General features: G+C 38.9%; 2 protein-coding genes, 1 long non-coding RNA gene and 1 other non-coding gene across 8 annotated transcripts; 1 reads left to right on the top strand and 3 right to left on the bottom strand.

Moving 5' to 3' along the window:
• The first annotated feature begins 10,854 nt into the window (after nucleotides 1–10,854).
• On the top strand, nucleotides 10,855–20,203 carry LOC138718974 (uncharacterized). Its single transcript, XR_011337170.1, has 3 exons — nucleotides 10,855–11,125; nucleotides 11,809–11,907; nucleotides 19,691–20,203. It is a non-coding gene; the product is annotated as an uncharacterized lncRNA (long non-coding RNA).
• An 86,232-nt stretch (nucleotides 20,204–106,435) lies between these two features.
• Nucleotides 106,436–516,194, bottom strand: CDKAL1 (CDK5 regulatory subunit associated protein 1 like 1). 3 transcript variants are annotated; one of them, XM_069853739.1, is made up of 16 exons: nucleotides 516,142–516,194; nucleotides 512,810–512,854; nucleotides 511,340–511,517; nucleotides 509,150–509,262; nucleotides 442,223–442,307; nucleotides 396,925–397,021; nucleotides 385,187–385,235; nucleotides 369,349–369,469; nucleotides 342,265–342,368; nucleotides 272,434–272,600; nucleotides 256,633–256,778; nucleotides 224,720–224,900; nucleotides 213,341–213,403; nucleotides 141,560–141,643; nucleotides 138,129–138,293; nucleotides 106,436–106,696 (listed from the first exon to the last, which is right to left on the bottom strand). In XM_069853739.1, exons 3-16 carry the CDS (start codon nucleotides 511,504–511,506, stop codon nucleotides 106,493–106,495), a joined length of 1,746 nt encoding a protein of 581 aa, XP_069709840.1. In that variant the 5' UTR covers nucleotides 511,507–511,517; nucleotides 512,810–512,854; nucleotides 516,142–516,194; the 3' UTR covers nucleotides 106,436–106,492. The 3 variants fall into 3 exon arrangements, with proteins under 3 accessions (XP_069709840.1, XP_069709841.1, XP_069709842.1); XM_069853740.1 differs by lacking the exon at nucleotides 516,142–516,194 and adding an exon at nucleotides 513,350–513,365; XM_069853741.1 differs by lacking the exon at nucleotides 516,142–516,194 and having other exon boundaries at nucleotides 512,817–512,854.
• Nucleotides 126,056–126,164, bottom strand: LOC138719474 (U6 spliceosomal RNA). The gene has a single exon (XR_011337219.1). It is a non-coding gene; the product is annotated as a U6 spliceosomal RNA (small nuclear RNA).
• Nucleotides 516,195–522,964: 6,770 nt separating the features above from the next.
• Nucleotides 522,965–567,779, bottom strand: E2F3 (E2F transcription factor 3). Of its 3 annotated transcripts, none has more exons than XM_069853736.1 (8): nucleotides 567,447–567,779; nucleotides 543,777–543,863; nucleotides 536,059–536,170; nucleotides 533,668–533,887; nucleotides 532,936–533,094; nucleotides 528,843–528,957; nucleotides 525,874–526,012; nucleotides 522,965–525,114 (listed from the first exon to the last, which is right to left on the bottom strand). In XM_069853736.1, the coding sequence occupies exons 1-8, from the start codon at nucleotides 567,744–567,746 to the stop codon at nucleotides 524,849–524,851; spliced, it is 1,398 nt and encodes a 465-aa protein (XP_069709837.1). In that variant the 5' UTR covers nucleotides 567,747–567,779; the 3' UTR covers nucleotides 522,965–524,848. The 3 variants fall into 3 exon arrangements, with proteins under 3 accessions (XP_069709837.1, XP_069709838.1, XP_069709839.1); XM_069853737.1 differs by having other exon boundaries at nucleotides 525,874–526,009; XM_069853738.1 differs by lacking the exon at nucleotides 543,777–543,863.
• Nucleotides 567,780–576,716: the final 8,937 nt, after the last annotated feature.

Here is a 576,716-nt window from a genome sequence, read left to right as displayed (position 1 = left end):
ACCTGTTGTTTCAGGCCCTGAAAAAAAGTTTTAAATAATAACAATAATAATACTACCACCTAACCAATACTCTTGGAACATTCATAAACTTACATGTACTAGACTGTAATTTAATTTGCATACAAGTCTTGAACAGACTCCCATCTGCCAGCACCAGATTTAAAGCTCCCTGTGTCTTCTACATGGATTTAAGAACTTATCAAGCTTGGATTTGAGTAACTTCCAGAAATGAGGTAGCCAACATTCTGTATATTTATCAGTGGTCACTTAAGTATAATGCAAACAAAGCTTTCATGTCCATGTAACAACCTACTGTGTAGACAGAGATTTTCCTGGATTTGCATTTAAATAACTCACAGTAAGTTGCTCATTGTCATTACTCACAGACAGAACATTGCATTTATAAAAGACAGATTTGAAATAGGAAAGTCTAGAAAATAAACTATTGTAATCTGGAATACTGGGGTAGAAAAACTCGTTGGTTTAGACAAGACATACAATTTGACTATAAGAAATTGCAGGTATTCCTATTATGTGTTTCAGTTTTTTTAATTATTGTAACTGTAAGCATAAAGGTTGGGTTGGTGTTTTGTTTTGCTTTTTGGTTTTAAAGAGGTCATTATGGACTGCATCAAAGTTCTGAGCTTATTTAAATTCCTTTACAATCCGGGTTTAGTTAATATTGCTATGTCTGCATAAAAAGTCTACTTAAATCAGCAATCTCAAACTGAAATTAAATAAAGGAACATAGTAGGTTTTGCACAATTAGGAACATAATTTTCATTGACGGTGTTCATATATATAGATATTTTAGAAGTGCCTGTCACCAGGTTTCTAAATAGCATGATACATTTATTCCTTCTCCCCATCTTTAAAGATTTATTGCCATTTGCGAAGTACTTCCATTTCATACTTTTCACTGCTTCCAGATAGGTTTATTCCATTTTATGATAATAGAAACTACAGAGGCAATTGAAACTGTATTTAAAAGCCTCCCAAATACTAAATTTTCTTGTTGAATTAAAATGTAGTCCATTGGGAAAACTTACTTCGAAATCAGTACATCCAAATGGCAGAGACAGGAGAAGGACCTGTCAGAAATTCAAACTAGTCTGATAAAAAGAGAAATCGGAAATCATGGGTTATTGACTCTTTTTCATGATATTTTCAATGGTGATGACCAATAGGAGCCTTGCTAGCAATTTTGTTTTTTGAAGCTCAGTTTGTTAGCTAAATCATGAATCCTTTCGGAGTTGGAAAACTACTTGAAGCATAACTTTGGATCTTGCCTGTCCCTTTGCATCACAGCACAGACATGAGAGAGTCATAAGTAAAACCTAGAGATTATCAATTTAGATAAAATCTAACTATAGTAAAGAGAACACTAGAAATGGAACATGGGATGCAGGATTGAGAAATGAGGCAGAACTTAGAAGGGATGTGAATAAACTCTGATCTTTGCTGCTTCTTAATAATCCTTGTCAGTGTACTCTACCTAGTTTAAGCCAAATAATCTTTTCAAATCCCCGCCAATCTTCTAGCTTCTGCTCATGACCTCTTTTATCATCAGCAAAGTGTAAAACTTAACTGAGAGACTGTTTTCTTTCATCTACCTGAGCTCTACTGACCATTGGCCATACACAATGTGTTAAATTTCTTTCCATATTGCAGCTGCATTATCATTGTGTACAGACCTCAGAAACACACAATAACCTGGCACTTAGAGTAAATTTTCTTTGTTTCTTGTCTCTGGAAATTGCACTTTCACTTTCAAAAGCTAAATCAAGAGCTATTAATTTACAAGCAGTGGTAAAACTTTACAAAGTCCCACCTACTGACTCGGTGCTATTGGGAAGCAGAGACTGGTTTTCACAGAGAGAAAACACATTCCTCAGGAGTCTCTTGTCACTTGTTCAACAGACAGGTCATGGCATTCTCCTGAGAGCTACATGTGAGGAGAAATAACAATTCCTCATCAGAAATGTGCCCTTCTAAACCAGACCATAACACTGTTAAAAAACTCATTTGTACTCCCCAAACAGAAGTAAAAAGGAAAGAAAAAACCCAGAAAAGTGAAAATTGGCAGCTGTCTCGTAAGTGTCATAGCTGGTGTCTGAGTGGCAATTTCAGATACAAAGGATTTGAAATTGCATTATTAATGATGTGAGCTCCTTTTATTCTTAAAAACTAGGCTGTTAGTTGCAAAAGCCACTGAATATACTAGCTAGTAGCTGTAAGTAAGAAGGGGCTAAAAGGAAGAAGAGAAAACAAAGGTGAATTAAAGTGGACCAAAAATTGAGTTTCATACTTAAACTGTTTTGCATTAATTTTACTAGGTCTTTGCCTAACTTGGTGAACAAGAAAACTGGAAAATACGTAAATCTCTATATTTGCTTGTTTATCTATATCTATTTATACTTAAATACGTGTACATATATACTTGCAAGTCAGAGTTCTTAACATGACTTTAAGCTACACATATGCAATCATTTGACTTTGGTTTTCAGCAGAGTTCTGTCTCTTGTTGATATTTTGACATCTGCAAGGGAATATCTCTATTTTGCCTTTGCAGGTTTTTGTTTTTCTTTATGCTGCTTGGCTTTGCTGAGGAGAGAACGTAGATTAGTTTCCAAATAAATAATTCTTCAGGTGGCATAGTATTATAGCACAGATCTGGATTTCAAGAGTCACTACAGTGTTGGGTGAGCCCTGTTTATTAGCTATTAACTGTGCAACTACCTCAGCCATTAGGGGCTGCACAAGCAAACCTTAAGAAGTATTTTAATGGGTCTCTAGGCTAAACTCTTCACTGCAATCTCAGCAAATTCTTTCTATGTTTGTGCAAGTTAGTTTTGTAACATTTTCCTTATTTTCTTTGGACGCCCTTCCTGAATTTTAAGTTATTTTTCTAACTCAAATAAGTTTGGTTTATGTTTGCTTCTTCCTTTTTGATATTCAGATTCTATCTTTCCACAGTCATCATCAGTTTCTCCCTTTTTCTTTATACTGTTTTAGACTAACAGCAAATGCTCATCTGAGGAACCTGGTAGCCAGATTGGCATAAATAAATAATCAGACATTGTTTTACAGCTGTCTCCCATTGCTGTCCACACACACTGATAAAACTGTTGCCTAGAACTTTAAAGACTAAAAGAAGACAACAAAGCAAAATAAAAGTAGTAGAAACACTATAAATCCCAAGAAAATTAGCATGTGACAAATTGCATCTTCCCACTAGGAAGAACTAGCTTCCAACCACTGAAGTACAACCTATTAAGTTAAATTGTTTTCTTGTTGCAAAGCACAAAATTAATTACAAAGATCATTTACATATGGATGGCTTTTGCTTAAGCAATATTTCTAATGACTTATGCATAAATATTTTCTTTTTTTAAAATCCCATGCTTTCAGAAAATAGGCAAACATAATGCTGGAAACTATGTCTTGGATGATCAAAATGCAGTGCTTTACTTACGCAGGAAACTATGCCTGTAGCATTTTCCATGAACTTAACTATCTTCATCATTAAACAGCAGTCTAAGCTATTTGTATTAAAAAAAACTACTCTAGAACCTCACCACTTTTATAGTCAGAGACCTTCTAATTTCCAGCCTAAATTAATTCGTGGCCATATTACACCCATTTATTCTTGTGCCAACATTGTCTGCTAGAGTAAATAGTTCTTTTCCTTACCTACTGTTTACCATTCTATTGTGTTTTTAGAGAATAATTATTTCCTGTATCAGCTTTTGTTTCTCCTAGACTAAACAAAATTTTTGCAGCCTTGCTCTTAAAATGACTTGTCTCTGGTAATTTCTGCAGCTCTTTTCTTTACCTGTTTCATCTTCCATGAACATGATGAAAAAGGTCTGCATGAGTTCTCTCAGGTGCCTTAAGCAACAGCACATATATTTTTTTTCTCTGCTAAGAAATAGTTTAACTGGTTTGTGCTTGGATGGTATTTGCTTTTTCATGGCTGTAACACATCAGAAACTTAATAACTCTGCAGGCTGTTAATATGCTACCTAGGTCCATCTCCTATGTTTTTTACAACTGAGGTGTCTCTAGTTTGTAGCAGATTTTGTATTTATTAATCTTTGAGTGTCTGTCTCCACTGCCAACACTACATGTTGAAAGGTGAATTTAGCAGTGTATATTCTTAATGTGCTTTTTCCAAGGATAACATCTTTTGGATAATTTGATATCAAAGATGATAGTAAAACAAAAAGGAGTAGTGTTTGGAAATAAAGGGAGATCCTTAGCCTGCTGAGAGCCCTGGGCATGATGTATTCAGGACTAAAATATTTTCAGAAGTGGTTTACTGTAATATGATAGAACATGATGGCTTAACAAGATATGGTGCATTCAGTACCTTAGGAACTTCTTTGGTGTCTTGTATCATCTTAGCTGCTTAAATTGATTGTCTTGGGGAAAACGTTTCTTGGATTCATTCGATCAGAAGCTTCCAAAAGCACCTACAGAATCTTTCAACATGGCATGAAACAACCGTGGGGGAATGTGCATCCAAGAGAAGCTGGGGAAAAGACTTCTGGGTTGTATTTGCTGCCTAAACAGCCAAATATCTTTTCTGGTGGTTATCTGAAGCTCAGCCCACAGCTGGCTCATAGCAGCTACTACATCTACCGCAGCAATAGACAAGAAAATGATGGTGGTATCTAAAGCAAATTAATTTGTACAATCTCTGTATTAGAATGCTCTGTAGTGGTAGTAGTATTCACAAGCCATTTCCTAGAAATCGTATCACTGAAGATCTGTCTTTTTACTTGGTATTCATTATTTTTTTAAGTTAGCATAACAGTTAAAGGCTTGAGACCTTCCAGACTGTGTATCTTTGAAGCAGCAGTGCAGTATTTTCTTAACATGAGTGTTTCAAAATAATTAGGATCATTACATCAATACTTCTAGAGCTGTACACAGTAAGAAAGCTTTGATACTATGTGGTTGTAGGGGTTCCATTTAATTCCCATACATTTTTGAATGAAGAATATAGAACTCTCAACTTTATATATAATCTTATGATTTTGGACTGCAAGTTCAACTAGGTAGGAAATTGGTAACTTTGAATCCTTAAGAAAAGGGTTGGAATTTTGTTATTTTGTCATGGAAGCCAGCAATTTATAAAACACCTTTAGTTGTACAATAATAGAGAGCAGAAGACTAGTATACTATCAAGAACTTCACTATTTATTAGAAAGATGAAATAGGTTTTTGAGGGTTTTTTTTAGAGGGATAAAGATTAACCTTTTAAAATCATGTGACAGATTATTTTTCTGTATTTTGCATAAGAGTGCTGGAATGGGAAAATTTATTCAAAGGAGTTATCTGCTATGGCATGGCTTTACAGAATTCTTGAAAATATCTTTTTGTCAGTTTTAAATTTGATGGGAGTGTGCTTGTTGGGAGGGGGATTTGGATCTAGTCAGGATTATTTTATTAAGTAATTAAAAGATAGTTTTACTTAATGTGTGCTCCTTGACAATTGCTATATAATACCTTATTTGATGTTGATGTGATGAAGTGAGCATACTAACTTTTTGGTGCATTATTAGTCATGTGTAATATGTTGTATTCTGTTTAGGGCATCCCTATGGAGCTGATAGCTGTAGACTAATGACTAATACACTAAGCAGGTAAGCTTTGAATGTCTTTCAATGACAACATAGTGACTTTCACTAAAGGAGGAAGTCTTGATAGTTTTTATTTTGTTAAGCTGAGTTTGTAAGACTTTGATTTTATAAATACCAAGATCTGTGCCTAGCAGATCTTAAGTAAGCCTATCATATGCAAGTAGTGGCTTCAAAAAGTAAAAGAATTGATAATTCTGTCAGAAGAGTATATTTCTCTTGACCCATTATTCACTATCTTGTTAGAAATATTTGAGACATGTTCAAACTTCAGAAAATTGCAGGCCTCCACTGCAACAAGGTCCAGCCAAATGATCATAATGACTTGAGAAGATTAATTTAAAAGCGGTTTTTCCCCTAAATTGACTCTCTTTTTGCTAGCTGTAATTAGTAAAAGCATTTGCCAAACTGGCATAAAGCTTTGTCATTAGTCTCTTCTCTTCAGACAATGATAGACTTATTTTATTGCTAGAGGAAAGCTACTTGCAAAGTACCTTACAAGGAGAAAGATGTCACAGAAAGTAAAACATGTAGTGGATAGTAATATTATCCTACTGATTTTAATCTGATAGAGGTGTTAGGCTAATTAAGAAAGAATTAAACTACACATGATGTATATCAGTCATATTGCTTAATATACTGCTGGGGGATACACAGAACTGCAGGGACGGTGAAAGCATTGCAAGATCATAAATAGAAGAGATGCAAAATGCAATTGCTGCATTTAAGTATAGTGGGTTTTGCAGGTAAACATGGTATACTTGTTTGACAAGATATTCTACAAAGCATAATTTTGCCATTATTACACAGTCTATATAGAAAATATATGTTAAGTTATTATAACTTGCTTGGTCATGGGTCAGTGAAGAGCAGGGAATCACACTTCAGCAGTTCTTTATATATGGGAAATATTTGTATTACTCCCTTAATAAAAAATAGTAATTTTTCCTTTCATGCCAGACCTTCTAGTGCCATTTAAAAATTAAAATCAATGACAGTTTTCCAAGCTAAGAAAATCTGTGTGTCTATGAGAAGCTGGCCTGATCAATAAGTCATGGAACAGGTGATCTTGACTGCTAGTCATGAAACAGGTGATCTTGAGTGCTATCATGAAGCACATGCAAAAGAACTGGGTGATCAGGCCCAGTCAACACAGGTTCACAAAAGGCAGGTCTTGCCAAACTAACCTGATCTCCTTCTATGACAAAGTGACTTGGCTACTGGATGAGGGAAAGGCTGTGGATGTAGTCTTCCTGGACTTCAGTAAAGCCTTTGACACAGTTTCTCACAGCATTCTGCTTGAGAAACTGTCAGTCTCTGGCCTGGACAGGCGCACACTCTCCTGTTTGGAAAACTGGTTGGATGGCCAGGTCCAGAGAGTGGTGGTAAACGGTGTGAAATCCAGCTGCAGGCCAGTGACAAGTGGGGTTCCCCAGGGCTCAGTGCTGGGTCCAGCCCTGTTCAATGTCTTTATCAATGACCTGGATGAAGGCATTGAGTGCACCCTTAGCAAGTTTGCGGACGACACTAAGCTGGGTGGAAGTGTCGATCTGCTGGAGGGTGGGGAGGCTCTGCAAAGGGATTTGAACAGGCTGGACTGCTGGGCAGAGTCCAATGGCATGAGGCTTAACGAGGCCAAGTGCCGGGTCCTGCACTTGGGGCACAACAACCCTGTGCAGAACTACAGACTAGGAGAAGTCTGGCTGGAAAGCCGCCTGGAGGAGAAAGACCTGGGGTGTTGGTTGACAGCTGACTGAACATGAGCCAGCAGTGTGCCCAGGTGGCCAAGAAGGCCAATGGCATCTTGGCTTGTATCAGAAATGGCGTGACCAGCAGGTCCAGGGAGGTTATTCTCCCTCTGTACTCAGCACTGGTGAGACCGCACCTCAAATACTGTGTTCAGTTCTGGGCCCCTCCCCACAAGAAGGATGTTGAGGCTCTGGAGCGAGTCCAGAGAAGAGCAACAAAGCTGGTGAAGGGGCTGGAGAACAGGCCTTATGAGGAGTTGCTGAGAGAGCTGGGGTTGTTTAGCCTGGAGAAGAGGAGGCTGAGGGGAGACCTTATTGCTCTCTACAACTACCTGAAAGGAGGTGATGGCCTCTTCTCCCAAGTGACAGGGGACAGGACAAGAGGGAATGGCCTCAAGCTCCACCAGGGGAGGTTTAGGCTGGACGTTAGGAAAAAATTTTTCACAGAAAGGGTCATTGGGCACTGGAATAGACTGCCCAGGGAGGTGGTTGAGTCACCTTCCCTGGAGGTGTTTAAGGCACGGGTGGACGAGGTGCTGAGGGATATGGTTTAGTGTTTGGTAGGAACGGTTGGACTCGGTGATCCGGTGGGTCTCTTCCAACCTGGTTATTCTGTGATTCTGTGATTCTGTGATATCAATCTGTTAGACCACCTAATCAGATACCTCAGTACCCTAACATTAATGAGATTAATCTGCTTTATGAAGATAAATGGTTAAGATGTTTTTTAGATAAAAGGGTACAGGCGGAATGTATGATGAAACTCTGAAGAGCAAAAATACATGTTCCACCACATGTACAGCAGGAGGATATGATAAATTTCAATTTCACATTGTAAGGAAAACCGTGCTGATTCAAGAGCAGAAGTGGAAAGTAAAACCACTCTGGGTATTAGGGGCTGTGCGTCAGCATGCACACTCAGGTGCCACACAGGCTAATGCAGGCTGCATAGGCATGTGGCAGTCTATGGGACAGCCCTCCTGCACCTTGCCCCAGCAGTAACTTCTGCTTCAGCCTGAGGCAGGAGTGATTTTGAAGAACAGAGTCTACAATGTAAGACTTTTGGCAATTTGTTCCTGCTTCAAAGTAGTTTAATACTTAGTGCAACTCTGTTCCTAGTGAGGATTTTCCTGTTTTTCAAGTAACTGCTTAAAATCAGGTGTTCCAGGGCATATTTTAACTTGTATAGATGACAGTGCAGTGTTGTATGTGATTAGTTGTTGACTTGTGGATTAACTGAAGAGAAGACAGTAAGTGTATTGTGCACAGTACAAGTAGGTGACTATTGAAATGACGCAGCAGCACAAATATGCTCCCATATCCACTGTCCACACATTTCTTGCTTCTTCATACACAGAACTGCAGTAGGCAAGGCTGCATTAGGAGGCTGTTTGGGATCTTAGCAGCAAGTAGTCCCGGGTGGAGCTGAGAAGAGAAGGAAACTGTACAAGCCAGGAGCCAAAAGGCAGTAATGAAGGAGCTGTGGGGAGACGCTGCAGCCCGTGGAGCTTTATACTATCACAGGTTACTGTGATAGTGATATTAAAGAAACTGGAAATAAATAAGCAATTCATAAACAAGCACTTCATAGAAGTGTATGAGACATCTGCAAAATGGTGGAGTTGAAAGGTTGATAAGGCAGTTCAGACTCTGCTCTCGAGCTAGATGTGGGTTACTCCCTTTCAGGTGTGTGGTCTATGCTTCAGGTGATGGGAATGGTTTCATGCTTTTTGACATTTTACCTTTTCTTCTTTTTTTGTCTTCCTCCTGGCATATTACACTGCTTTCTCATAAATGGTGTCACTAGTAAAGCAATAACCAGCTATCTCAGCAGGGCTGTTTTCCTTTTGCTACCATAGTACATACTTACCTTGGATTACCATGCTTTCTTCTGCATTAGATGTTTTCCTCTCTGTCTGAGCTTCAGCTGAACAGTCTGTTCATTTTAAAAACACTATCAAAATCAAGAGAGAAGAAAAAACTTATCCACTTGCAAGCTCACTTTCACATGGGAATTTGTTCTCTCTTTCTTCCAATCCTGTGACTTTATTTTCATCTTTGTTGAGCCTCTGCAGACTTTGTGTCACTTCCAGAGTCCAAGAAAGTGGATTACACTAAATAAGAAAAGACTCTTAGAGGCTTTTGGTGTGAGTATCCCTTTTAACAAATTTAATCTGTTTAATTAAGAAAAAAAGAATCTTCCAAACCAGCATGCCTTTAGTAGCAGCACAAAACCCCCAGGTGCTCAAACAAAAAGGAAATAGCAAATCCAGTAATTAAAAGTATAAAATGTTAACAGAAAGGGTACTTTTGAAGAAATACGTGTGTGCTATATGCACAAGTGTTGAATACATTCCCTTAGAAGTATCTAGTAAGGAAATAAGATAGCCATTTGCATTTTACTCTTGCACATGGGTTTCTTAATATAATATATGTATCTTTTCGTATGCTGAACCATTGCTTTGCCTCTGCCTCAGCCTGCCCAAGGTTTATGACTATCGACTCTTTAATGTGTACTCCATGGAGTATTATTACTTACTTAAAGCGCAATACTGCATGACCTTGTTTTTTCTGTTAATTGTATTTTTCCCTTGTAGGAAAGTAAGTTTACTCATTCTGAATTGTGCCAAACCACATAATCTGGGAAGGAATATTGTGGCTCTGCTTGGAAAGTACTAATTGGGCTTCAGCCATCACTGGGAAGCTGTATAGTCTTTTATTATTTTAACTGGCCAAATGCCCTTTGTTACCACATTAACGGTCTCCCTATGGTGCCTGTAACTTTGATATTATTTTCACTTTTATGCTAAATTTGACCAGATGAAAGACACAAACCCTCCAATTTTGAAATAAAAAAATAGTATGTTTTGTTAATCCTGCGTTTCAGAGGGAAAGCCTGTGAAAATGATAACCTGTGTCTGCTGTCCAAAGTTTTTGTTCAGTAAACCAATCCTGCCAGCTGTTCCCATTGGCAAGAGGAAAGATAATATTCTGTTATCTTTAATATCTCCATCTTAAAGGAGAAGTTTTGCTTGGGTCATCATTTAAATCATACATGTTAACATCAGTCTGGCAAACGATACTGCACTTTACTATAGAGACCTCAGTCTGGATGGTATCACTGCAATGTTGCAATAAACCTTTTTTAGAGTATTAAACACAATTTAAGTCACTTACTGACTATGCAGGTGCTCTGGACCGTGCTACTTAGGAACAACTTTGAAAGTCCTAAGGAAAACATTGAAGCAGATATATAGGTGCATTTTAGTCTGATGTCACTGGGAGATAAAGACACAAAATACCTCAAAAGACTCGGCTCTCAGTCATGTGCCTTTTGTCCTTGTCCACAGGATAGACTGGACAAAGATTAGCAAATGGTAACTTAGGTCCAGTCCTTAGCAAATGAGGAATGATGGCCTCTGGCAGGAAACAAAAACACTAGCATTCCAAAGAGAAAAAAAGCAGCCACCTAAAGCTCTAAGCTTAGCCAGATACATTTCCTGCACTGAGAATATCTGATTTAAAATGTGTACAGGGTATGTTTTCTCTCCAGTTCCAGCTTTGACTGTAAGCTTTAATTTCTGCTGAAACAGAAAGGGTGTTCTCATCATGTTTAAGAACATTTAAGAACATCTTTCTCAGTTTCCAGGTAACTTGAAGTCTGAGGGAATTACAGACGTGTTGGATCCCATACCTTGGCAGAGGATTATTTCTGCATGTATTCCAGGATGGGTCAGCATCAAAGAATTACAAGTTCAAAAAAGAATTTTACTTGATTTCTTTCTTGATTTCTTTACTAAGATTTCTTAAAGTCTTTAAGGAGCAAGACAAGCAAATTTATCAGGATAAAGCCAGGCTTCTAGTCTTTGCTTCTCTAGACATAAAGGCTCTTGCTAAACTGGAGCATGGGAGAAGAGAAGGAAGTCTTTTAAAACAAGAATTTCACTCATTTGTACATTATTGTGATTGTACTAGTGTTTCAAATGCTCTGAGGTTGATGGCACTTGTGACTTTCCCATTATGTTTCATAAAGGGGACAGTATAGCCTTGCACTGCCCCAAGACAGAACTGAGCCTGTTCACCTGTTAAAGCTGTCTTAGACAATTCAGTGAACACAGTAGTGGCTCCTTTACGTACTTGACTGTACTTGATAGTGCAGCACACATTCCAAGGAAAATGAGGATAGTGTGATTTGCCTGCTTACTGCTGTTGTAATGCTTAATGTAAAGGCTGATGATGAAATAGATTGTGCATTTTGTTAGCAGGCCCCCAGCCAAACAACCACACTATTATCATAATTATACATTTCCCCTGGCATATCCAATATGTGTATTCAGAAAAAAAGAAGTATTTTTTTTAAGTTTTAACTTCCTTCAGAAGCTTATAATAATTCACTGCCTTTTCCTTCCCTTTAGCTCTCATTGCTGCAGATACAGCTACAAGTACATATCTTTTAGCTGAAGCTGTCTTGCCTACTGAACTGCCAGAGACTTTCAGGGCAGATTTCAGGTAATGTAAGTCCATTAATCAAGTGAAAAAGCATTAGGGAATTATATTTTAAGAAGACAAATGCATTTTTGTAGCACTTTCACAAGTTACTTCCTTGAGTTTGGCTTTTTGCAGTTAGCATGCCTCATGTAACATCCTGCCCAGTTCCCATATGTCTCTAGGTTATTATTAATGTGTACTGCAATTTCAGGAAGGAGTTCTGGATGGTACTTGTCCCAGAGAATTTGGTCAGAGGGAAACTGTAAACCCTGGCCTCCCTGAAAGGCAGGTGTTCCCATGCTTTTGTTCCAAAATACTGCAGTGGGTGGCTGAGAATCCCATGCGATGTCAGCCTATGCAGCTCACAGAACAGCAGCTGCAGGGCATTGCCAGATGATGCTCTAGTCTCTGCCCTGCAGGTTAAGTTACTGACATTTGCCAGCTGCTAGTTGTGTGAAAGAACTTGAACACCCTCCTCTTACCTTAGAATAGACAAATATTGTAAATTGTAACAATTATACCAATAAACAGAGGTAATGCATTAACAGGAAAAGTAACATCTTCATTTTAAAACTTTCTTCAGAACAACTTGCAAAACACAGACAGTCATGTCATCTTAAATAAAAGGAAAAATAATTGAGGAAAACCCCATCCACAGCCATAATATTTGAAGCAGGCCAGAAAAGATATCTGACCTGTCATTTGAGTCTTTCTGTATCAAACAGCCATGTTAACAGCAACTGTAATGAAATTAGACTTATTATGCATACATGAGCAACAACAAAAAAAACCCCAAACTAGAATTCCACTACAGTAGTGATGAAGTTTAAGAAAAAGAAAGTGGAAGCTTGAAAAATACACATGAAAAATGACTATACCAAGAGGAAGATACTGCCCAGCAGCTTGAAATTTTAGAGTAAATACTTTAGAAAAAGCTGCCATGGATAACTGAGGAAGTTATGATTACATCCCTCAAGAAGTTGAAGGTGGAAATTGGACATAAAACACAAACACATTATATGCCCAAGGAGACATTGATGGTCACCAAAAACCTTTAGTTAATCCTCTTCTGTAGCAAGCAGAACACCTGTAAAAATGTTAGCAGGAACAGGAGCTTGCTAAGATGTAAAAGGATCACACAGGAGAGAAGTCCATGGCAGTGGATTGTACGAATTCTTTGCATCCCTGCTTTCTATAAACTCTCAAGTTCCTTTGTTGGAAGCCTTCTTTATATAGCATTGATTGGAGAGATCACTGCAAACTATGAAACAGTAAGTTTCTAAAAAACAGAGAAGCTAAATAGTAAAAATTTCAAACAATAACCAAAACTAGGATTAGTGTACATGGAAAAGGGAAGATAAAGAAGAGAGCTCTCTGAAATCATGAGTAACAATGACAGAACAAATAGGGCATGGAAGTTTTTGTATCATGAGAGGCAGTAAAAACGGGATGCATTGAATTGTTAGTTGATTCAAAACAAATAAAACCAGAAGTATTTCTTCATATTGCCTGTTGGAAACTTTTAATTTTCTTGCCACAAAATGTGATTTACAGAATTTGATGTAAGTTAAAGATCTCTTGGACAGACACATCCGTCAGGACCTACTAAACAGAAAGACTCTTACCTCTGACATTGGACACTAGAAGCTGGGAATATAAGGCAGGTTGCTATCACTACATGACTGTCATTTTGTATTAATCTTTACTAATCATCCTCCTCTTTGCACCACTTTTCATCACTTTTGAAGCCAGGATACTGGGCTAGGTGGATCTTTTTTGTCCTGAGCTGGGACAGCCCTTCTTATATCCTGCTTTTAAGTAGCCCATGCAGTTTATGAAGAGCTTTCTGTGTGATTCATTCCCAAACAACAGTCAGATAAAGGACTCTAGGCAGAATTAAGACTGAAAATACCAGGAAGAGGTAATTAAGACAGCAGGATTAGCAAGTAATACAAATTAAAGATAAAGCAGAATTAAACTTGCATATAGTTTTTAACTCTTAAATTAAAATGTGGCATCACACATATGATGATGGAAAATAATTCTTCATCCCTGTAAAAGACAAAAATACTCTCTTCCTCCCAGCAGGTGAAATGACAAGAAAATTACCATGTGTCCTTAAACTGAAAGCAGCTTAATTCTCAGATCAAATCTATATCAACACAATTGAAAAAAAAAAAGATACCTCTGCAAGTAGATGAATAAGTATACATAGAAAATGAAGAATATATGAGCATTCAGAAGTGCAAAAATCATAGAAACTTAGAATTATCTTTTTTTTTTACCAGCTGAGGTAATCCCATAGCTATATAACCCATAAAAAATGTTCTTTGTCATCTCAGTCCTCTGTCATGAAAAATGACTGAATATAAAATGTTCATATTCAATAAGTGAAATCTTCACATGGTACAAATTGCCCAGGGTTCACTGACTTCCACAGAACTATGACAAGTCACAGCAGCTGAGAATCTGCCCAGCACGTGCCATGTTGGCTGACACAGCAAAGTTGTACATCCAACCTTGACAAAACTGAAGTTTTCAGTGAGCTCATTTCACATGAGACTGTTAAGTGACCCTTTACTGAGATTCTCGTACACCAACCTCTACAGGCAGAAGGGAAGGTGAAAAGGGAAGCAATGGTATAGAGCTTGCAGTTTTCCTTTCTTGCAGCCCTTTGCTCAAAGGGGCCTCCTAAGACCTCCATAATAAAGCAATAAAGTAAGCCAATGCATCTGTGGGTTCTGTAGCCTTTGTCAGCCCCCTCCTTAGTGAAATGCTGGAAGACTTATTCACAGTTAAACACTAATGTTTTCTAAATTGACTGTCATCATAAAATTATCTCAGCTGACAGCAAAGATAGGACTGAGCTGCTGCTCAGTGTCTTTCCCTCTCAGTCACCTTCAGAGGTTCTTCCACCTGAGAGACTGCGATAGGATGTTCTCATGAGATCCATAATTTTCCTCAAAGTGACCAGAAATTAAGCCCATTGCAATTTTAAAGCCCCCTAAGAAACTCATCCTTTAATTATCATTCCCAGTCTATCCAAGAATTTGCTATTTCTGTATGAATTCCTTGGCCAAATTCAGTGATCCTGTTAATCTTAACCCTCATATTTATTTTTCTTTCAACTCCCACTAGCAAAAATTCTCATAGAGCTTTCTGAAGAAGGACAGAAATCTTCTGTTCCCTTTTTCCCGAACATTCAAGAGAATATCCCTGATGATACGTGCTGGTTCTACATTTCTTCCCAGTGAAACATCTGAGACTTAAATAATTGGTTTCCAATTGTCCACCTACATTTTCCATCACTCTAATTTCTAGGTCACATAATTGCATAAAATAATTTCAATTTTAAAATTTATAGTAAACGTTTTGCTTTGAAATAAAATGTAATTTTTTTTGTATTTTCAACCACTGAAGAAGAATTGTAGTAATTTAACAGACATCATAACTTGTAGTTAACAGTACTTTTTTTCAGAATGTACAGCTTGAGAGAATTTTTCCATCACAATGCAATTCCCCAATGAACCTAGTTAATATGCAAGGTTGCCTTCTGTGTAACCTTGAAAAAAATACAAAAAGTATTTCAGTGTTTTGTGCCGGTTGTAAACATGCAAATGTTTCCTGTTGTTATAGGGAATTACTTCTGTAAGCATTTATCTATAGTATGTCTAAATTAAAAAGACCTCCTAGAAGGAAGAGTAAACATTCTGTATTCATTTAGTCATTAAATAGAGTCAGGAACAGTCACTAAAATAATAGATCCTGATTATTCATTACTATTATGCTTTGGAATAGATACCTGATAAGAATCATACCAGAACTGTAGCTGTTAATGAATTATTAAAGACTAGAGAGCAGATGTGAAGGGAAAGTAGAACAATACCTCATTTGTTTTTTTTTATGGAGATGGTTATGCAGTTCTCTTCCATTTTCTTCTGCTGAGTTTCACTTTCAGATCTCTGTGATATAATGGACTGAACTAGGACTGAAGGTGGACTCTTTACCATCTTGTGGAAAGCTCTCTTTCTTGAACAGCGAAAAAAAAAGGATCAAAACCTTGACAAAGTTTATGAACTAAAAAGAATCATAGAATCATAGAACAGTTGGGGTTGGAAGGGACCTTAAAGATCATCTAGTTCCAACCTCCCTGCCATGGGCAGGGACATCTCCCACAGACCAGACTGCCCAGGGCCCCATCCCGCCTGGTCTTGAACAACTCCAGGGATGAGGCATCCACAGCTTCTCTGGCAACCTGTGCCAGTGCCTCACCACTCTCATAGTGAAGAAATTCTTCCTTATGTCTAGTCTAAATCTGCCCCTCTCCAGTTTCTAACCATTGCTCCTAGTCTTATTGCTACAAGCCTTTGTAAACAGTCCCTCCTCAGCTTTCTTGTAGGCCCCTTTCAGGTACTGCAAGGTTGCTGTAAGGTCTCCTCAGAGCTTTCTCTTCTCCAGGCTGAACAGCCTCAACTCTCTCAAATCGTCCTTGTACGAAACAGTATTATAATAATAATAGTGTCAAAAATGTCAAAGGAAATATTTTATTTAGGTGATTTTAAATCATTTGGATTGTACTAGAATTAGCTTGTGTTTTGTAACTAAAAGCCATTTTACAGAAAATCAAAATCTTCAGTTTGAAGTGTCAAAACCATGTTTTATCAGATTTAATTTTTCAAAGCTTTGAAAATCTGACTTGACCTATTTCCTACAAGGTTTTGGCTTAGACAAATAGGTGCATTTTTGGATGAAACTCATTTGGTCAAAAAATTCCAAGCTAGCTTTGCTGTCCATGGTAGTCCACGCAAATATCACAGAAAACTTCTGGTATATGCAATGGCTTAATCAGCTGGAACTCAAATAACATGCAGACACATATCTAACTGATCCCCAGATGACAAGGAAATCTGTGTCCTATATGCTGTTTAAAAAGAGAGGTCTTAAAATTTAATTAGACAGGAGAAAGAAACAAAGCTTGCTTTTTAAAAAAAAAGTATTTCCATTTTTTTTCCCATTTAAAATATCTATTTAAACCACATATATTCACCTAATCCACTGATTGCTCCACAACTGCTTGCAGGCTTTGTCATGTACTATCTGAATTCACCTAGAATTTTGTTTTATTGGCATCCCAAGAATTCAGGTCACAGAGAAACCCACTTGAGGATCCAAGCAATGAGTAAATCCATCAAGGATGAACACACATGCTTGCCTGCATGGAAAATTAGTGTGCAGTCATTCACAGTATAAATGTATACTTCATCATATCAGTGTCTTTCAGTCTATAGCAGTCTGCAGGCTCCTAGTTTTCTTTTTCACCCCAGTGGAAGTGCAGTTTTATGCAGCAAATCAAAGCTCCCTGTCTCTTCCTAGGTATACTTTCACAGACCTCTTATAAAAAGCTCACAGACCTTCAGGATCCATGGACTACATGTGAAAGCAATACCAGCAACAGCACTCTACAGTTCACAAAGACTCTGAAATACCTTTATACCTCTTTCAAAAAATCCACATTTTTCCAGTTCATCTAATTTCTAGTTACAGATGTGTGTTTGTAAGTGACTTGTCCAGGTGGTGACAGGAGATTGATGGAGTATCATTAGAAAGATGATTGATTATATAGTCCCATAGTCCTGTGTTTTATGGTTCTAAATCAAGAGATTTTACTCAACCAGTCTAAGAAAGATTCTCTCCCACTCAGTAAAGATTTGTGCTTCTGGTACAAAATAGAAATGTTACTATATTTCTTGGGCATAATGAAGTGCTCATGGCATCAGCAGAGACATTGACTTTATACAGAAGCTTTATTAAGACTCAGTTACCTTTTAAAGTGTTAGGAAACCAAGCATAGAGCTTGAAGTGCTCTGCCTCAGTGGGTTTATTAAACCCTACAATGGCAGTTCAAGCTGTCTGCCTTCTGCTAGGGTGTGGAGGGGATGTCCGCCCTCAGCTGCTCCCACTGCTTTTCTGATGAAAGAGTGTGGACAAACACAGTTGGGTCTCCTTATGACACCCACACATAAAAAGCAAGAGGAAAGCTAAGTGCCTGGAAAAGACCATATCCCCGGCTGCAGGGTAAAGACAGCTAGTTGTCCTCTAGTAAATTTAGCCGTAGTCATCCCTGTGTTGTGAGAGCTGCTTCAGGTTAAAAATAACCAGAGCTTTTCTGCAGGCTTTTTTTGCAGGTGTGGAATGGCAGGGTTTATATCCAGGTTGTGGCAATGCCCCCTAAACAATTTTACTAGAATAACTGAAGGAGGGCATAGGCTGGGAATGAGCAGCTGGGGGCTGTTAAGATGGCATTGTCAGTGAATGGAATTTCTTCCCCGAATTTGCTCTGTAACAGAGCTTGAGTGTTCAGATAATCAGCTGTGACATCTGAGGTATGGGAGTGGTACAATGCAGATGGGCCAATACCTGTTGAAGATGCTCTAGTTCAAGTCAGTGGAAAGGACACCTGTCTGTGGTCTCAGGCTGGGTGTCTCAGTGACCCCACTGCAGCTGGGCAGCAAGACCTCTTCTGTGTATTTATGAGGGCACATTTTTAAGAAACTCCTAGGAATATTTTGAATGAATTTTTTCAAGGCAGCCCAAAAACCTCCTGCTGTCAGATGTGCAGAATATCAGGTCCTTGTTACAACACACAGAGGTACCACAGCAAAACAGTTGCAAAAATATTTTTAAGATGCCAAAATCAGCAACATTTTCCCTTATCCTTGTTCAACAAAATAATTTTATCTGAAACTTTTCACTCTGAGGTATACATTAGCTTTGGAGATTTTGTCCCCCAGAATGAAAATTTAGCCCAGTTAATGGCACCTGATAGTTGAAGACAAATGCTGGACACCTGTAGCTACGTTATACTTTAGTCTAAGAAGTTACCATGTCTATCCTTTCCTCTTATATCAAACCCCAGACCACCATATTTTTCTCAATAACGTTCAGGCCAGTGTACAACACTAGAAGCATATAGAAATGAGTAATATGAAAGGACTGAATAAAAGGCATTTAAAAAATAAAACAGGAATAAATCATTACTTAAGAATAATTGGCTTTTTTTGCTTGGCTTTAGACATCTACTCATAGACATTGCAAACATTCTGCTTTGTGTCTCGGTTTAATAGCAACAACTTTGTACGGATGCCTTCTTCCTCATTGTTTTCACTTGGTTTCTAGGGCAAACAAATCAATTTTTTCAGCCCTTTAATAAATTAAAGCTGTTACAGAGTTAGAAGTACATAACTGTGTAGTACAGAAACTTAAATCCAGCAAGCCTCGGAATGTATCAGAGGTCACTATATGCACAGTATCAAACTTTCACTTCCTTCCCCTGTGGTAATCCCTAGGACATATCCACGCAGTGACTGAGTAGAATGCAAGGCAAAACTTGACCTGAAAAACATAGAGCTATCCCTTCTTTTCCTCCCCTATCCCTGTCATCTGCTAACATTTGCAGACAGCAACTAGCGTACTGAATCTGAACTGTTTATTTTGCTGGGAATGCCATCTGTGTGATGGCAGCTGGGGTGGGAGAGAAGGTACATAGATGAATGAACAGCAATAAATATAGACAGTAGACAGAATTAGGAGATGTTCCGCTGATTTCCACTGTTCTGGATCTTTGCATGCTTTCATTAAGAGTATACAGCTCTTCTTAAAATGGTGTTTGAATATCTGGATTATTTAGCAAGACAGTAAATTCAGAACATTTGAACAGAGACCTCAAACAAGCCAGTTTGGGCAAAATGCTGACACTACTGAAAATGCAGAAATCATTTATGGTTGTATTCCATTTTTAGCATATTACAGTATACTGGAACTAGCACAGGTGAAAAAAGAAGATGAGAGTAAGTACTGTCAGAAGGAATATGTCATGAATCATCCAAAATGAAAAATCAGTGACAATCTGGAGAGAACATTTCTTGTAGACCAAAGATAAAATCAATGTCCAGATCACTGACAACTGAACCTGAATTCTTCCAAGGAATCATTGGCATAACATTTTAATTTCCCATTGCTACTCAAAAGGACCACTTACATTTGAATATCCCTTTTCATTGTATTTTTTCGCTGTATTACAGAAAGGATAATTCAGTAATTAAAACCCCCATCTTAATGTATTCATTTCTGTAAATAAGGTAACATCACAGGAAATTTTATAGATTAAAATTTTGCTCATATCTCTTCACTAGCAGCTTGCTAATTACATGCTGTCCACCCAGAACCACAGAAGTCTGGGGTGAGAAGGGACCTCTGGAGACTGACACGTCCAACCCTCTTCTCAAAGCAGGGTCCACAATGGAGCAGGTTATCCAGGACAATGTCCAGGAATTATCTCCAAAGACTTAGACTCCACAGCCTCTGTGGGAAACCTGTTACAGTTTTTGACCAACTTCACAGGAAAAAAACCCTTCTAAGTGGAATTTCCTTTGTTTCAGTTTGTGCCCATTGTCTGTTATTCCTTCCCTGGATCATAGTGAGAAGACCCTGTCTCTATCTTCTCTGCTCCCTCCTACGTGGTATTTATACACATGGACGAGACCCCCTTAAGACTTCTCTTCGCAAGGATAATATATTAATAAATATTAGTAAAACATGAATCAAATATTTAAAAGTACATGTTTACTTACTTTGGAAGCACTTCAGATGTATCTTCCCTGATTCCATGATTCCCACATTGGATATAGCTCTCAAGAAACTTTTTAGGCAACTGCCTTTGTTGTTAGAAGTTTCATCTCCTGCAGCAGGATTCCTTACTTCAGTAATGTACCTAGGTAAATCATTTAGTAAGACATTCTTCTCTTCCCCCAAGTGTTTAATTAGAATAGACACATTTCAACCTTTTTTATCTCTCTCTTGGGGTTTTTCTAAAGTTCATGAAATTTAAGAGCAATCAATAACAAGAAGTGATCTCAGTGCTTGGGCAAGTCTACAGCTGCAATACACCTGAAGGAACTACACCACACAAGCCTTTTAATGCACTTTAATTTATGGAAGTTGCATTCAAATTCCTTACTTGATTTACCTTAACTTTCTTGGCTCTCCTTACTTAGAAGTGTCTGGAAATAAAGTTTTCTTGTTCAGTGGTGCAGTTGTCCATGTGCAAGACTTAAAGAGAAAGAAAGGACATCAAATTGGTAAACAAATTTAGGCCATGTTGGTCCACTTTAATAAAATCTATGTACTCAGAAGAGTAAAACCACTACACATCAGTTACAGTAAGCTCATCACTCAAACTTCTCTTCGGATTTCCTAAAAGGTAGTTCTGTGTTGCAAGTAATATCTACCCATAGTGCAAGATTAGACTTTCTCTGCCATTATAATGCATAGACATCTCATATTTTCATTTAAGCATTAAATCATTCAAATGTAATATGATAACCCATGCTGATAAACAGGTTTCTCAAAAGAGAGCATAAAGTGCATATTACCAGTAGAACATATCTAAGCTGGGTGTGGAAAACCATATAGTAGCTGCCCCTACTAGGCTGCAGTTCCATGTCCCCCTTCAGGTGACTTTAACTACTAGGTGACCAGCCAGCTCCCTCCTCTCTACTGACAGAGTTGTCTGATCTTCATCTTTGCACCACCTTTGACATTCAGTATTGAGACATTTCTGCACGGTCACCCACCGGAAAACCACAAGGTCTCTCTCTGCTGGGTCAGATTCCTGCTGGCTTAGCACACTGAAACACTTCAGTGACCAGAGTCAGTCAGCTCTGAGCCAAGCCACAGTGTCAAGATTTGACCATCTCTGCACTCTGGATGACACCCCTGGAAAACTCCAGGGGTATTGGGAAAGCAAGGAGGAATTGCCTTCATTCAAATATGGGTGTCAAATGCCCAGACAGCGAGCTGAAACAAGAGGATGATGAGCTAATTGTAAACATCAGTCAGTTTATAAACACTCTGCAATGTTAGAGTAATTCCAAATGATCTGTTCATTTGGAATATAAGCCACAGGTAGATTTTGACATAAGTTTTGGAGGCCCACTTCTGACAGCAATTCCAGAATATCCTAAATATATACTATTATGCATAATTCTCCTTTATAGTGTTCATGATGGATGAGTCAACAAAGATGAGCTAACATACATTAAGAATAACCAACACTGCTATTCTTCCTTGGGAGACAGATTACAGCCATTCACCTAATTCCTCTGGACTCAATTTTGGCCTTATTTGAGCAGTTCTTTTTGTTCTTATGTTTTACTTTAAAATCTTCTAATTTTATTGATAACTTCTTAGAATTTTTCACGAGGAAGTGACTGGAGCCATGGGTCATCTGCCATAAAAAGAAAAGACTTTCTCCACCAACCGTAGTGAGTTGTTCACAGAAGAGTAAGTACAGCACAGGCAAATTTTGAAGATAAACTTAAAAACATTGAATCACACCGGTTTGCACAAATTTTTACAGAAATTCTTAAGGTCTCTAGTAAGCCTCTGGATTCCATTTAAATAAAATTAACCTTTACAAATACCAACTGTGTTCTTAGTCTTATAATTTTTCAGATATCTTGAAATTTAAGTCCTCCCCCACTGAAAAGTTCAAATGCATTTATAAAAATTTAAAGATTATTTTTCTGTTTAAAGTTATGTAAGAAAATGAAGACGATGCATGACTCGTGATGTGTAACTAAGGGAGAACCATTTATGTGAACTGGTTTTTATCCTTCAACAGTGCATACATTTCATATACTCTCAATAATGAAAATGGTGTCAACGCAATGCATGAGGGTAACGTTTTGATAATCCAAGGCCATTTTACATCATATCAGAGATCTTCAGCAGGTGCTTACACAAACTCCACAGTCGCCTTCAATACTGCGATTTCAAATTTGCAGCAGAGGACCTATGATGAAGCAAGAGTACTATGTGCACCCTAGTTTTCTTGAACACTTTTCTGACACAAAAGCTTTGGTCTTCAGCAAACACTTCCATGTTGTTTGTAGGTTTTTTTTTTTTGTTAAAGTGACAGATACTATGCATCTTTTCTGTTCTGAAAGAATTATTTGCCAATTCAGAAATGGAACAATGATCAAGCTGAGCAGCTAGTTTATTAAATGAGCAGATTTGGTAAGAATGCAAGTTGCTGAAATGGCCACAGAATTTTCTGTGGAGGTCCCAAAGGACATTGGAAGTGCCTTCTCCTCTGGAAGAACCTCTGGTAGATGCTTCAGTTTCCACCTCAGCCATCTGAAGCTACTTACTTCTAATTAAAATGCTGTATGTGGTGGTTAACTGGGAAAATAATAAACCTAAAAAGAGGCAAATTGCAATTTTAATTCTGAAGAATGAGCCTACTTCTGAACATCTTAGAGGAGCAGTATAGCACTGCTTCTTACACAGCATTCCCTCCTCACCAGAATTCTCTATGCTGAATAAATAAATAAATTCTCCATGCTGAATAAATAAATCAGCATTCATTTTGTGCTGTAGACAGAGATAAAAAGAACTCCAACAAACAACAAACTAACCAACAAAAACAAAACACAAAGCAGCAGCCATTCTTGCCATCCAAAAGATCTTGCTGACATTATAGTTTTCCTGGAAGAAAATCTGCAATAGATCAGGATTTCCATAATATTTTTGGATTCCTGGGAAAGAAGGAGAAAAGTTGTTGTGTTTCTTATGATTATATGTACCCCAGAGAAAGAGTGCTGATTTCCTAGACTGTTCCTCAAATGCAGGAGGATATTACCTCCTATGCAATTTTCCACTACTCAGTGAGCCTTGATAAACAGGTATACCAGAAACCAGTTTATACTAGAAATTAGTTCCAAGCTGAATTTACCAATTCATCAGAGGGGCTGCAGTTTATCGGAAAAAAAAAAAAGCACATAAATATGTTGAAAAAGAGAAGATGGCAATATGAACAACAACAGTGAAAAAAACCCAACAGTGAAACATAAATTCTGTGGTTCAAATGAGTTTCTCTGTTGTTCTCCTGGAAAAACATTAATTAAACCTGGGCAGAAATTCCTTTGTTTTGCCTGCTTGATGTCTTCTGAAGTTTTCCCTCAGCACTGGAATGCAGTCCTCCAAGAGGCAGTAAGAGCCTGAGTTAGGTGTGATGAACATTACCTGGAGGAACCTTCCTCTTCACACTCTGCTGAAAATTAGGACACTGCCTGGCTAAGTGAAGTATTTTACCTTAGGTAGTTCACATTAAAAAGATTTGTTAGCATTTTAAAAAGGAAGATAGCAGAGAATAATTATTACCTGAGAATTATTACCTGAGAAATATCGATGCCTAAGAAGAATTATTACAGACTCCTGGAAATTCAAATGCTTGTCTTTACACAGATTCATTCATGCAAATGCAGAACCTGACACAGAAATTTTATCCAGGTGAGCAATATGCCTTTGACTTCAATGGCATTCTACTATATATGAACAAAGCAATCAAGTCAGGTTTTGCACATGCACAGTAGACTCCATTTGACTGCAAGTTGTAAAAACTCCTAAATCATGCCAATTTGTCCAGATGAGATTTCAAATCTCCTTTTTAATATTCAGCTTCAGTAATACAGAAAGCAACACTGTGAGATACTCCATAACCAGTCTACGACAATTGCTTACATTTTGATTAGAAAATTCTCATGAATACTATTTCACATGGGTGTTGTCACTTGCCCTGCACTAGATACAACATCTCCTCTGAGCAATTAGTTACACAAACATTGAAAAATGAGTTTATGACCTGGAATGTAGTTTCAATAAACCCTTCTGAAGATATACTTGAAACACAGCCCTGGAGATTCCTCAACAGATACAAATCATTTATGCACATACAATAGCAAGCACAACCTCCAAACAAGCTAAAGACCTGTCAGGAGCAGCAGTAATTCAACATCTGCTTAAAAGGGAAGTATTTAAAAGAGACCATAACTGAGGAATGAGGCACTGATTCCTCCAACAGGGGAAAAGGTGAGTAGAACACTAATAATGTGGGCAACTTACATCATCTCTGTATTTCCTGATATGCAAAAATGTGAGGAAAGAGCACAGAAGAAGAATTGTTTGGACAACAGATGTGGAAAAATTGCACCTCAACAGTGCTTTGCTTCCTTATTTAGGAAATTAATATTTGGTCTTTTGACCCACCCACAGTATGAGCTACACCACCACATCAACTATGACCGTAATGCATTCTTTTTTTGCCTCCTCTTCTGCATAAGCCATCTGCTGACTCTCCCACTACCTTGTTTGTGGTTGGAGCAACACTGGTTCTCCAGTGGCTGAAATTGTGGTTTCAAATTGCAGCAAGTTGACACAGCAATCAGCTGCAAAGAGATGGCCCCACAGGTGTCCTCTTTCATGTTGCCATCACCTCCCTAACACCAGAGATGCTCCTTGTCTGGCCCTGGGGGGAACTGGCTCAGGGAGATGGACAGCAACAACCCAACCCTCTCCAAAGAGGTAGTTCTCAGGGTGCTGTTGGTTTAGCTAAATCAGTCATTAAACAGTAGCAAGCACAAACAACTGCTAAAAGATATCTGAGTGGGTTTTTTCACATGTGGGCTAGAAAAGAAAGGCTGCAATATTGCTGTAGGAACCAAGAGACTCAAAATACTCAGTATGGTGAGCACCATTCAGAAAACATTACATTGTCTTATTCCTTGGAGCAAAGCTTTGGATGCCTTATAAGGAAGCAGCAGAGCACTGTTGACGTGCAGCTTTCCATACCTGTTCTTCAAACAATCCTTCTTCTGTGCTCTTTTCTCACTTTTTTCCACATCAGGAAATACAGAGATGTTGTAAGTCCTCCACGTTATTAGTGTTCTACTCACCTTTTCCCCTGTTGGAGGATTCAGTGCCTCATTCCTCAGTTATGGTCTCTTTTATATTCTTTTTAAAGCAGATACTGAATTACAGCTGCTCCTGGAAGGTCTTTAGCTTGTGAACTGGCTCAGAGAGATGGACAGCAACAACCCGACCCTCCCCAAAGACGTAGTTCTCAGGGTGGTGTTTTTTTACCTAAGTTAGTCATTAAACAGTAGCAAGCATAAACAACTGCTAAAAGATATCTGAGTGCTTTTTCAAATGTGGGCTAGAAATGAAACAGGCTGCAGTATTGCTGTAGGAACCAAAAGACCCCAAATACTCAATATGGTGAGCACCACTCAGAAAACATTATATTGTCTTATTCCTTGGAGGAAAGCTTTGGGTGCCTCGTATTGAGAAAGAAATATACTCAAAAAAATAAAACATTAGGTTAGGAACTGGAAAACAAAACCAGCTAAACATAAATAAATCATGGACTCTCCTAACATAGTAAAATTCTTGAGCATTGTCATCTGTTGCTTATTACAGTTTCATTTGCATTGGAATTTTCTTTGTTTCCCTGCAACTTTTGTGTATCGAAATAATTACAGTTGTGTTACTGTATTATTTTAAATATATTCAGCAAAGTGAATAGAAGAACCTATCTCTGCATTATTCTGGCCAATATCGCATTCTATTGCATAAGAAATGGGAATTGAATCAATTTTTATGCACCACTTTCATAAGACGATAACCATAGTTCTATATTGCAATTATGGAGATAATTACAATTTCATTGGTACTGCTTAAGAATACTAAATTTACCTTGGATGAACAGTTCATTATCCAAGATGAATCCAAGCTATTTTTCTACTAAATCATATCTTGACTTTTTTTTTCTTAACTTTGACTCTTTCATAAAGGCATAAAACATTTTACAGGTAGAGTATCAAAACAGGCTAGCTAGTTAAACATCAAAATTCCTGTACAGTGATCTAAGAAAAAAAAACATCAACTTTGAAACAGCTCTGGAGGCTGAGTATAAAGATTATTAAACATAATTTTTATGTATGCAGAAAAATTGCTTTTACATGAATTCCCTTTTAAAATGTTAATATATGCATAAGAAAATTGTGTTTCTTAATCTCTGAAGAAACACTTATCACTAGGAACTGCTTAATTCTTTTCCTGTGCTTGATTTATTAGCTTATGAAATTATGCTAATAGTTTGCATGTTAATGGTTTTGGGGCTCAAATGACCTGATTTTAATAATGAAGCAATTTATGCACTAAGTGTAATCAGCATCTATGAATCCCACTTAAAAGAACATATCAGTGATTACCTATGCTAAAAACAAATGGTTGTCAGCATGGTATACACTATATGTCATGACAGGGAACTGGGATATGTTCAGCATACCCTTTAGGTTGGTCCAGTCTCACTTCAATTAACTACACTAATGCCTGCAAGTGCAGCTCTAACAACTCTTCATAGGCCCTCAGTTGCAGATTGACTTCCTCACATGGCCATCTTCTAAGGAAAAAGAGAAGAGATGGGCAGAACACAAGTCTAACCTGGAACCAGCAGGAATTGCTCCATGAGTAGAAGCCTCTGTGGCGCAGAGAGCTTGCACACTTAGATGAAGGAAGAAGCACATGCTTGGGGAAGAAGTTTTAAGTTTTACAAATTGCAAGAAAAATGACACTTTTATTGAGTATCTGACCTTCAAGGCATACAAAATATTCAACCCACTGCAACTTTTGGGAAGCCCCTGTGAAACAGATCCTTGACAAAGATTCTTTTCTAAAACATCTGTATTTACAGACCTGCTCACTCTCAGGGTGTATTTGCGTCATGCTTCCATTCCCCTGCATTGTTTACTGTGCTGGTCTCTAGGATGAGAAGAAATTCAAGACTGGGCTTTGAAAAGTGAACAGCAATGTTTTCTTTGCAGTAATGTAAGCTTGTGTTTTGATAACCTGCTGAACATCGATATTCACTTTGGTATAAAAAAATTTAAAAAATACGTTACTAGCTGCCAAAAATGATTTAACGGTTCAGTCATCCAGACAGAAACTGATGGTAGTCAGACAGGACATGAGCAAAAATGTGTAAAGTCAGTGGAAGAAAACCCATTGATTCAGCAGAGCTGCATCATTTATTCCTCAAAGAAATGCCTGGAGGCCAGAATTCCCCTCTCCTTCCACAGACCAAAGCAGAACAATAATATGTAATTAATAAATACCTTGCTGGCAGCATCTTAAGTGTATGATACAAAACTGTCTTCAAGCATCACTGAGTTTGTTGTTTGTTGAGTTGTTCATTTCATGAAGCAAAAGGCGATATGTTATGGAGTGTGGCTAATACTCTTTATTCCAGAATTCAGGCTATTAGCTTTATGCAATTTATTTCCTATCTTAAAAAGGAAAACAAGCAGATGTATGTGATATTTCAGCATTTTTTATGTTTTATCCTAGTCATAAACAGACTCTATGTAAGCCCAAAACATGTTCGGATTGTGCAAAAATAACTCAATAGGACTTGTTCAAACCCTGCTCCTTCCACAGGCCACAAAGTCTTCACTTCACTGAGTGCACACAGCATTAGGACAGGGCCTCTGAGAACCTCATTAAGGGGGCTGTGGTAGAGAAGGCAACCTAGAGGCCAGGCTACTGCCTGCACGTAGCTTCAGAGGATGTCAAAGCTGACCCTCTGCATCAGCCCTGGATAGGGGTTGGGCACAGCAATAAGAAACCTGCTGAAAACGTCCCTGCAGAGGCAGAGACAGGTATTATTCTGCAAGCTGCAAAGTCCCCAGCTCCTGAGGAGCCCAGGCTGGACTGAACTCCAAAAGTATAATAAAAGCAAACTTGATCAAAGTCAGTGTGTGTGCTTTAGATGTGTATGCCATACATGCCATTACCATAGAGCTATGACAGCTTAGTGAGCTATCACCTCTCAACAGAGTTGCTGTTATTATGTGCACACTCCTACCCTGTCCTCTCCCACAAGAGAAATTATCTTGTTCAGTCTCAGAGAAAGTCTCATCGATGAGTCCTAACTGCATGGAGCCGCCCTCTGCAGTCCTTCTCACAGGCCCAGACATCCTTGTCTTGCCAAACAGGATTTCTGGGAGTGAAAATTCTCTTCCTGTTTCCCTGTGTTGTGCCTGGAGGACATTCCCCTGGGAAGAGGGACCTGCTGTCCGTGGAGGCAGGGTCAGGAAGGCAGAAAATAAAAGGAGAAATTTCAAAGGTCAGACAGTTTTCTTGGCAAACTGTAACAGCTCAGAGGGGTAAGTATCTGTCTGCTGTTCACTTGGAAACCTGACAAGAATAACGCTGACAAACCAGGCTCACGAACACCACAAGCCCAAGCCACAAAGCCTCAAATGCTGGTGCACAATTCCCATCAGACATACAGAGAAACACCCGGATAGCCAGCATCTGTGTTTCAAAAGCAAACAGGAAAATCCCAGTATGGTCTCTCTTCCCCACTTGTGAGAATCTCAGCCTCCCTGACTGGGTTGGGATCTGGGGCCCTGTGGTTTCCCTGGCCATGAGAGGAAAGGGAGCACTGCCATAGCAGCCTTCTGGTTCCAAGCAAGGTCTGGGTCCTGGAAAGGTGGCAGCTGGGGCTGCCCATGTGCAGTGGTGCTGCCTGCCAGTAGCCTTGCCTGCCCAGCTTTGGCTCTCTTGAAACATGAGGGTGCCATCTCAGCCCCTTCTGCAGGAGCACCAATGTGTTTGTTGCTGTAAGGAGACATGTCTTGCTGTGCTGCCTTCTTCTGCCGAGAGTTTTCTGCAAGGAAATGTGAAGCTCATGTTTGCTGGGGAAAGAGTGGGAAATCTAGAGGGAAGAGCCAGGGGACCTGTAGTGCTTCCTTGTCTGCTCTGGCTTAGAAAAAGAGGCACAAGGAGAAGGTGCATAACTGTCTACTTGCTGCAGCACGGAGGGCTATCGGTCAGGTTTCATACTGGCATTTAAGGTTAAAAAAAAATTATTGTCACACAGAAGCACAGTGTTTACAAGTGGACTAACCTGTCCTGGGTATAACTCAAATGCATACAAATGCTGTAACTCCAGAAATTATTTTGGTAGAAACCATTCTTATATTTACTTATCTGCTTTAAAGCCAAACAGAAACATATCACAAACACACAAAATGCTAGATGATTTAAAGCTATCGAATTGTTCATTAGCTGGCTTACCCAACAGCAGTCTGTTAGCACAGCCATCTTAATTTCATGCTACTCTTGTTTCTTACATTGTGTCTTGATTTAATATTAGGCTTTAAATACTTCTGGTCAAGGATTTGTTTCCCCATATAGCCGTTCTATATTGCCATTCTATGTTCCAACTAATGCCTGCAGTTTCTAAAATACAATCAGCAACAATATTTATTGCTTTTTTGTGTGCCCATCGAGAAAAAGAAAGTTGCTACCAGAATAACACTCAGAACAATAACAGGATGCAAATGTGCACCCTATTCTTTCAGCTCACATGCTTTACTCCAGAATCGTGCCAGTTCATGTGGAAGTCAGTGGGAAACCTGACCAAATGAGGACTTATGATTCATGTCCCAGCCATCTTTTTGCTGGATTTATCATAGTCGATGCCCTTTTATTTGTCTCTCTTCACCTGGTAGGAATGTAAGCAGGCCAAAATGGCGAACCTGCACATTTGGTCAAAAACACTGCTCTGATTTCAAAAATAGGTGTGAAAAACACCATGTTGCAAGCAGGGAGGAGATACAATATGAGATTCAATGTATTTGTGATTTTTAGAAACAAAGAGGAGAAAAAAAGCCAAATTTCCAGTAACACCAAAGCATCTTTCTTGAGTCTCATCACTCGATATTTTAATTTTAATTCCTGGAATTGCAACAGCCCAATATTCCTCTATCAGTTTGCGCTCCCACAAAACACCCAGATTATTGCCTAGGAATGGTTAACCAGAGGCATATGGGATTTTACACATTTCTCCCTCTTTCTCTCCCCTCCTCCCTGCTTCTGAATCAAACATCTCCTGCCTCTGTCAGTGCTGGTTCACAGCTCTTTGATTCCTCTCCTCTGCCTGTGCCCTGCCTCTTAGAGCATCTTCTCTTCCCTTCCTTACCCAGCAGAGCAGCCCCAGGCCAGGGTGACCTCTCCCTTGGGATTTTTTGTCTCGTCTTCTCTGACAGTGTGGAGTGACAGCGAGCAGGCTCCACACCCCAGAGCTCCTCTAATCAAGCAGTGCTCACACAGCTCATGTGCTTGCCTGCAGGCTTCTCTCTTTAATGTGACATTGATCATCATGACACAAAATGGTCACAGATACCACTTCCTAAAATTCAGGAATGTGACAGCAAGAGACAGAATCGCTAGTCTATGGCCTGAAGACTATGTGGATTATTCAGGTCAGGATAGATCAGGATGGATATTTGTCCTACTTCCATATTCTAGCTATTAATAACCAAAAGCATGCCAGATTGCGGCTTGTTCTGTGCGACTGCACAAGGAAGCAATGCTCCCTCCCCCATGCCCCCACATACACATGCACAGACTAATATTTTGGCTAACGTTTGAAAGTCATTCACAAACCCAGCCTCTGAGCTCAGAGTCAAGTCCCAAGCAGGTGGAGGGCCCCCTTCACCAGACAAGAAAAGGAAGCCAAGGCAGGCTGTACAAAAGATGTAGGAGACCCCTGCTTGTCTACTGGCCCCAGAAACCCTAATGAATACAAGTTGCTGCTCTCTGCTGTTTTCTTCAAGCCACAGCATGGCTTAGTCAGTCAGGGCTCACACCCTTTGCCAAGCACACTACCACAAAATGAGCATCATTCTGAGAAGACCTGGTAGAGAAGTCACCAAAAACCTACCCAAGAGAAGCCCAGCCACACTGCTCCTGGAAAGATTTCTGTCCATCATGCATATACAAGGTTTCAGTGTGCAGAAGCAGTACATCCTCCTCAATACTGAAGCAGAGAGATCACACAGTTACAGAATTAAATGAAGTTGCACCTTCTCCAGCTTTAAAATAGCAAGTGGATTATTCTCCATATTGAGTTAGCACTCACCTTTTAGAAGGATGCAAGATAAAATTGTACAGCGCCTCTCTGCAGAACACTAGCTTTTATGAGCCACCATTAAAATTTTGGGAGATTAAACCCTCAGAAGCCTGAAGTTCTTCCGCTTTTAAAATAGTTTTTCAAAAGTCAGCTTTTGCTTTTCATTGCAAAAGGAAAAGTAGAGATATTTTTCAGTCCATTGGCATGGAAGAACTGCCCTGAAAAGTGAGATGGCTTCCCTGAATAGGATCCCTCTGCTCTTGGGACTTGGAAAACTATTCTCTGCCATCCCTTTTGGGTCACTTATGCAATCTTCTCTAGCAACTGGTGCCAGTTCAGTTCAATTACAGACCAAACACTCTGGACTGTCTAAATGCCATTCCCAGGATCTGCCTAGGAATAGAGCCTTTATACTTCCCCTAACCACCATATTAATGGCCTGTTAATATAAAGCATTACTGCTAGTTCCAGTCCGTGAAATGCCACTGGTTCCCATTATAGTTCCAAAAAGATAGCTCTTACGTGGCAACTGCACCACACAGCAGTTAGGCAGTAGTTGAACTCTCTTCTGTCTGCATTTCTAGACACTACTCCATATTTTATTTATCAGCTAAAAGCCAAACAAAGTAATAATAACAAGAGTAGGTCTTGTGCCAAGAACAGCATATGAGCCTCAACAACACTACCCTGCCCTGCTTCTCCCAGAGTGCTGTATCCACTGTTGACTCTAGTCTTACCCAATTGACATGAGGCCTTAGCAATTGCAATTCATAATTCCCCATGTCTTTTTTCCTCTGCTGGACATAGTGCTATTATTTCTAAGCAGTTTCAAACAGGCTCATCCTGCTCAGCTCATTTAATAACTAGATTTGCTAGATCTCTAGCCGTTACTTGGCAGAGGGCATAGTAAGTACTTGCCAAGTCCTATCTTTGGTTACTCTTCCAGAGATTCTTTACTCTGGGGAAGTAAAAAAACATTCTTCACTTTGTTTCAATAAGAAAACTTGGGTATTTTCCTTCTTCTTTTGATTCTAATCACAATATTATCCTGGTCAGAGACAACTTTAAAGAGATACTGGTTGGAGGGTTCCTGAGGATCTAAACTGAAAGCATGTTAATAAAATCACAGAAAGCTCACTCTTAACTCCACCTACATTGGATTGTCCAGCTAAAGTAACTGTACTTTTGCCTGTGAAGGCAAAAATTGGATTAAATGCTCCACAGTAGCCCAGGAATCTTGATGTACTGATAATTGTTCAAAGTCACATTCTGATTAACGTGTGTACCTCTGTTTCCAGGAGTATTGGAGCCTACTCACTGAAAACAAGAAGAAAAATCTCCAGGCTTCTTACATTAACAGGCTAGTGAAGAAATGACAGGCAAGTTGGGGAAAGAGAAAAATAAGTGTAGCATTCCCACATTACAAATGTAATTTTAAATGGACTTTCAAGGTGATGTAAGAATGAAAAAAAGAAGAATATTTCCATCTCTTTGCATCCCTGCTAACAGGATAAACAACAGTCTGGGTTGCTGATCTTTCTAAATTTAGGGACTGAAATACGTCAGAGGGAACAGCCATTCGGAGGAAGTACAGAGAAAAGACGCAGAGAGCCTAAGGAAGTAGACAGAGTCCAAAGGTTTTGAATGGAGCTAATGTACGAGCAGAGATAGAAGGTGAGAGGGAGATTTCTCTCCTTGTTGCCTGTCCCTATCCGTCAAAATCTGAAGTAGTAGATCTGATGTGCCCTTTCTACACTGATTTTCAATGTCTCACTAAAACAGACTGTGGTTCAACAGCTATGATAAAGTCTGACACTCCTCATGGGGTAAGACTCAAACCTAAGCTACATGAGTTAAGAGTGACTGCTGGGCTGATAGGTGGAACTGTAACAAGAAGTCAAAATTTTGGAGAGACAATAAAGAAAAATGGGATCATGTCCACATAGAAATGAGATTCAAACGTGCAAAAAGCTTACTCCTGAGCTGCAGTCAGTCTCTATTCATTATAGATGCTTATTGCTGTATTGGATCCTACATTATAATTAGCAAATGAAGCATCAAATGATGAACATCTGATTTCGTTTGCAAACATATATATATACACAAGATGATGACTTGTCAGTGCAAAATACAAAGACTTAACAAATTGTGTAATTATACATTTCCTGCAGATTTTCTGCTACTTTTCATATAGTATGTGAACATTGCTCGCCATGTTATCAACAGCTTTTCCTTATTTAAATATTTAAGCAGCTGATTACCATATTTCTGCATTACACAGCTATCAAATTTGGTGCTGACATACAAAAGGTAAAATATGAATTTTGCGTTGTATGTGAGGGCCTTTTTCAATATAATACTGGCTTTACGGGTAACAAAAACATATAAAATCTATTTATCTATAATTGCTACTTATTTTTATTATTCCCTGTATTATACATCATGTGATAATATTTAAGGAGGCACGGAGCTCTTAAGGAGTTATTTTTTCCTGCCTAACGTTACCAGTGTTAACATCCTCTGTACTCTATTCCTCTTCTTCTCAGAGAAGCACTAGTCCAATAAAAACCTTACTTCCTGAGGGAAATTTCCTTGTAGAACACTGTCAGCAAGAACTGATACCAGACAAACAGGAGGAAGACACATTTGAGTCAGCTTCCCAAACAGATTAAATTCACCTTCATGTTCCTCTGCTTAGTAAGGCAGCAGCTCTAAGCTTGAGTGATGTGCACAAGAGATGCAAATGTATTAACACATTTCCTGGAAGACTGCTGGGAGACAACTAACATTTTTGGAGCAGCATTCTATAGACTTACCAAATATATACACATATTTATTACAGTAATGTTAAAAGAACAAGCTGCTTCTTTCACATGTCTGTGCACAATGGGAGCCTCTTTCTCTTCAGTGTCTCTGGGCACTACTCCTTGATCCAAAAAAGAGAAGCGTCAGTCTCTCCCTTTTTCTCCTCTTCCATGAGTATTTGAGATTCATATGGTTTTGTTTGCTTCACTGAGAAATGGGGAAAAAAGTCTAAAAGGAGGATCAGGTGCTCACAATAGTCTGCTTTTTTTTTGTTCTTATGAAAGGGTGATATTTACCTATGTAAAATAATTGAATTTACTCATGTACCAGAAGGTAAGAAGGACTTTGGAGGCAGAACATAAAATCTGATTTTGCTGAGGCAATCAAGAAGAGCTCTTAGAAGATAATTCTGAGAGATCAAAAGTCAGTTTAGCTCTTGGATACAACTTAGGTTCTCTTACAGACAAACATTGTCAGAAAATTTCTGGGAGGTTTTCATCAGTGTTAGAAGAGAAACAAACCCAGTAATTCCACTTAAAGTGTTTTCTACAAAAAAACTTTTCACCAATGAACTGGTTCCCTAGGAAAGTTTAGTTTCTTTAACCAGCACCGAAAATCCAAACTCATGTTTATAAAGATAGGTATCTGACCCATGTACGTATGCACTTATTAGTTCTAGCTGTCCATATTGTTTTTCCAGGAATAATTTATGTTTCTGTCGGACCCAACAGGAAGTCAAGGTCTTGAAGAGAAATTCAGAATGCACAACCGTTACTGGGCAGCCTTTGGATCCTGCCTAGGACATTACATATATTTCAACACTTGAGCATGAGCATGTTCAGTGAACAAATTTCTTATGAGAGAAAAAAATCAAGATTTTTTTTTATTAGACATCAGCCACATCTTGGGAGTTTGTCACACATTTTTACAGTAACTCATCAGGCTCAAGTAAAATATTTTATTTAACTATCTCAGCTTTGAAGCTGTAAGGAGTAAAAATATTTTTCTCAAATGACTGATGAATAATCTGTTTCAGTCACAGCATGTTGCTGAGCCAACGTGCCAAAACAGCTGGAACGTCAACTACCATTGTGTACGGCGTTGCCCAGGAAGTTACAACTGGATTTACAAGAAGAGTTAAAAGCTTGGGATATAGAATCATAGAATCATTAGGTTGGAAAAGACCTTTGAGATCATCAGCTCCTACTGTACCTGTCCACTACTATATCATGTCCCCAAGCACCTCATTTACCTGCCTTTTAAACACTTCCAGGGATGGGGACTCAACCACCACCCTGGGCAGCCTCTGCTAGTGCTTGACAACCCTTTCTGTGAAGGAATTTTTCCTAATGTCTAATCTAAACTTCCCCTGGGTGCAACTTGAGACCATTCCCTCTCATCCTATCACCTATCACTTGGGAGAAGAGACCAACACCCTCCTCTCTACAACCTTCTTTCAGGTAGTTCTATAGCACGAAAAGGTCTCCCCTCAGCCTCCTCTTCTCCAGACTAAACAGCCCCAGTTCCCTCAGACACTCCTCATAAGGCTTGTTCTCCAACCCCTTCACCTGCTTCATTGCTTTTCTCTGGACACACTCCAGGACCTTAATGTCTTTCTTGTAGTGAGGGGCTCAAAACTGAACACAGAGTTGGAGGTGTCGCCTCACCAGTGCAGAGTACAGGGGCAGAATAACTTCCCTGGTCCTGCTGGCCACACCATTTTTGATACAAGCCAATGTTTGGTACGGAAGTGAAAACAGTATCTCCAAGCAAGTGGTGGTATACTGTTGGGTTTTTTTTTATTTTAACCACATCAATCACCATGAATTCAGTCATCAATATCTAGTGACTCAGACACTAGGGAATAGGAAACAGAAGTAGCAATATATATTTTGACACTGAAGGAATGCACAGATTAACTGGGTAGAGCAGAGAATTTTATTATTTTTATTATTAAACTACTTCTGTATTTTTCCATCCCTTCGTTAACCTGAAGGTGCATGCAGGAGGTTAGAATAACAAAACTCACTTTACCTCAAACAGTAGAGATGAAAAGACTTTCACCTGCATCTTTTCCTACTCGTGATGTGTAGCAGGATAGGAGAAAGAAAAAGCAATAACCAGAAAAACAAGCCTTCAAGACTGCCATGGGCTAGAAAAATAATCTTATACCGAGATACCAAGTAAGCACACAGACTTTCTTGAAGAGACATCCTACAATGGGAAGGAGACCATATCTGATATAATGAAGTCATGTCTTAAGCAGATGATAAAAGAACTGTCTGTATAGCAGCTGGCCTATCATCCTGGGAAGTAAATTGGGGAATAGGAATGAGAAGTCAGAAAAAAACTCTAATCTTGAAATATTACCTTGCAAGTAAGCACACTTAGTCTTTGAACTGGTTAAGCTTTTTGCCCAGCTACACTCCAATTCAAGGATTTAATACTGATTTGGAGATACAGTTATGAGACACCCACCTTATAAACTGTAATGATGCTGTAATGAGCACAGTTCACTCTTAATTCCAGTGCAGAAAGAGATAGATGGGACAATAACTCGTGTATCAATGAGACAACTAGAGAACAGTGACAATAGTGTCTTTCCTTAAAAGCTGTTTTGGCTGTACATGGAATGAGATTCAGAGGCACATAATTCACTAAGTTGAAAAAGCACTAGGACTTCCATGCTAGGTATATGGACGCTATGTGGTATGCCACATGGTAAGGGTAAAAAGCCTCCTTATGAGCAAAATAAGTTTCATTTTCAAAACAGTGGTTTGGAGGTTCACCCACATAGGAATGAAATCATTGAAACAAGGTCAATGATGTCATTCAGTACAGCCCCAGACCACAAAAGACAGACATGATTAGATTCTCTTAAAGTTTAGGAGTGCCTGGAAGTGCTTGGTGTCCAAGTTGGTGTTTGGAATTTCTTCTAAAGGTAAATTTTGCACACAGATGTGGAAGTGACCTAGTGTTTACTACACAGTGAAATGGATAATTTGGAAAAGGAAGGGAAGAGGAAGGAAAAAACTAAAAATATCACTAGCGTACCAGGGAACAGTGAGAGAGAACACCAAAGAAAGTACACAGTCAGGCAGAGAAGCTGCATGGCTTTAAGGTTTGATGTCGGGCATGCTAAGAAGGCCTGGACCTCCTGCCTGTGTCTGGTACTCTGAGTTAAAATCTTCAGCAATGGAAATAAAAAGGAAACCCAAATTCTTATTCCTGAGCTGTACTTCCCTGAAGTTTTGCGCAGGATATTTAAAGAGTCAGGATCCAAATTTTTATGGTTTTAGGCTCTTTCAACCTGGGGCATGAAAGCTGGCCAATGCTCTTGGTGGTTGTGAAACAGATTGCACCACCCCATGTGGCACAAAATCATCTGATGAGCTGCACTGCAGCTTGCAGCATTGATCCTGCAGACATCCAAGATGATAACAGTGGAAGCTGCTGTACGATGGCAATGGGTGTCTTAGGAATAGCAAAGAAGCTGTAGGTACCATCTGCACCTTCTTGTGTTGAGTTCAATCCAGTTACTGTCAGTTTGTTGGGATTATAAAACCTTATTACACCTACCCACAAAGCCAGGGAATTTTAAAAAAGAAGAGGAAAAAGTTCTCTCTTGTTCAGACACTGAAGATGGAACAAGAACAAGCCTAGTACAAACATTTCACTCAAATAAACAGGGAAATTCAGTAGATGTCAAGAAATTTATACTTAAGAGTCTCACTTAGAAGATTATAACAGCCTGCATAGTAGGCTTCAGTGCATTATTTTTATATGACACACTAACAACAAAAAGTGATGAAATTTCACTTTGTTCACACTGAAAAGAAAACAGTAGTACTTTTTCTACTGTCTTTGCTTCAGTTTAATCTTGTCCCGGTGTATTTTAGTTTAAGCCAATTTGGGATGTTAACTGCATACAAATATGCTTTTCCTGTGAGCTAGGAGGGAAGGTTTTTTTTGAGCTGAAATTGTGTTAAGCTGATTACTTCTTTTAATTTCTTCTTAATAATAAAGCATTTTTAATTGTTTGAATTGTAACAGCTGATATAACTGTTTAGAGAGTCAGGGAATGCAAATGAAGACTGAGATATTCTTTCAATATAAAATCAGAACTCTCTCTATGCCATGGCAACAGCAATTTTTCATTACATTATAGATTCTGCAAGGTTGCTCTCTCCATATTGACAAGATCATTTCAGAGGGAAAGGAGGTAAGTGAGGAGAGAGATCTTACTGAAGAAACAGAATTGTTATGACGAGCAATTAACAACATATATCCCAGCATGTCACAGTGAGTCTTCTCCTTTCATTGCATGAAATAGACTGATTATAAAAATGCTTCCCATTTGAGTGCTTCAGCCCTAATGCAGTTTGCATCAGGCTGCATTTTCCCTCAGGCTGAGAAATACTGACATCAGCTGGAACAGTGAATATGTTGAACCTGCCATCACCAGCCTGAAAAACCTCTGTCCTCACTATTGCTCATACCTTCTAGTGAACTGCCTGCTTGCACAGATGGGGCTAACTCAGTTCCACTAAGGAGTATGCTGTAACACAGATTCCCACTCTCCCATTTCCACAAAATATTTGCATTTTTCATATGCTGTTTTTTTATTTTTAAATGCCATGTCTTCCCTTTGAAATCCATGCAAACCAGTTACACCAAAACCAGCCCAGATGCCTGCAGACCCCCCACTCCACAGACACTTTAGGTAAATCACAGAATCATAGAATCTCTAGGTTGGAAAAGACCTTTGAGGTCATTGACTCCGACCATATCTGTCTACTACTAAATCATATCCCTTCATGGTGACTCAATCACCTCCCTGGGCAGCCTCTGCCAGTGCTTGATAACCATCTTGGTGAAGAAGTTTTTCCTAATGTCCATTTGGAACCACCCCAGTGCAGCTTGAGGCTATTCCCTGTGGTCCTATCACCTGTCACTTGGGTGAAGAGACCAACACCCACCTTGCTACAATCTCCTTTCAAGTAGTTGTAGACAGTGATAAGGTCTCCCCTCAGTCTCCTCCAGGATAAACAAGTGGTCCATAAGTATTGGTAATAATGCAAAGGTGCCCTGACATGACTACATTATCTGCATTTGCAGATCACAACGAAGGTGCTATTGACAGAGCTGTGACAAAAACATGTCTTGATACATATATGACATTATGGTTTTGTTGGGTTTTTTCTTATTTTCATTGCTTATAGGAACAATTGTGTCTTTTCTTCTGAATATCACTACATGGTTTCTTTGGTTTTCCCCTCTCCTTTTCTGAAATTTCACTCCTGGCCGTAAAGATATTGGTATAAATAATTTATATAAATTCTTTATGTTAATTAGTCAGAGAGTGTAGATGTTTCCCTTTCAATTATATATCCCAGAGTAAGAAACAATACTGGGCACTAAATCACAGCTCAGTAGTGGGCTTTCTAAAGTAGTTGTGCCTAAACTAAATGTTATGTGGTGTAACCATGAAGTGCTAACAGTGGACCACAGCCTGGATTTAAGCAACAAGTCTGGGTACAGCTACAGCTGGTACTACTGGGATGTTTCAAGTGGAGCAAAACATTTACACATTCTCTACGGTATTACTGCCTAAGCTTCTATCTGCACTGAATTTCTCTATCTAGATCTCAATTCCAAAAGGCTATCCTGTGGGAGAATGGAAAAAAATTAAACCAAATAATTTTCTTTACTCCCAAACTCCTGGGGTACCTTTGAAATCATGGCCTCGTCACTGCAGTTTAAACAGCTGCATAATGTTTGTACAAAAAAAAAAGAGAATGCTGAAAGAAAAGCGTAACTCAGACTCTTTTTCATTCTGATTTCTCTTTAAATTTTAAAAATATTTGAATGGCACAAACCTGGAGATGTTATAGAAAGCAGTCATGGAAAGGAAAGCATGGCTACTTATTTTTGGGTCTGGAAAATCAACCCTGTTTCTAACATGAAAACATTAACAAAATTTCGTATTTTATTGGACTTAGCACCTGAACGCACTGAAAGAAAACAGACCATACTCCTGATACTGCTGAGAACACGGTAAAAGGAAATCCCACACATGACAACAATCAATGTTGACCTATACTTTGCTTGTCAGGATTCCCAAAAACTGAAAGCACTTAAAAGAGAGCATAAAAATAGGATGGAAGGTGCAATTTTCCATTTCCAATGCTCAGATTCTAGTAATGAGCCTCAGTGATGGGGTAGAATTAAAGGCCTTAAACATCCAATGTAACTGACAGCCAAACTAAGCTTTCCTTCTCTGTTTTTTCTTAAGATTATAATTGAAAAAATGGCCCCATCCTAAAAGTAAGTTTATCAAAGCCTTGCCTATAAAAGCTGTATCATCTTCAAAAGTCACAGATTTCACATACAGAAACTGCACCTCTTCATGCATGGAAGAACACCTGTGAAAACTGGGCCCTCTAGAATAACCAGATGCTGTCCTGAGATTACAACATATGCACACACACAGAACCAGCAAGAGATATTAAGCCTGATGCTTCCAAACATTTAGGCCGGATTAAATTTAGTGTTAAAGTTAGGCTCTCCTTTTTGGTACTACCCTATCCTGGCCTCCCTCATCTTTGAAAATCTTGCATATAAAATCTAATCGAGGATTTCACTGTCACCGTATCTTAACTCTGGCTCTTATCACAGCACATAGACTCCTTCCTCTCATAATAAGTTTGTGGGGTTTTTTTGTTGTTGTTGTTATTGGTTGGTTTGGGGTTGTTCTTTGGTATGTTTGTTTTGTAAGACTCCCATTGACCTGAGCTATTCAGAAACCTGGTAAAAATGACAAGCAATGCTAGCAAAGTGATCTTGCCCCCATGTTCACTATCTTCATGATATGTCTACTTATCTCCTGGGAGTGCCTGGAGATGAGTACCTCTCTGCTAGCCAGTCCTGCGTGGGCCAGGGCAGAGCATCAAAGGAAAATACAGAATCAACAGTTGGTTAGTGGTTAGCAAACCCCAGTCTTCTCCTCTGATTTTGGGAAGAAAGGCAATACATTGCTCTAATTTTCCTACAAATTCCTACAAATTAAACATAGCAAGAATAATAACAAAAATAAACACTTGGAATATGTTTTTGTCTTCGCTGTGCTTTCCAAATGCAGTTCTTCCACATTTTCTAAACAAGCGTTCAAGTAAAACCAGTTTATCAATGATGGAGCATTTACTGATGTGTTTGGGAATTATACACTTGTCACATAATGAATTTCCCTCTGTTTTTTACATCCAGTGAGTTAATTATATTATTTGAAGGCTTGAATTCAGGCAGAAGTATACAACGGCACAACTTTTGATGAAGTAGCTGCTTTGCCTCATTTCATAGGTCAATCATGCAGTACTTGAGCTTAACACCTACTCAAAATTGTGCATCTCATTTCTGCTTTAGTTTATATTTGCTCTGTTATTTCTAAAGAGCCACCTACAAAGTTTCTGGAAGCACTGAGTCTGGTGGCTGTCTACTCTAACATGTATGTACATATGTAAATGAGCTGTTTAGAACATAAACCGTTCTCAGGAAGATTCACTGACTAGAGATTTAAGATAAGAGCAATAAAAAATAGCAAAATAGCTGTTATTTAGATAACAGAAATGGCTGGAGATCTTTGCTAAAGAGTCACTTCTAACAACTGTTTTCTAAGCTTCCCACTTACGCCGAGTACAGAGGGGCTGGCTACCTGTTGGCACTGAAGGTTGTATGTAATGCTTCAGAAAATAGAGGAGAGGAAAAGCATAAGCCTGTTCCCCTCTATGGATTTATTCATCATGGAGAAAAGCCACTGAAAACGGGGTGTGTTTTTCCCAGACTATTTTACATTCAAAACAGCAGCCCTGTCTGCAATGGAAAATTCCACAGTATGTGGAGACCTACAGAAGGATTGAAAGATGGGACCTTGAGAAAAAGATACGCATTTTAATTAGATTTAATAAGGGCAACTATGCCCATGATAAACCTCACTCAGACCTTCTGAAGTTTCTCCATAGAAATCAGAAAAGCCAGAAACTGTTTTGTCTGATATTTCTCAGATTGATATGGCCAACAAGCCTATACAAGCCTGTGCTTCTCCACCTGTCATCTACCTCTTTTTTAGACATTCTTATACAAGCAAAACAATTATTAGAATGGAGAAGATGCACAGTTTTAATCAGTCATTTGTGGTGATCAGTAATGTCAGCTAAAGTTGTCTGTGCTCAGCTCCTTACAAAAATCAATGCCAATACACATACAAACAGGCACATGCTACCTTTAACAAAGATACAGAGGTATCTATGCCCTGTGTATCTGTATTCATAAACTCCTCTGTGCTACTTCAAGCTGTATTGCTGTTAAATCATAAGCAAACTGAGAAAGGGTTTTATGTGAAGTATATATGCCTTCAGTACTCTAATGCTTTCCATAAGACACATTTATCATAACACGTACATGTAAACACAAACTGTCCATGTGGGAAACATATTCATTATGGTTATTTAAAAGACTCATAAAAATTACAAGGCCTGTATGGTTGTATCTAAATCTTTGATATGTTCTTATAATTCACATGCTAGCAGAGCTAGATAAAAACCTGACAGTTCTAAGAGCATTCTGGGAACTAGACTGAAAGCTAACTCTTTGGTTCTAGAATAGCCATGTTATAAAAATTTTACTCAGAGTAAAAAAGCCTTTCCAGATGTAGCTAGATAATACTGAACTCTGTTTCCACTAAGAGCTTTAGGAGTAGTATTAGCTCACATGGAAATAATTTTTTAACTAGCTGGGAGTGGTTCCCTAATAGTTCCTGAAGCTGTTCCCCCATTCATCCCCTCCTCTCTGGCTCATTTTAGGAGCTACACCCAGTGTGCAAAACGACCTCTGCACCTAAGGAGGCATGAACTATTTTATGCGTGGAAAGAAATTAATATAATGGCTGACTGGCCAAAAAACACCCTGAGAGTCAAAGCAGAATTTTGTACAGTTTTAAGCTGACAAAGGCCAACAAGACTAATCTGTCTTAGAGATGCAGTGATGATATACAATGACTTTAGCATTACAGGGTCCTGGGACACTATTACAAATGCAGATTCCCATATGGAGATGTAAGAAGCTGAGGAGGTTGGTAAAACTGGACTTGTATTTTCTTGAAATCTGTAAATTTGAAAGGTTGTCTTCATATAGTCTGAGGTCAGAAAAATAGAAGATTATATAAAAATCAGTTATAGTGGAAGAAGGGTCAATTGTATTTAGATGCTACAGCAAGGATTCATTGCTTTAGCCCATGTATCGCCGTGAACCATAAGTATTACTGTTCAGTTGATCTTTTTCTCACCTTGTCTCTTAACAGATTCTTTTACCTGTTCACTTAATTTTCTTCTGCCATCCATCTGTGTATATTTCTGAGATATTAGACTCCAGATTTTCACAGCAGTCAGAATAGCTTATTCTGGAAATAGTTTATGAAGAATGAAATATATACGTACAAGATGGGAAAGGAGAGATTGAGACCTTCAGACTCAAGTGAAGGAGAGCATGTGGATGACAATCGCAGTACTGCAAAAAAAGAGAAATGAGTCAGAAAATCAGGCAGAAAGAATAATTTTCTGCAAAACAGTAAAGATACAGAATTATTTATCAAGTAAAAGACTACTGAGGTAGACAATACTGACTGGTCAGAAGAGCACTGCAAAATTAAAAAATACCAGAAAGAAAGAAAATGAGACCTCATTCTCTCTTCAGTTAGGAATTTCTTGACCACTCTGAGATGTGGATCCTCAGCCCGCCAGTCATATACAAACTCACTTCACTCATCTGTGAACTCCAGGTTTTATTGGTGCAATGCTGTGGACCAAGTATCCTTCACTCTGTTTTGCCATGCAGTCCAGAAGGTGTAAGAGACTGAGTAACTTCTCCTGACTCCTATGTTGGTGTAAGAAGAATACTTTAATAATTCTGGTAACCTTGTGCTACCAAAATGTTTTATAGACTTCTGTGCATGCTTTGGTGAACTGAGAGCAGTGAGTATGCCCTATTTACAAGCAGGAATGGGCATGCTGAAGTGGTAGGAAGGCAGCTTTGTCTATGCTGCTCTCTACATAGGATCAGGGCTATTATATTAAGCCATATACCTAGAGAAACCCCATCCACTTAACTTGTGAGTGCCCTTCTCACTGCTTTCCATCAATATAATGGAATTGGGGTGTCTACAGTGATATTTTGTGCCAGGTCTATAAGAAGGACTATCACTGTGTGACCACCCACAACATCTGTGTTTTGCTATAAAAACAAACCCATCACCAAATGTAGGAGACATAGCAGACAGAGGCTGCAAAGACTCTGGTCTTGCCTCACAAGATTTAGTAGTACAATTGCCAACACAAAGCTGCAACCACAGCATTGATTGACATATGTTTCTCCAGCTTAAATTCCCTTAAACACCAGTCAACATGGGTTCACAAAAGGCAGGTCTTGCCAAACTAACCTGATCGCCTTCTATGACAAAGTGACTCGACTACTGGATGAAGGAAAGGCTGTGGATGTAGTCTTCCTGGACATTAGTAAAGCCTTTGACACAGTTTCTCACAGCATTCTGCTTCGGAAACTGTCAGCTTCTGGACTGGACAGGCGCACACTCTCCTGGTTGGAAAACTGGTTGGATGGCTGGGCCCAGAGAGTGGTGCTAAATGGAGTTAAATCCAGCCGGAGGCCAGTGACAAGTGGGGTTCCCCAGGGCTCAGTGCTGGGTCCAGCCCTCTTCAATGTCTTTATCAATGACCTGGATGAAGGCATTGAGTGCACCCTTAGCAAGTTTGTGGACGACACTAAGCTGGGTGGAAGCGTGGATCTGCTGGAGGGTCGGGAGGCTCTGCAAAGGGATCTGAACAGGCTGGACCACAGAGCTGAGTCCAATGGCATGAGGTTTAACAAGGCCAAATGCCGGGTCCTGCACTTGGGGCACAGCAACCCTACGCAGTGCTATAGACTGGGAGAAGTCTGGCTGGAGAGCTGCCTGGAGAAAAAAGACCTGGGGGTGTTGGCTGACTGAACATGAGCCAGCAGTGTGCCCAGGTGGCCAAGAAGGCCAATGGCATCTTGGCTTGTATCAGAAATGGCGTGACCAGCAGGTCCAGGGAGGTTATTCTCCCCCTGTACTCGGCACTGGTGAGACTGCTCCTCGAATCCTATGTTCATTTCTGGGCCCCTCACCACAAGAAGGATGTTGAGGCTCTGGAGTGTGTCCAGAGAAGAGCAACAAAGCTGGTGAAGGGGCTGGAGAACAGGCCTTATGAGGAGCAGCTGAGTGAGCTGGGGTTGTTTAGCCTGGAGAAGAGGAGGCTGAGGGGAAACCTCATTGCTCTCTATAACTACCTGAAAGGACGTTGTGGAGAGGAGGGTGCTGGCCTCTTCTCCCATGTGACAAGGGACAGGACAAGAGGGATCGGCCTCAAGCTCCGCCAGGGGAGATTTAGGCTGGACATTACGAAAAAATTTTTCACGGAAAGGGTCATTGGGCACTGGAACAGGCTGCCCAGGGAGGTGGTTGAGTCACCTTCCCTGGAGGTGTTTAAGGCACAGGTTGACGAGGCGCTGAGGGGCATGGTTTAGTGTTTGATAGGAATGGTTGGACTCAATGACCCGGTGGGTCTTTTCCAACCTGGTGATTCTATGATTCTATATGCAAATAAAAGTGACACAAATTAATGAAATTATTCCTGAAAGTATCCCTGATATGAAAATATCCCTGATATGAAAATATCCTCATATGAATGAAAATATCCCAGGAGGTGTTTAAGGCATGGATGGATGAGGTGCTAAGGGGCATGGTTTAGTGTTTGATAGGAATGTTTGGACTCGATGATCCGGTGGGTCTGTTCCAACCTGGTTATTCTATGATTCTATGATATTCTACGATTCTATGATTCTATTCCTCCTACATGCTAGAAAGGAAGAAAATAAGCCAGTTTGTTACAACTCTAGTTAAATATTTAGGAGCAAGTTCAACACTGTTGGGATGAATGAATGGATAGATATATTCAACCCAGTTATGTTATTAATAATTTACAGTATCTTTCAAACTGCATTAAATCTGCCCAATGCATAGCCTTTACTCAGAATTTATAATATCAAATTGGTTTGTTAATTAACTTAATCTTCTGCTAGATACAACACCTGCTTTGCATTTCAGAATGAAGTTTCATTACATTTGTATCTTTATTGTTCATCTTCCACCTGAAAACTGGCCCCAGAAATTATTTTGTAATAATATATAGCATTTCACCTATTTTAGTCACAATCCTCAGAATGCAAATACAGGAGCTGACATAGTGATTTAATTGAATTTTACATACCAGTTTGGAGTCACTTTCATTTAAATTCAATTTAGATGTGGTTGACAGATTAAATGTCACTATGCTGTAAGCCAAGAAGACAAACCAGTCAACCACAGCCCTGCCAACTATATGGATTTCCCATTTTGCTATTGTAATTCCCTCCAGTTTACATGTCTTGTAAGCAATATCTTTGGAAGCAAAAAACTGGCGGAAAACCCTACCAGATCCAACGATGACTTGACTTATTCCTGTTGAAGGAGGTGGCCATGTGAGATCCGGGGCCTTGCTTTGGGAAGAGCAGAGATAGTAGTCACAAGACCTGTATTATAACTGGACCCCCAGCTTATTTCCCTATGAGCTGCCAAAGCACACTTAACTCCAAAGTAAATAAGTACAAGCTAGTGCACCCTGCTGCCCTGAAACCATAAAAGCCAATGACAATGTGTATGGTGGATGACGCATAAACGACAGTTCACCAGAATGAGGGAAATCTTTGCTTCTCCTTGTCTGTGGTTTAATTTGAATATTAATCACAACCAGCCTGTTGAAAAAAGCAGGCAATTCTTACTACCACATACTAGGGAAATAACTGTCCCTTCAGAGCTACATATACTGGAACCATCTCTGCTGTCAGTCCACCATTTTACCCTCTTTCCCTTCCTTTATAGTCAAAAACTTAATTTTTACTATTTACTTTAGTGTATGAAACAGCCAGTTGATAATAAGACAGACTTGGCAAGTATGAGGCACCAAAGCCTGACCAAGCTTTGCAAGGTATGATTTATAATTCCCTTTTTCTTGTATGATGTGTGGGGAAGCCAAGAGTGAATAATCATTTTGGGTATCAGGAATCCAAAAGCCTTGTCTCCTAGTGGTAGCCAGTGTGAGGCAACTGATCTAAAGGCATTTTTGTCAGATTTTGGCAATACTTCTTCTTACTAGGTTTCATCCACATCCAAGGAGATTATGCTTTATTCCTGCTTCATATAAGTGGCCTACATCATGAATAGGTAGTTCACAAAAATTAGAGAATGTCACCAGTGCAACAGATGCAAAACATTTTTTAAAGAAAACCCTATTTATTTTTAAGATTAAACCTAGATATAGTAACTCCCATATACACTTGATTTTAGAAGCAGGGGGAAACATACTATTTGGAGTAGTTTTGCATAGCCACAGAGCTTCAATTTTATTAACTAGTTAGATTTTAGAAAAAAAAAAGAAAAGGTTGGATTTTATGAAAGCACTACCTTTACTAGTGTTCAGTGTTCATTCATGCCAACATACAGGTTCCAACCTAGCTGCCAAAGCGAAACATTTTGTTTTCTTCTTTTTTTTTTTTTCAATTATGTCCTTGTTTAGCTCTTTTTTTTTCTGCTGGTGAGAAGAAGCGCAAAGCAATTCTAGCTGATTTTGGCCAAAGAGATCGAACATATATATCATATTCTATTTCACATACCAGAAAACAGTTTATTTAAAAACTGAACTAAGCAAAAATTCAGCAACTCCAGTACAAAAATACACATCAAAGAAGAAGAATTTGATATTTGAAGCAGTGCTAGTGATTGGTTTTGGCATCTGCTGAGGAGTTTATTTCAAAAATGATTGTAAACCATAGGAGTCAGTCACAGCCTTCATAAGTGCAAAACTCAGCACCAATGCCAATTGCTCATCATTGCTAATCTTGTTGCTGAAACATGACCCACCTGGCAGACAGCTTACATTGAAAACACAGCTTACATTGAAAACAAATATATTAAAAGATTTACTGAGCTGAACCCCATTCTGTAAATATCTGAGCATGTATAGCACAGAGAATTCTCTCGTGCCAGTGGTGTCAAGGGTGCCACCACTCTGCTGAACTCGTCAAAAAGTGTGGTATATTGCTCAAAAGACTCATCTTTAGTCTGTAAATCTGGGTGGGACACATGAGCAAAGTTATTCTCTTCAGATTCCCAATCATAATTTATTAAGATGTGGGTCATTGCAAATGATTTTAATGCCCCGTTTTGTTGAATTTTGAAGGGTACACCTTATTACTTGTGTCCAAGTGGAGCTCTTGAAAAAGCAACGTGATTTCCAGTGTGGGTGGAAGGAAGTTCTATGCCACTGGAACAAAAAACCTTCATGTTGAACTTTTGTAAGTAGTGATTTTAAAGTAAGCCTGTATTGCTAACAAGAAGGAAAGGGACGACACCTGGAAGTCAGACATTTGGATGTGATTGAAGAGAGAGGAAAAGAGTGGCAAAGAGCTTTTACAGTTGCCGGGGAGAGCATGTAGAGATTCATGGGAAGAAAAATGTAAATTTGATATTTCTGTGTGAATGTGTGTAAACATTTTGTCATCTCAGTTGAAAAGATAATATCAGATTTTAGGGGACAGGGATCCTGCCAAGTCTTTACAGCAATGAAATAAAAGACTTGGAAGGACAGAGCTGCCAGAGCAGGTACATAAATCTTTGGTGGCTGTAGTGTGGAGACTAAAGCCCGACTTCGTTACCCACTCAGTGCTTGATAATATCAAATCAAATTATATATATATACATACATATAAATTTGGTATTTGATAATATCAAATTACAATAAACATTCTTAGAAATCAAACCCCTTATAAGATATGAAAACTTAAAAAAATACCCTTTTCTCTACATTGAATCCCTACTTATTCAGTAAATGATTTCCACTTAGGAACTCAGACTTCAAAATGATATGAAAGCAGAGGAGTGGGGAGGAGGTGTAAAATCTGGTCACTAAGGGAATTTGCTTTTAGATCTTGATACTCACTGTTCATGAATAGATTATTACACCTTTCTCTGCCAAATATTTAGCAGGGAAGCTGGCACAACTGCAATAGATACTGCCTCTCCATCTGAAGCACCTGCTGATAAAGTATATGAAAAAACAGTGTGCAAGTCCACAAATAAGACACGAGGCACTTGATAGTAAATAAAAGACTCTCCCACCCCACCTTACACACACACACACACACACACACACACACACACACACGTGCACACTTTGGTTAACAATTGTGAAAATTATCAGGCTTTATATCTTTCTATGAGAAAGATGAGCAGAGTATAAAAAATTAAATGAAAATGAAAAAAAAAATTAATTAAAAAAGAAAACTAGTAAAGACCAGGATCAGGAAATAGCAGTTTGTATCAGTCTGTTTAACGGATGGATAACAAGCTCCAGAGGGAAGAATTAAACCAGTTGTATGAGCCTGTGAGTCTCGGAAGAGAATTAAAAAGAATAACATCTCGTGTTGGGAAGATTGAACATTTAATTTGGTTTAGACATATAAAATTTATAGTTTTGTTTGACATCAATAAATATTGTTTTAAAGACTAAAATACACATTTAGATTTCATATTTGCAGTTTTCATGAAAGCAAGCTTTGTGTTTCTGCTGATCTGAATGTTTCAAGAAATAATATTGCCCTCGTCCTACAGGTACACAGACAAACACACAGCTGCAAGATCAGCAGTTGCCCATTTTTCTCAGACTCCTGCAACCACAGCTACTGAAGCTGTCCCACAAAACCACTTAATTGAGAAACTATAAGAAAACACAGTGAAACCCAGGCAACCAAGAAATCGAAACTGCCCTGAAGAAAGATAAAGGCATGGTGTGTAACCTGTCCCCCTTTTTATGGTGGCCTAAAAGTATAAAATGTAACAAATCCACTCTGTCTAAGCACAACTAACAAATATATCAATGCTAGATCTCCTTAGATTGTGACGGGAGGTAGCAGTGATAGTAAACAAATTTTGCTGTTAATTTAAGGCCCCTTTTAGCACAACAGTGTGAAGCAGACTTGGTGCAAACGAGAAGGCCAGTGAAATCAGACACACTTTGCTCCTCGTGAGCCAAGTCACTGCTGAGAATTCATCAACAATCCATAACTTGCAAAGAATGATGGAAATGATTCTATACTGTCTATGACATACAGGTGTCTTTAATTACATTTTCCAAGCATGAGAAACAGCAGTCACTGGCTAGATACCATTAAAAACAAATGAGGAGAAAAAAAGGCTAGAACACAAGAACAATTGAATTTTGGCAACAAAGAACTCCTGTGTTCCTAAAGAACGAGGCACATTTCTCCATAGTCAGTGCTGCCTGGAGAAGTACGTGCTCTTCCATTTAAGGTGGGGAGGGTGAATGCACTACTTTTTTGCACAAGCTTTTCCAGATGCCCTTGATTATCCTCCCATATGTGAGGAATGCATCTATTTGATGTGGAGAAGGATGAAAATCAGGAGGTTCTGTAAAACCCCATTGAACTCTGCCACTGGATGAACAGATTTGTGCCTAAGTTTATCATCTGTAAAAAAATAAATAAATCTTGATACTTGCTTTTTATTAAGTATCTGGAAAGCAAATAATGAATAAGATGCTATCCATAAAGAAACACTATCTACAACAGTTTCATGCAGTAAATCAGAAAATAAAAAATGCAGCTTAAACAAGGACCAAACATTTTTTTGCTGATAAGAGAAAGCAGACTTTTCCTTCAGCAACTTGAACGTATTCCAGCTACAGAAATCAATAGCTTCAGAGGTCAACAATGCAGAGGTGATGAGGCTGAATCCTGAAGTGAACAGGCAGCCAATACTGGAAAAACGCCAAAGCTACATTGACATTATCGATGCACCCTGACCTGACACAGCAAACTGAGGAAGAGATGTTGGATAAGCTTTCAGTAAAAACATCTGCAGTGCTGGAAAAATGCAGAGCAGTGGCAGGAAAAGCAAGACATTATTAGCACTTTCAGTCAAAATTAGTTCTGTCAGGGCAACACAACAGCTACAGTTAGAAAGAGCATTGTTTTCCCTGGCTGATTCAATTTGTGAAGAGGAGAACCAAAAAGAACCAGGTAGTAGTTTAGGGGTTTTTAGCTACAAAACTTAGTAAAAAACATCTGGGTCAAAGAGCAGACAAGCAAAACCGATTTGAAAGTGTACATTTATTCAAGAAAATTAAAAATGGGGAAAATGGGGAATGGAGGCAACAGAAATGAACAGAACTAGAGTGGGAAGAAGTCCTTCCTTTGTTGTGGGACTCCTTGACTAAGTACACAGAAAGGTGTGTCATAGCATGGCTGTGTGCCACTCTGTTTTTAGAGTGCTCTGCAGAAGGAACACTACTCATTTGAGACCAGCTCTCTTGCTAGAAGAGTCAATCTACAACCTGATGCCTGAGGGCAATTACCATGGCAAAATAAAGAACCCTGCATGATGGTAGTACCAAGCTGTTTAATTCTAGGCTGCCCCTCTCCACTGAGAACATGAAGGAAAGCACCACAGTCCTTTTCCCATGCCATGACAAAATCTTTGAACCTGCATGGTATGACTTTTCTGAACGTCCATCAGGTCACCAGCCTTGGTCAGAAAGCCCAGCCAGGCACATGCATGCGGAAGCTGAAGGACAGCCAGATCTTTACGCAGGAGTTATCCAAGAACAAGAGAAGGACTTAGCTGTTGTAAGCAAAACAGCAATTCATGATCTTTCTTTTAACCACCACCACCTTTGCAGTTGCTTTTGAGATCTATGTGGGGAATATAAATTGCCTTATTTCAGCTCGGATCTTTCCCAAGCTCACTTCACCCCAGCGTGACTGGCTGAAAGTCTGTCAAGCAGTCAGGGAAGAAGTCCCCAGGAGGACGGTGGTGGTTAGAGAGGGGTGCTCACTTTCACTGGAACAACACATTTAACCAGATTACGGAAAGAAGAGGAGGAAAAAATGACCCTAGTAGGCCAAAGAGATCACATCCTGCTGTGGGTGCTCCTGCTGTAGATGTCTACAATGAAGAATTAAATTTAGGAGAAGATGATTTTGCCATCTTAGTTAAACTGAGCAACAACTTTGTAGACCCATTGATTTCACCAGGATTTTCTCAGAGGACAGATAACACTTAGCAGCAGAAAGACAGAAAGTGTGGACTAGGACATCACAGCCATGTGGGTTGCAGCAATATTTATGGATGCTTAACAGATCAAAGCTGCATTATACTAGGCATTGAGCAAACAAACCACAAAGCTCACCCGATGAGCTGCTAGTTGAATATTTGCAGAAACCCTGGTAAATACAGATGCCTGGGTAGAACATCGGTATTAACAAATTTGCAGCATGAGCCACAGCCACAACATGCAATTGTTAGATCATGATCAAATATTATTGCTTTTATTTTAATAGAGAAAAATTTAATCATCCCTATTTTCCTTTGAATACATATTGATATAATTTTTATTGCTTTCATTTCCCATTCAGCCAGTACTTAATGCCTTCCTCTCCCCAACACATCCTCCCTGTCCCGAGACCTCTCTTTTACCTCTGCTATTCACTTCCTCTTTGAAAAAAATACACATATATTTTGAAAATATTGTGCTAGTCTTTGAAAGGTTTCTTTCTGGTTCCCCCCACTAAACTGCACAAAACTGTCATTGGAGTGCAGCTCCATTTCAGAATCTGACATTCACCCCTACCAAATCACAGACACAGTAACTTGGTATTTATTTCATTGCTAAAAATACAATTTTTTTCATATATAACATGAGAAAAGGTATGTTCTGTTAATAAAAGAGACACTGTTTGTTCTGAATAAGCAAAGGCTATTTTCTGCTTTAAAACTCAACATAATTAAACAGAGAGGTTAATATTGGATTCCTAAGTAACCTAGCTCTGTTAATGTCAATTATTCTATGCAAAACCAGTGTGAGTTTTGATTAATGAAACAACTAATTCAGCCTGCAACAGTGCATAAGCCATTGTACTTTATATGACCTTGAAGTGACTGAATATATGTTCCTTTCCCCAAAGAGTATTTTCAGATTTTTGCTTTCTTGTTCAGTCTTTTCATAACTGTGGACTGCAGAGAGTCAGTTAGAACACTAACATCCAAAAGGGGAAATAAAAGAAAAAGGTACACAGATGGCTTTTAGCTCATTCATCAGGAGTCAGACTTCACTAAAAGAAAATAATCTTCCTGAAGCAAAAGTCCTGAATGTCAAAGAAGAAAATAATGTATCCTCCAGACTGAGATGCAAAGTGGGAGGCAACACTGCACAGACAACACCTGTTTGCCCTCCTGAAGCTTTCAGACTCTGTGATTATCTTCTCTGATCCTGTTTCTGCTTTCCCTAGGGAATTCAGTGCTTCATGTGTATTAAATTCATCACAGAGCTTTTACTGCACAAATAGGCCTTGCTGCTAAAGTGCCTCTAGCAATAGTTTGAGGTAGATGGTTGCATCCTAGCAACGTTTTCAGCATTACCCTACTGCAACATACATTCTTTTTTTGCAGATGCTGTCAGGAGACTATAGCACTATGCTACAGAAATTATGTGTCTCTTACATATATGCCACACCAGATATAAAAGACATGCTTTTACCGGGGACGTTAGCATGTTCTACATCGAGCTCCCATCAAAGTAATGTCACAAAGACATAGAAGAGGTCCTTAATTTGTTTTCTTAAATAAAGACCTAGAAGAGACTAAACCTTTAAAACTAGGTATTTTTTCCCCTACCAAATAGTCAACTTTCCTTTGGAGAAAAGAAGCTCACTTGTATGACCGTGTTTAGTTAGCACGAAGTTTTAAAATAAGCTGAGTGCCACACCACCCGTCTGCTAGTCATAGCCACCTGAAGAGCTATATATATTCTGGGACTGACTTGTTATATAGGACACCCGGCACTTTACAAATGCACATAACCTTACTGAACTCTTCCATGTTTCATAAAAATTAATTTATTTGTGTGGTCCAGCCAAAACAGCTCAGCAATCTTTGTGAAAATGCTAAGGGAGACTGCTCCAGCCTTGCTGTTTTCCCATATCTCTGGGAGAAGGGAGAGGAACACAATGGTACTGCACAGCCAGTGCACTGCCTGATGAATTTAATTCAGCAACAGAAATTTAATTCAGTTCAGGAACAGGCCCAAGATCATATTTCCATTTGATTAGCCAAATCACATGGAATTTATGCTTGCTGCAGGAAGACAGACAATGACTTGATCTGATAGCAAGGCCAGCAGTAGAAATAATAACCCCTCCAAATTTTGGAACAAATCTGAAGTGCTAGCATGAGTTAATACTGAGTCAAAACTCTGCATTACATGGCTGAGGCATTTTTTTTATCTAGACTGCAAAATCAGACTTACTGCCAAAACACAGGCCCATACTGCACCTCTTCTGCGATTGCTCTTAACCATCTCCTACAAATTTTGTCTTGGAAAGCTGGGAAAGGAAGGCTCATAAGGCTTTTGTTCAGACTTTGTTGTCCATTAGCATGTTCTTGTTCTGGCTGCCCATACACTCTAGGTATTAAGCCAAAGAAACAAGCTGTGCAGTTCCTCTTAACCTCAAGAGCTCCTTGTTTAACTGAAACTATGTTTGATACTATCCTAAGGACTTCAGTAAGAGGGAAAGACAAATGTGCACATTCACAATGCAAGCTGTGCACAAGCTGTGTACCTCTGTTTCTTTCTACAAAATCCCAGGCAAAAACATTTACTAGAGCCCAGGCAGAGCCAAATTCACCTATAGTCTGAGAGACTCCACAGATGAATACGGCTCAGTCTGCTGTTCTCTGCTCTCCTCTCCAGGCTCCAGTACAGTGCCAGCTGGGCTCAAAATGCTGCAGCGATATTTTCTTGGCAAGGCTTTTTATAACATGTTTAAGAAACTAATCATTAGAAACACAGCCCACCTGCTGCATACGTTCTTCCTCACTCCCAAATTAGCTGGGGTATCAGACAGAAGGGAAATAGCAGTAGGATCAACTTTTTACTTGCAGGTAATAACAGCCTCATCAAAACCAAATCAAATAACACTATCATGGATCATAATGTGAACCTAGCCTACTCCAGTAAAATCACAAGAACATGTGAGCTGTAATCTTCCTAAACATTTGTTTCCCACTGAAATAAAAGCATTAGACTTCTAAATGGTAGTTTAAAATAAAGGCAATAATTTGTTTCCAGCTGGTACAATCATTTAATAAAATGCCTGCTGTGTCTCCAGGAATAATATTCTTTTTTCCTTGGCAACAAACATAATTACCCTGGGTTTGGACCACCAGTTAAGTCCATCCCCAAAGTATTCTCATTCTAAATACAAGATATTTTAAAAGAATAATTTGCCATATGGAAGACAAAGAATTTTAAAAAACATTCTGAAATGTGCAAGTTATTATGGAGAAAAAAATAGCAGAATCTGAGTCACTTCACTATTATAATTATTCATCTAAAGTTTTAATAATAAAAAAAAAAAAGCAGTCTTGCTCTCTTCTCAACTACATCCAAACTCCATACTTTGCAGGTATTAAAATTAGCACCTTCAATCTGCAAGAGGTAAAGAGAACAGACAGCTTCCAAACAGCAATAGACTGGATGCAAATGCTACCTGGAGCTGTAGTTAATTATCTTGCTGAAGTTAATTGGCCTTGTTTGTCAACAGCCGAAGAAGAATGAGGTGCAAGGTGTTGCCAAAGGGTTAATGTAGCATGGTTTGTAAGCCTGCTTTCTTTAAAGATATCATTTACATAATGTATAATAACTGTTTCTCTTCTCCAGGCTCCAGAGCAAACATTTGAGTAATAAAAATAAAAGTGATTATATTGTCGCTTTTGTTTTTTTAGGGTTTTTTTTGGTTTTGTTTTTTTTTTCCTAAAGCACAAATAAGAGAAGAGAGAGGAATAAAGCTGTCTATGGCAGAACTGTCCCAGTGGTACAGTGCATTTTTCAACATTTTGATGAAGCAGTTTGTTTGGACAAAATAACTGTGTGTTTATGAAACAATGTTAACACCTTAAGCTTGAAGCTGTCATGCATCGTTCCCAAGCGGTGTGGTTAAATCTGAATAGTAAAAAGAACACACTTTTTTTTCCTTTTCCCTGTGTACTCTTAAAAATGAAACATAAAATAAGGAGAGATCCACCTGATTGCATTTCTTGGAGAACCAATACACAGCAGCTTCATAATAGCCAGCATGCAGTGAGGTAATCATGGCTCAAGAACACATGCCTAACGAAGAGGCCATGCAAGTATGATGACCATGGGAATACCTGTAGGCACTGACATTCAATGAGACAAGAACATCATGAGGTTCAATAAGACCCTGCCTGACCAACCTAATGGCTTTTCATGATGGGGTGACCACATTGGTGGACACACAAAAAGAAATGGATGTAATCTATCTGGACTTCTGTAAAGTCTTTGACATAATTTCCTGCAACATCCTTCTCTCTAAATTAGAAAGGTGTGGATTTGATGAGTGGACTGTTTGGTGGATAAAGAATTGGTTGGATGGTAGCATCCAGAGAATAGTGGTCAACAGCTTGGTGTCCAGAGGGAGATCTATGATGAGTAGTGTCCTTCAGGGGTCCAAACTGGGATGACTGCTGTTTAATATTTTCATTGATGATATCGACAACAAAATCAATTGCACCCTCAGCAAGTTTGCAGATGACATCAAGCTGAGCGGTGCAGTTGTCACACCAAAAGGATGAAATGTCATCCAGAGGAACCTGGACAAGCTGGAGAAGTACGCTTATTTGAACATCATCAGGTTCAACAAGACCAAGTGCAAGGTCCTACACCTGGGTTGGAACAATCTGCTACTTCAATACAGGATGGGGGATGACGTGGTTCAGATCAGCCCTGCAGAGAAGGGCTTCGGCGTGCTGGTGGATGAGAAGCTTGACATGAGACAGCAGTGTGCACTCACAGCCCAGAAGGCCAGCCACATCCTGGGCTGCATCAAGAGAAATGTGGCCAGCAGGTCAAGGGAGGTGATTCTCCCCTTCTACTCTCCTCTTGTGAAACCCCACCTGGAGTATTGTGTCTAGTTCTGGAATCCTCAACATAAGAAAGGTGTGGAACTATTGGAATGGGTCCAGATGAGGGCTACGAAGATGACCAGAGGGCTGGAGCGCCTCTGCTATGGGGACAGTCTGAGAGAGCCGGGGTTATTCAGCCTGCAGAAGAGAGGGCTCTGGGGCGACCTTATAGAGGCCTTCCAGTACCTGAAAGGGCCTACAAGAATGCTGGGGATGGACTTCCTAGTGACAGGATGAGGGGTAGTGGCTTTAAATTGGAAGGGGAAAGATTTAGATTAGACATTAGGAAGAGATTCTTCATGCTGAGGGTGGTGAGGCACTGGAACAGGTTGCCATGGGAAGTTGTGGATGTCCCCTCCCTGGAGGTGTTCAAGGCCATCTTCGATGGGGCTTTGAGCAGCCTGACCTAGTGGGAGGCATCCCTGCTTATGGCAGGGGTGTTGGAACTGGATGATCTTTAAGGTCCTTTCTCAACCAAACCATTCTATGATTCTATGATCATGCCCCTCCACTCTGCTCAGGGTAAGATCCTATCTGGAGTACTGCATCCATCTCTGGAGCTCTTAGCACAGAAAAGACATGGACCTGTTGAAGCATGTCCAGAGGAGGGCCACAAACATGATCAGAGGGATGGAATACCTCTCCTATGAGGAAAGGCCGAGAGACTTAGAGTTGTTCAGCCTGGAGAAGTGAAGGCTCTTGGGAGACCTTATTGTGGCTTTTCAGTAATTAAAGGGGGCTTATAAGAAAGATGGGGATAGACTTTGTAGCAGGGCTTGTAGCTGTAGGACAATGGATAATGTTTTAAACATTAAACATTAAGAGAGTAGATTTACACTAGATATAAGGAAGAGAATTTTTACAATGAGAGTAGTGAAGCCCTGGCACAGGTTGCCCAGAGAGGGTCAAGTTGGACAGGGCTCTGAGCAACCTGATCTAGTCCTTGCTCATTTCAGGGAGGTTGGACTAGATAATCTTTGGAGGTTCCTTCCAATCCAAACAATTCTCTAAAGAATTTCATAGTTCTCATCAAATGCATTCATCACTCCTCTAGGAGGAATGTCACAGCAATTCAAGAGTAGTGGTAAATAAATACTTTGGGAAATTTTGTTGAGCAACAAAGAACTGTACTGTAAAGTGGCATGTATATAACAACCCAAAAATATATTCAAAATCCAGCTGTTTATTACTGACTACAGCTTTACTGGAGAAAAAAAAGTAAAAAATAAAATATTGTCCTGCTCACTGTCAACAAGAAAGCTTTTCGTTAAATAACTGGTCTGACTTGTCATGCTTCTAGCAATCTGAGAACAGCAATGATTTAAAAATTTGCATACATTTCCCAAAATGAATAACATCTAGTTCATCTCAGTAACCCCATTAGAGACATATGCCTTTGCCAAAGCAGCACTTGTTCTCACAGTTTGTCAGTGCTCCCAAAAGCAAAGATCTCCAGGTTGTTCTAAGTCAAGACTCACTGGAGAAAACTAATGGTGCTCTACCCCTTACAGTGCTCAACTTCTTGGGTGGTTACACTTGGGCTACCCTTGTCACCCTCATAAAGGCTAATTACAGAAACACTGAAGGGACCTACTGGAGGTGGCTTGCACTTCCTTTAGCTGTTCCACAACAGAGCTTGCGAGCTGCAGTTGAAAATGGTGGTAGCCAAGCCAGCTCAGACCATGGAACTTTGGAGTGCCAGGTACATCTGCCCAGCCAAGACACTCAGGAGAGTTTGCTTCCACTAATTGAGCTTTGGCACTGAAAGTAGTTTGGAGTATAGAAATTCCCTCAAAATTCTCGGCAAGTTCACTGTGATATAAGATGAAGAGATATTTTCCATAGCATAACCTTTCCCCACAATCTCTCCCACTCCTTTTCAAAATGAACTTGTCACAGATCTATGCCACTAACTTTCTTGCCTTTTAACATGGATCCATATACATGTCACTTCTTCCTGTATTATTCAAATTCACTCATCCTTAAACTCAATTGTATGCAGAAACTCCAACAGATATAACATGGAATAACCTTTAATTTAAGATAGAAATGTCAGTAAGAAACATTAGACCCACAGTTCTGCTTATTCCCAGTGACTTTCTGTTCACCAAGTCTCTTTAGAGTAGAGCTAGCAAAATGGGAAATACTAATTTGGGCACAATTAAACTATTTCATAGAAATGTATTCATCGTGTCAAAATTCAGAGGAAATTATATAAAAATAGGTATTCTTATAATAGTCAAAATATTTCATTTGACATTTAAGCTCTTTAGTATAAGTGACATGGGACTGAGGGGGAAATCACAAGCAGTTGTACATTGTACATATGAAGAGGTCAGTTTTTAGGGAGCTCCAAGTGTAAATGGACAAGAAAACTAGATCTGGACATAACGTCTAAACATAGGACTAGATTGTAATACTTCCACTCACATTAAAGAATAATATTTTTAATATAAATAATTCCACTGCTGTCAGGACTACTCGTGAAATAAAGGACCTTATTTGCCCCAAAAAAGATGATGGCTTGGCTTAACTCAATCAAGTTTAGGGAAGGAAAATATCCTGTGTAGCCTACGATTTGAACATGTTTGATGGCTTTACTTGTTTGCTACTCTTAATTTCATAACAGCCCCTAAGGATTCCTCTTAATATTTATTTTGGCCAACTTCAGCCAGAAGCCTGAGGTTTCATCCCTTCCTAATCTTTCACAAAGTGATGAGGTACAGATGTTCAGATATGTTTTCCAGAATTTTGCTAGTCCTCCCTCTACAAAGTGTCTTCTGAATGTGATTGAGGAGAAATAATTGGAATTAAATAACTTCGAAGATATAAACTATTCTGGATAGGTACAACTCACGATTATCTTACAGAAGGCACAATAAAAATCCAGCCACTTAGTGAGAGAGGGATAGTGAAATGTAGCATTTTCAAGTAATTTTTCAGAGACTCTGGTGCCCACCAATTCATCATAGGTTTAGAGCTATTCCATAGCTTTTCACATTAACAGATATATATGCTCTGCCTTTAATAGGATTTTTCAGTCCAAGCCAGTGGCCCTTCTGGAGAATGACTGATCTCTTCCAACAGCCTTTTTCTTGTATGAATTTGATGCTAATGACAGCATAAACTTACAGTTCTTTAAACCAAATGTCCCTCTCTGTGTGCTAAACAGACATAGCTATCTCCAGCCTGCTCACCTGCCTGGCCTGGATGAGAGTGAAATCCATAACAAAAATAATTTAGCTCTTTAAAGCATTCTTTACACTTGCACATTGCAGGAAGAAATACAAGCAAGTGGTGATGCCACCATGTCACTATACAACTCAAATCTTTGGTTCTGCAAGTGAGTTATCCACCAGTTTCTAAATAAGTGCTGTTTGGTGAGGACTTCTGTTCAGTGGGAAGCAGATATATATTATCAGTCTGTTTCATGGGATTCAAGGTCTCTAACACAGCAAACAAGCTACCGTAGCTGACATACATCATGGAACATAAAGGGCCTTTCACATCCAAGTTGCTTTTTCTATCTTGGCCATGACTTCCACAATCAGCGCTTTCAGGGTAAGATTGCCATTTCACTGATGTCAGGGGTGAATGGAGCAGAGATTTCACCTTTGGTGCTTAAAATCATAGAATTACTGAACAGACAGGTTTGGGGGGGGATCTCCCACAGTCAGTGGGCCCAGACCCCTGCTCAGCAAAAGGCCAAATTTGAAGTCAGAGATTGGTCATCATGAAATCTTGGCTGTATTAGTAGAGGAAGAAAAGTGGATTACTTTTTCTTCCCAGAAGAGGCTTCCAAAATAAGCCCAAATTTTATTAATTTTTTTCCTCTGTTACGCAGTCCCAGGTATAAAGAACATTTTACTCCAAAATCACTTAACCTCTCATTGCAGCACAGCCACCTCCTGAAATGAAATTTCCACAGCATGTCTTTTGCACACCCTAGTGCCCCCAGCACTCCTGCAGAAGATGCTTTCTGCCTCCAGCCCTCAGCAACAGAAATCCTGCCTCTCTGCCTGCCTACAGCTGCTTTCCTTTTCTGTCACTCATGCTCAATGCCTAACTTCTGCCCTTCCCCCCTCTGGGTGTTGTAACATCACCGCAGAGCCTGAACTAATAGCGGATTTATTAGGCTGGCCCCTGCTGTATTCCAAATTCCACTTTTAATAGTAATGTGTCTCATTAGTGTGCACACGTGGCCAGCTGAGAACCAAAGGAAACACAGAAATCACTCAGCACTCCCATTAACTGACATTTTAAAATTTTGCTTTAAGTATAGGCATGAGGGGGAGACTAAGGCATTTTATCTGTACTTAAAGAAATCAGTGGCAAAATTTGCCAACTCTAATCTATGCAGCATACAGGTCTGTTATCTACTGCAAAATGCAAGATAAAACAAACAGCCCCCAGAAAAAATGCTGTGAAGAAAACCTCCAGTCAAATGTGTCATGAGAAATACAGAAAAAAAAGGGTTTCCCCAGATGAGGGGAAGGACAAGAGTGTAGAAAACATAGGTTGCACTTCCTTTTTTGGGAATGGTTCACTGTGGTTTTAGAAAACAAAAAATGTGGTGTGTCAGCCCCTGGCAAAGGAAAACGGTAAGTTATACTATTTTCAGCTATAGATCTAAACCTTTGTTTAGTTTGGCTTCTTTCCCAACTAGGTTACTCCTTAACCTCCTGTCCTCAGCAAGCTACTTCCTTCTCCTTTACTGCTAGACAGCACAGCACTTAAAGCAGAAGATACGCTTGGGTAGGTCATGCATTATGGCTCAGAAACAAGAGTTCATTTAAAAGATACCCAAAACTCAGGTTAAGATCGAATCTCTTCGGGTAGTGTTAGGCTGCCTGTACATACAACACAAAATACCGGGGTTTTCTCATAAGGGCTGCAGGGTGAGGCCATATTTACTCTAACTGAATTTTGAATACTGATTCCACTGACACTGTTACTACAGGCCCCAAAAACTAGCATCTTTGAATTCTTGTACTCACTACTCACAAGCCTGGCAAGCATATTTTTGGGAAAATAATATTGCATGTACCACACATGCAAAATTTGCTATCCATGGAAATTACAGCCATCTTCAGCCTCAAGGCTAAACAAATCAATCTCTGTGGAAGAAAATAAAAGGGAAAAACATTGGAAATATTGCAGAAAATCACCATTCTCTTGTGTCAAACACACTTTTCACTGGCTTTAACCATGTGCTTAGATTTTGGTGACACAAAAGGGAAGAATTCCTGCCGCTTCTTCTTTCATGTCAGTACCATTAATAATATCACTGTCTAATCTCTGTCTGTAATCTTCTCTTGTTGGTGATACCAGATGCTGGTTTTATACAAGCATTCAATGAACTTTATATATACCACAAAGCACACAGGGTGAAGGACCTAACCCTTTAGTCTGGTTTCGCATTATCCACAAAGTGCACCCTCAACCCATTGTGGACTTAGTCCTTTTTCAAGGCCTCTGTCCCAGGAGATTTCTCCCCAGTGCAGCCCTACACTGCAAATTTAGCTACTCAGAGGTAGGCAGTGCAAGGGATTTTATGCTTGTTTTTCCTGCAGTGCAATTCTACATTTTAAAACAGGAGATACATTTATTTTTCACTTCCAGGAAGAGGAAAGGATGGGTAAATCTTCCTTTCTTTCTTTCTTTCTTTCTTCCTTTCTTCCTTTCTTTCTTTCTTTCTTTCTTTCTTTCTTTCTTTCTTTCTTTCTTTCTTTCTTTCTTTCTTTCTTTCTTTCTTTCTTTCTTTCTTTCTTTCTTTCTTTCTTTCTTTCTTTCTTTCTTTCTTTCTTTCTTTCTTTCTTTCTTTCTTTCTTTCTTTCTTTCTTTCTTTCTTTCTTTCTTTCTTTCTTTCTTTCTTTCTCTTTCTTTCTTTCTCTTTCTTTCTTTCTTTCTTTCTTTCTTTCTTTCTTTCTTTCTTTCTTTCTTTCTTTCTTTCTTTCTTTCTTTCTTTCTTTCTTTCTTTCTTTCTTTCTTTCTTTCTTTCTTTCTTTCTTTCTTTCTTTCTTTCTTTCTTTCTTTCTTTCTCTCTCTCTCTTTCCATCTTTCTTTCTGTTTTTAATAAGCAACAGATGACATACATATTTAGACAGATATTTATCACTCTCAGTACCTGTGACAGTTCTCCTCTTTGCTTATTCACTTCATCTGCACAGTTCGGTGCCTAGATCTCAGTTTGGAGGCTTTGCACATTGACCATTTTCTCCAATCTCTTATTAATCTGTTGCTTGCTCATTTTCTTTAACTTAAGCTTCTCCTGTGTTATTGTTCTTGCTAGGACTGGTTTCCACAGCGGCTTCTGCAGAGTGCTCTGGTGGCATCAAGGAGGTACAAGATCATCCACCCACAGTGACAAAGACATGGAGGGGCCTCCACTGCTCCATCAACGGATTAAACCTCAGGAGCATATTGTCCCATGTGGGACCTCCATGAAGGCTCCACATAACTGGCATTCCAGACAACTCACATTTAAGACTGCCTCCCACAGAGCCTACTGTTAGTCAGCTTGTGTGGTGAACAGTGGAAATGGGCAGGGCCTGCATTAACATATCCATGCAGTGTGCACAGGGCTGCAGCTTCAGACAGGCAACTTGCAGTGGCCACATCTATATATCACCTGTCTGGTTCTAGTTTGGCAGTATTTTTCAGGTAGAACTGTGATCTCTCTGAGAGGGAAAAGCTGTCAAAAGAATACATACACGGTGAATTCCAATAATAGCTAGAAGAGATAGCTTTCACAAGACCAGGAATGGTAGTTCTGCAAGGTAGATGTGATCCTGCCTTCAGAACAAGATGTCTCATACTGTCTTTGGGAAGGAAGCCAAAATGCTGATGGATGTGCATCAAGCTATCATTGAAAAGCAGCAGGGTGGTGGGAAGGGGGAAACCTCATCACCAGCAGGATGAGGAGAGGGATGTATTGAACATCAGAAAGGGTAGGGTGAAAAACACCATTAAGACCACAACCGCCACCATGGGCCACACCCTTGAGTCACCAAAGTTGAGCCCAGCCTACGCTTTGCCCCTAACACATCTTGGATAAACTAAGGACATGATTGAACTTTCTGAAGTCACTGGATTTAGTCTGCATTCACAGTGGAGGGGAACAGGGAGCACAACAATTGATCAGACAGTTTGCTACACTTACATCGTAACAGGCTGTACTGCATGGGAAAAAAGATGCCAGCCAGAGAGGTAGTTGCTGGAGGGCTGATGATATGAGCTAGTGCAATCAGCACTAGGGTGTATAAATAATCTATGATGATCAGCAAGACTTTAGAGTCTGACAGAAAAAAATCATAGTGGTTATTAATAATTGAGGCCATTCTCAAAGTGCCCTAGAGCACTATGTGTATTCCCTCAAGGACTATGACAAAGTGTGGCAGCGATACTGTCCTGCACATCTAAGGCACTGACTAGCCAATAATCTGCAAGAGACCTGTGCTGGCGCCAGGGTTACCACGTCCCAAAGATAAGGCAGCCACTGAGAGGCTGCTGCTTGTTGTGGTGTGTTTGCCTTTCTGCCTGCCTCCTGCTTCTTCCCTTCAGCTGGAGCTGTCTCAGCATGCTGGCGCATCTGAAGTGTGACAGACTGGATGTGGTGGGTGCAGCATGCACATGGTGTGGGCAAGATACCAGGGAGCAGTAGCATCATTCTCTAGCATGAGGGGTACAGCACAGGCAGCTGTGTGTCTTTGTTCCGCTCAGCTGAGAAGACCCCCATGTCTTCATTCACTCAGTCAGACTACTCACTGAGCTCAGCTCTCTAAATACATTCATTCATAAACACTCACTGACATATTGCAGTGGGAAGGGCACATCCCAGCCTGTCATAACTAACAGGTCACACATTACATAAAATAAGGTCTGAAGTCCAGCCTCAGCCCCAGTAGAAATCTGCAGGGCAACTCACATCTTTATATCACACCCAAACTAAGTTCTTCTCTTCTCTGTCACCCTTTATTAATTTTTCTCTGGTTTTGCTGCTTTACTTTGTATTTTAACTACATCTTTTTCAGGACAGAGATAGGGTTTTTTTTCACCACAAAGAGCCATTGTTATTTCAGCAATCAGTTTTTGCTGGTGTGCCCTAACAGCCTCTTGCAGCACTGTGTTGATCACAAATGCAATGGCATCTCAGGGCCCATATGCAGACATAACAAATTTAATGATCTTAAGTACCAAAAAGACAAAGGTTTCCCCACCCACTCACCCTTTTTCTACTGCTTGTTCCATTTGCTGTCCAAATGCCAGTGTTCATTGTCTGCAAAATGGCTTTTAAACCAATGATTATTAGTGTGGCGTATTTCCTTTGAGTGACAGTGCCTGCACAATGACTTTTCTCCAACACACTCAGCAGTCAGCATTAAATATTCTTGGCATGTAGCCTGAACAGCAACACACATACTGAGACCTGCCAGCACTGGAAAGTCCCGAAGTCCCAGGAGCTAAGATTAATTGCCAGCTATTCTTAACATTTTCTCACCACTCCACCCAGTTTCTTGGGTCTTCCCACCCACTACAGTCTTACAACTGCCTTTATGGAGTTTCATAAAACTTCCCAAGACAGTTTTGGATGAGTGGAGAGCACTTAAACTCCCCCTTGAACTGATTCACTTCACATGCCAACATGCTTTTCTTGACTTTACAGATGGAGGCTCAACTGGGTACAGTTACGTCTCTCTTTATTACCACTCAAGACTTTTCCCAAATTAGTTTATCTCTGAGGCAGGGGGTTGGGAAATACAATGTTTAAGAAAAAGACAGCAGAAATGACTCCTGTAACCTACATAACCTCTCTTTTAAACCAGGGTATGAAGGCAAGTCCTATGAGATGCTGAGCATCATGAACTTCCGTTAGGTATAGATGAGATGAAGGCACTCATTACTCTTTGTACTAAAGACCACAGTCTCAGTACTTCTTACTGCTAAGCCCAAGTTTGTGCTAGTAGTGGAAAAAGACCAAAGGAGTAATAATAATATCACTTATTTCTTAGTTCTGATCACCCTTTCACTCATGTAACATTGCTCTAGGAACCACAAAGGGGTTTCACAATCATGAACCACAATCACCTTTTCACCAACGACTCCAAGTATGATGAGAAACAGGGGAAACAACCGCATGGGAAGTGAGAAAGTCCCTCTTCTGGCATTTCTAACTAAAAGGAAAGCAGGAGGTATGAAAAACCTTCACATACTTTTTACTTTGGCTTTCTACCCACAGTGGTTAGGATCAGCTTTGAATAAATACCAAAGTTTTTGATCAAAGATTTCTGGATAAGCCAACTTGGCCCATTAATGTAGAATAGCTTTTTTTTTATTAAATTAAAGGTGTGGGCTTTCCTTAAACAGATGCCTGTGAAGGCATCTAACTCCTGAAGGCTTAGGCATCCTGGTTTAACCAGTTTTAGTCAGAGAGTCAGTCGTCTGATAAAGTTTATTAAGAAAAATGCAGCTCATTTGCTCTTTCTCTCACAAGTTTCTCTCCAGTATTTCCCAGGTCACCTGCTATTATATTTAGGACTAATCTGAGTTAGGAACTGTAACAGAGGCTGTATAGTAATCACCAAAAAAGACTGTTACGTTGCCCATTTCTATTTTAGACCTTTGGCTCAAAACTCAGACTTTCAGCTCTTAGAGTGAGCAATGCCAGACTTTTGTTTTTCTGTTAGCTTTTTTTTCCATAGATGCCTAAGAAGCACTTGCAAAACATTTCAAGTAGTTACCCATGCAAAACATATTCCCTAGCTACACTATGTGCAAAATTTCAGCTGCCTGACTACAATGCTTATAACCGCATTTTTATCTGAACTCAAATTGAGCATCTACACCTGAACAGAAACTCTCTCAAAATCAACCAAGCAACCAAACATCATCAGGCTAACTGCCAAGCAACTTTCCAGCAGTTTCCATAGTGGTCTATGCCTGCAAACAGATGTAGATCTTTATTGTTTTACTATTTGACTGAAATACAATGACTTTAAAGTGGATTCCTCAGAGGTAAAGAGACATAGCCACCTAGTCTCATTCAGAATTGCTTTATCCTAGCTGGCATTTTGAGCACAGTGTCAAAAGTACCAGATCTGCTTTCATCCTCCAACTCTTTAAGTTAATGGATTATTAATCACATCTTCATGAATACGACGGAAAACTGTCTATGGAGCTTTCCTGTAAAGCAGCAGTAAGAATCATTCACAAAACAGTCAGGGCTTGGAAGGCAATCAGGTTGACATGCAGCAGTAAATAAAACCCAACAAACCATTGTCAAAAGGCAACAGTGTAAATTTTAGAAACAAAATGCTTCAAATATTAGTGCGAACTGATGAAGAAGTCACGGTAGCATAATGATTCAAACTACTGGGTGCATTTTGGAAGTGGAAGGCATTTTTTGTAGCAAACTGATCAAACCAATGTTGCATTACTAGGACTGAAAGCTAGCATTTTGTGGAGAGCACTCCTACTAGCTACCTGCTGGTCATTGTGATGTGTTTGGATGGCTTCTGATATTTTAGAAGTGTCACCTTTGCTCACTGCAGCAATTTGAAGCTTACTTCAATATTTCAAGGAAGAAATAGCACCTTTTTTCAGTCACAGGCACCCCCTGGCAGGGGTTAAAAATATGGGACACAGGAGCCTTCCAGTACACTCCTTCCCTCTTGTCCCCCCTCAATAAACTAACAACCAGTAGCAGACACCATACATTGAACTCATATTTCACACTTGCCCATGGTAGACGTTCCCTCATTGCTGCCTCGCTCCTCCTCAGCTGGTGGGGGGAACAGTGCAGCCCAGCAGCTCACCTCGGCGGGCAGTGGATGTGGGTGCTCAGTCGCAGGTCGCTTGCAAGTGGTGCTCCAAGGGGCAGCAGACACCTCAGAGCACCTGTCCATTGCATGTGCTGCAGCATTGCTCTTGCAGCATCTCCACAGCTCTCTGTCGTCTTGCCAATGAAGGCAAGATTGTTTAAATCTATTAGTAAAAAAAAAAAAAAGCAAAGCACAACACCTAAAAATTTAGTGGCTATTACTGTCCTTTTAATATTCCTATCACAGAGTTATTCAGACCCATAAACAGAGTAGATAAACACTGTCACAAAGTGTGCAACAGTAGCTTCTCTTGAAATAGCACTATTACAGTAATGAGACACAAACTCAGGAATCCTGATGACCATTACTGCAATGAATGATGGACACACTCCTTCTTACAGAAGGATCTAAATCTAAAACAACTCACTACCCAAAACTCTAACAGTAAATGTGAATGTAAAGAACAAAAGATTTTTGCTCATATTAAATAAAAAGTAAGGAATGTTATAATTACAAGCAAGGTCACCTTCTTTCTGTTCAAATTCTTTTTAAGTAATACAATGTGAAAAGAAACTATGAGACCTCAGAGTCACTTATCCTCTGGCTCTGTTTTTCTCTAATTAATTAAATAGGTGAAAAGCAGGAGCTCAGGGCTCATAGATCAGTATCAGAACAATGCATTTCATAACAGCTCTGTGAGGACAACACCAAAAGCCAGTCACAGGATACTTATTAAAGAGGCCTTCTGATGTAGCCCTTTATAGCAAAAACCTGCTGAATGCCCCAAATTACTCAGTTACACCTCATTAAATTATATCAGTTGTTTGTTGCCAGCATATTCTCTATGCAGCCTGATGGCTTTGTAACCAAAGCTGCTGGAAACCTGTATAATTGCTCAACTTTTTTTTTAAACTTCTTAGGCAATGGATGGAATACTGTAATTTGATAAAAAAGGCACAGAGAATATATTAAAACAGAAGAAGAGGGGGGAAGAAAACAACAGAAAAACACAAATCAGAAAATCAATGCTGTTACATTAAGATTTTACTAGGCTTCTTTCAGTTACGTTTGCTTTCATGTTCTTGACCAAGGAGCTCTCGTGTAAGGAAACATTCATAAGCTGCTTCCTGAACAAATCTCCTCAATTACTTTGCTGCCTTTGCAATTCAAACACAAAATTCATTCTAAGGGCAGCAGAAGCATTAGCAGAGCAACTGGGGTGGTCTTGTTACTTTAAACCTCTTTGAAAATTCACAGCCTGCAATCATCTCACATGCCAGTGTCCATTCTGGCTTGGAGGCAGAGGAAGAAAAAAACTTTGGAGAGGCCTATTAAATAAACCCTGTTTTCACAACAGTAAAATCCCTAATAGTTTTGATTCACTGAGGCAGTGCCCTTAAACAACTCCCTTTGTTTTCAACCACTTTAATAACAGTTTCAGACTAAAAAGCCAGACCAGAATACCTGTCTGTGTGTACACACACATAAATTACCTCAACTGACAGATTTTTTTAAGACTTCTTGTCAGAATGCACTAATTTTTTATTTTTTGTGTTTCAAGAAAATTTATTTTACTCCAAAAATAGATTTGAATCTATTTGCTCCTCCACACTTAATAGTATTCCTTTCTTAGCATATCTATATTACTTTCTTAGCATATCTATATTACTGTGAAGATATTTAATGAAGAGAGAACAAGGGGCTTGGAGTTGTGGTGCTGCAGATCCATTATCAACCAGATACTCCTTCTGTATTCATTTCATTTGAGAGGGAGAAAAATAAGCTCTACTTCCTCTATCACTGAAAACTCCAAAGGTATTTTTTATATTAAAAATGAAAGTTTAGGGCTGAAAAGGGTATTATTTAAAATGGATGGGCACTGGACACAATGTATTCCATTCACTTTTTGTTCTCATGCTTACCAATTTCCAGCTGAAACATTGAACACTTAACCCACAAGATGCAAAGGGATGTTGAAAGACCCCTCTTCAGGGATGGAAATAATTATCCTCCCAAGCTTTAGGTTCACAGGGCTTAGAAGTGGGCTGTACAAAGAACTAATTAAATTAGAAATGGCATCAGAACATGGTGTCCTGAAAAGATAAATTTGTGGGCTGCAGTGCTTTGCTAGGAAAGAACACGCACTGCTGGAAAGTGATAGATTTATGTTCTTATCCCTCAAAACCACCAGGAAGCATGCTTGGAGACATGGAAGAGAAATGTTAGTATGAGAAAGCCTAAATTTATGGCATAAAGTAATCCTGAAGGAACACAGAAGAAACCCCAGGAAGACAGCCCTTCCCTTTGTATAACCTGTGTAAAGGTTATATAAAGCAGCTGGATGACAGGGTATCTAGAAAACTTTGCTTTACTGGGTTACAGCTAGCTCTTTTGAATCTCTCTTTTCCACTCTCCAGGGTCCCATCTGGTAATTCAGCATTAAGGAGACATTCACATAGCTGCAAAACCCCTGTTACAAAATTAATAAGTGCTTTTTAAATGTGGGGAAAGGAAAAAAAAGAGGAAAAAATAGAAGTTCAATGGAATGCTTTTTACACCCTCTTCCAGCACCAGATAATATTCAGTAAAAATTACTGTGCAAAAGACCAGCAACAGTTATATCCTTACAAGTATTTATGCATACCACATATGTGTTTTACTACAGCACATATGTAATGAAGTAATAAGTTAATTAATTTAATTCTATTTCACATAATGGGCCATATCCTTAACTGAGACATTACAGGATCATTACCACAAGGTTCAGTATCAATTCTTTATCTCTGCCATGTTCTTCAGATTCACTGCTTTTGTTAAGCTTGATGGGCAGGAGGAAAGAAGCTTCCACTTCTCTTATCAGTGTAATTAAACATCACACTGCTTAAGTCAATGATAGCTAGCTAAAACCAGTCAGGAACTGTTGGCCATAAACTCACTAAAGATCAGTCAGCTATTGTCAGTAAATATCTAATAGGAGGAAGCAGGGAAGGAAATGAAAATCGCAAAAGGATTTGAAACCCTATGGACTTCCGTGATAAATTCCAGAAGTGCATTGCTTAACCAAATTTTCATAGAAAGTGTTCTGACATTTGCATATAATTAAACTTGTATCTATAAGCCATGTCAAAATTTATAGCATTTAAGTAGAAAGCAATGTCAAATGGGCTTAAAAATTTTTGGGGGAAAAACATTGCAGATTGTTACACATCTGTAGAGTGAACTGTATGTTCATATGACAGTTATGCAAAATTTCTAGTCTAGAGACTAGACTCTGTCTAGTCTAGAGTTCTAGAGAAAGAGCATCATTTTGCTGGAGACAAAAGCATGTCAAGTATGAATCTGCATGAAGACAGAGGTTAGAAGAGAAGGAATGTCAGCATGAAGCAATTTGCTTCCAGTTAGGTGAAGTCCCAAAGTCAAATTTAACTAGAAGTCAATAAATTTCACTTCCATTAAAACAGTCCAGGCCACAGCAGTTGTGTAAAATCACACACTGGGCAAAGTACCATAACAGATGCAAATAGCAATTGGCTACCAGCTTGAGAGTAGCCATGACTTACAGCCCAAAACATGTCAAACAATTTTATCTTCAGTGTTTCACAGAAAAGCACAGTGTAGCAGGAAAAGCAACTAAAAGGAACAGGAAGATAAAGTTACAGTCTTGTATATCCTCTTGCAGCGTGACTCTACTTTTTTTCTCTACAGCAAAGCTTTGCCACAGATAAAATTGGAACAACACTACTGAGATAAATGTTGCTCATCACAGGAACTCAATTTATTCTCTGTACTGTACCAAAAAAGGCCTGCTGTCTGAAGACCAACTCACATCTGTCATTCATCTGTATGCACCTGCTTTCTAACCAGTTTACAGTGAAGGACCTTTATATAGTTATTTACCTCATTATTAAAACAGACTTCCAGAATCTCAAGTGTCATCAAAAGTTTGGAGGAAGTAAGTAAAACCGTGTGACTGAACCAGACTGCCAGCTCTCCACCCAGTCAAGGTCAAGTAGCTATGGGGTTTTGTATGGCACTGTGGTTGAGTCTTCTTTTCATCTATGCTTTGGTGAAAACAACTCACAAACAGTGTATTCTGTCCCTATTACCTGATAGGATGTAAAAAATATCAAGTAAATACAGGCATATACAAAGGACAGGAGCAAGACTCTGGACATATAACAAGGTTTTGACAAGGTACCACTATTAGTTCATGATGAGATAAAATTATAATGCTGACCTTTCAGCTGAAACAAAAGGAAAAAGAATCTTTAGTGCAGCGCAACCACTGACTCCTCTGAAAATGAGAAGAACTGATTATTATCCTAGCCTAGGGGGAAAGCTGCAATTCAAAAATTGCTTGTTCTTGTCACAGTAAATCTTGAATGCTTTTAATGAAGGTTTCTCTCCTTCATGAAGTATTTCTTGCTAAAAAACAGGACAGTACATTAATACAGGGCTTTAGATATCCTTAAAGTCAGGTTTAATTGGGGCAATTCCCTCCAGTGAATCGAAAGATGACATTCATCTTCATTGCTGGGTTGAAATGCTAAACTGAAAGCAGGGCTGAAATGTCAAGGTAAAATAAAGCTAATAATTATTCTAAATGTTACATTCTCCTTGACCCTGGAATTTAAGAGGCTGAGATGAAGGCCCCTTTTTGTCGAAAGTCAGGAAGTCATCTGGAGACTTCATTGACATTTATGATTAATACAGTCTGGCAACAGTAGGGGAGGGGATACAAAATATGCTGTTAGTTTCTGCCACAAGGGTAATTTCATCCCATATTGTTGTGGGATCTACAGATAAAGAATACAAATATCAGATGTACTATTACTGCTAATGTTTTGAGGTAAGAATGTGGACAAGCTTAATGCAATAACAATAATCTCTGCAAAATAAAATTCATACCACTGCCACGAAAGAAAAGAAAATGGTCTCCATTTCATACAAGTAATGATTTCTCGTAAAACACAAAAAATAGGGCACAAAGCCCCCAGTCTAATTGCTTCACTATTATGTCTTGTTATCACAGAAGATTTTCCACTTCATTTGCAACTTAACACTAGAATGATAATTCGTGGGGTGAAGAATTTATATATTAATGTCCTGAAAAGACTCTTACAGCCTTTATTTGCACTTCACAGGTGACAGAAAATGCCTCCTCCACTGACGACAAATGCAAGGCAAGGAAAGCCTTGAGTCTTTCATGGTCAATGTCAGAGGAGATTCTGTATGGGCAGCTTACATTAAAAACAGTGGAAAGGGACAGTGCTCCTTTGTACTCCTCTTTTTGATCAGATCACACTCTAGGCAAAAGGAAAAATGAAGTCAAGTAGTTGCTAAGATCTTTGCTGGCATTTGCAAAATTAACCCTTGCCACAAGTCCAGTTTCCTAATAATTCAAGGACAGAATTTACTGACACCCCAGGCTTGACAGGTTACTTTTTAAAAATAGCTTGCCGAATTTGGCCTTTTTAGGTTTATACACGTAGGTATACACGTAGGACATTCCCTGTCCCGTTTCAATGGCAGACCTTCAACTGTTAGGCTTGGAAACAAAATCACAGAGGGAAAGTAGGGCAACACAGGTATTCATGGTGAAGATGGAAAATTTTTCAAGTTTGCTTGGTAGTAAAATGATTTGAAGTAGTGGAGATACTTCAGTTTGGAGCCTGCCTGCTGGGCATGTAAAAACCAACACATTTTCTCTAGCAATATTTTTAATTATGATCCATACAAATCTTAAATAGGTATTTGCATAATGAACTCCGACAGCTCACAAAGCCCATTATAGACTATTGAATAAATGGCAGAACTTTTAAAGATGGTCCAAATAATGATTCCAGTCCCTAGATGGAGTGTTTATAGACATTTGATTATTAAATGCTCCATGTGAGTATCCTAAGCCACATCTGAAAAATCCCATTAATAAATTTTATTAAAAGGAGTTTGTAATCATTCCAGCATATTGAGGACTTTTCCATCTGATATATCTTCTCTGTGTTAGACATCTTTATGAACTTCCTTTGTGAAATGTTTTTCTCTCTCAAAATTTATTATTCATCTCGTGAATTTTCTATTAAATGCAAACAAGATGAAACCACAGAAATGGTAAGTATGCTTCAAATTGTAAAAACTGAATTCATATTTTCCCTTATGAATTCAGTAAATATTCCAAAAAGAATAGTAATACATTGCCAAAGTAAATGAGGCCAGATTTTTTTTAAATGAGGGAAAACATACAGAGTGCTACATGAATGTTTGATTTTAATATTCAGTTACTGTAACACATATGCACATGAAACATCTATCTGCATATGCCAATACAATGGTAGACACTAAAGCAGACATCTGTATATTCTATATTCTATTTACATAAGAAATTTAGTAATTGCCCGTTTATTCTTTATGAATATTTGCAGGTTTTTCTATATTGTTTTTTTTTTTGAAAAAATCCTGCATAAATTCTTCATGTAACTGGATGAATGGTTTAGTATATACAGGCCAGAGTTTATAATTTAAAATTTGCATTGAAATATCAATGCCATCCAGATTTCTCCAATGGAGGACAAATCTCTGCAAGGATAGATATTTCTCTAGTCATAGAGCCATTCAAGAATTAAGCCTGAGCTGTAGCGCTACCATGTGCTCCCCTTTCCAACACTGACAGCCTGAGGGTTTGGAGTACAGAAGAGGCCAACTGAACCTTCACACTTCAGTCTCCAAGAAACTGAGTGAGAAAGCAGGAGGATGAAAGGATGAGATTAACTGGAGCTGCCCAGAGTGTGTTGCAAAAGCCACTGAGCATATAAAAGAAGTTGGCTGGCAAAGCACATGAGCTCCTGAGTGAAATGGTCCACCTGGTCCAGCCTGCTGGATATGAAAGACTCATGGAAGCCACTGCCAGACTGTTTTCTAAACTCTCCCAGTTGGAATAATGGCCAAAGAAAGGCTTTGCATGAGATGGCTCTGCTCAGGAGAGACTAAAAGCTACAGACACATGGACTTTTAACCTATCACAGTTCCTGCAGCAGCAGGGACTGCCCCTGGGAAGGAAGCATTGATGTCTTCTCCAGCCAGGTAGCATTTTGAACACACTTGTGTGCCACAAGCAGTCAGCATATCGCAGCATGGAAACACTTGGTGAATCAACCAAGAATTAGAGGCAGACATTTGAGTCAACAATCAGTGCACTAACTTGATTGTTGCCCAATTAAGAACTGCTCTCAGCTGTGCAGGAAGCTGGGTGAAGGAAGTGCAGGTTTAGTGGCAAGCACTCGGCCAAGGATCTCAAGCCTGGCTTCTCTAGCTACTGCTAGAAGCAATGGCTATCACTCCCTATCATCTCTAATTTAAATGTCTGGCAATATTTGCAATACAGAGAGAATAGTATCATGGCTACAGACTTTCAGGAAGCGTCCACAAGTATATTTTGACATAAAGCAAACATGAGCTTAGTCTGTGAATTTTAAAAAAAAGACATTTAGTACACAGATGTGACTATGATGGTTTGTAAGGATGGAAGAGGTAGATGGGAATATGACGTTAAGGTCCTCTTATTGCATGAGGCAAATACATTGGCTGTGATCCAGTTTTGGGGAACGGATGTGACAGAAAAGGGTGAGGAACATCTCATGAACATGCAATAATGGCAGGAGTTACTGGGCCAGTCACCTCACGTGGTATCTGTGGCTGCTGCCATCTATGGATGCCAGGGGTACATTTGACCACTACTAGTTGCACTAATTGAAGAAATTAAGACTGAGGACTACAGGCTTGAATTTACAGAAGTAGATGTTTCAACAGCTCCCTAAGTAATTTCTCCACAGAGCCCAAAGCAGGGGCAAGAAAGGGGAGAACGAAAAGCATTGGTAGAGCACTTCAGAGCTCAGCAAATGCTGGCATCACCTCCTCCACAGATGATTATGACCTATCCACAGCAGTAATATTTTGCTGCATGCAAAGAAGTAATTCATGGATTTAGCTCAGCTCCTTTGGTCGGGAGACAGTCCAAATAAAGTGAGAACTATAAAAATATTTGGTATAGTCACTCTATTGTGAAGTTTTTAAGCACCAATTTTACTACTGATGGTGTCATTCAGACATTTCTTTCACTGCTGAATCTTACTGAGTTTCCAAGTAGTACATCGGGCCACACCACAGTGAGAGACTTACATACTTGTTTCATGGAGGCTAAAAATACCTCTCATCCCCAGCAAATAAAACAAAGCAAGTCAGTGAGAGACCCTGGAAGTGGAGCTTTAATTTTACGCTCACAGTCCTGTGCTGTAATAGATACAGGACATTTCTACAGCAAGGAACACAACCTTTGGGACTCACAGTTAAACATCTACAAATTCAATACTGCCACCATTCAGAAGATTAGTTAGGAGACAATAGTATCAAAAAGTACCTGCAGCTAGTCAGCTACATCTTGCTTTAACAGCTCTGTTTCAAGCAGAAAATATAATTTATACATAAGAAGTCTTGATTACAGAAACAGTATTTTATTCAATATAACCAGAGCATGCAGACAAACAAAAACTCAAAACATCATTTAATAAAAAAATATCAATGCCAACAAAGGTATTAAACTCTAAAGAAATGTAGACCAGGGTTTCTGAAAGATGTTGCATGCTTCCATGAGTTCACTAAACCATATCTATCCTGAAGGCAAAAACCTGAAACCACTGAAAATATATGAAAATGAAAACAATGCCTGGAGGTCTTCCCGAAGACTGATGGCCTCCATGGTGTCCTCATTGCATCTACTTAACTGACAAAACCTGAACCTTCATCAGTTCTCCTGTGAACTTCCAAGTTATTCTCTGCTTAGGCCCAGACATGGGTTACAATGGCCTAGATGTCAACAGGGCTTAACCCATGTGGATCTGACAGGGTTCAGTACTTCCCATTTTCCCCTTTGTTCTATTAACAAAGAGCAACTACCACAGTACCATCCGTTTGAATTGTAAGAACAGGACAAAACTTCAAACTAAAAACAGTTTTAGAGCTACAACTGGTTTCTCTACACAACTCTTCTACCTATCCTGTTGGAAAATAGTTCAGGAGGTTCAGGCTCCTCAGACCTTTCAGTAACTTTTTTTATGTGAGGAAATAGCTTCTTAGCAATTCCTTTGCCCTGATCTGAAAGACATTTAAAATTCTTTATAGTCCTTCTACTTTCCAGTAAAAACAAATCAAACCATTTAACTTCATTGCAATCTGACAGTTAATAGCTCCTGTATTGTCTCTTAATCACACTAAAATGTCTGTTGAAGGATGTATCATTGTTTTAACTTCCTGCTAGCTTTTTTCTTGCACAGACTGCTATTAAACAAAATTATTTGTATTCATACTGTAACTATAATTTACAACTTTTTAAAGAGACATGACACAGTTCTTTAAAATCATAAATGGCCCACGAAGAAGGTGAATGGAAGAAGGGTTGTCCTATGTCTTTCAAAAAAATAACTTGGGGAGCATCAGCAGAAAAGACAGATCACAGTTTCAGACCCAAGAGAAGGGTTTCTACTTCACATGGTGCGTAAAGACAGTTGCTGTATCCTTCTTGCTGCAGAATATTAAAACATACTCAGCTTAGAAAAACTGGGAAAATCAGTGGAAAAGAATTTACGCAAAGACCTGCTTGAGCACAGAAAGTCTTTGACCTACAAGTCAATGGGGGCTGGTAAAAAATTACTGTAAAATATTGCTGCATACATGTCTTGCTTACAAACTTTTCACCCGGCACCTGCTGGTTAGTGCTCATTCCTCCCATCATCCAGCTCTTTTCCTAGAGGCACTGCTTTGCTGTCAAGGCACAGAGCAAGCTCCAAAGCTACCTCCACTACCTACATGCATTTAATGCCAAGCGTTCAAACTCAAGATATGTCTGGAATAAAATTGACAAGAATGTATACTACACTTGATTTTGACTAAAAGGCCAAGAAGGGATGTGGAGACAAGTTAGTCTGACCCAGCACAGTAGTTCCTATGTTCTCAGTATGGAACTATTCCATGCCCTGTCTGTGTGTCTGTGGAGACAAACAAGGACTTCATAGCACAACAAGCCGCAATTCTATACTGACACCATGACCGCTGTGAGATATGAATGAGTGGGATTAACACAACTTGCATAAGATTGTATTTTAATTTTTGATAATTCCTTTCTTAATTTGCTAAATTTTCTTTCCATCCTACCTACTAGTTCAGTTTACTACTTTTCCTTACTATTCCTTAGTTCTATGATATCACAACACAAACTCCCATTCCCTCAATGAGTCTCTTGTGACTGCTATAAACACAGCTCTTCTAGAGCTTCTTCAAAGTTAGACTCTTCTCAGACCAAACTTTGAATATATTGGGCCCTTTGACATTTCCATGAGATTTGTATTGTGTCAATCCAATTTTATAACTAAGTTTTCATTAGAGAAAAATAAGTATCTCATTCAAATCTTTAATATTTTTGGAGGAAAAGAGAAGCAGGTCCCAAACTGCTTGCCCTGGTCTCTGTATACAACATATTGCTGCAACCTTCAAACTGGAACTCACAGAAAAATTTTTTTTAGTCTGAAGGTAGTTTCCTTCATTCCCTTTCCTTACTGAATGATGGTAAATCCAACGATCTATCTTCCTGAACAAAGTGAGGAAGCTCAACCAGCACAACACATCCTTTTTGGAAACCCTTTTGGAAAAAAGATTTTAAACTCCCTTAACTTTGAGTAATTGCATGGTAAAATATAATATATAACCTAACACCATGGGCCAAAGCAATAAAATGTAGGAACTCTTTCATTCACATACTCACAAATGCTCCTAAATTCTAGGCTGAAGCAAAGGATCAGCAAAGTTGGGATGCAAGAGAGAGCTGAAGCATCCTTACTATCCACCTATGATATTGTGAGATAGTCAGGTGAAGCTGCAGCCTCCATACACTGCAACCCACCCATGGAAATGAAATTATTAGCTCTATTCCCTGTGAAAGATATGAGGCAGAAAATGCTTTAGTAATACTACTTCACTTCATCTTTTTGGTACCAGACAATACACACAGCACCACCTTTGTAACAGATCTGCCAGTAAATACCCCCCTGACATTCTGTCTTTGAGATTCTTCTCTACCAGACTGAGTAGGAAAAATCTGCAGATGGTGGTTACCTTTAGATAAATCCTGATAGGACCCAGATATCTCCAGTAACTGCCATTTTCACTAAAGGAGGAAAGACAGATATCCCATTTAAAAGAAAACTAATAACTTCTGAGAAAAAGGGAAGGGCTTGATTAGATGATATCATACTACAAGCTTTTGTTGTGGGCAAACAGAATCCTATAGTTCAAAGTAATTATCTTGTCAAGTTCCACCTCGTTAGGATTGAATCTAAACATCATAATGAACAGTGGACTAATAATTCATCAATAAGACCTTGGTTATAGTCCAGCTTGCTATGTTTTTTGTAATACATTTGTTGGTTTCAGCTCATCACCCCTAGCTTCACCGGACAAGATGACACACCTCTTAATTTTCTATTCATCATAAGCCTATGGGTGAATTAATAAATTAGATTAAATTTCCTTTCCCAGTGCCAGAGGGGCACTGAGAAATTTGCATGAACTGCCTTCCCAGGACAGGATGTGTGGAGAAAAGAGAGAAGCAGGAATTGTCAGAGCAAGTTCAGTTTTGCCCCCTGGACCTTCTGCATTTTTGTGGAGGAGGGTAGAATATATAAACGCACCCTCTCTTCCACTCCAAAAAGATAGTGCTAGGGTGATAAGTGGGAGATTACTTCATAAATTAAAGGTAGCTACAAAATATTTTGGGACATTAAGTACCATCTACAGCAGGATGACTCGTTTGAAGATGGGAAATGGCAGAGTAGAGATTGTAGAGTCATTAGTCATGCTATCACTCAGAAGTTTAAATTTTAATACTTTCTTTTCCTTACTATGTTTCTCCCCACTGTGACTTTTTTTTTTTAATGCCTGCACCTGCCCTCTAGATACTAGATAACCTGAACATGAAAGAGAGAAACCTTTTCGAGAACAAAGCTGAAATCCTCCTGTTTTGTCATGCATTCAAATGGAAATCAGACCAACTGAATCCTGACCCACTTATCAGACTGAAACTCCTGCTGGGACATATCAATAAAAACGCCCATTGGGAGGTCATTCAGACTGGTCATGGTTATTATGGGAACTGTGAAAGTAAGGGTAGCTATCCTAACAAAAAATTATTTTTATATATTCTCAAGTTTTACCTGCCCAAATATGATAGATTTTGATTGCAGTTTTGCTATAAAATAAGCTTGTAGGTCAACTTCCAGTGACATTAAGTAAGTCTGCTTCATTAATGAAACTAGAGCACTTAACGGACCACTTAACGGAAATTGTTTCTCTGAGGGTGACCAAGTGTCTTCACTGGCAGTGAACACCAAAAGGTGAAGGTCTGCATAGAATCCTATCATGTTTACCACCTCCCTTAGGGTAAGTAAAGTCATTACAGGATTTTAAAAGAAATATTTTTTACCTAAGTAAGGTAAAGTAAAACATTCCTAGTCTCAACAGAGCTTCCACTAGAAAAGTTTTGAAGCCAAAGAGAAAAATGAGTCCAGCACAGACACAATGAGTGGCAAAGCAGGCATCTCCACACTTGCTTCTCAGCATGCCTGTTTCTACCCAGCCTGTTCCCACAGTAAGCACAGGGAAGGAGTTTTCAACTTCCCTGCAAAGGGCTGAGAGCCTTGGCCTGTTTCTGCCTTTTTAAAACAATCCCCATCTGAGAAGTCTCTGTCCTGCGTTACATTGTTGGCAATCTCTTCAGGGTGAGGCAAGTTGTTTCTCTCTGCAGGCCTCTAGTCCCTCCCTGTGCTGAGTTAACATGAAGTATAAACATGGCAGCACAGAGACCCTTGATGAGTTGCATGTAAAGGTCATACTACCTTCTGCCACCCTTTTACTCTCCCAGTTTTCCTATGAGTCTATATATCCTTTTAAGTCTGAGGTCATCTCTTTGGCAGTGCCAACTATTATTACAAATAAAAACTATTTAAAATGTGTGCCTGCACCCCCCCCATGTTATTTATCTATATATACACATACATATTCTGAAAACAAAACATAAATTAAAATTACAGTCTCTTAATTTTAACGAGGAGCCAGATTCAGGCAGCTGAACACACTGAGAGATCAAAGGAAAAACAGAAAGGAATAAATTTTTCTCAACTTTTGAAAACTAGCCCAAGGGCAGCAATCACTGAGTTAAATTCTCTGGTCTGTGTTATGTAGAATGTCAAACTACATGGCTGTAATGATCCCTCTTGGCCTTAAATACCTATGAAAAATATGGCACATCTTTGCCTTTGCATTGGATAGTAGGACATTTGCTTTACCCCTCATGTTGGGAACATATGCCTGAAAACTGCCAGAGCAACAGATATCTTTATTAGCAATTTTAGCTTTAAAATATTAAGCACAGCAGGCAAGAAAGTCACAGAATCATTCAGTGTGGTTTTTAATGCCCTTGCCTATGATCTCATCGTTGCTTCTAATGCTGATGCTGTTTCCATGGCATTTCTGATTAACCAGTGACCCAGCTTCTAAATGGTTTAATTTTTTATTAACATACATTGAAATATGTTTGTGATTTACACCCTTTTCACCCACTTATGGTAAGCAGAGCTTATTTCTCCAGTTTATTAGCAGAGGGCACTGTACATGCTTCTAAGGCACAATACAGCTTCCACAGCAAGAAGCTCGTTCTTTGTACAACACAGGTTATGTCCTACACATCCCACCTCCCATGTGTCTCTTGATATGCTTCTCATGCTGGCAAAACAATTTTAGCTGAAAATGTCCTAATAACATCTAATAATATTTATTTTACTTTATAATTTAAATGGTTACTTTATGTTCTGTTCACAGGGCTGTGGGATCTAGAAACAAGGAAGCTTTTGACAGAAAATCCAAATCCATCTTATTCTCTTCCAACAGGCAAGAAACAGCACTGCTGACTTGTGTTTTGTCAACATGATTTCTTGATTTTGAGTGAGCTTAAATACACAGTACATAAAGATTTATCAGCATTTTATCACATATTTATAATTTTGCACGTAATCTTAAACATCCTCCTCCATTGTGCTCTATCCTAGAGGGATGAGCATAACACATAAACGTAGAACTAGTCAAATAGCAAGAGAAAATATCACAAGACCATACATAAACTGCAAATGTAAAAGGTTTTTGTGTTCAGGGAGAGAGCGAGAAGTAGAAGTGATAAGACCAGCACAGGGGCCAATATTTAGTTTAAAACATTTTTGCCTTCCCTTCAGATTTTTAGAAGTGGGAAACAATATCCAAATTAGGTGGGGATGGGCTGTGCTATGTGAGCAGAACTATTTAAATGTAATCAATCTTTCCAGTAATATGTTGCAGCATAAGGTAAGGGGATACATTCGAGTAGTACAGTATCGTCTTGAAATAAGTGCTCAAACATATTTTTTGCCTGGATCTTGGAAGGTTATACATGAGTGGCTATTAACATATACATTCTCAGGTCAAAATTCTTTCAGCGAGAGAATACACTGCTTTGAGCATCTGATAATGACACCTTTGCATGAGCTTTACTTTTTGGTTATATTGTCTCCCCACTGTTCTTTGTGAAATAAAGTTGATCATCAGGGCAGATCTTGAAGTGATTTAACACCTCATCTAGCACTATTGCCAACACCTGACATTCAAATATTATGAGTCAGTCTCTCTAAAATGGTAAGATTTCATTAAATGTAAAATGTAATTACGTTGTGGTTTTGTACTTTTTTTTATTAATTTACTTTAAAAGAAAGGAAAGAACTCTTACGTAGTCATGTCAGCAGTGTTTCCAAGTATTTCTTGGCAACCATAAGGCAAGGAAACATGCTTCAAGAAAGTGCAAGCTAAGATCCTCATACATTTAGGTGATAGGTACTGGGACTTGGTCAAAAAGATTCTGAATTAATCCAAGCTTGCAAGGAAATGTGATGCACTTACAGAGGGAATAACTACAAAACCCAACTCCTCTAACACCCTTCACCTAGAAAAGAATTCAGTTTCTTCTTCTCCTATCCAGGCAGAGCAAACCCTCATATTCATCCCACAGGTTACATCACTTCCGTCCCCATAGAAACACCCTCAGTGCTGAGATTCAAGCACATGGAGATGTTCCTGTTACGCTGTTTAGAAAGCTTACTCACCTTGTTAAAAACATTTTGTAAAAATCCAACAGAACTGCAGTGGCAATATCAGCCCAAGCTTCCCCGATCACCAGGAAGTACTATGACTTTCTTATTGAGCAAAATGATTTGAGTTGCAAACTTGGATAAGGTAAAACAGCCATTTGGACTGCACAGAGCAAGTAAAGAGTCCATCAGTGTTGCAGCTGCCCCAGTGGCCCCAGGGGCCAAAACTGAGGACAATACAGCAGAGTAAGAATGACCTCTCAGCACCTCTCACTAATCAATGACACCTCTGAACTGCTTATTGAGGACACCACAGCAGCCTTCCTAAATGGACAGTGCAGCACATCAGTCCTCAGGAAGCATCTCCTGTATTGAAAAAAAATTTTTAAGGCCTTGCTGAATTTTCTAAAGATCCTTTGCTGGAAAAACTCGATTTTTTCTACTTCTGTTTATTTTAATGAAGATGAAAACACAGGATAGAAAGAAAAAATAACTCCTAAGAGACAGGAGCAATCACAGGCTAAAATTTTAGGTGTTGTTTTGGGGTTTTTTTGGTTTTGTTTTTTTGTGGTGGGTTGGTAGGTTACTTTAACTGTGATCCTGATTGACTTAAAGGTTACTGACTAGGCTATTCTCAGGTAGATAGTGCTTTTTTTGTTGTGTCAGAAAACTGCACAATGCAAGCAGGCTTCCCCCCTCACAGGTTCTACAGTCCCCCAACAGTAACTGTTGTTGATATAGACTTTTTTAACATCTCTGACAGAAACTGTGCCTGTAAGCAGGACTTACCTGGGCACAAGGAGGCAGGAAGTAAGGGTGGAAGTAAAGCTACCCTTTCATCCTCAGATAATGGAAAGATCTGGATAACACCACACTGAGAGTCAGGAACAAATCATGCTCTACTCCGCTCTCTTCAGAAGCAGACTACAACATTTATTCACCTTCCTTACAACATGAAGTCCTATCTTTTGGATGTCAGAAGAACAGGGAATCTTCAGAAGATCAAATATGCCCAGTATATTGTAGGTGGACTTCTATTGGAGAAACATAAGACCAGGAGTACAGCCATAACTACTTCCTCAGTGCCATGTCACTGAGGCAAATAGGTGAAAAACAGTTCTCCAAAGGAACCATTTGCATTACCATTGTGAGGATTCCGTTTCACAAGAAAGCTGAATGAAATGCAGGGATGATGATCAGAAAGGCCATTTTAGCATGGGTAGATCATCTTCATGATGACGTCCGGTAAGTTTTACCGACTACAGTATAAGAACAATTGTAAGAAAAAAATGGAAGTAAATCTTAAAGATAAAAAGGAAAGCAATTTTCTTTAACAATTGTTTTCAGAAATCTGAAATTGAACTATAAACCACTGTTTCAGGCCAGCTAATGGACTGGAGGGATAGATGGGGAATCCAGTTTTGCAGTCAGAGGAAGCCTCAGCTTTCACTGACAAGAAAGGAACCATACATCAAACCTAGTGCCAGAGATGATGATGATGAAACTGGAAGAACAAATCTTGAATACTCCAAACCAAATAATGATAATTCAAAAGGAAATATGTTTATTTTTAATGCTATTTTGTTGTGATTATCTTAGGAAAGATGTCATCCTATCCAAGCACGTTATTTTTGAACACAGAGCACTGTCCACAATGTTATTTAAAAAATAAAGATTAAGGAATAAAGTTAAATTTTTCCTAGGATGGCGTATTGCATTTCGCATATATTCAAGACTGCATCTGTTTCCCCGATCAAAATGAGAATTCTGTCTCCATATTAGCTGTATCCCTGATTTGTAACGTGTGAAAGAAATCCCAGTGAGGGCCAAATGGGCTCCTGCTGGCATCTAGCTAAACACCATCCAAAAGCCTCCACTGCTGAATCTTCATGTCCCTGGTGCAGTGATGCCCCATGTATGAATGCGGCGTGTACATATTGCTTGCCAGGGACAGGCTTTACAGTCACTTTAACATGGCAGTCAATGAAGTATTCTGCTAGCCATAATGGTTTAATGTCCTTGCATTTGTTAACTTGACTTGGCCCTACTTCCAGGGTGTAAATGAAGGGCTTTGGCTGTATAAAGCCCAGATTTTTTGCCAAGCCTGCTCCTGTTCCCCATGTCCCCTTTCTCCCCTTTTCTTTTTTTTTTTTTTTTAAATATTTATAACTGCAACACTCGTTTACAATTGCATAAGTGTAAAGCAGGGTCTCTTTCTCGGTTTTCACCAATCTGCCCACATGGAATTACCATATTAGTAATTACCTCATCGTTTAAGTCAGTATGCAGCTAAAAGAGATTCCTTTTGCAACCTTGTTACTTCAGAATGCCTAATGACAGTATAAAAGGATGCATCCCAGTAGAATATGTTTTCCAGAAAAAGAAACTCTTTTCCTAGCATACTCTTTGCAAGATCTTTATTCCCACTTAATATAGGGTAAGCATTTTGTCACTGACAATTTTGACTTACATTTGTACATTGAAGTATTGCATAGCTCTCACCTTGAGAATAGAAAATAATTTTTATTAAGTTAAAAAATGTTTATGCTTAACTATTTTACTTCTCAGAGTCTTTCTAAGATCATAAGAACCCTAACCTTTTGCTATTGTGTTTCTGCCCAGTATGGCTGCAAAGAATATGCAGGCTCTGATTTCTAACTTATTTATACATACCTAACAGAGAAGAAAACGGAGGATGCACAAGTAAAACAATGATAATCCATGGTCACAAAAAGCTGGTCATAGAAGCACAGCTGGCTGTTGGATCAGGATCTCCTGGCAGCTATCCACAAAAGATGCAGAACAGACTAAAAGCATCTCCTGTAAGGAAGCATTTAATTTTCAAAGTTGTGTGAAATGTTCACAAGAAAATCATGTAAATGCTCACTGGGTTGGAGGTGGCGGTGGATTTCATTAGAAACTGGAAGCCTTCTCTTGTTTCACCAACAGATTTGCTTGTCACAAGCATTGCCAGCTATCCTGAGGTGATTTTTCATGTTTTGTTTCAAAACCAAGCAAAAATTGTCTGTAGCAGTTTCAGTGTGAATTTGTTTCAAAGTTCATTTCAATGTGATACTAGGCAAACTCCATGGAAAACATAGGATTTTAGCTCATACAGAAATAAGGCAATGTTTTCCTGAGTCTCCTCAAAAGGAAAGGACTACTTTTTCTGAAGTGCTAGCAAGTACAGTGATGCTGTAGATACATGCTTAGACTACACACAGCTGCAAGAGCTGAAGACACCACAGCTGCTCCTCCTCTGCTACCCCATGGCTGTTTGCCACCACCTCATTGCCAGGATTTACTGCCCCAGAGGCGCCCCAGAGGGTCCACGCGTGCCTCCCAGTCTGCAACTGTACACACTCAGCAGAGCCAGATTAAGCTACCAATAAAGTAGTTTGAGATAATCGGATGAATCTCTGCTGAAAGAGATGAAAGAGTGCTCACACCACCCGTTTGATCAGCACAGCTGGGAGGTTGGGAGGGGGTGGGGGGCAGCTGCCAAGCCCTTAGCTACACTAGTTAGGCTGGGAAGTGCTGTGTGCTCACAGATGGCTCTCCCAATACACAGTCTAGCTAGAGGTGTTCTTCAGGTGATATTACTAAAACTCACATCCTCAGGTTTCACCGTAAATTCTGTCAGGTCGGAGCAGTAAGAAATATGATCTCTTTCAAGTGTGGATGAGCTGAGTATGTAAAGATATCAGCCATGCTGCTTTTCTCCGGGATTGCTTATTTCACCCAGGGTAGGGGTAGAAGGCGGAGGTGACAAGGTTACTATGCTATTGCCATCTTTGCTTTTACAGGTGCACTCCTGCTGAAACGTGTGGGAGCCCTTTTCACAGGCCACATTCCCCTCGTGCTATGTGCTGTACGTGATAGTGCCCATCCTAAAGCATTCACGACATTCACATAAAATGTTGGGGTTGTAGGTCCAGGGAAGGGAGCGAAATAAAGCAAGGTCAGCCAGCACATTAGCTATACAAAGTCTTTAAAGAAGCAATGTGGAAAGGAAGAGACTTATAAATGAATGCTAAGAGCCAAAAGAAGCTGCTTTGCACAGCTTCATGGGACACTCCTTCCAAGTATGAAGAACATTTAAAAATTGAATGAGTACTCAGAGGAGGCCAGAACTGTGTGCTATTAGAGGTGACAGCTAACGCTTCAATATTGAGGAGGTGATGATAGGTAGAGAGAAGATATGCCATAATATGCCTTGAATTAAATACAAGTAGCTTAACTTTCTAGAGTAAGGCAATGGGAACGCACAGAGAACAGACAATGCGATTAAGTGTTGGGAAGGTTACCTTCGCAGGAGCACTGGGAATGGGTAGCATACACCTGTCAGATTTATGGCAGGATGAATACAGTGATTGATCCATAAGATAACAAGAGCTGAAGCTGTAATAGCAAAGTTGTAGATGTCTGGCTAGAGAAAAAGGATGTATTACATAGATGGCATGCAGAATGAACTTATGACCCTGGGTTTTAGTTGGAAGGGGGCGTGAGGCTAAAAGGGGAAGAGGTAATTCAGATTCATATCTTTCCTAATGAGGAAGTTGCCTAGTACTCTTCATGTAAAAATGTTAATGTGCCTTGGTTGTGCAGGAGATGTCTTTGCTGGCCACTAGAATCCAAAAAAGCCAGGGGCAAAGGATGGCATATGTCCTCACTTGCCCTTATAAGAAATTTGCAGAACCACAGGTGAACAAAGGACATGGTCAAAGGGGCCAGCGTCTGAAAGACTATCAGTAGCAACAGAAATGTTTTGCCTGTGTAATGAGATTGCAGTCCTATACCTGTAAAGTGTTCCTAATATAAGCTTACCTTAACTTCTTTGTTTTACAGCTGTATCTATCCCAGCACACCTCTCCTGATACAGAAATGCCAATACATAGAACAGTGTACTGTACAATGAATGCTGCAATAAAGGCAAACACAGATCTCTTATCAACTCAGTACTGCCTGTTCCCATGCCAGTCTTCCTTACATACAACTAACACACATGCTGGTAAAAACAGAGTAGTCCTCAATTTTTTTCCATTTTCTGGGTATTAGTGGCATAGCAGCACCGGTCAGAAGTGGTACCATCACAGCCCTGTTCACATCAGAATTCTAGCAGCATTGGTCTGTCATAAGTTTCACCCCAGCTTACTTCAATTGTGCTGATGCCCTTGCATTTCCACACCTCCTTTCCCACAGTGGTGTGGCCAGGCTGTACACTGAAAGAGGAAACGCAGGCCCTGCCATGTTTTGTTGCATTCACAGATATCTTTGGTTCTGGATGTGTTATTGCCAGCTCCGTTATACATGTTCCAGCCAAGTGGTTCTATGCCAGGAGACCTGGCTTGTATGCCCCCATGGGCACTGTATACCTTAGGAGTTCATTAGTGTTGTGATTAATAAGGACAGTATGCACATTGTAGTCAGTCACATCAATATTAAGCTGAATTCTGGAGACTTGGTTCTCTGCTTCAAGAAACAGTTTCCAGCAATCTGTCCATTAGAGTTCCTGTTTTCCAAAGCTCCCCACTCCATGCTTACTTCCGCATTATCCCAGCTAGAGAAAACAGAAAAGGGAAAACAAGAACTTCAATGACTAAATAGTTTGGATGTAAAATAAAGAGGCTGCACATATTACTTACCTCTTGATAAAAAAAGAAAAAAAAAAGGGAAAATGGAAAGTTTTTACCTTCTAGAAGAGTTATGTCTTGATAAACTTGAATCCACCACACTACTCTTGGACAGAGCACAGACATACCTGAGTTATTTGCACCTTGGCTCATGTTTCCCCAGCAGCCAGAACCCTATTTCTCCAAGTTCTGCTACCTCCTGCAGCAAAATGGCACCAGATGAGACCTGGTTATGCCCAAACTGCAACTTCGGCTGTGAGGATGAGGAACAGAGTACAGTGCCAAAGGCATTGTACTTACATAGAACTGGAGATCTTTCTTTTGATTGCCTTGTATATTTTGGTGGGGTGTGAAACAGAAATCTGTCCATGCCTGTTCTGCTTCCTGCTGTTAGGAGGCTGCTCAATAATTCAGTTATCTCTCCCCGAAGGAAGCTCCGCTAGCCTGCAGCTTGCTCATGCCAGTTACCACTGCTCAGCAATGAAGTCTGAAGTGCCACAGACTTCCAGGGACCCCTTTGGTACCAGCTCTTTTGTATTCCAGTGGCAAGCAGCAGCTCCTTAACTCTTCGGCAGCCAAAGCTCGTTATAATTTTTGTATAATTAAACAGTGCCGCTCGTTCTCCTCATTAGATTATCACAGCAAATTGGTAGTTATTTGAAGGAACTGCCACAATAGGAGACAAAGCACTGGCAACAGATAAAACAAAAGGATGCACACACAGCTCTTTAATTAAACTCCGTGAAGGGATATGAATTCTAGTAGAGATTTTAGTTACCCTGCTGAGCTGCTTTCTGATTAGCTCCTATGCATCTGCTGGCTTTCCTAGTATCCATCTGTACTGCTAAAGAGAAATTTATTCTGGCTGCAGAAGATGACCTCAAAGACATCAGTTGTGGATAGTCTAATAGTTTATGTCTGTTGACAAAGCAGTTCTGAGTTCTTCTTCATGTGTTGATGTGAAGATCTATCCTCTTTACATATAACAGTGTGCATAATATGTGCACACACACATATGTGTGCATGCACACACAAGTAACGATGAAAAGCTAGCATGAAAGCTAAAAAGAGGTTGGAAAATTGTGAGGGAAAGGATTCTTCAAGCTGCTAAAACTCCTTATTATCACAATTACTTTTTATTTTCACATGCATCATCTGTTCCCCCTACAGCCCTCTCCTACCCTTCAGCATCCAGGTGCAGAAGCTACAGTGAAGGCTAATGGACAGAACAAGTGAAAAAAGTCATAGAATAAATACTGTGAGGTATATTAATCATAAGTTAGGCTGTTACTTTGAAGTTCCATTTCATTAAAAAAAAAAGAAAGAAAAATATTTTTAATAAAAGAAAGAATAAAAATTGAAAACTGATCTGTCATGGTGCATTTGTAAGAGGCAGTGCCACAGAATCCTTTGGGGCTTTCCATTCAGGTCATGAGGGATCTGGTTAAAATCGCATTGGTCCTTAATCCACAGGTAATTGACAGCACAGCCCTTAGTGACTCAGTGTGCTAAACTGCCGCAGTGCTCATTACTACTGCAGACCTTTAATCAGTATATTTTTAGTCACGTGCACCCTGTTGGCTCTGTGCAGCTTAGAGGCACAGCCTATTGAGACAGTACACGATTTGCATGTATATCGTAATTAATTACCTGGTGACATACTAAAAGCCGTGACCATCTAACATCCAATTCAGAGAAATGCATTTGATGGAATGAGGCCAGATTATATGATACAGCCTCAAAACACTCATGAGAAATGGCTATTCCCTGTGCTAAACACAGTGCAGGTTTTTTTCCACAGAGCCCCAGGAACTTGGGTGGATGAAAGACCTTTCTTCTTGTCCCTTCTGGAGCTCTGAAAATATCCCAAGTCCTGTCTAATTTATACAACCTATTCTCAGGGTCCTCGTTGGTTGCCAATGTCCTGCTGTGCAGGCTCCATTAAATCTTTTATTTATTTGTCCATAGAGGCCACTGCAGAATGTCACAAGGTATTTCCTTTTCCAAAGTAGATGAAGCTAAACATGAATGAGGCCCCAACATTATTCTGGATATGGGCGTGTACTCATATTTTGTCAGAGTACTGACAATCAGCAGGGAGTAAGTGTTCCTGGGCCTCATTTCTGACCACTTTACGTGCAAGTAGGTGCAGATTTGTTAAACCCATGACTTAGCAGTATTTTACATTTATGCTTTGTAATGTCAGATGCAAATGAACACAAAGCTCATTTATGGGGAAAAAGGTGTCATACCAAATATGCCTGACTATACCACAGCCTCTGCTGCTTCACTAACAAGTTGAAGAATAAGACCAGATTTTTCTTTTTAATTGTAATTGAATAGTAATTAAAAATGGAGAGTTCCAGTACAATGCTGACACTGTGATTTCATTTTAGCATTAAACAGTAGGTTTACTAGTAACTCAGACAACTGTCTACCTACAACAACTCTTTAGCTCAATCATCCCCAAGGATGTCTGTCCTGAACCATGTCCAAAAAACAGCTGAACAAGAGATTCTGGCTACTAACAAGTACCACCAGAAAGGACTAATATTTTCCCATTATGAAAATACAGCTCAGGAAGATCACTATTTTTAAATATTCGCACACAATTCTCATCACATAAAACTCAAGTTGGTTTTGCATTTGATTTAGTCTGGGTAGAAAAGGCTGTAAAGTTGGTAATGCTCTGCTGACTCACAAACTAGCAGATCTGTTCAGGTATTATGCACAGCCAACAACTCCTCATCCCTCAAATGCCCTAATAAGTGCATTCAAGGTATGCTTTTAAGGCTTCTCTTGCAGTTTCTGTCTCCAACTTTTTATCCTTCAGGTCTCTTAATTGTTGGCACCTCCTGCCTCATTAGGTATGTAAGTCCAGTGTCTGAAGGGGGGATCTAGGCACTGTTACTGTAAATAATTGGAAGTCAATATGACGACTGGTTACTTGAATTTACTTCCAAGTGTTACTGTGTACTATTCAATGTCTGTTGAAATGGATCAGCATTGCATTCTGCAAAGTGCTGTAAAAGCAAGCAGGAAGAAAGTTTCTGTTGCTGACAGCTTATTCTTTTAAATCTGGAAAGTGATAACCTAAATGGTATATCTCCAGGTCACAGCAACCTTCTATAACAGTACGAACTATGAGGATAATTTTCTCACATCAAGCAGTTTAAAGAAAATGAATTTGCTTCTTTCTCTATTTTCAGCATTATGAAACCATCATATAGAAATAAGCCAATAAATGTACGTAGCCCACAAACATGCTTGTAATCTGGAACAGCTGAAGTACTTGATAAAGCACCTGATGACTTATGCATAATGTAAGTAATACACTTTCCACTATAAGCTTTAAAAATGAAGCCATATTGCTGAAACAGACAATGGCGTAGATGGCATACATGACTAGCAGTCCAGTCCATCCTCTCAAACAAATCTCTTACTGCAATTGAGTTTTACAAAATCCCATGAGCTGTGAAGGACATGAATTGTCCCTGTGACCTGAGATTCTGCGGGATGCTGTTAACAAGATAAATACATTAGGTTTTGCAAACTCTGAAAAGTGGGATTGCAATGTATTAGCCCAAGAGGATTTTCCAGAAGGTGGTTAAAGAACTGCACTGCAGCAAGGTCTGAAGAAAGTGTCTTAATTGTTATCCTGTCAGGTTACATATCTTTCCAAGAGTGAGAGGAAGGGAAAAATTACTTCAGAAATTATATGATATGGTTAGTTTCTTTCAGCTGTAATATGTCAAGTCTGAGTACTTCACCTAGGTGAAACAGTGTCTGCAAAAAGCACTTTTGGGAAGCTTGTTCAGTAAATTGTTTTTCCATGTCTTTCTGAAGAGGAGTTTCTAATATTTCTTAAAAGTTGGCATGGAAGTCCCCAGGTACATTGATATATTCAGCATGTATGACTATAAGGGCTACAGAAGGATTTTTTCTATGGAAACTTGAGTACCTGAGGCAACAACTGCTCTCTAGCTTGGAAACTAAGCAGACACTTTTGCCTGTGTTTGCTCCTAAGGGAATGCAATGTGACTATCATAAGGCTGAGAGTTACATCCATTTTAAAATATATTGCTTTGAATCAACAGAAAAGTGAATAGGAAAATTCTTCCGTCTGGAAATCTAGTTCTCAGCTGATCATTTATGTGTTGATATTCATTCTTTCCAAGTAAACAAAGTAATAAGCTCTTCTTACGAGCCAAGTGAATCAACATTTGTGGAATGAGAGTCATTCTCTTACAGAATTGTTTTTTCCCTACCTCCAAGCCCTTAAAAAAAGGCCAGAAAACCCACTTATAAAAAAAATATGGCTGCAGTGACCTTATAAATTAAAACAAAAGGAGTGATAAAATAATAGGGAGAAAGGAATTAATCTTCCTTTTTTTTAATAAGAAAAGTATGTGCAAGGTTTTGAAAATGCCTTAGAAAGAATCCACTATTGCAATGGATATTTGTAAAGAAAAAATTATGAAAACATGATTTAACTGTCTGGTGGGCAGAAGAAATAAGAAATTGGCAGATGTACAAAAAAATACAGATAAATTAGTATTTTAAAAAAATAGCTTTGCATGCATTTCTAGTGCTGCCTCTCTATGCCAGGAATCTAGTCACTGTAGGAATCATTGAGTCAGATAAATCCAACTTCAGAATAGGAGGGAAGCAGGCTCTTAAATCGCTTTGTTACATTGAAATTACACAAGCCTACTCAGTTCTCCCTTCAAGATTGTCTTGTTCTACTAACAATTTCCAGCAGCAACTGCTGTTTACAGAGCCTCATGCTAAGCACAGCCATTGATGAGTCACTAAAACTCATCCAACTGTATATGAAATAGATGCCAAACATCACCACAACAATGAAGTCTGTTTCTGAGTGATTTTTTATTGTCTGCAATATAAAAGTCAATAAAGGTCCCAGATATCAGTAAAGTGTCATTTATAGTAGACACAACAAAAGGGAGAATTCACACTGCACAAGTGCAGGACAACAGAGAGAAGTGTTCCTCCTCCTAAGACCAAGGGAGACAGAACTGTCCTTCCAAAACCTTATGAGATTATATGGCATCTTAAAATGCCAAACTTTTTAGCATGGTTCTGCTCCAATTCTGTGACAGCTAATTATGAAGGACACTACATACAAACCGTCTGTGTAATTCAAGAATAGCACACGGCTTTTTATTTCCTGAATGCGTTCAGAGGAACAGGCAGTGGTATAACATACATCAGGAAGAATTTTCCAGTTTGTTTTATTATTTTTTTTTGTTAGGAACATCAGTAGCTTCAGAGTTTGCCAAACTCCATAATGACTGACCTTCTGTGAAGAACTGTTTCAGCCTAAAGCAGCAACAATGCCAATGACAGCCAAAGCAAAGTTCACCAGCTCACTGGCACTGTTGTGCTCTTCTGTAATATCTGATCAGCCTGCTGGCTACTATTTCAGACCTTATGTCTAAGGCAATTCCTGTTTTTAAATTGGAAATAAAAATCATCATCTTTATAGCACTAAAAATTAAAAATATATAGACTACTTTACAGCTTGTCTTCAGCCCCAACATAGGCCCAAACTCCTGAAGAGTTGTGAAGTCCCCTGGGAAGCCTTCACAACCCAGCTTCACCTAGTCCCACCCCAGCTTTAGATATCAGCAGTCTCCCAGCTCACGATTTCCACACCCACACAGCACCAGGTCACCTACAACACACGTGTGTTGTGTTAGGCATAGGTACATAACTATTTTTCTGTGGAATTTGCTCAAGTAAATGATAGAAACTTATGGCAGCATTAGGTTTTTAGGCTGGCTGTGGAAGGAAAAATGATACCTTATCTGGCATAAAGCCTACTGGTGGAAAGCTAACTCCTCAACATATTTTGAACTAGCAGAGTGAGTAAGTTTACATGAGCTCAGTGCTTTGTGTTTTTACTCTGCCACCAAAACATGGTCAGAGAGTACACAAGCCTTATCATTACTGACGCCTTATCTTCAAAATCTTCTACGTGTATTTGATCCAAGTTCTTTAAGCACCCACTCAGTGCATGCAGTCCTGACCTCCCAAGTCTGGTGATATTTACACACCACAGAAACAATGGAGCCATTTGTCTTGCAAGCAGGGCTGGGCACAGGGTAGACAGCCCTCTCTCCCTTGCTGGCCCCAAATGGGGCAATTATTTGAAGAAATCAAAATTACTGAATTTCAGAGCCTTAGAACAAGACACGATATCACTTTTTTAAACCTTACTTTCCTCTTCCTAAACTCAGGCAAGACTTCTCAAGCCACTGATTACAGAATAAACAGGAGAAAGACAAAAATATACTAGAATACGTACATAAACAATGTATATGCTCTTAAATGATTGCAAGCTAATCCATGGGAAAGACTTATAAAAAAACATAGTGTTAGAAATAGCAGGATGCCTGTAATACTCCATGGAGGATACTGATGATAAACTGCTTTTTTCCCTGGTGTTTCACCATTTAAATGTCCAGTCACTTGCTTTGTACACACTTTGCAGCAGTGGACAGAAGGTCAAAGACCATTTCTATTCTTAGACATTTCCACTAAGTTCTCACTAAATGCCGTTGTTATCCTAAATTGCTCCCAGAAAACAAATTTGCATTTAATATTAACCCAGTGCTAGTACAGGTTTTCCTCCTTTGCACTAATTGTTTTTTTTAAAAGATGCTTTCATCGTATACATGATAAAAGGTTTTGGAATGTACCCCTTGAAATGTCCCGCTGAGTTTCTCCTAACATTTGGTAACGAATCTCATGAGAGTTAATGTTTTTTTGCATGTGTCATACTAAATGTCTTCAAAGCAGAAGTTTATAACAAAGACTTAATGTGACTTTAAAGCTCCAAGTCCTTTTCTAGATAGCTGCTTTCTGTTTGCTGACATTGCTGACTGCCCAGAATTTGGCTGGTTCTGACCAGATCTCAGCACAAAGGCAAACTGAAATGACACAGAACTTACTTTTTTCCTCCTTTGTACTTCCTTAACAAATAGATATTCTGTAGCACGTGCATAAGGAAAGTAATGCGACATAAGAAAAGAATCTCCAAAACCACAACCAACCCAAACCACTCACTCACAGGCAAGTTGGTTTTTAAAGCGATTTCTACAGCTGACAGAAGGGACAGATTAGGAGTCTGAAACATGAAATCTGTTCTACCCACATAAACAGCACCTCCTGGGAGGCAACCAGCACCTTGTATTTCCATGAAAAAAAAAAGTAATGAGAAGAAAAGCCATATTGTGTACGTGCTTCTAGAGATCAAAAGGACAGTTACTAGCCTAAGGGAAAGATCAGTAATTTTATATGGCCTTTATGATCTAATCCTGAGCTGAACAGAACAGATCACTCAAGTACTGTGAAACCCTATAGTTCAGCGCCATCCTGCCTGCCTTGCGGGCCATGACCTTAGCTCCTCAATTCCTGAGCAAACCTTACCTCTGAAGCTATGTCAGAAACAACTTTATGGCTCTGCTCTACAGCACTTGCACAACAGTACTCTGTTTTCAGTCACATAATTCTGTGGCCACAGCATGCTACTGCAACTCTGTAACTGAAATAAAGTGTTGGAACAAGGACCTTTCCAAAGCTATACTAGCAAGAAGCAGTTCAGCCTCATGCAATCCTTGACTTTGGCCTGAAGTGTGGCTCTCTGGCAGCTCAAGCCAGTGCAAATCAGCCCTTTCCTTGCCACAATGCTCGTGCAACAGCATAGTGAGGCTGTTCAGCAACATGAGACAGCTCAAAACAAACCCTGCCAAAAAATATGTTTCAGTTAGATGGGCTACCTGAACAGCTACTTGAGCAACCTCACAGCATTACTGCTGGTGGAAGCAAGAGCTGTTGATAGAAGGAGGTAGGACAGAAAGGCCACAGCCTCAGTTTAAATCTGTTTGGGACACCCTAGCCACTCCCTGAGGCTACCATGTTAATTCAGGATTCTGGAATTTAGCTTAAGCCTATAGGAACTACTGTGACTCAAAACTTGGTTTTGTAAGAGGGCCACATGAGCTGCAGCTATTGTAGTTTGAAATGACAATGTTTAATTACCCCAAAACTGGAAAGGAACTTAAGAGAAGAGGAAGATAAGGAAAGAAAAGGAAAGAAAAAGTGAGTAAAATACTATAATTGGCTTTCCATGGAAATAACTCTTAAAGTAGCTTACTTAAAAATTGTTGTTTATTTAAAATTCTTCCTTTGCTTAGGTCTTTTTATTATTTCAAGCTTGTCCCATATTGACAATTACAAGATATGGGAAGAACCATCTATACCATTCCTTCTCCCTAAGGCCAGAATATTTGCATCCCAACTAACTCTGAAGTGCTTAAGAAAAGAGGAGAAAAGTTTTATGCTTGTCAGTGGCCATCACAGCAGCTTGTCTGTGCTGCCTTAAACAGGAATAGCATGTCTAGATAACTCTGACAATTGGAAAATCAGACTAGTTAGTACACTGTCATTTTATTTAAGCAAGAAGACCTTGTCAATTCTACCTGTCAAGTGAGTTTGGGCCAGATTGTTAAACATGTCAAGAAAATAGAATAAAACATATTCCCTCCATGGAGTAGACTTTCATTTACTTTCCTTGCTTACAAGCATGCCATTAGAGACCACTGCTCACGACTGTCCTCAGGACTAGACTTTATTACCGAAACTACTCCAGGTCTTTTGCTTAAGCGACTGTTGTGAATGGGGATCACTAGAATTTAAGTTTCATGGGTTTCAAGATATTATTTCTGAATTGCCTCTGCTTTCCTGAATTTGCATCATTATGAAGTACAACTGGTGGCAACCTGATTTCAGTATTCATAGTTAGATAACTCAGGAAGTGTGGAAAGAGAAATGAAATAGGCAGCTAATTGACACAAAAAGAAATCAGATATTCTGAGCCCAAGAAAGTATTTATATGCTGATGACTCAACTTTTGCAGCACTGTAGCAGCAAGAACAGGAAATATACTATTGAACCCTCAGATGACAACAACTTTGATGTGAAAGACCAACATGGCTTGTTCTCCCTGCTGTGATTCAGAATGCTGGAACTGTAATCCTGGATTTCTGCAGAATATACTCAAAAGAGCTTCTGAGCTCATTAAAGACATCAGAGAATACAAGGTTTCTGCAGGGTACATGGTAAAGTAAATGTCTTTCAAAGACTATAGAAAGAAACACAGGCAACAAAAGACTGGCCCAGAAACTGTCACTGACATGCAACACATCTAAGGCTCACACACCTCTACAGTGGCAGACTGATGTTGCTACAAAGCAGGGAAAGAGAGGAGATCCTCCACCTTCTATAAACTTATTACATTCGATAGTGATTTTTCTTCTTGTTTTAAACCTATTAACCCAAAAGCAGAATATACGTTGAAACACATCTGATAGCTATTCCAGAACAAACTTTCTGAACTCAGAAACTACTACTCATTTACTACATTTTTTTCATGAATATTTGTACAGCGGTGTAAGACAGCTACTTCTTTATAAAGCTTAGGAACTTCCTCTTATCTGATATTTATGGTTTGGTTTTCTTCTTGCGTAGCAGAGTTTCTATGGAGGAGGTGGTGAGAGCAATGTATATACTACTGTCCTGTAGCAGTAATTCTTCAGCAGATATATACTGGAGCAAGGCAATTATGTGTGTGCTTGATTTAAATGTCACTGCAGATTGGTAGAAACTGAAAATTTATCAGTGGATTTAGATTAGTCAGCTTCAACAACTTTCAGCATGCAATCCTAGTAAATTTGTACATAGAGACAGTAAATACAGGAAACTCAGAGCCAGCTAGGCTTGATTTTCTTGATCTGCTTAGTAGTGCTCCACAAGTACCATCTGAAAACTTCCTGTTTAGGTTCAAATCAACATGAAAATTAATCCCATCCCCGTACAAGTCAGGTGGCAGTTGATTCAGTCTCACAAGTGATGTAACAAAACACAAACAAGCTTCAACTTAAAAGTGTAAGGATTGAATGATTTTGTTCACTGTTATTTCAGAGTCAGATGTAATAGGGTTTGGGAACAAAAACGTGTTTGCAGAAAAAAATTCCAAAGCAAACCAAACACAGAAGAGAACGTCTCTTTTTTTAGAGTTAAGGGAGGAGGAGATATGAGAGTGCAGAAAGTTCACATTTGTACCAAATAATTTCTTTTTCACAAAGCCAAAGACATTAGGCTCTGCTGGAGACTGTTGTTCAGATTGCCCTTTCTGCCTACTAAACAATCCAAGCAGGATAGAAGCAAATTAAAGGTGCTGCAACATAAGCAATCTGTCCTTTTTTATTTCCTTAATATTACATAATATACATGGAGATTAAGCTGTCTCTTGAATGTGAACATCCTTCTCTCTGTCCTTGGTTATCTGCGTGGTTGACTCAGTAACTTGCTCGCTTGTTTCCTTCTGCCATCTCATAGTAATACTCCGCAGATCATGTCACACATGGCCCTTTATTATCTCTTGTAGAGAGATCTTGTAGTTAATGATTGTTGGATGTTGACTTTTATGGCTCATAAAGTCACTAGCGGATATCAAATTTAATACATTCAACTGACATCAATGATGTATTTTATGTATTGCTTTGAATGACTAGATTTCTGGGGTCTGAAGGACTAAAACCATAGCTCAACAGAAGAGGCCTTTTAATACTGCTTACTAGCAAACAGAAGTTTCTGATACAATCCAAAGGCTAAGGCAACCACACACTACACAGTTAAAGGAGAGACACTGCAACAAAATAGCTTCTAAGCAGGACACCTCTAACAAATCAGCTCCATGGGAGAAGCAGCATTCTTGTTTTCAAGGAAATAGCCAGACTAATACTTACCCTTCTGAAGACACACCATCTTCCATAAAACAAAATGAGATGTTGATAGCTTGGGTGAAGTAGCTGGAAGAATGGATAAGAGCGAATGCATCTTTACAGGGAAGGAATGGAAAGGAGGTACTTGAAAAAACAAACAGTAGAAGCTTGCAGTCATTAAATAGCATGTATTTACTGAATGCCATTGGACTGACCAAGTTTCTTTGCCAGTCAGAGTTCACCCACTTTCCGTACCCTGCAATAAGAAATGCAATGCTTTGACAAAACCAGGTGACAGGTGATAAGTTGTTGAAGCCCCCACCCCCCCCAATAAAACTGTGTGTGCCCAGCTTGCAGTCAGAGACCAGGTGAGCTGGACTGCTCTTCTCTGACCGTGATACTGGTGGGCAGTAGCTAGTGTGGTGAAGCTGATTGCCCTAACACACCACAGCAACCCCAGAAGTTACAAGCAGTTGGGAAGGGTGTCTGTACAGCAAAGCCTTTCAAGCACCTTAGAACAGTTTTACTCTTCAGATTATATACTACAATGAGATCCTAACTATGCAAAGTCAAACTTACAACGATGTTATGATTTCATGATGTTAGTTTCTGTCAGACCTCCAACTCACATTATGAGTCAAACAATCACGTCTCCAAGCTTCTCCTGTAATCCATAACACATTGCCAACTAACCATTTGTAAACCAGTCTCCACAAACACCATCAACGAAGGAAGTAGACACAACATTTTACGCTCAGTTGAGCACAACTAGCCTGTCCTCACACTCCAGTGACAGATGGAACATTTAAAGCATGCAAGTGTAGGCACAAATCAACATCGCACTGGTCACCAGCATAGAATTCAACTCCATTACCTACAGCCAGCATTCAGCAAACCATCTAAGACAGTTTGTGTTCTATAAAACATGATCTTAACACCACATTTCAAGAGGAACAGCTAACATTGCTAAATAGTTTCCAATGAAATAAATTGTCAAAAGATACTTAAGTATTATTCTTTCTCTATTCATGGGACCTGATTCACACACCTTGCCTGTCCCTCACAGTGAAAAAAGCGCTAAATCACCACAATCAAAATGCAGACTTTCCCCCTCTTGATCTGGTTTGGTTTTACCTGAAGAATATTCATCTGTCTGTAATGTAGGTTAAGTGTTTAGGAAAAAGAAGCGCAAAGTGCAAAGAAGACATTTGAGATGCCACTGTGTGGTATTCAGCTTCCTTCTGAACTGCTACTGCATTTCTCTGATGATGCAGCTACTAAACAACATCCTCTTGTATTCAAACCTAACTAGTCACAATTGAGGACTTTTTATTTTTTTTTCCCCCTCTCCCTCTTTCCTCTCCTTTTTTGTTCAATAGTAGCTCTCTGCACACAGAAGGATTGTGATACCTGTAACTTGTATATTAATAACAAGGACTGAAAAACTTCAGCTCTGAGTACCAGAGGTGTATGATGTTGCACTGGCTGCTGTTTTTTTAGGACTACATATACCTGCACATCTTAGTTTACATTACTGCTGTACTTCAATCTGCCCTAGTACATGTAATTTAGTCAATCTGGATTTTTCCAGCCATACATATGAAATGCGGTGTACTCTGAGTGGTAAAACAAATGGGAGCAATTAATGATTTCAGGTGGAGGAAGACAAGGATACAGAAGACAGACCTTGTAATCCGCTTCAGGTGATGATGTAGCTCTCATCTTTGGGAAAAAGAGTTTCTCATGCTCTTTGATCCTCACACCATGTTCATCAATGGACCACATGTCCTTACTTTCCTATTTTCCATAAATAACTTAAACACATTATCTAACTGTTCTTTAAACTCCTGATAAAGGAGATTTGAATGAAAAGAGAGTTAGGGAGCAGAGATAAGTCTATGCACAGATGGTGAAAAGGTGTGAGAGAGAGGTGTGGAAAGCAGAAACAAAGAGATGTGAAGATATGTCCTGCCATCAACCTGACTAGCTATTTGACTGGAACAGAGGCACTTCCATGATGTTTCAAACGCTCAACTTGTCACAACATAGCACAAGATCTACAGCATAAAAGATCCAAATCCATAACCATAGCTTCCTAAGTGAGAGTTAACAGGCTTTGGGATACCAACAGGTACAGGGACATGATTATTAGTTACATTTCTTTTTTTATTTGGCTTCTTTAAAACTAAGATAGAACTACTCATAATTAATCTCCCCATCACTAGCTCCGGAAGCATCGTCATTTAAAGAAAAAAGCATTCACTTCAAAGTTAAGCACATGTATGAATGAAATATGAAATATGCAGCTAAAAGACATCTGATGATATTTGAACAAATACTTTCCATCAATCATTCTAATTTTAATTATCTTGTGGATGAACCCTGCCTCTGAACAAGTCAAATGCTGTTTTGCACCCTGTCCCTAACCCTGCAGGCTCTCTCTCCTAGTTCAAACCTGCTTTGCAGCTTTTGCACTAGTATTTTTGATTTTGCACCCCAGCTTTACAGCCTGTCATTTTTTTTTCCTCTGTTTATGATTGCTGAATGCTCTTTGCTCCTATCTATACAATCAAACACAGTGCACTCAAAATAAAATGTGGGATATAAATATGTGAAAATAAAATTTGGGAAAGTTGCAAGCAATTATTCCAACAAAAAAATACTGCATGTTCAAAAATACATAAATGAAGATTTTAATAAGCCTCACACAAACAGGCACATACTACTCATTCCTCCAAATCATCAGAGCTCTTGCACAGGACTTCTTTTATATTTGTTTTAGTCCTTTAAGTTACACACATATTAAAACTAAAAAAGATAGACTTGTCAATAACACACAAATGTTCATAGACATAACATCTTTACAGATATCTTCTGTGATCAAGCCACCCTCCATATGTATTTAAACAGTGGATGGCTGGAGTTTTTAAGTTGTCAGATCTGTGTCTGGGTAAGAGGGGCTCTATTTTCACTCTTCAAGCAGCAAGAGATTAGCAGCTTGAAATCACTTTGACAGTTTCAGTTACTCTATTGCATACCACAGGGAATTTTAATTCCAACCTGTGAAATTGTAATTGCTTCTCAAGAAGAGCGGAAGGATTCTGGGTAATGGCCACAGCCAAGCTCAATGTCAGAGTTGCCAGTTGCTGCCACTTCAGATATTACTTGCTGTTATTCAAAAATCACTCCAGCTTTCCATATGGGAAGTTGAACTGGAGAGCGAAACTAAATTAACAGAAACTGTCAGATGTTCAGAGATGTGCAGGCAATGATGTGACAGAGGTGGATGAACTCTCCTCAAAAGGTACCTTCTCCTTTTTCTCTCCTACTTCATAGAACAAGCTTTACATAAATCACTTATTTTATTTCATATACTTTTACAAAACAAGTATACCATTCATAGAAAGCTACAATGAAAAAATGAAATTATGAAATCCTCCAGTATTCAAACGCATGCACAAGTAGGACATAAAAAATGTGCACTTAATGTTGTTTAGAAGGGATTTAAGACATCTTTGCTGTTCAGGTCTTGTGGTCTGCAAGATTCCTCACTGAAAACAGCCAAATGGAACTCAAAGCTACCACAGAAATTTAGAAAAACAATTGAGGCTTCCTTGGTACCTTGCATTGAATGCAGATTGCTTATTAGCAGACACATTCTCTAGAGATGAGTGTGTTCATGCACGTGTAAGAGTGAGATCAATTGACTGTGGGGAAACTTCTCCGGCAATGACCTCATTAACTTGGAGTGCAGTAGATTTCTCACCCATCCCGATGGCTTGTAAAGAGAGAATACTTGCTGGAAGTAGGCCTTAAACATAATGCTGATGTAAAAATCAAAAATGCCACCTGGCACAGCAATTAGAAGCATTCAGGGAGCCAAATAGGAGCAAAAATCACAGATTAAATGTGTTCAGGTGAACCTGTCCAATGAAGTAGATAATACTTCTAAAGTTCACGATATCCTCACTGAGGTTTCCCAGATTTCAACAGTAGCCCCAGGCAGCGTGTAAGTTCAGGTTTTGCCTGAAGGTCCAGATGAGCTAAGCTGTTTGACCAGAACTGAGTTGTTCAGCTCAGTGGCTTTGAAAGCTTTAGTTGTAAATAAACAGAAACAAATGACACTCTCCTGCTCTGCAATACAAGATGCCAAAAAGCCCTCTCAATATCTAAAGGAATATAATAAAATACTTGATAAACAACAGTTCCTACTTATCAGATTAAAGTTCAGTTTAAAATATACTGCCTCCGTGGGCAATGTCATTTATGTAGTCTTCTTCAGCCTCTTTGTGTATATTGCATTATTTCTAAGAAAATAAGCTGGTCCCATTAAAATAAATGATGCACAGAATCTAAATTTCGAGCTTCATAAATCTCTGTAACAGCTGATGCAATGAGTCTGTAATTGCTATGATTAGATAAGCTAGAGTGGCTGACAGAGAGAGTGCCAGAGGCATAGAACATATCTCCATAGTTTAAACCCATCAAATGCAAAAAATTTGCTCAGCTATAATGATTTTGTCAACTCATAGTTTTCCTGAGAATCTTGTGATATGTGCTACTTCCCTGAAAATTTCAGCTCCCAGAGACAAGTAGGGTTTTTTGAGAATATCACATTTGTTAAAAATGTACATTATTCATTGTTACATATACCTTGTTGTAAAGAAAAGCTTGAAAAAACCCAAACAGAAGCAAATTAAGAGCATGGGGGTTTGTGGTTTTTTGGTTTTTTTTAAATCTCACGAATTTTGAGTCTTGGCTTATGACTCTCAGAGGCTGCAATAAGAAATATAACATTCAAATGATTAAAGTAATTACACACCTAATTTCCTGAAGACAGTTACATTTGTTGTTATAATTTACAGGCTGTACTGAAAGCATCACGGTGGAACTTCCTGATTAATTGCCTGTAACTACTATGAATCCTCAGTCTATAGAGTACAAAGCATTCTTCCTAGAGAATTATTTATTTGCACTGTGGAGCCACTGTACCAGTTTGGGCTGGAACAGACTTAATTTTCTTCATTGTAGCTGATATGGGGCTATGTTTTGGATTTGTGACCAAACACGGGGATGTTTTAGTTAGGGCTGAACAGTGCTTGCACAGCATCAAGTCCTTTTCTGCTTCTCACACTGCCCCACCAGCAAGCAGGCTGGAATTGTACAAGAAGCTGGGAGAGAATACAGGTAGGACAGCTGATCCCAACTGACCAAAGGGATTTTCCACAACATATGGCATCACGCTCAGCAATATAAAGCTGGAGGAAAAGAGGAAGGAGGGGGAACATTAGGAGTGCTGGTGTTCCTCTTAATATTTCAAACAGATTTTGTAAGTTGAAGTTTGGAGGAAGATCCAGAAAAGTGACAAGGTATGAACAGACAAACAGTATCACACAGTCAGCTGCTGGCAGAACTGGGCACAGAGTTCAGTCCCTGACTGACCAGCACAATCTCAAGATGTGTGGAGATTCTGTCATGACAAAAATGGCTTCAAGAAAATAATCAGAAATTTGCAGTGTGGAAAATAAAACCCTACCCGCTAACAGAGCAATACTGTCTTATACACAGCATGATCCAATGCACAGCTAATACAAGATACACATTTAGTTCTCTGATTATTATTCTAAATCTACAGAGACTGTGTTAAATCCATCTTTTAACAGAACTCTACCACAAGAACTCCATCTTCCCATTCAGTGATAAAAAAAAACTTTAAAACTATTTCTATGTAAAAAATAATTCTTGCTGCATTAACAAAGCCCAGTGTCTCACTATGAAGTTGAGGGAGGCAAGATGGCAGGCCAAAAACTCTTTCAGATGTGACAACAAAATCAATAGCAACAAATGACAAACTTTAATGGCCCAGCAGTGTTTGATTCCAACGTAAAAAGACACACATCAAACCATGACACTGCATTAAGCAAAATCTTTAAGAAAGCTTTAAATGTTCTACCCATAAAAGATTACCAACATCACTCAATGGAAAGATTTCCTATGAATTTCACGAAATTCCTGCATGCAATTTTACTTGCTAAAGCAGTTATGAAAAAATTAAGCAATGCAAACATTGCATAATTTTAGAAAAAAGAAAAGGAGAGATGCAATAAATTGTTCTGCCAACCAAGGATCACAAATTTTGGCAAGACAAGTCTCCCTAGAGCTTATTAACATTTTCTCCTATGAGTGACAGGGAAGGCATAGGGTGAGTACAAACTATTGCCCAATCTATATTAGCTTTTCTTTTTAAAAAAAGAAGAGAACTCTTTGTAGAAATATTTCCTTTGAAGATTATAAGCAGCAGTTTTATTGTTTTCATAAAAGCCTCATTCAGTTCACAGTCTAGCTTTGAATCCTCCACAGTAAAACATAACAAGAACTGCCAGTAGAGCCAGGCTGACAGACAGTATCTTCAGTCCACCTCCTTGTTGCCATGGCAGCTGCAAAGCCATCCACAAGCTGAATGGTGTTTTCACTGGGATCTCAGCAGAAGCGCGTGCTTTCCAGTTTGTGCCATTCTGTGGTTCATGTCTGAACACCTGTGAAGAAATGCATGTATTAAGATTTAAACTATTTTATGTATTTCTGATTGTACATACCAAATACAAATAAAATCTCCTCTTTATATTGAGGTTCAAATTCAAATTTTCAAGACAAATCACAATTCAACCTGTTTTTTTCCATCAGTTTTTCACACAGAAATTTTACCAGTGCTATATTCAATCCTTCTAATGAAATTAACTGCAAAATCAATGAAGCCATTAGCAAGAGAAACAAATCTCCAAACCTCAAAATCATCTAAGAGAAGTATTTGAAGATTATATGTTTGTTTTGCTACTATTTCATTACTCTCCCATTTTAGGCTTCTTCAAAACAAATGTTTAACTGGTGATAAAGAGGACCACAACACAACAATCCTTAGCACAGCAGGGCTCTTCCAAAGCCAATCCTGGTGGGGCAGCTCAGCAGTGCTTGAAAATCCACCCACAGGGCTTTTCCTTTCCTCTGACCCTCAAGAGGCAGCTGAGCTAAAACACTCACCTTCTAGTTCAGCATATTGAATCAGAGTTCCTGCTGTGCCTGCCGTTACCATTCTCAACATGACTGCAAGCATCAAGAGCCCCCAGAACATAAGGACTTATAACTGCAGCACAAGTTACAGATGCTGAGATGCTATTTCAGCTGAAAATTCAAGTGGAAAGAGTAAGAAATGATTCTCTCTTGCAACCTTGTTCAGATCTGTAGGCTAACATTGTTGATACTAAAAAGTAAAAACATCTATTAAAACAGTAATATGGTGACATTTGCAAGAGGCATAAGTGGTAAAGGTGTAATTAAACAAAGGTGTACTGATCTTGGTTCATAATTTCTATTTTCTCCCTCTATTTCAATAATCTCTTAGGAATTCCATGGAGCTCAGCTGGATTTTTAATTGGTTTTAAATTTTTAAGTTAAAAAATGGTTTTTGATTAATCCCTTTTATAGCTTTCCCTTCATATTTCATTTAAAATAAGTCAGGGACCCAGAAAGTACCTATTCTGGGTAATCTTGTATTTCCAAGTAGCTGAAATGGGGTCATATGAAAATACAGACCAGATAATTGACTCCCTCTTTTACCAAGTGTATTTCTGGGCAAACACAAAGAAATTCCAGTGCTCCAAGAAAGCTGCATGCCCATGTAAGTGTGACAACACAATTCAAAATGTCTGTAACTGCGACTTGTTTTCCATTTCAGGAATCAGCTCCATTATAGTAATTGTAGAAAGAAAATAATGATTACTACTGCTTAGGTAAGTAAGCATCAAAAGGGCAAATGACAGCCTTGAGTAATTGCTATTCTAATATATGAGGTATTGTTGATTTAGAACACAATTTACACAGGTAAAGGATTACTGAACAAGTGACCTATGAAATGAGGATGGCTTCTTACATGTGCTGCACCCAGAAGACCATCAACTGGGTAAACAAAAGAGAAGTAAACAGGTAAGCAAATTGGGGTGTAGTTCTCTACAGCATAAGGTACTATAACAACACTACTCAGTCTATATTGTGCAGAGTATGTTAGCTTGATCAAAAACTACAAAACTGCTTCATATTGTTAAGTTATGAATTAAAATCAACTTCTAAGGCATCTGAAATTTTAGTAACTGGCCACACCTGTTTTATCCCTGAAAATCAAAGCTGATTAAACTTTGCCTATAGAATAAACTGGAAACCATACAGTATTAAGGGTTTTTTTATATATGAATCAAAATTAACTTACAATTTATTCTTTTTAGACTTTTAAAAAGCCTTTGTTTTCTTTGCAGGTCTCACAAATCTCTACGAATCTAAGTTGCATAATTTGTAGTCATGACCTGTGTTTACTTCTGTTGTTCACACATTGACACTAAGGCTAGAGTGATTTAAAAGAATAGATAAAGATGTAAAATATCAATACAACTAAAGACTGATTTCTTCTGATATCTAATTTTCACCAATTCATGTCTGACTACAATCAGACTCCTAACTCCTTATTTCTGCATAGCCTGATTATCGGTAAAGTCCTGACTATTTAGTTGTACAAGACGAGATACTATCCCTTAGAAAACAGATAAAAAGGGCCAGTACTTCATAAATGAATTTGTAACTTTCTCAATTCTCCCCGTTCATGTTCAGCCTCAGTTCCCCTACACTTGTCCCTGCAAGACTGGCTGTAATCGGCAAAACACCCCAAACACAAGTTACAACTCTTGAAAAGTTTCAAGGGATTTTTTTCCTCACCTTTACTAACAGTTAAATACATTAGTGTTTGATGCATACATTCATGTCCCTGTGCAGTAGTTTTCAGTAGTGATACCACTGGTTCATCATTTCTGTTTTACAGATATTTGCTTTCCAACACAACCAAATAGTCTCATCTTGTCATGATTTTGATCATGAACGGTCTATGCTGGTTTTTTGTACCATATTTTTTTCTTAAACCTCTATGGCAACATGGAATACATATGCATTAGGTAGTGCTGTATACTGCTAGCAGGACAGAATGGCAAAAGATTTTGGCAAGGTTTATAAAGTTCCAGCAGTGGGTAACACCACTGGCCCCATGGCCAGTTGTCCCAGTGCTATTTCATCTGAGTAAGAAAGCCTGTGAAGTTGTGAGCATCATTTCCTTCCTTATTTTATCATATTCCTCATAAATTAGATGATCATACTGATGCACTACACTCATAATTTAAATTTTCTCTCCATAAATGAGATTTTCTCTTACAGTATTTTACTAATATTGAAACTTAACTGGGTTGGATGTAAAATTCTCACAATTCCACTCTGCTTTTGTTTTCCTTCTATCTTATATTTTGGACTCTGATGCACTTGTTTCTACTGGCAGTCACATTTTCTAAACGGCTCAAAACTTTCAGATTTTTCACAGTATCTTAGATCATACAGGAGACTGTCAAACAAACAAACCCATAAGTTCTTCTTTGAGTAGATGCATACATGAAATACTACTACTACTACCTTGCTAACCCGAACTATTTAAAGATTTTTCTAACAGATTAAACTGTTCTTATAGAGACAAAAAGATCAAAATTTGCAAACTGAAGTGGTTTTTTTAAAAGATATATTTCACAGTTCATTACTTAAAATACTACTGCATTTCTATCTGATAATGTGTATCTTCAGATGACCCTGCCAAATATTTTCTTTCAATAAAACTAATGAATATGTTCATCAGATCCATGTTTTCCAAGAATCATGCTCTAGTTTGCCTCAAAATTCTGCCTTGCAACATTGATGCATGGGTAACACCACCATCTTCCTTGAAAATTTCCATCATTACTGTCACAGAAGAAGCATTTGTAAAATAGGGTACATCTGGTGCCCTGCAACTGAAAGGCTCCTTTAGAAAATGGCAGTCTTTTGTCTCCCCTACAATTTGTACAACAGCTTTTAAAAGCAGGATAATCTCTCAGAGACACCTGCAGGTAGATGCCTCTTCCTTAGAGTTTGTTGTGCAGCTCTGCAAAATACAGCACAAAGCTCTCAATGGGAAAAGGAAGAGCTCTGCTAAGCTTACCACCTTGTCGCTGTCTTAAATTTGAGCTAAGGGCTGAGTGGACAACAGTGAAATGCCTGTCTAGAATATAACCAGTTCCTACTAACATACAAGTATCATATTAACAGCTGTGCTAGTGAAAAACATCATATACAAATTTTTATTTGGGCAAAATGTCCTTCTGTAGGCTCTGTTCAAAGAACTAGTTTTCAAGTAAAGTATACAGCATATATTGTAGTGTACATTGTGTGCACAGGCAAAGAGAGGATAAAGTTGCAGAAACTAAAACTACAATTAGGCCTTCTAGGGTAGACAGACCAAACACAAGAACTTCTTTGGGCTGTCATATGAGCTTCAGAGTTTGCAATACTGTTGTGCTACATTCTGAGATCCTTCCACATACTTTGCTTGAAAAGCTATCCAAAACACCTACAGAAAAGATCTTTCATGTTTTGTGGGGAGAGAAGTTCTCCACAGAAAACAGTTTATCAGAGCTCTTTTATGTGCCTTTGGTCTAAAAGGTAGAGACAAAGATCTCAATTGTTGAACTAGCAGTTACCCTGGTCCACTCTCTGTACTCTCAGTTGTTAGAAGTATTAATTCTAAAAAGGCCCTTATTTGTAACTGTAGATAAGATATTTGCAGTGCATTAGACTTTCAAGGAAATCTTCAAGATATTTCCATAATATTCTGAGCTGATGCAACTAGTGATATTTACTATACACAATCCCTAGTCAATGTGCAAGAGTTCCTTAAGCTGAGCTCAGAAACCACACTTTTGTAGCTGCAAGGCTTGAAAAGACTAGCATAATTATTCAGTTCAGTGAAATTCAGTACTAAATCCAAAGCCTCTTTTACCCAAAAAATATTTGAAGGAAATCCGAAACTAGTCTCCAGAAATATTTGCTTATACTAATTCAGGTCTTGATAGGCCATAAACTTCTTGGCAGACTTGTTAATAGGGAGCATTGCTCTCACTAAAAAGGACTGCAATTAAGCAAAAGATACTCTATAAACCTATATACTATTAATCAAATGAGGGGAGGGAGGGAAATTATCAAACTGAATTGCAAAGACGGACACTTTGAGCTAAGCATCTTGTATTTCCACGGAGGGAGCCTTTCATCTTGTTTTGGCAGCCACAAAGTAAACACAAGACTTTGCTAATAAGGTATAATATAAATTATTAAACCATCTAGTGCATGATCAAATGCATTTCAGATTTTTTTTTTAATAATTCTGCCTTGACGACTGCCAGGAGTAATATATTTTGTGTACTTTTGCACAGACCCATTGATTACTGTCTTTCTGAAGCTCCAGTCCCAGACTTAAACTGCTGTGCACGAAAGAAATATATAATCACATCAAAACCTAAGCTTTGGCACCTGTCGATCACAGCTTAGCTTTTCGTAAGATCTCACTTCATGTTAGTCAACAAAGACATGAGAGCAACTCTTTAGCTCTGAGCTGAGGTTTTAATTGATTCAAAACATTTCTTACATGCAAATTTCTTTTACAGCTCAGGGGCACTTTTAGAGCTGAAGTGTTAGCTAACTGCTGTGAAAAACTACTTGACTGAGCAGATCTTAAGATAAATTAGACTTCCGAATTTTTTAGCCCAACCAAGTACATCTTACACACTTGTACTACTGGGTTTAAAAATACGGACTTTTATATAATCATGCACAACAAGTCTGTGTGACAAATTAAAAGAAAACATGTTAAAATATTCATTACATATCCTACTGCGCCATTTTAAACTCTGGGCTATTGCACTTCAGTGGCATTTTTCAGATTTAAAAAACAAACAGTTTCTGAAGGTCACATAGGTTACATATCCAAAATGCATGTAAATTAAACTTTATTGAAGTTTCAGAAGACACATTTAGTTCTGTAGGTATTAAGAGAGCTCCTTTGATTTATTACTTATGAAATTCTACCAGCCTTATGCAAATGTGGAATGTGGATCTTAAATTAGAAAAACAATGCTATACAAAATATTTTTTCCTAATGGAATTAAAATGGTAATTCCCATAAGAAGCAACCCTGCCACCATGTATTCCAACGAACACACAGTGCCATGTTGTTAAGAGAAAATGCTGTCTGCAGGCATGCTTCTGTCAGATGTTATCAGCTGCTCACCATTCCTAGGAATTCACTGATGCCAAATACAAACGAAGTCTACTTAGTCATTTTAAGAGCTGGAAAACCTTGAAAAAAAAAGGAGCCAAGCACCTTTGCAAAGGGATTTCATATTGTTTCTTCTTTTTGTATGTGTATATACATATGTGTGTGTGATGTATGATTGTATACTTATATATAAAAGTGAGGGGACAGAACTGAGAAGGATAAATTTATTAATTTATTAATAGATTTATTAATTTCTCAGTAAGTGGTCAGAGTCTTAGTAATAATTGGAATTCTTCAACTGTTAACACCACATCAGTACCACTTGTGTAATAGCATCTTGCAAATAGCCGTAGTCACTAAAACTGTCTTGATCCTTGTCATAGGATCCTACAGTAATTCAGGCTGCCTCTGGCCCATCCTCCTGCTCAAAGAAGGGTCAGCTCTGGCTTAGGTTGTTCAGGGATTTAATTAGCTGGGCTTTGAAAACCACCAGGGATTAAGACTCCACAGCCTTCATGGGGAAGACGTTTCTCTTCATGTGTAGTCTGAACTTCTTATTTCAACTTATCCCCACTCTCTCTCATCCTCCCAGGTACACCACTGTGAAACACTTGGCTTGGTCTTCTCAATAACCTTCATATAGACACTAAGGAGGGTTTCTGTTAGGATCTCCTGAAGCCACCCCTTCTCCAGGCTTGAATAGTCCTGGTCCCTCAGGCTCTCCTCACAGGCAAAGTGCTCCAGCCCTTAACCATTTCTGTGCTGACATCCTTAGAGTTACCAATTCTTAATTTATATCAAGATCACTACAAATTATGCAGTCAAGTCAGGTCAGCAATACCCCTAGCAGTGGGACCGTGGGCAAACAGAAACATAAACCACTTTTAATAATGGACGGTTATAGAGATTGATTTGACTTACACTCAGCTGCATCAAATCTGACAGCTTCTTCTAGGTTTGTCAGCCCTTCTGGAGATCATCATTTTTTCCTGCCAAACTAACCTGATTGCCTTCTATGACAAGGTGACCCGCTTACTGGATGAGGGAAAGGCTGTGGATGTAGTCTTCTTGGACTTCAGTAAAGCCTTTGACATAGTTTCTCACAGCATTCTGCTTAGGAAATTGCCCTGTGCAGTGCTACAGACTAGAAGAAGAGTGTCTAGAAAGCTGCCTGGAGGAAAAGGACCTGGAGGTGTTGGTTGACAGCCGACTGTGCATGAGCCAGCAGTGTGCCCAGGTAGCCAAGAAGACCAATGGCATCTTGGCTTGTATCAGAAACAGTGTGACCAGCAGGTCCAGGGAGGTTATTCTTCCTCTGTACTCGGCACTGGTGAGACCGCTCCTTGAATACTGTGTTCAGTTCTGGGCTCCTCACCACAAGAAGGATGTTGAGGCTCTGGAGTGTGTCCAGAGAAGAGCAACAAAGCTGGTGAAGGGGCTGGAGAACAAGTCTTATGAGGAGTTGCTGAGAGAGCTGGGGTTGTTTAGCCTGGAGAAGAGGAGGTTGAGGGGAGACCTTATTGTTCTCTACAACTACCTGAAAGGAGGTTGTAGAGAGGAGGGAGCTGGCCTCTTCTCCCAAGTGACAGGGGACAGGACAAGGGGCAACGGCCTCAAGCTGTGCCAGGGGAGGTTCAGACTAGATATCAGAAAGAAATTTTTCAAGGAAAGGGTCACTGGGCACTGGAACAGGTTGCCCAGGGAGGTGGTTGAGTCACCATCCCTAGAGGTGTTTAGAAGATGGGTAGATGAGGTGCTCAGGGACATGGTTTAGGAGCAGATAGGGATGGTTGGACTCAATGATCCAAAAGGTCTTTTCCAACCTGGTGAATATATGAATCTTTAGCAAGGGCCTACCCCTAACCTGCACAGCAAGTCGGGAAAATCTTTTTTCTTTCCCAGTAACACTTATATGATATGACTGATTCCTTTGGTCAGTGTAGAAAAAAACCTTTCCTATTACTCAACTACCTCTCACCTTGATTACTATGACAATCTTCTCCTATCTGTTCTGTTTTCCTTGTAGTTCTCCCAATTTCTCTCTTGTGCCATCTGACCCACCTCTGCAAATTCCTCCTCCTACATTGACATTAAATTCAAACTTTAATATTCCCATGTAAGAGTATAAAAGAAATCAATTCTCTCTCTTTAAATTACTGTACCTGAACTTCCCACCATTACTGTAAGTCTCCAGTGGTATTTTTCTTGACAGACATCTCTCTGCTCTCTTCTCTCTGCTCATCTATCCTCTCCCTTGCCTAACTACCCCTTTTTCCTCCTCCAAATAGCCTTAAAGACTTAAGGCTTCTTTCCTCAATAAGACCTCGAAATTCATAATACAGTTAAAAGCTAGACAGAAGGCTTGAGTAACTGAGGATTATTAAATTACTTCCTTTTTGATGTACACTTCTGAGGAGGAGGGAAACACCAAAAAGATCAACTAAGAAACAAAAAGAAGAGAAACAACCAACCAAGAAAACACAAACCAAAACCACCTCCAAAATGCCTGAAACACAGCCTTGTGCTGCTTTCTGTTATACTCAGTTGTTTTAGCTTCCTTCTTTATCTTTACCTATAAATGCCAGGAGTCAACTCTTTTTTACAGATTTGTATTTTATGCCGCTATTAAACTTAGTGACTCAGTATCCTCCTGCTATACAAATAATGCATTGTCATAAATAACCTGTCATTCAATGTCAGAAGCAACATTTTGAAAAATAGTCAGTGTGATGTCTGGATTCTGAGCTGCTTTTTTTAAAAAAAAAATAAAAATAAAATAAGGTGGGGAGGTTGTCAATCACTATGCCAGAAACAAGTGACATGCTAGCCAGCATTCCAGTTAGCACTTGCAACCACAATAGAATTGTGAGGTCTTTTAAGCAGTAAAAGTTTGTAATTCAAAAATCACAGTTGTCTAAGTAATGTCTTTAAATGAAGAATGAACCTATCAGCACAATGTGGACCAATTCAGGATGGGGATCTGTCACTATTTATTTCCCTGTGTGCAACACAGTTTTATGAAGAAGATGGCAGGTGCTTGCTCTGGGCACTTATCTGATAATTAGTTGGCTAACAGACAAATCTGTTTCCTAGAGAACACCAGCACAGGTTTTATGGCTTTGAAAATGCATTACAGTGAATTACAGGATGTACATTTACTCGTAATAACACCAGATACCATTTTTCAGTGTGCATACCATGGCCAGTCTTAGTAGTCATCATTCCACAGGATTCCAGCCTGATCCTTCTTCAAAGGATCATAGAGATTTTTTTAGTGCTTCTTTGGTTTTTTTTTTTTTTCATAAGTATTTTAAGGTTGTATTTACAAAAGGACAACTTTCCCAGTTTATTTTGTTGATTGATGAAAGAATGACAAAAAGCTAGCAGCATAGAATCATAGAATAACCAGGTTGGAAGAGATCCACCGGATCATTGAGTCCAACCATTTCTATCAAACACTAAACCATGACCCTCAGCACCTTGTCCACCCGTGCCTTAAACACCTCCAGGGAAGGTGACTCAACCACCTCCCTGGGCAGCCTGTTCCAGTGCCCAATGACCCCTTCCTTGAAAAATTTTTTTCTAATGTCCAGCCTAAATCTCCCCTGGCGGAGCTTGAGGCCATTCCCTCTTGTCCTGTCCCCTGTCACTTGGGAGGCCAGCACCCTCCTCTCTACAATGTCCTTTCAGGTAGTTATAGAGAGCAATGAGGTCTCCCCTCAGCCTCCTCTTCTCCAGGCTAAACAACCCCAGCTCTCTCAGCCACTCCTCGTAAGGCCTGTTCTCCAGCCCCTTCACCAGCTTCATTGCTCTTCTCTGGACACACTCCAGAGCCTCAACATCCTTCTTGTGGTGAGGGGCCCAGAACTGAACACAGTATTCAAGGAGCGGTCTCACCAGTGCCGAGTACGGAGGGAGAATAACCTCCCTGGACCTGCTGGTCACACCGTTTCTGATACAAGCCAAGATGCCATTGGCCTTCTTGGCCACCTGGGCACACTGCTGGCTCATGTTCAGTCAGCTGTCAACCAACACCCCCAGGTCCCTCTCCTCCAGGCAGCTTTCTAGACAGACTTCTCCTAGTCTGTAGCACTGCATAGGGTTGTTGTGCCTCAAGTGCAGGACCCGGCATTTGGCCTTGTTAAACCTCATGCCATTGGACTCTGCCCAGCGGTCCAGCCGGTTCAGATCCCTTTCGAGAGCCTCCCTACCCTCCAGCAGATCGACACTTCCACCCAGCTTAGTGTCGTCTGCAAACTTGCTAAGGGTGCACTCGATACCTTCATCCAGGTCATTGATAAAGACATTGAACAGGGCTGGACCCAGCACTGAGCCCTGGGGAACCCCACTTGTCACTGGCCTCCAGCTGGATTTCACACCATTTACCACCACTCTCTGGGCCCGGCCATCCAACCAGTTTTCCACCCAGGAGAGTGTGTGCCTGTCCAGGCCAGAGGCTGACAGTTTCTCAAGCAGAATGCTGTGAGAAACCATGTCAAAGGCTTTACTGATGTCCAGGAAGACCACATCCACAGCCTTTCCCTCATCCAGCAGCCGAGTCACTTTGTCATAGAAGGCGATCAGGTTAGTTTGGCAAGACCTGTCTTTTGTGAACCCATGTTGACTGGGCCTGATCACCCGGTTCTCTTGCATGTGCTTCATGATAGCACTCAAGATCACCTGTTCCATGACTTTCCCTGGCACTGAGGTCAGACTGACAGGCCTGTAGTTTCCTGGATCCTCCCTCCGACCCTTCTTGTAGATGGGCACAACATCAGCCAGCCTCCAGTCCAGTGGGACTTCCCCAGTCTTCCAGGACTGTTGGAAGATGATAGAAAGGGGCTTGGCCAGCACATCCACCAGTTCCTTCAATACCCTTGGATGAATCCCATCTGGCCCATAGACTTGTGGGTGTCTAGTCGGGCTAGCAAGGCTCTGACCACCTCCTCTTGGATCACGGGAGCCTCATTTTGCTCCTCTAGCTCCTGGGTTTGTACACAGACGGAACAACATTCTTTACAATTAAAGACTGAGGCAAAGAAGGTATTAAGTACCTCAGCCTTTTCCTCATCCCCTGTCACTGTTGTTCCTTCTGCGTCCAATAGGGACTGTATGGTCTCCCTAGTCCGCCTTTTATTATTTATATATTTATAGAAAGATTTTTTGTTATCTTTCACAGACTTTGCCAATCTGATTTCTAGTTGAGCCTTAGCCCTTCTGATTTTTTCTCTACACAATCTCACTTCCCTCCTGTAGTCCACCCAAGAGGCCTGTCCCCTCTTCCAGAGCCCATAAACGTTTCTCTTCTTCTTGATATCACTCAAGATCTCTCTGTTCAACCAAGCTGGTTTTTTCCTGTGCCGGCTTTTTTTCCAGAACATGGGGATGGCTTTCTCCTGAGCTTCTAGGATTTCCTTTTTGAAGAGCTCCCAGCCCTCATGGGCTTCCTTGCCCTTAAGTACTGTCTCCCATGAGACTTTGCCAACCAGCCTTCTGAAGAGTTCAAAGTCTGCCCTCTGGAAATTTAATGCTACTGTCTTGCTAACCACCCTCTTCACTTCACCTAGAACAGAAAACCCTATCATCTCGTGATCACTTTGTCCTAGGCATCCACCTACTGCCACATCCCCTACAAGGCCTTCTCTGTTCACAAACAGCAGGTCCAGGAGGGCACCCTCCCTTGTTGGTTCATTCACCAGCTGTGCAAGGAAGTTGCCTTCCATGCACTTCAGGAACCTCCTAGACTGCTTCCTTTCTGCTCTATTGTACTTCCAGCAGATATGAGGAAGATTGAAATCTCCCACAAGAACAAGAGGCATGGATCTAGAGATTAACCCCAGCTGTTTATAGAAGAGCTCATCAGCTGCTTCTCCTTGGCTGGGTGGTCTGTAACAGACTCCCATCACAAAATCTACCTTCTTATGGGCTCCTCTGATTTTAACCTACAGGCACTCAATCTCCTCATCGCCACAATCCATCTCAATGGTGTCCAAGTCCTCCCTTACAAAGAGGGCTACCCCGCCTCCTCTCCTACCCTTCCTATCCCGCCTGAAGAGTTTGTACCCCACCATAGCTGTACTCCAGTTATATGAGTCGTCCCACCAGGTTTCCGTGATGGCAATGACATCATAGGCTCCTTGCCCTATGACAGCTTTCAGCTCTTCCTTCTTATTCCCCATGCTGCCTGCATTGGTGTAAATGCACTTCAGCTGAGCTGCCGAGCCTTCAGCCCTCTTAGAGGGAACAGAGTTCATTCCCAATTGCCTGGTAACTGGAGTAGCTACTGCCAGAGTGTCCATATCTCCCTTAGCACCCCCAGGTGTGTTCTCCCCCACTTTCTGTGTGGTGAGGTACTGGTGGTCCACACCAGCACACCCTCTCTGAATCACCATTGCCCCACGTCCAGCCTCGTTCCTGTCTAGACTGGGCTCAACCCCCTCCCCCTTCACATCTAGTTTAAAGCTTGGTTTATGAGCTTAGCTAGGTTTTTAGCAAGGGCTTTAGTCCCCCTAGGAGACACACGTGTCCCATCCTTAGCAAGAAAGCCTGGGGGTGCGTGAGCCACCCCATGATCAAAGAAGCCAAAGCCCCTCTCCTCACACCAGGCTCGAAGCCAGGCACTAATTGAATTCTTCTTCCTGGCTTCCCACTCCTCTCTATTTAGCCTTGGAATGGAGCAGAATACTATTTGTGCCCCAGAGCCCTCCACCATTTTCCCAATGGCCCTGAAGTCATTCTTGATGGTTTTGGTCTTTTTGTTTGCTAGAACATCGTTACCAGTTTGGACTACTATCAGAGGATAGTAGTCTGTCTCGTGGACCAGGGAAGGAAGTTTTCTAGCTACCTCCTTCGCTGATGGCCCCGGTAAGCAGCAGACCTCTCTGTGGAGCGGGTCCAGTCTGCAAATGGGTCCCTCCGTTCCTTTTAGGAGGGAGTCCCCTACAACAATCACCCTCCTCTTGTTCTTAATGGAGGCTGTTTTTATCTTTTTCTGAGGATGGTGCGGCCTAGGGAAGGATTCTAGGCTGTGGGAGCCATCATCCTCAGGGTCGGATTCCACCTGCAGCACCTGGTACTTGTTCACCAGGGGGATCTGGGGTTTTGGTGTCTGGGTGAGGGGAGCAAGTTTCTTACGTCTGGTAGGAACTTGCTGCCATTCCCCATCTCTTGTAACCCCAGCCTTGCAGTTTGCAGGTGGATGGTGTTTGGACACACCAGCTCCAGCAGCCTGCTGAGTTAGCGAGAGGGCACTACTCCACTGGTCTATCTCCCTCTCACACTCTCTGATGGTCCTCAGCCTCTTTACCTCCTCCCTTAACTCCTCCACCATGTGAAGGAGTTCCCCCACTCGAGTGCAGCTTTCACAAGTGGAGCCAGCAACAGAGGCACGAGCTGGTGTGAGAGGGGGCACTGCCTGCAGCCCAGGGTCTATGTAGCTGCCTGCACCCACTGTGGCTCTGTCTGAGTGGCAGCACCCACCCTGCCTGCTGCAGCACACGGATCTTCTGCCGGGTGGCCACCATGATCCTTGGTGCCTTCTGTCTAGTCTCTAGGTCCTCTCTGCACCCTGCCCGCTCAAACTGCCCCGCGCCTCTTCACCACGCTTCTCTTTGCTGTGCTCCCAGGGGGTCTGTTTACATCTCCCGCGGTAGCCACCGGGACCGCCCCCTCCCGTCAGGCACCGCGCGGGACCAGCGTGTGGGGCTGTCGGGAGCCCCGCCCCCGCCTGGGTTTTTCTGGGATTTTCCCGCCTCAGGGAAACTCCCACCGCCTCAAAACGTCTACTCCACCACAGAACTCACCGTCTTGCTGCCAGGTGAATGTTCAAAGCATGTGAATGTTCAAAGATTATTCTACAAATAAAATTATTAATTGAAATGAGATAAACTTTTTTTAATAGTACAAGCCTTCAGAAGCCATCACTTTTTTGCTTTCCTTTTAAATCTTGAAATAACAATGACAATTATACGGAGGTCAACGGTAACTGTAGGCAAAGACACAAAAGACTTCAACCAGAAAGAGCACTCCACTAAAATGTATAGCCAGATCCAAAAAAATATATTCACACCACAAGAACACCATATTCAGTATAACTGAATGATATTCACCTATCAACAGTTAAATGAGTAATGCTGCTTTTAATTGGAAGTGAACTCTCTGAGTATATATTAAAAAACTATTTTTAAGAGGAATTCTATACTCCCAAATGGTAGAAAGCATAAAATACTAAAAGCCTTTCTAACCACTGATATTTGCAAAGAACACTGTGATAAATATCCAAGAAATATCTCAAGGGACATTCTCTCTCAAAGTGAAGAAAACCTTTTAAAGTTCTTTCACATGAGGTAAATTAGAATAAACTGATACATGTACATATTCTTGTTTAAAGCCTTCCCCTCAATCCTAGAATACGCCATAATCCTGAATTTATGGTGTTTTCATGTATTCCTGCAGAACTAAGCATTACAATTGGAATATTCTAAGGAGACTTCAGTATTGTATTATATGACAGTTAGAGAGACAAAGAACAACCACCTTCTTACACTCCAGCCTCAGGGATAATAAACATGGCATAAAATGAGCATTTTTAATATATAAGAATGATACTAGTTTCCCTACCAGTAGGTAACCGTGGAATATATATGCCTCCCTCATTTTACAGGTAGAGGAACAAAAAAAATCAAAGTGTCTCCAGTGCCATAATGCAAGCCAGCAATCAGGTCTCTGCAGTTCCTGTCTCAGATGGCAGTTGTCATCAGAAGTCAGTGTAACCTCTAAAACCTTTTATCTCTCTCAAATTTAAGTTTTAAATACACTTTCTTAGAGCTAGGCAATGCTTTAATATGTAGTCTCTTGACAACTTCTTCTGTGTTCATTTTCACAGACCTTTCTGCCTAGTATTAAACACCTCCAGTTCCTGGAACTGTAGATGCTCACCAAGCACAATTGGAATCAGAGATCTTGGCAAAAAAGAGCATTTTATGAAAGCCTGATATTTAACAGTTAATAATTTGTGACTAATCTTGACCAGTTTTGTGAGTTCAGTGATCATACAAAAGTTTTCTTTTCATATTGTCGTGGAATCTTTCTTTTAAGTATCCTTCGTTGTTTTAGGAAGTCTCCCACAGTGCTGTTTGGCATACTTTTAAGCACCTGAGGGAGCGTCTTGAAATTGGAGTCTCTCTTTCAATTTCACACTCAGTCAATTTCAACTGCAGTTAATGAAGGACTCTCTCATGGAAACATCAAACAATGGTTACTTTCTGTGATTAGCAAGCCTAACTGCTCTAACACGACATCTGTATCCCCAGTCTCTACAAATGATTTGTCAGCCCTTCTCCGCAGTAAAGATTACATGAGAAAAATCTTATTTGGCTTGCTGTGTATTTTATGTTAGATAATCATGATAGCACCTTGGCACTCTGTCTAAGACATCAAAGAACAGTAAGTATCCAATCTACAGGCTGTAATGAATATCTACCCTCTGGAGAGCATTTATATCATTCAGAGGGTGGTCTGACCAGACAACGAACTTCTGCATCTGTGAAGGATTGAGGTGCATAAGCACAAACTTGCTTATCATACTCAACTACTGGCAATTTGTACCTCAGCTGATAGCCCCCAATGAATTCAGTGGACCTCAGTCTTCTCCAATGCAGATTTTATGAGGTGTGCTCTATCAGGTTATGTAGAATCACATAATAGTTTGGGTTGGAAGGGACCTTAAAGATCATCTAATTCCAACCCTCCTGCCATGGGCAGAGACACATCCCACTAGATCAGGCCCATCCAACCTGGCCTTGAACACCTCCAGGGATGGGGCATCCACAGCTTCCCTGGGCAACCAGTTCCTGTGCCTCAACACTCTCACTGTGAAGAAATTCCTCCTTATGTCTAGGCTAAATCTGCCCCTCTCCAGTTTATGGCCACTGCCCGTAGTCCCATAGCCTATCACTACAAGACTTTATAAACAGTCCCTCCCCAGCTTCCTTGTAGGTCCCTTTCAGGTACTGGAAGGTCACTATAAGGTCTCTTTGGAGCCTTTTCTTTTCCAGGCTGAACAAGCCCAATCCTCTCAGCCTGTCCTCCTATGGGAGGTGCTCCAGCCCTCGAATCATCTTTGCAGCACTCCTCTGGACCCCTTCCAACTGATAATCTAATTTGATAATTCTTACAATTAGCTCATGAGGAGAAAATCAATTCCTCTGGAATTAACCAGGAAGTAACAAGTACTAATATTGTCTTTTTCTTTGAGACTTCATACCCTTCAGTTAGTTTCTCTTCAAAGCTGAACAGTCATCGTTACAATTTGCCTGAACACATGCTACAAAATTTTAATAATTTGTAAATATCTAGTTCCAAGCATTTTAAACTGACCACTATCAAATTTGTTCACTACACTAACATTCTAGTGGACACTTTGAACATCTGCCTCATCTTCATCTGTGAAATAAAAAGATGAAAGTTGCATTTCCAGAGGGGAATGTAAAAATAAACTTATTACTGTTTCTGAAACAGTAAGAAATGTAGTCACAGGTATCATAGGAAAGCTTAGAAAGAATTTAATAAATTCTTTGAGAGTGAGGTTTAAACAGCATGTAGCAAATAAAACTGCTACTACACAATGAACAATGAAGAGGAAAAATATCTAACAATACCTTATTAAATTAATAGTCTCAGCTCTGTGCACAGAAGGAAACAAATCTATGTCTGTGTGTGTGAAAGTAGTGCATAAGCACATAATTAAAGGCTAAAACGTAATATGGTTGGCATTGACATGGAAAAGAGGAACTGAAACTCTAGCATTTTCTTAGTTCAGAGTACTTATCTTTACACTTAATAATATGTGCATACAGGTACATGAGAAATATAATTCTATTTTTCTTCATGTTACCACATAATGTAGGTCCTCGCTGTCATTGCATTTCCTCTCTTTAGAAAAGGACACTGGTCTATAGAACATACCCATAAAATTTTAATACACTTTGCTTTGTTATTTTGTTGTTGCTTTTGTCTACAGGTGAATATTAACTTTAACACAGTTTTGTCCATAGGGCAGTCATCGAAGATAGAGAAGATGTGGAGAGTAAGATGTAGTGTTTGCTCTAGAAACATGGAAGGAACCAGAGGACCCCTTTCTTGTACAAGGACTGCCTCTGATTTGTGTTGGTACAAAATTAAATGCAAAACCAGATGAAGACTGCATAAAAAAGAAACACAAAAAGGAGGGAGGTGGTACTGCTTAGCACGGGGAAGAAATGTGGTTTCGACAGACTAGCTTGCTCTCAAGTATGAAAAGTCTGCAGTTTTCACTTCTCCCCACCCTTTTTCACAGCTGAGGGACCTATTTGATTGGATGCCACCATCACATTGCGATGCAGGATTTGAGAATGATTTTACATATTCAACTGTTGCAAAGATATTTCTTCTACTTTTCAGATTTGCCATGTTAAGCCTAAATTAAAATTGCAGTGACTTTATATCACACACAGTTTCAGCAGTTGTAGGCCGTTTCCTTGTAAGTGAGGAAAAGGTGAGGTTCTTATGACAAAATCACAGTCCTTGAAAGTAATTTTGCTCATCTCTATTTTTCTGAAACCCATAAAATCTTTCATAAAATTAGGTAATACTAAAATAAACCTCTTTTAGGAAAATAAATTGAGAAAATCTGACATAAATACAAATAAAACAGAAGACAACCTGAAGGCAGCAAACATAGACAAGGTGCCTACACCAGTGAGATAACTATGGGACCTAACCTAGTCTGTAATATATGGATGGCTTTGGATTTTAAAATGCTTTGTGTCACCATACTAAAGCTCAACAGCACTACAACAAGATTTTTATCCCACAAGATACTCTCCCAAGTACAACTCTTAACTAATTCTTCTCCAGCTATTAAGAGCTACATATCTGGCTTTCCCCTGTGGTTCTGTGACAAAGTGTGATTAAGCGCTCCTCACTGAAAAAAATAATGAACTAATGTTTCTTTGGACAGAGATACATGTTGAATAGTTGAAAGAGGAAAAGAATTCCTGTCATTCTAAGCACTACTTCTATTACTTAACCAAATTCAAGTTCTTTTATTTAGAAAAAATACCAGTGTCAGAAATGGATATTCACAGCCATCCTTTTTGTATGATAATTATGTTATCTGCACTTATCAGAGATTTTGTATGTGAGAATTGCAAAACAGATTCCATACGGTTAAGAGAAATCACAGTCAGACTGATTGAAGTGACTTACAGTCACATATGAAGCAGTGTCAAAACAAAGACAAGATTTAAAAAAAAAATCCTCTAGTCTTGATAACAAGACCCTTTCTTGAGGACCAGAAATCCATCTGGTTGATATTATGCATAGGTAGTTTCTGTAGCCATGTGATGTTTTGACAAAAAGAGCTTAAATGTAATGTGTACACTTCTTTGTTACATCAAAAGTATTTTCACAAATATGTCCAAGCCACCCCAAACCAAAAAGGAGTATTTGCTAAAGTTCTGCTTCACCATATATATAGCTATGAAGAGGCATCCATTATTTTTAAAGTTAAGATATTTAGTGAATGATTTTCTCATAGAATATTGTTTCAAGGATCTCGTGGTTACACTGAGACTACAGAAAAAGAATATTAATTTCCATGTGACTTTTTATTTTGCCTCCAGCCAGTCAAATTTTTATTCCTTTCACTATTTATCAATCACACACTCATCTCATGTTGTAGTACACGGGTGGTCAATCCCTTCTGATAGGCCACACGAGTTTACTCAAGGCACTGCCATGCCTTGCCAATCACACAACTAGACATAAATTCACCAAGTGATTAATAGCTTCTACCTTTCCTTCTCCATACACCACGTGTTACAACAGGTATGACCCTGACCGGGTAGCCATTGGAAAAGAAAGTGTTGAATAGTGTCTAGTGAAGTAGGTGAACTCTTCTAGTAGCTGCATGTTGTCTCATGCCAGAGGCTGGCCATTTCTGCACTAGTATTAGCACCGAATCACAGAATCACTAGGTTGGAAAAGACCCACAGGATCATAGAGTCCAACCATTCCTATCAACCACTGAACCATGCCCCTCAGCACCTCATCCACCCGTCTTTTAAATGCCTCCAGGGATGGTGATTCAGCCACTTCCCTGGGCAGCCTGTTCCGGTGCCCAATGACCCTTTCTGTGAAAAATTCTTTTCTGACGTCAAGTCTGAACCCCCCCTGGTGGAGCTTGAGGCCATTCCCTCTTGTCCTGTCCCTTGGGAGAAGAGGCCAGCACCCTCCTCTCCACCCCCTCCTTTCAGGTAGTTCTAGAGAACAATAAGGTCTCCCCTCAACCTCCTCTTCTCCAGGCTAAACAACCCCAGCTCTCTCAGCAACTCCTCATAAGACTTGTTCTCCAGCCCCTTCACCAGCTTTGTTGCTCTTCTCTGGACACACTCCAGAGCCTCAACATCCTTCTTGTGGTGAGGAGCCCAGAAATGAACACAGTATTTAAGGTGTGGTCTCACCAGTGCCGAGTACAGAGGGAGAATAACCTCCCTGGACCTGCTGGTCACACCATTTCTGATACAAGCCAAGATGCCATTGGCCTTCTTGGCCACCTGGGCACACTGCTGGCTAATGCTCAGTCACTGTCAACCAACACCCCCAGGTCCTTCTCATCCGGGCAGCTTTCTAGACAGACTTCTCCTAGTCTGTAGCACTGCATAGGGTTGTTGTGCCCTAAGTGCAGGACAAAAAGTATGGAACACTTACGAATTTGCATGTCATCTTTGTGCAGAGGCCATGCTAATCTTCTCTGTATTGTTATTATGACAACATGCTCATGCATCTGTGGAGATGGCCTCTTTACAGGCCAAGTCCCACAAAACAGTCTTTCTACTGGTAAGGTCAGGTAAAAATGCAAAACAAGAAGTATCATAAAGAAAATCTTGATAGCACAGCACCATCAACATTCATTACAACTTTTGTTGACTTACATTGAGCCAGAAGCTGGGAAATAACTATTTTCCTATGGAATAATGAGCGATGTAGGTAAAACATGGTCTGTTATCAGGTCCTTAATTATTCCATGTGATTGCCATCACGAAGAACAACTAAAAATGCACATTTGTTTTTACAAAATGTTTATCACTGAAAAAATTTTAAATTCATGTTTTTATTTTACAAATGTTTGCTCAGCCCAAAGACTACATGAGAAAAATACATATTATTTCTTGCATACCTTGATGGCTTAGATTGCCATGTAGTTCAACTTTGGTTTTGACTTTACACTGGTTTATCTTAATTAAAAATGACTTCATATCACTGCTTGTGACCTTGTCAGTTAAAAGCTGGAGCACCACTGAAGTATTTATGTCTTCCTCACCACAATTCCAAAGTCTCACATTTTAATATTATCTAGGATAGACGAAGCATGTCCTAGTTTTCCTAAGATCACAGTTTTATTATGGTTTGTGGTCCTGACTCCAGTAAAAGAAATGAAAGTAAATATGCTTAAATTTTAATAATCTGTGGGCTTGAGTTTCAAACACAGGAAAACTCTGCTTGAAGCCCTCTGACTCTTTTGGAACCTCAAAATATGAACTGTTTCTGATGCACACCTGCAAATCTGCTTAAAGCAAACTCACAGTGAAAATTACGAACAAGTTTTGGAAGCTGTTCTGAAGAAAAAGAAAGGCACGATACCAAAAAGGACCATGCCAACAGACAGAGTGCTAATTTTACTTTAGTGAAATTTTAATGAAATTTGGGCTATCTACACCAACCATAACACATCACGACCACAACCTCTCATGCTATGCTACCTAGATCATTCAGTGCAATATTCCTCCTTTCCAGTGCTGGATCAGACAATTACATCAAATCCAATCATACTTTCTGGATTTTAGACAGTATGAGTGGCTTAGCCTGGCATTGGAGTAAGTCAGTAGAAAAACTTTCTTCATTTTTAATCAAGGTTCTAACATCTGAAGTAATAAATTCGAGGTAAGGAAATCCTTCAAGACATTTAAATATACAACGGGAAGTGGTCAGAGGAAGGTTATCAAGATTGGTGTACTGTACGCTAATCACAGTTAATCTGTCTTTGAATAGCTTTAATGAAGTGCTTAAATAATTAGTTACTTTTCTAAATGTTTCTTTTACTTAATGATTTTTGATAAGGGCCACAGAAACAGCTTGCTTTGGAACTTGTTACAAATCAGGACTAAAACTAAGGTTAAGTAAATTTAAGAGTTGGGTCTCATGAAAACCTTCAATGTAATAGGCGACAAGCCAAATTTCTTAGCAGTAGAACACAAATTTTTAAAGCCATTATTCCCCTTGTAGTTTGAAAGGAATCTTTTTTAAAAAAAACCCTTAGACTGGGGGAGAGATTGTAGATGGAGGGCAAGGGTTTCTGTTATTTGGTCCAGTAAATCTGCACCAATGTGTTTTAATGGCTAATGGCATGATCAGGGCTTTGATTACCTGACAAGGATCTAGAGCGAATGTTAAATTTTATATGGAATACAGGCTGTATAAACACAAAATTACTTTATGCAGCCTTTGAAGAAGCAGCAGGTTACTTAGCTTGCTTAGATATTACAACTTTCAGTGAACTGTATTTAACGATTTTAACATATTCTAATATATTGAATAGGGTCACAGTCCTTTGGATATTCTAGTGTAGTTAGGAGTATATCCTTGACAGACTAAATGTAAGGTTCTGAATTTCACATCCACTTCACTGAAGAATAGCATTTGGATATCTATCCAATATAGCCACCAAAACCAGCCTCATCTTATTACTTAGCTGGAATTTAATTTCAGCTAAAGATGTAGCCACTATAAATTTGCCTTTGAATTTTTATATGGAGACATCCCCATGCACAAAACATAATTTAATGCTGATAAAGCTTTAAAAATTAGTTTCTTTCTCCTACTTAAAATCTTTTCCCCCTCTATCTTATTACCCTTGACTCCACAAAAAATCTCTAATCTAAAGTATACTGACAAGTATACTGAAAATGCAAATGTAAATCAAAATGTTATCAAAGCCTGAGTGTAAAACTACGATTATGAATGGATGTTGGTATTCTACTACGATTCACGATTAATCTTAATATTGCATAATAATTTTGACACCGTTTTAATAGATTTGTCAGAATAAAACATGTTATTTGCAAAATACATATGTAACTTAGTAAATTCTCATTATCATGAAGAGAATCAACAAGAATACAAAAGATGATTTTCAGAATATTACAAAACCATTAATCTACTGAGAGACAATCTAATAAAAGTTTTGAACATATAATACTATTAAAGGATACTGAACACCCTTATTTGCCTTTAACGTGGTTTGCTAATTTCTTTGGAATGAGATTCACTTTTGAAATGGTCTTAAGGAAAAAAAATAGCTTAATCTCATGACTGTAATCTTTATTTGCCCTCAAAACAATCTCAAAGCTAATGAACCCTCTTACTTCAACGGTTTTGGCAACAAATGTATTTCTAAAAGGGGAGAAGGTCAACATTCCAATACCTTGTATGCATAAAATCAAATCTGCTACTGACCTTTCATTTGGTGATGGGGAAAGCTATATCACCCTTCTGAACCTGTTTCTTCTCATGAGCTCCACATGTCTTTTTCGTGCTGTTCCATTTAAATATTCATGTAGAAAGACTACTACAATTACAGCTTCAATAGATGAGAAACAGGAAGAAAAATCAAGCATTCAAGACATAAATGTCTCATGCCTTTGTGTGTTTACTTGCAGGGAAATGAGAAGGAATGGAGAGATTAATACTGCCTACATGAGCTTTTTGGTGATCTAGAGCAGTAATAAAAAGAAAAGCCATGACTAAATACTACAAGCAAAATTACAACATACATGGGCCTAATACTCTTCACCTACCTTTGTATTAAACACTACCGGAGAGGTATAAAAGTCAAACCCATAATGATTTTAGCTAGCACAATGAGTTGGAAATAGATGACCTTCATAATAACACAAAAAATGAGAAAAATTGTTGCTGCTGCATTTTTTTTTTCCTGAAAAGCAATTAAAATGTAGTGACTTTATAACCTGGTATATTAAATAATAGAGCACTGCTAAAACCAAATGCCTTTTGATTCTTTCAAAAAAGTCTGTTTGTTAAAGCTCTGATTAAAAAGAAAAAGTATTTCAAAAGGAAGTCCTAAATATTACAGGGACTGTCAAGTAGTTAAAATTACTATGGCTACACAATTCCAATTTGTCCCTGTGCCAAAAGAGAGCAGAACCCACCCACTCATCCTGCAATGCAGCATCAGCAGGTCAAGTACTAGAAGTAATGCACAAAAATGGCAGAACTTTTTTTTTTAGCACTTTGAGTTTTACTTATTGAGGTAGGAGAGTTAGAACGCTTCTGCTAATCTCATCCTCCAGAAAATGACTAACAGTTGAATCACCCCAGTAATTACTATGTCCATTTATTGCATGCACTGCACAGGATTAATATACTTATGTAATTAAAAGTGATTAGACAGTGACATTCACCCAAATCACACTGTCTGTTGGGGAAATAAAAAGTAAATAAACTAAAGTTCAGATCTTTTCAGCTGAAATGGACTTAAGAGAGCATTTGTTTGAAAAGCGGCTATGTAATATGTGTTGTTTCAGCTGAGCTTTCATCATTGTAGTTGAAATTCAGCCCAGCAGAGGGATGGGCAGAAAGACAACATACCTACTAAATTAAAGACCTCAGGATAAAACTACTTGGTGAAGGTCTTGTGCTAGCTCATGGGTTTGCTGCCTTAAATCATCTATAAGTATTTTAATCCTCTACACAATGCAGAGAAATGTTTTGGATTAATGAGCAACCTTCCATGCCAGTTTGCTAGCTATCAAGTGATTGTTGGCTAAATTAAAACATCCACAGAATTACAGAAGATAAGACTGGAAACCAACATAAGAGGTCACCCAACCCATACCCATGACCCAAAGTGGATGTCCTACATCTCAAGCATTTCTCACAGACATTTGCTGAGCATGTTCCTGAAGAACAGCATTAATTAAAATTCACCAGCCATGACTAGCGATCCAATCTATGGCTTATCTAAACAAGAAAAATAAGGAAGAAAAATATATTCTACCCATAAGAAAGCCTCCGTCTTAAATTTCAGATTCTAAGCTGCTAAGTATCAGACTTTCAAGCAGAAGAAAAATGCAAATCAACCCAAATCCCTAAATAAACAAAGCCAACATGGCATGTAGATATTGTGTAGGTCTAAGGAATAGCATTTTATAAAATTTTGTCATTGTTTTCAGGAAAAATTAGACAATTGAAGGTCCTTTCTAAAAACATCCACAGATGGCAATGAACTTCACTCTTAGAGAAAAAGTTTCTTTTTTCTTACATTAGCTTTATAGTGACATCAGTAAAATAATTGAAGGAAACATAAGAAGAAATATTAAGAAGGATTTAATGCCATCTTTTATGACCTCTATTTAAGACCAGCAGTGAACATGAGTAACACATTAAATAAAACAGATTAATACATGCAAAAGCACTATTTGTACACCTTGAACTACAATCAGTTGTTTCAGACAGACAGAGAGAGAGCAATTGAGCTAACAAATGGTATGTTCCTAAGAATGCAAGAACAGAATGGAAGAACACCAAATAGTGCACCATATTTTCATGAAGTACTACCTGAAAACAATGTTACATAGAAAATGTTCATTTTCTTTTTGTCACTATGTTTCTCTTAAACATAAACTTCCCCACATATTTCTTAAACTGCCCCTTCTTGGACACTGTGATGCAAAGATCTCTTTGCAAAGTACTTTCCAAGAGAGATAAAAGGTGCATTTTATTTTACTTTATCTTTCTTCTTTGTAAATTCTGATCTTTCATTAGCATTTATCATACTTTCTATAGTTTCTATTTCTGCAATTTTATGAAAGATTCCTCTCTTCACTTCTCTGTGTCATTTTTTGATCCACAATTTGCTTCCTCATTCTCTTTTTCTTCCAAAATTTCTAGTTCCTGTTCAGGAATCAAGTTTTCAACCACTTTGAAACTCCAGTGTATGTAAAAACCATGCCTCATAATTACTTCAGTGTTATGCACATCTTCCACATTTCCTCCCAAGTCCTTGAAGGAAGTTTCCAGTACAGAGATCTTGATTCTACCACGATTTCTTTCATTTTTATTCCAGCAGAAGATACTTTCTTCCCCCTTCTCTATTATATGTTGCCTGCAAGTGAAGCACCCTTGCTACCTGAGATCAGAAAGTTCCCTTTAAGCTATTCTTTGTTCATTCTTCTTTCTGGCAGGCTATAAAGAAGTGTTTGATGTGTGTACCTTTCCTTTTTCCTAACATCAGAAAAAAGGCTGGGAAATGTTTAGAGATCATCTTTTGCTCATGTAAGCAGAAAATGTGGCTAACTGGGAGACCAGGAGCACAAAGCTTCTTCGGTAGTATCCAGAAGTACAATGCTACAATAACCTACTGCAAAAAATGAAGGCAGGATGCAGAGAAAAAGGAATAAGCAGACTGACCAAGCAATTACTTGCTCACTGAAAATCAGTGGCTCACTCCTCATTTTCTCCTTAGTTCCCAATGACTTGAATAACTATTAACAGGGCAATTGTTGATATTACTATGGTCTGGGAGACATAGAGATGTGCACCAACATTCTGACTCACAAAAGGCGATACTGCAAATGGGGACTGCCAGCAGGAGTCCTTCCCAGGGGAAGACTTAGACATAGAGAATGTTATAATATTTAACAGAGGAAACCAGATAACTGAAAGACATGCCTATATTTGAAAAGCAAGCCAGTCATAGACACATTATAGAAACAGGAATTATGAACATAAAATAATCATGACTACATAATTAAATACCTTGCTAAAAATTTCCCACTGAAAGCCTTCAGACCAATAGGCCTTCAATTTTGGCAATGCATTAAAATTCTGGCAGGTAGCCAGCCTTTTATTTTTATTTTTATCTTTATTTTTATGGTTGAGAGAATTGGGCTTGTTCAGCCTGGAGAAGTCTCCAAGGAGAACTTATAGCAACCTTCCAGTACTTGAAGGGGGCCTACAAGGAAGCTGGAGAGGAACTATTCATAAAGGCTTGTGGTGACAGGGTGAGGGGGAATGGATGTAAACCAGAGAGGGGCAGATTTAGGCTTGATATATGGAAGAATTTCTTTCCCATGAGAGTGGTGAGACACTGGAACAGGCTGCCCAGGGAAAGTGTGGATGCCCCATCCCTGGAGGTGTTCAAGGCCAGATTGGATGGGGACTTGAGCAGCCTGGTCTGGTGCGATGTCCCTACCCATGGTAAGGGGATTGGAACTAGATGATCTTTAAGGTCCCTTCCAACCCAAACTATTCTATGATTCTATGATTTTTACTTTTATTTTTATTCCTCAGTTCTTTGGTCTCGTCTTCACATATTTCTCACCTTGCAATATTGTTTTTTCCTCTAGTCACAGAATATAAGTAAATAAGTAGAATTATTTTTGGGGGTATGGAAGCATAACATACTCTGTTTCTGTTTCTAACAAGAGATAATATTCTTGAGATTCTTGGTTTTTTTCAATGGCTATGTTTGGGCAAACATGTGTCTGTAAACAGGATATATTTATTAGGCATTTTACTTTATGCCACTGACAAACTTTTGAGATCCCTAAACATGGCTAAATAACATTAATAACAATAAAGCATTAAAATACTTTAATATTAAATGACATTCAGACTATTGACACACACTGCTGACTGTTCAAAAATATTTACTATCCAGTGAAAATGCACCCAGTACTATCTGCCTTGCAAACTCACCTCCAAAATCTTAGACTATTTTACCAGATTGTTTAAGAACATAGCGGACATGCTAAATTGCTTTACTGAATCTGAAAATGCTGATCTACATCCTCAATGCCTTGTCAGCTCTGAGCCTACCTCAGCGAAAGGATAGCACACCTGTAACATTTACAACTTGTTTTTTTCCTGCAAAACTTGGTACAACTAGTTCTTTATCAAAAGTTTGAAGTATTTATTCACTGTTATTTGTAATTGCAGTCAGTAACTTGTGATATGCTTGTTTGGTCTGAATGATAATTTTTAATGTTATTGTTAATACTTTTTAATGCCTGGTACATGTATGTCCTATGTTAGATTCACTAGAATCAAATCTGCCTTTGCGTGTGTGTTCATGCTTTACTGGTTTCAATTTACACCTATATATCCTCTGCAACATATCTTCTAAGCTTTTTCTATTACTGAATCAGCAACTGCACATTTTAAACCCAAATAAATCTAGGGTAGGTTTAGATTTCTGAAATAATTGAAATGTCCAAGTGTATTTGCCTCCAAAAACAGTCCTTCTGTAAAACACCAATTTGGAGATAGCATTCGCTTTTGAGTGGCTTTTATAAAAAAATTCACACTGAAGTAAAATAAAAACCCTGGCAAACACCTGTGCATTTCAATACTTAATATGTTCACTACAATCAGTAACTCTGGTTGGTTTGATAGCTTTTTAACTTGAGCCACTGACTCCAACACTCCTCTGTCCTCCCTGCCCCTACTTCTGTTGCATAGCCTAACATCACTGAATGTCAAGGCCTTATTCTAGATTTAATCTGTTTTTTCCTTAGAGATTATAAGACACACTGAGAAATTCTACGTAATTTTTGGTGTCTTTTGTGTATTGAAAAAGCACGATAAAAAGATATCCTAGAAATATTCCACATTAATTCTATTGATATTTGTCTGCTTCTTATTTGGCACAGATATACGTGTGAAGATTTTATGGAGTCTGTGAATTGTCATTTGTGTGACATTTTCCATTTCCTCTACCAGTCAAAATGTTTGATTCCAGTCAGTGATCTATTTATTGTATTTCTTTGGATCAGTATTTCAACCCAGTCATGTAGATGAAAAGATAAAAAGAAAAAAAAAGAGGTGTACAGTAGTTCCATGTTGCTTGTGGTGCTCCCTCTGAACAAATCAGAAAGAATTATTGAGGGACATGCAGTAGATGAGAAAGACAGCACACAATTGCAGATAAGTTCTAATCCTTTGGAGGTAGTCCTCATCACAGCATTTACAGAAGTTTCTTCTTTCTTAGCATGGGTTTGTGGCTTGCTTTGATATCCTCACATTATGGTGCTCTCAAATTTTATAACTTTACTTCTTTAACCATATGATTAATTTCCTTTAAAAAAGTACAGTTTTGAGAACTTTCACTCTTTCCATGAACTTTCATCACTGTGAAGAAGTATAGCTGTGATGTATTTTGAAACATCTTTTATTGTGTCCTATGCAAGCTAATGAAAATCCTGTTAACAATAGCAAGTGACGTCTAGAATACACTATAGAAATAGCAACTTTTGAACTGCTGTAGACTGTCTACAACCACATTACAGCCCTGACTCAGCAATCTATCCCTCTTCATCATAGTACTCGTGCAACATGCTGAACTGTAACGTGTGCAGTGCAGCCCAAATAATTTACATGATCATTAAGAAAGAGACAAGTGCTTTGTTGAATGGGAATGGACTGAAGCATATAAATGTTTTACTGCAGTATAGCCCATTATCATGTTCTTTTGATCCAGATTACCTTGATCTAGAATTAAATTTATATGCTTCTCTGAACTGGCTCTCACTGTGGGCCAGCAAACATAAAGGAGTTGAGAGGAAGTCACACCACTGAAAGGGTGAGACTAGAGGTCCACTAGAATCTTCCTGGGCACTTCAGAAAATATGCCAGCTGCAAGATGCTGGTCAGTGCCTAAAAGAGCTTCTGCCCAGAGGACAGCTGTGCTGAGCAACAGAAACCTTTCTGGTATCAAGAGAGTCACTTGGCAGCTGGCTACCTGTCCTTTCAAGCCTGGAATATAAAGCAGGCCCTACTTCTTGCTCATTTGTGTGCAAAATTGGAAGGAGAAAGTGAAAGGACCTTGTGTTTTCATTTTTGCTTTTATAATCAATTTAGGTAACTATTCCTTCTCTCCATTATACAGTTTGATAATTTTACTTAACATAAAATTATCCAACTTTTCAGTTCTGCATGCTGCCCTTCTGAAGATCTGGCAGAGACTCTTGCAAACTTGTTGAAGTCCCAAGATGTTGGTTCTGTGATTCTGTGATTGTTATTTTTGAGGGAGTATCTGAATTTATTCGTTCCGAAGTGTTCTTTCCCCAAACTGACATCTGTGCACATAACAAGCTTTACAAAGAGTCCTATGACATATGTTGCCCCTTTTATCTTGCTCATAATCATCTTAAGTTAGAATTACATGTCCTGAGTACATCTACCAGGAAACATTTCCTGATAAAGACAGTCTTTCACTCAGCGAAAACCCAATGGTGACTTCTGTGACAAACAGACTTATTTTTCTGGGAAGCTAAAGAAAACTCCTGATTTGCCACTTACATAAGATTTGTGAGGAGGAATGTCCCACTAACAATTTCAGTTCATGTTCTATATATTACACATTGGCCAAGCATAACTAAAAGTTTTTGGCTTTAGCTCCCCTGTATAAAGCATGTCTCATTTACTGAAGTAGTGAGATGATAGTTTTTTTCAGGAAGTGAAAGTTCATAAATTGTCCAGTGGACAAAACATAAGTAAGATACTCCCTTGAAGGAGCACTGGCAGCCACAAATGTAATGAAAAGCAATTTGCCTTATTGTTTGCTTGTTGTAGCCATTTACTTAGACATTCCAGGCACTTGTTCATATCTACTCAAAGGGCAGGTGCAGACCTATACATCTCAATGAGCTCTTATGGAAATCATCTGTATCCTTGATTTTAATAACTATATCTGTAATTTTTAACACAGAACATTTCAGTCTGCTTGCTTGTTCCCATGTTACAGGCCCCTGGCAGCATGTACTCTGAGGGGAGACCTCATTGCTCTCTACAACTACCTGAAAGGACGTTGTAGAGAGGAGGGTGCTGGCCTCTTCTCCCAAGTGACAGGGGACAGGACAAGAGGGAATGGCCTCAAGCTCTGCCAGGGGAGGTTTAGGCTAGACATTAGGAAAAAATTCTTTACAGAAAGGGTCATTGGGCACTGGAACAGGCTGCCCAGGGAGGTGGTTGAGTCACCTTCCCTGGAGGTGTTTAAGGCACGGGTGGATGAGGTGCTGAGGGATATGGTTTAGTGTTTGATGGGAACGGTTGGACTCGATGATCCGGTGGGTCTCTTCCAACCTGGTTGTTCTGTGATTCTGTGATTCTGTGAATGAGAGGCTTGGGTCTGTCCTGGCAGATTATTAAAAAATATCATAGAATCACAGAATGGTTTGGGTTGGAAGGCACCTTAAAGATTATCTAGTTCCAACCCCCCTGCCATGGGCAGGGACATCCCATTAGATCAGGCTGCCCAAGGCCCCATCCAAACTTGCCTTAAACATCTCCAGGGATGGGGCATCCACAACTTCCTTTGGCAAGCTGTGCCAGTGCTTCAACACTCTCATGGTGAAGAAATTCCTCCTTATGTCTAATCTAAATCTGTCCCTCTCCAGTTTACAGCCATTGCCCCTAGTCCTATCACTATAAGCCTTTGTAAAAAATGCCTCCCCAGCTTTCTTATAGGCCCCATTCAGGTACTGGAAGGTTGCTGTGAGGTGTCTCTGGAGCCTTCATTTCTCCAGGCTGAACAAGCCCAACTCTCTCAGCCTGTCCTCGTATGGGAGGTGCTCCAGCCCTCCTCCTTTGTAACCCTCTTCTGTTCTGATGAAGAAATCAGCTGCATTTGAGTAGCTACATGGCAGAATCTGACCATCTGAGAGCCAATGTACACATACATACAGACAATACTCAAAGGACAGTTTAGCAGTGTGCTTGTACTTAAGTGTCATGATCTGCCAAACACATTAGAGTAGGTGTACTATTGTTGCTCTGCGTTTCCATAGCTGGGTTTATTCAAGAGATCAAGTAGCTTAGCTTAACACTAGGCATATAAGGTATGCACTGATTATTTCTCTTCAATATGACTACTTAGAACTTTAACAAGGATGCATATATATACTTTAAAACTTGTCATGAAATTATGGTAAAAGCAGCAAGGTGGCTGATAAACTGCCAATTATCCTTCTTCCCTGCACTAAATTATTGCTACATATTTTTGGAGATCCTAACAACAGTGCTAGAGAAAGGACATCAAATGTTGCTTAGAAATGTGATACACATTTTCATTTCACACTCCATCAGTTTTTACAAACTGAAATATATGAGAAAACTTGGCTAAGAGCCATATCTACTGAGGTGTAAAATAAGGATCAGATCTCTTTTTAAGAGAGTTTCATTTTCTTTACATGACTAAATCAGATGCTGACCTTTTTCCAAAACATACTGTAAATATTCTGTACCTCTACCCATCAATTAATTTTGAATCTCTGAACACAATTTTGACCTTTTTAACAGACATGTAATCAATACAAATTTTAAAAAAAAATAGCTTTGTAAAGTAAAATAAATAGATTCATCCTTCCACTAAACTAGAACCAAAATACACTGAATTATATACTCATCGGTGTTAAATCTTTCCAATACTAGTAAGTTCTTTCCTTATCTTGCACTGTGGAACAAGAAACAAATGTATTATTGACTTTAGAGTCAGCAAAGTAAAGCTACGGGCATCAGCAAAAACTTCTTTTAAATTCAGATTTCAATCTGTCAGCAAAGATTAAAGCTTCATGCATACATAAAAGGGGAACTATAAAACTATAACAGATACATAGCACGGAATCATTATGCTTGAACAGCTGCTGTTTTACCAGTGTAGTAAAGCAGTAAAGGGCTTTACTTACCTCTGTTAAACCAGAAACTTCTCCTTTTGCTAATGGTCTGGTGATGGATGCAGTGTAAACTCTGGCATCTGACACTGGTTGCCCCTTCATGAAATGTTTCCCAGTTTCATAAATATTCACTTCTACCATCTTACCCATTAGCAGAGGATCCTTTGGCACAAGAACCTTTCAAATAAAGATATAGTCACTAAATACCACAAAGGACATCAATGTCTCCAGCTTCCACACAGAGAACAGATTTTTGATAAACATCAGAGCAAATCCTAAAATTTTAAAATTTTAGCAACCAACATACACAATAGCCCTTGCCATACTTGACTAGTAGCCTCTCCAGGTTGCATTCTTCAAGAGCATTGCAGTGTTAGCTTAGGCCTTTTTGACTCCAACCAATTCCTTGAGTCGTAATTTTTCATTGATGAGAAAGTTGGGTCTGAATTGCAGTATTTGAATCTAGACCCAAACAGTTCCCAAGGGCATTTGTACACTACACAATTCTAACAGACTGCTGCAAACCTCCCTATTTTCATGTTTATCCCATAGCCCTTCCTTAAAAACAAAAGAAAAAAGAAAAAAAAGAAAAAAAGGTTTTTTAGTCTGCAAATGCTTCAGGACAGAAACTATGCCTTTGTTTCTCTTTGCCCAAGCCCTTATTTTGATTGTGTGGGTCTTTTGCAGCTGAGATGCATGATTGACAATGAATGTTTGTAAAAACGGATGAATGCTTCCTGGGTCAGCAACTAATGCCACCCTTTCCTGATACTGCACAACCATGGTATCAGGCAGTCCCATAAGTACTTCACAAAAAAGACACCACATAGCAGATGTTCCTAGGTCATACATGTTATAAAAGAAAGAATCCAATGTACAGGAGTAACATCTTTTACTAAAAGAACAAATGGCATAAAAAGGCTTTAAAGTAGAGAATCAATTAAAAATGAAAAGTAGTGTAATTTCCCTGTTAAACAGAAAAAATAGAATTACAGGGACTTAATAACATTTACTTTAAGCTCACCCACACACAAATGCAAGCTTTACAAAAGTGATGGGCACAGACATTTATTTTGATTTTTAGGTGTTGAAATTGAAATGTCTTGAAATGGTTTCATTTTTAGTCAAAGATTTACAGAAGGATTTACAGAAGTAAGCTCCATGTCAGCCATATTTGGAGCATGTTTTGTTGCTAAATAGTGTCTCTCCATCTTCACCTATCGCAAGTGTTGGTTGTCCCACTTGGAGCAAGATACCACCAGTAGTTTCCCTTTTTCCCCTAAAAGCTCAAGGTGTTCATGACCATAGGAGCTTCCAGATCCCAGGATTCTGCCGAGCTTCGTAAGCATCGCCCAAGAAAAGCAGACACCTTTGCCTTTCAGAGACGGGCAAGCTGGGACTTATCAGAACCAAACAGCAAAGACAAAGCTAGGATCCTAATGCTAAGACAGTATTATAATGCAACTAGATCACTGTTCTTCCCACATACTTAATATCAGGCAAATTTAATTCAAAGGAAAACTAGGTAATTAAGTATCACTGGGCCTGTGACCTCTGTAGATCCTGGCATCTCCACAGGCAAAAGGGCAGCAACTAAATAGCAGTCCTTAGGGACAGACATGGGTATGTGACTACTATTTAAGAAAAAGGCAGAGGTTGAATGAAAATATATGGGAGGTACTGTAAAAAATGAAGCAGCCATGCTTGGCATACACTCATACATTTTTCTGATGTAAGTATTTATTGGGAAAAAATCCCCAATCAAAATGAAGTTATATGAACAGAAACCCTCACCTTGACTGTGGTTCTGCAAAGCCCCCATTGGTCAGTTCAGACTACTCTGTTCAGAGAACTACCTTAAACTGCATCACCAAACCATCTAGACATCTAAGCTGGAGGTCTACCAGGAAGCCTCTCAGCGTAGCTCTATTGATATGGCTTTAATAGCAAACTCTTTTAATATAGATGACCTAGGTTTGATAACAATTTGAGCTAACAGAACATTAGAAGCTTCAGCTTCTAATAGGTTCCAATATTTAGTGACCTGAGTGGTTTCAACTTACTTATCATTAATTTAACTGTTGTTTAAGATAACCACTAGCGCTAAGTCTTGTGCTTACTTACGCAAACAGTAGGACTTTGCATTTGTCAAACATGCCACACATAAGATTTTTAGGAAAAAGACACACGTTTTAAAAATGGAAAGTATGTCCTCCACAATAAAATTTAAAGTTACTCCCTATGTTATTATTTGTACTTTGTGTATTCTTTAACTGTCCCAATAAGGAACTGTATTAGGTGATATATAAATACCCAAAAAAAAATCAACACATTTTTTTTTGCATATATTCTTTTGCTTTAATAAAACAAGCATTGAACACTAGAAAGCCCCAAGCAATTTCTTTTTAATCTCTATATAGAAAACCATGTTCCTCAAATCTGACTGATAAGGTACAAAAGCAAGGAACAGTGACATACAAGACTTACTCAAAGATTAAAGATATAACAAAAGAAAAAAAGAGGTTTAGCAAAAAAAGAAATAAAGAAATGGAGAAGAAAATAATTAGTGAACCAGAAATAGAGATTTCAAGAGCAGTAATGTCATTTACTACTAAGTGAAAAGAAATAAATGCTCTAACATAAGCTGGAACTGAAATAAAGCACCATTGGTGACTACATAAACACAGCCATCATCAATAGCCTCTCCAGGTTCAGACAAATGAAAAACTAAAGGTAGCAAAACCAGACTGTAGACAGCTCAGTGCAAGAAAATGGAGAACAAGCCAAAGGCAAAAGCAGAATTAAATCCTGATGATTCAAAAAAGCCAATTTTATTGGTTTTCAGCAAGTCATCTGCTTTTGAGCAAAAATACTGATTTTGTGAAACAGATGCTGTGCTTCCTTCCCAGCTCAAAGATAATGTTTCTATGTGGAAAGAATTCATTTATAGAAAGTACATATAAGGAAATGCAACATATCAGGCTGAAGTTTTAAAGTTTTAATCTAAAGAAGTTTCTGACCCTTGATATTGTTTGATTTTTTTTTTTTCCAAGTGCATGGCCTAAAAGGATTTTCTGAAAGATGCATGGAAATTATTAAGATTTAACTATTAAGAAAATAATGTTTGGGAGACAGAGAAATTAAAATTATTACAATGATTAACAGCTTTTTAAGGCATTCAAATAATGTTATTCGGATATATACCATGTATCCTCCACATTCTGCATTCTCACACAGCTGCATTTCTTAACATAATTTCAGGTAAATAGTATTTACAATACAGAAACAAAATATCTTGTAATCAAATCTTGATGATCACAACTTTCTTGGAAAATGTTTCTTATTTCTTTACTTGTTTACTTCACTATGGCATACTGTATTCCTGGGATTATCAGAAAGCAAAGATAAAAGAAAAGGATGTCATTTTGTTTATTTAACTGTACCTGCTCATAGAAAGGATTGTGAGCAACATAGTAATTGGAATCAAAGGATTCTTCTGTTACCAGAACTCTCTGCCTCTCACCAACCTGGAAAATAAAAGATGAGAGAGATGACTCAGAAAACAAATATAACAAATTACATTTAGAAGAGTGCTTCAACTACAAACACTCTTAGCAGAAATAATCAACTTCGCTGAGGAAATTCTGTGTCAGCAAGAAAACAGGGAAAAGAAAGCTCCAGTCCAAACTGTCTATCATTGACAGCATTAAAAATCAGAATTGAGGGCTGCAACTGTGATACTCTACACAGTAGCTGTAACTGTGGCTTAACAAAAAATCCCCCAAATGAAACAGTTCAGAAATATGAACTAATTTTTATTTCTTACTACAATAACAAATAAAAATGTCAGATGTGCCCGGAGTCCATTACAGCTTCATCCATCTAATGAAAAAGCTCCCTTTCAGCATAAAATTCTGCAATCAAAAAAATGCTAACACCCCCAGCAATGGCACCTGAGAGAAGCAGGGAATAGTAGCACACTGCACAATTTCTTGATGCCATCAAGCTCATCTATTTGCCATCTTTTTTTTAAATAAAGCCATACTTGCTATTTAGAATGATAGGGCATATCTTTATCTCTTCTTGGTGATTTCACTAAGCTGTACTCATGAGATCACACTGATTTCTACAACAGTGGAGTCAACACTGCATATTAGAAACAGTCAATAAAAAAGAGCTTTTAAGAACTCACAGACACAGTGGTATTAAAGGCAAAACAAATACTGGGCTAAAAAGCCCAGTGTTTCAATTATATTTCTCAATTTCCAAATGTACTAACACAGTTTAAAGGAAGCACCAGTTTTATAGTTAGTTAAATGGAAGACCTCAAGAAAAATCGTGCCTGCCAAATTTGGTGGCCTTCTACAATGGGGCTACAGCACTGGTGGATAAGGGAAGAGTAGCCAACACGTGCAAAACTTTTGACACTGTCCCACACAACATTCAGGTCAATAAATTGGGGAGGTATGGATTTGATGGACAGACCATTAGGTGGATAAGGGATTGACTGGATGGTCACACCTAAACAGTTGTTATCAACCACTCAGCATCCAAGCGGAGACCAGTGATGAGTGAAGTTCCTCAGGGGTTAGTATTGGGACCAGTGATGTTTAAATTTGTCACAGACATGGACAGTGGGATTGAGTGCACCTTCAGCAAACTTGCTGATGACAACAAACTGTGTGGCATGGCTGACATGCTGGAGGGAATGGATGCCATCCAGAGGGCCCCTAACAAGCCTGAGAGGTACACCTGTGCTAACTTCACGAAGATCAACAAAGCCAAATGCAGGGACCTGCACCTGGGTTGGAGCAATCCCAAGAACAATTGCAGGTCATGTGGAGAATGCATTGAGAGTAGCCCTGAAGAGAATGACTTGAGAGTGCAGGTGGATGAGAGGCTCAATATGAGCAAGCAATATGCACTTGCAGCTCAGAAAGCCAACTATATCCTGGGATGCATCAGAAGAAGTGTAACCAGCAGGTTGAGGAAGGTAATTCTGCTCCTTCACTCTGTTCTCATCAGACCTCACCTGGAGCACTGTATTCTGTTATGGAGTCCTCAACACAGGAAAGACACAGCTCTGATGGGGTGAGTGCAGAGGAGGGCCACAAAGGTGATCAGAGGGCTAGAGCACCTCCCATATGAGAATGGACTGAGGGAATTGGGCTTGTCCAGCCTGGAGAAATGAAGGCTCCAGAGAGACCTTATAGCAGCCTTCCAGTAGTTAAAGGGGGCCTACAAGAAAGCTGGGGAAGGGCTTTTTATCAGGGAGTGCAGTGATAGGACAAGGGGGAATGGTTTTAAGCTGAAAGAAGGGAGATGTAGATTAGATATTAGGAAGAATTTTTTTACTGTTAGGGTGGTGAGGCACTGGAACAGGTTGCCCAGAGAACCAGTAGATGGCCCATATCTGGAGGTGTTCAAGACCAGGTTGGATGAAGCTTTGAGCAGCCTGGTCTAGTGGAAGGTGTCCCTGCCTATAGTGGGAGGTTGGAACTAGATGATCTTTAAGGTCCCTTCAAACCCAAACCAGTCTACAGAAATCAGCTGCAGTAGATATGAATCAAAATCTGACTTTCCCCAAAGTTCAAAATGCCCTGCACAACTCCTTTTGATTCTGTCCATTACTGAGTTGCATAACAAAGTTTATGGCTTAATTTCTGCAAACTTTGCTGTAAACCTAGCTCACATTTTTAGTTTGAGTGCTTCTCTATTTTTTTTCATCTAAATGTGCCCTGGATTATTTCCAAACTATTTCACAAATGCATTCTGCAAATTACAGCTGTCTGGGAAGTTAAGTTTACTCACTGCTTTTATTGCTGTCGCTATTTTGAGAATCAAAAATGGTTTCGAGTTTTACTCCAAACTTAATATTTGTAAGCAAAGCAGCACTCAATACTCTTTCACCGCCTTGAAAGGCTTCCAACACATCCTAGTGGCGGCTGCTATGTAGAAGTTTTAAGGCCTCCATCATAAGGTCTATGTAAATTAGCAAGAAGATGAAGATCAGATAATAATGTTTTGATTCTTTAAAGAACAAGTAAAAGATAAGATTAGGATTTCCTCTAACAGTCACTGGTAGGAAAATGAACATGAAGAAATAAGAACAACAATACCACACGATAGAGTGCGTGTATATATGTATAAACATAAGCTTTATATATATGGATATACATATATATAGTTCTGCACTCATTAAACAGAAAGACTTAATGGAATAACTCTTGCTGGCCCTTCCCTGTGCATGTATCTGGAACATCCCCAAAGCAAACACTGGAGAGCAGAGGACAGAGTGAGCTAACGCAGCTAACCTCCCCAAAAGCAGTTAGTGTTAATTCCCCAGGACCACAAGTATGGGGTAGACAGCAGAAGGGGCATAAGCCTCAATTTACACACCCAGTAACAGAATCCTAATAGTAGAAAAGAGGTATATTTTTGTGTACTTTTAAGAGGTGTTCAAGAGTTGTTTATAGCAGATTTAAAATTTCCATTAATGTTTCTCTGTGATGTCTGCAATTACAAATAACAACAGATACAATATACACAAATTTTAGTGACCTAAATCCAGTGTAACCATTTACCGTTCCCCCAAAGGGTAAGGTGTTTTTTGCTTTCAAGAGAATAGTTACTCAACTCAAATCTCCAGAGGAGTTTGGCAAATCCATGTCAAGAAGGCACTAGAGATAACTATGCCAGTAGTAAGATTACAGGGAACATTTCCCCTGAACAGAGAGAATTTGTTGTTTCTATAATATTTCAGACCATTGCTTTTAAAATCAAAACCTAGCATGGTACTGTAGTTCTGCAGTAGAAAGTCTCAGAAGTCAAGCAATATTATGAAAAAGAGGAGGATGAAATGTTAGATAAGCAACATTCACCCTGGGGGAAACATGTTACCACTGAAAGCACCAAGTCCAATTGCCAAATCATGTCCTCACATTGTATTCATTATTTACCGATACCATAAGTTAGCAAAACTGGCTCAAAGCAATATTAGGTCTGTAACTCATTTCACATTGTTTTGTGGATCCCTGATTCTCTCTAGTCATAACATTCCGCCTTCACCATCTCTATGAACCCTGCCTATGAGGTAGGCTAAGCTATACTTGTTATCTTCATACTCTCATGTGACAGTGGCAAACATGGTATGATGATGATGATAATGATGATGATAACAATAGCAATTATTCAGAAGGAAGAAGAAAAGAACACTTGTGTTTGATGATTTGATATAGCAGTGATTTATTCAGAGACACATAGCCATGTTTTCTCTCTGCTTCCATGAGCAAAAAGAGCTTAGGTCTTCCTGTCTCAGTGGGCCAGACAGAGCTTCTGGGCTCAGAATTTCCAGGGAATGAGAGGAAATGAGGAAGACTAAATTCCTCACATCACATAAAAATTATGGAATTAAAATTGAGTATTAGACGCGCAGAGGAGCCAACCAGTCCGTGTCAATTTACATTACACATATACTTTCACATATATGCACAAGACAAAGATGGCATACTGTAAGGAGTACAGGTAACCCCAGTAACTGTTCACTTGCTCAAGTTACTGGATTTGTAGCCTTGGCCAAGGCTGAGCTCACAGAGAAAGATGATATTCAGCTATTTGCAGACTCTTTTGCCATAACAACTGAAAAGGAAAACTCCGTTTGATGAGTTAGGCAATTGGATATTCGTGATCTACAAGATTAATTGGCTACATGCATTTATGAAACAGAAAATATCTGTCCTGCATCCAAGTATAATTAAGAAGAAATATAAGCACACAGAATGCAGCTTTGGTATTGAAATTTGTTCAAGAAGTAGAATATGTCATCATTTCTGCATTTTTTCCCCTGGGATCTTTAAGTGCCTAAGTTTCACCTCTCTCAGAAAGAATTTAAATATACAGAAACCAGACATGATATCTAATAGCAGTCATAATTACAATAACCTTTGATGATTTTTTTCCAAGCATGTACCAGCAGAAGTAATTCAGTATCTTATTTTTATTCTTAATCTTTCATCTGTTTCCGCAGGTATGCACGAGTTCCTGCTCTCAGGGAACTACAGTTCTGACAAGGCATCTGGAATGGAGGAAACTCAGCCCTGGCATCTCAGTTTGGGAACAGTCCTATAGAACAAGGATTTTTTTCTTTATGGAGGATAGCACAAAAATAATAATGAGTGAGTGAAAAACTTGCCTGGCAACCTCCCCCATTCCAAGATGGACTGGTCACAAGGAGAATTTGCTTTCACTGAAATTAATGCAACAATCACTGCTGGTCCTATCACTTCCTACACTGCAACAGTTGCAAAGTAGTTTGTAAATACCAGAATTAGTAATCGAAACACTTACGAACTTTCATTTCATTTTCATTTATTGTACAGGAAATTCTAACATCATAATTCCATAACTCAGTTTTTCCTTTACTGAATACCATAAAAAGCAGCTTTTCCAGACGGCTGATTTTCTAAAATGAATGAACAGTAAGCAGTGTCAAGCATATTTCTTGGCTGCAGTTAAATTAACTTTGTTTTTTAAATAAAAACTGACTGAATCACATGAAACACAAGGGTGATTTTTTAAATTCTACAACAGTATGGGTGCAAAAGACAGGCCCAGTTTACATGCTTTGATAGAATATTGCTGCATAACATCAACAATGGTCCACTGTAATTCCACTCAGAAAACATATGCTCCTAATCTTTTCTTTGTAGTTAATGCAAGTTATAGCTGTTCCAGTTCAATTCATTACTCATTACAGAAAGATCATGTGGCGTGTAATCTTTCTCACCATTTCCTTATTGTTCTTTTTCCCCCCCAAATTTTGCTACTTTTGTTTTTAAGAGTTTCTGTTTGGCTAAAAAAAATTATTATTAACCATTGTATTTCTGTAATTCTCCCGCAGAGGTAGCACACTGAACACACAGCCATCTCCACTGATTTAGAGACAGTTACCAAAGCCTTCTGTCAGGCTGAGTTCAATTCATAGTGGAATTGACGAGCACCTCTCCATTCATGTTGAAGAAGGCTGGCTTGGATTATGGAGTATACTTGGTACAAAATGCTACTTCCCTTTATTTGTTATTTAAATGCATTGTAAAGCAGGCAATAAAAAACACACACTGTTACTGTTTATGTGTGTATGTATACAATATTACCAGTAAACATGTATATTTTGACCTTTACTTAAACAAAGTTTAAGCAAGAGTAATTTAGAAAGTGTTCATTCTGCATAAATTTTTGCATACTTCTCTCCTGATTTTCAGTTGTGGTCTAATTCTTTAAAATAAATGTTAATAATTATGCAGATGATGTGTCCTTGTCCATAAAGCAGTGAAGAACTGCTAGATCTACTTTTCATGAATCACATGAATCCTTCTGTAATTAGAAACCAAATTTCTTGAAAATGATAGTCAAGTATTCCCTAAGCCTTCTATTTATGCATTGTGTTTTCCTCCAGACAGCAAGTCTAGGTGTGCCACAACCTCCTTGTGAAAAAGACAGTTTGTAGAAATTTACGACATAGTCCCATTTTTAAGTTTTCAGAACATATCTTTTTCCAAACTCTGCCTTATACTACTTTTTTTTTCTGCTATTCAGCACCGCTCCTCCAGCATTTAGGGTGCATACATATTTCCTTTTTGATTGTAAGACAAAGAATGGACTTGTCTCACTGTTTTTCTAGAGAGCTGTTAAGGTTTTAAATGTGGAGATCGGAAAGCAGTAACATTAAAACAATACATCAGGAGCAGTTTTTATGCCAGGATAAAAATACTTTACTAGCACACAGCATAGACAGCTGCCACTTTACCAGGTCTTATGCTACCATAACTGTCTAATTCCAGACAGACAGGTGCCTCCTTTTTATTATGTTATGATTAGTGCATAACCCTGTACAGAAATGCAGCAACAGAGTGCCATTACTATTCAGAGTCCTTTATCTTTTACATTATACAAGCATGGATCAGATTAATCTTTACAATATCTGTCTGGCCCATTTTACACCTGAGGAAAGAAACAGAGAACCTGACCGCTCCAGTTGTGCAGAGTAAGTGGCAGAATTCACCACACAGATTTCATGTATTTCTATTTCCACCTCCCAAACCTAGAGATTCTGCCTCAGTCCCACAATACCACTAATTAGCAAGGAAAAAACCCTCTAAGTTACTTACACAGATAACAGAGCTATGTAAGAACAACAAATAAATCTCTTGTAAAACAGTGGATATTGCCAGTCCCACTATCCGTTTGAGGTTATTTCGTACTTACATCCAGTGTGGCTAAATTTTTTTTGATTTCACACTTGCTCTGAGTTAGTGTTTTTCCCTTACTTACATTGCTGAGATTTTCACAGCCTTGGAAAAAGCATCTTTACACTCAGGAAAGTACTTATCTCTTAAGCACAGAACTGCAGAATCCCAACTGAAAAGCAGCCAATATTCAACAAGGTTTATGATTTCACTGTCAACTAACACAGCTGACTTTGCCACACCACCATTATTAAACTGCTCATCTTTAAACAAAGCTGCAGGAATTTTATTTAAAAGTATTACATAAAATGTAAGATTTACAAAACAATATCTGAGTAAATTTCCTGTTTTTTTGTTCCAGGCATGCATGCTTCAGACATATTGCTCTTTCCATGGCATTATTCAATAATTCAGAATGGACACAGGCAACAGATGCCCACAAGACAAACTTTCAACCATTTTCCAGGCTGGCCCGAGGCTGTGCAAGCAGGAAGGATTAGGTATAAATTTAAGACAGCCAGCTCTAATAGTACACAATCAGCATAACAAAAAAGTGCCTCAACAGCAGGCAATGCAGCTCATTAAAAGCAAGTGAACAGCTTCTCTTTGGTCCCCTTACAAATTTGTTGGCATAGGTATGGGGGAGGGATAAGGTAAGGAGAGAAGAGGGCATGATATGGAAGTAGACTGCTTCTGCTTTCTTGGCCCATTGCTCATGCTTCAGGGTAAATAAATCCTTTCTATTACTGTGCACCTGCATCTGACTGCTTCATTTTGATTTGGTCTCCTGCTGTGAAAATGTAGCTTCTTCCAGCACATACAAACCCTGCCATGCAGCTAACACAAAAATCATATTCAGAGATGTAAGCGGTGACCTAAAAATGACAACTGGTGCTCAACATATCTGATTGCTTTTAAATTCTGTAAGTTTGCATTTTGCTTGTCTCTCCTTCTCATCACCTAGTAAAGAGGTAATAGAAGTAGCATGTTGACAACTCTGTCATATTACCTCTCTAGATTTTATTATCTGTGTACAATATCATAAAAGGGAAAAAAGTTTTCTGAAGTGGGAGATATATATTGCTTCTTAAAGCAGCCTCTCTTACTTCGATCTTTCTGTTGTACACCTGGGCTTACACAAGAAAAGAATGAGGTGGCAGAATCAGCTTTTATTCTGGATCTGGCACAACATTGCTAAGGCACTCTGGCTGTTTCCTTCTGTTCTCTGCTCCCATATGTGTAAAATGCAATTCTGTTTGTTACAGCCCAGAGAGTAGTGACCACAAAGTTGCTATATAAAATACTCTACGCAGCACTAGTATTTGAGACTATCATGTAGCATGAGCACTCAAGCAACTGCCTTAATGTAATACTGGCAAAAGCCTCTCCCCTCTTTTTATTGATGATCCCCATAAAACTGTGGCATAAAAGCCCATAACCCCCTGCTAAAACTGCAGCAAATATCTACAGAAAAAGTCTAAAAGAAAAGATAAGTTCAAAATAGGAATAAAAAACATTTGAGTTGGCGAAGTATGTTTAGTCTTCCTTTCACGCTCATAAGAGTTCACAAACAACACAAAAAAACCTAGACAAATAACGTGCCCTTAAGTAAACTTGGCATTTAAAATAAAAATATAGGAAACTATACTATTAATGCTGATGTTTTTCAATAGAAGATAGAGTTTAGAGGAATATTAAAAATATTTGCAACTTCCAGCCCATTTGGCAATCATATGGATTCTGGTGGCATGAGTAAAATACTTTTTTTAACAAGCTAAACCTCTGGTGAAGTGAGGACACCAAGCTTAAAACTATGATGGTACTCGTTAGGAAAGGCCATCCTTTCAGCTTCTACTGTGAAATTATTAAAATTATTTAAGATTGGCTGTTTCTGTTGGAAGCAATTCCTTAAGATACAGTGCATATTTCCAAGTGATTTACGCACAATATGAAGTGGCAGTTGCTAAGGCAACAATATGCAATTCCTGTTTCAGTGATCTCTTTTAACAGCTGCATAAGCCCAGATAAGTATCAGTTATATGAGAATTTATAAATCATCTTGGTAAATACCCTGTCAAATAACTTCTCCAGAAATTACTTTCAGAACTTGCAATACCAACCTGTTTCCTCAGACTAAAGTCTTGTCTACGCTATGGAAAGAAAACTGCTCACCAGTGGTTCTGTCAGAAGGGTGCTGATATAGAGCAGACCAATGTAATCCTGTGTTTAGCACAGAATCAGGATCACCAGCTGCTGGAGAGAATTGTCAGTAATAATAAAAGGCCCTAACATAAGCGTAATGTCAGCAAATTGCAGGTGGAACTGCATGTTCCTTCCTCATAGACAGGAGAAAGCAGGAAAGAGTTGGGAGTAGATGAAAATACTGGACGCAAGAACACAGATGACAAAGTGAAGACAGCATCAACACAAATCAACAATCAACACCATCTTCCCTCATGCGATACTGGAATTCCCACAGGAAGACTGGATGCTCTTAGAACATCTACAGCCTGATATTTTTCAATAAAATACACCAAGAAGACTGTTCCAAAAAGTTGGGCTTCTCTCCAAAATACCAATATAATGTTTCTGCATATCCTACAATTGAAGCTAATGTTCTCTTTTCATCTCATCTGAGAACAAAGGAAGAGCAGATGGGATAAAACAGAAAAGCAAAGGTCCTAAATGACCCCATATGCAAACCCAAACCCAGCTCTTCCCCAAAATCTATTAAAATCTGTATTAATGCATATAGCAACACATAAAATAGGTAACATAACATACAAAACGGTGGCATTAACTGAAAGAGTTAAGAAAAAAAAGAGCATAAATATGTATCAGCTTTCTTTCCAAAAGAATAATAAAATTCCCTTTGCATACATGAAACACAGGCTACCACAAAAGCATCTGAACATCTTCAGAAGCTGATAATGAGGATAGGATAATGACATTATACTCTTTTATTTTGAAGGTAGCCAATACATGACCAAGTGTAGCCAATACACTTCGGGTGTTTTTTTCAATATAATGCAAGGTAAGACCCTAGATCTGCTGACACTTCTAGAGATACAGTGCTGAATAACAAATAACATCAAGGGCTTACAGAGGGACCAAAGTTCATTAAAGAGGGACCATTCATTAAAGAGTGATAAATGTAGTGTGACTTCATGTTGCTTAGACTTTAATAATCACTACTACCAAACTAGTTGTGATGTATTTTACTATTTTTAAACAGTATGCCGATTACATGCATATAATCAAGTAAGCACCTCTGCATTAGCATACTAGAACAATAATTCTGACTAATTCTTTATTTTCCATTAAAGGAAGTTAACAGAGATGAGTTCCAGAAAATTATAAGATAAATCCTTTTTGTTCTGGAAGAAAAAGAAAAAAAACGCTATGGACCAAGTTTTTCTTTCTAATGTTTCTTCTTCATAACCCACTCAATTCCCAGGCTATAAATATAAGCACACAAATCTCAACTGTGTGCTGTTATATATGCATCAGCACAGCACTTTTTGCATTATATCAATAATAAATATGTTAAATTAAAGGTCCCACTACTCCGTAAGTTCCTTCAACACCTATACCACTGCGTCCAACATTCTCCTCTTCAAGAAAATCTTTACTTAGCTAGATAAAAAGAAATACTTAAAAACTGGAAGACACTGGGGGATTCTATAGTCTTTCAAACTAAGTTGCAGCATTCTATGCTGTAGTTGAATTTTAGCAAGGCAAAGCTGTACAACTTAATCACATTAATTATTGAGATGGATCAAGAAGAAACACCCTATAATCTCTAATGCAGATGTTAAGACCATATGATAAACCATTCTAAAAAACTAATTTTAAACAAAAAATTACAGTTGATGTCTGGGATGCTTGTCTTTACAGTCTTTGCTGACCATCCGCAACAGAGCCCTGACAGCTGTGAAAAAGGGCCTCAAGAATAAAGTATCTTCTTACGCCTCTGTGCTAAAAGCCTGCATGTACAAATAGAATGTGCCATGTGAATACAATTCGCCAAATAAAAAGTATAATTTCAAACTTCTGTTTATGGTCTTTCCCTTTTGTAAGTTGTAGGATAGGACGTGTTGGAACTTGTTAGTCGGAGACCCTGGGAGGAGTGAGATAGGGCTTTTGTTTAGAGAGGAATGGAGACTGCTGGCTCCGTGCGGATGAGCACGGGTGTCTGTGGTTGCGAGGCAGTGGCCTTGATGAGAGGAGCTGCTGCCGTTGCTGAAAGCAAGTAGATAAGAGAAACTGCTGTTGTTGCTAAAAGCAAGTAGATGCTTAAAAAAGGCTCATTTGTATTAACCAATCCGTGATTGCTTAGTGTATTGTAAGAACCAATTAGTTTGAAACACGCTTCTTGTAATCACTATAAATATGTGTGCTTTAAACGCAATAAACCGGACACTTGCTTGCATCAGGCTATCATCCCGTCTCTTATTCGCGGCAGTAAGTAATCTGTAATTAATCACGGTCAAAATGCAACATAAAATCAGACACATAGGAAACAAATCACCATTTATTAAAAGAAAAGTATTAATGAATAGGGCATATGAGACAGAAATCACTGTTGTATTCCCATAGCTGCTGTCAATCCTGTATTCTAATAGTCTCAAAGCCAGACGTATGAATTTCCAAAATTATATGGAAATACTTGTGAGAAAAATCCATTCATTTGCTTTCAACATTGCCTTCATTCAGTCCTGGATTATATCAGAATCATATCAGTAATTTTATCTTATCTTTCTAACACACTCAGCTTGGGACAATTGTTTTTATTTTCCCTGAAAATTGCTCTGCTCCATAAGGGACTCTATGAACGTGCCTCACGTGCAAGAGGAAACATTAGTCATTGCTTTAGTTTCATCCATATTGAGATGCTCCAAGAATGAAGGAGAAAATGTTCCCATGAAATAAATAAAGCTTATTTTCCACTTTCAAAATCTATGCCCCTTTCCCCTTTTACACCTCTCTACTGTACAACAGTAAAGGCAACAACACAATAAGCAGTTGGTTTTCAAAGGCAAAATGCCTGTAATTAACCCTCAATTGCTTTTTAAACAACTGAGACAAGACACAAAATAAGGCAGTCCTAGGTCCTCTTAATCATTCTTATACTGTAACTGCTAACTATGAATTCTCCAAAGAGAATTCTGGATCAGAATCAGCCGCTTATCATTTGTCATTTACCTCTTTATGTCAGAAGCAGTATCAAGAACATAAACTAGTTTCTGCAAGGTGATCACACAGAACAGGTATGTAAGACAGGAAAAAAGAATGATATTTAGATTTTGAACTGTTCCATGCAATTGGAAAGAAAAAGTAGCTTGGCATACTAGCTGTAGGTTCATCAGCTACGCTGGTGAACAGGTCTGGGCTGATGCACTCTTCATATTGCACAAGTGAAAAAGATTACCAAGAAAGCCTGTCTAGAGTTTTACTATAGCATACTAAAGAAAAGGGAATGAAGCTTATTGTCTGAAACTATGAAGGCTCCTGGCTAAATGGTTTTAAGACTGTTTCTCTTATCTTTAGGATGTGGTAGAAACAGCACCACAATTTAACACATTTAAAATGCTATATATTCACATAAACTAATTATTTGGATCCGTTCTAGTTAATGTAAAATTTTAGACATTCATCCAACTGACTATCTATTTACATCATCTGCCTTCTGTTATTCCTAGCTATCACAGTAAAAATGATACAAACTAAGGTTTCTCAAGCTCTAGAAACTTGACACGGGTTACAGTAAAGATAGGGATCAGTATGGAAAACTGCGCAAAAAAACAATTGTGAATTACTGGAAATTTTAGTTAAATATTTATAATTGCAGAGCTTTGAAACAAGAGGAACTGATCAATGTAATTGCTTCTTACTACTTTTTTTTTAAAAGGTTCTCGGTTCTTCATTAAATATTACCAAAAAATGAAATACATAATTTCTTCATATTTATACTTGGACAAAGTTAATATTGTCAGACCTGAATATCAAGATTTTAGAACACAGCTCAAGTATGAATATCAGAGGCTGGTTACAGGATTAGTGGTTAAGAGCCAGAAAACAGAAATAGCAGAACCTGGCAACACAAAGGCTTTGCACCAGTGTCATGGAATTAAAGGGCAATCCTCACCAACCTCATCACCACAATCAGCTAGTTCAGCAAATCACGTAACAGTGCCAGTTTCAGACACAACAGGAACATATTTCTACATTGTTAGAGATATGGTAAATCTACTGCTTTGGATATCAAAGATCAGATCTTAAATCTCTATATGATCAGAAGCAATGTGATTGACCATGCACATTTCCCCAGTGTTTCTATCAACCTGGGGCACACTCAGGGACATTCCTCATCTGATGGGAGAGGAAAGGAGGCTGTGCTAATTCCCAATTGTTTTCAGTGAGCCAGACTGGTAGCTGATAGTGAGAGGCTGTCATAGCAAGGGACATGATATATGCGGAAGGATTGTCAGAAGAAACCACGCCATGCTTTGGAAGCCATTGTAATGACCCCTTGAACTTAGTGGATGTTGTGTACTACCATATGCCACCAAAAAACTTTTCGCAACTTTTATCCATATTATGCAGTTAGGGCAGGGTCATCTTTTTTCCTAGCTCTTCTGTTCATTACATGGTTATTTAAACTACACAGGCATAGTACATGAATATTTACTACATGTGTATTTTATCTTTAATAAGTATGCCTCTTACAAGTGTTAGAAAAGGCAGTATTAATATGAAAATAGATCATGGCTTGGAAAGCCTACATTTCTAGCACAGCCTTAGAATTCTAGATGGATATAAATAATAAAACAGATACCTCCCAACTCTTAATATACTTGGTTCAAAACCTATTACTTAAGTGAAAAGACTTTCCTTGCCTTAAGAAGTCATGAAACAGAGTTTTTGTGCAAACAAACAGAAACTCCACTCAACCTTCAAAACAACACTTTAACTGTGATTATCAGCAGCTTCATCGTTAAGTCAAAATGAAGTTGAGTATATCCTTATGTTGTTTCGTTGGGTTTTTTTTCTTTTTTCAAGATCATAGATTAAAACAGCTTACAGACATGTTTGCCCTCCCTCATTTTATATAGTAGATTTTGTTATATTCCTTTATGTTCAAATGGCAGTAGAAAGAGTAGAGCTTTTTCCCTTTTTTAGAGGAATGTTGTTAAACTTTATCTCTGAAGAATGCTTCTCATAAAGGAAATATCTGCCCTTTCATATAATCAAGGACAAAATTTCTTGAGATAGTATGAGACAACTGGTTACATTTGTATATGAAGCACTTCAAAAAACCCATTTTTTAATATTTTCCCAAATTCCTCTAAGCTACAAGGCAGTGAGATAAGCCAGAGCATGGGCCTCAAGTGACCTGAAGGTCCTTCTAAAGGCAGAGAAAATGCTCCCAAACCAAGAACTCAAACTAGGTTTGTCCTAGGTTTTTTTCCTTTTGTCATGGCCAGATGGCAAGGGAAGAGATAGAAAGGCTCATGACTGCTAGTACCTAGCAATATTCGCAAAACAGGGGCCTGACACTGACTGCTGAAATCCAGTATTTACAAATGGCACTGATTAAAAGGAAAGAAGGACTTTAATACAGAGGCAAGGAAAATGAGGGGGCCTGGTAAGTTATGTATTAATTTTTATGTCGTATAGAGTCCACTGCTAAGTAAGGAACTTTAGGACTCACAGGTTTACCTTTTTAGATGGTTGGTAATGGTAATAATTGCTCATAGTTGATATTCCCTCTGCTCCAGGGTTGAAAAAGAGGTAATGCCTCCCTTTCTAGGAAATTATTCATGACCCAGCTTCAGTGAACAGGAGGTTAGACTCTTAGAGAGCTCTAGATGAGTTATGCGATCCAAACTCAAGAGAGCATGAAATAAATGAAGAACCTGGGAGAGAGGATATGCCATTTCATTTGCACAAGGAGAAAGGAGATTGAACAAGGAAAGAAGGCGGCAACATAAAAATCTGTTTATGAAAGAAGTAGATCAAGTAGAACAGAGTATCTGGAAGAGCCTTTTGCAAAATACAGATCAAATAGCATTATCTGCTCATACTTCAGGCTTCTCATGCATCAAGTATAAATTATTGCATGGAAGAGAACATGCTTTCAGAATCTGTTTATTGAAGAGAGTCAGGCAAAGAGTTAGCTGCACAGCTCTCAGACAGAATCAGCTTTAGGCCTTGTCACATCAATGATTTATAGGGTGACACTAGGGGAGTCAATTAAGTTCTCTGCGCGCCCCAGTTTTCACATCTGTAAAATAGGGGCAATCTGTTATTCAAGCAGAGTGCTTTTCCATTTTATAGCCTTTCTCCTTGTATTTAGTTGTTCATAATTTTGCTAGTTTCTACACTAGCAATAATATTAGTCAGTCTTAAGTGGATATATTTTTTTATTTTAGCATTAGAATATACCTGTCCTTGATTCATTGTAACTGTTCTGTTCTTATGTAACTTCATAAGTACTACCATAATTTTAGCAGCAATATTGAAAACACGGCCAACAATGTGAAGGGAACATATTTTTCCTAAAAAGCAGACCTTTGAAGAAGCTAATAAAGAAATCTTATGGTAGACACAGATAGAAAATCCAAAGATAATGGAGCCAGGGAACTGTGGAAAACTGCTCTTTATTTTCACTTTAATTTGTTTTGCTAAACAAATTAATTTGTTAAACAGTTTTGCTGCATTTTAGCAATTCAACATTTAACAATTTTTTTGAAAAAACTACATAGATAAAACCAATTGCTAGAATATAGTCTAAACCTCTAAGGCATCATGGAACCTTGGGCTACTTGTTTCACAGGTTCTATTTGTTTGTTCTTTGGTGTTCACAGAGTAAGAAATTCACAACTCATCAGGAAAATCTCAAAAAACACTTTCCTGAGGTTTTAGAATGGAAAAGGAGACTCAGTCTAGGGTAGCAGTACTTTTCTTATTCCTATAGATAAGACCTAAAATACACAGGCCATTTGGATACATGCAGACTACAGTTGCCTTCACCTTTATACTACAATATACAGCTTAAAAAATGTGGTAAAAGACAAAAAGACTCCAAGTAGCTCAGAAGCATAAAGAACTGATTATTTATGAACATTTGTCAGGAGGGCTTGTATTTATACAATGTTTTTGCCTCTACTAGGAAACCTACCCTATTGCCCGTAGAGGTAATAATATATTCAACTAGTGAAGTGGCAAGAAAACAGCTAAGGAAATGTTTTTAAGTATAGTTTCTGTTTCAGTATCAAACGGCACACTGTCTTCTTAGGAGAAGGCCAGTCTGAGTGAGATTGGCAGATACAGTAATAAGGATTTTTTCTGTCCCTGCCACCTGAGCCCTTTCTTACACCATGACTTGCATGAGGGATAATGACATAACTGCAAGGCCATCAGAGTCTGACTCCAGCCTTTCCATGGTTTTGAAATTCTCCATCAGGCAGCAAAATTTCAACAACCAGATTCTGCAGTTATGGGAGGATGGGGAGATTAATTTAATGTGTTTAGATACTTGTCTTGCCATTGCAAATGTAATCTTCTTACTCAGGACACACCAGCTGCCTCAGGTATTAGAAAGAAAACGATTATTCTGCTATGCATGGAATGGTGCACAGGACATTGGTTGAAAATAAAGAGCAATGATGGTAAAGAAAATATCAGTTTGCTGTTATATTGCCTCAGCAAATGGCAGATGACTCTGAACTGGCAAATCCTTTTATTGTTGCAGTTTTTACAGTAATCTCAAATCTCTCCTTTATCTGCTTGTTTTTTTGGCTTGTTTAACACAGAGACTGATGATCAGTGAAGCAAAAGATTTAGTTTAAAGGTGTCGGCTAATATCTACAAAATAGCTGCCATTGCTCTTCAAACTGGGTTTACAGATAAGAGTTGGCTGTCTGCCAGGTGGCCAGAACTGTATCATTTGAGAAAATATCTTTAAGTGTTCATATGGGCAACTGGGCTACAATATACCATACATGTGTCCAGAAACGTTATCTAAAGTCAGTGAGAGGTTAACAGTAAATTTGGATGCTTCGTATACAAGATACTATTCCAGAAGAACACTACAGCTGGGTGGCCTTTTTAAGAGACTGAATCCAGTTGTGCATCACGGAGTTTGTTTTTTTTTTTTAGTCCTTAACACAGATAATTTTTTAGCTTTGTTGAATATAAGGTACTTTCTGTTTTCAATCCCATGGTATTATATTTTAAAAGAGAAAAAATAGTTCTCTGATCTTTGTAGACTTCCACTTAGTCGATTTGGTCCCCTTGACTGTAGCCCATCTTCCACAGACTGCTCTTTTCACAAACTGCTGTGTCTCCTCCTTGGGCACAGCATTCTGAAATGTTACTGCAGCTTATCCACTCAGTGCAGTTTTATATCTAAAACCAGCAGTGTAAACTACAGACAAACAAAGCCAAACTTGAGTGTAGTCTGGAGACCACAAGTGTGCAGTTGATCGGGTGACACTACATGGCCCTCAACTATTCCTGATTACAGTGACAGCTATTGCCTTTCTGACTGCTCTAGCCGAGCTCCCTCTGCTCCAAGACCCACACTAAAAGTCAACAGTTATCTCTGAGCTCATTGTTAAATGAAATTCTTAAAGTACTGTATTATGATTCATATGTGTATTACTGAAATAACAGACCACACAGAAAAACTGAGTTGGTGTTAGCCATTTAAGTCTCAGTAACATTTTTGTCATTTAGGACAAGATGGGATAAGATATCACAAGTCAGAAGAGCCAATGTTTTCATAAAATCAGTCTGAACCAAGATCAAAGCAGTACCTACTTGTTTTCACTCCTCTCGTCGTTTGAAATAGATTTCTATTTTTCGTGCATTTGCTTGAGTTAGTCAAAGATAAATGATCAGTTCAAATAAACAGTTTGAAAAGAAAAACAGATAGAAAGATGGACTTAATATTCAGAATTTAAATATATTCTGAAGAGAATTTCAGTAAATACATACTAAAAAAATAAAATTAATTATAATTTTATGAATAACTAATGAAAAAATTAGCAACCTTACTTAGAATTATTTTCCTTAAAGATCATATTACTTGTAAAGAAGTTGTACGATACACCAGGGAAAATGGATAGTGAGTACAAAATTCTCACTAGGAAATACTCAGATTAAAGCAGGAAGACTGTTGTGTCTTTCAATATTTTACCTTGCATACACCTGACATTCGACTGCACAACAAATATCCATGACTATGAGTTTACTCAAAAGGAATCTATTTAAAACCAGAAGGACGCCCTAAACAATTATTTGATTTGAAGAATGTAGGATTTCTCAGTACAAGTATCCCAGAGCTGCACATAAGCTGTACATATGGATGCAATGGCAATAAATCAGACACAAAAATGTGACACTCAAAAGTAGACAGATTGCTTCTTTACAAAATGTAATACCACATATTTCCTCGATTTCCTAGAATTCTACTGACAACTTAAAGCTTTTAGAATAATGGGTTTCACACCTTGAACACATGCCACAGAAGGCTGAGGGAGGCATTGCACACAATTTATTATATAGGCTGGAAACCTAAACATTTGGTTACATCATATGATAGAAACACATGTTCAGCAGATCCATCTGACTTTTTCACACATATTTCAAAAGATCTCTTCAACTTCCCCATGATATCAGTCTACATTTACTTCATTACTAAGTCCTGCAACTGCAGAACTAAAATTAATCAGAATCCCATTTACTTTCTGAAGAGCACTCAAAAGTCTATTATTTTTAAATAATTTATGCAAAGAGGAAAGCTCTTGTCTTTGCAAGTATAATTCCTAGGCATATAAATCGAAAGTAAAGCTTTAAACCTGTAATGACCCCTTTTCCATTCAGTCTTAAATGGAATAATTAAGCAATAACTTCCATTCCATCTAAGTACATGCAGCAGTGATGGGTGTCTGCATGCTGACTAAACTCTGAACCATTTAACTTATCTGTGGGAACTGATTACTGCCAGTATAGTCATATCGCATGGAAGCTATCTACTTTTTACTAGATGAAATCTTTCAAAGTAATTAATAATTTTGGTAATTTAAAAAGATTATGCGTAACTATTAACTATGAAAAGACTTTAGCTGTAGTCAGCAAGCCTGCTACAGATTTTTAAAGAGAATAAACTCTGTAGGTGCACTCATTTGGGATGTAAATTTCACTCTTTAGAGTAATAGAACAAAAATGAGTCCTGGACCAAGGGCTCGGTTCAGAACCCATGAGCTATCCCTGGATTTTCCTGGAGAGATTGACGATAAGGGTTGGAATTAGATGACCTTTAAGGTCCCTTCCAACCCAAACAGTTCTATGATTCTATGATAAGGCACACCTCACTGACTTTGACAGAATGTGAGATTTGCTATTTATATCCCAGTGGCAGTGTTAAGAAACTTAGAAGGCAAATTGGGTACAAAAACTTCATACAGTTTCAAGCAGAATACATGCTATTTCAAACACCCTTAGAGCTGCATGCAATAATGGACCAGTATTATAAAAGAGAGACTGCTAAGTGTACAGAGAGATTATGCTCTCTATAGATAATGTAATACAAATGTACTTGCTTTGGCCAACCTCCACTGCAGGCTCAGAGTGGATATGTAATTGCTGGAGAAAAAAAAGAAAACAAGTTTCCTACTAAAACATCATGATGAATGATCAAGAATGAATTAAGGAGACATGCGTTTGGAAGTTCTCTTCTGTTTAAAGACAGCAAATTAAATTCATTTTAAGTAATGCACCCACCACTTCTTAGTAATATGTACTGCCTCTGGAGTCCAGGGATGAAAAGCAGCCAAACTTTTTGCAAGCATCTCAATGCTTAGGTGATACGGAAATCCTCTTCAGCTACACATTTAAAAACAATTAAGAAAAATTAAAAAAGGACTGGACTGGTTGGACTAATAGAGACTTTATTTAGATAACTGTTCTGCAAGAAGTACTTGTAAAATTACAGCATGTAAAAAAATTCACAATTAAATATCCACTCACAATCATGGAGTGCTTAGCATACTAGAAAATTATTCGTTTGGTTTTCTACCTAATAATTCACCTAAAAAAATAATCAGATCCTAAAATGTCTTGGAAGAGAAGAGAAAACTTGGTAGCAGTTTTCAAAAGAAAAGCAAGATGCTCCGACCAAACAACTTCTAAATCAAATTTTTCTCTTAAAACAGCTGAAAAAAGATTCGAAGGTCTATGAAAACCCAGTTCAGCAGTCCTTTGAAGGATTGTCTGTCTCTTGTCACTAATGGAAACCTTCAGATGGAAGTTGGTCATCACAAGCAGCAGCTTTGGAATGCAGATTATCAGAACTTATGCCTTAAAAAAAAGCAGCATGCTCAATTAGAAAAAGAAAGCTTAGCAGACAATTGTTTTCTTTTGACTAAGGAGTGGGATTTGGGAGGGAGGGGTATGGTATGTTTGCTGTTGCATTTTTTTCTTTTTTTTAAACAGCTACCAAAAATCAGGGGGTAAGAGAGAAGTCAGAACTACCATAAATACTTGTAAAAGTAAACCACTTTATACAATATTGCATAAATTATCCTTGAATAAGATTTTGTATATATCTTTTGGGGACAAGAAAATTGGCATGTCCTAGTAATGCAAGGAAAATTGTTTATAAGAGACAAGCCGCAGTGTCTCAGGTTTGTTGCAAGTATCAGATGGAAAATTTCAGCTATCAGTTATGCATCCATCTTTATTTAATATATACATACATGATCTGGAAAAGGGAGTAAGCAATATAGCATTGAAATTCACGGAGAAAATTGAAATTGAGGGGATATGCAAACACTAGTAAGACAAAACAAATTGACCTATGCACAGAAAAACAAGATCCCCATTCTGAAAACATTAACTAATCTATTTGGAAAAACGTAATCTGAAACACGGATGCTCTCTGGGAAACTTGGGCAGTAAAAAAGCTGAAAAAGATTGTTGGGAGAATAGAACACTGGACATGAATTTGTAACATGATACAGTAGTGGAAAATAACACAGGTCTGTATTATTTCAGAATAAACACGCATAGCATTTATATCACGAGTATGTCACTGGGCCCTTGAGCCTAAACATTCCTTCAGGGTCCTGGAAAAAATAGTTGTATTTTCTTACCCTGAAAACCAAAACTACTAACATTATATCATCCCTCCACCTCACTGTTTGAAAGTTTTACTATGTTAAATCTACACTCAACTAGAAATGTCTGCAATTTTCTAGCATGTATTTTGTCTGCACTGAAAACAACAAAATGCACAGAAAAATGGATAATCAGATGGAAGCTTTCTAATCACTGGACCTGGATGTAAAATTAAACAAAGATTTTTCAACTCTGAGAAGAACAATTAACACTGGGAATCTAGAGAAGACAAGCAAAGAGGAAAGATCACAAGACTGACAAAGACAAGCGAAAAAGAATAACAAGAAGTAATGAGGCTGCACAGCCCCTTTGGAAGATGCAGTAAGGCAAAACCACCTGTCAAGGAACCTCAGGGTAATGGTCAGTTAAAAGCAGATCAATCAAGATATTAGAAGAACACCCTTTGCAACGTGAGCCTTTGTTGTTGCATGATACACTACATAAATTTTCTTTCCATCTGTAGCTTCATTTTAGGATTCTTTGGCTTGAATAAGAATGACATTTCAAAAACAAAAGTCCTCTCAGCATGCTTAAAAAATGTTATTAAAATTACTGCTATTTTGGTTAACCCCTAATGAGGGTTTCAGCTGTAGCATGTCATGCCTTTGAATGCCAGGTAGTAATGATGGCTCTGAGAAAGAACGTCCAATTTCACAAAACTGGATTGTTATATTTTAAGGAAAACCTTTTCTTTTTACTCTCTTCAGTGCCATCAACTTCAACCATGTTGCCTAGTACCTGAAGCCTATCGACCATTCTCTTCACTTGCATTAGCAGTCTGCTTGTCTTATTTTTTTTTAAATAAAAGTAACTTTTCTTTCTTTCTTACATTGAAGAAACACCAGATGCAATTGTTTTCATCCCCATTTGAGTCTGTGTAATAATTAAATCAATTTCGAAGAAAATATCAGTATGCTACCTAGTCTGGTTGGTGTCTGATATCACTTCAGTACAAGAGATCAGAAAAAGGCCTTGGAATTCTGTCCAAAAGAAAACTGGCCAAGACTGTTTTACATAGCACTAATTTTTATCAGCCTTAAATTGACATGAAGAGTTTATGTTAAAAATAATCAAATACATTCAGTGCATTTCTCAGAAGTTCCTTTAGGTGAGAAATGGATGTCTAATCCCAACATATTTTGACCTACCTTGCTTAGCTTCACAATTAAATGTTGAGTGGACACTAAAACCCCTATGCTATTATGTAAAAATAATAAGTAATGAATTTTTCAGCTTAAATATATAAGGATGTTTAGCAAGTATAAAACAGCAATGAGAAGGAAAGTCAGTGGTATGCACTCATCTTTAATGACCCATCCTTTAATATCAATGCTTCTCCTTTAACCATATCTTTCAAAGAAATTAGCATAAATGAGGCTTGTTGTGAGTTTGCATTACACATGCAGTTTTTCAGGCAGTACTGGTAAATATTCTCTGATGTGTTATGAATACACAGTTGGATGACAGGAGCATTATAAGATGTCAATCAGCCAAGCTGTTCCAACTTTTAGATCATGTATTCATTCAGCTGCTTAGATTATAATAAGAGTAACAGTGGAAGAAATACATATTCTGGCATTTCTAATGCTAATCTGCAGCTGCAAAAGTCAACTTTCTGGATTCTGGGGGTAAAAGGAAGATCCAGTCTAGTATTATTTTCCTCGCTGACATTAGCCAGTACTCAGACAATGAAAGGTTCAAGTTCTCAAGCAGCTAGAATCTACAGTTTGGATTCACTGAACCGATATTGGGAAAATTTGCAAGAGTCATCTTCAACACAACTTACTCTGTCCCAGCTGACAACCTAGCTGTATCCTCAAGATATATATTTGTATACTTCAGGGAGCAGCTAACAGTAATCCTTAGTTGGCAAAAGACTGCAACCACTCTTGGAAAGTTGCTAAAGACATAATTGGCTGTGTTTACTCTTGCCAGCTCTGCATTCACAAACTGTCCTCTAGCCCAGATTATAAATAAACTAAGGAATATTTTGGAACTTCAGCCTGCTTGCAATCCAAGTAACCAAAATGGCCTTATCACTAGCAAATATCAATACCATGTTGCCATTTTTCTCATTTTACAGACGGAAAAGCTGTGACAGGCTGAGAACAAATACATAATGACTAAGAAAGAAAGCCCAGATAGAGCTTCACAAGCTTTTGACTCCATAGGTATGTTAAGAACAGCCAATCTCAGAATCATACAGTAGCTTGCCCTCCTGGAATACAGAACTACTTCTAAGTCTCACTATCCGAAACCTGTGTCCTAACAAACTCTTTGACAATAAACAAAGTTCTTCTGACCTATCTTTTAATATCAGTCCTTTTAGTCTATTTAATCTCAAACTACAATGACTAAAAACATTTTTAGAACACCTGATATGCAGCTGAAAATGTTTTACAAATTATTTACTTTGAAGGTACTGTCAAAATCCCGCTTTGAGGTAGAAAAAGACATGGTAACAAAATAATAGAAAAATTACTTGGAAGTGTCCGATCTCTCTCTTAATTATGTTTCTTAATGATCTAGCCTACATTCAGGGAAACTACCTATTTAGTTACAGTAACAAGCCCATGATAAATATTCCTGTATTTCCTGATCTGTACCCCCACATCTCCATTCAGTTTGTGTCCAAACAAGACATGTTTCTGTCCATTTATGCTCACAGTTCACTCTCATCTTTAACCTTAAAAATCTAACCAGAGCTGATAACCTCTACTTCCAAGTCAACATTTATATTGTTGGATTGATCTGACCCCATCGCCTTTAACAGAACCCAGTAACAACTGGTTTCAAGCTGTTTGAAACCTTGGACATCAAAGTTTGATGAACCTCTGTCATTCTCCCAAAGGAGTAAGATCTGTGAAGAATGTGCCTCCACAGGCTCAGATTTCAGAAATACAGCAACAGAAATGAACATAATTTCCTTATTAGAAAACCATGCTGAACATATTCAGAATGCTACAGTAGGTATTTTCAATTAAAACAGATACCTTCAATGAAGACATACTGCCATTCTCAAAATGATTTAATTTGTAAGAGTCTGCAAGGCAACTGGATTCTTCACAGTTAATATTGATGGAAATTGTTTACTACTAATAGTTTACATACATAGCATTTGGCTAGGCAGAGTAATGGGATAACCTGGATTAGATTCAGATTTTCTGTATATGTGAATTGCTCTTTTCCACTTCTAAATTATCACTCAATGGAAAACTGACATAAAACTGACATATGAGGCATAAACTACATAAGATAATTTGAGGTCGCTCTTGTCAGTCAGATGCTATTTATTATCCTTTTAGCAGTGCTCAATACACCACAGAGTTTATTTCATAATCACTAGGTTGCTCTTAAACAGTCAATAGGCCCCCTGGGAGCACCGCGACCTGGAGCATGGCAAAGAGAAGCATGGCAAAGACGTGCAGGGCAATTTTAGAGGAGCATGGCAAAGAGGTGCGGGGCAGTTTGAGCGGCAGTTCAAGCGGGCAGGGCGCGAAGGCAGGGCGCAGAGAGGACCTAGAGAGTAGACAGAAGACACCAAGGACCATGGTGGCCAGCTGGCAGAAGATTAAAGCTGCTCCGTGTGCTGCAGCAGGCAGGGTAGATGCTGCGACCCAGACAGAGCCACAGTGGGTGCAGGCAGCTACATAGACCCTGGGCTGCAGGCAGTGCCCCCTCTCACACCAGCTCGTGCCTTTGTTGCTGGCTCCACTTGTGAAAGCTGCACTCGAGTGGGGGAACTCCTTCACATGGTGGAGGAGTTAAGGGAGGAGGTAAAGAGGCTGAGGACCATCAGAGAGTGTGAGAGGGAGATAGACCAGTGGAGTAGTGCCCTCTCGCTAACTCAGCAGGCTGCTGGAGCTGGTGTGTCCAAACACCATCCACCTGCAAACTGCAAGGCTGGGGTTACAAGAGATGGGGAATGGCAGCAAGTTCCTACCAGATGTAAGAAACTTGCTCCCCTCACCCAGACACCAAAACCCCAGATCCCCCTGGTGAACAAGTACCAGGTGCTGCAGGTGGAATCCGACCCTGAGGATGATGGCTCCCACAGCCTAGAATCCTTCCCTAGGCCGCACCATCCTCAGAAAAAGATAAAAACAGCCTCCATTAAGAACAAGAGGAGGGTGATTGTTGTAGGGGACTCCCTCCTAAAAGGAACGGAGGGACCCATTTGCAGACTGGACCCGCTCCACAGAGAGGTCTGCTGCTTACCGGGGCCATCAGCGAAGGAGGTAGCTAGAAAACTTCCTTCCCTGGTCCACGAGACAGACTACTATCCTCTGATAGTAGTCCAAACTGGTAACGATGTTATAGCAAACAAAAAGACCAAAACCATCAAGAATGACTTCAGGGCCATTGGGAAAATGGTGGAGGGCTCTGGGGCACAAATAGTATTCTGCTCCATTCCAAGGCTAAATAGAGAGGAGCGGGAAGCCAGGAAGAAGAATTCCATTAGTGCCTGGCTCCGAGCCTGGTGTGAGGAGAGGGGCTTTGGCTTCTTTGATCATGGGGTGGCTCACGCACCCCCAGGCTTTCTTGCTAAGGATGGGACACGTGTGTCTCCTAGGGGGACTAAAGCCCTTGCTAAAAACCTAGCTAAGCTCATAAACCAAGCTTTAAACTAGATGTGAAGGGGGAGGGGGTTGAGCCCAGTCTAGACAGGAACGAGGCTGGACGTGGGGCAATGGTGATTCAGAGAGGGTGTGCTGGTGTGGACCACCAATACCTCACCACACAGAAAGTGGGGGAGAACACACCTGGGGGTGCTAAGGGAGATATGGACACTCTGGCAGTAGCTACTCCAGTTACCAGGCAATTGGGAATGAACTCTGTTCCCTCTAAGAGGGCTGAAGGCTCGGCAGCTCAGCTGAAGTGCATTTACACCAATGCAGGCAGCATGGGGAATAAGAAGGAAGAGCTGGAAGCTGTCATAGGGCAAGGAGCCTATGATGTCATTGCCATCACGGAAACCTGGTGGGACGACTCATATAACTGGAGTGCAGCTATGGTGGGGTACAAACTCTTCAGGCGGGATAGGAAGGGTAGGAGAGGAGGCGGGGTAGCCCTCTTTGTAAGGGAGGACTTGGACACCATTGAGATGGATTGTGGCGATGAGGAGATTGAGTGCCTGTAGGTTAAAATCAGAGGAGCCCATAAGAAGGTAGATTTTGTGATGGGAGTCTGTTACAGACCACCCAGCCAAGGAGAAGCAGCTGATGAGCTCTTCTATAAACAGCTGGGGTTAATCTCTAGATCCATGCCTCTTGTTCTTGTGGGAGATTTCAATCTTCCTCACATCTGCTGGAAGTACAACAGAGCAGAAAGGAAGCAGTCTAGGAGGTTCCTGAATTGCGTGCAAGACAACTTCCTTGCACAGCTGGTGAATGAACCAACAAGGGAGGGTGCCCTCCTGGACCTGCTGTTTGTGAACAGAGAAGGCCTTGTAGGGGATGTGGCAGTAGGTGGATGCCTAGGACAAAGTGATCACGAGATGATAGGGTTTTCTGTTCTAGGTGAAGTGAAGAGGGAGGTTAGTTGGACAGTAGCATTAAATTTCCAGAGGGCAGACTTTGAACTCTTCAGAAGGCTGGTTGGTAAAGTCTCATGGGAGACAGTACTTAAGGACAAGGGAGCCCACGAGGGCTGGGAGCTCTTCAAAAAGGAAATCCTAGCAGCTCAGGAGAAAGCTATCCCCATGTTCTGGAAAAAACGCCGGCAGGGGAAAAAACCAGCTTGGTTGAACAGAGAGATCTTGAGTGATATCAAGAAGAAGAGAAATGTTTATGGGCTCTGGAAGAGGGGACAGGCCTCTTGGGTGGACTACAGGAGGGAAGAGAGATTGTGTAGGGAAAAAATCAGAAGGGCTAAGGCTCAACTAGAAATCAGATTGGCTAAGCCTGTGCAAGATAACAAAAAAGGAAGAACGCAGAAGGAACAACAGTGACAGGGGATGAGGAAAAGGCTGAGGTACTTAATGCCTTCTTTGCCTCAGTCTTTAATTGTAAAGAAAGTTGTTCCGTCTGTGTACAAACCCAGGAGCTAGAAGAGCAAAATGAGGCTCCCATGATCCAAGAGGAGGTGGTCAGAGCCTTGCTAGCCCGACTAGACACCCACAAGTCTATGGGGCCAGATGGGATTCATCCAAGGGTATTGAAGGAACTGGTGGATGTGCTGGCCAAGCCTCTTTCCATCATCTTCCAACAGTCCTGGAAGACTGGGGAAGTCCCACTGGACTGGAGGCTGGCTGATGTTGTGCCCATCTGCAAAAATGATCACAGGGAGGATCCAGGGAACTACAGGCCTGTCAGTCTGACCTCAGTGCCAGGGAAAGTCATGGAACAGGTGATCTTGAGTGCTATCATGAAGCACATGCAAGAGAACCGGGTGATCAGGCCCAGTCAACATGGGTTCACAAAAGACAGGTCTTGCCAAACTAACCTGATCGCCTTCTATGACAAAGTGACTCGGCTGCTGGATGAGGGAAAGGCTGTGGATGTGGTCTTCCTGGACATCAGTAAAGCCTTTGACATGGTTTCTCACAGCATTCTGCTTGAGAAACTGTCAGCCTCTGGCCTGGACAGGCGCACACTCTCCTGGGTGGAAAACTGGTTGGATGGCCAGGCCCAGAGAGTGGTGGGAAATGGCGTTAAGTCCAGCCGGAGGCCAGTTACAAGTGGTGTTCCCCAGGGCTCAGTGCTGGGTCCAGCCCTGTTCAATGTCTTTATCAATGACCTGGATGAAGGCATCGAGTGCACCTTTAGCAAGTTTGCAGATGACACTAAGCTGGGTGGAAGTGTCGATCTGCTGGAGGGTAGGGAGGCTCTCGAAAGGGATCTGAACAGGCTGGACTGCTGGGCAGAGTCAAATGGCATGAGGTTTAACAAGGCCACGTGCTGGGTCCTGCACTTGAGGCACAACAACCCTATGCAGTGCAACAGACTAGGAGAAGTCTGTCTAGAAAGCTGCCTGGAGGAGAGGGACCTGGGGGTGTTGGTTGACAGCCGACTGAACATGAGCCAGCAGTGTGCCCAGGTGGCCAAGAAGGCCAACGGCATCTTGGCTTGTATCAGAAACGGCGTGACCAGCAGGTCCAGGGAAGTTATTCTCCCTCTGTACTCACAGAATCACAGAATCACAGAATCACAGAATCACAGAATCACAGAATAACCAGGTTGGAAGAGACCCACCGGATCACCGAGTCCAACCGTTCCTACCAAACACTAAACCATATCCCTCAGCACCTCGTCCACCCGTGCCTTAAACACCTCCAGGGAAGGGGACTCAACCACCTCCCTGGGCAGCCTGTTCCAGTGCCCAATGACCCTTTCTGTAAAGAATTTTTTCCTAACGTCTAGCCTAAACCTCCCCTGTCGGAGCTTGAGGCCATTCCCTCTTGTCCTGTCCCCTGTCACTTGGGAGAAGAGGCCAGCACCCTCCTCTCTACAACGTCCTTTCAGGTAGTTGTAGAGAGCGATGAGGTCACCCCTCAGCCTCCTCTTCTCCTCACTCGGCACTGGTGAGACCACTCCTTGAATACTGTGTTCAGTTCTGGGCCCCTCACCACAAGAAGGATGTTGAGGCTCTGGAGTGAGTCCAGAGAAGAGCAACAAAGCTGGTGAGGGGGCTGGAGAACAAGTCTTACAAGGAGCGGCTGAGAGAGCTGCGGTTGTTTAGCCTGGAGAAGAGGAGGCTGAGGGGAGACCTCATTGCTCTCTGTAACTACCTGAAATGAGGTTGTGGAGAGGAGGGTGCTGGCCTCTTCTCCCAAGTGACAGGGGACAGGACAAGAGGGAATGGCCTCAAGCTCCACCAGGGGAGATTTAGGCTGGACATTAGGAAAAAATTTTCACAGAAAGGGTCATTGGGCACTGGAACAGGCTGCCCAGGGAGGTGGTTGATTCACCTTCCCTGGAGGTGTTTAAGGCACGGATGGACGAGGTGCTAAGGGGCATGGTTTAGTGTTTGATAGGAATGGTTGGACTCGATGATCCGGTGGGTCTCTTCCAGCCTGGTTATTCTATGATTCTATGATTCTATGAAAACACCTACTACTTATTTTGATTATAACCTAACTAACCAAAAAGCATGGTTGCCAAGACTTCAAATAGTCTGATAAAACAGAGAGTGAAGCAACCCCCCATGAAAAGTAATTCAAGAAAAAAGTCATAAATTAATCTGTACAAACAATTCCTCTCTCTCTTATTGGAAGCTTTGTAGGCAGGGTAGACTTTTGCATTTCCGTGTTCAATTAGCAAAAAAAGGTGTTCTGCATTTGCTTTTGCTTTTAAATGAAAATATTCTTTCCTTTAACCCTACTACTTTTTGTCCCTCTAAACGCACATTTTGCTACATGTTGCTAACAAATAAAGTCCATAAAGATTTATTAAAGAGCAAAAAATTCTTTTAAGTGACATACTACACAATCTTATTAAGATACATAGAAGGTAATGTCAGATTTGCTTTTTATTAAAAGTGCTAGATTTATTCATAATCATTTCTACAAACGTAAAATATTTTTTTTTGTTTTCAGGTACCTTCTCTTTAAGACACGTATATATATACATACAACTGATCAGCCATAATTTGAATTTCCTTTGCTGTGTATATAGGTACAATCAGGCACACATAGACACGCACTCTAAATCCCACCCCAAAAGTATATTTATTATATGGTCCTGGAATACCAATCTCTCTTCAAGGTAGCTCACATACCATACGCAGCCTCCAGTGAGCAAAAAAAAAAAAAAAAAAAAAAGCCCCTAAGAAAACAAACAAAAAAGCCACAAAAGCACATTATTTTTTACATATTACCTTGCAGCAGAAAGCCGCAAAAGAGGAAATCAGGTGCATCAGGTTTTTGTGTGCTGAGCATAAGGAGGCTCTACTCCCCCTCCAACATGCTATGCAGCTTCAGTCACCATAACACAAGAACAGAGCCGATATATTAGACTGAACAGCGCGTGTGAAATACCAGTTCCCTGTTTTTATCAAAAACCCCTCCACAGACGGTAGGGGACTTCTACCCTCAAATATCTGTTCTCCATGCAACACATACTTGATGCCCTGGCTGCTCCATTCACACATCAGGCAATGATCAGTGACAAAGTAGACTTTAAATTCTTACTTCTTATATGAACCCCTTCAGTTACAGGCAGTGAGTATATGTTATGGTACCTAATCACATTGCTTATTTTTATTTGGTTTATATGCTGGAAAGTAGTTTTTGTGTTGCTAGCATGCTGTATTTTGACTAAATTTCGGAATTGTCTTCCTAGCTAAGGCTAGGAAAAAAAAAAAGCAGCAAGAGCAAATCTTAACATATAACGCTTGGCAGGAAACAACTTCTAGCTCAGCATTCTCTACTCAGACAATAACAATGAAATCCTATTCAGAATATCAACTATTCCAGAATGTCAAAAGTTACCATGATAATCACTTACACTCTTTTTTTGGTCTGGTGTTATTTAATACTACACCCCCTCTGCCACCCAATTTCACACTATAGAAAGGCAAAGTTTAATTTTAGCGAATGTAGAAAGAAAAAAACATTATTAGTATACGGCAAATTTACTTAGCTACTTCTTAGAGTGCCAAATCACATTCAACTGTGAAATGTAATCTTCCTTGGTGCTCTAACATCTGATGATTTAATTTCATGGAGCCCCAGAATTAATAAACAAAGCATTACATTTGTTGAATTGTTTTCTATAGTGCATTTCTTACAGCAGTGATGTCTAAGACCTTGTACCAAAAGCAAATAGAAAGAAGCGAATCTTTGTCACCTCTGAAACTGCTAAACTAGTGAAATAACCTCTCAAAATTTCATAAGAGAACTTCCAACTTTAAACTGATCTTGGATCTCGAACTCAGTTACGTATCAAATCAAGCTCCATAATGAAAGAGAAATCTGGCTTTTTTTGTGCTGACCAATTAAGCTCAAGATTTCTCAAATCAGGCCCTATGGTCATAATTATACTACCAGAGAAATTTTAAGGTAATTCTTTAGATTCTAGTGTCCAAATATAGTTTTACTTTACTATTCTCAGTAGATAACTAGAGAGCAGTAGAACATGTTTCAGATATTACTGTTAGGAAGAATCTCTTTAAGAACCTTAGCAAGAACTACATGACACATTTCTAAATCAATCTACATTGAAGAATAAACTAATTATTACCAGTTCTTTGATATTTTTAGGCAAAGGAATTGTTTCATTCAAATTCAGTTTATACTTATCCACATACAATATGGTCATACTAGTTTAAGTAGTATATGGAAAATTCAAATTAAGCCATGCTGCACTTATTTGCATAACAAAGAACAACCTGGTAAACCCCTCAAGCCACAGATTATTGAGGTCTAGAGAAGATAAACAAGTCACTTGTTAAGTACTTCTCTAAGACTCAAAATATTATGGTATTACACAAGCAAAAAATATAGACAAGTTGTTGGGCAGGGATACAGAGCAGTTTAACACCCACTGTGGACACAAGCAGTGCTTTGAAGCGCCAGCATTCAGGATGTAAGCTCACTATACAGTCAGTGGAGGGAGGCTGAGTCAGAACTTCTGAATGAGTCAGAACATGATGATGATTTATTTAGTGACAAACCTACAATCTTAGCAGGCGCTTGAAGATTTTGAGTCTTTATATTTCAGGACATTTTTATAGCAGAAGACCTATACACAGAAAGGTCTAACTGGACACACGCATATAGATAAAATCTGTACAAATGTATATGAAATCAATTTTTTTAAATGCACACACTATTTTTCATTAGGTTAAAGCTACAACAATAGAGAAACTGTGACACTGTGGATCCCCACTGATGGGTCTCAGCTTTAAGAAGACTGGATAACTGAATAGACATTCCAATTAATATTACTGGAAAAAAAGAAAAAGGTAGATTAAGGAAATACAATAAAACAGAACAGTTTAAAACTAGGAATACTGTGGCAGAATTTTCCCCCTCAAAAGTTCTCTGTAGCTTTGTTAACGTATGTAAAAAAAAAGTTTATGTCATCTAGGGGAAACCACTATGTAAACCTTTAAGTGGAGAGAGAGGAAGTAATGTTGGTGCACACCAACAAAGCCATAAAATTCTATGTCATCACACCTTGAAACATTTTAGTAAAAGATGAGCAAGAATAGTCCATCACATGGGAATTCAGAAGGTCTAGGAAACCCACCAAAATGGCTGAGTGACTGAAAAGGGTGAAATCTCATCTCTAACAGAAGGCACCACTGCAATGCAGTACCAGAAGTTACCAATGCCTGCAGTTGTCTGGCTTGCTGCCTTAATCAACTGTTTGACGATTTCCCCCTGTGTAATGCAGAGGTAGCATATCAGATCCCTGCAGATGCTGGAAACTGAAGGCAACAGAAAGAAAAGCTTTGACATTCTGTCATGGAGATGACAGGACAAAATGGCCTGCAATAAACAACAGTTTGAGCAGGATAATTCGATGCATTGAGTTCTTAAGCTTTTCCAGATGCTGAACTCAGCTTGGGATGTGAGATAAGGGGACAGCAATTACTTCATTGAATAGAGTGTTGTTGTGTGAAACTAAGAAAAAGGAACCTCTGTGTGAATGTGGAAGAAATAATCCACCTGCTCTTTTTAAAACAAACAAACAAAAAAACCCACTGCAAAATCCCACAAACAAAAAATCTTTTCCCACTCCTCAGCTTTTAAGAGGATTCATGTTAAGGTCATATGCTCTGCAGATGGAAACAATCAATGTTTCTAATCAATGTTTAATCATTTTATATTACATTGTTGCACAGCCAGTGCAAAAGAAAACAAAAACTTCCAACCAAATAAAAACCAGCAAACCTGCATAAAAACACCTTATCCTCCTGTCTTCAGTAATCAGATTTACAAAAGTAGATTTAAAATTTCTGTATACATTTTTAAATCTGTGTAAAGCCCCAGCTGCATACCTTATTATGGCAGTTCAGCATCTACACTCTCAAATCCATGAGTGGAGCTAGGTTGCTCTGGAAATTGGCCCCTTTTATTGGCACATACTTAGATTCACAGGACAACTGCACACTGCTGGATTACTTTCCATAAATAACAACTTGTTAACCCATGCCTGTTAGGCTCAGTCCATCTGTTCTGGATGTAGTTCCTTAATGATATTCCACACACAGGGAAGCTGTGGGTAAGCACACAGGGAAGCTGTCCCTCTGGAATGACAGAAAAATTGTGAGGCCCAGACTTACAGCACACTTAAAAGTATAATGAGCATTGTGGGTAATTTTAGAGGTTAAAAAAAAGGTTTTTCTGAGTCTGACAGGATTGTCTCTGTTCCTGCAAATAAAAACCCAAGAGGCAAGGATCATCTTATTGAATACCTGGACTAGCCCATGTGTATAGCACTCGATATCTACAATGTTTACTGACGTTTGAATTTTCCCTTGTGATACAGAATTTTAAATACAGCGTTCTTCTGGGTTAACACAATAATTTTAATATTAATACTTACTATTAACTCATATTGTGAGTTTCAACTCAAAGGCCCTTCACACATTTTAAGGGAAAATGAAAAACACGCACTGCAAACCAGATATGACTCCCTAAAAACACTGTTATCCCCTAAAGAAGCATATCAAATGTTTAACCCTACATTGTCATACTGCAGTAGAAATTCAAGACAAGAAATGAGACAGACCTCATTCACTCAGGGAAATATAACTGATACTAGGTGTTGCCTAAATGGCCAGACTTGGAACACATCAAATCCTTGTAGGACATTTCATGGAACCACGTGAACATGACTGTTTAAAGTTTCTCTTCTGCTTTACAACAACCCAGCAGTACACTCACAAGAAACAGCTGTTTGCCAAACGTCATCATTAATACGTTCTTTCATCAGCAATCATACCAGATAAATACTTGCCTACATCAAGAAAGCTGGAAATTGGTAAAATAAAAATAAAACAAGAATTCCATCTTGAATGATGTCAGAATGGACAGAGTCCTAGCTTTTCAACCGCTAAATATGTGGGCAATAAAACCACTTGACAGCAAAAGGACAATATCATAAATTCATTGACAATACATTTTCCAAAAAATGTATTAATAATGACTAATTGTCCCACAACTACTAGATCCACTTCTCCCTCCAAAAACTTGCTATCCACTCTTTGCTGAAGAGGCTTGCCAGAATTTTCAAATTTCAGCACTTGATTTATGGTCAAAACCAGTACCACAAGGGAAATAAGATATTTCAGAGCACTCTGACCAGAAAAGTATTCAAAAATAAATGTTACACTTCATTTGTTAGGAACATCCTGAGATGTCAACCCAAGAAGAATAATTCTCTAGATATGTTTCTTTCATCACTTCAGTTCAAAATTTCCAGGTTGGGAAAAATTACTCATGAGATGAATATTCTAGCTAAGGTTATACCCTTGCTTACAGATTGTTGAAGAACTGAGTCTCCCTTCTGTATGGGACATACACGTTCCTGTATCTCCCTTTCAGCAACTGTTTGCAAATAAGAACTTTTAGTGTAATTTTGCAAAATAGTCAACCATTTTTTATGTCTCACCTGTAACTTATTGAATAGCTGAAAAACAACAAAATATCACCTTCACATATACTTAAGCCAGTATATATATATATATATATATAATAGATGATGAGATAAGCAACATGGCTACATTGCCTTCTCGGAGACCTAATACTCAACTTCAACAGCCCAATGCCAACCTGCAATTTATATAAAGCATTCAAACTCAAGTTTTGAGAAACATTTTAGAGACTTCTTAAGTGGCAAATATTTAAAAAAAAAGAATCAGAAGCTTCTTCAACATTTTTTTTTATACAAAGAGCAGCTGGACATAAACAAGTTTAAGGAAATTACACTTTTAATCACTTCACTTCTTAAAGCACACAGAACTCACGTTACACAGCTTCCCCCAAAAATGCAACATTGACAGATTGCTTGTTTACTTAACATTGCTTAACTATACTAGGGAGCAAAAATCAAATATTCAAAAGTTACCTAGTCCACACCATTCCAGGACTGAACCAAAACTAGAGAGTGATTTAGGATTTTCTGCTGAACTTTCTCTTCCCTAAATAAAGACAGTAGCAGAGGAAAATGGTGCTGAGTGTCATTAAGATTTTCATTTGTTAAGTATTAAAGACCTTATTTAGCTATCACTGAGGTTTGACAGATGAATAAAAACAACCACTGCATTTTCCACCTACTCAGCAGACAGAAGTTTTATCTTTTGTGAATAACTGATTCCCTGCCAAATGCTACTGTGAATCACTTTTAATTCTGTAAGGAATTAATACCATTTATGCACTTCACTTTTTAAAAACTCTTTCAGGACTAAGGTTTCTTACATTAACTTTCAATTTATAAAATACTACTCCATACACATATGCAAATAAATTCCCCAAAAAAGCGGGCTTTGGACAGCTATAAGAGAGTACTCCTGCTTTGAGGCAATGAGCTGAGGCTTTTCTGTAAGTTTTCATCATTAGTTCCCTGTACTTCAGATCCCTGGTTTTAAGGCAGTATTTGTGAAAAACTTGTGAATGCAGATTTAGCTGTTGTTCATTAGAAATAGGTAGGAGACCATATGCTGATCATGGATGATAAAAAAATGAATGCATCGATTTCTTTGTTTAACAAATACTGTGCATCCTATGAAGCATGTGATCACATAATCAAAAGGCAGCGTCATAATTCAAATGTACGAGGGAGTAGAATTAAAAGTTGTCAGGCAACCATGAACTTGGGTCTTGCTGATTCAGGGAACCAGACTTTGTACAGAACCAAGCAGAGGAGATTACCTGCTGCATTAGTGAACACCTAAGTCAGGTATGTGGTCTTAGGACTCCTTTTACACATCTCCCACAAAACTGAGACTTACTAAACCCTGAAGGCTATCCATTCAAGTGCAAGCTTGGTTAAACAGTGGGAAGTTGGAAAAGCTGGCCAGCCAAGCTTGCCTGAAGAGGAGGAAGTCTGGAGTATTGGACTGCACTTAAAAGCAGAAAAAAGCCTATATGCTACGGCTGGATCCTATACCTCAAGGGACCCAAGAGACTTAGAAAGAATGCATGAGAACTAAAAAAAAAAGAAATAAACCTCAGGTAAGGGAGAGGAAGAGTAGGTCACACTCTTTTGGCAAAGGCATCTAATCTAACAGTACGATCAAACAGAGATGAAAGCAACTGGTTAAAATCAGATGAGAGATAAGGGCATATTTCATGACAGTAAGAACGAATGAATATGCAAGAGAAGAAACTCTGAGTTCAATAATGTGATTCTTCACTCAAGTGTGGTAAGTAAAAAGAAGCTGTGAAATGGAGGCTGCCATTTATTACTTTGCCTAGGCTTGTATACTACTTACATAAAAAGTCTGGCATTTGGAACCTTTATAATGTCCACGTTTGTTAGATTAAAAGATTGTCCAGCCCTGAAGAAACAAATTTTAATAAGAAGTAGCCACAAAGTTGTGCAACTTAAGTATTTCTGAGCAATTACTTTAAGGCATGACAAAGGACTGGTGACATAGTTTTAGAAAGAAATGTATGTGTTTATACGTTATATTTACATAGATGTACCAAGAAAGAAAAAAAGAAAATGCATGTTTCTTTTGGCCAAATTTATTGTACATGTGAGAAGTTCCTTGTATTTCATATTTTTCCTACAAGCTCTCTTGGTACCATTCCCAGGTCTCCCTTTTAGGATATTATTTCTCTTACTCCTTCTTACCACATATCACTGCTTTTACCTTCACATGCTGGTATCTTTCCATCCATTTTCTACCCAAACCTCTGCTATTCCAAGAGCTTTTTTGTACACCCCATCCACATAATTGTTACTTTTTTCTCCCAAAGTCATTATTTTGTTTCTTCTCTTCCAGGGAACTGCCATTACAAAAAATCCTGAAATAATGAACAGAACTGAGCTGCGGGAGTTTACTAGCAGATATAAACAAGGAACAATCTAGGTGAAAGTGGACCAAAGGACACATCAGGGTAAAAGACAAGCTTTCCAAGCACTCATCTTCAAATCATGAAGGTGTTAATAGCTGCTATCAATGAGGTCTTTCCTCTACAGGCAACTACAGGGGTGAGATGTTTATCTGCTAATTATGCATCAGTACTTCAATACGTCCTACTTTTTCCTTTCCAATTTTAACTGAAATAATAGAGTTCAGTCCTCCAAAGCCTAAAAAATCCCTTGACGTGATCAGATGCCACATTCAAAATTTGTTAGTGACATACAAGGCTCTGAACAGAGAAATGTCATTACATCGCACATATAGAATACAAACGCTTGGCCAGTTATGACCCCTATCAATACTACACACATACTGGCATGACCCTTACTTATAACCAGTTTTCTTTCACTAGATTTGTAACTGCTGTTATTGTAATTACTTGTTGTTCTCCTTTGATTAACCTGCCAGCTTTACACAAATCATTTTTCCTAGTATCATAATGCTTTTTTTCACATTATCTATGCTGGCACCCAAAGTGTCCCATAATAGACCTAGATCAGAGTGGAAGATACATCTTGCTAAGAGCTTTATGCTGCTCTTTGATCTCTCAGAATAAATCTGAAATGCTGTAACTCCATGATAAAAACAGCTTGTGAGCAATTAAAATTTCATTTTAATTAATTTCATTTTTACTCAGAGGGAGTATTCACCTAATTTTGTACCATAAGCACCTGGTACAGCTCTGTGATAAGGTGGGAGAATTAACCATAGCAAAGCAAACAAAAACATCCTCCCACAGTTGCCTCCTAGGTCTAGATCTACCATCAGCCACTATAACACAAACAAGTTTTGTCTGCTTATCCTGCTTGATACACCTGGTGTCTTTTGCCAGAATATGGTACCTAACAGTGCTGCAGAGTACAGGACCAATCTGCTTTGAGAAAATTGGGTGATATATTAGCTGGGGAATGGATGAAGTGAATGGTTGAAGTGTGTATAAGGTAAACTATCCAATTACAAATTGAGATTGATTTATCATTCAGGTTTCACCTTTGTCACTAACCTTGTTGCTAGCAAACTTCTGCACTACTGCAACTGCCAAGGGAAGCTTTAGCAGCCCCTGACCCATCAACTTATGTACATTTTGGAAAGGAGAAAGGTTTCAGATGATCCTGGCCAAAATAATTTTTGGGGCGCCCTTACCACTACTGTAAATTTTGGAGGAAGGTAGCACTACCTGATAACTTCAATCTTTGCCTTGATAGACAAGGAAGATTAAAAAAACCTTTCAGCACAAGATGTCTTTCGCCATAAGTTATAAACAAATACAGTTCACTTCCACTATGGAATACTGTATTTTTAGTTGATCTTTTGTTAATAGATTTTAGTACTTTTGTGGGGTTTTTTTCTTCATTAAAAGTAGAGAAAACATTAGTCTTTGTAAGTACATGGCTGTGCTTTTCATTTTTTATTTTTATTAAGTATAATCCACTGGATTCTGCTAAAATATCTGCTTCTGCATATTTTCACCAAAAATGTCATCACAGTTTTGAAAGCACTAGAAGAGATTTGTATACTATATGTGTTAGCAAGGACATAACATTTATACCACTGCCAGGTTAATAGTCAAAGAGTTGTCTTATCATAGAACCATAGAATCATAGAATACCCACCTTGGAAGAGACCCACCGGATCATCAAGTCCAACCATTCTTATCAAACACTAAACCATGCCCCTTAGCACCTCATCCACCCGTGCCTTAAACACCTCCAGGGAAGGTGAATCAACCACCTCCCTGGGTAGCCTGTTCCAGTGCCCAATGACCCTTTCTGTGAAAATTTTTTTCCTAATGTCCAGCCTAAATCTCCCTGGTGGAGCTTGAGGCCATTCCCTCTTGTCCTGTCCCCTGTCACTTGGGAGAAGAGGCCAGCACCCTCCTCTCTACAACCTCCTTTCAGGTAGTTACAGAGAGCAATGAGGTCTCCCCTCAGCCTCCTCTTCTCCAGGCTAAAGAACCCCAGCTCACTCAGCTGCTCCTCGTAAGGCCTGTTCTCCAGCCCCCTCACCAGCTTTGTTGCTTTTCTCTGGACTCACTCCAGAGCCTCAACATCCTTCTTGTGGTGAGGGGCCCAGAAATGAACACAGTATTCAAGGAGCAGTCTCACCGGTGCCGAGTACAGAGGGAGAATAACCTCCCTGGACCTTCTGGTCACACCATTTCTGATACAAGCCAAGATGCCATTGGCCTTCTTGGCCACCTGGGCACACTGCTGGCTCATATTCAGTCGGCTGTCAACCAACACCCCCAGGTCCCTCTCCTCCAGGCAGCTTTCTAGACAGACTTCTCCTAGTCTGTTGCACTGCATAGGGTTGTTGTGCCTCAAGTGCAGGACCCAGCACGTGGCCTTGTTGAACCTCATGCCATTTGACTCTGCCCAGTGGTCCAGCCTGTTCAGATCCCTTTCGAGAGCCTTCCTACCCTCCGGCAGATCAACACTTCCACCCAGCTTAGTGTCATCTGCAAACTTGCTAAGGGTGCACTCGATGCCTTCATCCAGGTCATTGATAAAGACACTGAACAGGGCTGGACCCAGCACTGAGCCCTGGGGAACACCACTTGTAACTGGCCTCCGGCTGGACTTAACGCCATTTCCCACCACTCTCTGGGCCCGGCCATCCAACCAGTTTTCCACCCAGGAGAGTGTGCGCCTGTCCAGCCCAGAGGCTGACAGTTTCTCAAACAGAATGCTGTGAGAAACTGTGTCAAAGGCTTTACTGGAGTCCAGGAAGACCACATCCACAGCCTTTCCCTCATCCAGCAGCCGAGTCACTTTGTCATAGAAGGCGATCAGGTTAGTTTGGCAAGACCTGTCTTTTGTGAACCCATGTTGACTGGGCCTGATCACCCGGTTCTCTTGCATGTGCTTCATGATAGCACTCAAGATCACCTGTTCCATGACTTTCCCTGGCACTGAGGTCAGACTGACAGGCCTGTAGTTCCCTGGATCCTCCCTGTAATCGTTTTTGCAGATGGGCACAACATCAGCCAGCCTCCAGTCCAGTGGGACTTCCCCAGTCTTCCAGGACTGTTGGAAGATGATGGAAAGAGGCTTGGCTAGCACATCCGCCAGCTCCTTCAATACCCTTGGATGAATCCCATCTGGCCCCATAGACTTGTGGGTGTCTAGTCGGGCTAGCAAGTCTCTAACCACCTCCTCTTGGATCATGGGAGCCTCATTTTGCTCCTCTAGCTCCTGGGTTAGTACACAGACGGAACTTTCTTTACAATTAAAGACTGAGGCAAAGAAGGCATTAAGTACCTCAGCCTTTTCCTCATCCCCTGTCACTGTTGTTCCTTCTGCGTCCAATAGGGACTGTATGGTCTCCCTAGTCCGCCTTTTATTATTTATATATTTATAGGAGGATTTTTTGTTATCTTTCACAGACTTTGCCAATCTGATTTCTAGTTGAGCCTTAGCCCTTCTGATTTTTTCCCTACACAATCTCTCTTCCCTCCTGTAGTCCACCCAAGAGGCCTGTCCCCTCTTCCAGAGCCCATAAACATTTCTCTTCTTCTTGATATCACTCAAGATCTCTCTGTTCAACCAAGCTGGTTTTTTCCCCTGCCGGCGTTTTTTCCAGAACATGGGGATGGCTTTCCCCTGAGCTGCTAGGATTTCCTTTTTGAAGAGCTCCCAGCCCTCGTGGGCTCCCTTGCCCTTAAGTACTGTCTCCCATGAGACTTTGCCAACCAGCCTTCTGAAGAGATCAAAGTCTGCCCTCTGGAAGTTTAATGCTACTGTCCTGCTAACCTCCCTCTTCACTTCACCTAGAACAGAAAACCTTGCTGCAATTGAAATGATATTTATTTTAAGTTTAGTTCTTACTAGCCAGAATATATTTGCTGCTGATAAAGCACTGCAATTTGTAACAATGTTATAGTTACCTCTAATTAGAAAAAACAAAAAAAGCACTTGGTGTCTCAAACCCTGTATTTCTTCTGCAAGCACAGTTTTTCTTGCCAGATTCCTTAATGCTATGTCAATGCAGTTGAACATTTTTCCCAATGCACGGTAAGATAAATCACCATGAACCACTTATCATGATTTAATTGCTTATGCATGTGTTTAATTAAATTTATATCACTTTTCTCCTCTTTGTTGAAATCACACCAGTCTTTCAAAGTTGTACACATCTAATAACAATCTATTTTTTCGCTAGCTGTCAGAAAACCACTCTGAAGCCTGTACCAAGTGCTTCAGAGGTGCAATTATTGAGCATCTATAGGAAAGCACTGGGACATACCTTTGAACCAAGGCCTTTCACTGGGATGTCCAAAGGTGCCTAGGGCTGCTCTTATGTTTTCACTCAACAGAACCAATGGAGTTTTACCAACTGCAGCCAAGCAAAGCCTTCATAGACAGCTTTAGACTCTGGAGGGAAAATTCCTTATCAGTTCATAGAGCACTTATTGTAAGAAATCATGTATTTTATGATCATTCCTAGTTTCACTTGACAGATCATGAAAACTGCTCATTGAATGAATGGTGTCCAACTAGCAAGCTGTCAGTTTGCTAGAGGAACCAAGATTGCAAACCTCTGAGCCTTTGAAGTTTTTACACAGAACAGACCTTACTGAACTAGGGAGGAGAATCAGCGTCAGGAATACCTGAAAGTCACAAAGGTGCTTCAGTTCTTAGACATGCAAGAATGAGAACTATTGTGCTACTATGACAAATTAAACTTGTAAGAACGAAGGAAAAGAAATTTAGTACTTAAGCCTGCAAATGAAAAAGAGCATGGTTCATAATTAGAAGTACAATGGGCTGCCTCAAAATATTTACGTTAAAATCTTGATCTTCCATTAAATTGCTCCTGATGCTAGAAAACAGACAAAAAAACCCCTTAGAAGTCCTATTACACACCAACGCTAGTAGTAAAATAGCTCTATTTATGAAACAAGAAAAATGGCCAGGATAGGCAACCTACTAACAAGATTCTTAAAACTTTGTTTCAATTTTTCCTGAATCTTTCAGATTAACCTATTAAAAACCCTAACAATGCTTAAAACAATGATCCAAGCTGCTCTATCAGATTTTGTATTTAAAGGGTTTAAAGTTAACAGCCATAATGTCTTATTAGACACAATGGCATAATTTCAAGGCTGTCCTATCAACTTCATCCTGACAGCTTTTCTATTTCCCACAGCTGCCTTGCTCACTTATTCCTCAGCACACAGAAATAAAAGTATGAATTCAAGTAATGAAAACAGTCAAGCTGCTCATAAAATGTCATATTACTCTGAGACTGCACATCACTTCCCAAATAGTATCCTGTCAGTCACATACTCATTCTTTAAGCGACAGAAGCACTGGCCTGAAACATGCTTGGAAAGAAAAAAAAAATCCACTCCAAAACAAACAAACAAAAAGCCATCAGCAGTAAAATTTACATTTTTCACCCTTAATCCCATATTGTACAAGGCAGTCAATATCACTTAAAAATAATTTTTTAAACAGACAAATAGAAAATGGAGGGGAGAAAAGGTGACAAGACATCATTGCGCTTATTGTGTCACTGACAAATCAATAACTGCGATGTGAGGATATGGAGATACAGCTTTTTTTTTTTTTTTTCTTAGGACTATGAAGAATGCAGAATGTGACACTTAAAACAAATGTCATCGCATTCCTTCGATAAATTTATGCTGTCAACTGTGGAGTTTTAAAGGTTTGGGTTTTTTTTTAATCTTCAGTAAAACGGAATTAGCAAGTATATAACTGCTATGACTGATCCATAAGCTTGTGATTAACATCCCAATTTAATATCTATGGTATTCCTAAAAAGATTTAACTTCATCGTACTTATTCAAACCTTGCAGCTTTACTGCTAAATATGCCCTTCAAAATATTAACGTGTATGTCTCAAAATGACACAAATCTGGTGGCACAGAAAGGCACTCTGAAAACTTGCAAGATTTATGAACCACCCCTGAATGCACTCACTGACCAGTATAACCCACTTCATTTTTTTTATTAGAGAAACATACTCACTTTTAAATAGGTTTGGGGAATGGTACACCTGCTGGAAATAAGAAGCTCAGGAATGAAAAGTTACCTCTACATATGCCTAACACAGTCATAGTTTTACACTGATTGGCATTGTACAGATTTTGCCTTGCTGGTTTATTTTACAACTTGAACATGTTAATAAAGGTAAAAGCACCTCAAGACGAGGACCAGTTTCTAAATTATCCTCACACACTGAAATTCACTTTCATAATTTAGACAACAAGTGAAAGAAAAATGGAAAGACTAACAAGAGTGCAAAGCATTCTTTGAGAAGATTGAGAAGCTTCACAAACATAACTGGAACGATGATCCCTTGCTTTGTTTGGCCTGCAAATCTGCAAAAATATTCTAGTGGTCACTGTTCTCAATGAAGTTCTGGTGTTCACAGGATACATACAAGGTCTATTACAGGAAAAATTACCACTGTTGTTCTTAACACTGAATCTTTCAAAATTGTTGTTTATGTGATTTATATAATGTGTATTAGAAGATGCACAATACAAAATCAATGCTTCTGGACTGTCATCTCTTGCAGACTTGATTTCTCATCATTAACACTGCATTAATTAACATCTCTCACATTTATGCAATTAAAATAAATGCTGCTAAGTCAACAGACTCTTATGCAGCACAGTAGCCATGCTGGCCATTCTGAAAATTCATTGGCAAATCCACCGCAATGCTCTGAATTGACATGATCTCACTACAGAATAATAGGAAATGATCCATAAAAGCATGCTTATAGCTGAGAAAACAAACCATACCATTACCGGTAAAGAAAAACAAATCTAATGGCTAAAATCAGTATATGGAAATTGATAACTATGATTTTAGTAGCAACAAGAAAATTGAGGCTGTATATGCAGCCTCAGTAGATGCTGCTTTTTCAGACAGAGCTAGGAAGCTCAACTTGCTATCTTAAGAAAACACTCAACAACATGATTTCTTAGAAGAATCAAGAGGCAGTCTTAAAAATGAAGAGCTGTTATAGGAGACAGGTATAATTGTGTGGTATATTTTATGTATGCAACTTTTATTCAACAAATCCCAACACTAGCATGAACTAGAACTGATGACAAAATACGGACTCCGGAACATATTCACAAGGATATTTACATGCTTAACTGCTACTTAAATGACTCATCTTCATTAGAGTTCAGAAAGGATAATGGAACATAGATATTTTTAGGGCCTTAAAATTCATATTACAGATGATACCATTCTTCTATTTTCATTTGCTTTTAATCTAGCATTTCCAAGCAGTGCCTCTGAACTAATAATGACCTGCAAGGCATCTCTTACTAATCACATAAACTGAAGTATTTAAGAGCATCTATGCACGTGGTACAGAGGAGATCCAAATATGACAAAAATATTTTTTCCTAAAGGTCTCTTATCAAGAATCCTTACAGCAGGCTTGGTACATCATCTTACACAGGTTTAAGATGATGCCTAAATGTTCTGCAGGATTAAAATCAAATGAAAAAAAGAAATATTGTTCTGAGCAACCAATATAACTAAAATTATCATCGAGAAACGTAACTCAATGGTTTCACAGTAGCTGAGTTAGTTAACTAATAGCCACCAAATTCTTTTATTTATAAAGATGAAAAATAGACTTCGGTAGATACCCTTGGGCTATTTTCCTTCATCAATACAGCTTTATCACTTCTGCCTCAAAAAATAAAGTAGTTTGTCATTCAGGCCAGAGTAAAATACACATAAATATACATTAAGAATGCAATAGGTGTCTCTAATAATTTTCAAAATTATCTATATTTTAAGATCATTGCTGTCACATGAAAAAGTCCTTTGGCTAGTGATGTCAATTTGATATCTCAAACAACTTCAAGATATGTCCTTTCTCTCTTCCTTTTTTCAACAAAAGTTACCATTAACTGTAACATTCAGTGGAAGATGCTGGCAAACTATTTTTACTTTTGTTTCAATCTCATTTTCTATATTAACATACTACATTCACTGCTTTGTCTAACATCAGTACAGGTCTGCCAAGGTATCTGTGTAATCATCAGTACTCCCTAGCTAACTTGCTTGTAAACTGTGAACATGCTAATAATTTGGACAAAGCAAAAAACCCTCAACAAAAAAAACAAAACCTTTTGGATGTGTTGTGCCTTATAAACACAGAAACTCCACTGTTTCCACTGCAAAATGTTTCAGACATCACAGAAAAAATCTCAGTTCTTCAGAATAACAATAGGATTACACTGAAACACACTGCCTCCCACTAAATTGCAGAAAATAGACATATTAAATACATAAAAGCAAATAAAATTAGAACACATAAAAGCATAAAGTGGTATCTATACAATGAAACCTGAAGTTTGCTAACAATGTTCTATGACTGAATAAATTAGGATAGTGAAATATTAATATGCTTAAGTGATCTTAATACTACCTGCCTGTTGGGAATCCATATGCCCTATGTCTGTCACAGAAATGAAAATAAATTCCTAGAGAACCCTAAAGAATGCTTAGCTAGTTATTAGTACTAGTGTATGACATCTATAATATTGTTCACACATACATATGCAAAATTATCTATATGTTGTACATGCTTTGCACATAGACAGCGCTGTTTTTATTCTAGTACGTACATTCACACAGTAGAAAAATTTTCTGACCAAAAGCACTCCTTGAACAGTCAGTTTCGCAGGCTATCCATTAGCCATAACATGACTTACTATATTATTTTCATTCACTACGCCAAGGAGCTATTAATGTAGACTATAGGTAATAGTCAACACATCAGTGCTTAATGCTACTGCATTAGTCCCTCAGATCCTGATCGGACCTAAACTCCAGTTGATGGTTTGAACTGATAAGTATCTTGTAAACAGTGTGACAGAACATGGATGCATTGCCAATGGCTTCCCAATACCTGCAGCAATTTACAAAAGATCAGAGGGCTGGAGCTAAGGCTTCATCTGGGACAGCATTTAAGTAAAAAAAAAAGTAAGGTGGGAGTTGGAAGAAAAGCAGGTACAGGTATGAATAAACCTTTACCACTCTAGTGTCCCTCTATCTACTGTAAATTAACCCAATTACATTAAGAGTATTTTTTCCCTCAATTCAAACATCTCCCTAGATCAAAACAGAAAACATTTATTAACTGATGCTTCCAACTGTGACAGAAATGACAGTCATTTTTGTTGTACAGATGGTGTAAAAACGCAATCTAAAAATATGATTAAAAGCTCAAAAGAAGAGTAACCCAAGTTCATCTTGGAAATGGCTGTTTGGATCCTGCTACAGAAATGTATTGGAGTTAATTAGCTTGCTTTTTATCTGTTCCTCAATTAAAAACTTCTCACTCTCCCTTAATCACGAAACAGCCATTAAATTTAACAGACCTGTCTAGATGACCTTATATAAGAAGAACAAATTAGTTGAACACTTTTTCTTATAAATATGAGAATGATTTTATGAAAATAATGGTACTAGCAATGTTCTGGTCCTTGTAGAGTTTGGAACATAGCAAATCAACTCCAGATATGACATTTTAAATGCTTGTTGTAACTATCAGAATTAGTATTTTGGAACAGTGTTTATCCACATACCTCCTGAAAGTATACTAATTCTTTTCACCATTTATAAAAAAACACAAAAACAGGCGACAATCTTTACCAAGTGAGAGAGAACACAAGGGTAAAAAAAAAGTAGTATTTCTGTGATAAAAACTAACTTGTATAAAAGATTAGCATAATAGGATAAAAACTCTGGAAGATGTGGTTAAAAGGTATTCCTGTACACAAAACAAGGACTCATCCCCTCAGTGTAGTTTCCTTTAAATCCTGCTGCGTTGGAATTTTGCGCCTTTTTTTTTTTTTTAATGGAAGTCTTCATGTGTCAGAGCAATGTCTTTAGGACTGTCCCCTTCAGGAAGTAATTTCCAAATCCTGTGCTGCATTTTCTCCAAGTGTGAATATGAAAATAATGAGCTACAGAGAGATAGAAAGCTGAATAGTGGTGTTCAGAGATGTATGCTGATTTCTGATGTATTTTAGAAATATTTCTTCTTTCAAAGGATATTAAAATCTCAACAGTAGATCTGTTGTGTCATCCTCATAAACCTCAGAATTAATTAATTTAACTGTAATTAGCAGTTAAAATATCGTGCTTAAATTTTAGTAATAAATTGCAAAAATAGCAACCATTTTTTAAACCAAATTTTAAATTAAAAAGAGAGATGATATTTTCTCAGTTTTCAGAATTTTTTACAAACACACAGTGTTGCTACATTCTAGGAGTGAAAATCATGAAAATACATTGTCATAAGCAGAGAATCATATTCCCACTTCTGGTATGAGGATGGTGGTATTGGAGGAAATAAAAAGCATTGACATCATGAAGTCCAAAGCTACTTTAGCCAGCAGGTGGATAAGCAGAAGTCCAGATGCAGAATCCCACTCAGGGTGGCTCAAACAGGTTGAGATTGGAGATCTGAGAAAAACTATTTTGCACCTATTTTGTAAACAAAACACAGGCCTCCAGCTGTCCATTAGCCACATCTACCATTTCAACATTTGCTCAGAATCAAGCTTTGTCCATTATACAGAAGTAGAAAGGCTAGTTAGCACTGGTTTAATACAACAACAAAGTTAACTTTCAAGCACACAGCTTAATAAAATGATACTTCGCACCTCAAGGAAATAGGCCTTCTAGGAGCACTGGCATTTGCACCAGTCTTGATCATAAACCCAGTTCCAAAATGCACTAAAATAAGCTCATCTTTGTGTATCCCCCAAAAGAAACAAGGTATTAAATACAATGAAAAATAAACTGCCCTTTTAAAATTGGGGTGAAATGATAAAGGAATGTGTCAAGATTTTCACTCTATATGCCTGACCTCAAGGCTAATTGAGAGTTCCTGCCGTCTTCACTGTCAGCCTCACATTATACAGACAACAAAAAAAACAATGAAAAGAGAATAATAGTAAAAAGACATGTTACAAAGACTTACAAATTTCACCCATTAAACAACTGCCCTTGTTGATGCTGCAAATAAAAAAAAACAGTAGCATTCTTCAACTCAGAAAAAATCATGGTACCATGCAGCTGCAAGTGGAACTGTGTTAAGTATTAGAGTTATACTGCATTTGCCAGAAGGTTAAGAAAGAACAGCTTCAACACTTCCTTGACTTGTTTTACAGAAGTCCAGTACTGCTCACTATCAAAACAATTCCTGAAAATAAATGATAAAAATGAGGAAAGATTTCACTGTCTTATTAAAATCAGTTTCTTTTTCTGAACCTGTCTGCAGCGTCAGAAGCCTGACTTCGGCCGCTCCAGTACCATCTCTCTTACTTACTCAATCAACCCTTTTTATTTATAAAAAAATATTTTTATATGATAAGATTGTTTCAGTCTCTTCCGTTTGATGTATCTAACTAGTACAGCATTCTGCATGTTGACGTCTATTCACAAAGAACATGGCTGAATTAGACCTTGGGACAGTAACTTTTTGTAGTCAGGGCAAGACTTTAAGATATAAAAGTGTAAATCCAACTCATCGTTCATGTCATATTGGGCAGCAGAACAGCACTTGGGTAGCCAATGGTAGATTAAGCTCTAAGCCAATATACCTAACTTTTAAGAAATACCATTTGAAGGAGATTAATACCATAACACCACACCATTAATAACCACTTTCATTCAAAATCCTGCTATGTGAGGTGTTACTGCTATTATTTTAAGCAAATATCCAATGCCCTTGAAACATCTGGATCCAAAGGTACTTGAAAATCCCAACAATTCTATGTAATTTACCTCATTTTTTTACTGTTAGTAGAAATAACTGACCAAGTTAACAGGGATGAGCAGTTGTGATCGCATTTGCTTACTTCTTGTGCCTTGCAAGAACCAGGTGGATGCAGGGTAAAGCCTCTTTTCCTTTTTAGATGGATAAACACAGCAACAAGTAGACACTATTAATATGGGAAGCAAAGCTGCAACAATGGCAAGAAATTCACTCCAGTCTCTACACAGACCAGTACTGGAGACACAAGCAAGCCTGCAGAGTCCTGAGTTTTGTGCCAGAGAGGATTTGATAACTCGATGTTCAGCAACACCCTCTTGAAAGCAATCTTCTGATGCAGAATTCTGCTTTGCAGTCTGGCTCTTTCTTTCCACTTCCCCAATGTGCCCATCCCACTTCTTTCTTCCTGCTTCTCTTATCCTCAACTCTACGAGGGTAAGAGGAAGCTTTTGAGGAGACGTAGATGAAAGAGATGAGAATCATAGAAGACTCTCAGCCTCCAAGAGACAGAATCGTGGCACTCTCACTATCATCGCTCTCCTGCCAGGAGAGCTCTGTTAGCACTATCACATTTCTCTTGTGTATTACTTGTAGAAACAAGTGGGAAAGGAGTATACATCTATGACAAATATTCAAGGACAAGTTCCTCCTCCATCCATTTTTTAACATTTCTCATTTGATCTGCTTAAAGGTCTCTTTTGAAACCAAACTACAGTACTGAACGTCCTAAGTTATCACCATAAATATTCACCTTCACAGCTTCAGAAGTTGGCAAGTATGAGAGAACACACTGAAGATAAACATTTGGTTTCTACCCCAAGAAAAAGAAACGGCAAATCGAGCCAAGTTGTTTCCATATTTTTCAACATGATTTAAACAACAGATCTGTTTTCTAGTTCTGGACATATCTTCCAGTGCATATGCTAGTATCAATTCCAAACTTGGAGGGGGGGAGACTATTTAGAAACTAAATTCCCTACCACCCACCGCCCTTTTGAGAGTTTCTAGCTTCTTTGACCCAATGCCAACATGATAATTTCACATAAAACAGGAGTGTAGGAGGGTATTATTGGCACTAAAGCATGGGAATAACCTGGGGGAGAAAAAGTGTTTTTCTTATTCCTCCCTTAAGCATAACTTCTGAAAATAAAAGGGGGGAGGGGTGTTGGACAGAAGAAACGTCTTTTTTAGCACAAAAGGCAGAAGATAAAGTAGTCAGATAAGAAATAATCAAGTATGGGAAGAGTAAAAAGTTTACAAGAGAGTATTTCAAAAATTAATTCAAAGCAGGAAATTAATCCTGTATTTAAACAAAGCATAGTTTAATTTTCTCCTTCCTTACCTGTAACATAGAAATAAGATGGCCCACAGGGATTTACAAAACGTGCTTTATGTGCATGGTGAAGGGGAGAGACATGGCCCGCTGCAGTGGGTGTGTGGGAATGACAAATATGGAGCATAACCAGAAGCAGCTAGAGCAAAGAGCAGCACTGCAGGGTACTGACTCTGCCTGGAAAACATATATCTTTCCAGTCCCTTCAGTCCCCAATGCGTGAGCAGTCCCACGAGCCTGATAACAAAAGTTCAGTCCTTCAGCTTCCATTTGCTGATAAGAGGCAAGTTGAGCTACAGGGAAAAGCTCTTAACTTTGCTCCCCCCTTCATACGTCCTTCTACTAATGCCCAAGAACAAAACTAGTATGGTCAGGATATGGTTATAAAAAAGAACAAGGAGTATGGAAGCCAGTTGCTGACTTTGTTCCCACGTAACACTGAATCCCCTGCTTTACGGCTTGTGTGGATCTCCCATCATGTTAGATTCTAAATTCCTCCACCTATTTCTTCAACAGACAACAAGAGAAGGCTGCTGCTAGTGCAACAGTCAGGGTTTTGCCTTGGCACAGTAAAACCCCGCTACACGGGGGAAAGAGAAATCTTTACAGAAGTCTGGAAGGAGGCTGCTAAAACCAAAGGAAGGTTTTTTTAGCTTTCAGAATACCACTTGTGTTTATACCACCCCTGCTCATTTCAAGTGTTTTCCTGGGAGGAAAATTTCCTACATGGAAACATGGGGAGGCTTCCTTGCTCATATTATGAGTTTTTCCACTTAAAGGAGCATATGGTCTAATGTGTGAGTTTTAATTAAATGCAATCATTTGTAACTCTGAAAAACATATACAAAAGCCCATATTGAATCAACATAACTGCAGTCAGTGACATCTATATTCCACAATAAAACAATAAATATTCCACAATAGTATACTTCTAAGATTAAAAAGGGGGGAAGAAGTAATTTCAATGAGTTATGATCTGTGGTTCCTGCTGCTATTTGAAAAAAATATATCCTTTGATCTTTACTATAAAGAACAAACAATACTTGTGATACAGTGCAAAGAAAGCCTGGATTTCTACTGAGTTGACACTTTATTCATTTAGTAAAGAAGGAAAAGGTGACTGCATGGAAGCCGGTGTCATGAATCATTCCAATAATTCAACCTATGCCACCCAGCTGCACATATCTCTTAGAACTACATGCAAAACATTAATGCACTCAAGCATGATGCTCTACCCTTGCAAGACAGACCTCTTTTTGTCAGCTTGAATAAGCTCATACAACTTCATAACATGCAAATCTGAGACCAGCTTAATTATACTTGATGATAGGAGAAGCTATGTATTTGTGTAGAGTTGCTTCTATCCAGGAAAAAAAATCCAGATATATCTATAAATCACAATACTAATCAAATAAAAATAATCCAAATATCCCTTGAAGAAAATACAAAATTATCATGCTTTCTTTGGCTAGAATTTGTCTTTCCACTTGCTTCTAAATGTTTCCTCTCATCATGCCTCCTTCTTAATCATCTGACCCACTGTCCAGCTTCAGCCCTGCACAATTTACAAACTCTTCCTCCCTGTCAGCCACAAAGGTAGCTGTTTTTCTTTCAGTACTGCAAGAAGAAAAGGAAAGAAAAAAGCTACAAAAAGTTTGTTGTATATGCCACACTTTGATACTTCACAAGAAAAGCAGCAAGGCAGGAATCAGATAATCCTCCTCGCTCCACTAAAATTTAGTATTGTCATCTTAAGATATAGCATAGCTCAGAGATCCAAGATGGCTCAGAACACTGAAGTAAGTGGAATGGGTAGCAATACTCTATCCCTCTGTTGATTTAAAAACAATGGTGGTATAGCCACAATGGTCTAAGGATAAAAGAAAAGCAAAGCTAATAGGGTAATTTTATTTTTTTTAAAATAAAATGAGATTAGCTGATATAATTGGGAGAAACAGGAGCTTTCAACAGCCTGATTTGTCTGTTTTTTCTAACAGTAGTAATTTATCTTATAGAAGACATTCTCTCTGCATGCAGACTGTCTCTACATACTTTGAAGTCAGTCTTTACCAAGAGTGCTTTCCAGAACAGCACAAGGCACACGGCCTGACCAGGATGGGGCTGATTTAATATCGTTTCTACAGATGTGAACTTCATTGGCTTTGATGGACTTACCCATATCCTCAATCCATTCTGTGGAAATGTGTGGAAATTGTGGGACTGCTGCATGTGTCCTATACAGTGACCTGCAACTCCACAGTGGCATTTAGCTGAGGTTTTCAGGCAACTGTGACCAAACTCAGAACTATTGCTTTGACCTGCATATTTGACATTTGATACATGACTTCAGCAAACTTCCTCTTCCATGACACTGTTTGTGAAAACAATCAGTGCTGTGCCGTGTTCATATGTTTTCTGCATGAGTGAACTACCCTGGGCTCTTCTGATGCAGCAAACATATGACTACTCATTAAAATATACAATGGTTAAAATTGGACAAGATGGTACAGAAGAGGAAAATGGACTTCCATGGAAGTTCTGATATAAAAAGACAAAACCCCCCAAGCAACGACTTAAAAGATCTTGTTCAAAAGTCCTTCCAGTTAAAACAAAATTTCACATTATATTAGTCCTAACGCAATATTTCTCTCATTCTGACACAGAAATAAAATCGATAGTTTACTATGCATCTGCAAAAAGACTTCATTTTTAATTTCACCTCACAAACATAAACCCAAAATATTTTACTGGAAGTGTATTTTACTTCAGGAGATACAAATTACAATGGACTAACTGCCTGATCAAGCAGGAATAAACAAAACCCCACCAAAATAAAATTAGTACCGAGATTCATCTATAAAACCAAGTGTATAAACAAAGTTGAAGGTCATGACAAAAATACTATAAACATGTGGAAATCACTGGTATGGCTTTAAGTCAATAAAATATAATACAAGCACAGCAGGAAGCCCCCCTTTAACTATCTAAATGCAGCATGTCAGGGCACCATTAACTGTTTTGTATTGCTTTGTTGAGGTTTGGTGCATACAAACATGCAGATGATTTAGAACGACTGAAATACATCTGTAAAAAACAGGTAGAGAGATGATGATTAAAACTGTATGTAATCTTCTTGGGATTTGGGATTAGGCAGAAGCAGCCAACTAATTACACATTCTGTTCATTTAAGCTGAAGGAACAAAGAAGGTTTTACAGTTGCTACATTCATCACACATTTTTCAGTGTTATGTGGCAAACAATATTTATATCTTTCCTCCAAGCAAAGCAGACACTGAGTCTGGTAGGACTGTTGTTTCTTTTTTTAAGCATTTGTTTCTTCACTTGCTGGTTTTCTCATAAGTTTCTCGAGGTATATCTGAAGGCACATTCACCTTGGTTTTCATAAAAAATATTTAGACCAGTCGCACCATTTACAAGGGCACTGCCCCACTCATATAACTTCTTCAGGAGAAAGGGCAGACTTTGAAAAAGTCCTTTGTTTTTTTTTTTCCTTCCTACCTGACTGCATTTGTAACACTGCTCCTTTCATTACTTTTTCTAGGGTTCCCATACCTGGAATATTTCATCGAGAGCAGAGACAGCATCCAACATACATGGGCACAAGTTCTCCTCTGTAGAATGTATTAGAGGAAAAGCAGTAAAAGGTGGCAAGACTCTTGCATTTTTTTAAAAACAGGAGATCTAAGTATATTAAAGGAGCAGGTTTTGCTCCTTTATGGACCCCAGAGGGAACCTCTCCATAGTCAGGATGTGTGCAACATGGTATGGAAAAACCCATCTGGACTCTGCCCAATGCTGCATGAACGCAAGGTTTGCAGGATCTGAAGGGACATAAGACCTCCTATTTCTACCCTCCTTTTTATTCTATCTCTTTAAAGTGGAAATTTTATTCAGCCAATTGCTGTCAGGCCTTTTTATGGATATCCAGAAACAAACATGTACCAACTCTACCTCTCTCCTTGCCCTCCATGTTCCACTGGGAACAGCACCAACTGTAGCTACATGACTGAGTGTGCAAAGCAAGAAAATACCTACTGTCCTTTGAAGCTAGCTGCTCCCCCAGCAATTCCTGTACAAAATTCTTTAAATATTTTTGTAAATTTTCAGGAACAACAAAGGACTTCTTTCACTTGTGTAAAAAAAAATTTAATTATGCTAAACAGACACTTTCAAGACGAAAAAGTAACCACAAATTTTTCAGAAAAAAATTCTAAGTGACTGAAAAAGGTAATGAAGATAATGATGCCCCAACTTGCATATTTCTGTTACTACAAAAGCCTTCTTTGCTTTATGTATAGGGTATCTATTTTCATAAGATTGTGTTCAGTTCTAAGTTACAGTTTGCTGTCATTTGGTACATATTTGGTACCATATAATTGAGATTCGTGCTTCACACACTGTGCTTTCATTATGCATGCTCACTGCAAACAGTTTCAGTGAGGGTATCACTTTCTTAAAATAAAGTGTTTAAAAATAATTAAGTCTTTTATGTGAGGTCAACTTTTCTCAAGGCAGAATGTGATCTTTAACTAATGCTGGAGATCCTGTGTCTCTGATGGAAAAAGTATGAAAGTGTAGACTTTATGAAAGTGCTAAAATTAAAAAGTGAAGCAGGTGCTTCAAGTTTCTGCAGAGACATGTGCAGACTTTTGGTTAGGATTTTTAAGCGCCTATTCATTAGACTCTTTGTAAGACAAAGCCGTGCACAGAGCCAGCTGGCTTTCAGGTACTTCTGCTGCTGTCCAATGTATTAAACTGTGAAAGTGGTGCAGAATAATAATTCAGAGGCTGAGACCACAAGTACAGTTAAACACTATCAAAACTGAAGAAGATGAAATCATTTGAAAGTGTAAAAAGCAGCAGTCTGGCACTTTTACCAGGCACTCTGGAAAAAAGCAATTTTCCCTAAATGAATTTTGTTTACATGGAAAAAAACCAAAAAGGTTGCATTTGAAAAATTATCCAGTAATTTCCAAACCTGCCATGCTGAAATTAAAATAAAAAGTACCTAAAGGCATTGTCCGCAACATACCAAGAGCAAAGAGGAGTTCAAAATACTTAAACAAATAAAAGTCCACCTTGATCCCCCCTTACTTCCCTGATCATTGGAATACCTTTAAAATCATCAATTGTAAATGCATTTGTTAAAAATAATTACTTTATTGTGGATACAAATTACTGTGCTTGTTAAAAAGATTTTTTTTTTTTGTTATGTGGTCTGTCTGTATACAGACTTGTATTTGTGGCATGGTACAGCACACACAGCAATAAATCTGTAATATTTATATACACACACTTAGGTGTAAGCCTAAATTTACACCCCTAGAGACAAAGGATATCACTACTAACAGAGCCTCACTTGGAATTTATCCAGCTTTTGAACTGTAGATTAAGTACTACTTTTATTTTCTTGGAGAAATAAGGTAGAATTTATCATATTCAGCGAGAACAGAATGGCAAGGTTCACAAGACAGATGGTGCCTGAGTACCACAGCAGTTGTCACTTTGTTGTTCACTGCTGAGGAAATACAGCAGAACAATGACTTCTGACTGGTATTTGACTCAGACACACAAATGCATGTCAGCCAAGCCTTCTCCATACATTCATACATTCCCACGTGCCTGATATTTTTCCTACGGAATACATTTTTTTCCCCCACAAATTAGCTGCTAGTCACTTTTAATTATGGATAATTTATAGGCTTCAGCTTAGAAGTCGAAAGCTATTGTACTTCCAAGAAGAAAACAGGCTGATACCTTATTTTTAAATATTCAGCAGAAGCAGGATTTTGGCAAGATTCTGAAAGAGGAGACAAACCCCTACTACCACCACAAAGTGCACATAAACACATATTCATTGGTAAGTAACTATCTCTTCTCATTCACTCTAGGTTTTTCTTTTCATGGAATTATGATCTCAGAACTATGATAAGCTGCAGTGAAGGAAAAATGTACAGCAAAGCACAGCAGATCTCTTTCTAAAGATAAATCCGAGAGCATTCTCAACAAATATTACGTATATGCCTGTGATATAACAGCATATTATCTACCACTAAAGACAAAATTGCTTTCTTGGCAATAACATTATCCTATTTCCAATATGAATAACTGCATTACTTTGATTTAGGTATGAGGCATTACAAAGGTTTTACAGTAAGTACTTCCACTTCCCCTACTTCCATAAAATGTTTTGATGTAATTTCTTAGTAGACACACAGAGCTTGCACAGTCTACATGGTTGCCAAACATTAACAGAGAAATGTATGCTACCTACCCACAGAATACAATCGATAAAGGACTCCCCATCCTCTTAAAACTACACCAGTCACAAGAAAAGGAATTACTCAACGACAGTATTTATAAAAGAGTTTAAAAGCACCAAAACCCTGTATGTAGTCTCAAAGAAGTAAGAAAGAATTTTTAATGTCTTGCATAGTCTTCCAGATTATTATGATATCAAATCCTGTAGGGTTTTAAATACGAACAAGCAGAACTCTTAAAAATAACTACCAATGGTATCTGTTTTCAAAACCCAAACATTCTACAATAAATTGACATTATCCTTTGACACAACATTTCTAAAATAATAACAAAACCAGATACTAGTATATTAAATAGCCATGGAAAGGAATCCGTTAAAAGGTTTAGCAGAATAAACACCCCATAATCCAGGAGGAAATGGTTAATGATCTGCTGTGCCACCTAGACACTTACAAGTCTGTGGGGTTGGATGGCATACACCTGAGAGTACTGAGGGAGCTGGTGGAGGAGCTTGCCAAGCCACTCTCCATCATTTATCAGCAGTCCTGGTTAACATGGGACATCTCAGACAACTGGAGGCTTTACAATGTGATGTCTGTCTACAAGAACAGCCAGAAATATGTCCAGGGAACTACGGGTCTGTCAGTCTGACCTTGGTACTGGGGAAGATTATGAAGAAGTTCATATTGACTGTGCTCAGCAGGCATGTCCAAGACAACCAGGGGATCAGGACAGACAGCATAGGTTTAGAAAAGGCAGGTCCTGCTTGACCAACTTGATCTCCTTCTATGACCAGGTGACCTGCCTAGTGGATGAGGGTAAGCCTGTGGATGTTGTCTACCTAGAATTTAGTAAAGCCTTTGACACAGTCTGCCACAGCATTCTCCTAGAGAAGCTGGCTTAGACAGGTGTACTCTTCACTGGGTTAAAAACTGGCTGGCTGAATGAGCCCAGAGAGTTTTGGTGAATGGAGCTAAATCCAGTTGGTGGCCGTTCACAACCACTGCTGCTCAGGGCTCAGTTTTGGGGTGAGTCTTGTTTGATATCTTTATCAGAGATCTAGATGAGGGGATTGATTGCTGCCCCAATAAGTTTGCAGATGATGCCAGACTGGGCATCAGTGTTGATCTGCTTGAGGATCTAGACAGGCTAGATCAGTGGGCTGAGGTAAATTGTATGGGGTTCAACAAGGCTAAGTGCCTGGTCTTGCGCTTGGGTCTCAACAACCCCATGCAACTCTACAGGCCTGGGGAAGTGTAGCCGGAAAGATGCCCAGTGGAAAAGGACCTGGGGATGCTGGTTGATACCTGACTGATAAGCCAGCAGCCAGCTCAAGTGGCCACGAAGGCTAACAGTATCATGGCTTGTATCAGAAATGGCCTGGCCAGCAGGAGTAGGGAAGTGATTCTGCCCCTGTACTCAGTGCTGGTGAGGCAAATCCTTTGTTCAGTTTTGAGTCCCTCACTACAAGAAAGACATTGAGGTGCTAGAGTGTGTCCGGAGGAGGGCAACGAAGCTGGTGAAGGGGCTGGAGGACAAGTCTTATGAGGAGTATTTAAGGGAACTGGAGAAGAAGAGGCTGAGGGGACACCTTATCACTCTCTACAACTACCTGAAAGGAAGTTGTAGCAAGGTGGGTGTTAGTCTCTTCTCCCACATACCAAGTGACAGGATGAGAGGAATTGGGCTCAAGTTGCATCAGGGGAGGTTTAGGTTGGTTGTTAGGAGGAATTGCTTTAGTGAGAGCGGTGAAGCATTGGAACAGGCAGCCCAGGGAAGTGGTGGAGTCTCCATCCCTAGAGGTAAAAAATGAGTAGATGTGGCACTGCAGGACATGGTTCAGTATGCATGGTGATACTGGGCTGATGATTGGACTTGATGACCTTAGAGGTCTTTTCTAACCTTAATGATTCTAACCTTATCATAGAATTAGGGATTTCTTCTAATCATCCTGCAAGCCCTGAGCTCACCCTTTGACACTACTTCCCAGTGTTTAAATGACAATATCAATGCTTCTTCAGTTCTCAGCAAGATACTTGCAAATATATTCTACCTTTTTCTCCATGATTTGAAGTGAAATACAGGAGTGAATATATCTTGTTTATATCTCATGTAAGTTCAGAGGATCCTTTGCAGAATGCTACTATAAGCAACTGTCATTTTCACTGCAGACCTTTGCTTCCAGCAAGGTATCGGGCTGCTCCAGCTTCCACAAGCCTCTATGGTGATACTGCTGTTCTAAGTTGGAAGCTGGATAATGAAAACACCGGGGAGTAGTATGGATACCAAAGGCTTCTTCCAAGCTTGAGGATCCAGGCTTTTATGAATAACCAACAGGAAGCTTAAGAGAAGATACCAATTATGCCTGATGGCAAGACTTTATCTTTTTAACTTCCATAACGTCTCTGAGGTAAACTATAATTGCAATCATTCAGGCAAAATAAGGTGGGAGGCAAAATTACTCAGGATTATTTGTTGATTTACTAGAGAACTGTAATTCAACACTGGGCACAGTCTGAGCAGTAGTTTGGCTATGAAGATTTTTTTTTAAGTCCTCCTTGGCACACAAGTGAAGATGGTGCTTTTGTAATAATGATTAAGCAGGTTTTGTTTATTCTACTTTTCAGCATCTATACTTAATTTAACACAAATTATTGGTGGATTATGATTCTCTTAAACTCAGATATCTGTTTTAAAAAGCTGTGAGACTGTAGACAAACAAACAAGCTTTGTCTTTAAAAGAAATGTATAAGAAAACATGAATGTGTTTGAGGAAGACAACAGAAAAAGCAAAGTTTTGCAGAAAATTGTGGAAACAAACAAATGTGAGACAGGGTGCTCTCAGGACCCAGACCGTACTAGAACTGAAGGAATTTTATAACTTTATTAAATATGGTGATTGATTTTAAAAAAATCTTTCACAATAATTGTTTCTTGCTGTAGTACATCAAACAACTTTCTAACACGCTATTAGTTTTGAACCCTAAGTATAGCTTTAAATTATAAAGAATTCATGCCAGATGTCTCAAAATAAACCTCATCTACTCAACAGAGATATTATCAAGCCTGGCAGAAATAAAATTAGAACAGTAAGTTTTGCTGTAGTTGATGGGGTTTTGGACAAACATTACTCCTCCTATGTTAGACACGGAATTCTTCTGTACCTGATTCTTAAGGTACTTTCACAAGCATCGCAGAAAGAATATTAAATTAAATAAAAAAAAAAATTCTAAAATACCTGCAAGCTCTACTAATGAGAATATTGAGGAAAACTGAGAGAAAAAGTAAAATACAAGAGACCGCCTCCCCCTTCCAGCCCCCCCCAATCACACAATAATTCAATTTATAGCTGTCAATGAAAAATTAGTGGCTGAAATATTTCCATACCATTCGATTGGTGAGGAACACTTACGAAAGCACAACCAGTGTGACTAGAAAATGCTGGACTTGGAGCTATACAGATTCACCTACTGGAGTTCTTTTAAGAGGATAAAGTACTGGTATTTGCCCACCATTTCATAGAGTGTCACATCCATAGCAGTATAGGTGGAAGGGAATCCAGGGCAGCTTCTCATACAATGGTCTTTGAAAATTTAAAAGGTGAAGGAAAGGTAGCATCTGGCTCATGGCTGTAACATGTTCTATATCATAGGATAAATTTTTCCCTTAAGGCATATTGTAAAATATCACAGAATGCAAGCCACCTAATGAGAAGGAGTACAGATAGCTGCTTATTTGTAAATTATAAATTAAAAAAAAATCCGGACTGTTTAACAACTGCATGTTGGCTGATTAATTTCTACATACATATTGGGAGACTATTAATTTTGCTAATCCAACAATCCAACTGTTGTCAAACTCTATCAAAAGCACTCAATATGGCCAATTACTAACTTTTCTATATTATGTGTAAAATTCAAATTCTTTAACTTTCCCCAAGATGTGAATTTAAACATAATAATTTTAAAATGTTCTACATGTATAGAATTTAAAACCGGATGACATTCTGTTTCAAGATATGTTTACAAAGAAGCAGGGAACTTTGGCATATCCTCAAGGCAAAAGAAAGAGAAATTAAGATTTAATTAAACCAGCTGAGATACAACTCAAATACTTTAGACAAGTGCATTGTTCCCAATAGAAGGCAAAATACATTAAAATTAAAATAGTAAGAGTAAAATTGCATTACAGGCACTCCCAACACAAACTGTATGACAGGACTGTTGCTCTCTTTTGTATCACTGGAACCTATAGGAATTAAATACACAAACACATACGTATGTGCACTCTTCTTTTCCATATACATGTACTTATTAAAAAGTCCTGTCTAAATTTTTTTCGTTCAGAATATGATTAATGCAGCCTATCAGAAGCCAGATGGTGCAAAACCAGAGCCATCAATCAAAATGAAAAGACCACTGAGTGCTATACAGAGTGATGTGCTCTCAAATGGAATTTCTGGTCACAGACCCTAACATGTAATGCGCAGGAGAAGCCATAAACATCGCGGCACTGCCCCTGAGGAACGGCCAGAAACACATGAGGTTTTGTTAGGCAAAAAACCTGGAGAAGTAGTACTTGCTGCTGCAGTTTCTGTCTGAGAAAGGCTCTGCAAACCAAATAGATGTACTTTAAATAAAAAAATTAAAAGCAAGCTCTTTACTGAGTTTAATAATGTTTGCACTGATGACAGTATCTGTCAAACTGTTCACTTGCCATTTGATTTAACATGGGATTGCGCCATAGATTAACAAAGCAGCTGCCACTGTCTGTCTTACACAAGAATTGGTATTTAATGTCTGTTCCCATACAAAACTTACAAATGGTTCATATTTTTAGCTTTATATTACACATTTTCTGCAAATGTTCTATGGAAAACAAGGTTGGCATTTGCAATGTAAAACAGTGATGTTTAAGTCTTGTATGGTTTTGTACCAAGCAGGCCCTTCATATAAAAAAACAAGCTTGTAAAAATAAAAGGCATGAAGGAGCACAATTTGCCATACACATGCCTCATAAATGATGTCAGCAATATTAAAGGAGATGTGAAAATCAGCAGCATTAAGAATAAATAGGTACTCTTCCCTGAAAAAAACACAATAGTATGAAAAAAAAGCATTTGTCAGCATGACTGCTTGTATTTGCAACCTGAAATGTTTTATCACAACACTTCTCTTATGTGTGCTACATATATATATTATAATTTCGCAGAAGTATACTTTGGAAAAAAAATTATCTCATGCTATGTTTCAAAGACTTCTGTCAACTACTTGCAAACCCATCTTCTCTTTTCTGTAAGGCTCAATGACTAGATATGACTATCATGATTATGAGGAAAGGGTGAAAGAAAAAAACATACATGACCTTAAGCAGCATTTATATGAACTAAAATGCCATCTTTAAAGTTCAACCTCTTAGTTGCTTTCAGTGATATTAGAAAATGACACATTTATCACAAAGGAATTGTAATGCTCTTGTTCCTTTAAGGAGACATAAACTCCCCATTTTTATCCTGATGGACCATGAGATACCAAACCTGAAATTCACCATTGGCTTCACAAGCCTCTTATATTTCAGACACTGCAAATCAAATAGAGGCAGTCTCTAGAATCACAGGAAGAAGCTTGGAAAGATGATTTTTCTTGACATTGGAATCTTGCCAGAATTTGAAATTATATAGTAAATTCCAAAGAAGATGGCTGCCATACAAGTCTCTCAAGCTAGAGCCTTTCTCTCAAAAATTGCATGGAAGGATGGATAATTTATTTTATCCACATTTGGATGGATACAGTCTTTTGGATGAAAACTATTTTATGTTCATAAAATACCATAATACAGAGGAAAAACAATATGAAGAGTATATAATATTTAGGGAAGGAAATATGCTCTGTTAATGTGCATTCATAACAAAATCCAGGTTTGTACCTCTCTTCCTACTGACAGCACCAGTACTTCTGTGCCTTCTAGCACCTCCTACACTAACACTCAAGTACAGCTGAAATCAAATCATGTGTTTTAGATGCTTTCTTTTGCTCTGGATTGGGACCTAAACCTCCATGGTATGTCTACACTGCAGAGTGAACTCAAGGTCTACTGACTCTGAGCCTCCACACCTGAACTAGGTTTGGAAGTCTTTTAAGGCTATCCTTATTTACATGAGTAGAGCATACTAGGTATCTGGGTAATTTAACTGAACATTGCTAATTGTATTTGCAAGTACGCATGCTAAATCACTAGAGCACTAACTTCCTTCAGTGCTCATCCCACAATTCTTGAAAAGGATGAGCAACTGTTAAAACCATAGGATGCTTTTCTAGTTACATCTGAATACAAACACCTTCTCTCCCCTAAGACCATGAGCCCTTCCCTCAGACACAGGCAAATAGTGCAAGACCACTGAGAATACATTTGCAAGAACTCTAAATTTCACATGCAGCTAAGACAGATGTTTTGCTGCAGGTGATGATCCCCTGAATTAACTATGCAAAATCCACATCGTTTGCCAGCAGATTCTGAGACTCCTACTTCAGCTTCCCTTCAAAGCAGAGCACTTGAGCTCATGATGAGAGTTGTGAGTATGTGTTCTGCTGATAGACAGCAGAACAAGCTTCCTGTGTAGGAAAATCTTAAGTCCAAATTCTGTCTATAGTTTTACTCAGACACTTTACTTAGACTTGTCTTTTCAACTGTATGATAGCTAACCTTTCCAGACTATTTTAAGTGGGATATAGTACACAGATGAAATTATAACAAAATAAAAAGAAAAGGGAGCATTTCTAGTTCCAAGAGTGTTCCAGCAGAAAATGTAGTCAGTGTTGACATTTTTACAAACTGGGAGAAACATGATGCTTGAAAAACCAGACTGTTTCTGGATGATACTTGGAATTAATATAAAATAAAAACTTTTGTTGTTGATGGGTTTCTCTGTGCATGTGTATGGCTGTGAAGAAGAGTATTAAGACAAGATAAAGAGATTGACTCTTCCATACTCTTATTATCAGACACAAAGCCAGAAAATACACTCCCGTTTTAAGGCTTTATATCAAAGGGTCATTAAAACAAGCTTTTAAATAGGAATGAGGAAAAAGAAAAGTAAATGGAATATGATCACTCCCTAAAATATAGTAAAAATCTTACCCAAGATTGGGTACCAGAAGATGAAAGTAATAAAAGCATTGCTGGCAACTTGGTTAACATCCAGAACTTTAAATAACAAGTCAAATTAATTCAACTACACAGAAAAACTCGAACAATTTCATGAGAGAAACCAACTATTGCTCTTCAGTGAGAAGACAGGCCTCAAGCTGCACCAGGGGAGGTTCAGACTTTCGTGTCAGTACCACAGTAATGATGGACAAAGTACACAAGCAATACAACACACGCAGCAAAAGGTAATGCCTTTCTCTTGAAAACAACAAGAGGAGTAATACACCTCAAACAATTTGTTTTACTTGAGTTCATATGACAGATATTTAATATCCCCATAAAACTTGTCTCTCTATATTGAAATTATATTTCACTAATGGTTTGGAGGTAGAAAATACTAATTTGAGGCAATTTGCTATACCAGGTAGCATTTGCATGCTGTACCAGGAAGAAAAACTGAAGTAAACGACCACTATTTGCACAATTATCTAACTGAAAAAATGTATAGTTGGTTTTACATGAAGGGGGAGGGATATATGTGGATTTCATCAGCTAATTTCTTAAAACTGTTCTTAAGATCTTTAATTAAGACATTTCAATAATACATTGGTACATGTGAAACATCATTAACCATCTAAGCTCATACATCATCACACAGCATTACCTTTTTTATAGAAGCAAACATGATTCGACAGACTATTGCTAAAAGATGCTAGAAAGATCATTTTAAAAGGAAAAGCTTCCCTTCTAGTTGATAATTAGGGTAATGATCCCAAAAAATTCAGTTAGCATCAGACAGGGTTAGATGCTTTACCAAATTATAGCAAAAGTCACCAGCATTGAAAACAGTTTTAACCAAAGCATTAAGCATATATACTCTACCTGTTACATTTTAGGGTTTTTTTGTAAAACAAAACCAATAAACAAACTATTGGTGTTACAGCAACCGATTCATGAATTGGGTTGTTTGTTGTGTTTGGCGTCCACCCCTCCCCATGTACACTCCAAATAAGATTGTACTTCTTTTATCCCAATATTTCAGCTGCAGAATTAAGACAGAGCAGATATATCTTTTTCTATACAGCTTATTCAACAGAGAAGCAAGCTCTTTCGTTGCATTGCTTTCCTTGTTTATTCGCCTATTCTCTACAAAACCCTGGAACTATTGCTGGTATTTGAACAGCTGTTTATAAACTGGCTATATATTAGCTCATTCTGTGTTACAGATGGCATAAACTTCAATGCAGCTAAGAGTTAAGTCAAGAAAAAGCAGAAGCTTTTCAGGCCATTAGATTATCTTTGCTATCATCAAGTAATGTTCAAGTGTGCCATTAGCAGAAGGCCACTGCATTGCTCTTCCAAATAGAAATTGCTTTTCTCTTTCAGTAGTCTTCTTTGAAGCCTCACATCCTATCAAGAGCACAAAACAGTTTTATGTAACCTCCTCCAAAAAGCAGTTCTGAACACGAAGGAAGGGAAAAAAGAAGAATGGATGTAGGTTACAATAAGAATATTTCCATAAAATGTGGTCATATCTGACATCTCAGCTATTAAATTAAACCTGAAATCTATTTTAAGGAAGGAGATAGCAAAAGGCTCTGTCTCTTTTCAGCAATAACCTAGAAATTTTTTCATCTTAAGGAAGAACAATTCAAAGCACCTGCTTTAGGAAATTCAGACTATGGCTTATATCACAGGCACAGCAACCTCACAGCCGCCTTATGATTTAGTACAATGCTGTTTCTGGAATAAATGGAAAGCAGGTTAAAAGGATTTTTGTTATTTTCCAGAATCATATACCCAAGTCATTACCCAAAAAATATGAAGGCTGAGACAGTATCTTGAACTACTTTCTTTTTTTTCTGCTTCAAAAGTAAAACCTACACATTCATGGCACTTGCAGTGCACACACACATCTTACAAAACAGTTAATAGCTGAGAAATATTACTATCCTTAGGAAAAATAACAAGAATATATGTAAAGGATCCACAGAAGTTCCAGCTTCCCTGAACATGGGAGAAAAAGGAAAGAAAGCAGCTCACTAGTAGAAAAACTGGTCCCAACAGAAGTGCTTAACTTCCAATCTCCTTGTTTCTGCTGTTTAACTAAGCAATCCTCACCATGGTGAAGATGGTTTCACTGGTTCTTGGTGCCAGTACCACATCCTCCACTGCCCTGCCAGAGCCTACAGTCCCCAGAGGCAATGAGCGCCAGCCCAGGCACTGGAAGGAGTGCAGGACTTGACAGATTTTGCTACGAGAAGCCAACTGACTCTAACTCCTTACCCCTTACCCAGGACTTTTCTCTTGCTTTTGGATACTTTATGTTATTGGCAACGAAAACGAGTTAGATCACACAGATAAGCCTCGACAGGTAGTGCCAAAAAAGATCTACCTGTTTGCTAGTGGCTCATGTCCGCTTCATTATGAAAATACAGTTTTACCTTCTCGTTACTTACAGCTTCTGTCTAGTAGTATAGGTTTTGGGTTTGTTTGTTTGTTTGTTTTATTTACAAATGCCTCAAAATCTCCAGAGAAGTTACAGAACCCAGCAGAAGAAATACGTGCCCTGCAACCGAAATTTAAGAATCCTGGCATTAGTTTATTTATTTTCCATTAAAAATTGCAGTAAGAGTCTGTGCATTATTGAAATAATTGGTTGAAAACAATTATCGTGCTAAGTCCGTAAGCGACAGGCGCCATTAGCACCTTAACTTTAAGGATAGGCATACATCTTGTTATTAATCTTCCTTGAAACAGTTATGCACACATCTACCTTTATCAAAGGCAGTGGAATACAGGACATCACTCCTTTGCCTCTCAAAATTGTTCACTGGGCTAAGAGCTAGCCAAAAAAAAAAAAAAAAAAGCTTTTGTCACTTAATCATGTATCTTGATATAATGGTCCATATCTCACCAATCACACAGGCATTGTCTATAGGATTTTAGTTTTTTGAGTGCTTTAACAGTTCCAGAACACATTAATAAGTAATATTTTAAAGCATGCGTCTTAAAGCTTTTATAACTGTTTCAGTGATACTGCATCAATTAGAGCACACTTTGAAATTGTAATTTATGTTTTTCATCTTGAACGCTTCCAGCTTGGGAAAAAAATCTCTCAAAAAATTTTCAATTCACATAACATTGACTTTATTTCTTACTTGGCTGGACACAGCATTCGCTAAAACAAATCACTAACACTGTAAGACATGACCTTATTTTTTCATAGATCATGCCCTATCCTTGAGCAAGAGATTCAGGTTGCAAAAGGCAGAAAGGAATTCAAAGCTGAGTTTTAAGCACAACTCACAGGATTTCTCACTGTAACAGCACGATGCTGCCAGAGGCATGTATGGACGTGCCCTAAGGTGTCTCTCTCTCTCTGGCTCTCCCCTCAAGGCAGAGCAGCAAAATGAACAGCAGCTCTGCTATACTGTGTTTACTATATGTAAAAACATTCTTTTGCACAGCAAAAATTGAGGATTATAGTTTTAAACAACTCCTCCAGGGCTAGACTGAATACTTAACTCATCAGACAAAAAGAAGAAAAGAAACTAGGGCTTTGTGCTGCTGAATTTGGACACTTATTGCATATTGGATCCTGAAACTCATATTAAGCTTCTCAAACCTGTTGTTTTGACCAGGTAACCTGCTATAACAACTGCCTTCATAGCTTTCAACAAACTGGGTAACAAGTTCTAAAGGGCAAACTTCATTTGGGAGAAAGATACTATGGGAGTTAAACATCCACTGCAGACAGAATGTGGTGTGGAACCTTACAGTGTACGTATGAAAAAGATTCAGCAGAAATTACCAGTGTGCAAACACAATCTTTCATTTAATGAGCAGGTAGAAAACTGGCCAGATTATAGCTAAGGGTAAAAAGAGTGCTCCACAAATATCTTCTTCTTAATTTTAAATCACTAAAACTGTTGTTGATACAGCTTTATGAGAGATGTAACTTTTATCTTATTTTTCTCATGCTTCTAGAATAAGATAAACTGCACATGTAATTGGAAGAGCTGTTTTATTGCTAACTAGAGAAAAGTTAAACATCAGTCAGAACTTGACTCTCAAGAAAGCCAGACTATACATACTCCTACTCTGCACAGACAGAGGAAAAAGTATTTCAGAACAAGGAATGGCTTCGTCTACAAATAGTTCTATGTATTTTTACACTTGTTAACCAAAATAAGTTTGAACAAATGGCAATCAAACACCCATCTGGAATGGCTTTTCACAATCAAGATATATCTTAGCATTTCCTAAATAATTATTTAGTTTTGGAAAGAATGAATTTTAGAAGCTATTTATTTAACAACAACAAAAAAATAATCTGAGAACAGTGAGCTTTTTATATGCATCTGACATCAAGAATTCAATATATTTGCCAGGCATTCAAGACAGACACTACAATGAGCTTTTTTTCAGAGGCATGGTATCTGAAAGACTCACAGGTTCCATAGTTGGAGGCTCTGCAACCATTATGGTGACATCAGGTGAAAGAAAATAGGATCAAATGCCCTGAATAGGATAAATATACAAGTAAAGGGCAATTTTTGAGATTTGCAGTTTTATGGCTTTATCTGAACAATGAGAAGGGCAACTAGATGGTAAACTGTACATATTTAGGCATTAAAGAACAAAGGAGCTTAACTACTGTCCTCTGCTATCAGCAGAGCCAGAATGTTCCACTTTTCCACCCCTTTTGCACAGAAGAATTTAAAAGCAGTGCCCCTTCTGCTGCTGAATTAAGGCCTCACCGGATAAAACTCTGCACCTGGAAGTGGAAGGTAAAGGAAATCCCTGCTTTCCACCTCCATAAAAGAGCTGACTTTTTACCTGGGAATGCAGAACTATAGACATCTAGAATGTCTATCAGGCTGCAGTAAACGCATTAGATAGACAAATACATATCATGGTGAAATTTCCAGGAATAGCTACTACTAATAGCTACTAGGTCGTCTCCTGACCAGACAGGAATAGTAATAAGGATAGCAACATTAGTGTAGTTGCTCCATGAATAAATAACTCTCTGGTTTAGTGAATGAAGTAGCATCTTGGAAGAATGAACATTTTTTGATTAGTTTTTCTCTTTTCTACATGATATCCTATCACAAAAGGATGAAGTACTATCAAATTTCCACAGACAGTCCCGTTGCAGCCACTGTAGTTTATGAGCTTCCTTTGTACATCTGTTTTAACTATAACTACCGAGCTTCAACTTATCCCTAAAGGTTATCTCTTTTCTACTTCAGGTTCTCAGAAAAAAAACTTTTTATCAATCAACTAAGAATTCTGAAAGCCAGTATTTCAAGTCATTCATGCCATGATCCTGCATCACAAACACTTTCACAAAGTCATCACAAAATCTCCTTTTTACACTTACTGAAAATAATCTACAAATAGCAAAAACCCACCACCCTAAACCAACCCTTTGGCCATGTAAATTAGACAAAACAGAACCAGTGTAAAAGCAATACAGCCCTCCACTTGAAATAACTATACTTTCAACTAACGTTGAGTAGTGTTAGATTTAACATTAAAATAGAAGTCCCTCCCCCAGACTGCAACAATTTTGAAATTGGCAGCTGAGGTGGCAATTAAAAGCACAGAGCAGGAAATCTGCAATTAATTCATTCATAGAATCATAGAATGACCAGGTTGGAAGAGACCCACCGGATCATCAAGTCCAACCATTCCTATCAAACACTAAACCATGCCCCTTAGCACCTCATCCACCTGTGCCTTAAACACCTCCAGGGAAGGTGACTCAACCACCTCCCTGGGCAGCCTGTTCCAGTGCCCAATGACCCTTTTTGTGAAAAATTTTTTCCTAATATCCAGCCTAAATCTCCCCTGGCAGAGCTTGAGGCCATTCCCTCTTGTCCTGTCCCCTGTCACTTGGGAGAAGAGGCCAGCTCCCTCCTCTCTACAACGTCCTTTCAGGTAGTTGTAGAGAGCAATGAGGTCTCCCCTCAGCCTCCTCTTCTCCAGGCTAAACAACCCCAGCTCCCTCAGCCGCTCCTTGTAAGACTTGTTCTCCAGCCCCTTCACCAGCTTTGTTGCTCTTCTCTGGACTCGCTCCAGAGCCTCAACATTCTTCTTGTGGTGAGGGGCCCAGAACTGAGCACAGTATTTGAGGAGCGGTCTCACCAGTGCCGAGTACAGAGGGAGAACATTCACAGCCACTACAAATAAGCAGTAGTCAGCAAAAGGAAAAACTTCACTGTTAAATGGAAAATAAGGGAAGACCATCTTTTTAATAAACTTTCACTTGTCCTTTTTTGCCGCTTTTACTCTCTGATATATAAGCAAAATGTGCTTGGAAGCAGCAAAAGAGCGGAGCTTCAAAAATCACTCAAACAATTGTGCTACTTTTAATAATTTATTAAAAGTCCTAAAACAATGATCAAAAAGGAATGTATCTAAGCATTTATATTGAATTCCGCATTGCCTGATGACTAATTTGTAAAGAGTGCACAAGTCTTCACAACTGAAGCCAAAACCGTTTGAGGATACTTTGATATAATGCCACAGAGAATATGAGCAGGAAGGCAGCAGGAGTTACAAATGGCCAAGCTCCATTAAAAGTGCTAATAAAAGAAAAATGGAATCTCCTTTAACTATGAATAAAAACTGTTTGGCACAGAAGACTTTAGACATAGAGAGGAATATCAATGCTTCTGGTTCATCAGTTGCTTCGCCTTATTAGATCTTAATTGACTTACTATTACATATACCTTGAAATGTTTCAACTTAAAAAAGCAATGATCCCATTCAAAGTCTTGTCACACTAATTCCCTTTATTCTTCATGTTTCCCAGTTTTCACTGACCCTTAGTATCTACTTCACCAATCCTTGTAAATAATGCAAGTCTACCAATAAAAAAAAAATTTGAAGTAATGGATTTAGCTTAAAATTGTATATAATTATTAAAATTATAGAATACACCTACTTTTTGACAATGTTTTTTTTCTGAAACCATAAATTTTCATGTTGTTGGGAGTTACAGAACTCTCATAGCAACAGCCTACCTGATAAACTTAATCCATTAATATTTACACAATGTATTTCTCTCTTATAGACATATCTATATTTACACATACATGCATATGTTCATGCATACAGAAACGTGCACATACAGACACACTTCTGCTACCTTCTTCCTCCAAATATAAAATCTAGCTAACTTTTCCAATGTATTGCTATGTGGTGCATGGCCAGGAAAAGAAGGGCCAGGGATCAGAACTTTCCTTTGTAATGTCTAAACAAAAGAAGTTTCAAATCTTTCTTTTTTTTTTGAAAAAAAAAAGATATTTACATAATCACATGCATTTTGCAAAACAGAAGCAGCAAAGAGTGATATCACACTGCCGACAATTTTTTTTAAAAAAGCATGCCCACAGATGCATCCAAGGTGCATCCAAGAACTCCCTGAAAATATTTACAAATCTACTTAACTCTCCTTCAGTCTGCTGATTAATGCTGTCTTTTGCACAATCTCTACTAAAACCTCATGACAAAAAGTTATAGCATAAAAATGCTGTGATTTCTGTCTCCTGGTTCTTCATAATCTTCTCGTGCCAACTTTATTTTTTTTGTTTCACACTGCAGTGTCTTTAAAGAAGTGATCTTCTCTTACCCTATAGTATGGGACATAATAAACAACTTTTACCAGGGCTCCCAGACCTTACAAACAAAGATCAAGTTATAACGATGATGTGTATTTCTTCTTCTCCCAGACAACCATCAGGGTATTAGCAAAGCAGCCTCTTCTACTGTTGCTTTCAAAATCAATAGATAATTCATTAGTATCATGTATCTCAGGGCCTAATTGACAAAACAGGCTAAGCAACATACTCAAGGGTAACACAGTTTCTAAACAGAGAGTAATAAAGAGGGGAATCTGATACCACATATGGTCACTTTGCAGGATTTAGTGTCAGTCTATAAATCATACTTCTATGAGGTTAATGTGAGTCATTGGTTTCACAAATCAGAAAATGCAGCTTTTCAAGCTTAGCTTGAAGAAACAAAGAAACATTTATATGATAGCATAATTTAAACAACATGAATACCCTAGCACTTTCAGTTTTATAATTTCCTCTCATTTTTGCATATTAAATATGAAATAGAGTTATCACTCCAGTTTGGAATTATTCTTAACAATAAAACGTAAGACGTATATTTTTTCTTACCTTGTGATCATATGGATTGTATGAATGAAACAGCTGGGACAGATCCTTTGTTCTCTGTTTTTTCTGAAAAGTGATATTAATAAATATACTGTATTAGTAAGGTTAAAAGAGAAGAAAGAGACTACTGATTTAGAAAGCTGTATGCAGGTACAAACACATTCTCTCCCCACTTTGTAAATGGAACTGTAGGTAAGAAGAGCAGTGTATGCAGATTAAGGAAGTAATTAACATATATATTAACTATGTTAAGAACATATCCTTAATAAATAATAAACAGTAATCTATGGGATATCAGTGGAATGTGTAAACAATTCAGATTTGGTTTAATTTCTGCACAATACATCACAAATAATGTCTTAGAATACAGATAACAAAACTTGAAGATTAGGCTCCAGTCTTGCAAAGACTTGTCTAGTATTCTAGCATGTACACGCAGTCATGCATTATAGCAGATTAGGTTTAAAGGAAGTCAGTTTAAAGAAGAATAATTTCTTATTTTTCGATTTCTTTTGATGCTCATACTCTCATTGCTTTGATTGTGGAAAATTACTAGGTGGTATGCTATTTAATGCCGAGGCAAAGGGGAAAAACCTCCTTCTGTTAAGACCAAAGTTCAAAGACAAAACCTGCTTAATCCAGCTCCTACTGAAAGAGCTTTCAGTGATTTCAGCAGATGTTAAATAGAATCTCTCGGCTGCATCCTATGGAGGGGGGGCAGGGAGGGGAGAAAAACGCCCTTCATCTTTAATGCAGGGATGAGTCACTAATAAGTTCAAAGTTTCGTTACATCAAAACTGACACTGACTTATCTCACAGCTTGGGAAGGCAAAGCATTACATGCTGGAAAATGAACTATAAGAACCCCTTGCTTGTAGTCTGTACCATTGCCTTATTATAGCCATACTGTGAAAGTAGTTTTCCAACTAAACTGGTAGGATATCTTCATGTTTCCAAAATGCTGGTAACTAACTACACAGCTGCATGGCTGCACTATTTAACTTCTGGAAACTATAGGACAATTTACTCATTTTTTACTATGCAAAAGGAACTATGTATTTCCTTTCTTTACATGATTTTTATTTCAGTGATATGTTCAGATACAGCAACTTAAACATAAAAGCTATAACTTTAGTTTCTAGCACAAATTTATGACAGCTGGATAGTTCTGAGTCATTAAAGGTATCAGATCAATATTACCACTTCTGTGAGGTCCCTACCTATTGTCGTGGTTTTAGTTACAACCGCTGAAGAGTCAAGACAATAATTTTTTCTCACCATCCCTCTTGAAACAAGAACAGTAAATTTTGTTTAACTATGACAAGTTTCCTTCTGTCATAAACAATTTACTAAATTACTATAAGTAAAACCTAACAGGACTTGTTTTCCTGCTTACTAAGGGGCTTTAAAATGAAAAAAATGTTATTAAAAAAAGACGTTTCTGTCAGCATAGACTTTCTGAGCAGTCGAACATGCCTTTGCCAAAAAAAAGATCTCCCTTAGCAGAGGAAACTTTGCCCTTTAATCCCCATTAACACCTATTTTACTTCCAATGGGAAAAAAAACCCCACTCAAATGAAAGTATCAGGTAGCAAAACCTAAATTCCATTGCCACCCTACAATGACTTCTTTCCTTGTAGTACAGTTGTACACAGTGAAAGTGCTTAAAATACTACAAAAGGGATCTGGAGTAATTTGATAAAAATTGAACAGAGATATCAAAATTATTATTATAAAGGTTACTTGAAAAACTAATTTAAGGTGGAATCATGCAAGAAGTGTCCAAGGGCTGCCAAAAGTGAAAAGGTGTCTTAGGAGTCTCATAGCAGCATCAGTCTCATAGCTTATTTCCGTACTTCACTCAGGCTTGCCATATTTTGATGCAGCCTATGTCAAGTGACCGCGGAACATTTCCTTGAACCAAGTTACTCTTGGTAACTTGCAATACTCTTACCCAGTCTTCTTTTCCTTCATGGTCACAGTGAATAGAAAGGCAACCAGATGAATATCTTTATTTCAGTTCTCTTCCCTCACCTACCATCTTGTCCCTCATTTCTCTTTTATGTACTGCTGCTCAGAATTAACATATAATTATATTTTGCCACAGGTACTTCATTTAACTTAGAGTTTATAAAGCACCTCACATATTTGAGAATGCTAACAACCAATAGCAACATTGTTTTTCTTCCAAACAAGTCTGGAAAACCACATTACCTGCTTGTGTGGTATCTAATGAATTACATTATTTAGTGAGCCAAAGTAGAATTTGACTATGACTTTGACAGACTTCAGAAGAAGAATGAAGCAGCTTTGCAAGTACTTTCACATTTTACTTCCCCAAAAGCACAGAGGTTCCAGAGCAAAAACCATGAGACTGGACTTTTCTTTTCTGAAACAGCATGACATTTTGTGTTACAGCATTCTCTAACATCAGTAATGTGTTTTCTGAATAACAATTAAGCTATATCTGTCTTTTCCTTCACATTATACCTGTGATCTCAAAACTACAAAGGTCTTGGGTAGTTCCAAACTCCAAACTTATATAAAACAGAATGGATTCGGGAGCACTCTTTCTAAAGACACTCACTGGCCTAACTTTATTCTCTGAAAAGTTATTTGGCGAGCCACCAGAGAGGGATGTAGTGATTACTCCCACCAAGGTACATTTAAAATCCTTGCTTGGAGATTCAATCCATAAAGCCTTAAATCTATGCACCTATAGCCACCACAGGGCTGTAAGCCAAGCCACTGAAACTGCCACGTTATCAAAGTTTACAGATTGATTTTTGTTCTGCAAAACAACCTTTAAAGAAGTCATTAGAAATCAGTGAACTGTTCTCTTTGACCTTGAGTTATTCAGTGCATCACCCTCTTAGAAATGATCCTGAAAAAAATGTTGTGCCCCAGCCAGATTTCTTGATAAAATCCTAACTGGTGTTCATTTTGCTCTTGTGTCTGTGCCCTGCTAAGGTCTGAAAGGGCAAAAGTGACAATACAAGCCTGACAAGTTTTCAACTTCCCACCACTAATTCACTCCTACTGATACTATTCTTGTCTTTCTAATGACATCTACAGTGAAGCATACAAAATCATTTGGGGATTAGCTAGTCTTTTTGACCTGGCCTACCTGAATTACTATCTTAAAATAGACTTATGGTTCTACTTCAACTATTGATACATGTGTATTACTTTACTATTTAGTTTGGTTTAAGAAATTATTTTCTTATAATTCTTGGTCCATACATATGATTCGTACATGGAAAATGTCACTTTGTGTCCAAAGTGTTATATTCAGCAGTTTACCTCAATGTTCCAGGATGGTGGACATTTTTTCCAACTCCAATTAACAAGAGAACTATACATTCATAATTCATATTTTGCATACTCTTTAGTCTTTTGTATACTTACTGATTTTTTCCTAAAAATTTTAGAAAAAGGTTTTATGAGCCTGTGCAATGTCCTTTTGTCTGACAGAAGGAAATATACAAAACTTTATGCCCCTTTACTATTTATATTAATCTAGAAAATGATCGCAAACATCAAAGTGATTCTGTCTTCAGGATTATGGCAACACAAATAGTCATGGTTTAGTCTATCTCATATTTTAAGTAGAAATTCTTATTTATAGAAAAATACATTTTCAAAAATGGTAACATTACCTACTAAAAATGCAGCATATGAAAATTTTCCAAGGACTATGAAGCTCTGAAGACTCGTACTCATGCTGAATCTGCAATAACTAAATGTCAGAACAACAACAGCCTGTTTAATCTGCCCAAGGCCATTGGAATCAACAATGGACAAACAGCATTAGACCACATCCAAGAGAGTGGTGACTCCTATATGCAAATGAAGACTTCAGAATTACATTTGAACCTAAAGGTCCCTCTGAGGACCAAGCACCTATCTCAAAGCCACATGTTAATCCTCCACATCGGGACATATAGCCGGGGATGGCCTCATAGCTGCTGCTCCACTGGTAACCACAGGTAAGCATGTGAATGAATGCCAGTGACCAAAGAAATGTGTTGGACAAATAGTTATCTGCTTTCAACAACAGTGGCTTGGTTCCACTAATAACAACAGCTTAATAAGTAAAAGGTGCTTGAGAAATTTTTGTTTCTCTCTCTGCCTCACTTCAATTCTTTATCAGAGAAAAGTGAATTTACAAAACAGTCTTTAAACTTCCTGTGACATTCTAACTTGAAACACCAGATAGGAGTACACAATTCATAATCACTAGTAAAGCCTACAAAAAACCCCAAAACAAAACAAAAACCCAAAAAAATTCCATGGCACCACTAAAACACTGAATTACATTTCCATTTTTTGACTTCTAACTATCTCTGAGAAAAAAATTCATAGTCAATGGAGGAATTTACCAGAGAGGCTGATTACATATCTATTTTTATTGCAGGTAATAATGTTTTCTCCCTTAAAATTAAAGACTATTCCACCTTATCTGTAGATAGTAACTTCCTTCCCTTCTAGTCAGTGCAGAAGTATGTGGTACACAAAAATACTGATGCTATTTCAGCTTCCTTGCAACTGAAAACTCAGAATTCCATGAGGGTTTCCAGATGGACTCACAGGGGAAGGAGGATGAGTAATGAATGCTCATGGCCAGTACAAAACTCATAGGACTACTCTTTCCTATAAGCATTTTTTTAATATTGGATGATCAAAATTGACCCCCAAAATTTGACTTTCAGCATCCTTGCAATCTCTAGCTATTTCAGGCTTGACAGTAAAGTTCAGAAAGAACTCTGCCTCTTCCTTCACCTGAACATTCTCCACATTTTATTTTCCAGTGTCCATTAATTCTTTTTTCTTAACAGCATGGCCTAGATTGCACCCATAGCTGTATGTTTACTTTAAGAGGCTCAAATTCAAAACGAATTTGTATAAAACTTATGAGGAAGGAGTTGGTAATTTTCATTCCAATCAGTTTCTGCTGTAAAAACAAAGCAAAATTCAAGTAAGTAGAACACCAACTTGGTTCCCCAAGTGTATTTCCAGCCTGGCTTTGAATTTTGACTGCTTTCTCAAGCCAGATAGTCATGTTCCTTGAAAGCATAAGACTTGTATGCGACAAGATGTCTAAAGTACACTGTGACAAGATTTAAGAGCCATGGCTCCAGGCTGGAGTGAAAATATTCTTGTCCCTTCTCAGGGGTCTGACTTCGCACAGCCCAACTGTGACTGTGCAGTTTAACTCATTTTCCAGACTCAGCTATGAACGGATTTTTCAGCACCTCCACAGGCAGAGCATTTATACCTTTCCAAAAGGGTACAACCTATTTTAAAATCTACAGCCTCAACTGTCTCCCACAACAACAAAAACAGATTTTCATTTCAGCACCTGGTCAAATAACTTAAAGTGGTTAGAAATTGAGCTGAATCTAGTTCTAAAATAAAACTGTCTTTAAACATCTGTAGAATTCTATTTAGTAGCTTTGTCTAACCACAAAAATCCTATTCACAGGTAAGTAGCTCCCTCATCGCATAAACCCACAATTCTGGCTGCACACTGTATGGTGAACACTGTGGTAGATTTAAAGCTATAACATAAAAGAAGTCAAATGTTTTGATCATCTTTAAAACAGGGAAAAAGGAGGAACCAGGCTTTCATAGATCAGTCAGTTTGTATAGTTCCTAGAAAAATACAGAGGAAAATATGCAAAACTATTTTTAAGCATCCAGAAAGTAACACAATGAGACATCACTGATTTGCCACTAATCAATACCTATATCAATCATTGTGAATCCCATCAGAGAATAAATGGGTTTGTAGATAAGAGAAATCATAGCTATCTTGAATGTTTTATAAGGCTTTCTGCAGGACCTCTCATGTTGTTTTAATAAAAAACATAAGGAAATATGGTTAACTTGGAATACTTAACAGTTTAGTGACAAATATGGAGGGTTGTATATCAATTTTTCCTTCACATTTCCTTTCCACCTCTCCCTCTAGCCTTCACATTTTTAACTCTCTGGTCCCAAACTTGCTGTAAAAGTCTTCACTGAGGCCTTTATTCTGGCAGAGTAGCAAGCAGTAAATAGAAATGTACTGCTGAAAAAACAAAGTGTAGTACACAGAGGTTCAGCAGTTCCACTCAGACATTAATCAGTCTTGGCTTCCCTTACACATAAAGTACATTCTGCATTTTACACCATGCATTACTGCATGTGCTGGGGCGAAGCACCTTTGATACCTCTAAAGCAGTCATCATAATGCATACATCTAATTCCCAGGGCATGTAATGCCATTTAGTCACAGCACTTAACAAGGGACCTCAAAGGTTGTTACGATAGACCAGAGTATCAGCATTGTTCACTGTTCCTTTTCCTAATCACTTCTTTCTTTTTCTCCCACTTCCTGACCTCCACTGCTCTCTTCCTTAATTTTAGAAGAATATCCCTACATATTCCTGTTGTTTGATCTTTGGATTGGCCACTGTTAAGCTAAGGCAAGAATTATTACTGATTCTTCCTTGCCTATGAGTATTAGAAAATAAGGGAGAAAGTTTTTTCCTTTCTGGGTATTTAAATCTAATTTAACCAATTAACAACATCCAAGGTTGCAGTCTCTCACTTGCATTTGCTTACCAGTGAAATTGGTTCACAGTACATGAAGCTCTTTAAACTTATTCCTTAAATCCATCCCAGACAGCAGATTAATTCTTTCCTTGCCATAGCTCCAACCCTGGATTCCCTAGGCACATTGTGCCACATCACTACCCTCACATGCCTGAAACACCTGCTCAAAGGCAAGAGCAGCCCTCCATTGTCATCTTTCCCTACTGTCTGCTCAACAAGGAGCTTACTAGCCTTTTCTTTGATGGTACAACCACAAGTTTCAGCTATACTCCCTTTAGAGTTGTAAAGAGAGCAGAAGGTGACCCTTGCACAAACAATGCTATTTCAGTTACTTGCCTTGCTGCTTGGAGTTACAAATTGCTGAAGGAGAGGACAGCTAATATTGCTTGATGCAGGATATTTCTCAATCAGTCAGGTGACTCATAGCTAAGTATTTATTTCAAATAGGTAAGTGCACATGAGCTACCACAGAAGATGCAGCTGATTGTGTGTGGAAATTCAGAACTACAAAACCTATACCCCCCCAGCAAAGGAGGAATTAAACATCATAATGTATCTCCTGGTACCAAAGAATATCTGTTTTAGTGTCCTATAAAATTTTAATTGGTGAAGAGAGATATAGAGGACCTGCAATCACTCAGTCATGAATGTTTCCTTCCCTCTTAGAGGGAAGGAAAAGCAAAGAAGACTAAGAAAGATAAGTAGCCATCATAGAATAAAGGCACTGAAATGGCCTAATGCATCTTGTCTGGCAGACAACACTGAGAAGGTGCACATGGGATCAAGCTATCCTTACGGAAAAATATCTCTTACTGCATTGTGTACTGGTCCTACAACTGGTAAACATAGTGACATGTCTAAGTGATGGTTTGACTAAATGGAGGGGGATACAATGTCTGATCAAAGATTTTTTTTTTCTTCCTCATAATGATGGGTGTGTTTAACAGATAAAATGTCCAGCATATAAATGGATGCAGTTTTAGGTTCAAGGAGTTTTGCCTGGACACAATGTTTAGGGGTGGATGGATGGCATAGGTGTTTTTATGGTTGCAGTGCGGTTGGATGGCTGTGGCACATTCCTACAGAGAAGAAACAGAAACTAGGCCTGGCTGTCCTTGAACCAAAAGCAATCGCTAGCCTAGGGCCACTACTTCCTGGGATGAAGGCTGTTGAAAACAGCTTTCAGAGACTGGGTAGGCACTTTGTCCACGATGGACATGGCATGCCTGCCATTCCCTTCATGTACTGTAAACCTTCAGTAACTCCCCACTACACACCACAAACGAAAATATCCTGTACATACGTACCGGAAGCAAATTATGTTTGAGATCAAAGAGTAACCAGTTTGCAACTTGGTTATTCACCTTAGTATAGTAAGCATACTGTTTCATTCAACTAATACAGAGAGAAAAAATTACGGAGATGACCTTCAGAGGAATTAAAGGAAAGGTTCAGTAGCTGATAGACACAAAATTTGCTAGTTGGGGGCAAGGTAATTATTTGATGATAGATAGAATGAGAGATAGAAAGAGTTTGTAAAAGAAAGTGAATAGTCTTTTATCTAAACATCATAATACTTTTTAAAAAACAACCTGATACACCAAAAATTGAAACTGAATTGCTTACACTATTGAAAGCACATAACAGAAAGATTGGAATCCACACTGCAGTTGAGGACAGTGTAATCATAAAGCTGCAGTCACATTACTGCTCTCAAAACAGCTGCCATCTCCTATGCTCAGTAGAAATGAATCTAACTGCACCTTACAATGGTCCCTGTTTTCAAAATGGCCACTCCCTCACATTCCATGTGAAGAAAATCAAGCTGATCCTTAGAAGATAACATCCCCTAACGCTTTCAGAAATTGTGATGGACCCAAGCTCAAGGACAGAGAGAGAAACCTCCTCGGGAGTCCTCAGATAAGTAATAGCTACCTTGAAAAAATAAAGGATAGAGAATTTAAAATAATCAAGAGCATGAAGTGCTACAGATCCTTAATTTTAGTTCATTTTTTTCGAGTAACTTTTACATTTAGAATCAAAGCATTCAGATCCTTTGCAACACAGCTAAATGTAAAATCCCTACCAGATATGTCTACATATGTTCACTTAAATTGCTTTTTAAAACATTCGTCTCACTAGAATCTGTAATTTGAGTTATAAAGTTATCAGCGCTATCACTGTTATGACTGAATGCAATAAAGAAATGGAAAAATCCAGAACTATAATAATAATAATCATTATCATCTAGAAAATAGCATTTCATAGTTAACACACATCAGAGTGAGAAGTTTCTACAGACAGCTCACTGGAGATAACTCTAGACTCATCTCCGAAACAATGTAGTTAGCAGTAGCTGGATAAAATGGGGATAAAAGCCAAAAGATCCCGCAGAAATCTGAGGTAGCATTTAAGTTCTGAGCAACGTTTTGACTTGATTTTTTCATGTCCATGACTCAGCATCACTGAAATTGCTTATAAAAAACCCCAAACAACAAAAAAAAAACATGCCCAGTTTTGCTTAACTGTGCTCTAACTTTAAACTGGAGACAGCATTTATGGTAAGCTTAATCTAATGGATGGTTATGAAATGATGAGACTATTTAGACAGATATTTGATTCTCCATGGACATTTTTTCTCCAGAAGAAATAAGAAATGGCTGCAGTCTTAACTGTCTTTTCTGAATTTATGGTGGCAGAACTGTCCATCTGGATTAACGTCACCTGCCCTTTTCAAAGAATATCAGTGCCTGTAAGGCTTTCAAAGATAAATTATCTATGTGAAGGGAAGATTCCATGTTGACCTACTGAATTTTTTTTTGCTATGAGGATAAACTCAAATGAAGTTTTTCTACAAAAAGGCAATTATATTTACGACTTCCATCAAAACTATCTGCTAAAAATGTGAAAGCACTAAATGTTTGTATGCTTTATACTCCACACACTGTTCCTAAAAGTCATACAGCCTTCCTATAATGAGCTAACTTAACGGTAACTGACAAGACAAATACATTATTATTGCAGCTGTGACACTTGGGCAGAATCACTGAATCACTGTGAATATAAAATATAACAGATTAGCACAAGCTCTTCCTGCTCTGTTTGACAAGTTACTCTCTATTTCTACAAAGAGATAAAAGAAAAAGATCTTATAACACAGGATTTTTGAAGGACCATGGGAAAAAAAAAATCTATTAATTACAGATTTTCATCAGCCCTAGATTAGACACCTCTTCCTTGAAGGTTCTAATTCACTGAATGCAATAAGTACTAGTGCTACAAATAAGAAGAAAGAATGTAAAACTGGGTTAAAATGACGTTAACATTTTCCAAGTAATACTCCTAACCGTAGAACAGATAATGTTCTTTTAATAATTTAGCTCTTCACGTATTGTCTTCCCATGGCACCCAGTTAAACAGAAGAGGGCAAATAAACTTAAGCTCTTTGCAGCTCCTGTGAAAATAGTGCTCTTAAAAACTTGTGGATGAAAGAATGCAAAACAAAACCATAAATCAATGTTTTGATTTTTAAGCCTCATAACATCCAAAAATTAAATTTCTGCTTTTTTTTTTCATTTACAAAAATTTGTAAAAAGCATTTGAAGCTAATAAAAATAATTCAACAGTGTGAGTTGGTTACATTTAGTGGACTGTTTCAACAGCAGCTATCTATATTTGAAAACTCAGTATTGAGCAGTCACTGCTCAAGCTGTACTTCTCTAAACAATAAACTGAAGAAGGCAAATACAACATAGTTTTGTCTTCAGCAGCTGACACATACCATGGAATTTGTGGTATATACTGAGAGTAAGCAGAAATACTTGTTTAGCTTTCAGATGTGTAAGTGAAGGGATACAAATACTGATACACAGTTTTGACTTCATGTTAGTGTACCAGGATATATAAATTAAAAGAAATGTTTTATTCAAACTGATTTACATTGTTGGCTGACTTTCATTCTTACACTGAAAAGAAATATAAATGTTGTTTATGCCCATAATAATAAGATAATAGTGAGTTGCATTATTGTGCAAGCATTAGTCTTGTACACTTTCTCATTTTGAGATTCAGCTTACAAAAATTACAAATTCAATTTTTTAAAAATAAATCAAGCCATGCCTTCAGATGTGATTGCTGTTATTCCTCCTTATAAATAGCAAAATACAGTCAATAGTAATCTATCTCCTATATGAGGTAGAAAAAGGACCATTTTCCTCATGGGAATTTGAGATAAGAATGTTAGTAGTCAGGAAGGGTTACACTTCTAACTCAAAATTAGAAAGAAATAAAGAAAACATCTGAAAATTGGAAGATTAAATGTTATCAATGGCCTTTAACATGCAGGCTGAAGGAAGCAGAGTTTATAAGCAGTTTATAAGGGAGTGTCTAGAAGAAGTCACCTGCAAATTTGATATTTGACAAATAAATCAGAGATTATCATCACCTTATTATTAATGCTTTGCATAATTATTCACAATAAGCTTGAGATAACTGGAGTTACAAAAGTCTTAAAATGGAAAAAAAATAATATGCATAATCATCAGCTACCGTTCTTGGTACTCATTCAGCCAAAACTTGATAGAAAGAAGACATGACTTCAATACAACTTCTATTTTATCATTCCTAACAATCTGAACAGCACTTTTTATACAAAAACCCCCAACCCTTTAATTGAATTGTAGCATATTTTAACACAGAATCTACATTTCCGTGTACACCCTTTATGTATTTTAAGACATTCCAAGCACACCGTGTACAGTGGCACAAGAAAATGGATCTTACCACTGCAGCTGGAACTTGACGCATTTTTGCAGCTGGGGTTCCTGGGCGTGGGTAAAATTGGTTAATAAACAAACTTGGAAACCTGTACTGTTCTACAAGTTTCATTGTTTCTTGAAAATCTTCATCTGTCTCTCCTGGAAAACCACAGATGATGTCTGTAGCAATTGTTATTCCAGGCACTCTGTAATGAAAGTAGAAAGGAACACTGAAGCAAGGACATGTAAAAATCTTGCTGTTTTAAAAGCTAGTGCATATAGACTCGTAACTCTTCAACTTTACCTGCAGAAACTGAAACTTCAAACGATCTTTGGACAAAACAAAAGATGTTTTAATAACACTGCTTGATAATGAATAAAGCATTTGGTACTCAGGTGATAGCACACAGGATAGAAGAATGCTATTGCAGCAAATCTTGGATTAGGATTCTGACAGAAGTGTGAAATCATCTGGACCAACTCCTCCTTCTTTCAAAGTTGCAGGTGATTGGCAAAGCTTGTTAATTTCTTGAATTCTGGTTGCTTAATTCACAAAATTTGTAACTTCTGAGACTTAGCCACTAGAATTTGTAAACAATTTAATGTTTCATAATGTTGCTATCAAAGTAGAACAAGATATCTATTAGATGTCAGAGCAGCTGTCCCTGCTAGGTCAAAGTTTGCACCCAGACTGAGCTTCAGATGGTTGGATGCAGCCTTCCAAGTCTCAGACTGCAGAGATTCCTCAGAGTCTCTCTCTGAAGCTAGGAGAGAGATAGGGTCCTCTTCTGTGGGAACTGTGCTGTGTTGGAGGAGTTGTGCCTTCAGGTGGAGGAGTTACAGGAGGAAGTGAGCAGGCTGTGCAGCATCAGAGAAGATGAAAAGGAGAGAGATAGAATTTTCTCTGCAACTCAACAGTTTGAAGAGCCTCAGCCACCCCTACCTCCACCCCCCAGCCCTGCAGTAGAGAAGCTGGCAGTGTCAACCTCCACTACCAACGGAAGTGAAACCTCTAGAGAAGGATGGAAGCTGGTGACTTCTGACACCAAGAAGGAATGATCTCACCCCACCTAAGGGCTTACAGTTGCAAAATAGGTTCACTGCTCTCAAAGTCAAAGAAGAGCCAGATGTGCCAACAAGCAAAATATCTGGTCCTTCCAATCCCTAAACCACCCAAGACTACCAGAAAGAAGCAGCAAGCCATCAAAATGGGTGATTCCCTGCTGTAGGGAACACAGGCATCCATCTGTTGACCCAAGCAACCATCTGGAGAGCCAGCTGTATTACTGTTGCCCTATGAGAAACTGTGAAACCACAGCACCGTTTTCCATTCAGCCTGCTTGTGTAAAGTGGAAATGATGATAAACCTCTTCCGCAGAGAGGAAGAAATGTACAGTACTCAGAAGTGTTCAGTGCTCCCTACTGACACAAATGAGACTGTTTCTACAACACAGAATTGATTATACACTATCAGTAACGATGAACTGGAGAATACACGATTTAGAAGGAAAAGTAAGAACTCTATAAAGATATATAGGTGGTATCTGACTTAAAGCTGGCCGTATTTCAAGCGGGGGAAATAGATGAGGTGACTTTCCGAGTTCTCTTCCAACTTAAATAATTCTTAAGCAGACTACAGGCAAGTGAACAGCTGAAACAGATTCTTTTAGGGGTGAATGGTACAAAGACCACTGTCAAAGCAAAGCTCACACCTAAGCTTAAGAAGGGGTCTCCAAGACTGTCTCCAGCCTAAAGAAATGGCTGGAAGTCTTCTCTTCCCCTCATCAGGATATGACACAGTAGAACAGTAAATACATATAAATCTAAATTACATTTATAAAACATTTGAACGTCCAAAGAGAGCTACCATGTCTTATTAGACAGTGCAGTACCACAGAAAAAATAAATCTGTGGTTACAGTGGGTGAAGAAACTTGAGTATGAATAGCTGAAAAAAACTTCCTGAAACAACGAGCTATACTGGAACAGGAGAATCTGTTGGTAAAAGACCCAGTAAATGGAAAGCAGAGAATATTGTTCTTAGTAATTTGATTAGGCGCACTCTTGGAACATGAGTTGCTTATATTTCAGGCTTCCAGCTCTTCAAGGCATTACTCAGTAGGATCCCCTGGGACGTGGTCCTCTGAGACAAGGGAGCAGAACAGAGCTGGAAAATATTCAAGGATGAAAAGGAGAGAGAAAAAAAAAAAAGTGTAAGAGTGCTCAGTCCCTCCATGTAGAAAATCAGGCAGGGAAGGGAAGAGACCAGTGTGGCTGAGTCGAAACCTGCTGATTAAACTAAAGAAGAGGGAACTACGCAGGCAGTGCAAACAGGGACAGGTATCCTGGGACATGTATAGGGATGCTGCCTGGTTGTGTAGGGATGAGGTCAAGAAGGCCAAAGTGCAGCTGGAGCTAAACTTGCCAAGGGAGGTGAAGACTAACAAGAAAGGCTTCTACAGGTATGTCAATGAAAAGAGGAAGGTCAAGGAGAACGTACCCCCACTGATGGTTGGGAATGGTGATCACGTATCAACAGACGAGGAGAAGGCTGAAGTACTTAACAGGTGGGTTCGTGCCCACCTGAGGAACCTGAACATTTGTATGTCTATGGGACCTGATGAGATGCATCCTAGAGTCCTGAGGGAACTGGCAGATGTGGTTGCCAAGCCACTCTCCATAATATTTGAAAAGTCATGGCAATCAGGAGAAGTCCTTGGTGACTGGAAGAAGGGTAACATTCCCAGTTTTAAAAAGTGCAGAAAAGACAATGCTGGGAAGTACCAACCTGTCAGCCTCACCTCTGTGCCTGGGAAGATCATGGAACAGAACCTCCTAGAAGCCATGCTAAAGCACATGGAGGATGGCAGCCAGCACAGCTTCACCAGGGACAAATCCTGTATGACCAACTTAGTGGCTTTCTAGGATGGGGTGACCGGAGCAGTGGACACAGGTAAACTGACAGATGTGATCTATCTAGACTTCTGTAAAGCCTTTGACCGGTCCCCCACAACATCCTCCCCTCTAAACTGGAGAGATATGGAGTTGATGGTTGGATGGTACGGTGGACAAGAAACTAGTTGGAGGGTCATATTCAAAGAGCAGTGGTCAATGGTGTGAAGGTCAGATGGACACCTGTGATAAGTGGTGTCCCTCAGGGGTCCGTACAGGGACCAGTGCTGTTTAATATCTTCATCAATTATACGGACAGCGAGATCGAGTGCACCCCCAGAAAGTTGAGTGGTGTAGTTGCCACACTGGAAGGACGGGATGTCATCCAGACGGACCTGGGCAGGCTGGAGAAGTGGGCCCATGAGAACCTCATGAGGTTCAACAAAGCCAAGTGCAAGGTCATGCACCTGGGTCAGGGCAATCCCCGTTTTCAGTACACAGTGGGGGAATGATGAGATTGAGAGCTGCCCTGCCGAGAAGGACTTGGGGGTGCTGGTCAATGAGAAGCTCAACATGAGCCAGCAACATGCACTCACAGCCTAGAAGGCAAACCGTACCCTGGGCTGCATCAAAAGAAGCGTGGCCAGCAGGTCGAAGGAGGTGATTCTGCCTCTCTATTCCTCTCTTGTGAGACCTCATCTGGAATATTGTGTCCAGTTCTGGAATCCTCAGTGTAAGAAGGATATGGAGCTGTTCAAATGGGTCCAGAGGAGGGCTACAAAGATGATCTGAGGGCTGGAGCACCTTCCGTATGAGGACAGGCTGAGAGAGTTGGGGTTGTTCAGCCTAGAGAAGAGAAGGCTCCAATGAGATCTTACAGCGACCTTCCAGTACCTGAAAGGAGCCTACAAGAAAGCTGGAGAAGGACTATTCATAAAGGCTTGCAGTGATAGGACAAGGGGGAATGGGTATAAACTGGAGAGGGGCAGATTTAGACTAGACATTAGGAAGAACTTCTTCACCATGAGAGTGGTGAGACACTGGAACAGGTTGCCGAGGGAAGCTGTGGATGACCCATCCCTGGAGGTGTTTAAGGATGTTTAAGGGCAGCCTGACCTAGTGAGATGTCCCTGCCCATGGCAGGGGAATTGGAACTAGGTGATCTTTAAGGCCCCTTTCAACCCTAACTATTCTATGATTCTATGTTATTCACCACAGCAGCCTTCATTCAAACAGTGTATGGCAGTAAATATCTTTTGAGGCTTTTTTAAACTTAAATATTTATTTTGATTTAAGTACTGGCAATAAGCTTAATATGAGAGCAAGTATCTTGGCCTCCTTTTTACATGTGTCTGTATATATAGTTAGCTGCATGGGAATTTAATAAATTATTACAATCTGCTTTTACCTTTTCCTTATGAAAAATCCAGACAGAAGAAATCAAATTCTTTCAATTCCTTTTAGAGTTCATGACTTGAGACTCCATCATTTGAGATGAAGTTAAAACATGGCATTTGAATGCCAAATCAAAACCAGTACGAAACTGAACATTTTCAAGGACTTTGTCCAATGATCATAAATGGGAAACACAAGCTAAATATTGTACAGAACAGCAAAAATCCCCAGTTGACTAAACAGCCTCAGTTACCATTGTTTTTTTAAGACTGACAAATTGCAAGATATGAAGTTCTGCTTGATATCAAGTAACATTAAATTCTGTTAGCTTTAAGCACTGACCGAACAGAGAGGCACTGTATTGTGCAACGACACTTTGTTCACATTGCAAATATCTTGTGCAGTAGTTGTAAGCTTAGGGAAGAAAAAGTACATTACTTTATAAATCAATATCACATACTGTCAGCTGCCATTTCTCAGATCATGAACAGCACATTCATTATATTTGACAAAACCATTATAATGAAGTTATTTTAACCATTTTAATTACACTATTGGCAACAGTCAAGGCATATATTACCAGTGGTAGTAGTAATACCATCCTTTATAAAGATTTGGTTGTTTCTATAGCAACATGAATTATAAAGTCCAATCAAGCTAGACACAATAAAATATGCTCCTTTTCTCCATAACACCAGTTGTCATTCAGTTAAAAGGAAATTACATATTTTAAAAATTCATAAACCCTACAAATGTCTGAACTCCATTTGGTGATAAGGCGTTAATTATCTTAGTAATTAGATTTCTTCCTGGATGGAATTATTACGCACAAAGAAAAGCCAGAGCATGAAAAGCGAATAAGGACCACAGTGTATTCAGCAACAGCAATTAATTACAGTTCAATCCAGTATGACTGCCTAAAATGACATTGTGTAGTGCATTTTCATACCACTGTTGATTACATTTTTTAAAAAGTACTTTTTAAAAGGGGAGAAAAGCATGAGATTGTACTCAGAACAAAACCCAGATACTGACAAAAATCAAGGCTTTCCCAAAGCACTGATGAACAAAAATAAGTACAATTAGTTACACATGTGAAACAACATTTCTTAAAAGAAAAAAGAAGTAAAAAAAAGTATAATTGCAGAAAAATGTAAGCCACATATACACTTGAAAATTAAAGCGACCTTTGCTCTGGCAATCTGAAAGAAAGCAGCACAAAATTCCTTATCATGTAGACTCAGATGTTTAGAAAACTGTCCCAGCTATGAGATATGACGCTAAACTACACAAAAACAATTTCTTATGCAACAGCCAATATTAAATTGTTTTTTGAACTGAAATGTCATTTATCTATTCGTAAGGAAGTGAAGAAAAAACTGCTGAACATCCCCAGTAAGCATGTTGTAACATTTATTACAAAAATGCATTGATACTGAGTCTGAAAATTCAATTGCAGCAAGTGTTTTCTAGGTCAGTAGAGAAGCTTGACAACACATAGTTCAATGCACCAAGAATACACAGTGATCATTACGAAAGATAAAATTATTTTTACAAAAGCAGGAAGTTATGTCAAACACACGGAGGTCTGGGTGCTCTTTATAGCCCAGCTAATGGACATGGTTCAGTCTGTTTCAGTACTTCTGAGTGTAAACTGACTTAAACTTCGACAGATATTTTAAACCCTCATAATCCTGACAAATCCTAGAGAGATTGTGTGCAACTGTAAATCTTGTATGATGACGATTACTACTGTCTCCATTCACTCAACTTTTGAAACCAAGAAAAGAGTGTCTCAAGTCGACCCTCAATTGGAACATTTTACAATAAAATTGTGGCATTTCAGAAAAAGATGAATTTGAGGAATACTCAATGCCATGTATAACATAATACAGTCCTAATACTTAGGGTTCCTCAACATTCTCTCCTTTATACCCCTCTACATTGATAAATTCCCTCCATCTACTCAAGCAGATTTATGCTCTTTCATCCTGAACCAGACCAGCAATAGAATTATCATCATCTTGGGCAGTCAAAAAAAGCAACTACTTCATCTTACAGTACAAAATTGTTCACTTGAGTGTGACACTGTAAGGTCCAGCCCACCTAGAAATGATCATGAACAAGTGCTTAGTGGACAGCTATCCAAAACCTCACAGAAGTGAGGAATGAATGTGTTTGAAAGGACACAGAAGAAATACAATGTCTTACTCTCTACTTGAAAAGGACACATGTTAGCCTCTTGGGTAAAGAAAAAATGTGTTCTACCTCCCAAAAGAGTGGCTGATGCTTGGAAGTAAAGTTGTGGGCAAGTAAAGGATATGCTTAGGGTAACCATGGTCCTGAGACTTGTCTCGCTCAGCTCATAGGTAATTGAGTTGGCTCTAAAGTCCAGAAGAATATATCAGTCTGAGGTGAATTCTGTGCCACTACAGCTAAGCAGTTCCCAGGGCTCTGTTTACTCAAGTATCTTTGCTGAATATTACTAACCAGCAAGCAGACTAGGCGTACTCTCGCAGCAATAAGGTTTCAGATCTTTTCTACTCAGGGGACGTAGCAACCAGTATTAGAGAAAACAGAAACTGGACTAGCAGTAACAGGAAAGTATAGCAGGGTCAGTTACAGCAGACCAATTCACCAAAAAAGGGAAGATAGAGAACTCTGAGAATTCCTGATGGAAGATAAGTTGGGAGTTAAATGCAAAATCTGTGGTCATTTGATTTAGGAAAGAGATAAAATCATCAATCTGTCAAAAATAAAACAGTAACACTACCTACCCCCATTTTCATGGAGCAAGATGTCTAAGAAAACCAGCAGCAAAAGTGTTAATTCTTGCTAGGATTCAGATGTCACATGGGTCATTTCATGTGGCTTTAGTTATAGAAAACATTTCCTTTAGTAATAAGAGCTACAAACCAATCCACGCTCAGGGAAGAAATTACGTAAAGGAGCTAAAATTCACCACCACCTTCACCTATTCATGTGACCACCTGAAATTCTTTTGCATGATCACATATTTTTCCTACTTCCCCTTCAGCAATTAACACTTAAATCTAGAAATTACTTAAAGCCACCAACTCGCTCTTAACCAAGATCCCCACCTCCAGTTCTCTTAGTATAACAAAATAATAACTAGAATAAACAGCAATATGAAAATATTTAAAACACTATATGTTCTTATAGAAGAGTACAAGAACTGCCTGGGAAATCACGAGTAATTAAGGTCAAAACAAAACTACAATGACCTAACAATTTTTTGATTCATAAGATAGAAATATACATTGAAAAAAAAGTTCGGAAAAAAAAAGTGGAATTCTTATGAAAATAAACTCAGTCTTCTTTGAAATGTTATTTCCGCCTCACATGTTATTTCATATTTTAGAACCTTTCTGCAGTATACGTCTGTTTAGGGAACCTGTAAATGAAATTAAGTTAATGGATGAAATCATTTGAAGGTATATGAGAGATGGTCTTTCAAGCATATTTACAGAACCTAAGAATCTCAACATGCCATTTTGTGTTGGAGCTGAAGGAGATGTTTGGATCCTCCTGGTGACCATATACAGTCTTCCAGAAGCCCTTTATCCCCTCTTTCTTTTTTTCTCTACAAGGCCTAGTCTTGTGGGACTTCTGACTTAAACTTGAATGGCTCACTGAGGAGTCACATGAGCTGGAGCTAGCACAAGAGAAACAGACTGCTCAGTTGGAAGCACCGCCTTTTTCAAAGGCTAGTAGGAGCACAAAATTTCATCCTGCCTCTCTTGACTACATGGAGAATAACCTGAGAATTAAGCCATGGGAAGATCCTCACATTTTAGAAAAAATTAGAAAAAATTTAGATTCAGCCTAGTTCTGATCTGAAATCCTCCTACACTTCTGTCCTCATGGACTATGAATGGAGCACAGCATAACATTCTCCTAATTTAAGTGTCTGGAGTTAGGGAAGCAAGCTTGAACATAATTTCTGAAGCTGAGGTTTTCCATTCTGTTCAGTTTATTATTTACCCTAAGTTATGCAATGGGTAAACAGACTTATAATAAAAGAATACCCATTGATGATGTTTTTCTTAGTAATCTGTTCCATATGCATTTAAAAGTAGTCCAAGATGCAAAAGTTCAAAACCTTTGTGACAGAAAAAAGAGCTCTTTTAAAGCCTCATATCAAATGCTCAACTGATTTACACATGGAGTGAAACTGCAAAGTACCTCAGTTCAATGACAGTAGGCATTTCATTAACAGGTCTGTGTTAAGTCTTTCAAGTGATAACAGACCGAGCCTTATGGCTAGATAGAAACTACAATTTGGTAAGACTGCTTACAATACAAACATAAATGCAGCTATATGTATCATGAACACGAATATTTAAGAAAATAATGTAAGAAAACATGCAGCACTCTCAAGTTCATCACAGAACTTATTAGTTCTTACACGAAATTCTATTTAATGCTGCCATTTCTTTTTCCAGTGTTCAGTTGCTCTAGACACGTAATGACATAAATGAAATTATTGGGACAATAGGTTTTGCAACTGAATGCAGAATAAGCAGGGAAGATCCAATAATGTAGAAGTAGTAACCATTTCTACTTTTCTATAGTTAATATCTTTGACTCCAAGCTTTGTTTTGGTCTGAGGGACTTTATGTTTGCTTCCATCAGATCAAGCCAATTGAAAAGTTGAATTTACTGCATTTTGATTGGATTTCTATTAAAAGTGTAATAAACTGCATTGTAAAAAGCCTAAATGTATGCTACATTCAATAGTGTCAGATACAATCACATACTGAGAGAAACAGGTGAAAGCTGGGGCCTCGCTCTCTAAAAGAAAAAGGCCAACAGTATTCAGTGCAAAAATTATTTTTTTTAATAAACTAACAATAAACGCATATTAGTTATTCAAACCTTCTGTTTTGATTACATTTACCCAATTTATAATAGCATGAGATTCCACCCCGGCAGGACACCAACTAACATTTTTTATCCATGTACGTGTTCTCACTGCAAAACAATTGTATTATATAAAATATTACAGAATGTTGTCTATTACTGCCCTAACACAACTCCAGGTTGTCTCACAAGTCAGTTCTCCTTCACCTTGCAGTTGCCTGCATCAAAGTGAAGAGAACTTTATACTGTAATTATTAATAGAAGTCTATAATGGCTCTATTTAAAAGTCAACTCATTTGTTTACTTTCACTTCACTACTGATACTCTGAATACTAGCAGATATTTAAGTAAATCGTATTTTGTTTATGCATGTAAAATGCATAATTTTAAGACTTTTTTTTTAAAAAAATGTTTTCACAGCTTGTATCCTATCTCTCTGAAACTGATGTCTAAGACACAACAAATGAGACCAAGAAATTGTAATGCTGTACTGCTTATATGCTGGGTTTTTTAAAAAATAACAAAAGGAACAAACAAACCCCAGCCATGACCACAGAGTTTTTCTTCTGTGTCCTTGCAGATTTCCCTGAAGAAATGTGTATGCACGTACACACATGGGAGAATAATGGGCAAGACCATAAATTCTACCATTCAATTTGGAAGTGATTCACAGTGAAACACTTCAGATTTCAAGGGCAGCAGAAACTACATATTAAGCCCAGCCTTACAGCTACAGAGTCACCGCGTGCATTCCACACCTTATAGAACACTGAAGGCTGCTCATGGTGGTGATTCCCACAGAGAACGTTACACCTGAACTTCATGATCTGCAGCAACTTCCAACTGATTTGCAAGTACAACTTTAGGAGATTGGTTCTGAACTTTGGAGTTATTAGGGGGTTTGATGCAAGTCACCTTACAAAGGCCATAGCTGTGATCAAAACAGAGAATCTAACGGCTCTCAGAATTTAACTGAGAGTGAGAATGGGTATTTTTATGACTGTTCTTTTTCAAGCCCACCTCCTGCCTCCAAAAGAGCTCCTTCAGAAGCAGGACTGAATGACAGCTGGAGGCAGCTAGGAGACCTGATTTCCAGAATTCTACTTAAGAAGGAGTAGGTATGGAGGACTACGTATGAGCAGGGACTGGGTCAGTCCTTGTTGCTGGGGAATAGTGACCTAGATAAAAAGTATATTTCATAATTAGCACATCTCACTGTCTGATGATGAAAGAGTACAAACAGTTTTTCTCTCTTTAACCAATTACAGTGCAGGTTGCTAGAGCTTCTACTAGATGCAGCCCAAATGTTTTATAAGAAACATTATAATATTTCTCATCATCAATTTTCTTTAAAAAACCAAACAGTTAAGGCTTGGACTAACTTGATTTAAATATAAGGTGTTCTACTCTTTCCATAAAAATGAAACATTTTACAGAACTTCATTACAGATTTATAACTTCAGATCATTATTGTTTTATGATTAAAAAATGAGCGACTTAAGACAAAAAGCTCAACATCCTTAAACTTCATTTCCATTCACTCTCTAATAAATACCATCTGCTGTGTACTTTAGGGATATAATACCCGTCAAAAACTCAGCCGTATTATGAGAACCGGCACCAAGTTGATCTGAAATGCATATTTGAACAGATGTGTTTAAATTACATCTCTCTGCCTATCCACACGCATAAATTCAGAATAAGCGTGTGTTGATTTAAAATGCATAAAAAAGGGATTTGGAGATGCATCAAAAGTGAACAGCATCTCAATGGATCAAGGCTCACATTACTAAAGGTCATCACTAAAAATAAAGTTTGAATTTATTAAGGGCTGCACCAGGGAACTGTGTTCTTGGGAACTGACTTAATGTTCACTGCACTAAAGCAGCCACTGAAATTACACTAATTTTCTATGACCCTTCACTGTTTAACTTTAAAGCTGTCAGGCATGGTCAGAAATAATATGATCTCAGCCATGAGCAGTTCAGAATATTACACACTTTTTTTTAGTCTGACACAATGCTTATCACCAATACTAAACATCTTGGGCTCTGAGGCCACATCCCTGTCTGTTTCAGTGACAGTAATTTAGCTCTTCACTCTGACACAGAAATCAGACATACAAACCAAAATTATTAACATGCCTTTTTGGCATGATGAAACCGAATGAGAAAATTGTAAGCAGTGCACCATTAACAAATGCCAATTTAAAAAAAAAAATAATCTTTCTGAACTTGTGTTTTCCCCCCTCTACAATCTAAAGTCCTGCAATGTTTCAGAGACTTTGAAGATAACGCATACCAGACCAAAGGTCCACCTAAGCCCAGAAGGCTATGGCTAGCAATGGGCAGCCGCAGAAGCCCAGGCAAGCGTTTAAGACATAGGGTTCCCCAGAATCCCTTCCTCCTTCCAACAACTACATTTTCTCAGAGTTGTTTTTGTAACCAGTAGCCCATAATGGACTTGTCCATCAATTTGTAACCAGTTCCCTTGCGAATCTATAGCCTTCCTTATTATAAACACTTGAAAGAAAAGAAAAAAAAAATCATCTCTCTCTTCTGAGCCTGCCACTTGCTAATTCCATTTTATGTCCCTTAATTGTTATGATGGAAGAGACCAGTAACCACTCTGTTCACTTTCTCAGTACCCTTCACAATTTTATTGAACTTTGTTCTAGTCCTTCTTAATTCTCACTTTTGCAGACTGAAGAGTTATTAATTTCCTTTGTGTGACAGATCTGTCATGCCTCTGATAATTTCTGTTAGTCTTTGCAGTGGCATTACCCACTGTAAAAATATCCTTTATGTAAGGGGTGTTGGCAGCATTTAACAATACAGGCACAGTGAATAAGAATCTCTTGAAGTATTTGTAGAATTTAGAGAAATAGTCTGCTTTTTTTTCATTTTTCTTTCAGTTTTGGGTTCAATTGTTTTCTAGTAAGAAGGCATCAAAAGGTAACAGACTTTACATAAGGTAAGGGACAAGAAAGAAACACCAATGAACATGCAAGTACAACATCGGTAAATATTCCACACGTAGAGAAGTTTTACACCCCAAAATAATTTAAATCCCTTTAAGACAGCCATATTTTGAAATTTTCTTTGAGAGGAGAGTCTGCAACAGGAACAACAAACTGGTAAAAATCCCTTGAACAAACTGGTAAAATATCATCAATGTTAAAATTCAGGAAAATGGGACTCATACAATTGCCTTCCCCTGCTATTGAAAAGAAATTGTCAAACAAAAGATGGAGAAAACAAGTTTTCTTGTCCACAAAGATGCAAACGCTACACTCAGTCCCATCCCAGAGGCTTCATATGAGAAGCTTGGGATTAGCAGCCTATCTACATCTGCTTCAAATCGATATCAGTATCTGCCTCTTTCTGAGCTATTACTGAACAGCAATTCAGAAAAACATTACTGTCATTAAAAGAGACTGATTGATGAATATGTCATCTCAAAAATAAAGCAGAGCAGAGACGTTGTCTGAAAAAGGCAAGGACTACACCACTGACTTTAGATGAATATTAAATAGTTAGGGAGCAGTAGCCCTCTGTTTATTAAATTATTTCCCCTTACGGTATGAATCTGATGGAAGTGATTAACTTTTTGCAGAAACAAAAGTTTTTGAAGAATAAATAGACTAGAACAAGCAACAAAAGGAAGACAGAGCACGTTTCAAAGGCAAGGCAAAGTCAGCAAAGTAAAGCGGGGGGAACAGAAAAAGGTGTCAAAGAAGTAGTGGTATGATAAGTTGTAAGACTTCAGAAGAGAATTAAGATCTCTATCTGAACCAGAACCAAGAATGGATTAAGGAAGAAAATGAAGAACTAGAATTGCTAACGGGACAGAGATGTTTTATTCCAAGATTTTGCTTGAAGATCATTTAAATTAAGAACTTCTGCAGCAGAGAGAAAGACAGAAGAATGGCTCCTGGCAAGACGGACATTAAGGTTAAGAAGATTCTGAGGTAAACATGCTAAGCTCAAAAGAGTTACCCTGAAACAGCTGAGAGCTTTAAGAGAGACTTAATTCTCTCACATCACAAACTGGATTTTTTCTGTCCTATTCCTTCGTCAGAAATCATCAAACAAAATTTTCTCCAGCTGCAAACATCTACATGGGAAGGATCGAGGTTGTGAAGGAAACAGTGGCTAACACATGCATGATGTGCACTAAATTTAACATAACCTCCACTCCATTTTCAAAGTACCTAATACAGCTTTCATCATATTAGTCGACCATCCAAAACACAGCAGCTTATATGCTACATATTCATTGACATAGTATTTACAAAAGGCATTGGTACGATTAAATATCAGAAACACAGATTCAAGAGAGAAAGAGGGAGAAGCAGGCAGGTCAGCTGAGGCACAGTTTTAGCAGCCATAAGCAGTTTCTCTGAATGTTAGTAGAGATTTTTAAAACAATTCATGTACTCTTACTGTAACTAAAAAGTGCTGTGGTTTTACATCAGACAGGTTTTGCTCTACATTCCTAAATGTGAATTTTTCACAGGCAGTATCCCTCCCGAAATGTAAATGGTCCAATTTTTAGAGATACTTTCTGCTTACAGCTGTAGGCCACTACTACCTCTGAAAGCGACAGGCTTTGAATTTCTGAATCTAGAAGAAAAGATTAATGGTTTACGAAGTTAATGTTATATTTAAGAGGATGGATTTTGAAATTAAGAACAGAACAGAAAAATATCAAAACAGAAGAGCATTCTGGATAGTGACGTTATGATAGCTGTATTTCTGCATCCCTGTTCAGAGATATTATCTGTAGACTTAATACCTGTTCCCCAGACAGCTTCTAGAACCAACAGCTGCACAGAGGATATACGGGACTGGACAATGTTTCCAGATAGGCTCATGATTTATGGCTTTATAAAAGGAAGATCAGGTGGGTCAAAAACTTATTACTGTTACTGCTCTAATACTCTTCTTTTTTTTCCTTAAGGAGTAATATTTGTGCATGAACATACTGGAAAAAGGTTGTATAAGGACCTACTGCTTTTGTGGGCAACATATAAAGCAAGTTTGAATAATAATAAAAAATTTCTTAATTCTAAGAGTAAGTGTAATATTCTGCTCAGAATTCCACATATATGCCTTCTCCAGCCCACAAAGATTCAAAGCTCCTATGATGTAACCTTAAAGTTTTTCAGTTTTACTCCACCCTACACTGGCAAAGGTGATGCAGTCTTAAAACATCAGAACAAAATGTGACACAAGTGCTATTATGTGCTTGAAGCACAAACCTATATAGCTTCAGAATTCAATATTCAGATTTGCAAGCAATGCTATTTCCTTATTAAGTCTAAACTCATGAGCTTAATTTCCAAGACATAGAGTGTGCTTTACTAATGAAAGTGTGGTAAGAGAAGAGAAATTATGTTCTCAATCAACACAACACAATATAAGTTGGATCATTCAGAAACAGAGAATTTGCCTTACAAGAATTAGTTTAAAGGTATTATGAAGCAAATTTTCCAAAGTGTGTATAAAGAATTATTATTTTGTGTAAAAAAAATAGAATGTTATACAGAAAGAGGTGGGCATGACAGTTCAGCTAACGGACATCACTGCACACAACAAATACTGCCTGTAGATCACTCTGTCTCATCTCATTCATCACATGTTTTGATAACGACCTCAGTTTAAAGAAAAGTATCAATCTTTATGAGCAAGCACAGATCACTCGGCTAATTGGAAGGAAGTAGAATGACTGTGGAAGTATCTGTTTTGTTCTCAGCTACACCCAAACAGCAGGTGAGTTCAGAAGAGAAAAGACTTCCATAAATACACAGGATTAGCCCATAACAACTAAATATTAATTTATGTATCAGCTAAACATAATTTAGAGCAAAATATTGCAGCTTCACTTCCAAAAGGAAGAATAGGCTTACTTCACTATTCAGGTGAGGAATCAGGCAGGAAAAAAAAACATCTTCAGGAAAATGGTTCCAAAATTTCCTAATTCACCTTTCAGAAAGACAGTCTCAGCTAACACTCTTTTGTTTGTTACAATTTAGAAACAGTTTCATCTGTCTGGAATTATGAGTAATTTAAGAACTTTTCTTTGTAAAAGGCAAAGTCAATGGAAATAATACATGCATTCCTTGAAAAGTTTTGAAGAAAGAATGTTCAGATGCTAACATACACATAGAAATACATATACATGAAATTTTATAAAGAGCTCAAACAGAACTCAAAAATCTCTAAAAACATAATTAGAAAAGGACATCAGTGGTGTCCTCAGACAGAAATATCAAATGCAATATTCTGCCAAAGGAAAAAATGGAAAACTTCTATTACTAAATAGGCAATTATAGAAACTAAGAGAGAACACCTCCACAGCAAGACTGACAGAGATGAAATAAATGTCATTTTTGGGGTTTCCAACACTCTAATCAGGGAGTCACACTATAATTTGCAATCTCTCCATAGCAGGTTCTGAAAAACTTCTCACTTGTTACTACTGGAACAAGCTTAAGGTGCAAAATTAAACTAAATCCATACTGAAAGACCTGAAAAATGTTTCAAATTAATGGAATCAGAGAGTTATATATATATATTCAATTTTGCAGGAGTGTTCACACTCAGACCACATCACTGAAATAAATTTTGTCAAATCACATAATGTTTCACATTGGCCTTTGGGCATCCATTTAAAGAACGAGGAAAGTCTGCCAAATGCCTGCCAGGCAAGAGAGTACCCTTTGGCTCTGCAATTCTTCATGAGACATGAAGAATCCTTAGGCAGAAATATGGACTATTCATAACATAGGTGTAAACACTGTAAATCCTCAAGCTGAAATCAAGTGTCTGGGTATAACTTGGAGGGCCTAAAATGCACACCAGCTTTGTCACTTTGATAAAAAAAGAAGATATGGTATAAAGGGAGGTTTAAGGGAAGTGGCAAACTAGGATCATTGAGGACGAAACAAGCTGTACTTTGGACAATTTATGCATTACAAAAATGCTTATATCACGTGCGTAGTAGATGCAGATGTGTTTTAAGTAGGTAGAAAAAACTGAATATCTTTAGACATTATTTATTGATGTAATTTTTGAGCCCATTAATTGAAAATGTTTCATCCTCTCATCTGTTGTAAGGTTTTATAACTGACAGCATCTCCTTCTTCCACTTCCACTGCCAGTACTGAAGTTCCAGGGATTTCAGTAGGTTGGGTTTACAGCTGAGTAGAAGACAGAGTAGTTAAGCATGTCACCAAAGGTTTTATAGAGTTTCACCTTAGCAGAAAAATAATAAATGGAGAATCAGCTATTAAAGTCCAAATTCCCTTTTTCCCTAGGGGCTTTCTATGATGGGGTAACCACAGCAGTGGACACAAGAAAACCAAAGGACATGACCTATCTGGACTTCTGTAAAGCCTTTGACATGGTCCCTCACAACATCCTTCTCTCTAAGTTGTAAAGATATGGATTTGATGCGTGGACCAGAAAATTGATTGGATCAGAAATTGATTGGATCGTCATATTCAGAGAATAGTGGTCAATGGTTCAAAGTCCAGATGGAGATCCCTGACAACTGGTATCCTTCAGGGGTCTGTACAGAGACTGGTGCTGTTTAATATCTTCATCAATGCTATCGACAGCGAGATTGAGTGCACTCCCAGCAAGTTTGCAGATGACACCAAACTGAGTAGTACAGTTGCCACACTGGAAGGACAGGATGTCATCCAGAGGGACCTGGATAGGAAAGGTCCTACACCTGGGTCGGCCTAATCCCTGATTTCAATATGGGAAGGACGATGATGTGATTGAGAGCAGCCCTGCAGAGGAGGAGTTGAGGGTGCTGGCTGATGAGAAGCTTGACACGAGCCAGCAACATGCACTTGCAGCCCAGAAGGCCAACCATATCCTGGGCTGCATCAAAAGAAGTGTGACCGGAAGGTTGAGGGAGGGGATTTTGCCCCTCTATTCCTCTCTTGTGAGACCTCATCTGGTGTATTGTGTCCAGTTTCGTAATCCTGAACATAAGAAGGATATGGAACTGTTGGAAGGGGTCCAGAGGAGGGCTACAAAGATGATCAGAGGGCTGGTGCATCTCCCATATGAGGACAGGCTGAGAGAGCTGGAGTTGTTCATCCTGGAGAAGAGAAGGCTCTGAGGAGACCTTATAGCAACGTTCCACTGGCTGAAGGTGAACCTACAAGAAAGCTGGGGAGGGACTGTTCACAAAGGAATAGGACTGGGGGAATAGCCATAAACTGGAGGGGGGCAGATTTAGACTAGACATAAGGAAGAAATTCTTCACAATGAGAGTGGTGAGGCACTGGCACAGGTTGCCCAGGGAAGCTGTGGATGCCCCATCCCTGGAGGTGTTCAAGGCCAGGTTGGATGGGGCCTTGGGCAGCCTGGTCTGGTGGGAGGTGTCCCTGCCCATGGCAGGGGGGTTGTAACTAGATGATCTTTAAGATCCCTTCCAACCCAAACTATTCTATGATTTTATGACAAATGGAAAGAACAATAAATTTCTCTGCCAACTCTATGCAAGGGATAGGATGCTTGAGGCATATTGCCTACAGATGCTACTTTACATAAAAAATGAACAAAAAACTCCAGGCACTATTGCTGCATAAACATAACCACAGTTTTAATGCACACGTAGTTCAATCAATGAAACAATTTTTCGTTCTAAAGAATTAGCTGCATATTTTCTTTAGGAAAAAAATGTTTATTTGTATTATTGATGAAAACATGAAAAGAATTTTCTCACTTAATGTGATAATTACCATACTTCACTTTAATATTGCCAAGTAAAAGCTGTATTTTGTGAAAACATATGTTAAAAGACAGACTTCAGCTTTTGCTATTCTTTTAATGGTAAAATTGCTCAAAAGAGCTGACATTATTTTCCATTACATATAAAGTATGACTAAGTAATCAGGTAGCCAGCATCATAGAATCATGTTATGACTTATTAGGACATAACTCTATAGAATATTTAAGATGTAAACCAATCAGGAACATAAATTTTAACACAATTTTGTCTGATATTACATCAAATGGAAAGATTTTTGAAAAGAAAAAACAGACTCAATATTCTCTTCATACAGCACTCAAACACTCTGGGCAAGGCACTATTCTGTTCACTGAAGTGCAAAGTGGGTTAGGATTAGTAACAATAGGGCCTTTTCCTCTGCAAAAAGGACATACGCTGTGTCATATATCTACAGTGATCTAGAAAGGTAAATGTATAAAAAATCAGTTACTAACAGTAAAATTACGTCACTCCTTATGACTTTTGTTTACTATGTCCACTGGATTTTGAATTAAGCAACATATGTGAACTTCTCTTTACTAGAAGCAATGTTTTCCATATATCTGTGTTTCTTACTTTTATTGTGAATGCATAGTTTGGCAACTGTTTGTTGATCAATCTTTCTCACGCAGTGTGGGGGGTCTTTTCCCAACCATACAGGATCTTTAAAGCTTTAAGAATAAGAACACTGAGGTGCCCAAGTGCTCTGGATCACTGCATCATGACAATGGATATTCTCAATGTGCCTGGTTAAGATGACCAATAATAAGCTCCCTTATTGAGGTGATGAGGGAGTCTTTTCCCAGGCACAGCAGTTTGAGATAGGCCAAGGATGGGAATTCAACCCTGCAAGCCTGGTTTCCACTGAATCAGCAAGTGGCCCAGAGAGGCAGGAAAGGTGTTAAAAGTGAGACAAAAGATGTGCTAAGCAGCCTAAAACTGTCTATACTGCAAACCTTCTTGTGCTTTAATATAAAGTTTCTTCTATTATTCAGAAACTACTAACCAAAACAGGAGTCAACAGGACACATCTGTGGGCACATCACTGATGTCCAAGGCCTCAATCTATTAAAGCCTTGGAATATTTGTTCTACCTTTAAGCATATGATTTTTACTGAAAAATAAAAGGAATATTGGTATACTTTGGTTGATGGAAGGCTTTCTGAAAAGGTGAGAAAAGCAATGCAATTCCTGGCAGTCTTTTGCATATGCTTTTTAATATTGTCTGTGACCCTGCTTGTGACCTAGCGAAAATGACAAGCATTGTGTTCAGTTCTGGACCTCTCACCACAAGAAGGATGTTGACGCTCTGGAGAGAGTCCAGAGAAGAGCAACAAAGCTGGTGAAGGGGCTGGAGAACAGGCCTTACAAGGAACAGCTGAGAGAGCTGGCGTTGTTTAGCCTGGAGAAGAGGAGGCTGAGGGGAGACCTCATTGCTCTCTACAACTACCTGAAAGGAGGTTGTAGAGAGGAGGGTGCTGGCCTCTTCTCCCAAGTGACAGGGGACAGGACAAGAGGGAATGGCCTCAAGCTCCGCCAGGGGAGATTTAGGCTGGACATTAGGAAAAAGTTTTTCACAGAAAGGGTCACTGGGCACTGGAACAGGCTGCCCAGGGAGGTGGTTGAGTCACCTTCCCTGGAGGTGTTTAAGGCACAGGTGGATGAGGTGCTAAGGGGCATGGTTTAGTGTTTGATAGGAATGGTTGGACTTGATGATCCGGTGGGTCTCTTCCAACCTGGTTATTCTATGATTCTATGAATTATTTTTTTTCCTGTAGCTCCAATTTTTTTTTTTTTTTTTTTATGTCTTACTATTGATATACAGTCATTCTGCTTCAAGTTAAAACTTAAATCTAATATAGAGAAAATTGATAGGAAGCTGGTAGGTATAACCTGTCAACTCTTAGAGCAGATGGGCTCAATTAGATATGTACTGAATGGAGGAACAATCCTATCTCTAATCTAGTTTGTATTCAGATTTTAGAACTATCTTGCTTATTTGGACAGCCAAAAAAAAAAAAAAAAAAAAGCAGTGAAGTTTAATCTATATTCTGTTTAGACGACGTGCCGAGAGGGGTTAACAAAAAGTCACCTATAAAAAATATGAAAATATAGTTAAATTTCAGCAAAATTCATCAAACTTGTTTACATTCAAAAACTGTTAACAAATCTTGTAATAGTTTTGTTCAGGAGTTTAACAAGTATTTGATGATAATTTACCATCGTACGAAATAATCCAAACGAGTGGCAGTAACACAGCTTCTCATTTTCATTCGTTTTAAATCTTTGCTAAAAATGATCCTCCGAGGGATGTATAATTGCTCCCTGCTAATTTCTAATTGATGTTAACTGCCTAGGGATCATAGGCATACACCCATAGGAGAATACAAAGTTAAAATTACCCTGTGCTGTGAGACAGAGAAACCATGACTCTCAACAGTCTCCCAGGTACATACATATAGTCATGCAGGCCGTAACATTAAACTGAGGGAAGATGATAATCATATGTATGAGTACACGTTAAAAATGCATAAAGAAAGTACATAAATAAATAAAATTCAAAAGCCAAACTTTGTTTTCCAGATCTATGGCATGTGTGAATAGCACTGATTAGGAAGTGGAATGTCTCACAAAGGTATTTGGCTTCAATTACCTGAAGTGGTCAATGCTGAAATAGTGCTCTTCACTATAAAACAGTGCTCTGGAAAATAGGGCTAGAAATATCGGCTCTTGTTTGAGAGACAGAAAATAACTTTGGGTGATACCTATATAGTGACTTAAGTATACTTTAACATTTCAAGCCAGCTTTTCAAGTTTTGTTATAAGAGCTACTGCACTGAGAATCAGATTTCCAAAACATACTCCATTTCTTCTAGTCTTAGAAGAACTTGAGTTAATATCACTGCTGTGTTTGAGTTCATAATTTGTGACTACAGTCAATAAAAATCCTCCAATGCAGATTAGATAGTGCAGAGAGATCAGGTGGATTGGGTTTTGGTTTGTTTGTTTGGGTTTTTTTTAATACAAAGCTTTTGTAGGAGACTGATTAAACCCTATCAGGGTTACTCATGTCCAAACCTCATTACTACAGAGCTAACTGTGAGTATGTATGGAATCACTTTCTGATCTCGGAAGTCATCTCTCCTGCTAAGGGTCACAGCTTCATGGCTTATTCAAGGCCAATCAGGGAGGCATCTGTTGCCAATAGTTATTTTCTCCAGATTTAAAAAGAAATGGAGACATTCTGGCTTTCTATTCTCCTATGTATAAGGTGTTTGGACACAACAACTTATTTTCCAGCTTGAACTTGCATCTGAATCACAATTTTCTGGTGAGTGGATTGAGAAGACCTGCCATTGTTTCTTCTGCCTTTATGTATAACTGTATTTGAAAACTGCCTTCCTGTTTTAAGGTAATTTAACAGCTGTATTGTGGCAATTTCTCCTACTGAGCAAAACAAGAGCTCTATATCACCATGAGGAGAAAACTATTAAAAAGACAAAAAAATTCCAAGTGAAAGAGAGAAATGATTCAGCTGTGGATAATAAATTTTAGTCTGTTATAGCCATTCCTCCTATGCACAAAACTTTTAAAATACCGGGTTTACACTTACTTTGCCATGTAAAAAATAAGTTGAAAACTATAAATTTCATTCTTGTTATAAGGAGGTGAATCATCAACTCATGAGTACAATTTACAGACTAATGTAAGATGAACGTGAATACAAAATTTAGCTTCCCTGAAGTCATCTGTATCATAGTCCCCAAATGAATGTATACAGCAAACTTCTGGGTAGCAGAATCATTGTGTTGTTTAAATGCAATGGTGTTTTAATTATATAGCTACACTTTTAAAAAGTGTAAACAGCTTTTGCTTATTTCCCCTTAACAGTTTTCTTCATGTAAACATATTAGGTTTAAAGATAATAACCGTTATAGGTACTGACCAGCTACAGAAGTATTGCATTTTTTATTTCTTCAATCAATCTTTCCAACATATTTTCCCTGAAAGCTTAACATAAATGTAACTTCAATCAGTGCTTATCAGTTGGCCAACTACTGCCTTAAGCAAATTCTTTTGTGCCATATTACAGAATCACAGAATCACAGAATAACCAGGTTGGAAGAGACCCACCGGATCATCAAGTCCAACCGTTCCTATCAAACACTAAACCATATCCCTCAGCACCTCGTCCACCCGTGCCTTAAACACCTCCAGGGAAGGTGACTCAACCACCTCCCTGGGCAGCCTGTTCCAGTGCCCAATGACCCTTTCTGTAAAGAATTTTTTCCTAACGTCTAGCCTAAACCTCCCCTGGCGGAGCTTGAGGCCATTCCCTCTTGTCCTGTCCCCTGTCACTTGGGAGAAGAGGCCAGCACCCTCCTCTCTACAACGTCCTTTCAGGTAGTTGTAGAGAGCAATGAGGTCACCCCTCAGCCTCCTCTTCTCCAGGCTAAACAACCCCAGCTCTCTCAGCCGCTCCTCATAAGGCCTGTTCTCCAGCCCTTTCACCAGCTTTGTTGCTCTTCTCTGGACTCGTTCCAGAGCCTCAACATCCTTCTTGTGGTGAGGGGCCCAGAACTGAACACAGTATTCGAGGAGCGGTCTCACCAGTGCCGAGTACAGAGGGAGGATAACCTCCCTGGACCTGCTGGTCATGCAGTTTCTGATACAAGCCAAGATGCCATTGGCCTTCTTGGCCACCTGGGCACACTGCTGGCTCATATTCAGTCGGCTGTCAACCAACACACCCAGGTCCCTCTCCTCCAGGCAGCTTTCTAGACAGACTTCTCCTAGTCTGTAGCACTGCATAGGGTTGTTGTGCCTCAAGTGCAGGACCCGGCATTTGGCCTTGTTAAACCTCATGCCATTGGACTCTGCCCAGCGGTCCAGCCTGTCCAGATCCCTTTGCAGAGCCTCCCTACCCTCCAGCAGATCGACACTTCCACCCAGCTTAGTGTCGTCCGCAAACTTGCTAAGGGTGCACTCAATGCCTTCATCCAGATCATTGATGAAGACATTGAACAGGGTTGGACCCAGCACTGAGCCCTGGGGAACCCCAGTTGTCACTGGTCTGCAGCTGGATTTCACACCATTTCCCACCACTCTCTGGGCCCGGCCATCCAACCAGTTTTCCACCCAGGAGAGTGTGCGCCTCTCCAGGCCAGAGGCTGACAGTTTCTCAAGCAGAACGCTGTGAGAAACTGTGTCAAAGGCTTTGCTGAAGTCCAGGAAGACCACATCCACAGCCTTTCCCTCATCCAGCAGCCGAGTCACTTTGTCATAGAAGGCGATCAGGTTAGTCTGGCAAGACCTGCCTTTTGTGAACTCATGTTGACTGGGCCTTATCACCCGGTTCTCTTGCACCGGGTTCTACATGATATTATTGTTGATATATACATCATATATTGTTGATATATACATGATATATTGTTCTACATGATCAAAATTATGTGGCTTACAAAATTAAGTTACTATCTAGTACTATCCCAAAAGCCAGAAAAATGTACACATGTAAATAAACAAATACTTATTTCTTTAATGTATCTTTAATGTATCTTAACATATGTTTGGATATGCTTAAAATCTCAGGAGCAAATTATAACAGAGAATTACGTGTCAAATCAATCTGTTATTATGCAAGTAAACACGAATTAGTTATTATTGGTTTAAAAACAAATTAGACTCTCTTCCCAATTCCATTCTAAGTTCTGACCTAGACATTGACACACAATGAGAATACCTATACAGAAAATCAAAGCAATGTCAGTAACTGTTTAAAAAAAAACCTAGAGTAAGTATCTCAGTAAGTAAAACAAAGCATTTAAAAATCATAAATATTAAATTTTTCATGAAAACTCATTTCTGATACTGCATGATGCTTGCAATTCCTTCCTTTTAACCTTACTACAAATTTTATATCATTACTTCCAAAAAACCCTATTCACATGCCCTCATGGGAAGAAGGAAAAAGAAAATAGATACCATCTTTTTTCACTTAAGAAACTGGGAACTGGACACACATTATTCATTCCTACTCTATTGTCTAACAGTACTCCCATTGGGATTTTGTAGAACAAAACTGCAGATAAGACTGCCCAGAAAAAGCCTAACCATATCTACATAGAGAAATTATCACTCCAAACAACTTTACTAGCTATATTTATTAAAAAAAATAAGCCAGCAGCTATGACAAGTGTAATAATAAGACTTAATCATTTTTACTTCTAATAAAGGGGCATATCTTCTCTCTCCAGCAAACATTCCAAAAATTATTCCTTCAAACTTTGGCTAAAGCAGAACATCACAGTGTTGTGACCTCAAAGCATCTGAAGAGCTAGTGTCCTGTGTGCCTAACTAAGCCTGCACCCAGCAAGCTGCACTCATCCTGGGCACTTTATTTCCCAGGCTTCACCCTCCAATTTCTATGCATTCCTATCAGAGTGGAACAGCAGCAAGATAGCCAGAAGCCCCCTTCCGCCCCATGATGATTTTTTTATTACCAAAAATATATATGCATTACTTAGAAGAAAACCACATAAAACAGGAGCACCGTGTACATCCTGCTTAACTGGGACAGCGTGTAGAACTGAATTGTTCCACAAGGTGAAGATACTTCATATCAAAAATTATAGAGCATATAGAAATTTTGAAATCTAAGATCGGTAAACAGTACCTTATAAAGAAATAAATATAATAGTTGGAAGATAAATTTAGTGTCATATAATCTTCAAAGTAGTCTGTAACTTTAGAATTACTTTATGTTAACATCACATCTCGTGACTCAATTTCGACTTCAGTATTTGCATATGTACATCCTCAGGCTAAACATGACCAGCACATGAATAAGTCTGACAGATGTACCAGTAACACAGAAAGTCACAGGAAAATGGGGATTGCAGCCATACTCTTACTGTGAATTTGGGCAACATACTGGAGCTGTAGAATATGCATATACAGAAAACAAATACACCTTTATTACAAACAGTACTGTTAACATGTCATGCATTGGAACTCTAAGTATCCTGCTCAAAAAAGGTATGATCCTCTTTAACAAAGACAGCTTCTGAAAAATGAGTATTGTGAACGATCAAAGAGGCACCCCACAGGCTTTCGTCATTATTTTACTACACATATCAAAGAGCAATTTTTTTCAAGCCAGTTATATATTACTCATTTTTGTACTACCCCTAATTAGTTATAACCATACTACAACATGCTTATAGTCCTCCAAGTTGACTGTTAATCACATTCCTCACGAAACAGTCCAAAGCCCATGAATTTTACAATCTCCTTTAAACCAGAATTCATTTGGTTAAAGAAACAACTGAAAGGAAAAGCTAAGCAAGGATGAGCATGACAATGAAACATCAAATATTTTTTTTTAAAAAAAAATAACTTATGGGAATTAAAACTTGTCTTTTATATTACAGTTGCTGAGCACAGAATCCAGTGTAAAAATACTACACAGGCTTTACTCCAAATTCTTCTTGTGGGTACATGACTAAGTAAAACCTAAGTAACAGTAGTTTTATGAAATCATCCTACAAACTTCAGAGAATCTTCTACACCATTATTTGTACACTCTAGAGTAAATAGCTCCCTGTGTACTAAGACACAAAATGTTGTCCCAAGTATAAGAAAGTCACAGTACTGCAAGGTAAATGGGTTTTGTTGACTTTAGACTTCTAAAACAAGAAAATCAGAACATCCAGAGACTGACCACTGTCAGAAAAACTTTTGCTATGCTCTGTGTTTTCAGAAGACTTCTGTCAAACTAGAGTTAACAGACATAAGGCTGGGTTTTTACAGTCAAACCGCCAGACACTTTATCTATGCGCACATATAAGGAAGTGAAATCTGTAAAGTGAACTTGACAAACATTCATGTTATTAATACAGATGATCCACTGCTAACCAGCTAGCAAATGACATTTCAGCCCAGCAGTGTTACAGAAAGTTTAACAGCACTTTACAAGACACAAGATAATCAAAAGCAGAAAAAAGCAGGCACTTCTGGCAGCCACCATCCTGACATACAAGGCATAGAATAACTAAGAGTCCAGAAAATCTTAATATTCTTGAAGCATTTGTTATGAAGGACTATGCGATAAAATGGTGACTAGCCATTTATAAAGTGGCAACAGATCTAATTATGCAAATCATGTCAGTAAGAGGTCTCTCCATGAACCAATTGAAATCTGATTCAACAATCTGTAGAACTGTAAAGACAGAAGATTAAAAAGATGCAGATATTTGTACGTGACCTTCCTTCCCTCCTTCCATTCTTTCTCCAGGAGTTATCCTCAGTATATTTCCTGGACAGAAAATAAGCGTACTGGAGAAAAGGGCAAAGAAGTGCTATAAAAGCCAAAATGGAAAGAATGCCCTCCTAAAATGATATTCACCTTGCTTGGACTAATGTTACAGTAAAAAAAAAGCTATCCTAGAATGTCTAATATTTATTTCTCCCCAATCAGTACCAAAGAAAAACATACTTTCAAAATTTAGGTAGTTGAACACTAAATATTGAAAATATCCCAATGAAATGAATGGATCTGCAAGTGTTCAGCATCTTTGAAACCTCCCACCTACTTGTATCTCTTTACATGACCTTGTGAATCAAATACAAGACAGGAAGATTTCTAAATTTAGCAACTGCTTTATATAAGCCCAAATTTAATTTTCATCACACCTAAATACAACTAATACTGCAGAGAAAGGAACTTGTAGTCCACCAAACACGACAGCACTGATCACTAGGGTGAAATCTAGACACAAACTTGAATCCACTTTTGTGCTGCCTGTTTGGTGAAAAAACCCTCACATTTTAATTTTCGGTGCTAATTCAATACTTTTCACAAATGCTCAATTAATTTAAAACACTTGAAAAAAGAGCAATACATTTGGTAGAGTGACTGGGTCAGACTGCAAGTGCAGACAAAACACAGAGTAGAGTCTAGAAACTGAAATATAAAATTACAGATAAGTACCAAATACTCTCAGCAATTACTTAGCAGAAAACGTCATAAAGATTTTAAACAGATGATATTTGCATTTGCAGTAGTTAGACTGACAGAACAGATGTATTAAAAACCATTTTGAAAAGCCTAAATCTGAAAGACTTGTCACAGTTTTTTAGGGCCACAATTTGCACATCTGCAAAATGAGCTCAATGATGTCTCTCACTGAGAAACAAGAAGAGTATTTTCAGAAAGCAAATGAAACACATTTATGCTGTGAAAAAAAAACGTAAGGGAATTGTTGTAGTCTACTTCATAATTACCTGCATTTTGAAAGTGAGTAAAAACATGTATGCAAAAGTAGTAAATGGTTATTTTTAAATCATTCTATTCATCACCTCCAAATTCTAGTTTCAATAACTGGTAAAATAAGGTGATAAAGACAAAACTACTGCCACAAGGACTGGGATAGTTTCAAAACTGCTGGTTGTCTGGAATAGCAGCAAACTTGGCGATGACTAATTTAGCCATTTATTTATGTGGACATCTTTCAGAAGAAAATTATTTACAATTACAATTATTCACAGTTTTCAGAATTTTCTTGATCATCCAAATAACAGTATTTAGAAACAAGCTTTTGGGGAGATATTTCTTCCCTGTTCATTATTACAGTTAATTCAGTTAAAAAACAGCTTTAGAAATTACAGAAATTTTTTAAGTGGAAGACTTTTGGCAAGATACTAACTTGCACAAGAAATACAGACAGAGACCATGAGAAACAGCTGATTACCCACAGAAGCTTTTACAGGTATGGGTTATGATGCCCAGAATAAGACGACTGGAACCTGGGTAAACAAATTATTGCTTGTGAAATTGCTCAGAAAGGCAAGAGCAGCCATACTGAAACTTACCAGATAAAACAATTCTGAGGAAGTGGAACATGAAAACTTTAATTCAGACACTCAAATATTGCTATAAAAAGCAAGACTAACATGGATCTAACATGATGGGGAGGAGACAGTAGCCGAGTCCATTTTGCTGCCAGCCATGCTATTTTAAGCTGAAGCAGCCTATCTACACATGGAAGCAGATGCAGCTTGGCTGCCACTGCAAAAGAAGAGGCAAAAGTCAGAGCAGATGAAAAGAAACATGAGACAGTCACTGCTGAATCCCCCGAAATCCTTAAAGCAGAATTAAGAGGCTGCCTGGGAAGCTGCTGAAAGCTACCATTTGTAGGCTTAACTCCCTGTAAAGCAACAGGGAAGAAGGGAGCCTCCCTGAAGCCAGCTGTCCTGAAGGACTATTGAACAACTTCACTCCATTTGGACAGTATCTCCAGTTTCTTAAGACCTTCAGCAGCTGTCTGTAACTGCTAGGCGACTAATATTTGAGTTTACACCTGAGCAACTAAGCTTCCAAGGCTGTGGTTTATTTCCCACTGCGCTCGTTTACTTTCGGTAGTTTCTTTTCTTTTTTTCAACTGCATGTAATTACTTACTTACACAGGCTGAAAAATGAGTACTTATTACCACTAAAATTAATGAAGGCTACGACAGGCACACTCACACTAAGTCTGATTTTAATGGAGAAGAGACAAATAGTGTAAAAAAAGAACAGAACTCTGCCTAACAGAGCTGTGGCTCTCTCCTCTGGCAGCCCAAGTTTGCTGGTTTTCAGATTATATCAAAAAGCTCAGAGCATTCCAGTATAAATGATGAGACAACCTCAAGTGAACAGCAGCAGCCACCCACAATTGTTACATGTCTGTCTGCAAACAAAAACAAACTGTGAGGGAAATTCAGCTTTTCCACAGTATTGTGCTGTTCCTCAAAACAGAACGATACAGGGTTTCAGCCTAGCTCTAAATTTCTCTACTTTTTTTTGTTTCTTTAGAATCTGGTTTTACAATTATCTTATCAAGCGGCAGCAATAGGGAAAGTTTAACATAGACTTTGATGAACAACATAATTGCTTCAAAAACCAGAAAGGTAAGAGAATGTAGTTTGGTCAATAGTGGCAAACAAGAAATTTGGAAAACACATTACCAGTCTAAGGATTTTTTAATTGGTATATATTCACATTGTTGATTATTCAAGTAATTACAGAAGATGACATTCAGATCTCAGGTTTAACTAAAATAGATTCCAACTGTTTGATTTTATCAGCAAAAGTAAATTACAGGGGATTAAGTTTCAAAACTTCAAGATAATTAAAATGGTCTTGCTTTTTGCAACTACAAACGTCACCTTTTAGAAATATAATTGATGCTGAATCTTGAAAGCTGAGATCACATGAAAAACAACTCTCCATTCAGCAGCGTAATGGATTGGTGTTTGTGGCTTTTGATCTTCATAATAAACTAAAGATGTTATCACCTGACTGAGGAAAGTACCTCTAAAAACCAAAGTGCTGCATATCAAAAGACTGCACTAGAACATCAATATTGTTTTTTAAAATTCATTTTTAGGGTTCCTGCCTGAAGAAAGAGTCCTCAAAGAAAAGAAAAAAGTGATGTGTCTCACCTCACTGTCTCACAGGGTCTAAAAGTGCTCCATTCTTTTAAGAAGTGAGTTTTAACACAAAAAGTAATTGCTTTGTAGAACTTTAGCTTCTCTGTAAGGCATTGTGTGCTCAGCAGGATATGCTTCCTCTTCTGGGAGAAAAAACTCCCAGAGTGTTTTGTCGGAATGACTGAGAAAAGGAAGAGTCAGGAATCACTTGGTATCTTTGGGCTTCCAAAACCAAAAAGATGACACGGCTCATTCTTTTCCTTTTTCACATGCTGTTCTCCATTTTTATTTGCTTAGATGTTTGAATTCCTGTTATCAAGCACTTAACTGATAACTAACGCATAATTCCTTGATGTGTGACCTTCTTCTGCAGATCAGCCCTATTGGTTTAATAGAGTTTTAGACAAAGATACTATCAGAGCAGATGTCATGTTTTAGAGATTAGGGTGCCATTTGGAATCTACCAATAAGACCTCGTGCATTTTGTGTAGGAAGTTTCTGAATGACTTTATGGCCCTAGGAATAGAGAAAGGAGATATAGGAGATTCTACTTTTGGTTTATTTTTCCTTTCTGATAAATGTAAGATGGAAATTTGGCTATTAAAGTAGTTCAAACACACATTTAATTTTAGCTGTTCTGGCTCTAGGCTCAGGAGCTGTTATGTCCTGGCAAACTTTGTGCCAAGATCTTTATGGGAATATCTATATGGGAATGTAATAGCTGGCTGCTGCCGTGAGAGGAGAGACTACAAATGAAGACACTATGCTGTTAAGTGCAAAAGAAAAAAGAAAAAATAGTTTTACAGATGTGCACATGTTCAAATATCCAAAAGATTTTCTCTGCCTTGCACAGCCTTCCTCATCCTGCTGCCATATGGTAGAAAGAATTTTCCATCTTAATATTTGGAGAGTGTTTTCTAACAGGAACTACTAGATAATTTGGTAGTCTCTTAGTACACAGAATAAATAAAGTTTATTATTATTTAAAATTAAAACATCAAACCAATTATTCCTTCCTTGTTAAGTTCACTTAAAAAAGCCTGTGGAAAAAGATGTATGTCATAGATTACTCTATATTCAATGACCAGCTGTTTTAAATTTGTATATTAAGTAATTCACTCTTTTCCATGTGCAAGAGCTGAATGATTTAATAAATTCCCATATGCCCCAACATGTGCCAGCTATACTAGGTTATCGAAAATCCAGCTGCTGTTATGATAATAGCTGCCAATGCTAAAACTACTGAAGAGAGTAATGAATCAGCTTCAAGTCAACTAAGACATAAACTGACACAGTTCCCATTTAAGATATTAAAAACTAGCACTGATCCATAGTCACATGAAAATGAAGTGCCAAGAATTCATGTGCATTGATCAGGGTGGAAAATTAACACCCAATCAACTTGTAGAAAGACAGGCAGCTCCATTTTCATCTTTTGTCCCAGATGCACAGGAATTTCCTATAAACTACACACACAGTTTGCAAAATAGATTCTATTGTATTGCAGTTTGCTTCTTTCTTACATATCATAATTCACATGCAGCTCTTGCATTGTATGTTTTACATAGCTACACTGTTGGATTTTTCAATGTTCATCACAAATTGATTATGAAAATTATTATGAAAACTTGATTACTTTATGTACAAGTATTTTAATGCAATTTAAGACTCAATGGTACAACTCCACTGCCCTTAGTTCCTTCAAACAAGCAGATACAGAGACAAAGTAGTAAAACAAGGTGACAAAAAGGATTCTCCAGACACCTGTTTTTCGGACAGTCAGTGCAGACCTATCCATCAAAATACGTCGCTATTAAATTTCGAAGGCTAAGAAAATAGTTCCTTGGATATTGAATTACTACTTGCAGTTACAAAAGCTTTGCAGGTGAATGGAATATTCGTTTTCACATCAGCATAATAAACATATTACAATACACTCTTCTAATTTCTCAATGAGCTCTGTTGTTAGGGAAAATTATTTTGAAATTATCCTAGAAATCATCAGACTCATAAGCAAGATTAGAGTATTACTATATTGATGTAAATGGACATCATCTCTTGGACAGAAAATATTTCCTATTAAAAAAAAAATATGAAAAAACCCAATTCATTCACATTTGCTGGAGCTGGATCATCTCCAGTACACAAAGTATACAACGTTCAAAAGCCACATTAAAGAAGACTTCAATAATCTTCACTTCAAGCAGTCTGCATACAGTAATTTAAGCATAAAAAATAATTTAAGACTGTATTATTTGAAAAAGATTAGGAGTATATTGACAAATTAAAAGCATGTCATGCAGAGATGCTCATAAAAGCTCAAGCAGAGGGGTAAACCACATCAAGGGGCTTATAGAAAACTCAAAGACTTCGAAAGCTTGAAGCAGCTCATTCTTTTTCATACCTTAATTATGAAGTTGCAAGTAATCGTGCTTTCAGCCACATGTTCTTGACATTGCAAAAAACCCAACACTATTATTTTCTCAAATATTAGTAGACTTACTTTTCTTTAAGGAAATCCACTACTTGTTTGAAGTCTGCCACACAGTATTCTCTTTTCATGTCCATTAGTACACTGTCAGAGGCTGACTGGACTGGTATGTGGAGAAAAGCATATACTCTTGGATGATTGAGAATCTTCGCCATTTCCTAAGAGTTATTCAAAAAGAAAAAAAGAGCTTTACAGCATCATGAAAACAATACACAAAACTTCAATATTTGGGGTAAGTAACACTTCTTAAACACAAACAATACTGAGTCACAGTGGCCCAGTTCAAAACAGCAGGGACAGGTGAAAACATTTTCAAGCAATTTTATTTTTAATGTAAATATGAAGAAAGCTATGGCATTGCATTTCCTTTGAGATAGGGATGACATTCCCTACCTAGTACTGGTTATCCAACTAAGAGAAAATCTAAGAGGCAAAGCATTGTAAAAGTTGGTCCTTTCAGACAATGTCAGTTTTCAATTTCAGAAGATGGCAAGAGTTAGTTGCTTTCTTGTCAGAGTCAAATAAGCTCTTGGATACCAATAGGAGAATGTCCTTAATTAGAGTATCCTTAATATTGGCCATTTGCGAACCTGCTCTAGTACTGCTCTGAAATATATTACCTGCGTTACTTCAGAGATAAGACTCCAGTAATTAAGTGTTTGGCTATAAAATGGACAGAATTAATCAAGGGGCAGCTAAAAGCAGAGTGACAGCTTGGAAAGAGGCAGAGGGTGCTATACATTTTGTAGGAATACAAAAGGTCAGGAAGAAAACAAAATAAAGGTAATAGCAAATTGCAAACAAACCCCCCAGTTCAAAGCCAAATCAAACCCCAGGCTGAGGCTCAGCAGGTTGACAGAACATGAGATCAGGAATAGACTATGGCAGTCACATTTCTTTCATTTTTATTATTTACATAATTAAGGACATACAGTCTTGCAATAAAGTTTAAATAATTTTAAATGTTGAGACAAAACAGCACCTAGAGTGCATTCAGTATAGTACAATATGGTCTGTTAACCTTTACCCAGCAAAATATAAGTGAACTTGGACAAAGAACTGTTTAACACACAGCCAAGTTCTTATTTAAGGTTTCCCCTTTCTCCCCATGCAATGAGCAAACAGGACACCACCTGGGATGCAGCACTGCACTGCCTGGTCCTCTGCCATGTGCATTCCGCACGCTCCAGTCAGGCTCATGCAGACCATTTCTCTGGCTCTCCTTGACAGTGTAGATACTCTGTCTGACAACAGCTGAATCTGGCAGCAGTATGTGTTACATCACAACTTTTTACAAATTCTTTCCAGACCATTCATCAGCAGTTATTAGACACTCATATAGATTTTCTCTCTGTATTTCTGCAAGGCTGGTCTAGATTGTTTTAGAGAAGGTAGACACCCTTTTGCCTTTTAACTTTCAGGTAACTGCCTTTTAAAAGCACTGAGTTTTAGAGCAAGAAGAAAAAAAAACGCTTTCTAACACACACCTTCCGTCTGACAAACGTATGTGTGCAACACCTGAACTCTCAAATCACTTTTGAAAGCAGTTTTGAAAGTCTCTGTCTGAGGTCCTGTAACATAAACGCCTAAGAGAAGTGGTGACATTATTCAGTGGAATATCTACTCTGTCTCAGGTGTGTAAACTAAACATTACAGTAATAACTATACTGATAATGAAGGGCATACAATTTGATGCACAGACAGGCTGTGTGCAGTGAACCTGGCTCCCAGTGGAAGTTGGAGGTGGCTGGCTTCATGAATTAAAGAGTAAAGAAAAGGCCACCACGCATCCACAGAAATTTTACGTGTCCACTTCAAATGGAACCATTTGCCCATGCCCTTAATAATTTCAGCCAGAGTATATTTTCAAAATGGAACAGCGTAGAGCAAGTTCTGTAAAATAAAGTAACAAAATGAGGGAAAATTCCCTTCTACTTTAAGCTTTAGAAAACACTGTAAATGCAGTTTATATGAAGCATACTATTAGACATCTGTGATCTTTTGCTTATCAGTAATAAAATATGTTTCTAAAAGACAAGAAAAGGCTGGAACCTAAGCTATGTACCACAATCCTACTATTCCACTTATCTTTTAGTTCAAAGAACTTCATTCAATTTTCAAGAACAGATTTATGATATAAGAAACCAATAAAAGTTAAGTTTCATAGCATATTTCTGAATCTGCCAAGGTCTTAAAAATAACTCACCCTACAGCATAGAAAAAGACTGTTTCTCAGATTTGGCATCTTCTGAATAAGTCTCTTCAATATGTGATCACTTTATGAATTCTTTTTGAAGGTAATAAACTATTTATCAGAATTTCTAACTACAAAAGTATTATTTTATTCCAGTTTTTGTAAGGCCTACATTCATTTGACAGGAAAATAATCAGATTTCTATTGAAAGCAAACACAGGGAATATTACATTTAAAAATTTAAGATTATATTCTTTCATCATGGCATTCATACTAAAAAACACTAACCGACAGCATTCAGCAGTCAGCTCAACAAGCCTCCAGTCAGAACTGCTTCTTCTAGTTATAAACCATTTGAAAAAAGAAGAAATCATATGGCTTCTGCAATCACTGTTGTTGATATCTTTCAGAATTAAGAACACAACTGTTATAATTTACAGTCACTTCCCTTGGTTCTTTACTAATAGGACACAAAATGCCTGGCAGCAGTTAACTTTTCAACTATCACTACAGGTCCCTGTATGCAGTAAGAGTCATGAAAGTAAACTCAAAAATATTACTGATAATTCCATTGCACCTTTTTGTTTTCAAAAATGCACTTCAGTCCCTTGATACCAAACAATATGCATTCTTTAGAAAGTAAATTGCTTGTCATACATTATCAGAAATTCACGTACAACACACATTAGGTACTGGAAAGCCTAATACAGCCTAGTCATTGTGGTCATAGGTTTCAGGTATGTGCTGGACACTCAATGGTCCTTCTAGAGAAGAGGAGGTTGCAAACAATGCTTTGTACTGTGGATTCCTTTCTTTGCTTACTTTCTATATCTAAAGCTAGACAAACTATGATACATGCACTTTTAAGCACTGAATTCCAGTTGAGTATTTTCAAGCATAGACCTGAATCTAAGGCCCCAATGATAAACTGATTTGCCATCAAGTACTTCAGCTTCATAATTATTAATTTGGTGAATTTGACAGAATATAAATTTTTAATATAAACCAAACAAACACAGGACAGAAATATGTGATGACTTATGGTTTCTTTGACCATAGACGGTTGCTAAGTACCATCTCTTAGATGGTTTCTAAGTACCACTAGTGTTCTTTAATTTGTCTTTTAAAACCGGAAACTTAGGAGTGAGCAGATCAGACTGAAACAGGACAATGAAGTAAACAAAAGTTTTGCATCATTAATCCAGATATCTAGATAAATCAATCTTCCAAACTTTTTAAGTGTTCAGATATAAATACCACAGACTAACCCAGAACCTTCAGGTAAGATCCTTCCAGTCCTACCTATTATCCTCCCTACATCTACACTGAAGTAATTCACCACATAGGTTTGATTAAATGACAGCCATGCACTGAACATTCATATTTAGTCAATACTGACAGATTTTCCCACACCACAGATTGCACACAGAATACTAGATTTCATCACTTAATAAAACTATTAGTTAATATCCCAGAGAGAATCTGAAGAACAACATGGGCTAATGCACAATTGCACTTTACAGTGTTTCAATATTCTAAGCTTAACATCTGTTTCTGATTTTTTTATAAATATATATATAATTTTTTTTTACAAAGTGCTTTGCATTACTAGATATAATTATGTATTTCAGTTAGAAGAAAAAAATGTAATATAGAATTTTATTTCCATCTGGAAATAATAAAGGAACAACTTTTTGAAATTATATGACTGTGAAAAAAAACTTCTGTCTTCAATCGTGACTAAAACAGCTGATTGCCATTTTCCCCCCTATACCTTGGAATCTAATAATGCATATATGAACAAAGGGAAGCACTACACAAAAATGACATTTCATATAGGAATGAAAAGGTCAAAGAGTAGCACAATTTGTTTTAAGATGACTTTACAAAAAATAAAAGTCATATCCATTTGGAATCTAATAATGTATGTGAAATATCCTTTAGGATTCTGATCCTAAATTACTGAATAATTTTTCTAGTTCTTAGCAGCTGGAGTACATCAGAACACAAGGCACATTACCAGAAAGATTTTATCTAGTCAGTATATTTTATCCTAGCAATTACAACACACAAATTTAACCACCTAACCAGAAAATCAATCCTTCTGTTTTTAATGACACCATGTGCAACCATAGAGAATCACAAAGACAGTAAATATCAATATCTGTGCATCTTCATGTCAGTACCAGCAAGCTGTTCAGATAGCGATTCCTTTCTGCTAACCTAAACTAGGCAAAAATCCAGTATTTGAATTCTGCCTCATGTTTGAGTCATGACGATCCAAATAACTTGCTTCCTAGCAAAAGGATTTTGTCTTCTGCCAACAGCAAAGCCCGAATAAATGCTCGTCCATATGGAAACATGACAGAATGGCACTTCCTCAAAACTTCTCCTTGTGGCAGATGTTAGTTTGGAATATGTCATGAGGGGTGTCCACTGACTGTTGCCTTTCAGAAGCCCAGTGGTGCCACCACCAGCACGGTCTGGAAAAAGGTCAAGTGACTGTGGTCCATTTTACAAATTCCTCTGCTGCAGTGCAGTTCAGAAACAGATGTGATGTAGTGATGCAGGCATGGCAACAATGACACAGTATGATTGAGTCTGGAAAGCCCACAACAGTTTTGTGAAAATTAATGAACAGGGAACCTTCCCCTTGTTTCCTGCCCCCCATGAGTAATGGAGCTGTAAAAAATGAAGAACATGTAGGACATATAACCACAGAACCATTTATGCTGGAAAAGGCCTTTAAGATCATAGTCCAACTGTAAATGTAACACTTCCAAGTTCACAACTAATCCAGGTCCCTAAGCACTACATCTACACGTCTTTTAATTATATGCCTTTCCAAGGACACCGGTTGGAAAGCAATGCCTCTCTTTCCTCTGTATATGAAGTGGGGGAGATATAATGAAGCCATATGATGGATAAGCTTAGCAGCAACCCATACCCCATGTACTATATGACATGACTTATGCCCCAGTCTTTATCCTGTCAGTAGGATAAAGTGATGTCACACTGGAGCAATTATAAGCCCACAATGTAACTTGAACCTTAAAATCAAATATTTGGGTTGCCAGATGGAGGGCAAAAATCTGTTTTGTCATATGGGAAAAATGCATTCTACTTCTACTTCTACACTACTAAAGAAAAAAATGGTATTAGCTCAGGCCGCACTGAGAAGTGATATACAAGTGGACAGCCTACTAAACCAGACTGCAAGCCGTGGATTTGCTGATAGGAGAAAGAGCTATGAGAGCCATATGTTCAGCCCTAGCTGTTCCCAGCTGTTATTCTAGGTGTGGGATCTCTGTATTGCTTCCAATCTCATAAAACAGACAACCCTAGCTAGCTAAGCAATTTTTTCTCCCTTGTGGTTACATATTATGCCTAATCTCTTAAAAACCAAACCAAGCCAAACAAAAAACATCTACATGCCTTCAAAAACTTGCCACGTCTTCTTTTATTGAAAATGAGGACAAGCTAACGGTAAAGTAAGTAAATTAATACTCCCCTTTGCAGTGTGTATTAGAAACACATATTGGAAAGTTCCCTAGAAAGGTGATTTATTGCAACGGCACACTGCTACTTTATATAAAATTCTGTCTCAATCATATTTTATGCTAATTTAACCTTGAAAAATAAATTAAAGCATAGAGAAGCACACACTTAAAATAGGAGAGTAGAACCGTTACGCTACCTTTTTGTCTTCAGAAACCTGGATGAGTGAAACATTATGTATTTGTTCACTAGGTCAAAAATAAGAATCCCATATGATATAAAGAACTGATGGTTTCTGCTCAGAGGGAAGTCATAGAATGATGAAAGCACACCCTATAAGAGTTCAGCTTCACCGAGATAGATCAGTACGAGGAAGCCTCCCTATTGTTTCCCTCTATTTCAAACAAGCAAGTACAATACCTAAACTACCACCCGCTTTAGCAGGTTACAATGGAAGAGAAACAGTTGAAGGTTTTAATCAAAACGTAAAATTTCAGGCAAGTGCAATCACTTTCTGTCTTTTGTAGATACCCAATTTCCTGAGCTAAATTTCACAGAAAAACAGAATAAAAATACTAAAAAACATAATGACAAGATCGATATTATAGAATTTATTTTCTTCAGCAGCTCTCACACATTTAACATGACTGAATTAATTGAATTCAAAGACGGAGTAGAAGAAATTTACATCTTTTCCTCAATTCACAATACAGAAACCCAAAGCTAACATTATGTACAGTTTTATTACACTTTCTAGCACACACTGTATTTCCTTGTTTTCATTTCTAAAGAATACTAATATGAAAAAATCAATTTTTTTTAAAATGAATGCCAAAGTCTAATGAGGCAAGCAGTCTTGCTGAAGATTATGCAGATGAAGTTGCAAAGCACAGTGAATATGACAGCTCATCTATTGAAGGAAATAAAGGGGTTTATGCATCTAAACTAAATAAAAGTGTTTGAAACAGCATGGAGAGGAGCTGGTAGAACTTTACTTAGGATAATACAAATAACTAGGAAAGTGAAATCTTATTTGTTTTTCATTGAAGGCAAAAATATTAACAGAAGATGGCACAGTTTGTTACACAAGCTGTATATTTGACAACAGCTTCTACTCCAATGCCTTGAAATGCATGGCAACTCCTAAAATTCCCTCTTTATTTAACAAAAATGCAATTTCCCATATACATAGTATCTTTGTACTTTGAACAAACTGCTCAATTAATGGTGATTTTTACTTTTTGTTAGTAACCCACCAATGAAGTAAGCCACAGCTCAAAAAGGTCTGCTGGGATGAGACAGTATTATAAGTAATTGACAGACAACCTGACACTCAACCCAAGAGAGAGAGTGGATCTGTCTGCATTTAAATACCTCTCATTCTTGTAATGTCCATCAAGCAAGAGAAACCTTCATATCAGCAAATGATAATTAAGGTACAGTTAACATGCACAGCTTTAACTGGTCAAGCAATATGCTACTTAATGTTAACCTCTTTTTGCAACCAATTTTTATGCATAGATTATCAAATACAGGAGAGCAGTAGATGCATGCATAAAATATTCTGTCTTCACGGAGAATGGAATCTTGCATAAAAAACGTAGTTCTTTCTCTGTGTTTCTCAAAGCACTTTTTCTTCCAGTGTTACAAAGAATAGGAGTTACATTCCTAGCAACATAAATATGCCCTTCTACATTATCTGGAAGCAAAATATTGTTCATCAAAGTCCCCAACACAATAAAGTTGTTAAGGTTTTTGATAACACCCAGGATTCATAAAGACAACATACAACCTTCAAGAAGAGTAAAAGAGTTTGGCAGCAAATATGTCACCAAGCATGGTGACCTGCTGAATCCGAGATCTTAAAAATTCTGGATTAGAGAAAGTGGTGTGGCAAAATGTATCTCAAAGCATGGCAGAGATTCATCCGTTTCCTACTGCCATAATATCCAAATATATGTTCACTCCAGGGTGAGTTCGCCACTGAAAAAGTTTCCATGACACTATGTCTTAAGGAGTCATTTCAAGGAAATGTGCCATACTTGGTACCCCCAAAGAACACTTTAAGAGGAAGACCATGGGAGAAAGAGTATGTTAGTGCTAAGAAAAATAAAAAGCTGGAATACACAGAATAAGCAAAGATGCACACACAGCTTCCAGAGACAAATAAGTATTAAAATTTAATGTAATATTAAAGGAAACAGTAAGTAACCCTCCCTCCTTTTTTTTTCTCTTTTTAGAAGACCAGATCCAACTGGTGCCCTCCTCCCTCCCCCCCGCCCCCGACTTAGTATCTGAGATTTTGTTCAATTTTACTGCTAGCAAGACAAACACAGTTTGTAGCAAGACAACTATGCAATTACAGCAAGGGAAAGTTGCATGGTCCACCGACTACAAAACACCACAAAACTCAGAGTAATGAGAGGTTGGGAGCTTAATTATTCATTTATTTAAATGTATGCCACAGTTTTCATTTTTTTTCTGGTCAAATCAACAGATTTTAATTGGCTCTTTCAAACACAGCAGCCTACAAAAATGACAAAAATAATATTAGAAACCAAGCAAATACATGCCTCAAAGGCCTTTTAATTCCTGAAATCACGCTGCCCTTTTATTTGCCATTGAAGAATATGCGCATATTATTCCCTTTTTAAATGCATTTGCAATCAGCTTACACTATAGCCTATTCAAAACTTTAGTTTATGCACTATGCTCAAAAATGTTTGCTGCACTCAGAGGAAAAAAGATCAATATGGAAAAAGAAAACTGAATTAATAATTTTACTGTAATACGTATCTATGTGCTGTGTCACGGCATGTTTGAGGAAGCCATCTGTACAGTATCAGCTTCAATGAGGTTAAGGGGTGTAAACACCAAGATGACACGAAAAATCAAAGCAAAAGAGCAAAGAAATACTATTGTGACTCATGGTACAGTGGCATTTGGCACTCTTTATGCATTTAAAGACAGTGACACCATGCAGGCTCCATCTCAATGGTTGGTGCATCACTCAAATGTCCTGAATTAATAACAAAGATAAAGCCCACAGATGGCATATGGTATGGTTTGAGACAGACTCATTTTGACAGGTGACAAAGATGACTACTCATCTAGTCATGTGAAATTAAGCACTTACGGGAATGGCAGGTGTGAACTGCCTCCTTTATACAGATTTGGAAGCGTCCCATCATTCACAGAAAGTGCTGTACTAAAATCCCAGACAACTCTGGAACTACAGTTAGTTTTAAATCTGCAGGGGAGGAAAGTTAAGACTGAAATGAGTGCCCCGTCCTTTTACAGCTTGGCTGATCTGCATTCCTTTCTGATTTGGACAGAACCCTAGACTCTGAACAAAAAAAATTAAGTTAAAAATCTAAGAAGAAGTGAATTATATTCCAGGTAAAAACTAGTCTTGAACATTATGCCCCTAACATTTAAGTCCCCTACACATTTGGCCTCATTTTGGACTTTTCAGACAACCTCCTGTTCATCATTTCATAGAATCACAGAATCATAGAATAACAAGGTTGGAAGAGACCCACCAGATCATCGAGTCCAACCATTCCTATCAAACACTAAACCACGCCCCTTAGCACCTCATCCACCCATGCCTTAAACACCTCCAGGGAAGGTGACTCAACCACCTCCCTGGGTAGCCTGTTCCAGTGCCCAATGACCCCTTCTGGGAAAAATTTTTTCCTAATGTCCAGCCTAAATCTCCCCTGGCGGAGCTTGAGGCCATTCCCTCTTGTCCTGTCCCCTGTCACTTGGGAGAACAGGCCAGCTCCCTCCTCTCTACAACCGCCTTTCAGGTAGTTGGAGAGAGCAATGAGGTCACCCCTCAGCCTCCTCTTCTCCAGGCTAAACAACCCCAGCTCTCTCAGCCGCTCCTCGTAAGACTCGTTCTCCAGCCCCTTCACCAGCTTTGTTGCTCTTCTCTGGACTCACTCCAGAGCCTCAACATCCTTCTTGTGGCAAGGGGCCCAGAAATGAACACAGTACTCAAGGAGCGGTCTCACCAGTGCCGAGTACAGAGGGACAATAACCTCCCTGGACCTGCTGGTCACACCGTTTCTGATACAAGCCAAGATGCCATTGGCCTTCTTGGCCACCTGGGCACACTGCTGGCTCATATTCAGTCGGCTGTTAACCAACACCCCCAGGTCCCTCTCCTCCAGGCAGCTTTCTAGACAGACTTCTAGTCTGTAGCACTGCATAGGGTTGTTGTGCCCCAAGTGCAGGACCCGGCATTTGGCCTTGTTAAACCTCATGCCATTGGACTCAGCCCAGAGGCCCAGCCTGTCCAGATCCCTTTGCAGAGCTTTCCTACCCTCCAGCAGATCAACACTTCCACCCAGCTTAGTGTCGTCCGCAAACTTGCTAAGGGTGCAAGTTTATCTGCTACTGCTGTTTAAATGAAATATTCCCAACACTCCCGCTCCATCAGTTAGTGCAAATGCACTGTCTTACTAGAGCATGAGCCAGTAACTCCATAATATGATTATAGAATAAATGCCTGGAGGTTACTCCTTAAGTAGGATGTACACCTTATGTCACTTACGATATTTGTTGATATTGTAGGACAATAACATCTTTGCCATCTGGCAGTCTGTGTAATTTGAACAGTAGCGCTGTGCAAATACGTATGGGTAAGAGTACACGAGGTAACTGTACACATGTGCATTCATTACAGGTTTTGCCAGAACTATAAAATGGATCCTAATACTAACCTTTTCTTCACATTCCTTTTGTCATTTTATTAAATAAAAATAATACTTCTGAGCTAAAACATTTTTCCCTGACCAAAGTTCAAGTCTGTTTACTAAAATTTTCTGCCATGTAGATAAAATCCTGTTTTCCTTAGTGCCACGTGGTATCAACATATTAAGACAGGACAGACACTAGACAAGAACAAATATCTCAAAATCTCAGTTTGAGACCAAACTTAAAATAAGCAAGCTATATGCTTCATGACGTATATATTCAAACAGACTGCTAAGCTGTGAGAGAGCACCTTGGAAAACACAATACTATTTCCATCAATTGGCCAGATTTTCTCTGAGGGGAAAACCAAGGTTATCTTCTCCAGCTAAACTGCAAACTCCAACTTGTTTCTCAGTCTTAGTACCATGACTAAGAGAAACAACTTTGGAGTCTCAGGTCCTTCAGCTCTTTTACATTCACCAAACCACACCAACAAACCTCACACAGGGAAAGCGACACTAGCAGTGCCTGCCTTCATATTAATGTGCTGTTTGAAAGCAACAGTGAAACTGTGAAGTGCAATTGACTGGGCAAACTATATTGCCATACTCCAGGTTCACAGCAAATGTGCTCCAAGCCCCTGGTGGGAACAGAGAGATTCAAACCAACGATCTGCCTTTGAAACGCTTTTGGACCATGAGTATTAGGAAACTTTGGTTGATGGGATTTATTTTACTTTGAAGTACAGACTCCAAAATGCAGATAATGTAGATAATGTGGTTTCATTTCCAGATTCTACAGTTTCCTATCTGCTTTTATCACCCCATACTACTCACTAATGTAAGAGCAGACATCATCTGCAATAGATAAAAACAAGTCAGTTTTTTAAGATTATACCCTGAAAAATTGTGATAAATACTCTTTTTCTAATGAGTTAACTCAGTAAGCAGTGTATCAAAAAGTGCTTAATATTTTGCAAGACTATAAAATACTGCATGGCTCCAAATAACTCCTTCTTTACAAACAGGAAGGCCCAACTGAATGCAGAACTTATCATTTGAAAACATATCATTGCTTCTCATCCCAAAACTGTTCGTGCTAGATGTATCTGTAAGTACATAAGGCACTACCGCCAACATCTTCACTAAATAAAAAACCCCAAAAATACTAAATTGTCAGATCGTACCACACAAGCATAGTGATGATTTTCATGAGATTAGTGGCCTTCCCTGAAATGAAAAATATCTTTAAGGACAGAATGGCACTTACTGGACAGTAGTATCTGAAGGCACTAGGTATGCTCGGTATTTTAAATCATATGAAAATTTAAACTGACTCCTTACCTACAATAAGCCTCAGTGCGAATGACCACTGCCCAGGTACCCAGATCTACCAAGCCTTCCAGAGCCTCAAGGCCAGTCACAAGCACCCATAGCTTTCCTTTGCCACCTTCCTCTGCTCTAGTTCCTCCATTCCTGACACAAGGGAAGCTCTCCTCCTCCTTCTTCTTGTCCTCCTCCCCCTTCTTCTTGTCCTCCTCCCCTTGTGTTAGTCTCCAGAATTAGCAGAACAGCAGAGCTGTTAGCTGGCACTTCTGAATGGATACTAAGAGACTGATTCCCAGATAGACAGGCAGATGAAACACTCCCGAGATGAGTGGCATTTTCTGTTCCTCCATTTTTATTTCCAGGGAACCTGTGAATGTGGCCACTATATTAATGAGTCAGAAGACACAGACCTGGGTGCACAGTACAAAGGAAACATTGCCAACAGCTTAAACAGATCTCTGGTCACAATTCCATCCACTATATACTTTCTAAGCGGACAATATCTAAGAGCATGTTTATGCAATAATTTTTCTGAGGAAAAATTAAGTACTCACCTCTTGGCACTTGCACATAAATTTCAATCTATAAGTAATTTATCAAGTAGTTTATCAAAAAGTGGGCTAAGTATCTTTTAATGAAGGAGAAGGCTATTCCACCTCCATATAGAAAATACACATACAATGAAAAAGTTGTATTATTTCAGTCAGTGGATACAAATCTATTTTTCTGAGAACCATCAAGACAATAATTAACACATAACTGAAGTACCTCGTGTCTAGCTGCATCTTAAAGATCCGCCTGAGCAACACAAAGAATACAAGCTGGTCATGTTTCTAAGGACTGAGGTGCGGGGCAAGGGGAGCAAAACCCAGCACTCAAGACAACCATGAAGGGGATGACTCCACGTGCTGCTAGAACAGTATGTGCAACTTGGGCTTCAATTGTATACGGAGTGATACATTTTTAAATTTTTAGTTCTTTATTCAGTCATATTATCCATAAGCGCAGCTTTTTCCTCATTCATTGAAGACATTAGCACTGTCATTGTGGTTTGAGGAATTCTTTGCTTCTACTGCAGCTGCGGTACAACTCATGGTATTAATCTGCACATCCCTGTTCTTTTTATTTTCAATGTCCTCCCATTTTGACAACTGAAAGGTATAGAACATCCAACAAACAGTACAAGAAATCTGTGAATTTCAAGCACACAGTTAAACTAGTGACCTGACACTTCGAATTATCAGAGATTGCAATACATGGCTATTGGAAGGAAAACAAATATTTCTGAAACATTTCAAAGACTCATATTTAAGTACAAAAGCAATCCTCATAAAAGAAGAGTTCATGTAATACTACAAATCAGTATTTAAAAAAAATATATAATGGTTTTGGAAACTGGTATTTGTAAAACATCTAACGTACAACTGAGTGTTACTGGAGAAAACAAATGTATTTATATTAAATGTTGTTAGTAGCTGTGGAGGTTACCAAATTAAGACAGATATAAAACTAACCAAACCTCTCACCTGCAGGTAAACTCCAATAAATACTGCAAAACCCGTAAATGAATAAATCCCATTGCTTTTAGGCTGATTCTCTAGGGAAGCTCTGTCCAGATCTTAAAACTACTTTATGCTTTTCCATGACTGCTGTTGCTCTATGCCATTTATCACACATGCGTTTATTACTAAAGTGAAATAAACCCTTGCCTAGCAGTTGTGTAAGTACAGTTGTATGCAATTGCTGAAAATATCTGATTTCTAAAAAAGACACATGACTGGAACAACTTTTTCCTTTTCATTGGATATAAAAAGTGAAACACGATTAGTACACTTTCCCATGCAAATTTTTTTTTCACACAAAGCTAAATATCATCCTAGTTAGCAACATGACTTCTTGCAAAATAAATTAATAAAATAGAGCTTCATACCTTTCTTAGAAGATAGCAGAACTACATCTGGACTTTATCCTAATCAACTGACATGAAGGTTAATCAACTTCTCATGTCATTTATTCTGTTCTTTAAACAAATCACCTTTGCTCAACTGGAAAGTTAAAAGCACATTCCCCATAAAAAAGTTTATTTTGTCTGGTGAAAATGTATACAGAACACTGGCGACATTCCCGAGTGATCTTTCAGATACAAGTCTGGTAAGCCTGTAAGAGGGAACCAGACAAAAATGCAGAAGGTAAAAAAAATTTTTGCAAACTTAGTTTGAAAAATCATCAAAATTATTTCACCAAATTACAAGCTCAGAAATTCTCAGTCACACATGAAACACAGAAATTTCCTTAAATAATCCTTAAAATACATAATAGAAACTGGAAATTGTATGAAACACTGAAGAGGACAAGCGACAGCAGTCACGATTGTACAAAAGGCTGGTATACATGTAACGCATGTTCTACAGGGCAACATTCAAGATACGAATTTTCAATAGGCTTTCATGAATTCCTTTCACTCTGCCGATACACTTCCTGATCTTAAAGAGATTTAGAGTACTATTCCTGAAAAAGACTCAAGTCAAAGAGACTCCTACTTACAGTACTTCCTAGAAAATTTAAAAAGATGAAGATTAGAATCAATCATAGAAACCCTAGTTTGGAAAAGACCTTTGAGATCATCAAGCCAAACCATACCCGTCCACTACTAAATCATACCCCTAAGCAGAGATCGTATATCAAAACCATTCATATATTTGTGACATGCTTATACTTGCTAAGATGGCCCCTGAGTGAACAAAAGTCACATACTTTCTACCTTGCTCAGTTTATATCAAATTAAGATTACTATAGTGACCCTTAGATGGGCAGAGCAGCTTCTTATGAAATGAGCAGGTCTTCTGAGACTCTTTTCAGAGTACTCATAAGATGAGCAACAACGAAAAAAAGAGCAGCAATCTATGTCAAAACACTTTTAATGATATAAGTTAAAAATTAAAGCAAAGACAATAACAGTGAAAATTTCTAAAAGCTTGATTTGCTTTCGCATAAGATGCTGAAAAAATGGTAAAAGAAAAAAAGAAGAAAAACTTGTGACAGATATCAGAGCTCGAGACAGAATACAAAAGCTTGAAGAAACACAACCAAACTACTTCCCAAGGTTTTCTACTTAGGGTGATGTTAAGACTCTTAGTGAAGTGTATGCTAAGCTAAAAAATGAAATAACAGCCTGGGAAATTTCTTGCTGTTTTCTCCAGCTTGTCGTCTTTAGCTGGTGAAATGAAAAACTGCTTATTCCTGTATCAAGACGAGATTCCTCTAGCCCATGCGCTTGAGGAGTCTGTTGAGAAAATACTGTTGTTGACGTCTTAAGAAAATATCAGTGCAACAATTAATTCCATAATATCTTTGGGAAACCAGCATGGACATCAGCTGCTTATCTGGATACTGTTGATGCACATGGTTACAAAATTAACCCTAAGATATATACCTCCCTGCTTTTTCCTCCTCTTTAAATTTAGGTTCTTTCTATAAACAGTTCCTACGAACTTCACCAAATTCACTTGGTGAAAGATTCCAATGAGATCAACTGATCTTTGAGACAAAACTCTCACTTCCTGCTCTGCATACATCTCATATTCTTTAAATTGACATTGTTGTACAAATTGTTGCTTCTGACCTCACTGAACTATTTTGTTACAACTATTTTACACAGATATAAGCTTAGAATTTCCATTTCGTATCATGGAAGCCCTACAAACTCTCAGAATAGCATTTTACACAGGATAACAAATACAATATTGAGTGAGAGCAGCACATAAGCGTTTCTAGAAATGTTGGTCTGATGTGTAGCAAGAAGACAAATTCAATTCCACAGTTGATTGCAGGCTAAAGACATAATGCTCCACAGGTCGGAGACCCCAGTAAGATTGTCATTCAAAAATGATCTGAGTATCTTGCTATCTCAATAACTTGCTGTGTCAGGCAAATGGCTTAACACTATTAGTCTAATTCTATAAATTTACTTGAAATCCATAATTTTCTAAGCTACCATTTAAAATGAAACAGACTATACAAAAGGCTCCATGCTGACTCACTCAATGAATATCTATATTGGCATATAAATGATTCTCTATTCTTCCTTACCTCCAGATGCTCTAAAATATAGGGAGGGTTTGTCATGCCAAGCCTCAGCATAGCTCCCTCAGGAATAGCATCAACCAGCTTCCACAGAAGCGTAGGGAGGTCTGTGCCAATGTCTCTGCCATAAGCCCCTGTGTCTTCACTGGTCAGCCATATCTCACAAACACCCTCTGTGAATAAAAGAAAGAGATAATTAACGAATCTGTTTTAGAGCTGTTTATTTTATCATACAGCTGCTCACTCTTTTTAATGCAGTATTTCACAAGGCTATTATGCAGACAGACTGGGTATTCAATTGCAAGGGGGAGGGAAGGAGGAGGAAGGCTTATCCCATGGGTAGCAGTAGGTTATTAAGTCCATTTTATGAGTACAAGAGTGTTACAACAATGCTGTAAATTATCATTGCTGTGGAGTGATTAACATTCACAGCCAATGACTAATTCTGTGCTGCCTTTACAACAAGTCAGTCAAGTCTAGTACTCTACTCTATTTTGTAAGCCTAATTCATTAAACACCATAAATGACATTACCCAAGCAAAGAGTTTGCATTAATGGTTGCTACTAGCAGTTAACTTATTAATTGGTAAGCCTCCAATAAGCAAAAATAGCTCTAAAGCATAGTGATTAACATTTGTTCTGGAATAACTATTAAAAACTTGTATTCTTTAAATTAGCAAAGCAATATTAAGGTTATATTGAACAGGTTAGTCACCAATGCATGACTAAGTGATAATGTCGGAAAACCTGTTTCCTGGCAGTTAATACTTTATTTTCCATCAAACAGGGCCTCAGGAAGTAGTATATTTGATTTATATTGTAAAGAGTAGTGACCTTGAACACTAATATTTGGTAATAATACACTCCTGCTCAAAGAGGGGAAAACTGCACCACCCTTTAATAATAGTTGCAAATAATGAGGTTTCACGCAGCCACTTCTATCAGTCTGTCCAGGTCCATCCTTTCTGCAATGCAATTCATCTCCCTCTTCTCACCACCCCAAAGCAAGAAATAAGCCATGGAAAACAGCGTGGCTAGGAGGAAGACTCCTGTGATTCCCAGCAAGATAAGATACCATTAACTCAGTGAAAAGCTAAATTTCCAATACTGATGATGAACCAGAAAAGAAACCATCTAAACACACATCAAAGCACTCCTTGGACCAGTAAAGAGTATATCACAAAATGTAAAAGGTTTTTTTACAAATTTCTACTTAAGAAGTAGCATGAACATGTATACAGATTTAATCATGTAAAAGTAATAAAAACAGAAACCTAGAAGCTTTTAAAAAATGTAAACTCATGAGTGCCACCCTTAACTTCACAGTATAACGATAAATGTGGACATTTAGGCTATGCTGAGCATCAAAGTCAATTCTGTTTGCTCAGAAGGGTTTTCAAGGTCATTTACTTTTTACAACTAAGAATACTTAAAAACTAAAAGTAAACAAGAAACTCATCACTTCTTAAGTTTTGGTTCAAGAATAACTTAGTGAGAGAGATGTGCAATTCTTGTAAGAAGCCTGGTAGAAAGTATTCCTGAAGTACTGCTCTTTGGTTATCTAGCTTGCAGTCACACTCAAACTGAGCTGCCCCATGCCTGATCAGGTATGCAGAATTTGTTAGAACACCACAATCACACCTTGGATTTCACTATGGTTGCTAAAGATTATGGAATTAATCTCACCACAAGGCAGCACCACACTATAAAACATACTCTAGGGTTTGCTGCATGCCCTACATTTTCCTGAGACGCAGAAAAAAAACCCCTGACAAACATATGTTACATTTTAAAAATAAGAGAACTGTAGAGGATCTAAATGATGGCTCATGTCCTGTTGTTGAGTTGTTTTGGGTTTTGTTCTTTTTAGATCAGTCTCCAATAGCCACTAGAACACTGCAAAACACAGTAATTTACTTACTGTGTTTCTACTGAAACAGAGCAATTCTCATTTTTAAGCTTTCAGCCTTAATAGTTGCATGCGTTTGGGGTTTGTATGCTTTGTTTTGTTTTACTTTTTTTTTTTTTTTAAATGGAAATGTCTAATGGAATACTGCCTCACAGTTACTAGCTGAACGTTTAGGAAAAAAAGATAAATCCCTGGCTAGGAATGGAAATAACATGCCCTTGGAAAACAGCAGTGAGCTTTTAAAGCTGCAGAGGTGGGGACCATTAACCCCCTGGTGGGCTGAAACTTCAAATTAAATCACAAGAAGAGGAAGCAGCTGTAATAGTAAATCAGCAACAACAGGAATAACCGTCTTATCTGCTCTCTGATCAGGGTGTTGAACAACAAGCAATGAGAACAATCCATTAAAAGATCCAAGGCTGTGGCCTTAACATGGGGGGAAAAGGGAGCTGGGGAACACCTGTAATTTGGGAGAATGTTTGCTTCCCAATTTCAGGCTGACAAAATGGATCTGCCATGAGTTTTAAGTATTTTCAATCAAATTTGCATGCAGTGGTGTGTGATAGAGTTTTGGTTGTCAGCTGTTGTTAGGCTGTTTATTCTAGCTCGTTGTATCCTGAGTTTAGGGGTCTAATCTTACATGAGGTAAGAGGAGAAAAACAATAGACCTCCCGAATAGTACTAATGAAGTGAACTAGCACTTCCTGCTTTCACTCAACCCCTTTCCCTCCAAACTCCAGCTCTATGTAGTTACCTATTTAAATACACCATCTAATCACATACAGTATTTTTGTCCTTTCTTATGCACTGAACCTCACTAGATCATTCACCATTTTGTTACTGGACAATTTTGGTGCTATTAAATCAAGCTGATTTTGTAAACTAGAAAATTGATCCAAACTACAGAGTTTGGATGTGCAAATGCAGAGCATTTGTCACAGCATTAAGGCCAATTATCATTATACTCAAGTAATTACATGTCTGCTTTTGGTCACAGCTCATAGTTTATTTCTAACCCCGAAGAAAAGGGTAACATCAACAGCTGGCTTCTGATCTCTGCTTGACTGTAATTGGAGATGACCGAGAATGAAAAATGTTGGCAAAAGGACAGGTTGCAAGTAAATGATGGAGGTTCTCAGCCCATTCCTTCTCCAACATCTCAATACAAAGAATACTCATTGCACATTATTTGACATTGGTTTTAATTTCATTTTCATTTTTGTGGGGTACTCTAAACAACCCTTGTCATAAAGAAGGCAAGAAATCCTACAGTTTTCACTTTTTTATGTGCATTTCTGTTTTAGACACCACTTGAAATGATTAATTTCTTTCATTAAAAAAAAAGCCTAACATTTTTTATTTTGCTTTCTTTTCATGCCACTATCGTAAACACTGTTTTCAGCAATAGCACACATCTTTTAAATTGAAGGGAAATCTACTCCATCTGAAAAATCAATTTACTTCAATCTACAAAAATGCCTGAAGATGTTAAAATATAAGACACTAATCCCACTGAAATTTTCCAATTTGTTAACCTGCTGTATTTGTCCAAATGAAATTTAGTCACAAAATCCCATTATTTTTTGGTTCTCCGGTTCTCCTTCCCCTCTTCCTGTTCTTCTCATTTCTGTGAGATTTTCTAATGCAAACAGGAGTGGCCGCCGCAGCAGCACCATTCTCTGCGGGCTGCTTCGGTGGGAGACTCTCGATGCTGACCTTTGAGCTGCCTGAGCTCCTTGCTATTTGTTTCCCAATGGTGAATTCTTACAGCAACCTGCAGTGCTGTACAGACCATAGAAATAACTCTCCCACTGCACCACGGAAACCTGAACGATGATCAGCCAAGGGGAGGTCTGACTCAAATGCTTGTCAAAAAGTGTCTGCAGACCTGAGAACAATCAGTCTGACCCTGCCATTCACACCCTTAGAATTAAAAAAACAACCAACCAACCAAACACAGCCAAGGACAGAAAAAGGAGCTTTAAATATGTTCTTCATTCAGAATGAGCTTACCTACATAAATTCATTTCTTTCTTCAATTACTTGAGTTTCCCCTTATCTGTTCCACACGGATTTTACAGTTGCTATTTACATACTTGATGCAGGGCACATGCCAGATTACTTTGCGGAATCAGTGCCTTGATTGAGAAACTATGAAAATATCTCTGTACCTACCATATCACTGTATCAACCTGAATATCATGCAAGTTTAAACAGAAACTGAGATTGAGGAAACAAATTCCTCCTATACTTCTAAAAGTACTCTGCAAGAATTGATTCATCACATAAGAGTCCAGGCCTCTTCTTGGATGGTCAGCTCAACCACATGGATCACCACTGTAAGATCACATTGCAGGGACTACTTGAAAGAGTATATCAAACTGGGAGCAACTCACTGGCGCTAATGGAGGTTTGGAAGGATTAGTTTCCAGTTCCCCAATAAATCCTTTTTTGATTTACATATACGACGAGCTTCCCAGAATCAAAAAGTAACTCACACTTAACTGTCAGAGTCACAAACAGTATGATATCTAGCAAGACTGAAGAAAGAAGACAGGTCTAGGTCAAGAGCTGGTGAAAGAGGCAAGCTGTCAGGTTATGATCTAAAGGATCAATGGTTTTTCTGTACTTCGGAAAGTGCAGGTCAGCTTATGATTCAGTAACACGTCATTCAGAGGAATGCAGTACTGCAGCTTGCTCAAGACACTCTACATAAACTGATCCCGTCATAGTCTCATTTTTACTTAGAGGGAAAAAGTTCTACGTAAGTGTCTCATAGCCTGACTTTCTACAGGATCTTTATTATGCCTAAACATCTCCTCTTTTCAAAAGATCTATTCTTTACTCTCCTGGATATTCTTAAGGAAGTGAAAGATAATTGTCCAGCCTTGCTTTCCTAATGCTTAGTACAAACAGCAGAACAAGATCTGAATGGAATCATGAACGTTGGCTTATCTATAATAGAAAGCAACAAATGGAGAAATTGCTAGACCTACAAAACTCCTTTTAAAAAAGAAAGCTGAGCAACAGGTCAATTGGCTTAACCAACCTTTCACAACATAGGAAGAAGGAATGGCTGGTTGAATGGCAAGAAAAGTCTGTTCAGAATTAGCATAATTGAGGACCAGAAAAATATTTCACTGAATTGTCACTATTAGAGTCATAATCAATGGCTTTTAAATATCTCTTACATAGCGTAAATTGCTTTGAAGCATTGCTGAGTATTACATAAAGACCTGCTACACTCACTGACTTAATTTAAAAGCCTGAACAAATTCCATTTTACACGGTCATCAGGAAAGCCAAAAGGTAAAGACAATTCTGTGTACACAGTAAACATTTCATTTTATGGGATCACAATATACCTGAGGTTGCAAGGGACCTCCGGAGATCATCTAATCCAATTTCTTGATCAAATCAGGACCAATTAGACAATATTGCTCAGCTCGTTGTGCAGTTATGTTTTAAGTATTTCCAAGGACAGAAATACCACAGCCAATTTGGGCAATCTGTTCCAGTATTTCACCACCCTTAGGGTAAAATATTTTTCCTTGCATCTAATTGTAATGTCCTATGTTTCAGCTTGTCCTGTAACCTCTCATCCTCTCTGTCTGACTATAAGATGGTCTCCATACCTTACCATTAGTCAGCTGTAGACAGCAATAAGATCTCCTCCTAGCTCTCTCTTCAAAAACTTATTTCATTTATGCGATGTGCTCTATCCTCCTAATGATTTCAGTAGCCCTCTGCTGAAATTATCCAGTACGTCAGTCAGCCTTGCCCTGAGGCACCAAAAACTGGACAGAGCACTCTGGATATAGTCTCACAATTGCCAAATACAAGGCACTAGTCACTCCTTCAGGCCTGCAGCTGCACTCTTGCTAATAGCATCTAGGATGCAGCTGATAATTGAAATGGTTTCACTGCTGACTCATGCTTGTCCAGAGGAACTCCAAAACCCACAAAGTTGCTTTCCTGCCACTTCATTCTCCACATCTATACTGTAACATGGTGTTATTTTGTCCTGGATTTACTTGCCTTTGTTGAATGTCATGAAGCTACTATCAGTCCGTTTCTCCAGATGGTTAAGGTCCTTGGAATACAAGCCCTACCCTCAAGCCTGTCGAACAGTCCACCAGTTTGGGATCATCTACAATATTGCTCAAAATGCAATCTATTTCACTGTCCACGTTGCTAACAAGCCATGAAATACTGGTCCCAATATCAACACCAGATACTGGGACCCTGGCCAACACCAGAAGTAACTGCTAGCCAGACTTTAGATCATGGTTCACCACCCTGTAAGCCTGGCAGTCCAGCCAATTCTTTCATCACCTTACCATCCACTTACCCATATCTCACCAATCTAAGAATATTACAGGAGACTATGCTGAAGACCTAGCTAAATTCAAGGTGAAAAAAACAACAATCACCAAATCAAAACAGACCCCCTGACAAAACCCTACCCAAAAACCCCCAAAACAAAACCAGAAAATCAATGTCCCCTCCCCAACCACCACAAGACTCTCAAATCAACCCCCACAAAGCACTAAAACTCCATTGTTTTCCTCTCTTCCACAAAGCCAGACACTCTGTCAGAGACGTCAGCCAGGTCAGTCATGTGATTTGCCATTGGTAAATCCAGGCTAGAGGTTCCAAATCACACTCTTGTTCTTTCTGTGCCTATAATTGGCTTCCAAGTGGGTTTGCCCCACAGAGAGTGAGGTTCAAATGCTCTGTAGTTACCTAGATCCCCCTTCTTGCCCTTCCTGAAGGGCAGCATGACATTTTTCTTTTTCCAGTCACAGAGAGCCTTCCCTGATTGTCACGACCTTTGAATGATAAGAAAGAACAGCCTCATCAGCCAGCACTCTCAGCACACTAGGATGCCTCTCATTGCAGGATTATTTCTATCACTTCTACGTGTCAGACTGCAGTTTGAAATCTACAGCTACGTTTCACAATTGCTTAATTCAGTACAAGTCTTTAAAGCAGCTGTGGTTTCTACTACCTGTGTGATAACATATATATTGGAGTGCTTAAGAAATGAACACACTAATATGGTCTACATATTTTTGAGAACAAATGTGTTTGAGAACTAACATGAAGTGACATACAGACCAAGTTAACACTGACTCAGATTATTCCACCTACACAAGATATCGTATTATTTCAAAACTAGAACACTCAACAATATCATTTTGGAAGATTCTGTTCGGCAGTGTTGTCTGCTACACTCAGTAATGAAATTCAAGATTTTTTTCTTTCCCTTTGTCAAGATGCCTAATTTAAATAAATGTTTGCATGCACAAATTATTCAAATTCTCATGTATTTACACACATGCTATACATCAGTATAAATTCATGGTATGAAATTCTCAAACTGTATATAGTCAGGACAGGAACATGAGTTAAAAGATCATTTACCACAGATGTGATGTAGATACTTAAAACTAATTCCTGATACTAACTAATACATACTAACTAATACATACTAACTAATGGAAAAATTTAAGCTATATTTGCAAATTCCAGCAACAGAAACATTGATCATGCCTTGGACCTCTGTAACTGTTTCGTCAATTCCTTTTTCAAAAGTATGAGACATTCCTTGACTTTTGGCTAGATTATCTTATCTTTCCACAATTAAAATTTGCTATCTCACTTATAAGTTGTAATCAGAGCTTAAATGAACTTTGATGCAAAACAGCTCAAGAAAAAGCTTATAAATCTGAATGCAAAAGAGTTCAAGAAACAGCTTAATTCTATTTCAATAAAAATGTGTTCATGTATTTTTAAAATATTATGGTTTATACATTTTTTTCCCCTCAAAGTGCATTTAGATTTCTTCTGTAACTCAGAGTCAAATCAGAGCTGGACCACAATGAAAAAATAACAAGCACTAGAACTGGTCAGTAAAATATTTTCTTTACTGGATTTCAGTTACAATAACAAAACATTTTGCACAAAATTTAAAAAAAAACCCAAAAACTACCCCTCCCCCCAACAATAAAACATATGCACACTCTTTTACAACCACTTTTCACATTAATTTTTATGATTACTTTGGAGATTTTAGCAAAACAGCTGCACTTTGAAGTGAAGAGTTCCGGTTCAGCTACCTATCTACTCTTCAATAAGATTAAGCTAACTTTAATGCAAGGAAACTTTACCATCCATTTAGACATGAAGTCTGATAGAAGAATCTAATAGCCATATGACTAACAGTGGCTTTCCATTGTATCTTTTGTAGCTATGAAAGCAGAAGCTACAAACAGATTTATTCAAAGTTTTCTTTTTTAAGAGTCGAGACTTCCAGCTTTTCAAGGAATTAGTCAGTAGGACCCCCTGGGTAACTACCTTTAGGGACAGGGGAGCAGAACAGAGCTGGCAGATTTTTAAGGATGAGCACATGGAGCACAAGAGCTCTCCCAAGTGTAAGAAATCAGGAAAACAAGGGAAGAGACCAGCATGACTGAGTGGAGACCTGCTGGTGAAACTAAAGAACAAAAAGAAATGCACAGGCAGCGGAAGCAGGGTCAGGTATCCTGGGAAGAATACAGGGACACTACCTAGTTGTATAGGGATTGGGTTAGGAAGGCCAAGGCATGGCTGGAGCTGGACTTGGTAAGCAATGTAAAGAATAATAAGCAGGGCTTCTACAGGAATGTCAGCCAGAAAAAGAGGGTCAAAGAAAGCGTACTCCCCCTAATGAACATAACTAGCAAATCAGTACCAACAGACAATGAGAAGGCTGAGGTACTCAGCAAATTGTTTTCCTCAGTCTTCATTGGCAGCCTCTCTTCCCACACCTCTGGAGCAGATAAACTGCAAGATGGGGACTGGAGGAACAAAGTCCCTCCCACTATAAGAGAAGATCAGGTTTGTGACCACCTAAGGAACTTGAATACTTGTAAATCTACAGGATCTCACAAGATGCATCCCGGAGTCCTGAGGGAATTGGCTGATGTAGCAGCCAAGCCAGTTTCCATGATATTTGAAAAGTCTTAGCAATCTCAGGGGAAATCCCTAGTGACTGGAAAAAAGGGGAAACATTGCACCCAGTTTTGAAAAAGACAGGAGGAATGACCCTGGGAACTACTAACCTCTCCACCTCAACTCTGTGCCCGGGAAGATCATGGAACAGACGTTCCTAGAAGCTATTCTAAGGCACATGGAGTAGAGGGAGGTGATTCAAGAAAGCCAGCGTGGTAAGTCCTGACTGATCAACAGCAAATACATGGATCTGCTGGGGGAGGTCCAGAGGATGGCCACCAGAGGGATGGAATGCCTCTCATATGAAGACGGGCTGAGAAAGTTAGGGTTGTTGAGGTAACTAAAAGAGGGTGGATTTTGACTAGAGATTTTTTTTACAGTAAAAGTAGTGAAACACTGGTCACAGAGAAGTGGTAAACGCCCCATCTCTGTAAACATTAAGTGTCATGCTTGAGAGGGCTCTGAGCAACCTGATATTCTTGAAGATGCACCTGCCCATAGCAGGTGGGTTGGACTGGATTACTTTTAAAGGTTCCTTCTTACCCAAACTATTCTATGAGAAATGAAACTAACAAAACTGTGTTCAGTTCAGAGCCCCCTCACTACAAGAAGAATGTTGAGGCTCTGGAGCGAGTCCAGAGAAGAGCAATGAAGCTGGTGAAGGGGCTGGAGAACAAGTCTTAATAGGAGCAGCTGAGGGAGCTGGGATTGTTTAGCCTGGAGAAGAGGAGGCTGAGGGGTGACCTTATTGCTCTCTACAACTACCTGAAAGGAGGTTGTAGAGAGGAGGGAGCTGGCCTCTTCTCCCAAGTGACAGGGGACAGGACAAGGAGCAATGGCCTCAAGCTGCACCAGTGGAGGTTCAGACTGAATATCAGAAAAAAATTTTCACAGGAAGGGTCATCGGGCACTGGAACAGGCTGCCCAGGGAGGTGGCTGAGTCACCATCCCTGGAGGTATTTAGAAGACGGATGGATGAGGTGCTCAGCGACGTGGTTTAGTGGTTGATAGGAATGGTTGGATTTGATGATCCTGGAGGTCTTTTCCAACCTAGTCATTCTGTGAAAACTGTTTAGAACATGGGTTCACTGAACTTGTTTGTCTAAATTCTTCTGCAGTAAATGCTTCACCATCAAGGCATTTACAAAGAACATTTACTACCCCGTAACTGCTGTAGCGTTTAGCAGTCTTAGAGTTTATACCATATATTGTTTCTTTTGCCCACTTCCGTGACTAGATTGATAAGCAATGTAAAGTATTTTGCTACAAAGAGTACTCTGAAACAAGGAATAAAAAAGCCCCTGTCAGCAGTAAAGGTTTAGTTAAAAGGACTCCTTCTTTCTATGGCATTAATAAACAAACAAACAAAAATGTCAGAAGTAGAGAATTCCCAATAAAAAGCATTCAGCAGATAGGGTCAACCAATCATTAAATACCAAAGACAGCATAAGAGGTTTCTCTCTTCCACAAACCAAACTTTTGTCCTTGCTTATAAAGAAGGTCATTCTACCCCCATAGGGACTTCTGCTCCTAATAGCTTACTGCTAGAGCATAAACTAGCAGCCCTGTCTTGCTCAGTTTGCAGATATACTGTGTTAGCGAAAGGGAGAAGAAGGAGGGGGAAGAGATGGGGACGTTATAATAGGTTACTTGCTGCTGCAAACAGCATGATAGCTAAACATATTATGAGTCCAGTTTTATTGTGCTAGAACAAGAGAGGCTCAAAAGGGCATCAAGACCGTCAGCCTGCAGAAGTTTGCTTGGTGCCAACTGCAGCATTATGCATCTTGCTTTCAAGGAGGATTAGTGATATCATACATCATGATGATAAATTGGGTTCTGCAGCTATTTAAAATGAAAGGGGAGGAAAGGATTTCAGAAAGAAATGGAGGGGGGGAAAAAAGGGTAGTTGAATTTCATTAGTTGGTCCTGTTTCTTCGGTTGAGGGATGAGGAAGTTGCTCTTTAAGGGAGAAGCCTGTGCTTTTTCTGCTGGCCACCTGCCTATGATCCTCCTGTTTCCAGGCACTTGTGTTACCTACACAATGGCCTGCTTTGAAGTTTAGCTCCTGCACAAATGAAAAAAAGAAAAGAAAAACCCACTTTATCATTACACTTGCCTGCTGACAAAAAGATAAAGCTGAAATTTTCCATTCCATATAAGAATTAAGTTGGTTTTCAGAGACGGTGAACATCAACTGACTAAGTTAACAACTAAAAAATCTGCTTCAAACTCTGAATTAAAAATTATGAATACGAGAAATCTTGTTTGAGATTTGGGAATTCATTTGGAAAAAAAAAGGATAATGTGCCACTGATTAGAACATATGCTTGCTGGTTTAAAACCAAAGCATAGGCTATCGGTCTGCTGTAGCTGCAGTATCAGATGTAAAGGCTCACACACTCCACAAATTCAAGGAAACGGTCATGAGCTGTAGGCATATTACAGGATACAGTGCTAATTAATGGAGGCTTTTAGTGAGTATCTATTGCTATAGTGCTAATGAGTTTGTATTAATTTAAAAAACATGTTTTCATTGAAACTGATTTATTCTTGGGAAGCAACATGGCATACCAAGTTTCAACCATTAAAAATGCTTGCAGCCAAGCTCAATAACATTTTGAATCTGAGGTCAGAAACAGAGAAAAACTTACAAATTCTACAACAGGAGCTTATGTTATAGATATTTGTTATGAAAACCTATCCCCCAGAAAGCATGCCCAGATTTCTTGCATTTTTGAGAGCTGAACGCTATAGTTCTATTTCATTCAATGTTTCTGACTTCTTATTTTCTTTAATATATGAGCAGCAACAGTAGAAAGAAACCACATTTGGGGTATTTACAGATGACATTGTAAAAATTACCTGAAAATTAGTTGGAAATAATTTGGGTTACAGTAAAATATTTAAATTTAAAAATGCAATCAAAGAAAGAATATAGCTTATGTCTGTCTTTCAGTGAAAAGCTAACAAGAATGAATAAATAATCTCTGCTCTTGCTACATATCTCAGGATTAGGGGAGACACCTTTTAGGGTATTACATGTTCTGCTCACAAAATAAAAAAACTAACTCAGAATTAATAAGGAAGTACTGACCGAAGCAACAAATATAAAAGTGATTTTAACTACAATTATTCTTTGTATAAAGTGGGAAAATAGCTCAAGAATCTCGCAAACTGCTATACAACAATAAAAGAAAGCAAGGAAAACAGCATGTGGAAGGGCACGGTGGTTGGCTAAGCACAGAATGCATTTAGGGGACCCCAATTCCATAAGCCAGCAATACAGAGGCTTAATGTGTAAATATAATTTTCAAGGATGATGTCTAAAGTTACCTCCTCATGATAGTGTAGATAACACTGTTCCTCCATTAAGAATAATATGGCCAATCTGCAAGGGTATAAATTTGTTGCTGTATCCAACCAAAAGTTAAAACAGTTCAGTGCAAGTCAATAATTAACCTCAAAAACTAGAGGTAGTTCCTCTTTTTTTTTTTTCTTTTTTTAACAGAAAAACAATAATCAGGAAAATACACATTAAAATTTAGAGAGTCTACAGATAGAAATAAGATTATAATCCCTCAATTTACACCAAAACCCTCCTCTAATGTTCAGTATTACTTAAAATATTTTCTCAAATGGATGGTATTTTCTCTGCAACTCCAAATGGGTCACCTTGACCAAAACAGAGAATGCTTGTACAATGCTAGTAATGTAGTTTCCCTAATTCTAAATCATGAAGTCATTAAAGTATTTCTACTGAATTCTCACTGAGTACCCAGAGCCTCTTTGGTGTGTAACCACCATAATCAAAATTTATTTGACGTATTCAGTGATATACCACCAAAATATATCATTATCGGAATGCAATTAAAATCTGCTGGAGACATCCACAGGGAGGTCGAAGTGAAACCATTCAAGACCTTTGAGGGATACTAATGTATTTTTCTCATAGAGATTAACGCCCATTAAGGTCTCTTTCTAAATAATAGTTTACCTTTTGATGACCTTTATTAGATGTCTATATAGAAATACAAATTAAATAAAAGTTTATCAAAAGAATATCCAAAGTGCAATTACTGAATCTTTCCAACACCACAATTTGAACAGAAGCCAAATTACTCAGAAAAACAGTTTATTATTATAACTATTAAAAAAACCAAAAAAAAATGAAATAATCTAATACTATCCCTATTTGTTAAATAGTTTTTTAAAATACTTGGTAGAAATCCATGTTATACAAGTTTACCTTTATCTTCATTTAAAATCTTCTGTAATGTGTTCCTTATACCTTTTACCAACACCTCTATATCCTATATTTAGCTTTGAAAGACACAACCCAGAGATGTAATTTGAGGAAAAAAATTATAAAGGTATTGAACTTCACAAATCTTACAACAGCTGCTCAGCTGCATTAACTGCTAGAAAGGGTTCATTAGGGAAATCATGACAAAAAAACCTACATTTGCTTTAAAGACTTCTTTAATGAGTTATCCCTAACACTAGGAGATCACATTTCCCTTCAAACCAGGTAATTGCATTTCAAATACTACTTCTCTGCACAGCAGTTTTAATGGTTGAGGAACAGTGTTGTTATGACTTGTTCTTTTGTTTCTCAAGATGGCTTTTCCGTCAGAGGTACTTTTCATCATTTCACAGAGTTCAGTTTCAGGAGACTCATCCAACCTGCAGTGGGCATGTCAAAGCACCAGTTTATAGATGATTAAGGAGAGAACGTGCATTTGATTTTAGAAAGGAGAGGAGCATGGAAGGAAGGTTGGGTTCTAAAGCCTGACTCCCATGTGTGTACATGTATGCTGCAGGAACATGTCACTGGGACAGGAGCATAAAAAAACACCACAGCAGCTAGGGTGCAAGTTGTCTGGTATGGTACTCTTGCCAATGACTGCTGCTTATCAGATGTTTCAAGGGAAAATCAGTTTGGAGAAAAAATCTCCCAGGCAGCAGCAGTTCAGTCAGCCTTACATAAAATCTTCACAAGTCAAGCATAAAAAGAAAAATAATTTGAAGAGCATAACAATCAGGTATGTCTTTTCTGAATAAGCATGAAAATCATGTGTATTATTTTACTGCTAACTGCTATTCACATAACATGATTTTGTTCAATTTGGTTATAGAAGCTGCAACTGGCAGTGATACTGAGAAAACTATGAACCTTGAACGTGAACTCCAACCCTAAACTTTGCAGCAGAATCACAAATCAAACACATATGCTATTCAAAAACATTCCTTGTTTTCCTGAAAGAAATATGATCCAATAGTTAAAGAAGCACTTCTTTGCATATGTTTGTATTTTCTGATAATGATAGATAGGATATTTTGTAGAGTAGTTTTACTAAAATGCTGAAGTGCATATCACTACTTTGGATGAAGAAATAAAATGCATAAAATGCACCACGAAGTCATCAAATATCTAAGCCAAAGCATGACTAAAAACCTAAAGATGTATACTAGTATACACTCTGCAGTGCTGCAGAGGAAATGCTGCATATAAATTTGCCATTTGTCACTTCTGCATATGGAAACAAGCTTTAGCAATGCTGGAAACAAGAAGAAATCTAATAGGAATTCTGTTTTCCCTGTTTCTGAAATGGAAGAAATCATTTCTTACACAGCACGTTTTGACTGCCGATAATTCTTTTTTAACAACATGAGTTTTAGCCCTGGGTCATGTCCTGTAATTTCCAAATAATCTAGCAAAAGTTTACAGTGATTCTTCATCATAGCATTACACATCTTTTTGCCCCTACATAAAAACAACAATTTGCCTGCAACTCAGAATGTGCTAAATACCTTTTCTTTCTTTTTTTTTTCTAGGAAGGGAAACAGTTGCTTAATAGAGTGAGAATAAAGTGGCCTCTTGAGTTTAGCATATTTTCTGAAAGATTCCTTTCTAGTATTTCTCCTCTCCTACCCAAACTTTTAGTAAAATACATAACGCAATGATCTATTTCAACATTTTGCCTCCAAGGAAAATTAAAACGATGTTGCAAATTCAAGATAAGTATTACAGAGGCAGTGAAACATGTGAGCAAACAACAAAAAATGACGCACATGATAAAAACACTTCCCTGAAACCTACAGAGAACCTCTAGACGTACCTGCAATATCTCAGCTCAGATATTGTTCAAGGCTCAGCCATGGGAAAGAAGCCTCTTAAGAATGAGCATGAATGCAAACATAAAGCAGCAAAATGAGCAACACTGTGTTAAATAACACCATACAGTATTAAATACAGACTGGCGCGGAAAAATAAACTGAAACCTCTTAAAAGAAAATTTTCAAAATAAATACATTCCCTTCCTCATGTTGAAAAAAATACCAACTCATCTTGGGATTACAGTGAAGTTCGCCTTCATTTTGTTAGGTTTAGAGTTACTATTCCAACAAGACTTGTTGCTATGCTTTTTTGTAAATTACTAGTGTAAATCTACATTGGTCTGTAGGAATACAGAAGAATTGACAAGGTTGAGCTTCTATTTTTTAAAACAATAATGCTTTGCATTTACCAAGAATTGTGTTCATAGATCCAAATACTGCTAACTGAATCCTCCTATTCAAGTTCTGAACGTGGACTCACATTCCTTAGGCCAGTATTTAAGAAATATATCTTTAATCAGGATAGCTAAGAAAACAAGGCTTGATCATCCTTGCATGTATCATTCTACCCCAGTAGCTTCTGAAGTAATCGGCCAATTTCGGATCTGGCAGAAAACTACAACTCTCAGCATCACTAAGTTCCCACAAGTTAAATGAACACTACTAACCAGTTCAGGAAGCATCGCTCAAATGAGTGTCCCACTTAAGGGAAGGCAGGCAGGACTCTGTCACTACTCAGTTTATTTGGCTGCAGCCACCAGGATGGATTAGCTACAAGTCATCAACAGGGATATCACAGGCTATGCGAGGAAGGAAGTGCGGTTTGTACTGATGCAGAAGAGCATCAGCATCACAGGGCATCAAATTTTAAGAAAGCAGGCTTCTAGCACATCATGAAAGAGTTGGTCTCCAAATAAATACTGCAAGCATTGCATAAGTAAAGTATAGACTCACGAGAATATCTAACTTGTCATTACAGTTGCTTGTCCAACTATTTTAGTCTACCTCTACTTATACATAAAGCATAGTATGCAACAATAATCAATAGTATTGGACAGATGAATTATTCTCTGTCTTCAGGTTGTTAATATTCTTTATCACTAGGGCTCCAAGCAATTCATCATACCATATGGTTGAATGCAAGCCACTGGAGCAATAGTTTTCCTGCATATTCTCTCTGTATATGTTTCTATGCACGAGAGAACAAATATTGAGACACTCTGACAGTCCCTATTTTATTTTACAGGTCTGTTCCAACACATTTAACCACAACGCATATCTCCTCTCCTACCCCCCACCCCCCTGCCCCCACCTTCAACCTGCCCTGTCAATGACCTTAAACTCAATTTAAATAAATGACCCTTTGCTAGCAATGAGAAATAATACAGCCTCAAAGATGGTTTGTTAAAGCCTCTCTCATAAAAGAAACCACACGCATCTTTTCAATCATTTTGAATCATATGAGGACTTCTCGGCTTGAAAAAAAAAATCATACACTAGTGATGTTAGGAAAGCTGGATTGTAAGTGAAAGTTCAAAGTAAAATAATATATTTGTTCCAGCCCTTAATTATAAATGTAACATAAGGGAATCAGACTGAGAAATTTCTGCAGCAGTTTGAGAATGACTAAGTTCTGTGGCTCACCCGGATCTCCACTGCATATCAATGCCTTTTTTTCTCTGTATAGAGCAGCACATAAAATACACAAAATTAGCAGCACAAATTACACAAAAGAACCCATGAAATTCACTTATAAGTCCAATAATGATATTTAATACTGAACTTTTCTCAAATTCTCTGAAATAATTACAGACAGATCTACAAATAGCTCCCAGCTCCCGCAGATATCCTAAAGCACCAATCTTTACTTTATAAAGGTATTTAAATGCCTCTGAGCTTATGTTAGGGATATATGAACAGGGAACCTACGTAGTACATTTTGTGTGGAGTTCGTAATTCTTCTTCAACCTCACACACTACTGGTACCTTTTGTGTTTATTCCAATCACTGAAACAGAATGATACGATAGACTGAAATTCCAGATAAGAAGTAAAAACTTGCAAAACGGACTCCACTCTAGCCCAGATAAACACTTTAACATGTAATGACCACAACGGAGAAGTGTTATTGATTTAGAGAAAGAAAATTCATATGAAAGTGCCTGCCTCATTTAAAACAGGATCATAAAACAAAAAGCTCTGTGCTGCTAGACACAAACTGTATTGTGACTTGCAGGAGTGTCAAGTTTTGGCAAAAATCCAGCGGCTGAAACATTGCCAGGCACATCAGATATATATTAATGCAGGATAATCTGTAAGAAAAGCATTCTTTCATAAACACTTTTTTCTTTGTAAAACCATCAATCAGCTTCCAAGCTGAGCACCATGTGGCTCAGCTTAAGAGATCCTCAGAAATGCTTCAGTGTCTATAAACCACTGACTGACTTCACAGACTTGGTGCCTTTCAGTGCCCATTGTCCTAGGTATTTGCTGAAGTTACTTGGCTGGCTGTCAGCAGTTAATTCTGATTTGTAACTTGGGAAACCAGCAGCAGGAGGTCACTCAGACCTGACTAGTGACATCCTCAACGCCAATTAGCCAAGTTGCAGACTGCCAGTAAAATATTTTTTGCAATTCAAATTATTTTCTAGGAAGAACAGAACATAGAGGACCATCTAACTATCTGTCAGATAACAAGATGCAAGCACGTTGTTTAGCCAAACTTAAATTGCACAGAGAAGCAGAATGATACATGTTTTCATTCAAAAGTTGTATTTCCTATTAAAAATATATTCTAACAAATGCAAGTGCATTGGCATTTCAAGAGTTCAGGTATTGTAAAAACAAAATTAAGCACAAAGTTTCCAAAGAAATCTTTACCAGGACCGGTAATCTTACAGGAGTTATAAGGATTGAACTTCACTATCCAGGAAAAAAATACACTAAAAGACTGGTTGAAACCATTTCTGCACATTAAAGAACTCTAATGACATTCTGTGAGCTTGTAGAGTCCATCTCAAAGTGTTAATCCCTGCCTCTCTGTTCGGTAGGAAACGGTATTTTACTTAAGTATCTGGCCTTTGGGAAAGGCTACGCAGTGGTTTCTAACCCAAAGCATTATCATCAAATCCAATGTATACTTAAAATGTATATTCCACATTTACAACATATATTAAGGAACTTCTATTTCTACATAATTTCACAAGAGCCAGCATGAGAAAATTAGCGTTGTTTAAGTCAGTGGGAGAAAATGTAAACAACTTCACCATAGCTGTAATTACTGAATAAATTTCTTGCAGTCAGATTTATGAAACATGAGGGACACGACAATTCCATGTAATGGCAATAATGCATTTCTTCTCAGATTCAGTAGTAACTCAAATACAATCCAATTTAGAGGTGACTAAAAACTCAAAAGATGTTTGATTGCTTATATATCACCAGTTTGCTGCCTTCATCAAGTTCTAAAACAAGTGTTAATTTAAAGAAATAATACAAACTGGCACATTGTAGTGCATTACTGTGGTAGCTTGAACACGGCCACATACACTGGCTTGAAACAGCTATCCCAAGCATTTACATTTATAGGAGGAGTAAAGGCACAGAACTTAGCAGAAACTTGTTAGAGAATCTTGACAAATATTTCGGTGACCTGAAGTTATTGTACTACTAATAAAAACGCTGTCTTATGTCAAGACAAGATTGTGTATGCTCACATGAGCTAGAAGTACAGATGTGCCTGTAGTTTGGTCATACTTAATTTCTTTAAAAATGTTTCTCTAAGTCACAACATGTTCTGTAATATTAACGTTATTTGTTGATGCCCGAATGATCTCAGTAAATAAGTAACATTCATGTTATGCTACAAAGTGCACTTAAGTAGCTCTCTTCTAAATTGCAGACACTCCATGGCTATGTCACCCATTGAAGATACAGGTTTTATTTCAAATAATGAATGCATTTTAAAAATAAGAAAATAAAGTGGTTTTTTTGAAAGAGCGTACTTCATCTTGTTTCTGTTTCTGTAACTAGAAAGTCAGTAGGTAGGTTTTCTTCTTACCATAATTAGTTCTAATGAGGTAGGAATGAATACGAGTCTTCATTGTGCCACATACCCTATAAACATCAACCCAATGCATCCTTTATAAAAATCCCACTCTTAAGTCACCTGTTTGGATATTGGAAATAAAAAGCATATACACAATGGCTCCTCCACACATTCATCTGGAGCAGTTACTTAATGTGAGATTTCTCCTTTACCCCTTCCTTCTAAGCACCTTTATAGACTGAAATTATGACACAAAACTTTCAGTACTGCTTCAACCTAAAGGCAGATCTTGGTAAGACCATCATCAACTACTCACATTCCTTTGCAGACCAAGTCTGATAATCAAGTCAACTTGCATTGGTAAGTCTATTCTGCTTCTTCCAAGCTCTTATTTTGCTTCTAAGGGTCCTGTCCTACAGGAAGCATAATAGGATCTGTATTGGATCTACAACGGTCCACTTTCCCATCTGCTGCATGTTTCTGTCCCCACCTTACATTTGCACAAAGCCAAAGCACAAGCTAAGGAGTCAAGCTCTTTTTTGTTGTTGTTGGTTTTGCTTTCCTAATTACAGCTTTCTTTAGAAAAACAGCACTCTTTCTGTTTGGCTGCTCAATCAGCAATGGAATTAGAAAAGGTAGTCAGAAGGAAGAGTATGTGCCAGGGGACAGCACTGACACTGCTCAATGTAAACTGCTGCAGATAAGCACCCTCAGCAAGAGCTAGAAGATGTATTCAGGGGAAAAGCAATAATAATAAAAAACCGACAACCCATCCACCCAGACCCCATCCTCCCCAAACAAAAAATGATCTTAAACAGTCACAACTTTTCTCCAGCCACCTACTTTTTGTCCCTTTCATTCTGCAGTGAAAAGGATAAAGAAACTGATGTATTAATACCCATTAAATCGAACATCTCTCATCTTCATAAGGCTACATTTAATCCAGACTAGCTCTCCAGATGTTCACAGAGCAGCCATACATACATCATATCTCAAGGGAGAGGGCAGTATAGGAGCTGGCATAAAGGGCCAGGAGTAGGAGGGGGCTAATGCTGCCTCCCTAAGTCCACTGCTGGCTTCTCTGAGCTTTGAAGGTAAAATTTCACATAAAGCCTGTTCATTTTAAGGCTTCTTTCCTCTTAAATCAACTTCATATTGCACTAGACCAGGTCAGTCGCTGTTCAGCAACAGAAACAGCTACCCTGTTCCACTTACAGACTCTGAAATTTCAGCTGTCACAAGTGCTACAAAGCAGTTTTCTCTATACATAAAAAGTTGCTAAAGAGGATCTAGGAAAAGTTCTGCAACAGCTACAACTCCAAGTTTAAACCTAGGATGGGGCAAATCAAATCAGACCTGCACTATGCCAAAGGACACAAATGGTATTTAACTTCTCCATTTCTGATGTAAGAGCACAAGCCTTGTCGAGATTTAGTGTGGTTTGTTTAAATAATTGATATGCCGCAAAAACATTCTGCATAAAGAATGCACCTATTAAGTATTTAAACTAAGTGTTTAAAATACTATGAAGAATTTAAAACATAAGAGATTAAATACCTTTGAGCCCAAAATTGCACGTTATATGTAGGTGAGTCTTAGATTTTATTCTGATACCATTGTATCTACATTTTTAATGCAACTCCACGCCACTGGTATTTATGTCAATGTTAATTACATCTCCTTACACCTGTGTGAATTCACACATTTATTATAGTTTATTTCAAAAAACCCAAAATCTATTGAGAAAACTTGGATTCCCAAACAGTTGGCAAATGCCCTTCACCAACAATTTTCAGAGAAAGTAATATCTCATAGGAGAGAGGGCCTGAGGCCCCTTGGGGATTGCCTTGCTACAGGCAGGAGGCAACCATTAGGAATAATTTGCCAGCTTTTGATATAGAGAAACTACCAGATTCATACTAGGATTGGTGCTTTCAACTGACAAACAATCTGAAAAAAGTATGAAGTAGGAACACAAGAAAAATTTTCCCAATAAAATTACCCCAAGGAAGTCAAAATTAAATTCACTCTAACAAATTGCAGAAACTATACTGAATTAAGAGATGACAACAACACAGCCAATGAAACCCTAAGTAGAGAAACACAAAATAACACCATTTTAAAACAAAACAAAAAACCCCAACCAAAAACCAAAAAAGGAGCCCTGAGAAGCATGGGCTAGACATTTCTTGAAAACATTATCTGCCTAATTAGCTAATACAACTATATAAACTACTAATGTAACTGTATATAACTATGTATATATATAAAATAACTAAATAACCAATCAAAAAAAAGCTGGCAGAATGTTAGCACATAAAGAAAAATACATAACTAAGGGAAATTGAATGCTATGCCTCTTCACACATGCTTGGTATTCCAAAGTCCAGGATTCCATCGTGACATTCTTTCATAAAAGTTATCATAGCGAAGACTGTAATAAAGTTGACACACAAAAACGAACTAAATAATCCACAACTCAGTTTGAGAAGGACAAACATGATGGAAGAATACAAAGAAGATCTACAAAATCATGAACTTCTGGAAAAGATGATCAGGGAAATGACTACTTTCACTCCAAACTATTTGGATCAAATTTGGATTGACTACTTTCAATCCAAAATGTAGTTTAACCAGTGAATCTCTCAGACACTAGCCTTCAGTAGAAAGAAAAGTTCTCTCACAGTACCTGATTATTGATTACAGAAGCTATGAAACACTGCTAAAGGCTGCTGCAGAGACTGGAACTGTAAGAGTCTTGAGGCAAATTTGTAGAAGAAGAGGCTATTAAACATGACTTTCAGGCTACAATCTCTGGAATGGGAGTGCCCTAGAAGTTGGAAGGCTACAAAGGCTTAAATTTAAGCCTCACCTTGAGCTGCCCCACTTATTTCATTATTCCAAAAGAATCCAGTACTGACCATGACAGGAAAAAGTAGAACAAAGCATGCTGCATATTCATGGTAGTTCCTTGGCACAATGGAACAAAAATTATTCACATTACCTACTTCAGTCATTTCTCAAGGTCTAAATGAGGCAGGAGAAAATGCCAAGTTAACTGATTACAGATGAATCCAATACTAAAAGACTGCATACTGCATTGCAATTCCAAAGATGGCTACAGTTTTCATATCCTAGCTGTTTTATGGTTTTGACTTGATTCAAGGAAAATCTGGGCTTAGATAAGACATACTGGAGAAACGTGTATTCTAAGGCAAAATCAAGTAAAGACACAGGGTTAGATTTTCCTAAAACATCTTGTTAAGCTGAAAACATAAAACAATTTAAAGTCAAACTAAAATGTCACATTAGAGGAAGTCTAAATGGAGTAGACAAGGTCTACGTAAGCACATACTAACAGAGCCTTGTTTAAACTATATCATTCTTCCTAAGAAAAGGAAATCTTTCTATTTCAAGGAGCAAAACACTTGAAAAATCGAGGCATATGAAGACATGCAATTAAGATGTTGGTGTTTGAATTCAATCTAGTGACATGTATCAGAATGTCATTAGGCATCTAAACAGAGTAGGATCATGCAAAACCAATGAGAATGATGTGTCACAATGTCACAAAGCATGACATGATGCAAGTATGGCAGAAAGCATCGACGGTGAAGTGGAGACAGCTGTGCCACCTAGATTCCAGCAATAAGATGACCACCACTTTGGTTTATTCCAAGGAAAAAGAACTGCCAAAACTAAGAGGTCTGGGCTAACTTTAAAAAGTACTTATCCTACTGGGATGATTTTAGATGAAAGAAAATGGGAACTGTGTAATTATATACACTTACCTTGACAAACAGAAAGTAATCTGTGATTAGAACGTAGTAATTAGTTACAAAATGCTTCCCATGGATTTAATTACCCATCAGTCTACATGTTTCTTAATTACTTTTATCTCATTGCATCAGTAAAAATTTCTGCCTGGGGCAACTGCCACTCACTTATTTACACAGCTTCTAGTTTTTTACAGTGAATATATTATAGCAACATGGTCAAACAATGATAGAATCACAGCTGAAATTTCATGCATAAGGAACTTCTCTCTCAATTTTCTATGGAAATAACTTTCTCTAAGTTGGAATTTAGACTTAACCTTATCATCCTTGTGTTCAGGAAGCTTCAAAACACCCAATATGTCATGTTTAGAAGAAATTAAATGCAAACTCACAAGTTTTTAAGTTTTTTTTTTAAAAAAATCTATGTTCACATCACCAAAAAAAAAGTTTGACAGACAAAACTGAAAATCTAGTGTATACATAACTTGTAACTTTTCAGAAAAATGTATGAGATTCCTAAACTTGAATCAAATTTTAAGATAGAAGAACTTCTAAGGAAGTAAACTGTCTCCAAAACTGTCCGGTTACCAATAAGAGCCTCCACCATCAGCACATCCTCTTTGGTAGCAGTATTAGTTGAGGTCAAGAGATATGATTAAGCCACCCAACCTGCACAGACTAGACAGCTGTTATGGCGATTCACATGGACAGAGAATGACAGAATAATTTTTAAAAAATGAACTCAAATTTATAGTTGCAGAACTAATAGGAATATCTAATTTGTCTATATAAAACGTGGAAGGGTTGATCCATTCACTGCATTTTGTGGTGTTTAGGATATAGTTATTTTTGCTGAGGTTGAATGCTTTTCGCTCTTACAGCCCTCTCTGCAGCAAGAATTTTATCTTTTTATCTACCCATGAAGTGGTGGGTACAATACTCCCAATATGTAATAAATAGCTATTACACAGTGTATACATTTTTGTAATGTAATGCTTAGTGAGAAAACTCATCTTTTCATACTTGAACTTTCCAAAATTTATAGATCACAAAAGCATAAATATAGTTTAAGTGGAAAATGTTGAGTCCAAGTGACAGAGAGAAACATACTTTGCAATGAGAAAGCAATAGAGCTAGTCTAGCAAAGAACAAAAGCAAAAGGGAGGTTATTCTTGATGGTAACATACTACTTTTTATATTTTTCCCAAAGAAACATAGCTACATTACATGCTTTTTTTGTAAAGCTTGATTAAAACAATGCCTTCACCAATGAAGGGAGTTTACGTTTGGTTGGCTGGGGTTTTTTTAACTGTGGTTAATATATGCTAGTGGACTTATCTAAATGCTTCTCTACTATTTTTACAGTTGAAATATTTTTTGCAAATGTAAAGTTGTTAACGAAAAAGATAATGCTGAAAATGCCTTTAGTCATATAAATTAAACTGTATGTAAAAAACCTGCACCTCTTATACTATGTTTGTATTTTGAAAAACAATATAATCTTAAGATTTATTTTCTCATGTATATAGGTATTGAAAATGTTTCCATGAGAATAAAGGAAAAAGAGTTTGAGTACAAGCTTCTAGCAAGAAAAAAGCTAGGTTCTGAGTTTGCAGTCATCATTCGAAGTAGCTCATGATCAAAGACAAGAAAGAAAAGCCAAGAAAAAACATATACAAATGTTATTTTGACATGAAGTCATATGAATTAAAATCATCAGTTACTGTACTTGACAAACTAGTGAAATTCACAAGTATTAAAAATGAAATGTGCTTGCCAATCAGTTTTATTACAGAAGCAGAGATGCTCATGGTATCTTTGGGACAAACAGCAATATGAAACAGTAGGTCAGCTGGCCGAGGCAAGGCAGCAGACACCATCATCTGCCCTCTCTTTTGAGGGCCTAGGACACCTTGCTTGCCTGACCTAATATCCCTTCTGCCTGGCTCATTTTATACCTGGCTAAGAAAAATCCCAGGTTACTGGTGTGAGTCCGAACACGCATGTCTCAACTGGACTGTCATCAAAAGCCAAATTTTCTCCTTAGTTAAAAATCAATGAGTAAAGTAATCTTAATGTGCAAAAGTTGCAGGTCTGCTGAATTATTAATAAGCAATACAACTGTAAATGCTTTTGTTCACCATTCTTCAGTGCACTTGCAAATGACTTCAAAATGAAAGGTGCTGAAGCATGAAGGCTGTAGGCAGCCATTGCTTTTTGAAATCACAGTGCAGGGAATTGGTGGAATTCTTGCCTGCCTGGGTTATAATCAGACATTGTGAACTTTCCTTGAAAGCAGACTTCAAATTCACAGGGGTCCCCAGCCTTCAATCAAGAAAATGCTTGAAACGACCTCCATCTGCCATTTTAATGTATTCTTCCCGAAGACTTCCATAAATATTTAATATCAGAAATGCACTGTTTAAACACAATGAATAGCTTGTGAAATTAAAGTTGGCTGATGGATTACACGATATAATACACAGTAAACAATGGTAGAGAAACCACAGGCAGAGCCACACACTTCTCTTCTGCTCTTCAGCTAAATGAATCAGAAAGGAATGTGAAGGCGAATTTCATGATACGCTTCTTAAAGATAAAGCAAGCTTGTACAACAGCCTTAATACAGATCATGTTCCTAATCTTGTATGTGCACGGGCACACAATTGCCTGTCAGCTGCAGAGAAGGCATATACAGAATCTTTTCCTTTTTCTGAATTGCTTCTTTGCAAGTTGGTACAGACTTCCCACCAAGCCTCTTTAAAGAGCTGCTATGATAAAGCTGGCAAGACAAAGTCTGCCAAAGATTTTAAGTTGGGTGCATTGTTAAATGACCCAATTTTGAAAAATACTAGACATGATACAGCACTAAAACCATAGCAAATGCTTTGCAGGCTGCCCAGTGTACAACCTTAGCCAATACACACTGAGACGACTGCATTAGCAAACCTGTCAACAAAGCACATCCCAGCATTTTTTTCATTGATTTGCACTATATGCAGCTGTGGCTTTCTGGAAAAGCAGTTTTATGTATTTATAAAATTTCCAAATATAAGCATTCATAAGGCGCTTAGCAACATATTCTGCCTGCTCTGTGTGCCTGTGTCTGATATTAATATATGGATACATGTGGCTGCCCCATCCCTGGTGGTGTTCAAGGCCAGGTTGGATGGGGCCTTGGGGCAGGCTGATCCAGTGGGAGGTGCCCCTGCCCTTGGCAGGGGGGTTGGAACTAGATGATCTTTAAGGTCCCTTCCAACCTGAACTATTCAATGATTCTATGATACATATATACACACCTATATAGCAAAAGATCTGTTTATGTTTACGCTGCCACATTCACTATTTTGATCCCTTATAATACCAGAAACAACTATACATAAAAGCACAAATATTACAAATATTACCAATATTACTAATATTTGCATGTTTTCACCCAAAATTACAACATTTAATTTTTTTGCAATGCATCTCTGGTATAGAACCTCAGAATACACTTTTCCACTTCAATATTAAGGAGTATTTGTTTATCTGAAAATAACAAGTGAATATTTCCTTCTTAATTCTAAATGGAAATGTAATTCTAGATAAGGCTTAACTTTGTGAAGACACAAATATTGGAATTCACTGAAGAAACGACCCCTAACATTACTTATATACATGTTCATGTGACATGTTTATACCTGTGTTTTTTTGAAAATTACTCAAATGCAGCATCTCATAATTCTGTGAAAATGCCAATAAAGACATACACATGATAGTAAAACATTGGAATTACAGTTCTAATTTTTATAGTAACCTCACATACTTGTTTTTAAAATGGATCAAAAATTAATTTTAAAGCATATAAATTTTAGTATAACAAATGGCTCTATCAGATGACAACTTTTAGGGGTGTTTTTTTTATTATTTTGATTCCTGCTTGCCTATAATATCAGGAGAGGCTCCATTTCTCATTTTTAAAGCTCAAAACATTAATGCTCTATGAAAAAGTAACTGAATTTTATTTAAGAAAAAAGTTACAGATCAAACTGATACCTAAGTACTGCAAAACACAAGTCTTCCGAATTAAACTGTTGAGATGTAAATTATTTAAACTACAATTCATTACAAATTTAGATACATTTCTAAATCTCCATACATTTCATTTTCTCAAAAATTCTCAGAAATTTACTTTATTATACTCTCCCTCTGGACACACACAAACCTGATTCTAAAAAAACCTCACTTACTGAGATTACTACACTAAACGTATTTTCTACATGGTATGCAAACCATAGTTTGGGAACTACGTGTATCATCTAAATAAGGTTTATAATCACTTTTGGTTCAAAGACACAAAAACAAATGAAAAAATCCTACTAAACATGCGTTGATAACCGGTTCTCTTACACAGACATCTCTACATAAAACATAGACGTATGTATATGTATGTATGATGATACAGATCTTTAATAGACAGGAGTTTTTGGGACAGAGATGAATGTGTGACAGGTCTCAGGATGATAAGCAAGACAGTACTTTAAAACGCTTTCCAAATTTGAGTTCAGCCAGAAGCAGCAGTAGATTCTAATACAATACAGAGCCATATGGAATAATTGGAAATGTCTGTTCTTCAGTTTTAATCACAAGCATGTATTGATGGGCTGTTGGTCAAAAAGGGGAGAATAGAGAAAGGAACAAAATCATATTAATCTTTGGAAGAAAGAGAATAAAAAAAAAGAATAACTGAACTTGCATTAAATTTAAGAGGAGACTGAGTAAGAGGAATGCAAAAGTCACAGAATAACAAAGGTTATGATTCTGGTGTTTCAGAGCGGCTCAGACTACTAAATCTGAATTTACTGCTGACCCTGGAGAGTAAAAATATTCTCCAGTTGTTCAGATCCATCAAGCAGATCATAAAAACTAAGATCTATGGAGAAGGCCCTACTTATAAGGGCAACTGCTCTTTATCATCTTCACTGCAATTAATTCAAAATATTTAAAGAAGTCTGTGAACTAAGAAATTACCCCTTTCGAGAAGAGATTACAATATTAGATACCAGTGGCTTAATTTGCATTGCTGACAAGAAAATCCAGAAAACTCATTAATTTTACAATAGATACAACTCCTTATTTCATTACCTTGTTAACAGTTTTTTCTGCTTAATGTCTTCTTTTTGGAAGAAGAGCCTTGCTTTTCTCTTATCTAAAGCTAATGATCTGGCCCCAGAAAACTATCTAGCAACATTCATTTGGGATGAGTCTCCTATGCACTGACAATAAGTAAGTACCTAGCTACAACTACCAACATATTGATATTCAAAATACACATGTTCGTGATATCAAAGAATATCACATATCTTATTTCCTTTTAAAGATATTTGTAAGAAGTTAATTGTTTTCAGTGCCAGAAATTATGAAATTATGTTTTTTAAAAGAAAAGTTACATTGCCTCAACACCTATTAACTTTTCCTTCCTTTGAAGTGATATAATTAAATATCATTTTTGAGAATGAAGCCATTCTTTTATTCACAAAAGTTAACAGGCAACCCAAGCAAAGCTCCCAAATGAGTAACGTGAAAAATAGGTTTGTTCTCTTGCTGGTAGAGATTTTCCACACTGGGAGGGATGAAGACTGACAGTGAAGGCACAAAGTTTAATATCCTTACTCCTGGCAGCATAGGCCAGTTAAAGAAGTGTTCATAAGCAGTGCCTGTAGACAACAATTTACAGAAAAAGTAATGCATAAATGCTAAGTTGTAGTTAATTCTATTCCAAGAAGAAAAGAAGCTGGATGTTACTTCTACTAGAAGGACTATATATATACACTAGTATATACCATGACTGCTTCCTTATGCAATTCTGCCATTCCAAAGGCTATACAAATATTATGTTCTAGATCATAAAAAAGCGAATTGTTCCTTTTGTAATAAGTTAGAAAAAAACAGATTCAGTGGTGAATCTGAGGCACCTAGGTGCCAACAAATTTCAAAAAAATGTTTATTTATGAAAAATCACCAGTACTGATGAAAATTAAAAATGGTACCGAAGAATAAGACAGTAACATAGCAGGAAGATCAAAGGCAAAGGCATTTGTTGGTATTCTTAATGACCAAAACGTATTAAATCTTTCTCAGAGCAACTGGAAAAACACATATATTCTGAAGCTATTTCTGGCCTGAATAATATCAGGTGTCTATTAAATTTTGCTGACTTATGAATCAAAGCCTAACTTTTCCCTTCAGGTCAATATCCAGCACAGAAATGTTTTATCAGACTTGTGGAGTAGTGGAGCTCCTCAACAGACCTATAAATTCACAATATTTACTACTATGAAATTATATATTCTGTAAATGAAAGTGATGCTAATAAAATAGATTTCCCAAGAGACTTAAGAATAATCACCAATAAAAACTACAATACACTAACTTCAGAAAAATAATAGAATTCTTTACTAATAAGTTGCCACTGAATAACTTGTTGGTTTCTGCTTGATAAATTTTAAACTAGTTCTGAGCAAACAGTCTCCCATCCCCTCCCCTTCTTAATTAATGTTTTCGATTTACTACTAACTTGGAAAAGTGACCTTACTTTTACCCTGCATCTCCCTCTGGTGGTTTCATTTTCTGTTTATTTAGAAGCAATTGTAATAAGCCCTACTCTAAAGTGAAATAGAGTCGTAAGTTTCTATTATTTTAATTCCCTCCTCCTTTCAGTAAAGCTAAACTAACACAATTAAACTACAGCGGTCTAACACAACTTTACTTCTCCCTTGCCTCGCCAAGCCCTCTTGTTTTTCTCTCTCTCTCTTTTGTATGGCCATTTCATCCCTCAGCCACATCCATGAAAATCCATCAGCTTTCTGAGACAGAGAATTAGCACAACTACAGGAACAGTCTTCAGATGTACATATTGCAAACGTTATGCTCTCTAAAGCCCTGTACAGTATTTCCTTAGGTATAAACATTACTACAGTTGCCATCTGATGAATTTGCATTACTGGGATTTACAAACCTGAACTGCTGGTACTGCCATAATTTGGGGAGCATGGACACTTACATATGAGAAAGAAACCTCACAGACTTACAACAAAACATGCAGTTTTAACTAATGCAGTTAGAAGGGCAGATGATGGAAGAAACAGCTCAAAAAAGACTGAATGAGCTAGAAGCAGCTTTCAGATTTGTACAGGATATCAGCATGTCCACTGACCTAACACATGGATGCACATGCTCATGCAATGCAAAATGGAATCCACAACTGCTATTCAAAACCTGTTTCTACAACAAAAAAACCCATGCACACGACTATCAAATTTGCGACATTCAATGTTTCTTTATCATGATTGCTTATGTTTTTGACATTGTAGTGGTCATTTTTCCATAACTATTTTTAATACATAGAGTATTCCCAACAACTTCTGATGCTTTTTGTATTGAAGGATACAGAGTAACAATTTGAGAGGCTTTCAGAAGTACTTCTCCCCTTTTAAATCATTAATGGTGTAAGTTGGTAAGCCATTACAGATGGTTCTGAAACTTTTACCCAATACTTCATTTTCATTAACTTGTTTATACTAAAATTGTTCACTTTTCATAACACATACAAATAGCTTCTGGCACCAAAGAGTCACTTTAGATATGTTAAAAAATCCCTTGGAGGCCTACATGCCAGTAGGGAGCAGAAACCGCTGCTGTAGCTAACAAGAAATATTTTAGAATGATAGACGAGGAACTAACCAGACAAGCTGTTTCAACTCAATGAGAAACATGCGGGGAAAATATTCATCCAATGGAACATGAGAGCTTTCCATGCTTCAAAAAATATGGTAAACAATGGACACTAAAACAAAACGTGTTGAAACAACTACACAGTGTCCTTTCAAATGATATGTAATATTAGCACCATCCTCCCCTAACGTTTTTACTCCTGAGACACATGTCGGTGTGCCAGAGAAGCATCAATCATCAAGCAAGAGAAACACATAAAACCTATGAAGCCGTAGGGTGGTCTCTTCTCAGGAAAATGTCAAAGCATTTCACTTTGATCTTTTTTTTTCTCTTTCAGAAACAGACCAGGAAAACTTCTCCACCCTGTAAAATAATAAAACACAAAGCCACGCAACTTTCCAGTCCAGAAGATAATCTCCAATGAAAATTGTTTCTTTCCAGTGGCACAAAGTGACAAATTAGCACTAAAAATGCTGGGTCACAAATGGTATGATCATAATTACATTTGAAGGCAGAACTTTCTGGTTTTAGCATTGATTAGTACAGAAAAGGAAAGACTATTTTAATAATGACATTAACAGGTTAATTTTACATCTAATTTTCAGTGTCCAAAAACCATACAGACTTCATCTCGTTCATACCCAGAAGTTTATAAATTGAATATAATCAACACTGTAATTAAGAACTCAGAATACCTTCTATTGTAATATTTTGTCCTTCTGGTATTAAGTATCCAGTTCACTCAGGGAAAAAACACCAAACACACACACACTCTCTATAAGTAAGTCTGTATGTTCAGGAGGAAAAAAAAAAAGATTTCTCCTGAAATTTATTTTTCTAAGATGAAAAGCAGAGCATGGACGAGAAATTTCTTAACAGCAGGTGAATATGACTGTTACATTTTAGTAAGGAACTGGCCACAGTTTTCTAAAGAGAGAACACTCTCCTGAGTAGAAAGTGATGAACCAATGTGGCAAGAGAATATTTGGCTTAACAGCTGAACTCTGATTAAAGGCATTCTATACAACAGAAGCAACAGAAACAATATGGAGAACGGCATGTCAAGATCCAGTCTTAAAGAAGGTTCTTACTGAACGAAACTGAAGTCTGACATACTTTATACGCAAATACAGCAGAATTATAGAAATATTTATTTTGGAAAATCTTTCAGCTCAGCAGATCTGTATGAAGAAGCCTTTTATACTTACTTTTAATTCCAGCAAGGTGCGTAATTATCAGATACAGATAAGACATTTTACATATGTGTAAACAGAACACTACAGAAAAAAAAATTAATTATTAAAAATTATCAAAGTTTTTTCAGGAAGTCCTTTCTACTTGAAGGAGAGGCCCACAAAATTGCTCATAGAGCACTACAGTTGGCAGTGCAATTGCAAGAGCCCTTGATTATTTACTTGAAAGTTCAAAGAAAACCTCTAGAACTGAGAAGGGGCAGGGGATCTGCTTCTGAGCCTGGGAATCCTCAAGTTGACTCACAGCACTCCAGTAGAAACCCTCCTGCTACTCAAAACAAGAGAGGAAAACTTGCCTGAAAAGGAAAATTCAGAAAGGAAAGCTTGTGGAAATTGCAATTTAAAATGCAAACCCCGTAAAATGGACAGCAGTACAACTACCACGCATTATGCACAGCTGCAGAAAGTCCTGGAAGACTGTACAAACACAAAGAAAGAAAGAGGAGGGTTTATGAAATTGCTGCCTACCAAGTAGAATCTGGGACATACGAAAATAAATACTCTTGAAAAAACAGCCACAGATCCATGTTTGAGCTGTTTATTGCTGTAACAGAATATATGCCATATATTCCTAGCAGAATTGAAGTTACCTCCCCAAAATCAAGGTTTTACTATTTTGAAGCAGTAGAGAAAACTACACCATATAAAGCCTTTTGGAAAATTGTTGGTGTTAATTGGAAACATACTTAGTGCCACTGGTATTTGCAATTTCCAAATTATTGATACATACTTTCTGCAGAAATGAAACTAATAAAGGTGCACAAGGAATCAAAAAGTCACCAAAGAAACTATCTATGCAGCATGTAAATGCAATTGGAAGTGTATGTGCTCTGTCAGGACTCAGACAAATATCAGAGTTACCTCATCAGCTGCAATTCTCATTTGCGAGAAGTCAGTCCAAGGCAAGAGCAAGTTAATTCAATTTAGCTTTATCTGCAACAGGACAGTCTGAATTCTGTATCTGCTTATACTACACTGGAGTTCTAGTCTATTTATACGTGCAAAGCTAATATGTTTATGAAGAACTACCAAGAAAACTCGCATATGTATTTCAACACCTTCTTTTGGAAACAGAAATGTTAAATCACTACATTTAATATTGAATATAAACATATGAATTACATAAAGTTTCTATTCTGGGAAAATGGGCAGAACTATAGATGACATATCTTGTGCTTTTCTTGTTGTGCTTATAAGGTCTTACATTAATTGCAATTTATTATTGCAAGGTAATAATGATAAAATTATTGTTTACTCTAGTACGTACGCTAGTGTCAGTCACACCTGAGAGGACTATGCAGAACTGAAGTCTTCAACAGTAATGAGTAGTTTATACAGAAGTTGAAGCTTTTTATTGCTGTTTCTATCAAAATTACTTTTGTCTGTTTGTAACAACAGATTTGGGGTTTTGGTGCAGCCAAAGATGTGTAGGTTGGTTGATTTGTTTTGAACAGCATAAACTGGGGACTGACAAGGACTTATAACATGAGTACAAAGGACACAATAAAACCTTTAAAACTAAAAGGCAGGTAAAGACAGACTGTCTCTGGAGATTCAAAGCAGAACACTGAAAAACTATTAGCCATTACAAACTCTACATTACGGTAAAAAACAAAGTGGATATAAGTCCTGTACACTCTACTTTCTTCTACAGTTTCGATATTCTCTTGTCCAAAAACATCAATTGCAACTAAACAGTTTTAATAAATACATTCTCATAGGAAAGGTTGGGAAAAAATTACTGGATAGCTATTAATTTAGAAATGCTTTCAAAATATTTTAACATGAAGCTTACTGTATAAAATCTACATACTTTAATTAGGCTTCTAAGATTTTAAGCACAGTGACCAGAGATGTCTTTTGCTAAAGAAATACTAACAAAAATGTTTCTGCAAACTACAACTGCTTTCTCTATGAAGTTACATGGTAAAGAAACTTCCAGTTGGTGTACCAATGTCACTAGAACAAAAAGGTCTGTATCATACCACCTGGGATAATAGCAACTGAGGGAAAGTCTGCCAGTACCGCAGGGAACAAACCCCACGCAACTTCCAGTGAAACCACATTCTTAAACACAAGGTTCCAGGAGAGCAAAAAAAGCTGCCAGAACAAGAAGACCAAACCAAAAAACCCCAAACAACGGAATACAGAAAAAACTTGCTAATAACTTCGTAGCACACTGAACCACAGCAATTTAAATACCATCACTCTATAAAACAAACAAGTACATCTTTTGCCACTTTACCTATACCAGTTATTCACCGCTTATAAACAGTAAAACCTATTTACATGGCTGCTTGTCTAAAACAAAAACGAAGACAGCTGATTTCTCATTTATTTTCCGGCAGTTGCAGAATTGAACTATAGATCATTTTCCTTTCTTTCTACCAGTATGCGTAATTATTTATTCAAGTTTTCGGAAATATGGATACAATGGGACTTCAGTATATATTCAAACAATTCCCTGTGTTTTACATTAGAATACGTGCATGATCCTCAAGTAGCTCAATACATTTTAAAGTTCGGATAAAATAAATCTGCACCTACAAATGGATTGTTTTAGATGCTAAACCCTGCAGCTACCCCCAACAAACACCTCACAAAGACTTCTACCATTTGCACAGGGAGATTATTACAGAATGCTCACAGTAGAGCTTGCAGTGATTAAGAAAAACCCGAGAAATCCACGTGCTTTTCCCTTCTCCCTGGGGGTGTGCTGGATTCTGAACCATTAGCAAATACAACTCCATTATATGGGAAGGAAATGGAAAATGGTTGTGCTCTGCAGGTGTTCAAAAACACATTTCAGTAAGGGAGCAGATGCTTGAAAAGAAACAATTCAAGTAAGCACATGGCTCCATAATCAGTCTTACTACTGTATTTGAAAGCAACTGTCTTTCTCTCAAATATACAAGTTACTTGATTTTGGCATCACATGTATTTATTGCACCTGCAAGTGCTTGAATATATTACACTTCCACAGTTCAATGCGCATTTTTATTAAAGCAAGACGACACAACAGGTCACAAACAATGCTGAACAAATTACTATCCTGCTCACAATAAACCTTGGCAATTCACATGGCACAACGAGTTGCCTAAAATTCATTTTAAATTTCAACCATTACTGTCAGTAGTGTATATAGAAGGAGATGTAATACAATGTCATTACCATCATTTTAGATGTTTCTGCTACCTTACACTGACAAACAATGTTTGCTTGTAACTATACTGTGAATATGTAAAACATCCATTGTTACAGAACATTGTTTCAGTTCATCTTGAGGAACCAACAAATCCAGACAGAGCCAAAGTAAATGGAATGTTTTGTGTGTCTGCATATATGTAGCTTCTTTGCATAAAAAGATCCCCTAGTCACCCCTCACCCCCAACAGTACATCCTATCCGTCTGGGCATACACCTGATTTCATGCTAATAAAAATCAATTTTAACTTGAACCAGTCCCTCCTTCCTTTTCTACTTAGATTGACAAAACAATCCAAATGGAAAATTTAACTTCCTTATTCTTGCCTTCCTCTCCCCCCACCCAGGTCCTCTGGGGACTCTCTCTCTACCAAGACTGTTTGCTAAAAATTAACATAAATGTAGCTGTTTCTTTCATCTATTTGAATCTCTCAAACGCCCTAGACATTTTTACTCTACACTGATTATTCAGATCTACTTCCAATAGGCCTACAAATAAGACTAGCAACTCTGAGTGTAAATACTACACTCTTTCTAACCAGATAGACGGTTAGATGCATATTGTGAAATCAGATCCAATTTTCAGTAAGTTCCAACCATATTTCAGCAATTACATCGTTTTGACAAGTCCATACTCTAATTTCAAGAGCTTCTGTTTCAAAATTCAGGACAGCTGTTGGATTTTCTAGATTACTGTTCTGATCTGTCTAGGTTCCTTACTTGCACCTGCCAATAGCATCTACCCTACCCAGAATCATTGTCTCCCTCAGATTTTATGCATATACTGAAGGAGATTACATCAAAGACACTAGACAGGTTTAATAATCTAGGCCATTCACTCCTGGTTGCTTCAAAATTCTCCATTTACAGATCTCTCAGAAGTTCAAGGACATTCAAGAAGAAGACAATTTGTTTTGAGTTACGTTTATTCTCACTGTAGCTAATTACAACTATAGCTCCTTTACCATATTAATGATGCACAAGAGCCTACTGAGTCCCAGTGACAAAGAAATGAAAATTAGAAAGCTGAAGCATAATAAGTTTTGCTGTGGTTTATCTACTCTCTTCACTTGACTCTTCCCTAAACAGCACTATTTCTATGTAAACACTTTGTACACAACTATGTCTTAAAAAAAAAGTTGTAAAAAGAGTATGCCCTTTAAAAGTAAACATTTACTATGCCACGGTGCTGACCTACAGTGGTATTTCCTATGCTTTGTACACACAGTGCAGTGGTATATTTGTATCTTAAATTCTCCACTGTAAATGTTTATCATTAATGTACTTCTGTTCCATAGAGGAAGGTAACAGCAAGAAAGTCTCATCTGTAATTCGGTATTGATAACAAAGCAATCACAGTCCTTATAAAAACAATAAGGCAGTTATTACTTTCTATTCTGTTGTCTTTACCCTTCAACTTATTGCTACACTGCCACAAGCCACACAAAGAAGTTAATGTTTTCTAAGTTAAACAAGGGTCTGTCTGCTTATCTGAAAACTTAACTGTGGTGCAACTTCCAGCTACCTTAGAGCGAGCACAATGCCTAGCAACCCTGCAGAACATAAGGGCTCCAGGTTAAACCCTGTTGCGTGTGTTAGCATGAACATTTCCAGTCCGAGTAGGCAGCACCAGCACCCTTTCCTCCCACCGCCTGCCTGCACTGCAGACTGGTTCAGAACAGCTCATAAAGCTGAACTGCACAAGAAGGAAAGAAGAAAAGTATATATTTGGGCCAGGTCCAGCCCACCTACCGGATAATCCCAGTTTACATCTGACAGCTGTTTATACTTACCTGATGTGCAGCAGGTGCAGGACAAAAGGCTCCCACAGCCCTGCACCTGCCGCCTCCACCCCTGCTCGGACCACAGGGCAGTGCCCAGCACCTCCACAGGGCATTGCCTGCCACCCTTGCCATGCGCTGCCCAGACCATGGCTTCCAAGGCAAGCGGCCACGACCCTGCCCTTGGCTTGCCAGGTGCAGCGGACCAGCTGGTGAAGCAGCCTGTGACACCTGGCTGAAAGGGAGCAGTCAGCTTTGCTGGTTCTCACCCCATTCGGGATGAGGCACAATGCCCTCTCCCGAAAGGGCTTCCTCCACTGCACATGGTGGCTGGGGCAGCTCCCCCAACTCTTCACTAGCCACTGGCATGTAGGAATTCCCAGTGCACCATGGCTCCCCAGTGCCTCCTACAAAACACACTCAGAATCACTCCATTTGGGGGCGAGGTGAGGGGGAAAAAAGGGAAATCCAGCTGCTGGTGCTCATTAATTTCCTTTGGCTCTGTTTTAAAAACCACAGGAGGCTTTTGGCTTTACCTAAAGGGCACAGAGAGCACAATTTTTGGAACAAACCCTCAAGGAGACATAATAGTAATGTAGATACAATAGTCAGAGGGCTGGAGATGGCACCATTCCTTGTCCAAAGTCATTCACTTAATTATCATTATCTTGTGCTCACTTTGGTGCCCCTTTAATGCACTATCTGCCCAAAGATTTCTTTTTATATGAAATATTACTGATAATGCAATTTTAGAGCCAATAATACATCCAAATAGGTTCCAGAGAGCCATGATCAACAGTCCTTGAACTACACAGCTAACAGCCTTTTATCCCCTTTCATAGGTAAAACAGCAATGTGCAGGAAGGGGAAAAATAGCGTAACGAATGACCAGGCCTAAACACTACAAGGTGCAGAGCTAAGGCAATAAACAGGTCTAGGAACGAGAAGGGGAAAAAACAACAAAAACAACAACAAAACCCAAAAGCAGATATTGTGGCCACAGGTGCCACTTTTATATAACTCCATGGAATGATGTTTTCACGTATGTCATTTAATAAACTAAACTAATTTCACATACAGTTCCAAACCTTTCACTTTGCCTTAAAGTCCATGAGCTAATTTATTGTGCAAGTAACTGAAAAAAGCCTGATCGTTTTCTACAGAGGAATCACAGGGCAAGTTTCTCCAGATTAAGAAACAGAAGCCAAGGTCTTTTGATCTGGTATCTCACACTTCTATCATCACAGCTTAAAAAAAAAAAAAAGAGAGAGAGAAAGAGAGAAAGGAGAGAGAGAGGGAGGGAGAAAGTAAAAAGCTGCTGGCTTTAAAACAAAAAACATCCTAAAAATGGAGTTCCTAAAAATCCCCTCCATGCTCACAACCAGCTATGAGTTTTATGAGTTTTACAAAATAAGAGGGAGCAATAAGTGCTTATACCTGGTGGCTGGGCAGCACAGGTCATCTGAAAAACAGTTGGGCAGAGTGGTAAAGGCATAGGTAGTAAACCCAGCTCATCCTGGGTGCATTTGACCACCTTGTCCAGCATGTTAATTATAAAATGTACGCATTTCAATCAGTCCCTGACCCAAAAGACAAAAGTAAATAATTTCATAACTGATATTCCAGATGAAAAAAAACATGCACCTACAAAAAGAAAGAAGAGAAAAAACTGTGGAAGCACAAGAACTCTGTGGAAAAGCTAAATAGTAAATAAATCTCTATAAGCACACAGAAATACTTTTACTGTTAGAAGAATGCAATTAAGCAAACCCTATAAAAAACACTCGGAATACAAGGAGAGATTTTGCAACATGGTGATAAAAATATGACACCTATTTAGTTTAAGAACACACCTTACTCGAAATAGTGTAATCAGTACTAATACTAAATTAACAAGCCAACACTTTGAAGTATTGCATGTAAGATTCAGCACTTCTGTTACGTATATAATAGATGCAGCATGGTCACAACTGCATGAATAATTGTGAATGACTAAGTTACCAAAAGCAGCTGATAACGGCACAGCCTAATCAAACTAAAACTAGATTACATTTGCCACAGAGTACTTTAAATTATAAACTGAAATTTATCCACTACTACTGTGAGAACAGGAAAAGAGGGTCAAAATGTCCAGCAGTACTTCATATGGAGACAACAAATACAAAACGTGCAATGTTTTAAAGGAAATCCAAAAGTAATTTTGCAATTAAATCTGAATATTGCATTCAGCAACCCCTCTGGAAAAAGGAAGTTTATAGAAATCAGATTATATAAATTTTGTTTACATTTATTCATATTACATAGTAGTAACATACACTCTTTTCTTAACACTATTTCATAACAATATAGAGAAACTCCTCCTACTTAATAATATCCAATTAACTGTAATTTATACATTTCTGGCAGTTAGGTGGCCAAGGGTGTGGGGAGGCATATCCTACCAGATACCTCTTACAACTGAAAAAGTTAACATGCTTTGTGGCCTGCACTGAAGGTAAAAACTAGGACACCTGTTAAATTAGGCCAATGAGCAATAAAAAAATCCCTTGACGTAAGACCATCACAAATCTGTCCCTGCCTGAGCAGGTGGGTGGGACTGGAGGACCTCCAGAGATGCCTTCCAGCTTCGACTCTTCTGTCATTCTAGGAAATAAAATTGTCCCGGCTTCCACATGAGATAACATGACATCAGCTAAGGTGTTGTTTGAATTTTAGCAGAATGCTACAAAGGTATGTATACCTTCATCTATAAACTATGCTAGGGAAATTTCTGACTACTTTGGGGAAAACAGATGTATTCACACTGATTTTGAGTATGGCATTTAGGTGTCCAAATGAGGACACTATTACCCTATATAGTTGACAGAAACTGGACTTCAGTTCTTAACTCCTACATCTTTGGTAGGTAACCTAAGTGCATAGTATACTAAGGGAAACTAGGAAGCAATTATCTTGTATCTTGGAACAAAATATCTCATTTTAAAAAAAGAAATTATGGAAAACAACTTCCAAGGGGTTTGAAATCCTGTTTTCTTGTGCTGTTTTCTGTCAGTTTGCCAAAAAACTTAAAAAACTCTGCAAGATACTGACTCATGTGCATCAAGTCAAAGCTGCTCAATTACACCTCTAAAGTCAAACAAAACCAAAACGCACAGGATCAGATGAAGCCTACTAACATTATCTAGCATTTCCAAACTAATTTAACAGCAAGAATTCAAGCTTACATCTCTGTGTTCAGAATTAAAAACCAAAACACTATTTTCAGTGGAAAAGCAAGATTCGTAGAACAGTAGAAACATTTAAGTCTTGCTGAGATTTTGCAGCATTTAATTAAAAGCTGCAAGACATACTTATGGGTACACCTTTTTAGAAGAATTCATGCCTTTCACATGAAGTAATATATGAGACTTCAGCCACTCAATAGTTACTTGTATTAGTGCTCAGTTTGTCTTACTGTGCATACATTATGGTTAACATTAAATGATTTCATCTTTAGTGGGTAGCTAGGTTGAGGGGGGCAGCCCACTGGGAGGAGATTTTGTCCCATACTAGCATATATTTCTGCCTTCTACAGCCTCATCTGCAGTGGAAATCTGGAACTGGAAACTCCCCATAAGTAAACATCAGAATGGCGGTGAGATAAGTAACAGAACTCAGGTATTCTTAAACAATGTCGTCATCTTAACATCTTCAAAGATTTCTTGATTTCTGAATTTCCCCTTAGTCATGCCTTAGTCAAAACTGACACAGGACTAAGACACGTCTAGCCAGAAAGAAGTATAGATAATCATATATACACAAATAATAGAAGGCTAAGTTTTGCCTATCTTTTTCCAGTGGGCATACCCAACAGCAACCTAGATGTACAGTGCTATTTAACAAACCCCAATCAGAATGCATTGTGCATTGCATTCAGGAAACTATTAAGGATACTAATCAGCACACAGACTAGCTTAAAATTAACATGTTGGGAGAAGCCCTCTAGTGTGTTCAGACAGTGAGTCAGCTTCTAAAACCAGAACAGAAGCAGCTAATACAAATGAAATGCTAATTTTTCCCCAGATGGTGAAGCAACATGCTGTGTTTAATCCAGTTTTTTGTAGCATGTGAACATTGGGGTTTATTCTTTCAGACTACAGACCAGTGTGGACCCTTGAACAGATTTTGGGTATTTCTTTCCTGTCTGAATCAGCACCAGGAAGAAAGAAGGAAGAAAGAAGCCTTACATTTCCACAAATGTAATTGTACACAACATCTGCATTTCCACAATTCTTAGTACTCACACATTGCTAATGCCATAAAAATAGCTGCAGTTATTTTTCAGAGGTTCTCTCAGCACCAAAATAAGCAATGCAGACGTGTGTCTATCTCCTCTTCCCCTTCACTTACAGAACTATATCAGCACTTTTGAGTGCCAAGGAGTAGCTCTGTTCTATAATAACAATATGTGGGACATCACCTTCCTCAAAAGATCTGCTTTCCTGTACATATGGAGAATGTATTGAAACTATTCCTCTCCCCTTACACTATCTCTTAGGACATATCCCAGAAAGAAGACACCACTTTTTTTCCTACAACTGATGCACAGAAATAAAGAATCAACTAAATTTTAGTCCTGCATATCTAGGGACTACCTCATGTTTAATATGGCCAGTTTATTGCGCAAATATTTGGTACTGCTTTATATACATTTGTGCAGTAGACTAGTGTTTCTACAGTCACATTCTGATTACAGTAAAGGTGGTAAAATACAACACAATCTATTTGGCTAGCAGAGCTTATTGTGTACAACATGTAAATCAAAAAGCACCCAGCTTGATATTCAATTCCCTAAAATGAATATGATTGTGACAACTAGAAAATGAAAAATTTTATTCTGAGTCATCTAAGAACAGACAGAGCAAAAGCAGAAATCACGACAACATCATAAATTCAATTTTCATATGCTAAAGAAAAAAGTCAATAGGTCCTTTACATGTACATCTTCAAGTTAATACCTTTTGGCAGGAAGAAGCTGTTCAAAGAAATATAACTGAAATAATAACCACTGCAATGGTATTAACAGACTTTTTTCATGCCACTTATCTTAAAGTCTGTCCAAGAAATTGGCAGAGCACATACATGTGACTTCCTGGCAAAACAGAAAAAGGGAGATAATTGAGCCAAAATTATTTTTTATAGCATTGCTGCCCCCTTCTGGTTTAAAATTTCTCATTCTCCATATTTCATACGTTAACTAAAATATTGCAGCTAATTGCATTTCATTTACATAGAATACATTCACAACTCTATTCCACAAGCAGTTTTGGAATACTAGGAGTCATATGCACCTTTAAGTTATAATTTGAGAGTTGTGGATTTTGCTATTAAAATGGATTGCCAGTATCATTTCTAAGAATGAACTGTTGATCTGAAGTAGAGGAGTCAGCTTTGACATCATGACAGATGTCAGTTTAAGGACTACAAGAAAACAGAAAACCAACAGAAGCATTTTAACTTATTCAAAAAGGTGTTGGGATAAGATAGAATCAGATTTTATATATTCAGGCACAGAGGTTTTACTCTCCCTGATACAGATATATATGCAATAAATACAATTCAATAGAAACACAGTAATTCACAATTAAAGCTCACTTTTTTTATTGTGAACTAAGCACTTTTCATATTGCCAGCATCCAGACAACTAGGCAGACATAAATAATATTTACCCCTCTTTCCTGTCAAAATACCAAACATCTCAGTACTGAATTCCAAATTAAAAACAGTTAGTGCAAGTTCACGTACTGTTCAAGGGCTGGTGCAATTCAGCATATTCTGACTTCACAACATACTTAGCATCGACCACTCCCTCCCTGGTTGCTACAACCATCTTGCCTCCCACTAACTTGGCAACTGCATCATAACCTCTCACCTTTTGCCTAAAATATGCTCCTCACAGCAGTTTTAAAGAACAACATATCACAACAGCTTTGTGTGTAGCTCTGAAATCAGGAGAACTCTATGTTGCAGATTTAACATCACCTTTGTAGTACTTCTTTCTCCTCTAAAGCAGACGATTATGGTTTCATTTACTGTCAGATCATTTCATGAGCTTTATCTGTACTATTCATATAATTATTCTACTGAAAACAGATAAATGTATATGCATTATCAGGCAAGTATAAATTAATTTATTACAACTTTTTTACTAGGGCCACCAACTATTTATAGCAGTCAAGCCATTACCCACACAGAAAAGTTGCACAGTAATGGCTATTTCACTTGTAATAACCTACAGATTTTAAGCAAAAATAAATCCCCTTTCTTTTTCAGTATTCAAGTTAAATTTCTCATGCCAAAAGTTTTCAATATAACAGCTGGTTTTGTCCTAACAACACAAATTATATGAGTGAAAGCCACTACAGTTCAATATAGACATTTGCCTAGAATCTACTATCTTTTGATGCTATGTCTTTTTTTCAATTTGGTTGGTTTTGACAGCTCTTTCATCAGGTCTTATTGATTTAAAGGATACATCTTGATCTTTAAAAATGTAGCAGATCCCTGGAGCTTGAGGGCTGCTGCTTCCATGGAAACACCATTGCAACCAACAGTTGCCACCTCATATCACAAGCAAAGAGAAGGCCAACACAAACAGCACCAGAGGTTTATGCCTGCAAGTGAAAAATAATCTGATTTTCTCAAGAAGGAGACGTGTTTGTCTAGGCAAGTATGTCAGAGAGGGCCGAGGTAGAGGCAGAAACCATGTTTAAAAGACAAATAAAACACATACTAAAAAATCTGGCAAACTAAGGTCTTACACAAGACAGATGTGCTGCTATTTTTACCCCCTCTATCCAAAAGTGGTAGAATAAAACTAAACTTCCCATGAGTTAGGAAAGAAACACTTATTTCCAGCATGTCGTAGAATCATAGAACGGTTTGAATTGGAAGGGACCTTAAAGATCATCCAGTTCCAAAGCCCCTGCCATGGGCAGGGACACATCCCACTAGACCAGGCTGCCCAAGTCCCCATCCAACCTGGCCTTGAACACCTCCAGGGATGGAGCAGCCACAACTTCCCTGGGCAACCTGTGCCAGTGCCTCACCACTCTCATAGTGAAGAAATTCCTCCTTATGTCTAGTCTAAATCTGCTCCTTTCCAGTTTATACCCATTTCCCCTAGTCTTATCGCTACAAGTCTTTTACAAAGTGCCTCCTCAGCTTTCTTGCAGCTCTTTCAGGTACTGGAAGGTTGCTATAAGGTCTCCTCAGAGCCTCACCTTCTCCAGGCCGAACAAGCCAAACTCTCTCAGCAAGACCTTGTATGGGAGGTGCTCTAGCATTCACTACTAAAGCTTTCTATCAAAAAACCCCAAAACACCAACCCTTTGCATTTCAATTGCTGATTTAAAAATGCAGTTTCACCCTCTACCTCCAAATCAAACTACTTCTAAGATGAAGTTCGTAAACAGAATGCACTTGGTCTTTCTCACTGGGTATGAAACAGAGAGAAAGAAGAAGGAAAAGGTAACTGAATACTAAGTCCACATCAGGCATAAAATTTACTACCCTAAGGATAGCTTATGGGGACAATTAAAATGCCACTGTTGTTCAGAGTCCCTGAAGCTATGATTATCAACAGCGTAACAATGTAGATAAGCTAAGTTGGTATATGGACTCCAGAGTTTTTGTACATTACAGTATCACCAGCTCTAATACCCATTCAAAAGATTAATTCATAGGAACAGCATATCTGTCTTATGGTTGCTGTCAGAGAAAGAAACATGATGATGATAATTGTCTTGGACCCCATACCCCGAACAAAGAGAAAAACAAATATATGTGGTAGTAAGACAAAAAAAAAACATCGACTGTTCGTTGTTTTCCTTGAGTGTTACAAAATGTTCCACCTCAGTGAGATCAATGGGATAAACACAACACTCCAGTATTCTAATCAAAAGAACTATTTCAAGTATACCGAGAGCAGCCAGTCGAAGAGTTGTGCAGCTTCCGAGGTCACAGGCTGCAGAAATAATTTATCCACCAGGCCAGGAGATGCATTCCTCTGGTAAAAGACTGTCACCAAATTAATTCTAAAAAATGGATCACTCATGCTTTTATGCAAGGGTTCCCAGAAGTAGCATAAAGGTCTTAATAACATTCAGAATTGACTGGCTTTTGTCAATCTGATAAAATTGAATGGCTTTGCCATCCATAAATACTTTTTTCATTCAAAGTTTACAATGATTAACCTATTATGTTTTCCACATGCACCACAGGTTTTCATCCCATTTGCACACACATCTATTTTCAAAATTTCCATCGTTTCTCTCACTAAAGTAATCAGTTTACAACATCATAGCTTTTTGTGTTTACCTCTGTAAATCATCATCAGCTTCCATAAATCAGCACTTACTTCCAAAATCTGGGTTTATTTGGCAATGTATGTTAAATAGCTACCAGGAGCCACCTCAGACATATAGACATGTTTTTATACCTATTCAGCTCTCACATGTTGGGGTTTTTTGTTGTTTTTAAACTCTAACAGGGCAGGCTTCAGTTAAAACTTGGATGCTCTAGTAAAAGCTGGGTGAAATTTATCCAAGGTATTACTCTACTGACATCCCTGCAGTTACACCAAGTACAAGCCTGACCCTGGCACACCCCACTGAAAAAAAAGACTCAGATAGATTCAACAACGTTCTTTCTTTTATTTGGGAACAAATAGTGCAAATTATAAAATGAACTACATTCAGTGGGGAAAAACTGAGATAAATAAAAGTGTCAGAGATGTATAAAAGATGCATTATAACAGAAAAGCTATATAAATTACAGAGCATTTCGCAATAATACAATCTGAATATGGCCATCAGTTCAGAAACTGCTTTGAAAATACTGTTTTTATAACATACTCCCAGACAAGTAAATGCATGTGCACAAATTAGCTATCAACAAGTGCAGATGAATACAATGCATCTGAGATACATCAAACCTATTCTACGCAAGATGTGCAACCAAACTGGACTTGTGGCACATCTATCACATTTGAGACACTTGGTGTGCTTTTGTGAGCAGTGTCTTTGAAGGCACTAGGCTCCTATTCCCTTTCTAAATTGGAAAAATACACATTCCCATTTCCCATAGTAATTACCACGAATGACAATTTCTCATTTTTCAGCTTGCACGGTAATCCAAAGGAGCAAAAGGCAGTCATACTGTTTTCAACTACCGATCATTCATTCCCATTACTTACTCAGAAGAAATGCAAGTAGCTTAAGGCTTCCAAATTTGCACTAAAGTAAATAGAAAACATAGTTGCCTATCTGGAGGAATTCCTAGTATTTTTCATTACTCACTTAAGACATATACATGTAAGCATATACAATCAATACATGCAGAAAATATTAAAATATTGTTATTGCCTTAAAATACAACAAGAGCAGATTTTGCTACATGCCATTTTGAGAGAAGATTAAAGAGGAGAAGTATGCCAGCTATGTCTTGGAGAGCTCTAATATATTTTACTCACAAGAGCTGCTGCTTTGCATCACATCCACTCCAGTGTTTGAGGCTATACCCAACTAGGAGAGAAGATACTGAACAGTAACAGTCCAAGTGTTGTTCAAACTCAGGGCAGTCCAGGCTTGGAGGATAGAAAATTACAGAGGAAATGAGAAAAAACCAGATGGTGCTGCAGTACTTCTTCCTGCATATCTGCCACCTCAAGCCACTTCTATACATACAAAGCCCCAGGGCCCCACCTGGTAGCAATATAATTATCCTAAATGTGCACTTGTTTCATTACACTTTAACCATCACTATGTGCACTGATTACAAGTATCAATCCTTTTCATTTTCATACACCTCTGCAGTTGTACAGCATTCAACTGTGAAAATTCAGCACTCTCGTCACTTCTAAAACAAGGCCCATGCTGATAAATATCAGTGGGCAAATTATTTGTCACACTGTAGGGTGCCAGTAGGGCTTGATAAGGATGACATCACTCCCATTTTACCAATAACAATTACACTAACAAGAACATGTAATCAGCAAGCCTCAGTGCTTGGTCTAGCTGTGGCAGGTGCAACTCTTTTTATGCTAGAAGTAAGCCAGCCAGCATTAGCTTCCAGCCCAAGTACAGAACTATTTCTTTTATCAGACTGTTAAGCAGAAGTTGGCTTCCATAAGGCACTGCAGCTGCTGTCGCTGTTTCTACAGATGCTTTCATTAATTTTATCAAGGACATACTGAAGTAAGTGCTTGATCAGTACAATGGCTATTTAGGAACAGCTGGAGGAATGAAACAATTAACTTAAGAAGATTACAAAAGCCCAATATGCAAATTAAAATAATTAAATACAAAAAACCCCATTAAAATACATATAAGAATTGAGCACAAAGCTTATAAAGCAAGACTTCCAGCTCTCCATAAAGGAGGGAAGGGGCTGAGAAAGAAAAGATAAGCTTCACATCTCTAATGTTATTACATCTAAATAAAATTCCTGTAAACTATAAAATTACCCATGTCACAGAAATTTTAACATTATAATACCTACTCTATGCTCAGATACTTTCAAAATTAAGTTACAGTGAAGGATACTGCAGTTTATATTAATCAAGCATGAAAGCAACTTTAAAATCCTTAGAGAATTTCCATTTTATTACTTGCTGTGAAGATATATTTTGCCACAGAATACTAGAAATGTAAAAATGTTATTTCTTTTATGTCAACTTTACTGCTTGGAATATTTAAAGGACAAAACACTGTACTTAATATAGAAGATATAAATTCTGTTTTATTTATCCATCTTCAAAAAAAGGACTTAATATTGTTCTGTAAAAAAATGTTAAAAAAATCCATTTGCTTATTACTCCTTTATCAAACTCTCATGGATAGGCAAACAATGATATCTGGTCGATTAAACCTGCAAAGGAAATTTCTGTCCCTATGTTTGCAAACAACTTTTCACCCAAAAGTGGAAATTTGAGTAGCTGAAGTTATATCTCCCTGCATCTTTAGGTCCATCCAGCTACTACTTCTCTCACATCTTTGGAAGAGCAGTAACATAGAAATTAATGCTACTTTCACGAGCTTCTCTGCTTCTGCTGAGGATACTAAGGGTTTTCTGCAACAAGATTATTCTGTCTCATTGCTGGGAAAAAAATGAGCAGATACAGGTACTAGCATATTTACAAAGAAAGAAAAAGAAACTGTCCTGGAGAACAGTAAAATAATCGGAGTATCCTTGCCCTCTGCACAGTTTGCAGAAGATCTAGGGTAGGATGACAGTGATTATTTTTACAACAGTGCTCTGTGTAATGTTTCTGAAGTCAGGTTAGGCTGTTGCAGTCTGTCCACCACAGATGTGACAGACTAGCCGAGATGCTGTATGCTGCCTTCAGTATGAGGTATGGCAGCAGGAGGCTGCTGCAGACTTGCCCAAAGAAATCACTCGTGCAAGTTGTGGCAAGCAAATTTTGTCTGGACATGCCATTTGAATCTCACTCCTTTCTATGCCCAAGAATGTTAAGTTTCTCCCTGTATGGAAGGCAGCCAAATCTTCTCTACTTGCAGAAACTGGAAAGCACTAAAGGAGGACGAAAAGATAGGTCTGTTACACCCTTCCAGCAGTTTATAGGATTTAGCAGAAACTGTATTTATTTTCAGTAACTAACTAAAGTAGTCCCAGAGTACTTTTGTTTCCAGAGAACATGAAATATACCTTCATATATTAACCAGTTCTTTTAAAGACCCTGAATTTCTGAGCAAGCCTGTTTTCTCTACCAGTAATGCACATTAAACTCTACTGAACTCTCCCATTAACCCCTTCTCTTTCCTATCCTCCAACCAGAAACTCTACTTATTAAGCTTTGCTATAATTTAATGTGTTCTACTCAAAACTCTGCCCATGTTACCAGTGTTTAAATAACAGTAGCACAGCTGAAAAAGAATATCATAATATTACATTAGCTTGTGTGAATACACATTTGTGTCCATACAGATTTTAGTTTAAATACATAAATGTAAGCTTTATTCATAAGAAGGACTATTTGAATAGTTTTATGCACTAACTGCATTAGCTAAATCTCTGTTAAATGAATGCTACAAGTATCTTATTTCTTCCAGTGAGACTCAGCACGTTAAAAATAAGATTATTTTAAAAAGCGTTATCATTAATGGTCAGTTCTTGTCTGGAAAGTATGTCAGCTTGCTGTTTGTCCAAACCAATGAAAAGCCCTATTCTGTAATGAGTATGATTTCTAATGTGCAACTGAAAAGGGTTTTGGAAAAAAAATAAGGCTGGAGAAACTGCATTTACCTGCTTTGCAGAGTATTCATACAGATTTTAAAAAACATATATCTTTTATCTATATACAGCAAATTTTATTTCTATATGCACATAGGTATCAAGCCTTTAAAACAGCTTCCTTTCCTTTGCCATCATCTATGCCTTTCCTTAAATAACTTCGAAAGTTGTGGGGTTTTTACTACATATGGAAGAACAAGCAATCTAGATTCTGGTGAGCTAAAAGCAAAGCAAGCCTTCAAAAAAATCTAATTAAGACAGAACACCTTGTTCCACTCCCAGAAGCAGAAAATATCCAAACCAAAAGCTGCTCCTAGCTAGGCAGTATTACTTAGGTAGGAAAGAGGCGCTTACTCCAATTGCAAGGACCTTTCAAGAGTGACACAGACAACTCAGATTTCACCTTTAAAATCTACAAAACACGTCTCAGATTTCTGAGGTCCGCTTTACACAGCACAACTAAAAAATTTCACTCAAGAAAGATACAACAATACACAAGTTTCCTAAAATGACTCTGTCAATGCAGCACAGCATTATAATCCTGAAACAATAAAATTCATGTAATTATAATTGGAACCATTAAGAATATCAGGCAACAGGCATGCTTACCTAAAGGTGCCTCAAAGTGTGTTGGGCCATGGCAGCTATAATAATTTCAATATTTAACATTGTGTTTTCTTTCAAATCAGCGCCCAGTAACTTACAAAGCCTCCATATAAAGGAAACTGGTATAGAATCTGCTGTGTCCTTTGACCATTTCCAGGAACTATGTTGTTATGCAATGGTGTATTGAAAGGTAACACCTGCCATGACATGGAAAGATAAAGCTGGAAAAGAGAGGTAATCTTTCAGGCTTGTACTGTCTTCAGGCTTGGGAGGTCCCATCTTTTCCTGTTATCACTGAGCTTCTTACATCACCACAAATGGTCAAGAAGTGGATCTGGCAGATTTTGCCAGAAGTTACTTTCTGAGGAAACCACTAAGCCATTTCCATAAAAATAAAGATGCGTGCAGGTTAAGGAAAGAGATGCTTTCAATTTTCTTATTCCTTTTCATTGTGACATCAGCATACACTTCATTTAAGAATTGCTTCAAAACCTCAAGACACCAAATAGAAAACTGACATTATTTAGGCTGCTCTCCATAACAGATTCAGATAGCTCAGCTCATATCCATTTCAAAGTGGATTTCAGTGCTAAAAGGACAGGAGTTTATACACAAACAAGACAACATATCCATGTAACTAACACATGGGTCTCCTGCAGAGTTTCAGTGAAAATAAATTTACTCCACATTAGCTTATCCCTCAGACACAGAACCTGAAATAGTTGCTAAGAAATGCTGGATTAGTATTAGTATTTTTGCATCATTTTGTCTAATTCATTTTTGAAAGAGGAAAAAAGAATTAGAAGAGGAAAGAAAGTAAAGTCTATGCATGACAAACACGATTTCTACAATAGCATCCATAAATAATGACATATTTCTTAGGTCCTTTTTACTTGGTTTATCTCTGGTATATAAGGCTTAATTTTTTTTTTCTTTTTTTTTTTTGTGCTGGCGGGGAAATTCACCAGCATTCACAGCTTTTGGGAACCCAGCTTCACAGCAAAGTACAAAAATAAAGTGTCTTTGCTAAAGTTTGCAGTCTATTGGCATACATTGAACTCAGAACTGAAAATTGATGTAAAATACTTTCCAGACAACCTGAAAAAAGCTAAGTGTATAGAAGCATCATATTTTTTAATTAAGAATTGAGACTAAAGAAATTAGTTCAAGTGTGGAAATAATTGAAAGTATAAACCAATTTTATTTTCACCTATAAAGCAAATAAGCTTTTGTGCATTTTAATGTAGCAAGAAGTTCAAGGTTTTTACATGAGATCATCTCTCCCCTCTTGATCAGCTATATTTTAGTTTTGTGAGAAATGTAAGAAAAAAGTATGGCTGTCCAGAATGCCTATCAGCGCGGCCACAGACTATAAACACTTTCCACTTTTGAGCACCTCTGATATTTGACAACTATATGAGCACTTGAACATCATTTATCATGTTTTTTTTTAATAGCTCTCCCTGGGCACAGCTGCCTTGGATGCCAATCTTCTTTTCTTTTGCCTCCTGTAAATATTTGAAATAGCTATTCATTAACAGTTGCAGATTTATTCAGCACTGTTGTACTGCTTGTGAACTGGAAATAGCTTTTATTTTTCTCTCCCTATCTTTTGGCTAATCTGAAAAAAGCCTGCTGTTCAGGTTCAGTCTCCCAGGATTTAAATGATACTCCAGCTGAGAGCTAATCAAGGGTATTTGACCTGATTTACAAATAAACTAAAACCAAGAATGTTATTTTTATTTTTTTCTTCGGGGCATTAAGCCCATACATGAAAACAAGCCATGAACAGGTCATAAATCCAATTACCCTAAATTAAAGCAGAAACAACTGGTCTTCACAGGTACACCAGGTATCTTCCTAAAGGTTCTGGAGTATCCTGAACCCTTGCTAACAGCTCTTAGACCTAGCTTACATGCAATATTTGAATGTCAGATATTAGTACTTTAACATAATATACACAGCATTAAAAAGACATCTATTTAAGCTACCAAGACACCCTAGTGTGCACACCAGGAGTCCCACGTATCTGTGCAAATCATCGCTCTTATTTTCATGGGACACTAGCGTAGAAACAATTTTTCTGTATCATTCAACATGATTACTTGCAATCTAATTTCACATACAACCAAATTGTGTATAAAAGCCGCATCTCTAACATCCAAACTTAGCAAGTTGTACCAAACTCTTACAACATGTATTTTAAGATCTATTTGCTTTCAATTTAGATAAGAGACACAACAGAGCTCTCTAAAATGTACAGGTGCAAATTACAAGGTCTGACACGGGAAGGGGGTGGGGGCAAGAGAAAGAGACTAATTCCATAGCTCAGGAAGCAAGAGTGGGAGGGGAGAGACAGAGATGGTTATAGAACATGTTCTGACCTGTTGCAATGAGATAAGGCTCACTCATTTCTTCACTCGGCAGGAATACAGACATTACAATGTAGAAGTTTTCTTACCCTTTGTGGAAAACATTGAACAGTGAGGTAGCATCAAGAAACTTAAGAAATTTACAAGGGAAATTATTAAATTATTGACTGAGGCTTACAGCAAAGAGATCCCAAAGATTAAGCCAATGCTCAAAGGAACCCATTTCTTGTCGGTAGATGTGGAAGTAAAAACACAAGATCCTCAAGAGCCTTTCAGAAAATGATTTGTGGAATTGCTTTGAACCTTGGCAGCACCATAAGCAACTGTGAGTCAACTCAGAAGGGAACTATTTTGAAGATGATCATAGTTGATTTTCTGAGTTTCTTAAGAGTTGCAGGCACAATCTCATTTGTGTTGGACCTCATATGTCTAAATTATCACTTCCATAACACTTTAATAACAAGATTAAATCTTTAAATATGAGACACTTGTGTACATGAGGGGGTTGTAAGACAAGAACAGCCATGCTTTGACCAATGAAGAGACCCATTAACGGGTCCATACAACCTAACTAGGTTCCCTTAGAAGGCTTCTAAAAGTGACATTAATACATTTTGTTTAAAAGAAGCACTGACTGACCAGTTTGACTTTATATTAATAATGCCAGGGCAGCCTGAAAGCAATGTTTTCTTCTACCTAGTCCTGAACCATTATTTCATGAGCAACTGCCATCACTGTAGCATTATATCTAAACCTGACTTAAGAATACTTTAACTCGTACTGACTTTTGTCTTATCATAGCAGGAAATACTCAAGGGAAGGTAAAAAAAAGAAGGGATAACAGTTAACCATGAGAGAGACCAATCAAATCTCAGAGACCGAGCATGTAAATTTATTTTTTCATAAGATATATTTAGTATTCTTACAGCATTTTCTCACTGTCACTATTTGGCTTGTCACCATCCAGAGTTATGCTATCACTATGACTTCAGTGAATACAGCATGAAAGATTAGACAATTTCTTTTTATAACTTGCAGAATGTTTACACTTGACATATGCTGTGACTGCTGTGACCTATTTGACGCTGGAGTCTCTTGCTTCTGTAAACTGCATCTTTTTCATTTAATCACTTAGCACTTCTAATTTTCTTCCAAATTTCTTTAACTCAGACTTGATCAGATGAGCTCTTAGTTTCCTATTAAATTAATTTCAAAAGTTTCATTACATATGAGATTCATTACATATGAGATTATGCGGACTTGAGTCACAATGGTATTGCACAACACAACAGAAGCATCACCTCTGCAAAAAACAGCCTAAACAAGGAATGTAAGCCACCATTACAAAAGGAGGTATACAGCAATACTAAAACAATAACGCACAATTGTAAAATGGGGGAAAAATAAGGTATTTGATGAAATATAGCTTAAGAATAGCCATGAGTAAGACCACTGGTCAGTTTAGCCTAGTGTACTCTCACAAGGGATCCTTAATGGAAAGTATAAATATAGACCTCAAAGTATTTCCTTACTATTCAGCAAATTGCAACACTTCCTTGTCTTACAGACTTCTTCCTATTTAAAGAAAATGGATTCTTCTTCCATGCACCTGTCTGATCTCATCCAAACATGCAGACTTTCACTATGTCCCATGCTAGAGTGTTTCTCAGCTTTAATCACATTATGGGATTAAGAATCCCATTTGGATTTGTTCTAAACCTGGCCTTTGCTAGTTTCACATAATGCCCTGAAACCTCATTTGAGATGAGATATCATATCACATTTCTCTTCATTTTGAGAAGCAGTTGGCACACTGATCACCTGTAAGTGGAAGGGGTAGCAGGGCGTATGTGACACAACTCATTTAGGCCACAAAGAGAAATGCAGAAAAGTTCTGTGAAAACTTCATTCTGAGAGATCCTAGTTCTGTTAAATCCTTTATTCTCCAGGAAGCAGCGCTCTCCTCCATAATCCTTGCAGCAAAGAAAGAAAAGTTAGCAGAATATCACCTTGATTAGCCTTGTGGGTCAGATGTTTCACTGGCACAGAATAACTAACATTTCCCCAGGGATCTGGGGTTCTTTAGCCTAGAGAAGAGGAGGCTGAGTGGAGACCTTATCACTATCTACAACTGCCTGAAAGGAGGTTGTAGAGAGGTGGGTGTTGGTCTCTTCTCCCAAGCGATAGGTGATAGGACAAGAGGGAACAGCCTCAAGTTGCACCAGGGGAGGTTCAGATTGGACACTAGGAAAAGTTTCTTCACTGAAAGGGTTATCAGGCAGTGGAACAGGCTGCCCAGGGAGGTGGTTGAGTCACCTTCCTTGGAGGTATTTAAAAGATGGGTAGATGAAGTGCTTAGGGATATGATTTAGTTGTGGACAGGTAGGTACGGTTGGGCTTGATGATCTCAAATGTCTTTTCCAACCTATTGATTCCATTATTCAATCATTCTTCCAGAAGGCCAGAGGAGACTACTTACCAAATGATAACATAGATCATTGTCATATTCAAATAAACTACCTTTGGACATAATAATAAGGACCAATACTGTACTTGTAAGGTAGCTGGTGCAACAAACTGCATCTGATCTGCTAAATTAACGACTTGGATTCTGGTTACCGTATCTGTTCTATCATAGGAATTGCTTGTGATATTTTCACAGAAGTAACAGGAATTAGCTGTGTGCTGCATAATATGCAAGGTCAGCTATGATAACACTCTTACAATGTCTTGAAAATATTCCTAGTCTAGGTTTTACAAAACTAGCAGTAAATAGAAGAGTCAAACAAGTATTACCAACAAAGAAACACACGTTCCCACAGCTGAACAAATGTTTATGAGCAATAAAAAAACTAATGGAAAAGCTCCAATATCCCTGTGACTAAGAAGCCATGTAAAATCAAACTTTTATTTTGAAATAAAATTAAAGATATGGACTTTTTTTCCCCTGGGAGCAAGATCAATCAAATTATACACTATGCTTTAATTTGAACTGCTTAAAAATTCAACACTAAATACACACAAAAGCAACTTAATTTGTATGGTAAAGGCTTCAACTACTGGCATTACTAAAAGATTATGTTTTACACTCCATTTCAAATAATGCAAACTTAACAAAAGTAAGTCTACTAAACAGTAAATTACATTTGCAAGCCATTACAATTCACAACAAAACTGAAAGTGGCATAAAACTGGCTGACAACGCTTTAAAAGAAATAAAAACTTTATTATCTATAATCTAAGCACAAGCTCAAAATTAAAAACTACAAGGGAAATACAAAGACAATAGGGCAATTCCAAATAAAATCATAATAACTACCCATCAATTTGCATTTGTGAGATTTTTTTATACAACAGCAACCTTAGTGCTTACCCTTTCTCCAAAACAAGACATAGCTATGGATAGTAACTAGAATTTCCTCTAAGAATTTCCATTCTTACATCCAACATTTAATAACATGATTAAAAAGTAATTTCAAGGTACCATTTGTAATATTACTGTCACACGTCAAGGTTTCTACAAACACAGAAATAAATAGCCTCCTTCCAGCTTTCTATTTTTTCATTCTAAAACACAGCAAAATTATGTTCTGAAAAAAACATGGAAACTAGAACAGATTTTACCACATCTAATCACAAAAGTACCCCCTCAAGAGGATACATACACAGCTCTGCATCCTTTCCCATAAAGCAAGATCTGATCATTCTGTAAGTCCAGTTTCTCTTGCACTTTTCAAGCAGCATAAGCTAACACTGTTAATGAGAGCGTCAGTCCCATCTTCTATTGTCCTCAGTTGCTTATTCCCTACATGATACACACTGTTTTTCCCCCATTCAGCTAATTCAAGTGTTTATGTAGTCCCAAGGCAAACCAGACTGGAGAACCAATCCAAGTTAAAATGGGTGGCTGGCAGGATATGGTTGAGGCAGAGTGACCCACATTCAATTTTGCCCCAGATCAGTTCTCCAGCCTGCTTCACAGAAGGCCAATGGCATCTTGGCTTGTATCAGAAACGGTGTGACCAGCACGTCCTGGGAGGTTATTCTCCCTCTGTACTCAGCACTGGTGAGACTGTATCTTGAATACTGTGTTCAGTTCTGGGCCCCTCACCATAAGAAGGATGTTGAGGCTCTGGAACGAGTCCAGAGAAGAGCAACAAAGCTGGTGAAGGGGCTGGAGAACAGGCCTTATGAGGAACAGCTGAGTGAGCTGGGGTTGTTTAGCCTAGAGAAACGGAGCCTGAGGGGAGACCTTATTGCTCTCTATAACTACCTGAAAGGAGGTTGTAGAGAGGAGAGTGCTGACCTCTTCTCCCAAGTGACAGGGGACAGGACAAGAGGGAACGGCCTCAAGCTCTGCCAGGGGAGGTTCAGGCTTGACATCAGGAAAAAATTTTTCATGGAAAAGGTCACTGGGCACTGGAACAGGCTGCCCAGGGAGGTGGTTGAGTCATAATCCCTGGAGGTGTTTAAAGGATGGGTGAATGAGGTGCTGAGGGGCATGGTTTAGTGATTAATAGGAATGTTTGGACTTGATCCAGTGGGTCTTTTCCAACCTAGTGACTCTGTGATTCTGTGAATATGGCAAAGAAACACTTCTTTTAATTGCAGTGTTTGTTTAAAATATAACTGCAACTATAGCTGAAAATCAAGTAGTATTTTTAACTGCTATATGCATTGTCTCTTTTCTATTAAACCTCTATTTCCAACAAAAATAAGATACACTTTTTTCATAAAACCGCAAAATCGAACAGATTTGTTGTCATTCAAGGATTTAAACAGCACAAATGCAAATAAAGGAATATAAAAAAGGAATGAGAAGACTGAATTACACACAGCAAATGTGATCAAAACTTGGGGTTTCTTCTGTTAAAGAAAAGAATACAACCTTTGTTAAACAGACTCCTCTGTTTTTTTAAACTACTAAAGCTAAGAGACTAACGGAGTCTTATTGTCTGTAAAATTCTCAGACTTGCAAAATAAGTATTCACATTCATGTTATTTTCTTCTTTCAAGTACTCTAAGCTGCAACAACACAGTCAGAAACACTATAAAATGGCAACTACTAGACTAGGTTCAATAGAGACAAAAAGGTAATCTTGTCGTGCTATGAGAAACTTTGTCAACAGTGTCAATACATCTGGCAAGTTATCCTCTGGACAATGCCTATGCACCATTGACAACAACTTAGAGAGAAGACAGCACCCTAAACCATCAACTGTCTGGATTTTCAGAAAATATGTATTTTATTTCATATTACAGCATTAATGAGCTTTATATTTTGGAACAGACAAACATGACATGAACAACATTCCAAAGACATTAAAGGAATCCATTAAAAGCTATTCAAAATTACTGTAACAATCCCCATAAAGAAGAAGTTTCTAATTCCAGAAACAAGGCAGCACATACAGACTTCAACTCTTGATGAAAAACTTTATGGGAACACAAATTTTTGAAAAATTTAGGAGGAGAGTTCCTTCTCAAATGAATAACCATTCCTCATTACCGCATTATCTTTGTTCCTATCTTTCCTCAATAATGATCTTTCCTCTGTCACCCCATTCAAGACCCTGGACAACATCTTAGTAGTAAATACAGTGACCAGTCACTTATTATCTTGAATGCAATCATGTATTATGTACTTCTCTTCAATTGTTTACATCACAACATTCTAAGTTCGTTGGGGCCACCTCCTTTTTAAAAAAAAAAAAAAGATACACAGTACTTAAACAGTAGAATCCCAGTTATACAAACTGTAAACAGTGCCTAAGTGGTTTTCTTTGCAGGAGAAGAGCTCACTTACAGTCTTGCACACTACACTGCATACTTGTAGAATCTTGTGCGATCCATTTGTGTCCCAAGCGTGGCACTGACAAGACTTTTTTGCAAATTAATTGTTAAGGCATGTTTCTAATATCAGGCTGCAATATGGATAATTAAACTGGAGTGAGGCCTCCCTTAACACCAGAAGGAGGCATTAACACATGGAATAAAAGAGGTTCCCCTTCCTAGGTTCTGATGCCTAAAATTATGGCAGACCGGGCAATAAGGAGGAGGGAAAAAAGAAAGGCATCGAATCAGCCCAAGGTATGGAGGACACCTGTAAAATCTAACAGCCAGAATCTACTGAGCCTCCACAAAATCCATTTGCCCCAAGCACAAAATGTTAAAAAAGAAAGTAACCTGTGGCAAATGTTCCACACTAAAGCATGAAGGCCTTCAGAGCCTTTCAATAAGAAGCTTTTGTTTCTAAATTGCCTAGAATAACATATTTTCCCTAATACAATTTTTGCAACTAGTTAAATGATTTTAACTAGAAGTATCAATTAAAGTTTGCCAGAGTTATAAGGAAATGGAAGCAAGATTGCATTATGGAAAGTTCTTGGCAAGTATAAATTAGAAGATGCGATAATCTACACCCTTAATGAAGATATTAACAACATTTTAAACTAAATCTGAGCCTTCTGCTGATCCTTAGCACTTCTGTGAAAAGCAGTGGCATGTTGTGAATGCCAGAATCCTTTGTGGCCACAGGGCACAAAGATGATCAGTGTATTTAATACTTTGATGGCAACATCAATCATACCACAAGTGTACTGCAGAGTGATCAGGCTTTGGAAACAGATGTTAAAACACCAAATTTATTCTGCACTAGTCTATCACATATACAGCATATGCAATAGTTTTGAAGCTTCTTGACAGCAGCGGACTGACTACAGATGTAATACACTACAAATGCACAAAAATGATTACATATTTTTTAGACCAAAGTCTGGCCATGTTAGGAGGAGACTTTCATTCCAAAAGACCAAGTAAAAACTTGCAAAACAAAGCAAAAACATGCAGAGAAGCAATAGCTTTCCAAAATGCAATTATTTTTAATAAAATAAAACAGTGGCATAAGAAACGGAGATATATTTTAAGACTCATCAAAGGTCATAATGAAATGAATGGAGGAAATGACCTATTCACTAAGGCTAGGTGCGGGAGTACATGGAAGTAGAAACTCAGTCACCATACAGCAAACAGGAATGTAAATACACTCTCATCTTACAGAACTAATGAGTAAATATGATTTTTAAAAAGGAACAAATGGAAAGCGCATTATTGTGAAAATATGTCTGAAATCAAGGGAAACTCACTGTCATAATACAGTTTTGAGACATTCAGGAGGGAACAGGAAGGGGAACACCTTTGATCAGATTAGAAGAAACAGTTCAGTTCAGTCATCCAATGGAGTATATATTACTTTCTGTCTTGATCCAAACTTGCCTAAAACTTTCTGTAACTATACAGCAAGATTAATGTTTCCCCACATGTAAGAAGCGCTAGCACAGATCTCTGCTCAAGTATTCTAATACATAAATTCAGAGTGCAGCAAGTCAAACAACCTGGAATATAATCCAAGACGTCAGTTGGAAGTCCAACAGCCTGACCACTTCAGGGCTGCCCACAAGTTAAAACATATTAATAACGGTGTTGTCCAAATGACTCTTCAACACCGACTGGCATGGAACACCACCTCTCCAGGAAGCCTGTTGCAGGGTTTGAGCATCCTCTTGTTAAAGGAATGTTTTCTCATGGCAAGTCCAAAACTCCCCCAGGGAACACAGCTACGAGCCATTCCCACGCATCCTGGTACAGGATTCCATGGAGGAGAGATCAGCACCTCCCTCTCCACTTCCCTCCCCCACGATGTTGGGCAGAAGGGCAGTGGGTGGCGATGTGCATGGGGAGCTCTATCATCCCCATGGCACACTGTCACCACCCAGCAACTCAGCAGTCACAAAGCGCCAGTGAGGATAAAGGAGGTAGAGAGGAAATCATCGAGGAGCTGGTGGAATTACTTGGAGGGCCTGGTGGAGGAAGACTGGAGGCTGGACAAGGCTGCTGGAGATGAGAAAAAACAGCAACAGCTAGGGTGCCTGAGGCCACTGGGCCCTTTCAGATGGAAAGCTTTGGCAACACCAAAGGAATGCCTTTTTGAGGAGCACTGCAGAGCTCAGTCCTCATCCCCTCCGGAGTCAGGGGCAGCAGTTACAAGAAATGGGATGTAGAGATGTCATCGGGGGATGGCGGGGGGGGGGGGTGGGGGGGGGGTGGGGGGGGGGGGGTGGGGGGGGGGGGGGGGGGCGTGGGGTGGGGTGGGGTGCGCAGTGCTTTAGAGGACTTACTGGTGCCTTGCAGGAGGAATTCTGGCCTCCAAAGCCAATTAGGAATTTAGCCACACTCAGAAGCCCCTGAAATGCTGCCAGGTTGAAGAAGAATAGGGCTTGGACATCTCCTGGGAGGTGTGCCTAGCCTGTGGGATGAGGAGGCAGGTTTGCTCACATGCTCAAGGAATAGTTGATAACCAGTGCTGGGGTCAGGACATAATTTTCCTGCAGGGCAAACTGGCAGAGGTCCCCAGGATTTTTTGTCTTCCTCTGCAGCACTGAGCATGGGTCTCCTCTGGGCCATTCCAGCCAGGTGCCTGCTGCTCGTGCTCCATGAAGGTGGCCCTCGTGCCCCACATCTGGGCCTTGGGGGGGTTGCTTCTTTTCCTCTGTAGCACTTAGGACAGCCCCTCTTCAGGGGCCATTCTGGCCTGCTGCTTTTCGAAATCTAAAGCACTACTTGTGCCTGGGCTCTCTTTCCCATTATTTCTAGTGGGAGTGAGCTCTGCTTTTCCCTTGGCTCCATTTACCCATTGGTCCTTGGTTGTGTAAAACAGTCTGCGCTTGCAAGCTTGCTACACCATCAGGAGCTGCCACTTTTCAGCTCTCCTTGCATGCGATACTCACACTGGGCAGATATGAGAGCACTTTTCACAGAATCACAGAATCGCAAAGTTGGAAAAGACCCACAGGATCATCAAGTCCAACCATTCCCATCAATTACTAAACCATGCCCCTCAGCACCTCATCAACCCCTCTCTTAAACACCTCCAGGGAAGGTGACTCAACCACCTCCCTGGGCAGCCTGTTCCAGTGCCCAATGACCTTTTCCATGATTTTTTTTTTTTCTGATGTCAAGTCTGAGCCTCCATTGGTGGAGCTTGAGGCCATTCCCTCTTGTCCTGTCCCCTGTCACTTGGGAGAAGAGGCCAGCTCCCTCCTCTCTACAACCTCCTTTCAGGTACTTGTAGAGAGCAATGAGGTCTCCCCTCAGCCTCCTCTTCTCCAGGCTAAACAACCCCAGCTCTCTCAGCTGTTCCTCATAAGGCCTGTTCTCCAGCCCTTTCACCAGCTTTGTTGCTCTTCTCTGGACTCGTTCCAGAGCCTCAACATCCTTCTTGTGGTGAGGGGCCCAGAACTGAACACAGTATTCAAGGAGCGGTCTCACCAGTGCCGAGTACAGAGGGACAATAACCTCCCTGGACCTGCTGGTCACGCCATTTCTGATACAAGCCAAGATGTCATTGGCCTTCTTGGCCACCTGGGCACACTGCTGGCTCATGTTCAGTCGGTTGTCAACCAACACCCCCAGGTCCTTCTCCTCCAGGCAGCTTTCTAGCCAGACTTCTCCTAGTCTGTAGCACTGCATAGGGTTGTTGTGCCCCAAGTGCAGGACTCGGCATTTGGCCTTGTTAAACCTCATGCCATTGGACTCAGCCCAGCGGTCCAGCCTGCTCAGATCCCTTTGCAGAGCTGCCCTACCCTCCAGCAGATCCACACTTCCACCAGCTTAGTGTCATCCGCAAACTTGCTAAGGGTGCAGTCAATGCCTTCATCCAGGTCATTTATGAAGACATTGAACAGGGAATAAAGACATTGAACAGGGAAATCACTGGCATCACTGGCCAAAAAGCACAACAGAGTAAGTTTTGGAAGGCAAAAAGGATGGTTGTCATCAATATGTGTCCAACTTTGAAAAATACTCCATGGTATCACACACCTCTTCAGCGTGTGGCTGGTCCTAATCGCCATCCTTCAAGTTCTCCCCCTTCAGGAAACAGGGGATACTTGGCCTGTGTTCCTGCTGCTCTGTGACTTGCCTTTGCCAGGCTGCAAGGGATGCACTTCCAAGCTAAACTGAAGAGTACATCAGCCTGCTTCTGGCCACACATGTGCATTGTGTTAATGGTTGCTCTGAAACAGACTCTGAAAAAATAACATAAAATAACAGAAAAATAAGATCCTGCTTCCACTTGTAACCATTGTGATTTGTGTCCTTGAAAGTGTTTTTGGAGCTGAAAAAAATCCTAGCATTTCAGGCAATTGACAGTCTCATCAACATTTGACTTATAGCAAGTGCAGAGAACAGAACAGAACAGTTAGACCTATAGTTCTGCATCACAAGCTATGATCTAGGCCTGAGGTGTCCATGCAGGACAGCAGCTCTCCACAGAGCAGGTCCCAAGCCCATCCTGGACAGAGGGGCAGAGATGATCACACCTACAACATCTCTCAGGGAGTCAATAAAGCCCTCAGGCTCAGCTGAGACACCACGTCCCTTGGGCCATTGGCAGGAGATGGTGGGGTGCGAGGGTCCCAGGAGAGGCCCGTGCCAGTTATTGAGGCCTAGGAGCATCGCCAGGGCCCGAGCAGAAGCAGACCTGCACTGCTCATATGCTCTCCTTGAGATGTTTACAGTTGGCCAGTTTGTAGAAAAGAGTACTGGGCCAGATGGACCTTTGGTCTGATGAAACACTGTTGTTCTCTGGTTCTGTTGGTTTAGCATGTTTTTCCAAAGGAAACAGCCTACGCATATCTAAAAATGAGTACAAGGAGAAAACAAATTCACAGGGAAATGTACAGGTCTTGCTCACCTCTAAAAGGTTTGCAACCATTCAGTTCCAGAGTACTTTCTGATTCCAGCTGAGGGCTTTATCTTTGAGATTTAGTTTATACAATGCTAAATGGAACACACAGCTTTTTCTTTTCCACAAAATTTCAATATATCCCTGTCAAAAATTCAGCATTTCCAGAATTTGTCTCTTCTGGTAGAAAAGGCATTCCACAAGATAATTCAAAACCAGTTACAATGGGGAAGGTCATTCATGCTGCTAAAAGAGAGCAAGTTGAAGCCAATATGTGCTATAGCTTCAACACATCACTTTGTTTCAGATATTCCTTCTGAGGATTTTATGGGGTAATGCATAGCGCAGCAATACTATGGCAAAACTCAAGAAATAGCCAACTAGCACCTAAGTTACACATTACTTCATTACATTCCCCTTAATAGAAGGTTTTGTTTGACTTTTGCAACCCCTTTTTGAGGTGTCTAAAGCATACTAACATCTGTCTTCTCACTTTAAAGCTTTGGTCTGCATTTACTGGTAAAATTTGTCTTTATCTTTGGTTTCTTTTTGCTATAAAGGACACAGCAGGAAAAAGAACCTTGAGCCTAACTTTCTTGATTTTATGCATAAATTTTTGTTATGCAGCCCTAGGCAATGGCTGGTAAGTAATGCTAACAATTTCACTTTTTTTAAAGCTGTTTTGCTGAACAGAAATAGATGTTTGCCAAAGTTTAGCTTACAGCTTTTGGGGAACAAGCATTACATCTGTATTGAAATCATCAAACTTCAAAAAAAAAAATTTAGCAAAGTTTCAAAATAGTGAGGTACTTCAGATTGAATAAATTGAAATGTTTCAGTGTAAACATTCTTCATAGTAAACCATTCCCTTAAAACAAAAAAATAGAAAAAACATACCCCACTCACAATTGTTATGTTTGGTTTCAGTTGACCTATATTGAAAGCCAAAGGGTACTCTGAAAACCAAACAAAATGTTCGAGTTGATCTAAATATTTAATTCAAGCAAAATCAAACAACCCCTTTTACTCCAAGGACAGCCAAGCAATCACATTTCCATTCTATGCAAAGCAGATTTCCTTATCTTTCCAAATGACAACTGAAAAAAAATATCTAAATGATACTTCCAAAGGACACATCCATCTAATTCAACTAATTGAGTACTCGTCTGCCATTAACATTATTCAGTTTAGATTTTCTTGGTATTTAACAATATACATATAATGAATGAGTTTCTTCCTTCTCTCCCACAAAGTACATCCCAACCTATTCTTTTAACAGAGTCATAGTTTTGGACTATGTGTTTGCGCCATACAGCATAGATTATTTCAGGGTATTTCCAAGCATTTTCAAGCAAAACTCCAATAGAAATTAATTGACAGCCACACAATCAACACCAAGTGTCAGTTTGTATATTGCAAAGATTTGGGGTTTTTATGAACAATGGTAACTCAGTTCTCGGCTATCAGTAGGTAACACCAGTGCACTTTGTTTTTATTACTGAATTTGTTTTCCAACAGGTTTCTCAACAAAGTCTCTTCATCACATGGTTAGTATGGAAGAAGACTTAGCTTTCTTTTGGAACCTTTGCAGAAACTGCTGAATAAAATTTAGGACAAAGAAGCACAAGAAAATGCTTGACTTCTGACAATGCTGCTAAGATACAGAAGAAAAACATTGGTGTGTGTATATAATAGACAGATATACTTACTTGACAGAACATTGCTGCTAGGAAGGCAAAAATATTACTGAGCAAAGAATTAAGAGTAGTTAAGAAAGTTTTCCCAGGGTGTGCTTAAGGTCAATAACAAAGGTAGTGTTGAAATCACTAAGACAGCTTACTCACTCCTGCGTCCATGTTCAGGCTCCAAGTGAGTGTTTATCTCACATCAAGGTAAAAGCTGCATATACAACAACTGCTCTCTCTACAGTCTTAGTTTCACCCTAGAAGAACCCTTAGTACACATACCAGCTCTCCATCTGGGTAACTGGGCACCCAGTCCCTTGCAGCATGTTCGAAGACCAAATCCACTGCCAAGAAGACATGCGACCTAATTTGGTACTGCTGCTTCCAATTAATGGGAAACTGAAAACATTGCTGATACCTAATATTTGTCCTTTCTTGAATGGCAGCTGCTCTGAAAACATACAGAGAACTTCCTTGTATGATGCAGGAAGAAAAACAGTTACCAATTAATAAATCAGACAGTCTTGACAGCACCTCATCAGATCAACTAAAACCAGAGATCCTTAGCAAAGTTCACAGTGACCTGAAAAGTTCTGGAAACCAGTCACATCATATAAAATCAATCCTTATCATTATGCATAAACATCTGTTTATAGTAACACTTGTAGAAAGAGAAATATTTAACGTTAACCTTTAAACTTAAAACACTTCAAAAATGTATAAAATTGCTAAACGCAACAAATTAAAGTCAAAACTCAGAATCTTCATTTAGATAGCTCCTGTGTTTTGTAATGCTACATTTTCTCCAACATTTCCTAAACAGAAGTGTTATCTGGAGTTCAACCCCACGCATGTCAGTAAACCACCACGCAAATAATGGAATAAACTATATTTTGCTACTGCAATTATTCATACAGAATCAATTGTTCCACATAGCTTCAGGATACAAGAAAAATGTTTCCCAACAGGACTCGAGGATCGGTGCTACTTAACATCTTTGCTGGAGACATGGAGAGTGGGATTGAGTGAACCCTCACCACACTGTGAGGAGCAGTTGACACGCTGGAGGGAAGGGATACCATCCAGAGGGACCTTGACAGGCTTGAGAAGTGGGCCTGTGCAAATATCAAGAAGTTCAAAGCAGCCATGTGCAAGGTACTGCACCCGGGTCAGGCCAATCCCAAGCACAAATATAGGCTGGGCAGAGAACAGACTGAGAGCAGCCCTGAGGAGAAGGACTTAAGTGCAATGGTGGATGAAAAGATCGACATGAGCTGTCAACGTGTGTTTGCAGCCCCAAAAGCTAACCATATCATGGGCTGCACCAAAAAGCAGTGTGACCAGCAAGTCAAGAGAGGTGACTCTCCCCCTCTGCTCTGCACTCCTGAGACCCCACCTGGAGCCCTGCATTCAGTTCTGCAGTCCTCAGCATAGGAAGGACATGGATCTATGAGAGTGAGTCTAGAAGAGGCCACAAACATGTTCAGAGGGCTGGAGCACCTCCCCTATGAGAGAGCTGGGGCTGAGACAGGGCACTTTTCATCCTGGAGAAGAGAAGGCTCCGGGGAGATCTCATAGCAGCCTTTCAGTACTTAAAGAGGGCTACAGAAAAGCTGGGGAGGGGCTCTTGATCAGGGAGTGCAATGACAGGAGGAAGGGTTAAAAGTTTTAAGCTGAAAGAGGGAAGATTTAGATTAGGTATTGGGAAGAAATTTTTTTACTGTTGAGGGTGGTGAGGGACTGGCGCAGGTTGCCCAGAGAAGTTGTGGATGCCCCATTGCTGGAGGTGTTCAAGGCCGGGTTGGATGAGGTTTTGAGCAGCCTGGTCTAGTGGAAGGTGATCTTGCCCTTACCAGGGGGGTTGGAACAGGGTGATCTTTAAGATGATCCTTCCAACCCAAAACATTCTATGATTCTACAAATTCAGTTATATTTGAGTCCTTTGTTGCTCTGTAAAATAAGCTAATATAGTAGTAAGTACACAGTGTATGTTCAAATAGCAGTATATTCCCTGCATTCTGCGACAGGCATGCAATATTAAAACATGTAATTTTGTACTGGTACATGCAGAAGATGTTCATTCTTAACTAGAATGAAATAACAACTAATTCCAGAAAACCTTTTATATTTTTAAGCTAATTTGCCGAGTCAGCAAATATGGTCGGCAATACAAAGTGTTATCGTTGCCTAGAAAGTCTCACACAATATGTAGAGGTAACAATTCACCGGATAATACTATCAGTTATGTATATTTTTATGATCACTAAAATCCCATTTTAAAAAAATAAACAAACAAAAAACCAAACACAACAAAACCCCTTTTAAAGTCTTGCAATGCAGCCAAAGCAGAACACCACCCCACACACCATTCAAAGCACAGGCTTGTTTAACTTCTGTGTCTCTTTGCAACACTGCTCACCAATGGCAGCTACCTCAGCCTTCTACTTCATATACTAAGCAAAACCACATTGTTATACATAAAATAGCTCTTGGAAGGAAAGAAAGAGCTCTCTCATAAGTCCAAATGCAATATCCTAATATACAGCAATGAAAATGATATATCAAATTCTGAGAAAAGTATACTACTAAATTGACAGCACAAAGAATGTGCTGTCCTATCAGCTATAGAAAACCTCTTTGCATAGACATCCTTATAGAAGGCATTTGTTCTCTACTCAAAGACCATTTTATGATACTTGCCAATACTTTTTCTTTTAATAGCTGTCTGATGCAATTCTGCCATATGTTTTAACAAGGCTGTTCATGTAAAAAAATTGATACTAAAGTAAAAGTTGAAATTTACAGAAAAAAAACATTAAAACTAAAAAAGTAAAACCATCACTAGTCTATTTTCGACTTCAGGTATATTATTTTGTTAACAAAACTTCTTTAATTATTAAAGTTGATGACAGTTGTAACTTCAAAACTGCTGTGAAGGTCAGACAGAAGACAAACTCATACAAAGTATGCAAACTCCCTCAGCTTCAGTACACCTTAGCACTTAGTCCAATGTATTACGAAAGTACGCAGCCTGTACTAGAAACCCACAGCATACAATGGTTTTGTGCACATTGTATTAATTTATTAAAATAAAATCCAAATAGAAAAAAAAAAGAATAACTTTAGTGGTTGGAGAAGTACAAGTTGTAGGCTAGTATCTGTTCAGTCATGATCATTTCAGCCATCTCTTTCTAATCCATTGATTTAAGTCATTTTACGCTTACACAAATCATCCAAACACATATATAAATTACTATAGCTTGTCATCTGCTGTCATATAGTAACCACTCTCAGCAGAGTATTAAATTTTCTTTTTACAAAACTGTAATGTAGACCAAAAAGGTAAAGGTTTGGACCTTAAACTACACTGAAATAAATATCTACTTACCTACACAAACTTTCAAAACCCAACACCTATGTAAAGTCATGGAGCTAAACTTTGACTAAAAAGCTTAAGAGTTTCAAACATCTTCAGAAGTCATTCAGAAGAAGTCATTACTGCCAGACACCCCCTTCCAGCTGCTGTCACATAGATATCACATTATGATACATTACATACATTATTAAAGCTTTTGCTAATATTATTAATAACTTTAGATTGCTTAAGTCTTTCCTTGGATTGATTAAGTTTCTGCAGCCCAACTGCAGCAAGCTCGCAGCAATAAATTGTCTATACACTGCAAACTAAGTATCTGACTATTTCATGCCTGTTTCTAAGTATGTGAAAGCTGGAGGCAAAGCCTGTCATTTTACAACTCAGTACTTGCTGCTTTCCTTATGTCCTCTAACAAAGGTACTAGTGTAAGGCCAAATAAGAATAGAACCCCCTGGAGATGCCTGCTGTGAGACACATTACAGCATTTCTTCAAGAAATTTCAAAACAATAGCTTAAGGAGAAGTTTTTCCATTAGAAATCAAGTTTTTTTTTTAAAGAGTCAATATTTATTATAAAGGCCACAGTAGAGCAGATGAATTGAATTACTGAATTTTCAATTCAAATATACAATACTTGAAGTTCAAAATACTTTCCAGGATTCCACATTTATTGTCTGAAAAGACAAACAAAACTTCAGAGTTTTCTTTCTTGATATATCAACTAAATATATCTTTAATTGACTTTATGGCATGTAAATACAACTATAGCAGGACAGGCAAGTCTGAATTCTTTTTCTTTACATACATACAATAAAACTAAATAAAATTTAAACAGTTTACCTAAGTAAGATCATAACCTCAACTGCATTACCTGTATCTTCTTTTTGCCATACTCCTTAGCTGAACTGTTGTTTCTTTGAAACATTTCAACAGCTATATAGTGCTGAATAATAACACTATTCTTATGCTACTCATAATATAGAAGTTCTTCAGAGTTACACCTGGAGGAAAGGAAAAGAATGTAGTGTTCCATTTTTACCTACATGTTATTTACAACACTCAAATCCATAAGTGGAATCCAACACATGTACTGTTTGTACCTGCACAGAGGATGTGACATTACATATTGTATTTATTCCTTTACATTTGATTTAAAGCATTTGACACAAAGATGGAAGAAGATGCTAGCCCTGAATTACCTGAGTACTTTTTAAATATACTTTTACTCGTTCAGTATGACACACAAACCTGAAAAACATCACATGTGCCTTCACAGAGATTGCATCAGAAACGAATACAGCAAGTCCGTGGTTTTGAAATATGGGCAAAATTTAGATATAAAGAATAAATATTAAGTTACAATAAAGCTATCACAACTACCAGCTGTACAAGCTTTAGGCAGATACTTGCAGAGTATTGTACTGCAGAAAAACCTTCTGATGTGTGGATTCATGTGACATTACAAATATCCTATTGAACTTAAAAGCTCATAAGCTTTGGATGGTTCTCAGAAACATACTAAAACTCCTCCAGGAAATCAATTACCAGAAAAATCAATGCAACCTTAAACAGGGTTCTAGGAATCCTAGGGAGGTTCATGAAATTTACTTTTACTAGTGGATGAAAAATGTTACTGCCTTCTCCTTTAAGAAATTGGAGACAGAGTAAAATAACCAAACATTACAGTTTCCCCATCGTCCCAACAAAATGATTGCATGGAACTTCATTTGAGCAAGCCCAAAATCACATTTAAATACTTCATATCGTAGGACTACATTTTGCAAATAGCAGCACATAACATAACAAAGGCATGGCTTTCTGCTTACAAAGGCATCACAAGACACAGTTGTAACTATCAAGAACATCAATTACTCTAATAGAGACATATTGTATCATTATGTGTGAAAAGACCCGGTACACTTCAGAGACTGACTTTTATTGTAGGAATAAAACACCTTACCTTGAAAAGACTGTTTGACTCTATCCACTAGTTCTTCAATAGGATAACTTGCTAGATCTCCTCTAGCATGCTTAGTTTTGCAGTAGGTACATGCATTGAGACACCTGTATAGAAAATGAAAATAGTCAGTTTCTATCCAAGAAGGCCTTTATGTGCGTAGCTATATTTATTGAGTACATCAGGGAAAAATAAACTTTTGTATACGTAAGTAGGAAAGATGGTATGCTGTTTTAAAATCAATGAAGTAGTTTGAAAAGTCTTCCATCCTCCTACTTTCTTAAGGTATCTTTCACATCTACACAAAAGGTTGAAATAACATACAAAATCCAACAGTAGAAATACGCGTATTTTCAGAAAGCTACAACAGAGTTGTTAATTGTTCATTGCTAAAGATGAATCTTTGGGGTTCTAATCCTGCTAATACAAACAAAACCCCAACCTGAACAGGGAAATATAGGAAAAAAAAGTCCTGAAAGATTAAAAGTAGATTTTAAAAACAGTGTGTATTCTTGAAAAGACATTTGAGTTCCTTTTTCCTTCTTTTCATTTGGCTTGTATAAACAAAACAAATAACATAATGCAGACAAAACACCAACTAGAAAGACAGCTTGGCACAACAGACTGGGGAGCTAATTAACACAATCTCTTCCTCCCCCAGCCCTCCCAAGAAACTGAAGTCACAAAGTGGATGGTTTTAATTTACCTGATAATGTAGTAAAGGCAGACTAATTCAAAGTAGAAGGATAGAGAGATCAAACCAACCAAGAACTACCACTTGTTGCACGTTTTACTAGGATTAGCCTTTGGAGCCTGGTAGTGCCATGAATGTAACAAGCAGAAAATTAAAATGAGTTTGTTGCACATTTTTTCCCCCTTTTTAAAGCTGATAGTGCCCGACAGTTTTTTATAGGCTAATGCATTTAAACTTCTAATAAACTTCTAACAAAGGCAAAAAAACCCAATTACCTATATTGCTGAAATATTTATTGGTAAAGCTCTATAATAAGAGAACTAAATAGTAGGAGTACTAAGAAACAGTACTGAATACAAAAATATATAGTTTCATATCTTCAATCAATGTTCATTTCCTACAAAGCCTACTTTCTAATAAAGGTTTCTCCTGCATCTTCAGAGTTGCTGTCTGGGCAAATATTCTTTAAACCAAGCCCTGGCCTACCTGAAAAGATACAGTAACAGCAGTTTTTAATCTGATACTGCAATAAACTTGGTCATAAAAAGGGAATGGAAATATGCAGGGAAGAGAGAAGGGGAAATTATTCTCCAAATATTCATAGTATTATGTGGGAATGTTTCCAAGAGCTTTATTACTATGGTCTTTAAGTACAGCATCAGGGAGTTTGTTGATGTATTTTGGGGTAGAAGTTGAAAGTTGGATTTTGGAGGCAGACACTTTATCAAGTTTTGCTGCACTAAGTAACTAAAACTAACTTTTGCTAATTTTTCCCCAGTAAGCCCGCCTCTAATCCAAGTTTCCAGCATAACAAACTATTCATATTTAGTTTTCTATTTTTTTGGGGGTACTTAAGTAGATTATATAACAAAACCAAGAGACAGATATTAAGATAAAATAGAAAAGGATCAACTATAGAAAGTAAACCAAAAAGGACAAAACCTTTAAATGCTATTTGTACTATATTTCTAAATTTCAACTCGGGAAGAAAATAGTCTTTTGGGCTACAGCTGACCAAAAAAAGTATGCAGATTTCAAAGACTTGTAAATGTGCTGAACTAACCGCTTTCCACAGATTTGAGAATCAGCTATTCTTGAAAATATAAATTTAAACCAAACTGTAAGTATAATTAAGCATATGTAGTGTTTTTTTCCCCAGTAAGCCAGCCTCTACTCCAAATTTCCAGCATAACAAATTATTCATATGTCTATGTTGCCACATAGTCAGACCACAAATGATCAAGTGGAAAAAGGCTGTTGGAAAGTCTGAGAACCTGAGCATTGCCTCTTAGTGGCATTCACTAGCAAGTGGATCATCTAAAACCAGCCCAGCAGGTAAAGCTCTGCTTGAAAAAATCAGCCTTTATTACAAATAAAACTCAAATATAAAGCACTAAAAAGCTGACATGCTTTTGCAAGAGTTACAAGAGTATTTTGCTTTCTGTTAAGCTGGAAGCCTTCTTTAAGCATTTAAAGTTGGTTTGTAAATGTTAGCTTGTATTAATACAGGTCAAAGCTTCTTTGCACAAAAAAATTACAGATATCTATAGAAACAATTATTAGTGGTCATTGTGTTTGTAATTGCCAAGACATTCTGGATAGATTTTGTTTCTGGATAGATTCCAGAACATAAAACACCAAGTCCTGGTTTTCCAACATACTAAACTGATTGAAGTACTTGGAATTATTAACCTTTTGCTTTGAATCATTAAACTTGTTTTCACAGCAAGCTAAAATATCATCCACAGATAAATTACTACCATGTGCATGATTAAGAACTTTCTGAACATGTTACCAAACTGAACATCATCAACATTCCAGTCAAGTGCCTGGAATTTTGTTGTGGACTTAAGAAACAGTGGTCTTCACATTGTTTAGCTAGTGTCTGCTCATATTGTACATTAGATTAAGCAGACTCTTCATTTTCAAAAGAGTAATATTCCTAATAAAACATCTTTAACATGAAAGGCTACCCCTTACAGATGGAGCTAATTATGAGAAAGAAGACGTATGACACAGCAGACAAAGACCCTTCTTCAGTGAAATTAATCAGTGGATTTTAGCAGCAGATGAGAATGAACACAGACATGAGGAGCAAAATCCTGGTTCCTCTTCATGGGACTTGTGCCACTAAGTTTAGTGAAGACAGGATTCCAACCTCAGATATGAAAAGTATAAACCAACTTTCGGTCAATGATCAGAAAACAACAGAATTACAGACTGTGATGTGTAATTAGTGTGCTAGTCACTCACATTTAATGTGATTGACCAAGACCAACCAGACATCTGTGAGCAACATGGGAGAGCTGAATAGCTGCAACAGTATCATATGACAGAAGATCCCTGCTACTCGGCAGGTGGTTAATTTTGGGGATGGGGAGCAGCAGTGCCCCCTTAATTTCCTGAATAATCCAGTAAATTCTTGCTTGGTATCAACCTAATGAGCTGTAAAAATACACAAAAAGACCCCAACCAGAACCCAGTCCTAACATGGTCTTCTGCCACATTAGAAATTTGCAGGTATAAAGTAAAATATCACTAATCGCAATTCAGTCTTATCACTAACATCCACCTTTATGGGATCTGATTATACAAATTCAAGATTTTATAAAGTTTGTCCTATTAAAAAAAAATAGAAAAATAAATTCTATCAGTAGTGCAGTGCCCCTAACATCACTGGAACATCACATCAACACAAATATAGAAAGATTGCTCATCACAGTCACCCACACCATCTCTTTGCACCTACCGCCAGACTTCCTTAGAAGGAGTAGTTCCGGCCTAAGAATATTTTGTATTCACAAAAAGTGGCTTTCTGGAAAGGGGAGCATAATTTGCTTGTTTAAAAATTCAGTTTACAGAAGAGATGTAGGCTTTTATAAGGTATTTTTAGAGTCCATCAAATGTAATTTTGATAAAAATGCTTTGTAGTGTGAATAAAGAGAAAACTCCCTTTGCAGGCTTGACTGAGCAAAAGAAATATCAGAAATACATACTCCCAGCAGATGAAAAAGAGATGCTGCTAGTCACAACTTACTAAATAAGAACTAGTAGAATTCAACAAATATTTCTCCTCCTTAGGATACAAAGTTTTGTAAACCTAACAACAGCATTTGTATTACGTTTATAGTTAAATATTACATTATATTTATAGAGTTAAATGCCATGAAAATTTCTTACTATTTTACCTCTATACATACTATTTTGTACTTCCAAAATTTCTAAATTCCATTGAACATAATTACAATGGATCAGGAAAAAAGTATTTTACAGAAAAGAAAACACACCTGATATGCCTGACTTGTTTTCAGGAAACTGTTCATTTGCTGGAAGTTTGCACATTTTACAATAAAGTTTTTCAACTATGACAGGGAAGATAATTTCTGACAAAAATGTGGGACATGAGAAGTTGTTTTCACTTTAAAAATATTCAGGATTTAAAATACTTTTGAAACAGCAGCAAGATGTTGCTCATCGAGACTAATTAGTCTAAGCAGCAAACCACATTATTACAGAAATACTGTTTCTACTATCTCAGCTTGTTCAGACTGAGCTTGGACACCAGCTGCAGGAGTGATGCTACATAGATGCACTCAATGATATACAACTTTTTATATGATAAAACCAGGACATCTCTAAATTATATTTTTAGTCAACTATTTTAGGAACTGCTCTGAAAGTGCAATACAATCAAAAGAAAAAGCTTCCCAAAGAAGTTTTAGCAGAAAGCAGGATGACCTTTCAAGGAACAGTACATAATGTATGGGACTGTACACATTTTCCTCAAAGTAGGATGCGACTAAGGGATGCTATTTTTAAATTCTCCAACCCACTGCATGCTCAGCAAGATGTAAACAAAGCGCATTATAATTTTGTGCTTCCAAAGACCTTTCAAGCCAGTGTTTTATTTGGTAATGTCTCACTAGGTACTAATCAAAAGGAATTTGAAGATAAGGCAGTTCAGTTAGTTCAATAAGCTATAGTATGATTTACTTTTGTACTTTAAATATTTGCATTTTGTGAAACTGAATTCCTGCAGTCAAGTGCAGGTGATTCAAAGGTCATGGCTATGTAGTTATATCATCGTAGAGTCAACTCTCTGACTTTAACACCAATGATTTAACACCAGCAAAAATCAGTGTGGCATCAGTGCATCAGTGGCACTTCTTAGTGTTTGTCTAAAGAACTCAGGATTAATTATTCTGCCTACATAGTTCTGCAATTGTTTACATTAATTCATTTGGGATTCTGAACAGATATTGTAAGGTAAAATGTTCCATTGCTAAGTTGCATAGATCTGCATTCCCCACCTGAGCCAAAATGGTGCACCGCTAGTTGCTTACTGTCAACTGCAATGTTCTTTCCTCTGCAATTTAAACTAAAGCTGTATGATACACAGACATATAAAATTCTTTTAGAAGCATTTCCAAATAGCTGCTTGGCTATGCAGACCACAACTTTGAGGACAGATTATGACAGTCATTAATATCAAGAAAGTGACTCAGCTGAAATAGCACAAGTAGATAAATTAGGTTCTGTGGTAGCGCAAAGCAGAAAATGCCATCACATTGTAACTGCAAGTAATCAATTCTTTCAACACTTCATAAAAAGCACAATATTTGAAAGACTACTATTCCTGGTCTCAGTCAAACAGCATTAATGAAGGTGGTACAAATAAAGAGTTATGACAGAAAACCCTTAGATGGAAAAGATAGTTTCTTAGAAATCTGACCACAGGTAATCCCAGATACATAGTGGCAGAACACCTCAGCATAACTATTTCAGCATGCATAAGCAACTATTATTCTCAAATCCCTTCCAATGAACAGCGGTGACTGGGAAATTACCACTGACAACAGGATTCTTGGAGGTTTGCTTTAATTTATGAAGTTCTGGAGAGTTGGGAATTGGCAAATGCCTAAGTATTTAAATCATCAAGTAGCATTATTTTATTTTTTTAAAATCTACCAGGGGCAGACAACTTAGCATAACATACACAGGATGTGCTGCAAAACCTAATTAGGTGAGTAATGAACAATTTTGGAAGCTTTAAAAAATCCAGCTTTCAAAGTTTTTTAACAAAATATTAAGGATTAAATTCAAACTGTGATTTCTACTTAGCAGAGGGGAGTTGATGAATACATTTAAAGTTGTTTCAGGAATGAAGCCTCTCAGCAGACCTTCGTGAGTGAGAGGAGAAGGGTAAGGAGAGTGAAGTGTCCTTCTACAAGCAATCCACTTCATTTACCATGTGCCTTCACAACATTAGCAGCTCCTGAATCATCCACACAGCAAACAGGGTTGAAAAGTAGAGCAGTGCCTGTGATAAGAGCTATTGTTTCTACTTCCTGAATGGCTTTTGGGACAGACCCTTTTACAGTGGTGAATTCTCACAGGAAACATTAGGCTGCAGTTAATTCTGTAACATACAGCAGGTACCACGCAGATTCTTGGGATAAAAGGCATTGTTTTTGCACTGGTCAAAACATCCGGGGGCGGGTGGGGGTGGGGTGGGGTGCTGGGTGGGAAGGAGTGTCACATTCCAGCCACGCTGAAACTACTAGGCTTAATTTAGAATTTATCTGAGATTGCCATCAGACCAGTTTCAAAAAAAGTATTTGTAAAACGTCTCTGGAAAAGTGGATCTGAATTGTCTGGGTAAAATAATGGAAATAAAGTGCATAATAAACAAACTCGCCATTTATAATCTAGAAAGAATCCCTCCTCCCAGTAAGGGTGTCCACACAAAGCTTTCAACCCCAAAATGCCCTGCTGGTTGTGGCAGCAGTAGAAATGTTAAAAGCTCCAATGTGGACAAGGTTTTAAGCATTACCTACAATTAACACTGTGTTGTTGCTTTTAAATGTCATCTCTGTCATGTGACAAATTTCTTAGTCTTGCTGAAAAAAAAAAAAAGAGTATGTGTAGCGGTAAAGACAGATACACATGCTTTAAGTACATACTCTTTGTCACATCCTACTCTGTCAACTGAAAATGAAAGACCACACATTGCAACGTGATTGCCCAATCCTAAATCTGTCTGAGATCTTCCAGGCAATTTAACAGACTGATTTACACAGTTATTCTTATAAGAATCCAATGACTGATTTATTTTAAAAATAGAAATTTAAACCAAGGGCCTTATGTTTGCCTTTGGGAGTCTCCAAGGGGATTTTCAAAAGCAAATTAATCTCCTTTAAACAGTTACAGAGCTGAGTCAGTCAGATTATCTTCATGGACATATCTTCCTTACTGCCCATGTACCTCTTAAGGCCCTCTTAAAGAAAATGGAAGTTAAGGTGCTGACTTTTGAATAATTAGGAAAAGTAATTTGAATTAGGCAAGCAAACATTTATAAAATATTTTCTTTTCATTATTTTACATTGTTGTTTTAATGTATTTAAATATATTTTATAAAATTTGAAAGCATAGTGACACTGCAGAAAACCAGGAAACATTGGCCTTTTGTTACTAAACTAATGATCCTTAGCTTCTCCACCTCCTTTACTTCTCTAAAATTCTCCCCTTCTAATGATTTCTCAGCTCTTTTCTTCTATTTTACATTTTTTTCCTGCCATTTTCTCAGTTTTTCTCTTTTGTCTTGCATTCTGTGACCATTATGTTTGTAACTCTCCTGTGGTGTCCTCATGTCCCAGTGACTGGAATGGTCTCACTTTCTTCCAAGCTAGTTGGCCGGTGTTTGTAAGCTTTAATTTCCTCTTTAACCACTCAAGTCTGTGGTGAGTCTGAAACCTTTCCAGTGCCACTGCTGCCAGCTTTAACTGAAACTAACTTGCTAGCTTTTTTTTTTTTTTTTTTATTAAATTAAAGCACAAAGACAGAAAACTGGCTTTTATCTGGTTAGGCTTAAGCTGATGAATTTTATTTTTTTTTTTGGTCACTTCTACTGCAACTCAGATAGTTATGGTCAATCCTTTAAAAGAAAATCAGAATGACAGTGACTAAAGCACTTTATGCACAAATTAGAGCATTAAAAACAAGCCACAGAATCCCTTGGGGTTTCAGGATCTAAACAGCATTCTAGACATTACAGGCTGAAAAATACACAAGAGGCAGCTCTAGTCATCAAAAGCAAGACTTAACAAGAAAACGAAATGGACACACGAAGTAGCTCAGCAATTGAGTTGTTTACAGGCCTTAGTCAACATTGAAATGGAAGTTTTCTCCATATTTCTACAGCTACATCTGGTTTCAACATTATCTTTGCAATGGCTGACTTGACTAGTTTTTTAACTTTAACTAAGTTCTTAAAAATACACAGCCTTTTGGATGATGGGTGTTTTGCACTGGCTGCACGTGGGCTGTAGAACAGCCCCAACAAGCCAATGTTACCATTTTGTTCCATAAGCATCACTCAACAACTTCCCTGCAGAAACACTGTCACAGATAGGGTCAGTGATATTATACTACAAAATGTTTATTTGCTTTCATAAAAACAGGTTAAAATGACATTTTCCTTGTGAGGCTGAGCTGTCTGAAGAAAATGACATGACCTGACCTTACCTACCTACTATAAAGACAAGAGTGAACCTGTGGGGAGGGGTGGGCTGGAGATGTCACATACCTGGATTTTAGGCAGGCCTTTGCCACAGACCCCTGTAGAATCCTTAAAGTCAAATTGCTGCAATAAGTACTGAACAAGTGGCCAACAAGTTGGGTTAAAACCTTGCGAGACTGCTGGGTTGTGGTGAGCAGTGCAAAATCTATCCGGTGCCTGGTTGGTATTGGGGTTCCTAAGGGACTGGCACTGGGCCCACTATTATTGCCTGACTTCATTAATGACAGAGGTGAAGAGATATAATGCATCTGGCAGCAAATCCCAAGCTGGAGGTGAGGGCAGCAGTTTATGTGCTGGAGGGCAAGGTTGCTATTCCAAGGGATATCAACAGCCTGCAGAAATGCGCTGGAACCTCATGAAGTTCAACAATAGCAAGTAAGAAGCCCCATGTTTAAGATAGAGTAACTCCAGGCAAAAGTGCAGATGGGGAGGGAATCGACTTGCTAGAAAGCAGGTTTGTGGATGAGGACTTTGGGGCAACAAAAGTAAACGTGAGCCAGCAGTATGTGCTTCATAGTTAAAAGGGTCAAATGCTTTGTACAGTGCAACTGAACTGTACTCTCAAGAATGAAACCAAGAGATTGAAATTATAAGTGGCCTCTGTTTGGCACTTGTAAGACTGCAACTGTAGTACTGTGTCCAGTTTTGAGCTCCCTGGAACAAGGCAGACATTGACATAACGTAACAAGTAGACAGGAAGGACACCAAGATCATTATGGAGCTTATGCACGTGACACAAGGAGAGGCTGAGAGAACTGGTGTACTCACTGTTAGGATGAGAATGTTTTACTACTACAGCTGATGAGAGAATGCAGGGAAGATAGACCGGCTTTTCTTGGAGGTTCAAGGTCACAGGATTAGAAGCAACGGATACAACTTGTAATACAGAAAACTGCAATTAGATTGAAGAAAGTATTTTACCATGACAGTTGTCAAGTACTGGAACAGGCTGCACCACAGCTGATCTCACCTCTTGGAGATGCTAGATCCTAACAAGAACACTATACCTTCCTAGAGCCCCAAAGACTTGCTGTGCTTCAGGATTACATGTATCTACATGGATGAGTGTTTGCACACTTAAGTGTGAGACACAGCACCGCAGGAAGATTAGATTCCACTACAGAGGTAAGAAAACCTAGGAGATGAGAAATGAATGCAAAGAAGGACCAAGTATGGCCTGTACAAGGATAAACAGAGAAGAACACTAAATGAAAGATAATACAATCGGTATCAACATATAATAATTTTCATTCCACTTGTCATCAAATACATCTAGGGTGTGATACTAACCTGATACTCACATGCTGTCCATAAATACACCACAGCACTTTGAGGGCTAACTTTAACAGAGAAACAAGTACGGCAGATTTTTTGGAGCCAGTAGTCAGTCATGAACTAAATGTTCCAAAGCATGCTATTGTAGCTACATCTACACAAGAGTTCACAGGAAAAAAAAAAAAAGAGTCCTTCAGTGACTAGATGTGCAATGACCTGTTAGGTGTGTTCATGTCTAAGGCAGTTTATTGAAACAATAGAATCCAAGTTTCTAGTCTTACTAGCTTGATGGAGATAGGTCTGTCTTTATGCTTCGTTTCTCAAAAGAGCATTATTCCATTGGGAAAAGAGAGATACTCAGCTGATCTAGAATCACATTAAAAAGCCACTGTATTTATTGAGTATTTATGGTATTAACTTCATAATTTCATATCAAAAAGCACCATGACTTTTATCCACATACTGATTGCATTAAAAAATAATTCAACATTCAAAATATTCAACATAGACCTAAGATAAACCCTAGACACTCCTAAAGAAAGAAGACTAGGAGGACAGCAGATACCAGTTCTAAGTGGAATAAGGTATAGTAACTTGACCTTTATGAGACATAATTAGCAGTAAGTGCTATTTAAAAGAATATACATAAATCAGGTACTAGTTGTTTTGCCAAGAATATCTTCCTCTATAAGTCTTGTAAATAGTATGTATGAAATTCATTAAATCATAAAGAATACAAAATCTTATTCTTAATTTGCAGAAGATAACATAAACTGGATCAACCTATGCAGCTGAATATTCTAAAAGCAAAAAGGCTTTGTAATAAATGTGAACACTCAAGAAAACCTAAAATATAGCTAAAGACACAAAACTAGTAGAATTTTTGTAGAATTTGAAATTCAGTTGGCAGCCTGATGGTATTTTTCCAATCATAAACATTTATGGAACTTTTTTTGAACAATGTTTGTTAAAACAAAAGTTTTCAGCTACAAGTCCTAAGAAAAAATACTATTTAAAATGTGTTATTTTACCTGCATTACTTGTAACTCATGCTTATCTCATCTAGCAATTCTGCCTTTCCAATAGATGGCATTTTTGATACTTAAGAAAGCTTAGATACAGGCTGTGTTTAAACTAACTGTTTATAGAGAACAAGGTACAAGAAAATGAACCCTAAACTACAGCTATCATATTCAGTAAAGGAGATAGTGTGAAAGAATGAAGATACCATTGTAAAACACAATCCTTCAGACCATCCCTTTTGCCATCACAGAAGCATAGCATGTAAAAAAACCCACAGCAAGTATCATCACTTTACACCTACTTCCATGTTTCAAAATATTTTTATAGCATCTCACAAACTTTCTGTTCCTTCTAGTTGACTGCTGTTTTATTAAGAGATATGGCTTCACACCCATATTTGACTTTAACGCTACAAAATATGCCTCATCACTGTATTTCCACTCAAAGAAGCAACTGTTCTAAATGAAGTACATAAGCTGCTTGAATGAACTGGTAATATAAGAATTGGGCCTAGTTTAATAATTTAAATTCCCATTATAGCCTTTGCAATAAATTCAGCATCTGTCTGAATCAGAAAGAATGTGTTTGCTGGATATTAGTTGGTTATAAAGTGCCTTCACTAGCTAGGCTTTCAGTACAGACACAAGGGATGTATACCTACTGCAGGAGCAGAACATTTACAGGAGAAGGGAACCTTTACTAGCAAGGGTAGAAACTAAACAGCACTCAGTGTAGGTTCTATATTACTTTGGTGCTTTCACATCAACATATTTCTAAACTTGGAGTATGCGGCCTGTTTTCACAACAAATTGCTGGATTAAGATTTGAACACATCCAAGAAACACTTCTGAGATCAGCTGCAAAAACAGTAAGACTCCCTTGCAAACACAGCAAAGCTGCCTTGCAAACCAACTATTTCCCTACGAACTGCAGTTACATGCCAATAAGCACAACATTATGCCTTCTGTTCAAGCAAAATGGATAAGCTTAGCAGAGACACCACTACTAATCCTTCAGTTGGAGCTTGCAGTGTGGTTGGTGAAGAGACATCACTATATTCTTGTGAAATGCACAATCATAAGTTAATTCATTAAAAAGTGCTAAACTTTCCTAAAGATGTTGATACTTACTTAAATAATCTGCAATAATATTTTCCCCCTATTGCTTAAAACTTTCATTTAGATTATTCCTCATTTAAGTGGTAAATTAAAAAACAAAATTTCAGAAGTTATTACATTTTACTTTGCTAAAGAATTATTCCTAAAGCAAATGACAAAGGTTTCAATATGTATCTGACTAGTTATGCTAAATCAGTACACTATTTTAGCCATATCTGCTATTTAGAAAAGTAACTGATACAGAGTTTTGGAAACAATCTGAAAAACCCAGCTTGCAGAAAAAAACCCTCTGTACCAAAAGTACAGGGACTTCATTAAGGTTGAAACACAGGAACATGAATGACTCTTCAGTAAAAATTCTCCAGCTGCAGTTTTCAGCCTAGTATTAACTTAAAAAGTGGAGACTCCATATGATACACATGATTCACAAATGTACTCACTGAAAACAAAAACCACTAGATATCTATCTTTTAAAAACAGAGAAGACACCAAGTCTGGCATCAGTCTGCAATGCAAGAAAGACCATGTGATACTTAGACACTTGTGTATTAGTTTAAAAATAAGCTAGATAAGCATGTGATGAGTGACAATTTTGTACTTGACCTTTGCTTAAATAGTTCCTTTTCACAAAGTCCACACACATCTCAACAAAATTCCTAAAATTATGCTGAAATGTTACTTCTCATCCAGTGTCTTGAAGATAAACTCTAAAAACAAAACAGTATTGCTTCAGGGGAAAAGAAAAACCAAAACAAAAACATATGTTTTGCAGGAGGAATTCAGAAAAAGAAAATTTAAAAGAAAAGCATCATTTAAGCCTTCTTGTAAATCAAGGTGATGAAATTTAATATGCTAAGTTACAGGGACAGAAGCTTGGGGTGTGTATTTCCAGTGGGAATATTTTACTTTGCCTAGTAGGCAAGGAGTTTGGTATCAGAGTTCCTGAATAAGCCAACAGGATTGCACAGGAAATGCTTTTAAGTTGGGAAATGGGGATGCATTCTGCATGGGATGGGGAGCCCTTAGTCTATTACTTTTTAAAGTGTCAGACTACAACGCTTACCTCTGGAGTGAAGGTCTTCACCAATACTAAGCAACTGCACTAACATCCATAGTGTATCCAACTCCTGCTATTTTTTTCTGTTGCTGCTTATATTTTTTTAAATATCACAGAATCACAGAGAGTCTGAGGTGAGAAAAGCTGTTAACCATATTCTGAGCAGCACAAAGTATTCTTTTAGTATTCCTAAGCTTTGTTCAGTATATTCAAGATACAGAGTAAAGTCCTCAAGCCCCCAACCGTTCCTGTTGCATGGACTGAAAATCTCCATAAAAGGTGGCAACCAACAGTAATTCTGAGAAGAGCAATAAATCATTGTAACTGATCATGACCGAAAGAGGTTAAAAATTAAAACATTGATTTTTCACTTCTTACCACCACCTCTCTCAGAGTAACCATTCTTTTGCCTGAAATCAAAACCAAATGCAGCAATGGCAGAGAAAATTTCTTTCTACCTCAAAAAAGTCAGACAACTAAATTCTACTTGTAAGGATAAATCCTGTTTTAAGTAACACTGACTCAATCCCACAAGCAGGATGGCCTAGTTTCTCAACTCCTTGGCAATGATACTCAAACAGGAAAGCACCAGCTTTCAGACTTCCAGGTGCATCTGCAAGAAAGGAAACTAACAGAAATCACACACACAGTTCCACTTTTCATCACATAAGCACCCTCTGGCAAGGGTGTTTCATCTGGATTCATATTCTTGCTATACAGGACAACAAGCTGAGTTCCTGAAGAAGGAAATAAAGCTAAAGAAAAATGAACAGATTAAATGAATGTCTAAAGAGACCTGGCTCCTTGACATGATTGTATACATGAGTTAATGTTGACTGTAACTGTCATATTTAGGCTCATTATTTAGCCTTTTCACGTTTGTAGAGACGTTTTATGCCATGATGAGTCAGAAGCTCCATCAGACTGATGAAACACTTGGGAACAGTACTGGAGATACTGATGGCAGCTTTTACTTTTGGAATTTTTACAGACTATTGACACATTTCATAGGGATAGAAAGACATATCTGATCTTATTTTTCAAGACACAGCACTCAGTGCTCATTGGACTGAAGCTCTCTGTACATCTTAGAATATTACTGCACATCAGAGCAGAAGGAACACAGAAAACTTGCACAAGCCTCATTTCATACACCTCAACAGAATATAACAGGTACTAGCACACTGAAAAAAATCCATAACTGTTTCTTATTACAGTCTAAATATGGATCTAAGATTTTATTTTACCACTTGTTTTTTCTTCCTTTCAGTTGAGTCTGGATTTTAGAATAACAAGGATGATGACTCAGATAAAGGGGATCTCTGTAAACAGAGAGGAAACATGGAAGATCCTCTCTAGTCAGTGAGGCACTTCTCAAATCCTCACTTGTGTATTTGTATTCTTCTACTCAAAAAGAAACAACCTTCTAGATAAAAAGCCAAAACAGACATAGTTCTTCATGTCATTTAATCATTTGCACCCAGTGGACAGAGTAAGGGATTACCTTTTGTTTGTCACCACTCTCCCCATCTAATGGGGGAGTTCTGCATGATGCTCTGCAGCATAGCAGTGCAAAGAAACCTCAGCATTTTGGGGAATCTACTGAGTATCCTCAGATCCTAAAGGAGCAACTTGCAGAGAAATCTGTTGATTCTAAAGGGACCAGAAACTAAGGAGTTCAATCTCATTTGTACTAACAGATACTTAGTACATTTGATGTACTGGATGATTGGTCTTGATGCAATGGAAAAGCTGAAAGAACTAGTCAAAAGAAAATTTGAAGCAAATATTTCAACAGCTTTTCATTAAGCCAACCAGCTTTTTATTAAGCCACAAAAATTGACAATTTTATTGCCTGAATTTCACAGTTGGGGCTAGGGGATTGTCTGCCTGTCCCCAAGCAATGATCACCGCCCCAACCTTCCCAGGCCAACTCCTCAGGTTATATATGGAGCATGACATTACATGGTGTGGAATACCCCTTGGGCCAGTTTGGGTCAGCTGTCCTGGCTATGCTCCCTCCCAGCTTCTTGTGTACCCCATCCATCCCCGGCCCCTCGCAGGCAGAGCAGGGGAAGCTGAAAAGTATAGTGCTTAGTATAAGCACTGTTTAGCAACAACTAAACACATCAGTGTGTCATCAACACTATTCTCATTCTAAATCCAAAACACAGCACTATACCAGCTACTAGGAAGAAAATTAACTCTATCCCCACTGAAACCAGGACAGGGACCCTTCAAGTTCGTCTTTTAAGCTTATTTATTCTTGATATAAATACTAACTCTTCTAATATGCATCTTGTAGCAAAAACAAAAGGAGGAGCACAAAAATCTGCTCTAAGAATTTTATATATTTTTTGACTACTTGAAGTGCAAATAATGCTATTATGCAATTCAGTGTAACTTGATTTTTTAAAAGATTATATCATTTTTCAAGAATGACAGTCAAGAATAATAATGCAGAAAAACATGCAAATTGTGAGATTTTTCAATAAAATCAACACAAAATTTTTCACTTTTCAATGGGAAAAATTTCAAAATTTTTGAGAAAAAAACAGCCAAAAATAAAAATTTCAAAATGTATTTGCTATACAAACAGATAAAAGAATATACACTGCAATTATAACAGAGATCATGTAAATAATCTTAAAAATAGGGCACTTGTAAATTAACAGCTAAAAACTCATAGTTTATTTGAATATCAGCATAAACAGCAGAACTGACAGTGTTAAGGTTCAAGGTTTTTCTCCCTCACATAAATGAGCAGCATAAAGAAAGATACTATCACATAGAAAACACTTGAAAATAACATTAAATAGTCTTGGAACACGTTACATTGAATTTTGTGTCGCTTATGTTACCTGCCAAGGCCAATCTTAATATTCAACTCTTCAGTTATTATTTGTTTTTTAAAGTACCTCTACTTCAGTGATTTTGCTTGTATGTTCCACACTGATGATCATAATTAAAGTGTCCTATTCCTCTCTATTTTTTAATTCTTACCAATTCACACAAGTCAATAAGAATACCATAAAAACAAGCCTTTATGTACCCTGGTAGATAATGCAAAATATAAATTTCTTTCAGCCTACCAATCTTTTTCAGAAAAATGTTTTTCCATTAAAATCATCTCTAGGTCAAGTCTAAGAACAAATTCAAGCATGAGATTAATTAAAATTGGGAAAAATCTTTTTAGACATCCCTTAACACATTTCCCTGCCAGATCTCAAAAAAAAAAAATTCTATCTTCATCTAAAAGGGCACAATTGATACTTCAAATCAGACCCTTTGACAAGTTGTTTTCGTTTTGAGTCACATTTAAGAAGCCACACTAACACCAGCAAAAGAGGTTGTTATTATTAGGCAACTAAAAATTATGCAATTCTGCTGATGGGCAGTAAAGACATGGACACTTCACTTTAAACACTTAAATTGTATAACACTTTAAAATAGGTCATTTAAACCCCCAGAAATATGATGATCTAAAAGCACAAATATTTCTCACACTGACATTCTGCAAGAGAGTAATTTTTTCAGAACAATGGCTTCTCTAGTCCTTGTCTTGTTTTTCTAGTTTGGGCTTTTTTTATATGAAAATCTGGGACTAAAGGCAATACAGTATCACTAATAACTATGACGTATGAGGTTATTGCTCATATTTACTGTAATCTGAAAAATGAATAAAATGTTTCTCAGGATTCTATCCAGATTTCTTTAGGAAATACATGAGTCTTAAGAGAACTGACACAAATTAATGCTTTTCCCAACAAGGAGGAATTTATCTCCAACCTCTAAAAGCATATTGATGTCAGAATTATGGAAATATGAAATTGCAAACAACTTCAAAATTATCTTGTCTCATTCAAGCAGACGAGAACACGTAGCTTGTTGTGTGATCCAAAACCACTTCTGTATGTAAGCATCTGCCAAAAAAGCAAGCAGGAAGTTACCTTACAATATAGTGTGCTAACCTGAAATCAGGTTCCAGGATATCAAAACTGACTCATTTTCTTAATCTTCAAAACAATCAGGAATGTCACACTGGGAAGAATCACCTGAGACTGCAGGAAACTATATATCATAGTTACACAAAATGATATCAAGCTCGTTTTCTCCATCACAACCCATGCAGTTTAACTTGAAAATTGGTGATTGTGTTAAATTCTGGTGATCTTCCTCTTGGGTTAACAGAGTAACAGAACTGTGTAGTGTGGGAAGCCACCTAGTGACGAAGGAGCATAAATATGCCTGAAGTTGCCCAAAGTTTTAACCAGATGACGCAGTTGGAGCATGTTATTACTGCTGTTTTTCTCACTGACTTGCAACTTTTGTGGTGTACTGGAGTTCAAAGAATTGCACAGTGATTTCTGGCAAGTTTTATGAGTCTTCCTGAACCTTCTAATTGAACCGTGAAATAGCAAATTTTCTGCAGATGAGATGTACAAGAGCAAAAGGAAATGTATCAAAATGTATAAGAACATTTGATGCAAATTTTAAATTCATGATGGCACTATATGAAGAAAAAGTTACAATTTGTGAGACGTGAAGAAATCACATAAGGGAGGCAAATGCCCCAAAAAATGGAAACAATCAAAACAAACTATTTTCTTTTAACTCAACGCAGAAGTCATTCAGCAGACTCAAAAGAGGAGGCTTTTATGACCCAGAAAAAAAATTGTAGAATTGATGTGTACTTAAAACAGCATTTCTTAAAAACTGAGAGCTCAAGAAATAGCATGAATGTAAAATGTTGCACCGCAGGAACTGAAGGCCAGTAATGCTTGGTGTGTGCAAACAGTGTGTCGTAATGATTTGTGCCTATGGCAAAGAACTTTACCAACATGTACCTTCTGACTCCACTGAAGAACTTCACTGCACGTGAACAGCATATGATTGGGCTACGCAAAGAGCCAAGTGGATGACGCAGATGAGAAGCCTATTTACTTTGACATGTCGTCAAACAGCACCATTGAAAAAAGAGGTACAAAATCCATCATGATAAGAACAGTGAATTGAAAAATATGTGTTATAGCACAGTTGGCAGTAGTAGCAGATAGTATGGAATTACCATTGTATGTCATCTTGAATAGTAGAATAATGCCAAAGAAACAACTATTTACTGGAATAACTTTTAGGTGTCATATGCCAGTAAAATAATGAAGGATTGGCTGAACATCTCTTGGAACAGGCCACAACATATGCTGTTCATTAAAAACATGCCTGTCCTAGATCCATTCAAAGAGCCTTTAAGAACAGCAATGAAAAATATAATCCAAGAAATGAATAATAGTCCTCAAGTCATACCACAAATGATGTCACAACTGCAGGTATTTTATGTACTAGTGTAAAAGTTTTTTAAAGACCCTTTAAACTTTTAAAATTCTCTTTTCTCTCAAAATTACTCTCAGCAGGGAACCATGCTCTAATCCCTATATGGAAAGTAAAGAAGCCCATTTCAGGATTACTTTGTCATTGAATTAAAACAACATCACATCAGAGAAACTCAGATGTTGTAGCTAAAGGCTTTCAAAAGTTCTGTACAAGTTCTGGACAGAACTGAAGTTCAAAGAAGTGAGTTCAAGCAGTGAAAACACAAAAAAATGAGAGAGAAGTTTTATCAGAAAGAGAGTAACAACAGCAGAAGTCACGAAGACAAGTATAAAGCTGAAAAACAACAGTCGTAAAGCAAAAGATAAAAAATTATGAGGTTTCAGGTGAATACTTCGTGAAAAGATTATACTATAATAATACAGCGTTTACAGGCATGTAATAAACTTTATATATATATACACATCTTGCTTTTTGTGAGGGATCATCCTGAATCATCCTCTTAGGCTAGCATGGTAGCAGACGTTTACTCAAGAAGAATGTGCAAAACATCTATATCACATGCACTACTCAAAGCCATCTTGTATCACAGAATCACAGAATCACAGAATAACCAGGTTGGAAGAGACCCACCGGATCATCGAGTCCAACCGTTCCCATCAAACACTAAACCATACCCCTCAGCACCTCATCCACCCGTGCCTTAAAGAATAATATATACAGATATACAGTATAATACAGATCAGCCCAAATGGCAGAATCACCACATGCATACAGTAAGAAAAACGGAAGTCTTCAACAGATTCCACCTCCTCCTCAGCAGCAGAAGAGAATTTACTATACCGAAGTCCAGGAAGTCCAACCAAGTTGACCAGTCCTAATACTACTGTAATGAAGAGGACCATAGCCACCAACACCAGTATAGCCAAAGGTCCTCCAGTCCTCAGCTGTTGATTTCAATGAGCAATCTCCATAAATTGACACTAGAAGCTGGAGGAGTTTGGCACTGAAGGAAGCACAAGCCTACCCCACACAATCAGCTGTAGCAAACTTTCATGTTTGGGGAAAGACAGGTCAACCTACTCAGAAGGGAGAAAACACTTCTTTCCTGGCCCAAATCCAACCACTTTGTTTTCTGCTTTCTTAAATCACATTTCTACATAAGCTACTCAAGGAAACTAACTAGTAAAAGGCAATATTTCTGCTTTTAGTGTATGAGGAAGCATAATTGAGCAGGCACGTTCTCAGCAACAGGGACACAGAACAAGACAGACACACAGAGAACAAAAACACCTACAAGCGCAACAGTTGTTAACATGAGAATATGAGCAACATTGATGTATTATCTCTTTGTGATAAATGATACATTTTTTCCATGTTCTCAGTGACATTGTTAGTATGTAGTACCTAGAGATTTTGCAGTAGACTGTTATAAATAATTTTATATTCCATTCTTCAAATGTGAATTATTATAATTGCAAGAACTTAGTTACAACTGGAAAAAAAGCAGTCTTTCAGAAAGTCTCATCAATATGCTATTTAAATATCTAATTAGGAAATAATAACCTTGGATGTGAGTTACAGTAAGTTACAGTGGAAAGAGACCTTAGGCAAAAAAGACTGTTAAAACTTTCTGTTGTAAACAACGGTTTTTCCTGTTCCTCTTGTTACAACAGTGTGGTTTCTGCAAGCTTTGGAATACTAGCTTTTAAAATTTTATGATTAAAATTAAAATGCCCTCTATATACACACACACACAACTGTGCCATCTATCATTTTCATTCCAGAAATTTTTTTGTGAAGTGTGCCAAGAGGAACAGATGAATATCTGTTACATGCCTAGTTGAAATACAGGCTTAGTATGTAGTATAGCTAGAACCTACATTTATGTATATGCAAATATATTCATTGAAATATAAACAGAAAAGCCCAATGCAGAGTCTTCCTTTCAAAACCACATGCAGTCTTTCCAGGCTTTCTACCTTCTCTGTTTTCTAAAGACAATTGACATGATGACTTAGGGATGGATGAGGAGCCAACCAAGAGCTTGTGCGTCAGTATTAAAGGGAGGGCAGGGACAGATGACATTATAGAAGCGGTCTGCTACAGGTCATCAGACCAGGAAGAGGGAGCGAATGAGGCTCTCTATAGACGGATAGGCACAGACTCATGTTCACAAGCCCTGGGGGAATTAAGCCACCCCGATACCTGTTGGAGGAACAACCCAGCAGGACACAAGCGTTAACAGAGAGGGGAGTGAGAGCAACTCTGAGGAGGATGACTTGGCAGTGCTGGTGGATGAGAAGCTCAACATGAGCCCGCAATATGTGCCTGCAGCCCAGAAAGCCAACTGTATCCTGGGCTGAATCAAAAAAAAGTGTTGCCAGCAAGTCAAGGGAGGTGACTCTCCCTCTCTCCTCTACTCTCACGAGACCTCAGTTGGAGTACTGCATTCAGTTCTGGAGTCCTCAACACAGGAAGGACCTAGAGCTGCTAAAGCCAGTCCAGAGGAGGCCACACAGATGTTCAGAGGGCTGGAGCCCCTCTCCTGTGAAGACAGGCTGAGAGAGTTGGGCTTATTTAGCCTAGAGAAAAGAAGGCTTCTGTGGAGACCTTACAGCAGCCTTCCAGTACTTAGAGGGGGCTACATCAAAGCTGCAGGGGGAGGGGGGTGTGCTCTTTATCAGGAAGTGCAGTCATAGGATGAGGGTAATGGTTTTAAGCTGAAAGAGGGGAGATTTAGAGAAGATATTAGGAGGAAATTTTTTACTGTGAGGGTGGTGAGGCACTGGAACAGGTTGCTTAGAGAAGTTGTGGATGCCCCATCCCTGTAGATGTTCAAGGCCAGGCTGGGGCTTTGAGCAGCCTGATCCAGTGGGAGGTGTCCCTGCCCACGGCTATAATAACCATTCTATAATTCTATGACAGAATCTGGCATGTCATAGATTGTTAGACCTTAACAGTTATTAAAAATGACCATTTAAATATTATAAGCTGAGACAGGTCCAAAGTAATTATATCACATTATATTTTCTGGGGAGCTCATTCTAAGCATTTATCATTAATTCAAGTAAATGTAAATATAATATGTGGTAATGTAATATGTAATTATATAATAACTATATTATTATAATCTGAAGTAATTATTTTTCGACTCCTCAAGCATAATACTGAATGCAAATCAAAACATGTATTGATCTTGTAATCTAAAATCAAAATCTTTCAACTGCAGTGTCACTTACATGAGTATCTTGAGAAGTTAAACATTAAAATATAGACAATCTATATGTTAGTAATGAACAAACTACATCAAGTAAACCAAACACATGGAATTCATCCTTTTAAGTATTTAGTCAAAGATTTTTACAAAGTATGAATGTATTTGTGATTCAGACTCATGAAAGATGAGGACAGCAGTCTTTTAGGAGAAGGTGGAAATGTTGAAAATATTGTGGCAAAGTTGGATAGAAAAAGTATATAAGCAGTTGCCAAAACAATAAATTTTATCACTGTCAATCAGTAGGTAACCCAATATTTCACATACCAGAAAGATTCCATTTTCCACCTCTTTCTCTACTTTCATCTAGAGATAACGTTGCAGTAGAGAATAGATTTGAGTTCACATCAGTAAGGACGGAAAGCCAAAAAAATAGTGGTTCTTCTGCTGAACTGATTAGATTATTGCTGAAATATCCCACTAATTTCAGCACAGGAAGGCAACGATTTCATAAGCTCTGAGACTTAAGCCACAGCAATGATTAAAATGTGTTTAAAAGATTCAAAAGTAGACCTGAAAATCTTTCTGAGATCAAGTAACATGCTGATCTTCAGTGAGATGCTCTAGCACAACAGGAATAATCTATCAAGCTTGGTTGGACAGGTAATTTAAATTTAATTTTCATTTTAATGATGCTTTTAAAAGCCCTTCTCCCACAAGGAAACATACATGGATGGGCAGACTGAGAATTCAACAGTGCTTTAACTAAATTACATGGTCCTCTCAATACAACTGTGGTTCTATACTCCCTCAGAACTATATTCGAATTCAGGTGCTCAGTTTTGGTGGGCTGAACCTTAAACGTCTCCCTGACCTCTAAGTACATTAACAAGGGAATCTATAAAAGTAACAAGAGAATGAGACTATGTGGTATTCATGCAGTGTCTTCAGATGAGGGAGACCAACAGGAAAACGTGGATAGAGACTTGGCCCTTTGCGTATGTTCATACTGCAAATTTAACATGAGTTACATCAGATCATCACTGTCAAGACTGTCTAATGCACACATGCACACTGCTAAGTTCCTTTTGGTTTTCAATCCCCTGTATAATGTGTGTTTTGATTCCTTCTCTAGCCAGCCACATAAGCAATACAATAACTTCCCAGCTCTAAAAGGAAAGAGAAAGGCAGAAACTTCAGAAAGAACACAGAAAGCACTCAGTGAATCTGTGTGTAAACCCACCCAACAGTAAGTTCTAGCATGGGCTCACATTCAGCTCATATTCAGCTCATACTGCATTCCTCTCAGGTGTCTCAAAACATCCCGGCAAACCACAAATAAAATCGTATTTGAAACCTATGTGAGTGGTAACAGCTAGGATATAAGGGAGCTCAAGCCATGCCACCAACACAGCTATATCAGTAAGTAACAGTCAAGCTAAAGTAGAGAATTCAAGATACAGAGTTATTTAATTAAATCTGGAAGACCAAGTCTTGATCCCATTAAAGAGAACTGTCTCAGTTGCCACACAGGTTATGAGATTGGTACTAATGAAGATTAGACTACGAGGAGAAAAGATTTTTCTCTAGATCAAAACAAAGCTGTAATGCAAAATGGATTTGAGAGCATTTCTCTTACTTCAACCTAAGAGATACAATAATCATATTAGGAGATTAGCGAAAAACTTTATGCATTTTCTCCAAACAGCATTTATCATGCTATTCTACAACTATTACCTTGCTTGTTCCAGTAAGATGATCTGTACAATACATGCTTAGGACATAAATAAAAGTGAAAGAGATTGAACCAAATGCCCTTAATTCAAAGTAGAAAATTATTTTGGAAGGCAAGAACAAATCACTGTTTCAGATCCACTAACAGCACCACAGAACTTATTAGATACTAAGATAATTATCCAGGCTCTGCTGGAAGCACCAATTTTTATTTACTGCTTATTCTATTAAAAAAATATAATGATTTATTTGAAAAAATTGAAAAAAACACCAAAAACCCCACTTTCTAAGTGGTAACAGAGAAAGCAAGCAATACTGGAAGAAAGGGTCACTTATTCCTTAGGGAAAAATTAGAGATATCAATCTACAGATTATATGGGATTCTGGTATGGTAAGGATTCTTTATGCATGTGTCTCATAGGAAAATTGAGATTCACTGATGTATCTTTGTGAGTCAGAGAAGTCTGATAAGTCTCTTGTGCCCCTGTTCTGGTACTCACCATAGTCTCTGCAAACATACTTAGAAACTCTGATACATGTTGCTCGTGGGGTGGACGGTTTTCTCTAGAGTCACAGTCTGCTGACAAGAAACCACTAGCTGACATGGTAAATGAAACAGCTAACTATAGCCTGGGTTTCTAAATGAGAAAACAGCAAACCTTAAAGCATCGAAATTAACAGCAGAAAAAACTGCTCATTACTGCCAAAAAAGCAGTTAAACATTGAACAAGATCCAGGTTCCTCTAAGGGTACAGTTTTTAGAGACAAACATACCACTGTGTGAAAACCGAGCTGGCTTACAATGGACAGAAGCAGCACTTATCTTCACAGATATTCCATACCTACTGGGGTTTCGTTTTGGTTTGTTTAAAATTATTGTTATTACAGACTGCATATTGTAGTGGAGACACAGTAAGTTTCTCTCTTGATAGGACAGACTTGATTCATGCAAAGGAACAGCTGAGGAGGCTCATGTATTGCAGCAGTGTGGGCAAAACACACAAGGATAAGCACGTGTTTGTGCATGGGCAAGTAAGGAAAAAGTTCACAGTTATACAGGGATAGAATCCTTCAGGACAGGAAATATTTTTCCTCTGTGACTGAGAAAAGGAGGAGTCAATAACGAGCCTCAAGTCAAAATTACTGAGGAGAATCTGACACCATCTTGAGTTAAGAAACAGATCTTATTCTAGTGTTGCATTTCAATTGCACTCACATTCTCAGACACAGTTGTATGAGAATGAGAGATATCTTAACAATCAGCATATTTGAAGGCTCCTGGAAATAAACTGGTCCTACTGAATTCTCAGAAGAATAGTTCCAGCTGGCAAATGTCCACGTACATAAATTTATCTGTACTGCTGGAGAGGGAAATGAGTTAGCATGAACCATCAAAGATTCCAGCACTCTGGGGCAGAGGAACACACATGCTCCAACAAGCCTTTCCTTTCCCTGCAGACTTAAAGAAGAGGCCAGTAGTTCACTGAGACCCTACATGTAAATGGCAATATAACACCACCCGTCAAGCCCTGTGGGCACCATCAGGCGCAACCTCAGCTGATGTCTCCAGCAGCCCCCTCTGGGACAGGAGTCCCAGTTAAGCTCAGGCCCCATGTCCCCAGACCTGGCTTGAGCCTGCCTGCCTGCCACCAGCCCTGCGTTCAGTTCCAGCATGGACCTCAGACCTGGATTACAAGTAGCTTTCTCACCAGTCCTGTCTCCAGCTCATTTCCTTCTGATCCTGGCTGAAGACCCTTGACAGCCTCAAGCCTTTGTTGGTCACATGCCACATCTGGGACTGTCTATGGGTTCTACTACCAGACTCTAGCTTTTCCCCAACACGCTTTGGCTCTGTGGCACAGAGTGCCCCCTTGTTGAGGGCACTGTCTTAGCTGGTGGCACCTTAAGCTCCCTTCTTGTCCTTCCTTCAAGAAGCAGCCCTGCTGGTGCTGCTCCTGGACACTACCACTTAATAGCATCAGAAAAATACATTTCCACGGAAGAAATCACTGTTTTTAGCTAAGTATTTCTTACTATGTTAAGACCTTCTAGTCTGATCCAAATTAATCTCTCAGTAAAGAGTACTGTACCAAAAACTAAACATCAAAGTTTTCTCCAGTCTGAGAAAAAAATCTCAGATCAAATGTGGCGTTGGTACTAAAAACGGCCATAGCCAGACTACTAAGGCAAAGCTGAATAAAAAAATGAATGCAGACAACTCATAGTAGGTAGCATGTACTGTGTCCTCTTCTTCACTGATTATATTTTTATGTTTTCAAAACTGCTGCTTTTGTAAAACTACATGTTAATTTTCAAACCCAGAGTAGTAATCAGAAGAGTCATCTGAAAAACCCAGTGGAGATGTTGAGGAGGGGAAAAGGGAAGAAAATGACAGAAAAACACAATAACCTTTACTTCAAGGAAGACAGAATTCCTTGAGCATGCAATACAACATAGAATGGGACATTAGTTAATTTAAATGTCTTACACACTTGTACAAGGTTTTCAGAATACTCCAGTCTTATCAAGACATATTTGACATTATTCTCCATGAAATAAATATATATTATTGTGGTCTATAGTATATTTCAAATTATCCTATGGTACAAAATATATATTCTATTGACCCGAGAACAGCAGCAATTACTGAGCAAAGTAATTAGTGTTTGCGAGCTGTCTCGTCTTAAATGAAAAGTTTTCCAATGGTAACATCTTAGGGAGATGTTAATTGCCTGCAGTTTGCTCAGCTTGGGAAATAATCTTGTTAAAACCCAGTAAGAAAATACCTATGTTCAAAATACATTAAAAAAAATTCAAAGGGTTGTTACTCTCATCAGCCACCTAATGCCAACCATATACACCCTTCAGTATCCTGCTTGTATTAACCTCTGTAATCAGGCTAGCAATAACCTGGTCCTGGAACTAGCACTACATTTTACTATCTTAAATGCACTACTGCCAATCAAAAGGCATATAAATGAGACCATTCTTCTATCAGTTTATAACCTTGATAACATTTACAACTAGAAAGATACTATATATTAGATTATGATAAATACTATAGGAAAATAAAAATTTATGCCATGTGAAACAGACACAACTAAATGTAAAATAATTATTTGCTTACTTTTAATCATGAAAAGGATTTTGATCACATGAGCACAAACAAGATCTCAATAGGAAAGCCAATAAGTGAAAAAATATATATCACTTGAAGTAATTACACCAGAACAGCTCAGATCCAGACTTCAAAAACAATCAGCGTCTGAAAGAGCAGTTTAAAAAAGCTATAATAATTCAGAAATATGACAAAATGTCACCCATGTGTTTACTGTAAGTGAGAGGCAGAAAAAGTACCCACAGTGAGTCTTGAACTGGTACTCTGACCTAAACAGAACACTCATTTTTACAGCAAATTATGAAGGCAAGACTACTTAGAGAGAGGGAAATAAGAGGACAGTAGCAAAACGCTCAAAATATTTATGGAAGTGCTAGACTAAACTCAAAAAAGATCTAAAACTTATCATACTTTTTTCCCCTAGGCAGTAAAAGTTGACACCTACCTGTGATGCCTAGAGCAATGCATTTCATATTTTACCACCAGGGAAACTGTTACATAAGTTCAAGAAGACAGGAAAATCAGAAGAGGACTTGTGTGGGACGGTTTTTTAATTTGTTTTGTTTCAGGGACTTTAGGAAACAGACCAAAGTGGAGATGACAAAGTGGATTTAAGAAAAGAAAAGCATCAAAGGAAGAAAAACTAAAATATAATTCCTCAAAGTAGAAATATAGAACAGACAAATGCTTATAGTCTTATGGAGAAATGGACACCCAGAGCTGCTTGATAAGCAAAGGGTAGCTTATTCAAACAAAGAAAAGACTTAATATATGCATGATAATTCTTTACAAACAAAGAATGCCATTTAAAATCTTTTACTATTTAAAAGTGGTCATCCTGCCTCCTTTTGTGTAACTTAGGAGTAACACAACAAGCCTGCAGAAAGAGACAAATGGAATTTCACTGCACTGCTGAACGTTTTATAAGTCTGGAAGATTCTTACCCTGTGTTGATGGAAATGATTTCTATCAGTGGATTCTTCCTAATCTTTGGCAAATCCAGTCGTGCTCCCCCCAAACGTTTTCCATTGTCCTTTTTCTGACCCAGTAGTCTCACTGAATGACCTTCAAATGAAGCACAACAATGCAGTCAACACAACACGCAAGTCCCATCATATCTGTTTTGATTTGGTTTTCTTCAGAAATAGTGTTTATACATTAAAGACTAAAAATGAGACTGAGATGTAATAATGTTTCTCCATCAGCTGGAACATTTAAAGAGAGATACTGACAAGATATAATAAATCATACTAAAATTAAAAAAGTTATTTCATCCAATTATGTTTTCACACTTGCATTTTCTGGTTTATTCAACTAAAATTACCTAAGTAGTTTAATTTTCAGATTATCAAGCAAATATCAACATAACAGTATTTAAATAACTTGTATGGCAGGATTAAAATATTTTCCCCAGAATTTCATTCAAACCTAAATTGGAAGTTAATAAACAACTAAATATTTTTTAGCTTTTTATATGGAGAAACAACACATTTGAGTCAGTTACCTGGCTACGTAAGTCTGAGCAAAACCACTTTGAAGTATATTCTGATAACACGTTCATGGCTAAAATGACTACAAAGGTTTATGTAGGTTCCTTCTACACCAAGGAGACTGCAGGTCATAAAGCTGCCTCTAGCTGCCTCCTGAAGCAAGTAACATTCAGACAGTAAAATACAAATACTATAACCTGCTGGCTACAACAGTAGGTGATAATGAAGTCCTATATTTAAGTAGCACAAATAACAGGGTTTGCTAATATTCAGAAGCAAGATGCAACAATGAAGAATAAAACCAATTAAGTATATGTTATCATAAAAAGTAGTGTAAAATTTGCCCAAGTTATAAACATAATACTTGTAACGTTTATTCCATAAAGTCTAGAATAGCCAGATCATAGAATCACAGAATAGTTTGGGTTGGAAGGAACCTTAAAGATCATCCAGCTCCAAGCCCCCTGCCCAAGCCCCATCCAGTCTTGCCTTGAACACCTCCAAGGATGGGGCATCCACAGCTTCCCTGGGCAACCTGTGCCAGTGCCTCACCACCCTCATGTTGAAGAAATTCTCCTTATATCTAGTCTAAATCTGCCCCTCTCCAATTTATAGTCATTCCCCCTGGTCCTATCACTACAAGCCTTTTTAAACAGTCCCTCCCCAGCTTTCTTGCAGGCTCCCTTAAGGTACTGGAAGGTTGCTATAAAATCTCCTCCAAGCCTTCTCTTCTCCAGGCTGAACAACCCCAACTCTCTCAGCCTGTCCTCATCTGGGAGGTGCTCCAGCCCTCTGATCATCTTTGTAGCCCTCCTCTGGACCCCTTCCAACAGCTCCATATCCTTCTTATGTTGAGGATTCCAGAAATGGACACAATACTCCGGATGAGGTCTCACAAGGGAGGAACAGAGAGGCAGAATCACCTTCCTCGACCTGCTGGCCACGTGTTTTTTGATGCAGCCCAGGATCCCCCATCCTCTACTGTAACCATGGATTGCCCTGACTTATGTATAGGAGATGGTAAGTGAAAGCTAATGCTAGATAACTGAAAAGATGTCAAAAGTAACCTCTACACTGAGTGGAGGAAAGAGAGAAAGCATGTATCTGTTGAGGTTGGAAAACTGTCCCCTAGTACATGAAACTAAATCTATAATCTGTCAAATATTTCAGAGAAGAAAAAATCTACCCTAAACAGAGAAAGGGTGGTGAGGGTAAAAGGAAAGCATGAAACTATGAAGTACTACCTGAGCTACATCTAGCACAGCGAAGTAGATAACCAATTCAGATCAATTAAAAACCACATTCAACCAAATTTCCTAACTTACAATACCAACAGCTATTTACAAAACTAATTCATCCATCAGTTGAAGTCTTTCGCCAGTACTTGTTTTGAGGAGTCATTAATCAATTTTTAAATAAAGCAGCATTCATACTCTGAATTTATTTCTGTGATACAGCAATAGCTGGGAAATAACTACTTTTAGCAAACCACGTTTCTCATGTTTTTTTAAGATACGAGAAAATTCTCAGTCAAAAATGTAATCTAATGAAGAAGTGAGCAGGACTGGCCCGATACCATAACGGTTAATACTAAAAGGAGACATCATAACACTAACAGGAGCTAAAACGTATTATTTTTGCAGTTGCATTTGCAAAAAAAGTTCATTACAACGTGCTGTGGATTTAGTAATATGGTACTTGCGCTATTAACATCTGCTAAATTATTCACTTCTATCTTTTCGTGACAATAACAGCAATATCTTTGCCTCACAATGCAATCAGCTGTTTTCCAATCTTCATTAAGGAGTCACAAACATGGCACTATTTTACTTACTTGTATAACAAGAGTGATTGCATTATGGCTGGCATAAAAACTAAACCAGAAGCAGAGTACATTCCTTTTCATATTTCCTAATATTGTGGTTTATTTGGAATAAACCACTTTACCCATTTTTTTAAATATTAAGCAGCATTATCATATTAAAACTATATTTTGATTTGTGGCTGAAAATACAGTGGAAGGATTTACAGTTTTCTTAAAACAATCAAGCTTAACAACATAACAAGCTTCCCAAATCTAAAATTCATACATTTAAAATTGGGGTCAAGCCACCATTCTGAAGTTTAAAAATCCAAACAAACCCAATAAACCACAAAAGACCCCTGACTCCTCCTCCCCCCATCAAGTAACAATCTTAAGAGTTCAGAATCGGTAAAGCTTGCCTGATCGCCTCTGAATGCTTACCCTCACAATGAACAGCCACGTAAATGACTGCTCTGTAACAAGAATGTAGCTCATGCTCTCCCTTTCTCAGACTGGGAGAATTAATCAGAGGTGAACTTTTTTATGCATCTCCTGGAAAGACTACAAAACTTGTCACAAATCCATCTGAAATTTGTCAAAGGACTTACAAAAAGGAAGAAGGGAGGGAAATGGAGATAATGACAGGGCTGTGCAGGAGGCACAACTTTATAATCAGTGTTTTCTTAGGAAAAAAATAAATACTACACAGTCTAGAAAATCTTGTTAACCAAAAGTCTTTGTCTTTTAGATTCTAGGTAAGTTACCACATATATTAGAAAAGAAAGAAAAAAAAATAACCATCTAGCACTCTTGCACATATAACTCATTAGAGAGTGTAAGACCTAGCCTCTCTTACATTCAGAGACTTTCTTTATGCAGGAAAGAAAATCCAGCTCTTTGACATGACCCACTGAACGGTAACACCCACCCCAACCTCACACCACAGCTCTGGAAACCTATGGCCTGGCAATCAATTATGGTAACTACTTTTCAGATGACCACAGTTTTTCCCATATCCCTACTGAAGGACACTACAGCTCAAGTTAATCTGAGGCTTGCAAACCCCATGTGCCACTCAATAACGATAACATCCCTGTACTTTTCACTCCAGATACCAGAGAATATAAAAGGTAGAACTGGGGGATTAGTTGTAAAGAGTTTAATGCTTCCAGAGAGCAAGCAGTACAGGAATATCCTACTACAGTGATGTGTGCTGCAGACACATTTAATTCAATTTAAAAAAAAAATAAAAATTTTTAAAAAAACAACCCTTAGTTACAGTATTTGTGACCTTAAATCCTTTTTTCCTCTACTCCATACAAGGATTATTTTGTTTCATTTTAAGTAATCACTAAAACATCTGTTTACAGCAGTGTTGCTATTAATAAAACATAACTTGATAAACACTGAATCATACTTTTTCACATACTGTAAGTCTCTTTTTTTTCCCATACTTATTTCAAGAAAACTTTAAAAGAAATATTTTGTCATCTTCCATAAGGAAAAGGCTAAGAAACTTTTTTTTAAAACTGTCTAATCAGTATTATTAAGCCCACACCAACATCAAGCATAACAGAAAAAACAGCAATTTCAAATCTTGTTTCTATTCTCCTTTCAAAGCTTAGAGTGGGGCAAAACATTGCAATCAAGTTTTACTTCTAAAGCGTTTTATCTGATTAAGTTACCTTTTCTCCGACTTTATAGGTTGGATAATAACTTAACTAAGGAAAACAGTTGTCCCAAACTTACGAGGTCTTTTTGTGTGTGTATTTGTTTTCTTTCTTTTCTTTTTTTAAGTTGGGTACAAAAACATTTTTTGAAAACTGAGTTAATCCAATTCTATTTCCATAATGATGAGTGTTCTATGTCAGGTATCAAATGAAACCCATGGTTCACTGAAAGAAGCAAGCTTTGAAACATAAAGCTTAATGACAAACAGACCTAGTCAAGTTACATTTGAGAGTCTAAACATTCTAGTTCAATAAACCTCTTCTGCCACGAAGATAAATTTTCTACTTCCACATTGTCTACCAGCAGACAAAATTCTATTAAACCAAAAAGGTTAATTAGCAATTTAGGTCATACTTCAGAGCAGGTTTTTACTAATTAATAGATATTTAATGCACAAGTAGTATTAACCAAGTCCAGCGAGGAGGCTTATAGAGCATAATCGCTCACAGCAAGCATAAATAAAATCAAATTAAAAATAATCAGAGCTCTCCAGTTTTCAGAAATGACTGCTTAAAATTAAACTAATCTTTACATACAAGTCAGTATACAAAATTCACGTTACTTATCATTGTTCACAGAGAGGATGAGATTGGAATGAATTAATCAGGATATTAAATCCTATTGTTAGTCTGAAAAAGGACTTCTAAATGTGTCACTTTGATAAACCAGTGTGTAGAATGAAAATATTTTCAAGGCATTTCCACTTGTTAAAAAGGATACAAAAAAGGATTGTGATATTAAAAGTTCTTGCGTATACCTTTAATGGTAGATGAATTTGCTTCAGGAGTGTGATACAGAATGCCTGATGTTGGAATACATATATATATGAAAGAAACAAGTAATGGAATTTCTTTGCCATAGGACTATAACAACTTTAAATGTGCTGTGAACCTCAGGCTATTACCAGACCCCCGCGACCTAGACTCACAGATGCATATCAACAATTAGAGAGCAAATAGATTTAAATTGGACTGGTATTTTTCTAGTTCAATAGAAGGATAAGTGAGGAGGAATGGCCTGGTTTAGTCATGTTTAGTTAACTTTAACAACTGCCTATCAGTGTTGCTAATGTCTGTCAGATATTAATAGACCTACTGTATTTCAGAAATAGTTTAATTGCACAGGCTGGCACCCCTCAGCAGCTGCTGGGAAATAATGTCTACTTGAAAGATGGAAACAGGCATCCATTGAGGGGCCTTTCCCCATCCTCACGTATCTAGCTGGGGCTACATAATGTGCCACTGAAACAGCCAGACACAGCACAGTATTTCTTAGCTGTTAGCTCTAAAGTTCAGTGCAGGCATCAAGGAGCCCAAAACCATGAGTTTAAAGAAAATCCTAAAAGATGTAAGAAACCCTAGCTTTGGCAAGCAACAACTCCCATTGTTTCCATTTTCTCTGCCACCCTTTCCCAGTTATATCACTATACCTAAAGGTTATTCATCATCAAGACACTTTTTTCCTCCCAACTAGGCTGCCAATATACCATTCTGTACTTGTCAGATGTCTCTCACCAACCTGTTTGATCTTCTCCAGCATACTCAGGGAAAAGGATTAAGCACTATTTCATGTACACTCACACACATTTCCTTCTACCATTACTCACTTCTTAATGGATACAGATCTTCCTTTCCTTACGGCTAACACTGGAAAACATGGCACATGGGAGCAGTGTAGATAAATAAGGCAAAACTATATGAAGGGAAAACGAAGTAGTAAATTTCCCCAAATAAAAAAAAAAGGAAGAAGTGTAAAGAACCACCAAAAGCAGTGAAAAAGACCAAAAGGAGAATCAAGTAAACATAAAGAAATTACAAAAAACTTAAGTGAAAGTAACAAAAGTCAGGAACTTTGTTTCCTAGTCAAGAGGAAAGACAGCCAACAAAGATGAATAAAAAATATGTAGAGGCAGGAAAGGCAAATCAGGAGCTACTACAAAATGTCAATATTTGATTTATTTCCAGGGCTGTATTCTTCTAATTCTGTAACCACTGGGTAAAAACAACTCTCTAAACAAGTTACTTTGGATCTTCTGGCAGGACTGATACAAAAAAAAGCATCTGAAACATAAGGATTCAACAGAAATTACTTAACACTGTACAGCTAACCTGGAGTGTTGCTCATATTTGAGCCTAAACCTCACCAGTTTGGAGGCACTTTAAACCCAGACTTGGTGAACTCGCAGTGGACAGGCAGGCTGAAAGCCCAAGTTCTGGCCTATCTCTGTGGAAGCAGCCTGTGTGTAGCAAGGCCAGACCCAAAGCTCCTCTCCCATCTTTTCCTCCCTGCCCTGCAGCACAAACAAGCCGTCCCACAGCAGACATGAGTGATTGCAAAGGAATCCCTGAGCTCCACAGAGCAATCACATGCTGCCAGACACACACGAGTGCAGAAACAAGGACAGTAATCAGTTTAGAGCCTTGTGTGTGAATGCTCCCAAGCAAACCAACTCCAGCTGGCCAGCAGCACATTAGCTATGTAGTGAAGGCATGTCTGAGTGTCATCCATGGGACTTGCTGGCTCAAGTAAGTAGAGGGAGCAAAGAAACACCAAAACTAACTGGAAGATACATGCCTTCATCCTGGCCAAGCAATTAATATAAATCACTCCTCCTCTAGATCAGCAAAGGTGGGGATGTTGTGTAATAGTGAAACTCCTCCTTCAGTGGTATAGGCAGGAACTGGGACAGAGAAGAATTCAGACTAATGCTGATCTTACCCTGTGTGTCACAGCATCACAGCAAAAAACATGTCCAGTGCCAGGCAATTAGTCCCATAAGGTTGCTGATAGTGGGTGATCCTATCTTTGCAATTCAGAGCATTTTCATACAAAGATTGCCTTTCATCCTATACCAACTCAAAAAAGCTTCAGTGAAAGGTGCGGGTATTACTAAGCACATATTTTACTAGCTAGAAAGACTATTAAGACTTGCACTTGGAATTAGCATCCAACAACAATTCTGTTTCGGAAGACTCCAGAACGTATCACATGGGTGAGGACAGGGACTTTTAAAAATCCATTTTATTTAATATTAAAACCAAGCTATTGAATGCAGTGGGGCAGTTCACAAACTGCAGAAAAAAACTCTACAGTTGGCTCGAGATTACTAAAATTCATACACCACTTTCTTTCCATTAAATATACAATATCTCCTATTCTTGGTATTTCTCCAATGCATCCTTCAACTGTAACAATATTTCTAAGGAGTAAAACAGTAGAGTGTATCATTTAAAATAGAAAAGGAGATAACTTAAAAAGGTATTACTGTTTATATAAAAATTTCATTGAATTAAATTAAGAACATACTTATAAGTATTCAAGAACATTTTTTATATATCCACAGTACTTTCCTCTCTCAGAAAGGTGCTTGAAACGCCCTTTTAAGGCACTATATTTCCTTTTCATGATTCAATAGCTTCAGCCTTCTTATTCTGAGATCATGTGATGTTACTGTCTTCAGAAAAATTGACTAAACATTAAATCTGCTGTGAATTCAAAATGTTGCCTACAACTTGACAGCTCAGAAAAACACCACTGAGAATTGACTATAGGAAGAGTTCCCCTGACCCTCTGTCTTCACGTCTCTATGAAGAAATGCATTTGATCAGGATCAAGGCTACTGCTCAAAACCTTGGGAGATTTTAGATAGAAATTTTCAAGGAAAAGAAGTTTTGGATCAGATTAAACAGGCAGTATTCTGAGGAAGGAATATGCTGAAGGGCGGGTTGTCAGAGCCAGCTACAGCAGTACAAATAACTTGCCAAATGTTTTGGGGTATGCAGGTTGAAAAGAACAAATTTAGCCTTAGAGTGAAATGCTGAGCTGAATCTGTCACTATGTGCAAAACCGAGCTTTTACTTTCATCTCCACTCCTTCACCATCTCTTTGTACTGTCCCTGTGGATAACTAAATTGTACTGGTTTGAACAAGGTACTCCTTGCATTTACCAGCCATGAGGATTGTCTAAATCCAACTGAGTCTAACTGCTGTGAATAGGATATTAAAATAGGGATGCTTCAAGATGGTCATTCTTTGAAGGTGTGGAAAAGAGCACATAAGGGTATGAAAGAAAAGTCATCTTTTCCATACACATTACAGGCTCACTTAACAATAAGCAATCAAAATTTTTTGACTAAGACTTTCAATGTTCCCCTCCCCCTTTGCCTGTTTTCTTCTTCTGCAGCACTATTAATCTCCCATTTGGTTTCTGTGAATTACTCAGTAAAAAAAAGTCCTAACAATGACAATCATAACAAAGATGGTCACTCCTAACAGTTTTCTAAACCAAAACAATGAAATAACTACATTAATAAAAAAAATTACAAACACCTTTCCTTGATCGTCTCTCACACCTAATAGTCACTGCATGCCCAAAAAGCATTTGTACAGGCCCAGCAAAAACTATAACAAACTTTGGTGTAAGAACAGAAACCAACTGATAGCAATGGAAATCTCTTGCTCCAGCAGATAAGATTTTTATGTTGAGTCACATAATTATTTATGTTTTACAAAAGCAATTAAAATCCGTCTTTGCAGAAGTAGTTTCTCCATGATTACTGTATACTCCTCATTGTGCTCTATTGTTTTCTTTAAATTACAGACTACAATGCTAAACTCACAGAACTGATTCTGGGACAGATAATGGTATTACTATTTCAAACTCAGTCCTTCAGTACACCTCACTGTTCCTAAGGAGTCAGAAACAGCCAATCAAAATGCAACCTGGGGCTCGTTTAAGTGTTCAGCAGGAGTGTATTTTCTGGCAGTTACTGCACGTAGCCTGTGGAGGCCCCATGTTGGAGTAGACTGTGCCCCGTGGACAGGATCCACAGTGGAGCGGTGGAGGAGGGCCCCCAGGTTGGAACAGGAGAACAGCATGGGGAAGCAGGAGCAGCAGAGAGGAGATGTTATGGACTGACCACAACCTCCGTTCCACCATCCTCCTGCACCACTCAGAGGGTCAAAGTAGCTGCATCTGCAATGAAAGGGTGAAGCTGAGCCTGGAGAACAGGGGGGAGAGGAAGGTAATTTTATAGTTTTTTCTTTGTTTCTCACCATCCTACTCTAATTTTAATGGGCGATAAATTAAATTCATTTTCCCCAAGTTGAGTCTGGTTTGCCTGTGACGGTAAGTGGTAAGTGATCTCCCTGTCCTTATCATGACCCACAAGCTTTTCCAGTTTATTTCCCCCCCTGTTCTGTTGAGGAGAGGGGAGCAAGAGAGTGGCTGGGTGGGAGTCTAGCAGCTAGCCAAGGTCAAGCCACCACACACTGAAATAAAGAAAATAGCCCATCCAAAATTGGCGTCCCGTCCCATCCCCTGCCAATGTCCTTTCAAAGAACGCAGAAACAGAAATAGGGATTCAGTGAGGCCACTACCCTCCCTCTGACTCTCTTCAATCTGCACTTTGGCACAGTCAGTTCCCTGACTGGGAGCCAGATGATACTTCTCCTCAAAAAGGAACTCCTGACTCCTCCAATTTTTATTCCTCATTTGGCTTGTCATCAGCTTCTTAAGTCAAGGCTACTCCTCCCACAATCACAGAAATTGGAAAGAGAATATTTAATCTACTGTTATCAACAGATTATAATAAAATCAAACAGCACATACAAATACTGTTTAATATGCTGGCATTCATACACATACCTACACACACACACACACACACTCACTCAAAGGTAGGCAATCTAGTCTAAAATCTACGCTTTAGCCTATGTATAATATAGGTACAATTCATCAGGTCATTTTCATAGACTGACAGCGCAACTATCAACAATCCATAATTACTAAACAGGAGGACAATTTAACATTTAGTAAACATTGGTTAATGTTTAAACTCGGAATGAATGGGCAACTTCACCAGACAGGCCAACGTGACTGAAATCAAGAGAGGTTATGCAAAGTATAAAAGGCTCAACCTTGAAGTAATTTCCTTCGGTTATTTTTCACAATCAAGTCTAATGACCCATTGTAAAACTATGTTTTGTGAAAGCATTAGACAGACACAATATGGACTAAACTCAATTCAACCTGTGTTCCTCATCTCCCTAAGGCCTTAGCTAAAAGCTGAGTGCACACAAATACTCTGGTTCCAAGCCTCCAACCCTAAGAAAACTTTAAAAACATGGGATTTGAGAGTTAGCATGTCTAGAAAATGTAGAAGAGACTCAAATCTCTAAAGGCCTAAATTAAAAGCCAACAAAAGAAGAATTTCTACACTAAACAGTTTAAATTTCTCCTTTAAATTACAGAATAAATGTATTGTCTTGCCTACTGTAAATTGTTTCTATCCAAGCTTGTACACACACACACAAGCACTGTATGTGGAGTTTTTTTAACAGACAGCTTTTGAAGTGGTACAAAAATGCCAACTTGAGCAATCACCGTAAAGACATTCTGTGGTTTCCATGAAAGACAAATCTTCATCATATTGGGACATGCTATAGGGACTGACCAGCCCAAAACAGCTTTTAAATTCTGTACAGAAATTTTACTTAATGGTGGAACTTAAATTATTTATAGCCCTGTTTTCTCCTAGGTCACAGACACTGCAACTCCTCAGCAATAATTCCCGAACATATTATGCCATCGTAACACATTACCAGGAAACTAAGCACGTAAGTGGACATCAATGCCCCAACGATGTAAAAATTGCTGTTATCCAGTCTTATAATTTGAATAATGTGCAGATGAAGCAAGGTTTACTAAGCTGTTAAGTCTGAGCCTTGCATGATTAAACTGTTCTATACATCAGCAAGATTGACACACTCTGGCTACACGATTGTGGCTGTCACTTTGCGAAACCTAATTCTGAGGCTGAGATCAAATTAATTTATGTAGCTCCTAGTAGGTAGCATAGAGGTTTTAAATTACGCTACAATAGCATAGTAAAAGCACCTGAAGATGCTTCCAGTTAAAATACATGTTGGGACAGAGTACAAATAAGACTCTCATATGGCCTGTGTACAAATACTGCACAGTAATTAAAGATCACTTTTGGAAATAACAGTTTCAAAGCTCCATAAGACTCATGACAAAAGTTAGAGTGATATATAATAAAAAATGAAACATCACAGGGTCTCTTAAGAAGACTCTCATTTTTTGCAGTTAGTGCAATAATAAAAACAGCATCCTTCTTTTCCATTTTCTCGTGAAGAAGGATAAGAAAGGTAAAGTCACATAGAAAGTGTTTATGAGAATTATCTCAATGGAGAGTTGGGAACTGGCAAAACTGTTTGCAGACAGACAAGGTAAAGATCACCATAAAGATCTGCCTCTTGAAACCATCTCTTCAACCATCAGACTGACCTTGTTCTGAAGAGGGTTTCCTGACAATGTCCTTAAGACATAAAGCAAGAAGAAACCCCTTTATACCTCATACAGAGAGATCTCTTTAGAATTCCAAGGAAGTAATTTTTCTGGGGAGAACAGCAAGCTTTCAACCAAATCCAAGGAGGATTCCAAGGCCATTTCCTTGGAAAACTAGAAATATGACTGTTAGGAAAAAAAAAATTAGGAGAAGGTAAATTCTTTTTACAAAGTTTCCCTCTTTGTAAACTGTGCACTAAAAGATTCAAGCATCCAGGAAGAATCTAAGATACTCCTTAAGACAGAGGAACCCAAGGAAAACTAGACTTCAAGGCTTACAACTAACAACTAGGATAAACATCATGGACTCGCCTACCGGATGAGGGAAAGGATGTGGATGTAGTCTTCCTGGACTTCAGTAAAGCCTTTGACACAGTTTCTCACAGCATTCTGCTTGAGAAACTGTCAGCCTCTGGCCTGGACAGGCGCACACTCTCGTGGGTGGAAAACTGGTTGGATGGCCAGGCCCAGAGAGTGGTGGGAAATGGCATTAAATCCAGCTGAAGGCTGGTCACAAGTGCTGTTCCCCAGGGCTCTGTGCTGGGTCCAGCCCTGTTCAATGTCTTTATTAATGACCTGGATGAAGGCATTGAGTGCACCCTTAGCAAGTTTGTGGATGACACTAAGCTGGGTGGAAGTGTCGATCTGCTGGAGGGTCGGGAGGCTCTGCAAAGGGATCTGAACAGGCTGGACCGCTGGGCTGAGACCAACAGCATGAGGTTGAACAAAGCCAAATGCTGGGTCCTGCACTTTGGGCATAACAACCCTATGCAGTGCTACAGACCAGGAGAAGTGTGGCTGGAAAGCTGCCTGGAGGAGAGGGACCTGGAGGTGTTGGTTGACAGCCAACTGAACATGAGCCAGCAGTGTGCCCAGGTGGCCAAGAAGGCCAATGGCATCTTGGCTTGTATCAGAAACAGCGTGACCTGGGAGGTTATTCTCCCTCTGTACTCAGCATTGGTGAGACCGCTCATAGAATCATAGAGTCATAGAATAACCAGGTTGTAAGAGACCCACTGGATCATCAAGTCCAACCATTCCTATCAAACACTAAACCATGCCCCTTAGCACCGCAAGGGGCTTCAAGCTCCTTGAATCCTGTGTTCATTTCTGGGCCCCTCACCACAAGAAGGATGTTGAGGCTCTGGAGCGAGTCCAGAGAAGAGCAACAAAGCTGGTGAAGGGACTGGAGAACAGGCCTTATGAGGAGCGGCTGAGGGAGCTGGGGTTGTTTAGCCTGGAGAAGAGGAGGCTGAGGGGAGACCTCATTGCTCTCTGTAACTACCTGAAATGAGGTTGTGGAGAGGAGGGTGCTGGCCTCTTCTCCCAAGTGACAGGGGACAGGACAAGAGGAAATGGCCTCAAGCTCCACCAGGGGAGGATTAGGCTGAAAGTTAGGAAAAAAATTTTCACAGAAAGGGTGATTGGGCACTGGAACAGGCTGCCCAGGGAGGTGGTTGATTCACCTTCCCTGGAGGCGTTTAAGGCACGAGTGCACAAGGTGCTAAGGGGCATGGTTTAGTGTTTGATAGGAATGGTTGTACTTGATCCGGTGGGTCTCTTCCAACCTGGTTATTCTATGATTCTATGAATCTGGACAGAAAATCAGGACAACTCAGTCAGGCTGACCAGTCTGCAGAGACAGCTGCCCTACAGAGTACAGACACTATACCGTTTTAATTTCTCTCATTGTAAATATTCAGTCAAAACCATGTTTTAAAACTTTAAATATACAGTATTTTTAAAATTTTCTATATATACTTCAGTACACACAGCCCACTACAAGAGCATGCCACCCATACAACCTTTAGATTTTCTTTTAGAAAAAAAAAAAGGTAAAGGAAATTGTATCATACAAATCTGACAGATACCCCACTTAAAACTCACTAATGTAAGGTGGCTCTCAATTTAGAATTTGCATTTAATCCCCCGTCCCGCATCAATTCCGTCTCCTGAACAATTTGGCAGCTTGAGATGTTGTTATGATGATGCAGACTTATGAAGATACAGGGTTACATTTCATATGGTTTTACATTAATTTACTATTTATCTGTCTTACAGTATAAAATATTCTTAACCAACAATCTTATTTATCTACAGCACTTCCGTTGGATAAAGAAAGTTCCTGGTTAGGTTCTTTCATAAAACACAATGAAAGAGTTTCAAGTTGTTCTCCCTTAGTGGGAGGTGATTCCCAAATGCATAAATTAATGCATTCTCTTTAAACAAATATAAATTTAAAAAAATATAAGTAAAACGTTCTATTTTTATGGTTGGCTTTTTCGAAAGTATGACATCATATGCTATGACCCCTGTCAATTTGTTGATTCCCTTTCCAACTGAACTTTTGTTTTCACAAACAGTTACAGCTGGAAGGGACTTCTGGAGGTCATCACGTGCAACAAGCAGGGTCACCTACAGCCAGTTGTCTGAGACCATGTTTAGATAGCTTTTTAACACATCCACGGATGGAGACTCCCTGGACTGGCAACCTGTGCCAGTGCTCAAACATCCTCACAGTCAAATAAATGTTTACTAATGTTCAGAGGGAACCTCCAGTGTTTCAGTTTGTGGCCATTGCCTCTGGTCCTGTCACTGGGCACATCTTTGCCCCCTCTCTTCAGGTGTTTCTATACGTTGATAAGATTCCTCTTAGACTTCTCCAGGCTGAACAGCACCAGCTCTCTCAGGCTGTCTGTCCTGTGAGGAGAGATGCTTCAGTCACAGTCTCTTTGTAGCCCTTTGTTGGACTCCCTCTAGTATGTTCATCTTTCCCTTGCACTGGCAAGCCATTTTTGGGTTTTTTTTCCTGTAAAACTTGAGAAATCCTGTGTTCCATCACCTTTTGAGAAATCCCTGAAGGAACCATGTGTGCAATTCAGCAGCCTGCTTACTACTTTTTATTCAAATCACTTAGCGGTAAGCTAGAGAGGAAAAATCTTTCCCCAAACTCATGCTTTTTAAAGTTTAAATGTTCCTTAACATGTCTATGGAAATTATTTTCCAGAATTATATCCACATGCAAAACACAATCTTATAATTAATTCAATGAAAAGTGCAATTCTAACAACTGTACTAGATTGTGTAGTCATATAATATTTAGTCACAATAACCTAAGTAACTCTATTATCAAAAAAGCAGTAATGTCTGGAGTCCGTATAAATATTGCAGAGCCCATTTTTGTAAAGGGAGGGCATGCTGACCCAGGTTATCATCTTACTCACTTAAGGATAAATAAAACTGAAGAAAATCAGATAGGGATCTGAAATACTGTACTACTGTAAAAATTAGGAAGCATCCCCATTTCCAACACATTGTCATAAATGCCACAATGCTTCGAGGAAAACAGTTTGGCTTGTTTAATAAGAAATATGAATAAGCAGAATATATTTCTTCTTTGTTTGTACAGAACAGTAGGTTGCACCCCCCAAAAATAGATGCCAGAAACTGGGACAAGTTCTGGCTGGGAATACATAGGAGTACAGGTTCTATTTTTGAAAGCATTCAAAGCCATATGAAATCTTAAGGCCTTCAAAGCACAAACTCTAGAAGCTCTACACCACACTACACAATTTTTTGATAGAAACTTTTCTTTCTTTTAAAATTTTGCACTGTTTCTACATTTGCACGCTGTACTTCAAAAATGCCATGCTCCATCATTAAAGTTACAGGCAATGTCTTGCAGACTAGCCACTTGTTTATATTGAAAGTACAGACAGTTAAACTAAGCCTTGTAATTTAAAGCTTCACGGGACAGTAATTTTTATGGCCTGATAAGTAATGGAGACAAACTTAGGTAACCCAGAAAGACCCAGACAAACATATTTATTTAATAGCAAATGTTTACCAGTCAGGCTGCAGAAACAATGCTGTCTTTTCCCCCACTCCCCTGCAAAGTACTGTGCGTACACACACATGAACGCAGCCAGAGAGAACAAGGAACACAGTTAAAGAACATTAAACCAGTAGACAATTTATCTCTCCTGCTGAGGAGAACTTGGGGAAGTGAGCCAAAACATGTCAAAAGAAGAAAACACAAGAGGAGTAAATGTAAGAAAGTAGAGATATAGCACCGAATTAAGATAGTGCAGAAACTTTAAACAATACTCTACATACACCTACATTGATGCAACATAAATGATTTCTTGAAGTATCCCCTGGATCACTTAAATCAAAAAGGCCACAGAGCTCCTGCCAGAAAAGATCTCCAGAATTACCACCTACACAAAGCTACATAAAGCATAAACGAAAAAGTACTACACTGCCCAAACATTTAGCTAGAGGAAAAAGCAAGCATTAGGTTGATCAAGAACATAACAGCAGCACTTCTTCCAGTTAATGCTTACTGCTTTCAGACTAGCTGCAATTATTTCAAGTGTGATGCTTACCTTTAATAGTTTCCTCCACAACTTCTACTACACGATCTATCTGCTGAACCTAAAAAAAGTCAGAAGGTCAATGTCTAAGTAGTCAACAACTAGACAATACTATATATTATCTCTTCTTTCAAAAGTGTGTTCTTCTGTATTAAGGGAGAGTACAGAGTCTGGGACTATGTTTTTAGCCAGTTTTTTTCTGTGTATCTTGGTTCGTCTGCTAAAAGTAACTTTAAAACTCAACTCGTAACTTAAACCAGATTTTGTCCTCAAAACCATCAAGTTCATGTAAGTTTGGCAAAAATCTCCAAATGGCTAGAAAAGAGGGATCCTAGAAAAGATTTCATGCCTTAACTCCTGTTCTTGGTCTTTGAAAGGCAGTGGTCACCCAGGCACTCAGCACCAGGGCAGCTCTAACACTCCCCAAGTGCTTCCTCTCCCCAGTCTCAATACCAAAACAGCAGATGGTGGAGAACACAACAAGAAGCTGAGGATATCGTGAGGGCAGACTATAGGGGAGAAAATTAAGGAAGTATTGTAGGGGAAAGACACGGGAGCATGGGAAGAAATCAAAAACAATGCAGTCAAGTTTAAAAGAACAAGACTTACAGTCCTGGACTTACTGCAGGCAGTGTTCAGAAATGGAGAGCAGGGGGGAGAAATGCTTTACTCAAGACAAAAGTAGTATTTAACGACCATGACATAACTTTTCTAACAAAGACAACAAATTTGTGCTTTAGTGTTACACTTGCCACAATTCACTCATAATGTAATAAAGAGTTCAATTATTGGATGTATTATTCTTTATTTAAAGTTAATGGCCAATTAATATAGATATTTTTGTACATTAAGTAGAAGGAATCAGTATCAATAATGAAAAACTAAACACTCAGAAATTCTTAAATTCAAGATCTTCCTCCAATGTTCACCCAAACTGCGTATTCTGTGTAATGTCCTATATATATACTTACACATATTGCAGGAAAGCCAAATACAGAAAGCCCTGCTTTGCACTTTTACACTAGTTTATAATTTTTCCACAGTAGAAAAATTCGATTTCCAAGACTTTCCCCATTAAGCCTCTGTGCCTTTAAACCACCAAGTTTGCCATTTCCTGTAAAGAAATGTCTGCACAATCATCTCTATTTCACATCCATTTTCCAATCCATCTAATAACAGCTAAAAAAGAAAAAGCTCATCTGTAGCTGGTGTCTGATCTAGAGTTCCCAACTAAAGTCAGTGGGAGTATGTTCCTTTTCTTGTCTGGGAGTTGGATCAAGTCCATATTAAACTCCAATTTTATTTTTTTTAAAAAAAAAAAAAAACAAACAACTTTTGAAATACAGCCTTTTCAAAACAGAAATCTTTACAACTTCAGATTTCTGAATGTAGCATATTAGTATGAATTCTGGAAATTCAGTTATTTAAAGAATCACTAATACTGGCATTTTTATAACCTTACAAAAAGATACACCTTTAAATCCTTTCCTGGATTAGAAGCATTCATATTATATATATGTCAATATTTAGTGATCTACTTGCAAATAAAGCACACTTAAGCAGCTGTGTGGAACACATCCATCTTTACAAACTTGCATATATATCCTTTCTAGATAAAAATTTAAAAACTATGACCTAAGGTTCTTACATATAGACTTAATTTTTTTTAAATAAATAAAAAATGCAACTTGAAAACAGATGTGTACACATTTACGACATTAAATTCAGTCACAGAATAGAGTCTGTGCCAAATACATTGTCTAAAATATTACTGCTACATATCTCAACACTAAACTGTAAGTTTGGAATCATTTTAAAAGAAAAGAAATCTAGTTGGTTCATAACTTGAACCACCTCTGATTGCTTTCTGTGTTGTGCACCTGGGGAATTTTAGCATAGCTCTAAAACCCCTGCTAAATAAAAAACAAACAAACAAACAATCAGTATCTTTTATTTTCTTTTTATTGGATAAACTAAATTATTCGGAATATGTCTATCAAGAAGACAGTTCATGTAATAACTTAAATTAAATTTTTTATTTGAAATTATTGGGAATTGTTTGGCTAAAGCCATGAGTGCTCAAGAAGAAAATATGGAATGCTTCCAATTTTCATTTATGAAGACCTAAGTATCTTCATAAAACTGGGATGAATCTAGAGTAGGAAGAGGGAAGGGTTTAGAAGATTCATGTTTGGGAAAAAAAAAAGAAGAAAAAGAAAAAAAAATCACAGAGTCATGGTAATGACATTTTCTTGGGTATAGAGAGGCCTGGAGGATTCCTTTTCCCCACATCTCACTAACTTTATGGATAATTCTGTTTTGAAGTGGTGTCAAAGGCATCCATAAATCTTCTTGAGCAGAGATTCAATAGTGTCACCATCAGACACCTGGAAGCCCATAAGCACAGAGACTTATAAGTTCTTAGTGGTGTATGAAGGGAAAAGACACCATTCCTCAACTTTTCTTTGAAATGAGTCTCAGTAACCCAAACCTTCAGGACTGACAGTGGGTACCTTACTGCTGTACTAGTTTGTGCACCGTACTTGCCTCCACAGATCTTGTGAGATCTTGTTTATAATAGAAGCATGCACATGGTCCATTACAAACAGTTCTCCATTGGGACTTGGGTAGAACAAAAGCTAAAAGCAGCTAAACAGAACCACGCCAACTCCCCATCCCTCCCTCAAACCTACAGATCAAGGCTGATGCAGAAGTCTGGTCTGAGATAGGACAAGAGCACAAGCAGGGCCCGTGGGATGAAGGAGTAGCCAAAGCAGGAAACTGGCTGGTCAGAAAGCAAGGAAAAAGAACTGTTTCAAAGCACGAAGCTTGAGTTGAAACAAAGACTAGGAAGAATCTATGAGCCTTCTTGGTGAGGTCAGAGCTAGGCACAGTTATAGCTTAGTGATCATATGTATCCAACCGTTATACACACAAAGCAGACATGAGGCAATCCACGCTGGGGCTGAAGCTGCAGGTCATTCCTCACCATGCAAATATGACCCTGTCACATTTCAAACCATGTGCTTCCCAGGACACTCCTGTACTTCACTGGGAGACAGAAGCCCTGAGCTCTTCAACTAAGCACCATTAATTAGGAAGATGAGTACAGAAATGCACACATTGTCCATTTGTCATCAGAGAAGGTCCCTCAGTTCCCTTTGTAGCGTCATTATCACATTCAACAGATAACAGCTAGGTGTAAACAGCCTAAAGACACACTTGTAATGTGCTACATCTGCAGTCTCACACTGGGTGATCTGTGAGTGCAGACAGACATGCATGGTGAGGACCATCACACAAATGACTCAAGTTGTCTCAGAACCAGTATTAACATCCTGAAACTGTTCTGCAAGAGATGAACTCTTCAAAAAACATAACAGCTAAGCCAGTCCTTACAATTCTGAATACTATTAACAGTCAGATAAGTGAGATTGCGTATTTACCCTGAGATTTAGTACTCTGTAGAAGTCACTGAGCCTCAGACCTGAGAAAGCTATCTAGAAATGTGCAACCATGAACCTATCAAGGAACTTTCTGACATTCTCTTCAGGGAAGCACAAAGATCTCTGTAAAGACCCTGCATTGCCATCTGGGAAGACATAAGCTTATACAAAATTTACAGTGAAATAAATATACTCTCAGTTTAATGTATCCACTGAAATATGGACAGAAACATTTTGTGTGTAAAGGTATTTGGACCAACCTCTTTTGTGACATGACAGGACCAACACAAAGCAGGACGGACGGTCTTCAGATGTCCCTTACAACCAAAGCTGGGTAAAAAGTGCTACAGTTCAAAGAAGCAAACTGCTCTTTTTAGTGAAGATATCCAGTGTCTTAATGGTCTTTTCTAAGAGAGAAGCCTCTGTGTGCTTCTTTCTGTGGGTGAAGCCATGATAAGAAAACAGAGGATGCCTGTGAAAATAAGCAATTAATAAATGTCCAATATTTTCTGGAAGATGCAGATTGCCCTTTAACAGTCTGCCACATGGGCTTCTAAGGCACCACAGAACATCTGTCCGATTCAAGCTGCACCACTGAAGAAACTGAGGAATTATCTGGCCCCACTATGTATTGCAAGAAAGGTGCGAATGCATAATACTTCCTGGCAATCTATGTGGTAAAAGAAAAAGTATTCATTTTCTCTCCTTTTAATACAGCCCACAGATCATCTCAGATGGAGTCAGCTGCAGGGAGCATAATTACACCAGAGGCACACTGCCCTTTGCCAACTGCCACAGTGCTTGTGCTTTCTGGAGTTATGCCACTGTCTGTTAGATAATGGCCATTTTGTCCCACTAAAGAAGATTAAATCCTACAAAGCAAGCATTTCAATTCCTTTAGAAAATATCACCACATATTAAGACTTGAACTGTCTCTGTCTCAGAAGAGAGTGCCTACTAGGTGATTAAGAAAAAAAAAGATGTTAAGAAAAAAAATCACTGTAGAAGTTAGCAAGCATCTTGGCATTCAAATCAGCAGTTGCCCTCCAATTATGTTTTGATTCTCAGTACAGTGATACATCAAAACATGAGCGTGCAATACATCACACTCTTTGCTGTCTCCAAATTGTGAGATTGCAAAATAATTCCTGCACCTGACACACCACTTCCTCAAAGTGGTTGCAAGGGGTCCCCATCACCTGGCTCACCACTGTTGTTTCTGCCGGGAGACTGCAGTTAACCTGGTAGAATCAGCAGCAAACAAAAATAAACCAGAGAAAGCATGCCATCTCTGACCCCTGCCACCAGTCACCATCTTTTGGTCAACAAGTTTGTGGTTTCACACTCCAAGTTGTCTCAGCTCTCACAGCTGCTGACACACTTTCCACTGCTAGTTAAAAACGGCAGCTAGGTCCTCGTCATAACCAGCCTTCTCAGGAATCTTCCCCCAAAGCAAATATAGTTGCTCCCCACAATCTTCTTCCTTTCAGCCATAGAAGGAAATGTATTTCCACCACAGAAGGTCTGAAGCTTAAAGCTCCTCTAATGTTGACAGAACATTGACAACTCTCTCAAGAAATTACTTCCTGAGCCTTCCCCCACTGCCCTTCCAAGAGAAATCTCTCAGAAGTAACATAAGCAATGTGTAAGGGCATCAAGTGTCAGAAAGTGACTACCAAAAAAAGATCTTGAAGTCAGAGAAGCAGGAATAAAGACCAGAAATACTGAAGACTAGAAACATTTACTAAAAAAAAAACCCACAAAACAAAAAACTTAGCCAATGGTTGGGAGAAACTGAGGCCAGGGTACCCACAGTATAGGACAAGGCAGCAGCTTGCTCATACTGCATGAAGCTACTGCTGAAGCAAAAACTGTCAGCACACAGCTGCTTACGAAGACCCTGGGAGTGAGCATACATACATATACATAAGTACTTCAAGCAAAACAATGTTTTTTTCTCATCTGTGGAAAGCCCTACCTATCTTTGATTTTCATTCATATAGATAAAAATAAATCAGTTACTACACAGATAAAATAATTATAGGTGATTACAACCCACTGTTCATAATACTAACGATTTTAACTCCAGTCCACCAACTCTCAGTTTTATCTCACCTTGTTTGAGAAGCTGTCGGATGTTGGATGCTAAAAGGCTACTCAGCCTATCCTCTCTCTAAAGCCAGTAAAAGGGAAATACACAGCTTCAGATCTTCTAAAAATCTAAACTACCTTAAAGATATTTATCTTCATGGATCATAAAGGGAGCTGAGCAAAACAGACTCTCAAATTACAGTACTTAGGCTGTGTAAAGCCAGGCCTTAAAACATAACTTCAAAAGGCATGTGACTAGACATTTCAGCTTCAGAGGGATAACATCTGCGTTTAAAGCATTTGCTGACAACATTGACCATAGTAATGGACAATATTCTGGTTTAAGAATGTATTTTGACAGCAGGCTTTACATAAACTGTAAGGGGAAGGAGAGTACCCCAGAAAAGCATGTAAACAACTGATTTTCATTGCTAAAAATGACAGCTCAAGTATAATTCTTATCTAAATTCATTCCTACACCTTTTGATTCACAGGGCAGTAGGTAGCTGCTATAGAAATTAATAGTTTCTATTTGCAACTCCAATTTTGAGTTTAAATGCAGGTGCTTAACAGCAATTCTTTCCTGACTTGGACAAGAGGGAATGGCCTCAAGCTCCGCCAGGGTAGATTTGGGCTGGACATTAGGAAAAAATTCTTCACAGAAAGGGTCATTGGGCACTGGCAGAGGCTGCCCAGGGAGGTGGTTGAGTCACCGTCCCTGGAGGTGTTTAAGGCGCAGGTGGACGAGGTGCTAACGGGGCGTGGTTTAGTGTTTGATAAGAATGGTTGGACTCGATGATCCGGTGGGTCCCTTCCAACCTGGTTATTCTATGATTCTATGATTCTATGATATCTGAATATCAGCACGACAATTCAAAAGCCAAAGTTAACCAGCTGCGTGGTACTGACTGAGCTTGAATTTTGCATGAAAACATTCTTGTCTGTAAGTTACAGAAGAATGGCATATCAGTTCCCAGGCTTTTGGAACACTTTCCAAGAAGTTCTGTTAAGTGAAATAATTAAAAATCCATCAAATTTGCCTTTCCAGAAGTACACATTGGATATTTGCATTTCTGCAAAGCTCCAGTTTAAGGGCAGTTAACAGAGAGGCTTGCAATATTTAATGCAGTCTGACCTTACAAACACTGCAAGGTATGGACATATCATTATCTATGTTTTGCAAACATTATAGAAACTTGTATGAACAGAAATATCATACAACATACCATTCTCATTTAGAATATGACAGTGGTAGGAATGTACAGGCATCTGGCATCTTGGGAAGGTTACACTGATTTTCTTTCACAATGCAACTGTGAAAGCTCTGGTCACAAGGCTTTTACAAGTCGAGAACAGAGGCACTCAATTGAAAAATGTATACTAATTATAGATGTACAGGTTGAGAAGTCAAGGGTCTATTTTTTTGAATGTATTTAGCATTTCTTACACCAGACCACCTACTTTTACAGCAGTGCTTCTAGTGATACATGCTGCTACCAGCAGCGTTCAGCACTTTAACTATAACTAATCACACTACACAGTATCAAACTGGATGTTAAAATAAATTAACTAAAGCTTGTCTTATAGAGTAGAACAACCACAGAAAAGGTTATTCAGAAGTCAGGGGAATGCAGGGAGCCCCTGCAGGGGGGTTTGCAAAGCAGGGGCTTCAGGCTCAACTCTGGTCAGAGAGCCTGCAGTAACCACCATGCACAGGACCCACACCTTCTGTCTCAGAATGCGGCAGCACAGAAGATTACAGCTTTGGTGACACTGGATATATTTTGTGCAGAGTGGGCTGAAATTCTTCCCTTGGGAAACGGATGTATGGCAGAAGATAGCAGACCTTTGATGCTAGATTTTACATTGGGAAGATGGGGAAGAGAAGGAAAGAGAACTGCAGTTGACATTCTCAGTGAAAAGATTCACTCATCTGCAGAGCTACAGCATGCCTTTAACAGGATACATATCTGCATTAGGCCTCATGCTTTCAATATATCCAGGATTTCAAAGTACAGATAAAGAGGGCTTCTGAAGCATCTTAAGGTCCACAAACCCTTAGCAAACTCATCAGGAGTTCCAACACGTCGCATCATTTGGACGCCAAATAACTTAAAACTCTAGACAAGTTTCAAAGAAAAAATCATCTCATCTCATTACAATAGCTCAACTTATCACTGGGAACTAGGGGTTTGTGTGCCCTTGTATGCAACTCAGGAAGTGAGGAAGCACTACAGCTACCAACAGCCATTCACAAGCCCCAGAACATAACCAGACTGCTAAATCTGCCACTACACCTTGTCCCTCCTTTCCCTTCCCTTTTATCCCCTCAAAATAATCAGCATAGACAAAGCCACATACCCTCCTTTTTAGCAACTGACAATGAAAAGGGAGGGACAATTCTAACTACGAGAGCTGATATTTCTCTTAGCAATACCATATGTGCATGTGAGTTTGAAGTGTGTACATTACTCCAAGCATAGAGGAGGAAGATTACATCCACCTGGGTGTAAATGGCTGTGAACCTGTTTAATGCATCACTATGCATTTGACTTACTTTTCACACTTGGCAGGTTTATTATTACCTAGAACTTCCTCCTTCCAGAAAACACCTCTTTTACCTTGCCATGCTGTGCTGTGGTTTGCTTACATGCAGCCCGTGGCAATGCCCCAACCCACATTATTATTAAAAAACAGCAATGACTTTAAAGAAACACAAAAGCATGGTAACATCACAAATGATAAACAGGGACATGAAGTTGCTCTTGCTTCCATTCTGCTAAAATCACGTAATAAAGAAAGAACAGTGGAAGTTCAGTCCTGTATTTCTCAACAGCAAATCAAAACAAGCCCTGAGTTACTGGAAATTCTCTGGTAGTTACATTGCAACTTCCTCCACCGTTATAACAAGATGAGCCGAAGAGCCATCTGACACACTCTGCCTTCAGAAAGCAGCCCCAAGGGAGTTATAATTGCTGGTAAATAACCACAGTCTCAGACAACACTGTTCTTTAAAAGAAAAGGAAAAAAAAAGAAAGGAAGAAAATAGCAGAACTTACATAAGCAGCAATAAATCAACTGTATTTCTCAGCCAAGTTGAAGATGAGACTGACCTGGTGGTAAAGCAAGTTTTCCAAAAAATGTACTCTTAATGCCTAAAATCTTAAAGCAGAATCAATATCCTACTGCCAACAGATCATTTTCTATTTCTCAATTCTGTCAAAACTGCCTTTCAAAAATATTTTGCAATCGTAAAGTAACTCCTTTAATTAAAGGTAAAACTTTAATACAGTCACACCCTCACACTCTTTGTCAAGAAAATCTTCTTAAATATATAAACTGAAAATATGGACAATATCTGCTCTTAGCTTTGCTTTGGTTAAAAGTTAGGCCTAACGTTTAAGGCCCTTCTGAGATGACAGTATCCTTATTGAGAAGATCACGTCAGTATTTTCTGCTCCAGTAAAAAAGTACTTGGGAACACTGCATTAATAGAATCAAAGAATCATAGAATTGTCTGGGTTGGAAGGGACCTTAAACATCATCCAGTTCCAACTGCCCTGCCATGGGCAGGGACACGTCCCACTAGATCAGGTGGCCCAAGGCCCCATCCAACCTGGCCTTGAAGACCTCCAGGGATGGGGCAGCCACAACTTCCCTGGGCAACCTGTGCCAGTGCCTCATCACTCTCATCATGAAGAAATTCCTCCTTATGTCTAGGCTAAATCCACCCCTTTCCAGTTTATACCCATTCCCCCTCATCCTATCACTGCAAGCCTAATACAACTTCAAACAAATATTTTTCACTAAGCACTGATTCTAGATACTTAAATGAAGACGAATACAAGAGGCTAAATTTCAGAAATCACATTATCTAAAAAGAAAAGTTATGCGCTTGGGCCTTTGGGTTTGTTTAAAAAAATAGGAAAGAAAACATTTTTTTTTAAAAATAGTCCAACTTCAGGTCCCCACATTTTCCAAAATTAAATCCATCAAAACAAACATCGAATTACAGTCTGGGTCAAAGGACAGCAAGACATCAATTTTTCACTTCCGTCTTCATACGCGTAGATATTGTTATATTCACTACAACAACCAGCTACAGATCACATAACTATGTTGCCTCTGCGCCAAGAGGAATCCATTTACTATTTCTTTTTCTGACTTTTCCTACCCTGCTGCACAAAGTAAGTTGCACATCATTAGTTGGTGTCTTAGAGATGACAGACCACAATTCTCTTGATTATATTTGTGTAACATAAGAATACAGAGTGGAATGGAAAGTTTGTTTCTTCATTTAAACTGTAACTATCAATGCTGTGTCATCTTTACAGAATAGTGTCACATTTTAGAGATGCCGAATATCATTTTTAGGCACTGAGATAATTTATAAGCATTAACGTATCTAAGAATGGAAGCTGGGAAAAAAAGGGTACAATAAAACATTCTGAGTGACAGCAGTAATTAATTAAAAATTCAATTAACAAAGCCCATCTTTATAAAGAATTTCAATAAATCAGTTAATCATAGAATCATAGAATCATAGAATTGTTCAGTTGGAAAAGACCTTTGAGATCATCGAGTCCAACTGTTCTTGTCCACAACTAAAACTGTATCTCCGAGCACATCGTCTGCCTTTCTCTTAAATCCCTCCCGGGATGGGGACTCCATCACATCCCTGGGCAGCCGTTCCAGAGCCTGAGAATCCTTTCTGTGAAGAATTTTCTTCTAGTATCCCAATATTAAAAACAGTGGCAAGCACTCCTGTGAGTAGAAAGGTAGGAGGTGATACATTCAAGAATGTTTCCAAAACTTCTCCCTGATGTTGAGCCACAGATTAATTCCATGCTTGGAAGGTCTCTGTCTACAGTCACCTATTTTCTCCAAATGAAAGGTTTTCAGGTCTGCTGTTTGGCCAGTCGATTCACTGCACTACAGCACTGAAACTGCAATATCACAAGTACGTATGACTAGTCCTTCAAGAGTTTGCTGGTTTGTACAGAATAAATAAGGCAAATTGTCCTGAGTACTTAATTGACAGCTTGTTCTGAGTGATGTTTAAATTGCTACAATACACACACAATTAAAACCATTGCTTGCCAGATACTGGTTAAATGTGTGTTAAGTTGGAAATGAAGCAACCTAAGTCAAATTAAATTAAAATGAGGCCATCTTCTTCCAAATTCCAAACAAACTATTATTTTACTCCTAAATTACTTTGCATAACTACATCTTGTAAAATCTTCTAATGAAAGTGAAAGCTTTGGAACATTATTGTTGTTGTTGTTCCTATAAAATCTTAATTTTAACCTGTGTTCATGACACTGAAGCAGAAACACAATGACCTCTACATTTTTAACGCAGAAAAAATGCCACACAGTTATCTGCTATGACTTAACATAATTCAGGACAGTTTCACTGTAATTCATTCCACGTACTGAATTCAGTGGTAGTGCTTCACCTCAAAAATGGTTTTTACAAATTCATCAAGTTTTAATGTAAAGGCTTGAACAATGAAGAATCTTTTTTAGTTTGTGCTTTGACTCCTAGATTTTCATGACTATTTTACAAAGCTTATTCAATAGTAGTATTTCATCCCAAAGGATACTGAAGGCACTTTACTAACTGAATGAAGTCAAAAGCACTCTGATTACATTTTCAAGGTAAAGGTTGGTAACTGTTTAACAACTCAGTCACTGGTGGATTTAACTCTTCAGAGCGCCTCAAATTTAAACAAAATAATCACTACCATTTGCCATTCTGTTTAATAGGGTGAAGTGAAAAATCAACGACCTCAGCTGTACCCATGCTATTCATATGCTCTATTCTTTTACACTTCTTTCACTGATCTTAACAAAGGGTGCGTGATTTTGTCGTAAAGCAAATAACTTGTGATATTTTAAAGAATATGATAATGGGTATCTTCATTATCCTAGATGAAGTCTGGATATTTTAAGGCTACAAAGGGCACAGGAAGTCAATTCCACCAACAGTATCACTTTCCTCCTCCCCTCATGCCACAACCAAACCAAATCACACCGGATGAAAGAAAGGTTAAGTGCTGTATAATGTAAGAATATTACAGTGGTAGGAGCAGTACCAAGCTTTTCTGCTGCTTTTTCCAAGAGAAAGGAAACAAAGTCTATATATTGACATTGACCTGTTGAAAACATTAATGAAACACTTTGTTTTCTAGTTGATAAAAATACATACCCCTATAACACTCAAGCCTTTCAAGTAGTCCTGACGAGGTTGGGCTTGTGGCACACAGCCTGCTAGAACCACTTTCTTCTTCCCTTCTTGGGCTTGCCTAAATAAGGTCAGATAGATCATGTGTTAATATTATCAAAATTGATCCTTTTCAGCTTCAAAGAAGCTACATGGCACATGTGACACTGGAAAGCAGCCACAATGAAAACATTCCCAAATCAAAAGCAACCTGCACATTTAAACTTCGGAAACAAAACAGACATACCAAAAGAACCTCATATCAAGCTATCAGGCTACAGCACACATGGCTCACTTTGGGCAGTATCTAAAGAGACCATGCCCACTGTGTCTCTTAGACAAAAGTATGACCTTGAAAGCCCTAATCAAGGTCAGTTAACCTTTAATTGACACAATAATAGCAGACAATCTGGTCAAGAAAGATGGGACTGAGATACTAAGCGCAATTCAAGAAAAGTTACATAAAATGCAAGGGACAGCCTACACAGATAGGAACTGCTGGCTCAGAACATATGCAGTTATGAAATTGTCAGAAATTACCAGTTATATCAGTCTTCCATTGTTTACTTTAAAATGTTTATTTAATTTTAAATGTCTGTTTACTTAAAAATGTTTTAGTAAATGTTTACTCAATATCATACTGAGCATTCTCAAGCTTTAACTGCTTGTCTTGGGCAGAGAGTCATTTGCCTGGATATTAATTTATGTAACTTATGTAGCTTTGATGCTACCATAGCACCACCTAGGAAACCAAAATACTAAGATTAAATGGTTACCACTGTTCATTTTGTTAGTAATATTTTTACTCACTTTGAATTCAACACTGAATATCAACCCATCACAGATTCTTGAAACTGCATGAAGCCCTAAGCAAAACTATCGGCTGCATTCAAAACAGGGAGATGCAAAACTTGCTTATGTTCATTAAACTTTGAAGATCCTCCGTTAACACATTAACTACTACTACTGAATTATAATGTGCAAAACAGTAAAGAAGAGAAGCACTGAAGAGTTTCAGCAGATTTGCTAGGTCTGACATATTACGAGTTGCTCTGAGAACCATCTTTCACAGTTGCATGCTGTATCACAACCTTCTGGCAGACTTCTGTCAAACTGTAACCTTGTAAATCCATATTTTCTCCAGCAATATATGGATTCATGAAATGTTTACTGTTATGTTGGAACAGACTAAAACGTGACATAACATTTTTCAGAAAAATCATCTTATCCAAAATACATATTTGCTTAGACAATATTATACTCTTCAGCTTGTTTAAGCTGCCTCCAACCTGAACACGCCAGAGAAAGTGATGGTCAACAAGCACAATGATGCTACATTGAGTATGTGGAGGTCTTCAGCAAACACAAATTCAACGAAGAAAGAAAACCAGACTGGTACCACATGCAGTTCCACTACCCACAATTTTCAGTTCACGCTCATAATATGGACAAATTTATTTACAAATGAAATCTCACAAGAACACACAAACTGCAATATTAAAGGAGATCACAGGCCAACTTGCCAAATACCTTTTGTTGGCTGCTGCACTAAAATGAAGTATTTCAGAAGAAAAAATAAAATATCCTATACACAGACAAGTATGAAATAACAGGAAAACGTAAAATGCCCGTTACCTCATATCCAACACAAGAGCAGCAAATCTCTAAAACATCCAAGTTTGGTTTAGTGGGATTTTCAGAAAATCTTCAGATATTTATCATTCAGAGCCTCACTGGTCCTCTACTTGTATGCTAAAATGTACAACATAAGTGAAAATCCTTTCATGTCTTCCTTGATAATATTTCTGTGGATAAAGAACTATGATGAAATGCTAATCTAGTCTATTTCTTGGGCAGGGAACCTAACAACCTGTCTCCAGAATCTCCAATCTTTCTTTTATTTCAGTGGTAAATATTTGAGGGTTTTGCAAAACTTCAGTAGAGGTCACCTACTTCTACACAGTCAGGTTTAAAAAAAATAAAAAATCCTGCTTCATGCATTACCTAAAAATGTCACACCACACAGCACCATGTGACACTCCACTAACTCAAACGATGAAGACTACTACTTATATAGTCTAACAGACTCAACCTAATGCCTCAAGGCAAGACAATAAGACCTGTCTCCAGCAAACGAAGCACACATTCCCTAGGCAATTCCGCATCTGGTATAATCTGCTGCTAGCAACAGCCATCTCCATCTACTTGAAAACCTGTGAGCACTAGAGAAGAAAAAGCTTTTATTCAAGTCTTTTTATCTGAGGAGGAAAAAAATAAACAAAGTTTCCCTTGACACATTAAATGGCATTTTAATGTTATTTCACAGCTTTACCATTTTGCCATATCTTCTGGGACTATAACTGGAGCTACGGGGGAAAAAGTTAAACTGAATATTCTTCATAATAAGCAGTGCCCTCGCTTAACTTTCTTAAAGTTGTACAGGTCTCTACAGAATAAAGAATTTTGTACACTGAGGTTTTTTCCTTTAAAATGCAATTAAGTGGAAATGTCAGAACTCAATTTTCAATCATAGCCAATTTTCATTACATCCATAATACACAGCACAGTTCACGAAACCTGCCATAAATGAAAAGCCATTGCAATGAAATTATGAAAATTTTTGCCACATTTATAAGAAACTACTTGTCAAAACACACATTCCAGTACTATTGTCACTTCCTTTTAATATTGTTTAATGAGCCCTCCTCATATTAACAAAAGCCTACAAAAATTATTCTTCATAAGTCTAGCTAGCCCAGCATCTATATTAGAAAAGTCTTTATCCTTCAAAAACATGAATAGTAATGAGAATAATACCTCATGGAATCTAGTAGGTGGCATGAATAAATACATCTTCACTTTCAGACAACCTTTATATTTTTCAATTACATGAACCTTATCTTGAACTTGCCATTTAATTGACTCAGGAAACATTTTCTAGGAATACACTCTTTTCTAAAAACTACTTGCAAGATATACATCTGAAGAGAAATTTAATTGTAGCAATTCTTTTTTAAAGAAAGGAATTATTTAAGCTACTTCCTAAGTAATGGGTGGGGAACAAAAAACAAGTGAGAAACAACAAGGGCATGAAAAAAGTACTGGATACAGTATAGGACTCAAGATCTGTAGGGAGATCATAGACCATGCTCCATTGCACAGATATAGCCACTGCAACTATAATTGTACCATCAGAGTTAATGAAAATTATGTTCAACGTATTTTATTTTTCACAAAGCAAATTTGAGAATGAAACTAGGATAGGGAGAAACTTCTGCCTTTTATGTGTACTTCTATTTATGTTGTTAAGAACCTGCACTAACAAGAATATTCTGCTTACAAACTTATATAACATTTTTTATATGGTTCCTCTACTTTTTATCTTTTAAACTTCAAGAAAATATGGTCAGGAACACAACAAAGAAAGAACGAGCACCCAGACTCCAGAAAAGCCTCCCAATGTGTTTGCTACATCAGCACTATGAGTGTAGCAGCACTGTTGGATACCACGGCAGCCAGTGCAGGAAGCTGTCCCACGTCTTCAGGACTCACACAGCTACTCAGGTGGAATCACCACAGGAAAAAAAAAGTTAGGACCTCTTAGGTTCAAATCTAAGAAAAAAGTGAAAGCATAGAAGATAGGCTAAATTCAATGCAAGACAACCTGTGATATCAAAAGTAAGGGCTAATTTGCTTTTTGCTAGAGATGATAGACAAGAGAAGTCAGATTATCACTGCTCACCTGCTTGCTTCCCCTTACATAAGCAGAGCTGCCTACTGGACTTTTATGTTGTAAACTCTTAAGTGAATGACTCAGCTTCCAGAGAGCCACCATTAATATTCACCAAGGTATCCCAGCGGCACAGGAAGGCATGGCAGGCAGCTGAAATCAAAGGCAGTCTGTTCTGCAGAAAGCAGAGCTAGCAAACTACAGACCGGTCAGCATGAAACATGCAGTTTGTAAACTGTCTCTCTTCTACCAGATCTGTGGAACCAAGTACTATATCAACAAAGCCCAATTTTTTTCCTCCAAAACCCATAGTTGGCAGAATTAAATAATGAAGGAGTATTTAAACAATAAGCAGAATGCTCCCTGCAGCAGAAGGATGGAGTAACAGTCAAATACATGCAAGAGCAGAAACGAGATGGGGGAAAGTGCTTTACAGCGAGCTTGTCAAGTTTCACATTGACAGCTATTGGGAAATGTTCATAAAATGATAACAGAAACTATTTGGAATGCTGAAGTACAAGAAGAAGCATCCTTGTTAGCTGAAATTGAGTACTTCAACCTGAACCTTACTAGGTAGATGACAACTGACCATACTATCAAGTTTTTACATCAATGAGCCATTTCTACCAAATACACTACCTTGACATTGTTGTAGCAGCACATACCTAGCAACCTTCCCATTAAACATGTGTAGTTAAATCCAGCTGTGCAATGCACCAATGTAGTCTATCCATGCCATTCTCAAGGCCTTCTGTTACACAAAAGCCACAACACCCCTTTATCAGGTATTTTAGAAAGGTGTGAAGCCAGAAGTCAGTGGGAGGTTTGTCTCTAGAAATTCTCAAATAAATGTTAGTAGACACAAAAAAAATTCTGCTAAGGCAGCACTAGTTGAATACAGTATGAACTGGGTATGTGATGAGATCAGACTGTCAAAGGTTATAAAAATCAAAATTGATGGGATACTACTTCACAGGCTGTAGAAATTATGTCGTGATGTCTCTGGGGAAAAAGAAATGCTATTTGGCTAAAGATTCAAATGTTTGAAGGATCTTCCAACTGTCTCATCTGCTGAATTAATCGGTAGGAAGCAACAAGTTTTAAAGAGAGCACCGCATCCTTGGAATGAAAAGACGGCGCCTGTACAACATCTGGAATACATTCCTGAAAATCCATAAAATCATATAGCTATTTTCTGTCTGAAAAATTACAAATGATAACCTAAAATGTGGCTTTACAGGCTTTGAGGCAATCTAAGGTCTCATTACTTCCCCAAGGCTTGCTTCCCATTCTCCTTGTCTGCTATTGCTGCTCCTACCTTTCTCCAACGCCTCCTCCTTCTCATTTCTGGCCAATCTGGTATCACTCCTCCTCTGCTCTAAGATTTGCAGCTCACTGGATCCTTCCAGGGCCTTATTTAAAGCATTGATATAGGAAACACGTACTGAGCAGAGTTTGGGGCTTATTTTAACATTTTATTCCATTAAATTAGCTCATGGGAAAACAGCTGCAGCAGAACCAAAAAAAAAAAAAAAGTGAAGGGAAGGGAAAGATGTTGGGAAGGAAACAGAACAAGAGAAGGATATAGGAACTCCTTGTTTCATCTATGGTGAGCTTGACAAGCTTCACAAAACCTTTAAGGTTGTAATATGCTGAGTAACACAAGTGAGTAAGAAGCAAAAAGGACATAAGAAATTTATATATGTTGTGCTTTCAAGGTAAGGGAGAATCTCATAGTTAAAAGCTGTGGAAAAACTGAGGGAAGCTTGTTAACATAATTAATTAGAGCAGAATCACTTGAATCTACTTAGGCCTGTCAGCTTCCTTGTACTCTTCCACATCCCGCCAAAAGAACAACTGTATTTTCCTTGTGAGGCACCTGAAGATGATGTTCATTTATGGATGCTTAGGCTAATTATTAGAGTTCACTCAACTGCTCTTTGAGGGCCAATCTCTACCAAAGCAGCCCTCTAGTTACCATGCTGCATCCTCTGAACTTGTCTCCATTAGTAAAAATGATCAGATGACAGATTTTTTCTCCCTGGAGTGTAAGTTCCATGTTCTCCTCCTGATAAAAGCATGCACAATTTTTCTAAAAAGACTATGAAGAGACATAAAGGTTTGCTCCATCAGACTCCAAACTGAGGTTGTAGAGATGTGCTCCAAACAAAAATAAAAGCATAAAAATATCCTCTTCTAACAGCGCTTTTCACAGGAGGCAAAATGTCAGCTCTAAGAATAACCCCAACACTCGCATGCTGCATATCAAATAATTCACTAAGTTTCTGAGAGGACATACCTCAGGAAGAAAAAAGTGTATTTCATTGACATTAGGATACTCGCAGTGCCTTCATGAACAGCTGTTATATTTCTTGCATCTTTCCTGCTCTCAGCAAAAAATCCATTTGAATAGACTACTCAAACTCCTGCTTTTCACAACTACAATAGATCCATCCAGGCTTTTCTGGCAGACACTTGTGTCCATCATGCTCCAAAACTATAGGTTAGCAGCTGCCTCCAAACAACAGGGAATCTCTCCAACACAGCTTATTGCCTTAGCTCTAGTATCTTGGTTTGAATAAAAACTTGTTTCCATCCAGCTGCCAGGCATGCAAGTGAAGTGACTGCAGGTTTGTCAGCAAAAGGCAATCCCATTTGAAACTCTAGACCCCGTCAGATCACTGTAAACCTAACTTCACAGGCAGCAATTGAAGATTTTAATCTTAATAAAGCAGTTATTCTTGAGCAGTAATTACTGAAACCAATACGGTATTTTAGTGGCAATAATGCATATTTCTTTTTCTGTAAGGACTTTCAAAGTAACAGCACAAAGATTTCGCCAAATTGAAAAATCATACCAAGATGAACTCAGGAAAAGGATCGAAGGAATAAATCCTAAATCCTCTCTTGGCTCTGCAGCCCCAATCAAGGTTGTGGGTTTCGCAGCCCCAATCAAGGTTGAATTGACCAATTTCAGAGGGAAACTCCTTTCCCAAGAACAGAGACCCACCAGGACGGCCTTTGGGCAGGTGAGACAAGAATGGTTGCAGACCAGTTACTGTCTTTCCAGATGATTAAGAAAACCAATGTACCATAACTTGAAAATGAACCTGCAAAACCAGTAATTGAAACTTTCCAGCCTTACAACAATAAAGTTGTTTAAAAATTCAAAGCATAATTAATAGCAAACTGTTCCTCAAAAAAATTCATCTTGGCTGGTGGTGAACAGATTTTTACTTGTTTGCTAAAAAGCATAAATATTTTCTTATTTTTTATTATTATTGCTAAGAAGTCAAGTTTGGGGGTTTTTGTGTTTATGTAAATCATAGAGGGACCTTCCCATACAACAGAAAAAAACAGAAATTCAGTTAAAAACTTCAAATTTCAGTTAAAAAAATTCAAATTTCAGAAGGAGTTTGCCCTGCTTCTGATATTATATTATTAACAAGGACACAAACTCCTGAGCAGATGCCATAGCTTTTGGGGCTACTGCTATTCAAATTAAAGCTCTTCCATCCAAATGATAAGCACTCTTGGGCAAGCTTTTCCCACAACTCATATCTAGACCTGCTTGCAGATCTGTGGAAGAAGGGGTTGAATTTGCAGATAGTGGTTTTGGCCCTAATCTCACTTGAATCAAATTTTTTTACTTTATTTCAAGTGCACAGCCTAGTGCCTTAAGAAGAGACCAATTTTAAGAAATTTCATCTAGAGCAGTCAGTGATTTAGGTGCTACCTTGAACATTTGTTCCTATTTCTATCACTTTTTCTTTTCCTCTAGAATGAACAAAAAAAAAAATCTCATAAGAAATTCTCCCTGAACAGTGGTCTTTTTAGTGGAAAAAGTGCACTAACTACATGGGAAATTATTTCTAGGAGTGGTAGGTAAGTTAAAGATACACCAGGAAAGAAAAAATAATTACCTCTCTAGTTAAGAGAAACATTCTTCCAAAAAGTATTTCTGAATGGAAGAAAAATTAAGATGCTTCAAGCACTCTCTGCAAGAGTTCCTCTCCAACTATGAAAGAGCCCTGGAAGAGAGTTTCCCATGCATCAAATTACAAGTTGGTGGTACTCCCCCACGGATTGTATCAGTGATAAAAACACATCATAAGGCATATAGATTTCACTACATCCCTGTCTGTTAGCAACAGCGTTTGTCCTCTTAGACTGTTAAACAGCCTGGGACCTGGCAATCTAGAAAGTAGATATCAAACCAGGTGCCAACACACCCACTCACTGGTTCAAACCTCCCTCCACCTCTAGTCAAGTGAACAGAACAGTCTGCCAGGGTTTGTTAGATGCCATCAAACCTTCACTAACACAGGTGGTATCTATGGTTTGCAGAAAGTATTTGCTAAAACATTGAGACATACCTTCTTTCTGCAATACCTCACAACTGTTCAGGCTCCTACTATTCTTCATCAGATTAAATGGTAGTGTATTCACCTTTGTTGCTCTACAATCTTTTGGTTTTATGACTTTTTTTTTTTTAATTCACATTATTGGCAGGATGCATTGCTGTGTTTCCTGAGCTCCTTCACTGACTTCTTATTATCATAGAATCACACAACAGTTTGGGTAGGAAGGGGCCTTTTAAGGCTCATCTAGTCCAACTCCCCTGCAATGAGCAGGGACATCTTCAGCTAGACAAGGTTGCTCAGAGCCCTGTCCACCCTGACCTTGAGTGTTTCCAGGGATGGAGCATCTACCACATCTCTGGGTTACCTGTTCCAGTGTTTCCTCATTCTCATTGTAAGAAGTATCTTCTTTATATCTAGTCCAAATCTACTTTCTTTTAGTTTAAAACCATTCCAGTGCAAGCATTTTTGCATTCTTTCTACTACTTTGAAAAAAGCACAACTTCATTCTTCTCCTCTGAACTTGAGAAGTTAATCCCATTCTGAATTTACTTTTACATATATTATAGATGTACTGTTTAATCAGACATACTTGTCTCAAAACCAGTGAAAGAAAATCTCCTGTAAATTCACTTGGGAAGGGGCATTAAATTTCTGACAGGTTAAAGAAATGGAAATCAGTATCATTATAGTGAACTTTTATATAATCCACTTGACTCTTTCTCGATTTCTCTGGTCTTTCTACACAATTTCCTGTAGGAGCTATAATATTCTGTTGTAGTATTTGTGGTATCTCTCTCCTTTATGTTTTGTTAGCTAACCATTTTTTCTACCCTATCTCCCCATTCTTAGTTCTATTCATCTGTTTAAACATAAAAGAAGTACAGTTTAGGGCATACTATTATTCTAATTAATTTGTGAAATACTACACTGCCTCTCAGGTTCAAAGTCCAGGCAGGCTTCAAGTTACATACATGCATGGCCAATAGCTGTAATACAAAACCTTGTTGATATAATGGCTAAAAAATGAAATTAGCGTTGAATGAAAATTAAATAATCCGATTTTATTCCCCAGAGGCATAGTGTGCTTCTCAGTAACACAGAATGTACAAAATTACACAAAGATCCTCAAGAGAAGTTGCTGTTCTAGAGGCTGTTATAAGTACTATTTTTTTTTTTTGTTATGTATAACACACCAGGAAAATTTTCACAGCAGGTAAGGAAGGTGAAGATTAAAAAAGGGTACAGAATTTACATAGATTGAACACACAAAGCAATACATGGTACCAACAATATTGTTCTACTGAGTCATCACAACAAAACCCCTGAAGGGTTCTATGTTGTATCTGACATGGGACATTCTGACTGGGGGAAAAAAAAAAAAGAAAAAATAAAATAAAATAAAATAAAATAAAATAAAATAAAATAAAATAAAATAAAATAAAATAAAATAAAATAAAATAAAATAAAATAAAATAAAATAAAATAAGTCAAGGGTTACAAAGGAGCTGAGAACCAACTCATTTTCTCTTTGACCACCATCCAGCTGAGAAAGAAAAGCCACAGGCCTGAAAGGTAGCCAAAATTCTGATCATCAAGGCTTTTTGTTACTCAAAATCAGGTAGGTCTGACTACTATTAGAGACAAAAAAATATAAAAATCTTCAAGAGCCACAAATTTAGTTTTCAACATATGTGCACAGACTGTCAGAAGCTAGCAAACAAAGAAAAGGGAACAAAATTCAAGGTAGTTATTTTTCAAAACAGTAAGCTGCATGGAAACACTGTATAAGCAGCCACATTGTGCCTAGTTTTTGTCAAGCATTCTGCAAAGCTAAGGACTACAGCATGATATGATGAAATAAGGAAGCAACAAAGAACAGAGCAGAAACAAAAAAAGAAGGAGGCTTAGTTCCTAAATGCCAGAACCTTCCCTCTGCTCAAATTGCACTGTAACACATTTTAGTTAACCTTTTACTCTTTTTTATTTTGTTTTGTTTCAAATCACTAAATGATTTTGGTCAAGTCCAGTAAACTCTTCCTAATCTAAAGAAATGAGAACCTTTTTATTTAATTCCTATTCATGATCATAGTATCTGAATATCAATAGAAGCAACAAACTACACAGTATGCTGTGTCTTACCTTCGTTTAACCTTGTTTTTATAGAATCAGGAAAATATAGGTTGGAAAGGTCTTCTAGAGGTCACCTAGCCTAATCTCCCACTAACAAGTGGTATACCGACAACATCATTACTCAGCCAAGGGTGGAAAACTAGGCATCACTAGCCATCATATATGGCAAACTGTAATAAAGGCCTTACAAAAATGAAATTCCCAGGTGACTTGTATAACAACTGCACTTTGCTTTTGCCTGCACACTGGTGGAAAAATTCTCCACTTGGTTGTCATTACTAATGCTTAAGCATGGGAATGGAGAAGATGCTATCAGAAAGCAGGAAGCTCAAAAGCGCATCAAGCAGTGTAAGGTTACTTCAGTGCACTCCCACTGTGAAATGGGATGGATCAGAATAACTACATCTGCTCAGTTCACTAACAATTTACGCAGAATACTTGCTTCCATTCTTGATTAGGCTTTTTGATGCGAATGATTGGGAAAACTTTATTACATGGGAAAGGGTAGCTGAGAGAAGGGAGAAGAGAGACAGACAGACAAGCCCTAGAAGCAGCTCAAAGAAATTAATACCAGTCACCTAAATCTAGTTCAAAATGTATTATTTTAAGAGCTAAAAATTGTAACTTCATCAGAACTGCAGGAGTAATTTCTGTAAGCATATTAGCTTGCATAAAAACGTCTCCTAGAATAACCAAGATATCATTCTAATAGTTTTAACAGTAGCTAATATTCTACAAGTTTAATCCACTGCCAGCATTTCATAGGGATAGCAATAAATGCATGGAGTCATGAAAGTCTCAGGTCACATGCACATCTCAAAGGTCAGGAGAACTTAAAGGATTCATGCAATGAACATGAGCTCCTACATGTTAACACTAAAATATTTCTACCAAACAACAATCCAATGTGGCTTCAATAAAAATATATGCATGTGACAACTTCTAATTCCACCCCTTCCCTCAAGCTTCCCATGAACTTTAATTCTCATACATTAATACCACCATCTTTATAGAACCTCTTTACCTATACATACCCATTGATGTAACCTAAGCAGTATATACTTTTGAAGAATAAGCAAACTCTAATACTACATAGTACTACGTGTAATAGAAAGTTTGAAGTGTAACATTAGAAGCATTAACTACCTCAGCCCAGTAAACCATATATACTACCCCACCAAGATTTCACAGTTCTATCCTCCATCCCATCATCAGAAATGTCAGGAGAAAGGCCTCATTGCACAATGCCATTGATCAATGGCTCTCTAAATAAAGGAAATAATCTGAGATTAATGAATAATTAAAGGTTACTCTGCAAGTCTTATGCAAAACAAGCTATGTACTTTACAGATAAAGTTTCTGTAATGATCTCCAATATTAACAAAAATATCATCAATCTTTAAGCACCTCTAAATTGCTCAAACAACATTCTGTATGTAATCACTTCATATTTTTAATTAGTTTCTATTTTTAATACAATATACATCTGTGCAGACTTCAATACACCTCACACCAGGATATGATACTAAATAACACAATGCTTTACATTAAAGCCACTTAACGCACATCAGAATTGTATTGAATCTAACTGGAAATTATCATCTCACCATTGAATGGAGAAAGGAATCCATCTGTTCTGACCATAAGTTTCAAGAAAACTCTTCCTCCTTTCTCAAACAATGCACAATTTGAGAGGACAGGAGAACTGCTAACTGCACAACTTACACCTCTGCAATTTGCTCTAAAAGACTTCTCATTTTTCTTCCAAATTTCCATATTGACTCAAGTACATTTTTTAGACACTGCTTGCACTAAGCATATATTAAGTTTTCTTTGAAATACTACTTCATTAATAAGCATCAATTTTTTCCTACTATAGCCTATATACAAGAATGCAAAGTGTTAAATGGATTGAGCCTTTATTCTGAACAGTCTACATACAAGAAGGTATTCACTGTCATGAAGCATAAGTTTGTCTTTAAACAGGTACCAGAGGAAATCAGACCTTCTCTTTTAAATAAGGCTCAAATTGGGAAGCTCACCACCATGCTCTCTCTCTGAAGCTCCTCTTAAAATCCAAGCCCCATTTATGAACTTTTTGCATCTCTTGCTACTGTACAACACATTCCGTTTTTTCTAGAACTTGGGGGAGCAAAGTCTGTGTTACCCTTACTTAAGATGATACAAAACTCTATCTGTAGGGCATAGGCCCATCTATACGAGCAGAAGGCAGGTTAAATTCTTCACTAAGGGACAGTAAGCGTGTACTTAAACATGTTACATGTGCATTTTTTTTAAATACACCACAGAACTACAGGCATAAAAAGGCAAGTTCTTCATTGCTGTCACTAGCAGCTCAACTTGATGGATTTTTTTTTTAAGGCATCTTAGATTTCACAGCATAAAACACTAAGGAGTGAACATCTTAGGTTGCTTACCCGGTTTTATTAATCCCTTTCCATAGAGCTAGACAGTGTAGCACTGCTTATTTGTTCTTTTTCCCCCCCTTTTTTTTTTCTTTTTTAAAATTAAAGCTCTTACTCTCTTCTGTGCCCTGACCTGTGGTCCATGAAGGCCTTCTTTCCCAATGCACTCTCCCTAAAATGTTGTTATAGCTACATTCTCCCTCCCTACTTCCATGAGCATACCAAGAACGACTCTTATTTTCCGCCTCTGTTCACTACATATACCAAGTTATGGAATATCCACTTACTCTATGATTTCTTCCAGTATTTGCCACTTTCTGAAAACACTACCAGATGTTATATGCAGGAGCATCTTCCCCCTCACAGGAATTAGGCAGGGTCAGACAAGACCCTATGTGTAAAGCAAGGCTAGCTTAAAGAGATAGGGTGCTATTATACTTATTTTCTAAATTATTTCGTCTCTGTGGAAATAGTTGTATCTAAAATAAATCTGAGATGGGTAAGTTGTGTTTCCACCCATTCTGCAATGTCTTCAGCATCAGAAAATCATAATATCAATAATATAGATACCCAATCAGAAAACACAAAAATAGAAAATAATTATCTGCTGCTGGAAACTCATCTCAAACCATGCCTCTAACTAAACCACAGGAAAAGTAAGCAGATAAATATTTTACTATTCATACATTAGGTTTGTCAATTTTACAGCACAAAACCAGAGCGTGTGTGATGTTCACAATGAGTTATAACAATCGCTAGGACTGCTCAAGCTCTTGTAAGTATATGAATAATTTGAGAGTTTGTACATAACTCTCAAAAGTTGTAAGTGTTAAGAAACCAACTTCTTCATTCCATGTTCTGTATTCTGAAGTGTGTGCATTTGACCTTGACACCAAAATGGGCAACAATACTCCTCACATTTTCAATTCACGATCCAGTTTAACTAGTATGCTACATACTATTCCCATTTCCTATAGCGTTTGAAAAAGTTAGCAGATTTATATGCTTTATATAAATATGTATAGGATGTACAAAGGATGTGTATTTTTATACATCCTTAATGCCATTTCAAAATTGATAGGACCTCCCTTTTTACTTCCAATGTATACAGCTTCCCCTTATGCTTAGGGATCCCACTATAGATATTCCATTATTAACATTAGCTTCTCTTTGTCAAATATCTAGATTATATAATCCTCATTTTATATAATTGTCACCTCCCCCCCCCCCATTTCCTTCATATATCTAAATAAGCTGCCTTAACATTACCTGATTAGACCTTTATTCCATATTCTCAACACTCTTCTTGATTACAGAATTGGACCATTCCCACACAAGCCTCGACTTAGTCTAAATATTTCTTCTCAGATAATTTTACCTGTTCTAGTTCTTTCTGAATGTTAAACACATTATTCAGTGAATAATCCCCACTGAAGAGAATCAGCTTTACGCAGTCATAATCCTTACAAAACTAACAGTTTGAAATCCATTTATGATTTCATCTTTACCCAAAACAGTTCAAAAATATATGTGGTCTCATCTTGGTTACAACAATGAAATGCTTTCTGCTGTTGAACAAAGAAATATATTTACTCCTATGTCTGTTGACAAGCCAACAAACTCTCTGTGCACCTTTTGTGCTGGAGATTGCCCTTCTGCACCAAGGCTGGCCCTGCCCAGCCCCTGAGCTGCAGCTGTCAGCACTCCACTCCAAGAAAACAATTACGCTCAGAGCAAAGAACTAAGTAAAGACTAAGAACTAAAGTAGAACAGATGCCTAAATGAGGCATTCAAATGAAGGAGGAACAGTAACTTCTTAAAACTGAAAGACAGGGTGGCTGGTTATTTCCTTTTGACCTCCTCGGTATACAGGTTTTTGTTTGTTTTTAAACTTAGAGAAACCCACAATTTTTATCCAGTTGCTGATCTCTCTGCTGTACACTTGCCTCCTACATTCTCTTCACTCCCATTCAACAGTGGCCAAAATCAATAATTCTAATTAGTTGTAAGTCAGAACTTAAAAACGAGAGACACTATGAAGACCATGTATTAAGTCAACACACGGGTGGTACATATGCAAATCTGAAATTGCCAACAGGGACAGCTGCTGAGAGTCATACCCAGGAGTAACCGTTTTCAAATGGATCATGTTTGTTATTTGTGTGGCTTGAAAACAAATCCATAAGAAAAAAAAAAAAAATCAGGTGAAGAGCACAGTTGAAAACATGGGACATCGGGAATTTATGAGTGCTTAAAAGTTAGTCTTGCAGATTTGAAAAGCTGGCCTCTGGAGATCTGCATTTCTAGACTCTGTGGATTATCAGTAAGGAGAAAGCAGAGGGTAGAAGAAGAGGTCTTTCAGATTACTTCCATAAAGTAAGGTCTTCTGTCTTTGTTTGCTGGAAATCAGCTGAGCAAGTAAATAGAAGACCCACAAAGCATCATACATGAGATGGAGGTAGTGCATAGGAAAGAATGCATTTCTTGACCATAAGCAATTCTGGCTTGCAAAATAGAAGGGTGACCAACAGATCAATGGCCAGCTCTCATCTCTGGCAATTTATGCATGGGTCGTCTTCTGGATGCATTTGAATTTATGCATCACAGTAACCCTTGATCTTAATATCAATTCAAAAAGGATTTGGCCTTCTTATCCATAAGTTTGCCAGAAGCTTTAACGAGAACTCCACAGTTTTGTAAGTGTTATTAGTATTAGTGAGGAAAAAAGCACAATAAACATAATTTAAGATTTGTGTAATTGTTCACAGTGAAAGTGTTGATGCAGAGCCATCATTGTATCTGCAACTTTCACTGAACTTATCTACAAATACAGGAATTTACATAGATAATCTTGATATAAAAATCACCAATCTCAACTTTATCTGCCCAGTTTGATAGTTTACCTTTGGAGAATACAGGTGTACTAATGGAAGCTATGAACTTTTATTTTGGAAGAGTTAATTAATTCAAATTTGAACAGTAGGACAGATGGGGAAACTGCTAAGCTAACATAAAATTGCATATTTCAAAGACTGTTTTCTGGCATGATAATAAAAAAAAAATTCTGCTAGAAACCATGCCAGAGGCAAGTGGAAATATAATCAAGTCAGCACCTGAAAAGCCCTCTTCTGAAGGCTATTTGCTCTGTTCCCAAGAAGACTATAATTATCTTTTCAGCTATCTACAGTTTGCTGTTAAGCTTAATGAATTTCACTATTTGTAAAAGACTTAACTGCTGCACATAATACACACCTTGTTAAAAACAATAAAAATTTTAACAATCTCTTGAAACACCCCTTGACAAGTCACAATATCTGTGACCAACCTGATACCCTTCTGGCTCACTACGACCCCTACCAGATTGCTCTACTTCATTATCATTATGCGTACATGGGAGCTAGCTTAGTAAGCATACATAGCACACAGATGTTTAAGCATGTCATGATATACTACAACTGACTACCTCACTGCATGCTAGAATAAACTTTTTATTAAAAAAAAAGGCTCAGAATAATGCTGCTTTGCATTTTAACATATCAGCTTTCATCTAAGGATCATAAATCCTTTCATTTCACCAAGAACCTTTTTTCTAACCTCATATTCACAAGATGGATATCCTTCTTTACCGCAATTTTACAACCTCAAAAAGTAGAGAGTGACTTGTTCAAAGTCACTCGAGCAGTAAAACCAAAACCATGTTCCAAAATCCTGACCATCATCCTGTTGTCAAAATTTAGCCAGCCTCACATGGTGGGAAACAAGAGACAGACTGGCTACAACACTTTCCAGTTCAGTGGACAAAGCTTTCCCTTTAAGTGTGTTACAACATTGGAGCCACTAGAGCCAAAAAACTGCCTAACACAAAATGAACCACATTCAGACTTTCACTGCTCGAGTCTTGCACAAACCCTCAGCCTCAGAAAGACAACTGGCAAACGTTCAAACTGATGAGTAACCCAATCTCCCTCAGTGTGCCATCTCTGATACCGTGTGAGGGGCAAAAGAAACTCCTTGCATTTAAGAGGGAGTGAGCTTGGTTTTCAGTAACTTGGGACTTCATTTTACCTGCCTCACATGACTGATTGAACTTCACAAGGTTTAATCAAAGCAACCTTTTAGGAAATAACACAGAGTCAGAGACATTCTCATTTTCAGAGAAAATACCAATAATATGTAAGAGAGCAAAGGAGGAGTTGTGAATCGTCTGGCTCCAGCCAGCTGATCAATCTGAATCCCCCAGGCCAAATCTTGAGCTCAACAGGTCCAAGACAGAAAACTCACAACCACCTGAGGCAAAACTCAGAGAAGCACCCAGAAAATAGACAGGCCTGTTCTCCTCCCAGAGTCTACACACGTCAACAACTCCGTGGAGCTTATTAATAATGTTTACACAACACACTCCAGCTGAGCCCAGCCATGCTGCTTGCACACTTCCCAGTGTTTTTTTAGACAACTGACCATGAACTCTCAATGGTAAATTGTCCTGAAAGATGCTGAGCGTGTATCAAATGTACACTCTTCACGCATGTGCTGCTCCAATGAAGACTGGATTTAACTGCAGTATGGATTTAACTTCACTCAGGCATTTCCAAGATGTCAGTATCAATCAAAAGGAAGAGTTTTCACAGTTAGTTCTTTTTCCTCAAAATAATCAGACATTTTAAAAGAGAGTTTCAGTTCGGCACTGGAGAACAGGGTGTGGGTCTTCATTATCAATTTGTTAATAAATTTTTGTTTTGAACTAACTTGTAGTCAAAGTAAAGCCCATTTTTCCATATCCACCCCAGTGGACTTCAAGTGCATTTGACAGATTTCTCCAACTTAAATAATCCTCAGAACACAGGGGTTTTGTTCAACATGTAATTTAAGAAAATGATCAAATTTTCTGCCAACGGAAATGTTAGCTACCTACACCTTAAAATTTTAGTCTCCTACCCATACAATACTTGTACTGCACCTAACCATACTCATCATTTACAAAACAAAACTATTACCACAAAAAAAAGAAATTCTTGTTTGAACATATTCTCAGTTTTAATTTTAAGGAAAACTAATGAGTTCAAGCTGTGAGAAACAGAGTTTAGTTAGGATTTATTTCCACAACAATATTTTGCTGGTTTTCGTGCACTCTAGTTCGTAGTGTGAAACGCATCGGGGGCCACAGAAGTCATGTTATCAAGCCAGATAAAAAAAGCAAGGCGACCTAGGTTTGACAGGGCTACAGCAGGTTGTTGTAGTTTGAGGTAAAGTAGAGTCAATATTGTGACTAACTCAGTTGCTGTAAGTAACTTAATTTTTCTGAAAGCTAACTGCATGTTTTGGAGACAGTGTTCTTTTCTGAAGTGATAACACAGGGCATTGGCATGCAGAAAGGCCAATGCTTATACTTAACCAAGGTCATCTTCAAGCTGGTGGAAAAAAAGCTGCACCTATGAGAAGGGGCAGATAGGACAGCTGACCCCAACCTGATCAACAGTGTTCCATCCAATATACATCAAACTCAGCATAAACTTGAGAGAGCACAAGGATCTTGCTCTCTTCTGCGATGGCCAACGACCAGTGAGGACCTCATCTGGCTGGTTGTTCCTGATTCTGGACCTGTGCATTCCTGAATCCAGTTCCTGAGCCCAGCTCCTTCCTGGCTGTGGATCCATTCCTTCATGTCTGCTCTGCAGCATTTGTTATGACATATAGTCATCAAGGGGTGGAGGGCACAATCTAACATATTTGTATATATTTTATTACTTTATAATTATATTTTCCTTATCATTATCATTTCATTAAAGCTGTAGTTTAGTTTCCAACCAGTAAGTTTTTTTCCTCTCATTTCCCTCTCCCTTTTTATCGAGGCTGGTGGCAAGCAAGGATTTTGGAAGCTCAACTGCACAGTTTTTAGCTGCTGAAATTTGGCCGACTGGGGCTAAACCACGATACAGATACTGGAAGCAGCCCACCCATAACATCAATATGCTCCAGGTAGGCTAAATTATCTTGAGAAGCAGGGCATGATTTTGCTGCACCTGATTGCCCTCAGTTCATAAGTCAACTCCTTTTGATACAAGCTGAGATACCCCTGGCTACACTATCTTCTGTTACAAAAAAAAAGCCCTACAGAGTGATTTAACTAGTAGCTGGGGAGCTGTTATAATTCAAGGTACAGCATTTCTAGCACAGAAGTAGTTGTAATGCCACCAGCATTGAGTGTCAAAAGTCCATTCTTACAGCCACTTATCCCACTCACTGCATTCCAAAGCTAGGAAACGCGGTGCAGAGTAAGAACAGTAGCAAGGGGCATGATCTTGATCTAATAATCTACAAATGTGATACTTCCAAACTTCTAATGGGCAATTTGTGAAATGCCTCTACATCCTATGCAAGCCTAAAACATCATTTTTTATACAATCCATATCCTCACAAGAACTGAAAGCTACTTAAATGCCTACTAGTTCATTGCTGACAGAACTGACTCAAGTTAAGCAGATTCCATGATGCGTCAAATACTGTTGGAAACAAGAATACTAAACGGCCAGCAGTTGTCAGTTAACAAGCTGACACAGGAACGAATTTTTGATAGTTGCTCAACACATGATTTTTTTTTATTATATTTTTTTAAGTATCTAATTTTGGTCCCTGTAAGCAAGAAAAAAAAAAACTCACAAAAGTAGTTTGCTGCTGCTTTTAAAATTACTGAAATCTGTCAATGATTCACGTTTAAAATTCACAACAGGCAAGTGACAGTAAGTTTTCCAGTGGCAATAGGAGTACATATTGTACCGTCTTCCTCATTGTTTCTGACTGCACTTGCTTGAAAAACAGTATTAGCCTCTGTAGTCAAAACATTGTTTCTATAGCCTACAAGACAACTAAATGAAGAAGACTCATTTCAAATTATCAGGACTGGAATGCAGCCTGCAAAATACTGCCCATGTATTTAAAAACCAAACCATTAGGTTGAAACTGTGTTATTTATTGCAAGGAGTGTATATTCTTCCTTCAGTGTGTTTTGCGGTAAATGCTTTCCCTTCTTATACAAACTTAAACATAAGACACCACAAAAAAACCAAAACTATTCTATATCTCATGCTTCATGATAAAGTTTTCAGCAAGTTCCACCATCAGATGCTTCTTCCCACCTTCAGCTTTCTTACTAGTACTCAACCTTAAACTTGCCTGTGAAAGAATAAAGTGGGAAGAAGCTCAAGTCTACACCAGGAGACTGCAGCTGCCAGATCTAGGCTGGGTTTTTATCTGAATTTCTTGGAGAACAGCGTTACCTGCTTTCTCTGCAGGATGTATCATAACTAATCTGAGTTAAAAAAAATAACAAGAAAACAAAATAACCCTCATGTAAAGAGACATGTCCTGCTCTGAGCTGAGCCCACTCCGGACACCTCAACACAGAAGTCGACTACTCTTGTACCTCCCTGGCAATACAGATCCAGGGAGCACAGGCAGCAGGTTCTGGCACAGCAATGGAAATTGCTCTACCCCAGGGAAGAACAGACCCTTCCTTTTATCATAAAGATTAGCAAAGGGAAATAAGCAAACCTATATTGAAGGTATTAATTACCTGTATGTGGTGGTAGCACAGTGACTAATTTTGTGATTATTTTGTCATTACTCAAATAAAGTCTTAGGAGTTTGAGAGGTTTTCATTTGCTTTCAATGTGCTAGCACAGCCAAGCACTCCACCAGTCTGTGCCAGCCTGCAGCTCTTCTGGACAGTTCCTAACTTACCAAACAAATAAAAGCACCAGAATAGCACAGCCACTTGCCAGATTGCCACAAGAACAAAAGTACAGCAGGTGGCCATGCCCAACTCCAAATTAAATCATACACCACTCAGAACTTTATACGAATCCCTGAGTAGCGTTGTATTTGTTCAATGCTACACTTCAGTCTCAATTTTCAAAATGAAAAGAAAATGGGTTTTAGTGACACACAAACCATGGAAGGAGACAATGATCCAAATGGTATTATTCAACACTCAATAAAACAGAGAAAAACTATTGCATCTTTTTCCTCCTGTTCTCCATTTTTTCCCCTTTCAATATTTATAAAGTAAACCAGTGCTTATCTGGAATAAATCCCTAGGCTCAGTGAAACACCAGGTGGTAGACTGGAGTAGGTTTTCTGTCAACAGATGGCTCAAACATTTTATAACAAACAGACATGGGACTATTGCTAGTCAGGCCATCTTTCAGTTACTTCTTTATATAACAACAGCAACTAACATGGGAAGTCCTGACAGCCGCTCACCTGAGCCAGGGCCCCAGCTCCTGAAGAAAGCAAGGCCTCCCTGCCTGCTCCCTCTCCCCTTCTCAGCCATCTTGACAGTGGAGCCCTGGGAGAAAACCCAACACTAGCCATTTCAGACAAGAAACTTGGGAAATACTGGTTCTAGAAAAAAAAGCTACAATACGCAACCTATGCCTCATATATTGAAACACAGTATTATTTTAACTACTTTTACTTGCTTATTGCCTTACCTGTCCATATTCAAAGCAACTGTGATCCGCTACTTTTAACTACAAAAAGAATTTTTTTGCTCAAACGCTTTGCTGTGCACCATAAAGGAAGACTACTTGGTTCATCTGAAGTGAAGAGAAACATGCAGTCATTACAATTATGCTAGTCTTAATAAACAGAAAGAGAGAACTAACCAGAAAAAAAACCAGCACTAAATACTGTTACTTCAATGCACTTCTCACTGGTAATTTAATTCCAACAGACTTGCACCTGAAATGCATACTGCAATACTCCCTGCCAGGTCATTCAAGGGGGAAGGGGACAACACAGAGGCCACCCCAGCTGCCACACGTCCACGTTCCCCCTTTCTACTCCTAGGAGTTCTCAAACAGGGACTTAGGAAAAACATCTTCCAGTTTCATGCCAGCATTTTTTTTCTGAAACCTGAAACAGAATTTCAGATCTATGTTGCAAAATTAATAGTATGCTTGTGATATTTTTTGTTAGGTGACATTGCTGAACTGACGTGACAAAAGTCAGATATGCCTAAAAATAACCTCAATCCCCAGTTACAAGGTACTGTCACATCTGGGATTTTGTTCTCTTGATATTTTTTCCCCTTTATTTATTTATTTTTAAATAAAGGACATCACCACTTGCAGAAGCAAAAATTCCATGAACTAAACAGCTTAGCTACCTAGGAAAAAGGGCTAAAGGATGGAAAGCCAGCAGCAAAAGCTTTAAGCCTTTTTACACTCCTAAATATACATTACGGGTTTGTTGATTTTTTTCCAAAAATAAATTTGGTCATCTGAGACCACACAAAACCTTTTTCACATGCAGAGGCACTAAGAATATGTAAAATTCCATGGCATCAGAAAAAGAACATTGTCACCAGCATTTCCTGTAGGTTTAGATCTCTTCAATCTGTTGTCTTCCTCTTGCTGTACTATTAATTTCCATTCCTTTTACTGTAGCAGCTTCCTATCTCAGTAGAAGAGGTATTAGCCCAGAAGGATAATTAAAAACAGTTGCTTAATCATATTCTTCAATTCTTCACCTGTTCCAGATAAAATATTTATATACATTTCAACTGTTATTTTAATAAGAAATTTGTACATGGTTTCGGTATCCAGATGTGTGCTACAGCATTTTTAAGAGTGCAGTAGAGTAAAATCGAACATTATAGAATGTTTATTACAGTACACTATTATTTACTATATTATTACATTACACTACCAGACTCCTCTGATCACATACAAATGTCAAGCACAAAAAAAGACTGTACTTATTTCAACTCATATAGCACTTATCTTTCTCCAAGTTAAAAAGAAAAAAACCACAGTTAATATCCATTTTTTTTGTCTCGCCAAGACATTAATATCTCTGTGTTGCATGGGTACATCTAGGATTGCTACTTCCTGACAACTGGGAGAAATTGTACAAGATTCTATAAAACAAGGGTTGCAAGAGTTACGTGAGAACAAAGAGGCTGTATTTCTGCAGCCCTAACTATGAGCCCTGGAGAAGACCTAGTCTTTTCTCCACAACTCCCCCTTTGGGAGTCAGGCAAGGAAGACCTAAGACTGATGAAAGGAATGCACTTCGAGGACACACCATCACCTTCGTGAACTTTCAGGGCCCACTCTTGTAGCACTGATGCAGTATGAGGGAGGAAACAGATGCTCATGCCTACCAGTAGTAGGTATAGTAGCTCATCCCAATTTCACTGTTTTCACGTACTTGATGAAAAACAGTACAGTACAACCTCTTTGAAGCTAACAGTAACTGACCCCGATGTATTTATACACTGGCCAGAGCCCACCTGTTGTGACTATCAAACCTTAGCTGCAGGGGTCAATGCAATTCTTGCATTTCTTGAGCCATAGCAAGGGTCATTTTTCCCCAAGGCAAGGTGATGATAGCAAGAAAAAAATCCAGTGAATACAACATGTGCATTAGTGTTTATTCAGTGTAGATTTTGTCAGTTATATTTCAAGGTGGGGTGGTCTTGCAGTCTGTTAGCTAGTTACTCTTCCTGGCAAAGAAGAACCACTTCTTTTTCTTGTAGGGATCAGCCAGCCTACCTATTACGTGACATTTAACATGGTGTTATACACATTACACTACAATGTAGTTTTCCAGGGAAAACAAATACTTTGTGTAGTGAAGGATTCTGGCTACTAAGCAAATACTGTGTTTGCACACCTGTGCAAATTCAGCCCAACATTGCCTTTTATCCCCTGCAGCTGGAAGGCTAGACATGCACTAGCTGGACAAAAACAAGAGGACACTTGCTTAGAAGACACAGGGCTTAGAACTGCTTGCCTAGATTGTAGCTTGAGGTGCACAAAAATATCTTTATTTGATTCTGAAGAGTCATTTTTAACTGTATTCTGTAGATAAGCTTTAGTAAGTTGTACAAATGCATAGAAGTTACAGCAAAGCATTTTCATGCATAAAGGCATAAGGAAAAAAGTGAGAAATGTGGTAGTACCTTTAAGAATGTTTAGTCCAGATAAAGAAAAATGTAAAGGACATATTCTCTACTCCTGCCAAGTGACTCGTATCCCTGCACCTCTCGCAGGGGCATATGTGTAGCTAATTACATACATGCTGACTCCAAAATGTGGTCTGGGGCCCAGCTGCAGTCTGACTGTGCCTACAAGGAAATGGAGGTGGAAGGCCAGCTTTGAGTTTTTAGCCTCAGGTCAAGCTTATCAGTCACTCACTGCATTTAAGTTATTAAATACATGTCAGATCAGATAAGCCACTTGTCCTTAAGGGATGGATACACACCATTTTTTTTCCTTGTAAGCCTTATTTTTAAGTAACAAAACATGGGAGAAGAACCTGTTAGCATTTAAGGAAACAAATTCTGTAGCCACAGATGCAGAAACAAGCTTATAAAGGGTTAAGGATGTATTGAAAATTTTAGAGTAGTTCAGTTGGAAGAGACCTATGATGATCATCTGGTCCAGCTGCCTCCTTTAGAGCTATTAATGCCTCTTCTCAAAATTAGGATGGAAAGCACTCAAACATTCAAGAAGCAAAAATCTAGAAAGTAATAAATTCTCAAATTATTCTCTGAAATTCCTGCTTTAATGATTAACTAATTTTATTTTAGACATACTTTTATGAAGAAAATGTCTGTAAACAGTTAACAAAGACCTTGTTGACCAATCCCACTCACTTTCCTTTTATGTTTTTTTCTTTTTGCTTTTTCTGGTTTGTTTTTTTTTTCCCCCTATTTTATCATCATGCCTCTTAGCCAACATAAACATGGCACTCTGGCCTTACTTGATAATGAAAGCATTCAAAAGTGTATATGCTTCTATCCTGCTACCCTCTTTTCTTAAGAAAAAGACAAAGACAATATTTACAAATATCTAGACTTTTGAACAAAAACAAACAAGGGAAAAGTAGTGCTCCAGACTAGCTGTGTGAGCAAACAAGTAGTTTGTCACTAAAGCATCTATTTGTAAGAGCATCATTTTCCAAAACAGCTCTTGCTGGCTTTGCCCTTGACACTAGAGAAGCCAAAAGAAAACAAAAACCCCTTGTGTCCAGTCAACTAAGCTTTTCCCAAAAAAATTGATTGAAATCACATACATACACATACTTCAGAGTTCGACTGGCAGTCTCCTGGCCTCAAAAAACAAGTTTGTTACATCTGCCTTTGTATAAAAAAGGTTCATGTCATATAAAATGATGTCTTCAAAAACCCTGCACATCCACAAGGTAGCTGTATAGAACCATAGGAAAAACTCTGCTCATACAGGATCTCCAGAGTCCCCCACCTTAACTTCCCATTTAGTTCCAATACCTGCTTAAAGGTGGGCTAAATCCAAATTTCAATAATAAAACAAAGTTGCCCTGTGAGTTTTGAGTATATCCAAGGATGGAGACTCCCCAAAGATGGATACCTGCCTCTCCAGGCAAACTGTTCCTGCTTCTTAACCCCCTGACCATGAATGTTTTTCTTTATAACTAGTCAGAATCACAATAAAATCGTTACTCCCATTGTTTCCATTATTACACCAAGATCTTGCTGCCAGACCACTGCCTCCTGTCCTATCACTGGGCTCTTCTGACAATTTGGTTTCCATTTTCTCTGTAGCTACAAATTAGGCAGTTGAAGACAGCAATGAGATCTTATCTTCAGCCTTCCAGTTATCTTGGCAGCTATTAGTCAGATTCCCTGCAGCTTGTTGATAACCTTTTTGTCTTCAGGAGTCCCAAATTGGGCAGTTTTTTCCAGCTCCACTCTCCCAAACAGTAAGCAAGAATAATCAGTTCCATCAGTTTCCTGGCTAAACTCTTGCTAACGCAGCCAAGCCACTGGCCTTTATTGTTGATGACTCAAGCTGGTGGACAACAGGTTTGTTTTCTTTCAAAAACCACAAAAACTTCTCCAAACAAAGCTGGTCCCTAAACTGTAAGTCCCTAGCCCACACTGTTACTTGGAGCTGTTCTGTTCAAGGTATAGCATCTTCACTGAATCCGTGGGCTCATTCCTCCAGCTTGCAAATGTCCCACCTAATAACAGGCTGCTGTGCCATCAAACGCTATCCTCCCCTTGTTGTCATCTACAAACCTGGTAAGGATGGATTTCATCCCATCACCAGCATCAATTAAAAAAAGGCTAGTAATATTAACACCCAAGAAGCCCCAGTGATACATGCATTATGACTCACCTTCAAAGAACCACTTAGAGTGACCAGGCTGTCACTATTAATTACAAAACTAGAAAGCTCAATAAGATTTACAGTAGGCAGTATATCTTTGCCTACATGCACAGAGTTAGAAGGTCCCACACTGTTGCAAGTATGAAAGATTTGGACCAGCTAACTATTATGTTAAATTCTCTGTGTAAAAAAACAGATAGTAAAGAGCCAGACATGAAGCGTTCAATACCATCAATTAAAAATTAATAATCTTCAACCGATATTTGTTATCTGTATAACCAAAAACTGTGGGTTGGTGCAGTGAAAGCGTCAGTATGCAGGCAAGGCTGCCTTGTTGTTATTATAACACAAGAATGGTGCACACAGACCATCTGGTCCTAAAACAAAGACAGAGGAGCAAAAACCTTCACCCATATCTAACTAAGACTATGTTCACAGACCTAGATAAACTGCTTAACACTGAAATACTAACTCTATGGTGAAAAGGTACAATTCTGACACACATTTGAGTTCTCTAATATAACAATAATTGAAGTCAACCAAGGATGAAGAGGAGATTAAGAGTGTTGGGCTTCACGCCTCTCTTTACTGCATGGAGACACGCAGCAACAGCACCAAAGCAGAGCAGGACTCCACTGTCCTTGAACTGCATGAACATATTGAAACACAGCATGCTCATCTTATAGGGATTACCGTGTAAAGAAAAAATAACAAACTAACTTAAAACAGAAAGAAACAGGATGTAAAAGTCAGCAGACAGAGACACATAATTGCACTGACCAATGGCAGCATGCTGCTTTGCTCTTCTAGATATGTCTACATTCAGCTTCTGTATGAGTTTAACTACTCCCAATTTAACAAGATGCACAATATTAACATGATAATGAATACTAGCCAAGCAACCTGCCATAAAAAGTGTTTTTTTCTTAGCATGAAGTAAATACAAGATCCTTCAATATACATTAGGAAAGACAAAGGCATTTCTCCCATGTTTATGTTTTTCTTTCAAAATTAGAATAAACAATACAATTCAGAGTCTTAAAAACATGACTGGATTCAGCTGCAAGCCCTGGCACACAGAAGAGTAAAAAACCCCAAACCTTAATGCTGCTGGATTAAGCATTGCAGTGGAACTCTGATAAGCTAGGCCCACTTCCTAGCTCTGTCACCTATGGGACCTTTGTCAGGTCTCCTAATTCCTTGATCCTCTTAAAATAAAACTGATAAGTTCGTTCCTCACAGAGCAGATTAATTTCATTAATATCTGTTAAGACAATGATTCAACAAAATGCAATTAAAGTACACAAGTACAGTTTTCTTTCTGAAGGTCTCATGTAATTCTATCAGTATCTTCATTTTTAAAACTTATGCTAGCTGCAAAGATGAACTACTCCATGAAAGATGCCCCAAGAAGCCTAACAGACAAAGCTACAGCTTAGCACCTTGGTAAAACATTGGTGACTGTACAGCATTGGATGTTTGCCTTGTTCCCAAATCACCTATAGTTGGGACATTTATAACTAAAAGTCCTTTAGAAGCACAGCTTTTCCTCGCCTCCAGTCACAACAGCAGAAACCCACAGTTTAATTTTTTTATCAATCCTAGAAGCCAGGCTTTCCAAGATACAGTAAGAAAATTCACATGGAGAACCAATATTTTTTGGGCCACCTCATTTTAGGGGTCCAGGTGTCCTCAGGCCACTCAAAGAGTCCAGGTTTCATTACTTACTAAAATTTTCCATGGTAAAAAAAGCAAGCCCTAGTGGAGGTAGCGGATTAACAGCTTATTCCTAAACCTCGATGCAGTTTGCTACTGCTTTCTTTAGTATGGGTAAATGCCACAGATCTATCAGACAATTTCATTTTTTTTTAAATAATGAAAAGCACAAGCTTCCTAAAATTACCTGTATTGGCAAAGGAAATAGAAAATTAGTTACCAAAGAAGCTTAATATCAACACAAATTATCAGGACAAAGTGTAAGCTGCTGCAAACACATAACTTAACCAAGGACTCCTGTGGGTACTTTAGTCTTCAGTCCCACCACACGTAAATTACTACCAATCCCGTCATTTTAAGTTTAGATTTTCTTTCAACATTAAGGGGTTACAGTAATTTTTGGTTCTCCAACTGACACAGAAACTTCTGGAAGTCACAAAAGACTTTCTATCTTTAAAAATCTTATGAATTAGGGCTGAACTAAACCATGAGCAGCATTCAAATTCCAGTGCCTGCATTTTTTTTCTTAGTTCTGAAGTGCTCAATAATGGATTTCTAGCAATACGACGTACCATATGGCTAATTAATTTCAGCAAAACAAGGGGGCCAATTCATGTCTACAAAAAAATGTTACTGTGATGTTCCCTCGTTCTTGTTACATGAGAGTAGAGAAAATATATTATTTTCCTAATGTGGCTTATTACAACGGAGGGAGGAAGACCTGAATACAAAACCAAGGGCAGGTCCATGTGGGTAGAGAATGCCTGTTACGCAACCAGCTGAGATGGTCGGAAAAACATTTTAAGTCATTTTTAACTCAAGTTGCAGTAAAGCTTTCCCTACCTGACTGCAAGCTCCCCTTGTGACTACTTGAGCTATTGCCTCCAGTGCAAATACCACACCTGTATCCCATGGTTTCCACACCACAAAACACATCTCAACCTTGCACACCAAAAATCTCAGTCTTCCTCAACTTGCTCAGCCCGGGTACCTGCATATAGCTGACACACTGGGCTTCACAGCTGTTGTACAGTTTGTGTTTTGGGTTTTTCGCTTTAGAACAGTACTTATTTGCAGCACTTGACAGGTGCAAATCTAAAAAACACTCCTTTTTCCTCCCAGTCTGTAGATAGTTAACTCTAGCTGTTTAAACTTTAACTTGTGAAAGGTGAGATGGATTTTCTCTCATTGTTTAAGCTCAGTGAGCCTTCCACACAGATGTGCAACTAAGGCAGAAAAAAACCAAAACATACTAAATGTTGTCCTTAAAATTACTGCGATAAGTGTATCAAGTAGTCGTTAATTTTTATGATTAAAACTTGAGCTGTACCTGTCAGTTCCATTTGCAAAGTGTCAGCAATGACATAGGGAGCATTTCTTGATTTTAACCTTAAAATAACATGACAGTTCAAAATTATCAGGGTAAAACTAGAACCTATCCCACTTTCTTTAACCATTTTATGATCTACACGGACCACAACAACTAGCTCTGCAGGTATGCTTTAAACCACTGTGGCTACGGTTGTTGCTGGCAATGTGAGTTAGCCAGCCTATTAATTAGTCATAACCAAGACAGCATTTAAAAGTACAATCTGTTGAGCTTTAACTATTCCACTCAGTTATAAAACTTTGCTCCAGAAGTCATAAAGTTATTTCCTTAAGAAGCCATTAACATTTGGTAAACAAGGAGTATCTGGTAACTGCAATCCATCTGCAGGGAAACATACAAACCTGGTTACCTCCCTCCACCACCTGTCAAGCAGTTGGGTTCACATCTTGCTGGGGCAGAGGCAGGAGAGATGGCTGGAGGGATTCTTACATCTCCCCACCTCTTGGCCTTACCTCTGCTGAAAGACAGCACTGGGCAGAGTGACACAGGATTCATACCTAACCACTTGTCACTCCCGGGCACACCTCCTGCAATCTGCCTAAACAAGCTCAGAGCTCATCACATTAGATAAGCCTATACCAACTGTTAGCAAACAAGGCGCAGAAGATTTACTAGTTTCTGTAATTTACCCTTTTGAGCCTGAATCGTGTAAGACTAGCTTTGTTTTGTTTTCCTTCATCAAAATCACTGAACATGCAATGTTATATACTTCAACGTTTTTCCCTGTAGATATACAACTGTTTTATTAGTTGTCATTTTAGAAGAATTTTAGGATTGCCAAACTGAAGTCAGGTACTACTCAGCTGCTGCATTTCTTAGATTGCTTGCAAAGAGCCTATTCTGACAGCTGGCCAATAACTTATTTTTCAGCTCAAAACCCCTCCTCTCCAGAAGGTTGAGTTTTCCAAAGTATTTAATTAGTTCTGGAATCTCCAGCAAGAAAACATAACTCTGCAGAAGCCATAGCTCTCTTCCAAGAATAAGACCAAAGACCCAGTACAATGATACACAGTGTTTTGCCAAAGATTTTTAAAAGTTAGGATGACTTCTTTTAATAGCCAGATTTCAAGACAGGCAAATAGAACAGGTTTTCATGACAGACGTGCTTTCTGCCAACACAATGGAAAAAAGGCTCAGATCTGGCCAACTTGCATGTTTCTGAAAAACTGCAGGTGCATTAGCTTGGCAGAAGGGACCAACTATGCCACACTGGAAGGACAGGATGTCACTCAGAGGGACCTGGACAGGCTGGAGAACTGGGTCTGTGTGAACCTCATGAGGTTCAACAAGGCCAAGTACAAGGACCTGCACCTGGGTCAGGGCAGTCCATGATTTCAGTACAGGATGGGGGATGATGTGATTGAGAGCAGCCCTGCAGAGAAGGACTTGGGGTGCTGGTTGATGAGAAGCTTGATAGGAGCCGGCAATGTGCACTCGCAGTCCAGAAGGACAACCGTATGTCATGGGCTGTATCAAAAGAAGCGTGGCCAGTCAAGGGAGGTGATTCTGCCTCTCTATTCCTCTCTTGTGAGACCTCATCTGGAGAATTGTGTCCACTTCTGGAATCCTCAACATAAGAAGGATATGGAGCTGTTGGAACAGGTCCAGAGGAGGGCTACAGAGGTGATCAGAGGACTGGAACATCTCCCAGATGAGGACAGGCTGAGAGAGTTGGGGCTGTTCAGCCTGGAGAAGAGAGAGGCTCTGAGGGGAGATCTCAAAGCGACCTTCCAGTACCTCAAGGGGCTACAAGAAAGCTGGGGAGGGACTGTTCACAAAGACTTGTAGTGATAGGACAAGGGTGAATGAGTATAAACTGGAGAGGGGAAGATTTAGACTAGACATAAGGAGGAATTTCTTCACGATGAGAGTGGTGAGCCACTGGAACTGGTTGCCCTGGGAAGTTGTGGATGCACCGTCCCTGGAGGTGTTCAAGGCCAGGCTGGATGAGGCCTTGGGCAACCTGATCTAGTGGGACACATACCTGCCTGTCACAGGGGGGTTGGAAGTGGATGGTCTTTAAGGTCCCTTCCGACCCAAACCATTCTATCATTCCATGTTTCTGTGATTTCTATCAGTTCAAGACTAAATCAGAAACAACTCTACTGAACCATGGGTGGAAGGTCAAAATAAAGCCCATGAAAAAGCACATATTTAGCCTATTCTCTAGAATGCTTGAATATGTTACAAGCATACATACTGATGCAGTCAAATTCACAGGCTACAAACATAAATACATGCAATAGGACCAAAAAAGGGCATATAACTTTCATATGTACAGAAACAAAATAATCATAGCTTCTATTTCCCATGTAAAAAGTTCAGCCATTACAATTCACATTTCACAAATCCTTAAGTTTTATTGTCTCTATCATGAAAGAGCTTCCTGTATCAAATGTCTTCAGTGGTTAAGCCCAACACAATTCATGTAACAAAGTTAGCACGTGCCCAGTAACAGCTACTAATGGCAAGAAATAAAATATGAAAAAAGGAAATCTCTGAAAGAATAATTTTGAGTTCAAATATAGAAGTTCAAAGTGTCAGAATCTGAAAGTCAGTATAACTTGAAGTGAAGATTCCATTTCCTGCTGTTTATCTTGTGTAAGAAGTTACAGGACCTGGATTCAGGTTTCAAGTTAAACATGGTATTTATTTTCTGGAATAATGTGAAAGAGAAGTCTTCATTGTAGTTAAGATATATCCCTGGTTGCATTTTTTCTGACTCCATTTGTGATCTCTTGCCCTTTTTAAGTTATGGGTATCATAATCAACAGCTTCACAGATGAGAATATCTCGCTTGATGCCGGGTGTAACGTAATTGCATAGAAGCTATTTGTCTATCACAGAAACAGACTGCTTGAAGGATATTATTTTAATGGAAAAAAAAACCCTCAGGCAAAGGCAAAGTAAAAACTAGAGGCATAGTTGATTTCCATGAGAAAAACCCATGCTACCACTATGATAAGAGATATTCATAAATTGAAGCAATGAGTTTTGCTGTATTTTAGATGATTTTATTTAACCTTGTTCTTTTGTAAAAAATGAGCCTCTGCATCTTCACTATTAATTTCCCTTGAGGTCATGCTAATAAACTACAACACACCCAAGAAAAACAATAGTCTTTTTTCCTGTTGGGAGAAAATGTGTATACAGTCTGTTGTGTTATACTGGTAGCTGGAGGCACTAACGAGGGTCATTTTCCATTGTGCTCTGGGCTGTAAAACCAATAAATGAAATAAGTACTCATCCAGTTAGAAGCAGTTATCAGACATTACCACTTAGCAAAGTTTCAAATTCAAACACATACTTGGAGTTAAACAATTCTGTGGTCAACAGTTTCTTGCTGCTGGCCTGTTCTTCTGCTGTTTCTTCACAAAAGTTAAAAAAAGTTTACAAATAAGAGGAAATGTTGGCTAACAAGAAATAGCTGTCCATGTTCTTGTCCCTCAGAGGAGCAGTGCACCAAGGGTCAAAACAGCAGCTGAGGTATTCAATACCAGATGCAAACCACTGTATTGCACTGGCAATATCCCAGCTTGCCTTGACTAAATATGCCAAAATAAAATCTCAGTATACCACACAGTCTTTACAGATGTGCATTAGACAGACAAATTGCAACAAAACAGAAGCAACAAAAAGGAAGAGTTTTGTCAAATACAGACAAAACAGAAAAATACCCAACATTATTTTTGCCCTTCCTGAGTTAGCGTCTAACATAACCATGTGATGAAACCCTTGAAGAAGTATGAGAGAGGATGTTTTTTCCACTCAAGCTCACCCAGACAAGAAAGCATTCTCTGGTTTAGGACAAACAAACGTTAAGTATTAGTAGTTGGTCCTTTGAACCAGAAACAAATAAAAACCACACTTGTCAGTAAGAACAAGTTTAGACTGTATTGACTTCTGCATTCGTCCTGCTACAGCAAGTTTCTGCATGCTTTCCTGTGCTCCCTCCCCAGGAAAAGTCAAGCCTGCTAGGACAACAGCCAACGTGCAGTTAGACAAATATTCAAAGCTATCAACCACCTGCTTCCAGCATTCACAGCATTAACCTTTTCTGCTCAATTCATCTGCCCTGAGACAGTAAAACAAAACACCTGTTAATAGAGGGTGTCACATAGTATGCAAAGCATTGATTCGCTAAAGCTCATATAACCCATCTTAAAGCCAGCTAATGAGAGCTCCTCTTCATATTACTGAACCATACCTTGTTGTTGCTCTAAAATTCAATATATACATGCAGGCAACAGATCTCTGGTTTTACCAATCTTAAAGAGAACTCCCAATCTCCACTACTTTCTATGACTTTCATAATGAAACTTTAAAACAGTAGTGATCACTTAGTGTGGAAAGTTTAATTTTCAACTTAGCCCAACACCTACCCCATTGAACAGTAAAGCACTAGCTTTGCTGGAATCAGTAATCATTTTTTATACACCCTTAGAAAAGCAAGTTGAAACAAACAAAAAAAAACAATCAACATTCTAAAGCCTTTTTCACCACTTATGATTGTACTCTCTGTATGCAAGCAAAGAAAACCAAACCAATTGGAGCTCTGTCCTGATTCTGTCCCACACACTTTCCATGCCCCTCTATCAATATTATATCCTCTCTCAGCAATGCTATTACATATTTGATGCAGATCTAAGATGTCTTAGACTCTTGGTGCACTACTGCTGGAGTAATTGATTTGGTTACCCCTCATGAGAAAGAAAAAGAGATCCCCAAACATAAGGGAGAGGAACATCAGGTGGCAGAGGCAGCGAGAACCCCGACCACACAACCCTGAATAAACTGCAGCCCAGAAGTAGCCCACTGCAGGTCATGGTCTGCTTGGATTAGTCACAGATATTTTTCCAAGGAAAAGAAACTGCACCTAGCCTACTGTTAGAAGTCATAAAAGAATCCCACATGACAATGTCTCAAACAGCTTCCATTTACAGGAGTTCTCCCCTATCTCATCACCACGCAAACCACAATCCCGTAGTGAATCATTGCCAGCTATTTGCTACAGAAAATTCAGCAGGAGCATTTCCCACCTTCAGTCATGCTGAATTTCAAACCGTTAATATTCTAATCTCATTCCACCACTCACTCATTAAATTCATATAAGCAGAGGGGGCTTTATTCTGTTTTTATTTATATTTACACCGTAACCCAAACTAGATTTTTAAAATCTTTAATTAATAGCCTGTTTTTTGAACCATGAACAGAAAACACTCTGACTAGTAAGTACAAACTAAAGATTAACCTGCTAACTTGAAGTGTGAATCTAAACAAGGGAGGAACTTTAACCAATGTGTTAGAAATTCAGTACTACTGTATTCAGAATGAGGTCTCCTTATGTGAAGAAAAATCATTGTCATTATCCTGCTAAAATAGGGGAGGCATTTTCCATTAGATTTTAACATGCTTTTCATGTAAATGCCCATAATGCAAGACCAAACATAACTTTCTACAAATTTCACCGATGTCTCAAAAAGCCTCTTCTTAAAAGCCTTAGATTAAGTAGTAAAACAAACCTGAAACTTCTAACCCAAAACAATGCCTCCATTTTCCTGATCTTTCCTCTTATTTCTGAGCCTGGTCTGGGCAAAGAGCGAGCAAGCCAGCACTAAGAACTCAACAGCAGCATCACATCCCCAAAGCAAGCATATGGCAGAATAGCATGAGAAAGACTGAGAAAGTCTAATAACTTTGCTAATTTTACTAAGTCTGTTTGGTTGGAGCAGTTTCCTAAAACTATGCAGTTTGACCAAGCCTGAGAGGAGGGGGAAGAAGAACCGCTTTGTCTTTCAACTGAAGATAGCATAAGCAATGCAGTCTAAAGAGAATTAGATCTCCTTTTCAAGACTTGCTCATTTTCTTAAAACAGCTTTCAGATGCATGCAAATTCTTGTCCTAAAATGCTGGAAAAAAGCCTGAGCGTAGCTGTGTCCCTGTTTTGGTTGATGAGGGAGAAAGGTGGTAGTGCTATTCCATAAAATACCAGGAGCTGCACTTTCTAAGTCAGAAGCCTGCCTTGTTTACTGATATCACTGCAATGTAGTAAATTTACATCTGTTGCCAAAGAAAAGTGTATCCTGTATGTTTAGCAATGAACTTAACTGATTTTCAATGTCTGTAAACACAGCTTGTAACGCACCAGGGCTCCAGAAGCCTACATAGCTGGGGACCTGGAACTACAGCCAGATCAAAAAGTTCATATACGTATATGTGTGTTTGTATGTGTGTATGAAATCATTTAATTAGGGTTGGTCTCCCATGTCCTGTTGATATTTTCTTCTTTAAAATGGCAATCAAATATACATCAGACCCTAATGATCTGGCTCAAGGTTTAAAGCATCACTAAAAGGGATTAGCCTCCTAAAGCATCCAAGGCTTAACAGGCAGCATGGAACTAAGGGCACTATCTAACCTCTCAAAGTATCAGCACCATGGAGTACTTAAAATAGTCTCAAACGTGTTCATGTTAAACTCAAAGATTTCCAGAGTTGTGTTTAAAAGTTGATTTTAACAGACCCTGATTTTATACTACATTTTTTTACCTTTTTAAATACTAAACTGTGCACAAATTTATAACCCAGGCTTTTGCAAATCTCCTCTGCAAAACAGTCATGTAACACAAGTTAATCACAAGCAGTCTGTAATCCTTTTATCTTCTAAGCACTATACAATGGAAACCACTCTGTTCTATAGGGTCTGCTTTTTCTCTGCATTTTACAGCATCGTGACAAGCAGCTTTTAACACTCTTTTACGGCAGAGATGGGTACAAGAAAAGGAATGCACTCAAATGCAGCAAAAAAACTTTCCACTAACAAAAATCATTTAAGTCACAGATCCTTTGCCAACAGCTGTGCCTTCCACTGTGTGTGGAGACACAACAGTTGTGTCTCCATCAACTTGAGACATTAAAAGCATGGGTGAAAACATTCAGTAAGTTTTAAGAAAAAAGAAAGAAAACCTACCAGATCATGAAGTCTTTAAATTAGGACTTCCAGTTTATTAAAATTTTTGTTCTAATATATAAAATTCTTGCACAATATTGGTAAGCCAGAGACCACAACACTACCCTCCATGGTAAAGCTCAGTCAACTATATAACAGTGAAACTGGCATTGCATTAATTGAGAAACATTACCTAGTAAAATGAACATGAAAATAAAATTCATTGAAGAGTTTTGTAATACAGAGGGGCATAGTTATACCAAAAAAGAAATCTCAAATGCTGAAAAAAAGAACTTTCCTTTTCTAGGAATTTTTGCCAGAAAAATGCTGAACCTCAGAAAAAAAATCCAAACACAAGAAAAGTATTCGGTGTTTTCAGCTATCTAATTTGCACACTTTATTCAAAGATGAGTGCTTTCTAAACAAAAAAAAAATTTTACTAAACAACGAGCTATGTTACAACACAAAACTAATTTTAATTAATGATGTGTAATTGCAGAGATCTTTACAGATCTCCCATAACTGTAAAAATGTAAGTATTGTGCATAAATCTATCCCAGCTGAGGCTTAGATGAAGTCCGAGTGCAGAGTACAGTAGTCACACGGGCTTCTCTAGTTCTTCTTGGAAAAGAACTGTGGTTTACATTTCTAGTTAATAGATTTGTAGCCTCTACTCAAACCTCAGTAACTCCTGTTATCTGGGCAATATGCTTCTCTTGCACAGCAAATATGCTACATATCTTGAATACAAGTATTTTCTCAATCTGTGAGCCGTTCATAACGGCAAAACAACAGATTTTTATCAATGTTATCTGGACCAGTTTAGGGGGACTAACCAAAAAAAGAATATTATCAGCAACTTTTTAAAAAACTCAAGTGCCAAGTGTCCTCCCACCCAATGAAGCCTGTTCACGAGTATTTTAATTCCGAGAATCCCACTCTTCTCCAAATTTCTTTAATACAAGAAGAGTCAAAAATAGCAGTACTCCTAGCTACAGTTCTTAGAGCTGTCCTGCTACCTTAACCACTCTGATATAAACACTGAAAATCATAGCAACATATGAACTCTATAAAATTCGATAAATAGCAAGGCTATGACATTCATCTCAAATGCAGTGGAAGTGATGCTAACAGGATCTATAAAATAAATAGCTTTGAAATAGTTATGTTTCCACTTCCAGAGGTACTTCACAGCTTAAACTTTATTGTATGAACAGCATAAACAAGTGTAAATCACAGTCCACTTGTACACTGGAAACACATTAGTAAAAGCAAAAGGCTATAAGCTGCTTTAAAGAAAGCAGTAACTGCTTTCTAATTCAGTGTGCTGCTTTTGCACTTGCTCAGTTTGCAAAATGCATCATATAAACTACATATGCAAGTGTTAACCAAAAATAACTGCCTTCTGCCAGATGACAAGCAGCAGAAAGTTACTTTTATCTTTGAACAAGCTTATGTATTTCTTAGAGAATAACTACCTCCTGTACTTGACATCAACCCAATTGCATTTGGTGAACAGAAATTCTGTAGTATACAGGAGGTACTTGTTCCTTTTACTCTTCAACTTAGTCCACTTGGTCCTGAGAGCCTTAAACAACCTGCATGATCTAAGATCAAAGGCCTTTTAAAGTACCATTTCCACAAATTCTGCAAGTTTCAGTGTTCCTTCTAGCATAAAAGTGAGATCCCACACACAGCGTTTGTTCATAAATTGGTGAAAACAGAAGCAAGGACGAAACTGGGAGCCCCGCAGTGCTACTTCAGTGCTAAAAGCCCTCACATTTCTGTCACAACTCATAGTTATCAGAAAGAAAAGGGTTCAATACACACTGGAGTGTGCTGTAAAATCAATGTAGCAACATGGTCATAACAGAATATATGTTAATGTATTAACTGCATGTAGTAACAAAGATTATTATAGTGGTCAAACTCATTCCATAACATGAGATAAGCCGTGAACACCTCAACAGCATAACCACACCATGCTTCCCAAATGGCATCCTTCTCGCTGTTTAGATAAGACAGATGCCAGAATCCTATCTATAACACTGGAACCAGCAGGAGAACTCCTTAGGAAAAGCCGAAGTCCTTGAACACACAACTTGTAACAGCACCTCAGAAAGGATTAAGCAAGAGGGAAGATGGCTAGATAGAAGCACACAACTTTTCAGAGCTTATTAGGAAAACTACGTTATCTATCTGAGACATAACAGTCAAAAAGAGTATCAGAGCACATAAAGACCAATTAAGCATGAGACCAAAGAGCAAAGTAACTCTATTTTAAAGGAAGCAAGCTCCTCTAGAGCATGTTCTTGCACTTAATTCTCTTCAAACAGCTTTAAGAGATTTATTATGGTTCATAGAATTTAAGGATAGCAACCTACTTGTTGAATGCTTATTCTAGCTGCTGCTCAGGTTTAAGAAAGCTGCTCTTGAATAAAACAAGTGATAGCAGAAAATGTTAGCTGAAAACCTTCTGCCACTGAAAAAATAAACAAGACTAAGGAGACATACTGAAAGCAACCATCACAGAACCACACTATACCCCAAAAATAAATACAGTGGCATATCCCTGTAAGGATATTAATGATTTTTTTTCTTTTTCTTTATTATTTATACTGTTATAAAAAACCTGCATGTATACATAACTCACATAAGTTGGTCACACTGACAGATGATCAGATCCAGAACAAAGATATCATTCCAAAACATTATCAACAAAAAGGATGTGACTGACTTTTAAATACAGATTGCAGGCTACCCTTAAAGTATTATTTCATTCTAAATTCTAAAGTAAAGTAAAGCAAACTTCACAGAATGCTATAACCAAGTACTTAAGAAGTTTATTTAAGTCAATTTAATGTTATTACATACTATCCTACAGGACTTTAAGACAGTAATATCCTAGCCCTGCCCATTGCAAGGGTAAAAAAGCCAGCCAAGATCACAGGACACAGTAAGTTGTTTTCAAGGCAACGCTGTCCCACAAGGGCAAACTCCGTCAGTGAAGCACCCCAAGCACTTTGCTGCCTTTAGTGAAGGAATGCACTCGCCAAAGGACACTTGCCAGACTGTATCTGAGAAGTGACTGGAAAAAGATAATATCTGCTACTATTAAAAGAAGTAACGTGAAAGTGAAAACATACCCTGTTTCATAAAATATCTTTAACTTCTAACTAACTGAGCTATAGGACTGAAAAAACCAGCACTGACAGAACCAGTTGTGGTAGCAGTCAAAAAGTATCTCCAGGCAAGGTAAAGGTCCTTGAATCCAACCCACCTGAATGCACTTTATTCCATAAAACTGTATTTGAGGTACTGTATCATTACAAGCTTTAAAAACATCACTGTCGCTCTGTTCAACATAACAGCTTGAACTATATGTTTTCTGTGTAAAGACTACAGCAAGGAAACTAATGGTTGTATTTCAGGTTTGTCAGGGTTTTCTGAACTGTAACTTAACGTCAGAAATCCTTCTGCTTAAATCAGTGTACGCAGGTCAATTAAAAAGCATCAAATCAAGGACCAATAAACTAACACTCTATTTGGGATTGTAGCCATTCAACAGATACTCAAGACTGTAAGAACAGGCCAGAATAGAGAGGTATCTTGTACAGCATGCTCTCCCTGCCAGGGAAACCCACCACTTCAGCAAAAGTTCAATATCACTAGGAAAAAAAAATAATTTAAAAAATTAGAGGGATTCACACTCCTGGACTCCAAAAACTGCTGAATTCCAGCAACTACTTCACCTACTACACTAAAGCACAATATATGTATCCATCACCAACCAAAATACAGGCTCTTGACAGAACAAAAGCACTTCTTGTTCTTTCAGGAGAGAAATTCATTGCAATAATGTATTTCTAAATGCCTACACTATATACTCAAGAGTGGTTACATCTTTAGGAGGACAAGTAGGTCACTCACAATAAACACTGAGTTAACCCAAATTAATTACTTCATAAAGTTTACTTTAATGTCAATTTTAATGAAAACAAGATTTATGTAATGTGTAAGTCTCATAAAGTTCAACAAATGGATAGCGTGAAGTCCAGCCTCTGGGGAGGAATAATCCCAGGCACGAGCAATGAGCTGGGGCTGACCTGCTATAAAGCAGTTTAGCAGAAGAGGCCCTGGGGGTCCTGGTGTTCATTGCGCTGACCACAAGCCAGCAATGTGTTCTTGCAGCAACCTACTGGCCAGGATTAGGCATTGCATCATCAGCAAGTGGAGGGAGGTGATCCGCTCAGCCCTGGTAAGGGTCACATCTGGAGCTCTGAGCCCAGTTCTGGGCTCCCCAATACAGTTGAGACAGGGGCAAACTGGAAGAGGTCTAGGGAAGGGCCACAAAGGTAATCAAAGTTTTGGATCATCCACCATACAAGCAGAGTCCAAGAGAGCTGAGACTGTTCAGCCTGGAGAAGAGAAAGGTCTGGGGAATCCAACAATGTGTATAAACACCTGATGAGGAAGCAGATGGGAGAAAGAGCCTGTCAGTGGTGCCCAGTGACAGGACAAAAGGCAACAGACAAATTTAAAACTAAGACAACCCCTTTTGACTATAAGGATGGACTAACACTAGAACAGGTTGCCCAGAGCATTTGTGGTATCGGTTGAAGATACTCAGACCCTGCCTGCACACGGCGCTCACATTGTGCTTTGAGCAGGGTTGAACAAGACAGTCTCCAGAGGACCCTGACAATCTCAGCCATTCTGTGGCTCTGTGTATGTAGTTCTATCTGTACTGTACTGTTAAACGGTAGGGATATACAAAGGGGCATAATTCATTCATTTCAGCTTATAACATGGAATAACTGATTGTTTATCAACTCCACAAGCAATACCACACATCCACACAAGCACCAGGGCCCTCATCTCCCTTTCTTCCCTGTACCCTATGCTCTTGCTTCCGTCTTCCAAGAAGCACATGTTCTTATTTCATAACAGCTGCAAACTGGAGCCATTTGAGCAACAGACCATCTCCTGTTGCTCCTATCCTAAGGTAGGATCCTGCCAACACCAGCTGCTAGCACATCTTTCAGCCCAAGCATTTTCAGCCATGGGGTTACATGTGCTTAGAATTCTGGGAAGTTAGGGCTGGGGATAACGCGTGTTCTGAGATATTTAGCAAAGCATTACAACAGGAGAACAGAATTGCTGCAATATAACTGAGCCCCCCTATACCTATACCTATACTGTATCCCTGTGGCATTCTTTACCTCACTTTTTAATATTAGTTTCTTCCTTCTTTTGCATCTTTCTAATTCTTCAAGGCATTATTTTTCTTTGTCAAGCTATTTGCTTTACACAGTCATCTTAGTCTTCGTAAACATAAATCGCTTGATGGAAGTTAACTGCTTTAGTTAATTCTCTTTATTTCCTACTTTTCCTTGAATTACCCTCCACTTTTTATAATAATAACTAATTATTATTTTTTAAATTCCACCTACTTAATTAACCTGGGAATTCTTTATTACTATCACCTATCTTATAATAAGATTAAACCACTGAGAATAAAATCTGCGCAGGAAAGCTCTCAATTCTCATCCATACTAATGGGTTTTTAGCAATGCTTTTCTCTGTATCATCACCTCGACTCAGCAGCTCCAACATTACCAGTATTGAGGAGCAGCAGACTACTTCCAAGAGCTGTACAAAAAGGCACAAAGATTTTATTGTCATTTGGCTTGTATCAGCTATATATACATCTGCACATCCAATGCAAAGGCCTGGAGATTGGAGTGGTTTGGTTCCGTTTTTAAAAGAACATCAGATCAAAAATTGTTGAACCTTCAATATTTGTTAGGTTCCTTTGGCACACAGTATTATTGAGAGATCAGCTTGTCAGTCATTCTTCAACCACAAGAATGAACACAAAACTGCTTGTTCGAATCAGTGCATTTTGAAGTCACATACACAAGGAAAGTTATGTAGTAGAAACTGTTGCAGAGGGCAGAGAATAAACAAAACTGAAATACTTCAACCATGTGACATTCATAATCCTATGTAACACTTTCAGCCTGCAATTATTTTTTTTAAATTAAAAGAATGTTACTGTGCTGAGTATTAATTTTTCAACCCAAAGGAAGCCTGCTTTGAAAATCCACACACTTAACATTTGTTACTCAACCAAGAAAAACAAAGATCTCCATAGCAACCAACAAGTTGTTATGACAGGATAAAATGGCAGCTACTGTTCTATCACCTAAACTTAGAATCATAGAATCACCAGGCTGGAAAAGACCTCCAGGATCATCGAGTCCAACCTTCCTATCAAACACTAAACCATGCCCCTCAGCACCTTGTGCACTTGTGCCTTAAGCACCTCCAGGGAAGGTGACTAAACCACCTCCCTGGGCAGCCTGTTCCAGTGCCCAATGACCCCTTCTGGGAAAAATTTCTTTCTCATATCCAGTCTGAACCTCCTCTGGCACAGCTTGAGGCCATTCCCTCTTGTCCCGTCCCCTGTCACTTGGGAGAACAGGCCAGCACCCTCCTCTCTACAACCTCCTTTCAGGTAGTTATAGAGAGCAAGGTCTCCCCTCAGCCTCCTCTTCTCCAAGCTGAACAACCCTAACTCTCTCAGCCGCTCCTCGTAAGACTTGTTCTCCAGCACCCTCACCAGCTTCGTTGCTCTTCTCTGGACACACTCCAGAGCCTCAACATCCTTCTTATGGTGAGGGGCCCAGAACTGAACACAGGATTTGAGGAGCGGTCTCACCAGTGCCAAGTACAGAGGGAGGATAACCTCCCTGGACCTGCGGGTCACGCCGCTTCTGATACAAGCCAAGATGCCATTGGCCTTCTTGGCCACCTGGGCACACTGCTGGCTCATATTCAGTCGGCTGTCAACCAACACCCCCAGGTCCCTCTCCTCCAGGCAGCTTTCTAGACAGACTTCTCCTAGTCTGTAGCACTGCATAGGGTTGTTGTGCCCCAAGTGCAGGACCCGGCATTTGGCCTTGTTCAACCTCATGCCACTGGACTCTGCCCAGTGGTCCAGCCGGTTCAGATCCCTTTGCAGAGCCTCCCTACCCTCCAGCAGATCGACACTTCCTCACAGCTTAGTGTCATCTACAAACTTGCTAAGGGTGCACTCAATGCCTTCATCCAAGTCATTGATAAAGACATTGAACAGGGCTGGACCCAGCACTGAGCCCTGGGGAACAGCACTTGTGATCGGCCTTCAGCTGGATTTAATGCCATTTCCCACCACTCTCTGGGCCCGGCCATCCAACCAGTTTTCCACCCAGGAGAGCGTGCGCCTGTCCAGGCCAGAGGCTGACAGTTTCTCAAGCAGAATGCTGTGAGAAACTGTGTCAAAGGTTTTACTGAAGTCCAGGAAGACTACTACAACCACAGCCTTTCCCTCACTCAGTAAGCGAGTCACTTTGTCATAGAAGGCGATCAGGTTTGTTTGGCAAGACCTGCCTTTTGTGAACCTGTGTAGACTGGGCCTGATCACTCTGTTCTCTTGCATGTGCTTCATGATGACACTCAAGATCACCTGTTCCATGACTTTCCCTGGCACTGAAGTCCGACTGACAGGCCTGTAGTTCCCTGGATCCTCCCTCTGACCCTTCTTGTAAATGCAAACTTCATCCATTGCATTTGTTGCTGTAACAAATTAAGATGTATTTGGGAGAAATTGTGCTCTTCAGGAATAAAATCTCTTCTCACTATTAAAAAACCCAAAGACAGTTACCGAGATGGAAGTGTGTCATGGTTTAACCCCAGCCAGCACCTAACCACATAGATGCTCGCTCACTCTCGCTGGCTGGGATAGGGGTGAGAATCAGAAGAGTGTAAGTGAGAAAACCGATGGGTTGAGATAAAGACAATATAACAGGTAAAGCAAAATGTTGCATGCACAAGCAAAGCAAAACAAGCAATTCATTTGCTGCTTCCCATCTGAAGGCAGCTGTTGAGCCATGTCCAGGAAAGCAGGACTCCAATACATGCAACAGTTACTTGGAAAAAACAATACCATCCCTTCAAACATCTCTTCCTTTCTTCTTCCCATAACTTACATGCTACAGAATACCCCTGTGGTCAGTGGGATCAGCTATCCTGGCTGTGTCCCCTCCCAACTTTTGCACACCCACCCTGCTTGGTGGGGCAGTGTGAGAAGCAGAAAAGGCCTTGATGTTGTGCAACACAGCCCCATACTAGCTGCTATGAGGAAAACTAACTCTTTCCCAGCCAAAACCAGTACAAACTAAAAGATTAAAGATCCTCCAATGCCCAGGAAAGGGCACCCACATATGGTTCTCTCCCCTATACTTAATGAATGTCATAAAAATTGTCAGAAACAATACAAAAGTTGTCCTTCTCCATGATTAGGAATTGCCAGGATCTGAGAGCAGAAAACAAATAATGCAAGCTAAAAGAAAGGAGCAACTCTCAAAGAGAAGACATGCAGAACAGAACATCTGTGTGTCAGAACAGAAAGAATATAGGGAGAAGCAGGGAAAAAGAAGAGTAAATCTAGGATATAAATAACATCAGGCTCACTAATACAGTGGTAACAGAAACATGAAGTTCAAAGAAATTTTTTTGGTCATTTGCTTTTAGTTAGACTCTCTTTCTTAATCAACTCTATTCTACTGGTCAAAGGACACACACACCATACCACATCAATTCTGCAATAGGATTATTAAAATAGAAAGATGGCCACAACTGAACTGGAAAAGATCTTGTCATCAGTTCTGTTGGCCAACACATGTTAATTGGAAGTATTCTGGGAATATGTTGGGTTTTTTTGGCAACAATAAAAAAAGGCCAAAGAGTCAGTCTTTTCACCAAGTGCAACACCAGCAGTCAAGAAATGAAGCCCTCTGAGAGGCGGAGGAAGCTTCTAGTGGTCCACCTACAGCAGTCAAACAGTTTTCACTCCAGGTTACAGCTCCAGGACACTGTTAGGAAGTCCAGCACTGCAAGCAGTTTCTATTCAGCTCCCATACCTCTCTGCCTTCTCCTGAGCATGCCAACTGCTTACTAAAAACTACGTTTTTCTAACCAAATTGGAGCTCAACACAGTCCATCCCAGTGGACCACCCTAAAGAAATGACTGCTTAAATAGACACACTTGTTTACTAAAGGTAAAATCTACAAGAAACATACCATAATAATTACTTATACTGGGCAATGACAGCTGTAAGTGTACAGGTTTTCCAATTATTCTCATCACAACTATACTTCTGCAGAAGTCAGAGGCCAAAGTCATACTCTTCATATCATATTCTTCAATATCATGGAATGTCACAGAGAAGTAAAACCAGACTTCTCCACAAAATTTCTGCTATGGGCTAATCAGTTCACCTTTTAAGAAGGTGTATAGTGAAATACCTTTAAGTGTGTAGCTTAAAAACCAGCACTTTTCATTTATAATTAAGTATATTTTCAAGGAAACAACTTACTTGATTGAGTTTCTGAAGTGGTCCTCAGCGGGATTTTTTACTGTACAACTATTCAGCAACCATAGATCTGCTTCATCAGAGTTGTCTAGAAGACACAAAGATACAAATATACAAATCAACATTAGAAGTTATTCAACTTATCAACTCCTACTTTACATCACATATTTAAAGACCATACTTAGCCCTTAAGTTGACTAGTTACAAAATGACTTTATAGTCAACTTTTAAAACAATTAAATTCTTGGAAGGGTTTTTTTGTTCCTTCATTGCTTGTTGTTTTGTTGGTTTTTTAAAAAAGAAAAACAACCCAAACCCCCACACATGAGCAATGGCATTGAACTTTTTTATTTTTTATTTTTGTAGAAGAAGAATGAACAGTTATCATTTATCAGTTGAGATAGCCTGCATGTTATAGAAAACAGAGTTAAGAAAAGTGGTTACTACTCCCAAAAAAAGCATACCCCCAACAGAAAGATCTGACCTATACAAAAGCAGAAAGTTCACCAAAATGCACAAAGTGCATTTTTTAAATCAGGTGGTCAACAAAAGCAGGTTTCACTAACAAAACCAAATCCCTGCTTCAGCTCTATTGTGAAATAGTACTATGAAAGAAATCAGATTTTATAAAGCATAAATCTCTACTGAAAAGTCAACGTAGTTGATTTGGAAAGAAACACGCATATTTCTAGATTATATCTTAATTACAGTATAATTATAGTTCAGCAATTTTCAGACAAAAGGTATTCATGCAACAAATACCTGCCTCCACTGAGATAAGCACATAGTTTTCTTCCGAAACCAAACTTTTCCGTGTCTTCAAAACATATTGATAGCTAAATGCATTAACAGAACTGAACCCCAGAATTATTTCCATAAGTACATACGTGAACTCCAGTACTGTACAACGTTACCTATAGTACAGAATTAGTAGTGTAGCTATATTTCTTGTCAAGTTACAGTTGCTTTATTCAAATAAAGGTATGAAGATAATCCATCTCAAATATTCCAGTGTCCTAGCATTCATCAGAATAGCTTACATTAGTTTGGAAAATAAAATATATGCTACTCTTCCTACTATTCAGTACACCCTGATTATTAAAGTACTGACTGAAGTATCTTTAAAAAACATAAGCTGATAAAAAAATTAAAGAGTTAAAACACTATTTTAGTATGCTTTATTTACATTAACATCCAGCTAAAGCACAAGAATGCTTGCAAAGACTTAAGCATGTTTATATATGCACTCATCATGAACGTATCCACATTTGCGTGAATATTCTTTTCTACTACACACATATTTACTACTTTAAACACTAAAAGTGAAAAATCTTTCCTGTCTCCATTGCTATCTTCTCCAAAGAAACTCTGCTTTACAATTAACTATCAGTCAGTTAACTTAAGGAGTAGGTAAAATGAAAATAACACATAAGCTAGCAACTGAAGGAGTTCTTACATTAAGCAAGAGAAAACATTCAGAAGGATTCTTGTCTTTGTTGACAGAGATTACAACACTAACTTGGGTCAAACACTGGCCACTTCTACAAGGAGGAAAGGCTACCAAGCAGTCATCAAAAATAACACTCAGACCTTTAGCTATTTTAAACAAAGTGAATGTACCAAGATCAGGTTGGGAGAGAGAAAAAAGTTTAATTTTAGCCTATAGAGAAGTCAAAACAAAAATGGAACGAGCCAAAAACTCTCTCCTTCAACCCAGGCTGAATAAAAACAATATTTTCAGACCAATGGACATAGTATCACTGTATAGGAATGATGTACAGAAAAGTAAGGAAAAGTACAGTTTCAAATACAGTACAAGGGTAATTCTTGGCCCAATCAAATACACCAAATATGAGAAACAACAGATGTTTAAAACAGTTTTCCAATAACACTGCCAAAACTTAGTATTTCTTATTTTTTCCAGCAACATAAAATGTTTATAAATTCAGCTCTGCACTCATAATACACCCAGTCAAGAATCACAGGGATAACGACAGTCTGACATTGCGAATGTCCTGCCAGGAGGCTGTGAATACATTTAATAGACAAGAGAAGAGTTCCAGTAGCAGTCATACATCATTGTAAAGCACAACAGTTTTCCAGCTACAGATGTCTCTATTCAGAGGAGAGATACCTTAATGCACAGAACACCAGTTCCAGGTTTGGTTTCAGTTCCTCCCTGTACCAAGGTCTTCAAGTACGAAGGGAGCAACAGCCTTGCTGTGACAATACTTGTCCCTAAAGCTATTATAGAACAAAACACCCTCCCTTCAAAACAGCACTGGAAAAACTAACACATTCAAGTTTAGAAAGACCTTACACACTAACCCAACAGAAACCATTTCATACAGCAATCTGGATTCCAGGCAATTAATATATCAGCTCTCTGCTTGAGAGTCTAAGGGATAACATTTGCACATACCTTACACAGAGAAAAAAAATCTCCCAAGTATGTTCAAATCTTTTTCTTCAGAGGTTTCACCCTCTGCAGAACAGAGGGAGTAGAACAGTTTTCTGTTGAACTGAATCTTCTAAGTAGTTTCAAGAAGTTTCATTAATCTATGTATCAAAAATTGTTTAAGAAAGATGGAAGGGTAGCAGACACTCATCCTCTCATTACAGCAGTAGTATTATTATATTTAGTTGTTCTATTCTTGTGTTTATTCTTTACTAATTTTTTCTTATTAACTCTCATTCTCTCTTATTTTATTTCCGTAGTTTTGATTTTGTATATATATATATGCTGATATTAAAAAAATTACGTCTGTGTTCTATGTATTTACTAATGAGAGTCCATACCACAACTCTTTCAAATTATTGCTGAATATTCTTAGTCCTCTACTACATTGTTCATATGTAAAAGAATTAGATGCACTGGTGCAGATTCACTATCATGCACTGTATTTTCTCAAGTAAATTTCAGTTTAAAAAACATTTATTTACATACAGGGCATTTTTTTAATCAGGACGCGGGAAAATACACGAGTTTACAACATTGAGGGGCCAACTTGTCCATGGTCACACTTTGCTTACAGAACATTTGCTGCACTTACACTAAATGCAAGGACTTGATGGATGTGTTGAAACAAACATGGACCAAAATATCCAGATTCAAGTTGGCATGTATAAACAACATCTTGAGGCTTCAAAATTGCTAAATATCAAGCAACACCAAGGGTAAGGGTTCTTTACTAAGGGCTGGGGAGTTGGAGGGATTTGCTTTATATATATATAAAAATACATATATACACACAAAAATATGTGTACGTGTAAATACCTATGCATATATATATATGTATACTAATCAGTGTTCTGATATGAGTAGTCACTTGTGTCCAGCGAGTGCTCAAAGAAGCTCTGACAAATAAGCTCAGGCTTCTAAATACATACCTACATAGGCAGAGGCGGACATACCTAGGGTTTCTCTGTTTATACTCCAGGGAAACAGAAGTGTTTAGATCTGGAGGGTAAACACCATACAAATGTAAGTGCTGTGCATGCAGTAAGGCAGTCCATGCACCCTTCCTTGGAAGTTCTCCACATGCCACCCTTTCCATTTCCAGCTTCCACCTTTCAAGGTCACAGTGAAGCTGGGATTCATTCATTCAGCAGGCTGATGCCCACCACCCTCAGAAAACTCCATTAGACCATAAGGTTTTGGAGAAACCTGCAAAATTTCAGTGAAGAACAGAGGCTTGTGTTCGGGAAATCTCATAGACCCAACTGAAGAAGACAATCTAACCTTTACGGAAAGTTTTCTAGCAAGTCATACATACACTGTGAAAGGCAAAACTGAAGTAAGAACCACATGCACAATGAAAATAAATTACGGTTTATGAGATATAGGTTTCCTTTTCCACATCCTGCAACAAACTTCTCTAAGGGGATCTTACTTCTTCAACTTGTTTTTTTCCATATATTCAGCTTAATGATAGTTTTGAAATTATGTTATTTTGCTGGTGATTTTGTGATGAGATGCTTAAACATCCTATATGTTAAAACATTTTTATAAAAAAGTTATGTCAGTTATGTCAAATCAACATTGTATTAAATGCTCAAATATAAAACTCAAAACCATGGCCTTCTTGCGTTGTGACATCTTTTCCATAAAAGAAAGGCTACACTGAAATAAACCACAAAGTCTATCATTGCTGTCTTGAAAACAACATAGAATACAAAGAAACCTAAAGGTCATGGAAAATTCTGAACACTTGACTTAATTGGGAAGCTCTGGAAAACACAAATTGGCTGCATTATGCAATACTAAGAGGATAAAATGGCAAGAGTCTGAAACATCAGTTTACCTACAGAGGAAAACAACATTTACAATTCTTTTCTAACTAGCACTTCAGGGTTTGTTATCTTAGAAATCATAAATCAGCATAACTTTTTGCAAAGGCTGTAGTAATACTATCAGTTGAAAATTAAACAATTGACTTGATATTGCCTTGGTGGTTTAAGTTGAGTCTATTTTCTTCCGCCTCTTTTTTTTTGTTGTCAAAACTTTGTTTTCTTCCAGTCTCCAACAAACCACATCTCCTTGAAAAATCAAAACACACGCAGCGCATTGAAGCAGAAGATAGTGAAGCCCTAAAAGAAAAGCCTTTCTTTACTTCCTTCAGCACATCATTCTTCTCTGCACTGAAACCACTACCCCATTTGCTCATCACTGCTTGCTCAAAAAATGCAACTCAAAATTTTTATAACATCCTTTTAAATCCTGTACATCAATCTGTGTAACTTCAATCTGAAAGGAGATCTTTCTGTACAACCACAGAGGGCTCTCTGGTGGCCTTTCCTTTCAGCTCTCCTTACCCTGTCTCTAAGCCCCCTGTGAGTCTTCTTTCTTATCTTTCCCGATTTGCCATTTCTTCTAACTCTACAGTACAACAAATACTCTGAATTTCTTGTTTTTCATGTGTTGTATTCTAGCTTTTGTTCCCAGTTAAGCTCCTCTCTACTAACACTTCATCCCCTGTGTTCACACTTCTAAAACAGCTCTGCCCATTTCCATTGATCCCCTGCTTGGCATTTTATGTTCCAGAGCCAGGTCCAGTTAACACCTAAGTTATATATGTGGAGCACGTGCTCACAACCAGACTTCATGGGAATCATCTCAAAAATGCAAAAGACACATAAATCTAGGCATGATGACATCTCACAGCCAATTATAAAGGTCATCCAGCGTTTGACTGGAACAAAGTTACCAAAGTTCTCTTATTTTCTTTCAACATCCCTGTGTCACAGAAATCCATTCTTATGCCCTGCATTATTGAAATAAGGTGCTGGTTAATTTAATGATTTCTTGGATCACTGGGTATCAAGGGACCTCAGCAAGTATTGGGAAATAATCTCTTTCAGAAATACTAGGATCAGAAATGCCATGAGTCATGTGTGCAGAAGGAAGCTACATCTTCCTTTGGGGACATTAAGTTCAGTTATTTGCTTCTAGACAATAGTCTTTGCTTAGCAGAGGAAAAACACACAACAAGGTTGGGAAGAGCAGGAGAAAGCAAATTTTTCTTTTTGCTTTTTCTTTCTGGACCTTACCTTGGCACACAAAATACTTAGTTACCATTTGCTAGTTCCAAACAAGCACTTTTCTTTTGCTGACTCCAGCAACAGCAACTACAAATCCACATGTTACCATGAACATGCTACCACATGTTACCATGAACTTCCATATAGCATTTCTTTGAAATCTGAAAGCCACATTATCAGTTCCCACCTCCAAAGACATACCATGCACTTACCAATGATAAAAAACTCTCAAACACATGCCCTAAGTACTAACTTTGTCTTTCAAAACAGCCCCATTCTTCTCTTATATTTTACATACTAATACTGCTGATAAAAGGGTCAACTCAACTTCAACATAGCTTCTGTTTTCCTGTTGAATTTCTGAGATACTCTGTTCATAACAAGTTACTTCATCCACAATCGATGAAAATACTCACAAGGTGAACCAGTTTGTAGTATGTTGTTTAAAGCTCCACAAAGGAAGACACGCTGCTTATCAAATCTGGTAGTATGGACAGGGCTTCATTAATGCCTCTTGTCCTAATTTAAACTGCAAATACACAACACTACTACTTTTATTCTCCACTAACATTTCCATTACTGAGCTAATTATGCAAGTAAGCTTTTCTGTCTCCTCTTGTTTTTAAGAAACTGTGTATTTTCAGTAAATTCATTCTTGAATGGGTAGATACCACAAAACCAGCTACTGCTGGAGTACAGACAGGTTTTACAAAGCCTTCCAGAAGAGGATGCTATGTCCGCTGTCAAAAGCTCTGTCCAGCACTGAAACAGAGGTGCACAGGACTGTCCACTGAAGACATCAAATCAGTAGGAACTGAGCACGTTTGGACATATAAAATCTAGCTAGTTCAACTAAGTGGAGGAAAAAAAATAAAACCCATAATACACTATTGATTCAAATACACTATTGATTCAAATACACTATTGACAAGATCCAAAATACTACATGTTAAATCCTTACCTCTCTTTATTTCAGTATGATAAACAAATAAATGAATTTTATTTACTTCTTCAGGTCTGTCTGGGACATTTTTTAAATAGAAATGTTACATTTCCTGTCACTTCTGAAAGCCTGTTCCGAAATAAGAAGCAGACTGTAACACACCTCCCTCTCTTCAGCTATTTAGGTGGTAGCATGCAGCTGTCCGAGACAAACTGCTGAATTACCATTTGGTGACCCATTCCATCTACTAATGATCCAGAACCATGCCTTATCGCTTCCTCCAAACAAACTCCTTCAAAATAGAGTAAGTTTGTGGCTGCAGTTAGCCAAGGCCAGCAGAACAGCTAATGGAATTTACTCCTATCACCGAAACTAAAGGGCAACTTCGAGGTTATTCAGAAAGAATCTTTTAACTAGAATCTAAAAGAATACAATAACTGAACACTTGAAGCAAGATTACTATTTTTATAAACAGTAAACAAAATAATCTCTATTTTGGAACATGCACGTCAACAGCATGTGTCAGGCCTGCCACAATTGTGCTGAACACAGGACATAACACAGAAGAAAAGGCACATGAAAGAACAAATTTTGCTTCAAAACACCGACTACAAAAAACATGGCATTCCCCTTCTGCTGAGTGACCATCAGTAGCACAGAGTCTTATTTACGTAGGGATTTTGGGGTGATTAATCTATTCTCCAAATACCTTCCACCTCTTGCTCTAGATACAGCCTACGCTGCAGTCTGGGTCCTAGATGATCCTTGGATTACTACCTGTTTTCTCACACTTTCCACACATCTATGTCAGACTTAACAAGCTACTGCAGCTGTACTCCTTCTTGGAGCAGCCTGAGGAAACAGCACTAAGAGGTGAGTAGGCACAAAGCCTAAGCACAGTCAGGGTCTGATTAGCACAGCACCACCTAATGTTAAGGCATCCTTATCCTGGGCAGCAGCAGATGCATGCCATACCATGGTGCCCTAAGGTGTGCATTTCATCCTGCTCTTGAGCGCAAGCACAGTCTCAACTCATTCCGAGAGCCAACAGCTCCCTTTGCTTCACTGAAGACTTATGATCAGTGTTAATAACTTCAATATGAAGAGTACTAATGAATGCTTTCTCAAACTTGCAGGGAAAGTCCCACTACATTAGAAGCAAGGTCAAGTAGCCTGATTTAGCCAGGCTACACTACACTGACATATAAATAATTCTAACAGTTCATTCTGATGATTAACACAGGTAGAATTTGTTTTGTTGACAGAATTTGGAAACATCCCAGCAATTCCTCTTCCTTTAAGTCTTAAGCCTTCTTGATCTCCTAGAAATAGCAAACATAGTATGATTCAGTGCTTCTTTGTCTCTCTCTGCTCCCCACATACAGCTTCATACGCAAAACACAAGTTATTCAAATGAGAAAATACAAAGTGATTGTTTGTCTTAGTCACTAACAGTCCAAAGTCAACCACCGACAAAAAAGTCTTACACAATACCATTCAACTAAAGTTTCAAAACACATTGCAAATATTAAGTGATTTATCCTCAACATCCACGTATTAAACATGCACCAAGCCCTATACCTATTTCTTTTGATCTTGTAAGTGTAGACAAGTATTTTCAGTTTCTATAATTTGAACAAGCCACATACGATGTCTACGCAAATAAACCAAGGTCTTAGCCAAGTTGTCTGTGACTTCACGCCTGTTCCTAAACACAAGAGCCACTGCTTAGATTCATATGCACAAACTATTTTAGTCTACATCATTGATAGGCCAGACCAGTGATATCCAATAATTTTTTGTCAACAAGTTTTAAAAGAAAGTCCCTTCAGTAATTCAGTGTCATAACAAAATGATAGAAAACACTGAACAGCAGATTAAGTTGAATATTTTCTGTGGGACAAGATAAAAAACCAAAAACCCAAACAAAATCATATTACAATAACTGTACTAACTCACCGTGAGTGCTCAAACACAGCTCTTAAAGATGCACTACCAACTGTCTTAGAGCTCTAAGAAAAAAAATTGCATTCTCATTTTTTATACAACACTTTAGAAATCCCCATTTGCTTTATCTATAGTATCAGAAGGAACCTCAGTTAGTAAAAGTGATTTAAAGTATTATGTTTTATTGATCAGAGTTTCTAAACAACTGGTAAAGTTTAAATGAAGCTGATGATGTTGAGATTCACAAGAAAATGTAAGTCAGAAGTGTTTTCTAAACTATTTATCTGAAAAAAATCACATACTGTAATGCATATTAAGATACAAAAAACCACAGTAGTCAAGCATAAGCAGCTAATTTCATATGCTGACAGCAAAGCCACAGGTGATAGAAAAATGAAAATTTTATGGTTTTCTATTCACATCATGTGATTCCATATGAATTTGCTGTAAACAGTAATAAATATTTCAGAATCAAGAAAGATTGACTGGAACCTGCCCCAGGAAGATCATTTTAATCTCTGACAAGCCTCACTTAAACAAATGCTTCTTCTGCAGACCTAATGAAATGTTAACTGTCCTCCCTCACTACGTCTCTGGGGAAGAAAGAAGAAAAATTGAAGATTGAAGACTTCTTTAATCCTATCACACAGCCAGGTAAGAACCTGCTGGGCTGGGCACAGCAGACAGAAATCAAAGGCCTTAATTAAAGTGCAATGGCATCACTTCAACTACCTATGCCGCGAGGCCTCTTGCACTTCTAGCCCCTGCTAGCTGCACGTACGTCCAACAAAAGGAAGAGCAATGCAGTGAATATTCTCAAGCACAGCAAAAATCCCATAAAATGAGAAATAATCTTTGCTTCAAGTATAATACATAATAAATCTTATGTAATTACATGCCTTAAATGAGACCTGCATCATGTTAATTTAGGCAGCAGCTTTGCTCCTCAGATTTGTTACTACTTCGGTATATTTCTGCTCAAGCTGGCCCACAGCACTGAACTTCCTCACTCCCATAACTTCCTGATCTCTATTCATTTTCACAACAACGAGGATTAGGGTTTTGCTTAGTCTGCAAATTAAAGCTGAATTTTACTCCTGTATCTGTTTCACAATCTTTTTTCTGTAAATTCTGTCTGCATGAAGTTGTACCTAGAAGCAATTTATTGACTGCAAAATGCCTTGCTTCCACTTATTTCTCCTGATACCTAATGCCACAGGGAATATGGATTGAGGTTCCATTTATCCCTTTTAAGAAAGTTAAAATATATAAGCTATTTGAGTCAGATGTTTCCAAACAGTTATTAAATTGTAACTTCTGGCTATTTATTGATTTACTCTGAACTACCTTCACACCTCGTCTGTTTGCTACTTCATCAGTTTCCAGAAAAGCAGGAGATATGGGTTTAAGGTCCCAGCAGTCAGATACCCAGCAGTCAGATAAGCCTTTGCTGTGGTTAATTCCCAGCCATCATCCCCAGTTCAGATTGTCAATAGGATTTAGTGCTTGTGAAAGCTCCACACTGAGCGCAGCGGAAATTGAAGTTCACTCCTTAGGCACACCACAGACAGATGCAGCACCGCAATCAGCAGTGCAAGCTTCTTCACAAAATCCCACCAACGGGTTTTGATTGCATTTTGCTTATAAACCTGTAGGACGAAACAGTTTTACCCCTCTGCCTGTTTGTCCAGAATAGGAAGGAAGCCTTTTCATGGGAGAAGAAGAAAGCAAAGATGCACTGGGAAGGAAAAACAAAGACCAAGCACTGGCAGATGTGAGAACATGCATCCCTGCCCCTCCTGCCCGTTCTCCAAGCGCTGACTCACACTGAACAGACACACCAGCCCCAAGCAGCTACTATGGTAGTTACAAGCACTTCTGCATTCTCATGGCTCTCTCACTCCATTTCTCCAACATTTACTTGCCTATGTAGTTACCCACGATTTTCTATTGTAAGCAGGATCTTCATGCAAAGACCTCTTTCTTCATGTTGATGACTAAAGTTCAATCTGGTATCTCCTATGATTACTATCTTCCTTTGTACATTTATAGTTTATTACTTCACTATCTTTACAGCTGTTTTAATTTAGCACACATTTTCTAATTTACCTTTTCTTTGCTTTCAAAGATGAATTTTAAAAATATCATACCAAGTTCCTGTAAGTGGCACAACCCACTCTGCTCTAGAACATTATCCACTCAGCTGCTTTAAACTGACATTATCCTTTTAGAAATCTTTTGGTGAACCCTAGTGGTAAACCTTAAACCAAAAGAATAATTTTTTAAAAAGGGCAAAAAATCAAATGCAAACAAGATTTTTATTTTTATTTTTATTTTTTTTACTTCTCATATACATACAAAGGTAAAAAAGCTTATGGTCATAACCACCCTTTGCTAAAGAGTAATGATTACCTCAGTGGGAGAAGACATAAGCTGTTTTTGCTACCACACCTTAGGACTTTTCAAATTTCAGAAGAATAATGCTTAATAGAAATTAATAAAACATTGCTACATATCAAGAGAAATGGTACAGTGGCAACAGAGGACACCAGCAGATGCATGACTACATGGAAAGCCTAGGCTACTTACCTTAAGTTCATAAAGTTACAGGGTATTGGTTTGTGACTAGTTTTACTTATTTCAGTCAGCCCTGAAACAGTAACTCAAAGAAAACAGTACAACCTACAAGTGCATTAAGAGACCTCCCTAGGTAAGAAGGAAAAAAATAAGCCTTGAGCTGCTTGCCAGAATGTATCCAGCAGCATAAAGAAACAAAGGTATTGGCTCAGCTTTAGAGTCATCAGCACAGCTTAGCAATGAAGATTTTTCTAAACTGAAATACAGCTTGGTAATTGAGTCTATGAACACAGCATAGATCATGCATCAGAGAGCCACAGCCACAAACCATGTGGAACCATCAAGTTCCCCTGCAAGAACAGGTAAAGCAGACATCTTGTGTTTGGAACTGCCCCATCTACTATTTTGGGCTCATTGACACATTCAACCTGCAGAACACACAGAAGTTAACCACCACAAAGTGCTTAACCCCTTGCATTTAACTAAAGGTCCTGCTTTAAGCTCTTTCAACTAAAATTGAACTCAGGTAAAATTGTTTACTACTGTTCTATTTATAAAATGAGGAAAACAGAGTCACCACAAGACAATAATGTTCAGTTCACATTTTTACTTTGTCCTCTTCCTCAGTCACACCAGCTCCCTTCTTTACAGCTCTGTCAACAGAGGTATTTAGCCACCAAGGCTGTAGTGCCCATTGAAGTTAAGCTCTATATACATAAGCTGTGTGCAGTTGAGTTCTTTTTTAATCTTGGAGGATGTCTGACAATGTATATGGCACCCTGCCTACTACTCCCTTCTCTTAGTGAAAATAAATGACTGTGAAGTTACAAGTACTTCAAACACTCCGCAGCTGCTCTTCTTCCAACTGTGGGAAAAAATGGCTGTGCAATTACTTTCACAGCTAAATGTAACTGCAGAAAAAAAAAATCACATGCTTGATTTAAAACAAAATTTAAAATTAAATTTCCTCCAAATGCCAGAGATTAGAAACCTCACGTCATCCTTTATTTTTATTTAACTCAGATTCATAAGAATACTGTTATGTGAAAAACCTTTACAATTGCCATAGCGTTTCATTTGACAGCAAGTGCTTGGGAAACATTGTGATGCTTTCAGTTAGACACAGTTAGGAGAATTCTCCTCCCAACCTAAGGAATCACAGAAGTCAGAGTGAGCTACAGACGACTGGCGATTGCCCACAGAGAAAGAAGTGTCTGACAGTACTTTGTGAAAATGGACCAACTGATCAATCTCCATTTGTAAGAAAGGTAAAAGAAAAATCCTACTTGGTTTGGAGACAACTGGGGTAAAAGCTTTATTTCCAGGGTTATTTTCCCTACAAGTAAACCAGAAGCTAAGGTGATGTCGTACTTTAAAAAGTTGACTGAAGTCTACCCTCAATAGGTATTTAGAGTCACTTTTGATATTTTACTTCACAAGCCTATTGAACAGTATAAGCACTGACCTCCACAGTTAAAACCGATGCCATGAAGGAGAGAGGGTATATACATGTCACAGTATGGGGAAGAGGCAACTGTAATAGAGGAGGTACAGTATATAGACTGTACACAGTATACAGCAGTATAGAGACTGACAGAAAATTCAGGACATAAAATCACTAAAAGCACTACTACCCCAAGACAAGAGTACTTTTTCCTGTTTGAAAAGCAGTGTATTTGTTAAATTCTGGATATAATCTGTCAAGACTTCTTCTTAAAGATAATAATAAATAAAAATATGTGTATTCAAATGTACATTAATCGTACATTCACAAAATAGACACCACAGCCCTTTATTTATAACAGGATTTTAGTAGTTATTAATCATCACTTGGCCTTGCAAACAGATGCAATGTATTTTCCATTAATCATCTGGCACTTAACAAACAATGTTGGAAATGGCTTTCAACAGATAAATTTCGGCAAAACTAAGAAAACATCTGCTTCATGGCAGAAGTTCTTGTACTTGCCACTCCAAAGCTCCTTTATCAAGACCCTCACCTGCACCACAGGTGCTTTCAGGATCCCACTTCACAACCACCCAACTGTGCCAGGCTCCTGGCATCTCTCAGTAAGAAAAGCCATTTTCAGCTCTGAGATAGTCAGCAGACTTTGAGAACTTCTAGTCCAAAGCTCCATGTCCAAGACTTAGATCCTGGAAGCCCTGTGATGAGACCCAAACATCTGCAGCTCCAAGACAGCCCCAGAAGGGATGACTTCAGTTCTTCTAGACTCTCCAGATCACTGACACTCTGCCCTGCCTGTATCCCCAGCCAACAGGTAAAACCACCAGCTGCCCTTGAATTCAGAAGACCTGAACGGCCTGGGACCATCCATGCATTCTGGCTGCCAACAGAGATACTGGGGACCCTATATCAACAATGAGCGCAATTCCTGATTTCACACCAAAGCTGCCAGTCCCGCATAACCTCTTTTTTCAGAATCATCCCATAGTGCTGTTTTCTAAACAATGACATTGCCTTAGCTTCTGCTTTACTTCTAGGGGAAAAAAAAACCAAACCTGAAAATATAGCTTTTGCCCCAGTTGGGTCCATACCAAGTAGGACTTTTCTTTTACCTTTCTTGCAAATAGAGAGTGATCAACAACAGGTCCATTTTCACAGCAATATAAATGCTCGTTTTAGTAACTTGCTGTGTCTTGTTTCAAAACTAATTGAATTTTATTTATATTCCTCACACTGAGCCATATATCTTTGTCACATTCTGCATCATCCTTAAATCCTCAATCAGCACAGGATAATCAAAATAATCAGTACAGTTCCTGTATTTGATTTTAAACTGCACACACAGCCCAAACTCCCCAAATGCAATTACTTGCATGCATCAAGCACAAGTAAATCTTCAGACCAAAGCAAACACTCAAGATAACATGCCTAATTTCCTGGAAAACGTCCTGCCTGAAAGCATATTAATTATTTGCAAGTTAGCCCATGTTATGAAGAGAAACAAGACCATTCTACAACAGATAGATTGAAGAAAACAGATTTTTGAATACTGCAAGAAACATCTTAAAAGGAAATGTTTGCAGCTCCCAACAGAGTCAAGATTCTTACAACATTTTCAGTCTTTGCTGAGGAACTTGAGATCTAGCATTACACTTACTTTTAAAAGCAGCACTGGGCACTTATGACAAATAAATAATTACACCCCATGCAAAACCTTTAGTTGACTTCCTCTGTTCCCCTTTTTTTTTACAGAATAATATATAATTATTTTTCCCTACAAATAAAAATTAATATTAGAAGTAGAACCATATTAGGCGTCATAAAATAAACAGCTGACGTGCTTTTCTTTCACTTTCAAACACACAGCAGTTTTTGAAGTCTTATCAGTAATTGCTACAGATGTGCTGCTTCTGCATTTTTAAAACATTATTTCTAGATACTGGCTAATCAAAAGATTTAGCTGTTTGAGGACACTTATTGAAGGCCTGTTCTTTCAGGCAGTTCATAACTTCAAGAAATTCTTGCAATGCTTAAAATACTCAAAAACTTAAGGCATGCACTGAAAAGGTACAGATCTTTCATCACTACACTCAGGTCGAAGATTTAAATTAAGTATGGACAGTAACTGCATGTCAAAAATACATCAAAGATGTACCACAGCTTCTGAATTTTCATAAGGTCTCCAAGATTAGGATGAAAGAACTCTCAACTTAAGACCATGTTTTGGAAGCACACAATAAAACCACAGAAGGGTGCCCTTCTTTCAACGCATTCCTAGCTACAGTAAAAGCAGTACAAAATTAATGACTACAAAAAAATGCCACTAGAGTATATCAAGAGGCATGCCTACCATCCGATCCATTTGAAACAGATGATTAGTGAAATAGACAATTAAGTGGTAGAATTTAATTGCTTAAATCCATTTACTAAAATAAGTAAAAGCCAAGCATAACATTCCCCTTCCACTGACACACAGAAATCTTCTGCAAAGCATGAAGAGTTGAGTATTTGCCAGGAAATCAAAACTTGTAAATCTCTGTCAAATGCAGATAACCTGTGCGTTTAACAGGAAGAATTCCATTTCAACGTATGCACTGAAGTGATCTCTATTGCAATACAAAAAAAAAGCTTTATATACAGTGTTACAATGACTACCTCAAATAGAAAAATACTACACCTCTTTCAAGCAGGCACACATTTAATTGCCCTCTCACTAACTCAGCAGGCTGCTGGAGCTGGTGTGTCCAAACACCATCCACCTGCAAACTGCAAGGCTGGGGTTACAAGAGATGGGGAATGGCAGCAAGTTCCTGCCAGACGAAGGAACCTGCTCCCCTCAACCAGACACCAAAACCCCAGATCCCCCTGGTGAACAAGTACCAGGTGCTGCAGGTGGAATCCAATGAGGATGAGGATGATGGCTCCCACAGCCTAGAATCCTTCCCTAGGCCGCACCATCCTCAGAAAAAGATAAAAACAGCCTCCATTAAGAACAAGAGGAGGGTGATTGTTGTAGGGGACTCCCTCCTAAAAGGAACTGAGGGACCCATTTGCAGACTGGACCCGCTCCACAGAGAGGTCTGCTGCTTACCGGGGCCATCAGCGAAGGAGGTAGCTAGAAAACTTCCTTCCCTGGTCCACGAGACAGACTACTATCCTCTGATAGTAGTCCAAACTGGTAACGATGATCTAGCAAACAAAAAGACCAAAACCATCAAGAATGACTTCAGGGCCATTGGGAAAATGGTGGAGGGCTCTGGGGCACAAATAGTATTCTGCTCCATCCCAAGGCTAAATAGAGAGGAGCTGGAAGCCAGGAAGAAGAATTCAATTAGTGCCTGGCTCCGAGCCTGGTGTGAGGAGAGGGGATTTGGCTTCTTTGATCATGGGGTGGCTCACGCACCCCCAGGCTTTCTTGCTAAGGATGGGACGCGTGTGTCTCCTAGGGGGACTAAAGCCCTTGCTAAAAACCTAGCTAAGCTCATAAACCAAGCTTTAAACTAGATGTGAAGGGGGAGGGGGTTGAGCCCAGTCTAGACAGGAGCGAGCCTGGACGTGGGGCAATGGTGATTCAGAGAGGGTGTGCTGGTGTGGACCGCCAGTACCTCACCACACAGAAAGTGGGGGAGAACACACCTGGGGGTGCTAAGGGAGATATGGACACTCTGGCAGTAGCTACTCCAGTTACCAGGCAATTGGGAATGAACTCTGTTCCCTCTAAGAGGGCTGAAGGCTTGGCAGTTCAGCTGAAGTGCATTTACACCAATGCAGGCAGCATAGGGAACAAGAAGGAAGAGCTGGAAGCTGTCATAGGGCAAGGAGCCTATGATGTCGCTGCCATCACGGAAACGAGGTGGGACGACTCATATAACTGGAGTACAGCTATGGTGGGGTACAAACTCTTCAGGCGGGATAGGAAGGGTAGGAGAGGAGGCGGGGTAGCCCTCTTTGTAAGGGAGGACTTGGACACCATTGAGATGGATTGTGGCAATGAGGAGATTGATTGCCTGTGGGTTAAAATCAGAGGAGCCCACCAGAAGGTAGATTTTGTGGTGGGAGCATTAAATTTCCAGAGGGCAGACTTTGATCTCTTCAGAAGGCTGGTTGGCAAAGTCTCATGGGAGACAGTACATAAGGGCAAGGGAGCCCACGAGGGCTGGGAGCTCTTCAAAAAGGAAATCCTAGCAGCTCAGGAGAAAGCCATCCCCATGTTCCAGAAAAAAAGCCGGCAGGGGAGAAAACCAGCTTGGTTGAACAGAGAGATCTTGAGTGATATCAAGAAGAAGTAAAATGTTTATGGGCTCTGGAAGAGGGGACAGGCTTCTTGGGTGGACTACAGGAGGGAAGTGAGATTGTGTAGGGAAAAAAATCAGAAGGGCTAAGGCTCAACTAGAAATCAGATTGGCAAAGTCTGTGAAAGATAACAAAAAATCCTTCTATAAATATATAAATAATAAAAGGAGGACTAGGGAGACCATACAGTCCATATTGGAAGCAGAGGGAACAACAGTGACAGGGGATGAGGAAAAGGCTGAGGTACTTAATGCCTTCTTTGCCTCAGTCTTTAATTGTAAAGAAAGTTGTTCCCTCTGTGTACAAACCCAGGAGCTAGAAGAGCAAAATGAGGCTCCCATGATCCAAGAGGAGGTGGTCAGAGCCTTGCTAGCCCGACTAGACATTCACAAGTCTATGGGGCCGGACGGGATTCACCCTAGGGTACTGAAGGAGCTGGCGGATGTGCTGGCCAAACCCCTTTCTATCATCTTCCAACAGTCCTGGAAGACTGGGGAAGTCCCACTGGACTGGAGGCTGGCTGATGTTGTGCCCATCTAGAAGAACAATCGCAGGGAGGATCCAGGGAACTACAGGCCTGTCAGTCTGACCTCAGTGCCAGGGAAAGTCATGGAGCAGGTGATCTTGAGTGCTATCATGAAGCACATGCAAGAGAACAGAGTGATCAGGCCCAGTCAACACAGGTTCACAAAAGGCAGGTCTTGCCAAACTAACCTGATCGCCTTCTATGACAAAATGACTCGCCTGCTGGATGAGGGAAAGGCTGTGGATGTGGTCTTCCTGGACTTCAGTAAAGCCTTTGACACAGTTTCTCACAGCATTCTGCTTGAGAAACTGTCAGCCTCTGGCCTGGACAGGCACACACTCTCCTGGGCGGAAAACTGGTTGGATGGCCGGGCCCAGAGAGTGGTGGTAAATGGTGTGAAATCCAGCTGGAGGCCAGTGACAAGTGGGGTTCCCCAGGGCTCAGTGCTGGGTCCAGCCCTGTTCAATGTCTTCATCAACGACCTGGATGCAGGCATTGAGTGCACCCTTAGCAAGTTTGTAGACAACACTAAGCTGGGTGGAGGTGTTGATCTGCTGGAGGGTAGGGAGGCTCTGCAAAGGGACCTGAACAGGCTGGACCACTGGGCAGAGTCCAATGGCATGAGGTTTAACAAGGCCAAGTGCCGGGTCCTGCACTTGGGGCACAACAACCCTGTGCAGTGCTACAGACTAGGAGAAGTCTGTCTAGAAAGCTGCCTGGAGGAGAAGGACCTGGGGGTGTTGGTTGACAGCCGACTGAACAGGAGCCAGCAGTGTGCCCAGGGGGCCAAGAAGGCCAATGGCATCTTGGCTTGTATCAGAAACGGTGTGACCAGCACGTCCTGGGAGGTTATTCTCCCTCTGTACTCGGCACTGGTGAGACCACTCCTCGAATCCTGTGTTCAGTTCTGGGCCCCTCACCACAAGAAGGATGTTGAGGCTCTGGAGAGAGTCCAGAGAAGAGCAACAAAGCTGGTGAAGCGGCTGGAGAACAGGCCTTATGAGGAATGGCTGAGAGAGCTGGGGTTGTTTAGCCTGGAGAAGAGGAGGCTGAGGGGAGACCTCATTGCTCTCTACAACTACCTGAAAGGTGGTTGTGGAGAGGAAGGTGCTGGCCTCTTCTCCCAAGTGACAGGGGACAGGACAAGAGGGAACGGCCTCAAGCTCTGCCAGGGGAGGTTTAGGCTGGACATTAGGAAAAAAATTTTCACAGAAAGGGTCATTGGGCACTGGAACAGGCTGCCCAGGGAGGTGGTTGAGTCATCTTCCCTGGAGGTGTTTAAGGCACGAGTGCACAAGGTGCTAAAAGGCATGGTTTAGTGTTTGATAGGAGTGGTTGGACTTGACGATCCGGTGGGTCTCTTCCAACTTGGTTATTCTATGATTCTATGATTCTAATAAAAATTACTTTTAAAAAAAAAAGTGGGTATCATTCCCTTAAAAAGTCACTATTCATGAATGTTTACTACTTCATTTTAATAATATACTGCAAATACTATTGTACGAAAATCTTCCAGTTGCTTGTTTCCCTGTTTACTTGGTAATTGCTCATCCAATGTCCTTTTACTGTGCATGAAAATTTAAAGGAGTTTTAGTAGCCCAAGTAATCCTAACCAGCAATTATTGATATCTGTTGCCAATATATGGGGGGAAAGAATTAAGTACAAATAATCACCACGTGTCAATCTAGAGCTAAATTCTAATATGAACTGTAAGGTTGTTTCAGTTTTGGTTTGTTTTGTGTGGGTTTGTTTGGTTTTTTTTAAATCCCTTCAAAGAAACTGCCACTGCATTTAAAGGAAAAATTCTAAAGGAAAACCTTAAATACTTTCTTATTTTTGTGGCATGTATTGTCACATATCCAGAGTATTGTCTTCAGTTTGTTTTATTTCTGATATACTAAATAATCCTGTGAAAAAATTGAAAATACGTGCAACCCTACATTTTACAGTACACTGGTTTTCCTCAAAGTGTCAAGTTTGGTGTTCTCAGCCTCATAACACAAAGCACTACCATAAATACTTTGCAGAGCTGCTCTACAAGTATATGAGCAACTAGAGGAGTCTTGCAAGAAATGCATTCTCTCTGTGGTCAAGAAACGATGATGAAAAATTGCAAATGGTAGTGTTTAGATTATACAAGAATAGGAGTGACTTTGACCTAAGGAATAAATATTTGGAAAAACAATCCCGCTGTTGAGGGTGCAGTAAAAGGTAATGAAAAGTCTGCAAGCAAAGGGCAAACCAATAATAACTTTCAACAGATACTAAGAATAAACACAAACTGTAATATAAAGCATATAGGTTTCACACATATATGAAGCCTACTGGGGGATTATTATATGAAGGAATGGCAAAATATAGATTACTGAAAACATACCCAAAGTAGTGCAGAATTTGCAGGAATTCCCTTTGGAAAAAAAATTCTGACAAAACTTTAAATGCTAAGGATACTTAGCAACCCTAAAAGCTAGCAGAATCTTCCAAAAAGCCCTATTTCATCAGTCCCCTGAGCTACCTATTGTCTACCAATATTTCCAGATATTTAAACCAGCGCTACTGGTCAGCCATGCCTACCTAACAGAGTACCCTTGTACACACCAGAAAAGCTAAATCAGCCACCTCACAACACCTTGTTGCCTCACCTTCAGGTGTGGCAGCCTATTAGCTCTGGAAGGCAGACCAGCTACTATCTACCTCACAGAAAAGTGAGCCCCATGCTACCACACACATTTCACTCCATGCGAGAATTTCAAATCATCATCTGCAAGAAACAAACTAGTTTCTCTCCTTTCTCCAAAGATAACTATTTTACCAGCCTTATCACCTGTCCACACAGCTGTCCTTTATCTTCAGGGATGCGTGACTAAGCAGCAGTTCTCAACCTGTATTTACCTCTGAAGAGAACTGCTTCTATTTCAGAGCTTATGTCTGTGTATCCAAAAGCACATCATCTTCAGCCACAGTTGAATATCTAATAAAACAAATTCAGCCTTACTTATAAACACTGTACAGGTTAAAAAATACTTCCATGGGGTGTATTTTCCAAATCTACTGCTAGCACTTCAAAGGTGATTAACCACCTTGGAACCAAAATAAAAACAGGAACAGCCACCAAGATTCTTCATACTAATAGTAGTTCAATCTGGTGAGGGTGAACACAAACGAGATCATTCACCAAGTCAGAAAGCATCCTAAGAAGATACAGCAGCCTTTAAAATGTATGAAATATAATTAGATTAAAACCAGTGTTTATCTACTATTACCTGAAAACAAGTCACTCTTTCAGATACATCATTAAAACCTTATTCCTATTCTCATTGCTCTTCTGTCATTTGAAATTAATATTTAAGATGCTAGAGAGTTGCTGAGCTATGAGTGTGCTGTTTGGTTGATTAATGAGCCAGCTCACAAATGTCAAGAACAGGTTGCTATCTGCTCCAGATAATCGGTCATCTGCCCCCCAGATATCTGGCGTTACATCAGGTTACAATACATCATGGAATATTATGTCATGGAAGCCAAAAACGCACAAGCTGTGTAGCACATTACAATTCAACTGGAGATTGCTTCTGACAACGCATTTCGGTTCTTGAATCCCAAAACAAATATTTGCCTTTCTGCCCCCAAAAAATAGGGGAGCTGATGGATGCAAAACAAAAAGAAACATATACTTTGGTTTAAAAATATTTGTAATTCACATATACTCAGCTTGCGTCACCTAAGTGCATACCAACTCCACAGCAAACAGCAAAAAAGCAAACCCTTAAATTCAGACCAAAGCTACATTGAATACTAAAATTCAAGTTGCAAGGAAAAGGCAAAATGGGAAATAAATATTTTATTGAAATAAATAATATTTACTTTCTGCTGTAGAATATATCTGCTGTAGGATGTTTTCAATGTGTTTTGCAGAACTATTTTCACTTTATTATAATACACTGCTAAAAGATAATTGCTTTCACGATGAGCATGACCAGAGCTCACAATGAACCTCACCAGATTGTGTATTGCTCTAGGTGAGACTATAAATACAGGCTTGTACAGACCTCTGAACTGTCATTAAACCAACTGCTGCAGATGCTTGAAAAGGCTAGCCACATCATCACAGAACTCACTGGAAGCTCATTTACCACACACCAGTTTAGGGTGATTACTTTGATATAGAATAAACAGATCCTCTGATCCAAATTCCATGCTATGAAGCAACGCAATGAAGCAGCAGCACAAGAGCTTCCCCCATGGCTAAAAATCAACACAGTTGAGTTTGGAAGGGACTTCTGGAAGTCATCTGGTCCCTTGATCAAGCAGGGCCACCCAGAGCAGACTGTGTGGGATCATGTCCAGATGGCTTTTGAATATCTCCAGGATGGAGACTCTACCACCTTCCTGGGCAACCTGTGCCAGTGCTCAGTCACCCTCACAGTAAAAATCTGTTTCCTGACATTCAGAGGGAACCTTCTGTGTGTCAGTCTACACCCACTGCTTCCCAGTCTGTCCCTGGGCATCACTGAAAAAAGCCTGGCTCTATGCACTCTCCCGGCAGGTGTTTATACACATTGATATGATCCCCCCTGACCCTTCTCTTCTCCAGGTTGAAAAGCGCCAGGTCTCTCAGCCTCTTCTGACATGTTCCAGTCCCTTAGCCATCTTTGTGGTCCTTTGCTGCACTGTCTCCAGTATGTCCATGTATCTCCTAATGGGGAGCCCAGAACTGGGCACAGGACTCCAGATGTGGCCTGACAAGAGGGGAAGGATCACCTCCTCCACCTGTTGACAGCACTTTGTCTAACACAGGCCAGGATATCATTAGCATTCTTTGGTGGAAGGGTGCATTGCAGCCAAGGACCCCTAAGGCCTTTGCACAGTGATTCTGTCAGTTTTAAATCTATTTCACCATCTGCATATTTAGCCTGGACTTCATCAGCTTCTCTATGAGGTGTGTTGAAAGTCCAGGTGTACTGAAGTGTGTACTGAAGTCCAGGTAGACAGCATCAACCGTTCACCTCTCATCTATCAAGCCAGTCACTAGGTTGCTCACTTTTGCCTTGGTGAAGCCACGTTGACTACTCCTAGTCAATGTTTTTGTCCTTCACATGTCTGGAAATGGTTTCCAGGATTAGCTAGTCCATGACCTTCCCACAGACTGAGGTGGGGCTGACTGGCCTATAGTTCCCTGGGTCCTCATCCTTGCCCATCTTTAAGGTTGGAGTGACATTTGCTTACCTCCAGTCATCAGGCACCTCTCCATCACCACAGTCTTTCAAAGATGATTGAGAACAGCCTCACAATGACATTTGCTGGTTCCCTCAGCACTTGTGGATGCATCCCACCAGGACCCATGGAATTATGTATTTCCACTTTGTCTCAGTATTACCTAACCCTATCCTTTTCCACCAGAGGCAAGTCTTCCTTCTTAGCAACAACAATCATTTCTGCCCCAGGTAATCATAATCCCACTTGGTAAAGCGAGCAGGCTCAGGGATCAGTGCAGCAGTGCAGGCAGGTAGCTTGCAGCTGGGGGAATGTGGGACAACTCTTTGCCACACTGAGATTGGCTTACATTGTTATAGACATTCAATTTTCCACAAACATCTTGGCACAGATACAAATTAGAAAGCAGATGTAGAAAGAGATGAAGTGGCTCAACCAAGGAAATGATAAACTAGCACAAAAGGATGGAGGGACAGAAGTACATAGGTTCCCACCATCAGAACATCAATGTGCAACTACGGTATTAGTAAGACATGTAAGTTGCAGGAACTCATTGGGACATAGGTAAAATGCTAACTTAAACCATACCTTAAAATCCACTTAAGAAGCTATCAATTTTTTCTTCTTTTTAATTACAGAATCACAGAATCACAGAATAACCAGGTTGGAAGAGACCCACCGGATCATCGAGTCCAACCGTTCCCATCAAACACTAAACCATATCCCTCAGCACCTCATCCACCCGTGCCTTAAACACCTCCAGGGAAGGTGACTCAACCACCTCCCTGGGCAGCCTGTTCCAGTGCCCAATGACCCTTTCTGTGAAGAATTTTTTCCTAACGTCTAGCCTAAACCTCCCCTGGCGAAGCTTGAGGCCATTCCCTCTTGTCCTGTCCCCTGTCACTTGGGAGAACAGGCCAGCACCCTCCTCTCTACAACGTCCTTTCAGGTAGTTGTAGAGAGCAATGAGGTCTCCCCTCAGCCTCCTCTTATCAAGGCTAAAGAACCCCAGCTCTCTCAGCCGCTCCTCATAAGGTCTGTTCTCCAGCCCCTTCACCAGCTTTGTTGCTCTTCTCTGGACTCGCTCCAGAGCCTCAACATCCTTCTTGTGGTGAGGGGCCCAGAACTGAACACAGGATTCGAGGAGCGGTCTCACCAGTGCCGAGTACAGAGGGAGAATAACCTCCCAGGATGTGCTGGTCACACCGTTTCTGATACAAGCCAAGATGCCATTGGTCTTCTTGGCCCCCTGGGCACACTGCTGGCTCATGTTCAGTCGGCTGTCAACCAACACCCCCAGGTCCCTCTCCTCCAGGCAGCTTTCTAGACAGACTTCTCCTAGTCTGTAGCACTGCATAGGGTTGTTGTGCCCCAAGTGCAGGACCCAGCATTTGGCCTTGTTCAACCTCATGCCATTGGACTCTGCCCAGTGGTCCAGCCTGTCCAGATCCCTTTGCAGAGCCTCCCTACCCTCCAGCAGATCGACACTTCCACCCAGCTTAGTGTCATCCACAAACTTGCTAAGGGTGCACTCAATGCCTGCATCCAGGTCATTGATGAAGATATTGAACAGGGCTGGACCCAGCACTGAGCCCTGGGGAACCCCACTTGTCACTGGCCTCCAGCTGGATTTCACACCATTTACCACCACTCTCTGGGCCCGGCCATCCAACCAGTTTTCCACCCAGGAGAGTGTGCGCCTGTCCAGGCCAGAGGCTGACAGCTTCTCAAGCAGAATGCTGTGAGAAACTGTGTCAAAGGCTTTACTGAAGTCCAGGAAGACCACATCCACAGCCTTTCCCTCATCCAGCAGCCGAGTCACTTTGTCATAGAAGGCGATCAGGTTAGTCTGGCAAGACCTGCCTTTTGTGAACCCATGTTGACTGGGCCTGATCACCCGGTTCTCTTGCATGTGCTTCATGATAGCACTCAAGATCACCTGCTCCATGACTTTCCCTGGCACTGAGGTCAGAATGACAGGCCTGTAGTTCCCTGGATCCTCCCTGCGGCCCTTTTTGTAGATGGGCACAACATCAGCCAGCCTCCAGTCCAGTGGGACTTCCCCAGTCTTCCAGGACTGTTGGAAGATGATAGAAAGGGGTTTGGCCAGCACATCCGCCAGCTCCTTCAGTACCCTAGGGTGAATCCCGTCCGGCCCCATAGACTTGTGACTGTCCAGTCAGGCTAGCAAGGCTCTGACCACCTCCTCTTGGATCATGGGAGCCTCATTATGCTCCTCTAGCTCCTGGGTTAGTACACAGACGGAACGACCCTCCTTACAACTAAAGACTGAGGCAAAGAAGGCATTAAGTACCTCAGCCTTTTCCTCATCCCCTGTTACTGTTGTTCCTTCTGTGTCCAATAGGGACTGTATGGTCTCCCTAGTCCGCCTTTTATTATTTATATATTTGTAGAAAGATTTTTTGTTATCTTTCACTGACTTGGCCAATCCAATTTCTAGCTGAGCCTTAGCCCTTCTGATTTTTTTCCCTACACAATCTCACTTCCCTCCTGTAGTCCACCCAAGAAGCCTGTCCCTTCTTCCAGAGCCCATAAACATTTTTCTTCTTCTTGATATCCCTCAAGATCTCTCTATTCAACCAAGCTGGCTTTCTCCCCTGCCGGCTTTTTTTCCGGAACACAGGGATGGCTTTCTCCTGAGCTGCTAGGATTTCCTTTTTGAAGAGCTCCCAGCCCTCGTGGGCTTCCTTGCCCTTAAGTACTGTCTCCCATGAGACTTCACCAACCAGCCTTCTGAAGAGATCAAAGTCTGCCCTCTGGAAATTTAATGCTACTGTCTTGCTAACCACCCTCTTCACTTCACCTAGAACAGAAAATTTTATCATCTCATGGTCGCTTAGTCCTAGGCGTCCACCTACCGCCACATCCCCTACAAGGCCTTCTCTGTTCACCAACAGCAGGTCCAGGAGGGCACCCTCCCTTGTTGGTTCATTCACCAGCTGTGCAAGGAAGTTGTCTCCCATGCAAGGAAGTTGTTTAAATTAAGTTTATTAGCTCTATAATAGAGGGTCATAGGTATGACTGGTTAGAACAATACTTTCACGATCCTTTCAATTACATTTCTACAATGTGAAACAAGCCTTAAAAAGCTATAGGACTGATGAAGAAATAGTTGCAATCATATGTCTATAATGAAAAATGGAACAGCTACTTAGTCTTATGGAGTAGATGCTAAACACCACAGAAAAAAGTAATTCAGTCATAGGGCTCTTACTCATACAGACAACTTATTCTGAGACACCCTCCCTGGCTAGTTACCCTCTTCTCAAAGTCTGGATATCCAAGTTGTTTGTAAGCCAGATCCCAGACAGCCCAGTATTTTTAAAACATAACTGGCTACAAACACAACTGAAGTGGTCCCTGCTCTTGCACTAGTGCCATCAGCCAAAAAACAGATACGTTTAAGTAGACTAAGGCATTTGTAATGCTCACCAAGCCATGTTCGGCCACAGCAGGAAATGGCAGATGATTATTTGTATCTTTTTTGACTCTACATGAGATGAACTGTAATACTAAAATACACAATACACATTTGGTCTATGCAGTGAAGACTAAGTTAATCTGTGTGATTAACTTAAAAACTTGCTCAGCTTCTCTTCCAAGATACAAAATTTTACATAGTGCAGGAGGATAAAAGAAAGCCTTCACATTTTCTAAAAGGTGAGACAATTTCTAACTCCTAGGAGAGTAGTCAGTCAAGAAAGTATATGGGAAAGTCCAAAACAGTTTCCTTATCTATTGCCTTCCGTTGACACTTCAGAATGAGTTCAAAAATACCAAGACAACAGTATATGTGAGGAAGCATGAACCAGCTCCCAAAACACTACCTGAACAGAGGTGTGATGTTCAGAGGCTTTAAACAAAGTGTACAGGTATCTGAGAAGAAGATATATAAACCAAGGTCTAGCCCAAAGAACTTTCTCACGATAAAACAGTTTTTTGCTTATGCTAACCCTACTGTTGTAAATTTTTGCCTTCTATGACACCATTCAATCTGCCTCTACTTAAATATAATGTGTAAATATAACTGTCCCAAACTAAACAAACAACTACATCAAATCCTCTTTTGGTTTTTCTCCCATGCTCACAGAACAGAACACAAAGCAGCCTGGCCAGCCATGCCTACCTAACAGAGTTACTAACAAAAGTCAGTTGAGGGAATCGATAGAAATGGAACAAAAAAAGGCTTTGGTGATTTTTGGTCAGCTCTTTCATTCACTGTTGCTATTATTTTTAGTACAATCAAGGCAATGAACCATTTTTAAACACCCCTACCAATTAATATCTTTTGTACATACTGCTTCAATGGGACCAGAAACACTACTACCCAATCATTAAAAATGGCTATCAAGCTGGACAAAAGTAACTCTTATATCTCAGTAGTTATATTTCAGACTTATTACCAAAGCATTTTTACTACAGGTATGAAACTTATTCTGAAATCATTAACAATGACTGTTAGATATCAAAGTTAAAGATTATTTCTAAGAGAAAATGCATATTTATCTGGTTGGTAACAGTTTCAAAACACATTTTCCTTTCAAGGTACACCAACAGACTACATAATATGGTTTTGTTGCATAATCAGATCTACTTTGAAGCTTCAGCAGCTTCCTTCTCTTTCTCATACGATCTTCTCACTGTAATGATACAACTGTTTGTGGCTACAAAATTAGCAAGATAACTGATCTGGGACAACAAAAAAAACCAAAAAGAAACCCCAAAAAACCACAAAGTACCAGGCAAAAAGATAACTTGTTTTGGTACTGAACTGCTCCACATAGCACATCTGCACTGGCCCAGCCAAAGCACGCAAAGGGAACACAGCAGCAGCAGCTCACGCTGGTGATGCAGCCCACACTATGCAGTATTTAGTGACCAAAATGTAACACCAACGAGTGACACAACTGGGACAATCTCCAAGTTTCAAAGATGAAGAAGGAACATCTGCAGGTTCTTTTACCTTAGCATTGGTCTGCTGTGCTCTTCATATCCAAACACACCTTGGAATGCAAATCAGCACTTTGGATTTCTCAAAGCACTAAATACTTTTACCTTATCTCATTTTTTTAATTCTTCCATTTTACAGATGAAGAAAACTATCAGGCAGTGTTGAAGAGACATTCGATGCTTAACAACAGCATAAAACTAACACGGTGCCAATTTTATTTCATAAGTAATCAAAGGGGTGGGGATTGTCATTTCTGCTCTCAGAAAGTACAACCAATTGTATCTTTGCATAGCACCTTTGCATTGACCTGTTCTCATCTTGGGAGAATACAAGCAGCAGAAATCACTTCCCAGTTCTGTGAAGATGCAGGTAAGGGAATTAGGACCTGTAAAAATGTTTTAAAAGTTGACTGTCCTATATGAATATGCTAATAGGTAAATTAGTTACTCTTTAGCAAGCACACTTGTAATTACCAAGGTAATAAAGTTACCACATATTAAAATTTAGTGAAAGCAATTCCAGTTCAAGAAATAAACAGTCATACACACACAGTTGGGTTACTTTGACACATGGAAGTGGGATTTTTACACACATGCTCTTGAACTAGGGAGCACCTCACAGGAAAATGTGTTAGAGGCTACTGACAGTCAGGCTTTGAATACTATTATCTTCCTCTAGGCACTGTCAAAGCGTAGAATTTTATTAACTTTTCAAGGATTTGAGTAATCTCAATTCAAGCCTGTAGATCTGAAAGAACAATGAATATTGATTATGCTTCAGAAGAAAGTCAAAATTAATATACCAGGAAATAGTCTCAACACAAAAGGCAATTTACTGTCAGGAACACAAAATCGACAGCTCACGTTATCAATCATGAAACTGGCAACAAATCAGTGCTTCTGCAACAAATGAATAAAAGAACATAGGGTGGGGGAGGACATACAACAAAACAATATCCCCTATACCTTTTTTCTGCATCTGCTATGAAGAATAAGCTTCAGATTTAAGTCCTTTGTAGGGCACAAATGACATGAAATCTGGAAACACACCACCCAGCATATGCATGAGTTACTGAAAGGTCCTATTGACAAAAACACTTCATGCTCACATTCCCCTTTTAAATGTTGCATTTGTTACAAAATGCTAAGTAGTACCAGATTTTTTTTTCCAAGTGCCTTCCACCCAGTAATAGGTCATGCATAAAAAGAATTAATACACTGAATTCTGTGTAAAGCATATTTCACTGAACAGAAAGCAAGTCATATGCAAATACCTTAACTGCAAGTACAGCGTGGGGCTAATAAGCACATGAATGCTTCACTATGCAAAATCCATGCAAATACCTGTGGTAAGATATTAACCTGGGAACATTCACTATTCAAAATGCATGCAAATACCGATGAAAGATGTTAACCTGGGAACCCTGTCTGCCACATTGCCTTGCTGTGTTTTGTGCACACTGTAATATTCCCCATATCCATAACATCTGACAATACAAAATACTAAGTGAGTCAAGCCATTAGGCAAATTCTACAAAAATGATTCGAGAAACATCAAACAACAATAAAGGAAGTCATATAACACACACACTATTTGCATATGAACTTAAGTTTGCATGGGCTACGTCAAACTGAAACACACTGATGCTTCCTCCATGAGAATGTACTAATGCTGGAATTAGATTTGTAAGACTGTGTTCGCTGCACACTTTTTTTTTTTTTTTCCAAAATTAAGCACATGTAACGTCACCTCCTGAAGCCCTTGTAAACAACATGACCTGAGTACACAGTGCAATAAGTATATCAGTACAAGACAGCACAAGAACAAAATGTATTCCTAAAATTCCATGCAAGCCTCAAGTTAGTAGGCTTACTGTAGCACCAAGCAGCATTGCAGAGTTACTGAAATATCAAAGAATTTTCTCAAGTCATGACTTTTCAAGCTAATTAAATCCATTTATAATTTTTTATTAAGCACTTAGTATCAGTCTCCATACATTAACAAGTATGAAAAAAACCTGTTTCTATTTTAACCAATTACAAAATTGTAACTGAGACTTCTTCAGTAAATATCGGAAAAGGACAGAATTCAACCTGAAAGAACATATTCTCAGCAAAGAGGAATAATCACCCTGTAACTAAGAAAACAGTAGACTTTGGAAGTGGTGGGCTCCTTTGAACCAGTTTTCAGCAGGGGAGTGCTAGGGGTGGCAGGATTAGAATTACAGACTTCAATTTTACTAATTTTTCCTTACATTTGCTGTGCCTCCTACTTCAGAGGAATAAAGGAACTGCCTTCTAGTATTATTAAAACGTCAGAAAGTGAGAGCATGCATGTTTAACATCTTCTAGAACAAAGCAAACAGACTCAATAAAGGTTAAAATTTGGGAAGTGATGAAAACTTGAAAATGAAGATTTGTATATGAATCATCCAGACCAGTTTGTACAGATTATTACTGAAGTCATGCATTTTGCTATTAAGGGTTTCTTAAACATTACACATTAGCTTCATGTTTGGCTTATTCTGTGACACGAGAGATCTGTCATTACTGACTTGCGTTTTGCCAAGATGTGCTATGCAGGCAATGCAATGCAGTTATAAATAATGTAGGCTGCAAGTGTACTGTTGTTTTTAAAACAATGACCTACTTTTAGACACTAGTGTAAACATCATGAAAGCGATTATTAACTATAGTACTCTGATATTCCAGAGCTGAGGCGAGTTTGGCCTCTGCAGAAGTGCACTGCACTGAAAAGTTTGAAATAAAATCTGATATTTAAATGTCCTGTAACAAGTGGTTCAAAAGCTCTTCTGCTTTCTGTGTCATTTTGCACTGAATTTTGTTTAACAGCTGTTGTTAGAAGGTTGTAATTCAGAACTGTATCTCACTTTTAATGATCTCCTTCCTGCTAAAGCATGCTGTTCCAAAATATAAATGAGCAAATTTAATTTGTTTCCAGGATGCTATATGTATATGACTTCATTTGTCTGCATTCATACTGCTTAGTATCGACTAATTAGGAATAAGAGTCACATTTTTTTCCTGTCTTTATCGAACACACTTGATGCATGCTTTAATATTTTGGCCTTGTTGGGTTTTTTTTTGTTTTGGTTTGGGTTTTTTGTAGGCATATTTGCTTTTCTTTTTCATTTATGCTACTGAGGAGTAGAAAGTTTAGACAGCTTTGAGTCCCAGCCTCCCCTCAAGATAAATTTAAGTCATTTACTAGCAAAGTTTTGATCTTCTGTCATTCTTCATTTTTGTTATCCAGTAGACCCAGTGATCAATACCCTGCTGACCTTCACAGCAGTCAGATAAAATTTGGTCATGTCTCAATAACACAGCCTAAATAGCGCCACCAAAAACAAATGGAATTTTCAACATACCCATAGAGACACCTACATCTCACCTGTATCTGTACACTTTTCTGACTCGAGAAAAGTCATGAGATGTATAAAGGAAAAACATGCTTGAAGAACATCTACATCTCTGCTTGCTATTCTTATCATAGTAAAAGATACATATGCCTTCACGAGCCACTGCTACATCAATTATTGAGGAGGCACCAATATCCTCACAAAGGCCTGGTGCACCATGCAAGCCTAGTTTAGCCCTTGGCGGAGGTTTGCTCTGAAAAATAAAAATAGATGTATGGAATTAAAAACAACTGTTGTCAATGAAGTTGCCAAAAAGAATAGTATATCTTTCTCTTCTTAACATTCCAGTAACCTGGCCCTACTGCACAAACCAAGCAGCCCAGGAGTCATAACACAGGCACGAGGGCTGCCGTCCTGTAGCTGTCCCCGTTAACCAAGTGCAGCAGACAATGCGGCAACATTAATTTTATACTCCTGCTTAAAGGACAAATAACTTGCTAAATCCACTAACAGATTTCTCTTCACTTCAGCTCCTTTTACTTCACAAGATGGTATTAGTCAAGCCTCAAAGGAGGCTTTCTCACTATTGTATAAATCTGCCTGTATTGCCCAAGACCTCTGAAACTACAACAAACGCGTCTAGCTATGAATAACCAGGAGACTGAAATCCATGAATATGAAGAGATATTTTTATCCCCTAAAGGAGCTGCATTGGTGGAAGACTAAGGTAAAGAGAATAGTTTCCATTATAGCAGCATGAATAGAAGCCTTTTTCTTTAGGCTGGTAACATGCCAAGTGGAAACTATAACCCCCATCTCTTATTAGGGATCTGGAATAAATCCAACATCTGTTGTAACTTAATGTCAAAAGGCAATCTCAAACCTGCACTTGAAACTTTTCAAACTCTCTCCCATGATAACTGATTTACTGAAGGTGTCATCTCACCTTCAATGCTGTTTACAGAGAACAACTGGCTCCACCAAAGTAGATTATTGGCAGTAAAGCTATACATCAACAGGCAGGACAGATGCATCCCCTAGCTAGCAGCATGCCATTACAGTTCAAGGTGGTGTTTTATATATGTTTGCTACAGGCAAATGTGCAGGCACATTACTATAGCTCAGCTTCCATTAGTAGGTCATTATAGCACAGTAACTCTAGCAGACCTTTGAGTACAAAAACCACCTCATCCATCAGCTAGCAGGAAAAGCCATTCAATTTAATTTGTATCAAGTCTGCACTAGCAAATTGTTTACCTCATGGTGCTACAAGCTTAATTTCCCTACTTAAAAAAAAAAAAAAACAAACCTATTTAAGTTTCAAATTGTTTCATTTTAAAATTCAGTAATAACTTATTTCAAACACCTGGACACCGAAGTTCAACAGAAAATCTATCTTCCATTTGAAGAAAATAGAGCAACCGAAACACTTAATTACATTACATATCACATCACAAAAAAAGTGAAAATGATCCTTATAGAGTTAGGAACTATGCTTTCAGTGGTTTCTAAATAGAATTTCTCCCCCCTTCTATGCTATAATCAAAAAAATCTAACTAAATATCAGTGGAAATGTTTTAAGTTACTGTTTTATTATAAAGAAAAACAATAATTTTTCTACATCATCCTTAACTAAACTATGAACTATCTCCTATTCCAATCTTAATGTCCTATTAATTTGAGACTAGCAGCTTGATGAAGCTAAAAAAATGGACCCAAACACATTAAAAACCTGAATTAACACTTAATTGATGAAGAATGGATATTTTGCTCCTCTGATCAAAGTCTGCATTTCTCTTCTAATCAAGTTGTAACATTTTACGTGAGGGAACATTTCAGTTAGAACAAAAAAATGCTAGGAAGTACATCAGTTTTTCTTTAAACAATTTTGATTGTTAGCAGTAGCTTCTGACAAAACAGATAAAGTAACACACTGAACTTTATGCCACCACAGAAATAGCAGCAAGATCTGAACCATTACAGTTTTTCAAGACTAGCCACAAAACGTGTTACCACTCAACACTTGCAGACATTTAATGTTATCTTTAGGATAACTCTGCTGCTTTGAGGGAGCTTTGAACATCAGCTTGGTTTGAAAAGTAAGACGCTAGGATTCAAGGCTAAGAACAGTTACAAAAAGCTAATTGCTTTCTATTTTACTGTAGTGGAGAAGCACAAATTAATAACAACTTCTAACTCATGTAATAAAATAGCAGTCTGCCTTAAACGTCAGTCTCAAAAGAAGTTATAATCTCTATACCAAAATCTACCTTTGCTAACAATAAAATATACTTTATGTACTTAATTATTTGTGCAGTTTGAAATTACTTCTATATCAAACACAGAATGATAGAATGCACTTAGCAGATTCACTACCTTAAATTTTACTTAGTAGTATTTTCATACAGAGAAGTACAGGTACAAAGAATACAAGGAAAGATACCCGCAAATCTCCCTAGCAGGCTTTGGGATCAGGCAGAAACAATGTAAGTCTACTGTATTTTACACATAGCCGTATGTTTTATGAATACAAAAGCCAAAAATTATAGTCCAACATCTAACTGCTGAATGAAGAAAGAAAAGGCAGTACAGTATAAAACAGAGATTGTGCATAGCTTGCAAATATTAAACATTATGAAGAGCTTTAACTTCTCAATAGCCAGGCATTACATTTACAGAAGTTACAGAAATCATTCTGAAACTGTCCAACAAGCACTTAAAGAAAATATATTTTCTTGTGAATTTTCACATAAGAAAACACGGTTATTTTGTTTTCTTGATATGTTTTCTGCTAGTTTGTTTTCTTGATATGTTTTCTGTTTATGATTCGATAAAACAAGCACGCTTTCCAACACTGAGATCAGCAAAAATTACAAGAATATTATCCGAATAACAGACAGTCCTTTCAACTTCTACTACGTACTCTTTGGATAGTTAACTGATGTAAAAAAAATTGTAATAGGCTAGAACTTGCTAAGTAGAAAGATCTTTTCTCTAACACGCTGGTCAAGGCCAGTCTCTCTTGTCTAGCTGTTTCATGGGCAGAGGGGCACATGGGCTTTTTCAGAAGAAGGTGACAGAAACATAAGAGCAAGCAAATTACAAAAGAATCTGCTTCCAGTGCCTTAGGTAATGATGTCTCACCTAATTTATGAGTTAGGAAAATACTTTGTTATTTATGAACACAGAATTCATTCCTGAATCTCTGGCCCTGAAGATATAATGAAGTTCACAGCACATACAGAGCATTGTATTTACACAGCAGCTTTCTGTGGTTTTACCTTAGTTGCCTGCTACAACAGTAGCCACACAATTGTATAACAAGTCATTTTCCTTTCAATGTTTCTACCGTAGTAAGAGGTGAAATCCTCACTGAGCGTTATCTCACTGATCATTCCCTACATCCAACCACTTCATTTTCACAGCTCCCTTAATTAGCTGTTTCTGGCCAATGACTCAGAAAACACTGCTCATACCACCACTTTAATAATAGGGTCCACTTTAAATTAAATAAGAGAGCATTCATAAGGCCAAAAAAGCACCACAAAGAGACTTAAGTCTTTTCACAGTACAAGTGAGCCACATGCGTTAACAGAAAATAACCAAATACAATCAAACTATAAATACAAACGACTACACACAAATCACCGCTCTGATAAATCTGATTTTTATTATTATTGTTGTTACTATTTATAGAAAAGGAAAATGTAGCTTTTTTCCTTGATAATCCAAATCATTGGGATACTATATTAGGCAGGCAATAAAAGCACAACTTTCAAGAAGGCTTTACTCTTTTCCTGTCACCATCTTTCAAAACTGACAGATTCCATGCAAACCCAACAGTTTCAGGCTCTTGGTCAGTGCAAAGCAAACACTCCTCTTCAAAATGCTCCTTCTGCCTCTCTTCCCTCTGGGCCTCCCCAGCAATCCCATAACTTTCTTCCAAACAAGCCCTCACATTGCTTATGCAACTTCTGTCTGAATATACTAAAGAGACCATCCACAGAATCACAAGGTTGGAAAAGACCCACAGGATCATCGAGTCCAATCCATCAACAATACAGTTGTTTAAAAAAAAAAAAAAAAAAAAAAAAAAACAACCAAAACCTACAACTGCACTCTTTTGAGAGATTATCTAAGATAAATTAAGAAATTACTGCCTCTAACTATTCATTACTGTACCTCAGCAGGAACCACCAATCAGAAAAAAAAAACCCAACGGATTACTTCGTTGTTTCCCCCCACCACTACCTTTTCTTGATACTCCAATCTGTGGGAAGTAGTAATATGATGACATCTTTGGTGGATGACTATTCCAGTGCTCTTACTTGCTGGTCCCACACTGACACAGCGGAGAGCTCTGGCAGAAGACCAGAAGCTCTGCTCAGGCAAAGCGGCAGGTTAGGCGGATACTCCTGAAGACCACTCATGAGCTCTATGAACACGCATGGAAAAGCCTTTATGTGTGCACAAGTGACAGCCACTTACCTGCTTCTGAACACTAGAACCAAAGGCACAGAAATGGAAAGGGGCATTTCCTTACAGCTCCCCCTTGGACAGTCTATCGCCTCTCTGTAGGTCAAAGTAAACACCACGTATTTAACTCTTCACATTCTGTACACTAAATTAGAAAATACCTGCACCAAGTACAACAAGTCAGGCCACACGTTCCTGGAGAGCAGTGCTCCCATCACCAGCTTTTCAACTCAAAATAAGACAGACGCCTGCCTTTCCTCCAACACAAAGCACTGCAGCCCGGCAGCTGGCTATCACAGATGGCAAGCGGGGGGCCAACTATTCCTTGTTTTTACTACTTTGTGTTTGGATGCCTTAACTATGAAGAGAAGAAGTCTTTTACGCTATTATCTCAGGGCTTATTAATCCAGAAGAAAACAAACCAAGTAAAACTCTCACATGCTTATGATACCTTGCAGGAGAAATCCTGCAGATAAACAAGTTACGTTTAATTGGAAAAAAAACCGGTGAATGTTAGCAAACAGAGAACATCTACTTACAACAGAATAAATGGAGGATTTTTTTTTCTTTTTTTTATGGGTACACAAAATGAATTATTTTAGACCTCGAATTATTTAATACAGCAATATAAAAGTCTTTTGTGCCAATCTCTGGATAGACAGCATCTCACAGCAAAATCTGTAAAGTAAACAGTTAACATCAAAATTTCAGAGAATATTAGCTAATTAGCACTGAAAGCCTCTGTCCTTCCACTTGATATAAAGAAAACCCATCTAGCCATGGAAAAACCTGAAGATGTGCACATCTCCAAAACAACCCAATAAACACTTGCTTCAAAGTACAGAAAACAGGCAGAATTTCTTCAATAACAAATAACACTAATAGCTTGGCACAATGGAAAAACGAGAAATATGGGGGTTTGCCTGAATTGTTAGTGCATTAGCAAACCAGATTTTCAATAGTCTTTTATTTGATTAAACCTTAGAAAGTGTGGTCAAAATTCGCACAACTGAAACAGCAACTGTTTTCAGAACTGGAAACTACAAGACTGAAATTTTAATAACAACAATCACCATCTGATTTTAGAGCCATTCATTATTTAGCTATTCAAAAAACAGTTCAGACAACACACACTAAAGATGAACTCTCCAAAATAGCAAGTTTCCCCCATGCTGCTTTTTTATTTAAGTAATGATATTTTACAAATAAGGAAGTTAATTTATTATAGAATTATAAAAAATGCACAGTATTGCTACAGACAGACACCCCACTAAGATGTCTAAGGCATTAACCAGAAAGAAGCAAATCCTGTGGCATGATCTGAGGTTTGGTGCATAATTGATAAAAACTGTGCAATTTCAGAAGACACTTGTCATGTATTATATATAAATACACAAGTAAGAGCTCTAAAACTGAAATACCTCCTCTTAAACAGTGCTCAGCTCCCACAAAAACTGCCAGTGCCAGCAAGGCCTCAAATCCCAATCTACCAGTGCAGATTTCAGTAACAGTGGGTTTGGGTGTTTTTTCTGTTTGAGCTTTTGTTCATTTGTTTTAACTCTGAGCTCATACTATACAGAAGAAAAACCTAAGGCAGATTTCTTCAAGAGTTAGAAATAAGAGTGTGTATACCTTACCTTTCAAATAACATGCTTAAATAGGTCCCTGAAAGCTTAGCTCTATGCAATCTACAGTTTCATGATCAAAACAAATCCCCTATTAGATCACCAAAATGAATCCTTTTCCCTGCCCTTTATCTAACACTGAGGGGGACAAAGAAAGGAAGACTATGTTTAATTACAGCTGTCACCACCTCTACTCCCCTAGAACTGCTGATAAGGTTGGGAGAGTCCAAGAGAAAGTCCAAAAACTAACTGAGCTTTTTGTGTGTTGGCCTTAGGAACTCAGCTGAAGCCATAGGGGCTGGAATGTGTCTGGATGTGTCTGCTGGAAATTAACAGTGGAGCTGTGACACTGCAAAGGCCCTGTGGCAATGCGAGCATGCATGAGGTACAACTCTTTCACACTGTGTCATACAACACAACCTTCTGTCTCGTACTATCACTAATACTCATGTACTACTTTCTAATTTCTAGTTATGCAATTGACTTTCAGAAGGCACTTGCATGTCATCTGTCTTTAAAACAAGGTGCTGAATAATCTAGTCAAAAGGGCTAGAAGGGAATTCACACAGACAGTAACTGACTTCTTCCCCACTGATGATGTGCTGTCAAGTACTTACAGCACTTCTAAATCATTATCCAAGCACTTTTCAGAATTAAATTGCAAGTGTGACATATGGCATGAAATGAAGGAACCAGACCACAATGCTGTCATTACTGTTAAAATCCTGTATCATTCAAAACATGAACAATTTAGTTATGCCACGCTTCTTAAGAATTGGTGCATTCTGAAACAGTAGTATCTAAAGCTCTGGCTTTTAGCACCACACAGCTCACAGTTAAAGAGAAATTCCTGTGCAATGGCAGAACTGCACTGGTGCAAGAGCTGGTGAGGCTGACAGCACTAGGACACTCCAAGTTACATAAACAAGTCACCAGATCCTGTTCTTCCATTTCCTAGTCATAGCCACTTTCACCCTGCTTGCTTCCTCTTATTCCCCAAATCAGATATAAGTCACTGTCCGTGTATAGGGCCACGTGGAGGTAGCTGTCTCCACTGAGATACACCCCACAAATAGTTCACTCACAAACTGGCCACCAGTACAGAGCTGCCCTCTATTTTCGTTATCAAATTCGCCCTCCTGTTCCTGCAGAAGCAACAAATATTTTAAAAGAATCCCTCTTCAACATTTTATTTTTAAACACAAAATAAAATTTCTAATCAAACATTGCTAGATTTTTAGGAAACTGCCCACTGTGGTAGACTGTGAATGAGGCATTAATCACGTTCTTTATGCTGCTATTTAATTAAGATACATTAAAGAAAAAAAAGACAAATAAAAACTATAAATGGTTTTCCAGATTTCCCAGAAACTGTTTCCATGTGTTTTAATCAAAGTAACAGGACCTTACATGCCCTATTCATCCATCAGCCTCAGAAAGCACAGAAGCAGAGATTCACATTCTAGAACAAAAATATGATTCAAAAATACTTTGTTTTCCACGAAGGTTGAAGATCCAGGGCCAAAGTTTAAAAATAAGCCCTTCTGCCTAGTTTTTCGAGGGCTGATAGACAGACAGGTTGCTGTGAAGCAAAGCAGTAACATTCAAGAAACTCCCCCACAGCCGATGCCCAACACTGCACAGGGAGCTGCCTGCCCCTCTACACTGAGGCTGCACCCCAGCAACACAGAATCTGTCTGCTTAACCCCTCAACAATCACTTCAGCAGTCCACACTGCTCTTTACATTTGTACTGAAAACCGGAGCTGTGTTACCACACAACAAACTATCTGTGTGCCAATCACTTCCTCCTTTCAGTCCATTAGGCCATGATTTGGAACAGCACTGAAGGAAAGCCTATGTCCACACATTTTCACTATCTGATCATTTTTTTTCCTCTGTTGGTCAAAGCTCTCAATATGCTGCTTATGTCAGCGCAGAGTAACTGAGTAACTTCAGGAAGGGACAACTGCCTGTGGAGAGCCATTAGAGTTATGGTCAGGCTTAGGGTTGTCCTGCAAAGAGTTGTCCTAGACCACAGTAACTTAAACCAATTTTGAAACAGATCAAAATTCAAGATCAGAAAACTTTTCAGTTTGATAATCATTACTCCTTTAAAACTGTTCTGTCAATAAAAGCTTTTTCGGTCAGTCTTACTGAAGAAGCCAATGAGTAACATTTTGTGATATCTTTCGAACACCAATTTTTAAAGTCAGCACAAAGAAAAGATGCCTTAAAAGGGGAAAGAATATTAAAAAGGAGCCATACCAAAGATTATTCCTCTATCAATCTGCAATCCCCTCTATTTTTACACCTCTCCACCAGTCAAGTCAGGCAAAGACAGGTGGTCCTTCTCCACACATGACTCATCTTACATTATCCGAGTTAACTTATATCAACTTATATTGTCAGAGTATTCCAGGTATACAGCAGGCTGACAGATACCATTCACTTGGAAAATAGTTTCAATAGAAACAAAGTTAATCAGTTGTAAAAGCAAAGCTCGCACTCTTCAAATTTTAATTAGTTTTATTATTTGAAGCAGCAAATCTCAGAGCAATTGCAGAAACTGTGTAAAAAGGTAAACAGAAAGCAGAACTCAACATTGAAATATTCAAAGGTCTCCAACACATTAAATAATGCCCAGAGAGTTTAACTTTATTGCTTTGAGTGAGAAAAAGCAGACAGAAGCTTGCGTACAGGTTTTGGCTAATACATTGGCTTCAAATATTTTGTTTCAAAACATGAAAAGAATAAAACATAATTAGGACAAACGTGTTTAAGAGGAAACAAACATCTAACATATGCTACTGCAGGTAAGCAGACTTTCAAACCCTCAACAAAAGCTGAAGAGTCCATGGTAGGTCAAATTTTTAAAAAATTGCATCTGATCTACATTTTCCTCTGGCATTTAATGTTTTAATGCAGCAGACCAGAGAGGAGAACAGATGTAAAATATTGTTCTCCTATCCATACAAAACAGAATCAACCATTTTGTAATGCATGGAATTTCAAGTAAATAATAAGGAAATACTAAATGAAGATGAAATTATAACAAAAGCAAACATTAAGAAACACATGCAGTAGATGACAGGCACAATCTGTAAAATAACTCCCCAGTTAATTCAGCTTGCAAATGCTTTCTACCTCTCAATCTAATTGTTTGGGAATTATTAAAACATCATTAATTAAATCACCAATTTATTCATAAGTATTTACAAGCAGAATCTCAGTAATTTAAGGCCCTTTTTTTTTTTTTAAATCCAAAGGAGAGTGGGTTATTTGCAGCATACCAGATGTTTGCTGATGAGGAAGAAAATACACTAAATCAGTATTTTAAGCAAAAAACAGAAATACATCCACATAATTCAACTTGTTCAGATGACAACGTACATGAAATTCTCTGACTTTCATTTTATGCACCCAATCTAACTTTACTCTTCCTCTTTTTACAGGGATAAGACCAGCAGTGAGCTATTTCCTACACATCATCTACAGCAAAGATAAGCTTTTTAAGTCTTCTTCATGCAACATTCAAGAAAAGCCAGCAACTTCTGCCACCTAGCAAGTATCCTACTACTTTCAGTCAAAGTCCTGTGTGGAAAACTTACATGCGAAACACCTTCTGCAAAGTATAATATTCCACCAAGATGAAAATCGATAAAAGTATAACTAATCCCTGACAATAAAAAGTGAAGGTCCTTATAGCAAGAAGAAAAAAGGCTGTCAGAAAAATAGGAAAATCTTCACAAAACTGAAAACAGAATAAAAGAAACACCAGTTGGTTTAATAAAGAAGAAGTGCTGCATTCAGAGTCTTGAAAGTTTATTTTTAAGAAGCACTTTACGCTCACTTTGAGTTCTTTTCTATCCCTTGACAGTATTTCACACATAATCAATATCTGAGTCGGTACTCAGAGTGAAAAAATTGAAACAATTCTTCAAACAGGTATGTCATTTCTCAAGTTCTGATCATAGTTTCCATTATAGAAAATGGTAACAGAATTACATTTCCCTTTACTATTACTTGGGACTTGGGCAATTTCAGTTAAAAAAAGAAAGTGATAAAGACAGTAACGCTAGGTTAGAGTAGAATTCACCTTAGTAAGACCTACCTAGAAAACTAGTTCGAAATACTTCCCATGGGACAAAGGAAAGTGTTGTGAAATTCTCTTCTGCCTTCCCCCACTTCCCACAAGTGCAAGAAATCTTTCCCCCTTCCTCCACAAGAGGGGTAAAGACACCTTGTCAAACCCTAGTATCCTGAGTGCAAACTCATAGACAGAAAAACAATAGAGACAGAAACACCAAAGAAAATTTTGAGAAGAAGTTAATCAGAAGAAAAACAGCCTCAGCTAATTTCATATAACAAGAAAAAAAGTCTTTTTTCCCCCTCCCTAACATAATCTTCCTTCTCATCTGGAAAAGCTTCTGAAGCGCACAGGTTTTTTGAGAATCACAGAGTTGCTGAGGTGGGAAGGCACCTCTGGAGATTGTCTAGTCCAACTCCCAACCTCAAAGCAAGGGCAAGTAGAGCAGGTTGCTCAGGGCTAAAGCTAGTTGGGTTTTGAATATCTTCAAGGATCCAGACTCCACACATCAACAGACACATTACAGCATTTGATCAACCTCACTGGAAAACAAACAAAAAAAAATTTAAAAAGTCTTTTCTCTTTTCTTACGTTTAAACTGAACTTCTTATACTCGAATTTACCCCCATTACTTCTTGTCCTTGTCACACATAAATCTCACCATATACTGGCAACATTTATTTGCATGTGCAGCAGGGACATCAGTCAAGCCCAGCACAGAAATATCTAAGCATTCATTAGAGAAAGCATCACAAATATGTTTTAAACAGCACTATTATAAAACTGCTGACAGATCCCAAAGTTGGGAAAATATTATATTTATACTGTTACTGGCTCACTAATACACAATATAAAGACTCATATCTTAAGTAGTCACAAGAAAGCTGAATTGTAGGTCAGCCATGCTTTATTTATTTTCCATAAAGGTTTGACAGCTCCTACCTCCACTTTCTCTTCCCACATAAGGACCCCAGCTTACAGCCTGTTCCAAACCTCTGCACCTCCAACTCCAGGCACCAACCCCCTCACAGAGGGTAACAGTTCACAGCAACTATTCCTTCCCCAAAGAAGCAATACCATGTATCTGCTGGCCAGCATCCACTCACACTAACTCTCATCAAATGTGGCGTATCACATTCCAGAAGTCAGCAAGGCAAAGACATTGGCACCTCTTCAGTTTCCACACATCATGATTGACTGAAAAAAAAGTCATTACCTTCTCGATATACCTACTAGAGAGAAAAGTTTGCATGATGGAAAGGGAGATAGTCCTGGATGAGTAGTAGGCAGCTTGTTATACCCTTCTTCCCTCAGAACATTATTCTACATGCTTCCTTCCCAAAGAGTTAGTCCCTAGCAGCTGTTACAGATGGCTGCAGGAATCTTAGTAGCAAAAGCCTCAAAACATTAATGAAAATTTCCAAGTCATGCATATATTTCCCCTAACCACTATCATAAGTAGCCAGAAACTGACTGGTGAAAAGTATAACTTTATTTTTAATGCAAACCTCCTCCCCATTTTCCAGTACCTCACTCACCATAAAACCAGACACATTAGTGACCCTAATACAGACATTTAAACTGGAACTAGCGACTTACAGGGGCTTTAGCAACAAATCTCTCTCTCAGTTCAAACAGATCTAAGGTTCTTTGAAACATGGATGGTTGGGCTTGATGACCTCAAAGGTCTTTTCCAACCACATGATTCTATGATTCTGTGCAGCATACTCTACACTGCAGGTGGACAGACAGCCAGCAAAATACATCTCTACCCCACCCTTCTGTAATAAGCATCCAACACGTGACCAACAAAAGGCTCAGAAAACCCCCTCCCTACTTCAAGAGGAAGTCTGTTTCTATTTCACATTTTTCCAAAGATATGAGATGGACACATCAAATCAAGATCAACTAGGGACACTCATGGATAGGTAAGTAGTCACCAATTTTCTCTAATGATTTCTGTTCATATGGCCTCACTCTGCCAAGAGACCACCTGGCTATTTTTTCCACAAAAACTAGCCATTTAACACCAATGCCCATCATTTTTCAAATTTTTCTCTATTTTCACTCATTAAGCACTAATTCATCAGCTAATGAAGGTTTCTAAAACACAAAAAATCTGTCAGTATTATATAATTGCAACTCATGCATATTTTCTGTTTGTAGGAGTTCCAATAAATCATAACAAAGCTACAGAAGTTCATCCAAAGGCAAACTCATGCTAATAAACTACATCTGGAGTTTCAGATTACATACATTACTCCTCTGCTGAACAGACTTTACTCTAAGTCCCCTGACTTTCTAAGGCCGTTATCAACCCAAATCCAAATCATACATATGCCTCCCTAAAAGGGGGCCTGCCTTTTTTTGTGGTACCTCTGTTTACACAGCTTATACCTTATCACACTGACAACGCTGAGAACCACAGCAGATGGTCCCCTCAGACACAACTCTAACAGGTTTTCTCCACTCCCCCATTCCACCTTTTTTTTGTGCAAACAACTGATAAGAAAAGCTGCTGCAATGATTTACTGATATCTGAAGTTGAAAATTGACAAAACAAACTGCTTTTGTTCCCCCCATGAACTGCTTAACCTCTTAACTACTAAGCAACATAGAGAAAGCGTACTAATTGTACAAGCCATACAGTCTGTTCAATTAGCATTTCAAACACAAGCAGCACTGGTTAATTTAAAGATCATTACTGCCTTTAAAAGTTACACACCAGTTACAGCAACCAGCCTCCTACTACTGAAGGAGAAAATATGAGGTGGTCTCCCTTACTAACACACACCCTCACAGTCTGGGAAATACCTTTAAATTATACTCAAAACTATTTCCAACAGTTTACTGAAAACAAACTCTCAAGCAGAATTCAGAAGAGACTAGACATTTCAGATGTAAATACATTTACTTTCATCCAACACCCCAACACAATCTGAAGCTCACTAACATAAAAGTCAAAATACTCTCAATATTGCTTAACACAGAAAGATGCTTAAAACTAAGCTCCACCAATTGTATTAAGTCTTCTTACTACTTAAGAGCATGAATTTACAAAACCACTACAACAAAATGTTGCAAAAAAACCTAGAGGCTGGCAAAAGCATCTCAACTAACCATCTATGAAGAAGCATCTGCAAGTAGACAGTAATGAACCAGACAGACCCAGAGGGCTTTCTTAAATGTAGGTCATGCCTGTCAGACCATAGCAAAAGGCACAGTAACATTTGCTAAAGAGAACCCTGAGTTATTATTGTACACGAAAATCTACTCCACAGGCAGACACTAATAGTTACACATGTGTGATCACTATCTGATGCTTAAGAAAAGGAGGAAAGAAAAGCTGCACTGAAGATAGCTGTACTGAATTTAACAATAAGAGTCATGAAACATTCTTTATAACACATCACACCTTATATGCTTTTCTCTTCATAAAGTTGTCACACAGAAGAAAAATTTCTCTTTAAAAGTGATGTTTGTTTTACACCAGGGGCTGGGGGACCAAGGGAGAAGCAGGCCCAAGAAGTGGTTTAGAAACACTAGTTTCTGCTGATTTATGCCATATTAAGCTGAATATTTGAATTACCTAATTATTGAGATGAGAAACAGTGTTAACCTTGAGTATTATTACTCCAGACATCTGCAGTGTTCACTTCCCTTGCTCTACATTTTCAGTCTGTGATCCAGGAATTTTTTTCTCAGAACAAAAACCCCATAGAAAGGGGGACGTGTATACAGACACTTCAGATGTGTATACAGACAGAAGAACACGAGACAGCATAATGGAAGTACTCATACCAACAGCCTCATCTGTGGCTGATTTTTTTATTACTTGCACAAGTAACATAAAAAAGAAAAATTTCTTGACAACCAAGAGATTAGAAACACAGCTAGTTTCTCACCTGAAGATCTAAAAAACCACATAGGTAAGAAAAATAAGCATTTCAAGGCATAATACAATGAAAAGGACATTACTCAAAAATACTTGGCGCTGCAATCACACATATGAATATTCTGCCATAAAAATCATAGAGAGCAATATTTCTTTCTTTCTAGAGGCAGGTAAGACAATAATAAAAGTGAGAAACCTTTTTTTGCCCTGATTCACAGTCAACCACTAAACAAGGAAAAAATACCGTTGAGATTCCCCACAGCTGAATCTTTCCAGAAGGAAGGTATCAGATGAACCCACAAACACTATAAATAGGACACAATAAAAGACTGGAGCAGATAATTTAGTAAGAAATCTGCATACACAAGACATTCTACAATTAGTCAGCAAAACTTGAATTCAAGCTAGATAGTTACCTAATGAAAGAAAGATTAAGTATGAGAAATCCATGTGATCATTCTTTATTTAGCCAGCAGCTATCAATCACGAGTTCAAAAGAAAAAAAAAAGATTCTTCACTGGTCAGCAGCAAAATTCCCCACTCAGAGCTAAGCTATTACAGGTTATCAGTGCTTACATTTCTCTCCTGTGAGTCCACTAGTAAGACACTTAAAAAAACCAAACCAGTATCGGGATGACATTTCTTTCAGATCCAAACACAATCCACATGCAGATGCATTTACACCAACACAAAACATTTTTATGCTCATTTACAATTCTATATAGATTGGGATGGTTTTGGAGGGATGGATTTGTCCTTTTTTCTGTTTGATATTTACACATTTATGTGCTTGATAATTTTCAGTTTTAAAAGCACCGTCAGCTTATCTAAACTACCTAAAGCTGAAAACAGCTCTACAGGTAACTGCTTTGGGCCGCAGTTTATTACAGTCTTAATGTAAGAAATAAGATAAATGATGCACCAATAGCCTTTTGAGTCTTCTAATCAGTGAATGTGACCTCCATCAAGCAGTAGAGTTATTTATTAATTCTTGAACAAGCAAAAAGAAAAGAATCACTAGGAAGATTTTGTGTTATCATATTGTTGCAAAAAGTAATGAACACAGCAGTATATCAGAAGTATTTATCACTTAGGTTTCTTGATAATAATTGTCATTTCTGCAGATAAACATAGGAACCTTAGTACACAGCATTTTTAAGTTTTTTGTCCTGACTGAGCTGTACTTCAGTGCTTGAACTTCACTTGCCTTATAATCAAACAAAAATTAGTATAAAAATGTTTGCGCTGTTCAAGCGGCTCTGAAAGGTCATGATACTGGTCATTGGAAAACATTTCTTCTAAGACAGAAGAGCAGGGGTTTGACTGACCAGAAAATTTACAATGACTTAGACCTTCCTGTAACAAAATAATAATATTTAAGACCAATCGCATGTCAACTAGTCAACTAGAAAATACAAAGTTGAAATTAGTTGTTCAAGATACATGAAAAAGTATATACTGAACCATGTAGAATATAAATCCTATAACTGAACTGTTTTAAAAGTTTTTTAATAAATACTGTTCACGAGTAGGAGGAAAACAAGTCAACATAATCAACTTACCTACTATCAACTTATTGCAAATTTTATCTGCACATGCTACAAAGAATAAAAAAAAAGAACTATGCATTTTTATTTAAACTAGTCTAAAGACCCTTATGAACACACACCCTAGCTGAACTTCAGGCACTCAGATTTTAAATGTTAATTTACTTTGACTACATGCATGTCAAAATGAAAGATTGCTGTCTGTATTAATACTGAACACGTGCATTCATTTCTGGTCGACATTCCAAATCTACTTCAGCAGGTGGTAGGAGTAGCAGACTAATTAAAATCTATATTTAAAAGTTCACAATGGGCAATCTATTCTGAACAGCTCCCACAGAGAAACATCACTGCAATCTAGAGTACTTAGACCACCTTTACTCGAGCCTGAAGAAAACTGAACTGCCCCTCACGTAAATCACCAATTATGTCTCTTTCAGAACTTCTTTTTCATCCTACCAACAGATATTTTCAGGGCAGCTCACCAAAGATTTCACAACCTACAGTTAGATACTAAGAAAGGAACCAAAATACTTCAAAATTATCTCACATTCAGATATTAAAGTAATAAGAAGACATAAGCTAATCTCTTTCTCTATTAGATATTTGTCTCTGATCACTTCAGAAACTGAGTGCCTTTTCCAAGTGATACATTTGAGAACAGCACAAAATCCAAGGCAGTCTCAGCCCAGATTACCTGATAAGATACTGATTTAGTCACAGTTTTAGGGTAAACATGAACTTGCATGTAGTTTGCATTTTTTTAACTTAACATTTTAGTACTAATTCTTTGAGTGGGTTTTTTCATTTGCAGTCACTTTGTACTGGACTGAAGTCCAGAAATAACCTGACATTTTACAATGCAAAAAGTTCAGTGTTTCCTACGAAGAAACAGACGGCAGTAGCTGTCTATAATGCAGCATATCACAAGCAAGCAATCTATTAGCCTCAGTTAGTGCATCTCAATCCCACTGCTGCATGAAATAATGACGTGACCACCAGGCTGACTGCAAGCAAAAGCTTGAATTTTATGGCAATACGGCAATCACACAGCAAATGATTTGGATAGGGAAATACTAAAAAAATCCCAATATGGAGCATTTAGAGCAAACTTTTCAACAGTGAATGCATTTTGTTCCTCAAGGGCAACTGATAACTGCATTAAATAAATTGCAAGGAAACAGCGATATCTGTCTTGACTCAGAAGACAGAAGTCCTCAGATTCTTCCTCAGATTTGAAAGAGACCAGGAATAAAGTGAAGAACTATTCTATTACTGATGGCAAGAACAGAATCTTATTTTAAAGGCACTAGACTTTCTCCTAGGAAGCATCAAGATGATGACAACTCAAAAAATATTCTCTCTCCATGTTTCAGAAACCACCTGTTTCTCTGCAATCTTGCTGCTGTCTCATGAAGAGAGATTTGAAGTGTGGCCTAATATCTTCTCTCTTGAAAACACCCATAGCAGACATCCTTAGACCTCTCTCACCCCCTTTTTACTGGGCAATAAGATCAGATGAAACTGATGAACACTCTAGCCAAGGACAAACATAATGAATGTTACATCCCACATAGAATTTATTATATTTAATAAGTTTCCTGTGTATACATGGTACAAGTTTGAATTGTACATGTCAGCCAAACAATACTGAGTGACACCAACAACAAGTGCTGCTTTAGAATTATAAACTCAAATATTATAAACAATAAGTGACACATGAGTTTAAGATGAACATCTATTTTAGAAGAAGCTTTAGATGCCTGTGAAGCTTTTCATCACATAGAAATTAATCTTTGCAAAAGATTTTAGCTTTACAAAGCTAAAAACATATCTAAGCATATTTAACCTGCATCTTTCTCCTAGTAACATATAACCTTATCATGCACTTTTTTTTTTAAACCATTTTGGTTCCTATTGAGAAAGATCCACAGCAAAGCAGTATGAAAATCTGCGTATAATGGTTATGGACTCATGTTGCTTTGAACTTTTGTCACAAAGATAGATGTTCTGGTTTGTATAGTCATTTACAGTACTAAACATCCTATCAATATACGTCCTAACATACATGGACATCACTAATACTTAAAATTAGTTATAATAGGGGAAAAATGTTAACAGATGTATTCTTTTCACAAGACACAAAGAAAGCATTTGTGAATTTTGACATCCTGGATTGAATTCAGTGAAACAGAGCACTGGTTTACCAGACAGCCACATTCACAAGTCCATCACATAGTAGCACAAGATATAACATGAATGTCATTCCACCAAGTGGTTCTCGCAACTTTTGATTTGCTTCTCTTAGCGAATAGGATAGTACTTGATGTATAAACATTATTACAGAACTGGACTAAATCTGTATCTTTCCAGACAAAGACAGTAATTTAACAGCACCCTGCAAGACAGTCCAATAAGTAAACATCTACTGCCAGAAGCATGAACAGCTCTGCAGCAAAGTTTATAGGATGCGTGAAAAAACTATACACCTGCTTCTCTGCTTTAATGGTGATACGTGGATCCAAAGACAAAATTATCTCACACTTGCTAAAACAGAACTGGAACAAGTACCATTTTTATCAAGTAATTCACAGTTAGGTTAAGAATGTTGTAGAAGCACTGAACTTGAAACCAACTCAGGAGCCCTCCCAACAAATACAATCTCAACTAACAAAAAATACAAAACTTGAAAGTTCAACTGAACTTGAAATTATATTGTTGGCCTGAGCATGTGACTTTCCAATGTAACTTATTAACACACTTCACATGCTTACCTATACACACAAAAACCCTGAAGAACTGTACAGTTGACTAAATGTTGGAGGGATTTATGCAATTTGAGGGGAGATAAGGTTCAAAAAAAAAACCTCAAAAAAACCAAAAGACTTGGTCTTCTTGCGTTAATAACTAGGGTGGAAAGAATAAAAGTATTCATACCAATGATTCTGCACCTCTCTTAGGTGCCTGAGTAAGGAGCAGAGCTCCCTATATAATCAAAGGGAAAAAAAGCCAACACCATTGAACTCCTTACCTCCAGGGAGTACTTCAGGAAAGCAAATATCTTTTCACTTAGCTAATTAGACTTAACTTAGGAACTTAAACTATGCATCTAAAGATGTATGGTAAAACCAGTTTTTGAACACCTGTTTTGTCAGATATTTAAGCATTCCCAAGGTAGTCCTTACTTTATCATCACTTTGATGTAGCAGCTAAAACCTATCTTACAGCAAGGACAGAAAGTCACATTTAAACAGTTGCTTGCTTGCGGCTTTTTGCCAATAAAGTCCCTTTAATGTTTATTCCGGAATGACTCCTTAAAACACACTATTCTGTTTTCAAAGGATAACTTTGAAAACACTTGTGAAACAATGCTAGAGAAAGCAATGGTGAAAATCACTATCTGTAGAGGCTAAAAAATGTATTTTAGCATATAGAAAGACACAGGAATACTTCCATTTAAAAGATATCTTAAATCCACCTCAATCATCAGGCTTTAAATCTTTCGTTTCAGGAATCAGCTTATTGAGAACATGGATCGCAACCTAGATGGCACATGCATTTTCAATACTGAAATGTGTCCAAATTAATTGGGTACAACCTGGTATCAAATACTACACAGTTTGTTTCTTAAGCCACACAATCCTTGATGTTAGTGTGACTAACTAGTTCCACACTTTCTATACATCAAAGTGTATTCTTGATTTAGTTCTTGGTACCTGAAGTAGATGCTAACGGGAACAGAATTACTTTTACAAGGAGCTTGACTGTATTAATGAAAAGGAAAAAATACATCTATGAAAGCTTAAAGCAAAGTCTCACAGGGGCGAGGTCTGACTAACAGGCATTTCTTAGTATCTTGTATCTTACAAAAACAAACCCAACCCTTGTCCACATGAGTTTTCAATTTTTTTTAAATTTTTTTTTTAACTGAAGCTTAGAAAAATGTTTCCTGCTTGTATTAATTTGCCTTCTTTGTGTATCCATTAACAGTAAGTACGAGAAAGGCAGACCCTTTAAATCACAAATACCTTCTTGAATCACAATTTGGGCACAGGTCTATAGAAGAAAAAAAAATGGTCCTTCAACAGGTTCTTCTCCCAAAGGAATAAGAACCTATAAATCAGTTCATACAAAAACAATGTTTTCATCATTAAATCATTTTCTTGCAGAATCAAATTAATTGAGATACAGGAGGAAAGATCTCAGCTTGAATCAACTACATGTTACTAATTCATCCTAGAAGCTGCCTCACTGCTTCAAATCAAAGGCTGTGAAAACCTGCAAAATAAGAAAGAGATTTACATTAAACTATTTCTTTCATATCTGAAACAAACTTTACAATTAGGGAGAAGCAACTATGGGTATAGTGTTATGTATTTTTCCTAAGCTGAGGAAACTTTTACCTAAGACAACAGATCTTCTTAGCTTTTCCTGTTCACAGGCACAATCACTTAACTTTTGCCATCCGGTCTCATGTAACAAACTAAGTAGGATCATCATGATTTCAATGTCCTGAAAATTATATACAGCTAGAAACTGTTTTAGGTGTTCTTCTGGTATGCAGTCTTGTAAGAACATTTCTTCAATACAAATGAGGTTTGCCTAACAACTGAATGGGGAAAAAAGAAAAAAAAGGTTTTAAGGGTTTTAATAAAGTTTTGCAGTTAAAGAAAGTAAAACTAGCCGCTCAGTATTTCCTCAGAATCTTCCTATAAGGAAAGTCCATGTGCCAATATCTGTTAATATTTTTCATTTGTTTGTTTTTTAAAAGAATCAAGTGTTATGCCAAATCTTCCATTTTCTCTTTAGTGTATGCTAGGTAGCACACTTGCAACTCCAAGCATAAACTTATCAAATTATTCCAATTAGTGCCAGGAAGCGGAGTCAAATTGGAAATGTTGTGTACATACAATGCAAATCATCACTGATACACCAGTACAGGTATGAATAAAGGCAGTAATCAGAAAGACCTCAGGAAGTGAATGAGGAGCATACCCTAATGATTAAATAGAGCCACATAATCATTACAGTAAGAGACAACTACAGCATTCAGCAACTACATTTGTTCCCTCCTTCCTCAAAAACAAGTGAATAACACTTAATAAGGCCAAAAAATCATACACACACACAGAAAACATGCAGTCTTGTAACATACATGCCATTTTTGCACTTCACAGACTCTGTGGACCAAAGTTTGTTTGTTTAATGATAACATAGCACAAACTGCAGCTGAAGCAAATTTTCTTCTTTTGTTGGAAGAATTCACATCTTTAAGAGATGCAAACTTTCCTCATTTACATATCTGAGAACCATGAAAATCTGCTTTGCCAAAATTTCTAAATTGTTTTTAACCATTAAAGTAAAGGAAACCAACTGCTTGGGATACTGTACTTCCCAGACAGTGAAAAGCACTTGCTAACGCTAATCATTATGAAAAAACCTTACACCATCCTGATTGGACACAGAAAACCCTGGCTGCATCACATAGCAAACGTCTTAAAACCACACCCATAAGCTTTATTTCGATATGGTCTTTTCCATGAATGAACAACCACTCTGCTTACAATAATATGGTACAGCCACTCTGAAGCCAAACCCCCAATTTTACAGAAGGAAGAGAAAGTTACAATTTTAAGCTTTCCTAGCTAAGATTCTGAAAATAAAGAGTTCACGTAACTAGCACGAGCATAGCATGATGATCAATTAAGAAAAATCATAAAAATCCCTCTAATCTCAAAAGACTTTTATACTAATCACTGCTTCATTTCCTTTGTGACCATATTCGACCTGACAATGGATCTCATCTTTTTCTGAAGAGCCTTAAAGGCTATTTACACAAGCCTAATGTATTCAATGCTTCTGCATTATTAATAATTGCGCGGAAAACACAGGAAAAATTTACCTCACTTGCTAGGGCTGCCTCTGAACTTCTGTGTCCTTTCAAACAACACAAAATAAGTCCCTGTAGTATGACCATTTAAGTGACTAAATTGAACATAAAATTCAATAAAATGCCATTTTTAACCTAACTGTTAATTTAAACGGCTCTCAATAGTAAGTTTCAATAATAATTATGGTGAAAGCATGGTTACACAGTGCCATCTAGCAGTGACTTGCAGTACAGCAGTTATGCCAATTTGTTTGACACATTGAACAGTTTGTAAAGTCCTTTAAATTCAGAGAAAGCAATGAAGTGACCCATCCAATTGTTATAATCAAAACTAAAGTTGAAACTTAACAGATTGCATCTATACTAACTGCTACAATTCTCTTCCCACTGACCTCTGGCCTCATCAAAATGGGGGAAGGCGGTGTTTAAAACACTTTTCTTTGATAGCCTGTTACTTCTGCAAAAAAAGCTTTCTAAAAGTGTTCTGGAGAAGGTAAGGGAGCATTAGCAGAACTATTCTTATAATGGAGCCCTGTATTGCTTTTATCTCAAGTCTGATACCAAAACCACATATTTATCTAAAGTTTTTCCTTCACTGAACTCAAATGGCCAAGATTTCTCTGCTTGTCATGACTCTAAAACTGTTGAAACATCTAAACTTACATACACTAATAAATTCAAGTTTTCTACCACACTGGAGGGTGGGAGAAAGATACTTTGAGGCCCAAAAAAATTGGCATCAAGACAGATTCTTTACCAGATCACGTTGCACAAAATACCTGAAGGAATCAATTACTGCACAAAAACACTGAAGTGTTTCAAGTCTAAAGCTCCAGTTTCGCAAGCGCATACTTTAACTCAGCCTAAGTAAGCCCTAGTGCTAAACAAAAGAAGAGCCATCTCTTAAGGACTCCGTCCTATCAAACTCTATTCTCTCCCTTTTGCAGCATCTTAATATACACATACAGAGACACTTCCAAAGATTTGTCCAACTTCGCAGTAAACCAAACCAAGGAACTAATCTGGTTTTACACTAAAATGGCCAAAAAATAAAACAAATGGTGCCAGACTATTTTTGAAATTACAGCAGAAAAAAAAAAATTAAAGGCAAGCACAAGTGTGATGTTGATCTTTGGCCTAGCAATTCAGAATTTTTAATATTAACAAAGCTAGAATACTGCCATTATGAACAACAGCAGAGTCCTGAAATAAGTCACAAAAGCAAATCCTTAAAAAATATGAAGCTCTATCTATTAGTAGCATTCAGATAAGCTACGTTAATTATGAATGCAGAAAAATAAAGCATTCTGTTCAGAAAAGTACACAAGCTAGCAACAGACTTCAACTTCCCCATGATGAACAGTTTTATTATAAAACCACCTCCCACAAGTATTTTTCTGCGGAAGTTTCTATGTATTCTCCATTTTACTTCAAAAATATTATGTCCATTATGACAAATTTATTCTCTAATAGACTTTGATCCATATTTCAGCTGTCCTGGAACCTAAATTCAAAGGTTTCATAAACCGTATTTTGAATAAGGAATCAAAAGTCCACTTCTACCTATTTATCAGAACCATACACACTAGATGAATAGACTAATGCACTTGAAGACCGATGCAAATAAACTGGATAACGTCCAAAGGAGAGGAACAAGAAAGGTCAGAGATCTAGAGAACATGACCTATGAGAGAAGCTTTGAGGAATTAGGTCTATTTAGCCTAGACACAAGATGCCTATGGGGAGAAGTGATAACAGCATTCAAGTATATGAAAGGTTGCTATGAAGAGAAGAAGCAGATGTTCTCCATATCCACTAAAGAAAAAACAAGCGGCTATAGGCTTGAACTGTGCTAAAAGATTTGGGTTATAGTTTGGAAATACTTTTCAACCAGAAAGGTCGTTAATCACCCAAAAGGAGTTACAAATTGTCCATCATTGGAGACTTTTGACAATCAGTTAAAACAAACACCAGTGAACTCCCCAGCTCTGGGAAGGAAAGCTCAGCCAGGCAGGTGCCTTTTGGCCTATGATCTATGACAGACTGCAGCAGCCTAAGAGGAGGCCCTTCCAGTTATTAACACAACCTACTCCCTACAGGTGGTCAGGGAAAACAATCTTACTTAAAATTCCTCTCCCAGGTCCTCCTCTCCATCAGTTTAAACCCTAGAAATAAAATCCTCATCCTGCACCTGGTGCCTGACTGCCTGCCAGCAGGTAAGCAGCACCACTCTAAGGTACTGATAAACTATGAGAACTTCTCCTCAGGTCACTGAAAAGCAGAGCTGCGAACTCACAGCCCCCTCCACTCAAAGGTATTTCTGCCTCAGTAAGGTGAGGAACCACTGAGAGCACTGAAAAGCCACAGCTGTACATGAACTGTCAGCCACCTACAGAATAAAATCCTCGTTCTCCTGCTCTGTTGTCTTTGTGTTTGGAAAATCATGGACAGACCCAAAGATAATTCAGAAAATACGCGTGTTCTTGGATTTTTTTTTTTTACAAAAAGACATTAAGTATCACAGCAAAACAGTTTGTGCAGAAATTCCTCCTTCCTCCTGTAAGTTTACTGGGTTTGGGTTTTTTTGTTTTAGCTTAACAATATTTTTCTCCATTAACCAAAAAAATTTAAGGTTTTTCCTGTTCTACTGCAATGTTACAAGGGCAGGCTTAAACTTCTTGCTTTTTTATTTTCTTGTTAGTAGATTTCTAAAGTATATTCAGTCTATATTCTCCTCTCATCATTACCACTAATAACAACTCAAACTTCTAGTTAAACAAATACCGGGTGTTCATATCTAACATCATCTGATGGTCTGCATCTTCACATACACAAAGGAAGATTAACATTTACCAGTGGTAACTGAATTTTTCAAAGTATGATAAAGACAAACAGAAAAATGCCAACCTACAAAGAACAGAATTTCAAAAGTCAACTATCAGGTAATCAATTACAAGCATCCTTTTACCCTTAAAGCCTGGCCAACGAAAGCTGAGGGTCCAAAATGCCTAATAAAATCAACAGCCAAGTGATCTGTCTTCTATCAAATTGCAAGCCAAAAACCTCACTTTTCTATACACCAGCATCTTGCACCAATCAACAGCAATTCAATTTTGGCACAATTAACTCAAAGCCTATTTATAGTTTTCCAAGACAAAGTTTCTGTTTTTCTGCTTAGTTTCCTTCTGTAAGCAAATTCCAAAGCATGTTCCTGAGCCCTAACACTTAACGTGCTAACTCCAAATACTACAAGACTCATGAAGTGCACACAGGCTTCATGGATGTGCATTTCTGCAGAGACAACATACCCTGGCTAAGCATGACTGCTGTAAAGGCTGTGCTAGCTAAGTCAGCTTAAGGTCCCCACAGGGGCCAGGCTGTTTGGTCACAGGATCTATCCCACTTTCCTCAAGTACTGGTAGTGAGCTCAAAAATCACAGGAATTGGCTAGGATGAGGTGGAAATTTCCTATGCACTACAGAAGTAGGTTATGGCAGCACACAACATGCTAAAACAGAGTTTTATGATACAATAAAACCATTTCTCTGTATCTCCAAGACGCAGAGCTGCTACCACTTCTCTTAGAGTGAAAGGTATCATGGTCTGTAGTACTGCTGAGATCAAATAATGATTCAGTTTCTGTGAAACATTAAGAGCCTGTGCATAACCTGTTTCATTTCAGAATAGGCTTTTGAGTGTAGTAGGGCGACAGAGAAGAGCAGGAGGATTGAGGATCCATTGGTTATTCCATATTCACCACCAGGAGGCTACAAACAGCATGGAAGTCTGCACCACCTTTGCTTCAACCTGGCAGAATGCCATTCCACTAACAAGAAGATGCTCTTTGCCTGCAAACTCAGATGGTTCCAAGAGCACAGCACTACTGCTTCCAACACAAGACAGCCAGCCTTTTGACAACTTGATTATCTCCACTATTTTAAACATCACTCACAATAAAATATTTTACAGAATTAAGTTTAAAAAATAATTAGCTGAAAAAAATTTCAAAATGCAACCCAGAAGTTCCTGAAGCCCAAGAACATTATATATAATCACCACAGGGAAATTTAAAAAAATTATTTGCACAAATCCTAAGCTAACCATAAAAACTTCACAAGCCAAGTACGTAGCTAGGCCTCACCCACATTCAACTTAGAATGTTAATTCACAGCAAGTGGCACTTTCCTTCGAAAACACACATTAAATCAGATCCTGTACTTTGCTTAGAATTTGCTTGAACAAATGAAGAACCTAGTTTTGGAAGCTTAGGATAGCACTGCACTAATGGCAATGATTACCATCTACCTGAAATGCTAGCCCTAATAACCTGTAACAATTACTGACATGCAACCTGAACACCATCTGCCTTCACTGTACCAGCTAAACTGACTTTTACTTACGCTGTAGCCATGCATTCCTACAGGTAACTTTGTTCCAGTCCTTACAATTTTCAGTGTCTTGATGCAACACGCACTGTAAAACAGTCTACATAAGATAAAACAGAATTTTTAAATCATTCTTTAATGAAAAGAAGCAGGGGATCATGTTGTTCATTATAAACCCTCAATTAATTACTCAAAGAGTTGTTACATAAATCAACCTCCCCAGACCAAAAAAATACAAGCAGAAAGGGGCTTACAAATGGAACAGTTCCTTAAAAAGGTGAGTTTAGCAATTACGCTTTATGAATCTCAAACCCATAACATAGCCTCTTTGAAAGGGGAACCAATGAGTCCAACACAAAACATTATTTAAGCTAAAAAGTGGTAACTGACACAAAATAGAAATACAAAACACAGACTTACCCAATATCCAATAGCAAAGTTGCCAACTAAATGAACACAAGACTAGAATAATAGCAAGTAATTTAAATTAAAGCCACTTAATTTCAATGCACATAACTGTACTTCACTATTGGAGGGTAGGGAGACTCTACAGAGAGATCTGGAGAGGTTGGATTGATGAACTCAGACCAGTGGGATGAAGTTCAACAAGGCCAGGTGCCAGGACCTGCACTGGGGCCCCAACAACCCTATGCAGTGCTACAGACTAGGGGAAGAGTGGCTAGAAAGCAGCCTGGTGGAGAAGGATCTGGGGGTGTTGGTTGACAGCGACTGAACATGAGCCAGCAGTGTGCCCAGGTGAACAAAAAGGCCAGTGGCATCTTGGCTTGTACCAGAAACAGCATGACAAGCAGGACCTGGAAAGCGATTCTGCACTCAGCACTGGTGAGGCCACACCTCAAATCCTGTGTTCAGTTTTGGGCCCCTCACTGTAAGGAAGACATTGAGGTGCTGGAGCATGTCCAGAGAAGAGCAACAAAGCTAGTGAAGGGGCTGGAGAACAAGTCTTACAAGGAACAGCTGAGGGACCTGGGGTTGTTTAGCTTGGAGAACAGGAGGCTGAGGGGAGACCTTATCACTGTTTACAACTACCTGAAAGGAGATTGTAGGTGTTGGTCTTTTCTCCCAAGTGACAGGACAAGAGGGAATGGCCTCAAGTTGTATCGGGGGAGGTTCAGACTGGACGTTAGGAAAAATTTGTTCACCAACAGGCTTATCAGGCACTGGCAGAGGCTGCCCAGGGAGGTGGTTGAGTCACCATCCCTGGAGGTATTTTAAAGACAGGTAGATGTAGTGCTTAGGGATATGGTTTGGTAGTGGACAGGTACGGTTGGACTTGATGATCTGAAAGGTCTTTTCCAAACTAGTGATTCTATGATGCTATGCTGCCCCCTGTCAGCTACCACCCATACAGCACCCAGCTTCCACCAGAGAGGTGCAGGGCCTTGGCACTTGAACATAAGTGGATTTCAAACCACCCTCAGCTTTAAGAGTTACAAGTCTGAACTGCTGCATGCATTACCATATCCTCTGTGTGCATGTGACTGCTGTGCAACCAAAAAATATTTTGACATAAAGAAATCAGAAGGGTACATAACAACACGCCAACCAGGCCAAGGGAGGCAAAATGCATACCATGAAGAAAAACAAACAAAAAAAACCTAAACAAAAAAAGGCATAAAGAAAAGCGCAGACAATCTAAGACAGCAACAGATAAATTCTGGGAGATAGTAAAATATCTACATGCATTATTACTTCTTTGCTCAGTAATAGGACCTGTTTTTACACCTGAAACCCATGGGAACGTTTATCAGGCTTGCATGAATATGACCCAAGTTGGCCAGCAAGGAGGAAACAGAAATTACACTCAGCTCTGTTGGGCACAAAAAAAAAAGACAGAAGCAGTATTTTATTTGCTCCCATCGATGAGGAAAAAACATCAAAACCAATTTGTGTCTTTTATCTGCTGAGTGAATTTCTACTTTCTCCAGTCAGCCTCCATAATCCCATGACAGTCTTGTCTCTTAACATATCCTCTTGCCTGGCAGAAAGGGAACAATATAGGTTAATGCTCTGAATTTGGAAACACTGCACAGTTTGAGATCACTTGTGCTACATCCAAAATTCTCATCAGGAACAAGGCAGAAACTAACTCACTGAGGCTTGCCTTGCCTCCCCACAGTAACATAAAGCAATAGCAACTCTCACGTGCACAGGCACCTACACTGCAATTGTCAAAAAAAGCATTCCCAATGTGTATTAAAGCAGCTTAATGCAAAGCTGCACAGCAAAGGCTGCCCATGGCGAGTTTAGAGAACTTCCTCTAGACCAGCAATATCTCAAAACCAAGGAAATTGCAGCTAAGTTGCATCCTTCCTAACAAATGAAAACCTAGTTACAGCAAGAGCCTGCAGTAAACATTAACCCTCCTCCGCTATTCCTAGTTACCTAGCATGACAGACTAGGCTCTTTCAGGTGCTCCCATAACTACTCTGATCAAAACATGATCTTGGTCCTACCTCTAAGAGCATATGATCAAAAATCTCTGCAGATTATAAAAATTTAGTCTGTTTTCCCACTAGTTTTTATAAATCTTCTATAAATTACTTGTAGCACAAAGAATCATGAGATACTCAAAACTCCTGTCTCAGTAGAGCACTGTGGAAAACTCCACATCACCTCTATGTCTATGTCGAACTTCCTTCATCATTGCTATTTCTGTGTCGTTTACTGATTGCTTAACCGTCTGCTACAGGGATACATCCACAGACAGGAGGATGCACGTTACCAGAAGCTGAAATTTACATTTCATGGTTCGATCCTTTTCAAACTCATTCTCCTGGATTACATGAAGTTCAGCAGTGCCAGAACTAAACTCTATTGAACAACCTCTAGAGCACACAGCCAATTGCTTTGCCACTAGATTTAACCCTGAACATGCATGCATGCTTGAATTTACTTATGTAATCTCTCTACAAGTGTCTCTGAAGATGTGGTGCATGTCAGGTTTAATTAGGGTTTCGGGCCTGCTCCAGCTTTCAGTTGCCAGCTCTGCGACTGTGAAAACAAAACACTAAAAGAAAACAAACAAACAAACAAAAAAATCGATTCCATTTAGATGGACCGTACACCGAGAGATTTTAAGTGGGATAAAGAAGACAGTGCTCATGTGTCAGATCAAGCTCTAATGAGTGATACAGGAAGCGTTATGAGAGGAAAACACACACTAGTTATTTCTAGTTCACCCGTAAGTAGGGGAAACATATCCTAGTTTGAGAATTAGAGGAGTTCCATCCTGTAATAGAGACAACATCCTCAAAGCTAGATACTACACTTAAAAGTTGCCTAACGGGAATAAGAAGTTGATGCTGAGGGAAGCTGAGGTAGGAGAAATTCACCGCAAAGAGGTCATATATCCTGCACTGTGCTAGAAGTCAGAGGTGATAACGTAACAGAACTCCAGCCACACACACACACTAGGAAGTTTTACAGGGAACACAGGAGCAGTAATACACAGCTGGCAAAACCACAATTATATGCCAGTTTACAGAGACCTGGGGAATGTGCACTGCTGCAGAGGGTTCACAGCATGATGTTGTATTAACTTTAAAAGGCAAAAAAGCAACCCAACAATACCCAGACCCATGATGCCTTATTAGAACACTTCAGGCTATACTGGGAATACCTCTAGTTCTCCAAAGAACTATGAGATCTTGACCATCTACATTTGTGCCACCCCCTCTGTTCTATTCCATTGTCACCTTTCATTTTTCCTCTATGTCCCCATTCACCTTATCCCCTTCACCATCTCACCACAAAAGTTTCAGATTCTAAACAGATGACAAGAGCTCTTAGAACTCCTTTGAAGGTGGTTCTTCATATGTCCAACTGTAACAATTATTTCAGCTGCACTGAAAGAAGGAGAATAAATATAACAAAAACCACCATACCCACATCCCAAGCATTCACATACTAACTGTGCATGACAGAACAGGCTTTTCAGGCCGAGGCACCAAGAACAAAAACAAAAAGCAATTTTGTGACAAGCATCAACCTAGACCCTCTGAAAGCAAGAGACCATATTGCTGGAACTATTAAGCTTGCTTTAATAATAGGTATATAAATAAGTCTACTTGGTATCAACAACCAAAAGTTTACACCCAGATTAACAATCAGTTTGAATTTGAAAATGAAATCTTTTCCAGGACTAGTTATGCAGATAAGCAAGGTCATTAAGCAATGCAAATACCATAGAAGACTGTGGTTCTACAAATTACAGATGACAGGAATTCTTCAGCAAGGGTACAAAACACCACAACATTTACACCTTTGGTCACTTTTCTACACTGATCCGCTGCTTCCTCAGCGAATGTTTCATGACTGTAGTGTTCTCAGAGAAAACAGAAAGGCCTTCTCATCAACAGAAAAGTAGTTTGGGTTATTTTGTGTATTTTAACTAAAAAAAGGTTGTACAGTACCTTTGTTCTAAATTGGCACTGCAATCACAACCATTTGAGAAGTACAATTTGAAAGTGGACTCAGCTTGAGTTCTCCAATTGATAAGGCTAAATATCAAGCTCTCAATGAGCAGCTAATAAAGATTTGTCTTTTAGATTAAAAAAGAAGACTAAAAATACCTCACAATGAGGATGGTTCATAGTACTCCAAAATTACACAGTAATAACTATGGTTTATTTTACATAGTACTTATGATGCAACAGAGAATTACCAGCAGATTGGAGAGAGAAAAATGGTAAGACCAACTGCTGATCCTGAGCAACTAAAAGCATACATAGGAAATGAGCAGAAAGTTTTGTCCAAATACTTCATCAGCCACTACATGGGCTCAAAAAGCTTACTTTAAATTAACAAATGTACAGAATACAGTAACCTGTTGAGAGATCTCTACTTTAGGACAACAAAATAAACCAAAATGTTAAATTATTACAATATTATTGTGCAGTAGATAAGTACTTTTAAAACAATACTTAAAGCACCAGATTCTGAATTGTCATTCACAAACCATGAGTCAGTACAAAGTAATTTTCTTTATTTTCTACTTGGATGAATAAAAGGGATTCATGCTTTGCTGTATGAAGATGGCTAAAGTCTAAGAAATCATAGTTTATGCAACACAATGAACACTAGGCAATGCCTTTGAACACTGAATTCTACATTAGTTTGTACCACCTCATCTGCTTTTCCAACAGCAGATTAAATAAGTTTCCTTTTATGTCTTATTTTCAACATGAGGTCTTAAGTAGATCACAGCATTTATTGTTCTTCGTCTTTTTCCATCTTTCGTGTACTCAAATTTCCTGTTTGAGCAGACATACAGTCTTAAGGATCTCTCAGCTATATCCACTAGTAAACAAAACTGACAAATGTTTAGAAAGTTAACAAGTAGAAGAGGCAATAAAAATCAGATAATTTCTTTAGCAGTATTTCAAAATATTATTTAGAGAAATTTATAAATACTTCACAAAGAGAATTTCAGAATTGTAAGGCATAACATGGACTATAAGCATTAAACTTCAATACCAACTGGCAAATCTCAGTGATACAAGTCCTGCCAACAGATATCATATTCACAGTAACAGAAAGAGGCACAGGAAGAAACCCATGAAAAACATGACATCTTTCATTCCAAAAAGCTTGCAGCCAACTGCATGAGACAGTGAAAAGGATATCTTAACGAAGAGTAGCCTAAAATTGCATTGGTAATGGGGGTCTGTAATGCAACCTATTTTCTACGTGCTAAATCAAGGCCAAGCCCACTGAATTAGCAAAAAAACAACTACAGCCATTTTTGTTTCTGGAATCTCATACTACAGGAGGGAAAGGTTCCACGCTAGCATTTGCGTCTAAAGAAAAAAAACCCAAAACACTGTAGTGCAGATAAGCTTCTACTGGTTTAGCTTTGCTGAATATTTAATAACAGGTTTTGCTTCCTATTCATCAAAGGAAAAGTTACTGCTCATTCTTCTGGTATTTGTAATTACTAAATGTTCTCTCCCCTAGCATGTTTTACAATGACTGAGGGAATGTTTTGGACCTGAACAGCCTCAAGCCAAAATCAATTGTCACAAAACAACAAGCATACTTAACTGCTTGATCCATCAAAATGATTCAAGAAGAGTGGGCCAAAAAACATTTGTTCCACAGAGCCAGAAACCTAGAGATGCCAACAAATGCTGATATGACTACCTGCTTTAGAAGTCAATTCCTTCTATGCCTGACTACCGTGTTTGGTTCCATTTTTCAGAGAGATAGCACTGCTAAGTAGCTCACATGCTGAATTCCCTTCCCAAACAAATATCTGGCTCACAGTATTTGAGCTCCCAGCTCGCTCACTTCCTTTTAGGCATTACTTGTATGTTCCATGAGTTCCTTCCTATCGCAAAGGGAAGACTCTAGTAGGTCTGCAGGCATATCTAAATTACACAGCAAGTCATGCTGCCAAGAAACCAAAACTAGTTTTAGAACTAGAAAAGCCACCATCAGCTAACTATATCATTTTCAGAACAAGTAGCATGGCACAGCCCTACACTGACAGCAGCTGGTCCACACATTTCTGTGTGGCTCAGACTAACAAAGGAGCTTTGTATTCCCACAGGATGGTATGCAAGATTTGTTCAGAATACTGCCTACCTTCACGCTATAAAAGCAGATACAAAAATAGGTTCAACTCTTCTGCTGGTTTCCCTTTACCTTTTTTAAGCTGCTGCAGTTCCCTATTTTTAATCAGCATTGCTGTTATTGCAATATTTGTATATTGGCAATTCACACTGTGCTCCCTCCCCAGAGACAGGTAGTCTCTGCTGTAAAAAAGTGTAGCACAGCCCCCACTTTTTACCTTCAGAGGTAGCCACTCCTGAAAGCAACAAAGGCTGCCTGTACAGAAGAAACATTTTTTAAACAGATGAAAGAAACAGAAAAACCCAAACTTCTGCCTTTCCTGAACAGAGAGAGTTCAAATCAAGAACAGGGTAGAATCTATGCAACGAATGGGGCTAAGGTGTAGTGTTGCAATATCTTATAAGTCTTAAGAATTTATTTTTATAATTAGAAGACATCATTATATCAATGTTCAGCTTCACCTAAGTCAATTTAAAAGGCAAGCTGCATTGTAACAGCTTCTAGTTAGCAATAAAAGCCTGCCTGATACTGCTTTTCTTCCTTGTATTTTTTTTTAAATCTTGCAATTAGATAGAAGGGACTAGAAACAGTGCTTGACCATTTCCTTAATAATGGAGCACTAACTGCAAGTAAAGGTCACATTTTATTTCCTAGAACCAGAACTTTATTCCAGCAGCTCTTCAATAAGTGGTGTTGACTCAAAAGCTTAGGAAAATGTAGGAAAGACGCTAATCCAAACACTTCTATTTAAATAATAGTTATCCAGCATACTGTGACAACAAATAATCTCTCACCTTAGTGAATATTTATATGTTTTCCTCAAGTTTGTAACAGTTTTACATTAAACTAAGAAATCCTAGCAAGAGGTATTGACATCGAAAATAACTCTTGCAAAACATTTTTTTATTTCATGCACAATGTACAAATAGTAAGCTATAAATAGACTTAATATTGAATAATAAAATTATTTAATACTCAAACAAGAAACACTTGAAATTTGGATTATGTTAAGCAGTACCCACTACTACTGAGTAACTACTTCACAGTATATAACAAAAAGATTAAAACTCTTATTGACATTCTATCTGAACTTCCCAGAAGACTTACTATAAAAAAAAAACCAACAAAAACCCCCAAACAAAACAGCATGCTTTCTTTAAAAAGGGCTTGACAAGAGATACTCAAGAAATGCTGGGAAACTTTCTCTCTACAGAGACAGACAGCATGAGAAATAAGATATTTAGCATCTGGTGCACAACTTAACTGCTAATTTGTCAAGAGCAAGACTGTTGTCTTTTGTCTCACTGCACACCTTTAGACAAGTGACATCTTCTCCGTACCCTCCTACTGAACATGTCTGCCTGTGACTAGGATCTTCCAGGAACCTTCTCTTCTTAAGGCTGCAGAAATACAGTCTTCGCAGTTTCTCCTGCCTGGAGGAGAGGGACCTGGGTGTGTTGGTTGACAGCCGACTGAATATGAGCCAGCAGTGTGCCCAGGTGGCCAAGAAGGCCAATGGCATCTTGGCTTGTATCAGAAACGGTGTGACCAGCACATCCTGGGAGGTTATTCTCCCTCTGTACTCAGCACTGGTGAGACCGCTCCTCGAATCCTGTGTTCAGTTCTGGGCCCCTCACCACAAGAAGGATGTTGAGGCTCTGGAGAGAGTCCAGAGAAGAGCAACAAAGCTGGTGAAGGGGCTGGAGAACAGGCCTTATGAGGAGCGGCTGAGAGAGCTGGGGTTGTTTAGCCTGGAGAAGAGGAGGCTGAGGGGTGACCTCATTGCTCTCTACAACTACCTGAAAGGACGTTGTAGAGAGGAGGGTGCTGGCCTCTTCTCCCAAGTGACAGGGGACAGGACAAGAGGGAATGGCCTCAAGCTCCGCCAGGGGAGGTTTAGGCTAGACGTTAGGAAAAAATTCTTCACAGAAAGGGTCATTGGGCACTGGAACAGGCTGCCCAGGGAGGTGGTTGAGTCACCTTCCCTGGAGGTGTTTAAGGCACGGGTGGACGAGGTGCTCAGGGATATGGTATAGTGTTTGATAGGAACGGTTGGACTCGATGATCCGGCGGGTCTCTTCCAACCTGGTTATTCTGTGATTCTGTGATCATGTGCTCTAAAACCATCTTGGTGGACTTCCACTGCACTCAGTCCACTAGATCAACCTCTCTCTTTCCCTGGGGAGCCCACAACTGGGCCCAGGCTGGACTACTGGACACAGCAATCCAAACACTGCCTCACAAGTATCATATGGAGCAGTTCCTTCCTTCGCTGCACTCCACCTTTCCCACATTTCTCCCAATAAAGTTCCAAACGCACAGGACAGCATCCAAATCTTGCTAAGCCAGAAGTAGCTTCTGGGATACTGTGCATTAGAGAAATTATGGTAAAGAGAAGGTAAACTTAAAGAAACCATAACAGAACTGAGAAGTCATTTGTAGTCTTACACAAACAGCTGTCACAAGTAAGGCTTTCTGTACCAGCACTGTGTTTGTCTGTGAAAAGAGCATTTCTACTCCAGAGTTGCACCACTAATGAAAGAATCACCTGCATTCCCTCAAACAGTTCAGCACTTGAATAATTCAGTATCTAGTTTCTACTTAGATAAATATAGAAAGATCAACTACAAAAATGAAAAAAAAATAGGTATAATTATTTAACAGTGTCATGAGGTGTTCAAGAACAGAAACAAGCATTTTGTGAAATCAGGAATAAAATACTTGAAGCAAAACATAAGGAAAGACAACTTTGCAGTGTTTCAGTGGGAGCAGAATGGAAGTTTAAATGCAAGGCAGACCAAAACTTGAATTAATGAATAAAGTTTAAATTTTGATTTTGACTAGTCATAAGATACATAGAAGTATTCAGATAATAATTCTCTATTGAAACATTACACCAGTCCACATTTTTGGCTTTCTACAGCTTTTCTTTCAAAACGTTTTGCATTAGGGAGATGAAAAGTGACTAGGACAACCACAAGTTCATGGGCTTTGTTTAGGGTTGGGGAGGCAGACCAAGATGAAAACGAGTGTTTTAAGATACTTGGAAGGAAAGGAGAACAGCATTTTCAGCTCTTTCAAATGTACAAGACATAATCCTGTACCATCCCACCTCCATCACACTGATCATCCCTCCTGAAACAAAGGATCATTCACACAGAGTAGTTCACCTCTGTTTCAGCAGCAAACACACAAACCACTAAGTGATAACACACTACTTCTCTCTCTCACTTTACAATCGGACAACCAGCTAGATTCTGCCCAAGAATTAATCTTTCACTTCTACTCTTACGAAAAGTTTCCAATTAAGCTGAGTAAGCAAAATACCCACAAAAGGCACTGCCTCACATCTGCCTGCCCTGTCAGGAAAATCTAACCGTTCTGAAAGCACTCATCTTGTAATCACTCTGCTTAATGCCAAAACACCTTACCTCCTCACCTTCAAATCAGAAAGAGATCAAAGCGGAATTCTTAAAAGTGTAACTAAGACCAAAAACATTTAATGGCAACTTGACAGCTCTGAACATTCACTCAAAAAAACTGGATTATACAACTTGTCTGATATTGTTACCTGTAATTTTGTATCCATATGCAGCCAGCTGTCCAGCCATATATTCACCATCTGAATTATTGTGAGAACATCCCCATGTACGAATCCAGATTTTCTGAGTACCAGGAATAATGCTGTTAAGTAAAAACGAATGAAAATGGCAAGTTAAAAGATGACCGTCTCCTTTAAGCTCACTGAACAGACCAAATTAATTCTAATTCCCCAAGTATAAAATAAGCAAAACAAACACTAACAACTCACAAAAGAACTGGAGAAAAATATCATAAGTATGTGATTTTAGTGTAGTGGGCATCAGGTCTGGCTGGGACAGATTTAATTTTCTCAAAAGCAATCCCTATGGTGCTGTGCTTTGCATTTGTGACTATAACAGTGTTGGCAACACACCTATGCTTAAGCTATTGCTGAACAGCGGTTGCAGAGCGTAAAGCCTGCCTTTACTTCTTTCTTTGCCTCAGACATTTCATCTGAAGGCTGGCCATCTGTGCCCTTGTTTTGTGGCCCAGCAATGAATGGCAGAGGGGGTGCAGCAACAGGCACTCCCCAGAGACTCATCTTAGGATATTGCTTGAGGGCCTCATCTGTGGCACCGAGTTCTATGGGAGGCGAGGTGCAGGAGCAAGCACTGCTCCCCCTTGCCTGGCCAAGCTCATGGTCCTGATCCGGCTGTTACTGGGGAAGGAGATGCAGCAGCAGGTGCTGTCCCCACCTCCCAACGCCTGCCTGAGTGCCCTGGCCAGACCCTCCCAAAGGCACTTATGCATACAAGTGGCAAGAGCCCTTTCACGTGCTGCTCGGGCACAGACTGCCCTTACAAAAAAACTCGCAAGGAGCCATGCAGGGGACACTTGACCATCACTTCAGTGGGATCAGCATGGACCACGTAGCCTGGAAGAAGCTGCTGCTGCAGCAACCATGTGTTCCCAAGGAACTCCTGTTGCCCATCAATGTGGTGACACTTTCTTTTTCCCTTCTCTCTCACCCTTTCTTTCTCTCTCTTTCTCATTTACCTTACACTTTTCTTGACCAGCATCAGTGTGTGTCGGGTCAAATTCGAGTGACTTTGGCTGTGTTCGGGAATCAGACTATGATGTGAACAGATGAAAATCTGTTTTCCTGCAACTTTGGGAAGTTGCACTCCCATATCTCAGCTGTGTACCTGAGTGTTATGATCCGTTTACTTCGGTCATAGCCAGAATAAATTTTGCTTTTGCTTTTCACCCCGAGGGTGACCTTGTCAGCCTCTGAATCTCTGCACTGATAAGTGATATTTTCCATCATTTGACTGTGCAGGTCTAAAGAAGCCCAGGCATGAGCGTGCAGCTCCTGGATTCGAGGCATGACACACAGCATCAAACTTTGTTTCCCACTGTGCTCCACTCCACCACAAGTAGGCTGGAACTGAGCAACAAGTTGGGAAGAAACATGGACAGAACAGCTGACCCAAAATGGCCAAAAGGGTAATCCATACCAGATGATATTATGCTCAGCAATAAAAACTGGGGGTTTGTTCTCTCTAAAGTAGCCACTGTTCAGAGACTGGTTGAGCATCAGTTTGCTTATGAGGGTGATTGCTCTTGCATCACCTGAAGGTTTTCCGAACTCTTTCCTTCACTTAAACCACCCATCTCACTTCTGCTCTTCCTAATCTCTCTGCCAGACTTCTGGGAAGAGAGGTAAGCAGTTGGCTGGGTGGCTGTTCAGTCACTGGCTAGGTCCCCAGATAATCTTGCTTGAGCAGGAGTTTGGATAAGATAACATTACTGATGCCCCTGACAACCCCAACACTTTTGTGATTCTCAGAATTTTGTTTGTATTTTTCATTCCAGATGTCAAAAGGCTATTCCAAGACTGAATTTTGAAGAACTCTGCTTATATTTACATAATTAAAGTGAAGCAGACAATTTTTCAGAAATGCTTTACACATAAAAGCTTAAGTAACAGGAACCATTTTTCTAGTCTGGTTACTTCACTAATAAATACCTCAGTCATAACTGATTTCTATAGAAAGTTGCTTAGGATTGAAATTTGCTTAGGATTTATTACTCATTATTATGAGGTTTTATAAACTCTATTTTACTCATTTTTGTCTTTTACATTGACACAATGACAACTTTCACCTTATTTTCAGAAGCTGACAGTATGCCCAAGATGTGATAAAAGCAACAAGATAGGGTCAAGGGAAGAATTTACCTGTCACTTGGGGGATCATCATCTGTCTCAACGTTTTTTCGTGAATTGCGTTTTCGCACTTTTGGAAAAACATTCTTTCTTACAAACTCCCGATCATGTGGTTTCAAATCTTCTGCTGACACAATATCTTCAATATCTTCGAGCACTGAATCACAGGCAGCAGGCATCTTCACGAGGCCTTAGAGAAGGCTGGTATTAGCAAGCATTTGAATACAAAACCAAGGCGTACTATCTACTGCATATGTTCTCACAAAAAAAGTCAGATATATTTCTACATATTCCTCCAATATACCATACATATAACTGATACCAAGCACATAAAAACAAGCAACTAGTCAGAGATATTCCTGATGCCCTTTTCCCCTGTGATCCCTCAAACACAGGCAGAGAGAAAGCCACAAAACAGATTTATTTTTTTTAATAATCAGTACCTTGTCATCTTTTAACTCAAAAATCCTGCAGCTCCTATGACATGACATATCCAAGAAACAAGTATTCTTAGTCACATCAAGCACCATAGTGAAATAATTAATTCATGTTATGTAATAGACATGCTTTCCACCATATATATATATCTCTCTCTATATATATATCTCTCCATACATATCTCCCAGCAGATCTGAAGATCTAGATGAGCATTCATGAAAGGAAATTTAAAGACTTAGATGCAAAAGGAGCCTATTAAAAATGTTACTGTATTAATTACATGCCTCACACACTTGTATGCAATTTTAAATGAGAACAAAGACTGGTTTCCATCAGAAACTTGGGTTTGTATATTTCTCAACAGCTTACTAAGGAAATAACATAAGGACATTTCACAGGGTTTATAGGCATAGATAAACATTTGTCTAAGTGACAGTGAAGAACAAAACAAACAAGGCTTTAGTTGCTTTAAAACCAGATTTCAGGAACATAAAATTCAGGCTACTGGCATACAAAATATCTTCAGATGTTGCAACTGAATTATTCAAGAGCTTAAGAAGTTAAACACCTGTGCATTTTCCTAATAGGAGTGCTTCAGTCAATCTTGCAAAATAGACATCAAAATAAAACTTCATATAACCTGAACCATTACACATCTGCATTTAACTTATAAAGGAATACAACATCACAAAGCGAATGCACATGACAGATATTTAAGCATTTAGCATTCTTCTTGATCAAAAATCCCGGAATCTATAAAAAACACAGCAAAGGAATGAACAGAAACAAAAACCTGTGAAAAGTCTAGCAATAAAGAATATTGGAGGGGAAGTGACATCCCTTACACTACTTTATACCACTAATAGTATGTACAAATACACAAAGTTACCAACTCAATATAGGAAAGGAAAAAAAGGGTTTGATTTGTTGGTTTTTTCTCCCAGAAAAATAACTGATATAATGAAGCAGCTAGCAAAACAAATAAGCTTAGTTTATTTCAGTGGCCTACAAAAGAAAGAATACAGACAAAATAAAAATTCATACCTTTCACCTTTTTAAGTGTGGTCTAACTCCCATTGGATAAAAATCCTGAGGGTGGAAAAAAGAAGAAAAAAAAAAAAGATATGGCATGAACAAACAGAACTCGCAGACAAAAAAACATGAGTTCGTGTTATTGTCCAACAAGTATCCTTTTCCCCCTCTGCAGAAATTTGTTTCTTGCTCAGTTTGACCTCGCTAAGACTGGGTACACTGCTGACTGACTGAGAAGGTGCAACAGTGGCCACATATTTTCTGTTCTTCTCTGAGCAGAGGCACTCATCTTTTTATCCTTCTGTGACAGTCTTTTCTGTCATAGTCTAACGTATTTAACTTCTGTCAGACTCCTCCTCCTCCAGATTTCTGTATTCTATTAAGAGCTTAAATTTTTGAATGAATGAAAGGAAGAGACTGACTGACAAGGAGAATGCAGATTCTTAAGTTTCATTTCCTTCAAGAGATTAACAGTAACTTTTATCTAAAGACATTCTCAACTTTTTTTTTTAATTACAAAGACAGCAGATTACTCGATATCTGCAGTAGCACCATACGCGTGCATGAGATCTCTTCTTCACAAATAAATAAGTACAGTTTCCTGCAGCCACTCTGACAGATTGATTGAAATTAGAGGCAATAATAAAATTATAAAATCACAGAAGAGTCCAATTGAAAAAGACCTTTGAGATCAAGTCCAACCATACCTGCCCACTACTAAACCATATCCCTAAGCACTTCATCTACTCATCGTCTAAATGCCTCCAGGGCTGGTGACTCAACCACTTTCCTGGGCAACCTGTTCCAGTGCCTGATAACCCTTTCAGTTAAGAATTATTTTTCCCAATATCAAAACAGAACTACCCCTAGCGCAACTTGAGGCCGTTTCCTCTCATCCTATCACTTGTTACTTGGGAGGAGAGACCAACACCCACCTCCCTACAACCTCCTTTCAGGCAGTTGTAGACAGTTATATGGTCTCCCCTCAGCCTCCTATTCTCTAGGCTAAACAACCCCAGTTCCCTCTGCCACCTCTCATGAGGCTTGTTCTCCAGCCCCTTCACCAGCTTCATTGCCCTTTTCTGGACCTGCTCCAGCACCTCAACATCCTTCTTGGACTGAGGGGTCCAAAACTGAACACAGTATTCGAGGTGCAAGTTAACATATTCATCTTATACTGCCAAGTTCTACTTACAGAACTTGACATTTCTCTTTAAAAATTAATGTTAGTAAACAAAAAAACAGTAAAAGTATCTTTAGCTCTTGACACAAACAAAACTTCCCTTGCCCCAGTCTATTTCAACAGCCCTCCTCAATCTTCTTAAAGATGCCAACAGTGTGCTTCTTTCCACTGAGAAAACTCCCACCCAGATGGAAGAGAGCTGCTCTTTCTGCTATTTACCAACAGGTGTCTCTGGCAAAGCCTGGGCCTTTTATCCACAAACTCACACAGAGCAGAGCAAAACTATATCTAATATAAGACACAGACACACGTGCACAGGCACACACACACACAGATACACACCCAAATCCACCCAGAGACACCAAATCACCCACCCAGACACCCACTCAGAGACACACCCACCCACCCAGACATACAGAGACACACACACACATAGACACACATGTAGATAAACGCACTGACAGAGAGACACACATGTGCGCACACAGACACACACACAAAGACACACATACACATGCACGCAGACACACATGCAGAGACACATGCACCCGCATGCACAGACAAACACACTTGCACAGACACACGGGCACACATAGACACACACAGACACCCACACATGCACAGCCACACATGTGGATGTTGAGGCTCTGGAGTGAGTCCAGAGAAGAGCAACAAAGCTGGTGAAGGGGCTGGAGAACAGACCTTATGAGGAACGGCTGAGAGAGCTGGGGTTGTTTAGCCTGGAGAAGAGGAGGCTGAGGGGAGACCTCACTGCTCTCTACAACTACCTAAAAGGAAGTTGTGGAGAGGAGGTTGGAAAAGACCCACCAGATCATTGAGTCCAACCATTCCTATCAATCACTAAACCACGCCCCTCAGCACCTCATCCACCCGTGCCTTAAACACCTCCAGGGAGGGTGACTCAACCACCTCCCTGGGCAGCCTGTTCCAGTGCCCAATGACCCTTTCTGTGAAAAATTTTTTCCTAATGTCCAGCCTGAACCTCCCCTGGCAGAGCTTGAGGCCATTCCCTCTTGTCCTGTCCCCTGCCACTTGGGAGAAGAGGCCAGCTCCCACCTCTCTACAACCTCCTTTCAGGTAGTTGTAGAGAGCAGTAAGGTCTCCCCTCAGCCTCCTTTTCTCCAGGCTAAACATCCCCAGCTCTCTCAGCCATTCCTCATAAGGCCTGTTCTCCAGCCCCTTCACCAGCTTTGTTGCTCTTCTCTGGACTCGCTCCAGAGCCTCAACATCCTTCTTGTGGGGAGGGGCCCAGAACTGAACACAGGATTCAAGGAGCGGTCTCACCAGTGCCAAGTACAGAGGGAGAATAACCTCCCTGGACCTGCTGGTCACACCGTTTCTGATACAAGCCAAGATGCCATTGGCCTTCTTGGCCACCTGGGCACACTGCTGGCTCATGTTCAGTTACCTGTCAACCAACACCCCCAGCTCCTTCTCCTCCAGGCAGCTTTCTAGACAGACTTCTCCTAGTCTGTAGCACTGCACAGGGCTGTTGTGCCCCAAGTGCAGGACCCAACACTTGGCCTTGTTAAACCTCATGCCATTGGACTCAGCCCACCGGTCCAGCAGAGGCTCCCTACCCGCCAGCAGATCCACACCTCCACCCAGATTAGTATCATCCGCAAACTTGCTAAGGGTGTACTCAATGCCTTCATCCAGGTTATTAATAAAGACATTGAATATATACACACACAGACACACATGCAGACACAGAAACCCACACACATACACACACGTGCAGACACAGACACACACACACAGACACGCACACAGACACCCACGCGGACACGCACGCAGAGATGCACGCACACACATACACAGACCCCCCCCCCCCACGCACAGACACACACACACACACTCGCACAGACAGGGATCCCCACGCTCAGACACAAACTCCCGCCCCCCCGCCCCGGGCCCCGCAGCGCCCCCCAACCCGCGGGCACCCGAGCCCCGAGCAGCGACGCGGCCGCCGGTACCCGCGGGGGTTCCCGCCCGGGGCCGCCTCCCTCTTCCGGCTTTTACGGGAGGCCGCGCGGGGACAGCGGCAGCGCCGGGCAGGGGAGGAGGGAAGCCGGCCGCCCCCAACCCGGCCAGGAGAGGGAAGGCGCCGGGGAGGGCTGGCGGCGCGCCCCACGCTCACCCGCGCCGCCGCTCAGCTGGGCTCCTCCTTCGCGGCCGCCCACGCGCGCAGCAGCGGCAGCAACGACGGCGGCCGGCAGCGGCCAAACCGCCCCGGGCAGCGCGGAGCCACGGCGGCCGGCAGCGGCCAAAAGGCTCCGCTCGTAGACAGCCCTGAACCGTAGTCGAAAAGACGTAAAACGCTTGATTGTCTTCGCTTTGGTCTTCCTGTAGATACCAGTTGCTCCGCCAGAAGGACAGGAAGATTTCCGAATTTATTCATATGTCATTCAGCGAGCACCAATTAAAGGTGTAAAAAATAATTAAAAAACCCAACTTAATCGTAGCATAATATATATAGCATCTCATTTGTTATTTATTGCTACTCCTTCATAAATATGATGCAGCTGCAGAAGCAGGGTGATTGCCCTGCAAAGAAGGACTTGGGGGTGCTCATGGACGAGAAGCTCAATGTGAGCTGGCAGTGTGTGCTCACAGCCCAGAAACCAGTGTGTCCTGGGCTGCATTGAGAAGAGCGTGGCCAGTAGGTCAAGGGAGGTGATTCTGCACCTCTGTTCCTCCCCTGTGAGACCTCATCTGGATTACTGTGTCCAGTTCTGGAATCCTCAACATAAGAAGGATATGGAGCTGTTGGAACAGGTCCAGAGGAGGGCTACAAGGATGATCAGAGCTCTGGAGCACCTCCCAGATGAGGACAGGCTGAGAGAGTTGGGCTTGTTGACCCTGGAGAAGAGAAGGCTCTAAGGAGACCTTATAGCAACCTTCCGGTACCTGAAGGGGCTACAAGAAAGCTGGGGAGGGACTTTTTACAAAGGCTTGTAGTGATAGGACTAGGGGCAATGGGTATAAACTGGAGAGGGGCAGATTTATGCTGGGCATAAGGAGGAATTTCTTCCCCGTGAGAGTGGTGAGGCACTGGCACAGGTTGCCCAGGGAAGCTGTGGCTGCCCCATCCCTGGAGGTGTTCAAGGACAGGCTGGATGGGGCCTTGGGCAGCCTGATCTAGTGGGACATGTCCCTGCCCATGGCAGGGGGGTTGGAACTGGATGATCTTTAAGGTCCTTTCCAGCACAGACCATTCTATGATTCTGTGATTTCATGGGAACAAAGCTTTCAGGAAATTAGAAAAAAAAATTTTAATGAAAATAGTTTTGAATTATCTTTCACAGAACTGATGGCTGGAACTGTTTCCCCTTAGAAATCAAAACTAGAAGAGGGAAAGTTTAACAGATAGAAAAAAAGATAATTAGTGGCTTGTCTTGGACTTAATGGGACTTGGGAAAATTTAAATATGAGAAGTTCCAGGGGCTTTAGGAGAAGAGTAAGTTGGGAAGCAAGAAAAGCTGAGAGAAGGACTACAGGGAAAGTTAGGGAAAGAAGCTAGTAATCTGTGGCCTAATTATTTTAAATAGGTGAATTAAATAATCGATTAATTTATTTAATAGATGTTTGACAGCCCACTCCTTTTGTCTTTGGACTGCTCTGTATAGGAGAAGAGTAGAGCTGAAGCTGCCATGCAGGCCCCCCTGGCACTCAGTGGGGAAGGGATTGGGGGATAAATGGGGAGAAGCATCGCTCATCCTGCTCTGAGAAAAGATGGGGAGGGGCAGTGGGGAGCAGCCCTGCCTCCATCCCATGGAATCCATGAGGCAGCCATCTGGGGTCACGTCTCTCCAGACGGCAGCAGTGGCTAATATTCTTCATTTGTTGTGACTGGACACTGCTTTTTGCTTATCTTCTAGAGTGTTCATTATCCTAGAGAAGAAAAATTGTGAAGTCAAACATCATATTTGGTCTATTTGAAATGACGCTTTACCATCTGCATGCTTCTTAGAGAAGAAAGGCTGCATCTCAAATACTGTTTGGGGCCCCTCACTACAAGAAGGACATTGAGGTGCTGGAGCATGTCCAGAGGACATCAACGAAGCTGGTGAAAGAGCTGGAATACAAGTCTTACGAGGAACAGCTGGAGGAACCAAGATCATTTGGTCTGGACAAAAGGAGGCCAAGGGAAGAACTTATCACTCTCTACAGCTACCAGAGAGGTAGTGAGGTGGTGTTGGTCTCTTCTCCCAAGTAACAAGTGATAGGATGAGAGGAAATGGCCCAGGTTGTTCCAGGGGAGGTTTAGATTGGATACTGGGAAAAAGCATGCCTGGAGGTGTTCAAAAAAACATGTTGACATGGCACTGTGTAGCGTAGTTTAGTAGGCACAGTGGTGTTGGGCTGATGGTTGGACCTGATGATCTTAGAGGTCTTTTCCAGACTTTATGATTCTATGAAAGCAGCAGCAGCAGGCTTGCTGCCCTCTCAGATCAGAGGGTGCCTGTCAGTCGGCCAGCACAGTCCTGCTGGCTTGAGCCAAGCACTCAGGTCGCTGTCAGAGGCTGTGCTCCAGAAGCACGTCAGGAATTGAGATCCACACAGCTCAGGTTGCCAGGCTGCTGCTGCTGTACTGGAAATGTCGGCTGTGGTGAGACTGGAGGTGAAGGCATGGAGCTGGAAATGGCATTCTCTTCAGCAGTGCACCATGGCTGTGTTTGAAGAACAGATTAACTGGCACCAGGGCATCTGTTGAGCACCAAGGCTGTGTCTCCTCTGCTTGAGTTTCATTTCTCCAAATCTTTGGAGTCTAACCTCTATCTTAATTGAAAACTAGGCACGCTAGTACATAGCCAGTTAAAACAGTTGGATTCTGATGTATCTGATCCAAATAATTATGAGCTATTTATTCTTGTCATGATCACAACGGTTTTTTATTTTTAATCATTAATTTCTTCAAAATACAATGCTAGGAGCAATTTTGTTGTTTTGCCTGGAAGACATTGGTCAAAATATTTAAAATGAGATGGCTAAATTTTCTGGCATTGTTTTCCTCCAATTTAGGGCTAGTAGCATTTTTTCTGATCAATATTTTGGAAGATATTAGTCTGGGTTTTTAAACTAGTCTGGCTAATGCAGGGGCTCTGAGCAGATGGATTGTTAACTGTAGAATTTTCTTACTGAAATAAAAAGCATTACATAGGGTGAGCATAATATTATTGCTTTGATTTTAATATACACAGTTAACCTTAGAAGTTTTTTAAATTGCATCTTTAACATCTTTTATTTTATATTGGGGTATCCTGCTTTGGAAGATAAGAATCATCATGGCTTGTAATTGCTTTTTGAACATTAAGTTACTCTCTTTAGAAGAAGCCTTTGGAATCATTATTTTATTCTCCAGATGTCAGATCATAGTCCCCTTGAACTGGAGGGAAAGTGAATGAAAGCCCTGAATGTATTCCATGCTGGGCCTACTGGTCTGCTAGCAGATAAAACTTGGCAACTTCTAGCTATGAATATCACCTCCCCCCTCTCCTTTTTCTTAAAAACTGGTGCTTGTGTTATATCTGACACTCATCTGATAATGTTCATAGGCCAAAAAAAGGAGAGCAATGCGAACAAAGTAATAGGAGAGATTTGAAGAGGAAGATTAGGGCAGAAAGAAACAAGTGCTTCATTTAAATCAGTCTTTGAGAACAAATCATTCTAGCCAGGACTGAGCGCTAATACCACCACCCTGGCCTCATGACAGTGTCATCATTAGAGCTTAAGATACATTTGCCTTTGTGATTGGCCTTTGTTTAAGCACACAAGTACTTTTCAGACATACTCTCAGTTAGACAGTGAGTGATGTGTAATTCATTATTTTTGTAGGATTTTTAGCTGAGAAAAAAAAATGGAGGAAAACATCCTGAAATCAGTAGTTACATTAATCTGTTTCAGGCATATTCCTCCATAGTATGGTATAAGTTGTCCTTAGTGTGTCAGTAAGTAATGATATTTATATATATTACCAATCGGTATTTTAACTGCTTCCTGATAAGGTTAACAATTGTCTCCCTTTTCAGTTTTCCAAGTATTTCACGTGCAGTCCATTAATTCAACATTTCTGTTCTGAGACCATTGCACTAACCCATAATTATCTTGACTAGCCAAGTGTTACCTCTCTGGTTAAACAAAACTAGGCAGACATCAGTGCTGTTTTATGGTTGACTGAAAAAGCAAAACACAGATAGCTTGCTAGACAAAGCCAAAAATCTCCAGATGGCCAAGACTGACAAAACGCTGTGTGTTAGGGGGAGGCAGTGAGCACCAAGAGCAGCTTCTAGGCAGGAATAACCCATGAGTCCATACCTAGTGACATAAATAGGCCATGCTGATCATCATGATCCGTCAATCCTTACTTTGTCCCACTGCCAAGAATTCCTAATATCAAGCAGCCCTTATGCCAGCACAGTCCTGTTCAGTCCTAGGATGTAGCCACAATATAGAAGGCACAAATCTAAATTGCTTTGTAGCATATTCATAATAACACATCAAGCTGCACGCAGCCTGCTGGCAGTGCAGCAGGTAGCAAAGAAAGCAGGTGATTCCCTGCCACCTCCTGACTGCAGGAAGAAAGCTCACCTATAGCTCCCTGGGAAAACCGCTTTTTAAGAGACAGTGGCTGTCGGAACAAGTCCCAGTACTAGCCTTTTACAGACGGGCAATAAACATGCTCCAGTTCCTCGAATGTCCAAAGGACAGCGTTAGAATCCACCCTTTCCAAGTCACCTGCATACCATACTTCCTGCTCCTGAGGGGTGGCGTACTTGAAGAGGGCAGCCTCAGGCTGCGCTATCATCTTAAGTCATTACAGGTTTTACAGGAGTAGGTAGCTAGAAAATGCAAAAACTACTAGGAAAATAAAATACAAAACTTAATTTTAGCTCATGGTTAGTTGTTTTAGAGCATCTCAGCTAACATCCTTAGGGAAGAGAGGGCCCAGTTTTTATGACCTTAATCTCTGATAACTAACATGCAGTTGTGGGTGGAAAAGTAAGTGGGAAGGCATGCAGGAAAAAAAAAATAGTGAGTCCTAAAGTTAGATACGAGAAATTAGCTTTCTTTCTTCCTACAATTTAGGAGAATCTGGCTGCTCATTTGTCAGCAATATTCAGCTCTACTTGGAATTGATAGCAACTCGGTTTTTTTTTCTGTTAGATATGACACTTTCTCCATGTCAAGTTTTAGAAAGTAAAAAATGGGTAATGAAATCCCCAGTCTTAATGAAATCAAAGCATTTGTGCTTAGCTGTAATGTCCAGACAGATCTCAGTTCAGCAAGAAAAGCAAAATGGGGAAATGAATTCTACTTGATTATGCTTTTGTGACTATCACTCCATTCACTCTGCTATAAAACTTCTTGGTTCACCTGATGCGGAGAATTATTGGCTCCAGGAGCACCAATGACATTGTGAGTTAACCGTGCCACATACAGAAAACATGTCATGCTACAAAAAGTACCTTACGTACTTCCTTTCCACAACAGCAATGCCCACGTCTGTATGAAGATTCCGTCAGATATAACTCAGAAAATAATAGAAAGTGATGGTGTCTGTCATTTGTAGGTGAACAAGTTCTCACTGTAGAGGAACAGTAGGTTCTCAAAGGCAGGAACTCCCCTTTATTTAACAAAAACTCGAGTGTAAAGGAATGCATAGCAGCCTATAATTCAGGCCAGTTTTGACAGATTTCTGAGAATCTTTTTCCATCTGCTGGGAGCCAAGGAATTCAACACATACAGGCCTCAATAAAATTTCCCTGAAACTAATGCTTTTATGCTGAATAATGTTGAGGTACACTATGCTAGATCAGGGCAGCAGAATTAAGTATTTCAACTGTGTGAGGTTTTTTCTCCTGCAACTCCTTACATCCAAAGTTTACAAAGGAGATTCAAAGAGCAGAAGGAAAAGAAAAATGACATGAAAACTGGCAAGTGGTAGCAGATTCTAGAGGCAAATAAGAAAGTGCTTATGGAAGCCATAGAAGAAAATGAGAAGAGGCCAAGGAGCTTTAACAGTTAGGAGGACATCTGCTGTCGTCTCTGCTTCAAAAGGAGATCAGAGAACATAGTCCTCTAGCCTTCCTTTATTATTTATTGGGAATATAGAACAAAGGATCTTCACCATAATCTTCCTTTCCGTACTGCTGCATGAAGAAGTTAGTCTGGACAGGTGCTTACAAGAGAGAAAATAGTAGCCTTTTCCTTGTGTGCAGGGAGTATGACAAGAGAAAAGACTTGCTTAGAAGTACAGCATTTAAGCAAACAGCCGTATTACAGTGATTTTATTAACCAGATAGTTTATTTTCTTTTAGTAACAGAAGGGCACGCATCTGGAAAGTGCAGCAGCATGACCAGAAAGGGAGTACAAGTTTGCGAATGCACATCTGCTACAAGCGACTGTTGCAGATTACATAAGTAAACAGAACTCCTTTATAAAGCTACTATTAGGAGACTTCTGGAGACTTATCAGTAGGAAGGTTAAACAGATCCTCAACTACTGCTTTCATGTCGTTTAATCCTAGAATAATCCAGTTTCTATGAAGTCTGCAAGAATACCGTTCATAATTCATATGGGAGGGGATAAATAAAAATAAACCCCTATTACCCTACTACCCCAACCTCTGGATCTCCTACGTCTTTTTATATATCTTTTCTTCTTGTTTCACTCTGGCTTAAAAAACCACAAACACTGAACTTGTTAGTGCAATTAAAAAAATAGGATTGAAACATCTGGTATCAAATGAGTGGGAGCACTAATAATGAAAATAGTAACAGATAGGTTCCAAGAAGCAACATGATAGGGACCAAGAATTAGAGAAGATAGCTATATACAAATCTAAATTCTTTAAAAAATCCTTTTTATTGATTCATTACCATACAAAATTTATTCAAATTACATCCATCTGAAGTGGTAAGATCACAGCTAGAGAACAGGTCATCCTTTAATAAACCTATTTACAAAATTCACCATAAAAGCTTTTTTTGTTGCATTTTTTCTTTTTTTTTTTTTTTTACATTATTTTACAGAGTTTTTTTAAACTAGCATACAATGCAAAGCTAAATTAGAATAGTATTTTGCCCATGCACACTGGGACAAGTGTTTAATTTGTACAAAGATGGTCTGCGTTAGTCTTCTTTTTCTCTTCCCCTGCAAAAGTGCCCCTTTGTCTTGCTACTCTTCATGCTCACACAACTTTTACTTTCCTCTTCCACAAGACAAAAACTTTAAATACTACAATTTTATTTACAGATCCACATCTAAAAAAACTCTTAAAAAATTACAAACCAGCTAGAAAATATTCTGGCAGTGTTTACAAATTAATTCTATTGTACAAAACTGCTAGATAACTAAAGTGTGAGTTGAGAACATACATCAACTTAAATACAACTACTGAATGATCTATGCACACATTTGTACATATAAACACACACTTAACACTGTTTAACAGTTCTTTATGTGTTGCCCTTTATACATTTGTTATATTCCAAAACTCACACAGTCATACAGTTTTCTTATTAGACTTCTTGCCTTTTCATGTGTGAGCTTTCATAGCAGCAACTCAATGGTACCAGAAAACCTGTATATATAATATTCTACTACAGTACAAATAGTACTAATTTTCTGAGTATGTCAGATAAACACAACAGTAATGCAAACAAAAGGATTATACAGGCACCTTCTAATCAGCACTATATTAATTTAGCCCAGAACATGGCAACGTATTTTACACTCAAAAAAAAAAAATTTTAAGACTTCTTAGAATTCCTCTCATGTTCAAAAAATAAATATTGGTACTATACTATACTACTAAAGATCTTCAAAAAATAAATGCAATTCAGTTGATGTGGTACTTAGTTACGTACTTTGGAAAAAAATTAGTTCCACTTTGCTGGCGAAGAGAATTATAAAAAGCTGTAAGCAGAGGAAGCTAACCCACTGAGATAAATATGATATATTGAACAAAGCTTGGCATAAGTGTTTTCCATAGAGGGAAAAACCCACAGTGCATCTCTAGTAGGCACTTAACACAAAGCCCCACTTAGTACCACAAAAATTCATGTACCAGTTCTAATGCACACTGGGGGCAGTAAAATTGAACTGTGCATCTTCATTCTAGTTTAAAAAAACAACCAACAACAACTACTTTCACACACGCACACAAACTTTTTTAAAAATCTGTAATCACTACGATAAGTGGTAGAACTTTATACTTTTCAATATTTGCAATATACACTACATTTACAGTGTATTTTTTTTTTTATTAAAAGCTTTTAAGGACAAATGTATTTGACCTCATAATGAGACACATACACAGCTCAAAATGAGCATTATGACAGCAATTTTAACATTCCCACAAGTAGCTGAAGAATTCCCATTTCATACTTTTGCATTACTTCATATTTACGTTCACTGCAGGTACAATCCATGTTGTGACACTCAAAAGACATGCATTCTCTGCAGAAGGCACGACCTGAAATACTATTAGAAAATTGTTACTGAGGACTAAACCAGTTCATTGAGCCCTTCTCCGTAAGCCCACTAGTCACAGTAAGCAGAGACTCGGGGGAGTGTGAAGACAGAATGTTTATGGTCACCTGCTTGCACTTGCTGATGCACAAGGTGCTGGAGCTCAGGGTCAAGGAGAAGGCCTTGCTGTAAAAGCCTTCACTTGGTGTTTGTAGTATTTTAGGGAGTATTCAGTTAAAATATCAGCACTGTTCAAGGGCCTAGTTTATTTAAAAATGCTATTTCATAGTATGGAGTGGACAACTCTGAATGATGGCAGTTTTTTTGATTCCATTAAAAACATAATATAGATATGGACAGCATTTAAGAATCAGCTGTATATAAATTCATCCACCAATGAAGGAAGCTTCTCTAAATCATAAGCATCAAAGAGGTCACTGATGCCTTCTTCATCCCCAAGGCTCAGCAAATAATCTTCCTGAAGCAGAGGCGGCAGCAAATTCACAAATGGTCCTTCAAAGTTTGAGGGAATTTGGTCCTCTGTCTGCTGGAGAAGGTTGGCTGGAGAAGCCAGTGGAGAGATAGTTGCCATATTTACAGAGCAGTCACCTTGTCCTGAGTTAGCAGAAGCCACTTCTGTAAGGGGGTAGGGAATAGGAATAAAGATGACACATTGGACTCGATGATCCGGTGGGTCTTTTCCAACCTGGTTATTCTATGATTCTATGATTCTATGATTTAATCTCATTATAAATATTATACACGGATGAAATAAAGAAGCTGCTGCATAAAGGGCCTTTAATAAAGCATCATTTCAACAATAAGTCCTCCAGATAATTCTTTTAGGTATGTTAAAGGGATTCTCAAAAATACTTAGGTTACTATCACCACTGACTTTTCGACTAACAAATTATTTTACGAGGTTCAAACAACTAATTGGGGGAAAAAAATTAAAATCAATTGTAGTGAGATGCCCATTTTTTGGTGGAGTTAATAGTCAAAGTGAAAACTTTCTAGGTAACAGACACCATCCATGACACTGCATAGCTGCATATACCCATACTGAGAAACTTCTGCCTCTTGTACTGAGACAGATCTTCACTGTTACTGTCCTATTTGAAAATACAAAAGGAAACAAACTTGTTTCTTTCTTCAGTATTGCTTATACTTTGGTAACCTATCTTATGGCAAATAGGAAACATATTTTAAACAAATGATGCAGAGGAAAACGTATTTGCCTCTATATGCACTAGAAAGGCACAGTGGAAAATGGATACTTTAGCTATTCACTTAGAAAAATAAAGCAAAAAAAGAGCTGGATATCAGAAGTTCAAAATGAAACCTTGAATAAGAGTATGAAGGAAGGCCATTAGTATTACAGAAAAAAAATTTTACCTTTGGAAATGGTTTTGGAAATATTTCCATTGTGGTCCTGACTATAGGTTTTCATTGGACTGAGGCCATCGTTTTCCTCTGGGCACAGATAAACTTCAATAGGTCCTTGAGTACTAGATAAATGTATCAATGCACTCTGCTAACAAAACAAACATCAGTAAGGCATTATAATGTTGAACATAACAGAATATTGATCATATGGAGCAAGTGCTTATTGGTGTGCAAGTGTGTGAATAAATTTGTTACTGATCAAGAGAACCTGAAATCCCCCATGCATTTTTTTTAAGATGTGAAAGACTCAGCTGATGTATCTTGTAGACTGGAAGAGAGTATTAAAGCCTTTGCCACTGTCTGTGATGCACAAATCTCAGCAGCTGACCACTTTAGGTGTTGTATCATAACCAGGGAGGTATAATGGACTAAAGTCCTAACGTTTTCTTACAAGCTTAATAAGCTGTAACATTCTGATGGAATGGAACTACAACATTCAAGTCCCAAGCTTTGTATTACTTACGACAATATTACCAGATGTATTGTGTGTTTCTGCTTTAAAAGAATGTCAGACGATCCTTCTCATTCACCCAAAACAATCAGCTCTAATTGGCACTGAACTCAAGGAGTTGTATGCAAGTTCCTCTGTTTGTCACAAAAATATTTCCAAATAACAAAAGCCAGAAAAAAGACTCAATTTTCTTCACCCAATGTTGTTTATATAAGTCCTTCTGCCCCCTCAAGGCAGCAACTTTAATTTTCATAGTGTTTCTGAATAGCAGGAACTCTTAATTCATCTCAAGACACTGATGCATTACAAGAAGATGACATATACAGGCAGACAGAAAACATGCAATGTTGCTTTTGGTGTTACAATGGAAAATCCTAAATTACTCCAGTTAACACACCAGAAGCAGGTTTATTTTTGCATGAATAGCTTGAAAAAGCACGAATACAGGCATTGTATACCTTTTTGTGGTTCTCTTTCAAGTAAGTCTTATTGTCCCTTTTGACAAAAAGTTCATCATATCATTTGCGTTCTGACAGTTATGTAGCATAATAGACAACATTTACAAATAGAGAACAACAAATGAACAGGAATGCCCCAGGGCAATACTGCAGATAATTATAAAAAGGAAATGGGAAGAATAGGAGTTGGGGAAAGTACTGTTGAGTGAGTGAGACATGTGAAAAAAGACATTGGAATGTAACTGCAAATGAGAGAAAGAAATAGGACTTTGCTGCCCAAAGCTGAAAATTAAATGAATAAGTTTGGTATAGTGGATAAGGGGAGGTTTCAGCACTCATCCTAATGATTGTGTGCATCTCTCTCTACCCGGCTGAATTCACTGAATTAAAAATCAAAGCATAATGCCGTGGGGAAAGGAACAGGAAACCAAGCAATGATAACAGTATATATTTATGGAGACTGATAAAAGATATTCCTTCCTCACTTCAGCAAAATGATTTATTCTTCAAAAACCTGCACTGAGGTTCAAAGGGGAGATTAAGGACAAAGGCAGGAAAAAAAAGGATGGAAAATTTAAGGATCCTAAGCAAATAAAGAATAATCTTTGGAAAAGAAGCTGGATCTAGTCGGAGGTGTCCCTGCCCACGGCAGGGGGGTTGGAAGTAGATGATCTTTAAGGTCCCTTCCAACCCAAACTATTCTTTGACTTTATGAATCAGGAGTCTACTCCTGATTGCCTGGTAGCAAGTGGCCGTAGGCTCAGTGGAACCAGCCCAACAGTAGGGATGAAAAAATAACACAGAGCATGGAGGATTCTGGAGTTTAGCCCTGTGTCTAACTGCTACTTAAGAGAAGAAATTACGTACATTTTTGATGCTCTAAAGCAGTGGCTCATGCAAGTTATTTATGTTTGCCCAACATACTTGCATCTGTAATTGTAACTGGGAATGGTTAAGCAGCTCATTTTTGCCACCAAGAGATAAAACCCCCAGGAAAAGCCAAACCATGTGGTTCATAAACCACACGAGGAATGAAGTAAAGCAAAGCTGCTCCCTGATGATATCTTGAAAATGAAATGAAATGAAAGAAAAGCCACCTGAAGCACTTTATTCTGCAATTGTGACATAGGTAAAGAAAGGAGCTAAGTTACAGTAGACATCTACCTGAGATAGGGAAAAGAAACAAAATGAAGACAAAAGAACAAGAGCCAGACATCTCATACACGAAAGCTGGCACAGAGACAGACTCAGGCTCGAGTAGCAAGGGGCAACAGAAGAGGGAAACAGGTGAACAGAGACAGCTTCAGAAACAGAACTACTTATAAAATGGGAAGGGAAATCCCCATCACCTACAGACTCCACAATAGCAAATAGAAAGTCCTTTAGCAGAACATACAAAGTTTTACACAGATGTGTAAAATCAGTGTCAGTGAAGCAAAGGCAATGGAAGAAGGTAGGGCAAGAATGGACTTCTAGGAATAAAACAGAAGTTTTTACAGTAACTGTTAACACTTCAGAAAAAATCCTACATGAAAATATGTCTCAATTAATTAGGATATCAGTAATAAGAGTCATCAAGATGCTTAGGCATTGAGTTATCAACTTTATGAAGTAAATCTACACAAAGCTAAAAAAATTAAGAGCTGAATATCTTAAGGAAAAGATTTTACATAGTTACAAACAGGAGGTTTCAACTGTCAACAAAAAAGTTGGTTTTTATTTAAAGTATGGTTAAAGAGAATAATCTTTAAATAGCATGGATTACTCTGAAGGAAAACTGGAAATGAAAGATAACAAATAACGATTGCTTTGTGTAAAATGGTTTTTAAAGATTCCCCATACTTCTTTAAAAAAACACTTCCAAAGTATGTAAGACAGATGAATATAGGACTGTACGCCACTATAATCTGACATGGACATCAATTACCACACAGTAAGGACTCATAACACGTGCTCCATATATAGAAAAAAGATACCTAACCTGGCAGGAAAAAACAGGCTCTCCTTACCTCCACTGGGTCAGGCACTTCAAGTCTTGTTTCTGGAGGAGCTTTCACAACTATAACAGTTTGGTCTTTAAGGCCACTAATTTTTCGTATATCTTGATACGTCACATAAGCTAATGTAATCACTGTTAAGGAATTTTCCAACCAGGTTATAATACATTGAAACTACTAGAAAAGGCAGAAGTTTTTAAATCATTTTTCCATTTTTTCCATATACATTGCTCTTAGACCAAAGTTTTCTACTCTCTAGATTGGTTGCATCTGTAATCAGTGTGAGAACTTCCCTTTGCTTTAAGAGGTGGGGCCACTACCGAGTGGCAAAAGAGATTCTCTGTTAACCTTAAGCTCAACAACTCCCTATTGCTTACAGATAATATTATATATATATATATATAATTTTTTTTACATACTTGCTCTCAAAATTCAGAGGAAATCACAGGAAATCACAGGAAAAAATATAGCAGTTTACAGATGCATATTATAGATGCAGATACATAATACATTTTTGAAGTCATCAATAAAATAATTTCAATTTTCATTTGAGGTTTTTTAAGCATTAATATATTTATATATTCATTTATATACAAAGTTATTTTAAAAAACTGCTTAAACTACTAATTTAAACAACTTGACAGTGCAGAAAGATTTTGTTGTACGCACAGAATGAGCACGAATACTTTGCTGTTCAACATGAATATGTCGAAATCAAAGTGAGCGTTTTGGTGGGTTACGGCACAGTGGTGTCCCACATACTGACCCACGTAACTGAGGTATCACAGTGCTTTCAGTTGTGAAAAAAACTGCGAAACAGCCTTGATCACATGCAAGCACTTCCAGCTCTTCATTTTTGTCACCTGTTAAGTATCTAGCATAACGTTTACACCAAGAGTCTAATTTATCCTTTTACTTTTTTTGGGTGTAAACGGGAACAATTTTGGTAAATGACAGACTGTCCAAGCTCAAAACACCAATGCATCTCGCATCTAACTTCGACCAAAATGATAGGTAGGTCAGCTTTCACCCAAATAGCTTTTATCAAGGATCTTGCCACTGGTTTGTTAAGGTTTGCAAAGGCAGAGTACACTTCACAGCAGCAGTGGCTGTCACTGTACAAACAAAGGCAAGGATTGCATGCTTTTTAATAAAACAACAACAATCTTCATTGCTGTAGCTAAAAGCTCCCCCCACTCACACTGGGCATATCCTAACATGGTGAAGGTAGTGATTAGTTAGTTTCTGACTGTATTTGTACGGGAGACAAAGAAGCACACAGCCAGGGCACAAGCAATGCTTCAGCATTACCCAGTCGCGTGGGAAAAGAAAAAAATATTCAAAAGCTGAATCAAGATCATGCAATGGAAAAGGCTTCTCAGCTCTCTAGTATTCAGCAGGTCATCTCACATCAAACTCCAGTGAGGTGAGTCAAAGACTGTACTGGGACACAATCAGATTCATCTCCAGATTTCACACTTCAGCATTCCTTCCTCAATAAAGACTAGTATTATCAGTAAACTTCAGAGTCACAGAAGGATTTAGGGAATACGCTCTCCTAAATCCAAAAGCATGAAGCCCACATGCTGCTAAGGCTGATCCTTCTTCACCCATCCCCACAGGAGCCATCAATGGCAAGGCAGGGATCTCTACCACAGTAATCAGCACCAGAAAAAGAAATGTAATGCTCAGAGGGGCATGGTTTAGTATTTGATAGGAATGGTTGGACTCGATGATCCGATGGGTCTTTTCCAACCTGGTGATTCTAAGATTCTAAGTTCTGTCTTGCTTAAATCTCTTCATGGATCAATCTCTTAGCTGGAGGCAGTGCTGAATCTACTCCCTATGCTACTTGGTGATCTTTGCTTACATCTCAAAAATTGTATGAAAGCTAGTCAAAAGACAATATTTAGATAGCTCACAAACGTTTTACTGACACTTCTGCAGTTATTTCCCATTCTTGAGAATAGATAGTAAGTCCACCTTTTAGATGCTCTTTAACAACTACTCATTATATGAAGCAATCAAAGTTTTCACATCAGTGTTTAATAAAACTGAGGAGGCAGTTAGAGACTTGCTTGCCCAGCTAGACATCCACAAGTCTATGGGGCCAGATGGGATCCACCCAAGAGTATTAAAGGAGCTGGTGGATGTGCTTGCCAAACCCCTTTCCATCATCTTCCAACTGTCCCGGAAGACTGGGGAAGTTCCACTGGACTGGAGGCTGGCTGATGTTGTGTCCATCTACAAGAAGGGTCGCAGGGAGGACCCAGGGAACTACAGGCCTGTCAGTCTGACCTCAGTGCCAGGGAAAGTCATGGAACAGGTGATCTTGAGTGCTATCATGAAGCACATGCAAGAGAACAGAGTGATCAGGCCCAGTCAACACAGGTTCACAAAAGACAGGTCTTGCCAAACTAACCTGATCGCCTACTATGACAAAGTGACTCGGCTACTGGATGAGGGAAAGGCTGTGGATGTGGTCTTCCTGGACATCAGTAAAGCCTTTGACACAGTTTCTCACAGCATTCTGTTTAGGAAACTGTCAGCCTCTGGCCTGGACAGGCGCACACTCTCCTGGGTGGAAAACTGGTTGGATGGCCGGGCCCAGAGAGTGGTGGTAAATGGTGTTAAATCAAGCCGGAGGCCAGTTACAAGTGGTGTTCTCCAGGGCTCAGTGCTTAGTCCAGCCCTGTTCAATGTCCTGGATGAGGGGACCGAGTGCACCTTAAGTAAGTTTGCGGATGACACTAAGCTGGGTGGAAGTGTCGATCTACTGGAGGGTAGGGAGGCTCTGCAAAGGGATCTGAACAGGCTGGACCGCTGGGCTGAGTCCAATGGCAGGTTTAACAAGGCCAAATGCCGGGTCCTGCACTTGGGGCCTATGCAGTGCTACAGACTAGGAGAAGTCTGTCTAGAAAGCTGCCTGGAGGAGAAGGACCTGGGGGTGTTGGTTGACAGCCGACTGAACAGGAGCCAGCAGTGTGCCCAGGTGGCCAAGAAGGCCAATGGCACCTTGGCTTGTATCAGAAACGGCATGACCAGCAGGTCCAGAGAGGTTATTCTCGCTCTGTACTCGGCAGTGGTGAGACTGCACCTCAAATACTGTGTTCAGTTCTGGGCCCCTCACCACAAGAAGGATGTTGAGGCTCTGGAGCGAGTCCAGAGAAGAGCAACAAAGCTGGTGAAGCGGCTGGAGAACAGGCCTTATGAGGAATGGCTGAGAGAGCTGGGGTTGTTTAGCCTGGAGAAGAGGAGGCTGAGGGGAGACCTTATTGCTCTCTGTAACTACCTGAAAGGAGGTTGTGGAGAGGAGGGAGCTGGCCTGTTCTCCCAAGTGACAGGGGACAGGACAAGGGGGAACAGCCTCAAGCTTCACCAGGCAAGGTTCAGGCTGGACATTAGGAAAAACTTTTTACAGAAAGGGTCACTGGACACTGGCACAAGCTGCCCAGGGAGGTGGTTGAGTCACCATCCCTGGAGTTATTTAAAAGATGGGTGGATGAGGTGCTGAGAGGCATGGTTTAGTGGTTGATAGGAATGGTTGGACTTGATGATCCTGTGGGTCTTTTCCAACCTAGTGATTCTGTGAACTAATCAGAGGAATCTGGAAATTCATTTAAGTTTCAGAATAAACTGACTGCCATCTTATTTTCCTCCCTGCGCCTGTAATTTATAGACACATCAATTTAAAGTGAAAAGAAAAGTAAGTAATGACTACATACACATACAACTCTTACCTTAGAAAAGACTTTGTCTGCATGCCTTTACAGTTTCTGCAGACAAAAATGAGGTTTGCTCTAGGCTCAAATTAGTCAAAAAAGTACAGGGTTGTTCGATGTTGTCTCTCATTCATCAGCTAAATTGGTTCTATTTTACATGAATACAGATATTAACAGCCTCCTTCATATGCTGCCTTTTCTTTGACATTCCAGATGCAAATGGCTTAAGTAACTTTTATGGAGAACTATATTAAATCCCCTGCTAGTCAACTTCTTGAAATCTCTGATGTGATGCTTTGTATCACATTACTTAAAGGAATTCCCCTAGTACTGGAGCACAGGAAGGAGACTAACCATCTCTGAGGTTTTGGGAAAAAGGATATCTCTGATTCTCTGAGTCCTCTGTTAGCAGCTTGAGGTCCAAGGTGCAGCTTTGGATTAGGTCATCTAGTTTCTTCTCTTCCTGAGTCAGTTCGGTCACCTCCTTTGTGAGGCCTTGACGCTGTGCCAGCATGCCACCATCCTCTGACAGACTGCAGCCCCTACAGATACCAAGGAAGACAACCTTTCATCATTTGTAAAACTTGACCCTATGCTACGGGAAAGGGAAAAGGCAGAGTTTTACACTGCAAATTAAGTTCTTCGGCCATTCTCCCTAAACCTGCTCATAGCAAATCAACATAAACTACGCTTTCCAGAAAAAGCATTGTTTTATCATGACCATATTTTGCAACTGCCATCAAGACAGAAAGTCGAGTATTTCTAAGTACTTCCAAAATCTTGCTTCTTAGCTCCCCTCTCCTCTAACCGCACTCTGAAAAAGAATGAGGGAGGCAGTAGGTAGAGACGTGTACCTAAAACCTTACTCCACTTGCAGATGCAAATGAGTTAATCCAGTACTTAGAAAAAACGCTGGTTTCTAACTTCCCTGACAAACACTATTTATACACTGAAAATCTGTCTTAACAGAAGAAGAAAACTTTATCCTGAGGGAAGGCATTTTGGATGATGGCTTGGAGCAAAGTGTTAGAATAGAAGGTGGGAGAAGAAAAACACTACTGCTCAGTGACAGTGCAATCAGCCAGCAGGAATGGAAGAGGATAATGAGTACTCACATCCATTGAATGTTGTTTTTGGACTTTTTCTTAATGAGATGGATGCCTTCCAGTACATTGGTGATATCGTAAATCCTCCTTTTTTGCACCTTGAGGACCTCTGCTGCTCTGTTCAAATCTAAGACCCCATCAGGAGATTGGCTCAGCAACTGAATGAACTTCTTTGTGAGAAGGCCAAGTGATGTATCATACCGAGTCTTTTCTGAAGGAGATTTTGGAGCTTGGAAAGAAAAAAAAAAACCACTCAAATAAATCCTTTTCTCATTTTTATTCTAAAAGCAGCGTCCAGAAATCAAAGTATACATATATTACAGATAGTTCTTACATTTTTACTGAAGAAGTGTCCCAAACCTCTGCATTACAACACAACTTACCACTGGGTATTTCTTTGTATTTCAAGATGTACTTTTCAAAAAATCACAGGTACATGAGCAAATATATACATTTTTTTAAAGTACAAATATTTCCATTAGTCTAAAGGATACATATAGCAATATTCTGTGTAGGCTTTCAATGTGTGAATTCTTCATAGTATTTTTAGTATCTGTTTATCCTGGCACCAACACCAAAAATTCCCCTATGGCACTCCATCAGACTGATAGCCAGCTTTCATCAGAGTTTGATTTTCCCATCTTTTAAGATAAGTGTTTCACATGCAATTAAGCAGGACTTCAGTGCATGAACACAACAGATTCCATCAGCACCGGACTCCAAAGCTTACAGAAAACTCAAGTGAACTAGAGGAGATTGATGTAAGATACGGTTTCAAATCATCATTTCTCCATAACAAAACGATGCTCAGACTGGGCAACAGTACCACTTCTTTTAAATTAGAAGTCAGCAAATGACTTTTATCTTACTAGACACCTTGATGTTTTCACGTACAAGCATAGTGGCTATGTACTTAATAGATGATCTTTTAAGAGCTTAAATACATAGATGAGAATAAATTCTAAGTGTTCAAAGCCTTTGTGACAGAAGAAATGAGCCAGGCATTGTTAGAAGTCTGCTGGAAGTCTCCCTGTTAGCAAAACCTTTACTGTACATTTAAAACTCTTCATTTGCTTCAGGTCAGGTCAAACATTATTCAGGATGGATCTTAGACTGTTCTGGTTATCATTTTCACTAAATTGCAGTCAGGCAAAACTGAAATCCTACCTGAAAGCAAGCCTTTAGATTACCCTTAAAAATACAATAGCTTTTCAATTCAAACCATTCATTGTCTGTTTGCAAAGAAAACCTCCTGTGGGTTTTTTTTGTTTTGTTTTGTTTTTTTTTAAGGTAGATTCAAGTCTTGTCTGCACTGGGAAACAGAGGAACTTCCACATAGGTTAGGTAACCTTGTGAATTTAGAACAGGGTGGTTTCTGTCTTGTTTGTTTGTTTTTCCTTTGGGGTTTAGACGGGGATAAGAGGATCAGAGTGCTTCGTCACGCAGCAAGAAATTCTCTGAACTGCCTTAACACTGCAGCAGCATTCTATACTGTGAATAGTACTGAACTTCTGTGAACGCACTTCAATTTAAAACAGGCTTTATTTAGCTTAATGAAGTTTAGTTTAATTAAAACATTTTTTAAGTTTAATTGAAATACTTCAAGCTCATATCTTCAGCTAATATCACTTTTCCTACCTGTCTCAAAAACCCCAAACTCTTCAACTGATGAGAAGGGACAAATAAGTACCCCTTGATATCTCTTGCCCTTCCACCACTACCACTGCTGTCACAGTCCTTCACTTTCCCCATTCCCCTCTCTCTGCAAGACCAATTCTCCTGAAATCCCCAAAATTGGTTGGCAAAGCTACACCCCAGCTCCTGTTGCAAGAAACCTACTGCTTGAGGCTACACAGATGTGCAGAGATTAATACTTGCAGCAACTAAGCAGTGGCAGTAATAATCTAGTCATACTGCAGGAAGAGAAGGCAGCTCAGAGCCCACAGAAAGCATTTAGCATGCAGTGCTGCTCCGGTGCAGCTACCATTCTTTGCAAATCCCTGCCTGGAGGAAGAAGCCTTGCTAATCAGCTGCTGGAGCTTTAGTAAGGAAGGAAGAGGCTGGCTTGATTAGCCTTGCATAATAACTGTGTGTTTGATCCTGTCATCATATCTTGATCCCCCAGCACCTACCTCTCCTAAGCATCCCCAACTTCATGTCCCTGGCTGAAGAGGAGGTCCTGGACTTCACAGCCGCTCAGCAGGATGCATGCTACATGCTACAAACACATTGTGCACAACCTGGCTGTGGGGTTGAGTATGTTGCACACACATCCAAGTGAGGACAGTAATAAACAAACAGTTTTAGCTAGATATCAGTCTGTTGCACTGATTCACTCCAATCTCAAGCTACTAAAAATCAAAATCCCTGTGCCATGCAGCATGTTACAAATTCCCTTACTTTTTGGACTATCTGGACTTCTTGTTGCAGCTCTTCCTTTCCCCTTTGGAGTCTTTAGTCCTTCAGCAAGATACTGGTGGCCACTTTCTCCTAGCTCCAGCCTTCGTTTTGCCTGTTAAAGAAAACAGTAATTTTGGGGTTTTTTTAATTGATGAGTTGTTAGGAAGCATATTTCAATTTATCAAATACAGGAAAGGCAGACAGCAGTGAACTTTTTACAGTAAGGTTCTGTATCAGTACAGGTTCATACCCCATATTCATCACAAGAGAATCTCAATATTTATGGGAATCCAAAGGTTGACTTCAACATTCCACTCTCAAAGGCTGAATTGGTGGTTTTGTTTGGAAGACGCGGCAATTTTTTTTAAATTTAAGAAGCTGAGTAACAGCTGTATGACCTACTTCAGTCTAGTCTGGGCCTTTTTAAATACATATGAAAGATTTCAACCTCCACTTGAGTCAAGAATGTTTCAGTTAAGAAAACCAAAGACAAATGCTCATGCACAAAGGTACGCACCCACAAAGCTCCAGTTCTTTTAAAAAACTCCTCATATCCATATATATTTGTGCACAGCTAGTATTAGTGCAAATTACATTCTTCCTTCCCCATTTGAAAGGATGGCTTTGAGAGGGACCGGTAATGACCACTACTATAAGCTTTCCATCAATGAAATACAAGACATGACATCATGAGCAGCATTGGACAACTGTTCTCTGCTTGTCAAGAATTTGTCGTCATTGAAAGCACAACCACTACAATTATTTCACATCAACTACCTAGTTTGCATCAAAGCTGTGTACATAAAAGCAAGATAGAGCAAAAACAGTATCAGAAACATGATGTCTGAAAAGTCAGCTAAATGTTGCACTCAGGTCGAAGGAAAGCTGTGTACATCTTGTAAAACAACAATGAATGAAATCATTAAACTATGCAACACAGAAAAATTACAATGAAAACAACCAATATGATTTCTGTTCCTAGACAGGAACACAATCAACTGTCTTTTGAAACAATTCCATACCGTGGCACACTACTAAGGTTACTGAAATTAAATCTGGGGATACTTGTTATCCTAAGCATAGAAAGAACATTACCTGGGAAGACACAGGAAGAGGAAGAAAAATAAGTTTTATGTCTAATAAAAGTTTGGTCAAATAGCTGTTTCCAAGGGATGTTGTTTATTCAATTAGGTAGAACAATTCAGTGTTTTATTTGCTTGCACTTTAGACTTATCCCAAAGGGTGGGATCATATGCAGTGAAACAAGATGAAGTAATACATTCTACTATGGAGTTGTAGACAGATATTTCTGCACTGTGGATTTAGCTAATACCTTTCCCTTTGGGTCCGTGATCAACAGAAGACTCTAAAGAAATTAATTTACATGCATTTATTCATGGATAGCTAACTAACATCTTTTGTACTGGACTCCATTTGCAAACCTCAAACTTATTAAAAGGCGAGTAAAAGCACATGAAACCCGTGTAAGCCCATGGTGTAACAGCAGGGGCACGGTGCTCGAGCCACTCTTCTATTTTGTGCAAGGGGGAGAGGCACTAATTCACTGGTAACAGAGCACAACTGAACTAACTGCATCCTTCTAACAATGCAGGCACCATGCTACCAGCAGCCCATCAGTGGCAGCTCCTCTCCCCAAGACATCAGCTCTGTGATCCAAGGATGCAGATTGCAAGAAGGTCAACTGTTAACAAAAGCATCCAGCTAATATGTTTAGCCAACATAATTGGATTAAATTAAGATACATTTATTCCAGAGGGAGAAATACATTTCACAGTTTTTTCAAGTGTTTTTCCACCCTGATAACTGTAAGAGAAAAGGAAGGAGCGGTGAAAGTGGAACAATTCAGGGCATGGGAAGATTAGGCTAAAGGTATACAATTAAAGATAAAAGAGAATCTCAAAACCAGGTGTGAGAATGAAGGAAAATGCTAAAGACTTAAGATTCAGAAACTTGCAGTGGCTTTCTCCATCAGAAGAGAAACTCTAGTTTGAACTATGCATCAAAACTTTTTGCCTCAACTTGTTTGCAAGACAAACAATGGTATTTTGCCCCTGTTTTTGTGGTTAAACACTTAAAACTTTCTCAGGTGAATGTCAAATAATTAGGTTTGGTAGTGAGAGAACAAAACCAGCATCTTTTGGCTGTATACAGCAGCACAAGTCCATCCATGCGGGTCAGCGAGTGTTACTAACGCCATGCACTTGTTGGTCTCACCAGCATACTATACATATAGTATGGCAGAACATAGGCAGAACAGGACTACTGACTGGCTTCTTCAGAAATACTAAATGGCAGAGAGCACTGCAAAAAAGTGATTTTGTAGGGCATGAAGCATACAGAAAAACTGAAAAAAGACTCAGAGCAAAATATTTTAAAAGAGTTTAAAAGAAGTTGGTGAAGTTACCGGGAGACAACTATAGAAAACCCTAGGGAATGTTTAATTTCTGCCAGAAATTACATGTCACTCAGCAAGCACATTCTTCCCCTTCCTGTTTTTACAAACTTCATAGTAAGATACAGGACTGAAGTGGCAGAGTCTGTTAATTTCTTCTTCCCTGACTTACAGGCCAAAGATTCTTCTAGTGCCTTTTTCTTTGCACTAGAAATCCTAGGTGACTTATAGTTTCTTGCCCCCATCTCGAAAGTTATTCACAGTGCTTTCTAATATCAGACTCCCTTTGAGAAATCTCAAGATTTGTGTTCAGCAATCAACAAAAAGAGCAACCCTTTAAAAAAATAAAAAATTGTCTTGATTAGCATAATTTACTTCTGCTACAACACTATACTCATTATCTGTATAAGTTTTTGGAGAATTTTTGTATTGTCTTTATTTGCATCGATTGATCCATCATAGCATGCCGTGTTCTGACACAGTACGTGGGACCTACTAAGAAGCAGCAAGCCAAAGGACACTAGCATAAAGCATCCCAATGACAGGAAAAGATAGGAAGTATAGGGGCTAATAACTCCTTAGCAACATGAGACTTAAGTGCAATAAATGGAAGTCAGATTCCTAAGGGGGATCGTGAAAGGATCATAAAGCACATGGGGCAATGAGACATGTAAAGCTAGAAACTGATACATCCAGCAGAAGACACAAAAGCAGCAACAAAGCATTCTATGATCTGAACCAGATGCCCACCTAGCTCTTTGGTAAAGGCACAAAATGTTTGGCATCAACCTTTACTCCATTTTCCCTTTCAATACTACAAACACCTGCAGACGTAGCTACAACTATGGATCCACTGTTCAGTGCAGACCACTAAAAGAGGTGGCACATCTACTCGTACGTAGTTATGCCCTTTTAGCTTCATCCCCTTTGTAGAATAAAAAGAAATAACAAACCAGATAGCTACCACAAATCACATCAGAGGCAAACCACAAGAATGTCTTCACAAGAACACTTGTGTCTGTATGAAAATATTTTAAAATCTACTAGGATAAACTAAGTATTTTCCAGTAGGCAGGACTTGATAAAATTCACTTTACAATACTCAGTCTCAGAGATTAACTTTTAAGAAGAGATTGGGGGCAGGTATGCTTGCAAAAGACTAGAAAAAAAACATGGGTGGAAAAAGTGCAATCAGGAAATTACAGCCCATGCCTCTTAACATGCTTTTTTGACCTCACAGCTACCCGAGTCTGTTAGACTGAGTTGCAACCACCACCTCTTTTGATGCGTCCTCCTCCCATCCCTGAGCTACCCCTGCTCCCCTGGGGCAGGAAGCACTTGACCAGTAGGTCCTTCTTGGATTCTGCAAGGAGCTGGCTTGAAGCGTCAGAACCAGGAGAAACCTAAGCCTCCTCCAAAACAAAAATGAGTTTTCTGCCAGGTTTGTGGCCAGCAGGTCAAGGGAGGTGATCCTGCCCCTCTATTCTTCTCTTGTGAGTCCCGCACCTGAACTATTGTGTCCAGTTCTGGAATCCTCAACATAAGAAGGATATGGAGCTGTTGGAATGGGTCCAGAGGAGGGCTACAAAGATGATCAGAGGGCTGAAGCACCTCCCTTACGAGCCTGAGAGAGTTAGGGTTGTTCCGCCTGCAGAAGAGAAGGCTCTGAGGAGACCTTCTAGTGACCAGATTTAGACTAGACATAAGGAGGAATTTCTTCATGCTGAGGGTGGTGAGGCACTGGCACAGGTTGCCCAGGGAAGCTGTGGATGCCCCACCCCTGCAGGTGTTCAAGGGCAGGTTGGATGGGGCCTTGAGCAGCCTGGTCCAGTGGAAGGTGTCCCTGCCCATAGCAGAGGGGGGTGGAATTAGATGATCATTAAGGTCCTTTTCAACTCAAACCATTCTAATCTATGATTCTAGGTTAGCCCTTGCCCAGGTGACTGAGGGCTGCTGAGCAGGAGCAGTGGGACACGCTTCATTCCTCTTAGGGCATCAGCTTCGCATTCGAGCAGCTTTGCTTTCGTGACACACAGCAAGCAACTTCAGTTCTTGGGGAAATAAACTAGCACCAATTCTAAAGAAGAAAAAAAAAAAGTGTGTGTTACCTTGCAATAGCAGAGCAGATAGCAAAGCGCCAAGCGTTAGATAACAGCCATCACAGAGCTTTGTCAAGAAAGCAAAGAAGGAATTGCCATGGTGGAGCATCAGTTTTTGAAGACTGCACTGTGTCAAACCAAAGCCTCATTTTCTACGAGGCATTTATTTGTAAGTTTGAGGGAAGAAGCAGTAAAACGCCCTCTAATTCTTTCCAGTGATAAAACCATGGAGCATAATATTGCCAAACTACATGCATTTGAAATTTTTCCTGCTTGATGTCTCCCTGAACTTTATTACTGGATGCAAGGTAGTTGCACTGTTTGCAAGAGACAGATCTAAGAAAAAAATATTGCATTACTGTGTTACTTTCTGAAAACTCCTTCTCTGAAATACTGCTGCACCCGTTATGCTTTAGCAGGCATATAAAATTTGTCAGGATGAACTGAGCCAGGCATGTGACTTTCTAGTCCCTCAAAATCCCAAATTTAAGGAGACTTGGAAAAGCACAGCTGGTACATTTTCAATATAAATATTAACAGGCAAATTCCATTTCAGACTGCAAGTGCAATAGCTCTTGGGCCTGCCCATGCTATACACATGCCATCTCCTGGGAGGTCCTGTCTAGGATGACACACATGCAAGTCCCTTGGTCCCCAGCAGGCATTCAGGATATATTAAAGCAGTAGCATTCTGATTTAAATACAAAGGGACAAATGTTGAACTCTGAATGACAGCAAAGGGAAACTGGGACAAAATCTGCTGAGATGGAGACAGAAGATAAAATAACTTATTAAAAAAAAATGGGATGAGGGCTTGGAAAGCAATTCCTGTTTAGGGTTGACTGAGCAGGGAAAATAGAAGGCTGGAAATGACTAAGCATAGCAAGGAATAGCTTGCATGTATTAAGTGATAGCTGACAGTGACAGCAAGCCAGAGAAATGTGTCTTAGTGCTCAGTTGTGTCTCCGTCAGTGCCCGAAAGCAGGGAAAGTTGGGCAAGCTGAGCAAAGGCAGATGACTAAGCCTGGTGAAATGTCTAGAAGATATTACAATTGCTAGGGGCAGATAAAATGGCAGCTTTTCTGTGTGTGACCACAATGCTGATATTACTAGGGAGGGGATGCAAGCCTATCCAGACAGCACAGATAAATTTTGACCACAGCAAGGAAGCTGTGGCTCAGATGCTTTAACAATTGCCATGCACTTTCCTCCATCTTTTCAAAATTAAGCAGTAATTTAAAAATACAATTTAAAAGTAAAGGTTCTGAGGCATGAACTCTAGAAAGCTGTTACGGAGGTCAGGAGCTGCAAAGAAGAAAGCAAACACCTTACATGAAATGGTAAATAAAGCTGGAACTTGATAAAGAATACAAGAGAAGAAGCAAAGAAAAATGACATCTTAAGGTGAATGCACAAAAACATTCTTATGCTAGGGAAACTTCTCCACTGAAAAAGGTGATACAAGCTGTACCTTTTGAATGTGCTCAAATGAACAAGCTTCGGTATGTGGAGAGCCCTGAATGCCTGCCAGAGGGCTGTACCCAGCTAAAGGCACAGCAAACACTATGAGAAATAGAAAAATGGGGAAAGGTGCAGAGAGGAAAGCAGAGGAGCTCTCAGCAGGGAAGGGGCTGAGCTCTGCAGGTGAGCTCGTAAGTGAGGAAACACTTGAGGTCATCAAAAAGATGCAAGAGGGCTACCCGGGTGGCTGCCTTCAGGCTCCTAATGACAAATCCTCATTTCATACTTGTTTCTGTTAATCAATGAGGAGAAAATTTTGCAGTCCAAACTCCTGGAAGGGAGAGAGATTTCAGTTTTCCATGAAGAATTATTTACTCCAGTGTTCTACACAGATACCAGTAATATGTACCATACCACCCTTGTTTTTAAATAGTTCATTCTGACAGTATAAAAACCATTAAAAAGGGGTTTAAGTAAAGAACAGTAAGATAAAGAAATAGCTGGGAATAAAACTACTTACATGTAACAGACAATAAAGTAAAGTATGTGCTTTAGAGGAGGGGGGGTTCTAAATGTCCTCTCAACTCTTCCCAAAAATACTACTTCTCTGTCAAAAGGATGCATTCTCTTGCTACTCCACAAAGAGGAACAAGTGCAGGAATGGCACTTTAATCTTGAGGTCATGTTTTCATTAAGTTTTACATGTAGCTTATTCATTAGACTGAGGTAAGAGCATATAAAAAGATACACAAAAAATAATGCCTTGAAAATTGAATATACTGTAAAACCAGTAAAAAGGAGTTAGAAATCTTGTTACTTAATAGTCAGGATTATTAGTTGAGTGACAAGCAGCAGGTATTTAAAGTAACATTTAAAGAAGGATTTTATATCAAAAGAAAACACACCTTGCAGAAATCACCCTGCTCAACCTATTCCAGCACAAAAGCCCCAAATTTTCTTCTCAGAGAACACCAACTGTAGTAAAAAGGGACAAAAAAAAATTCCTTCCCACTATACCAAGCTGTATTTCCTAAACTATCAGCTTATCTTTCAGCTTTTCAGGTAGCAGCTTATTACAGTTCTGACTGAGGGAAATTCTTCTTTAGTTCCTCCATTGAAATTATTCATTCAGATTGCTTTTTTTTTAATGCATTTGAATATTAGAAGAAAATCTTCCTTGTATGTCATAATCAAACTTATAGTTCAATAAGAAGCACCTCACAATTACCACATTAAACTAGATTCTGATCATCTGCAGCCCCTCCTCATTAGCCATTTGACTCCAAGAGCTGAAGGCTGACAGTGTTACTCTGGTGAAGTTTCTTTCACGGCCTAATTAAACCATTCAATTTTCATTGATTTTCCATTTTCACAATTCCCTCAGAAGTATTGGGAGTGTCAAGGAAGCCATGAACTGCAAATGCTTAAATATCAAAACGTAAGACATATTTAGCTCAAGAAAGTTAAAATGTGGGTGGCCAAGATTCAGTGGCAGAGTTGTGTTTGACAGTAGGACTCATGACAGAAGAACCTTGTGATGGCTTTCCCTTCTCACGCTGAATATGCAGAAAGAGGTAATGCAACTGTCATGAGTGCCTCTCAGTCATTACTGCAGAACATCACACAATGCCATTTTTAACACCCACTGAAAGGAATACATTAGCTTTCAGATATGCCCAACAGTTAGAGCACAGATCCATTGTCCCCGCATTGGCAGCACTGTGAATCCATGCCCTGCACCTCACCCCCATGTGGCAGTTCACACTTCTCTCATCTTGGTCCTGTCTAAACAGAACAACATTTTCAACCGCTCCTCCGTGAAACATGATGACCTGAAACAAACCAAGAAAATAGTGAAAAGTAGCAATGAAAAATGGTGTTTTTCTTCCTAAACCACAGCAGGTAATTTTTTTCTCAAGGGGGATCATAATCTCTGGGTGCTAATTCCCTTAAATTTTCATCATCGTATCTGTGGAGAGCTGACCTTCTAGCAGGTCAGAGTATCTTGTAGTCACCAGTGCCAATGTAACTTGGGCAGTGAGGTAAAAGGACAATGTTTTTGGCTCATTGGTCTACTCAGATGCCATAGGATCAGCCTACACCCCGTCAGGTTTGTGCTCAGTACAGCAGCCACTGCTAAAAAAACCATGCAGCTTATCTTGTTCTTCTGCACTGGTGCAGTACTTTGTATTTTCTTTGCACTAGAAGGGGAAGAACACGAGAACAGTTGTGCAAGAAATAAACCAAAGCATAAGCCACGTTTCAGGCCTCAAACCAACAGAATTACACCTATGCTGCACAGGAAATGAATCATCTGAAATCTTTCTATTGCAATTTTTTTCCCACCGAATACGAAACAATTACTTCTTACTGGAAGCAATGGCTTTGCACTGTACTGAGCCTGAAGGCTCCAGTTACCACTTCACGTTTTCAGGAAACTACACCCAGTTTTCATCTCAACTGCTAAACTGCCCAAAGTGAGGAGCACAGGTCTGCCTGCACAGTCGAAAACAGCTCCTTGCAACAGCCACTCCCGCATCCCAATGGCTGCTGGAGGCTGAGCTGCACCTGTCCAGTAAAGGTAGGAGCTCTGGAGACAAAAATTCCAGACAACATAGTGACAAACAGCCAAGACTCACACACAGAAGCACAAAAAGACCAAACAGCATCTGGGGGGGAACGCTGACTGTGGGTTTTTAGTGTGGCTAGGTGCAGCAGGACAGTCCCATGGTGAGCATGGCCAGGGACATTGCAGCAAGGCTAGCTGTGCCACCAGCAGGCTAACATCAGCCTGGCCCTGCAAACTGATGTTGAAGCTACTGGCCATTCACCTACCCCTGCTCCCGAAGATACCCACGTCAGCAAGGCTGCTGCTCCCAGAACAAAGCTCAGGGTTTTTCAGTTGCAGTTCACATCAGTAATTTCTTACCACAGACATCCTTTGAAGAAAACAAGACTGTCATAGAACAGGCCCGACACTGAGCTTTCAAACTGATGACAAGCAAGCTGGGGAAGGGGAAGAGGAGACGGGACACAACAACAGACAAGCTGCCCAAGAGGCTTCTTCTTTGTATTGCATATATATGTAATAAATACAATGACACAGGTCCATTTTTAACATTACCCATCAAGGTCAAAGTAAGACAAATCAGAAAGTGATAGTTTAAGTTGACAGAGCATGTGATAGCATACCACCTCTGCGTGTGATGGCACAGCCATTTGCAATGCTTCAGCTCTTCGGGAGACTTCCAGCCTCCTTACTGGTGAGGCTAAAACTGAACTGGACTGAGGGAAATAAATCTTCCATATCATATTAAGGCTGGTCCCAACCACAGCAAAGCAGTCAGTCTCAATATATATCCTAGAGATTATTTTGTCTTTCATACTTAAAGACTACTTTAAAAGAGTACTTTTTAAAAAGTCATTAACTTCAAAATAAGATGATGATTTGATTAGCTCCACTGAGTGGCTTCTACTGTGTGTAGAAATTAGCACAACTACTTAAAAACGAAAAAATTTCAGATACCACCACTTGTCTGCCAAATTGCCTACTAAACAAATAAGCGCTGGGAGGAAGGATGAAGGACATTAGGAGATGATAGGATAGGATGTTCCTTGGAGGAAATTCCAGTAAATGCCATAAAGTATACACAAGTTAAAAACTAAAGTAGTAGCATACCGGGCATATATATTGACACAGGAATTGAGAGGAGAGTTACTCCTTACTTACAGAACATGTAGGATATAGTGATCAAACTCTCTAGGAAGGTGGACTTAGTAACATTTGTTACATGCTAAGTTAAAAGGGAGGAGAAGGAGAAGCACTTGCAAAATCACACCAGCGTTATCTCGGTGTAAGAGCACTATAATGATGTAACATTTGGCTTGCACCACGAAGTTTGCTCACTGAATTGCCAGCCTAAGCTACATCATCTCAAGCTTTGTTTTTCTTGGATATGGGACACCTGCAAGAAAGGATGGCATACGTGGAAATACATCAATGAAGTTTCTGGAGTGTAAGTTTTCTTGTCTGCACAGGTCTGCAGTTCACGATTTCCCACCCTAGCACCACAAGCCTTCCTGCATTCCACACAAAATACCGAGTCACACTAGTGCAGCGCCAAGGGACTCCATCGCTTTGCTTATTGACAAGTGATTCACAGGGAACCAGCTTGTGCATGCTTTCAAAAATTAATGGCAAGGAGGATCCATATACAAACACTTCAGAAATTATAGCACAGGGCTACAAACTAGAAGGCAGTAAATCTTAAATAGTCAGCAGCACGTGCATGTTAGTGTAAAGTACTCGTGCCATCTCTCACCGTGATGAGAATCCGTTCTTAGAAAAAGGTTAACACCAATCTTGACTCTGTAATTTCAACTTCCTGGCTGAAGCATGATGGTTCTTCCACCTAACTACTTGCTAAGTTAATGTTAATTAGTTATGAGAAGTCAGATCTAAAGTAGTAAAACCTTTTATTTTTAAGTACTTCCTTAACGTAGTTCCATTCAAGTATAAAAACATACTGTTTGAATCCCTCAAAGTAATAAATGTACTTTGAATCCATTTAGGGTGATAAAAATGTTATATAGATTCCAAAGGACATTGTGAAAGTTTACAAAAAACTTTGAGGAGACAACCAGACCCAGATGAGATGCAGTGATTTGCCTTTATAGAGGCAGATGGTGAGAAATAACGTAGTGTCCTAAACATTTATCGTAATATAAGATAGTTCTGTAAGGTTTTTAAACTGGGGGAGAGGGGGTAGTTTACTTTAAGGAATTCCCATGAGATTATATCTGAGAAGTTATATTTGCACCTACAAGTAACTATTGTGCTGACTTTGCATGGCAAGATCGATTTAACATTCACAAGTTAATTAAGTACAGTTTTGAAAATAAAATGACTAGTATCACATTAAGAAAATAAAAAACTTAAGTAACCTTGAAGTTAACATAATAACCTCCTCCACATATCAAACCTCAGAGTAACAAAAATACATGACAAATACCCAAAAAACAGGAAACACTACTTACATAAGCAAAGGCAACTATTCCTAGAAGCAGTCAGAAAGGAGGCTTCAAATCAGCAGAATTCACAGAACCAGAAAAAAGCATGTAAGAGAGGGAAGTAAAGAATCACCTATACCAGGGACCTAAAGACTCCACGTGTGGCTGACAGGCCCTTTCATCTTAGATCAGGAGACAGTTCTGCCATCAGAAGTTTCTTCTTAGCATATTTATTTGACTACAAACTGAACTTCATTTTCACCTAACCAGGGTTGTTAATCTCTAAGGACCAATGCTCTCCTCCCTCTCCATGTCAAGGTAAGCAGCTGTTGCATATACTCTTATATTTCACTGGTCAGTTTGACAGCAGACAACTTACATGGCTGAAACAGCACAAAAATAGCCAAGTTTGTAATGTTTTAAACTGTGTAATGTCACAAAGAACAACTAATCCACTGAGCTTTTGCTATGATGCACACCCGACCTTGGCAGTATTTTATCACTCCGTCAGCCACACCAAGGAGCAGAACAACCTGGGAGTGCGGGCAAAAGGAAGATAAATTATTTAGTTCAAACAGCAAGAATTACTTATTCCTAGTGACAGAGGGGGAATTAAAACATTAAATTTAAAAAAGTGAATGAGCCTTGGTAAACAGAATAAGTGTCTTTTTCATACCTTGGTAGATTCTGTCATGCCATAGCTGGGGCACTCTAAAAAGCCGATGTGATGGACTAATTTACAAGACAACATTCAAAACCGATATGTCATCATAGAGAATAAATTTGTAGGGGAAGAAAGAAAATTACTGTCCTTTATTATATTATGAGGTGTATTTTGAAAAAGCATCCCCTTTTGGCTCTGGCAAAGCAAAACACTTCAGCTTATAGTCAAGCAAGGACTTGACTTTATGTCAGAAGTGACGCACACCACACCATGTAGAACCACAGAATGGCTTGGGTTGGAAGAGACCATGAAGATCAGCTAGTCCAATCCATCTGCAGTGAGGTCTTCAACTAGACTAGGTTTCTCAGAGCCCCATGCAACCTGACCTTAAAAGTTTCCAGGGATGAGATGTCTACCATGTCTCTGGGCAACCTGTTTCAGTGTTTCACCACTCTCAGCATAAAAAAATTTCTTCCTAATATCCAGTCGAAACTTCACTGATTTACAACTATTACCCCTTCTGCTATTGCTGCAGGCCCTGCTAAAAAGTTTTTCCTCATCTTTCTTATAAGCCCCCTTTAAGTACTGAAAGGCCACAATTCCACTTTGCATTCTTTACTAGGTATTTCCTAAACTAATTACCTGGAGTGGTTTCTCCAGAAAAAAAAAAGAATACTATCTTTAAGTCTCAAATCTTAAAATGAAATAAATTCACATTTTCTCTCTAAACTGCCCTTTGATTAAAAAAAAAAAAAATAAAAAATCAGACTTTCTAACATGACTTCCTACACATCACAGGCCACTACAACTCCCCTAGTAGTTATGCAATTAGTAACATTAAACTATTTTGTAGCCAAGGATTGGAAGATATTGCCAGGCATTTTTAGAACCTCTTATGAGAAAGTTAAATGAGCAAGCACCTGTCAGGAAGGACTGTGAACACAGTTGCTCCCACCCACCAAAAAAAGCCTACCTCAAGGCTGTTCAGAGCCAAAATTACAAAGCCTAACTCTGCAGATAAATTAAAGAGCAAAGCATTCATTCTGTCAAAACTGGAAGGTATCAACTCATTATTTTCCCCTTACTTAAGGGGAGGAAAAAAAAAAAAGGTAATTTCCATTTTGAGTTTGCATTGTTTTAGCTTACAGTTGTAAGTTCTTGATATACTCAAGTTCAACAATTTACCAGAATCATCTCAGTGGTTGAGGTGGCAAAGGACCTCTGGAGATTATCTAGTCCACCCTTCACTGCTCATAGCAGGGGCAGTCGGAGCATAATGCTCAAACCTGTGTCCAGTTGGGTTTTTAATATCTCAGGTTGTGGAGTCTCCATCACTGAAAAGACCTATTCCAGCATTTGATCATCCTTGCTGTAAAATCTTATGTTTAAATGGGATTTCCTCTATTTCAATTTGTGCCCATTGCTTTTTGCCCTCTTACCGGACACCACTGAGAAGAGTCTGGCTCCATGTTCTTTACTACCTCTCATGAGGTATTTATATACCTTCTCTCTTCCAGGCTCTCTCAGCCTCTCCTTGCGTATCAGATGCTTCAAGGCCTTAATCAGCTTTGTGGCCCTTCACTGGACCTGCTCCAGTATATCTATGTTTCTCACGTACTGGAGAGCCCAAAACTGGACCCAACACACCAGATGTGTCTCACTGGGGCTGGGCAGAGGGGAAGGATCATCTTAAACCTGCTTGAAATGCCATGCCTAATGCAGCCTAGAAGGTCTCTGCTATAAGAGTGCATTGCTGGCTGATGGTCAGCCTGATGTCCACCAGGACTCCCTGGGCTTTTTCTGCAGGGCTACTTTCCAGCAGATGGGTCTCAGCCTGTCCTGGTGCCTGGTGTTGTTCCTCCACAGGGACTGGATTTTGCGCTTCCCTTCACCAAATTTCATGAGGTTCCCATCAGCCCATTTCTCCAACCAATTAAGATCCCTCTGGATGGCAGTACAAACATCAGCTATACCTGCCAATTCTGTGTATCAGTCAAGTCATCCCTTAATACTAATTTCATAAGCAAAATATCGCTTAAGTAAGTTCTAGTGCAGGGCATTTCCTTCAGACTTCAAATAATTTTTGCTGCCCTACTTAACATCATCTTCCATTTTCACCATTTTCCTTTTACAAGCACTAGCCCTGAACTGTGTATATCAGCTGCACCAAAACTTTTCACTGAGGCAAAAGTATATATCCCCTCTCCAGTTCCTTTTTTGATATATGGCAGGATGCAAGCCCCAGTGCCATTGCTGCTCCTTGGCATTGCACTGGAAGCTGGTGTGCAGCTGCTTGTCCACTACAGACTTCTGAGAAGTGCTGCTTTCCAGGATACAGGCTCTCTTTCATAAGGCATAGCTTGCATTCCCTGTTCTCTGGCATATAACTTTGCCTTTGGCTGCATTAAAGATGCAGTGTGTTTGAATGTGCCTACAGAGCAAGTTGTGAGAGCTCCATTATCATTTACTATTCGGCTAGCAATTACTATCAGTAACAGTTTTTTTGTTTACTTCTGGGTCAAAGATGAAAGCACTCCATAGTAGTAAGATTAGTGCAAATACTCACTGGAATCAACCAAAAGGACCCTTTTGCTGTCACTTTGCAAATTTCTAATCCAATGTCATACTGACAGGTTTTTTTTTTTTAAAAAAAATTTTACAAAATTAAATATCAGCCTTATTCAATGTTGGACAGCTACACCTCGGTTATCTTTTAGCTTTTGGTTCGTGGTGAGGAGAGACAGGAAAAGAAGGATGAAGATGCATTGACCTGGCTCTTGGATACTGTTTCCTGAAATATTTAATCAACACCACAAGCACTTTTTGCAATGCTGTATACAGAGAAACTCCATCCTTGTAATTACACACTACTTAAACTCTACAGAAAGGGTTATTTCAAGACTGCTGGACATTCCAAATTTTCCGTAAGTTTTATGGATGCCAGAGCTGGAAGAGCAGAAGATTAGCAGAGGGCTAAAAGAGGCAACATCCACAATGAAAGCAGAAACTCAAGTCTCTATTTATGTCTATTTCTGTTTTTTACAGCCTAAAGTTCAGAGAAAGCCTATTTACCTTCCTGCATAACTGCCTTCCCCCTCTTTCCCATTTTGCTACCTGCCTTGCTATATAACTATGTAGTTATTAGAACTATCCCATAGGCAATGGACAGCTAAATGGGATTTTCCAGAAGCCTGAAGAACTCTTTCAGTGGAATCTAGCAGTAAAATATCACCTATTAGAGGCTGCACTAAAAATTCCTTTCTTTAAATAGATTTATTCTCTTCAAAATTATCTGTTCAATTCAGGCTCATGGGTTCTTCCACAAACGTACCTTAATCTGTTCAGAAGACAAATGACCATGATTTAATCATGCCTTCTTCACAAAAACCATAACTTCCTCTAGGATCAGTACACCTCGATCCTTTTAATTTTCAAACACAATCCCACTTATGACTCACCATTCACTCCTCTCACACACATCCTATTCAGCCTCTCTTTTTCATCCTTTTCCTCTTGTTTTAGTAAAAGCTGTAGGTAGGGCAAACTGAAATAGCAAGTTTCACAACTGGACATGAGACATCCTTAAATTTAGATCAAACAATCCGTTTCAAAATACATAGGAACTTTCCCTCTAGACAGATTTATAAAAGCTACATATAATTAGGGAACAAAACAAGATCAAAAATAGCCCATGTACGATGGCCTTTCTCAACAGTATGTGGATAGGAAAGACAGCCTCATTGTCTTAACAGCAGTAGGAAGGGTAAGGTAACTCATGGCAATCATGGGAAGCCACCACTAAACGGTAGCCTGGAGTGTGGTAGATTCTCAAAAAACCCCCAAACTCTTCATTTTCTACACTAATTGCTTCCCAACCTTAATTCCAAACTATATCAGACTGTAGAGCCAGGATTACCCAAAAAATCTTGACTACTTTTCACTATCTGAGGTTGCAAGTTCTTATCCAGAGTGAAGCAAAAGCATTTTAAGGACAAACTTGGAAGAAACCTGCTTTGCTAGTTATTGGTTTGCCTTGGAAGTATAACACTTTAAAAGCCCCAAACCTAAAAACCTGTCATCTTGCCTTGACATCCATAACTTCTACCCTTTTCAACAGGCGCCTGTTGATGATAGCAGCAAGACTCTTCTTACTCCCAACTTCCCTCCCACGCTTTGCACTGGCAAGAAGCCCTCACACACTCTACACTAACTTGGAACAAGTTCTACTGTACAGCCCTATACTTTCCACAGCAAACTGGAAATTTTGTGTCCACTTCAAGTAAATACTTTTTATTGAATTAAATACAAGAAAGTAAATACAGCAAAGTTACAGCATTCCTTGTGTAAAAAACTGAATTCCAAAATAAATATGAATGCTACACAGCTTTCACATTTGACTATCCTGCAAATGTTTCAGTGCACAATGGTGCTAAAGAAAGTATCAGGAGAAGGATGGAAATTTTGGCAGCTGCTGTGGGGAGAGTTGAGGATTCTGGCAGGGGGCAATGTGTGGAAGGATTGAGAGATAAACACATCTGCATGTTTTTGCTTAAGTAATCAATAATGAAAAAGTTATGTTAAAAATTATTCAACAGATTAAAGTGATAACTCTTATTTTGGAACCCTACTAGTTTCAGGCCATTTCCAGAAGTGGTGAGCTAGTGCTGCACTAGTGGAGCTTGTGTGGCGGTCTCCTTGCGATCACAATGATATATCCCCTTTTAAGCCAAAGACAAAATTCAATGGTCTATTTTGGTCACAAGAACCAAATTCTATAACAGCATGGAATAAGCAGAGCCTGGGGTGCTCTTGCTGACATGCAGACTGGCTTCAGCTCTTCACTTCAAGGGCAGAGAAAGAGACTTGGCTATGAGTGCAGTCATGGAACTCAACCTTCCTTGATGAACTTTCCATAAGACTAGCATTCATTACTGCTTATATGACTAGAAGCTCTAGGAGCCTTCCCACATTCATAATCCATGCAAGACAAGACCCTCGGTTGTGGCTACGGCTATTGGCAGTAAAAGCCATCCCAGCTGCTACCTCCAAGGATTCTGTGACTTCTCATGCAAGACCGTATCATCTTTACTTTCATCTCTTAAAAATGCGTCATGTTAAAGCCCTATTCATAGCAACCGTCCCTGTCAAAAGCACCACAGACAGTCTTTCCACAGAAGGTATTTCCTGATAGCAACGATTTTGCAGAAGGCTTCCAGCAGGACCAGTTCACTCCACAAACATAACTTCTAGGCACAAATTACATTTTTATCTTCACCTACTGCACTGCCAGCCGTCAGACTGTAATTACATTCAGTGTAGCCTGGGAGCCTCGGACAGGGACTGGAAGCCAAGCTTATTAGACGGGGCAAACAGCACTGAGAAAACACAGATTCTCAGTTCTCTACTGTGTATTTTCTCCGTGAATCAAGAACATTTTCAGCCATGACTTCTCCTTCCCATGCTCACAAAACCCCTCAGCTGCCCCCAAGCCTTTAAAAAGCTGAAAACTGAAGATAGGGAGAACATGCAAGATCCCTTCAGCCCTTGGGTGCTGCCAGCAAGGCACCAGCAGCTGCGTGCACTCAGTAACCTAAGCAGTAAGTAATGGCACAAAAGCTGCCTCTTTTCCTTTTTTACAGAGCCATCTGTTAGGTTCTCATTACATCCAACTCCACCAGCTTCTAGAAGATGCTAAGATCACACATGCAGTGAGGCTCTCAGTCTTCTGCCACATGAAACAAGACATTCCATGTGTGTGTAGAGCACACGGCTGGAGGATGCACCTCAGCCCTCCACTGCCAAGAGGGGCAACTCCTGCCAGCCAGGCTGGGGAGCTTACTGGGATGAAAACTAATTGCTTGCCCAGTGTTAACTTTCAGCTGGAGTGGGTCCCTGGATCTGGCTGAGCACAGGGTGGTACGAGGGCAGGGGGACTGTGTGAGCAGGGAGGGAGGGCAGCATGACCCTGTTCCTGGTGGCACTGACTTTGATCACTGTAAGCTGACTGTGAAACCACATCTCCAAAGTGTCTCCCAGGATGATTTCAGGCAATCTCTTCCATCACAGGAAGAGCATCTAGTAGCACAGATTTGATCCCCAATTCACCTTTTCATTCCTATCCCAGCAGGCAATTAAGGTTACCCTGACTATGAAAGGATATCATTTCTGAGAACATGCAGATAGGAAGCAGGAAGATATTTTAGTTTCCAAGACAAACAGACATTCCCATGCTGCTGAACCAAATGGATTGAATATGTTGGCCTGCGGCACAATGGTAAGGAGCAACAGGAAGATCTCAGTCCCTAACTCACCCACTGCAGATACTTATCATGACTGGATGGCTTTGTGTTTCAGTCCCGACATGAAGTTAGTGACCACTTGAAGGATCTTGACATGGTATTTAATCTTATTCTGCATGTTATTTTCTACAGAAATACTGAAGAGATCACCAAGCAGCAGAATCATTTAATAATGGCATGTGACTATTGAATTTAATATGCTGAAAGCAAAGCTTGTTTAAGATACTCTTTTGAGGTAGCTATAAATTGTAACAAGGAAGAAACTGGAAGCATCAGTCAGTAATATCACTTTTCTCACAGCCAGAGCTGCATCCATCAGATGAACTGCAAAAAACAAGGAGAACAAAGCTAATCAAATACTACCACCTTTCCTCCTCTCCGTTATTGCTTCTCCTAAGATTGACCACATTTGTGGTTAAATGCAGGGAGTCAAACTTCCTATAAGCTGTGTCATTATGGTTCCAGATTTCCACTGTGGTTCAGCCATATCACAGCTCTGGAAAGGCATACTGATGTATGCTAAAACCGCTGCCTGTGCTTGTTCAGGTGGAAAAATTCCATTTGTGACTGTAAAGGTTCTTTACCCAAATCACCTCACTGGCTTGCCTTCTTAAAGATCCTTATACCAAACTTAAAGAAAAAAATTTAAAATACCACTTTTCTGAAACTTGTAGCCTGGATAAATATTATTAGTGAAAGGACTGATGCAATTTCACCATGCCAGGGGAGATGCCAGCAGTTAATTAATCCAAAGAAGCAGAAGCTCAGCTTCTCAGGATCCCCAGCTTCCACTGCTCCCAAGAAGGGCTCCTGCTCAGCCCTCACAAGCCCCAAGGCTGTATATGCATCTGTCCTGTCTTTTGTCCAAGCAATCCAAAGCCTTCATCAGTTCTTTTGCAGCATGAAGTTCACATCACTGAAATCAATTGTCCAATCTCAGCTGTAGCCAAGATGCTAGATGCTGCTGGCTGATCCAGTGGCTGAACTTGTTGTCAAACAGCAACTCTGAAAATGACATGATCTCCACAAATTCACAGGTACTCCAAGCATCTGCTGGTAACTGTAGTTCCTCACAAGAGAAGCTTCTAAGTTTGTCCTTTTTTCAAAAGATCATCTCATTGCGAAAACGACAGATTGAACCATGCTGGGTTTTTGGACCCTTTTTCTGAAGGGAAAAAAATCTTATCAGGATACCACAGCCATGTGATGCTGGTCAAAGCACACCTAAAATTCTGAGTTTCAACTCCAGCTCTGAAAGCAATAGGAAGCTAAGTGAAAGCCGATGTCACTTCACTCCATATAGTTACACACAAGAACAAGAACCAGTCATGACCCTGATCAATATTACGGTCAAAAAATTCTGATCTTGCATCCATGGGGCGCAGCTGCACAAGCAGATCAACCTACCATCACAGGTGCACGAAGAGCTCCCCTTGTCTAAGTATGCTGTTGCATCAGTCCTGACCTGCACACCTACCTCAGTTCAGACTCATCCAAGTACATTGAACAAGTAAATTTTACTCCACATTTTAACTCAGAAGGGTTGACCATGTACTTTCCCACACTCTTAATTCAAGATACTCTTAATTCAAGGTTCTAGCTAGGAAGATCACTGCATCTGCTCCATGCTGGCACTCATGTCCATGCAGTCATGGAGGTGCACTCAAACACGGGGCAGAACAACAAAGAGGAGACAAAATAATAATCTCTGACATTCAGGGAGAGGTGAAATACTTGCAGCAGGTGTTCAGCATTACTTTGCAGCAGAAGGAATGATACATTTTCATACGGTTTGCACAACAATAATCACAAGGTCTGGGTCTTGGTCTCAACCCAGGCAAAGTATCCAATACCAGCTCTCCAGGAGGAAAGCAAATCTTCCATTACAGCTGCTGGCAGGCAGGCTGTCCCTAATCTTCTAGGCATACCATGCTTGCAGGACCGGTTAAAAAGCCAAGTACATTTGCTGGGATCTTTTATTACGTTACTGTGAAAAGTTTTACATTTACATTGCATTGTGCCAGATCTGTTTGCTTATTCCATTTCAACGAGGTATCACCATTGAATGAGTCAACACACAAGCCCAAATATCTGATACTTTTAGCTAGATATACTATAGCATCTCACAGATGTGTAGAGTTTTCTCCCTGCAAGGTCTCAAGGATACTCCTCCCTTCCTAGCTGCCAGCTGAATAAAATTTAGAGGCTGCTCTTCATACGCTGAGGCAACCAAGCTCTTCAAACAGCTGGGAAAGCCACATTTCTCCACTTCAAGTGAAGTACTCAGTGATACCAAAAATGTACTTCTTGCATCACTAGCCACACATAAAGCCTGTATCGTACAACTGGCCCTGCTTCCCCTCCTGGGAGGAAGTCAGGAAATGGATTCAAAATGGCACTGAGGCTATCAAAAGAGCTAAAGCATAGTCAAGAAAACAAGAACTACACAAACTCCAAGGGGAAAATAAAACAGCTGAAATTCTGATCCTTTCTTACTGAACACTGAATGATTTGACAAACTCCTGACTCTTTGAGGCAGAAATACCCGATTTCAAAGAGAGAGTCCATCTTAATCTCTGCACTGCAGAGAACAATCACATTTTTGCTTGCTTGGACTTACCGCTAAATTGATTATTCTCCAGGACTGAGGGACAAAAGAGGGAAATCATAATTACCTTGTAAAATTCTCGAAGGTGAAAGAATTGGATATACCTTACTTTTCCTAGCAAACCTCTTTCCTAATTCTGAAGCAAATAAATCACACTAAGGACAGTATCCTGAACATATGGCTTTCTCTGAATAAGGGGAATTTGCTTGCCTACAAGCTTGCTTTTCTTTCCTTTTTTTTTTTTTATTTAATATGTGAGTCTCCGGAATTCCCTACACATTCCCCTTCACGGCAAATTGGGTTTCTGCCCTGCTCCCCAAAATAAAACAACAAAAAAATGTGCTTTATAAGTATTAACTTATTACTGGCCACAGAAGGCTGTACCTAAGCTTAATATATAGCCAATATCATGCAACCTGTGCCCCCAAGCCCAGCAACAACAGCTTTTGTAGAGACTGTGTCACAAGCAAACAATGCTTGAGGCTTCCAAATGATCTTGCACCTTTCTCAACCACCTTCCTCGTAAACACCTACAAAGCACACAGCTCTAAGTACAGCAACTCATGGGATGTGGTTTTATTTTCCCATTTCCTTCTCCATGCACAAGACTCCCTATGTTGCATGGTCTGGACTTCAAATGCTCGCTGGTCTTTCTGTAGAGCAGATGATGCAGAGGATCACTGGGAGGGATGCTGATAACCTGTAGACCTAGAAAAGCATTCCTGCAGGGGCCTTGCAGGCTCTTGGTTGCAAAGTGAACGTTGCAGGGGCCCTGAGGACAAAATACCCCCTTCAGTTCCTCACTGCCCTGCCTGCAATGCAAGAAAGCAGCTGGTGACAACACGCAGAAGACGATCACAGAGAAGTTTGCCAACAGGAATGAAAGGTTAACAAGGATGCCAAAAGGTCTGCATTTTTTAAGTAACAGATAAAAACAAGCAACAATTGTGACTAGCAATCGAAATCAGCAAGGAAATTCGTATAATTTTATGGAAAGAAGTGTGAACCAATGTCATACCAAAAGCCACCTGAATTTTTTCTGACTATCATATACAATTTCCCATGTTCATTTATGTCATCTTCGCAGTGTCACTTTTCAGGAGAACAATTCTCAGCTCAGCACGATGGAACAGGAATACCAACAGGCATGCAGAACATTAGCATGTTATAAATAAACTGCTAGTTTGAGGTGGGAAAAATCATCAAGGCAGCTCTTAATTGTAAGAGCCAGAGAACAAATATGAGCAACTTGCTTATGCTTTCAGGACATTGTCTTCTACAGAAAGATCTTTTTCTAACCCCCAGTTCCCGAGGGGGGGGAAAAAAAGAGAATAAATACAATGAAATTCCCACTGTCAAGAAATAGCAGCCAGTGAAAATGCTATTATTATTTTTAAAGCCCTCCCTGCCCCCACCTCAAGTAGTAAGTTATCTTTTCTACTGGCTAGAAAGCTTTGTGCTTTAAAAGAATACTACAGCAGAGTTGTGAAGTTTCAGCTCCCTCTCACACAACTCAGTTTTACATAACTCCCAAGAGATGGTTTCAGGATACAGATACCATGCAGCTGAAAAATAAGAACATGGTGCAGAACTATTATTCAGCAGTTTGGATCTAGGTTACTTGGAGCAACTCGATAAAAGTCTTACCATGAAAAGTAAAACTTCATACTGCTGAGCCGACAGCCAGGATTATTCGTGCTTGCGATAGCCCAGATCACCACCATCCGTCTGCCCCACACAGGGTTCCCTTCCCGCCCTATCCTGGGTCTGCAAGTACAGATAACGCCCTGCCACAGCACGGCTGCCACCTCTGGTATTATTTCTGTACCACTCCAGCACTGTCGCTCTTTACCAGCGTACCACTTACTAAGCATTATTATAAAATTTTCTGTGAATATCTGTGTTTGCCATGAGTGGGGATAATGGCCTCATTGCAATAGCCTTGATAAAAGCTCCAACAAGACAGCTTTCAGATATCACCACACAAAAGCCTTCTGTGTGAGCTGTAACCAACATCAATTCCCGCTATGCAAAGACATGAGACAAAGTGTGAACTAGCTTACTGTGCAGGGACAAAAAAGTGACTGTCAATGTGCAAGACCAATGCTGCCTAAAAACACGACGCTGGGAAGGCAAAATAACATGAACATATATACATGGTAATTGCAGTTCCAGAGTTAAGAGAACCAAAAAAAAACAAAAACCAAGTACTAAAGCCACTGTTAGGTTACTAGCATCACTCAATACACTTTAATTCCACCCAATTCCATTTCTGGCATCTCTAGTTGGAAAAACAACCTTAAAACAAGTAGATGTTAAAAGAGCCCAAGCTGAAGGTGAAGGAAAGCCCTCTTTCCATTACAGAAGCAGTAAGTATGCAGCAAGCCTTTCAGACCTGCTCCTTAAAGCATCTATTTTCCAGTACATCATAAACAGAACCTGATACACAGGAACCATCATTCCACATTTGGTACAAGGTAAGATCCTTTCTACACATCATTTTATACTTGCCTGCTTACACTGTGGTAGCACCCAAGAAGCCAGAAGCCTACTGTCAGCATAAATGGACTGTACTGATATAAATGCTGAGCCAAGAGGTTACTTTTCTACTTCCAGACCTTAAGTTTGCCAGAGGACACCACTTAAATGGGAGTCCAAGTAGGAGAGATGCAAGCCAGCCTACATGACAGTTTGATTCTCAACAACATGAAAAGCAAATTTGAAAGCTAATCTTTAGAGAGCGTAGTTAGTATATGCACTCTACTGAGAACTGATTCACTCTAAAATTACACCTGTACTTTAAAAGGTGTAAAATTCATGAAATCATACAGTTCAAATTCAGTGGCTTACAGAAAAAATAAGTTATATCTGCTACTGCAATCCAATTTTAGTAAGACTTTGTTTCTACCCATTAGTTAAGACAAAGTCATACTTGGGCAGAAACAGTACAGTGGATCAATAAGTCTGACACAGTATATAAAAACTCGACCCTGCGCTTGCATGGTACCATTGAGTCCTAAAACCAGAGGCTTTTAATGTCACCCTAATTGAGGAAGGAAGTTTGCCAATGAGTTTCTTCTCCCACCCCACTTTCTAGCATGAAGTTATGAAACACACAACAACCTTTGAACCACAGCTGTATGACAGCCAAAAAAAAAAAACCCACCCGAAACCAGAATAACATTGTTAAGAGGAAAAAGTCTTTCAAGAAGTTTATTAATGAAAATTACTTCTAGAATCTATGCATATACTAACCAATGTATACATGCTGCAACTCAGAGCAGAAATGCTGGAGCACAAGGCTAAGTAGATACCTCTTATCATCCTGTTTCTCAATACAATTTATTTTTACCAAAAATAGTTGTTTATCTGTTTTCTATGTGTTTTCACAGATCTTTAAAAAACAACTAGTCGCTTACAATGTCTACATGATGAGGCTCTAAAATCTCATTGCAAAGACATAAAAATGAAAGACAAAATAAAGGCAGCCTCTGGTTTTAATAGTGGCTTGTTCGTATAAAGTTCAAGATACCAATGGCCCAACATCTGCAATACTGCAAGCACATATCACAAGAAGCACCCAATATCTTCCCAAAAAGTAGGTCCTAGACCCTTGAAGTAGGGCACCTTGAAACACCACTAGCCTTAGACAGTGGTCACTTTTGGGCACAGATGCAGCCACATGCAGGTCAGACAAAATCTTGAGAGTAGATGCAGGTGATCAGATTAAGTCTCTTATTTAGACAAAGTGACAAAACTAGGTACTGGTTTTACTTCTAGAGGCAGAATAAACAAAAGCCATACTTGTCCACATACCTCAGCACAGTCACAGAGAAGATGACAGTTGATTCTGAAAAGGTGATCAACGGTGCACCTCTTCTTCCTAGCTTAGCCCCAGGCAAAAAAACCCAACTTTGCACAAATGCCTGGAAGCTGCAGGGCACGCAGGTGCAGTGGTGACAGAGCTGGTGTGTTAGTTTTCATGCTATAACACACAACAACTGTTCACATTCATAAGCAGGACCCGAGAGACACAACACGTGCTGTCAACCTTAAGCAAGCTCAGTTTGCAAACTACTACGAACACATTTCAGCTGTATTCATATATGTACAAAAGGAAAGCTAAAACACAAAGTAGTAAGCTCCTGCCACATAGCAGAGGCCATTTTCAGTGTGTCCCAGCTTCATCAACAACTGGTCAAATTCTTTTCTTCTCTCTTTACAGGGCTCGCAAACAGAAATATTTACTGCAGCTCATGTTGAGCCCACAAGGCATTAAGAACTCCACAAATACCACGAGATCCAGTAAACAGCAGTGCCATCCAAGCAGCCAGTAGAGTACTTCAGGAGACACGCGTGCCAGGCATAGCACTTCCAAGTGTGGTTTTGGACGCACTTACTTGAGGAAAACACAAGTGAAATAGCTCCCTTTTAAAGATGCAATAAATTGGGCCATATTGCCAAGTCCGTCTTCAAACAGAAGGCGGAACTGAAATTGAAACTGAGTCCAAATCCTTCAGCAGCAGCACCCCAGGCACAGCAAGAACATCTTGGAGGCATGACAGCCTCCCTCCCACTACACATCCCTGCCCCCAGGCATGCAATGGGGGTTTCTCCTCCCCACAGCAGCAAATAAAATTCTGCTCTCGAAAAACAATGCAGGAAGTGATTAATTCTGCCAGCCAAACCAAAAGCCTGAAGTCCAACTTTGTCACTTGTGTGAAGGAGAGTTGCCACCATATATACACACTCTGTGGTGCCAGCTGTAAATGAGATTATTTGCAGAGACCGTAAAACCCAGAGATTTAGACACACTAAGAAGAGCTTTCCGTCTGCTGAAGCCTTGCGCTGGGCACAGATGGATCTACATGCAAGAAGACCATCTGAACTGAAGTCAGCAGTCTCCAAACCATACTTAGTGGGCAGCTACTCCACAAGCCAGGATTAAAGCCCAAGCCACCCTCTCACCCCTCCACAGCAGCACCAGGACCAACCCTGCCACCATCAGTCCAGCACACACTTGAAAGGTGGCACACTTGAAGCTACTAAGAAAAGTTCACATCTTTCTTATCTAATTCCCTTCTTGGTGCTCTGGACAGGATGGGTGAGCTGGATTTCCCCTCCTACAGCCTTGCACAGGACATGGTATCAATGGTGCTACTTCATGTTCCATTTTGCAATCTACATTTTGTAACGAGCTGTTTCCACAGTAGTCGGGCACATTTGGTCTTTCTGCTCTGTACCTCCCATCTCCCACCCAAGGCTAGGTTAAGACCTTGTTAAACAAGGTGGCTCTGAAAAGGTCTCTGGCTCCTGCTAGGCCTACAAATTGGGTCCACCATGTCTTCAAAATGTCTTCTGAAGCCACCAATTCCCAAAAGCATGGCAAGTAAAAAAAAAAACAAACAAAAAACCCACACAAAAAAAAACCCCAAAATCACAACTAATAACTTGTTTGTTTTCAAGAAACGTGTGTTTCTTTTGTAAAAGAACACTTCTATTTTAACATTAACAGCTTTTGTTTCAGGAGAAATTAAATGCTCTATCACTCTTTAGCTTAGAGAAGGCAACTGAGGACATAATATATCATAAACTGTGTTGAGAAATACATGAGGATTATTCCCTTACCGCAATAGGATCACCCAATAACATTACAGACAGCAAGTTCAAAAAGAGGAAAAAAAAATAAAGAGCAGAAACAGAATTATTTTTTCTTCCATATATGACAACTAAATCTCATACAGAACTTGTTGCTACATAAGATCAGAATTACAACTAGATTTAAACAGGGATCAGACAATAATCACAGGCCACTAGTAGCTATAAAACTCATTGTAATTCCCGACCAAGGAAGTGCTCTCTCAAAGCCAGCAGAAGAGCTGTCCTGTGCAAGCCCTTTTCTTGTGTTTCTTCCTCAAATGCGTGCCACAGCCATAGTCAAAGAAGTAGCAAGAGAAACTTTAATCTTGCAAAATAAAGCTGTTCCTAATTTTAAAGATTTTTTTTTTTAAAATGCTCGCACATACTCACAAACAAGCTTGCTGTGCAAATTAACAGAGCAGCAGCAATGTACCTGGGATAAAATGAGGTGAAGGGAAAATGCCTTTAATTGCTCAAACAGTTGAAACAGCCCATACAGAACAGTAAACTGGCCCTAAAGTGACCCATATCCAGCCTTTGGCAAGCAGGCTGATGGCGTAAGGAAGATATCTTCATAGTGAGAACAGGCAAGACCAACTCGTGCAAACTGAGGCCCTGTAAGCCAACCCAAGACCTCAACACATGGGAGAACTGTCTACCTCCATCTTGGGCTACATACGTCCAACACCTATCATGTGCCAGACCCAATGCTCATAAACAGCTATTTCACCTTGTTAGAGCAGCAGGAAAGTCAACCCACCGATGCAGCTGGATGCTCCCAATCACAAAGGGGAGGGAACAGCATGGCTGGGACAGAAGTAGGGTGCTACAGAGTAGATGGTGAGACATAAGCAAGCCTGCTCCTTAGTAGCTACAGTAAAGCCTTTGAGTGGCTCAGCTGCTCATGGAAACCTGCCAGAAACTCTTATCACAGGGAAAGAAATCTACCCTGCTTCAGTAGTTCTGGTGCAAACAGAGCCACACCAGCTCAGCTGGACTCTGCGTCAGGATAGCAAAGCCACCATCAGCACTTACAACAAGCTACAGGCTATTCTAGGATGGTTTTATTAGGATGCCTGCTTCCCACTAGATGCTTGTTGGCACGTTTAGGGCAGCTAGGATTTATACCTTTTTGAATGCTCCTCAGACAGATGTGCCAAAGGACCATGCAGCTCCTCCTTGGATTCAGAACTTGTCTGTCGCTCAAGGAGATGGATTTAAACAAAAAAACTCCCTTAAATGCTATTCAAAGACGCAAAGGCCCCAGACTCATGCTAGCAATCATTCCTAGTAATACAAGCTATCATGCAAATAAATAGAAAAATGGGTCTGAATATGAAAACACCTGTCTCCACAGGAAAAAAATCCCACGTTTTATTCCTGCAAAATATAGAAGTTAACTCCTAGTTAGCTACCCACTTCCTTTATGAAACTTGCAGGTTCTTCTCCTGTACCTTAAATCCTCGTTAAAGTATTTATATCATATTTGGCCTGCTCCATTACCTAACACCTAGGAGAAAGACAGTGAGTTACCCATTCTTCTCCCCTTCCAGCTGTGACTTGCTGAGAAGGGGAGGGAGTAAGAGGTGCTTTCTAAACCACCAGAAAAAGTAGAGAGGTGGTAAGTATTCAGTTTGGAATTGTAAATCCTCCTGCCCCTTTCTGAAGTATGCTGAACCAGGCTCTCCACTGCTCATGTCATCTAAAGGCCACAGGAGTTCTCTAAAGATATTCTTGTTAAGAGGATTTAGCCCCTTTTAAAAAGGACTTAACATGTGGGTGGTGTCTCCATTTAAGTATTTTCTCATGGCTAAGAAAATGGCCCTCTTCTTAAAGGCTTATCTTTATAACCCGAAGACAGTAAGAAATTCTCCACTATTTGAATTAGAAACATTTTGAGCAGCTTGCTTTAATACCAGCCCCATTTTTAAGCACTGGGATTTGCAAATGGTAGTGACTTTCTCACACCAAGTGAGAAGCCAACAACAGCAAGAATGCTTTTGGGGTACCTTGTCAGACATTAATTTCTCCCACATTTTCACAAGAAGCTAAGTGGATTCACAAGCTCACTGCCACCAAAATGGCAGCGTCACCAGCCCTGTGCCCTCCCCTGGGCCACAGCCTTCTTTTGATGGTCCCTGGCACTTACCAAGCCTTCCATTAGGTAGTTCACTCTGCTTACTGCTCAGCAGAAAACTTTTATTTTGGTCAGGGTTAGTTTTCCATACTGGGAAGCCTGAGGTTCCAAGAAGAAGGAAAATGGCACCAGGCCCCAGATAGGCACAGGAGGGCAGGGGACAAAGGACCGCCTACCCCTTGCAGGACCAATGACCTTGTCTCCAATCACTCGGCTTTCTGCAGCAGCACGAGTTGATGGTTGCTTTGTAAGGGTTAATTCTTCATTACCGCTTGTGTTTAAGCATGGCAGGGGTTCAGATCTGCCTGGTAACACTTTCTATTGGAATCACAGAAAAGTCCTTCAGGTTGAAAGGGTGGGCAGCCTGGGCTCACCAAGCTACAAAAGCCATGTTAGCAACCCTCAGGCACAGGTGCCACTGTGACAGGCAGAGACAGAGCAAGGAAAAGGTTTTGGACAGTATCAAGACACTTGCCTGGAGACAGAGGAGTGTGCAAATTCTCATCCTTGTGGCGCTTGAGCTACCTGTTGTTATGGACTAGGCCACCTTTCAAGCCTTTCCCAGCACCATTACGCTTACACAATCTCAGATAAAGTAACTAATTCCCAGTGGGGGAAGCAGCTTACTTGGGGGAAAAAAACCCCTTGTTTTGCTGATACAGTACAGCACCTCCCTGAACAGCCTAAACTGTACTCCCATGCTGACTCTTTTCCACTTATACCATAGTTTATAACTGGAAGTGATGGGGGGGTTGCTAATGCAGTTAGATCTGCAAAGATAGAGTATTTCCATAACCTTAACCAGTGCAAGGGTGACGGCCAAATTTCATACTTATTCCTACAGTCTTTTGCATAGAAGGGCCTTGTTTTCAGCTGAGGGTCTAAGTCTCCACAAACTAATTGCAACTCAACCACTCATGCATGAAATTTATATTGGTGCTGCTTACCTGTACTCACTGCCTTAACTCCCCAGCATTTTCTCGTTTTTCTTACTAAGCTTTGATATCAAAAAGTAGGAGCCAATGGGGAAAATACCCTCACCTCCCAGTTCCAGAAAATCCTCTGCAAATTTTGGGGAAAGACAGGTGGGTGTCAAGAGAACTGTGAAAGAGCTGGGTCATCCCTCTGCTGAGCTGTTTGCAGAGCAGGAAGATAAAGCAGAACAAGAGGGTACTTCAGACTTACTTCCCAAAAGTAAGCAGCAAACCAGCACCGTTCTGAGAGTGGTGCTCGGATGAGCACAGCTGTCAGGGCAGAGCAGGATGTGCAACCCCTTTCCTGGTATATGCCATGGACAGCTTATCGCCCTGGGAGCGTGCCAGCCCCAGCCTATAGATACAGCTGGCCTGACCATTCTCTTCCTCCCCCATCCCACATCTCTCCTCAAAGTATACACAGGGGCTGAGAGCATACAAATTCATTTACAACTTGCACTGAGACTCTTTTTTTGCAGGTGAAGTCCAAAAACTGCTTTCCTGCTTTCAAAACTTTAAGAGGGAAAGAAGCCTTTCTAGGCTTCACCTAGAGAGGTGAAAGCTATAAAAAAAAAAAAAAAAAAAAAGGCATTAAATTCATACTTAATGGTTTTCTAGCAGGGAGAAATAACATCACTCCCACTAAGCTGAAAAAACTTGTACAATTATTCTTCCCAGAATCATCACATAACACGTACTCCTCTTTGTATTTGCTTAGCACCATCTTCTAGGAAGCAAATCTTTGCACAGGACAGCAAAATATTTACAAAGCCGCTCAAACCAGCTTGCTTGAGACCCACCACCATTCGGAGATGCTGAAGACCAAGGTCACTGAAAAATAAATTATCCTTTACAGCAAAATTCTTACTTTTTTTTGAATAAAAAAGCTTTGGATGGGATTTGTCAAGCTTTGAAAATTCCATCACTACCTCAGCAACCACCACCTGCAAAAACCCACGTGAACTGCCATCCTCGCGGTCTCCGAGCCGCACGAAGCCACAAATGCTGCTCCCAAGCTCTTGCAAAAGTATTTCTAATTACGGCAGCATCCCATACCTGGACCATCCACGACTGGATGCGGGGAAGGAGGTTGGGGGGGAGGTGTTAGAACCCCTCTCGCCCAGGCAGGGGCGCACCGGGGCGAGGAAGAGGTGGGAAGGAGTTTTGCGATTCCACGCTGCCGGGCGAGTGGGGGGAGGGAAGGGGAGGGAAGGGGGGTGGGGGGGAGGGAAGGGGGGTGGGGGGGAGGGTCGAGGGTGTCACCTGGAGGCAGGCAGGTGACACGCGACACACACACAGCGCCCACGACCCCTCGCCCTGTGGAGATGCCCCGCGCCCTCCCCGGCTCCCCAACTCAGCGAGCCAAGCCCGCACCCGAACACGAGGACAAAGAAAACCCCACGGGGGGGGGGGGTTGTAGAATTTTCTTTTTTTTGGGGGGAGGGGGGGAGATGGAAATTTTAGAAAGGGGGAGCCGGGGGGGGAGATGTGTCAGATTTGTCGGGAGGGGGTGCGGGTGCGCGCCGCCGCCCCACGAGGCACTGACCTGCTGCAGGGGCATCTCCGAGAGCGGCGGGGGCCGGGGGCGGCCGGGCTGTCCCAGGCCAGAGGGAGGGAGGGAGGGAGGGAGGAGGAGGAGGAGGAGGAGGAGGAGGAAGCGGCGTCCCCCTCCCCGCCCGCCCCGGCTCCCAGTCACAGCCGCGGCCTCGGCGCACGTGTGCCAGACGTCACCGGCGGCTCCGGGGGTGAAGCGGAGACACCGGCGGGGCACGGCACGGCCTGCCCCCAGCCCCCCCCCCACCGCCGCTCCCCCCTCCAACCCCATCGACGGCATCTTGCGTCCCGTTGCATGGGACTCCCCCTCCCCTTTCCCTCTCTCTCTTTCTCCTTTTAAATCAGACCCGGCAGCTGAAGGAGGCAGGAAAGTTTTATTGCAACAAAGCGCTGCCTCTCCTGCCCCCATCCCTCCCCGGGGCTGGGCGGTGGCGGGGAGAGGCGCTGATCCCCAAACTCCACCCCTCCCCCCCCGCCCCCGCCCTGTCCCCTTCACCCTCCCGCGGGGACGGGGGAGAAAAAGCATTACCGGGGGGCGGCCTCCGCCAAGAGCGGGCTGCAGCAGCGCCGTCCTGCCGGCGGGTCCGTGCGGGGTGCAGCACAGCGAGCCGCCGCCGGGCTGGCCCCCCTCCGCCGCCGGGGCAAAGGCACCGGGAGCCTGGGAAACGGCAGTGGAGGAGGAGACAACACAAGGCGCCGCCGCGCCGGTGCTGCGAATCTGGATGAAGGTGCCGGCGGCGAAGCGGGCCGGGAAGGCGGCGGGGGCCGATCTGGAGCCCGCGGACGGTGCGGGCGGCGGAGCTGCCGGCGGCTGGAGTCCCCTTCTCATCCTTCCCTCCGGGTCTGTCCCCGCAGCCGCGTCTCCTCCTCCCCTCCGTCCCTCCTCCCTCCCTCCCCCCAAGCCCCCCCCTCGGCCTTTCCAGTTCCTTTCCGCCTCGATGCCGAGGCCCCGCGCAAAATACTGGGGGCTGCGGGTGCCGGGGGGGACCCGGCTGCAGGATGCGGGGCGCCGGGGGGGGATGGAGGCGGCGGGGCGGGCAGATGCGGCGGATGGAGCGGGGCCGCTCCCGCTGTGTGGGGCCGGCTGGAAAATGGCTCCAGGAAGCGGCGGCTGCTGACAATGAATGAAGGGAAAGGAGACGGGTTACGCGCCAAGAGCCTCCCGCGAAACTCGGATTTCCCGCCCTCTTTTCAAACCAAATTTGCATGGCCGCGCCCCCGAGGTGCGCCCCGCCCGCCTCGCCGTCTCATTGGCCCCCGTCGCCCGCCCCGCCGTCCAATGGGGCGCCGCCCCAGCGCCGCTCTCCCTTCCCATTGGCCCAACGCGGCCTCTATTTGCATACCGCGCGCCGACTGGCTACGGGGGAGCAAGGCGGGGAAGGAGGCGGGGGGGATTCCCCCCTCCGCGGAGCCGGGATCCCGATTCGCCGGCTCCGTGACAGTGACAGCTGCGGCGGCCGCAGGGGCCGCCCCGCTCCGGGGAGGCTGGGACGGGCTGGCGCCCCCCGCTCCGCCGAGACGGGTTCCCGCCAAGCGCCTCGGCTGCTGGGAAGGGTCACCTGGGTTCTTGCCCTGGCCTGCTCCGAAGGGCACCGGTGAAGCACCGAGCGGGGCATCTAAAGGCGTCCCTGCGCGGAATTCCACGCTCCAGTGGTTGAAGAAGCACTTTCAGTCGTCCTCGCAGAGATCTTCCAACCAGCGTCTCTGAGACATTTACTTCGGTTTTTCTTCCACGAAAAGAAAGCACCCATCGTAGAATCGTAGATCTTAAAGCCCATTCAGTTCCAACCCTCCTGCCATGGGCAGGGACACCTCCCACTGGATCAGGCTGCTCCAAGCTCCATCCAACCCGGCCTTGAACACCTCCAGGGGTGGGGCAGCCACGACTTCCCTGGGCAACCTGTGCCAGTGTCAAACCACCTTCAGCATGAAGAATTTCTTCCTAATGTCTCCTGAAAGGAAGTTGTAGAGAGGAGGGAGCTGGCCTCTTCTCCCAAGTGACAAGGGGACAGGACAAGAGGGAATGGCCTCAAGCTCTGCCAGGGGAAGTTCAGCCTGGACATCAGAAAAAAAATTTTCATGGAAAGGGTCACAGGGCACTGGCAGAGGCTGCCCAGAGAGGTGGTTGAGTCACCTTCCCTGGAGGTGTTTAAAAGATGGATGGATGAGGTGCTCAGGGACATGGTTTAGTGGTTGATAGGAATGGTTGGACTCTTAAGATCCAGTGGGTCTTTTCCAACCTAGTGATTCTGTGATATTTTCAAAGATAGAGACCAAATTTAAAAAAAAAAACAGAGAAATTATACCAAATAAACGAAACTGACTTCCATATTCTGTAATTTCCACTATGAAGGTGATCTGAGAATTTAAGGATGAAATTACTCCTCTGAGCAGCATGTGATCTAGTTACTAGGTATATTTACTTAACAATTTCTGGAAATATTTACAGGGCTATCACCTCAAGGCATCAATCTTGAAATGTCACTTTGCCATAAAAAAGTAATTAGATGTGGGCACAATCTTTTTTACGAATGAGCCATCCCTCCTATTTCACCAGTTTCAGGGAAAGCAGCAGACATCCTAACTAGAGCAAGGGTATAAAGTAACACAGCATCATTTGGTTGCATGTCATCATTATACCTGTGTAACATCCATTAATCTCAGTTACCAAATAAACTTTGTGGTGAGAAAATGATTGCTTTGTAAATTAATCTTTTGGAGTTAATGATTTTTTTATAAACCGTTGGCAAGTCCATCAGACTGTTAGTATTCCATAAGAATCTCAACTTTTTGCCTGTAGTCATGTATTCATCATAGAATCAAAGAATGGTTTAGGCTGTGTTGTGGTTTGAGCCAAAGTAGAATCAGTTTTCTGATTATAGCTAAGTCTTGTCCAAGTAACTTCATTTTCTAAAAGTTAACTGCTAAAAGTTAACAAGTTTGTTAAGAAACAAACAATGTTTCACTTTAGAAGTGATAACACAGGTATTGGTATGCATAAAGGCCAATGCTTATACTTATTCCTGTAGTAAGCAAGGCCATCCTCGAGCTGGTGGAGTGCCATAAGTCAAAGAGGAGAAAAAGGTCACACCTGCAAGGGGGGGGGCAGGCAAGAGACATGACCCCAAACTAACCAACAGATTATTCTGTCCCATATACATTGTACTTGGTATAAAACTGAGAGATCTCAAGGGTCTTGCTCTGTTTTCTTTGATGGCTGACATCCAGTGAGGACCTCACCTGTCTATTTGCCTCTGTGGCAATGTCATGGGGGGGGAGTGGGCATGGTTTCATATAGCTGTATATTTATTGTTAATGTTATTTCATTAAAGCTGTAGTTTTAGTTTCCAATATGCAAGTCCTTTTCCTCTCATTTCCCTCTCCCCTTTTCCTGGGGATGGGGGGGAAGGGAATTCAGAGACCAACTGCTCAGTTTTAGCTGCCAAAATTGTCTGGGCTGGGTCTAAACCATGGCAGGCTGGAAAGGACCTTAAGGATCATCTAGTTCCAACCCCCTTGCTATGGCCAGGGACACCTTCCACTAGATCAGGTTGCTCAAAGCCCTATCCAACCTGGCCTTGAACATCTCCAGGGATGAGGCATCCACTGCTTCTCTGGGTAATGTGTTCCAAAGCCTCATCACCTTCACAGTAAAAAAACCCTTCTTCCTAATGTTTAATCTAAATCTCCCCTCTTTCAGCTTAAAACCATTACCCCTCACCCTATCCCTGCACTTCCTGGGAAAGCCCCTCCCCAGCTTTCCTGTAACCCCCTTTGAATACTGGAAGGCTGTCTTCCTGGAGCCTTCTCATCTCTACGCTAAACAAGCCTGCCAAAAAAAGAAAAAGTTAAAAAACTCCTGCAAATGTCTATAAACTTGGTAATGTCTTCCATTTCCACAGTACGTACCTCTACAGTGGTAAACATCTCATTTTTTATTTGCAGCCAATGATACTCTAGAAAACACAACAAAAGTCATGCGTGCATTATAAATTCCCCATGTCAGCACAGTTCTGCCTTAGGGAGGATTCCAGTGAGGAAGGTCAAGTCTGACTGTCTGCTTGAGGAGATGGAAGGGTGCTACACCCCTATCATGGAAAGACAGAAACATATACTTGACCTTTTGCCGGCTAGTTATCACAAGGTGACTTAAAGCACCGGTGTTTTGCAGGATTAGGGGATCAGCTGCTTGCTGGACTGTTGGCCCTTTGGTTGCAAATTTCTGTCTTTACTTTTGTGAGATGACGGCACGCCTCGCAGTTCTCACTTACTGAGTACAAGGCCCAGTGCAAGGGGTTTCACTAAGAGTGAGAAGTCAGCTCAGTCCAACTTTCCCCTTCCAATAACGGAGCCTGAACAACTGTTTGTGAAGAGACTTTGCATCCAGCGGGGGTTGCTTCACCTCACCGTGCAGGGCCTGAACCTCACATGCTATAAACTCCAGGTGAAGAGATGGCTTCAAATGGTTATTAAGATCAGGCATATAATATTGATAATATATGTTTTGTATATTTTTGTGTATTTTTATGTTCAAGGCTTTCTTTTTAAAGAGCAAGTTATTCAGGGACCATAGATGAAAGACAGTTCCAGGTCATTCTGATAGGAATCTGTTCCAATTTTATCTCCTGGAATTCTCTCCAGTTTTCTTCACTGGAGCAAGGACACAAATCCAGGTCTCTCAAATGATAACCTGGCATTACTCACTGAGGAGCTGCGCTAATGTTGATCTGGCAGGCAGTGGATCAGCTCTCTTGGAGGGTGCCCACAGCCTGCACACTCTAGTGTGGGTAGAGGTAGAGGTATATGGTATGTTCAAACCCATTTTCCAGGGACAAATTTGAGCCCAGGCCTCTAAGATCCAAACAAGGAGAAAAAATGTCAACTTCTGCTCAGACAGTAACTTGCTGTGAAGAGCTGTTCTGTTTGTTGGTTTGTTGTTTGGTTTTTTTTTTCTCATGAGGGTGGAAAGCCAGCTGTTAATCTCGGGTGCCTGTTTCTCTCCATGCGCTGGATAGGAAGAGCTGGGGTGTTTGGCTGAGACCCGCAGGTTTCCCTAGGTGGCACATTAAGAGTTGCTGAGCACACAGCGACATGGCAGGAGCCTGGGCTGGGGATGAGTTTAGGGGAGTGGTAGAGAGCAAGGAAGAGCGTCAATGCCTGAGTGGCTGGGGGACTGTTGCCTTCACTGGGTCAAGACCTACAAGACAGGCATCACAATGCTCAGCTTATATCCCCTCCATCAATCCAGCTCAAAATTATCTCCTATTAAAGGAGAGAGGAGCATGACTACTTTATTAGGGCACTGTCTCTTCTGTAGCTAAAAGATTTTCAGTCTCTATGTACACAAGATCTCCTTTATCCCTCTTTAACTATAGTGGGCTTGTAGGAAAGTTACACTAATAGAATGTCTTAATTCAATCCAGGTTTATTAGGATTCTTTTTCATATTCATCCAGATCAGATAAATTGCATGCTGTATTTACTTTTTTGAATGCTTGCCTAAAAAGTCTATGCACTGAGGCTGCTTCTCATAATCTGCTGACTTTTGGAACCAGCTCTTTATTTACAGGCTTTGGCAAAATGGTTAGATTTATTATTTATTAACCAGAAAACCAACAGCTCTTTCTTTTAGAAAGGTGCAGAGTTGCACAAATTACGCTGTGCTACCAAATTTATAAGTTTTGTTCTGGAATTTTTCATTATTTCTACTATCCATGGTTTGACGGGTACAGCCATTACCATTTTTGGAGGTGGAAATCCTTTTCTTCCTTCTCTTTCACTTTCAAACTTCCCTAACATTTCATAAATTCTTGTTGCATCAAGAATTTTTATAAAGTTTGCTTTGAGATCATATTTAGAGTTTTCTGTGCCTTGGGAAAAGGCATTTCTTTACTGTGCTTTTAAAATTTTTCTTAAATAAATCCACCTTTTGCTTCACAGTGCGTATCTGTAAGTAGAGTTTTGTTCATTCTTATCTTCCTTTTTAGTATGCCTGGATATAACATCAGTTAGCATTTTTGCTTGGTTTCAATTGTGTCGTCAACACAGCTTTTCAGGAATATGGCCTTACTTTTCCAATACCTGTCATTCCAATACCTGCCATACTCGCATTTCATCATTACAGGAAGGTAACTACAAGCCATGCCTTTCAGAGGCATCAGAAATTTTTACAACAAATAGCAATGCTGTCAAATAATCCTTAACTATTATTTCAGTATACAAAGACTTCAGAAACAGATTCTATCTAGACTGCTGTGGAAAACAAGTTAGCGAGAGCCCAAGTTTTCCACACATAGTCAGAACTATCTGTATGGGACCATCTTCTTCCTTCCCTGTCAAAAGCTAGCTGATTACAGAGCATGACATTAATGAAAACATTTGGAGAAATCCTGTTTTATGACTTCTGGCCTTCTGTTTTGTCAGAGCTGTTTAAATTAGGTATCTGTTGGAGACATATGAACATGGGGCACAGGAAGAGTAATCCAACATTGCTCCAACATCATACCTAGCTGATTCAGGCTTGAGCGTTGGCTCCAACAGTCTCTGCTTTTCGGCTGTAATTCCATGCACAACTTGAGCAGGCAGAAGCTGTCACTGCCACCAGGAGAAGCAGTCCTTTTACTTATCATTTGTTTCTGTCCCTGTGCTACTCCTCCCTTTGCTTGTGGCTGGAGAACTGATCTGAGTCAGAGCCAACTATCATGTGGGCTGGGCTAGTCTTAGCTTCTATCAGTTCCTGATTTCTTTAACTGCAGGGCTACACAGAAATTTTTTTTTGTCAGGACAAGTAAGAGGACAACATGAAGGCAGGGATGATCCATGTCCCTGGAATAAAGGGGGCTGAGATGTCATCAGCTCAAACAGTTCATGAAACTCCAGCCTTTTCCTTGATTGTGCTTTGCAGGAGTTCAGTTAATGAGGTCAGTTGCATTTTTTGCTGTTTTGCCATGTTTCAATTGTTCCTCATTCAGCTCTGCATACACTACTTCCCATTTCTTTAGGCTTTTCTTCTCACTCCTGCTTTCCAAGGAAGGACGCTGGGAGCGTGAAGATATGGCTGTAACAGCTGCCTACATCCCAGGCAAGACAGTGGAGTCTGGTGGTCAAAGAGAAAATTGCAGCCAACGAGATCACCTTCCACCGTTGAGATGTTCAGCAAGCAGCTTTGGCCTCACAGCTTCTGCTCCATCTACACAACAGCCCTACACGGTCTTCCTCTTGGCTGAACCACAGCTGGACAAACTGCTTAACGCTGCATGTTCCTAGTAGCACTCTCTGTACTGTGTTAATTGTAGAAGGGATCTTAACAGGGGTGACACTTTCTGTTGTTTCTGTGGATCTAGGCTGTGCTTGGTTTGTTGGAGCGCAGCTGCAGATCCAAGTTTCCTCAAATCGGGCAGCAAAAGCTGATATATTAGAGACCAGCTGGCATTGTCCCACTGTTCAGGACTCCTCTGTGTAAAATGTGTGTAAGGGTGATACTGTCTACCCCCAGACTCGAAGAAAGACACTTATCCTTGGCAAGGTCTCACTTGCTTACTTTTCTAGTTATTTACTTAGGTTGGCCTTTGTCAGAACCTCCTCCCATAAAACCATGCTGTTGCCTGCCACTGATTCATCACAGTTGACTTTGCTTTGATCTCATCAGTCGTTGTCTCTTTAAAACAGAAATAATCTCTCATAATCAAGTGTCATTGCACTCCATGGGTATCATTGCAAAAACAAGTTTTTTAAGTGTTAGAGTAGTTGGCTGTTGAGGTCGTGAGTGATAGTGATGAGATGGGAGGAACTCTGAGTAATGTCAAAAAGATGTGCAAATCTTTCTCCCTTCCTCCAGAGAACTTCCATATGCAAAATTTGGGCTGTTAAAGTCTTAGAAAATTATGAAGCTTGTGGAATGGGCAGTTGTGAGAGAAGACACCGATGAAAATTACTCTGTACTTGTAGTAGGGAACAGTATTTGTCGTGATGCAGTCTTGCCCACAAGTAAAAACTCTTGTCATGTTTTCTAGTCCTTATGTATCCCCAGGTTTGAGCACAACCTGGTCATGAATAAAGATTTTAGGATTCAATTCTCAAAATTATCGGTCTTGCTATGCATCTTTAACAAAAACAAAGAGTTTTCAAGTCCATGAAAATCCTCATTAGCCAGACATCAATATTCTGAGATTAAAGTGAATAGCTGTTGAAAGAAGCACATACTTGCAAAGCATGTTATTATTTATCAAGGTGCGTAGAAGGGAAATGCTTCTCTGATTCTAGCTCTTTTTTTAAAAAAAAAGTGGGAAATATTTTTCTTACTATAATCAGAACAAAGATACTTCATGTCTCAGATTTAAATTCTAAATTAGCATAATAGAAAATAGAGGCTTGTGCTCAGTTTTTCATAAACAATTTAGCATTTAAATTTCAGAAAATATATGATGCAAGCTGAGTTAGCTGTGCTGGGGTATAAAAGCATTCTTGTTTTGGTCCTTAATTCACTTTTATGCCTGATTCATCTGGGAAGATATTGTCTTTCTGGGAAAGAGATGGCAGCAAATCATTTAGGAAGCAGCAGAACTCTTCAGATCTCACATTCATTTGATTTTGCAGTATGCCATTTCTGTGCTTGTGAGACAGATGGGAAACCTTAGGAGCTTGGAAACTTTGGAGGCTGTTGTACTGAGATTAGTGAAATCTTCATGAATTAGTCAACAACTTCATCAATGTTATATCAAAGGTTATGTCTCCCTGCATTCCAGGAAACAACACAGGTAAATATGCAATCCTTCAGTGATAGAAGAAATCTCTTTCTGAGGCAGCAAAGACAACAGGATAATTGCATACTCCTAATTTACCCAGTGGGGCAGCACTACTGAAATACACAAAAAGCCTGAGAAGCGTTATAAAATGTGCTGCTTAAGATTGCTTTCTTGATCTAAGGGCTGCCTGGAGCTTCTGAAAGGGTGCCATGTTGCAGAACAAAGAGCCAAACATCATGTGCATGGACTTGACAGGTTCACATACTGCTGATGGAGGATACTGGTGTTAACATAGTGGAGAGCTGTAAAAGTAGAGAAGGCTGCCAGGTTCTGCAGGTCAGTCTCCTGCTTGAAGCTGGACTATTGCCTAATTAGATAGAGTCAGATGTGATCTTGAAATCAAAGTGTCATGACAGACAGCAAGAACAAGTCCCTGATTATCAGTTCCCAAATAACAAATCGTAGATTTTATTTTTCTTCCTTACCTACGCACACTTTCTCAGTTCACTGATAGTTCTCTATTCTCTTCCGATTAGTAAAGCCCTACTCGCCTACCAAAAACCTGATATGCAAAATAATAACAAACAAACAAAAAGATACATATCCAAGTCTTCTCAGCTGTTGCGCAGAATTCCTTTCCATCCACCACCAGCTTACAATCCTTCTAAATTAATGTGTACTTAGGAAAACAAGGATTGCTACTGAGAAAATACTTAAAAACTTATTAAATAAGTGCAATGAAGATTTTTTTAATAGCTATGTTTCCTTGGTGGTGCCTGTTTAGGCCGATTGTGATTTAAGGTTTAAAAAAAAAAATGGCTGTGTTAGTATGAGGTCAGTGAGTAACCTAGTGAACACTGATTTCACAGGAACACCAGCAGAGGATGTTATTAAAGTCAGTGCTGAGCAATATAGCTTGCTTCTGCCTGCCATTGAGGCTCTCCACCTAAGACAGGGCTGCCTGTTTAAAGAGTATCCTCTCATTTTCATTGAAATTATAACAAGGACTTAAAGCTGTTATTGCACCTATATCACTATCCGAAGATAGTCTCCAAC

This window comes from Phaenicophaeus curvirostris, chromosome 3 (assembly GCF_032191515.1).
Source record: "Phaenicophaeus curvirostris isolate KB17595 chromosome 3, BPBGC_Pcur_1.0, whole genome shotgun sequence".
Taxonomy (NCBI): Eukaryota; Metazoa; Chordata; class Aves; order Cuculiformes; family Cuculidae; genus Phaenicophaeus; species Phaenicophaeus curvirostris.
This window is presented reverse-complemented; position numbering and strand designations above follow the sequence as displayed.

What these genes read in the sequence shown, in the direction of transcription:
- CDKAL1 (XM_069853739.1), bottom strand. Translation starts at nt 511,506, where the DNA reads ATGCCTGCTGCCTGTGATTCAGTGCTCGAAGATATTGAAGATATTGTG. An exon ending in ATCATTTCCATCAACACAGG is followed by an intron (nt 342,369 to 369,348) that starts GTAAGAATCTTC and finishes TTTTCTATACAG; the next exon opens with GTGTCTCAATGCATGTACCT. An exon ending in AGTCAAACAGTCTTTTCAAG is followed by an intron (nt 272,601 to 342,264) that starts GTAAGGTGTTTT and finishes TTTTATTCACAG; the next exon opens with AGGGTGTTTGTGAGATATGG.
- E2F3 (XM_069853736.1), bottom strand. Translation starts at nt 567,746, where the DNA reads ATGAGAAGGGGACTCCAGCCGCCGGCAGCTCCGCCGCCCGCACCGTCC. An exon ending in AAGTCCAGATAGTCCAAAAA is followed by an intron (nt 533,888 to 536,058) that starts GTAAGGGAATTT and finishes TTTCTTTCCAAG; the next exon opens with CTCCAAAATCTCCTTCAGAA. An exon ending in AAGTGCCTGACCCAGTGGAG is followed by an intron (nt 526,013 to 528,842) that starts GTAAGGAGAGCC and finishes TTGTTTTGTTAG; the next exon opens with CAGAGTGCATTGATACATTT.